At 43.1% G+C, this 516041-nt stretch overlaps 9 protein-coding genes, 1 long non-coding RNA gene and 1 pseudogene across 17 annotated transcripts; 4 read left to right on the forward strand and 7 right to left on the reverse strand.

The window, feature by feature from the left end:
* Positions 1-100549: 100549 nt before the first annotated feature.
* BUD13 (BUD13 homolog) lies at positions 100550-136398 on the reverse strand. Its single transcript, XM_060103952.1, has 10 exons — positions 136238-136398; positions 133925-134018; positions 129820-129916; positions 123016-123852; positions 117150-117454; positions 115151-115256; positions 114656-114794; positions 114181-114365; positions 113861-113942; positions 100550-102217 (listed from the first exon to the last, which is right to left on the reverse strand). Exons 1-10 carry the CDS (start codon positions 136378-136380, stop codon positions 102124-102126), a joined length of 2082 nt encoding a protein of 693 aa, XP_059959935.1. The 5' UTR covers positions 136381-136398; the 3' UTR covers positions 100550-102123.
* A 2226-nt stretch (positions 136399-138624) lies between these two features.
* ZPR1 (ZPR1 zinc finger) lies at positions 138625-148549 on the reverse strand. Its single transcript, XM_060103921.1, has 14 exons — positions 148346-148549; positions 148003-148164; positions 147471-147561; positions 147022-147092; positions 146331-146417; positions 146052-146174; positions 145639-145686; positions 145415-145481; positions 144927-144997; positions 143941-144030; positions 143362-143472; positions 142601-142687; positions 140060-140125; positions 138625-139239 (listed from the first exon to the last, which is right to left on the reverse strand). The coding sequence occupies exons 1-14, from the start codon at positions 148514-148516 to the stop codon at positions 139105-139107; spliced, it is 1380 nt and encodes a 459-aa protein (XP_059959904.1). The 5' UTR covers positions 148517-148549; the 3' UTR covers positions 138625-139104.
* Positions 148550-150875: 2326 nt separating this feature from the next.
* APOA5 (apolipoprotein A5) lies at positions 150876-153187 on the reverse strand. The gene is made up of 4 exons (XM_060105263.1): positions 153157-153187; positions 152577-152657; positions 152352-152463; positions 150876-151827 (listed from the first exon to the last, which is right to left on the reverse strand). Exons 1-4 carry the CDS (start codon positions 153185-153187, stop codon positions 150876-150878), a joined length of 1176 nt encoding a protein of 391 aa, XP_059961246.1.
* Positions 153188-178516: 25329 nt separating this feature from the next.
* APOA4 (apolipoprotein A4) lies at positions 178517-180902 on the reverse strand. Of its 2 annotated transcripts, none has more exons than XM_060105116.1 (4): positions 180854-180902; positions 180363-180489; positions 178652-179567; positions 178517-178567 (listed from the first exon to the last, which is right to left on the reverse strand). In XM_060105116.1, the coding sequence occupies exons 1-4, from the start codon at positions 180900-180902 to the stop codon at positions 178517-178519; spliced, it is 1143 nt and encodes a 380-aa protein (XP_059961099.1). The 2 variants fall into 2 exon arrangements, with proteins under 2 accessions (XP_059961099.1, XP_059961098.1); XM_060105115.1 differs by having other exon boundaries at positions 178517-178573.
* A 5207-nt stretch (positions 180903-186109) lies between these two features.
* APOC3 (apolipoprotein C3) lies at positions 186110-187676 on the forward strand. The gene is made up of 3 exons (XM_060105361.1): positions 186110-186203; positions 186369-186492; positions 187556-187676. The coding sequence occupies exons 1-3, from the start codon at positions 186149-186151 to the stop codon at positions 187674-187676; spliced, it is 300 nt and encodes a 99-aa protein (XP_059961344.1). The 5' UTR covers positions 186110-186148.
* Positions 187677-190168: 2492 nt separating this feature from the next.
* APOA1 (apolipoprotein A1) lies at positions 190169-192169 on the reverse strand. The gene is made up of 4 exons (XM_060104653.1): positions 192075-192169; positions 191807-191869; positions 191471-191624; positions 190169-190864 (listed from the first exon to the last, which is right to left on the reverse strand). Exons 2-4 carry the CDS (start codon positions 191847-191849, stop codon positions 190264-190266), a joined length of 798 nt encoding a protein of 265 aa, XP_059960636.1. The 5' UTR covers positions 191850-191869; positions 192075-192169; the 3' UTR covers positions 190169-190263.
* A 5979-nt stretch (positions 192170-198148) lies between these two features.
* Positions 198149-447922, reverse strand: SIK3 (SIK family kinase 3). Of its 7 annotated transcripts, none has more exons than XM_060103059.1 (25): positions 447650-447922; positions 308499-308615; positions 304996-305059; positions 277071-277232; positions 250310-250434; positions 249637-249760; positions 230227-230345; positions 229574-229684; positions 229186-229329; positions 228668-228745; positions 228448-228557; positions 226925-227078; positions 226500-226655; positions 223266-223336; positions 220897-221040; positions 216940-217090; positions 216084-216209; positions 215732-215817; positions 215182-215291; positions 213862-214201; positions 212441-213135; positions 203121-203284; positions 202064-202196; positions 201041-201211; positions 198149-200346 (listed from the first exon to the last, which is right to left on the reverse strand). In XM_060103059.1, the coding sequence occupies exons 1-24, from the start codon at positions 447920-447922 to the stop codon at positions 201054-201056; spliced, it is 3915 nt and encodes a 1304-aa protein (XP_059959042.1). In that variant the 3' UTR covers positions 198149-200346; positions 201041-201053. The 7 variants fall into 7 exon arrangements, with proteins under 7 accessions (XP_059959042.1, XP_059959040.1, XP_059959038.1 ...); XM_060103057.1 differs by having other exon boundaries at positions 201041-201256; XM_060103055.1 differs by having other exon boundaries at positions 212441-213315.
* On the forward strand, positions 253875-256929 carry LOC132493242 (src substrate cortactin-like). The gene is made up of 2 exons (XM_060103567.1): positions 253875-253968; positions 255412-256929. Exons 1-2 carry the CDS (start codon positions 253875-253877, stop codon positions 256881-256883), a joined length of 1566 nt encoding a protein of 521 aa, XP_059959550.1. The 3' UTR covers positions 256884-256929.
* Positions 325447-326457, forward strand: LOC132493758 (small ribosomal subunit protein eS1-like; annotated as a pseudogene).
* A 36206-nt stretch (positions 447923-484128) lies between the features above and the next one.
* On the reverse strand, positions 484129-488344 carry LOC132494486 (uncharacterized). The gene is made up of 3 exons (XR_009533074.1): positions 488264-488344; positions 487279-487308; positions 484129-484200 (listed from the first exon to the last, which is right to left on the reverse strand). It is a non-coding gene; the product is annotated as an uncharacterized LOC132494486 (long non-coding RNA).
* Positions 488345-488399: 55 nt separating this feature from the next.
* Positions 488400-512449, forward strand: PAFAH1B2 (platelet activating factor acetylhydrolase 1b catalytic subunit 2). The gene is made up of 6 exons (XM_060104450.1): positions 488400-488539; positions 495325-495412; positions 502951-503040; positions 503860-503976; positions 505598-505720; positions 509047-512449. Exons 2-6 carry the CDS (start codon positions 495332-495334, stop codon positions 509323-509325), a joined length of 690 nt encoding a protein of 229 aa, XP_059960433.1. The 5' UTR covers positions 488400-488539; positions 495325-495331; the 3' UTR covers positions 509326-512449.
* Positions 512450-516041: the final 3592 nt, after the last annotated feature.

Genomic DNA, 516041 nt, shown 5'->3' on the forward strand with positions numbered 1-516041 from the left:
TAATAATACAGTCTCAAAGCCTGTAAAGCAACAGCTGACAAGTGCCATGGGGGCAAAGAGACACATCAAAAACTGAAGTTAGGGGCTTCCCTGGTGGCACAGTGGTTGAGAGTCCGCCTGCTGATGCAGGGGACACGGGTTCGTGCCCCGGTCCGGAAAGTTCCCACATGCCGCAGAGCGGCTGGGCCTGTGAGCCATGGCCGCTGAGCCTGCGTGTCTGGAGCCTGTGCTCCGCAACGGGAGAGGCCACAACAGTGAGAGGCCCGCGTACCACCAAAAAAAAAAAAAAAACAAAAAAAAACTGCAGTTAAGGAATTTAACATACTCCTCTCAGAAGCCAACATATGAAGAAGACAAAAATGAGCAGATAGATTTGAATAATAGAATTGATAACCTTGAACTGAGATACAATGAAGAATTTTACACCCAAGACATGAGTGTATACTATTTTTTAGCTCACATAGAACATTCAAAAAAATACACCATGAACTAAGGCTACAAAGGATGATGATTCAACCATTTCCAAAGACCGTAATAAAAATAGGAATTGATACAAAAAGACAGTTTTTTATTAATCTCAAAGGTATAGAAACTGAAAACCCAAGCTACTTAATAATACTTGTATTAAATAGGAAATCACATGGGAACTTACAAAATACTTAGAACTGAATGACAATAAAAACCCTACATGTCAAAATTTGTAAGATTAAAGTGAGACCTAAGGAAAATTAATGGCTTTAACTACAACAAAGATGGAAAAAATGAGCTAAGTATTTAACTCAGGAATTTAGAAAAAAAGATTACAGAATAAACTCAAAGAAGAAAATAATAAAAGAAAAAAGGGGTAGAAATCAATTAAAATGCCTTCAGTTAAAATATCACCTTATTGCAACTCCTAATGAATTAACTGATCTAGCCATTGATCACCAATTGCTACAAAAAAAAGAGTCAACCAGACACTGTCACTATGTTCCTCTTGAAGGAAGAACATAACCTACTTATGAGGTAGTCATGTAAAAAATGCGTATATATGTAGATATCAGTATAGATAGACAGGTAAATATGATACAGATAGATTTAGATATAGATGTAGGTATAGATATATAGATCAAATTTGATCAACCCTCTAGATCCAACTGCAAATTCGCAGGAAATTTCATGAAAGTTCAGTCAACTCTAAATCCAATGAAAGTTCAATCAAAATTCTAGTAGAGGGGCTTCCCTGGTGGCACAGTGGTTGAGAGTCCGCCTGCCGATGTAGGGGACGCGGGTTCGTGCCCCGGTCCGAGAGGATCCCACGTGCCGTGGAGCGGCTGGGCCCGTGAGCCATGGCCCCTGAGCCTGCGCGTCCGGAGCCTGTGCTCCGCAGCGGGGGAGGCCACAGCAGTGAGAGGCCCGTGTAGCAAAAAAAAAAAAAAAAAAAAAATTCTAGTAGATTTTCTTAGACAGTTGACAAACTGATTCCAAAATTAATATATAGAAAAATGAAGGCTCAAAGTCCACAAATAGCTAAATCAGTTTTTTAAAAGAGCAAAGCATGGTGATTTGCTATATCAGATATTAGGACATAATACAGAGCTATATAATTTTATAAAAGTTTGGTTCTAACTCAAGAACAGACATATAAATCCAATGGAGCAGAAGAGAAAATACCTATATGTATAGGAACTTGATATATGATAAAGGTAACACCACAAATAAGTGGGAAAGGGATGATTTATTTAAATGATGGTTTGCCAGTAAAACCTCTACCTCATACCATACACAAAGGTGAATTCCAGGAAGATTAAAGACCTCGAATTGAAAGTAAAATAATAGATCTAATAGAATAAAAACAAATGAAACTCTTTTTGTGATCTTTGTCAGGGATGAACCTCATAATCAAAACCCAAATAGCAAAAACCATAAGGCAAAAATTGATGAACTTGACCATAACAAACTTAAAGATTCATATTAATTGAAAGGATGCTGTGTTTATTTCCTAGGGCTGCCATAACAAAGTACCACAAACTGAGCAGCTCAAAACAAAAATTTATTGTCTCATCATTCTAGACGCAATAAGTCTGAAGGCAAGGTGTCAGCCAGCCCTTGTTCCCTCTGAAACCCATAGGGGAGAATCCTTCCTTGGCTGTTCTAACTTCAGTTTTTGCCAGCAGTCCTTGGCATTCCTTGGTTTATAGGTGTATCACTCCAATCTCTGCCTTTATCACCATATGGCTATCTTCTCCCTGTGTGTCTCTGTCTTCACATGGTATTTTCCTCTTCTTATAAGGACAGCAGGCATACTGGATTAGTGTCCACCCTAGAGACTTCATTTTAACTTGATTACAATCACAAAGACCCTATTTCCAAATGAGGTCACATTCACAGATACTAGGGGTAATGAGTTCAACATGTCTTCTTGGGGAATACTATTCAACCCACTACAGTCTGCCCTATACCCCCAACCCAAATTTACATCCTACCCACATGCAAAATACATTCACCCCACCTGAACATTCACAAAAGTCTTAACTCATTCCAGCAACAATTCTCAGTCTAAAATCCTATCTAAACATTATCAACTCACAAAGTCCCAAATCTCATCATCTAAATAAGGTATAGACAAGATCCTGGGTATGATCCATTTGGGGACAAAATTCCTCTCCATCTGTGGACCTGTAAAACTAGAAAGCAAGTAATCTGCTTCCAAAATACAATGATGGGACAGACAGACATAGAATAGTCATTCCCATTCCAAAAGGGAGGAATTTAAAGGAATAAAAAGGTCGCCATTTTCAAGCAAGTCCGAATCCCAGAAGGACAAATTCCTATGGATTTCCAGGCCTGAGAACAATCCTCTGTAGCTCGATGCTTTGTCCTCTGGGCCTGTAGTGATAGCTGCTGCCTCTCTGGCCTCCGTCTCTGTATCTGTGGATCTGCCCTCGGAGTCATTCATCTTTTTCTTCAAGGGTAGTACATGTTTGTAGTTGAGTAGCTCTATCACCGACTTTCCTGCCTATAAAATCCCAGAAGTCTGACAGCTTTCCTTTTCTTAACCAGCCTCTGTCCCAGCTGGCAGTGTTTTAACTGGCATAACATTCTCACAAACCTTGGTGGGTTTCCTATGTATGTCAAAGACATCTGTGCCATTAGACAAATGTTCCCCACAGACACTTTCCACATAACTCTGCCTCTGTTTCTGGCTTCTGCTGAGATTTGATTTGACCCATTGGTCACATACCTAAATCTCTTCAGCAAAATCTTGTCCAGCCACACCTTTGGTGCTCTCTCCAGAGTGTGCTTTCTCAACAGTGAACTTTCTAATTTTGGCAATCAGCATAAGCCAAGAAACTCCCAAACCATCAAGCTCTGGTTCCTTTATTTTTAACCATTTCTTCTTCAGTTGATCTCTTTCCTCTTGGAATTTGCTATAAGCAGTAAAGGGAAGCCAGGCCACACCTTCTACACTTTGCTTGGACATCTCCTCAGCTAAATATCCAAGCTGAGTTCTGATTTTTACCCAACAGCAGAACATAAATCAGCCAATTTTTTTGGTTTAGTTTTTAAAAAGAATTGCCTTTTTTCCAGTTTCCAGTAACATGTTCCTCATTTCCTCCTGAGGCCTCACCAGAAGAACCTCTAATGTTCATATTTCTAGCAGCATTCTGTTCATGTTGAGTATTGTATTCTCCAAGATGATAGAAGCTTTCTCAACTGTGCTTCTCACTTCTATCTGAGCCCTCACTAGAGTAGCCTTCAATATTCATATTTCTGCCAACAATCTCTTCAGTTTAATATAGGATTTTTTTATAATGAGCCTCAAAATTCTTCCAGCCTCTGCCCATCACCTAATTCTAGAGCCACCTCCACATTTTTAGGCTTTTGTTATAGCAATACCTCACTACCCAGTACCAAAATCTGCACTAGTGCCCTAGGGTTGTCATAACATAGTTCCATAAACCAGGTGACTTAAAGCAACAGATGTTTATCCTCTCATAGTTCTTGAGACCAGAAGTCTGAGGCCAAAGTGTCAGCAGGACCATGCTCTCTCTGAAGGTTCTAGAAAAGAATCCCTCCTTGCCTCTCTCAGCTTCTGAGGGCCCCAGGCATGCCTTGGCTTATGGCAGCATAACTCCAATCTCTATCTCTGTCTTCACATGGCCTTCTTTACATGGCTTTCTGTGTCCTCTCCTCTTCTTATAAGGACACCAGTCATTAGATTTCATCTTGAGATCCTTAACTAGTTACATCTGCAAAGACCTTATTTCCAAAGAAGGTCATATTCTGAGGTTCCTGGTGGACATGACTTCTTGGAAGACACAACTCAACCTACTACAGATGCTATGGACAAAATTAATAAACAAGTGACAACTGATAGAAAATATTTTAAAAGTCTAAAATCATTAGATTACTATCGCAAGAGAACTGTGAATCAACAAAATGGAAAGTCCTATAGAGGAAGAGGCAAAGGATATGAATAGGCAATCCACTGAGTCAGAAACTCAAGTGAATAAAACTTTTATAAAGAGTTATTCAGTCTCATTAATAATAGGAGAAATCCAAATTAAAACAAGGAAACTCTACTTGATGTCCATAATTTGGGGTAGAAAAATTAAGTTTGCTAATACCAAGTATTGGCAAGAATGTGGAGGAATGGGACCCTACATAATTTATATTGACTTTCCATCTTGCTCAGAGTAAAGTCCACAAAGCCCTGCATTTCCTGGTCCAGCTACTTCTCCAGCCTCATCTCCAAACACCCTCTGCCCCCCTCTCTCTGCTGCAGCCCACCAGCCTCCGTTCTGTTTCAAATGTGCCAAGCACACTTTGACGCCAGGGTCTTGGCACTTGTTTCATGTGCCTGGAATACACTTACCCCATTCATGGCATGATTCCTGATTTCCTTGAGGTCTGCTCAAATGTCACTTTTGGGGGTAGGCTTCCTTAACCACTCTGGTAACACAGGACAGAGGCTCCCTCTTTGCTTGGTGTATTTCTCTCCATCACAGTTACAACTCTCTGACACACTTTATATTTTGCTTGTTTGTTTGTTTATTGTCTATCTCCCTCTACTAGAATGTTCACTCTGCTTTGCTCACGGCTGCATCCCCTGAGCCTAGAACAGTGCCTGGTATATTATAGGTGCTCAGTAAATATGTTGAAAGAACAAGGAACTACCAATATTTATTGAGCGATTACTGGATATTGAACGCCTTCATTTAATCCTTACAACAACCATATTAGTCATTATTACTTCCATTTTACTGACTTGGAGACTGAGGCTTAGAGGGTTTAAGCCATCTATGAGAGGTCACACAGACAACAGATGATTGAGCTGGGACTTGAGCCCAGCCTGGTTGATTCCAAAACCCAGGCTCTTAAACACTTCACTATACTTCTGTCAATCACCCACAGGGTTCATAATTCTCACATGGTGGACATGAATGTTCATGGCTCAGTTCTCCTGCCATAGGGAACACAGCTGTCATTCCTCTAGATCCAAAACCACATTAGTGCCGAGGGCCTGCCTCCCCCGGGCTGCTCTCAGGCAATGACCAAGCACAACTGGTACTAGTGAGCTGCCCTCTTCTAATGGCAGCTTTGGCTGGGGATGCCCTCTTCTAATGGCAGCTTTGGCTGGGGACTCTCCATCAGCCTGGCCAATGCCTTTTTCGAGCTGTGCTAGGTCTCAGATTCTTCCTATGCAATCTTCCTTCCTTCCCCCTCTCTTTTCACAGAGTCACACTGCCTACTCCCGCTCCCTCCCCTTTGTCCTTCACAGGGTTTTCACCAGTGAATCTCTTGCACCCCAGATCCCATCTTGGCTTCTGCTCTTTGGAGGTCCTGATCTAACATAAGCACAGTACCTACTATAGCTGGACATACACACCCCCCATGACCCAGCAATTCCTTTCCCATACATATACTCAAAAGAAATGCATACATACTGTCACCAAAAGACATGCACAATAATGTTCACAGCAGCTCTATTCATAATAGCTCAAAACTGGAAACTACCCGAATGCCTATCAACAGTCAAATGGGTAAATAAATCATGGTATATTCACACAATAGGACATTATACAGCAAGGCGAATGGATAATCGACAATTACTCACCACATGGATGGATCTCACAAACAGAATATTGAGTAAAGGAAGCCAATGTAAAAGAGTACAGACTGTGAGATTCCATTTATATAAAGTACAAAACCAAGCAAAACTAACGCATGGTGTTAGAAGTCAGGACAGTGCTTATCTCTGGGGGCTGGGGGGGAAGACTAGAAAGAGGAGTAACAGGGATTTCTGGGGTGCTGGGGATGTTTTGTTTCTTGATCTGCATAGTAGTTAAGTGGCTTGGTTTACTTTTTTGGAAATTCCACACTTACAATATGTGCATTTTTCCCTAGGTACATTATACTGCAATTTTAAAATATTAACGAAAAATAGAAGATCAGGCCAATGTTGAACAACACTCACCAGAACGACAAAATCACAAGCCAACTGATAAGCTCTAACCCTGTCCCCTGTTCCTGTCAGGGTTCCACCATCCTCATGGTCACTTCAAGACTCGAAAATGTCTCTTTCTTTAACCCTTGATGGCCAGTCTGCCACCAAATCCTGCTGGTCATTTCTTCACAATATCTGTCAGCTTTGACCTCGTTTTTCTGTATTCCTGCTGTCACTGCTCCATCAGATGGCTAGGCTCAGCAGAAGCTGGCTTCTAACTAGTCTCCCAGCCTGGTCAGGGACTAGTGAGGCCAGCAAGGCACCCAGGGGGCTAAAATTTAGGGAGGCATCATTCTCAGGGTGCTGAAAGCATGGAGTTGACAGCAGAAAGTGATGTTTCTTTAAATTCTGCACCCAGGCACCTAGCTTGCCTCACACTAGTTCCTGCTCTGTCATGCTGGATTAATCTTGTTTTCATCATGTCCCTCCCCTGCCGAAAGATTTACCATTGTCCCATCTGCCTGCTAAATTAAGGATGATCCTGGATAGGTCATACCATCTCCTTTAGCCTCAGTTTCTTTATACATACAGTGAGGAACCTGGACTTAGAGATGGCATATAGATTTCCTTTTTGAGTATAGCAAATCTAATTGGCTATAACAGCTATCTGGAGCATTGGGTTAAGAAAGATTCTGAGGACAAGTACAGATTCACTTGGAGAAAGGTAGTGTGATCAAATCCTGATATTTGGCATAAGCGAGAAAGAGTACAGCCTTGAAACACATATCAGGCGTTTGCCTTAAGTGACTAAGAACAAATTCTTTATCCTGGCATTCTAGACACTCCATAATCTAGTCTCATCATACAATGGTCCTATTTCCTAGAGAATCAAGTGGAAAATGTTCAGCCTAGTTTCAAAATACAGTAAGGTGAAGTGCCCTGGGACAGCTGCACCGTGCTGAGTTGCAGCGTGGTTACCTGTGGTTGTAACATCACTCTCAGGTCCACTTGGGCAGAGCTCCCATTGGTCAATCCTTGGGTTCCCACTGGGCTCATCTCCATTTCCAGAACCTAATTCCAAAATACTGTTCTGAACTCCCTCCAGAGAGCTGATTTATGTCCTGGTTAAGAGAAAAGGAACCCAAAATATTGTGCCCATTTGTTTGAGCCATGGATGGTTAAACAGGGTCATCTCTCACCTGCCGACCAGCCTGGTCCTCTCGGCTCCTCTGGTACCTGCTGGATTTGACAGCTCAGCCCAGAAGACAAAGCCCAGCCGATGAGCCCAGAGAACGCCAACACAGGGCCCCTTAGAGGTGCCCCCAGGGACTTGCTCATGGGGCTTTCTGAATCCAGGGTACACACACACACACACACACACACACACACACACACAGCCCAAAGTGCATGTTTCACTGAATGGAGAAATCTCTCCAGTCCTAATTTTTCTTTTTTCCCCTCTTTCCCAACATCTTTCCACCCAAAATGGAGATGGCTGGGCTCTGCCTGAGCTGGCACATCCAGGACTCTCTGGTCAGAGAGAACCCAGCCCCACTCCAACCCCTCATCTCTTCTGGGTAGATACCTACATGCAGCTACCCAGAAGGCAGGTACATGTACATACATGTAATACAGCAAGATTTATGCTCTGCTTAGGCCGAATACCAGGAAAATGCAAAACAGTAGTGGTTAATTCTCCACAGTGATGTATGTACGGTTTCTCAGAGGAGGTGACTGAGGTCTTACAGGATAAGTAATAGTTGGCCTAGAAGAGCAGAAAGCGAAAGTGAAGGCTTGTGTCAAGGATGTAAGTAGGAATGAACTCAACATATTATCCAGCAGCTGTGGGAGCTCAAAACCCCAGGACAGGACCTGTGTGTCTCCAGCCCAGGACCTCATTTCACCTGCTTGGGGGTCTCGGGGACATTCCTAACACCCCTATCCAGGATGGACCCATTAAGTACAGCACAATGGGTGAAACAGCAGGGAGATAACATTCTAGAGATCGGAGGTCCCAGAAGAGAATAAGCGGGGCACCTCTGCATCCCTTTCCCCTGGCAATGCCCAGCAAGTGGTCCTGTCCTGTTTCCTGCTGAGCTCATCACTGTCCATCCATTCATGGACCGGCTCCTGTCTGCTCACTGAGCCCAGGGGATGGATGTGTGATGGAGTAAGCAATGGGGAGGAAGGGTGATCCCCTCCTGAGGTCATGAGACTGGTGGGTGGGGGCCCATCGCCATCCCAATGAGTGAATCAAGTAACCTGATTCTCAGGAAGGGATTTCAGTGAAGTCAGCTGGAAGGAGAAGAACTCGGATACTGTGTGGCTGCAATATGTGAGCACAGAGGGCAAGAGGGGCAGCAGGGAGGGGTGAGGGAGGGGGAGAGGCAGAAAGCTCCTTTCCCGCCATCCAAGAGCTCTATCCACCGACTCCCCATCCCCAAGACACAACTACAGGCACCCTTCAAAGCCCTCCTCCTCCATGGAGCCTTCCCTGAGTGCCCCAGGCAGAAGGGCCAGAAGCACAACCAAGGTTGAGAACCACCCCCTCTAGACAGTTTCTTAGGAAGCAGGACCCTGCAGTGGAATTAACAAGGGCACAGGAGGCTCCATCTGGGTTTTATTTCCAATTCCGCTTCAACTAGATGGGTGACCTTGGGCAGCGTTCTCGTCCTTAACAAGGACAATTTTCTCATCTGCCAGTTGAGAAGTGACCATAATACGTACATCTCTCAATATTGAGAGGATTACATAAGATATTTGTAAAGCCCCAGAACTTAGTAGATGCTTGATAAATGTATTTCTCTTGTAACGTGCTTCGTTTTCAAGCACACACCTCATCTCCTCATCTAGACTGCAAGCTCCAGGAGGGAAGTTTTGTAACACACACACACACACACACACACACACACACACACACATACACACACAGTGCCAGCACAATGCTGGCACATGGACAGCTCAATATATGCCTTTCAGAAATAACAACTTATAGAGCAAGAGGAAGAGAAAGGAAGCAAGGAGGCAGAACCTTGAGAAGAGAGCTTTGCTCCCCGCAAGGCTGGGCATCCCATCCTTCTCATCTAGTTGTCAAGTGCCTGTGTTCATTATCTTAACAGTTATTTGTGATCAAATGATTTGATGTTAATGTGGGTCTAATGTATAAATCCATACGGGTCCCACAGTCATTTAGTATTAATTAAACAAGGCCATTTTAAGGCTGGGATTCCACTGGGCTTACTGCGCTTAGCGTTTAACGGCAGGGACCACTTGGCCACGCCGCTTTCTCTCTGCTCTTGCCTTGTCCCTTTTATCTCCAGAGGCCAGAGCTGGAGCAGAGTCACAGCTGCCCTGGGATGGACAGCGGTGCACAGGAGGACCCTGGCTGGGGTGCAGATAGATGATTGACAGGTGGGGAGTTCACTAGAGGCGCAGCCTTGCCCTTGAGAAGCTGACATTTCATTAAGAAGAAATAAGGGCTGCATTGGCAGAGCGCTAGCCTGGGAGTCTGGAGAACGGGGTTTTAGTCCTGCTCTACTGCTGCTGACTGGCTGTGCAACCTCGTATAAGACACTCCCTCTCTGTTCTTCATTGGTTCATTAAGGAGTCTGGACAAGCCAAGTTCATTCCCTCTATCTGGAAGGCATCTCCTTCAGTTTCCCCTGGCTGCTTCATTCCATCTTTCAGGTCTCAGCTCACATCAGCTCGTCCAGGAAGTCTCCTAACCACCTACTCCCCCCCACCCCATCTTTCTGGAGCATATTCTCTCTGCTTTATTTTCTTCATGGGACCTGTCACTATCTAAATCATCTCGGCATTTGGACTCATTTGTTTGCCTGTGTATTATCTCTGTCTCCTCCCACTACAAACTCCACAAACCAAGGACTTCATCTATCTTATTCAACACTTTAACACCAATTCCCAGATCAGTACCTATTCTGTACATGGCACATGTATCTGGCACATGGCAGGGGCTCAAAAAATAATCAACCACTGAAAGAATCATTAGGTGATCACTGAAACCCCTTCAAGATGGGCATTCAATGGCCCTTGACATCTGGGCCCAGAAAGCAAGGGCAGAATTGGGTGTAGACAGAGCTGGGTTAGCCAGGAAGACCAGTGGGGGAAGGAGGATGGGCACAAGTCCTCAGGGATGGAGCAAAGCCGGCCTGGAGGGGGGAAGAAGATGGGTGCTGCCTTGAGCAGAAGTCAGACATGAGCCACAATGGTAGAGAGCTCCGAGTCTCAGCAGCTGCTACCCCTTTGGGCTTCCAGCCAAGACCATTTGGTGAAACTACATTAATAATCACAATACAAGAATCCCTTGTGGACAGGGACAGTTTCCCTTCCAAGGCACCACCATGCATATCACTTCACGTTATTCTCTTGCCATCCCCTTGATACAGGGATGGGGAAATATCTTCTGTCATTATAACACTTATATAAAATTAATAACACTAAAATTATCCATTTGTATAGTACTTTCCAGTTTCCAAAACACACTTTCCTATACAAGAAGGCTAGTACATTCCCCATTTTGCAGAGGAGAAGACTCAGGGAGATGAAATGGCTTGTCCAAAGTCACTCATGGAATAGGTAGCCTGAAAAACTCAAACACGAAACTCAAAAATTGTCTACAACCCCGTAGCCTGCTTTCCAGATGAGGAAACTGAGGCAGAGGGTACCTGGTGAGATTATGACAGTCCCCTCCACATATACCCAGGGGGACTAAACTACTTTCAGGGCCAGGGTGAGGCCTGATGAGAACAGGGGGAAGGGAACAATCTCCCTCTCAGACTGCAGCATGGAGATAGAGATTAGCCCAAATGAAATATTTCATTATTCTAGTTCAGGGAGAGAGTATCAGAGAACCCTGGTGTTACAGACTCCTAGAAGTTTTAAGCTGAGAAGGATGATGGAGATATCTCCTATCTCTTTATACTAAGATTATATATAGGGCTCAGTTCCTGGTTCTAAGCTCTTTGACTTATCATCATAATTTCTGAAATGAAAAGCAAGATGCCATGCACAAAGTAGGCCCGATGAATATCTGATGCAGGGTCGAGCACTGAAAGCAGACAAGTAAGGCAAATCAAGGGTAACAAGTCAAACTGTGGCCGCCACTCGGCCTCAGTGTTGGGGTTCAATAGGGAGTGGTGAGGACTGTGGCAAGTTGGAGAATATAAACCTGTCTGAGGGGGTTATTACTGCAGCCAATCGTTGCCATGGAGGCGTGCAGGCTCAGTGTTATACCAATTCTTAAAATTTCTGAAGAAAAGCCAGAGATGAAGATCTCTATTAGAAAGACTAGAATTTTAAATGTTGGCATGTAAATGTAAAGCACTGTGTGAGCCAAGCAAAATATGTCTAACAGCAAGTTTCCATCCATTGACACTTGTAGTTAAGTGGATAACTCAACTCTGTTCAACCCCTTCATTGTGCAGAGGGGGCAACTCCAAGAGTTAAACTATGGTCCTGAGATCACAAGCAATTAGGGGCAAAGACTAATTGCTCCAGATTTCTAATCCAATTCTTAAACTGTTGACCCAGAGATCAGGCATCTGAGAATCCAGTAGGTTTGGAGACACATCACTACATGGTTTGATGTCCTGCATCCACACATTCCATCCAGCCCAGACCCTGGCCCAGAAGTCAGGGTCCATCCTCCCGCCTGACCTGGAAGGCCTTGCCCATAGAAGATGGGCAAGGGATGGAGGTAGCACCTCCTGATCTCCTTCCATCCAACGCCTTGGGAGGTCCCCCCACCCTCTTCACAATGCCCCATTCTCAGGCCACTTAGAATGCAGCACCGTGGCACAAGCCAGCTGTCACTTAGGCACTTACAGGCATAACCGTGGAAAAACCAAAGCACTGTTATTACACTTAATAACCACTTTCCACATCACCAACTCATTGGAGTCTGAGAGGCGCTGTTAGGGTGTCAGCTCCCTCAGCCTAACAAGTCAGCACTAGAGGGGGGCACAGGTGGAGCTGGGCACCAGCCTCCAGGAGTTACTCTGTCCCCTTCCTGCCTCACGCAGAGGGCACTCACCCAAGGCCAGCCTGAGGCTCATTCCTGCCCTCTCCCCGACCCGACAGTGCTCAGGAGCTTAGCAGCTATACCAATGGCATCCAGGGTTTGGAGGAGGGCCAGAACCCCAGAGAAGGGGGGTCTGGGCCCTGACTAGTATCTGAACAGGAGGAAGCAAACTGGCTTGGCAGACTGGGGCCCAGGGGTCTGGAGGAAGAGTGTCCAGGACTAGGACCCCTGCAGTGGTATCCTGGCTCTGTTGTGTGACCTCAAGGAAGTTACTTCATCTTTCTGAGTCCCCGTTTCCCCATTTGTATAAGGTGGTGCCTCAAAGTTTTCTTATAAGGGTTCATTGAAATGTATGCATAGTGCCCAGGATGGCTTGCACACCCAATACATGGCAGGTATCGCCGAGCTCTTATTGAGCAGAAAGATGCAGAGGTTGGGGGCCCTGAGCCGGGGAACAAGGACAAGCACAGGGATTAACAGGAAATAAGACCACTAGGAAATGTTTCTGAATTGGCCTAATACACTGAGGAAAGGTCTTTTAGAGCTGCGATGAAAATAGTGAGCAATAATAAAACCTAACATTATTCTTATTGTCCCCCTTTTAGAGTGAAAGTTCAGAGAGGTTGATTTACTTACCCAAGGTAATCCAGCAAGCAAGTGGTAGAACTGGGCTTGGAGGCCAGGCAGTGAGACTGCAGCTGAGATTTTAGCCATCCTTGCCGTCCTCCCTCTCCCCTCCCCTCCCCTCCCAGTCCAGATATCTACAAGGGAAGACCTGCTGTGATGTGGGGTTGGGGGAGGGAGCAGTTCCAGGATGGAGGCCAGGACAGAGGCCTCCAGAACGCAATGATTCTCCTGTCACTCTGGGTCAAGGCCACATAAGCCACACCTTCCATGAGGCCCGGTCAAAGCGCGGGTCCCCACCGAAAGCTGTCCCGCTCTGGCCTGAGGCAGTGCAGTGCTGCCATCTTTCGGCCCCACGCGGCACTGCAGCCCCACCCGCCCTCCGGGGTGAACCCAGCCGGAGCAGCTGCCCCCAGGGGCACCGGCCGCCAGCCTGTCCTGCAGAGCCTGTGCCTGGAGTCGGGGGTCCTCCTCCGTGAGCCCTGGAAGGACGGCTTCTCAGCATCAGCCATGGCCCAAGACTCCAAACCAGCCCAGGCAGCCACAACGGGGCCCTCTGCCCTTGCAGAAAGACAGTGTGTTCAGGCCCCAAGCGGTACAGGGCTCCCTGAGGTTGCCTCCTGCCCCGCCCCATGCCTGGGCTTGCGCTGGGACCTGGGACCGCAGAACAGGGAAAGGGAGGGGGTGAGTGTGAGAGAGAGCATCTCCGGAGACCTGGGGGGAGATTCACTGCCAGCTTCTGTGAGATTCCCAGAGAGCCAGGAGCCCTTATCTCTAGAGGAGGGATTGTGGGTAATTAGTGTGTATGTTTTTTGTTAGTTTGCCTTTTTATTTGTTTTGTTGTGTTTATTATTTTTTCTTTCTTTTTTTTCTTTATGCTTAATCGGAATTTTACATTTTTCTGCAATGACCAAGTAAGCCTCAAGAAATAACGTGATGTTTATAAACTTACCTGAAAGTAAATTTGCTTTTAAGTAAAGACACAATAATTTTAGAGCAAAAAGGGACCTTTTGCCAAACCGCTTTCTTTTACAGACGAGGAAAATGAGCTCCAAGATAGGTGACTTGCCCAAGGTCACACCACTAGTCAGTGGGGAGACGGACTGGAACTTCCCTCTCAGGACAGGATCTTTCCTCTTTGAGAGTGGGCTGGGCCTTCCCTGACCCTCCAGCCAGGGTATGATCCCTTATTAGTCCCACAGCACCCATTTTTCTGTTTACTGTCTGTCCCTCTCATGTAAGCTTTGTGGAGGCAAGAACCTCACCTGCATTGTTCACTAAGGTATTCCCAGTGTCCATGTTGAGTGAGTGAATGGAGTTAATCAGGGAAGGCTTCCAGGAGGAGGTGAGTATACATCCATTTTTGAAAAGGCAATGGTCGTAGATCAATAGAAGACAGGAAGCATCCCAGGAGGTGGAGGATGGCCTAGAGCTGGCACACAGTAACTATGTATTCCCAAATACTTGTGGGGGAGGGGAAAATGGCAGAATGGCATGGATTGTCCTCCCACACACATAGGTGAGCTAGGATGGTTTTGCTCATCCCGGGAATCTGGGACAGAAGCTAGAAAGAGCTCCTCTCTGGCACCAGGAAGGGCTCACTAAGAACCGAAGCCTCAGGGCAGCCTAGCTGTGTCTGTTGGGATCTGGCTGGGCCTGGTTGACTGTACTGGATGGGGTCTGACCAGGCCTGGGTGGGTGTGCTGGCTGAGCCTGGCTGAGCTGACAGCTTCCTCCTTGCTCCCATATTTAGGAACGCCTAGCACCGTCATCTCAGTCTAATCTCCCAGGGCTCTAGTTTAGAGACATATAGGGGGGAAAGTCCAGAAACGTTGAGGCTAAGGGGAAAATGTGAGGAGGTCCAAATTTATGCAATGTCTTGTTTTTAGGGCCCTTCACAATAGCACTATTAGTTTAGGAACATAGATGCATTAAGATATAATGATCAAGTTGAAATATAGAGGCCATTTACTGTGTACAGATATGAAAGTCAGAGAAAAATGGAAAATTTTCAGCAGAAGGAAATGGACACTTCCTAAAGGAAAAAAATTATTCTCTTAACATTTCTGGAAAAGTCCCTCAAGAGGTTCTTGGGGAAAAGCTTTATTGCCCCTAGAATGTTACATAACACCTATGTGACGAGGAGGCAGATGGCTCCACGCAAGTCCCTCCTCAGGAGACACACACGTACTGGGCACCTGCTGTGTGCCCGGCTCAGTGCCAGGCTCATCCTGTGCACAGCCTGGTGTGACAGAAAGGCGACACCTGTGGATCACAGGCACATGCAGCAAACCTCAGCCAAGGGACAGCATTACCCGAACACAGCGGAGGCAGGGCCTGTCAGCCTCAGCCTCTGCTTAGGCCAGGTGAGGGGCGTAGGTGCACTGGTCTGGCCTGGGGCCTGGCATGAATGCACATGCTGCTGTGCACTCCCCTCTGCACCTGGGCCTGCTTTGGGCTTCTGACTTTACCCTTCCTCCTGCAAAGCCTTTAACACCAAAACCTAAAGAGACGGGGTGCTGGTTAAGGGCCCTTCCAGGGATGGGAGCAGGGATAACTCTTTATTGTTTCTGATTCAAAACCGAACTCAGGGGAGAGAGCAAAAGCCAAATGATAGAGAGAGACTCCGAGAAAGATACCCAGAGAGGGATGGAAAGTGAGAGACAGGGAGAAAAAGAAAGATGGAGAAATAAAGAAGTAGGGAAAAAAGGAGAGAGACAAAGAGACAGAAACGAGGAGAGAGCTTACAAAGCAGGAGAGAAAGGGAAGCTTACAGGGCAGGGGAAAGGAAGGCAGGCTAAGGAGACAAAGGGATGAACCAACAGTGAAAGGACCGGGGAGGCGAGAGACACAATCTCTCCAGGCGGCCCCAACCCTCTTCCACCCTCCCCGCAGGCACAGCTAAGAAACGGGAGGCGGGAAGAGGAAGCAGAGCCCGGTGAAGTCGCTGGGTAACCTTGGAGACGAGAGCCAGGCAGCCGGGCTTAGGGAGGGGCGCAGCGAGAAGGAGGGAGGGCAGCTCCGCAGAAGACCCGCAACAGGTCCAGCCGCCAGAGGAGGGGTGGGGGCGGGGCATAGAGGCCGAGGCGTGAGACTTGGGTGAGCTGGGGGAGGGGGGAACAAAAGATTCCAGAAACAAACCTAAGGAGGACTGAGGAGTCGAATAAAGAGAGAGATTTTACCGAGAACCAATTTAGGGAAGAAAGAGCAAGGAGTTCGGGAGCTGTGATAACAGGAAGGGGGGTGGGGGGCTGGGGCGGGGAACCGGGTGGAGACGAGGCCAGCAGGAGCCAGCCCAGATGACTGGGCTGGAGCACGGAGGGGCCAGGACATCGGGGCTGCGCAGAGGAGTGCAGGCAGAAAACAGTCACAGCTGACTGGCCAGGAGGGGCTCCGATTTCTGACCCCTTCCCTGAGACTCACTGAGGGCATCCCTGCAGCATCCACCCCCAGCTGGGGATGCAGGGTTTCTGAATCCCAGATGGTTGGCTGGGGGACCATTCCACTCACTGTGTCCTAAATTCTTGCTGAGCTCCCACTGTGTACCAGGTGTGTGCGGGGCACTCTGGGGACACAGGGACCATTAGACAAACATATGCCCTCAAGCCACTCATACGCTAATAGGGCGGAGAGCTCTCTTGGATCAGTTAATGCCAGCTTGGGGCACATCAGAGAAAGCCTCCCCCTGGTTGTTACTGAGCCATACTTTGAAGGCTGGGAAGGGCCAAGATGGAGGGGAAGGGCTTGTCAGGTGGAGGAGAGGCAAGAGGCCCAGCAGGAGGCAGAGAAGGAAAGCCTGATTCGAATCCACAGCTGCTGACTAGCTGTGTGTTCTTGAGCAAGTTACCTAACTTCTCTGAACCTCTCTTTCCCCATCTTGCAGAACTGTTTAAGGATTACGGACAATATCTGTATAGTGCCTGACACATAGTAGGTGCTCTATAAATATCAGCCATTAGGGACTTCCCTGGTGGCACGGTGGTTAAGAATCCGCCTGCCGGGCCTCCCTGGTGGCGCAGTGGTTGAGAGTCCGCCTGCCGATGCAGGGGATACGGGTTCGTGCCCCGGTCTGGGAGGATCCCATATGCCGCGGAGCGGCTGGGCCCGTGAGCCATGGCCGCTGGGCCTGCGCATCCGGAGCCTGTGCTCCGCAACGGGAGAGGCCACAACAGTGAGAGGCCCACATACCGCAAAAAGAAAAAAAAAAAAAAAAAAAAAAAAAAAAAAAAAAAGAATCCGCCTGCCAATGCAGGGGACACGGGTTCGATCCCTGGTCCGGGAAGATCCCACATGCCACAGAGCAACAAAGCCTGTGCACCACAACTACTGAGCCCGCGTGCCACAGCTACTGAAGCCCGTGCGCCTAAAGCCCATGCTCTGCAACAAGAGAAGCCACCAAAATGAGAAGCCCGCACACTGCAACTAGAGAAAGCCCATGTGCAGCGATGAAGACCTAACACAGCCAAAAATAAATAAATAATTTTTAAATGTTTATAAAAAAAATGTCAGCCATTATTCTTATAAAGAATAAATAGAAAACACAGCACTAGAATAAAAGGAAATAGCTAGAGGTAGGCTGGAAAGGCAGATGTGAGCTGTAGCAGGGAGGCCTCGAATGCCAAGAATGAGGAGATCGGGTTGATGAGATGAGGCTGCAGACTCACCCGGCACTCAAAAGCAGCTGTGAGCAACAATGGGGGAGTTTTCCCCAAAAACCAGTTTGGTGGAGCCCTGGTCGGTATCTGGTAAAAACTGGGTGGTTTATCTTTACCAGCAAAAAAGAGCAGTTGAGGGTGTGGTGGTTTTAAAATATGTCCACGATCTTTTATGACACTCCTCCCTTCTAAAAATGAAGTCCCCTCCACTCGTGTGGGGCCAGACTTAGTGACTTGCTTCTAACAACAAAAACATGGCAGAAGTGACAGTGTGACTTCGGATACTAGGCCATAAAGAACACTGCAGCTTCCTCCTTGCTCTCTCCTGGATCACTCACTCTGGCAGCAGCCATACTGTGAAGACACTCAAGCAGTCCTACCGAGAGGCCCACACAACAAGGAACCAAGGCGTGTGAGTGTGCCATCTTGGAAGTGGCTCCTCCGGCCACAGTCAGGCCTTCAGGTGATGCAGCCCTGGCTTGAATGCCGATCTTGGCTGCAGCCTCATGAGAGACCTGGAACCAAAACCACCCTGCTAAGCCATTCCTGAGTTCCTGACCCACAGAAAGGGTGTGAGATAATAAACCTGTATTTTAAGATCCTGAAGTGTATGATAATGTGTTACAAGGCAACAGGGAGCTAATACAGGGGCTTGCAGTCGGGTCTAGAGCCACACCCCCAACAATGGTCCCTGGGGACCTGTGTTGTAAACTCCGCGCTCGCAGCAGGGAAGGTGAGGAGAAGACGCAGAGGCACCGAGGCAGGACGTCAAGAGGTACTGCAGCAGACAGAGTTCTGAATGACGCCCACAGCAGGCCTGGATATGGAGGGCATGGGCGGGGTCTGGGTTGTTCAGAATTCCCAGGAAAAGCAGGTCCCCATCATCCCCAGCTCTTCCCACATTGACACAGCTGTGTAGCTTGACTAGGCTAGCGGGCAGGCCAGGGTAGAAGTGAGAACCAAATGACATTTGCCTCACCTGGCCTTAAACCTCAGTCTACCACTCACTACCTGGGTTATACTGCACACGTGACCTTGATTCTGCCTCCGTTTCTCATCTGTAAAATGATGATGATAAGCCTGGCTTCCTTGGGTATTATTCTCATGGCACGGCAAAGAGTCTCATTACATGAGAATCAAATGAGAAATAAATATACAACATCAAGTTCAAAGTTGAAGTCTTGGAATACTCACCCCTTGAAGCCAGGAGAGCAGGTCTGGCTGGGGATTTCCCATTTTTTCTTGACCTTCTGGCTCCCAAGTTGCCCATTTCCTTTAGGGCCTGAAATAATTTGCAGGGGGAGATTAAAAGGAAAGGTTATTTAAAAAAAAAAAAAAAAAAAAAAAGAGGACACTGGTCATTCCTGTCCCATAACAATTCTAAGTAGTTGAGGGCTTGTTTACAGAGCACATCTTGTCCTTGACCTCATTCATTCTCATCACAACCCTGGGTTACTCACTCGCCACCTTTGCTCTGCTAAGCTCTCTAAGCCTCAGTCTCCTCCTCTGTGAAATGGGGGTAATAACAGCATCAGATCCACAGCGTTGCTAGAGTTAAATGAAATCACAGTGGAACAGGCCTGGTGAGTCCTCCTCAAGTGTGCGGGATGATTGAGACAATAGCACCTGCGATACCAAATAAGGCCATGTTCTTATAGCACAGAATTTAAACAGCTCAGGGAGCCCAGTTCCATTTACAGAGGAAGGTCCATTCTTCTGAGGCCTTTTCCTCAAGTAACAATTGTTGGGAACCCCAAGAAATTCTGACATGGGGTGATAGTCTGTCCTCCTGTACACCTACGGCCCCCCAACCATCCAGCATTCATGCATCTCTGGAACCATGAGTATACCTCCCACCACAGTGCCTGCACAGAGTAGGAGAAGGACATGTCGGATGTGTGGGCAGGTAGATGGAGGAATGGGTGGATGGATGGATGGATGAAAAATGGATGAATAGATGGGTGGATGAATGAGTAGGTGGATGGATGGATGGACAAACAGATAGATGTAAGGATGATTTGAGGGTGTCCTTCACTCTGGGCCTCATGCCAGACCTCACCCTAGTCCTTCCTTGGGGCTCAGTGTGGGCAGAGAGAATTCCTCTCCTTCAGGGAGAGGGAAGAGACAGAGGAACATCAACCATCCCACAATTTGTTCTCAATCTTAATTAAACACAGGTTTGATGAGTTCATCAACTTCACCTAATTAGGCTGGAGCCATCTACCTAGAGCCATCTACCTAGAGCCATCTACCTACCTACCTAGAGCCATCTCTGCCTTAAGGTGTGTTGAAGGCATCTGGGCTTCTCCCTCAGAAGGGAGGGAGGAAGGACTCTAGTCAGATCTAGAAGCCTGTGCTCTTCACGGTCCAGGGGGCCCAGCAGCCTGAGGGGAAAGCCCAGGCAGCAAGGCGGGAGACTTCCACCATGTCCTCAATCTCCATGAGGTCTTAGGATTCTCTGGGGTGAAGGCAGGGAGAGAGAAAGGGGAGCAAAGACTCCTCACTGGATGCCCCCCTCCCAGAGACACCCAGAAGTCTTCCAGAGAAGAGATGGGGTGGCTAGTGGCCTTTGGTGTCATGGAAAGAACCCGAACTTGAGTTGGAGGTCTTGGCCTGAAGACTCAACCATACATGTCCCGGCTGTGGGCAAGTCATAGGACCTCTCGGAGCCTCATTTTGGGGAGGAAGTTGGATTGGATGATCGCGTAAGATCCCTCCCATCTCTCAAGACTCATGAGTCCAGAAGACAGACTTCAAGGTCATTCAGGAGCTCATGATCTGGACACCAGGATGGAGTCAGGAAAGTTCCACCCCCTGGCTGGCCGCCTGGGGGCCTCGATGACTCAGCCTTCTGAGTCCCTTCTCCAGATCTGTGACTGGTGTTGGGAAGGACACCCTAGCAGAGCCTGAGCCTCAGACCAGTGGGGAGGGGGAGGGGGTGGGGGTAGGCAAGGAGGCTGTGACAGTGACTGGAGCCTCTGAGCATGCCACAGACCCTGTTTTCTCTGCAGAGGTGGCTGCCCTAGAGGGAGCAGGTACCCTCCCAGCCCCAAACCTTCTGGGAGATGGAGAGCCAGACTGCTGCCTAGTGCCAACAAGGAGCTCTGCGCACATCCTCCCCCACCGAGTCCTCAAGAGCCAGGCAGAAGCTCCAGCCACAGGGAGGGAGGGCCGAGCTGCCAATCTACCCCAGTCACCACCTTGAACTCTGAGCCCCATTCTCCCTGCTGTGAGTGCCACCTGGCCAGCCCAGACGGCCGTGGCAAGGACCTGGAGCCAGGCCAAGTCCCCAGCACGGAGAGCGACTCATGGTGCTCCAGCTCTACTAGGCCAGACTCCACCAATCAGGGGATGAGTCTCTCTGAACCTCGGCCTCAACAGCTCCAACACAGAGCCAGGGAGGTGGGAGGGGCAACACAAATGGCCGGCCCTCAGCTTCCACCAAGCCCAGGAAAGGACGAGAGGCGGCCAGCATCACCCAGGTACTTCCTGGGAAGCATGGAGATAGTATCTGTTAGGATACTTTGCCTCCTTCTGGGCTCCAACCCAGCCTTCCCACCCTGTGGCCACGAGCACCCCTTGCCGGCCCCACTCACAGCTCCCAAAGCCTGGTCATCGCACAGAGAAAGGGCTGAGCCCAGGGAGGAGCAATGGCTTTCCCAAGCAGCCACAGTGGGGAGCAGGGAGCTCTTCAGGGCCAACCTGGGGTGTGGCCCTCAGGTAGAGGGGCTGAGGTGCAGGCTGCAGGGCCTAGTATCAGGCTCGCCTTGGGTTTTGCTGATCCACATGGGAGGGTCCCTAGGCAGACAAGAGACGGTGGCTTGAGCTGTGTCTGGCTTGGAGACTGGCTCCACCTGTCCTCATGTCCCTGCCACAAACCTGCCACATGATCTTCCGCAAGTGAACTAGCCCCCTGTGTCTAAGTTTCCTCATCTGTAAAACGGGCATAAGTTCTGCCCCACATTCCCCTCAGCTCAGGGCTTCCTGGGAGATAAACACTCTGTGTCAGTCAGAGACTGCCAGAGCTGCAAACAAGCCAGGGGAACACCCGCCCCTCCTGGTTTTGCAGTTGTAGAAGAGGCTCAGATAATTTAGGTGACTTCTCCAAGGTCACACGGTTCATTGTGCTAGAATGTGGATCCAAACGCTCACCACTGTACAAATAACAGAAACAATGTTTCTATAACAGATATTTGCCTCAGTGGTCATCTGATGCAAGTTACAGACCCTTCCTCTGAAAAATACTCATATGCACTGACATGCGGACTGCTCATGTGACCTAAGGAGATTTGCTCCTGAAGCCCATTCATGGATTAGCTGGTGGTCGAGGATTCTAGCTCTGCCACTGTGTGACCTTGGGAAATTTACTGAACCTCTCTGTGCCTCATTTTTTCACTTTTCAATAATCAAAGGGAGCCAGTAATAGTACATGCCTCATAGGTTGTTTTGAGGATTTAATGAGTCCTATACGTGTCAAGTACTTGGACTAATGCCTGGCTCATAATAAATGCTAACTGAGTGTTTGCTGTTATTACTCCCTGAATAGTCTCGGCTTCCCAGGAGCAGCCATCCCCCTGGGGTCCTTCAAATGTCCAAGTGTAGCTGCTCAGGTCTGCCCCAACTCCCAGCCTCACGCAGGCAGGCTGGGTCAGTAAACTCTGTGGGATGAGGATCCCTCCACCACCAGGCAAATGCCCCACCCCCTGCCAAGCCTTGACCATCCCTGGTTTGCCCAATGCCCACCTGGGCAGCTGCTGCCAGCAGTTCCAGGAACCCAGCCTTGTCCCTTCCCTGCCCTGCCCTGCCCTCCCTGCTGCCCAGGAATCAATGCAATCCCCTAAAAGCTCATAACTCGGAGGTAATTATAAGAAGCATCAATTACCCAGCAATGTGGATTTCATGAATTCAATTAATTTGCATGGCAATCGATAAGGGAGGGTTCGCTGGGGTCCCCAGGGGAAGTTAGGACACTGTTCTGCACACTATTGATTTTACAACGTAAAACAAAACCTCTCTCCTCAAATTCATAGACGCCCATTCATCCATATTAACTTTCAGATCATTTATTTTTGTATGTCTTTCAACTCTGTTTGTTGCTATCACACAAATGCAGAGTACTACGTTGTAGGGAATAATGGAATCAATACAGTCATGCCACGCCAGGCTTCCCTGACTTGAGGAAGAGATGCTGGTCAGTGAGCTGCTCTTCCTCATATTCCTGCCCTCTGCTCTCCCCAGCCATCCCCTCACACCCGTCCCCCCACTAAACACTCCCTCTCCCAAGCAGGCCGCTCCCTGAACCCTAAGTCCCCCACTCCATCAGATTCCTGATAGACTTAGAGTACAGCTGGAGGGATGTGGTTAGACAACAGGCAGAACTTTTCAAACCCAAGAAGAGTTGGCAGGAATAGAACACTCCCCTTTTCCAAAGGATCTTCAGAACCAAAACATGCAAGCACAATGGTGGCCTCAGTCAGGGGTATGGACCCAATGACCTCTCAGTGACCTGTGTCTCTGCTACTCAGAGGAAAGGCATTTATACCCTGGGCTGGGGGAAGAGTGTTTCTTCTCCTTCCCCAGAGGTAATGAGGTTGAGGAGACAGCATTTCCCAAAAGTTATCTCACCCCCATCCTGCGGAAGAGGCCAAGTTTAATAGGAGAAGTGGTCATCAAAAAAGTAAGGGGCCCACCAACCTTAGCCTCCCATTCTCCCTGACTCAGGGGTCCCCAGCCCTGTTGTGTTGCTGACGTCCTGCCCATCCCTATCCAGTGGCCAGCTTCCCCCCAGGCCTCCCTGAGAGAGGCCAGGCTCTGCTCTCAGCAGCATCTAGAAACTGGCACGAACACGCAGGTGCACGCACGCACACACACACACACACACACACACACACACAGCAGTGCAGATACAAGGCTGGGACCCCCCGACACAGCCACACCCCCGGGAGAACATGAGCTGGGGCTACCCCACCTCCCTCCACAAAGCCCCACCTCAGCAAACGCCCTCAGCACCCCGTGTCTGGAGAAGGAGAGAAAACTTTTTTTAAAATTTGCCTCTACCCGCCCCCCCCCCCCGCCCCTGTCAGGATATGAGACAGCTAAACAGCCTGGCGCCTGTTTCCTTCAGATAACCAGTTCCTGACGAACCCCCTAATTGTCCCCAGAATCTCAGCACCAGTGTATAGAGTAGGTCATTTAACCAACAGTACACACAACTAAATAAAAATCCATTTTCCAAGAGAAAATTCTATTCTTATCAGAGTTTTGCAAGAGGGTTGCAAGCAGCCCATGTTAATTGAAGCTTTGATGTTTGTAGGAGGAGGCCTCTAATCAACGCCACAAAGGAGGCTGATTCACTGCAGTGGGCCCCTCAGCCAGCCGAGGACCGGACTCCAGGGAGCCGGTGACAGCGGGCAGGGGAGAGGACAGAGGACCACAGGGTCCCAGCTATTGCCCCAGGCCCAGAACCAGCACAAAGACACCAGGAGGCAAGTGGCTGGGTCAGGAAGGTCAGTGAAGCTGGAGGTGAGCTGGGGCCCGGGGTCAGGAGGCACCTCATTGCTCACTTGTGGCCTTGGGCAAGTCACTTGACCTTTCTGAGCCCCAATTTCTCCTCTGGATGACCAGAACCCTCTTTACCTGCCCTGAAAACCCATTTGACCCTGATCAAATAAAAATAAAATCCAGAAAGGGAAGTTTCATTTTTGAGGACGTCCTGTGAGCCAGCTGACCACCACTTTACAATCTATAGAGTACACAGTACACGCTATGCTCACTGCTGATTGCTCTGTATTTATTCCTTATCTCATTAAATCTTCAAGGTGGGGAATCTTACCCTATTTTGCAGATAAGGAAACTGAGGCTCGGAGCAGCTAGGTGTCTTGCCCAAAACCTCACAGTAGAAAGTGGCATAGTTGGGATTCAAACCTGCGTCTTTGCCTCTAGAATCCAAGCAGCTTTCTCTTATGTGAGCTGCTTCTCCTAAAATGAGGTGGGAGGGCCCATCCAGCCCTTCCTCCCTATCTCCCCCACCTGCCCTCCCCTAACCCCAGTAATGATTAACATCCACACATACACATGCATCATTTCCCCTGTTCCTCACAGCAACCTCCAAAGCAGGCAGGAGGCACCTGGAAACAAGAAGATGAGTCTTGCAGAAATGTGTGTGGGTTGATGAGGTAATATTCATAAACAGTCAGCTTCATCTGGACCATGACAAGCTCTCAAGGACTGGCAGCCCAGCACTGTGATGATGTAATGATGGTGGTGGTGATGCTGATGTTCATACCTGGTAACCAAGCACACACCGTACCTCCCACACAAGGCATAGTTAGCAGTAGTAGTTAAATCATCCTCATTTTCTACATGCAGAAACTGAGCTCACAGGATGTCAGTGAGTTTTCCAGGCCACACAGCCAGTGAGTGGCAGCAGTGGGATGTCTTGGACCTCAGACTTCAGTCACAAGCCCATGACCAGTCCACTGTGCCCCTGTTGTCCAGTGCTTTACAAGGCCACTGCTGATAAGGGCGGAGGTGGGAGGGAGGAGGGAGAAATCCAAACACGGAGCTGCCTGGGTGCTATGGACTGAATCGTGTCCCCCCCACCAAATTTATTTGTTGAAGCCCTAGCGCCCAGTGTGATGGTATTTGGAGGCGGGGCCTTCAGGAGGCCATTAGGTTCAGATGAGGTTGTGAGGGTGGGACTTTCTTGATGGAATTAGCGCCGTATAAGGAACACCGAATCTGTGGGCACCTTGATCTTGGACTTCCGGTCTCCAAAACTGTGAGAAACAAATGTCTGTTGTTTAAGCCACCCCATCTACGGTATTTTGTATGGCAGCCCAAGCTGAGACATGGGGCTGTCAACGTCACAACTCATGCACTTGGGGTGTGACAGCTGGTCCTGAGGACCAGCTGAGGAGTCAGGGGTATGGATGGGACAGAAGTGATGGCTGTCCTCATCCTCAGGGGCCTCAGGGGCTAGAGTAGGGCAGGAGGCACACCAGAGTCCTACAGCCATGCTCAGGCCCAAGACACAGAGGCAGTGGTCCCAGGGAGGAGAGAGGGTGAGAGAGACGGGAGTGGCAGTCTGCGGGGGCAACAAGGTGGAAGTGTCTTCAGAAGAGGAAGGAGGAGGGGACTGGATGAATTTTCCAGGCCAGATTAGGTGAACAAGAGTTAACATTTATTTCTTCAATACTGTTGACCTAGGACCTGCCAGGGGCTGGGGGCTCAGAGATGCAAAGACATTGATGAGTAGCATCCACTCTAGTGGGAGCCATGTTTAAAGCCATAAGAGTTTAGCAGAGGTCCCCCCGGGCCCTCAGGAAGAAGAGGTCATTCTCAGCTGCCGTTTCAGGGATGCGTATAGATGTGCCAGGCAGCGAATTGAGAGATGAGAGGTTTACCAGGAACCTCCACACCCATGACCTTATTTGATGACTTTACCTGCTGGGATAAACCAACGATGAGAGAACCAAGGTCCCGAGAGCTCCAGTGACTTGTTCAAGATCACAGGGCTTGCAAGGAGCTGAATTAAGTCCCAAATCCATGTCTTTGGACCCTGTACCAAGGCCACTAGGTGCAGGGTGCAAAATGTAATGCGGCTAGCTCAATATCAGGAGTTAAAACCAGGTGTCCTGAAACAGGCACTGGGCTCAAACTTCCCCACAGCACCCTGGGACCCAAAATCTCCAGCAGGCAGACAGCTGTGTCTACAGAGTGTGGTGGCCCCCAAAGGGAAGCAACGGGGTTGGGTAGGCCATCTCAGGGTGAGCTGAGTGATTCTTACAAGGGTAGAGGCCTCTAGCTTCTGGCTGTCCAATTGCTGGTGGGGCCTGCAGAAAGAAGATGAAGGTTCAGTGGACCAACTGCACTGAGTCAAGGCCAAGGTGGGTGGAATGCCTCAGGACACACAAACCTCCTTATGTTTAACCAACTCAGCCGATCCATTTGCCTTGGCAGCAGTGGGGCTCTTTGCTTATGTGCTGACATGCCGAGAGTTAAAGATCGGTAAGCATTTAGAAAAACCCTTATAAAAGCAGAGGAGGGCGCACGACCTGGGTCCCCTGATCATGAGATCAACTCCCAAGGAAGCTGAGTGACTCAAAGTCTGCTAACTGGTCTTCTGACCCTCTCCCTGTGTCCCCTTCATTCTGTTCTCTACTCTGAAGCCAGAGCAGAGAACTCTGGCCATGTCACTCCCCAGCTTAAAACCCATCAGTGCTTCCTCCTGCCCAGGAGATAACACCCCCAAGCTCTGCTGACAGATAAGACCCTTCCTCATCTCCTCCTTCAGGCCTTTCCAGGAGCCTCCAGTTTGCAAGCCCCTCCTCATATTCAATGCCCCTACCAGGCAGTTCCCCATGTGCCAAGCCCGAGCCTGGGCATGCTCTTCCCTTACCCTGTAATATCGCACCACCGCCATCACCCTGCATCCACCCATGTGTGACAGATTGATTAACTGCCACCATTCTAAAGAGGTGGAGTATGATATTACCCCACTAAAGAGGTAGAATATATTTCTTTTCCACTTGACCTTGGGTCCAGACATATGACTTGCTTTGGCCCATGAAATGTTAAGAGGAGTGACATGACTAAAGGTTTAAAAAGTGCTTGTGTGATTGGGCTGACTCTTTTGTGCTTTTTCCATCATGCCCAAGCTAGCCTGTTGGTCTCAGGAGGAAGATAAGAGACTCATGGAGCAGTGTCGCCTGATCAGGCCCAGCCCAGATTAACTGACCCTCAGCCAATTCACAGAAGCATAAACTAAATAAACGGTAATTGTTATATGCCATTGAGATATTATAGATGCTTGTTACACAGCAGATGGTAGTAATAGCTAATCGATACATCATTTGAACCTGAATCGTTTCTATCCATTCATCAGACCTCAGCTGAGGTAAATGCCATTTCTTCTCAGAAGTCTGACCTGAGCCCCTCACCACTTCCACAGTTTAGGGTCAGGTGATCCCCCTCTGGGCTCCCCTGGCACCCTGCATTTACCCTTCTTCCAGCACTTTAGCACACACTGGATTACCATTTCTACTTCACTTTCCTGTCTCTTTTCCTGAAGACAGGGATTGCATGTTATTCACAGTTTCTGACACAGAGGAATTCAATGACTATTTGTTAAAAAGAAAAAAATGGAGTTGGCCTTTTCCGAGTGGCGGAAGCAAAGAGCACTTCTCACTTTCCCACCCCAGCCCACCATCATCGTGGAAAGACGCATGTGATCTCTACACCTCCTGAGGGCCACTGGCATACATGCACATGCATACTCGAACCCCACACGTACTCAGGCTACATGTTTCTACCCCTCCGCTTGCTTGGTGACGAAGCGCTTTTTGAACCACTTTGCTCCATCTTTCTGCAATATCCTCCAGCAAATCAAGCATCCCCTTCTTGGGATGTTTTCAATCTGTTTTATGTTGATTTTAATTAAAGAATCCGAAACTGAACAAACAGTTCCTAGCAGGTGGCCATACAAGTGTGAAATAAGCAAACTGTTTTATCTGCCACAAACTCTGCTAGTAAATTTCTTCAAATTAATCCAAGCCTCTGTGAGTCTGCTGATTCCAAGGAGAAAGCTAAGCAATCCCTGCGTCCAAATATTTGCTTCTGTTACAGCTCCTGGAGCCCACGACTAGTGGTGTCCACCTTTGCTCCACCCTCATCCACCTTGTCTCCTAGGCCCATCTCTGGCACTCCACTGGCCCACCCTCAGAGCCATAAATATCTAGACTGAAGAGGCATTCGCTATGTACCAGGCACTGTTCTATTACACACTTAATAGTACTAGAGTGATAACCTCCATTTCTGCCCACTGTAATTGCAGGACCACCCCTAGACAACAGTAGTATTTCTGGCCATCCCCAAGAAATGTGTCACGTGTGCTCGAGTACAAAGTACAGGTCCAGTCGGCCACCCATGGGCCTCTGCCCAGCACCACCCTCTCTGCTAGGTGGTGCCAACCGTTCTCCTGGATACCTCCCCACTGGCCAGCCTTAGGGCCTGCACTGGTCCCCTCCACTCACTCCAGGCTCTCAAGCCTTGAGGTGCCACATCTGCATGCAGTTGGCCAGCAAGGGGAGAAAATCTCTGTATTTGTTAGGTTGACATTAGCTGCTATACGGATAAATAACTAAATCTCATGGACTGAACACAATAAAAGTTTATCTGTTGCTCACAGCACAGCCCGATGGGGTGTCGGCTCCACACAGTCATTCACAAACTCAGTCTCCTTCTATCTTGTGGCTCCACCCTCCTCTAGGAGCCCAGAGCCCTCTCTGTTTTACAGCAAATGGAAGAAGAGAGCAAGGATTACACAAGGGAGGTTCTAAGGGTCCATGGCTCAAAGTGCCCACATCATCCCTGATCATATACCATTGGCCAGGACTCAGTCACATGGCCACATCTAATCACAAGGGAGGCTGGGAAATGTAGTCCAGCCATGTGCAGCCCAGAAAGGAGTGGCCACGGACCCTGGTGAGCAATAGCAGCTTCTGCCCCTCCTCTGTCCCCACTTTCTAAGTGACCCTCTTGGGGGCATCCCAGCAGTGCAGTCTCACACTCCAGTGCCAGGTGGAGTTTCTCAGAAGCAGCTCTTTCCACCAGCCTCTTCAATTCCCTGGGGCCCAGACACATGTCCCGGTGGGAAGGAGAGACCAGGGATATGCAGCATAACACTGAGAACACAGTGGACTCTCCAAACCACCTGTTGAGAATTGAATAAAATGTCCCCCTCAGTCCCCCCCAACCCAAATACTTAGAAACTGTAGGTCTCCAAGGACCACAAAATTGCCAGAAACAATGACTTTGCATTAGACTTTCTCTGAGCCTTTCCTCCACTCTTGGCTACAAAACCTTGTGCTCCCCTGGTTTTCCTTCTGCTCCTCTGACTTCACCTCCTCTGTCTCCTGTCGGGGCTCCTTTGCTTACTCCTGAAATGACAGTGTTTCCCAGGCAGCAACTTCTACCCTCTCTCCCTTCTTTCTCCTCTTTCCACTCTCCTTCCCTGGTGGACTCACCTGCACCCCACCTCAGGCACTGCCTTTCACCAAGCCCTCATTTCTGGCCTGGATCTCTCTCCTAAAATCTGGACCTCCATTTCTAACCGCCTGCTGGTCACCTGCTCCTCTGTGTTCCAACAGTGACCTGCCCAAAGGTGGGCTCACTGTCATCTTCTTGAAGTCTCTTCTTCTCTTGCTTAAGGAGTCCACCATGGACCCTGGCATCCGGGGAGAATCCTGGGAGCCCCCCAGAGTCCAGCTCTGTCTGGCCGCAGAGCCAGGTGGCAATGAGCCTGCCACGTCTGGCTCCAGCTGCCTCTGGGCACTGTTTCCTTCGGTACCTCTACCTCCAATCTGACCCAGAGCACCCAAGAGGCTCTTGTCTGGTCTCCTCCCCACCAGTCTTCCCCCTCCAACCCACCTTCCTCAAAGAAGCCAAAGCACAGATTTCACCATGCCACTCCCTCCAAACACGCAAGACATGGGGACCTCCAGGAAAGGCCAAACTCTAGTTTGGTAGGAAACACGGTCACCATCTGGATGCCCTCCCCGCTTCGCACTCCACCCACCTCTGTCGGCTCCTCCCCCTCCTCTAACTGCATCCTCCACCACACCCTCTCCCAGGCTCACCATACCAAGACCTTTTTAGTCCTGAGCCTCACACCTCTGGGGCTTTGCATGTGAAATTGTCTCCTTTCCACCTGGAAAAATTCTATACAACTTCCCTGAGCAAACTCCCCCTCCAACACCCTAATAAACAAGGGCAAGTACTCCCAGCCCTGTGGTCCCCCAATACTGTTTTTTTCCTTGCAGTCACTGTCATCACATCTTGTTACACTTGACCATTTCTGGTCTAATTCTACTACTCGACAGCGAGTCCCTGGGGGCCTAGCACAGGGGCTGGCGCTTGAAAGGGCACATGAGGCTTTCAAAGGAAATTAGGTGCCGTCCTGAGGCCAGGGCACTGCTAAGAGCCATACACATAGTGGGAGGCTTTGGGCAGCCTGGATTTCTGCCTGGACCCTGTTCCCCAGCGGGGTGTGGTGAGGCCTAGCTAACACCCCTCTCTACTTCTCTGCCAAAGCCACCTTGGCCGAAACCTTGAAGGCACAAAGCCAGCAAGGACCCTCTCTGCAGCAGCAGGCCCTGCATGTTGATAAGGCAGCCAAGGGGCAGGAGAGGCAGGCGACCTACACACTCCCCTCCTCCTCCTGGGAGGAGATAGCACGAGGGGATGGCAACAAACAAAAGAAATCCTTCCCTTCATCTCCTGCCCTCTCTCGGAACTGCTCATCGACATCTTGCAAAGATCACTGAGCCACCAATTTCCGAGACTATCGCTCCCGTGTATAGTGTGGCAGCCTGCACTCGGAAGCCAGACCCACCACCCACTGTGGGGTTGCCAGGCTGCATTCCCAGCCCAGGGGGTCCAGGACCTGCACTCAGCTAGGGGATGGAGAAGTAGAGGTACCCCTTTCCCAACCTGGGGGCAGGGAGGCTTAGGGATCCACCAGGGTGAAGCCACAGAGCCGAACAGGTGTACAACATCACACACACACACACACACACACACACACACACACACACACTCCTCGTCCCAGATATGGGCACATACTGCCTCATGTATAGGCAACATGTCAGAGGCAGATACACACCCAGGAGGAACTGCCATCTGCCCACTCATCTAGAACAAAAGCCTTTCTGATCCTCAGTTTCTTTACCTAAAAAGTGGGGCTAATCATATCTCCCTTGACTCAGTAATAAAAGATATTTAGGAAATGAAAGTTAAGAAACTTCCTCTTCTCAGTTCCCCACCTAACTCTGGTCGCTGGCAGGGGTAAGTTAGGAGAGAGGGCAGGAACCCAGCGCAGGCACCTTGCCAAACATAATGGGTCCCTAGTGAAACAAGGGAGAAAGGTTAAAAAGGCCTAAGGTCATTGTGGAGACGAATAATGGCCCCACAGAGATGTCCACATCCTAATCTCCAAATATGTGAATATGTTACCTTACATGGCAAAAGGAACTTTGCACATTTAAGTTAAAGACCTTTAGACGGGGAGATCATTCTGGATTATTCAAGTGGGCCCAGATAATTATAATAATAAAAAGGATTTTTAAAAATAGAATAGGCAAATATGAAAATAATAATAATAAAAGATCTTTATAAATAGAATAGGCAAATAAAAACAGAATGGAGAGTCCTCAAAAAATTAAGAATAAAACTATCATATGGGGGCTTCCCTGGTGGCGCAGTGGTTGAGAGTCCACCTGCCGATGCAGGGGATACGGGTTCGTGCCCCAGTCCGGGAAGATCCCACATGCCGTGGAGCGGCTGGGCCTGTGAGCCATGGCCACTGAGCCTGTGCATCTGGAGCCTGTGCTCCACAACGGGAGAGGCCACAACAGTGAGAGGCCCGCGTACCACAAAAAAAAAAAAAAAAAAAAAAAAAAAACTATCATATGATCCAGCTATTCCACTTCTGGGTATTTATCTGCAGAATACAAAAACACTAATTTGAAAAGATATCTGAACTTCTATGTTCATCACAGCACTATTTACAATAGCCAAGATATGGAAACACCTAAGTGTCCATCGATGGATGAATGGACAATGGACATTGTCCATGTGGTACAATACAATGAAATACGACTAGGCCATAAAAGGATGAAATCCTCCCATTTGCAGCAACATGGACAGACCTTGAGGGCATTGTGCCAAGTGAAACAAATCAGACGGAGAAAGACAATCACCATACGAATTCACTAATATGTGGAATACAAAAACCAACAAAAAATAAACAAAAAAAATGAACAAACCAAACCATATGAAAACAAAACACAGAGATACAGAGAACAGGGTAGTGGTTACCTAAGGGGAAGTGGTGGGGAGGGCGAAATGGGTAAAGGGGATCAACTGTGTGGTGATGGATGGAAACTAAACTTTGGTATTGAGCACACTGTAGTGTACACAGAAGGTGAAATATAATGTACATATAAAACTAATACATTGTTCTAAACCAATGTTACCTCAATAAATTTTTTTAAATTTTAATTCAAGTGGTATAATAGTATATAAGATAGAAACTAAAAGTCCCACACAAGACAAAAAATGGAATAGGCAAACAGAAGAAAAGGTCAGAGTGATGCAGTGTGAGAAGAACTCAACTTTCCTTTGCTGGCTTTGAAGACAGAGGAAAGGGCCACAAGACAAGGAATATGGGTGGCCTCTAGAAGCTGGAAAATGCAAGGAAACAGATCCTATCCAGAGCCAACAGAAAGGAATGCAGCCCTGCCAACACCTTGATTTTAGTCCAAAGAGACTTGTCAGATTTCTGACGTACAGAACTGTAAGATAATAAATTGTTATGTGGGCTGCTGAGTTTGTAGTAATTTGTTATAGCAGCCACAGAAAACTAATACAGTCACTCAGTATATGGGGGAAGCAGGATCCAAACCCAAGTTGGAATGAGTTAACAAGAACTGCTGATGTATAGGATGAGTGGTGTGAGAAAAAGAAAGGATGACTTCAAGGGTTTTTCCTGGGAGCTACATTTAAGCAAAGAAGAAGACTGTGGGATGAGAAGGTTTGGGGGAGAAAATTAGAAGTTGAGTATTGGACATGTCACATTCACAATGCCTATTAAGTAACTAAGTGGAGATGTTGAGTAGGCAAGTAGATACAGGAACATGGAGATCAAAGGAGAGGTTCAGGTTGGAAATGTAACATGGGAGTCATTGGCATGAAGAAGGTATTTAAAACCAGGAAATTGAATGAAATCACCCAGGAAGAAAAAGAAGTCCAAGGACTGAGTCCTAGAATTTGGGGAGATGAGGAAGAATCAGCAAAGGAGATGAAGAGGGGCACCAGAAGTCCGGAAGAGGTTCACTGGGGCCTGAAATCCCTCTTGGCAGCTCAGACAACAATCTCAAAATTTTAGAAGCTGAAAGCTGAAGGACAAGATAAGTGATGACTAACTTAGTGGGCCCAAGAGTGCTGAATCCCCAGCTAGCAACTCGGAAGATGAGAATCAATGTAATTTACACTACAAAGCCTCAGGAACCAAAAGGACCAGATACCTCTGGAACCAGAAGGTGGGCTTTGGGGGGAATACCTAGTATAAGAAAGATTAGATGAACACTGTTTTGAGAAGCACCTAGCTGTGAAGCCATGAGCACATTCACTTAAACCTCTCTGACACTTTGCTTCCTCTACTCCAAATCTCTAAAATGGGGATGACTACCTATCTCACAGGGTTGTTTTGAGAAGGAATATAATCAAATGGAAACAATTGTCCACACTCAAGCTCACCATTTGCTCTCCTACCATTCTCTCTAGAACTCATTCCAACCAGGCTTTTGTCCCCATGAGTCCAGGAGACATCTCTCATCAGGGTCACCAATGACATCTGCACTGCCAGGTCCAGTGGTTAGTCCTCTGTGCTCATCTTACTCATCAGACTATTTGACAGAAGTGATCACTCCCTCTTCCCTAAAACCTCTTCTTCACTTGCTTCAGGGATAGCACTCTCTCCTGGCTGTCCTTCAACTTCACTGGTCACTCCTTCTCAGAAGTCTCCTTTTCTGATTCTTCCCTCCCCCACCCCATGCTGCTGTGCTGCTAACCCCTCCCTCACCTGTGGCCAAAGACTGAAGGTTTATTCTCTAGAAAGGGGGTAAAAATAGAAGATCACTGGACTAGGGGTCAACCAGCACAATTGAGGGGATAAGTACCAGACCATAAACAATGAAAGTCACTTATTGTGTAATACTAAATATAGGGTCCTGAGACTTCCAGTCCTGATCATCCATGTGGTTCCAGAATGCTGGCAACCAAACCTTCATCCTTCAGGTAGCAGTTTGGTAGAGACTGTCTGGGGACCAGCCAGAGGACAGACTAAGATGCTGAAATTGTTCTCCAATAAACAATCCAATGAAGTTGACAAGCGATCCCCTCAAGCTCAAAGCTTCCAATCAGCTCTTTGGTTTGCTACTGGAGCCTGAGCAGACAGTAAAGGATTATCAGATACTTGAGAGAGGAAGAAGCCTCTAATATGAAAGACAGAAGCCAAAGTAAAGAAACAGGAAAAGGTAACTTGGAGGAAACTACGCAAAGGAGGAAGAAAAAATGTTAAGCATTAATATCTTCAGAGAAGAGATGATACTGCATCCATGAAAGAAGAATAGAATGCTATAAGAAAGAATATTGAAAGGGAAAAAAAAGAGCTTTTGGAAATTTCTGATAGAAAAAATGAAAAATTCAACAGAAACATGGAAGATAAGTTTGAGGAAATATCCCAGAAAGTAGAGCAAAAAGGATGGAAAATAGGAAAAAAAATTTTTTTTAATTAGAACACCGATTCAGGAGATTCAACATCAAATAAGAGAACAAGGAAAAAGAGAGAGAGAGAGAGAAATTATCAATAAAGTACTTCATGAAAATTTCCCCCAAAGAGCATGAATTTTCAGGTTGAAAGGGTGCACCATATGCTGAGCACAACTGATGAAAATAAATTCACACTAAGACACATCACTGAAATTTCAGAATATTAAGGAGGTTGAAGAGAAAATCCAAAAAGGAAAAAAAGGGGGGAGGCCACAATAAATGTATCAGGAATTAGAATAGTTTTAGACTTCAACAGCAATACTAAACTCAAGAAGGCAATGGAGCAACGTGTTTAACATTCTAAAAGAAAACAATTTACAATTTAGAATTCTGCGTCAGTTGGGATGGCCTTGGTTATGCTGTTGTAATAGAAAACTCCAAAATCTCAGATGCTGCATGTCCATCTCAGTTCAGCAGAACCTAGGCTGTTGTAGTCTCCCTACTTCCATGGCAGAAAAGAAAACATGACAAATGGGTCACAGCTCTTTAAAAAATTCTGTCAGGAAGTGGTCCACATCACACTGCTCACATTTCCTTGGCCACAGTTAGTTGCATGGATTTGCCTAACTTCAAAAAGAGTCAGAGAAGTGCAACCCTACTATGTACCCAGAGAGAGAACTAGATATATATAATTACCAGTCTACTCTCTGGTCACTAAATTTGGCTCACTCTCCTCACCAAGGAACATACACTGACCTTCTCCCCAAAGGGCAACAACCCAAAAGTTCCAGGTAGTCATAGCAACAAACACAAAGCTCAAGATCCCTGGGTGCTGTGTCATGGAGCATATAAGATATATACAAGATCCTCTTCTCTTAATCTGTAGTCCCATGAGCTAAAAATAAGTTTTATGCTCCACATACCCAATATACAGTGGTGGAACAGGGATAAGATAGCCAGTCCCATTCAGAAAAGGGAAGAATGGAAATAGCCAGAAGACACTGGTCCATAAGCAATTCTGAAATCCTGCTGGGCAGATATTTTGAGGGCCTCATTCCTGGGAGCAGGGATGTTGCTGGATTAGGCTCCCACTATGCTCCCTGGGAGTAACTCCTTTGTCCATTATACTCCATTGTTCCTGGCTCCTTCCTCTAGGAAATTCTTTCTTTTCCATTATTTTCCTTGGCCATACCTGAAGTGAATGTAGGAGAATATGGTCTCTTTGAGAGCTAAGCCTCTTTCTCAGATCACTTCCTACTGATAGGGTTATTTTAGGTTCTTAAATAGTCTTTCTCAGAAAGAAAATACCATATATCACTTATATGTGGAATCTAAAATACAATACAAATCAACATATCTATGAAACAAAAACAGACTCACAGATGTAGAGAACAGACTTGTGGTTGCCAAGGGGGTGGGGGGATAGGGTAGGGAAGGAATGGTAGTTTGGGATTAGCAGAGGCAAACTATTATACATAGGATGGATGGACAACAAGGTCCTACTGTATAGCACAGGGAACTGTATTCAATATCCTGTGATGAACCATAATGGAAAAGAATATGAAAATAGAGATCGAAAGATACATATATATATGTAAAACTGAGTCACTTTGCTGTACAGAAGAAATTGACACAGCACTGTAAATCAACTATGTGTCAATAAAACTTTTTTAAAAATAGTCTTTCTCAGGCCACACTGGTGATTCTTTTGGCAATACAATTCTTTCAATATCTTGTCTTTTTATCTATTTGATTCTGTCAGCAATAGAATCCAGCAATGGTGCCCACATTTCTTTTAGAGACATAGTTCCCAGAGCTATATGTCTTTGATTTCTCATCTCCATATCTTCTCTCTTTTCCTAAAGATGAGTGTGCCTTGAGCCTATCAGGATTACATGGGAGATCCAAGGCTTCACTTTACTCTCTTTTCCTTGAGACATTTGTCCTGTTAAAGTAATAACTGGGTGCCACATCCTTGAAGGAGTTTTATCTTAAACATCTTAACCTACTCACTTGCTAACAGTGGGAGTGAGGACCATGCCCTTATTTTGGCCCTTTCCACAACAATCAATTTTAAGCGGACTTTCTTATTCAAAACTTTTATCAATTTTATCTCCTACTATTTGGAGTCCAAAGTTAAGTGGCTTTTCCAAATATTTCATGGCTCTGAATTTTTTGAAACTCTCTATTCACTTTTATTTCTGCTTGTATATCGGCCAGTTCTTTTCTGAGTACACACTTTCACACAACTTTGCCAAACACAGTCAATAATAACCAAACATATGCTAACATACGTTTTCCCATATCTTCATCTTGAGTTTAAATTTCCCTAAGAATGTGACCTGACTCCCAGACAATTTTATTAAATATTTCCCACTGCATAATGTAAAGTGTCATCTTTATACCCTCTAATAAAGTTTTCTTATAGCTCACTGCACAGCCCCTAGGCCAGGCTACCTACTACATAGAGGCTTTTGTTTTATAAGTACTCCATTTCTAAGAATCTATCTTGATCTCAGTCAAGATGAGCTAGATTATGATGTGGCAACAAACAACCTCTAAATCTCAATGGCTTAAAACAATGAAAGTTTTATTTCTTGCACCATGATATGGTGAGGAGATATATATATCCCAGGTATTTCTCACTCAGGGACCCAGGCTGACAGCGCCTCCAGCATCTCAAATGTATCAGTCACAGTAGCAGAGACAAAACATAGTGAAGTACATACCATCTCTTAAAGTCTTCTGTCCAAAGACTACCTTCTACTTCTATTCACATTTTGTTATCAAAAGCAAATCACATTGCAATGCCTAACTTCAAGAAGACGAGGGTATGCAATCCTGTCATGAGCCCAGAAAAGGAAGATCTAGAAGTATTGGCAAATGACATTAAAGGCTATTATAAATTCTATACCCAGCTAAGCTGTCATCTGATATGAAATAGAATAATTAGAATGTTCAATTTTGTAAAATCTCAAAAAGTTTATCTCTCTGCTATACTTTTTCATAAGGCTACATAGCAAAACAGTAGAGTAAGCCAAAAAAGGGGAAGGCATAGACAAAGCAAAGGGAATCTTCTGGGTGAAGACAAAAAAGAGATCCTAGAATAACAAGTATTCACTACACATAGAGGATAACCAGTCCAGATTGGATCAGTATGAATCAAGAGATAGGAATGTCCTCACCATACCTTTGCATTTGCACCATCAATGTGATGTAATTACTGGAGGATGTACTTTATCAAAACAAAGAAGAAAAGCAAGACCGAAAAGACATGAGATTTGGAAACAATGAATCCAACCCAGGAAAGAGGCAAGTAAAACCAAGAATGGCAGCAAAAGAAACACCCAGGATGACTGGAGTGCAGCAAGCCTTGAGAGTCGTCAAACCAAGAAGAAGGAAAATAAAGGTCTTCAGAAGGGATGTTTCTAATTTTTTTAAATGGAAGTAGTAGATTGCCTGATGAGACTGGCTTTGTGGTAAACATACTGAGAGGGTAGAAGAATTAGCAATGAGTAAACATAAAACTAAGCAAACTAAAAATCAAGGCAACTTCAGGAGAAGTGAAAAGAAAGGAAACAAAGTATACCACAATATATATTCAGTTGTGAATAGTTGCATAGGCATAACAATGTAAATATTAAACATTGGTATATTTTAAATTGCAATATAGTGATATTGGGGAGTTAAGTAAACCCTTATCTATCTTAAATAAAAGTCAATGGATATCTATATACACACACCATACACACACACGCACACACACACACACACTAGGAGAAAGAGGGGAAAGAGTTAAAATGGAGGTTGCCTCTGGGGAGGAAGACTGGAGAGAGTAGAGAGGGATTGGACAGGAAACCACTATATTTTATTATAAACCTTCTGGTATTATTTGACTTTGTAAACTATAGGCATATATTGCCTTCAAGAAAATTAAAATTAAAGCGAAAAAAGAATCCCACACCTCTAGGTAATTCTGATGCACAGGCAAATTTAGGAACCACTAGAGCAGTCTATGGTCCCATCGATTACTGAAAACTATGCAACATTCCCTGCTAAGTATTATAGTTGTCCAACTCTGATTTGAGCATCTCCACAATAAAAAACTCACTATATAAAATTGTACCTGTACTGCTTTACAGACCTAATTTTTATAATATATCAGTTATGGATATTGTATGGTAAAAATACAGAGATCCTACAAGACTGTACTGGCCCAGTCCACTTCCAGGGGTTAAAGTAGTTAGAAAAGTAACCAGTGTCTCTCAATTCTCCAGCAGTGAGTGATTATTCAACAGGATGGGGATTTTCATTGTGCTAGGGCCCATTGCCTTGGCAATCACTGTGTAAGAGATCTGTCTCTCAGAATGGAGAGAAGGGTCCAGGAGTTCTAGGAATTTTACATTTAGGTCTCTTTCTCTGACTTTGATTGACGGCACAGTTTATGCTATCCTGAAGAGTCCCAGAAGCTGAGGTGGTGAGATGCCTGAGAAAAGAGGAAGCCGCAGGAAAGACCCTTATAAATTGTACCAGGATTTTGGATCTAGAAAGTAGTTATTTATCTCAAGATGTGAGACTTATTTTTAAGGCATTGTTTCCCACATCGTATCCCCAGGCAACCTACTCCATCCCCTGGAGTTCTGTTTGAAGGGTTTCATGAGAGAGGAGATAGTATAGTTATTTAAAGCAGTGGTTTTCGATAGTGCAGATTAAATGAATTATACTTTTTAAAACTCAATCCAAAAGAAGATAGGAAGGTAGTAACAAACAACAGATATGAAAAACAAAACAAATAGCAAGGAGGTAGATTTAAACCCAGCTGTGTTGATAATAACATCAAACGTAAATCATCTAAACACCCAAATTAAAATACAGAGATCATCAAGCTGGATTAAAAAGTAAAACCCAACACTTGAAACACAAAGACACAGCTAGATTAAAGTTAAAAAATGGAAAAAGGTATAGCATGTATACACTATTCAAAAGAAAGCTGAAGTGGCTCTATTAATATTAGACAGAGTTGTCTGTAGAGCAAGGACTATTACCAGGACACAGGGACATTTCATAATGATAAAGAAGTCAATTACTCAAGAGAACATAGCAATCCTAAATGTGTGGGCCCCTAATAATAGGACATCAAAATATATGAAACAAAAACTAATAGAGATCTATCAGTATAATTCACCATATTAATAAACCAACAACAAAAATAATACAGACAGTCCCCAACATATGATAATTCAACTTAAGCTATTTCAAGTTCAGGATGGTATGTAAGTGATATGCATTCAGGAGAAACCATGCTTCAAATTTTGCAGTCTGATCTTTTCCTGGACTGGTGATATACAGTATGATACTCTCTTGTGATGCTGGGCAACAGCAGCAAGCCTCAGCTCCCAGTCAGCCATGCAATCATGAGGTAAACAACCAATACACTTACAACCATTCTGTACCCATACAACTAGTCTGTTTCTCACTTTCGGTACAGAATTCAATAAATTACAAGAGATATTCAACACTTTATCATAAAATAGGCTTTGTGTTAGACAGTGCCATGTTAGATTGATTGTGAGAGAGATTGTGAGAGAGAGTCTCAACACATATCTTATACCTTAAACAAAAGTTAACTTGAAATGAATCATGGACCTAAATGTAGACCTAAAAATATAAAGTTCTAGAAGAATATATTTATTACCTTGGGTTAGGCAAAGAGTTCTTAGGACACAAAATCTAACTCCTAGAGCTCGAGGACACCTTTAAAATTAGATCAAGGCATGTTTTAGGCAAATAAAAGAACTTCTTTATACAGGTGAATCCAACTACTTTCAGTCCCTCCATGCTGTCTCCTGTAATACCCTCTTCCATAATCCAAACTTTAGCATAACCAACTCTTACTTATTGTCCTGTCTCAGCTTCAGTGCCACTTCCTCCAGGAAGCCTTCCCTGACACCCTAAATTGGTTCGAGTACTCCTCCTTTGATTACCATCACTTCCTGGACTTAGCACTTACCCCTCTCTATTGTATTGACCTGTATCACCCTCTAGATTGGAAGCCCCAAAAGGAACTCAAATGGTGTTTGTCTTGCTTACTTTTATTCTCAGTAGCTGAAAGATAGTAGATGCTCACTATATTTTATTGGATGAACTGTGTGATCGTATCCTTTTTTTTCCAATGTTTTATTGTGATAAAATACACATAACCTAAAACTTACCATCTTAACCATTTTAAGTGTATAATTTAGTGATATTAAATACATTCATAATGTTGTGCAACCATCAGCACCATCCATCTCCAATATATACATGTGTGCATATATATATATATATATATATACACGCACACATATGTATATATCTCACATTTTTCTTATCCATTCACCCATTGATAAACACTTACATTGTTTCTATATCTTGGTATTCCGAATAATCCTGCAATGAACATGGGAGTGCAGCTATTTCTTCAAGACTCTGCTTTCAATTCTTCTGGGTATACGCCCAGAAGTGGAAATGCTAGATCATACGGTAATTCTATTTTTAATTTGTTGAGGAACTTCTGTACTGTTTTCTATAGTAGCTGTACCAATTTACATTTCCACCAACAGTGCACAAGGATTCCCTTTACTCCATATCTTCGCCAACACTTGTTATATCTGGTCTTTTTGATGATACCTATTCTAACAGGTGCAAGGTGTTATCTCATTGTGGTTTTGATTTGCATTCCCTGATGATTGTTGAGCATCTTTTCATGCACCTATTGGCCATTTGTATATCTTCTTTGGAAAAATGTTTGTCCAGTTCCTCCATCCATTTTTTTAATTGGATTGTTTGTGCTTTTGCTATTGAGTTGTATCAGTTCTTTATATATTTTGGATATTAATCCTCTTATCTGATATATGATTTGCAAATATTCTCTCTCATTCCATAGGTTGCCTTTTCATTTTGTTGACTGTTTATTTTGCTGTGCAGAAACTTTTTAGTTTGATGCAGTCCCACTTATTTATTTTTGCTATTATTGCTTGTGACTTTGGTGTCATATCCAAAAGAATCATTGTCAAGACTAATGTCAAGGAGCTTTTTACATTTTCTTATAGGAGTTTTATGATTTCAGGTCTTATGTTTAAGTCTTTAATCCATTTAGAGTTAATTTTTGTGAATGATGTAAGATAGGAGTCCAACTTTATTCTTCTGCATGTGGTTATCTAGTTTTGGACCATGTTTCTAGCCTCCAAAGTTTCTTATGAGAAATCTGCTGATAATATTATTAAAGATCCCTTGTATGAAACAATTTGCTTCTCTCTTGCTGCTTTCTAGATTCCCTGTCTTTGGCTTTTTAAAGCTTGGCTTTTGATTATAATATGTCTCAGTGTTGGTCTTATTTGGGGTTTGTTGAGCTTCTTGGATGTTTATATTTATGTATTTTATCAAATTGGGGGACTTTTCAGCCATCATTTCTTCATTCTCTCTGTCCCTTTCCTTCTCTTTTCTCCTTCTGGGACTCCCACAGTGCTTACATTGGTCCACCTAATGATGTCCCACAGTTCCCTTAGGCTCTGTTCACTTTTCTTTACTCTTTTTTCTTTCTGTTTCTCAAATTTGTTAATTTCTATTGATCTCTCTTCAAGTTCACTGATTCCTTCTTCTTCCTGCTGAAATCTGCCTTTGAATTCCTCTAGTGAATTTTTCATTTCAATTATTCTACTTTTCAAATCAAGAATTTACTTTTGGTTTCTTCTTAGGTTTTTTACCTCTTTATTGGTATTTCCATTTTGTTCATACATTGTTTTCTTGACTTTCTCCATGTCTTCCTTTAGTTCCTTGAACATCTTTCAGACAGTTGTTTTAAACTCTTTGTCTAGTATATCTGCCATCAGGTCTTTTTCAGGGAAGCTTATTCTGATTTATTTTTTTCCTTTGGATGGGCCATACTTTCTTGTTTCTTTGTATGTCTTGTGAATTTTTTTGTTGTTAAAACACTGGACATTTAGATCTAATAATGTTGTAACTCTGGAAATCAGATTCTCCCCTTACCCCAGGGTTTGCTGCTTTTGTTATTGTTTTGTTTGATTGTTGTAATTTGTCTCTATGTCAAGGATCACCTAAGATGTAAACTTAAAGACTTCTCAGGTCTTTTCTGAGCCTTTACATAGGCAGGCACTATCACTTTCTAATTTTCCCCACATATGGAGTTGTTTTTGAATGTTCTAGTTTTTAATATCCAGCTCCCAAAAGGGGAAAAAGAGTAAAATTAAAGGGAAAAAAAGGTGGCAGCCCCTTAAATACCCTGTAAGTCACTTCAGCCAGAAGGCTTGCAACAATAGGAGAGGTGCAACAAATACGGCCACCTGTCTTTTTGTCTGCACCTCTGTGATCACAAGCAGCAATCATAGCACAGATCCTCAGTATTTGGAGGACAGGGTCCTTCTTGCCCACCCTGGCTCCTGCAAGCTGTATGCAGGCTGCTCCAGGAATGTGTGCACAGCTGCCTGTCGAGCAGCTGAGAGAGGTGAGGTGACTCATCTAAGGCCACAAAGGCTATCCTGACTCCTCATCAGGTTCTTTCTCCTTGGTACATTGCACTACCACTTGACTGTGGCACCCCAAGCTGCCATCCCCCTCAAGGTATATAAGGGTGCTGGGATGGACACCCAGCCTCTGTCACTCACTCTCTCACTTCTCACTCTCCTTGTCTCACTCACTCTGGGCTCCCTCTTCTTAACCAGAATGCCTGGTAGTCTGATGGGTAAGAATAGACATACGGGGTTTGATTCATAGTCATTGGCTATGTGATCTTGGGCAAGATACTTAATTTCCCTGAGCTTCAGTTTCCTCAACTCTCAGATGGGGATCAAATAGTATTTACCTCAGAGGGTTATTGTAAGGACTTAGCACAGTGCCTAGCACATATCTGCTCTGGTTATCTGCTTTTTACTGTTTCCCTAACACGTGGTATCTTCATGTCTTTCTTCCTTGGTGCCTTTCTTTCTTTTCCTCCCTCTGTTGGTCTGTCTGCCTGTCTTCCTATCTCCCAAACAAGCTGCAGTTCCCTTAAACATGCTGACCCCAACCTGGGGGATACAGATGGGCATGGGGCTGAGACTTCCTGGATCAAGAAGGGAACTTGATCCAGGAAAGGAACCATGGTGAAACCACATACATGAACACCTTCCTCACCTGTGCCAGGCAAGGTCTTGGAAGAAAGGCCTGAGGAGGCTGTGTGGGGTGGAGAGGCTGAGGGGGTGGGGACAGCCCTGAGAAGACCTGAGGTGAGGTGAGCTAGGGGTCCCAGGCCTGGGTGAAAAGAAACCAGGTGGGATGAGAGTGGCCAGCACCCAGGCATCAAGGGCACCACCCTTAGGGAGCAGTAGAGGGTAAAGGTAAGCCCCCTGGCCATTGCCCAAGGGTCAGCTCACCCAACAGCAGGCACTAATCAAGGGACCTCTGTGCTAGGCTGATATCAGGGTGGACAGCACAGGGGCTCTAGGCCTCCTGTAGGCGGAGGGTCGTCAAACCGCTGGAGAGGCGTCACGGCCTCAGCACCTTAGGGAGTAGGAAGAACTAGGACTGGTCTCAGAAGACCTAGGTGTGGGTGAATGCATGGCCACTTAGTAGTCACGTGACCTAGAAATCATACAATCACTCTCAGCCTCAGTTTCCTCATCTGTAAAATGTAATAACAATATATGCCGCCCCTGGATTGCTGTGGAAATTAAATTTAAAGGTAACAGGTAAGAAAGCACTTGGTAAACTACAAAGGGCCCTGTGATGTTAGGTGTTATTACTGGGACAGGCTGGGAAGCAGAGCTCCCACTGCTACCCCTCTGGATGGCCAGTCCACTCCTCATCTCCCTGCCCCACTGTCACAGAGGACTCATTCTCAATGGTGACACCAGGAAGACAGACACACTCCAACACAATGTGGCAACATAGTCCAGCTGAGCCCCTGATCAACGTGCTAGGTGACCTTCGGCTATTCCACCTCTGGGCCTCAGTTCCCTCTTCATACCAAGGGGGTTGGGCCATAATGTTAAATTTTCAGATTTGTGAGCCGTTTTGACTTCATTTTGGTAGCATGGAATCAGCCACGGTGGGAGGCTTTACACCACAGAAATTGGCAAACACTTCAAATCAGGGTACCACTGTTCAGGCTGACATTCCAGAATCCCCTCCTTCCAGTGGCTGGCCACGAACGGAGCAGCTGGCCCAGACACCTTGCCCAGCAGCGTGCTCAGCATCTGGCTGCTTCCCAGGGACTCACCTCTGATAAATACGGATGCACACCTGGCGGCAGCAGGCTCACTCCCCACAGACCAGCGCCCCCTCCGCCGCCCCCCCCCTCTGCCTGGTGGACTCCTGGGTGCAGACAGGGAGGGGAGGGAGGAAGGGAGGCAGCCCTGTGTTTGTCAGTTGCAAGCTCTGGGCCCCGCCTGGCCTGAGTATCACACGAGGCCCTTTCTCCCCGCTACTCCTGATCTCCCCATCTCCCCAGCCAGTGTCAAGGTAGGAGGGGAGCTGGCTAAGCCTGCAGCATCCTGCCTGCTCTGTAACTGAAAGGTACCACAAAACAGACCCCTGTCCACCCCCGCCACCCCGCTCAGGACCTCCACACTGGGTAAGAGCCATGCTCAGGAAGCAGCTCCTGCATGGACTGCAGTGTGCCTGGCGGCCCCAGAGCTGGACCACATACACTTTGTCCCCCTCATATGTTGTCCCACACACCCATAACCTAGAAGGCAAACCAGCCCCACGTGAAGTGGCAAAGGGAGGGAGCTGTGCAGAGGGCTGCCTGGGGGTGGAGGCTGAGCCTGGTCTTTGCCCCCTCTCTGTCCCCTTCCAGGGTTTTGGGGGTGTTGTTCTTGCTACTATTTTCTGAATCAAGCCCTCGGGCACTTGCTCACTCCCTGTTATGTGTTGAACTGTGTCCCCTAAAAACGCTACGTCGAAGTTCCAGCCCCCAGTACCTCAGAAGGTGACAGTATTTGGAGATAAGAGGTAAGTTAAAATGAGGTCATTAGGATGGGCCGTAACCCAATAGCACAGGTATCCATAGAAAAAGGGGACATGGGACAGAGAGACAGACACACACTGATTGAAGACGATGTGAAGACAAGATGAGAGGGCATGGAAGCCAGTACGCTGGAACAGATCCCCCCCCCCACAGCCCTCAGAGGAGCCAACCCCGCTGACACCTTGATATTGGACTTCCAGCCTCCAGAACTGTGAGACAGGACATTTCTGTTGTTTAAGCCACCGGGTCTGTGTTCCCGCAGCCCTAGGAAACCAATACAGTCCCTTTCTCTGAAAGCGAAGTGAGAGAAACTGCATCTTGGTTTCACTCCTTCCAAGCGTGCTCACTCTCATGTCTGTATCTAATCCCCCCATCACATGACTCCTTAGGCCCAACGGGTGCTACTCAGCCCATTTGACAGATGAGGAATCTGAGGCCCGGAGGCAGGGGGCTTACCAAAAAGCCTGCACAGAGTTAACCACCAAGCCAGGACTAGGCCTCCTCACTAACATCCAAAGGACTTGCCTACATCAAGCCAAACGTCTCTTCCTAAATTTGTACAGAATTCTGTGAGGCCATAGGGCTGGGGGGCAGAGGCACCTTCTTCACCTGGTCCCCCCACCTGCATTCTCTGTGGCATCACCCAGGTAGCCTTTAATCACCCTGATGCCTGGGCCCCGCCCCAGACCAAGTGAATGAGAACCTCGGGGGTGGGGCTCAGGCAGTGGTACCTTTTATAGCAAACTAATGTGATTCCCGTGTGTGACTGCGGTGGAGAAGCACCAGCTAGAGGGTTCCAAGGTGGGTCCTTGACCAGGGACCACTGGCTCACAGAGCCAGCAACCAATTATGCGGCAAGGGGGATGGGGGCCCAACTGTCCACACTCCGTCCCAGAGGGGGCCTGGGGGTGCCCAGCAGGCAATCACACCTCAGGAAATGTGAGATATAAATTAAGGTGCGAATCAGCACTCACTCATTCCGCACAAAGCCTAGAAACTGTCAGGGCTGGGAGAGGTTCTTCCAACTCTTTTACTTTACTGGGTAGTGGGGAGTTCTTTAAATATCAACGGAAAGAAAAATAGTGTTTTTGCTTTAAATTTGGGGCCTTTACTCTTCCATCTAAATCAAATGTAATTGCTTGTTATGAAGATGAAAGAGCTGTGCTTGCTTGAACACTTACTATATAATGGGCATGCGCTAAGTGACCTTTGCAGTGTTTGTCTTTCCAATAATCCTACGAGGTAGGTACTATAATCCCCATTTTACAGAAGGCGTAACTGAGGCTTGGAGATGCTATTTAACCTGCCCAAGTTCACTCGGCAATTCGGTGGTGGGGCTGGGAGTCCCACCAGGAAGGCTGGCATCAAGGACCGTGCCATTGACCACCAGCTGCACGGTATTCTACAGTCTTTTAATGTTCATAACCCATTTTTGTAAAAGGTACTAAACTAAGTATCATATTAAAATATTTAAACAAAATACCTTTTTCCCATTTCTTCAAAATTTCCAGAGATTTTTTTGTTCCCTAACTCAGCACTGGGGAGCTCAGGCAGCAGTGGGCCCTAACCCAGAGAAGCAGCAGAACAGGCACCCTCATTCCCAGCACGAGGAACCCCCGCCTGGACACAAGCACTGGCACCCCGCCACCCCCAATTCCCATCCCTACCTGGGCCCTTAGCTTTCTGGAAAGAGGGAAACACGGGCTGGGACTTCCCTCTAGTGGCTCTGAGACTAACTGCAACCAACACATCCACACGTCCCCAGGCCAGGTGCAGAGCCCTGAGCCCCAGTCAGAAGGGGAACCTGCACACCCAGTGTGGAAGCACTAGACCCCTGAGACTCTACCAGGTACGGAAGCTTGGAGCCTAGACGATGCGGCCCCAAGAGGCCAAACCACTCAGACTCCCACTCACCCTCTTCAGCTCATCTGCCTCCCATCCCTCCCCAGCGGATGGGAGCATTAGAAGTCAGGAGGGGGCACCCCTGGAGGGAGGATTCTGGCCCCGGGGCAACGACAGGGAGCCACAGCACTCTCCCAAACAAGGCCTGTGCCCTCTCTCCAGTGCTCTCACCCACTCCTCTCCTTGCTCACCTGAATCCCGCCTGTCCCAGCACTCCCCGCTCCGGGAAGCCTGCTCTGAGCCCTCCCTCCCCCCACCCTCCCCTTAGCTGCCAGTTACCTCCAGAGGGGTACAAGGTACCTCTCAGCAGCAGGCCCAGAATTCCCTTCCCCCAGCCCTCCTCCACTAGATTGGGAGCCCCTGAGGGCAGACTTGAGCCATGTATGTCCCTGGTACAGAGACCCCTGGGCCACAGCCTGTGCACAGAAGCCTGCTCAGCTGGCTACACCAAGCCCATGGGAGGACACAGCCGTGGGCACCCGCACGGGAGGCTCCACTCCCACCCGCTCCATGACCCAGTGCGCACTGAGGGGCTGGGCAGTGGCCCCAAAGGAGGCGAGGGGAGGGTCCCAGGAGTGCACAGCATGAGCTGGAGAAGCAGACACCGAGGGCGCAGCAGACTCCTGCGGGGGAAGGGCTGGCCCTCAGGTCTCTGCTCCCTGCTGAGCCGGTGGAGGGCTGGGCCTTACAGCTCCCAGCAGCTGAGGGGAGGGTGCGCTGGGAGTCCTAGAGTCACCCCCAGCCCAGCAGCGACCCGCCCACCTCAGAAGCAGGGGGACTCCCCGGGTGCCAGCCCCAACCAGCCAGCCCGAGGGTACCTCCCACCCCACCCCAAGGCCTGAGTGCATCAGTGGCAATTCCAAAGGCCCCATTTAGATTCCCACGTAAAGGACTTGTTAAGATGGAGCCTGCCTCTAGGGAAATGGGAATGCTTGGGGTGAAAGATGACAAATCAGGGGCCCTGAGGCCAGGCTAAGAGCATACTATTCACTTACATCTCATTCATCAGGGCTGCCCCTCCAGGCCTCCAGCCACTGGGCCTCAGCCACCTGCAGGGTGAGTCGGCCCTGAGGGGCCCCTTTGGGCTCCAAGAAGCCTTGGGATGAGAGGAGGTGGCCCAGCAGTCAGTCCTGCCCACAGCCAGGGGCAGGCCCAGCAGCAGAGGGAAACAGGGGCTGGGGGACAGGGTGGAGACCCATCCCCCGCAGCCCGACCACGCAGACATGGATGAGGCCCAAACCAGAACATTCCTTGGGACAAAACCCCTGCTCCTGGCTCCTGTGAGAGAACCAAAGGATGCCACCAGGTCCGTCTTGGGCCCAGCCCCTGCCTGGGGAAGGATGTCCGGTCAAATGGGCCTAAAGGGGGCCAGGATGGCTCCTGCTCAGGTCCCGGCCTGGAGGACGGGTCGGAGCTCTCCACACACACTCGCAGACACACACTCACACACACAGGCACATACCACAACTCAGACGCGCCAGGGAGGGCGCACGGCCGGGCGCTGCCGAGTTAGCAAGCTTGGCGCCAGGGCCCAGGTGGGCGGGGTTGCGGTGTGAGTAATGGCGGGTGCAGGATGCACCGAATCCTGATAAGGGAGAATAATAACTTGTCAAAGATATATATGATATGTGCTTGCTTTCCCTACGGAATATCTATGGGGCTAATTCATCAAGCCGGCGGACTGGCTGGAGACCCACAGAGGGAAGAGAAGAGAAGCACGTGACCAGCAGGCCCCAAAGTGCCCGGCGGTGGGGAGGGGAAGTGGCCTGCCCCAGCTGGACTCCCGCCAGGGCCCTAAGAAGCACTGAAACTGGCCCGTCCATGGGTTCCCCGGGTCCCTAACGCTAACGCCCAGGTGCATTTTGGGTCTGGAATCCAGAGCAGATGTCCCCCTACTTGGGAAGCCCACTGTTTCTCATGTGCTCCTTCTCTCCTCCCCTCCTTTCTTTCTCCCTGCTGTGCAGTCTGCAGAAAGCCTCTGGTTCGAGAAGTTGGAAGATGATCAGAAAACGTCTCCGCTTTTGGAGAGGAAACGACAAACAGAAACAGCTCTTGGGGAGAGCAAAGCTGAGAGGGCAGGCCCTACCTGGCTCTCCTTGCTTTCCTCACTGCTCTCCTCCAGCCCCTCCCGGCCCGACACCCCCCCACCCCCCCCAACCTCCCTAAGCTCCCACAGAAGGAAGGAAAGGAAGGGGGGCCTGTTCCCCTTAGCCAGATCATTTCAAGGACGCCGGTGCCAGAGAACCCACCTGGAAACACGGTGCGCACCCCCGAGAGGCAGCTACCTCCTCACCAGAGAGAAGTCTTCATCCATCCATCTACACCTTCACGGTCCCCCGGGGTTGGGGGGGGCCAGTGAGAGCGTCCTCTCTAATCCCCTCTCTTCCTTCCTCCTCTGTCTTTGTCATAATAATTTTAAAAAATGAATTAGCTTGCATCATCCCGGGCCTCCCCCAGGGCCTCTGGAGGTCTGCCCAGCCCCTGCCCTCACCCCTCCTCCGTCCTGCAGGCCCTCGTGGGGCATCTTCCCCCGCTGCCCCTCAGACTGTCACGGGGCGCCTGACTCACCGTCACCCAGGTCTGCGTTCTGCCGCTTCCCACTGAGGTCAGCTCCCTCCCCTGTCAGCTCCAGGCTGGCATTCACCCTCCACTTGTACCTACTCACTAAACAAAGATTAGAGGAAACAGACCAAGAGCACCCTGTGGAGCTCATCATGTGAAAATACTGAAACACCTCACTACCGACACCCTGCTCTTTCCCCTCCCCCACCTCCCCAAGACCCAGCAACCAAAGGGTTAACTTCTGGCACAGCTCAGGGGCCTCCAGGACCCTGCCCAGCACCTGGCCCCGCATCCATCCTGGTTAGTAAGGGCTGGTGCCACACCGTTGTTGGTGCAACATTGTGATTCCCACCCTGGATGGTGCATCTGTAGCTCATCCTGTGGGAATTACATGAGAGTTTCTCTGTGCGAGAATCACCACTGGCCTCCTTCCTCCTCTCTCCACTCCTTCATTCCTTTCCTCCTTCCTTCCTTCTATTCCTTCCTTCCTCCCTGTTTGAGGTCTAAGGTCTCCCTCCCAGCACACTCTCCTGGCCCTCAGCTCTGACACAGATCTGAGAGGCCACCCACCAGTGCTTATAGCCCCCCCTCACTCTCCCTCCCAGGGCCACCCTGGCAGTGGCTGGCATCTCCCAGATCCCAAGGGCCAGGAAATATGGGGACCAGGCTCCAAGACTGCCCGCCCCGCCCCGTCTCCATTTCTCCCTAATGGACAGTGATAGCCCATCCCCTTCTCTGCTCCTCTGCCGCTCTCCCCAACCCGCCCCACTGCCCTGTCCACAGAGGGCAGGCCCAGGGCTGGAGACCACTGGGGCATGTGGAAGGGGAGAAGAGAGGGGAGCCATGCCCCTGCCAGTGCAGCCTGAAGCTACAGAGCAATTAACTTGGCATTTTCAAACAAGGGCAGAGGAAGCGGGAGCCACAGGACTGAGTCAGCACATAAGAGAGGCTGGCTCAGCTCGTTAGCAGGACAGGGCTGAGCCAACAAGAAACAAGGTCAGGGAGGAGGGAGTGGGAGCCCCCAAATGGAGATGGGGCGGGGGGCAAGTGAGGAAGAGGGCTGCTGGCCCCTCCCCATCCCCTGGATAGGTCCTGGCTGCCAAGGCCATGGGACCAGCGCTCAGCTCTTTTTCCTCCAGGCAGCTCCTGCCCACCCTCCACAAGTCAGCAAACATTCTCCATGTATTGTAAGTGCTCCATGACTGGGAGTAAAGGTGACAAGACACTCCCTCCTGCCCTAAAACATACAATAGAGTTGGCCTCCCAGATGACATCACCAAGGGCCTGGGGCCTAGGAGCAGCACAGGGCTAAAGACGATGTTTGGGGGGTGGCCTGGGAGACTTCATGGAGGAGGTGGACTTTTTAGTAGCTACATTTAAAATAAGGTCGGCACATCCAGTCTTTTTCCAAAAAGGAAACAAAGCTTCTGAATCCAACCATCTGCTGAGTGCTTTGCCAGGTGCCAGGGGCGCTACCCACATCACCTATGATCCTTACATCCTCCTGCAAGATTCCTCTCACCTAGGAAGAACCAGAGGCCAGGGCTTACGTGACTCATCCAAGCTCATACAGAAAAGGGCAGAGCTGAGATTTGTACGTGGATTCATCCACTGCAGAGACTGTGTTCTTTCTGACACAGTGCTTAAGCAGGTAGGACTCTGCTAAACTGAGAACAGGGGAAGGTATTGGAGCAAAGGCCCAGATGGAAGAGTGAATAAAGTGAGTTCTAGCAACTAGGCTGTCGGCCAGGTTGGAAGAGGGGCTGAGCATGCGTGATGGTTAATTTCATACATCAACTTGATGGGGCTAAGGGATGCCCAGATGGCAAAACATTGTTTCTGGTATGTCTATTAGGGTGTCTCCGGAAGAGATTAGTGTTTGAATCAGTAGACTAAGTAAAGAAGGTCGCCCCCACCAATGTGGGTGGGCTTCAACCAATCTGTTGAGGGCCTGAACAGAACAAAGAGGTAGAGGAAGGGTGAATTTGCTCTCCTCTTGAGCTGGGACATCCACCAGAGCTCTTGGTTCTAGGGCCTTCAGACTCAGACTGGGATTTACACCATCAGCTTCCTAGTTCTCTGACCTCCTGACTTGGACTGAATTACAGCACCGACCCTCCTGGTTCTCCAGCTTGCTTACAGCAGATCGTGGGACTTCTTGGCCTCTATAACTGCACAAGCCAGTAAATATAATAAATAAATGGACAAATCTCCATATCCTATTGGTCTGTTTCTCTGGAAAACCCTGACTAATACAGCATCTCCAGGACGGGGTGTTGCTCTCAGGGTTACTGACAATGCCCAGTGGATGTGCCACAACTGGGGGGGGATCTCCTAAGCCACTCAGCAAAGCCTCCTTGTAGACAGGAACCAAGAATTTACCAGAACACCACACTGGACCATATCGTCATAACTGCCAATTCTACTCGCCTTGATTAATCTTGATCCTTGAGAGAGGGGCTATTTCCAAGGGGCTGTGTGTGGTTCTTTCTGGTCCTGATGCTACTGCTCTTTTCGGGGCAAGGTAAGTTTAGGGGGAAGGCTCAGGAGCCATAGGCTGGGGGGAAGGCCAGTGATGGTCAAGAACTGGGTAAAATCTGGAGTCAGCCAGGCACAGCCATATCAGCCATGAGATGCAGGGTCCCAGACAGCTGGAGCAGGAACGGGGAGGAGAGGGATCTGCTGCGCAGCTGAATTCCTGGCCTGAATTTCCCATCAGCATCAAGCTAGGAAACCCCCTCCCTTCCAGTGGGGCTTCCAGTGGGGCTGGGCCACCTGCGATACCACTCCCCCCCTAGTCTCATGATGTGACCTGTCCCCACACCCCCATCTCTTCTGATCTAACCATGGACAGATGTTTCCCTTTTCTTCATAGTCTGCTCAGGTGAAGTTAGAACATTCTGAAAAAGACTTACTAGAAAGCACAAGGCAGATAAATACAAAATCATGCAATGGACAAATGCCCCAAACACGTTTGTTGAATGATAAAAGTATTCCACGGGATTTCACCAGAGTAAGTCCCTACGCTACTGCTGTATCCCTGGTGCCTAGAATCGTGCTCGGAACAACGTGGATGATTAGATGATTACCGCACCTTCGCTGAGTGAATGAGTGCATGAAGGGATGAGCGGGCCAAGTGAACATCCTGCCTGATGCTAAGCATGCCTCTCCCCTTCACCCAAGCTTGCTTTTCTCACTCTCAGCTCCACATAGCACTGACCTGATGACGCCCCCCCCCGCTGCCCTCCACCTGACCGACAAACAAGCGTCGCCGAGAACCCACCTGCCTTCCTGCCAGACTCCCCCCTCCGCCACTTCCACTCCGCACTGCACCCCTCTCACCCCAATGACCACACCACACATGCCACCATCTACTGTGGACAGAGCAGTAACTGGCATTTGCTGAGCCCTCTACATGACTCATCTCATCTGATCCTCATGTGCTGTGCACAGGTACTAAAGGCACTCAGTTTGGAGATGAAGAAACTGAGCATTACAGAAGCCCAAGGTCAAACAGCAAGTAAATATAAAAGCCAGGACTCAGACCCTTAACTGTTTCCAAAACCCATGCTCTCTGCCACTAAGAGTAGTGATTATGGACCCCTGACACCACCAGGCTACCTCCTCCTATCTTCACCAATCATCCAATTCAAGAATATCAGTGACACTGAATTTGCCCCAAAGATATTCGTTCAATAAATACTGAGCACCTACCACATGTTCAGTGGATACATAAATGACGGGCATCAGACTCCCTCCCTAGGAATTGTCATGGTCCGCGCGGTGGACACCACCTTGCCTGGGGTGAGTGGTCCCTGAATGGGGACCTCCCATCTCCAACGCTGGATTCTCAGCGGCAAACAGTCAGGAGAAAACCCTCTTATTTGGTTTTCCTGGCCCCCACCTCCGGCGGCCTGCAGTTCCCAGCTTGCTCACAAAGCTCATCTGCCTACCAGGTGCTGTGCACCCAGAACAATCAAACACAAGTCACCTTGCTTCTCCAGGGGGCACCCCAATAAGGCATCCCCCAGGGAGAATGTGTTCTGGAGCCCTGATGCTATACTCTTGCAACATCAAAAACACTTTACTCACGTCAACAATGAAAGATACCATCTTCAGCAAGACAAAGCAGCATGGTTTCCTGAAGATGATGCCCAGTTAGTGAGGGTTGGAGATGAGCAAGTCATTCCCCCCTGGAAGGGGCAAACTGTCCTACATGGAAAGTTCCTGTGTGATTACTGGTCCCCTCCTCACTTTGGAAACAAGGACACCTCAGACCCGTCAGAGAAGGCTGGAGACTTGTCCCTCCGCCGAAGAGATGGAGCCAGGATGTGGAGCCAGCTTCTCTGGTCCCTAATCCAGGCCTCCTTCCCTATTACCATGCACTCAAAATTACAGGGGGGCTTCCCTGGTGGCGCAGTGGCTGAGAGTCCGCCTGCCAATGCAGGGGACATGGGTTCGTGCCCCGGTCCGGGAAGGTCCCACATGCCGCAGAGCAGCTGGGCCCGTGGGCCATGGCCGCTGAGCCTGCGCATCTGGAGCCTGTGCTCCACAACGGGAAAGGCCACAACAGTGAGAGGCCCACGTACCGCAAAAAAAAAAAAAAAAATTACAGGGAACAGGCCAGTGTGGGTGCTGGGCAGGGCAGGGTGAGGCCAACCTGATGGCTGTCCAAGACATCCTGGCCAGCGCTGTCCTGTTGCTGGGAACTTTCCAAAGAGTGTTGCTGCCACACACACCCATCCAGGCAGCTGGCTTGCATGAGGCTTGTCTGGATGTGTATGGGGTGTGGAGGCCTCATGAGCCCAGGGGCCAAAGGCTTTCATCTGAAGGAGGGGTCTTTTCTCACAGCCTGGCCAATGCAGAGGCCCGGGGGTGAGGGTGCCCAGATTGTCTCCAGGGGCCCACAGTCTTGAGCATCAGGGTCCTGGGGACCAAGTGGTCACCTGCACCCAGGACAGGGGGACTGGCAACAGCACTTGACCTTCCCTCTCCCTCTCCCCTACCCCTTCCCCCAGGTGGGCCAGTTGCCTCCCTCTCCAGCCCAATCAGGGGAGTTCCTCATTGTAAATACCACGCCACAGCCATCCTCCAAGTTCTGGCACTCCAGCCGCACAGGTCTGCGCTTTTCTCCAAGTACCTCTCCCCCTTGATAGCACTGAGCCTCCCCTTCCTCATTTCCTCCTTCCCTGTCTCAGCCACTTGAAATCTGGCCCATAATTTAAGACCCAATTCAAAACTCACCTCCTCCACTGCCATCTCTCTCCCAGCTCTGTCCCCCCAGAGCCTCTCCCATCACCATCATCATCATCATCGCGCCCCTTCCAGTGCGCTCACCTCATTCCATCATGTGCTCCCGTGACATCTGTACGTGACTTTGTTTCCTAGCACAGTGCCCCACACAAAGAAAGCTCAAAACTAAGTTTTACTTGAATAAGTCCAATGCATTCATCATTATGTTACAGACAAGGAAACTGCAGCTGGGAGAAGTTGAGAGGCTTCCTCGAGGTCACTTACCGGCTGGTCAGTGCTAGAGGCAGCTCCACAGCCCATCCATAAAAGCGTGATTCCTACCCTGTCCTCCTCCCCTGACCCCATACTGCCTCTTACCACCTGCTCGAATCAAGCCAGGGCCACAAGCTCAGCATGGGTGATTTGTTATTGCAGGCATCGCACATACAGAAGAGTATAAGTATGTATGTGCTGTGAAAAGAGTAACAATCACCTGAGCCTCCACTACCCGGGTTAAGACATACAGTGTTATTAGTGCCTTAGAAGCCCCCATTTCCCCAGCCCCCTCTCCTGTGAGCCTCCCCATTAACCACTGGCATTAACCACTGTCTAACTCTCCTATTAATCATCCCCTAGCTTTGCGTTATGGCTGTGCCACTTTTACGCGTCTCCCTAACAATGCATTGCCCTTTGCTTACACAGCTAGGTTTGTGCTTGCTACTCAGTTTTTCAAAACTAAACAGGATCTGTGATCTCTTCAGTGCTGAACACTGTTATGCTCAAGTTCTCCCAATGCAGTGAACTCTGAGCAGATGCCTATTATAAAGTCAGGCCACAAAAGCATGTACAGAGTTCTCCTATCAGATAGCACCAGCTCTCTCCTAAAAGCCACTTTATTTTAGGCACTGAATTAATGGTATACAAACGACATGCATAGTAATGTGGAATTTTTTTTTTTCAGGAAAGGATTTTGTATGTGTGTGAAAAAGTCAACTGCTCGGGCCCTTGTCTTACAGGGCTGTTTTGATCCCAGTTGTCTGACAGCAGGGACCTGTCCTTGTGTTTGGAGGCAGAAAAGAGGCTCCAAGAGGAGGTGAAGAGAAGCTGGCTCAGAGGGTCCCCCAGACCCCTCCTCGCTTCCTCCCAGCCAGCCCTCACCACGGTGGCTTTGGCCCACAGCTGCCCTAGCCCAGGGACCTGGTGGCAGACAGAAACAGATCTACTTTGGTTTCCATGGCAACTGCACGCATTGGGAGACCAACCCGAGTGAGCCACAGCCAACGAGGCAGCTGGTTTGAAGGGTGTTGATCTCTCTGTGGACCAGCAAGGCAGAACCACAAGGGACCGGAGGCAGCAACCAAGCCAGGAGGAGCCACAGGAGCTGGGCATATGGAGTCTGTAGGAACCTGTCTGCAGAGCTACACATGAGCAGTGCACATGTGTCCACTCACCCACGACCCTCTCTCACCCACCCACTCAGGCAGAGGCACGTGCTGAGAAATGCACATCCACACTCCACTGTGAACACAGAGACCCATGCTCCCAAACTCAGACACCTGTTCACACCAAATACACCCAAGGTTTTACACCTTGCCCCATTTTCACACTCAAAAACACAGAGCCCTGCATACAAATGCACATTCATCCATAATATATGATCTGTACCCCTAAAAAGATTCACAGTCATCCCAATACACATTCTCTATATACACCCACATGCACAGATGGTGCACACACTCACCTTAGACACACAGACCCAAATTTACAGGGAGAAACGCACGTCCATACTCACCTGTGTGCTGGCAGGGACACTCCCAGCACGTACACTCGGACGGAGATCAGAGCCTCTGGATGCTAAGACTCAGAAGCTGAGGAGCCCCAACTGCAACAACTCAGAAATGGGATGTGGTTCACGGCTGCAGCAGCATCACAAAATCCCGGAAACAACTCTCCTGGCTTGCTGCCTCATAAACGGTGCCCCCCATAGAGGAAGGCCTTTAATCTTCTCTGTTTGTTTACTCAGAGTAATTCTTTTCTGTGTCCTCCAGAAACACCAAAAGGACAGAAATCCAACAATCCTCATGTCATGCAGACTTGAAATAAAATTTTTGATGACAGACTCAGAGATGCACGTTCCTCTTTAAGACACCTGTGTGTGTCTGACTCTATGAAGAGGCATGTCCCATCCTGGTTCACTGCCTTCTGGTCCCAAAAGACAAGGAAAAGAGGCCTGCTGGTTCTGCTCCTAGGAAAAAGAGACAAATTCACAGCGCATTGAGTATCTTGCTAGGCCAGGGGTTAGCTCCTGACCTAGCAGGGAAACCTGACAACCACAGGCTGCATCCACCGAGGCCCTTGAGAGCCAGGGGTCACAGAAGCACTTGGCGGGGGGACATTTTGTTGAGAATTGCTTGAAGCACATTTGAATATTTGTGACATTTATTTCAATATTGTCTTAATGATCATTTAATTAATGTGGAGAAACGGAAAGATTATGTACATGTGTATATATTCCTATTGCAATAATAATAATAGCTAATACTCACAGGCACAAAAAGGTCACTAAATGTTAAGCTATTGAAGGGCTTCCCTGGTGGCGCAGCAGTTAAGAATCCGCCTGCCAATGCAGGGTACACGGGTTCGAGCCCTGGTCTGGGAAGATCCCACATGCCACGGAGCAACTAAGCCCGTGCGCCACAACTACTGAGCCTGTGCTCTAGAGCCCGCACACCACAGCTACTGAAGCCCGCTCATCTAGAGCACGTGCTCTGCAACAAGAGAAGCCACTGCAATGAGAAGCCTGCGCGCCACATGGAAGAGTAGCCCCCACTCACCGCAACTAGAGAGAAAGCCCGCGCACAGCAACAAAGACCCAATGCAGATAAAAATAAATAAATAAATAAATAATTTTTAAAAATGTTAAGCTATTGTTATTACTGTGATTTTAAATTGATAATGAAAATCATCTATAACTTAAAAATTGGGGGTAGTTGAGATGAACCTCCTTATTTCATAGGCTTTTAAACACTTTTCAGTTTTAGCAGCAGCAGGATTAGCACTGTGTGGTACTTTACAAAACAGTTTCACATACACCATCTCCTTTGTGTCCCTGAGCATCTTCTGTTGGCCAGGCATCAAGCTGGGGTGGGGGGTGTCATAAATTAATAAGACCCAGGCCCAGGCCTTGAGGAGCCCACAATCCAGCAGGTAAGGGGTGGGGGAGCCACGCTGGAACTGTGTACCATGCAGCCTCGTGTCATCACAAAGGCCAGTGCAAAGGGCAGGAAGCATAGGGAAAGGAAGCATTTGTAGATGGGGAAGAATCAGGAAGGGGTGGAGAATGAAAGAGAGCTACAGGGAGGAGGTCACACTTGAGCTGGGCCTGAACTCACCAGTAGGTTTTGACAAGCCAAGTTCCTGGCTGGAAAGGAGCATTGAGGTCCCAAGCACAGCTGTAGAACAGTGGGTGGTCCACCTGGGCAGCTAGACCCAGGGGTCCAGGAGGGTACAGGGAAGAATGGAGCCACAAAGGTAGACTGAGGCCAGATTCAGAAAGGCCTTGCACGGCAAGCCAAGGAGTCTGGCCCAGCAAATCATCAGGTGTGAACCAGCCAGAACTGTGGTCCAGAAAAACACCTCAGGTACCTGGGTGTCTGACACTGGGTTGTGGGGTATGACTGGGAACCTCGGGGCCAAACCGGAGGGTTAAAATTGCACCCTCCATTAACAGAGCCAGAGGGCGGGTCAGCACCCCCGGCAGCCAGCTCACCCAGCTCGGCGCCTGACTCACACAAAGCTCTCCATAAATGTTTGCTGAACTGCACGGCGCAGTGGGTCACGCGAGGAAAATGGAATTAAGAGTCGAGTGACCTGGAGGGCTGGTTCAGGCCCACTACTGACTGGCTCCGGGACTCTGGACCGGCGATTTAACCTCTGGTTCTCGGTTTCCACGCTGGTACAGCGAATCCGATAATGCCCTGACCTCCCTGGCTTAGCTGCTCCGAGGCTCACACGCGGGAACCGGCTGAAAGCGCTGGAGGGCACAGAGCGCCGGCCCCGGCGGGGGACCAGGCGGACCGCTGCCGCCTCCCCGGGACCATATGCGGGGAGAGCTGGCTCAGCCGTCAACAATCACCTATCCCCCAAACTCACACCTGCGTTGCATTTCCGCTTAGGCAGATGGTGCGATTTGGCCGCGCGCCAGTGCGTAGGCCCCGCCCCGGACGCTCGCGCACGCGCCCTGCAACCCGCGGGACGCCGATGGGAGGTGGCTTTGCGGACCTGGAGGGCACCCGGAAAGGAGCTGGCTCAGCGAGAGGGCGGGGTGCGTACAGAGCCCCTTCCCTTGCTGGAACAGCGCCCCTTTCCCAAGGCCAAGGCAGCAGCAAGGCCAGCTTCTCCCCAGTTCTCACACGGCCTCTGAAAGGTGAACAGGGAAGGAAGCTTTCAGAGTTTCCCATGTGGAGAAACTGAGGCTCAGAGAGATTAGGAGACTTTCAGCTGGACACACAGACATTAAAAGATGGAGCCAGATGGAAACCCAAGTCTGCCGAACTCCAAGCACACCGTTCTTTCGTTGGTTGGCACTACCCCGGCTCCTCAGACCACTTTGGCCAATATCTAGTGGGGCAGGAATTCTTCCTTCACCCAAAGCTGGCTTTGCCTCCGTCCAGCGCAGCAGCCTTACGATTCCCGTACCACCCGGCCCACTCCTGAATCACCGTGCCACCTCGCATACCTGAAGATTAGTGGGGATCTGAGCCAAGCGTAAATCAGTAGAATTGAATGATGAAATACACACAAAGAACTGTATATATATATATATATATATATATATATATATATATATATATACTGCTTGGAAAGAACATTTAAAGAAATCTGGTCTAAATGCCAAAACGGGGGCAGGCATATCTATTGGTACAGCATCACCACCAAGGGCTCATCGCCTTAACCGGCACACCTCCCAGAATCCTGAGCTCATCGTTTCCTCTTTGCCCAACGCTGGTGTTAGAAAGTTCTTGCTTCTCTTTAGCTGAAATCCGTGAGTCTCCTTAAGGATCCAGTTGTCCCTCTTGGGGCCACATGGAACAAATCAAATCTCCCTTTCTTTTCACAATCCAGCCTACATTAGGAGGCCGCCTTCTCTCTTCCCGACTCAGTGGCCCCCAGTTCCTTCAACCATTCCTTAGAAGTCATGCTTTTGAGTTCCTTTCTCAGCCACCAGACACACTCCTGTCTGGTCCTATCCTTCAGAGCTCAGCACAAACATGTGTTCTCACCACGTGTCAGACACCGTGCTATAAGTGTCTTCCCTGAGTCATCTCATTTACTCCTGACGACAACCCCAGGAGGTGGATGCCATCATTATCCCCGTTTTGCAGATGAGGAAACTGGGAAGTGAAGGAACTTGCCAACAGTTACAGAGCAATTGACGGAGCAGTCTCTGCTGCCCTCTGCTGTCATTGCAGCTCCAGCAGAACAAGAGCACTGGGCTTGGGGTTGGGTGAGCTTTGCTTCCCACTTTCCCACTTATTATTTGTGACCCGGGTAAGCCACACATCTGGTTCTCCTGGTCTGTAAAAAGGGGGTCGTTATAATGTCCACCTGCTAGGCTTTTTGGAGATTAAAACACATTTTGAGATGTGACCATAGGCCTGATACTCCCCACTAGCTCCCCCTCCCCCTCCAGGAGTCCTGTGCGAGGACTCACAGGGACTACAGCAAGTGACCAGATTCATGTCACATCCTATAGTGCTGGGGCCCTCTCCAGGAGGGAGCCAGGTTCAAATCTCCAGGTCTCCCACCCGTCCTGAAGTCACTCTCTAAAATGATTTGTCAAGTGACAAGCAAAAATATATTACCAATTTAAGAGTGTGATTTGCCTGGAACTTTTTAATCCTTGGGCTGTTGTTGAATAGATTAAAGTGTCTGCTTTGATCCATGCATTTAGATGGAAACATAAATATAGCCATCACTTATTCTCTCAGCCGCCAGGATGGGTGTCACGTTGCATCACTCCGGCTTCCCACCCAGCCAGGGTAATGCATGAGAATGACCTTTTTGCCATTCAAATCCCTCTTGACTTTTCTGCTCTGTCCGGAGCCCGACCTGCCGCTGCTGCCTAATGTGACCACAGCTCACGCTGGGAAACAGTCACTCGGGGGAAAGGGTGGAGCAGGGGACGCCCGATGCCGACAACTTCCCCCATCTCGGCAGAGCCCAGCAAGAATAAATCTCCGGAGAAACAGATTTTGAAGAGGAATTTGGTACATAGATCTTCTGTCAGCGGAGCAGACTCCGGCTCAGCTGTTTTTCAGGCTCGCTGCTTATCCAGAAATACATCTATTTTTACATGGATATCTGGCGAGATTCCCTCTTCCCTCGTGGGGTGGGAAGCTGCGCTGGGATCCGGGCACGGGGTGGGGGGTGGATGGGGTGGGGGTGGATGGGGTGGGGGGTGGGGAGCGGGGCCTCGGGTCAGGGCAGGCCCAAGGTCTGGCTCCAGGACGCTGCGGCTTGGGAAGAGGGAAGCGGTGCCGAGCCCTGGGCCTTCCGAGCCTTCCTCCAGCCATCCGCCCGCATCCTGCCCCAGCCCTTCTCAGGACACGGCCTGGCCTCCCAGAGTCTCCATCACGGCCCCGGCCCCCCTGCACCCTCTCCGTCCAGCCAAAGCCCCGGCCACCTCCATGACCCCCTCAACCCTGAAGTCCGCTGAGGACTGAGTTGTGGACACCCCCAAGACCCACAAGTCTGCACAGACGCGTGCGGACAGGCACACAACGAGGACCCCCATCGGGCGCCCACTAAGATGGGCTGCGCCCGCCCTTCGCTGCCAGTTTATTCCGGGCCTGCCTATTGGCACCTGGCCACCGCGAACAGTGGGAGCCGGTTCTGGGCAGCCCCGCGGACCAGCGGGTGGAATGGCTGACGGGGGCTCTGAGCAGTGTGCTGTGGCAGGCAGTTAGGCCTCAAACAATGGCCCGTGAAACGTCAGAAGTAGCGGGGAGGCTGGGATTGGCAGGGGCCTTGGGCATGTGGAGGGCCCTGGGGTTGACCACGCGCTGATGGAGCCAAGAGCCAGGGGGACAGTGCTCTCCTGATCCCATAGGACACTTTGGCAGGAGATATACCATATGCCTCCTTTCCCCAAACCCCCTTGAATAAGTTAACTCATTTCACCCCAGGAGCTTTTGTGCTGTGGAGAACCAGGCCCCCCAGGATAAGAAGATAGTTCCAAAAATAGGAATGACCCCACTGTGGCTATATCTGCTGCCCTACTTGGCCCTGTCCTCTGCCGCCTCCCCACAGTCCAGGCCTCTGCTCCCACATTCTGTTCTAAGAAGCCCACAGTCCATGCCCAGCCTGTCCTACCCAAAGGTCCTGCCTCTCCCCTCTCCAGGTCCTGGCTCTGGACTTCAGCCCCTGCTGCTTTGGGGACCTTGTTCCTGAATCATACCCCTCCCTCTCCTTCCAGCAGTGCCAGTCTCTTCCTCTGCTCTGTTTTCAGTCGGCCCTGGCCTTGCCCCATCCCTGCCCACATGCTGACACACAGTGCCTGTGGACCCTACTGAGCCTGGTGTGTGTCCCCACTCTCTCCCTCCACACCACCTCGTCTCTCCTCCTAGTCTCGCTCAGGAATGCCTGTCCCCCACAGAGAACAGACTTGTGGTTGCAAAGGGGGAGGGGGGGGGAGGGATGAATTGGGAGTTTGGGATTAGCAGATGCAAACTAGTATATATAGAATGGATAAACAACAGGGTCCTACTGTACAGCACAGAGAACTATATTCAGTGTCCTGTGATAAACCAGAATGGCAAAGAATGTATTCAATATATATGTATAATTGAATTACTTTGCTGTACAGTAGAAATTAACACAACATTGGAAATAAACTATACTTCGATAAAATAAATTTTAAAAAAAGAAAAGAAAAATACCTGTCCCCATCACCCACAGCCATCCCATCACCGACTCCTGGCCTTTGTCCCACTCTCCTGCCAGACCTCTGCCTTCCTAACCCTGAGCACCAGCACTGCCTGGCCTCACAGATGGGACCTCTCCTAGCTTGCCTCCTTCCCTTCCAGCTGCCCAGCTGTGCCTGCTCTTTCACTCTCTCTAGCTCTTCTTCCTCCTCCTCCCACCTCTTCTTTGGTGGTCCCCAGTGTTCTAGCCCAATTTCCTTTCTACCTTGTCTCCCTCCCTTGGACACGACGACGATCTACCCCCGCACCCCCCAAGCCTTCAATCATTGCTTTCATGTGAATAGGTCACAAATGAGTATCGCCTGGTCTGACATTTCTGATGAGTGTTCCCACCTGCTCATAGGACAGTTCCAGGTTGGCAGATGCTGTCACCCCTAAGTCACCCTGCCTGAAACAAATGCATCATCTGCCCTCCATAACCAGGACCTCCACCTAGAGTGACTGATGAGTTACCATCTTCCTCCTGATTCCTAAACTGCATCCAAGGATAACTCCTCCTTTCCCCTTCACTCCTCCCACCCACCCACACGCATGCAGCCAGTCATGGAGCAGCTTCTAGTGTCGCCCGCCCAGCCTTTCCATTCTCATTACACCCAGGTTCTAGCCCTCATTTCCATTCACCAGGACTATGTCAGGAATCACCTTATCTGTCTTGCCCCATGGGGTAGGTAGAATAATGCCTCTCCCAAAAAATGTCCATGCCCTGGTCCCTGGAACCTGGGAATATGTTACATTACATGACAAAAGGGACTTTGCAGATGCTTAAAATTAGCGTTTTGGACCTTAAAATAGACATTATCCTGGATTATCTGGGTGAGCCTCATCTAGTCATATGATCCCTTAAAAGCAGTGAACTTTACCCAGCTGAGGTCAGAGAGATGCAACAAAAGAGAAAGTAGGAAAGTGTTGGAAGAGCTGCAGCAGAAGGGGAGGTCTGAGAGCTTCCAAGAACAGAAGGATTTGATACACTGTTGCTGACTCTGAATACAGGGGCCCATGTGCAAGAACTGGGAGGGCTTCTAGGAGATAATGGTGGCCCCAATTTACAGACAGCAAGGGAATGGGGGCCTTCAGTCCTACAACCACAAAGAACAGGATTCTGCCCACCACCTGAATGATGCTAGAAATGGATTCTTCCCAGAGCCTCCCCACAGGAGCCCAGCCAGCCAACATCTTGATTTCTTGTACAACCCAGAGCAGAGAAACCATTCAAGCCAACCTGGACTTCTGGCCCGAAGAACTGTGAGATAATAAGTTTGTGTTATTTTAAGCTGCTAATTTTGTGGTATTTACTTTGTTACAGCAGCAATGTAAAACTAGTACAACCCACCATTATCCATTTAGCAAACCATTGCTATAAGCTCACCCTCGCACTGCATTACCTTTCAGGACTCCCAACCAGATATCACATATGTCCCAAATCCTCAGCCTGATGTTCGACAGTCAGCCTCCAATTTTTATTTGTAGTTCATCTCCCCCACTAACTCCCACTAAAAATACACTAGCCACATTCACACCCTCCAAAATTGCCTCAAGCATCCCTACCTCTGGGTCTCTGCTCACGGTATGCCCTCATCAGGAGTTCCCTCTCCTGTCCCCTCCCCTCTGTCATCCAAATCTGAGCCTCCCTCCTCTATGAAGCCTCTCGAACCTCCAGCCTGAGAAGCCTCACTACCCTGCTCTCTCTGCCTCACCCGCTGGGCACTCAGTACACACTGCCTTGTGTTAGTGTCTGTCCCTCCTCGACACCCTTCCCAACCCGATGGCAAGACCCACACCTGTCTTTTCTCTAAGGGCCCCACTGTGCCTAGCACAGTTCTGGGTATAGAGTAGGGATCAACAGAAACCCACTGAGTTACAAATAAAATGGAAATATTTCCAGCTACTGCCCTATTGAGCACTAGATCCCAGACGTGAGGATCTGAGGGACTATCCAGCCTGGACCTAGCTGCCAGGGACCAGGAGAGAGGGACAGAAGCCCTCAGGCCAGGAGGCCACTCTGCTTGTGGTAAGGTGGTAAGGGGACAAAAACAATTGCAAACCACACAGAGCCAGGCCAGAAACGATCCTGTGTCAGGAGCAGGTGAGCCAAGAAGAGGTCCCCAGGTCAGACCGGGGAGGTCCAGAGGGAAGCAGGAGGAAATATCCAATCTGAGCTCAGGGATCAGGGAAGATCAGCCAGGACCTGCAAATTAGCCACTACCTACCTGCCTGGCAGTGCAAGGGGACAGCATGGGCTGTCACCAAATGCCAGTCAGACACCCATGAAGACCAGCAAAAGGCTGAGGGAGGGAAAAGAGAAAAAAAGAGATTAAGAAGTCAGGGAGAGGGAGGGCTGGAGAGGGGAGTGGGAGAGAAGACAGAGAAAGGATGCAAGGAGGAGAAAGAGGGGAAGTGGGAGGAGAGACAAGGACTTCTCCCTCCATGGCCACTGTGGAAATACCACGGTCCCTAGAATACTCCGAGCCCACGGGGTTAAGATGAGGTGAGGAAATGGCAATACCCCACCCTCCTTGGTCACCACAACTAAGAAATTACGTAGAGTAATTAATCAAAAGCTAATGAGAAATGTGTTTTCTCTCCCAGCCTAGCCCCACATCATATTCTTATTAGCTGAGGTTATTACAATAGTAATCATGCATGCTCCAGGCACAAATTGGGTTTTTTGCTCCACTGCCACCAATTTAGAAAACCATTAGTGGCAAGATAAAGCCCGCATGGCTCACACCAGGCCGAGCCCAAGGAACCGGCTGCTGGTTCCTGCTCCCACTGCCACATACCCACTGTCCAGAGAGGGCACCGCCCTGCCAAGAGCAGTCATAGGAATCAGGAAGTCTGACCACAAGAAGGAGTCAAATACTGGTGGGGTGGGGCGGTGCTGTGCCTGGAGTGGGGGGCCTTGGACTTTCCACACATACACACACACACACACACACCCTCCAGTGCAATTGCTAGGGCAGGGACAGCCCTCATGAAACGAAACATAAAGGCGAGTTTGCCTCTGGGGTCCAAGTCATCCCAGTTCTCTCTTGAGCCCTTCGCCATTCAGAGCCTGTTCTCTAGAAAGGGTTGGCTACGTCAGTGGTTCTGAAACACAGGTATGCTGTCAGGTGCTGACTCTTGATGAGGTTTCCACTAGTAAAAAGAAGGGTAATGTTTTCATAAAGCTGAATGGACTCAATTTGAAAGATGTTCTTAATTCTGAAACTGTCCTTCCTATTTTCTTTGTGGTTTTACATGCATACATGTATGTGTGCCTGTGCCTGTGCGCGTGTGTGTAAAAGTTACATATATAACCTTACTTGGTAAATACTTTCAGTAGCAAGAGATGGATTTAAACTGATAGTGCACAATTGGAGATGTACTGGCTGATGTAACTAGGAAGAACAGGGGTAAAACCAGACGTCAGATGGTATTGTTGGTCCCTCTCCCTTTCTCCATCTCTCTTGCATTGCTCTTGTGCTCTCTCACTAAATTTGAGCTTCTTCCCCAAGCTGAGATCATGGGAGGGACGACTCCTGGGTTGGCATGGCCAAAGGCTGCTCTGGGCTTATGTTATCCATGCTTAGGATCTCAGAGGAAAGAGATCTTGGTTCTCCCTCAGCACCCCCATGTGAAATCCAAGGGAGGACTCTTACTGTCCCACCTTGGGCCCTCTATATGTATTCTTAGACCAATCACTGTGGCCAGGGACACCAGGCCTGAGCTATGGGATTACTCCTGAGGCCCAGGTAACTGCAGCCTGCTGCCCCACTAGAAACAGGGGAAGAGTTGATGCCCTAAATGAATACGGATAAGGTAACAGAAAAAGAAGGAAGAAGGGGTCCACACAAAGACAATGGACACCACTATACCTGGCAAAATAAAGATAAGATGTCAGTCCTCCACCCCTATTGCAAAAGCTTCTTTATGAAAGTCTTGGGAACTACTATGTCAGAATGAGTCACCAAAAAATGCCAAAGACCGTTCTGCCATGTAAATCTCCCAGGATTTACACAGAAGAAAGTTACAGCAATGAGGTGTTAATGTAGACTCAGCAGCCTCACTGGTAAAGTAAACTGTTTCAGAATATCAGAGGGCCTGTATGTAACATCAGAACAGATGGTGGACTCCTCCAACCATTCCAGATATTCTGCACTGTAAGCCTAAAAGGTCCTCAGAGCCACATTGCTATGACGGTAAGGTCAGCAAGCAGAAATTTTTCTACAGAGGAAATTCCCCAGGGGCCCAAAGACCTCATGGAAACCCACTGAAGTCAGCTTGGACTCATTTCCAGAATGTCAGGCCCCTGAGCAAAATGGCTCTGCCTTAGCCCCCCAGTATCAGCACACCTATGGCTTGTCCAAGTAATGGATCAGAAGTATGGTCAAGACATTCTCCCATAACTGGTGCTGGTTTGGCTATTTTTTATCATTTATTATTTAAATGTTTGAACCTGTTGTCTGCAGAAGTCCCCCAAAATAATAAACAGCCCTAAAACAGACCTGACTTTGAAGTCTATCTCTACTTCTCACTGGCTGTTTGGCTTTGAACAAAACTCTTTGACCTCTCTGATCCCCAGTTTCTTCATCTGTAACAGGCGCCTTCAAAGATATTCTTGCATCTTTTGGTGAACTTTGTCAAGCACTTACTAAGTGTCAGGAACTGTTGTGATGTGCTGTGGATGAAGGGGGTTTTCCTAAGAATGCTGGGGATAGAAGACACACACCCAACATGTGTGATCCAAAGGAGAATGGGACATGTGTCATAAGAGAAGTATGAACCAAGTACAGTGGGCATTGAGAGGAAGAAGGCACTACTTCCAACTAGGGGGAAGGGCAGATGTGGTGGAGGAGAAGATATCTGCTCTGGTTTGGAAGGATAGTTGGAACGTAGTGATGAAAAGGTAGGGCATTTCCTGCAGGGAGGATGGCCCAAGCAGAGGTCTGGAGACAAGAATACTAAGAGTGAAAATAACACAATAGACCAGTTGGACTTAACTGACAACTACAGGACATTACATCCCCCAACAACAGAATACACATTCTTTTCAAGTGCACATGGAATGTTCTCCAGGATAGATCACATACTAGGTCACAAAACAAGCCTCAACAAATTTAAGAAGATAGAAAGAAATTATATCAAGCATTTTTTCCAACCACAACACTATGAAACTAGAATCAACTACAGAAAGAAAAATGGGAAAAGAACAAACACATGGAGACTAAACAATATGCTACTAAAAAAACCAATGGGTCCTTGATGAAGTCAAAGAGGAAATCAGAAAATACCTTGAGAGAAATGAAAATGGAAATACAACTTTCCAAAATCTATAGGATCCAACAAAAGCAGTTCTAAGAGGGAAGTTCATAGGATACAGGCCTTCCTCAAGAAATAAACAAACAAAAATCTCAAAAAACCTGACCTACCACCTAAAAGAATTAGAAAAAGAAGAAAAAATAAAACCCAAAGCCAGCAGAAGGAAGTAAATAAATAAGATCTGGGAGGAAATAAATAAAATAGAGATCAAAAAATAGGAAAGATCAGTGAAACAAAGAGGTGGTTTTTTGAAAAGATAAACAAAATTGATAAACCTTTAGCCAGGCTCACTGAGAAGAAAAGAGAGAGGACTCAAATAAACAAAATAAGAAATCAAAGAGCAATAACAAATGATACCACAGAGATACAAAAAATCATAAGAGAATACTAAGAACAGTTATATGCCAACAAACTGGACAACCTAGAAGAAATGGACAAACTTCTAGAAACATACAGGCTGTCAAGACTAAGTCAAGAAGAAACAGACAAATTGAACAGACTGATCACTAAAAATGAAATTGAATTTGTAACAAAAAATCTCCCAGCAAACAAAAGTCCCAGGATTGGATAGCTTCACAAGGGAATTCCACCAAACATATAAAGAAGAACTAATACCTATCCTTCTCAGACTATTCCAAAAAATTGAAGAGGAGGGAACACACCCAAATTCATTCTATAAGTCCACCATTATCCTGATACCAAAACCAGACAAAGACACTACAAAAAAACAAAATTGCAAGCCAATATCTTTGATGAATATAAATGCAGAAATCCTGAACAAAATATTAGCAAACTGAATCCAACAATACATAAAAAGAATCATACACCACGTTCAAGCTGGATTTATTCCAGGGTTACAAGCATGGTTCAACATTCACAAATCAATCAATGTGATACACCACATTAACAAAAGGAAAGACAAAAATCAATGATTATCTCAATGGGTGCAGAAAAAGCATTTAACAAAATTCAACATCCATTCATGTTAAAAAAAAAACTCTCATCAAAGTGAGTATAGAAGGAACATATCTCAACATAATAAGGGCCATTTATGACAAACCCACAGCCAACATAATACTCAATGGTGAAAAGCTGAAAGTCTTCCCGCTAAATTCAGGAACAAGAATGCCCACTCTCACCACTTCTATTTAACATAGTGTTGGAAGTCTTAGCCACAGAAATCAGACAAGAAAAAGAAATAAAATGTATCCAAGTTGGAAGGAAAGAGGTAAAACTGTCACTATTTGCAGATGACATGATAGTCTATATAGAGAACCTAAAAGTCTTCACACAAAAATTATTAGAACTAATCAATGAATTCACCAAGGTAGCAAGATACAAGATTTAATATACAGAAATCTGTTGTGTTTCTTTACACTATTAAAGAAATATTAAAGAAAGAGAAAGTAAAAAAAAAAATCACATTTTGAATCACATCAAAAAGAATAAAATACCTAAGAATAAACTTCATCAAGGAGGTGAAAGACCTATATGCTGAAAACTATAAAACATTGACAAAGGAAACTGAAGATGATTCAAAGAAATGGAAAGATATTCTGTGCTCTTAGATTGGAAGAGTTAATATTGTTTAAATGGCCATATTACTCAAAGCAATCTACAGATTTAATGCAATCCCTATCAAAATACTCATGACATTTTTCATAGAACTAGAACAAGTAATCCTAAAATTTATATGGAACCACAAAAGACCCAGAATTGCAAAAGCAATATGAGAAAATGAGAACAAAGCTGGAGGTATAACCCTCCCAGACTTCAGAATATGATACAAAGCTACAGTAATCAAAATAACATGGTATTGGCACAAAAACAGACACATAGATCAATGGAATAGAATAGACAGCCCAGAAATAAACCCATGCACCTATGGTCAATTAATCTATGACAAAGGAGGCAAGAATATGTAATGGAGAAAAGACAGTCTTGTCAACAAGTGGTGCTGGGAAAACTGGACAACCACATGTATAAAACAACGAAATTAGAACATTCCCTCACATCATATACAAAAATAAACTCAAATGGTTTAAGAACCTAAATGTAAGAACCTAAAACCACAAAACTCCTAGACAAGAACATAGGCAAAACATTCTTTGACATAAATCACAGTAATATTTTCTTGCCTCAGTCTCCTTAGGCAAAAGAAATGAAAGCAAAAATAAACAAATGGGACCTAATTACACTTAAAAGCTTTTGCACAGCAAAGGAAACCATCAACAAAACAAAAAGACAACCTACAGAATGGGAGAAAATATTTGCAAATGATGAGACCAGCAAGGGGTTAATATCCAAAGTATACAAACAGCTCATACAACTCAATTTCAAAAAAAAAAAAAAAAAAAAAACCCAATCAAAAACTGGGCAGAAGAACCGAATAGACATTTTTCCAAAGAAGACATACAGATGGCTAAAAGGCACATGAAAAGATGCTCAACATCCCTAATTATTAGAGAAATTCAAATCAAAACCACAATGACGTATCACCTCACACCTGTCAGAATGGCTATCATCAAAAAGTTTACCAATAACAAATGTTGGAGAGGATGTGGAAAAAGGGAACCCTCCTACACTGTTGGTGGGAATGTAAATTGGTGCAGCCAGTGTGGAAAACAGTATGGAGGTTCCTTTAAAAACTAAAAATAGAGCTACCATATGATCCAGCAATTCCACTCCTGGGTATATATCCAGAAAAAAATAAAAACCCTAATTCAAAAAGATACATGCACCCCAATGTTCACAGCAGCACTATTTCTATAGCCAAGACATGGAAGCAACCAAAGTACCCATCAACAGACAACTGGATTAAGAATATGTGGTATATGTATATATACACACAACAGAGTATTACTCAGCCATAAAAAAGAACAAAATGCCGCCATTTGCAGCAACATGGATAGACCTATAGAATATTATGCTTAGTGAAATAAGTCAGAGAAAGACAAATACTGTATGCTATCACTTCTATGTGGGATCTAAAAAAAATAATACAAATGAATATATATGCAAAACAGAAATAGACTCACAGATATGGAAAACAAACTTGTGGTTACCAAAGGGAAGGGGGAAAAGGAAAGGGACAAATTAGGGGTATGGGATTAACACATACAAACTACTATATATAAAATAGATAAGCAACAAGGATAAACTGTATAGCACAGGGAATTATACCCATTATTTTGTAATAACCTCTAATGGAGTATAATCTGCAAAATTACTGAATCACTATGCTGTACAAGTAAAACACAATATTGTAAATCAACTGTAATTCAATTCTTAAAAATCCTAAAAGTGAGTAGTAGGCTTCCTGCCCTGAATCTGGAGAAGGTCACTGTTGGAAGGGTCTTCCCTTCTGGACCATCCTCTTTCTCTTCTACCATAGCTCTACTCTCTCCACTGTGCATTCACAGGTGACATTGGCTGGACACAGCCAAGGGTGGCATGGGAGAGGAGTTACCTCAGGACCAGTCCCTAAAGAATCTATGACACCCTCAGCAGAACCACCCGAGAACAGTCCCCACACACACGCATACCTCCCTTTAGCTGTCTCTCCATCTTTGCCAAGGTTCAATGCTGCTAATTAGCATCAGTCAGCTCAGCTCTCCCCCAACTCCTGCCAGGGCTGGGGCACAGCTGATCACCAAGGCTTCCTTTCCCTCCTGCAGGGACAACACAGCTGAAGGCAGAGGCAGGGGGCAAAAGGGAGGGAGGAGTGGCTCCAGGGGTTGGGTGAGGTGGATAATAGGGAGGGATTGGAGGCATTTGGGACTAAACTTTGAATCATAGGCTCAGTGAGCTGAAGGCCTCTCTAGCTCCTGCTTGGACTGAGCCTCTGTGATAATAAGAACTTCTACCAAGAAAGTGCTTCATAATACAAAGCCCTTTCCCACAGAGCCTCATTAGTTTAGTCTCCAAACAACCCTAAGAGACAGATATTTTTTTAATATCTTCCTTCTTTGGTCCACTCTAAGATCCACGAGGGAAGGGACCATGTCAGCCTTGTCATTGCTATGTATCCTCACTGCTACATACAGCACCCATTTTAGAGCTGGCATTCAATAAATGTTGCTGCCTGGATGGATGGATGGATGGATGGATGGATGGATGGATGGATGGATGGATGGGATAATGGATGGGATAATGGATGGATAGGTGGGTGGATGGATGGAAGGATGGATGGATGGATGGACGAATTATCCCATTTACAGTTTAAGAAACTGAGGCCTTAGAGAGAAAAAGTAACTTACCCAAAACCAACCACACAGCTAGCAGCAAACCAGCACCAAGCCCCAGTTCACCAGCTCCCCATCTGGCACACTTCCCAACACCCAGAACTGTCTCTCTTCTTCGGTTTCTTGAACGTGCTCATCCAAGAAATGCCATCCTTCTGAAGTTCTGATTTTAATCCTTCCTCTGGCAGTTTTTCAGAAAACAAGCTACTGCCAACTGGTCTCCCATAAAAAGAGCAGGATCCCCAAAACCCAGTGACCATGGACTAGAGACAGGGAGGCCCTCTGACCATCGTTCTGAAAACACCTGACTGCTGACTGTGGAGGAAGGTAGCAGTGGCATCCAGAGCATGAGCCCCCATGGAAGAACTGAGTACAGACGGTATAGGGTGAACAGAGCGGGGCTCGGAGTCACATAGACTCAGCTTAAAATCCCAGCTCCTTCCCCTCCACAAGCGCCTCCTCTCCATCTCAATGAACCTGGCTCCTAACCTCTCCAAGTCTGCCTCCCTGTCCATACTTATCACACATGTTTTTCTGAAGCATAAATCAGTGATGAGATGAAGTCATGGCTTTGTCTCAGTTCCCTGGCTCTCTAGATTCCCAGCCTCCTCACTCCTCCAAATCCTAAAGCCCAGGCGTCAACACAGACACCTTTCCAGGCCTTCCATGCCCCTCTCTGCAGGCCTTCTCACCACAGCCTCACTGCTCTGCTTCAGGCCTCGTCCACTATCCCAAGGGCCGGGCATTCTTCCTTCATCTTGATTCCATCTCCGCCTCTGCCCCCAAGGGCCATGTCAGGGCCTTTTCTCCTTCAGCTCCTATGTTTCTGCTGCAGCAGCCTGCCCTCCGCTCCCACAGTCACTCCTTAGTCACCAGATAAAACTTCTCTCTCTCCACGGTGAGTTCTGTCTCTTCCCAGGAGGCCACCTCAGATTCCCCACAGAGACCCTAGGCACGCCATCTGACTCCCGCTGTCCCTGTTGTCCCCTCTGGTTTTCTAAAACCCCCAGATTTTTTTTGCCTAGACCAGACAGGGGTCCTTCACCAGGTCCAGGAGCCCCAAGAAGGCCCTCAATATATTTTTGGATTTATAGGAACACATGCACATTTTGTAGGAAAAGAGTCCATAGCTGCAGAGTTCCCTGATCCCAGAAAGCCTGAGATTCACTGCCTGGAGGCTCCAGACCCCCTTCCATCCCACCCATGACAGACAGCTCAGATTCAGTCCTTTGTAATTCAGTGTGAATTTTGCCCTTTCAAAGCCCAGTTGACAAGATTCCTCCTGCCTGGCCCAACATCTACATGAATTTCAGGGACACCACAGACTTTTGGTCCCTTCTCCCTAGGCTTGGCCTCAGCACCAGGCATGGCCTCATTGCTCCACCAGGGGTTTAGTGCACAAGCCACAAGCAGCCACCATCCTTCCCACCATATCTCCTCCAAAACAGAGCCTTCTGGTGTGTGGGTGCAAGGCCCTGGAGGGTCTCCTTGGTGAGGACAGGATTCTATACACAGTGGATGCTGCATCAGTGCTGTGACCATTAGAAGTTAAAGGGTCTTTAATTACAGCAGGTGGAACTGGGAAATCTGGCAAAAGTGGGGATTCCATAGATCCCTGGAGTAACATCTTAAAAGATACCAACAGACCATCTGATCCAGCCAATTATTCAAAAACCCACTTCAGTAGCACCTTCACTGTACTCAACACTGGAGATAGACAGACATGCGAGATATGGCCCACTGGGATGGTGTTAGTGTGATTCCCATTTCACAGCAAAGGCAACTAACACCCAAGGGGTTGATGGCTTGTCTAAGGCCAAACAGTTGGTAAGAAAAGGAGAGGAGCTAGGCAAGACCCAAGCACCCTGTCTTCTTAGGTTCAAGAGTTCACAGCACATAACCCCATCCAGCGGCCCCAAATGTGACCCCGCAGGCTAGCCCCTGCTTCCTGCTCTAGATGCGGGAATGATGGGAGGACTGCCTGAGACTACCAGGTCTCTCTTTTGCCTGAGACTCACAGAGGGCTCCTGGCAGAGGAGGGTGGGAGAGAAGCTGGGAAGCCACAGCCTGTGCACGCAAATAAGGCAGCTGCATAATTAATCAACATCAAACAGTTTCATTAAGAGATGGGGCTTTGCGGCTGTTTGTCTTGGAAAAAAAAAAAAAAACTGAAACAGCAGGAAGGGGACAGGAGAAGGGAGGCTCAGATTGTTAAGCCTCTATTCAGAGGCTAATGTTTCTGCCCGCTGGGGGCCAAGGGGTCTACAGATGGTGACAAGATCTGTTGGGAGAGGAGGCTAATGGCCCCCAGGACAGCTTTAGCCCCCAAATGCCCTCATACACCCTGGGACTTGGTGCTCAAATTCCCCAAAATGATTGCAAAGCACTGTAGGACAGAAAACAGCAAATTGCAGAAACCAAACCAGGGGACCTATTTATCCCTAAATCTCCAGTTGTCCACTCACCCCATGCCCAGCACCTCTTCTTTTACTCTAAAATGAAAAGAGGAAAACAGGGGAATGAGAGCTCCTTGCCAGGCCTTCTGGGAGCTAACGCCACAAGGCTGGAGTCTCCCTAGGCACTCAGCTGTGGGGTGTGGCCCCCAGCTGCCCTGGCTAAGTTCCCATGGGCCAGCCAGGGAGATCACCTCTCAGAAGAAATCCTTCCAACTCTTCATGATCTGGCTCTGATTCTCTTTCCAGCCACTTTCTCATCCCTCTGTTCGCTCTGTGTTCCATCCATATCAAAGCAAGCTCCATTCCCCCAGCAGCCGTGGCCTCTCACATTCCATGCTATTCCTTCTGCAGGAATGGCCTTCCTATTCTCTGTGTTCCCTACCTAGCAAACTCTTCCTTATCCGTCAAGTCACAGTTCAAATACCCCTTCCTCTGTAGAGCCTTCCCTGAGTTCCATACCCTACAAGGTACCTTTCTCACTGTGCTCAACGTAATTTGTGTTGTAATTATTTGTTTATGTGACAGACTCCGGCCATGAAACCACAAGCTCCTTGAGGACAGGGACCATATCTTTCTTCATCTTGTATCACTAAGACTTGGGTTGCACTCTGTAAGTTTATCAAATGAATAAATCTTTCGAACTGAAAAAGATCACAGATCCCTCATCCAGAGGCCTGACTCTTGACGAATGTTTAAACCATTCAGAATGAGAAGTTTATTCTCTTCCTGAATAGATCTCAAATCCCTGAGATTGGGAAGAGGCGGAGGTGGGAGAAGTGACCCTCACTTAGCAGGTTGGGTCTCCAGGACAGAGCCCCCTGAGCTCTCTTCCTGAGCTGAGTGCTGCTGGGTGACATGGAGTGTCATCTGGGAATGCGGTGGGGTGGAAGTTGTTCCAGTGCCTCTGGAATCCCATGGCCACAGGGCCTGTCAGAGAGGCCTCTCCCCATCAGGAGCCTCTCCTGCAGACCTGGAGCTCCAGAAAGAACCAGGTGGGACCAAACAGCCGCAGCTCTACATGCCCACCCAGGTCCTCTTACCCTCTCTTCTGCCCGCCCCCCGTCCCCTTTCCTCCAAAACTGCTGACTCCTTGTGACTTAAGTCTTCCAGAGATGGCCAGAAGGGAGAGGATCCATTTTAAATTAACAAGGTTATAAGCAGTTAATTACCTGAGGTATCACTGTAATTGAAAAGAAAAAGAGAGGAGAGAGGCTCATAAACATTCCCAGGTGCCCGTTCTCTTCACTGTCACTGAGGGGAGGATGAAGAGGGGAAGGGTGAACAGGGCCCTCTCCCCGACACGGGCCCTGCTCAGACCATTGGCTTTTCTTCCTCTCAGTGTTTCTGCACGTGCTCCCACCCATTTTCCAGAGATATGTGGGTGTAGGGGAACCAGACACAGGAAGCGTACGCTGCCTGCCCCACAGACACTTCAGAGAAATGCTCAGCAGAAGCTATAAAGATGAAGGGAGATTTATTTCATATTAGGGGTTTGGAAAGGAGGCACATATCTGAGACCTCCAGTGAATATTTTTAGTGATTTTTATCTCGGATTGTCCTTAGTTATTCTACAATTAAACATGGCTGGCGTACGTCGGAATTATTGAATTTTGGTGCTGAATTCACTGCCACCAGAGATACCACTTATGGTTAGGGATCATCCCCCTCCTCCCCAACTACTCCGGCCCCTGCCAGGGCTAAAGACCGCAGGGAGGGGTAGGGCCTGGAGAGGACACAGAAGGAGGCGCCCCTCCCTCAGGCTGGCCACCTAACCCCAGCTCCTGCTAATGAGATCCTGAGACGAGGATGCCACACCCCACAGCTTCTTAGCAGAGAGGCTTCTCCTGCAGAAGCTCACCAGAGGCCACCCCGTCCCTGACACCTCACAGAAGGAGCCGAGACCCGCAGTCTCCATCAATGCCTGCCTGTGGGAGATGCAACCATCACAACTGTCTCCCGTTCCCACCAAACTGTGCCCTGTTTAGGGTAAACCAGCAGGAAGAGCTAACCTGAGAGAACCAAAAACACCCCCTACCAGTCCAAAAACTCTCTCGCAGAGGCAAGTGGCAGGAGCAAATGCCCGCACTCCCGGGCCAGGGCCCTGACACAGGCACTGCTGGGTCTCCTTCCTGTGAGGAGAGCAGGGGGTGGGTGCCGGCAGGATGGACAGGGGAGCCCAAGTGGGCTGTCCAACCACTTCAAGCCTCTGCTGCCCTGAGACGCCTGCCACAGCCCCCGGCCACCCTCCCTGTCCTCCTTCCTTCCCCCACTACCCCCCACCCCAGCAATACCCTGGGTCCCCTGCCCTAGGCTAAGCCCCTTCGCCTCTGTACCTGACTCTCCTGAGCAGTATTCAGCCCCCTGAGGAGCCAGAGTGGTCAGGAGTAGACCCCTCACCACCCCCACCCAAACTTCTAGAGGCAACAACAAAGTGCAAAGCGGGGAAGGGCAGAGCACGTGGAAAGCCCACACAACCACATACATGTGCAAGTATGAGTGTAGGAAGTATAACAAACATGCAGAAAAATGCACAGAGCATTAGTTTTTTTTTTAATTGAGCATTTACTATGTGACAGGTAAGTGACATTACTAGCTGCATTTTATGAATGGAGAAGTTAGGGTTCAGAGATTCTAATATGTCCAAGGTGATGGAGGGAGATATGAACCCAGGCAGTCTGTCTCTAAACTGCCTAAACCCTAAATCCTCCATTACACGCTTGGTAGGGGTGGGGTAGGGAGGGGATGGTTAGGGAGGCAAGGTGTATTAAAATGTTCCTCTCCCCACTCCATATGGGGAGGTTACTGCTCAACCGAGGACCAGAGTCCTTCCTCCTCTCTTCCCCACCCCAGGCAGGAGCAGGGGGGTCAGAGTCCTTGGTCAGGGGGAAACCAACCCACCCGCACAGACTCCCCCAGTCATGCCCTCAACCTCTGGCTTCCTGCCCTCCCTGTCCTTCCATCCATGCTCCTAAGGGCAGAGGGACCCAGCTGGGTCAGGGAGGAAAAGGCCCAGTCTGGTTCCCATTTCCTCACCTGCAGGGCTGCTCCATACACCCCTACCTCCCCGCCCCGCACTGAGTTTGCACTGTTCAAAGTCACCTTGTGAGTGCCTCCTGTGCCAGGGAAGGCAGCCAGTGGGAGAGAAGCAGATGGGCCGCTGACAGGGGCAGCATGGAAAGAGCATCTACAGCTAGCACGGGCGAGGGCACGGGGAGGCTGCTGCACAACCTGGAGCCTGGACTTGGGGCTCCCAGGGCTCGGGGCAGGCCCAGGGGTGAGCCCAGAACCCTAGGCTGACCCTGCAACCCGGTTCACCTGGACTGGCCTCTGAGTCTGGTGGGCCACTGACTGTAACATCTGGAACCTGAATGGGCTTGTGAAACTGGAGGGGGTGGATCTGACACCTGAGAGCCACAAAGCTCCCAGGAACCAGAGCTTCACTCCAAAGAAACCTTAAGCCCTGTCCTTTCTTTCCTGGGAACAGAGGAAGCAAAGTAGGGAGGGAAGGAAGCGGCCCAGGGCCTACCACTCCACCCTGCCCCCCTGCCCCATGCACCTCTGCCCATTGGAATTCACCTTCTCCCTGGTCCTCTGAGGCTCCGGACAGGCAGGGGTGTAGTGGGAGCCCACAGAGCTGCCTTCAGATCTCTCCCTGCAACTTACTGACTCTGGGAAAAATCGCTTCACTTCTCTGGGTAACAGTTTCTATAACATGGGGAAACCACCCACCTTGTGGCTTACTGCACAGACAAAATGCCGAAGACACAGCTGGTACTCAGTTAATGTTATATTCCACCCCCTCCCTCCCCACCCCTTCCCACTGGAGAAGCTCTCTCCCCGCTGGTGGGCAGGCCTGGGGAGTGGAGGGACAGCAGAGACTCCTCGGGGCACCATCCCAAGCTAGCACTGGCACTTCGGGAATTGGAATCTACCAGAAATCCTGCAGGGACAGTGGGATGTTGGGGCCATGTGCTGGCACATTCTTCAGAACATGGTGGAACCTTTGGGGGGGAACACCATGCACTCCCGGGCACAGGCTGAGATATCACGGGAGGCCCACTGTGGGGTGTCTGGAGCAACCTGGGCACACTGGGACCTTCCTGACGGTTACTAGAGTGCTCCTGGGATTCCCCACCCTGAGGGCTGGGGGCCTTACAGGGTCTCCACTGGAGAGATACCAGAGCACAGTAAGAATACAATAGGAGCTGCTGGGGACATACTGGAAGGCTACTGGGAAACTCTCTGGGGTGCCACTGGGAGCACACACCTGGGCATTCCAAGGGTACTCTGGGACGCAATGCCCACTGGGGCCCTTTGGGGACCACCAGGGGCTCCCCGCAGGGCACTCACGGCTTCCGCTAAGTGCTCACTCTCAGCTGCTCTTCTCTCGATGAGGAGCATGGGTGGCTGGGAGGGTAGCCTGCCTGGGAGCCAGACACAGGGCCGCATTGCCCCAGAAGAGGGAGTCAGCATCTGGACCTGGGACTGGGCAGCAACCACCAGTCTGTACTTCCATGGTGTGGCGGCAGGCTCGGGGAATGTGCAGCCTGGTCTGGAAAACCGACCCTAAAGAGGGGGCAGCTCTACCTGACTGCTGGGAGCCCTGCCTGGCGTCAGTGCCCCCAAACTCGGGCCCTAGGCCCTACATCCACCCCCAGGTGAGAGAATACCCAGGGCTCCGAGAGGCAGGACCGCTGGCCGCAAGGACCCTCTCAGGGCTGAAGCAGGGAGACCCAGTGGGGCTGGCAGGGGCCTCATCAACAACAAAGCTTCCTCTGTGTTCCCGGAGCTCGAGCACAGGGATCTAGAATGTACTCAGCAGAGAACAGCCTTCCTCCCCACGGTCGTGGCACTGGAGGGAGGCAACAACCCCCCAAGCCACGCTCCAGGGTCATGTGTGGGTAGCTGCGATCTCACAGGAGCCTGCGGTGGAGGCGACGGGAATGCAGACACCACGGAGCGGCAGAGGGCTAACCTCACAGAGTCCTGCTACAGGCAGGCAGACAGTGCAGACACCCACCAACCAAAAAGCCGAAAGGGGAAGGTCGAGGTCAGTTTCCAGGAAAGGGCCCAGCTCCTTTTGAAGATCTAGATATGGTCAGAGGAAGAAAAAAAAAAAAGGCAAGACAGACAAAGCCGCAAACTTGAGCATGTTCACCATCAACTAGCAGGTATTCAACACCTCCTACGTCCCAAGTGACTCCATCAAACGCGGTCCTCGCCCCCAAGGTGTCCCCAGGCAACATCGCCATCTCTCCTTCTTCCTCATATGCCTCTTCCCCTCGGAGAACAGCACCCCTCCGCGCCAAAAACCTGGACCGCACTCTGCCCCTCACGGCCACTCAGGGGCCAGATCCTGCCTTTTCTGCCTCAAGACGTATCTCTCTCCTCCTCCTTGGGCCCCGCACAGCGGCAGCACCTCTCAGGAAGATAGCCAGTGGCTTGGGACCCTGCCTCTGGCCTTGCCCATCTCCACGCAGCTGTGAAATGTTCTTTGTAAAACACCATTCCAGTCATCCCTGCCTCCTGCACCAAGTCCTCTCTTGCCACCTCAGAGCCCATAAAGTAGTATCAGAATTCCAGGGAGTAAAATGCCCTTCAGTCCCCAACACAATCTATCCTCCAGTCACCCTAAGCTCCTTGTCAATCTCTAAACTTTTATTCCTCTCGCTCCTCTGGGCCTCTGCGTGTGCTCTTCCCTCGTCTGTCTCCCATGAATCCTTGAGACTGCCTGCAGTCTTGTATCCCCAGCACGTGGAACATGGAAGTGATTGAATGAATGGGTGGATGCCCATGGGAAAGGATATATTAAAAATCTCATGAAAGGATAAATTAATCTCTCATGAGGTTGTAGTATTTTCCACATCATAACAACGAGGAAACAGATTCAGAGAAGTGAAGCAACTTGCCCGAGGTCACAAAGGGTCAGTACCTCATCAGAAGAGCCCTGGAAGGCCCAACACAAAAGAAAGAACAGAGTAAGAACCGAGGGTGGGGTTAGGAGTGGCGCAGGAGGAGTCAGGAGAGGTCAGGGAGAGGAGACGGGGAGCGAGGTTTGTAGAAGGTCAGGGCCTGCTGGTCATACAGCTCACGGTGAAGGAAGGTTTCAGGCAGATATCACTGGGGTCCCAGTAGGAAAACAGTGTCCTCCTCCAGGAATCAGAATGGGGCTAGAGTGAAGACAGGACACCAGGGTGGGGGACATTAGATAGGGCTGGCCATGGTGACAAGGCTGTGTGCAGGTTACTAAGCCTGGACTAATGGTGGGAGTCTTGACATAGAAGTAACTCTTCCCCATTCCCAAAGCCCCATGGGGTGGGGTGGGGATATGTAGCCCAGTCTCAGGAAGAGAAATCTGGGGGCACACAGGCTGGACCTCTGGCCTGGGCAAAACAAACCTCAGCTTCTTGGCCCTGGGTGGTAATGGCTGCTAGGGAATCTGGGACCCTTGGGGAAAGATAAAGACTTGGATAACCCTATTGTCCCTATTCCCCAACTCCTATCCTCTTTTCTGCACCCTCCCCACCCTAGCCCTTCTTAGAAACCTTCCCTGTTTCCAGCATGCATTGCCCCTTCAAATAACAAGAGCTCCTCACCAGGCCCCTGACCTCCCGGCTTGTTCTGTGGTCTTCTCCGGACATGGAAGACCATCTCCCTAAGGGCCATGGTGACTGGGGGAGAGCAGTGGGACGGACCCGCCACCTGCCCTAGGCCCGGCCCCAGCCCCATCCACACCTGCTCAGGGCTCAGGGCTCCAGGGCCTGGTGGGAGGCGGCTGTGCTCCAGCCAGCAGGCATGTTTTGTTAAAGAGAATACAGCTGCCGCTCTACTTCAGTGGCTGGGACCCAAGATAGCTGCATGCCCTGGAAAGCACCAGTGGTGCTGCTGGGCCAGAGGAGCTTGGCCACCTCTGCCCCCAGCCTTGGACAACCAAGGCAACCCACACCAAAGCAGCTCCTATGCACGCCTGTCTGGGGAAGTATGGACTTGGAGAAGAGTGAGTCACTCGGCTCAGGGCACTGACTTAGTTCCTCTACGCCCTGCCGCCCCAGCATCAAGGAACCTTGGATCCAAGGTACCCACGAGGCCCCAAGCAACATCATGCACCTGTCCACCCCCACTTGAACTTCCAGGACTGCTCTGCACGTCCGTTCACTAGGCCTGAGGACCTGCGTGGCTGAACCAGGATATGCCCACAGGTCCACCACTCAGAGGCCTCCTCTCCATCATCCCTGGCCTGGTGTGAGCTAGCAGCTGGTGTAGGCCAGTGGAGAGCAGCAGAGAAGCTGTCAGCACCTACCCCTTCAGGGTGACGGGCCTGCCTCCCCACCCCCAGCCCCTGCTTGGCCCGTTCCAGCCTGGCCACCGGACAATGAGGAGGAACAGGAGAGGGGCTGAGATCAGCACAGCCAGCCCCGGGCCTGGCCACCCACTCCTCCACCCCTGGCAGCACTGAGCCCCATCATCAGGCACTAATTAAATCCCCCTAATGAGGAAATAAGGATGCAGGAGGTAGCTCCACCACGGCCTCCCCGGCCCACCGCCCTCGCCTCTCCATTGGACTTATCGCTCGTCACAGGATGTTTACAATAATTTTTAATTTGTGCAATTATTAATCACTTTTCTATCTGCCTAATTTGCATAATAATTAGTCATCTCACTGTTTGGCATGCCTGTGAATGACAGTGTTTTAAATTGAATTAAGATTTTAATATTCTATTTTCCTGCTTTCTTCCCCCTCCACACGCTAATCAAAGTCAGATTTGGCAGCCAGAGGGAGGGCGGGGAGGAGGCTGGCAGGCACTGGACTTGGCCCACTCTGTGCTCCTGAGAGCTGTCTCTCGGAGGAGGGCCTGTCTGGAGAAGGCAACAGCAACCACCCCTCACCCCAAACGCGGCACTTGAAAGGTTAACCCAGGCTTGCCTAACCAGTAGAGGTAATGAGTGAGGAGTGGGCAAAGGCACCGCAGAGGGAGGGGTCATACTGCCCCAGAGGCGCCAGAGATCAAAAAAGCACTTTCACTTTCTTTTTTTCCCCCCAAACAGGCTGCTTTTTGCAAGGGGACGTCAGAAAGCACATCACAGGCCAGTAATTGATCCCCGGTTACTAGTCTAGGTTAACTTTGATGGCTCAGGGTCCCCCAGGTAGAAAAGCAGGCTGCAGCAGTCTAAAACCCATTGCCATTCTTCAGATGGATGGAGAAAACACATCTCTGCAGCTGAGTTTGGTCCCCCCACTCCCCTCTAGGGCCACCGCTGCTCCACAAGCCGGCAGACCCTCTGCCCAGGCTCAGCAGGGCACTTTGCAGACTGTGCCAGGGAGTGTTGGGTTTTGACTGACCAGAGGCAACAAGCAGGGGCACACTGTCCTCTGTCAGGAGGCTTTGGGGGGTTTCTTTCTCTCCTTCTTACCCTCTAGCCCCTCTCTGACCACCCCAGGAATTCAGCTCCAACCCCGCCTCCCCACCACTATCCGCTTGTTGCCATGGTAATCCCGAGGCTGCCCTGGATACCCACTGCTGCTCCAGAACTCTCTGCTTAGGCAGGCAGCGCACCCCGCAGCCTGCTAAGAACACCTCCCCTTTGCCATCGCTGCAGACAAAGGGCGAGGAGCCAGGGCATCATCACCTACACATGGTCTGCAAAGTCAGACCCTGGCCCCTCCCTCCAGATGGGTAGGGAGAGAAGACGGGGTGGGGCGGGGGACAAACTTCACACAGCAACTGAGGCCTCCCCCAGGCCAGAATAGGAGGAAGGGCCCCGTCCTACCACGGAAATCCCTTCCTCCCACAAGGAGCAGGGCCTCCCAACTCTGCCCTTAGGGGCCAAGGGAGGGAAGTCCCCTGGATGGGAAAGAGGGAAGTGGGGTCTTGCTGCCAGATTTAGAGCTGGGTGAGAGGAGGGAGGGCTACCAGTTTCCAGGGGAGCCCTTCTCCTTCACAGGACTCCACGGCTGGTCTGCATTCCCCACCTGCAGGTCAGTCAGCACGGTCCGGCAGAGAAGTTCCAGGCATCCCTGGGGCCTCCTCTGGCACAGGGTATCTGTGGGCCCTCCAGTCAAGTGCTAATCCACCTAGGAAGGCACCAGCCTCTGGGGCTGGTAGTACCAGGAACCACTTGCCTAGTCTTTGCCTGAAGGGGCAGGATAAAAGTTGCCAGGATTCGGGGGGGTGCAGTCCAACCCAGGAATTACAGGGAGAAACCGGGCCTCAGGGCTTTGGGCTGTGTCCTCAACCCCAGCTAGAGGGTGCACACAGCCCCCTTAGCATGTTGTAAAGCAGGCTCTGACGAGCCAGACTTGACACTCTGCTCCACTGTCACTCAGGGGACCCCAGCCCTTACCACACCCAGCTTTACCCACCACAGCCAGTTCTCTGCTTCCCCGCAGCCCCTGAGCGGCCAAGGGAGCCCCGAAGACAGGGAGGCCCGCACATATAGCCAGTGCCACATCGCCTCCCACACCTGACCTCGGGATGAAAAGAAGGCAGCAGCCCCTGAGATCCAGGCCCACTGTGCGTTCCAGTCATGGACCTGGGAGAGACCTGGTTTACCCCTGCTGCCTTGGCATAATTATCAAGAGCACACACACCATTCACTCAAAAAGTGTCCTGCTTTGGAGGATAAACTAATCACAACCAACTTCGGGGTCCCAGAGAGCCCGGGGGAGAAGGTGGGAAAACTCCAAGCACGGAGACAAGCAATCTTCTCTCCACCCCCACCCAGAGTTACTCTCTTCTAGGCAACACAGGAGGAAGCTCAGAGCCCCTGCCCTGGGCCAGAGCAGACGTGTCTTGACAGTCCTGCCCGGGGAGAGAGGGAAAGTAGCTCCTTCCCACTGGAGGAAATACTTGACAGGAACCCAAAGGAACCCAAAGAAGACAGAAGAAAACTCAGCAAAATGGTAGGAAGCCCGAGGGAGTAAAGTGCTATCTCTACATGTGTCCAGCAGGTGGCAACACAGAGCAAGCAGTCTGCATCCACCCATCCCCGTGGCAGCAGAGCAGCCCTATCCAGCTGGTTGCCTTGTCTGGCTCTGGGGTGCGGCCTCTGCCCTTCTGCAAAGCCTCTCTCTCCCCTTCACTAGACTCTACACCCGCTTTTCCCCAGCTGACTCCATAGCCTGAACCGCAAAAATCAACAAATTAACACACTACGCGTGCGCACACACACACACACCCCACCCTTAACCTAAGAGAGGAAGAAGAGAATTCAGAGCCCAAACTAGGGGCTGCGGGACTCCTGGATCCCTTCGTCTCGTGCTGCTGCCTGGTTGATGCAAGGCTCTTAGGGGACCCCTTCTACCAAATGGGTAGAGATACCTGAGAACAGAGGTATAGAGACCACTGTGGTTCTTTGTGGGATGGGAATGGAGTCATAGAAATCGGGGAATTTCTATACGTTCTGTCATTTGGAGACGTTAATGCAAATTGGCTGCAAAGTAATACATAAATGCACAGGATCTACATCAGGAACCAACAGTGGTGGCATTATGGGGACTCAGACAGCAGTAACTACTCCACAGAGCCTTGTGAGACTAGTGGGAAGAGAAACCGACTGGTGCACAGGGGTTTTCCTGCACTGCCTTCCCACTCCTGGGCAACCCCCACCATCCCCCGCCATGAAGCACATGGCCAGACCCTGGTGGAGGCAGAGGAAGGTGTGTCCTGCACTGAAGTGGCTCATGGTCTGGTTGGTTGGCCCTTGGGCCTCAGTCCCACACCTCCACCATTTCCCCTCCAGCCTAAGACTCTCCCAGCATGTAGCTGAGGCCAAATTGGGATTTTTATCCCCCTTTTCCCCATGCAGGAGAGGATTATTATGAAAAGAAAAAATAAAAATCACAAAATCCTTACAAAGATTTCAAAAAATGCCCTACCTCCACTTGCACATCGCTTGCTGAATTCTGGAAGTTCACATTTGCCTGGGTCTTACCTGCAATGGAACCTCAACCTAGCATTTAGTTGAATTCAGCAAATATTTACTGTGTCTCCTACAGGCCAGGCTTCGTGTTGGATGCTGGAGACTATGGTCTCCGCCTTTATTACGTAAGCTCTAAGTCAGGCCAGGGGAGCAAAACCATATTCACTGTAACATAAAGAGATTTATACTACAGTCAGGTATGAACAAGTATTATGGGAGCAAGCCCAAAGAGGAGGCATTTCATTCTGCCAACCTGACCGCAGCGAGGAAGCCAGGGAAAACTCCACAAAGGAAATGACATCTGAGCTGGGCCCTGAAGGCTCTGCTCTGCTAGGGGAAGGAAGAAGAGGGCAGAAGCAGCAGCTTGGAAAAGCAGAGAGGCCTGAACCAGTGGCGTCTGACCAGGGGGAGTGAGAAGTCCAGAGAGTACAGGGAAGGGGCCCACAGGTCAGGTCGCAAGGGTCCTTGACAGAACGCTGAGGATACTGGACACATCCTGCAGGCAAGGGTTTCATCCTGTCGGCCTCCCACGCGGCCCTGGAGGACGTTCCTGTCCTCGGTCTCCCCTGCCGACACTGGGATAATCATGCTTCCCACACCCTGTTCCCACAAAAGCCGCGGACTCTCTGTCGCTGGGCCTGGGTTGGCTGGCAGAACCACTCCATGAATATCTGAGAGGATGTCCATGTGCTAATTAGGCATTTACCTCATGCTGCCCAGCCCAGAGCACCCACTGTGGCCCATTCTTACCCAGAGCAACCCCTCAAGACTCATTCATTCATTCATTCATTTGGACAGAGAGCACAGACTTTGGTAGCTCTGTGGTCTTTAGCCTTAGTTTCCTCATCTGCGAAATGGAAATATTAGCATCAAATTTGTTGGGTTTTTATGAGATTAATGTATGGAGAGGCCTGGCCCATAGTAGCCTCAATAAATGAAAGCTATTAGTTCTGAGGTGTAATGCCTCGGCCTACAAGCTGGAGATTTGAAAGTGAATAAGAGACCTGAATAAGAAAATAATAAATAATAATCAGAAAATGAGTAAGAGTCCTGGCCATAGGAGCTTACAACCCACAAAACAGCATGATGAATGTTGCGTACAAAGTGCCATGGAAACTCAGAGAAAGGCTGAATAGGCGAGCGGACTCTACCCTGGGAGAAGTAGAACGAGTCTGCATTCTGAGTTCCAAAGCAGAACTGGGAAGACAGGCCCTTCCAGCCCTTGCCCCATAAACTGGGGGTCCCCCAGCACCTCGGGTGGTTGCTTGAGTTGGCCTTTGTCAACACTTTCTCTTTAGTCCACATCAAAAGACTCCCCAAAGGACTCAGAAGTTAACTCCTCTCCAGCATGAGGCCATGTTGGCTGGGCTAGTCTGAGCGTCAGGAGAAGTAATGGGCCCCAATAACCCTCATTCCAGCCTCCTCTCCTGCACCAAGCAAAACCAGGACAAGGACCACCATCCTACCACTCTGCATGCTGAGAAAGCATAGCAGAACAAGAAAGTGGGATTTCTCTTGGAGGCTGAAGGTAATCACATTGAGTGCAAACACCAACGGCATATGTGGAGATGGGGGCAACAAGGCCCCATCCCCTCTCTCATAATATGCGTAAAGGAGCTGTGGGAACTTCTGACCGTAGTGAGCTCAGTGGTAATCAATGGTGGGATGTGGTCACCGTGAAAGCTAATTCGGTCTTAAACACACTGATTGCAATGTAACACTGATGACATTGATTATCAAATAACATTGATTACAGTATAACCCGATCTACATGGAGGGAAGTGACAGTCCTACTGTACTCTGATCAGAATATCCTGAGCCTCGGGACTCACACCAGCTGCTGTACTTTAAAACAGATGGCAACAAACTGGAGTGAGTTCAGAGAAGAAAATATGGGACTCAAAATCATCCATTAGAAGCATGGTTGAAGGAACTGGAAAAGAGTCAGACAGGCCCAGCAGCTTTCTTCTAATGTCAACATAACTGTGACATTACTTCCTAATCACACAGGAGGTGCCACATTAAGGGGGAAAGAGTCTTACTGTCAGCCACTCCAGCACGACGAATCCCAGAGATTGTTCCCTGGGTCCCTGCCTCACACTCATGTGGTACAGCCCAACCCACACAGTGCCTGCAGGACGACAGCGCTCAGGAATAGTTCCTCTAACCCATTCGGTTTCCCCTGATCTTTATTTATGACTCTGGGACCCACCTTGAGACCACCCTTCAAGGTTAACTTGAACAGGCCTCCAGACCCCTTCAGCTGACCCCCTTGATCCTCTCCTACAGTCCTTCTTCCTTTTCCTCCCACCTCTTCCTCTCCTGTCGGCCTCTAGCTGGGCTGTCATGCTTGGTTCTGCTGCTGGACTGGGTGTGGAGGGGAGGGAAGAGGCCCTATGTGAAGTATCTATAAACTCTCTATGTATGAAGATTAATTTCCTACTACCTGATTACGCACAGACCGCCTTGCTTCCCTTCTTATACAAGTTTCAATACATAGCTCTCCCCCTATTACCTTAACCTTATGGCTCCTGGGAGGGAAGCAGGTAGGGCGTGGGAAGAAAAATGTGTCCCAACACATCTGACGTGTTGTCAGGTAGAGAAGGGGTTATTAGTCTGTTTTTGTAAGCCCCAAGATGAAAAACTCAAATGGTGAAGCCACAGGAAACACAACTGAAAGGAGCTGGAGTTGCCCAAGAATGGAATACATTCTGTCCCAGGAGGTGGTGACAGGACAGAAAGTGTTTAAACATGGGTGTGAGTGGCTCTTCCCAGAGATACGATTTGCCTTTGAACTCCAGCACTGGAGTGGGTGTGAGGATTAGATTTCTTTATGACACGTTCTAACTCTGATTCTAGGATTAAGATAATTAGCACTGCATCTCCGTGGGACCAGAAGTTGGGACAGCAGTTGAGCTAATAAGTTGATGGAAAATACTTTTAAATTAATTGGTGTGGGGAAAGAGTAGTGTAGGGAAGTCCTTTAAGGTATCCTCCAACTCTGAGATTCCTATTTTGTGATTACAGGTTTTGAAAGAGTGTCAGCCACTGGCACATCTATACAGCTGACAAGATGCCAGTCAACCTTCTGTCTCAAGACGACAGCTGGTATGTGGGTGTGTGTGTGCACGTGCACACTGGGTGGAGATGGGGGCAGGAAAGGACAGGCATCTGAAGGGCCAGAGCTTTGGCTCACACAGCTCACACACACAGCGGAGATCCAGAGCTGGACTTGAGGCTGGCAGCAGACGCAAGGCCTGAGAAGGCCCATGCTTACCTCCTCCCAAGCTGCAGCCGCAGCGTCTGTTGTTAGGGACACAGCGGCCTCTGCCTCCTCTACGTCACAGCACTCTAAGCCATCAGAGCTCAGAACCAACGCCAATATGCCAAAGGACAGGCACTCAGGAGCGGGGGACAGAGGACAGGGCCGGGCAGAGAAGCTAGTGCCAACGTGGCCCGGAAAGCCAATGCGCCGAAGTGCCCACCTGCAGCCTCTCCATGGGCTCTGTGACTGCGGGTGAGTACCCAGTCACCCCTCTCCCACGACTGCCACCCACTCCCCTACCTGTCCTCAAAGCCCCTGCTCTCTGCTCTGTCCTCCAACGCAGGGTTGACAGGAAGAGGACACAGGACACTTCCTGTCTTGGGTACGACTCTGGCTCAGGGCTCAGCCAGACCTCAACGGGTCGCAGGCAGTCCTCCCACAGAGTTCTCATTACCTGCTCCCCACTGTAACGGCAGCCTCTCAGCATCAACCAGAGGTTAAGCGGCCCTTTGGCAGCCCCTTCCTCCATCCTAAGGACACCACATACCCTACCCTGCCTTGTCCATCTTACACTGGCCGGTCAAAAATATTCATTATTGGGCCTCCCTGGTGGCGCAGTGGTTAAGAGTCCGTCTGCCGATGCAGGGGATACGGGTTCGTGCCCCGGTCTGGGAGGATCCCATATGCCGCGGAGCGGCTGGGCCCGTGAGCCATGGCCGCTGGGCCTGCGCATCCGGAGCCTGTGCTCCGCAACGGGAGAGGCCACAACAGTGAGAGGCCCACATACAGCAAAAAAAAAAAAAAAAAAAAAAAAAAAAAAAAATATTCATTATTCACCAAAAAGGTGCTTCTAAAAGGGCAGCAGCACCCCGCCTCCCAATCTGCCACCCTTGAAACTCAAATGCTGCGTCTGTGTGGCCAATGCAGAGACCACCTTCCTCTCTCTCTCTGAGGAACTGGAGGGGCTTCCACAGGTCCCGAGGGGTGTATCCTTCCTCGCAGCTCCAGAAGTAGGGAGGGAACAAAATCCCTGACTAATCCTCCTGCACTCCTAGACTACTCTTTCCTCTGCCCCTGAGGAAACACAACACACCACAGCAACTGCGCCAAGCCCTGGAGCACAGTAGCCACCTATCTGGAGCTCCGCCCACCTTTCAGTGAGTCCACCACTACCCATCCTCCTTGTAAGCCACCCCTCGGCCAGCCAGCACTACTCTCAAAGCCGAAAAACACCCAAAAAACAAAAACAAAAGAGAGCTGAAATACTCATTGAGAAGAACTGCTTTTGAAATGCCATATGGCCTTACCTACAGAGAAAGCCCCCCACCAGTTCTGACTGATCCAACCACAAATAAACTCAATCTGGGTCCTGTCTGGACATACCATCAGCAGCAGTGGCCCACTTCTCCCCTTAGTCGGGTAATGGGTGAGGGAAGGCTGCCTGGAGGTAGATGGGGAAGAATCACTGGACTAGGCCAATCACGACTCCTCCCCCTGCTCTAGACACCCCCTCTCCTGGGGACAGAAGACCCCACCCACTTCAATACCCTTCTTCAAATGGCACAGCCCTCAATCCCACCCAGCAAGAGATGCTGGCTCACCAAACTCAGCCAAGGAAAAGCCATCCTGCTGTTCAGGTAAAGTCAAGAGTGGGGTAAGAGTGGAGTCAACGGGGGCACGTGCCACTGACACAGCAGGCACCTCTCGAAATATCTTAATAATACCATTTTAAGAGAAGATACTAATATTTTATTAAGCACCTAATACATGCCAGGCACTATGCTAGATACTTTTTTTCAAATCTTCTCAAATAAGGAAATTATGGCTCAGAGAATTTAAGTAACTTGCTAGATGGTAGCACCTGCTTAGTTTGTTGACCTCTCTAGGAGGCTGGTTCCCACCAACTTCCACTATTAATGAGGGGAAGGTAAGAAGGACCCCTCTGAACAAAGAGGTGGAAGTGAACTTCCCGTGATGGGCAAGCAGCAGCAGGGGACTGCTTTGCAGGAGTCAGAAGCCCAGGAGGAAATAGCCCCAGGAGATGGTAAATACCACTTGGAGCCCCTTCCCAAGGCTCCTCTCCAGATACAACATCTAGGCTACTTCGGCCAGCCCAGCAAGTCTCCATGGATTCACTTCAGTACAACCTATGAAGGATGTCACAAGCCCTGGACTTACCATGGAGAGAAACCCTCCCATTCAGGTGAGACTTAGCCTGGAGGGGTGCAGGGTAATAGGGATAGAGGAGTGGCACTCTGCATAAAGCAGAAACTGACCCCTCTGTTCCCAGCCTACCCAATTCCCCCTACCCAAGGGCACTCCTGTCCCCCAGGTGGATCCCAGGCCTGGGAACCACCAACCCAGGAGAATACAATAAGCAGCAAGTGCCCCAGCCCTCTCCCTTCAAGAGCCTTGCAGGCAACATTTGGCTCCATGGTTAGCCAGGACCCCTCTGGGAGGGCACCATACCCACTACCTCATCCCAGCCTATGTTCCTCCTTCCTGTTTGGGCTGGACAAGCAGGCAGCCCTGCAGTCCAGGCTTTCAAAGCTCAGGTGATCCAAAAGGGGCTGGGAGGCCACTCTGGGATTCCGCACTAATGACTCTCTTATTTCTGGTCTTGGGGAGACAACTCTGAAGGTCAGAGGTGTAGAGGAGGCAATGCGGATATATTTGGGATCTGCTATTCCCATTATAAAAGGCTCAGTCGAGTTGAGCCGGCTGCGCAGGAGGTCCAGCCTGCTGGGGTCCAGATACCCACCTTTAATCTCTTGCCTCTCCCACACAGAGGATGCACACTTTCTCACTCCCCTTAGGTGACTACTACATGACCACCACTCATCAGATTTCCTTCCAGAACCCTCCTCTTGGTCAGTCGATGTTCCCAGTTCACATTCAGGGCAGAAAAATTGCACTAATAATGCATCCAGACTACATGGAGTATATCAACCAGTATCAGAGTGACTTCCAAGCCCCAGGGTGGAATCAAGTCCTCAAACTTGACCCAGACAAGAGCAGCCAGGGGATCAAGAGAGTAACCAGAACTGTGGGCAACCTACTGTAAGTTTGCTGTGGGGGGAGGGGCCAGAGGAGGGCTCTATTTCCCAAGACAAAGGTAATAACTTCAGAACTGTCTTCTGTCCAACTGAGAGACAATGCTGGAGAAGGCAATAGAGCAAAGGACTGTTTGACAATCTTGGATCTCCATCTAGTTCAGACTAACTTAGTCCTCTCACCTCACGTAAGTTTTGAGCAAGGACAAACTGCATGCTGTTCATAACGGGGGGTCAGCTCTTGCCCTATGCAACCTGGGAGACGTGAACTCTAACTGCAAGCCAGGAGGTAGAGTAGCCAGGCTTACCAGTACCCATGAAACTATAGAGAATCAGACATCCCACTTGCCCAACCTTGTCTTAGCTTCTCCCCTATTAAAGCCTGCTTCCCTTGGGGCTCGGAATGGCCCTTTACATACCTCTGACTCATCCGTGAACGTTAGAAGGCCCAGCTCCAACCCAAAGTCGGTAATATGTGCACAATGTTACACAAGTGTTACAGAAACAGCCATCCTATTCCAAGGTGGTAGAAGAAAAGATAATCTTCACCGCGAAGTGACCAGGAACACTAACCTAGCAATAGAACAGTTCCCCTCCCTGCCCCCTCGGCAAACACACGTCCAAGCTCCTGTTTCCCAAGACCACATTTTCTAAGCTGTAGCCTCAAGCTGCCTAACAGGGTGATTTAGAAAGCGTCTCCATTGCCCTATCCTTCGGTGGCAGGTGTCACATCCTCTCTGCCGGGTCTTAGTGTGATAACCGGGGAGTGTGAAAAGAAACAGAGATAAAATAAATTAAATTTTTGTTTTCAGAGAAGAAATAAATTTTCATTTGAAATTACCTGAAAATACACTGTACGGTTTAGGCAGGCACACAAATGACAGGCAAAGAAAGCATGCAGAGGCCTGGTGCCCTTCTATTTGGCATCCCCGGACTGGTTCATAGATGTGGATTCTGACCTACAGAAATACTTTTACCCCACGCAGCAACTATATCCAGACCGTGTGGAAGGTCACCACTCCTGGCTGGCAGACCACTACGCATCAACATCAGAAGCCAAGCTGGCCGAAGCAGGAGATGCCATCCTGGGCGGGAAGAGTGCTGCCAAGTCTGATAGAGACACAGTGACCAGGGTGAAGTGCCTGAGCTCTCTGTCAAAGGGGGTCACATAAAGATCCTAGCTACCCCTTATCCCAAGAGGGGGCGCAGAGAACAAGAAAGAGTTTACCCGGCCAGGATACCCCAACGCCACTTTTCTTGGGAAAACCAGAAATTTGGCCCTCCCAAATCTGCAGCCACTTACAGACTCTGATCTCTCCCTGACCACAGAGGTGAGGTATGTATGCAGTTAACACATGCTTGACACGTGGTAAGTACTTAACAAAAGATAGCCATTAAAATCATCATTATTTTATTATTATTATTATTTCCCCAGACATGCATTCCTCTCTTCCCAGATATCTTATCTACTACCTCCCCAATCCCTGGAAGAAAGGGTCAAGGCTAAGTACACCTCTAGTACATTCAAGGTCTTCACAGCCAAGCTCCAAGCTGAAACTGCCAGCAAGCAATTCTTCCAGGACTGTGGAACTCAGCCCCGAGTATGCCGTGGAGACCCTCATCACATAGGCTATGAGAAGGCCCTGGTAAGAACTCCCTCCTGTGGGTAGGGGACCCCCTGGACTCTCCCTTCGCCTCTTACCTGGCTATTAGGGTGAGGATGGATGGGGGGAGAACTGCAGAGAGAGGAGTCTGATGTTTAAGTCCTGGCTCTTTTCTCTTGCACAGAGCGATTCTGAGCAAGTTACCCTCTCTTGCCAAAAGAAAAAGAAAACAGGCCCTGCTTACTAAGCACTAGACATTGTTTTACCTGTGACTCCTTGTAATTCCTTAGCTGACAGAGGGTGCTGAACGTAACATGCAGGAAGAGGAAGACTGATTCCTTTTTCAGCTGACTGCTCTCTGCCCCCTCCCAAGGGTAAGGGTTCACAGGCACCAACTGAGAATCAAACTACCACCAGGACCTCCTACATGCCCTTGTTTTCTGAAAGGGTGAACCTGTGTAAGCCCAAGGTCAACAGCATCAAATGTGAGGCAAACACACTTTTTCTACTGAGCAGAGGAAAATATTCAGGTACAAAGGAGAGACTGAGTCATTACCAGATACAGTAATGTTGTCTGCATATGGCAAAAAAGGCCAGCGTCCTGGGGGAGACATGACTCGGCTCCAGCCTGGCCCTATAATCTCTCTACCTACTTTCACAGGCCAGTCCAGCTGCCTGAAAGCCGGTTCCAGAAGTATTTATGCCAAAAACAGGACTCAAAACTAAAAAAAAAAAAAAAAAACGAAACCGGAAGAAAGAAACTGCCCAAATAACCTATGCAAAAATGCACAGTTCAGGACACACATTTCTTAACAAACTCAAAACTTAAAACTCAGGCCTCAAGATAGCTACCTCATAGCCTAGACTCCGCCTTCTCACTGGGATTCCCCAGGCACACCCTAACCCTAGTCCAGCTCTTTGACTAGGGTGAGTAACCTCTTTAGAAAGGAATGACGCTCTCTGTGTCCTAGGTCAGTGTGTTCCAAGAAACCTGAGGAAAAAAGAGATCAGAGTATTGCCCTCTTGCTAATGAACCAATGGCAAAGCATTAAGGTTTCTCAAATCAGTAAAATTAATTAATTACATTCTATTTGAGCTACAGCGTCTGCTCACTGCTGTTTTTTGCCCTTTATATTTTTTGAGATATAATTCACATACCATAAAATGTTCTCTTTTAAAGTGTACAATTCAGTAGTTTTTAGTATTGCTCACTGCTCCTTAAGTCTAAACTTCAGGCTGAAGAAGGCATAGGAAAGGAAGGAGAACAAGAGGGTCTGAATATGATTTAAAAATTAAAAAAAAAAAAAAAGTCTTCCATGTAGAGAAAGGTTTCCAAAGCCCAAGTAAGGGAGATTCTGGTCAAAACCTAAATACTAGGTTTCTCTCTTGAAAATCTTTACCATATTGAAAATAGGATTATGTTTCTGGATCTAAGGTAGGGATAAGAAGTGGAAGAATATGCAACTGAATTTAGCCACCTATATATTTGAAAGATTCTAGGTCTTATTATTTTGAAAAATGTGCATGGACCCAGAGCCCTGCTTCCCCAGTCCAGAAAAGATGTATCACACTGCCCTCTAGTAGCCAGCCTAGGAAATGACAGTCAGCTTCCAGCTGAACAGGCTTGGAGGTCTCTGCCCTAAAGGTGTGCTGTGCTCATACATGTAAAGGCAGAGAAATCAGACAGAGGAGGAATTTATAAATTTTCACCATTGCCCACTAAACACAAAGCTTGCCCGGAACAGAATCTATCTGCTTCCCCTCCACCTCAGTCTCTGCTTGAATACAGGTGATACATTCTTCTGTTAAGGAAAAAAAAACTGGTGGTTTAAGATTTTCAAAGTATCTGAGCCTCTTAGTCCATTCAGGCTGCTATAACAAAAATACCATAGACAGTATCGCTTAAATAACAAATATTTATTTATTATAGTTCTATAAGCTAGGAAGTCCAAGATCAAGGTACCAACAGACTTGGTGTCTGGTGAGGGCTAGCTTCCTGGTTCACAGAGAGCCAGCTTCTGGCTGTGCTCTCACATGACCAAAAAAGCAAGAGATCTCTCTGGGTCTCTTTTATAAGGGCACTAATCCCATTCATGAGGGCTCCACCTTCATGACCTAATCCTCTCCCAAAGGCCCCACCTCCTAATACCATCAACTTGGGAGCTAGTATTTCAACCAATAAATTTTGAGGGGATATAACATTCAGTCCATAACAGCCTCTTAAGGCGAGTTCTTCCTAAGAAACAGTGTAGGGCCCCACAAAAATGAAGTTAAAACCTGAACCCATGTGGAAATAAAAGCCAGCTGTGTACAAGAGATGTGACAATAGGCTAAAAGTTTCACGTACTCACCGCCACTCACAGGAAAGGGACTGGCTTTAACATAACTTACGAAAGTATAAACTCAAAAGTAGTAACTTAAGAGTAGGATCCAGTGTCCAGAGCCTATATTCCCTGGGGATTTTTTAAAAAATAAGCTTTTTGGAAAAATTTTAGACTTACATAAAGTTGTAAAGACAATACAGAGTCTCATTACTCTTCACCCAAATTTCTTGACTGTTAACTTACCTAACTACATTCATTTTTCAAAACTGAGAGATTAACAATGGCATAATTCTATGAACTAAATTCCAGACTTTATTTGGATTTTACCAGTTTCACCACAACGTTCTAACCTTGGGCCTTTTAAAAATATGTTTGGGACTTCCCTGATGACTCACTGGTTAAGACTCCACGCTCCCAATGCAGGGGGCCCGGGTGCGATCCCTCGTCAGGGAACTCGATCACACATGCCGCAACTAAGAGTTCGCATGCCACAACTAAGGAGCTGGCAAGCTGCAACTAAGACCCGGCACAACCAAATAAATAAATAAAATATTTTTTTAAAAAAATGTTTACAGCAAGGCACCAAAGGACCGTATAGGCACTGTAGAGCCCAGGAGAACACTGGGTTCTAGTCCCAACTCTGCCACATGTTAACTATAGAACCTTCAAGTTTATTCTGAGCTGTTTCCTCTCTAAAACTACCTTCCTCTCACAAATGCTGATTCTAGACACAATTTAAGTTTACCCTTCATCTCTCTGCCCAAGCTCTCTTCTGACAGCCACTGACCAATTAGGAAAGAGATATTCCTAACTTGGTAGTGACTTCAGCTGAGACTCTCCAGGTAGAGAATGGAGTCCCTCTGGGATTTTCAGATCTCAAAATTATTTTAAAATCCACAAAAGTCTCAAATGGCGGGGGGGGGGGGGGGGGCAGACAGCCTTTCTTCAGGATTGCAGCAGAGAGGATCGCTGTCCCAACAACATCCACTTTTCCCCTCTTCCTGGGTATGCATCACATTTCTCAAGCTGCTTTGCGTTAAGGGGCAGCCATGCAACTAAGTTCTAGCTAACAGGATGTGAATGGCTGTGTGCCACTTCTAGAGCTGGCCCACAATATCTATCAAGCAACCCTCCAAGCTCTGCTTGGCTCACCCAAGCTTTGGCATTTTGGCAATGCCCAAAGCAACCCTGGAAGCCATGTTAATGTTGGCATCAGCCTGGTCTGTAAATGACTGCATGGAGTAGAGAATCCCCCTCCCTCTCACCCAATGTGAAACTACCCTGGACATGAGTGAGGGAGGAAAAACACTTCTATTGTGGTAAGCCAGTCCATTTGGAGACTGTCATAGCAGTTTAGCCTACCCCAACTAATACAGGTACTAAATGTCAATTCCACTAGAGTAAGACCTTGCCTCTGGATGTGTGCTTAGAGCCCCAGGCGCGAAGAATTGAGTGGATCACATGCCTGAGGTCAGGACACACTATCTCACTCATCCATGCAAGGCCCCTCTTTTGTTTCCCTTTCCCTCCTTCATTCCGCATTCTAGTCCCATTCTGTTCCCTCCCTCAGACACTATTCTAGCAAGTTAAGGTGTAAATTCTCCTTAAAAAATGCTTTGTGTTTGTGTTGAATTTACTTAGCTAATTTTTGCTATAAATTTCATTATGCCTTATTTTCCTCACCTGGAGTCTATCATGTCCTAACAGCTTGCATCTGACTTTTTTATAATATTCCATCATATGCATATACCACATTTTACTTATCAATTCCTTTAGAAACAGGCTTCTAAGCTGTTTTCAGATTCTCGCTACCCAAGATACATACAGATAAACATCCATATACGTAGCTCCTTGTGGATCTGTGCAAGTTTCTCTGAAGGATAAAGCCAGGAGTGGAACTGCTTTGAGGTAGGGTATGTACAAACTTAATATATCAGTTATCTATTGCTGCATAACAAATTACTTAAAAACTTAGCAGCTTAGGGCTTCCCTGGTGGCGCAGTGGTTGAGAGTCTGCCTGCCGATGCAGGGGACACAGGTTCGTGCCCCGGTCCGGGAAGATCCCACGTGCTGCAGGGCGGCTGGGCCCATGAGCCATGGCCGCTGAGCCTGCGCGTCCGGAGCCTGTGCTCCGCAATGGGAGAGGCCACAGCAGTGAGAGGCCTGTGTACCGCAAAAAAAAAAAAAAAAAAAACTTAGCAGCTTAAAACAATAACACCCACAGAATGAAAGGAAATACTTGCAAATCATATATCTGATAAGAGACTTGTTATCAGAACATATAAAGAATTCTACATAACAGTGTGTATGTGTGTATATGTGTGTAGGTGTATGACAAATAACCCAACTGAAAAATCAAAGGATTTGAATAAACATTTCTCCAAAGAAGATAAATAAAGATATTCAACAACATTAGGCATTAGAGAAATGCAAATCAAAACCACAATGACATACCACTTCACACCACTAGGATAGCCATAATCAAGAAGACAGATAATAACAAGTATTAGCGGGAGTTCCCTGGTGGTCCAGTGGTTAGGACTCAGCGCTTTCACTGCCGTGGCCCGGGTTCAATCCCTGGTCGAGGAACCAAGATCCCACAAGCCACATGGCACGGCCAAAAACAACAACAAAAACAAGTATCGGCAAGGATGTGGAGAAACTGGAACTCTCATACACTGCTTTGGAAGTTTGGTAGTTCCTCAAAAAGCAAAACATGGAGTTAACCATATGAGTCAGCAATTCTACTCCAAGAAAAATGAAAACGTAAGTCCATACAAAAACTTGTACGTGAATGTTCATAGCAGCATTAGTCACAATAGCCAAAAAGTGGAAACAACTCAAATATCAACAGATGCATGGATAGATAAAATGTGGTATATCCATACAAGGGAATATTATTCAGCCATTAAAGGGAATGTGGTACTGATACATACTACAACACAGATGAACCCTGAAAACACTACACTAAGTGAAAAGAGCTAGATACAAAAAGCCATGTATTATATGATAGTCCCATTCACATATTATATGAAATGTCTAGAACAGACAAATCTATAGCAACAGAAGGATTAGCGGTTGCCTAGGGCTAGGGGAGCTGGGGACAAGTGAAGAGTGGCTGCTGATGGATACAAAGCTCCCCGTATCCAAAATGTTTTTAAATGAATCGTGGTGAAGGTTATACAACTCGGTGATACGCTAAAAACTACTGAACTGTACACGTTAAATGGGTAAACAGTAGAGTATGTGAAGTATATCTCAAGCTGTTAAAAAATAATAAACACCTCCTCTTATCTCAATTTCTTTGTGTCAAGAATTTGGAGCTGGGTGATTCTGGCTCAGGATCTCTCATGAGGTTGCAGCCATGTTGTTGATCAGGGCTGCACACATCTAAAGGCTTGAATGGAGCTAAAAGGATCCACTTCCAAGGTAGCTCACTCACAGGGCTGATAAATTGGTGTGTCTACCGGTGAGAGGCCTCAGTCCCTCTCCGCATGGGCCTCTCCAGAGGACCACTTGAGTGTCCTCATGACATAGTAGCCGGCTTCTTTCACAGCAAGTGATTCAAGAGAATACAAGGAAGATGCTTCAATGTCTTTTATGACTCAGCCTCAGAAGTCACACATTTCCAGTACATCCTACCCGTTACACAGGTCAGCTCTATTCACTGTAGGAGGGGACTACACGAGGGCTTAAATACCAGGAGTCAGGGATCATTGGGGCCACATTGGAAGCTGGCTATCAACACTTGATGATTAGGAAGACAATGATAACAACAGCTAATAATTTTGTGACATGTACTATGCGCCTGGCACTGTTCTAGGCTCACAATAAACCTATGAGGTGGGTAATATTATCTCCATTTCAAAAATGAAGAAACTAAAACACAGAGAAGTTAAGTGGCTTATCAAGGTCACACAGTAAAAGACATACCTGAGATTCAAGCTCAGACAATATTCTCTCAAAAATTCTGCAATACTGCATCCCAGATATTACTTATTTTCAATTAAGTTTTGCCCATTTGTCCTCCAGAATGGATGCAATAGTTGAAACTTCCCATGAGTTTTCATTCCCTATGAGAATTCAGTCTCTTCCTTATTTTTGCTAATAGATACAAAGTAGAAACTCATTAATGTTTTGATCTCTATTTCTCTAATTACTAGTAGTAATATACTTATTAGCCATTCTGGTTTTCCTTTAGATTTTACATATTCATATTCTTTGCCTGTTTTTATTTTGTGTTTTGTATTTCTTTCCAATTTGCAGTAGTTCCTTCTATATTCAATCTCTTATAAATGTAATCCTTTGTCAGTTTTAGACATTGGAAATATTTTCTCCTAGTCTATACCCATTTTTAACTTTGACTATGGGGTGCTTTGTTGACTAGAAATCTTTAATTATGATGTAGGCAAAGCTATCAAACCTTACGGATTGTGATTTGGAGATCTAATTTAACAAATTTATCCTCACCCCAAGGTCACAAAGACATTCCCCATTTTTTCTTATTGGCTGTAGCATTTTACCTTTCATTTAGGTAAAATCACTTTGGGATTTGTCTTTGCTTTATGTGGTTTAAGGCAGGGATCCAACTTTATTTTTGTCCATATAATAAGTCAATTTTCCGAGCACCATTATCTATCTCTTCCCCACTAATTTGTGACACTACCTTTACCAGACACCATGTCTCCAAACTGCCATGTCTATTCCTAAGTCTAGTTTAGCAATAATTCTTATTTTCTAAGAGGAAGGAGCTATCACTGTGAAAGTTTTTACTCATCCTGCTTCCTAGATGAATGAAAAATCCAACTATCGCCCTCCAAGATCCCTGGGGGTTCAATATTAGCTTGTATTCTTCCCCAAAACAGAATATCCATTTAAGAAAATTATTTAAAAAAAATAAATGTGTGTTTATTAAAAAGGGAAAACCCTAACCAAGAACAAACCCTGGGACACAGAGAAGTCAACGCTTCCTCTGAAAGCCAGCAACAGGCAGTGTCGGCACACCTGAGAAGTACAGGTCCTTCAGTCCAAACATTACGTCTCAAATATTCTTCTGTAGTCAAAACTGGCATCCGACAAGTCGCTGGTCTGTGTGGGCCCTGATTATGAGCACAGATGACTGTTGCAGCTGGACGTCTGTCTACCCTGTGTCCACCACCACAACACACAGCCACCCCCAATGCCTCAGAAAAGTTACATATCCTCAACACTCCACTTGTAGGCAAGTTCCTCCACCGCCTTCTTGCTGGCAAGCCTGGCAAAGCGCTTCTGTTCAAATCCATTGGATCTGTAATCAAGAAATACTAATCAGCCAGAATCCTGAACTGAACATTTATTTTTGAAAAAAGAGTTCACAATCTAATGAGCAAAAAGGAAAGTAAAGGCAATCACGTGAAAATATTTAAGACATAAGCAACAGAATCAGAAAGACAGAATACATAATCCACCCTCTTATTAGTCCTTGTTCAGTTCTTTCTCAAACTCTTTTCACAACTGTTTCAAACATTTACCACTCTCTAAAGGCCCAACTCACTCTCAACTGATGTCTACGTATTATACTTTATCCATTCATTACACAAACAATTAGTGAATTCTTATTATATACTAGGCACTGTGTCATGAAAATGAGTATAACATAGCACCTATCCTGATAAACTCACAGACTAGTAGAGGAGATTGACATTTAAACAAATAATTAAAACAAAAAGCATAGATTATGGCAGAAATATGCATTGGGTATCCTGGAAGCAGAGTGGGGATCTTACTCAGCTTGGGAGGGGGATAGACAAGAATGGTCAGCAAAGGCTTCGTGAAGGGGGCCCCTATGCTAAGTCTGAAAAGAAAGAGTTAACCAGAGGGCCAGAAGGGTCAGGAGGGCATTTCAGCACAGAGCATAGCACAAGCAACAACAGCAAAGGCACAAAAGTAAGAAATAGTATGGCACATGCAGGTAACCAAAGGCAAACTGGTATGGCTGGAGCCTCAAATATGAAAAGAGAGTAGCACGAGGCAAAGTTAGAAAGGTAGGTAGAGGGCAAATCATAATGAGCTCTGTAAGCCATAGTATAAAGCTTAGATTTCACCTAGTAAGGATAAATTTATTTTTTTTAATTTTTATTGGAGTACTGTTGATTTACAATGTTGTGTTAGTTTCAGGTGTACAGAAAAGTGAATCAGTTATACATATATATATATATATATATATATATATATATATATATATATATATATCCACTTTTTTTTTTTACATTCTTTTCCCATGTAGGCCATTACAGAGTATTGAGTAGAGTTCCTTGTGAAGGATAAATTTAAAGTGGGAGCATAAACTGCATTTCAAAGAGATCACTCTGGAGGAGGCTGAAGGCAGGAAAGTTACTGCAATGGTCCAGGCAACAGATGATGAAAGTGATGATAAAGAAGAGGGACAGAAAGAGAGAAAACATAGTAGAACTTAGTGATTGATTAGTTATATAAGAGCAAAAGAGGAAGAGGTAAGTTTGACTCATGGGTTAATAATTTTAGTGACCAGATGAATGAGGCTGCCATTAACCAGGACAGAACACAAGAGTAGGAGCACGCTTAGAGTAAGGAAAGCTGATGAGTTCAGTTTTGAATATGTTTGCATTTAAGATGCCTCAAGTACATATCAACAGAGAAACCCAATGCACAGCCAGATACTCCAGACTGAGGTGCAAATACAGATTTGGGAATCATGTACATACAGCTGGTAAGTGAAGGTGTACTAGACTAGATTCAGCCAAGAGAGCACATGGAGTGAGAACGGCTAAGGGTTACAGATGGAGCCCTGAGAAACATTAAAGCAGGGGGCACAGAGGAACAGAAGTTCATAAAGGTGGCCGAGATGAAATGATAAGAGAAAATAACCAGAAGTAGGGTGTCATGGAAGTCACTACAGGGGTGAATTTCAAGGAGTGGCCCCCAACTCCCTTCTAATACCATGTACTTCGTCTTCTTATATAAACTTCTTGAAAGAGCCTTTACTCACTGTCTACTTCCTTATTTTTCATTCACTCCTTGACACATTAGACCCTGGCTTTGGTTTCACTATGCTATGGAGTTAATACTCTCTCAAGTCATTAATGACCTTCCTTATTGCCAAACCCAGTGCTTTCTCCCTCTCACCTAATCAGTCACTAGGTCCTGCCATCTTGTCACTTAACCAATTTCCCACTTCCTCCTCTCTCCATTCGTACTACCACTGTCATGGTTCAGACCTCCATCATCTTTAGCCTAATCTACTGCAACAACCTTGTATCTTGTCTCTCTACTTCCAAATGTGTGCCTTGCAAATGCTTCGTACAACTGCTACAATGCATCACCTATATAGAATGGAGAGCTACAGTTAATCCACCAGTGGCTCCCCTCTGCCTCTAAGGTGAACACCAAGCTCCTCAGAAATGTTTCCAAGTCCTTCAGTGACCAGGCTCCTGCTTACCTTTCCAGCCCATCTCACACAACTCCATTTCACACTTACTGCTATCCAACATCAAACTGCTTATAACAGGCCCCCACCCCACCAAACACTAGGATGTTCCATATCCTTATGACCTTGCAATACAGGATGCTCTTCCTTAAATATCCTTCCTTTCCTTCTTATCTTGGTTAATGACATCCCTTAAGACTTAGCTCATGTATCACCTCCTCTAGGAAGCATGCATTCCCTGACCACAGTCTCCCAAGGCTGAATCTAGCTACTCCTCCTTTGTGCTCCCAAGGCACCTTGAAAATCCTCTATAGTAATACATAGCAAGTAGCACTGAAATTATTTACTTGTCTGTCTTCTCCTCTAGATAGTAAGTGAGTTGCTGTGCTCAAGGACCGTCTCTCACTAATTGTGAGACCCTAGCACCTAGTACACAGCTGCTTAAAATTATAATATATATATGCTAAGTGCTACTGAACTGATTGGGATGACAGACTTCCCTCTTTCCTAAGGCCTTCCCTAAGGGATCAGTTGGGTGAGTAGTGAAAGGGTGAGGAAGAAGGGAAGCTTATTATGAATGGCAACATCTCCAACCTTAGAAGCATGCATGGTGTTCTAGAGCACAAGGAAACCACTGCTTCTTGTCTTGGGGAATAAGTACTTAAGAGAATCAACACTAATATGATCAAACAGACAAAAAGTCCTATGAATAACAAACCAAACCCTAAACAGAATCAAAAAAACAAACTGCAAGAGAACACACAGTGGAAAGAGCTTCAGACCAAAGAATCAGATGCCCGAGGTCTAATTCCAGCTTTATCAGGTGAGCTGAAAGACTATAACCTGTTAAATTTATCAGGGCCTCCGTTTCTCTTTTAAATAATGTAAGTTAGTTTAACTGACCTTATGGGTTTTTCTAACTGTAACATACTATAGATCTGTTTTAGAAATATTTACTTGCCAAAAACAGACAGAAGCAGAAAAGGCAATGAAAGAATAAATAATCAGAAAGAAAGAAAGAATAAATAATCAGAAATAAATAAATAATGAGAAAGGGAACTAAAAGGAAAAATCTAGGAGAAAATAAGAATGAGAAGTGTAGGAAAACTACTGGGAGAGATGCAGACAAATTATACCAGTTAAAAACCAGGTCAGAAGAGTTCTGTTTTGGGTCCAGAAATTTGAAAAAAAATAGAAAAAAGAAAAAAAGAATGAACTCAGTGTAGCAGGAGTATCTTTAGGGTTGTGGCTATAAAAAGATCTACTTCTGGCTATACAGCAAATTAGTATTCTGAAAAATCCTCCTGTTACCAAAAAGCCGATATACAGTGCGCTGCAAACGAAAGCAGGAAAGGAGCCTGAAACCACATCCACCCTGAGGATACCTGCCAGTATCAGGAACTAGAGCTCTGGATTTAGATGGCAGCTTAAAGGACAGAAGATAGTGCCTTAGGCCCATATAAAGCAGAGTGGTAGATTCCAGTCATGGCAGAGAACTCGTGCAAACTAACCTACACAGAAAACAATTATAAAATCTGGACAGAATATAAAGATACAAGTATCTGAAAGTATTTGAAGGCATGAGAGAGTGACCAAAAGCAGACAAAACTTGGGTGGGAGTCTAGGTGTCAGAAGAGATTTGTGAGGCTTTTTGCCAGAGGGCACTTCCCAAACTGCACAGCTCATGGAGGCAGAAAGCCACAGGCTTACTGGCTTGAGGTGTCAGTGCAGAGTGAGCAGAGCAGCTGGAAAATCAGGGGAGAAATACTGAAAGGGAGGGAGCTTCAAAAGGGATGAACCCCAAAATCTACATACAAACTGCACCCAAATCTTTGGCTAACTGCTAAACTGTGCTTGTGCAGCGGAAACCCCCTTGGGCCCCATGAAAAAGCAGCAGCTAGAAACTGAAAAAACTGAGCAGAAATTTTAGCTGCTGCCCACTGCAAAGAAGTTAGAGCTTGGAGTTAAAATACAGCCAAGTTAACTGTCTGCTGGAATAAAAATCAACACACTTCAAGGACTTCCCTGATGGTGCAGTGGTTAAGAATCCACCTGCCGATGCAGGGGACACAGGTTTCAAACCCTGGTCCGGGAAGATCCCACATGGTGTGGAGCAACTGAGCCCATGTGCCACAACTACTAAGCCTGCGCTCTAGGGCCCGCAAGCCACAAGTACTGACCCTGTGTGCCACTATTGAAGCCCACGCACCTACAGCCTGTGCTCCGCAACGAGAGAAGCCACCACAATGAGAAGCCCGCACACCACAACAAAGAGTAGCCCCGCTCACCGCAACTAGAGAAAGCCCATGCGAGGCAACGAAGACCCAACACAGCCCCAAATAAATTAAATAAATAATTAAAATAAATTAATTAATAAATAACATTAAAAATAAGATGGTTACACCATCTTATTAAAAAAAATCAACACACTTCAAAGGAATATAAGAGAATTCAAAGTCTCTGCAATGTACCATTCATAATGTCCAGTATAACATTTTTAAGTGACCAGACATGTAAAGAAACAGTAAAATGTGATGACACTCAAGAAAAAACTATGAATAGAAACCAATCCTGAGATAACCCAAATGTTGCAATGAGCAGACAGGACTTCAAAGCACCAATTATAAATATTCTCAAGGAAAAAAAAATGACACATGATGAATGAATAGGTAGGAAATCTCAACAGAGAAATATGTCAAATGGAAATTCTAGAGTTGAAAAATATAATAAACTAACTCAGGGACTTCCTTGGTGGCACAGTGGTTATATTATAAAAATATAAAAACTAGCTGAGGGACTTCACTGATGGCACAGTGGCGCCTGCCAATGCAGGGGACACGGGTTCGAGCCCTGATCCAGGAGGATCCCATGTGCCGCAGAGCAACCAAGCCCACGTGCCACAACTACTGAGCTTGCACTCTAGAACCTGTGAGCCACAACTACTGAGCCCACGTGCCACAACTACTGAAGCCCACGTGCCTAGAGCCTGTGTTCCGCTACAAGAGAAGCCACTGCAATGAGAAGCCCATGCACTGCAATAAAGAGTAGCCCCTGCTCACAACTAGAGAAAGCCCACGTGCAGCAACAAAGACCCAATGCAGCTAAAAATAATAAATAAATTTAAACTAGCTGAAACAAAAAATTCAGTGTATGAGCCTAATAGGCTAGAGATGGCAGAAGAGTCAATGAACTTGAAATCAGATCAAAAGAAATTATCCCACCTTAAGAACAGAGAGAAAAATAATGATAGAAAAATGAACAGGACTTCAGAGGTCTGTGGGATAATATCAAGTAGTGGAAATAGTGTAATTGGAGAAGGAAAAGTGGTTTAAAAAAAAAAGAAGAGTAACTGAACAAAAAACAGCCAAATACCTCCCAAATGTGAAAAACATGAACTCATAAATCCAAAAAGCTCAACAAACTCAAAAAAGGATAAATACAAAGAAAACCACACCTAGGTACATCATAGTCAAATGGCTGAAAACCAAAGACCAGAAGGAAATCTTGAAAGCTGCCAGAGAATATATTATAATGTGTATATGTTGGGGTTAGGGGGTGAGACAACAAAACAAATGACATCTGAGGGTTGACTTCTAATTGGAAACAATGGAGGCCAGAAAGTGATGAAAAGTCTTTAAAGGGCTGACAGAGCTGTCATAGAAGTCTGGTACTGTCAATCCTGAGTTCTCTGTGTTGGTTTGAAACCTCAGGAGTTCCCTGGGTAAAATCTGAAATTGGCCCCCATACAGGGAGGACAACGAGAGACCAAAGAGGCAGATCACTCCAGATTGGCAGGTGGCAGGTTTAATAAGCAAGGGAACTTACATACAAGGTTTGTCTTGGGCGCAGCACAAGTGGTTCTCCACACCTGCCTGCCAGAACCTTAAAAGTTTATACAGAGGCCTTATATATAAGGGTTCAGTCACATATTCAGTCCAGATGGTCTCAACAACACCCTACTCTCTCAAGGCTATGTCGTTGAAATGGCTGCCAGTATGGGAAGAGTAGGCAGGATGTACATTCCAAGGACAGGGGAGAGGTAAGGGCCTCCAGTTGCCTGGGTCCAGCTCATAGGTCAACCAGTGGTCACATCCCCTTGATAACCTCCCCCAACACTATGCCAGTGAAACAATCCTTCAAAAATGAAGGTGAGAAAAAATTCTCTAATTTAATTAATAGAACTGTGCCAATGCCAATTCCTGACTCTGATAATGTACTATGGTTATATAAGATATTATCATTGGGGGAAGCTGGGTGAATGGTACACTAATACACTGTACTATTTTTTCAAGTTCTTGTGAGCCTAACATTACTTCAAAATTAAAGCTGTTAAGAAACAAAGGTGAAATAAAGACATTTTCATATCAACAAAAACTGAATTTTTTGCCAACAGACCTGCACTGAAGGAATATTAAAATTTCCTAATTTCTTTAGGAAAGAAGGAAGAATACCAGAAATTGTAACTATCTGAGTAAGTACTAACAACTATATATTTTTTTCTTTTGTTTTCTTAGTTTCTTAAAAAAATATATAACTGCAAAGTACAAATTTTAACACTGTATTGTGGGGTCTATACCATTTTTTATGTAATATGTATGAAAACAATAGCACTAAAAACAGAGGTTAAGTAGAACTGTAATGTTGCAAGGTTCTTATATTTTATGTGAAATTGTACAATTATAACTCTCAGTAGGCTGTGATAAATTAAAGATATGTACTGTGATCCTTATAACAAACACTGAAAAAAAAATTGCAGAGAGGTATAACTAAAAAGAAAACAGAGCAATTAAAATTCACTACTAAATTCACACATCTAAAATCCAAAACACTGACAATACCAAATGCTGGCAAGGATATGGAACAACAGAAATCCTCACTCTCTGTGGTAATGTAAAATGATACAGCCTCTTTGGAAGACAATTGGCAGTTTCTTATAAAATTAAACATAATCTCAACAATACAATATAGCAATCATTGGGTATTTACCCAAGTAAACTGAAAACTATATCCACATAAAACCCATACACAAATGTTTATTTCAGCTTTATTCACAACTGCTAAAAACTGGGAGCAACCAAGATGTCCTTCAACTGGGGAATAAACAGACTGTGGTATACCCATCCAATGCAATACTACTCAGTGATAAACAAGGAATACAGTACTGATTCATGCAAGAACATGGATGAATCTTAAAATGCATTTTGCTAAGTGCAAAAGGTCAGACTCAAAAGGTTACACATTGTATGATTCCATTCATGTAACACTCTGGAAAAGACAAAACTATAGGGACAGAAAACAGCAGCAGTAATTACAAGGGGTTGGTGGAGGAGGTAAAAATGACTAAAAGGAGACTTACACAGGAAATTTTAGAATGATGGAACTATTCCATACAGTACTAGGGTGGTGAATGAATGACTCTACTCATTTGTTAAATCCCATAGAACTATACACCATAATGAGTAAACACTAATATAAGTAAACTATAAAATAAAAAAATTACCCAGGATGTTTGGGTTGGGGGGCGGTACAGGGGCTGACTCTTTAAGTTATGTTGAAAAATGGTATTCTGATTAGAAATTATAAGGGTAAGAACAAAATGAACTGCACATAAATGCTACACTCTAGATGGTAAATTAGTTTCTCATTTCTGAATTTCTCAATTTTGAAACTGTTTTACATGTGTCCTGGGGATGAGCAAAATGGATGGTGGATGGTGGGTGCCAGGTTTCTTTATGTTGGGGAGGTAAGCAAAAAGGAAAGGTAATACTTGGTTAGAGTCAGTTACATCAACATGAACTCATATTTATATATATATGTAAATATATGTGTATATATAACATACTTGCAGGTGGATAGACACAGAAACAATTATAGATATGTGTGTATACACAGACTACTATACACGCATTAACTAGCTCTGTCTGCTGAGAGGGTCTAGAAACAATGACACCTCAGTAACAACAAGCACTCTAGCAGTCGGATCTTGGTTTCTAAATATCTTTCTCCATTAAAAGCAGCCAGGATTTCTTAGAGAAATGGCTATATTAGGGCTGGGGCAGAGAAAATACAATATGAGCCTGAAGCACCCTACAGTAACAGAAAGTCAAAGAATGCTCAAAAAATAAAAGGATGGGCATATAAAAGGGACACCTGAGAGAACTCCCAATGGCCAAAGAACAGAACAATTTAAGCAACAAAATAAATAACATATTATTAGATTACTATACAAAGTATAAAATATACATGAGTCCGTACTGATATAAACAAATGATTGAGCAAATAAATGGGGAGATGAAACAGATCTTCCTTACAGAAAAAGTCTAAATAATACATGTAGATATCCTTCTGTAGGTCTCCTTTTGAGTGTAAGCTGAACTCAGTCGACTGACTTCCAGAGAAGAGAGTATGAAAGAAGAAAAACAGTAATTTTAAAGCAGAGAAACCCGGCAAACACTCACTACCTCAACCCAGTGATCCAGGTTAACATTACTAGTGATGTCATGTGGATATCATGTAACCCCTAAAATGATGTGATGAGAAGAACACTCCACCACTGTGGAATTCTTTCCAAAAACCCATAACCTCAAGCTAATCATGAGAAAAACATCAAACAAACTCAATTTGAGGAACATTCAACAAAAATACCTGACCATACCCCCCCCCAAAAGTGTTAAGGTTACAAAGAACAAAGAAAGACTGAGAAACTGACACAGATCAGAAGAGACTGAGGAGACATGACAACTAAGTACAACGTGGTATCCTGAATTGCATCCCTAAACAGAAAAAGAACATTAATAGAAAACTGGTGAAAACCAAATAAAATCTGATACATTAATAACATACTAATGTTGGTTTCTTAGATTTGATTAATGTACCATGATAATATAACAAATGGTAACAAAACTGGATAAGGAGTTTACAAGAATTCTTTATACTATCTCTGCAAATTTTCTATAAATCTAAAATTATTCCAAAACAAAAAGTTTGCTTAAAAAAAGAATACAAAAAAATTTTTTCAAAACACTACCCCAAGCAACTGCAAAATAAACATTATCTTCAAGTGCAAAGGGTTACTCACCAAGGTAAACCATATACTGGGCCATAAAACATGCTTAATAAATTTCAAAAGATCAAAATATTACATAGTGTATTCTCTGACCTCAATGGAATTAAATTGGAAATCAATAACAATGAGATATCTAGAAAAGTCTAAATGTTTGGAATTCTAAAATATACTCATAAGTAAATCATGGATCAAAGAATGAACCAAAAGGAAAATTAGAAAATATTTTGAACAAAATCCAACATACATTCCTGAAAAAAGACATTCCTTAGCAAACTAGGAATAGAAATTTCTCAACTCAATAAAGGAAATCTAAAAAAAAAATTCTACAGTTTACAAGATATTTCATGGTGAAAAGGCTGAATGTTTTCCTCCTAAGGTTAGCAACAAGGTAAAATATGTCTGCTCTTACTGCTTCTACTCAACATTTGCACTGGATATTGTAGCTAGTGCAATAAGGCAAGAAAAAGAAACAAAAGGCATCTGGATTAGAAAGGAAGAAGTAACACTGTTTATATTCACAGAGGACATGATCCTCTAGGTTCAAAATCTGATGGATCCTACAAAAAAAGCCATTGTACGAAGTGACCTTTACTTCAAGGAAAGTGGCTGATAATATTTGTGGCCAATGATAAAATAGGAGCTTTCAAGCATAAATTAGAATTTTGAAAAACTTGTACCCACTACCATGAACTCCTTTAGCTTCTAGTTATTTAAAGATTTTTGTGATGAGATCAAAGTTAATATTAATATGTATATATCATTATCTGATATTATATATGAAAGATGTCAACATTTGGAAGGTCTGAAGAACTCAGCAAACCAATGAACAGTACATGATGTTATAAAATCATGCATGAGTAAAAGATCCATCCAAAATAGGAAAAAGACCAATGGATTTTAATCTAACAGTATGAAAAGCTTTTTGATATGGCTTCTGATTCCATATTACAAATAACCTTTAAGAAACTACCACTTATTGAGTTTTTGTGTAGTATTAAAAAAAAATCTAGGGCTTCCCTGGTGGCGCAGTGGTTGAGAGTCTGCCTGCCGATGCAGGGGACATGGGTTCGTGCCCCAGTCTGGGAAGATTCCACATGCCGCAGAGCAGCTGGGCCCGTGAGCCATGGCCACTGAGCCTGCGCGTCTGGAGCCTGTGCTCCACAATGGGAGAGGCCACAACAGTGAGAGGCCCGCGTACTGCAAAAAAAAAAGAAATCTAATACACCTTCCTTTTCTAACTACCTATGTATAAGGTTGAATTTTCTTCCTATATTTCAGCTAAACATACTGCAACAGACTAAATCCTGATGTGTTCTTGTACACACTGCTATATTTAAAATGGATAACCAACAAGGGCCTACTGTATAGCACAGGGAACCCTGATCAATATTCTTTAACAACCTAATTGGGAAAAGAATTGGAAAAAGAATAGATACATGTATATTTATAACTGAATCACTTTGTTGTACACCTGAAATTAATCCAACATTGTTAACAACTATATACCAATATAAAATAAAAAGTTAAAAAATAAAATACAAAAAAAAAAGAGTCCTGATGTTTTCTATCAGCCCAGACATTAATGAGATTTGCAAGAATGTAAATCAAAGCTATCCTGAATCTCACTTTTTTTTTGTTTGAAAAATATAGTTATTTCTCTTTAAAAACAGTGTAACCATGTTAACATAATGGCTTTTTTTAAAGAATTAATAAATACTTTTAAAACTTCTTAGTTTAATTTCTAATATGGTAAATATTAACAGCTATAACCCACATAAACAAAACTTTTTAGAGTCCTCAATAATTATTAAGAGTGTAAAGGGGTCTTGAGAGGACAAATTTTGAGAGTCACTGTGCTAGATGATAGAACAATGTCCTTTAGCAGGCAAGAGATGGGATCTAACATGAAGTAGAGGGACTGACTTTGGATAGGAGCATATATAGTTCATCCATGATAGCAGAAAGGAATTTAGTGCATGTGGGTACAGATATGGGTAGGTGAAAAGACAAGGTGGTAGGGGCAGTGCAACATTACAAGTAACACACTCCTAAGGCAGTGAAGAAAAGATTCAAGGGCTACATTTTAAAGATACAACGTACAAAAGGCTTCAGACTAGCACCTATCATGCATCCCCTCCAAACCTTAGAAAATATCATTAGAAGTGATCAGTGTCAAAAACAAAAGGTATCCTAGCTGGACCACCTGAGTTATTTGCCCAGAGCTATGAAAAGGAAAAAAGGAAGGAGTATTCTAAGCATGGGAAATGAGATTAGAGAAATAGAAGCAACCAAACTGCATCTTATTAACCTTGTGATTAGAGCAGAAAATGAGGTAGAGTGTAGCATGATTTGAGAACAGTCAGGGAAGGTTCGGGTTAGATGGAAGAGAAAACAAAACTGTAGGAAATATTCAGGTTTACCTGTCTACTCCATCCCAGCGATATCCAGGCCAGATATTGAACCTGTTGGGAGGAGGTGCTGGGCCACTGTAGCGAGGTCTCACTAATGACAGGAGAGGGAGAAAAGTTAGTTAACTACATAATTCAAATCAGAGCTGGATGGCAGTGGGAAAAAATTTTTTTGTACAGAAGTCTCTTGAGTTAAATCTAAATTCCCCAATACAAGAAATCTGAAATTGTATGGGAAAGCCTTCTTTGCACATAGCTATGTATCATCACCCTACTGATTTTCTCTCTTCACATAAGTCACCTCATTCTCTGAAGATTCCCAGAAGGCTCACCTTTCTTATTCTTGTCCTCCTTGGCCTTATTCTTCTTGATAAAGTTGGCCATGGGGTCCCCCTCTCTTTCTTTTTCTCTCAGCATCCGATCTAGATCTTCATCATCAATATAGCGGGCCAGAGGCTTTTGCATTTCCTTCATTGCATCCTCCACATTTTGTTGCTGCTGCCGGCTCTGTGCAAGCCTGGACAAAAAGAACCAGGAGTGTCTCCTATCCTGTTTAACATTTCCACTCTTACACTGAGATGTACTGCTACACTTGGAGAACCTCCTCTTTCCAGCAGCCTAGGCCAAATACTGAAAAAGGTAAAATTCTTGAATACCAACTGGAAGTGTGGAATATATCAGTATCTTAGGAAGGGGACTGAGCACACTGAATTTCCCATTCCTGAAAACAGCTTTGAAGGCAGAAGAATAGAGAAATGACTTCCTCCGGTCACTGCAGTCTTGTTTTCCTTTCAGTGGTTCTCTTACCCTTTTCCCCACTGAGCATACAGCTCATCTCTCTCCGAGTCCTTCTGTGCCTTTCTCCTCTGCTCTAAACGTTCCAGTTTCAAATTCCTCTTACGACCAGACTTATCTCGAAATACGGTTTCAGCATGCTGGGATTCAGCTGCAAAGGAAAATTATACTTTTAAAGATAAACACCAGGTATCAAAATCAGAAATAATATTCTAACAGCTGAAATCAACCACTTGGGGTTCTGATGCTAGATAAGAACTTTCACAGCCAGACTACTAGTAGTCCCTACCAATATCTAAGTGCATATTGGTAATGATCCTGAAAATTAACATTTTTCAAGAAGGAAAAGAACCACTTGGACCCAATGAGAAGTTAAAATAATGCACAAAACCAGAGCTGAAATTTGACAGCAATTAAAACTTTTAAATATCAGGTATAGTAAGCTACATTAAAAAAAAATAAAAGCTACAAGGGCCTCAACTGGTCTCTGCACTTTCACATTTTTACCTTCAAATGCCATGGTCTCTTGGTCCCGTCTCTTGAGCTCCTGCAGCTCTCGCTGTATGTCAGTTAACACCAACCCAGTTTTAGCCCCAGAATACATGTGTGCAGCCTATGCAATGGAAAAGGGAGCATCCAACATTAATAAGATAATGCAGCAATAGACTCCATGGGTATACACAGTTAGGTGTATTTTTGTCTGATAATCAGCAATAACCAAACCAAAAACTCTAGCTTTATATTCTTATTACCAACCACAGGATTCACAAAATAGAAAAGAAGAAATAAAACTGAATCATGGAAACTTAACAGTACTATCAAGTTTAAGAGTAAACAGAAACACAAACCAACGATATGCTAAAGGGAAGGCTAAGCATCTGTATTTCTGACTTTTCAGCATATAAACTGCACACATGAAGACTCTCAGGTCACCTGATCAGAAACCTCTATCAAGCTCTAAGTCCTCTGGTAGAGATCAACACTGATAAAATATTTCATTTAAATCACAAAGTCAAGCAAACCTAAGATCCTGACATCGTGCCTATATTTCAGGATAATGACAAGATATAACCAAATCGAAACTTCTTACTAAACTCCACTCTGTATCAGGATAACAAACCAACCCACAATCAATGTATATACTTATATCCCGATATCCTTAAACAATGTGCTAAATTAAATTTGATTAATAGTAAATTGCCCACGGACTAAGCAGATACATAAAAATGTCAAGGAGTCCAGCTGAAACACAGACCTCACTCTGTTCCCCAAAAGAGAAGAACCCTACTTCCTGGGCTAGGGACAGGCTGGTCTACCCTACCAGGACCACATGGGCTACAGAGAAACTTACCTGAAAAGTCTGTGTTAGAGGAAACGTGCACACCACAGGCTCTATCATTCTCTTTCTTAACCAACTCACTGGAATAACACTTTTTTTTTTTTAATTTATTTTTGGCTGCGTTGAGTCTTTGTTGCTGCGTGCAGGCTTTCTCTAATTGCAGCAAGTGGGGGCTACTCTTCGTTGCGGTGCCCAGGCTTCTCATTGCAGTGGCTTCTCTTGTTGCGGAGCATGGGCTCTAGGCACACGGCCTTCAGTAATTGTAGCACGTGGGCTCAGGAGTTGTGGCACACAGGCTTAGTTGCTCTGCAGCATGTGGGATCCTCCCAGACCAGGGCCTGAACCCGTGTCCCCTGCATTGGCAGGCGGATTCTTAACCACTGCGCCACCAGGGAAGCTCTGGAATAACACTTCTTTACTACTACTGGTGTTCTTTACAACACAATTACTCAGGGTTCATGCGGATTTGTTTTGCTAATTCAGGCTTCATCACAGATTTAAAATAATACAAAACACTTACTTCCCAGGCGATATGATTTCTAAAAGTTGTTTTATATTTTAAGTGACTCTCTTTAAGCTCTGGAGACCTACAGTCCAATTTATAATAGTAAACTGCTTACACTAAATGCTTACTTTGTCCCAGGCACTGTGCTAAGAGCTTTACTTACTGACTCATTTAATTCCCACAAGAACTTTATGAAGTACGTAATACTATTATCCATATTTTAAAGATGAAGAAGCTGAGGCTTAGAGATATTACGTATCTTGCTCAAATCTCACAGATAGTACATATAAGTACGATCCCAATATGTGATCTGTTTGACACAAGGTTCATGCTCAACTCCACACTGTAAACTACATTCTCAGTTTATTCGTGAGAAAATAGGAAGTTTCTGTGGACCTATTAAAATGAGATTCATGGAACTGAGAGGATATAAAGGCAGAAGCTATTTAGGGAATCTGCTATTTGCAAGTTCACCTGGGCTGGGTTAGGCAGTCCTGACTTCAGAGAGAAGAAAAGAGCCCTAGAGGTCCTGTGAGCTAGATTTACTATGCTACTAAGAGTTACCTCTTCCTGCTTTGGCTTGGATCTCTGGGACTTGTACAGAGCTAGAAGACAGGAGTTATCGCTCTCTAAGATAAGATATGGCTCCTGAAAATTCTTACCTTCTTTCCCAGAGGCTGACTCCTTCGAGGTGGAGACAGGTCAGAATCAGATGATTTGGCCCTCTGTTTCCTCCTTGGTGGAGAGAGGTCAGAATCAGAGTTCCAGTGCCTAGGTCTATTCCGTGGAGGTGACAGATCTGAGTCAGAATCCCGGGGCCCTGAACTTTGTTTATGCCGTGGAGGAGAAAGATCTGAGTCAGAGGCTTTCCTACTGTCACTTGGGTAGGAAGAAGCATCCAACATGTGACTCTGATGTCTCCTGGGTGAAGAGCTCATATGATATTTCCTATGGCTGGGGGGAGAGCCTGGAAATTAAACAGTAAAGTCTTTAATCCCCTTGGCAGAATCTAAAAAAAACAATCTGTCAGGCTAATGTTCAATATTCATTTAGTCCTCTTGTGAGGAACTATCACTAACCTAAACACAATTACGAAGGACATGGGAGAAGAGCAAAGTAAAAGACAACTTTTAAAACCAACAGGCAGGATGTGGGGTTCTATTCCCAAGTTACTAGTAACTGACTAGCATGTTGAGATCTCAACATACTCATCTGTGCCATATATATATATATTTTTTAGGTTATTAATCTGTTTTGAGTTTATTTTTGTTTATGGTGTGAGGGAGTATTCTAATTTCTTTCTTTTACATGTAGCTGTCCAGTTTTCCCAGCACCACTTATTGAAGACTGTCTTTTTCTCCATTGTGTATCCTTGCCTCCTTTGTCACAGATTAGCTGACCACAGGTGCGTGGGTTTATCTCTGGGCTTTTTATCCTGTTCCATTGATCTATATTTGTTTTTGTGCCAGTACCATATTGTCTTGATTACTGTAGCTTTGCAGTATAGTCTGAAGTCAGGGAGTCTGATTCTTCCAGCTCCGTTTTTTTCCCTCAAGATTGCTTTGGCTATTCAGGGTCTTTTGTGTCTCCATACAAATTTTAAGATTTTTTTGTTCTAGCTCTGTAAAAACTGCCATTGGTAATTTGATAGGGATTGCACTGAATCTGTAGATTGCTTTGGGTAGTAGAGTCATTTTCACAATATTGATTCTACCAATCCAAGAACATGGTATATCTCTCCATCTGTTTGTGTCACCTTTGATTTCTTTCATTAGTGTCTTACAGTTTTCTGAGTACAGGTCCTTGACCTACTTCGGTAGGTTTATTCCTAGGTATTTTATTCTTTTTGTTGCAATGGTGAATGGGACTGTATCCGTAATTTCTCTTCCTGATCTTTCGTTGCTAGTGTATAGGAATGCAAGAGATTTCTGTGCATTAATTTTGTATCCTGCAACTTTACCAAGTTCATTGATTAGCTCTAGTAGCTTTCTGGTGGCATGTTTAGGATTCTCTCTGTATAGTATCAAGTCATCTGCAAACAGTGACAGTTTTACCTCTTCTTTTCCAATTTGTATTCCTTTTATTTCTTTTTCTTCTCTGATTGCCATGGCTAGGACTTCCAAAACTATGTTGAATAATAGCAGCAAGAGTGGACATCCTTGTCTTCTTCCTATCTTAGAGGAAATGCTTTCAGTTTTTCACCATTGAGAATGATGTTTGCTGTAGGTCTGTCGTATATGGCCTTTATTATGTTGAGGTAGCTTCCCTCTATGCCCACTTTCTGGAGAGTTTTTAACATAAATGGGTGTGGAATTTTGTCAAAAGCTTTTCCTTCATCTACTGAGATGATCATACGGTTTTTCTCCTTCAATTTGTTAATATGGTGTATCACATTGATTGATTTGCGTAAACTGAAGAATCTTGCATCCCTGGGATAAATCTCACTTGATTGTGGTGTATGTTCCTTTTAATGTGCTGCTGGATTCTGTCTGCTAGTATTCTGTTGAGGATTTTTGCATCTATGTTCATCAGTGATATTGGCCTGTAGTTTTCTTTTTTTTGTGACATCTTTGTCTGGTTTTGCTATCAAGGTGATGGTGGCCTCGTAGAATGAGTTTGGGAGTGTTCCTTCCTCTGCAATTTTTTGGAAGAGTTTGAGAAGGATGGGTGTTAGCTCTCTCTAAATGTTTGATAGAATTCACCTGTGAAGCCATCTGGTGCTGGACTTCTGTTGGAAGATTTTTAATCACAGTTTCAATTTCATTACTTGTGATTGGTCTGTTCATATTTTCTAATTCTTCCTGGTTAGGTATTAGAACAAATTCTAAGAATTTGTCCACTTCTTCCAGGTTGCCCATTTTATTGGCATCCATTTTATTGGCATAGATTTGCTTGTAGTAGTCTCTTATGATGCTCTGAATTTCTGCGGTGTCCACTGTAACTTCTTTTTCATTTCTAATTATATTGATTTGAGTCCTCTCCCTCTTTTTCTTGATGAGTCTGGCTAAAGGTTTATCAATTTTATCTTCTCAAAGAACCAGCTTTTAGTTTAACTGATTTTTGCTATTGTTTTCTTTGTTTCTATTTCATTTATTTTTGCTCTGATCTTGATGATTTCTTTCCCTCTACTAACTTTGGGTTTTGTTTGTTCTTCTTTCTCCAGTTCCTTTAGGTGTAAGGTTAGATTGTTTATTTGAGATGTTTCTTGTTTCCTGCGGTAGGCTTGTATTGCTATAAACTTCCCTCTTAGAACTGCTTTTGCTGCATCCCATAGGTTTTGGATCGTCGTGTTTTTGTTGTCACTTGTCTCTAGGTATTTTTTGATTTCCTCTTTGACTTCTTCAGTGATCTATTGGTTATTTAGTAATGTATTGTTTAGCCTCCATGTGTTTGTGTTTTTTGCATTTTTTCCCTGGAAGTTATTTCTAATCTCATAGCATTGTGATCGGAAAAATGCTTGATATGATTTCAATTTTCTTAAATTTACTTGAGGTTTGATTTGTGACCCAAGATGTGATCTATCCTGGAGACTGTTCCGTGTGCACTTGAGAAGAGAGTGTAATCTGCTGTTTTCAGATGGAATGTCCTATAAATATCAATTAAAGGTCTCTGGTCTGTTGTGTTATTTAAAGCTTGTTATTTCCTTATTAATTTTCTCTCTGGATGATCTGTCCCTTGGTGTAAGTGAGGTGTTAAAGTCCCCCACTATTACTGTGTTACGATTGATTTCCTCTTTTATAACTGTTAGCATTTGCCTAATGTATTAAGGTGCTCCTATGCTGGCTGCATACATATTTATAATTGTTATATCTTTTTCTTGGATTGATCCCTTGATCATTATGTAGTGTCCTTCCTTGTCTCTTGTAACATTCTTTATTTTAAAGTCTATTTTATCTGATATGAGTAATGCTACTCCAGCTTTCTTTTGATTTCCATTTGCATGGAATATCTTTTTCCATCCCCTCACTTTCAGTCTGTATGTGTCCCTAGGTCTGAAGTGGGTCTCTTGTAGATGGCATATATATGGGTCTTGTTTTTGTATCTATTCAGTGAGCCTGTGTATTTTGGTGGAAGCATTTAGTCCATTCACATTTAAGGTAATTATCGATATGTATGTTCCTATTACCATTTTCTTAATTGTTTTGGGTTAGTTTTTGTAGGTCCTTTTCTTCTCTTGTGTTTCCCACTTACTGAATGAGATCCTTGCCAGGTAGAGTAATCTTCGTTGTAGGTTCTTCCCTTTCATCACTTCAGATATATTGTGCCACTTCCTTCTGGCTTGTAGGGTTTCTGCTGAGAAATCAGCTGTTAACCTTATGGGAGTTCCATTGTATGTTATTTGTCGTTTTTCCCTTGTTGCTTTCAATAATTTTTCTTTGTCTTCAATTTTTGTTAATTTGATTATTCTGTGTCTCGGCATGTTTCTCCTTGGGTTTACCTTGCCTGGGACTCTCTGCACGTCCTGGACTTGGGTGGCTATTTCCTTTCCCATGTTAGGGAAGTTTTTGACTATAATCTCTTCAAATATTTTCTAGGGTCCTTTCTCTCTTCTCCTTCTGTGACCCGTATAATGCGAATGTTGTTGCCTTTAATGTTGTTCCAGAGGTCTCACAGGCTGTCTTCATTTCTTTTCATTCTTTTTTCTTTATTCTGTTCTGCGGCAGTGAATTCCACCATTCTGTCTTCCAGGACACTTATCCATTCTTCTGCCTCAGTTATTCTGCTATTGATTCCTTCTAGTGTATTTTTCATTTCAGTTATTGTATTGTTCATCTCTGTTTGTGTGTTCTGTAATTTTTCTAGGTGTTTGCTCCTTAATTCTTCTAGGTCTTTGTTAAACATTTCTTCCATCTCCTCGATCTTTGCCTCCATTCTTTTTCCAAGGTCCTGGATCATCTTCACTATCATTATTCTAAATTCTTTTTCTGGAAGGTTGCCTATCTCCATTTCACTTAGTTGTTTTTCTGGTGTTTTATCTTGTTGCTTCATCTGGTACATAGTCCTCTGCCTTTTCATTTTGTCTGTCTTTCTGTGAACGTGCTTTTCATTCCACAGGCTGCAGAACCGTAGTTCTTCTTGCTTCTGCTGTCTGCCCTCTGGTGGATGAGGCTATCATCTGTGTCATATTTATCCATACATAAAGTGGGCAAAAAACAAACTGCACTCAGGTCTCAGTGGTGTGGTGAAACTTAAAACTACCTGGATTAGGGGCTTCCCTGGTGGCGCAGTGGTTGAGAGTCCACTTGCCGATGCAGGGGACACAGGTTTGTGCCCTGGTCCGGGAAGATCCCACATGCCGCGGAGCGGCTGGGCCAGTGAGCCATGGCCGCTAAGCCTGCGCGTCCGGAGCCTGTACTCCGCAACAGGAGAGGCCACAGCAGTGAGGCCAGCATACCGCCAAAAAAAAAAAAAAACTACCCGTATTATATTCTCATGTCCTCAGACTAAAGTATAAAAATGTATTTGAATTTAAAAATTAAAAATAGTACCTAGGGACAAAAGATGGTGTAAACAAATTTCACCACACAGCTGAATCGTAGACATAAGCATCACAAATCACTTTCCCCAAAAGCAATCTGCAATACATATCAACAGTCCTAAAAGCACAGAACCCTCTGACCCAATAAATCCATTTCTATTGTACTTAGTTTCCTAGAAAACATATCTAGAAGTACTTCAATGCCCCAGAAATCTATCTAGAAGTAGATAAGGAAATAATTCTGAACAGGGTAACAGTTTATGTATAAGGATGTTCATTATAGAATTATAGAAGAAAAAGTTTAGAAATAACCTAAAATATGCAATATTAGGGAAATGGTTAAACACCAACAAAAATTATATTAACAAAGAGATGTTTTACGACATGGGGAAGATAATGTTAAGTGTAAAACAACAGGCAAGATTACACATGCAATATGTATTTACTGCCTAGACAAGTCTCAACTACATCAGAAATGAATAGAAAAAAAAAAGACTAAAAGGACATTGGTTACAACACTAACAGGGGCTGCCTCTGAATGACAGAATTTTGTATGACCTTTTTCTACATTTCTATGCATTCTATACATGCAACAAACATGTATATAATATCTTTATATGAGGTGGGGAGAATAAACAAAAGGATATATAAAAATTTCCTCCCTGGGGCTTCCCTGGTGGCGCAGTGGTTGAGAGACCGCCTGCCAATGCAGGGGACATGGGTTCATGCCCCGGTCCGGGAGGATCCCATATGCCGCGGAGCGGCTGGGCCCGTGAGCCATGGCTGCTGAGCCTGTGCTCCGCAACGGGAGAGGCCACAACAGTGAGAGGCCCGCATACCGCAAAAAAAAAAAAAAAAAAAAATTTCCTCCCTGCTACTGTAAATTTTTAACTCTCCTCAGCCCAACCTGTCACCACTTCCCTCCAGTTTTTAAAACTTCTCCAAAGCTCCATTCTCATTTCTGAAGATCACAAATACCTAATAAAGCAACGAAAATGTCCAAAAGTGCCTCGGGAACAAGTCTCTCTCATGGACAATCAAATGCTCACCTTTAGAATCATGCTGCTTACTTCCAAAATGGGATTTTGCTTGCTTTTTCCGTGGAGGAGAGAGTTCCGAGTCATATTCATACTTGCTGTTCTTTGGGAGTGATAGATGAGAAGGTCCGGGTCCCTTCTTATGTGAAGAAGTTTTGTTAGAACTTTCTGGGGCTTTACTGCTTTTGGTTCTGGGCAGTGAATGAGGGACATTAGAAGCCAAGTCAGGGGAATTATGATGGGCCCTCCTGAGCTGTGGTGTGTCCACAGAGTCAAGAGTCCTTCTAGGCTGAGCTGTGTCAGGGGAGCTGTTATGGGCCCTTCTGCGAGGAGAGATATCTGAGGAATTGTGGTGGGCTCTCCTAGGTGGAGATGGATCTGGTGTGTCATGACGGGCCCTCCTAGGAGATACACCTGAAGAATGACGATAAGGCTTCCTGATGGGAAAAGGATCCGGTGAATCATGATGGGCCCTCCTTGGGGGAGATGGGTCTGAGTCATGATGGGCCCTCCTGGGGGGAGATGGATCCGGGGAATCATGACAGACCCTCCTAGGAGGAGATGAATCCGGGGTATCATGACGGACCCTCTTAGGAGATGAATCCGGGGTATCATGACGGACCCTCCTAGGACGCAATGAATCCAGGGTGTCATGACAGACCGTCCTAGAAGGAGATGAATCCAGGGTGTCATAACAGACCCTTCTAGGAGGAGATGAATCCAGGGTGTCATGACGGACCCTCCTAGGAGGAAATGAATCCAGGGTATCATGACGGACCTGCCTAGGAGGAGATGAATCCGGGGTATCATGACGGGAATGTCTGTGTGAGGGTAGATCTTCATTGTGGCCTAAACACAAATAGCAAAGAGTCAGATTCCTACAAATGCTCTGTTCACCCCTGTAACCAAAGTTTCAAAAGATGCCCCAGCAGGATATATCTCAAAACTACTCAGAAAGCCCAAAAGAAGGAAATGCACAACTCTTACTTAGGAGTAGTAAACCAGCACTCATGTATATCCTAAGAATAATCTCTCATGTTTGCCTAACAAGTCATAAATCTGCAAAGCATTTTAAATGTATTTTTCATGTTACATCTTGTTAGGTAAGCAGGGCAGGTATCCTTGCTTTACAGACATGAAAACACAGACTCCAAGGAACTAAGTGATTTCTTACCTAGGGGTCATAGTTACTAAGATGAAGAGATAGGCTAGAACTCTGGCCTTCTAACCCCCAATCCAGTGTTCTTCCCAAAACCTTATTTGTACAGAGTTCCCCATCAGAAGCTCCTACTGATATTTAGCCTAGATAATTCATAGTTTGTATCCACTCTTCTTTCAAAAGGCAAATTGACTAAATCTGTGCCACATCAAAATGAAATGCTGTTAACTATTTAATCCATGCCATCGTGCTCTTTATTAGAGTTGGGGAGAGCACGAGAAAGAAAGGATCAGCATTTACTGATCACCTACTGCATGCCCATTATTTATATAGATTATCTCATTTAATTCTCATAACAAGCCTAGGAGATAAACACTGTTATCCCTATTTTACAGATGAAGAAGTTGGTACTCAGCAAGATTAAGTAGTTTGCCAAAGTCATCCTGCTAGTAAGTGGTGGAATGAATATCCAAATCCAGATTTGTTTGACTCCAGAGTCCATGTGCAATCTTTGAAAAGGAAAGCATTTGAGACTTTCAGTATTCAAAGGTATAACAGAATGAAATGTTTATAGCAAATCAGGACAGTTCCAAAATCCAGTTTCTCTTCCCCCTCTATTTCTCATCACTGAGCTCCCTAAACAAATAAAATACAAACACAAATAAAAGTTGGGTTGGACCCAATGAATACTTGTTAAATGGATGAATGAAACGAAGTCAACTCCTTTACTTCGGAGAATAGGATCCTCTGACTGGAATCTACCCCTCAGAGAAAAGTATTGATATCTGTGGGGTACCTGACAGTAAATCTAATCCACGAGGTTGATAAATTCCATGATATTTATAAAAAGGAAGTAAGGGTCAGAGATCAGTCAGGATATTTCCAGTAACAAATGGGCCAGTGAGGGTGAGGCAAATGAAAAACAACTATGCATGTTTATGTTTGTGTGTGTGTGTGTCTCTGTGTGTCACTTCCTAGACCTACAGATATGGAAATCAGAAGATTCTCTCTGAAAAAAAGATTGTGAAGAAGACTGGAAACACAACCACAGGATAAGGCAGAAAATAATAGATATGAGTGAACAGGATTCTGATGAAATAATACTGATAATAAAGTTTTCATTCATAAAACATAATAATAATGTACTAAAAATTGAGGCAAAGGTGGTCATTAACCAATAGCCAACTGTCACTTTTGTTATGCATTTTTTTCTAATCAGAATTTTAGGATAATTAACCGAAAGCCACAAAGTATAACACAGAAAGAATAAATCCTGTTTAGGAGTTAATTCTTCTACCCTCCATATGTGAAAGGGAACAAGCATCAAGGGTAAACAGGAGTTAACTATCAAGAAGCAAGATCCTTCCTTATGTGAGAATGGAACAGAGAGGGTAAAAATCAGCACTCTTCCACTGGCCACCCAGAGCCCAAATGACTGCTGGGACCAGGGCTGTGACTCACTGGGACCAAGTATTTCTTAGTCTGTGTCCCTTAGTAAGCAGACCTATCACCAAGTTTTTGGAAAAGGGGGAAATGACTGCTAAGCCCCAAGTGATGATTTACCAAAGAGCAGTAGGCTGTAAGAATCAAATACCTATTAGAAATTCAAGAAATATGTCTTAATGGCACTCTTTGTGCTGGGCAGAGGGAATACTAGGGCAAATAAGACTAGGTCTCATTTCTGCTCAGACATAACAAATGTCCTTTATCAAACTCTCAAGAACTCAAAAAATGTTTTAAATAGAAAGTTAAATTACTAGCCTAGGGAGAGGGTGTAGAGTGGCAAATGGAGGATAATGTGCTGCAAAATACCAATAATTAAGGGAAGAACAAAGAAAGATTTATTAATACAAAAAAGAAGATAGAAAACATTGATCCTTGGCCCATACATGTGTCACTTCAACCTGGTAGAGGACAGAGGTTGCTTCAGTCTCCAAATTCTGTTCCTCAGATTCTCATAAACTCCTCCAAATATACACTAAGTGCTCTCCTATTCTGGGCCAGAAAGGGGTGGGTGCTGAAAGACACCCAAATGAGTCACTTCCTGACCTCAGTAACCCTACCACCAAAATATAAGAAAAAGTGGAATACTTGGTCTCTCAGTTCTCATATCTTACTACCTCTGAATAAGTTCCGAATTCTTTTTCACTATATTTTTCAGGATCAGTGACACACTAAAATAAACTATGCATTCCTCTAAAAAGAAAAGTGTAGGACAGGAGAAAAAGGCTTCCCTCAAATCCAACAATACATAAAAAGGATCATACACCATGATCAAGCATGATCAAGTTGGATGCAATACAAGGTCACAAAGCATGGTTCAACATACACAAATCAAATCAATCAGTGTGATACACCACATTAACAAAAGGAAAGACAAAAACACATGATCATTTCAGTAGACAAAGAAAACGCATTTGACAAAATCCAACACCCATTCATGACAAAAACTCTCACCAAAGTGGGTAGAGAGGGGACATATCTCAACATAATAAAAGCCATTTATGACAAACCCACAGCCAATTGTCACTTTTGTTATGCAATTTTTTCTAATCAGAATTTTAGGATAATTAACCTAAAGGCACAAAGTATAACACTTTTTTTTCCTACTATATATCACAGGGAACTATATTCAATATGCTGTAATAAACCATAATGGAAAAGAATATAAAAAAGAATGTATATATAATTGAATCACTCTGCTGTACAGCAGAAATTAACACAGCACTATAAATCAACTATACTTCAATTAAAAAAAAAAAGACACTTCTGAGTAAGAGATAAGTAACCATCAGGAAGAACAATTCAAAAGTTTTACACAGAGATAATACTTTAAGTAAGAATTATAAAAGTGTCTACAAAGGGCCCCCAGGCTATGTAGTTCAAATGTCAAAAGATCTAAAGCCATCTCCATTCAGTGGGCCTGATTTGTATGAAAAAGCAAATGTGCCGTTTTTATGTAAAGAAATAAACATATTATGTCTTGATGTGAACCAAGTAGCAATGCTATTTTGCAGTTCACATTTTCTAGCTCAGCAAATCATTTACACACAGGATTATATTCATATTGAAAAAAAATCTTTTGTCTAGGTGATGTGATTACCTTTGATAACTGGTGCTTACTTCATGGCCAATGGAGCTATAATACTCAACAGTGAAAAACTGAAAGCTTTCCCCCTAAATTCAGGAATAAGACAAGGATGCTCACTCTCACCACTTCTATTCAACATTAGTATTAGAAGTCCTAGCCACAGCAATCAGACAAGAAAAAGAAATAAAACCTATCCAAACTGGAAAGAGGTAAAACTGTCACTATTTGCAGATGACATGATACTCTACATAGACAACCCTAAAGCCACCACACAAAAATGATTAGAACTAATAAATGAATTCAGCAAGATAGCAGGATATAAGATTAATATACAGATATCTGTTGCATTTCTTTACACTAACAATGAAACATCAGAAAGAGAAGGTAAAAAAAAAAATCCTGTTTAAAATAGCGTTAAAAAAAAATTACCTGGGAATAAACTTAACCAAGGAGGTGAAAGACCTATATGCTGAAAACTATAAAACACTGACAAAGGAAACTGAAGATGATTCAAAGAAATGGAAAGATATTCTGTGCTCTTAGATTGGAAGAATTAATATTGTTAAAATGGCCATACTACCCAAAGCAATCTACAGATTTAATGCAATCCCTATCAAAGTACCCATGACATTTTTTGTAGAACTAGAACAAATAATCTTAAAATTTATATCAAACCACAAAAGACCCAGAATTGTGAAAGCAATACTGAGAAAAGAATAACCAAGCTGGAGGTATAACCCTCCCAGACTTCAGACTATGCTACAAAGCTACAGTAATCAAAACAGCATGGTACTGGCACAAAAACAGATACACAGATCAATGGAACAGAATAGAGAGCTAGAAATAAACCCACACACCTATGGTCCATTAATCTATGACAAAGGAGGCAAGAATATATAATGGAGAAAAGACAGTCTCTTCAACAAGTGGTGCTGGGAAAACAAGACAGCCAAATGTAAAACAATGAAATTAGAACATTCCCTCACACCATATACAAAGATAAACTCAAATGGTTTAAAGACCTAAATGCAAGACCTAAAACCACAAAAACTCCTAGAAGAGAACATAAGTGAAACATTCTTTGACTAAATTGTAGCAATATTTTCTCAGCTCAGTCTCCTTAGGCAAAAGAAATAAAAGCAAAAATAAACAAATGGGACCTAATTACACTTAAAAGGTTTTGCACAAGAAAGGAAACCATTAACAAAACGAAAAGACAACCTACAGAATGGGAGAAAATATTTGCAAATGATGCGACCAATACGGCATTAATATCCAAAATACACAAACAGCTCATACAACTCAATATCAAAAAAACAACCCAATCAAAAAATGGGAAGACCTGAATAGACATTTTTCCAAAGAAGACATACAGATGACTAAAAGGCACATGAAAAGATGCTCAATATCACTAATTATTAGAGAAATACAAACCAAAACCACAATGAGGTATCACCTCACACCTGTCAGAATGGCTATCATCAAAAAGTCTACCAATAACAAATGTTAGAGAGCACGTGGAAAAAAGGGAACCCTCCTCGACTGTTGCTGGGAATGTAAATTGGTACAGCCACTGTGGAAAACAGTATGGAGGCTCCTTAAAAAACTAAAAATCGGGTTTCCCTGGTGGCGCAGTGGTTGAGAGTCTGCCTGCCGAAGCAGGGGACACGGGTTCATGCCCCGGTCCGGGAAGATCCCAAATGCCGCGGAGCAGCTGGGTCCGTGAGCCATGGCCGCTGAGCCTGTGCATCCGGAGCCTGTGCTCCGCAACGGGAGAGGCCACAACAGTGAGAGGCCCGTGTACCGCAAAAAATAAAAAATAAAAAACTAAAAATAGGACTACCATATGATCCAGCAATTCCACTCCTGGGTATATATCTGGAAACAATAAAAACACTAATTCAAAAAGATACGTGCACCCCAATGTTCACAGCAGCACTATTTCTATAGCCAAGACATGGAAACAACCCAAGTGTCCATCAAGAGACTACTGGTTTAAGAAGCTGCAGAACACACACACACACACACACACACACACAACTAAATATTACTCAGGCATAAAAAAGAATGAAATACTGCCACTTGTAGCAACATGGATGGACCTAGAGAATATCATACTAAGTAAGTCAGAAAAAGACAAATATTATATGATATAATTTATATGTGGAATCTAAAAAATAATACAAATGAATCTATATGCAAAACAGAAACAGACTCACAGACATAGAAAACAAACTTATGGTTACCAAAGGGGAAGGGGGGAAGGGATAACTTAGGAGTATGGAATTAACAGATACAAACAACTGTACTAAAATAGATAAGCAACAAGGATTTAGTGTACAGCACAGGGAACTATATTCAATATCTTGGAATAACCTATAATGGAAAATAATCTGAAAAAAGGTATATATATATATATATATATATATATATATATATATATATATATATATATCTGAATCACCTTGCAGTACACCTAGAACTAACACAATCTTGTAAATGATACTTCAATTAAAAAAGAAAAAAAGAAAAAGCCTTCTCCTATAAATGGGAAATTCAGACTTACCTATTGTTGGAACTCCCAGAAGCTTCCATTTGGCACTGGAACGAAAGGCTTCCATCTGCTTTACCTCTTCTGGCCGCTCGTCCACAAACTCAGCCACCTGTGGGAGTGAGAACAATACGTTAAGGAAATCCACAGGATCCAGCCAAGTAACAATGTTGCTGTCTCAAGAACCTGAAGCTATGACTATTCCATTCCTAATAATACACGGCACACGAAGACCCAAAACGGCCATGAAGAAGCAGGTACTGGTCCTCAGTTACATTTGCTCCATAAACATGTGATTGTCACTGGATGGTTTAATTACAGATCTTTCTCTGACTAATCAATTTCTCTCCAGAGGTTAATTTCTTTCATTACAAACCTTCTTATTAAGGTGCCAGGTATACAACTGCCACTTGTAAGCTAAAAGCTAAACTCCTTTTACCCTTTTACTTTTACATTCAGAGTGAAAACACAGGCAGGTTTCCTGTCATCCCTATCATTCATTAAGGGCTTTGGACTCCTTATGAAAACTTTCCTATTGTAAGTAGTCACAATGACAGTTTTTCTAGTATCCAACCAAAAGAAGTCACTAAAATGTACACAGACTCATAGAATCTTTAAGGGATAAGACCATATTTCATATCATCCAAATTCCCAAACAAATCTGGAATCTTCTCTACAGTATACTTGATAAATGATCACTCACATAGTCCCTCCCTGACAGAGAACTAATTCACTGACATGGAACTCATGTTACAAGGCAGTCCACTGCATTTTGGGGCTAGAAAGTTCTTAGTTTCATCGGACCCATATCTACCTTCCTATAACTTCTTTCCATCCACCCTAGTCCTACCTCTGATGCAACTGATCCCCTTTCCACATGACAGACCTTCAAAGATAGCTGGCATAATAAATTCTAATTACACAGTAGCAACTATGAGCAAGGCACTGTGTTTTGTGCTTTACTTATATTATCTCACTTTATCCTCACAAAAGCCCTGGAAAGAAAGGCTCCACACTACTAAGAGCAAACTATGGCTCAGAGAAGTTAAATAACTTTCTCAACCTAGCAAGTGGCAGAACTGAAACTCAAACCCAGGTTTGAATTCCCCTCTACTTCTTCTCTTCTCCCAAGATCCTATGATCATTCTTCATATAACCTAGTTTTGAGATCTCTCACTGGGCATTCAAAACACAGGCTTTCAAACAAGATGGGGCCTCCCTGGTGGCGTAGTAGTTAAGAATCCGCTGGCCAATGCAGGAGACACGTGTTCGAGCCCTGGTCCGGGAACATCCCACATGCTGCGGAGCAACGAAGCCCGTGCGCCACAACTACTGAGCCTGTGCTCTAGAGACCATGAGCCACAACTACTGAGCCTGCATGCCACAACTACTGAAGCCCGTGCGCCTAGAGCCCCTGCTCCACAACAAGAGAAGCCACCGCAATGAGAAACCCGCACACCACAACAAAGAGTAGCCCCCGCTCGCCACAACTAGAGAAAAGCCCACGTGCAGCAACAAAGACCCAATGCAGCCCAAAATAAATAAATAAATTTATTTTAAAAAACAAGATGAATTGAGATCTAAATTCCCAGCTTTGCCCCTTAATATTTGTATAACCTTTGGCAAATTATTCTCTCTAAGCCTCAATTTCCTAATTTGTAAAAGCAGGATCAAAGGATTGCTATGAGGATTCAACAGATAATTCATGAAAGCTTAGCAGTGCTTGGTACATGGTAAATTACACCTATTAATCTTGTGCTGCCACTATTACTGTGGTTGTCCTAATTATTGGTTGTGATAATCTTGGAGTAACAAAAATGAATTCAATAATCAAGGTCTGTTGTAACAAGCACAGAGTCTAGCAGTGGGGCTAAAGCTTCCCTTACTTAGGTTTTGGGACAATCATAAGAGCAAAAGACAACATTATGAAGGAAAATTAACAGACCTGACTACAAAAAATCAAAATTTTTAAATGTCAAAAACTATTATAAATGAAGAGGCAAATGACAAAATATACTTATGGCGTGTAAAACAGATAATATATTCCTATTATACAAATATCAAATAAATCAATGAAAAAAATTAAAACTCCAATTTTCTAAAAAAATGGACAAATACAAGAAATTCATTAAATACAAAAGCCCAATAAACGTATGAAAAATCATTCATTTTACTATTTTTCAAAGAATCTGGATACCACTGTTCACCTGCCAAATTGACATAGGTTTGCAGTTGCTTTGTTGATGTGAATAATACTCCAATATTGATGAAGAAATGGGGAAACTGACATTCCCATACACCTCTAGTGGGAGTGTAAATTCATACTACCTTTTGGAAAGCAATATGGGAAACACCTCAAAATGACCATACTCTCTAACCTATTGATTTCATTTCATAGGAATAAAGAAATAAATGGATTCTTACAATGATTTATGTCCAAAATGTTTATTAAATCATTATGATATTTTAAAACAGGAAACAACCCATACAGCCAGTAGTAAGACAGATTAAATTAATATGTATATTGAACTACTATGCAACCATTAAAAGTCACATTCTCAAAGCATATTTTTAAAGTCTTACTAAAGTATTGACAACATACTATTAAGTGAAAGAGCAGGCTCCAAAACCATATGTATAGTATAATCCCAATTATATTTGAAAAAATAAATAAAATACAAGTATTACAATCTATGAATTAAAGCATGTAAACCTTAGCAGTTGTTATCTCTGGATGGTCACAGTAAAAGTGATTATATATTCTTTTTAAAACTTAAACGTTCTTACAATTCCAAAATATTCTATAATGAACATGTATTGCTTTCATAAAATAAAAAAATAGGGCTTCCTGGTGGCACAGTGGTTGAGAGTCCGCCTGCCAATGCAAGGGACACGGGTTTGAGCCCTGGTCCGGAGGATCCCACATGCCGCGGAGCAACTGAGCCTGTGCGCCACAACTACTGAGCCTGTGCTCTAGAGCCCGTGAGCCACAACTACTGAAGCCCGCGCGCCTCGAGCCCATGCTCCGCAACAAGAGAAGCCACCGCCATGAGAAGCCTGCGCAGCACCGCAATGAAGAGTGGCCCCCACTTGCCTCAACTAGAGAAAGCCTGTGCGCAGCAACGAAAACCCAACAAGGCCAAAAAAAAAATGAATAAATAAAATAAATTAATTAATTAAAAATAAATAAATAAACATTTACAATAACAACAAATGTTATAAACATTAACTAGGTTTCAGTAATTCATTCTGACTGAAACTAAATTGGCTCCTATGATCACTATTTCCCTTCTAATTATTAACAAACCTTCTTTTAAATAATCTATCAATATTATAGAATATGCTGGGGATTAACATTAAACACACTCATCTGGAATTCACCTTTACAACCTTTTAGTATAACACAGCCTATCAACAGCTCTCCTTTTCACCTTGTTTCTCAGCAATTCTGAGCAAGGTTCCATGACCATACCAATGCTAACTTATTTGCCTATGCTTTTACCCACCTGGCTCTTACTCATCCTTTAAAATTCAATTCAGATATTTCCATCCTTCGTGGAATTTCCCAGTGGGATAAAAAGTATGCTATCTCCCTCGTGTTCTAATGGCACTTGGTACATATGTGAACTCTGTCTCCAACATTCATCATATTGTCATTTGAAATTCAGTCTCCCATTGTAGAGTATGACCTGTAAAGTACAGACACTATGTTCTCTTAATCTACATATCACCTGTACTTAGGCAAGAGCATATAATTTAAAGCTTAGTTGAATCAGGGAATAAAATGAGCAATTAAAAAGTTTCCTATGATTGAACCTGAACGGTATTTTTAAGGTAGGTTCCAACAAATTGAACCACGGCGAATTCTAATCATGGCTCTATCACTGACACTGAGGAACCCTGCCTCTCTGTGATCAGTTCCCGTTTCCAGGCAGATGGAGCCCTCCATATACAAAGACTGTGTATAGGCATCAGCAAAGAAGACTACTTTAAAATAGCCCCTGGAAAGGGTCACCTCTTCTCTGCCCTCAACTTTCCCCCTTACTAATCTACCCTGCACTGGGAGTCGAGATTGAGAGGCTTGCATTTCCAAGTCCTCACAGCCTCAAAAGATACAAACCACAGGCAAATCTCCATCATCTTCCTCTTCCTCCTTTTCTGTTTTAGTGGTTGACATAGATGTCCAGCTCACGTCATCATCCACAATCCGCATGCTAAATGTGAAAAATAAAAAGATCAAAAGAGAAGAAACATTTTTGGATAACAGCCTACAAACACTTATCTTTGGTTTTAGGCTAAAACTCAAAATCCTACAAGATCTATGGTCCATTCTTTGCCAATACGGCGAACTTCATCTTGTACCACTGTCTCTTCAGTTCACTACTCACTAGTCACCTTCTGGTGCCTAGAAGGAGCCAAATTCCTTTCCGTATCAGTTTCACGTCTCAGTTCCTTCCCTCTGCCTGACCTACTCTTCTCATTCTTTACTGGGAAACTCTTACGCATTCTTAAAATCCTGGCATATATATAACTTCCTTCACAGACCTTCCAATACTATTTCACTTACCTCCCCCAACTAAGAACCCCCGTTACTCATTCTTGGAATACTTTATCACAAAGGAAGTAAATCAACCAGTTGTGTAATTAGTTGTTTAAAGGCTGTATCCCCATTAAACTATAAGCTCCATCAGAGTAGGGACTATGCCTCTCTCACTCACAGTGATATCCTCAACACCCTGCAGAAATTGGCATAGGAAGTACTCAATAAATGTTTGTTACATGGATAAACTATGGATGAGTCCAAATAATAACAATGCCATGCTATAAAGTTATTATTAACAGTTATTATTTGAAAAGGCAAGATCACTTATCACAACCATTTAATATAAGTGATATTCAGTATTACTCTCATTTTTAAAGATGAAAAAACTGAGATGAAATATGACAGATGAAATATCTTGCCCAAGGCCACACAGCCCATAAAGTGGCACAGCTAGGACTCAAAGCCTAATCAGTGTTACTCCAAAGCTCAAGTTAATTTCACTACATGGCACTGCCTCCGAGGAATCCACACAAGTCAAAGGGGACAGAAAGCAAGAATAACACAACAACCAAACCAGGAGAGGAAATGGATTAGTTCTTCGGAACTGCTTGACCTTATTGGGTATATTATTAGTTTCCTAGGACTGCCTAACAAAGTACCACAAACTGGGTGGCTTAAAACAACAGAAATGTATTCTCTCACAGTTCTGGAGGCTTCAAGTCTGGAATCAGGGGTCTGCAAGGCAATGCCCGCCAGTAAGGCTCTAGGGAAAGATCTTTCCTTGACACTTCGCACTTCTGGTAGCCCCTACTGTCAGCATAAATCCAGTCCAGTCTCAGCCTCCATCTTCACGTGGTAGTTTTCCCTCTAAGTCTGTTTCTGTATCCAAATTCCCCTTTTCTTTTTTTTTTTTTTTCTTTTTTTTTTTTTTTTTTTGCAGTACGCGGGCCTCTCACCGTTGTGGCCTCTCCTGCTGCGGAGCACAGGCTCCGGACGCTCAGGCTCAGCGGCCATGGCTCACGGGCCCAGCCGCTCTGCGGCATGTGGGATCTTCCCAGACCGGGGCATGAACCCGTGTCCCCTGCATCGGCAGGCGGATTCTCAACCACTGCGCCACCAGGGAAGCCCCCAAATTCCCCTTTTCTTAAAAGGACACCAGTCATATTGGATTTAGCGTCCATCCTAACCCACTATGACTTCATCTTAACTAATTACAACAGCAAAGACCCTATTTCTAAACAATGTCACATTCTGAGGTTCTGGGTGGACATGCCTTGGAGGGAAGGGGCACTACTCAACCCAGTACCCTGGGCCACATAAGTTTTCTCGTTTGAAAAGTGGGGGTAACAAAAATATCTACTTCATGGTACTGTTATGAAGCTTAAATAAATTCGTTTAGGTCTAAAGTACTTAGAACGGTGACTGGCACATGACAAGAACAGTATAAGCGTTAGTTGTTATTGTTAGTAGTAGTAGGAAGAGTAACAGGAAGTGAGCATAGGTCTCCGACTCAGGACCGGAGTCCTTGGCATTGGAGAATCCCCACCGACATGTTCTGGGCCCTTAATATCCACGCACAGAACCTCTGAATTTGCTTCACCACTTTAGTCTCAGGGCACAATATTCATTCTTTGCGGACGGAATGCTACAAAGGCGGGAAAAGAGTAATGAAAGTTACAGCCGGGCCTGAATACGTCGAAGATACTGCCCAGGGGCGCGAGGAGCGGTCTGAGCGGACTCTGGGCTCAGGCAGCGCCGGGCGAGCAGTCAAGGGCGCTGGGCCCCTCGGGGCCGCCGGCGAGGAGCCCAGGAAGAGCCGGGCCGAGGGCGGAGCTGGGAAGGTGAGAGGCGGCGAGCCGCACGGACCCCGCCGCGCCAGGGCCAACTCACCCCTTGCCGCCAGCCCCGCCAGTCTTCGGCCGCTTTTTGCGACGCTTGCGGCCGGACTCAGGGCCTCCGTCGACGCCGGCATCTGCCCCGGACAAGTAACGCTTCAGATATTCAGCCTTGGAGAGCGGCGGAGCTGCCGCCATGGCAGCGGCGAAGGCGGGGAGACGGAGCGACGCTGCGGACAAAATTCTTGAACGCGAAACGGACAGCGCGGATTCTGGGGGGCGGGGCCAGGACCGGAAGTGACGGAGGGTGTTTGGAATCGCCAGGGTGTTTCGTGTGAGCTTTTGCGGGCTTACGAGTGACACGCGCACCTTGGGAGCCCACTCAACATCCCTCTGACGGGACAATTGTGTTTCTTATCTTTGTCCATTCTGTCATTCAACAGACGGTGCAGCAAGCGCTGTTGTAGCCGCGAGGCTACAGCCACGACCCCAACAAGATCTCTGCCCCCAGCAGCTTCAGAAGCACCGGAGAGCAGAAGTTAGGAAGGTGGGCTCTGGAGCTGCAGTGCGTCTAAGTTTGAGTTCTGCTTCCATAACTTCCTAACTGTACGACCTTGGGCAACGTACTTAACAAAATGGGGATAATAATGACACCGAACCCAATGGTTGCAAGGACTAGGATAATACTACTGTGTAAAGTGCTTTGAACAGCATCTGGCATAGTGTGTCAGTTATTTTTATTAGTATGTTTAGGTGGAGAGAAATCTGCTTTAATAGGCTTTCAAGAACTATGCAACAGAGGAAGTCAGGAATTCCAAACCCAATATAATTACTATGAAAAATATGGAGGTTTCTAACCTATGTATCTTACCCACATTTTATATTGGCTGCCCCTAGCTATCTCTTGCGTATATTTCCAATGAAAATGACCTGGATCTATTTTCAGCATGGCAAGAGAGAAGCTAGAGAGATTGAATTTTTTTTTTTTTTGTCGTTCAGTCTTTTATTTTTTAAAACTCACGTAATTTATTTTTTGGCCAGATGGCATGCGGGATTTAGTTCACCGACCAGAGATGGAACCCGTGCCCCTGCAGTGGAAGCGGAGTCTTAACCACTGGACCGCCAGGGAAGTCCCTAGAGAGACTGAATTCTAATACTCAAGTTTAGGGAGAAGACTTTTCTTTTTGTGGGCATTAAGAGCTTTACTTGAATTATCTCATTTAACCCTCACATTTCTCAGATGCTTTTATTATCCTTACCTTAAAGATGAGAAAACTGAAGCTTGGAGAGGTTAAGTTGCCCAACTTCACACAGCCAGAACATATGACCCTTGGGAGCAGAGGCTAACAAAGTGGGGTGCAAGAAGTAATCCAAATTTCTTGAAAAAGAATTAGATTGCGTATTTTACTTATCTCACCATGTTAAATTTTTGTCACGTTTTAAGGTTTATTAGTCAATAAAGTGTTTATACTTTATAAATAAATACGCATATCTTGGAACACATGTTCAGAAAATATACATAACTAAACAGGTTTGGAGGTCACTGCCCTGAAGCATGAACTTTTAACCACTGGGCTACACTGAGTGGTCACAGCACAGGCCCAGGACGAAGAGCAGGCTGGGTCTCTCAGGGCCTATGAGAAGGGGGCACTGGACTGATAGGGCTTCACTAGCTGCAGGGCCCCACAGGTCTCCCATCCACAACCCTGCCTTGGCTTCTAGTCCACTTTAATGTATCTCAAGCTGAACTCCAAAGCCCTGCCTCCACCCTGGTGTCAGCAGACATCGGGAAAGTCTCATATTTCCACTCCAGTGAACATTACCAGTATAGTCCTCTCCACCCCATCGCCTCCTGCCCATTTCTGTCTTCAGTTCCACCTCTACCCATTCTGCTCAGTACCAAACCTTAGCCTGACAAGACTAAGCTCAGGTCTTAACGCTGCCTCACAGGGCAGTTAAGCAGGATCAGATGCATTCACGGCCAGCGGCATGGTCTACGTTTTGCCCTGTCTCTGCAGTTCCATCTAATAAAGCTAACGCCCCCACCTTCCCAGGCACTACCCAGACCCCTTCCCTGCTTGACATTCCTCCATAACATGGTGACTAATCTGACACTGTTCTACTTGTTGGTTTCTTGTCAACCCCTCACCCGCTCTGTTTGCCAATTTTCCCCGCTACACTTGAAGCTCCATGAAAGCAAAGCTTTATTTTGTTCAGTTCTATGATGTGCCGGGCACAAAGCAAGCACTCAAACATCTATTGAAGGAATGATTGAAATGCCAGCTCCAGTCCCCAAATTACAGTAGCCACACTGGAGAAAATGTTCTTCAGGAGGTTGAATTCTACCAGCATAACAAACAAGGACAGAGTGCAAAAAATAAAAATAAAAATAAAATAATAATAATAATAATAATAATTAAAAAAAAACAAGGACAGAGTGATTTCAGAGGCCAGTGCTGTTTGAAAGCCACCATTTTAATGAGAACTTCTTCACCTGTCCTAGACTCCCTCCCCTCAGAAGACTCTCTTCCTGTTGAGAGTCAGTATTTTATATACCCAAACCAACTTCTGTCTTCCACCTTCTCCAGCTCTTCAGAGTTCCAACTCGACATGAGAGAGCATTGTGTGGAGGGAGGGTAAAGACTTGATAGGAAAAAAGTGACAATGACATGCCCGATGGTTCATTTCTGGGTTTCTTCCCAGGCCAATTCAAATCCTCCAAAACAAGGTCAAGTAACCCACGAGGCTTGTTGCATTTCCGTCACAAACTGTTCAGAGAGTGTGCTCAGATCTCCGACTCAGACCAGCTGTCCTCCCCACATGGGCAAGGCCTGGTGGGGGGGCCACTCCAGCCTTTTCCAATAGCAATAAATAACCCCGCGGTCTGAGCAGCGCCGGAGGCTGGCCGGGAACCGCCCACTGCTACCGCTCGGAAGCCAGACCTGTCTCATAGCCCTCCGTCTTCATGTCGTTGAGCCCCAGTTCCTCGTTTTGGTCAAATGTGCGCTTATAGTGCTCCACCTTCAGCTCAGGATCGTCTTCAGGTGCATACACGTTCTGCAAGGTCAAGGACAGGCCCTCAGTGCCTGTGCCATCCTGCCACACCCCCTCCCCCAGACAGCTTCCAAGGCCCACTGTCCCAACACCTTAACGAGGTGTTTATTCCTTTTCGTTTTGTTTTGTTTTTGGCCACACGCCATGTGGGATCTTAATTCCCTGACCGGGGATTGAACGTGCGCCCCCTGCCGTGGAAGCACAGAGTCCTAACCACTGGACGGCCAGGGAAGTCCCTTTATTCTCTTTTTAAGGGCCTCCAACACCCCACGGCTAGGCTCAACTCGTGGGCAGCAACAGAACCCACGTGGGCTAGAAGTGCGACTGCAGGGAGAAAAACCTTCTATCTGCACCTTCTTACGAAGAGAGTAGCATAGTCTTAACAGTGGAGAGACCTTAGAACAGTTTTGCCTGACCCATAATAACTGCTCAATAAATGTTAAAGTTACTGTTAATCACCAGAGTATCTCCCTAGTCAGCTTAAAGCCTTTTCCCATCTTGGCCTCTGGACAAGGCACCGTTTCTCCTCAATTCACGGTCAGATTTGCAAAATGAAAACGCCACTGCTGGACTTAGAGCTGGGACTCGAGCTAGACTAGAGGAAGAAGGAACCTGGGAGTCTCCTTTTTCCCCCTCTTGACACACACTTACAGTCCCATACACCTTCCCCCTTCCTCTCTTATGTTCCAACTTCTGCTAAAAGGTTCCTTGATAAAAAGAAGTTCATTTAGAATTAAGTCTCTCAGTTTCTGGAGAAATGATACATATTTAAGGAAGGTCAGAAAAGATATCTCTGTGAAATACCAGGGAAGGTCTACAGTACCTGCAAGTAGCTGTTTCCTGCTGGATCATCCATAACAAAGTGGGCCTTCATGTTACCCTCAAGGATCTAAAGGAGACAGAATACAGCATGAGCATGTAAATCTTACATAGCTGCTGGCAGGAAGGGACTATGTCTGCCACACAGAAACCAACCCGATTTACACGGCAGAATCCCCCAAAGTTTTAAGAATTGGTGAAACGAAGGTACCTCTAGAGGTGGAGTGGAGAGAATCTAAAATAAAGACTGTTGGACAGCTATTTAAGAAGCAATCTGGCATCCCTAATCTCCTCTCCCATTCCAAACAGACCAACGATTGCCCTTCCCCCACCCCAATAAAAGAGAATTCTGTGGAGAAGTTACCACAGCACACTATGGACAGGGGGACACTCGCCCAGTTGAGGGTAGAGGGAAAGAAATCAAGAACAGAAGTGAATGTACCCTTATTGGAAACAGACATACACACACCCCAGCCCTCTTCCCACAGTCAGCTCTCAGAACACTGCCAGCCAAGCCTTCACCCTCCAGACAGGAAACGGAACACCCACTGATGGGAATCTGACCAGCCCAAGAGGAAACACCTAACAACTCTGGCACTGGAGTTACCTCAGCAAAATGGCTAAGCTAAATCCCCCTCCAACGAGCCCAACGTCAAGAAGACTCACCCCACTCAGGTGTTTTAGTCCTCTACTTTTAAATAGTAAACCAATGATTACCAGACATCTGAGCAAAGCCCCTAACATTGAAAGACAGAAATCAAATGGGAAAAAAAAACTTAAGAGGAAATGGAAACTATGCGAGGAAAATAAAACGTCAAAAAAAAGAAAACCCCAACATTAATATTCTCAAAGAGAAAAAAATACTACATCCTTAAAACAACAGGACGCTATTTTTTTTTTAAAGGAGGAGAAAGTATTGAAAGACCGAAAACCACTTGGAAAATAAAAATGTCAGTGGAAATGAAAAACTCAATTGAAGGGTTGGAAAATTAAGATCATCTCCAAGAGTAGAGCAAACACAAAGAAACTGAAAACAGGACAAAAAAATAAGTAAATTACAGAAGACCAGACAAGTCAGTCTAACATCCAAAACATAGGGACTTCAGAAATAGAGAACAGAGGGGAAGCAATAGAATACTTTTTAAAAGCCTCCTAGGGGGCTTCCCTGGTGGCGCAGTGGTTGAGAATCTGCCTGCCAATGCAGGCGACATGGGTTCGAGCCCTGGTCTGGGAAGATCCCACATGCCACGGAGCAACTAGGCCCGTGAGCCACAACTACTGTGCCTGCGCGTCTGGATCCTGTGCTCCGCAACAAGAGAGGCTGTGAGAGTGAGAGGCCCGCGCACCGCGATGAAGAGTGGCCCCCACTTGCCGCAACTAGAGAAAGCCCTCACACAGAAACGAAGACCCAACACAGCCATAAATAAATAAATAAATAAATAAATAAAATTTAAGAAGTGGGGATAGGAAGAACTTGCAAAAGAGATTAAGAAGAATGGCCAGTGGGGTATGAGGAGAAACAGGAAAAAATAATTTCTAGAGAATCTGTCAAGAAACAATAGTCAATAGAATCAAATACCCCAAGTTAAAATATGAAACCCATAAAAAAAAAAAAAAAAAAAGCTTCCTAGAACTGAGCCACATGAGTTTCCAGATTCAAAGAACCCACCAAGTGCTTAGCAACAATGGTTGAAAATTGACCCACATACACCAAGTCACATCCTGAAATTTTACATCACAGCGGACACAGAAGTATCACAAGAATAGGTCACAAACAAAAGATAGGGAATCAGAATGCCTTCAAACTTCTCAACAGCCAAACTGGGAAACTGAAAGACATTAGTGGGAAACTGGAAGACCTTAGAAATTCTGATAAAAAATTATTCCCATCCTAGAATTCTATTCCCAGCCATTAATCTAATATAAGAGTAGAATAAGGACCTCCCTGGTAGTGCACTGGATAAGAATCCGCCTGCCAATGCAAGGGACACAGGTTCGAGCCCTGGTCCGGGAAGATCCCACATGCCGCGGAGCAACTAAGCCCGTGCGCCACAACTACTGAGTCTGCACTCTAGAGCCCGTGAACCACAACTACTGAGCCCGCGTGCCACAACTAATGAAGCCCGTGCGCCTGGACCCCATGTTCCACAAGAGAAGCCACCACAATGAGAAGCCCGCACACCACAAGGTAGAGTAGCCCCCGCTCGCCGCAGCTAGAGAAAGCCCGTGTGCGGCAACGAAGCCTCAGTGCAGCCAAAATTAAAATATTAATTAATTAATTAATTTTTTTAAGTGGAATAAAAAAATTTTCAGACATGCAAAGTCCCAGAAATTTTACTTCCCATGCATTTTCTTAAGAAGCTACTGGAGAATATGCTCCAAAAAAAAGGGAGAAAACCAAGAAAGGAGGTGGCATGGGATATCAGAAACCAAGAGAATCCCCAACATGTCGGTTAGATGTTTACACGTGGCAAGAAAGGGTATGCAGCTTCTTGTTCACTGGAGCCCCAGGACCACAAGCACCGACCGGCCAGAGTCCTCTCACCTGGTCCAACTTCTGGCTAAACTCCTGCAGTTTCTCTGTCTGGCCAGGACTGGAACTGTCGCCCAGTGTGAAAGGGTTCTTGGTCACCTGCAATAAATGGCATCCCAATTGCTAGAATACTGGCTCCATGTTTGATAGGCTTAACCATAAACCTGGTGCGGGGTGACAGGGGTGCCTGTCAGGGAAGCTTGGTCTCCATTTATGCCACACCACCTTTCTGGCCTAGGCGGCCACCCCTAAAACCGTGCGAATTAATCTGCCAAGATGATAACGGGCAACGTGAAACAAAAACTATAGAAATGTTCTTAAATATGATCTCTAGTCCTCATTGGAAGAAGTGCAAAATAAAGTATAATTTACAAAGACAAAATGCCCGACGACTGATTATCAGTTAAGCGAAATGATTCATTAAGAGGATAAACATATGGGTTAAGTCAATACACACATATATATGTATGTATGTTCGGGACTTTTTTGGGTGCTGGAAGGACCCTCATGACCCCATTTTACAGTGAAATAAATGACTTATCCAAAACCACAAAATATCTACATCAGCCCAGAATTAGGCCTGAGAATTTCCATTCTGAATTTCCAACAAACTTATCATCACAATCCAAAATAATATTTAAGCCTCTCAAATCAGCTTTAAAGCAAAGAAACCTCAGTTATCAGCTCCAAAAACTAGGACCTTTGCAGCCTTCTAGCCCCTTCCCCACAGCTGCACTGCGGAAGATGCCATGCGCTATACTCAGGGGACTCACCAGTTCCCGGATGTCTTTCAGTATCCCCTCCAGTGTGGTGAACTTGCCCCCGAGGACAGCCATTCCCAGTTCAAATTCCAGCTCTGGGATTTCCATACTACATGTCTCGGACTGTGAGATGAGAGATCAAATTAGGCTTTAAATCAGGAGGTGCTAGAGAAAGCTAACCAGAGTCCTCCTGACAAATTAGTACCACCAGTGATAATCTGGGGACAAAGTCAGCTGTCCCAGTTTTCTCTGAATCTCCAATTAAAGCTAGACTCACTCCTGGAACCAACCTTAAAAGGGGGCACTCTGAGTCATGGCTCCAAGCTGGCAGGCATCCTGTCATTAGAGATCAGAAACAAGGGCCCTCACAGACACTAGAGGCAAAAGGCTGCCAAGTCATCAGAAAGAGCTTAGGGGTCACCTTCTGAATCTGCACTTCCTACCATGGATTAACTCTGCTCAGGGATCCTCAAACCCAAGGAAGTAAGGAGGTACCTCACAACACCAGGACATGATTGAGAAAAGACAAATTCCCCCTCGACAGAGACAGCCATGTGCAGAGGAGAGTCACTTCCCCAAGCAGGTTGTTACCTTGAGCAGGTCTCTAGTCATATCTGAGGGACCAGTGATGTAGAAGGTGATCCTGGTGCCCAAGGGCTCTACTGCTCCTCCAGATTTCACCTGCAACAGACAGCAGTGCCAGGAGCAGCAGCAGAGGAGACACCCCTCCTCACCTGGTGCGGGGAGACCCCGGCGGGCTGGGGGAGTAGGCTTGGACCTCCAATCAGGCCCACTAATGGCTACCAAGGACAGTGCCTTCTAAACCAACAGTGGCAGCAGTCACCCAAACCAAAATCACTGAAAGCTGGCCAGGAGCAGAGTGCCCAGCACCGGCAGCCTGCCAGAGATTTACCCCAGATTGCCAAGAAACTGAATTCACGGTTTAAAAAATGACTCTTGGGGCTGAAAGGGACTTCCAACTGCAACTAGTGTGTAGATTCCCTTTATAATTTTCTGGTTTAAGAATTGAAACAGCTTATGCTTGAATACACTCAGGGAAAGGGAATTTACAACCCTCCAAGGCAGCCCACTCTATATTCAGATAGACCTAGAACGTTTTTTATTATTGAGTCAAAATCTGCCTCCCTGCTCTTCCATCCGTCTGAGTTGTAGGTCAAAAAGTGGGTCTCGGGCTTCCCTGGTGGCGCAGTGGTTGAGAGTCCGCCTGCCGATGCAGGGGACACGGGTTCGTGCCCCGGTCCGGGAAGATCCCACGTGCCGCGGAGCGGCTGGGCCCGTGAGCCATGGCCGCTGAGCCTGTGCGTCCGGAGCCTGTGCTCCGCAACGGGAGAGGCCACAGCAGTGAGAGGCCCGCGTATCGCAAAAAAAAAAAAAAAAAAAAAAAAAAAAAAAAGTGGGTCTCTCTCTTCCATATAACCAACTTTGAATGTCTTCAACAAGTTATGCTATCTCTTAACTTTTCTTCTCTAAGCTCATTTCTAGTTCAAGAGCTCCTGATCCTAAGCAGCTTCAGAAAGGATGAAAGCTACTCTTCCCAAACCAGGAAGCCCACCCACCTCATTGGTCCGATGGCCGCAGTTCTCGCAGTTGGTAGCCATGATGATAACCTCCTTAAAGTGGGGAATTTCTGGAAGATGGAATTAAGGAAATCTGCTTCCAGGACAGTAAGACCACCCTCTGGGGAAGAACAAATCCGAACCCCACAAACACACAGTTGCTGGTCCCAGGACTGCAGGAAACAGATCACAAGAAGCAGCCTAACTCAGACAGCCCGCCAGAAGAGGGCAAGGTCACCACCCACGGCAATCGCTGTTCATCAGTGTTTGATGACATGGCTCAGGCCACACGCAGGAGCCTAGAGACCATGGCCTAATTCTCTCTTTGAACCCAAAAGCCAAGGTGCACGGTCTCATCAAAGGAAACATCCCTCTCATCACTCGGAATAAAGCCTTGTGCTTTCCCTGAAGGGAGTACTCTCCAGCTTGAATATAATCTTCATGCCTGAGTCAGACGAAGAGCAACCCAACTGCCCGACAAAAGATACGAACTAGCTTCATGTTGGTCTGGGCCGGAGCATTGCATTCTGGGCAGTTGGTGTTGAACTGGAGCACCTGGAACACAACAGGGGGACGTAGAGTGAGCCCTCCCAAGCGGGTGAAACCTGCTCAGGCTGAAGACATTCAGCTGGTACACTGGCGGCCGCCCGTGAACAGCGTCAGGCTCAGCCCACCACTCTGCTCCTTCCTCCACAGTTGCCAAGTGACTCACTTCGTTTCTGAGATCTTCCTCTTCTGGTTTCTCTTCTGGTTCCTCTGCCTAAAGTAGCAGAGATGCAAATCATATGTTGGCACACAGACCTCAGCCTCCCCAACACCCTGCCCCAGAGTGAGAGAGAATGTTCTGGCTTGCTTACGTCAGCTGCCACCTCGTGGGTTTAGCAGAGAAGTTGGAAAGAAAAGCCCCAGGTAAGGGAAGAACAGAGCTTAGGATAGGATCACAGCCACTGCTGTCCTGTGTTGTAAAGTTTACCCAAAGTCCTTAAGTGAGCTAGAGGGGAGGCACACACATGCTGAGATAGTGTACACAGGACGGCAGCAGCAAAATAAGGTCCCACTGACTCCAAGCAATCGGAGTGCGAGATAATTCCAGAGCATTACTTCTGGCTCCTTCAGTGCACTTACCTGGAGCCCCAGCATCTCTTCCTGCTGTAGAGTCCGATTATAGTGTGTGATCACCAGGGCATCATCTTTCCGGGGAGCATGTGGGTTTTCCACAAAGCTGTTCCCTGAGGGATCATCAATGATCTAACAGATGGGTAAAGAGAGAGCAGTTATAACAAGAAGTCATGTACGATCCTCCACCTACCATCAGACCACTGAGGCACCACAGAAAAATCTCAGACTGTCTTAATGGTCTCTCCTACCCTAAATCTAGGGCACCTGGAGTCCCTCAGTACTCACCAGGGTGAAAGGAGAGGCCACTTGCTTTAGCTCCTTCAGTTTGACAATGAACTCATCAATTCTTTCAGCCGTGCCTTCTTCATTCGCCTGACAGGAACAAAGAGTCAAAGATCAGCCCTGGTGACAGAACTTATGCCCCCATCACTTCCAACAGGAAGTCACCACCTGCCTTAGTGTGACTGGGAACAGAGACTCAGGCTTCACAATAAGAGGCAGCAAATAAGTTTGAAGTTTATGGGTGGTGCCAGATGAGCCTCATTTTCTCACTCATTCGGCCATTTAGTCCAGGCACTTGTGCCAGGTTATAGATAACAGTAAAGAAACCAGAGCCCTCTCATGGGGCTCCACGGCCAGTTAAGAAGACAGATGACTAAATTTGCAACTATATTATTTCATACATATATATATATATGTATATATGAAATGTCGTAATAAACATAAGATACAATGGAACACTCAGGAAGCACAGATAAGCCCAAGAGTATCAGGAAAGGCTCTTCGGAGGTAATGTTGCAGTGTCTGTCTGAGAAAAGGCCTCAGTGTAACATCCAGGCAGCTATAACATCACTGTGTGCTTCCCCGCAAAGTTCTCCAACATTCAATCGGAGACAGTTCAGCCACGTGGGAAGGTGAACAAGTGTACATAAATAATTTTTCCTTGAGCTTCTGCCATCAGAAAACCCCAGCTCACCCTTCGTGTGGGCTGATCCTGCTCCAGGCCAGAGACAGCACGGCTGATCAATCCTTCAACAGTAGTCAGAGCTGGTGAGTAAGAACAAAAGACTGGTCAGTCTTCACTTTGCTATCAAGTGCCTGTATGCCCCTGGGCAGTTCACTTGAACTCTCTGGGCCTTGATTTCACCTGTAAAATAAGGAGGCAGGGAACAAGGTTCCATTCACCTCTAATTCATTCTGGTTTTTCTGTAAGATGTTGTGGAAAAACCCGTACGAAGCTTTTGGCCAACCCAATACTATCTTAAGCTGCTTTACCTAAGCTTTCTGCTTATGTTAAACCAATGAAGATCACAATGATGTGGCCAAACCCACACACAAGCCACTAGACCTGGCACCAGGTGTTTTGCAAGAAAGTAAGATTTGAGCTAGGCATGAACCGTGCAAACACTCTGACCTTAAACTTACCTCCTTTCTGGCTGAAGGCAGGAATTTCAAATTCCAGCTCTGGGATCCTTGTGGTGGCAGAGTCAGTCTTCACTACTTCTCTGTTCATGTCCTGGGCAGAAAGAAAAACCTTCAGTCCACAGAGGTCTCAACAATACAGGTTCTTCGCAGGAAATTAACAGAGTGCCCCCCCACCACCACCACCACCATCAGAGGCCCCAGCCCAGCTGTCTCTTCCTCTCTCCACTAGGGGGAGTCCGGACTACTCCTGCGGAATAGTACTTTGATGTGAAAACCAGCTACCCAAACGATGAGTACTATTCATAACAACTACTGCTCATTTGATGCTTTCTGACAAAGTTTCCAAAGCGCTTTCACAAGTCTTGCCTCACCTGAGAAGATGACAGCACCAACGCCATTTTACAAAGGAGGAAACTGAGGCTTGAACACTTAAGTGGATTTATTTGAGGTCCGACCACCTGGACCAGAGCTCTGACTCCAGTCCCCAAGCTTTCTCTAGGACACTAGGGTAACTGCTCTGGGCTCCTCTCACCTCCTGGGCCCTGACGGTCAAAGTATAGCGCACTCCCTGGTCCTGTATCCTGCCTGCCGACTGGATCTCTGTGTTGTTCCAGCCACAGTGCTCACAGGAAAAGGAGCTCACGATTATTTCTCTAAAGAAGGGGATCTCGGTGAGCAGGAGGCGCGTCGTGCCCTAGGGAAGCAGAAGACGGTTAGGGAAAGAACCAATGAAACTGCCATTCCCCATCTGCTGACCCCCGGGCGTGCCTCGCCTCCGGGTCCCCAAGTGGACCAGCCTGGCCAGGTCGCCGACCCCCGCTCCTCCCCTCCTCAGCCCAACCCTCCAGCCGCCCGCGGCCGCGCCCCCGCCTCACATTGCGGTAGCAGTTCATGCACAGTGACTCGATCTCGGTAGGCTGCTGCTCCTCATCATCAGCGCTAATAGGCCGGAACAAGTGCCCCGTCCCGGGCTGTCGGGCCTGGACGGGCGAGGGGGCGGCAGCAGCCCCCAGGAGCCCGGGATCCACTGCCCCACTGGCCAACATCACCACGCGCTGCTCAGGCCGCAACTTCGGTCTTCTGCGCCTCTCTTGGCCCCACCCCTTCCTCCAGCACTTCCGCCAGCTACCGCCCCGCCCATCCTTAAAGAGGCCGAGGACTCCCCTCGGGGAACAGTACCTGACACGGTTTCCCAGTTGCCGGGATTATTCGGTCCAGACTTCCAAAGCCAGCCGGATCCAGGCTTTGCCTCCACCTCAATTCAGGCGTCACTGCCCCCAGGGCGTCCTCTCAGACCCAGGGCAGTTTTTTGCTCCTTTGCAATAGCTCCGCTGTACTGGGTTCTAACTATTAGTCCACAAGTCTAACTACGAGAGGCTTGACGGCAAGGGGCCTGGCCGTCCATCGGTATCCCCGAGGAGGTGCGCTCCTCCCTGGGTTTGCTTGGATCCGCCGTTGGGCCAGATGCTGCCTAGGCTCTAGATCACCCTCCCTTAGTCCCTCAATCTCTCTCCCTTTCTGTTCTTCTCACTCCCTATTTCTGTCCTCATAAACACCTGCCCAAATTCCAGCCTCAAATACACGGCCCTCACTTTTACCCCTATTGGCTCATCCCCACCACATCCAACCCCAGCTGACTCACCCCTCCTGATCTCCTAACCACCACCAACAAAAACACCTCTTTGGGGGGTAAACTTTCCTTTCCAGCATCTCCTCTCCCTGGGCACCTTTCTCCCACTTCTGGTGCTAAATCTAGGGTGTCATGGAAGAGATCCAATCTGCAGGCATGATGAGGCCAGATTCAGATGGGGTCTGTGCTATGAGGGAGTGTGGCAGTGAGAACTCTGTGCAGGGTGGGCTGAGCCGGGAGGAAAGGGTGCTACCCTGGATGTTCTAAGGGTACTGGACTGGGTGTGTTCACCCTTTCCTCTCTCCTCTTCCCTCCACTTCAGCCACCCCCAATTTCAGACTTCCCAGGGAGCTATGAGGAGCTTGGTTGCCCCCAAGTGAATCTGTACATAGGAAATGGGGGTGGGGGTATGAGTTTGAGGGTCCAAGAAGAGGGTCAGTCTTAAAAAGAGGGACAGTCAAAAAAGAGGCCATTCAAAATCTGGAACAGGGCTTCCCTGGTGGCGCAGTGGTTGAGAGTCCGCCTGCCGATGCAGGGGACACGGGTTCGTGTCCCAGTCCGGGAGGATCCCACATGCCGCGGAGCGGCTGGGCCCGTGAGCCATGGCCTCTGAGCCTGTGTGTCTGGAGCCTGTGCTCCTCAACGGGAGAGGCCACAACAGTGAGAGGCCCGCGTACCACAAAAAAAAAAAAAAAAAATCTGGAACAGCCAGGACTAAGAAGACAGGCCACCTCAGGGGCCTATACCTCATGCACACCGTCCTGTGGTAAGCAGGCTGGTGAACAATGCAGGTGCAGAGGAAGGGTCTCTAACCCAGGCACACCACAGGTGTGACAAACAGCTCAGCCCAGCCAGAGCAACACCCCTCCGATACAACTGGATTAGGAAGAGGTCAATGAGAAAGAGTAGCGAGGGATTGAAGGCGGGTGATGGATGTGCTTTGGGGATAGTGGAGAGGCCACTGCTTTCAGACATAGTCCAAATGAGAGTCACACCAGGCAAACAAGCTTCCATCATAAGCATCTATTTCATTTGTGTCAGAAATCTAGACTTCCGCCTGCGAGTCGGGAGGGAGGGGCCAGAGATGGGGAGGGCACACAGTAGGCTCCCCAGAGAGTTTAAGTAGCCCTCACAGATTGGAGGGCTCAGTCAGCTGTTTAGATGTAGTGTTATGTAAGGACATCCAGGTTCTGCTCCTGCCCATCACGACCCACACCATTTGTCCCCACCAGCATCAGCCAGCAGGGATATATACACACACACCATCACATGTTCTCTTCATCATATTTTCTGCTCTTTCTCCCTTCTCTTCCCCCAACAGAAGCTGTCATGGTAGCCCTGGGGAGAAAAGAGCTCCTCTCTGTGGACCAGCTCTAGCAGTGGCCACCAGGTGGCCAGAAGTGATCAGAGCCTGGCCCTGGGAAGAAGAGGCACAGGCTTCCAGCACCATGGCAACAGGCTTGCACATAATGACCCTGCACATACAGTGCATCCTTCCCGCCCTCTCCCGCCACCCCAGAATGGAGCAACTCAGGAGGATTCCCAAATGAGCACGGGAAGACGGGTTTGCAAAGCCTGGCGAATGTAATGCATCCGGACGGGGGAATTGCAGGCGGCTGGATGGCCTAGGACAACAGCCCTTTGGGTGACCTCAGCTATCCTGTGCAGGGCCCTCCACCCTCTGACCAACAGGCCACTGTCAAGGACATAGCTATGTTAGAGGCTCAGATCGTGGGCTCCCCAGACAAGAATCTGGGACGTGGACAAGTAGACCCTCAGGACTCCCCCAGGTGGCCAGGACTATGGTCGCGAAGGTTGTAGTTGATGTCTTCCCACAGGTCGTCGAGGCGGGCCTGCAGCTCGCTCCGGGCCTTGCCTCGGTCCCCTTGTAGGAATTCTGGAGAGAAGGCGCTGTGGCCTGGCGGTGGCGGCGCCAGCTGCTGCTGGACCTGCTTGGTCTCTTGGTCAATGGCGTGGGTGAAGGCGGCAATCTGCAGGAAGGTGTCGTGGCGGAAAGCCTGGAGTCGTTGGCGCACCTCCTGAGACAGCACCTGGGGGTCCGGCTGGGCCTCTTCCTCCGCACCGTCAGCACCGGCGCCAACAAAGGCGCTGAGCTCTTTGCGCAGCTGGTCGAGGTTCTGCTGGATGCGCGTGTGCAGGGCCTTGGCCTTGAGCGTGAGCTTGTGCGAGAGCACCTGCACGCAGCGGCTGAGGCGCGCCGGGCTGGCGGCCGCGTGCGGCGCCACGCTGCGGTGCAGCTCCTGCATGTGGTGCCCGATGCCGGTCACCAGGCGCTCCGCGTACGGGTGGAAGAGCGCCTTGACGCGGCCAGTGTGGTGTGCCACGCGGTCCTGCAGCTCCTGCAGCAGGCTCCGTGCCTCTTCCACGCCCCCCAGCAGCTGGGCCTTGGTGCCCTCTCCAACCACGCGCAGCTGCTCCTGCAGCTCCTGCACGCGCAGGGCCACCTGCTCCATCAGCTCCACCGTGTAGGGCTGCAGCTGCCGCCGCAACCCCTCCAGGTTCCAGCCCACGCGCTCGTGCACCTCCGCCATGTAGGGCTCCAGACGCTCCCTCACTTCCTCCAGCTCCTCCTGCAGCTGCTGCCGCATGCCCACCGGGTCGCCTGGGAGCCCGGGAGGCTCCCTCCCCTGCCCGTTCAGAGGACCCAGCTTTTCCAGGAAGTTGTCCATATTGCTGAGGTCTGGCTCAAGTCCGTCTTTCAGGCTCCTGGGGAAGGAGACAGACAATCAGGCCATCAGACTGCTAGAGCCCTCATCTCCTTTGCCCCAAAGACGTCATTCACTGATCCTATGGAGAAACCAAGGAGGCAGGGCGGTGGCCCCAGAGCCGGGTCCCCAGTACTAACCCACGCCAACCGTGACTCCTCCCACAGGAAGCACAAACACATGGCACACGCATATCCAGGTCAACACTTCCCAATTCCTTGTGCACGGAGGCACCCGGACTCTCACATAATCCTTTCGTTCTGGAGGCTACAATGGGGGGTCTTCTCCCCCGCTGCCTGGTCCCACGCCTCAGCGGGCATGGAGGGAGCAGCTAAAGACAGATCAAAGGCGGAGGCTGCCGGCAGGGGTTGCTGAACAGCCCAGGAAGACCAGGATAGACGGCAGAGCTAGCACCGGTCTGTTCTCCTCCCAGGGAGGACCACAGGTTGAGGAATCAGGCAGTGCATCATCCCACCCTCTGGGTGTCTTCTCCCTTTGCCTGCACCCCTTGCCCTGGCCACTCACGCGGGCTCCCGTGCCAGCTTCTGCTGCTGGATCTGCTCCACCCTGCCTTTGTCCCTGCTGCTCTGGCTGAAGTAGTCCCAGAAGTCTTTCCGTGCCTGGCTGATTGAAAGCACTGTGGAGAGGGAGCGGGTGAACAGGGGCTGGGTCTCCTCCCCCAGGGTGGACGGACCCCTCAGTCCAGCCTCCACCCACACCTCCACAGTGAAGTCAGGGTTGGAGACCCACCTGAGAGGAGGGCCAGAGCCCAGGTCAGAACTGCAGCCACACTTGCCATGATGTTCTCTGAGAAGAAAGGTGAATGGAGGCCTGGTGAGAGTGAAGAAGCAAAGAAGGGACACCTCCCATGGGACTTGCCCCAGGGGACGCTGCCCCAAATCTGTTAACCCTCCCCTGGGTGTAGGGAGCACAGAGCTATCAGGGCTTAAGAGGACTGACCTAGTTGAATGTGGCTGGGAGGGAGAGGGTGTCTTCCTGGGATGGGTTGGGGGGCTCCTTTTTCACCTCATCACATCATATGGAGTTTGTAGAGCTCAAACTGCTTTGTAAAGGTTCCCCCCCACCCTACCCCACCCAGGAGACCCCAGGAGCAGCTCCCTAGGCCACTTCTGCCACCACTCCCCTGCTCACCTATTCCTGCCCCCATTTCATGGCTGGGAAAACTGAGGTATCCCGGGGGTGGGGGAAGAAGCTACTCTGCCAAAGTGCTCCAAGAGCAGGTCCTTAATTCTTAGTTCCCACCCACAGCTCTCCGCTCATTCCCCTCCCTTAGGACTCCAACCCACATCCCTCTGCCCTGGCTGCTCACCTGCTCGGTTCTGGGCACAGAGAGCAGACATTCCGCTTTATAGTCCAGGGCCTGGGCCTCTGGCAACAATTGCTCTGAGTAAATACCACGTGGAGGTTCAAAGAAGGGTGACCTCAGCTGCCTTCCAGTGCTTACCTCCTGCCCTTTCCTGGTACCCAGGGGGTTAATGAGTACCCTAGTATCTGGATGCTGCCCCAGTAGAAAAGTGCTTCCTGGAAAGTTTTACAAGGAGTGGGCCTGAACTCCTCCCCCAGTTCCCCCAAACCCCTTGGCTGCCAACCTTCCTGTGGACCTACTGGCTGACCCACCAATAGAGACAAGCCTGTTTGTCTGCTGAGGGCCCCGCTCTTACTCAGCTGCCCAGAAGCACTGTGCCCCAGCCAGACAGGGACAGTGTCCAGCTGCCTGAACCTGAGCGGCCCTTGACACCTCCACCACGGGCTACTCAGGCAGCCTGGGAAGAGCCAGCATTTATAGGGTTGAAGACCCACCCACCTTCCACTTTATGAAATAATCCTGGAACAAGCTGGGGAAGTTTGATGGGGTGAAGATGACATCATGAGAGGCATCTGGGCCAGGGACATTGGACCCAAAGAATGGGAGCAAGAGGAGGATTCTCCCCATGGGGAAAGGCTGAACTCCACCCACAGGGCCTCTGAGGAGGAGAAGCCAAAAAGCCCAGACTTCCTCTGATGATATGCCCACTCCATATACTTAAACACACACATTCATAAACTCCTGGTTTTTGCTTCTAAATGTACCTTGAATCGATCTCCTCCCCTCCATTTCCACCACTGGTCATTTCACCACACCACTGTCTCTCACCTTGATCACATTTGTAGCCCCCAGCAGGTCTCCCTGCCATGGTCCTCCCTATTCAGTCCGTGCTCTGCTGTGGCTCTCCCAACCCACTTCTGGCCTCATTTCCTGCCACACAAACCCCTGGCATTCCCTGAGCATACCACCTCTTTCAGGACCCTAAGCCTTTGTATCTGCCATTCCCGCTGTTTGAAATATTCCTTGGTGAACTTATATTCATTTTTTTCAGACTTAGTTTGTATTAGTTAAGATTCGGCTTAGCTGCAAATGATGAAAAAAAAAAGGAGAAAGAGAATAGCTTAAACAAAATGGAATTCTGTATCTCTCTTATGTAAACATAGGCCAATCAAGGCTCCTTCTGTCTTGTTGCACTGTCATCCTCAGCAAAAGGCTCATGTCCAAGTTTCAGCTGCTTCAGCTCCAGCCGTCAAGTCTACCTCCCAGCCAACAGAAAGAAGGACATGTACACTTCCTTTAAAGACACATCCCAGAAATGGTTCTTACCACTTTTACTGACATCCCATTGGTCAGAACATAGTCACATGGCTACACTTAGTTGAAAAAGAGACTGGGAAATGTAGTCTTTATTCTGGATGGCTGTATTCCCAGCTGGGAAAGAGCTGTATTACTCAGGAAGAAGAGAAGAATGGATTTGGGAGGACATGCGTAGGCTCTGCTGCACAGCTCCAATATCACTCTAAATGCCCTCTTCTGCCCTCACACTTCTCTGGAGACAGACGATTCCATATTAACCATAGAACATTTTGTATACTCCTGGAGTATCGCACTTATTATCCTGCAGTGCAATGATTCATTGACATATGTGAGAGCTCTCTGAGTGCAGGGACTTTGTCTAATTCATCTCCATGTCCCCCTATTATGTTTGGCACAGCACATATTAAATGACTTGTCCATCATTACACAGTAAGAGGTGCAGCCAGAATTGGAACCCAGGTAGCTAAGGCCAGCATGGGATGGGGCAGAAAGGGTAAAGAGACCACAACCAGGTCATGAAGAGCCTTGTGCAAGCAGTCACTGAAGGGTATATGATGGAAAGGTCACTCTGGAGGGCAACAAGACAGAAGGTGAGGAGGCTGCTTAGAGGCTGTTTGAGTAACCTGAGAGAGGATGAAGACTCTGAACTAAGGCATAACAATGAGGATTGGTAGGAGAGAATATATTTGAAGGATACTGAAGTGGTGAACTGATAGTACCTGCTGACTGGTTGGATGAAGGAGGTGAAGGAGAGGAAGGAAACTAGATGTTTCCCAGGTTCCTGGGCAAGTATGTAGATGATTGCAAAACTTGTGTCCATCAACAGATGAATGGATAAACAAAATATGGTATACACATATATACAATAGAATATTTTTTAGTCTTAAAATGATTCGGGACTTCCCTGGTGGCACAGTGGATAAGACTCTGTGCTCTCATCGCAGGGGGCCCAGGTTCGATCCCTGGTCAGGGAACTAGATCCCATATGCATGCTGCAACTAAGAGTTCACATGCCACAACTAAGGAGCCCTCCTGCTGCAACTAAGACCCAGCGCAACCAAATAAATAAATAAATATTTTTTAAAAAGGAATGAATTCTGATACATACTACAAAAATGGATGAATCTTGATGACATTATGCTAAGTGAAATAAGCCAGACACAAAAGGACAAATCTTGTATGATTCCACTTACATGTGGTACCTAGAATAGCCAAATTCAGAGACAGAAAGTAGATTAGAGGTTACCAGGGGCTGGGGGAGGGAGGGATGAAGTGATAACTTGTTTAATGATACAGAATATCTGTCTGGGAAGAAGAAAAAGGTCTAGAGATGGATAGAGGTGATGGCTGTATAACAATGTGAAAGTATTTAATGCCACTGAACTGTGCACTTAAAAATGATAATTTTATGTTATGCATATTTTACCACAATATTTTTAAATAGCATTTCTGGTACCCTAATGGTTTTCTGCTGAGGCTATGCTATAAAATATAGCTGCACTGGATTTTCTGTTAATCATCATCATCACCACTCCTTCTAATGTCTTTTCTGGGATGCAGAGGAGACACCTGGAACCATATTTCCCAGAATCCCCTTCTCTCTATGGGCCTAGGTTAGAGTCACCAGGGTGAGATGGAAGAGGAGAGACCATTATTCTTCATTGGTTGCTGCAAGCAGATGCATAGCCAGACTTGGGGTTTAAAGCAGCTTCTGGGTGACTTGCTTAAGAATCACACTCATTGGTTTTGCAAACTAAGATAATTAGGTGAGCTTCCCATTTGTAGCCACTTACAAGTGAACTTTTGAGAATCACTCCAAGTGCAAGCTGAGATGGTCACTCCTCAAGCCCTTCCAACAGTTTACAAAACTGTCATTTTCTACATTACAGCCTTTCACACTTGAAAAATATAGAGTGGCTTCTGTTTTTCTGACTGAACTTAGGTTAATACAATAGGTAGATGCAACGTACACTCATTCTTCCCTATTTGATGATACAGTTTTAGTTTTTAAAATGTTTGGGTTGGTTGGAGGTATTTGTATATGTGTATGTGTTAAGTTCTTTGTGTGTGGAATCATTTTAAATCATTGTAGCCAGAGTGACACTTCACCCTAAATACTTCAACATACATCTCCTAAGAATAAGGACACTTTGACATAAACAGAATACCACTATCACACCTATGAATATTAACATAATTGTTTACTATCATCTAATATATACCATATATTCAAATTTTCCAAATTTTCCCAAAATGCCTTTAATAGCTGTTTTCTCTCTCTTTTTTCCTTTTTAAATTCAGGATCCAACACATTTCATGGGGTTGCTATGCCTCTGTTGTCTCTGTACATTTAGAACAGTATTTTCCAACCCTTGACATTGACTTTTTTTGAAGAGTCCAGATAAGATGTCTTGGAAAGTGATCTGAATTGGACTAGTCGTTTCCTCACCATTAGATTCAGGTTAAACATTTTTGTTCAAGTCTTTGGATTCAAAAACCAGTCCCCTGAAAGCCCTTACTTACAGAAGAAATCAGCTAATACATGTAAATGGAATGATGTAATTTTTTAAAATCACTATTTTGCAACCCTCAGGGAACATTTGATTCAGGCAAGGTTCATCAATGAATGCTAAAACCATTAAATGAAAAATTATTGAGGAAAGGTATGCTCGCATGCCTTCAAACTATCTCCCCACAAATTACTTATCAAATCACTAAACTTTACTTTTGCAATGGAGAAATCTGGTGGTTCATTTTAACCAAGTGATCAAACTTAACATCACCAAACAATGGAACAACCTGATATTTTGTACCTCCAGATATAATGCAATAAGAAGGGTCACCTCTGAAGTGTCTTGAACCAGATTATTTCCACAGAACTTGTTTAAGCTTCCCTGTCTTCACTGTCTCCCCCTGTTGTGTAGAATCATGGTATTCACAGACAGCTGAATTTTTAGAAGAGAGTTAACCATCTGTTTGTTTTTGTTGTTGTTTTTTCATCCAAGAATGGCCAACATAATCTGACTGAAGAGTAAACAGAATTTTAAAATGTATATTTATAAAGATTAAAAGGTACCTTGCTCTTTAATGCTCTGTAGCAGCAGTTTTACTGTAAACACATGAATTAAACAAGTATACGGATCGCAAATAAAAACTCAGTGTGAGCCAAATGGGAAGACCTCCTAGACAGTCTTTCTGTTGTGACCTGTTCTTCAGAGGAACAATAGTGTCTCCTCATTGTATGTAGTGTATAAAATGTGCTGCAGGTTGCACTCCCTCAGTGTACTCTGCCAAGATCTCAAGTGTAAGCTGTGATGCAGCCGTCTCTGCTCAGTGTGGCACCGGTTCCTGGATTCCCTTTCAGAACACACCAGGGACATAGAATATAATCGTAATATAATAACTGCTCTTTATGGATCCATTCTACATTGCTTATATTTCTATCACCAAGTCTTAATGGAAGTCCATTTCTTAAAAAAAAAAATTTACATCTCAAATACAATTCAAAAAGAAAGGTATTTATGCTTAACACAGCATTAAAATAGCCAGACAAGTTAAGTACTGACCTGTGCGATCGTTTTTTTTGTTTGTCTTGAATGACAATCTATTTGCATTATTTGTCAAAAAGAAAAAGAATTAAATAAGACATCTAGATGTGAAATATATTGTCATTAAATAATAATTTTTAAAAACTCAGCTACAATTGGAAAGAGAATTAGTGAACTGGAAGGTTGATCTGAGAAAATCACCCAGAAAGAATCATAGAAATAAAGAGAAAGAAAATATGAAAAGGAAGTTAACAGACACGAACAGAATAGGAAATTCCAATATATTCCTACCAGGATTTCTGCAAAGAGAATAGAGACATTTCAGGCAATTTTCAAAAGATGATGGCTGAGAAATTTTGAAAATTGAATAAAGATGTGACATGAATCATCAGTTACAGGAAGCATCCTGAGTCTTGAGTAGGATTAAAATTAAATTAAAACAAATGCAAATCAAGACACATTATAGTGAATCTGCAGAACATTGAAGACAGAGCATCTTAAAATCAACAAAGGAGAAAAGACTAATGATCTACAAATAAAAATTATTAAACTGACAGCTGGCTTATCAGCAATATATCTCCAAAAAACTGAAGGTAAATTAATGACCAACCAAGAATCATACTCAGGTAAACTATTATTCAAGAGTAACAAGTTAATTTCAGAGAAGGACTGAGAGAGTTTATCACTTACAGATCCTCATTGAAAGACTACTAAGGATCTGAAATGGAAACAAACCCAGAGAGGAGTGGGATACAAATAACATGGAAGCAACAAACAATGAAATTAGTAAATGTTTAGGTAAATTAAAACAGCAGAGACTTCCCTGGGGGCGCAGTGGTTGAGAATCCACCTGCCAGTGCAGGGGACACAGGTTCGATCCTTGGTCCGGGAAGATCCCACATATGGCGGAGCAACTGGGCCCGTGAACCACAACTACAGAGCCTGCGCTCTAGAGCCCGCGAGCCACAAGTACTGAGCCCACTCACTGCAACTACTGAAGCCCACGCGCCTAGAGCTCGTGCTCCACAACAAGAGAAGTCACCACAATGAGAAGCCTGCGCACCGCAAAGAAGAGTATCCCCTGCTCACTGCAGCTAGAGAAAGCCAGTGCACAGCAACGAAGGCCCAACACAGCCAAAAAAAAGCATTGGTGATTTTACATGTATTTATGTAAATGTGTGTATATATATATTTAAATATACATATATTTAACCCATATGAGATTAGTTTTTTATAACTAAAATTGGTCAAATATTGGCAATTTCATATAGTTCAACCTAACATGAAACATTTTTACATGTAGTTTAGTCTGTCTTAGTCACTGCTGTATTTCCAACACTCAGAACGCTGCTTGTCACATGGCAGGGGCCTCAATGAATATTACTGATGAAGGGATTGCTTTAGAGAAGGTGTTGTAAACAACGAGGAACGAAAATATTATTGACTAGACCAAAATCACGTGGAGAATGGGAAAGGAGAGGTCAAAGTGAAAGCATGCTGCAGTCTTTGCATTACTCAGGAAGAAGATAAGAATATTGATTATCTTTAGACTTTAAGTCAAGTGGGAGGATTAAAATTTCAGGGGTAACCCATTAAAGATACAAAGAATACATAACTTTCAAACCAGCAAATGGGAAAAAGAGACTAAAGAACATCAGATTGACTTCTAGTAAAGGCTGGTGGATTGACTGTGTGCATTAGCCTCTACTCTTTTCTGAAATCCCAATAAAATGACACTAAAGTGCACTTTTAAAAAAATGCATAAACCCACAAAGAGAATAGGAGACAAAAGAAACTTTGGAAGCTGGAAAGCTTCTAGATAGTCAAACAATAGTAACTAAACACACCTGAGAAGATGAATTTTGAAGCAGCAGTGGAGAAAGGCAAGAAACCCCCGATTGATATTACTGAACTCCCAAAAGCTCAGACATTAGTAGCAACAGATTCTTCTGGAAACATGGGTGGCAGTGGGGCTGGAAATGTGGCAAATGGTTGAGAGTCTGTTTGAGAAGCAGATTCCTCTCCAGTTCTGCTCAGCTGGGTTTCTGTCCTTCCCCCAAAGCAGCAGGAAGCCAGAGGTTTATTCTCTGGAGAGAGTAAAAGAACAGGTCTCTGGCCTGGGAAAGACAAGATATTGTTGGGGCCAGGCTTCCTGTACTCAGAAATACAGGATTTAAGTAAAATTTTATATATTAAGTTATGAGACTCCTCTTTCCACACACCATCCTTCCTTTTGGCCAAAATGTTGGCCTGTTTGACTTTACCCTCCAGAAAGGAGACTGGAATATTCTCCCTGTGAAATTAGACTAAGCCAAGAAAATAGACCTAAAGAAACACTTTGGGGAGTTTTTGTGGTCAAGATAGTCCATTGTAAAGTGACCCATGGACTCAAGGCTTCACATCAGCTTCGTTTTTTCTTCTAATTTGCTATGAAATTTTCAAACATACAGAAAAGTTGAAGGAACAGTACAATGGTCACCCTAATACTCACCATCTAGGTTCAGTAATTGTTAATATTTTGCCATGTTTGCTTTCTCTCTATATATATATGGATTTTATATGTGTGCCTAACCATTTGAAGTTGCAGAGAGAGTGCACTTTTCCTCTAACAACTTTAGCTTGTATGTTCTAAAACATAAGGATACTCTTCCACAAAACCACAGTACTCTTATCATACTTAGGAAAATTAATAAGAATTCCATAATATCATTGGATATACAGTCCATGCTCAAATTTCCCCATTCGTCATTTAACAAATTTTTTATTAGTGCTTTATTATTTTCTCAATCAAGAGCCAATCAAGGTGGGGGGAGGGATAAATTAGGTGTCTGAGATAAACATATATACACTACTATATATGCAATAGATAATCACCAAGGACCTACTGTATAGCACAGGGAACTGTACTCAATATTCTGTAATAACCTATAAGGGAAAAGAATCTGAAAAGCAATGGATATATGTATATGTATAACTGAATCAGTTTGCTATACACCTGAAACTAACACAACATTGTAATAAGTCAACTATACTCTAATATAAAATAAAAATTAAATTTAAGAAAAAGGTCCAGTCAACATTTATGCATTGTACCTTGTTGTTACTAAAGTACTCTTTAGTCTCTACTAAGTTGTTCCTACTTTTTTAAACATGACGCTATTTGAAAAGACCAAGCCAATTGTCTTGTAGAATGTGCCATATCCTTAGTTTGTCTGATTGTTTCTTTGTAATGTCATTAACCTTGTTTCTCTATCGTCTGTATTTCCCATAAACTGGAATCTAAGTCTAAAGGCTCAGTTATGTTCAGGCTATGTTCCTTTAAAGAGGAAGCAGGAACTTCACATTACATCACATCAGGAGAAATGCAGTGTCCAGTTGTCCCGCTGTTAATGATCCTAAGTTTCATCAGTCGGCAAGGCAGAGACAAGGAGATCTCTTAGTAGTAAAGACATGCTATTTCCCTTTGTAATTAGCAGGTGATCCCTTGGCTCTCTGTCCTTGGGAACCTGATGAATTTACCACACATTCAAGAACTTTGCCTGAAATTATTATTTCATTGGAGATTTTCTAATTCTATCATTCCTTCTACATGGTTTAGCTGACATTATTCTGCAAAGAAAAGCTCTCCCTTATCAATGGGGATGAACTACAGTTCTTCCTGAAGCAGCAGCAGGGTAAATGCTTAATTCTTTTCTTTGACCAATTTACAGAAGAAGGAGGTGGTAAAATATTCTCCTCAATGGTGGCAAATTAAATTTTATATTTTTCTTTTGGTTGTCACTATGGACTCGGGGAATTACTCTTTTTCAATTTTTATGATAATGCACAGTTATTACAATGCAATATAACCATGTTTGATGCTCAGACTCTTCCTAATTTGGCCAGTGGGAGCCCCTTCGAGGTGCTCCTGTGTGTTGTTTTGTTTTTTAAGATTTTAAATTTTATTTATATTTTTTGCCTGCGTTGGGTTTTCATTGCTGTGCGTGGGCTTTTCTCTAGTTGCGGCAAGCAGGGACAACTCTTCGTTGCGGTGCACGGGCTTCTCCTTGTGGTGGCTTCTTTTATTGCAGAGCACGGGATCTACGTGTGGGCTCCAGGAGTTATGGCACGAGGGCTCAGAAGTTGTGACATGCGGACTCTAGAGCACAGGCTCAGTAGTTATGGCACATGGGCTTAGTTGCTCCGTGGCATGTGGGGTCTTCCGGGACCAGGGCTCAAACCTGTGTCCCCTGCATTGGCAACTAAGAGATTTATTATGAAGGAGACTCACACAATTATGGAGACTGAGAAGTCCCACAACCTGCCACCTGCAAGCTGGAAGCCCAGGAAAGCTGGTTCTAGTTCAAATGCCTGAAAACCAGGGGAGTCAATGGTGTAAGTCTCAGTACAAACCCAAGAGCTCAAGTATTGGGGGCTGATAGTGTTAACTCCCAGTCAGAGTCCAAAGGCCTGAGAACAAGAGCTCCAACATACAAGAGCTGGAGAAGATGAATGTTGCAGCTCAAGTAGAGAGACCAAATTTGCCCTTCCTCTGCCTTTTTGTTTTATTCATGCCCTCAAATGATTGGATGATGCCCACCCACATTGGGGAGGGCAATCTTCTTTACTCAATCCACTGCTAATCTCTTCCAGAGACACTCTCACAGACACACCCAGAAATAATATTTACCAGCTATCTGGGCATTCCTTAGCCATCAAGTTGACACTTTGAGTGCTTCCTTGATTTCTGATACAGCTAGATTTCCCAAGCTCGCCTTGTACTTTGTTTGCCCCAGACCTGGATCTCCAAGGGGCCCTGGTTTGTTTTAGTGGAGAATGGTATTACCAAACCAGGTTCCAGGGCTTGGCATTGCTGTTGGGTTGTCTTTGCTTGTAGGCCCCTGCAGTTAACTAAAGGTATGAAATATATGGGGAAAAAAACATGATTTCATATAGATATTTCTAATTCAAATTTTAAACTGCAGGATTTTTCTTTAAAAATTTTTTTTATTCCTTTTCTCTTATGTATTAATTTGCTTTAACCTACAATACACATAAAATAGTTTCTTTTAGTCTATCGTTTGTCTTTTGACTTTGCTCAGAGTGATCTGATCTTTTGCCTGCAAAATATTTTTATTTTTGTATAGTCAAATTATAAAGTAATTCACCTCTTTTTTCTTAAGTACATGTATGGTTTCATCTTTTCATTTAGATCTCTCATGCATTTGGAGTTTATTCGTCTCTCATTTATCTCTCGTGCATTTGGAGTGTACGGCATGAGGAATGAATCCAACTTTATCTTTTCCCAAATAGCTATTCAGTTGTTTCAATACTATCTCCCCATTATTCAAGATCTGCTGCTTCTCACATACTAAATTTCCATTTGTTCTTTGGCCTATTTCTGGACTCATCATCCTGTTCTATCAGTTTGTCTCTTCATATGCCACTACCACACTGTTTTACTTTAGAGCTTTATAGTACGTGTATCAGCTCCCTAGGGGTTTCCCCCTTATAAACATAAGCAGACAATCAAGACTCATAGCATAACCAAGGGGGGAAAGTGGTGGGGTAGGGGTGGTGCTATGATGAATTGGGAGATTGGGATTGACATATATACACTAATATGAATAAAATGGATAACTAATAAGAACCTGCTGTATAAAAAAATAAATAAAATAAAATTAAAAATTTAAAAAAAAAGAATCATAGCATATCTAAGGAGAGTCTCTCATATGAAAAATGTGGGCCAAAATAAAAAATAGAAAACAGCAATGTAGGGAAAGAGTCTTTGCAGGGAGAAGAAAAGAAAAAAAGAAAAATGCAGAGAGATGTAAGAAAAGATATTTTAGGACTTCCCTGGTGGTCCAGTGGTTAAGACTCTGTGCTTCCAGTGCAGGGAGTACGGGTTCCATCCCTGGTTGGGGAAGTTCCACATGCCATACAGTGTGGTTAAAAAAAAAAAAGAAGAAGAAGAAGAAGAAGATATTTTAACCATAAAACAACAATAGGATTTTTCTTTAAATGTCAATATGGATGACCAGAAAAAAAGCTCTTGGAAATTAAAAAATATAACAGAAATGAAACTAATCAAAATAAACAAACCAAAACTCAATAGAAGGGTTACAAGATAAAGAAAGTTGGTAAAGAGAAGAGAAAATTTAGAAAGTGAGAGAAACAATCCAGGAGGTCTAACATTCAGACAATAAGAGTTCCACCAAAAGACAGAATAAGGGAAACCGTCAAAAAAATTATTCAGGAAATGAATTTCCAGATTGAAAGGGCCTATCAAGTACTCTCATGCCTAAGGAAGTGGTTGCAAATAGACCCACACAAAAGCACTTCATCGTGACTTTTCATGACCACAAATGAAACCGTGTACCTCAGATTGGGACTTGAACCCACATGCTGGGACTCAAACCCAGCCAAAACCCGCAGTCTTCCAACTGAGATCACACACCTGGTTTCAGGATTTAATGAAACTCAGATTCTTGATGTCTCATCACAGAAAGAATTCAGTGAGAGAAAAAGCAATAGGTAACAAGTGGATTTATTTAGAGAGAAACACACTCCACACACAGAGTGTGGGCCATCTCAGAAGGTGAGAAAGACACCAGGGTATGGGGTTGTCAGTTTTTATAGAAGAGGTTAATTTCCTAGGCTAATGAGTGGGAGGAGTATTCCAGCTATTTTAGGAAGGGGTTGGGATTTCCAGGAACTGGGTCACTGCCCACTTTTTGATCCTTATGGTCAGTCTTGGAACTGTCATGGCACCTGTGGACATGTCATTTAGCTTGCTGATGTGAGCCTATACTGAGGCTCAAGATCTAGTGGAAGTTGACTTGTCCACCATCTTGGACCCATTTGGTTTTAATCACTTTATGTCATGTCCTTGGGTTATGTCATTCTTTCAAAAGTTGTGCCCTGCCTCCTTCCCTCCTGTTTCACAAAGAGAAAGAGAAGACATTATGGAACGCAAGTTCGTGTGCCTGACATACAGGGAGTCCAAACAAACAGAAACATCGGAGTTTGGAGCAGAGAAAGGTTTATTGCAAGGGCCAAGCAAGGAGAATGTGTAGCTCATGCTCAGAAACCTTGAAATCCCCAATGGTTTGAGGGTACAAGTTTGTAAAGGCAAAATTTGGGGTGAGGGATGCAGGGTGTATAACTTTCTTCTGATTGGTTGGTTGTGGGGTAACAAGGCTGTGTTCCAGGAATCTTGTGCTCAGCCTGAAGTTACCATCTTCCACCTGGGTGGGAACCCCATTTCTGCAGAAGAACTGAAAGATATGTATGTATATGTATATTGCTTGAGGACAACCAGGACACTGCTTTATCACTGCACCATTGTTTCTTGTCTGATCCTCCTTTGTTTCAGCAATACCTCCCCTCCCTAATTAGTAACTGTTTAAGTCTAACCTTTGGAACTCAGGAAAGGTCTAGGAGGCTGAAGCCTTCTTCCTTCAAACAAGAAATGGGGGACACAGAAAGGATTTGAAGCCAGGAGAGCCCCACAGGGTCCTGCTTCATTTCAGAAAGGCAGGGGATAGAATGTGTGTGTGTGTGTGTGTGTGTGTGTGTGTGTGTGTGTTATGTGTACAAGTTGTGTATATGTGGAAGAGAACCCAATTTTCATTGACCATTAGTGGATAACCATAAGCCTGAAGATAAGATAAAGCTAAAATTGAAACATCAGAGTAATAAGATTTTCTAAGAGCCAAAAGTCGTTTTTGCAGAGTGGAAAATGGGGATGAGCTTGAGGGACTTCTGTTTTTTTATACTAACTTGTAGACTTGTTGGACTTTTAAAACTGTGTGCTTTGATGAAATAAAAGCAGAATTTAAAAGTACAAAAAACTATTTTTTAAAAGAATACAATAAAACAAATAGAAGTACAAGCAGGAGGATAAAAGAAGCAAAGAAATACCATGGTAAATAGAAAATATAAAATAATATGATAGAGATAAATCAATAATCACAATAAAAGGAAACAGATTAAACCAGCCCATGGAGCATCAAATCTGGAGCTAGACTGCCTGGGTTAAAATGCTAACATGGATTAGCTCTTTGACCTTGGGCAAGTTATTTAACTTCTCTGTGCATCAGTTTCCTTATTAGTAAAATGGAGATAATTATAGCATATAGTATGGTCTAATTCATAGGTTCTTTGGGAAATAAATGATTTAATATATTTAAAAATAAAATAAAAACACTCAGAGCAATGCTTGGCACATAGTAAGTGCTGTGTAAGAAGTTATTATTGTTATTATTATTATTTTCACATCAGACTTTACAAAAATTCCACATTTTCTGTTTAAAGAGGCACACCTGTAATATAATGTCAGAGAAAGTAACCTTTAACAAAGTGTCGGGGGAGAGTGGAAGGCTTTAAAAAGACATACCAGACAAAAATTAATCAAAAGAAAGCAGGTATGACAATATAATATCAGAACACATAAGCTTTGGGGCAAAAAGGATTAATAGAAAGAAAAATTCACCAGGAAAAGATAAAACCTAACAGTAGTGACTTCCCAGGTGGGGAAGGGACTTCCCAGGTGGCGCAATGGTTAAGAATCCGCCTGCCAATGCAGGGGACATGGGTTCGGGCCCTGGTCCAGGAAGATCCCACATACCGCAGAGCAACTAAACCCGTGCACCACAACTACTGAGCCTGCGCTCTAGAGCCCATGAGCCACAACTACTGAAGCCCGTGGACCTAGAGCCTGTGCTCTGCAACAAGAGAAGCCTGCGCACCACAACGAAGAGCAGCCCCCGCTCTCCTCAACTAGAGAAAGCCCACGTACAGCAACAAAGACCCAACGCAGCCAAAAATAAATAAATAGCTTTATTAAAAAAAAAACCTAACCATATAGCCTCAAAAGACATAAACAAAAAACTGCTGAGTCTCAAAGAGAACTTGACAAATTTGATAGGTGATTTTAGTGCCATCTTCTCAAAACTGATAGAATCACAGAAAAAAGATGCGAATAATAGTCAACAAACTTGATATATAAAGAACTCTGTACACCCCAGGAAGCAGAGAATCTTTACCATCACAAGTACATACCTCAAGGGAAATCCAAACTTTATTTGTAATAACAAAAAAAGAAAAAGAAAGAAAGCAAGGAAGGAAAGAAAAAGAAAGGGAAACAACATAAATGTCATAAATAGATGGACAAATAAATGACGGTAAATTCACAGAATGGAGTATTAACATTAGCTGGTAAAAATAAACATGTTTGATATGTATGTATTAACATGTATATGTCTCCCAAACATAATGTAAAGTGGAAGAAAGCAATGTGCAGGAGGATACAAACAATTTTATATTAATCACTTAAAATTTTATAGCATGTGAAACAATACTGCATATCATTTTGGCTACATAGATATATATAAAAGAATAAACCATGGATGGAAAGGAGACTCACCAACTTCAGGCTAGTGATAGACTTTGGGGAGAGAAAGGAAATGGGGAGGGACTTTCACTATATCTGTCAGATTCTATTCCTTTAAAAAAAGATTCTGGGGCTTCCCTGGTGGCGCAGTGGTTGAGAGTCCGCCTGCCGATGCAGGGGATACGGGTTCGTAACCCAGTCCGGGAAGATCCCACATGCTGCGGAGTGACTGGGCCCGTGAGCCATGGCCGCTGAGCCTGCGTGTCCGGAGTCTGTGCTCCGCAACGGGAGAGACCACAACAGTGAGAGGCCCGCGTGCCGCAAAAAAAAAAAAAAAAAGATTCTAAGATATGAACATTAATATTTGTTGAATCTTGGAAAGGAGTGCATGGATGTTAATAACTCTGTCACATGTACTTGTATGTATGTTTGAAATATTTCAGTGTAAAATTTTAAAAATAAAAGGGAAGAGATTAAATTGATGGAGAGATAAAGGAAATAAAGGCTGAAGAGTATCGCTGGTTTTGTACATAAGAGGCTCCTGGTTAGCCCAATAGAGGCAGATGCAGTGGCTCCATGGATGTAGAAGCCAGATAGAGGGAAGTGAGGAGAAATGAAGGAAGGAAGGGGCTTGAACGGACCTTTGGTGTAGCTGCTTTGGGGGAATAGGAGAGAGAATTGAGAAGGAACTCATAGAAGTCTTAATTAACAGACTAGCCCAGGGCCCACTAAAAGCTGGAGGTCTGAATTTACAGTGGCATAAATCATAGCACAGTCTTCTCTAACAGGGTTCCATAAGGTGAAGTTGAAAAAGCAGAAGCCAGCTTTTTTTTAATATATATAAATTTATTTATTTTATGTATTTTTATTTTTGGCCGCATTCGGTCTTCGTTGCTATGTGCGGGCTTTCTCTAGTTGCGGCGAGCAGGGGCTACTCTTCGTTGCTGTGCACGGGCTTCTCATTGCAGTGGCTTCTCTTATTGCGGAGCACAGGCTCTAGGTGTGTGGGCTTCAGTAGTTGCGGCACGCGGGCTCAGTAGTTGTGGCACACAGGCTTAGTTGCTCCGTAGCATGTGGGATCTTCCCAGACCAGGGCTCGAACCCATGTCCCCTGCATTAGCAGGCAGATTCTCAACCACTGCGCCAGGGAAGCCCAGAAGCCAGCTTTTTGTGAGGAAAATGAAAGAGAAAGACAAGGGGACAAAGGGTCCAGGGAATTGCAAAAGAGTTGTTGAAGTAATGCACTGGATGGGAATGATGGAAGCAGGAGCCGTGAATATGAGAGAGAGAATGAGAGATCAGAAGGATGGGCACTGTGGCTGAAATGAAACAGAGGAAAAGGATGTTGAAATTGAGGAGGTCAAGGAGTTGAGAGGGAAGGTGTTTGGATGGGTTTTCCATATACATGGTGCCACAGGCAGGAAGGCAAGCTCCGAGGAGAAGAGATAGATGGTCAACGAAGAGCCAGATGCTGAAGTCTGTAGTGAATGTGGAGGTCAAGAATGAGGACCAGTGAGGGAGCATGGCCAGGTGGAGCCAGCCTCCAGGAGTCAGTGGCCTGGAAACAGCAACCGGGCTGCAAATCGTCTGCCTCTGTGAAGGAGGGTTGCAGGAGAAACCAGGGAGCAGGCATCCTGCACGAAGGCCAAGTTCCCACAAAGGCCAGGAAGTGGAGAGAGTTCTAGGCAAGGCTGAAGATGCAGAGGCATCTGATCCATGGGGCAGTGGGAAAATTGGGAGGGAAGAGAACTTTGGGGTGTTGGGTAGAGAGAATAAACAAAGAAGGATGCAGGAGAGAGTAGGAGTACTCATCTTGCCAGAGAGCCTTACTTTGGGGGCTGTGACCAGGAATGAAAGGGATGCGAGGCACAGTGGGTTTAGAAGAGAGGCTAATGTTGCATCCAACATGTCCAAAGCCTTGATGAACGCAGCCGTTGACACTGAGACCGACATGGTTGGGACCTCAAGGGTGGGACCACTTACTGTGTTCCAGACACCCCGCCGGGTCTGGAGGTGAACTTGGTACCAAGTAACACCCAACTAGATTACACTGTGAGCCCAGGGATGTTCCAAGTGCTACACAGCAAAGGACGAGTTCTCCGTGTGATGAAGGGAAGAAGCAGGATGCCCAGCAAGAGAAAAGACGTGGAGGCCAGAAGCTATGCAATCCATAGTATGGATGAAGGGCTCAGTATGGCTAGAGTGTGGTGGTAGGAAGGTAGCCTGAGCACATCTGCACATCCCTCTGCCTCTCAGAGTCTGGCCCAGTAGGATTTGAAAATACTTGATAACTATAACCCCTCTACTGAGCAACTCCCATGTGCCTGGTATTTACCCTTTATCATCTGTAATGCTCAAATCAATACTCCGAGGTAGGTATTGTTATCCTCATTTCACTTACTGAGAAACTGAGGCTCAGAGGGATTCGGGAACTTGCTCAGGGTCTTGCCCTGGGCCAATCCCGGGTCTGTCTAACTCTGAAGTCCATGCTTAGTACGCCAACTCATGCTCAGGATGAGAGAGAACCCTGCTCGTGGGGCTGGTACCACACAAAACATCTACACACCTTACTGGGGGACCCAGGGACCCACGTGCTCAGTAGAAAGCCAGGTCCCAGGAATTAATGATTCAGTAGAAAGAGGGCTGTTGAAACACAGGGGAGCCAGGGTCCATGTGTAAGCTGATCTGGGGACAGGAACAATAGCTCAGGGCCAGCCAGGGAAAGGACAGCCAAGCTCGGGACAGCTGCCAAGTCATCACAGGGAGTGGAGTCCACCCCTCCTTCCTTGTCCCATCCCATACTTAAATATGCCCCCCTCAGTGCCCCTTCTCTCCTGTCCCCTATGGAGGTAGAAGCAGCTCTAGTTATAGCCAGAACACCAGGTCCTTAGGTCTTTAGCCTTGTCAACCGTGGCCTCCACAGGTCATGATCCACTGTGCCTCAGAACTGCCCCCAACGAGATGTTTGTGTCAGAAACACCTACTGGTGGTGCAATAGCTAGATGGGACCTAGCTATTGACATGGACTCTGATACCACAAAATGTACTGAGCACATTCTGAGTAAACACACTGATGGGGGCCAACAAAGATAAGGATTTTAGTTGTTTGGGTTTTGCTTATGTAAACCCTCCTTCATCACCAAAGGTTTGAGGCTCCTGACAGTGAAAACTGAAATGATGATTATGGTTATGATGATGATGATGGTGATGGTGATGTTGATGATGATGGTGATGGTGATGGTGATGGTGGTGATGATGATGATGATGAGAGAGAGAAAAAGAGAGAAGACCCTTGGGACCAGTGAAAATAAAAATTGTAGAAGAAAATCATGACCTGAGAAAGCACAAGACCTGAAGAACACAAGCACAAGCAATAACGGATGACAAAGTTGCAATAGTTGACTTTCGCATTGGCTTTGGGTTGCCTGGAAATCCATGAGGAGGGAAATTCAGTTAGTTACATAATTGTCGTAAGCAGAAGAAAGAAACAGACCAGAATCAAAAAGAAAATAAAGCTTTTCCAAACATGAGTTGCAAAATAAACATCTCGATGGGACTTTGTATACAAGGACTTTTGAATCGTATTAAAAGTCACTGAGAGGGCCTCCCTGGTGGCGCAAGTGGTTGAGAGTCCGCCTGCCGATGCAGGGGATACGGGTTCGTGCCCCGGTCTGGGAGGATCCCATATGCCGCGGAGCGGCTGGGCCCGTGAGCCATGGCCGCTGAGCCTGCGCATCCGGAGCCTGCGCGTCCGGAGCCTGTGCTCCGCAACGGGGGAGGCCACAACAGTGAGAGGCCCGCATACCGCAAAAAAAAAAAAAAAAAAAAAAGTCACTGAGAGATGGCAATAAGATCAAGGTGAGGAAGCCCAAATATCTACCTTTCTGGTGATAAGATCTGTGGATAGGATTAAGAGTGCCTGATATTTTTTTAGTAGGAAGTCCTGTCTATTAAAATATTAACTAACATTAATAAACAGCTTTTTATTTCATTAATACTTAAAAGAATACAATATAGAAAAAGCATACATTGCAGATAAGCAAAATATATATGTAATCACCTATATTCCCACCATCAGCACTTGTATATTCTCCAATTTTTTTTTAATCTAGGCATATGTTTAGAATTTTTTTTACAAATTTATTTTTATGCACTCAGACTGTTTAGTAGCCTGATTTATTGTTTAGAATATGCCATACTTACAATCCATGTCAATTAATGTTCATTCACAATATAATTTTTAATAGAAATTAATGCGGACATATCAAAATTTAACAATCCCCTCTTGTACATTGTGTTTTCTTAATTTTTAAAATTATAAACAGCAATGTAATGAACACTTTCATAGCTAAATGCATGCATTCTGTGGTTATTCCCTTACCATTAATTTTTAAATGGAAGAACATTTTCTAAACAGGTATATCCCTATTCACAAACCCTTTGCAGTAATACTGAGACTCCCCAGTGTTAGGACCAGTTAACCTCCCAGGTGGGAACCAGTGGCTTAGACTCTAAAGGAAAGGTGCACCACAAAGCCTTCAGGCATTTTCTGTCTCTGTTACTTTCATGGATTTTCAGATACAAATTGAGTGCATGTATCTAATTTCACTTTTCTCTGAAACCTCCCTCAAAATATAGTGAAGAGGGCTTCCCTGGTGGTGCAGTGGTTGAGAGTCCGCCTGCCAATGCAGGGGACACGGGTTTGTGCCCCGGTCTGGGAAGATCCCACATGCCGTGGAGCGGCTGGGCCCGTGAGCCATGGCCGCTGGGCCTGCCCGTCCGGAGCCTGTGCTCCGCAACAGGAGAGGCCACAACAGTGAGAGGCCCGTGTACTGCAAAAAAAAAAAAAAAAATATATATATATATATATATATATATATATATATATATATATGTATATGTATATGTATATAGTGAAGAAATTTTTTTTTTTAGAAAAGATGTAGACCCATAGAGACAAAAAGAATGGAAAAAAAGACCACAGCAAAATTTTGAAAGCTAGAAAGCAGACAGACAAGTTGCAACTAATTTAGCAGGCCTGAGCAAACAGATCTGAAGTTGGCAGTGGGGAAAGAAAGATGAGTGCCAACCTGATTTATTGCCCTGAATTCTCAAAATGTTAAGGAATTGTAGTAAATCTTCTGCTAGCCAATGTTACACCCGTGTATGAATTAGTAATACCCTCCCTTTTCTCAAGACACTCTACTACCATCTACCAGAAGTTTGTCATAATAAATATACAATTCCATGATGTCTACAGTGCGGGAAAGGTGCACTCGGAATTGTGCCCTGCACAGCTTGCACAGCCATACATACCAGCTCTGACCTGGAGCACCAGGAACCACTGAAAATAGACGTGAATGAAGAGGCTGTTGTTAAATATGAAAGACTGGTTAAAACTAAGAAGCTGGAAAAGCTTTAGCTTTTCTCTCTCACCTTAGCGGAAGATTGGAGGTTTATTCTCTGAAAAGGGGAAGACCGAATATCTGTGGAAAGAGAATGCCTGGCAGAGTTGAGGACAGGCAGAGAATGCCTGGCAGAGTTCTGAGTACCAGAAATAGAGGGATTAAATCAAAGTGTGCCCTCTGAATGCTGAGTCCCATCCTGCTTCTTCCACTTGGCCCCGGGAGCACTGGTATCCAGGCCTTTACCCTCCAGGCAGGAGAGTAGGAGAAACTTCCTAGGGAAACATGACCTGCTCAAAGGAAAATACCTAACTATTTTTACTTTGGGGGTTCCCGAACTAAACTTTCCAGTGGATCACCCAACAGTGAAGCTCATAGTCAACAATACTATGTACTCATGTACATGGAGCTTCTAATCAGCTTTAAAATCCCCACTCTGCAGTTTAAGCAGATAAGCAAAGTTTACCAGGCATTTGAGGAAAGATCCCAACATGAAAGATAGAGACCAAAGCAAACAGACATTTAAAAAGGAACTTGAAGAAAACTGAGACTATGCAGACAGAAGAACACTTAAAAATACCATTAATATCATCAGAGGGTTAAAAGAATATATTACAATGATGAAACAAGAACAGGATACTACAAAAGAACATTCACAGAATTTTTTTTTAAAAAGCCCTTGCAAATTAAAAACACAATTGTAGAAACAGAAAACTGAATAAAGTGTGAGGAAATCTCCCAGAAAGGAGAGCATGCAGAGATGGAAAAAATGAGTGAAAAGAAAATTAGAAGACTTGTCCAGGAGGGTCCTATTATTGGAAGCGACTGAGAAAAAGTGGTACAATCATCTTAGAAAACAATTTAGCATTACCTGGTAAAGATGAACATACATATACTGTACCACTGAGCAAGAGAATAAAGATTTATTAAATTCATTCATTTATCCAATAAATATTTATTGAGCACCTGCTAAGTCATTGTGCTGGGCATTGACTATACAAGAATAATAAACAAGATAGACAAGACCTCTGCCCTCACAGAAACCAACCAAAATTCTTCATCCCAAGGCAGCTGTGAAGTATGGCACATTTCAGGCTCAATTTTGTCCACAAGGTTTGGGTTTTTGTGCAAGGAGTCTCTGGATAGATTTCCTGTGGGCAGAACATGTGTATGAAGGAATTGTAATTATTCTGTGGCTCAAAAGAGGAGTAAAAATTAGAACAAAGCTGGATTGAGAAAGAACCAATTTAATTTTTAAAATTTTGATAATCTTGAACAGAGTTGTCCAAAGATAGAATCAATTGTTTGGGGTGGTGGTAAGTTGGCTGTCAGTGGAGGTGTTCAATACTAAGCAGGATTCATTCACTGAGTGATTGCATGATGGCCATGTGCTGGGCACTGGGCTAGGCACTGTGTATTAGTTAGCCATTGCTGCATTGCAAATCACCCCCAAATTTAATGTCTTATGATCTCTCACAGTTTCTGTGGGTCAGTGGCTTGGCTGTGTGGTTCTGGTTCGGGATCTGTCATGAGATTGCAAGTAGGACGCTGCCTGGGTCTACACTCATCTGAAGGCTTGACCAAGGCTGGAGGATCTGTTTCCAAGGTGGCTCACTCGTATGGCTGGCAAGTCGGTGTTGGCTGTTGAGGAGGGGCTGTAGTTCCTTCCTATGTGGACCCCTCCACGGGGCTGCCTGAGTGTCATCACAACAGCACAACATGGCGGCTGTCTTCCCTCAGAGTCAACAGTCTAAGAGAAAGCAGGATGGAAGCCACAGTGGCCATTATGCCCTAGCTTTGGGAGTCATATACCATGCCTTTCACAAAGCCTATTGATCACCTAGGTCAGCCCTCTTCAATGTGAGAGGGGCCACACAGGTCGTGAGTACCAGAGAGATGAGGCTCAATCTCAGAGGCTGACTACCACACTGTGAATGCAATGATGAACAAACGAGTGGGGTGCCTGACCTCAAGGGTCTGTGAGTGTAGAGTTAGGCTATTTATTAGAGATGATGTCAGAGGAACTGGACTGAGACACAAGACAGATCCCTCCAATCCTAACGTCCTGTGATTTTGTTCTTCTAGGTCTTAGTTCTTTACTCACCGTACCACTAAGCCACCATCTCAGAACCAGCAACTCACATCCTCGTTCTTCTGCCAACGGGCAATTCTGAGGTCTCCATTATTAGCTGCTTGTCATCACACAGCGACATAACATGGTCCCACTCTTGGTGCTTTCAGATACAGAAGTCCCTGGATAACCCCACGCTTGTTGCTTCTCGCCCCAGAGTGCACCACTGCCTGTGCTCCTCTTCCTGGGAGCGCAAGGTGTCCTATGATAATGCCAAGAGAACACTGTGTCCCCATGCGGGAGCTGCTTTTGATCCAGCTGGGCAATCCCTCAACAGCAGAAATGCCCTGTGGGTTCAAGAGGAGAGCAGGCCCCGCCTCCCTTTACCCTGTTGTTCTCTTCTCTCCCTAATCAGGGCCATGCCAACCACCAGACACTTCAGGGGCCGTGACCCCTCGGACGTTCTCAGATGACTTTTTACCTTCAAGCTTTGTGGAAGGGTGCAGGGGTATGGCTAATGTCTTAGCCTGGCCCACACTCATGCTGGTCGACCCTCGGTTTGGTGCACTAACCCATGCGCACGGAGGAGTCTGTTATCTCCAGTTCACCCGAAGAGCCAGAGGTAGCTGGGGGAGCCTCAGGCCTGAACTTGTGCTGGGCTCTGGGAGGACCATTGGGAGAAACTGATGTGGGCTGCACCGGAGTCCAGAAAACGCCCTCCCCTGCCACTCGCAAGGGACTCTTAGGGCTCAGTTCTCCCGTGTGTAAGTGCTTCAGTCTTGCCAGGTGGTAAAAACAGGATCCTGGCGAAACTCTGGTGAATATTTGTTTGTTTGTTTGTTTCTAGTTTTTAAAGTAATACTATTAGGATGCCTATTTTTAAATACAACAACAGAAAATAACAAGTGTTGGAGAAGACGAGAGAAAACAAACCCTTGTGCACTGTTGGTGGGGACGTAAAATTGTGTAGCTGCTGTAAAACACAATAAGGAGTTTCCTCAAAAAATTAAACAGAATTACCGTGTGATCCAGCAATTCCACTTCTGAGTATATTCACAGAAAAATTGAAAGTGGGGACTTGAAGAGGTATTTCTATACCCATATGCATAGCTGCATTCTTCACAACAGCCAAAAGGTGGAAGCAACACAAGTGTGCACAGACAGATGAATGGATAAACAGAATGTGATCTATACATGCAATGGAATAGTATCCAGCGGTCAAAAGGAATGAAATTCTGATATATGCTATGACACGAGTGAATCCTGAAAACATTATGCTAAGTGGAAGAAGCCAGACACAAAAGTAAAACTATTGTATGATTCCACTTACATGAACTATCTAGAATAGGCAAACTCTAAGAGACAGAAAGCAGACAAGCAATTACCAGGGGGTGGAATGGGGGAGTGGTAATGGGGAATTACTTAATGGATACAGAGTTTCTGTTTGGTGATGAAGAAATTTTGGAGATAGAGGTGATGGTTGTACAACATTGTGAATGTAATTAATGCCACTAAACTGTACACTTAAAATGGTTAAAATGGCAAATTTTATGTTATATATATTTTACCACAATAAAAACTTAATACTAAAACATTATCTTAAAGTCCCAACACTACATAAATCTATAAAGTAGAAAGAAAAATCCCATTCTCCAGAGAGGAGACCTGATGAATTTACCATCTAGGTTTAGAGAGTTCTTTCTTCTGTGTAGTGGGCATCCTTGTGTAGTGGGCATCCCCTCTTCTCTATGGGATTCTTGGTGGCGCTTACACTTCCCACTGTGCTGGGCCTACCCTGGAGGCGCCACAGCCTGGTAGTTAAAAGTGACGTTCTCTAGCTGGATGGCCTGGGTTCCAATCTCAATTCCACCACTTGCTAGATAACGTTACTTCAGCACCCTGTACTGCCTTTTTCTCACCGACTGCATCTTTGATGTCACTGTCTGTTGTAAGGAGTATATGAGTCGATGTGGTACGAATACCATGGTTTTTTAAAGCATCCAGCGCTAACGAGTAGAGTGTCAGCTTTAGTGTCATCTCTGTATTTAAAACTTCTAGGGCCTCCCTGGTGGCGCAGTGGTTGAGAGTCCGCCTGCCGATGCAGGGGATACGGGTTCGTGCCCCGGTCTGGGAGGATCCCATATGCCGCGGAGCGGCTGGGCCCGTGAGCCATGGCCGCTGGGCCTGCGCATCCGGAGCCTGTGCTCCGCAACGGGAGAGGCCACAACAGTGAGAGGCCCACATACCGCAAAAAGGAAAAAAAAAAAAAAAAAAAACTTCTAGAAGCTTCTGCCACTGGTCGTTCCTTATAGGCCATGATCTTGGGGTGTGGGGCAGGGGGTAGCTTCCTCTTTTACTCCCTGTTGTCCCTTGGTGTCTTTCCCTTGAAAGCCCTGTACTCCCATTCTGGGAAGGAAAGGGGTGCCGGGCTAGACTTGGAGACCTGGGGTCAGAGCTAACAGCTGGGAGGTCAAGTCATTTGGGACAAAGGCTTGAACTGGCCCTTCTCTGGGGCTCCCTCCTGGGGAGGGTCTGTGAGCCTCTGAGGGTGGGGGGATAGCCCACCTCCGAGGCTGCAGCAGCTGTCCACAGCTGGCTGTGCTGATGAGACTGCTCAGGGCCCGACTCCTCTCTTCCCCTGCCCCCTGCCCCAGCAGTTGGCAACCCGGGCCCCAGACCGACAGGCCCCTTTGCGGGAGGCTCCAGGGCACAGCTCACTAGGGCCCCATGGGCACCTGCTCCTCCCCACCTCCCAGGACTCCGCCAGCTCTCTAGGCCGCATTCCTCAACTCTGGAGACCATGGGTTTAGCAGTCAAGAAATTTCTGAAATAAGCATGAATCGATATAATGGAAGTGTGACGGGATGGGGTAGAATAAATCAAAATTCACATAAACAAGTCAGGTGAAAGGCACAAAAGAGCTTATGCCAGGAGGGACAGTCTCTCCCACTGTGCCGTGAGCTCTCCAAAGCCAAAGACCATGTCCTGACTACCTCGGTGGCCCTCTCAGAGTGAAGCACATTGTCAGACAGATGCTCCACAAAAGCTATTTCGCTCATTGCCTGGTGTCTATGATTCCACATACAAGAAATATCTAGAGGAGGCAAACTCACTGAGACGGAAAGTAGTGGTTGCCGAGGACCTGGGGAAAGTTACTGTTTAATGGGCATAGCGTTTCAGTTGGGAAGACGAAAAGGTTCTGGAGATGGATGGTAGTGATGGTTGCACAATGAGGTGAATGTACTTAATTGAAGACACTTGTTGGCTAAGTGAATAGAAATGGGTTGCATATTTCATCTTTGGATAACACGTGACATCTTTAGCCACCTCCCCCTTAGAGCTATCCCCACACCTCTCTCAGCACACCCTGCCCTCCCCCCTCCCCCCATCGCACCTCCCAGCCCTCCGTGTCCCTCTAAGCAGCCCCTGGCAGCCCCTGCTAAGCTTTGCCAAGCTCTCACCTCAGGCCCTGCAACACCAAGGATTCACATTGTAACCAGACTGGGCTAGCTTCTCAGCAGCTTTATTGAGTAGTGAGAGGTAGTGTCACCTTCCACTGGACAGGTATCCACGGGTTTGTACCAGAACTGCTTTGGGACAGACAGACAGACAGGGGGCAGGGCAGGGCAGGTGTCAGTGGTGGGGCAGCTCAGCCCTCCAAAGGGGCCGGCATCTGCTCCTGGGCGGTGAGGGCGGGGGCCTGGATCTCTTCCTCCTTGAGGGTGGAGGTGAGGGCGGGGGCCTGGATCTCTTCCTCCTTGAGGGTTGAGGGGAGGGCGGGGGCCTGGATCTCTTCCTCCTTGAGGGTGTTGAAGAAGGTGTTGACTTTGTCCCGCAGGTCCTTCTCCAGGAAGCTCAGGTGGTGTTCCACATCCCCCGCCAGGGGGCCCAGCTTCTGCCTGAGCCCCTCCACCTGCTGCACCATAGCTCTGTTGAAGGTCTCGCCGTAGGACCCCACGGTGTGGCGGAATTTCTCCACCTGCTGGTCCAGGTGGCTGCTCAGCTCGGCCAGCGACTTCTGCAGCTCCGGGGCGTTGCCCTTCAGATTGCCGCGCACGCTCTCGGCCACGGGCACCAGCTTCTGCCGCAGCTCCTCCGCGCTGCCCGAGATCTTGGCCTTCAGCTCCTCGGCGTGCTTCTTCATCTGGAAGGACAGGCCCTCGAGCTGGTGGCTGAGCTTCCCCTGGACGTCCTGCGCGTAGGGGGCCAGGCTGAGGCGCAGCTCCTCCACGTTCTGGTCGATCTTGGCCTTGAGCTCGTCGGCGTAGGGCGTGAGGCGCGCCTTGAGCTCCTCCACGTTCTTGTCGATCTTGGCCTTGAGCTCGTCAGCGTAGGGCGCCAGCGAGGCCTGCAGGTTGTCCATGTTCTGCCTCAGCACCGCCTCCATGCGCTGGGCGTACGGCGTCAACTGGCGCTGCAGCTGCTGGGTCTGGGCGTTGACCTGCGCGCGCAGCTCCTCCGCGTAGGGCTCCAGGCGCTGTCGCAGCTGGCGCATGTTGGCCCCGATCTGCTGGCTCACCTCGCTGGCGTGGGGCAGCAGCCGGGCCCGCAGCTCCTCCAGCTCTTTCCGGATCTCCTCCTTCAGCTTCTCTGAGTCTTCGGTCAGGCGTTCGTGCAGCTCCATGGCAAAGGGCACCAGCTTCTTCTGCAGGTCATCCGTGTAGGTGTTCACTTCCCCAAGTTTGTCTTGGAAGAGGGTGCTGGGGCGGAAGGACACAAGGGGGGCACCGTTATGCTTGGCACTCCATGCCAGGACCTTGACTCCTTACATAGCACTCACCTTACACACACCTGCCTAGGACAGGTGAGTGTGCAGGGTACTGAGTTCACCCATCTTCTCCCTGTGGCCTTCCCTATGGTGGATCATGATTTGAGCAAATGGATGTAATAGACTAAGGTATTAACATTGAACTTGTATCTCTGAATCTCCCCCTGAGCTTGAGTCGCAGTATCTACCTATCATGTGAGCTGGAGCAGTTTGCTTTCCTCTGCTTACCTGTAAAGTAAAAAGTGTGGACTCTGAGCCCAGCCCAGGTGTGCTGTGACAGAGATCACATTCTCTAGTAGAATGTTATGTTCTGGACCTCTTCCAGCATCTTTTAGCTACACCAGGTGCTGCTTCCCTGCCATGTGCCCACCCTCAGAAGCTTGCCAAGTATCCCCACCGCCCTTCCCATGATTTCACAGAGGCTTGTTCTTCTGGAATGTATTAGAAGCCAGCTCACATGACATTTCTTTCCCTTCCTTTCTTCTGCAAGCCTCAATACTAAGATGTGGCCATTCGTCATGCTCTAGAAAGTTAAAGCAGGGATTATTCAGCCCAACTTTTCTGTTTGTATATGTGGATCCCAGGTCTGGAGACCTTGGGTCAGCAGTGAGTTGGTGGCAGGGCAGTGGGTATCCTAAGCTCAGGTCTCCTGCCTCTGATTTCAGCCCTTGCCCACTCATTGCATGGCCTTTAAGAAGCTCCACCTTGCAAGCTCTGCCCCTCTTACTTGAGCTGCTGGGTGAGCTCAGACTTCTGGAGATGTTCCACAGCCTTCTTGGCATTGTTGCTCAGCTGGCTGAAGTAGTCCCAAATCACAGTGGCCACCTGGTCGGCATTGACCTCCGCCTGGGCACCTGGGTGGAAAACAGAGCAATTCATGAGGACCTGTCTCCTCCCCTGCCCCTCTGCACCAACCTTGAGCTGCAGACCGGATGATGGGGGGAGCCCAGCCCCTGATTTCCTTCTCTACGCTTGGCTAGTTGGAAGCCACGGGGGTATGTAAAACGGGTATAGCACCAATGCCAGGGGGCCCACCACTGTGAATGGACTAGCTCCTGTGAGCCGGGTGGCAATGGGGCAGCCGCCTGCATCCAGCTGTGGGCTGACAGGCACTCGGAACTGTCCTCTTACCTTGGCCCCAGACTCTCCACCCTTCCCTGGCTGATGCAACAGATGGGTCCTGCCTGAAAGTCCCATCCAAAGGCAGCTCCTACTCACCGGTGACAGCCACCAGGGCCAGGCTCAGGACCACAGCCTTCAGGAACATCCTGGGCTCCTTGCTGGGCTGGAAAAGTCTCTTACTGCACTGGATCCTTCCTGGATTCAGAGGGGCCAAAGGAGAGGTTCTCAGGCAGCTCACCTATGCTGCTGTTCGAACTGATTGAAGCTCAGAGCCAGCCAGACATTTAAATCCCCACCGGGCTGCACTCCCCGCCTTCCTCCCCATTGTGACTCCACGCTGGAAGGTGACACATTCCCAGGAGGCCTCTTGGACTTTTGTGACCCTGAGGCAACGTGGAAGCTGACGGCAGACTGGAGCCCGGGCAGCAGTCAGAAGCAGCTGCTCTGTGCACTTGCCCCACCCAGCATTGAAGGGAGGATGGGTGGGGGGCATGAGCTGGGGAAGAAACGAGGCCTAGGGAACACCTGAGCCTGGGACTGATAACCCAGAGGCCCTGTGGCAGCTCTAAGTCTGTGCCAGGCTTGGTGGGGGTGATGGGGAGGCAAAGTTCACAGCTCCTCTGTCTGCTCCAGTGAGGAGTGGCCCCCCCACACTCCTACATCCCCAGACCCGGACTCCATCTCAGAGCACCAGACTCTGGATTGGGACATCCAGGGCCACAGGTGCGGGCGGCGAGCTGAGATCCAGGGCTCTGGTCAAGGTGCACCCAGGAGCAGGGGACCCCTGCAAGCCTTTGGGAAGATGGGTGGAGTTGGGGGCTGTCCCGTGTTGAAGGTGTTAACTGTAAGTGTGCTTCATGTCCCATCACTACCAAGTGTGTCACCTTGGTCTAGTGATTCAACTTGGCCTAGCCCTGAGCCTCAGTTTCTCCTTTGAAAAATGGGGTTGTTGGGTATATTAAATGAGATATTGCTGGTGAAGTGAGTAGTATAGTGCCTGACAGAGTAAGCACTAAAAATTCGTTGTTATTGTTGTTAATAATAATATTACTATTTTCCTGATTTGGATCAAGGCAGGGAATACAGTAGAGTGCTTGCTGCTCCACTGAGAGTGGCAGAGTTAGACCCAGCCCTCCGGGGGTCATCAGGCAGGCATGATGCAGGGTGAGGGGTGGGCTGGCCCGAGGCCTGATGTCTGCCCACCTCTCCAGCCACACCCCCTGGGTGGGAGCAGTCAGCTTGTGAAGAATCACAGGACCTGAGGCTCTCACAGGGCCTCTCAGCAGGGGATGATGGGAATGGTGGTGGTGTCCAGGAGATCTTCTACTTGGGCTTCCAAGGTTCTCTCCAAATGAGATCACACACAGGAAGATATCCACCAAGAAGGCGACACAGCCTGGTCAGCTTGGGCCCCTCTGCTGGACCACACACGTCACCGTGAGAGACTATGAGATGAGATCCATCGTATCGCGCTGTTGGCTGTCCTCTGTGACCGCAGTGCCCGGCACGTAGATGGGCTTCCAGTCGTCTGCCATTGGAATAGACCACAGTTGTGCTAACCCTGACTTCCATGTCTCCATTTTTTCATATACCAGAAGTGGCTTGATGTATCGTGGGATGGAAGGCAGCTAGAAGGCTTTCTGATGCTTGCACCCCTTCTGCAGAGTCCCCACTACCCAGCAGTGGCCCACACCACCCAGGGTCACTTCCAGCATCAGGGAGCTCCTCCTTTCTGGAGAAGCCCGTGCCATCTCACAGTAGTTATTAAGGGTTCCGGTGCTGGAGTCGGACGCCCTGGGTTTGCGTGTGGGCTCCCCACGTACTGACTGTGTGATCTTGGGTGAGTCTCTTAACCTCTCTGAGCCCCGTCTGCCTCAGCAGGGCGTAGAATAGTACCCGCCTCCTGGGGAGCCAGGGAGATAATAATCTGAGTAATGCTGGGAATGGTGCCTGGAGCAGAGTGAGTGCTCATCAAGCATGAGCCATGTTTTACCCCTGAAAGCTTTACCTCCGTGCAACACTCCCGAATCAGGCACAGTCCAGCCTGGGCTGGATGCAAAGGTCAGTGCCCCATCCCTTCCCCCCTCCAGGCCAGAGGTGAGGAGGGCAATGAGTCACCAGGGACAGTTGAGTTTGGCCTCCTGGACTGACAGTCTGAGCAGTGGGCTTCTGGCTGGCAGGGCTGAATCAGCACTGCCCAGTCCAGCCTTGTGGAAGGGGCATGGGTCACAGAGGCTCATGTGCTAAGCCTCACTCGGACACAAGTGGAAGCAGAGTCAATCCAACCCCAGAGGACCATTTTTGGCCCCAGCAGGTCGGGCCTTCTCCCCACCACCCCTCCTTCTCCCACCACCAGTTATGGTCTGGGGGCCAAGCCTGGAGCAGTCTCCTCATTCCAGGGGAGCCATGGTCGTGGGGAGGGAGAGAAGAAGGCGGGGAGAGGTGGCCTAGTCTGGGCCACCGATAAGACCCTTACTGAGATAGCCCTACCGAGACCCAGCTGGAGCTGCTGGGAGGGATACAGGCACAAAAAGGCGCCAAGCCCTTTGAAGGAGTTAAGGTCCCAGGCCCCATGGCATGTCGCAACCCAGCTGCATGGGCCCGCACACCCAGGTTCTCTACCCAGCTCGGCACCTCACCGCTGGGTCTCTCTGCCAGCGTCTTCTGACCTCCCTGGGATCAGTGGCCCATTGCCGAGCAGGAGAGAGAACACAGCCTCCTCCAGACCCTCCACACGCATGGAAAGAGAGCTGGAGGAAACAGGTCCAAGGGCTCCAGCCAGCCCATTCTAGCCTGCCCCAGCCCAGCCTGGAACCTGGACTCCCAGGGTGGCCCTCACCTCTGGGGCCAAGGAACAGGCCAGAACAGAAGAGGGAAGTGGACACAGTTGCCCTCTACCTTCCCCAATGTTCAAAGCCTTCCGTGAACTCCTAATCACCTTCCTTTCCTCCCCACCCACCACCAAAATCTGTACTCAGGGTCTGAAACGGATTGACTGATGAGTGAGTGACACAAATCTCCAAGGGTCTCATCTCTCCAAAGGGTTTGGTACCAGTGTGGCTATTTGAAGACCTGGATTCTGGTTCCCAGCTCTGCCAATGATGGGCTATGGGTACTTGGGTATGCCTCTGGCCCTGCCTTAGGTTTCTTACCTGTAAAATGGGGTTAATAATGTCTACTTCACAGGAATCTATTTGTATTTTAGCAGATAACGAGGTCTAAGTCAAAGGAATGAATCTGTATGGAGAAACTTCAAGTCTCAGCCACAGATAAAGAATTCTGAGGGTAGAGCCAGGTCACTTTCTCAGGCCTGTGATTTCACACTGTGGGTTTAGTTACTTCCTCCTGAGAAAATGGCCGCCTGTCAAACGCTCTACTTCTACATTGGAGGTTCCTCCCACCTTCAGACTATGCTGTCTAGGGAAGGACAAGGTGTTTGGGAGAAAGGGAGAAAGATTTATGAAGCCCCCTCCATGAACCAGCTGCTTTGTACATATCTCATTTACATTTCACCACGATTCTGGCATATTGGTATTCTAGCCCCATTTTACAGAGGAGAACATCGAGGCACTGAGGTGTTAGATCTCTGGCCCTGGGTCATATGAGTAAGTGCCAAAGTCATCATTTAAGCCTAGAATTTCTTGGCTCTGACGTCTTCACATCCAGAAGACAAAGGCCCCTGATCCTGCCATCCAGGCTACAGCTCCCAGTGTGAACCCAAGGGACACCTCACCCTGAGAAGGGCCCAGGCCCTTCCTGGACAGCTGACTGCCCCTGTAGAGCTCATCTGGCCCCTCTCCCCACCAGACCAGCCTCACCACAACCTTGGTTCCTTCCAGTTGCCTAGCCAGCCAGGGGACTATGAGGGCCGTTATTTCCAAGCTGAGGAAGCTGAAGCCTGAGGTGAGAGTGCTCAGCGCTGGGACTCAATCCCAGCTGCCGCAGTTTGGGGAGGGCCCCAACCATGAGCCTGGATCCTGTCCCAGGGAATGTTATCAGTGGGTCCAGAGGGCAAGGTGAGGAGGAGGGGATGGTAGGATAAAGGCCTGGGACTCAGAGCGGCCTTTGACCTTCTCCCACCACCCCCTGCTCTGGGATCAGCTCAAGGAGGCTTCTGGGTAAGCAGCACAGGGACTGAAGCCCAGAGATGGAGATGCTGGGGAGGTGGCTGTGTGCCCTCAACTGTGTCCCCCCTCCCCGCACAAGCCTCTGCCCATAGGTCTTCTGTGACTTCACTCTAGGCACCCCATCCCGACCCGCTGAGTTGTTCCCGAGTCTGAAACAGCCCATCCCCCTCACCCACACCCCTTGCAGGCTGTTGTCAGGGCTTGGGGCTGGGGGGTGGAGGGGTGGGAAGGACCTGGAAACCAAGTGTGGAGGGCTGAGGTTTGTCCTCTAATCCCTTCTCCCATTTCGCCAGCCTCTCCCTGGGGAGCCAGGCTGCTAGGAGGAATGGGGTCTCCCCAGGCCCAAGCCACCCGCAGGTCCTGAGCCCACCTGGGCTACAGGGGGAGCAGAGAGCAGCATGGGCACCTGTAGCTTTCTAGAGATTTCCCAACTCCCAGCAGGTCTGACTGCCTCTGGCTACCCTCTCTCAGGCCCTGGTCTAGATTGATCAGCAGGTGACCTTTGCCCGGCTCCCTGGGCCCTCAGTGCCCGCTGCCCTGGGGACAATATAAAACAGGTCAGAACCCTCTTGCCTGCTTACTCAGTTCATCCCAAGAAGCAGCTGCTCCAGGTAATGCCCCCTGGGGGGAGGAGGAGGAGGAGGAGAAGGAGAGCAGGATGGGGAGGGCCAGACGGGGGTCCCTGCCCAGCCCAGCCTGCAAAGCCTGGAGAAGAGCCTGCTAGAACCGAGGAAGCCTTAGGGCTCGATGAGCGTCCCCTCCCCAAGGCATTCTGGGGAAACCGAGGTCCGTGGGGGAAGGTCACTGGCCCAAAGCTACATAGAGCGTAGTGGCAGAGCTGGGGCTGGCACTGGCTCCATTTTCCATGCATTCTGCACGCTTAGGACTGGAAGAAGCCTTAGACACCCCAGTCCTACCCCAGGCAGAAAATCGGAGGTCTGGAGGGTACAGAAAGCTACCCAGAGTCACACAGCATTTTAGTGGCAGAAACCTGGCCAGAACCCAGGTGTCTTGATTCCCGGTCTGGTGGGGTTTCTGCTCCATGCCACTCCTCCCTCTCTCTGGCCTGGGTCCCCCAAGTACCCTATCTGAAAGCCCTTAGCCTCCCCCATACTAGGACGGGAACAGGCCCTTCCTCCTCCTGGCCTGACCCAGCTCAGGTCCTACTTTAGGGGCCACTGCGTCTCCCCAGGGAGGGCTCAGCGGCAGTGGGGGGATGTGGGGTACCCCTCACAGGACACTTCCCTGCAGGAACAAAGGTGCCATGCAGCCCCGGGTCCTCCTCGTTGCTGCCCTCCTGGCGCTCCTGGCCTCTGCCCGTAAGCAGCTGGTGGGACTGGGCTGGGGGTGGGGAATGGGCCGCTATCTGCCTGGAGGACCCTTGGCAGGCGGCTTGGGGATGCCGGGCCCCGATGAGTGGCTGGGCAGGAGCCAAGGGCTCCCCAGAGGCTGATCGACCCCACTCAGCCCCACTCTCCTCACAGAAGCTTCCGAGGCAGACGATGCCTCCCTTCTGGGCAAAATGCAGGACTACATGAAGCAGGCCACCAAGACTGCCAAGGATGCACTGACCAGCGTGCAGGAGTCCCAAGTGGCCCAGCAGGCCAGGTACGCCCTCCCTTCCCTGCCCCCGGCCCCCCACCTGCCCCTGACTTGGTGAGAACCCAGGAGGAGGGCTGTGGCTTTCCCATGGCCACCAAGGACCTGCGCCTCTCTGAGCCTTTCTGTCTGTAAAACAGGCTCGCTCGCAGGGAGAGGGCACCAAACCCCGCCTCTTATCCCTTTGTCTTCCCTCCTTTCTCCCTCCGTGCCCCGCGTGGCTCTGAGGAAGGCCGTTCAGCCTTCACTTCCATTTTCCTTTTCTGATAGTCTGGCTCTAAGTTTGGCTCCACCTGACCCAATTTCAGCCCGGGGTGTTTGTGTGTGTCTCTCTGTGTGTGTGCGTGCGTGTGTGCGTGCGTGCGTGCATGTGTCTCTGCCTTGTTCCAAGCCCTGGGGCCCGTGTGAGCAGAAGCCGGTCCTTCCTCTCCCACCCTGCCCCGCCCACTAGCCCTCTGCTCTCCCCAGCCCCCTTCCCCGCCTCCTCTTCACCCGCATTGGCCGGCATTTCCATAGCAGAGGCGTTCACCAACATTTTTAGTCCTCAGAACCCGCTGTGGAGTGGGTATTATTTTCCCCATTCTGCAGATGAGAAAACCAAGGCTCACTTTACCAAGTGACCTGCCCCATTTCATGCAGCTAATCAACCCTCTGACGATTTTCTAAATGAGAGACTGCTTCTCCCGGCCCCGGCCCGCTCAGAGCCACGGGGATGTACAATTCTAGGGCGTCTCATTTGCCTAGACTAGAACGGCAGTCCTGACCTTACACATCTCCCCACTCAATCACTCCTCTCCAGCTTGCTTCAGACCCACGTGGCACAAAGGTCTGCCCCCACCTGGAGAAACTCGGATTTGGCTTGTGCTGGGGGTCCCATCATCACCTTCGGTGTCTTTTCCTGGGGTGGCAGCTGTAGGGGGTCCCTGCCTGAGGTCTTGGAGCATTGCTGGGTGGAGTTGAGAAGGTGCTGGGAGGAGCAGTGGGGATATGGTGGGAGCCCCATGGTTGCCACTGCCTAGAGACCTGCTCTCATCCCCACCCTGTTTGTTCCCCTCACTGATTTGACCCTCAGAGGCTGGGTGACCGACAGCTTCAGCTCCCTCAAAGACTACTGGAGCACGTTCAAGGGCAAGTTCTCTGAATTCTGGGATTCTGCCCCGAACCCCACACCGCCTTCACCTGAGGCCGTCTGAGATCTCGGTACCCCAAGTCCACCTGCCCATCCATCCTGCCAGTTCCTTGGGTCCTGCAGTCTCCCAGGGCTGCCCCCAAAGGTCGCTTGAAAGGGACGACATTCTCAGTGCCCTCCCACCCCACCCCAGACCTGGCCCACCCCCTGGGTGTGCTGTCCTTCCAATAAAGCTGGACAAGAAGCTGCCATGAGTGGGATGTCCCACACGTGCCATGTATGTTTGGGCGCGGGAATGGGCCGGGGCTCTTCCGTGCGTGGGTTCAGGACTGACTCCCACTCAGGCAAGCCTGGGGCTGCTGTCACACCCACCTCTTAGCAGCTGCGTGGGGTAAGGTAGGAATGACCCTACCTACCCTGCCTGCCTCCACAGGTTTGCGTGGAGGAGCAAAGGGGATGCTAGGTTTGGCAAGACTTTGATAAACTGTCAAGTGCTGTGTAACATGTCTTGAGTGTGTGCTCTGTGCCAGGCCCTGCGCCTGGCATTTTATGTCATCATCAGAATTGAGACTGGGTGTGATCATCAAAATTCTGGAGTTGACTTGCCCCGACCGGGCACCTGGCCCTCTCAACCACGTTTGAGGGAAGGAGGCCGAGGGGGCAGTAGTTAAAGTAGATACATCTGGGCTCTAGTCCTGACTCTATCACTTCATATCAGCCTCCGTCTCTTATCTGTAAAGTGGGTACAATGATACCCCATCCACTGTAGGTTTGTTGAGAATGAATGAAGGAAAGGAGACAGTGCACAGCACCTGGGACATCAAAGGCACCTGGTAAATGGCTGCCATTGTCACGACAGGCTGAGCTGATTGTCCCCTTGGGACCAGGATTGGAGTGGGGGAGGGGCCAGTGTCCTGGGAACTAAGGAGGAACCCAAGGTCACCCAACACAGGCTGCGCCCCTTGTGTCCCCACTACCCAACAGATGTTCACGTCAGAGAATTCCAGAACTACAGACTACTTGAGCAGCCCCCCACTCTTCCAATGACAAGACTGAGGCTCAGAAAGGTGAAGGCACATGCCCAATGTCACTGAGTCAGCAAACAGCAGAGCTGGACCTCAAGCCCAGGACAGCTGTCCACATTCTGCTCAGCTGACACAGAAAAAGCCTTCGTTACTCCCATGCCAGGTGTCAAAGGCTCCTTGACAGATCTTGGTGGTGTCAGGACATCCAGCCTCACTGGGAGACGTCTGCTCTCTCTTTGGAAGTCCACCTGGGCTTCTCTTTGGGCCCACTTGGCCAGGGATCCCAGCACCCACACCTGGAAAATGTTCTCACCCAAATCTGGGCTTGACGCCTATTGTAGCTCAGGATGGTTAGGAACTAAAAAAGCCCACTCCTTTATCCAAGAGCCGTTAAGATACACTGGAGGTAGAGGAGGGGTAGATTTTCCAGCACCAGGGCAAAAGGCCCTGAGGGGAGAGGGAAGGGGAGGCTCCGCGAATGCACTGCCCAGATCTTTGCAGGTCTGTGAAGCCACAAGCATGCACATGGGGGTGTGCATACCCGAGTGTGAAGAGGGGCCGGCTGTAAACACTCAAGTCCATATGAACTTGAATGCCTGGCCACAAACTTATTTTTTTCTTTTTAATAATCATGGATGCTCAGGAGCACGTAGGTCTAAAAGGGGCAATCTAGACCGCCCCGCCCTTCAACCCCGGAAGTGACTTCACATCTCCAAGCTCCAGCTTCCGTAGCCATACCATCGATTTCATGGCAGTCTACCCAGGATCTGGGGAAGGATGCAGTAAGATGATGGATATGAAAACACTTTGGAGATTAAAATGTGCTAGTTACCTGCGAGAGGTGGTGATTATTTTTCTGACTCAGGCCAGAAAAAGAGGGGCTGGCAGGGCTGGAGCCCCAAGGATGGGGCTGGCACAGCTGAGCCCGAGGAAACAGCGGCTGTTTCCGGGCAGGGTGGGAGTGTGAGGAATGGCACGAGGCCCTTGTGAAAAAGGAAAAGGGATGTGTTTGTTAAAGTATTTTTTGCATTAATAAAGGATGGAGGAGCAAGTGCCAAGCCCTTCATTTGAACCTGCCCAAAGCCTTCAAGTTCCAGTGGCTCGTTGCGGTCCGTCGGCCTCACCTGCCCTAGAGTAGGAGGGCTGGGGGAGGCTCCTGTCCTCTGCCCACGGGAAACGCTGGGGACAGGGAACCCACTTCTCCCAGCAAAGCCACTACTTCTTGCTTGAGGCCCTTTCAGGGCACTTGTGTTGGATTACCTGTCGCTTTGCCTGGTCCTCTATTATTTCCTTTCTGTCCCCACTCTTGAGCCCCCCAACCAAGCAGGTCCTCCAGCATTAAGACCCTGAGAGGCCCCAGTTCAGAGCTGATGACTCCGGTGGGAAATCAACAGGTGTCCCTGCCCTCTGGCCACGCCCCCCTGGAGTCCCCTCCAGTGTCACTCCCCCCACCCCACCCCCAACCTCATTCTCCCCAAAGAGAATTTCTTGGCTTTTGGAGAACTCTTTATTGTTTAAAAGTCATCACCGAAGCTTCAAAAACACATACAACCCATCACACCCTTCCCGCTCCGAAAATGTTTATTCTAAGAAACTGAACTGCTGGCGAGGGGAGCCCAAAGCATCTCATTGGGCATTCAGCTTCTTGGAGGCCTCGTCGATGGCGGCCAGGATGCTGACCTTGAGGCTCTCCAGCACGGGCATCAGGCCCTGGCGGAGGTCCTCCAGCGCAGGCTTGGCCTTCTCGCCCAGCGCTCTCAGCTGCTCGCTGGCCTTGGCGTGGTACTCGGCCAGGCTGCCGCCGCTCTCCTTGAGCGCCTCGAAGCGGGCGGCCATGCGCTGGCGCAGGTCTTCGCTGTAGGGCGCCAGCTGCTGCCGCAGGGTCTCCACGTGGGCGCGCGCCCGGTCGCGCATCTCCTCGGCCAGCGGGGTCAGCTTGTCCTGCAGCTCCTGCACCTTCTGGCGCGCGCCCTCGCGCAACTCCTCGCCCAGCGGCGCCACCTTCTGGCGGTAGATCTGCAGCTCCTCCTGCCACTTCTTCTGGAATTCGTCCAGGTAGGGCTGCACCTTCTGCTTCACCTCCTCCAGGTCCTTTTTCATCTCCTGCCTCAGCGACTCTGTCTCCTTTTCCAGGTTGTCCCAGAACTCCTGGGTCACCGGGCCCAGCTGTTCGCGCATTTTGGCAAACGTGCTGGTCAGGGTGTCCCAGTTGTCCAGGAGTTTCAGGCTGAGGGGGGAGAGAGAGGAAGGCTCAGGGCAGGCCTCCCAGGCACCCCGGTGCCCCCCGGAGCTGCAGCCCAGCGCCCCCGCTTACCTGGGGTGACACCTGGACATACCTGTCCCTGAAGGTGCGGTAGCTGGGGGCAGACCCTCAGCCTGGCTTCTCCCATCCATTATCTCACCCCCCCCCCCACTCCCACTGCATCCCACTGACCAGATGGACAGAGAAGCTAGAAAGAGACACAGCTGGTTTGGGTACCCAGTCCTGTCTGTCCCCAAAGCCGGGCCTTTTAAGGACCTCCACCCTTCCAGCCCATTGTCCTCTCTGAAGACAGCCATCCGGTTGCTGGCCGGAGCCAAGGAGGGAGTTAAGAACAGGAAGGGGCTTGTTGCACCTGCGGGCGGAGCGCGGTGCCGTGACTGCTGACCCGGCAGCACTGGTCTGCCCCCTGCTGGGGGCTGTGGCCCTGCGTGGGGATCCCACTTCTGTCTTCCATCCACGTCTTCTATGGAGCCCATCAAATAGCAGGTGGCTGCTCCTTCCCACAGGCCTCTCCAACCCCAGCACCAGCACCCCCTACCCCTGCCCCAGGCCCCCAGGCAGGGTCCTTACTTGAGCTGTTTTCCCACAGCGGAGGCTTCAAATTGGGCCACATAGTCTCTGCCACTGTCTTTGACTGCATCCACGTACACGGTGGCAAAATCCTTCACCCGATCCCAGGATGACTGGGGGTCATCTTGCTGCCAGAAATGCCGAGCCTGGCTCCCTGGAGGTGGGAGGGGAGACCCAGATCAGGCCAGCTCTGGGCCGGGATCTGAGCTGAAATGCTAGGTAGGGGACAAGGGGGTGAGGGAGAAGTTCTGCTCCCCGTGCCCAGGAGGGTGGACCACAGCGGTTCAGAGAGAAGTCGCCCCCCGACGGTCAGCTCCCTAGGTTGGGGGCACCTACCGGTGAGGAAGAGCACAGCGCAGGTCAGCACCACCGCTTTCATCCTGAAGGGACGTGGATGACCTGGAGGAGAAGACGGGCCCGGCTGAGTGGGGCTTGAAGGAGCCCACGCACCCCATCTCACTGTAGCCCGGGAGGAGGAGGCGGGGCACAGGGTAGGAGAGGGCCAGGTGTCCAGAGCCCCAGCATGGGGCAGAGGCTGGAACCAGGATCCCAAAGCCTGAGCCTCCAGTGCCTAGAGCTGGGGGAAGCAGGTTGCAGCACTTACCTCAATGGCCAGCAGTCTCTGAATAGCCGGCTCTCCCCCAGCCTATTTATGTGACCAGGCAGGGGATGGGCTGGGAGGCTGATAAGGCCAGCCCAGGCCTTGCCGCCGCTCACTGGTCCTGGCGATGTGGAACTCAGAGTTCAAGGATCAGCTCTGTCCCTGGGGCCGGGCAAATAGAGCAGGCAAACAGGAAACTGTGAGGGCTGCCGGGCCAGGGATCAAGGGTTCAGGCAGGGGTGGGAGGGAGTGGGTGCAGCCTTGCGGGTCCCCAGAGTCTGGGTCGGCTGCACCCGGCCCTTCTCCTCGGTCGGGGCTGCGTGCCGGCCATTGTGCATTGTGCCAGTGCAGCAGGCAGTGGGAGGAAGGAAGAAAAACACACGAGCTGCCAGCGATGGCTGGGACTCCTCCACTCAGGCGGTGTCCTCCCGCGCTGTCCCCTCGCATTCCAGGGAGACGCTCTCACCTCCACCCTGCCCCCGCCTCACAAAGGCAGCAGACGGCGGTGCCTCCACCAGTACTGTTGCATCTCCTCGTCGTCGCCCCTCTCCAGGCCCTTGCAGACCTCCCAGATCCAAAAGCAAAGGGAGCCCTGTGCTAGGATGCTGCCTGGGGAGAGAGACAGGACAGTGCTTAGTGGCTTCCAGACTCTGAGATGTCAGAAACCTCTAACATTTCCAAACAAATTCTAAAGACCAACACAGAGCTGTCAACTTTCCATTTTGTCATGTTAAAAATCTTACCCACCGCTGAGCCCCACCTGGCCCTAACCTTACCATCCGGTGGGATGAACTGGGAGATTGGGATTGACATATATATACGAATATGTATTAAATGGGTAACTAATAAGAACCTGCTGTATAAAAAAATAAATAAAATAAAATTCAGAAATTCAAAAAAAAAAAAAAAAAAAACCCCAAAAGAGCATAACCTCAGAATAAAGGACAGTTGCTGAAATGGGGTACATAGATCTTTGCATTGTTACTATTTTAAATTAATTAATTAATTACTTTTTGGCTGCATTGGGTCTTCGTTGCTGCGCACGGGGCTTTCTCTAGTTGCGGCGAGCGGGGCTACTCTTCGTTGTGGGGTGTGGGCTTCTCATTGCGGTGGCTTCTTTTGTTGTGGAGCACGGGCTCTAGGTGCGCAGGCTTCAGTAGTTGTGGTGCGCGGGCTCCAGTAGTTGTGGTGCGCGGGCTCTAGAGCGCAGGCTCAGTAGTTGTGGCACATGGACTTAGTTGCTCCGCAGCATGTGGGATCTTCCCAGACCAGTGTTCAAACCCATGTCCCCTGCATTGGCAGGTGGATTCTTTTTTTTTTTCTTTTAATTTAATTTAATTTCTTTTCTTTTCTTTTCTTTTTCACATCTTTATTGGAGTATAATTGCTTTACAATGGTGTGTTAGTTTCTGCTGTATAACAAAGTGAGTCAGCTATACGTATACATATATCCCCATATCCCTTCCCTCTAGCGTCTCCCTCCCACCTTCCCTATCCCACCCCTCTAGGTGGACACAAAGCACAGAGGTGATCTCCCTGTGCTATGTGGCTGCTTCCCACTAGCTGTCTGTTTTACATTTGGTAGTGTATATATGTCCATGCCACTCTCTCACTTTGTCCCAGCTTACCCTTCCCCCTCCCCGTGTCCTCAAGTCCATTCTCTATGTCTGTGTCTTTATTCCTGTCCTAACCCTAGGTTCTTCAGAACCATTTTCTTTTCTTTAGATTTCATATATATGTGTTAGCATATGGTATTTGTTTTTCTCTTTCTGACATACTTTACTCTGTAGGACGGATTCTAGATCCATCCACATCACTACAAATAACTCAATTTCGTTTCCTTTTATGGCTGAGTAATATTCCATTGTATATATGTGCCACATCTTCCTTATCCATTCATCTGTCCGTGGACACTTAGGTTGGCAGGTGGATTCTTAACCACTGCACCACCAGGGAAGTCCCAGCATTGTTCATATTGATCTTGGATCCCACACAGGTGAGAATGGACACCAGCCCTTAGGGATGGCTGGTGTCAGGGAAAGACCTCTGGACTGCTAGTGGCAGGAGCCTAGGTTCTTATTTCATCTTTGCCTTCAGTGTGCAAAGTCCTGGAGGAGGATCGTGAGCCAGTTATGTAATCTCCCTGAGCCTTGGTTTCCTATCAGTAAAATGAAGATGAGAATGGGGGTGGTTGGAGGACGAACCCAGGGAAATCGTGTAAATCAGTACTGTGTGCTTGTTGGTGTTTGCAGAGCCATTTTGTAAGGCTTCTCCTGGAAGGTGTGCGAACCCCCAACACCAAGTCACCTACAGGGCCCCGGTCATAGAACCTGTGAACGTGCAGGCCGAGAGGAATTTTGAGAGCAGCCTCTCCCCACCCACCATCTTCAGATGAGGAAACTGAAGAGTGGAGGAATTTGCCCAGTGTCCCTGGTGTCCCAGGGAGTTAGAGGCAGGGCTGGACTTAGAACCCAGGTCTCTGGACTGAGGACCCAGGGCAGAAATGTGCTCTGTACCACCTCCCCAGGAAACTCCCTGATGTTCTAAAACCCAGCCGGGGACTGCCGTCTGCCAGATCCCGGAGTGGCGGGGCTCCAGGCCTCTCCCACTCTAGCCAGCCTCATGCCTTTCTCCTCAGAGGGGAAAGCTTTGGAGCTGGAGCACCTTAGGTTTCAATCCCAGCTCTGTCACTTGTTAGCTGTATGACCTGGGCTAGTCCAGACCTTCCTTCCACCTCACCTCAGTCTCTTATCTGTTAAGTGAAGATAATGACAGAACATGCATCGCCTAGAGTTATCGTAGGGGTAGCACGCAGGGCAGGCAGGATAAGCTCCTCCCCCAAACATGTCCATGTCCTACTCTCTGGAACCTGTGACTGTTCCCTTACATGGCAAAAGGGACTTTGCAGATGTGATTATAAGGACTTTGAGGTGGGGCAGCTATCCTGGGTTATCCGGGTGGGCCCATGCCATCACAAGGGTCCTTAAATACACAAGAGGGAGGCAGGAGAGGGAGAGTTGGAGAAGAAGGTGGGAGGGCAGAAGCAGAGGTTGGAGTGATGTGGTTGCTGGAAGGGGGCCATGAGCCAAAGAATGCGGGCAGCCTCTAGAAGCTGGAAGAGCCAAAGAAGCAGAGTTTCCCTAGAGCCTCCAGGAAGAATACAGCTCTGCTGACTTCATGCTTTAAGACTAGTGTGACCTATTTTGGACTTTTGACCTCCAGACCTGTAGATAATAAATTTATGTCGTGTTAAGCACTAAATGTGAACATGCACGGCAAAACTGAAAGGGACCTGGCACTTAGTAAACAGTAACTATTCTGTGGCCCAGAGTCCCAATTTCTGCCATTCTGCCCCCCTGCTCCCACTGGGCACACTTGCACTGTCAGACCAGAGCTATGACCTCTGTTTCTGGTGGCAGAAGTGGGGGACGGCGAGGAATCACATTTTCTCTGCGTGGCCTTGACGTGCAGATGCTGAGATGAAAGACTGACCCACCGCCAAGGCTCTGTGGGCTCAGCGGAGAGGGAGGCCGCCACTTGGCCAGCTCCCTGCCTGTTGTCTAGAGTCGGAGGGAGGCTGGTCCCCAGCTGGGGCAGCTCAGGGGTGTCTCAGGATGAGGCTCCTTCCTCTTGGGGAGGGGGGCGGTAGAGATCCTCCTAGCCAGCATACAGGGGGCCTCAGAAGCTTACCAGTTGGACACTGTTTTGCCCTGCTCTTTGGTTCACTACTGAAATGATGAGAGCAAACCTAGTGTTTGACATCTGCACAGTTCTTTAGTGGCCAAAGCAGTTTCACGATGAACTCAGTTTGTCCCTTTAAGGCCAGCAGGCCAGATATTCTCCTTGTGGTGTCTGTGAGAAGGCTGCAGCTGAGAGCTGCTAAGAGCCGCCCTGCGTCCTTCAGCCGTTAAGTGTTCGGTGCTGGCAGGAAGGGAATCAGGGGGCTTGGCTTCTGGCTCTTTGATGGCTGCTTGTCAGCCAACAGCAGCCGGACCCCCGACTCCCAGAGCCCTTGTTTGATAGCATCTTATCGAGCCAGAAGCTTCCTTTTTAAATATACTTATTCATTAGTGTGTCTACTCCATCTCATTGTAAGATATTTGGCTTAAGCCAGCCCAAACTCTCGTTACTAATATTTTGGAGAAGCGAGTCTTTCTGGACAGAGACCTATGGGAAAACCACCACCAATAGCAAACAGAGCGCATCTCAGAACCAGACTTGGGGTCCAGCCAGTCATTGTCAGAGGCGCCAAGTGCCCGGATTGGACTAGCTGTTTGGTGGGTGCAGGGCCTACCGATGCAGGCCCGCAGTCCTACCACCCTCTTCCCCGATCTGGGGAGTCTCCAGAGTGACCGTGTCTGAAGTGGGTCCCCTGACAGGTGTGGGAGTGTGGCTGGCTGGCTGGCTACAGGAGTGGATTTTGCTCAGAATGACTGGCCACTCATTTCACAATTGATGTCTCAACGTTGTACTGGTCAGTCTGCATTGGGAGGACTCTGTCCCCTGCTAGGCCTGGCACATAACAGACACTCGGCAAATATTTGCTCAAGGAACCAAAGGAAGGGTCACCAGGGAGGCAGAGGGTCACCTGAAGGAGTGGGCCTGGAGAGGGGACACAGGAATCTGGAGCGTTTGGCCCTGTATCACGGGCCCTGCTCAGAACATTGACTGGGAAAACACATGGTGCAGGTCGGGAGGGGAGGCTTGAAGTTAGGAAGGTTTGGATTGATCAGGGGAGGAGACCCCATCACCCCATTCGCTATCTGGCAATTTCGTTGCAGCTCCTGGTGATAGATCCCAATTTAGACCCAGGGCAGGGCACTGTAACCAACCAAGATTCTCTCCTGTCCTCCCGCCTGGGCGATGAGGCCACAGGAGCAGACGTCTGGCTCCTTGGAGGCACGCCAGTCTTCCGAATTCTTGATCTGTGCCGGTGGAACGGCTGGGGGCTCCCACAAAGTCAGAGAGGTAAGTAAGGATCTGTCAGCAGGGCTTCCATCTTCTAGAGCTCAGACCTCAGGGCCTGTATCCAGGAGGCAGGGCCCTGAGGGCCCTGAGCTCATCTCAAAGGCATCCAGGCTGCATTCAGGAGGGTGTGGCACCTCCCGTAAAAGGTTCTTACAAATCTTTGGAAGGCATCTGGGTTTATCGCTGTTTGGTTTCAGAGACACTCCCAGCCTTCCGAGGGCGTGTGTATACACTCAGATGATTTCTAGAAGACCCTTCTTTTTTTGGGGGGGGCGGATACGTGGGCCTCTCACTGTTGTGGCCTCTCCCGTTGCGGAGCACAGGCTCCGGACACGCAGGCTCAGTGGCCATGGCTCACGGGCCCAGCCACTCCGTGGCATGTGGGATCTTCCCGGACCGGGCACGAACCCGTGTCCCCTGCATCGGCAGGCAGACTCTCAACCACTGCGCCACCAGGGAAGCCCTAGAAGGCCCTTCTTGAGAAGGCTTTTTTTCTGTTCTAAACAGTCCCACAGCAACTTTCTAGTCCACCATGGACTCCCTCCTCTCCCTCTTCTTCCTATAAACTCAGTATTTCCAGCTTTTGTAATCTTTCTTCATAGAAGGGCCTTCCATCAGCTATCTGTCAGCCGTGGCTGGGACCCTGCTAGAAATTCTACCCTGCCCTCTGGAGTCCAGCCATGGAAAAAGGGGGGAAACTACAGCAAAAGTCCCCTTCCATCCTAACACTTATAGTTGATCGTATCACTGGGCTGACTGAGGTCACCCCATAACGGCCCCAGCCTGTGCCAACTCTTTTGAGGTCCTCCTTTTACTCCTTCGAAAGTACGCTCTCAAGGAATGTTTTCCACTTGACCCAGCAAACTCTTAACATTCCCTTTGGAGGGGCCAGAGTCCAAGCCAGGTGCCTGACGACCCAGCGTGGAGCCGAGTTCAGGCTTCTAGAGAATGCTCGTCTCGCAAGGCGGGGTGAGATAAAGCACTGCTCAAAGCCCCACACTACACGCCCTCAGCCTCCAGCATTCCAGCTTCCAGCCTGAGCGTTTCTCCCAACTAGACTCCAAACCACAAGGCAAGAAACATATCAGCGTAAGATCATAATCAGGTGTTTATTTGCACAATCCCCTACTGTCCAACCAAGTTACTAAGTTGTAAGTGCCCACCAAGAAACGACTAAAGGTCTTACTGCAACTTGGGTCTGGAGATTTTTAATCCTTTTTTAGTTCAACATAAATGAGAAAGAAAAAAATACTCTGACATTTTCAAAGAACAGAAATAGGAGAGTATGTTCATATACATTCAACATATACTGCGCATATTGGTCACTACAATACAAAGCAATGATTTTTTAAAAGTGTAGTTCGCAAGATGGCACGGTTAATAGGCTCACTGGCTTTCGTCTGGGTGGTCGCAGGGGGGCGGCAATCTGCTCGGTCCATCAGCACTGTGAACGGAACAGGCTGAGCACGTGGTGGGAGGCCAGCATGGGAACTGCAACAAGCCCGGAGAAGTCAACAGTGGCTGTCTGGGCTATCTCGGTTGCTTCCAGAAGGTGAGCAGCTGGTGGCCCCACCAAGTGGAGGGGATCTGGGGACCAAGGAGACACGGAGAGGTCCCAAGAAAGGCTCTTGCACTGCAGAAACCCACTCGAGGGATACTGGGTCCAGGAGCTGAGCTGCCAACATCAGTGAGAAGGACAAGCTGCGTGCGGATCCTGTCAGCAACACCAGGGTGGCCATGCTGGGAACCCGCTTTCTTCTGTGCAAATTCAGGGTGAAAGAGGAGGAGGGGCCGGGGGACCTTTTACTCTGCTTTCCCAGCAAAATGGATCAAGAGTCAGAATATTTAACACCTCTTCCTTGTTTTGAAGATCAGAAGGCGATAACCCAGATCCTCTGTCAGCCCCCAGCCAGCAGAGAAGACTTTGGTTTCTAACAGTGAAGAAAAAGAAAGATAATGACACAAATAATAGCTATTGCATATGCACTGCTTCAGCTGGGGGAAAGGAGACCACTACATCTGTCACTGGCACGAGTGAGAACTGTTCACAATTACAAGGTCTAAATAAAATACTTTGAACAAAAGGTGCAAGTCACAATTCAAATAGAACAGAATCTGGTTAAACATTTCTCTTTTAAACAAAAATTCCTTTTGTTTTTATTTATTAATAATAATAATAACAATAATAATAACAATAATATCAACATTTACCAAAAACAATTCCTACATGATAAAGAATTAAAATAGGGGCTGAGGATGCCCAGGGAGAAGGAGAAGTTAGGAGAGAGGCAGGACCCAAGACAACCTCCTGTTATTCTTGCCTGTGACAAAGAGGCTGAAAAGGAAAAGCATTATATATATGTATATATGGATGTATACGTATACACCCATATATATATATATATATATATATATATATATATATGGAGCAACAATCCTTGTTATAGCACAATATAAAATGAGAATAAAAGGTGACACAAAAGCATAGTGTACCACTGTCGGGTGTTCAGTCCATGGGTAGAACCAGCAGGATGATAAAGGCAACCAACTTTCCAGGTTGTGAGAGGGGAGCCGAGTTACACACCAAACAGATGTTCTAACTGGCAACCCATCAACGCCAGGCCACTCGCAGCCTCCGTGCTAACATTCTCATATGACCTTGGCTGGGCCAGACATGTTTTTCAGTGGATCCCAGCAGCAAAGACCTCTCCAGGTTCCAGGCTTGGGGTTTCTCTTTTTGCTCTCCAAGAGCCAAAGGCTGTCATCCCTTCCTCTGTCTCTTTCTCCAGCTGCTAGCATTCCAGAGGACGTTACCCTCTAGCCTCTGCTCCCGCGGAAGAGCAGTGCAGGGACTGGAGGGCGCTCTGTGGACGGAGGCCAGGGAGGGGAGTGGCTCTGTGCCCCTGGCCACCGTACACTAACTGCTTTGCTCTTCTGTCTCAAAAAAAGGAAAGGAAGAAAGAAAAAAAGAAAGAAAATCACCTCCAAAAGAAAACATACTTACAAAAAAAACAATCAAAAATAATCCAAACCAAAACCAAACCAAACCACCAACTCAAATACACCAAATACACTTTCACGAAAGGTGGCGAACATGGATTTCCTGTTTATTTCCTTGGTGACTTGGTCATACAGGCGAACGTGACAAAACCCCCCTCAGAACCCAAAAGAACAGCACGCTGATGAACCAAATGTAAGGAAAGGAGCCGACATTCTGGGTGGAGGGAAACACAATGGCAACTTGGCGCAATGCTGCTAGATACTGTTGGTTTAAAGTCAACCTTTTCATTCCCGCGCGGTACATAAACCTGCAACAGAGCAGCAGACACAGAGAATTAGTTTCAAAAGAGAGAGACTCATATATTCCACTGAAAACTTAAAAAAGAAGAAAAACATAGGTGCACTTTACCTCAGATATTTAAAGAGTTCTGCCTAGTATGGATTTGCCAGATGGCTTAACTTTCATCAAGTCTTTTCTGTCAATGAATTTTCAAAGACAGAACCGATACTACCTGCTGTGTGCGTTTACGCGTTACTCCAGCCAGACTGGACTGTTTACCCATTTTCTACCACTGGCCTCTGACCACACATTTCTGGAATATTTTGCCACTTGCAGCACAGCCTTAACAAAATCTGGCTGGCCATGTGTTCTTGCTGAATTTCATCCTTCAGGACTGAGTTCAAGGGCCACCTCCTTTGCCATTACCCTGGCCAGAGGTCCCGTCTGTCCTCTGAAGCCCTAAGTTCACTTACTCTGTGGAGGCTATGGCTCCTGTATCACATCTTATCCCCCATAATTCAACCAAGGGGCTATGGCCAGCACCCACCCTCCGAACAACTAGCACAGTGCTTAAGGAAGGAACAGGGAGGTAAGACCTTGATGGGAAGAGTGGCGTTGTCAAGTTCACTGGCTCCAGTCCACATGGAAGGAATCTCCTGATGGGATCAGGAGCTGGTACTGGGCCAAAGGGCTGGTTTGGCCCCGGCCAGGGTGATACTCACTCTCCATCTTTTGCTACACGCCTGCCTGTTCCATGCTGAAGGAGACCTCGGGGTGCTTGTAGCTGAGCAGTATGTCTGTAATACACGTGGACGGGTAGCAAGAGGCGTTTAAATGCTGGCTGCCATCAGTCAGGTCTGGGTGCTCAGGACCTCCAAGACTCTCCCCACATTCTGCAAGACCAGAAGCAACACGGGAGATGTGCAGGCAGCGGGGTGCTAGGTGGGCAAGAGGTGGACAGAGGTGGAAGAGAAGTCTGAACCTTCCGTAGCCTGACTCCCAGCCCTGAACTCTAGCTCAGAGCAGGCCCTCGGTCTGGCTAGTGACCGTGGCTGGGGCCAGGCTCCTTCCTGTTGTCCCCAGTGTCCGTTTTTCCCTCTTCCTTTACAGTCAGTCTCCCACCGTCGAGCACCGTCAGCTCCTGTGGTGTGGAGGACACCCTCGCGGCTGGCAGACACGGACTCCTGGGCACGCTCTGTACTCAGGACACTGGCCTAAGCGCTTTAAACTCCCTAAGCTAGTTAATGCTCACAGCACAATCTAGGACAGGGGCTCTGGTGCGTCTGTCCCCTTACAGAGGAGGACCCTGGGGCTCAGAAAGGTTAAGCGCCTTAACCTGTGGAGCCGGTAAAGGGCAGTCAGAATTTACCGCAGACCTGTCCACTCCCGAGCCTGGGCTTTATATCAACTACGATACCCTCCCTCTACTGGTTCTAAAGGGAGACAGACATGAGGACACGGTGCCCTCTAATCGGAACCAGGAAAAGAGTTACTGAAGGAGCATCTTAACAAAGCGCTGCAGACAGAAGTGTGATGCCCCTGCCCTCAGCCAGGAGGCGTGCTCCTTCACGCACTCACACTCGGTGCAAGAGGACTGGGCAAAGGTTGTATCCAGACAGAACCCCTTGGGGATGCTGTGGCTCCCCATGGGCTGTTTATACAAGAGGGGAGTAGTCACTGGTGGAGATGAAAGGGGGGCCCCTCCAGGAGCTCCTCCGGGGTGCCCCACGCATAACACCCCTCACCCTCATTCTCCCCATCCTGGAACTGCTGGCTCCCCATGAGCGAGGACTGACTGAGAACCGCATCTGACATCCGGGCAGAACTAAGTGCTTTCCCAGCCACGAGACTCATGCCAGGCAAGTTATCCAGCTGCACCTGCAGGAAACAATTAGGAAAAGAGGTAAGGATATCAGAAAACGCGCCACTCTCAGGGACCCTCCAAAAGAGCCCAGGCAACGGCCTGCCTCAAGCACCAGTCCCCAAGCACTACCACCCAGACCCACTTCCTCTGCAGGGCCATCTAAAGGGGGATGCCGCCATGGTGACCGTGCGGGAAGCTGAGGCTGGGGGTGGGGGTGGGGGTGGGGTGGGAAGGGAAGGGCACGGTGAATCTCAGCTGGTGGTCAGATGCCCTTGACATCTCCATAGCCTTCCAGTGCCAGGATTCTGACCTATCTCATCACCATGAGGAGTCTGTCCTAGGACAGCACGGCCAACAGCAGTCTCTGCGAGGACGGGAATGCTCTGTACCTGCCCCGTAGGAAGCCAGCAGCCGCAAGGGCTACTGAGCCCTGAAGTGTGACTCGTGTGACTAAAGAGCTCAGTTTTAAATTTTATTTTGTTTTAATTACATTTAAAATTGAAAAGCCACGTGGTTGGTTGCTGCTGTATTAGACAGGGCTGCCTACCAGTCTGCCCTAAGGAAACGAAGCTTTGCCGAGTGGATTAGCTTCCTTCTCTGAATAAATTCAATGTAGCTGCCAGAAAACTAACCAAGAGCCTGAAGGCTCATTTGCTGGGGCCTGAGTTTAGACTGTCTGGGGAGAAGTTCAAAAACTAAGACTAGAGGAAACAGATGGCAACCGTGCTTGATTCCTCAGTCTCAAATGTGGAGTTCGGATTCTACGGAGATTCTCCTGGAGTTTAGGATTGCTTGTTATGGTGATGCAAAGAAATGCTCCCTTAGTGCCCGGAGGCGCTGGACTCTGGCTGAGGAGAACGAGAGTAGATGCTACCCCACGTTCCTAAGTTCTGTTTTCAAGGATCCCACTTCCGAAAAGCAGGAGGGGGCCAACATACATAAGCGTCGTCACTGTTCTGGATCGTGTGGTGTCTCTGGAGGGTCCGGGGCCTGTGGTGCTCACTGACGGAGGGGTGTGCTGGGTACCCGAGTCCATTGTGATCTGGCAGCTCCATTGCTTGTCCTGGAGAACTTCTATCCATGCAGTTCCCTAGGACAGACTCTGAGGGGACGGAGCAAAATAGGGTCAGCAGACCTAGAGTTCCTCCCAACACCGGCAACTCTCACCAAAGAAATGTCTCGCAAGGGACAGTGGGCAACGGTGAGGACCACATGTGCACTCTCCACTAATCCTCAGCTGGCTGGTGATGCTCAGAGGAGCCTGGACCAGCCTGCCAACCCTAAGTCTTAACAGCAAAGCCGAGGTCTCTCTTGCAGGGATCATATACCCTTAGGAGAAAAAAATCCCACTTATCAGTGGTGGGCTGGGTCACACTGAACCTTTTCTTTTTTTCTTCATTTCTCTGTTGATTTGACAGTGCTATGTCCCCACACCTAGATGCACAGAAGAATCATTCTTGGAGCTTTCAGGACCTCTAGCCTAGGAGGATGGCCTCCATCCTGTGGACGCCTCTCTCTCCTTCCTTGGCGTCCCCTCCGTACACCACCCAGTCCCGTCCTCTCCTCCTCTGACTGCTGCCCCCAGCTCCTTCGCTCTGTACATGTCTATCCTTGACCGTCTCTCTCTCCCCACACTGACTTTGGCAGTATCATCTATTTTCACGACTTCAACTACACTGCTTCTATAGAAAGAATTACAGAAATGCCCTTTTAAGCTCCAGATCCAAAATTCTAACTATTTACTAGGTATCTTTCCCTGGATGGCTAACACTCAACATGTCCAATTCTGAACTCATCAGCTTCCCCCACAATCTCTTTCAGACATCCTGGTTTTGGTGCCTACTTGCCTAATCTTCTGGGTATGATGAGCTTGTGGAGTTCATATTGATTCCTTACTGCTGGTTCCACATCATCTTAAGTCAGAAGAATGTGCCCCTCCAATGTTGGTCACTCCAGTCTCTTTCTTACTCATCTCACTGCTTCCACTGAAGTCCTGTTACCTCTTGCCTGGATCACTATAATAGCCTCCTAACCATCCCTCTAGCACCGCCCTACAAAGACTAACCTTTCTATAGGGGAGCCCAAACCCCTCACTTTCACAGCATCGTGCCAGCCTCTCTTCCAGTGAGTACACCACACGACTCTCCTCTACATTCTAAGCTCTGGTCAAATGGGACCATGGACGGTTCGATGCATTTGCTCTGTTTGCTCTCTCTGGAAATGCTTGAGTCTTTTACTTCCATTCCTGCCAATCCGAATCAACTCATCCTTCTAGGTCCAGCTCAAATGTGATAATTTTTGGGCTTCCCTGGTGGCGCAGTGGTTAAGAATCTGCCTGCCAATGCAGGGCACGCGGGTTCGGGCCCTGGTCCGGGAAGATCCCACATGCCACGGAGAAACTAAGCCCGTGCACCACAACTACTGAGCCTGTGCTCTAGAGCCCGTGAGACACATCTACTGAGCCCGTGCACCACAACTACTGAGCCCACGTGCCTAGAGCCCGTGCTCCGCAACAAGAGAAGCCACCGCAATGAGAAGCCCGTGCACCGCAACGAAGAGTAGCCCCTGCTCGCTGAAACTAGAGAAAGCCCACGCGCAGCAACAAAGACCCAGTGCAGCCAAAAATAAAAAAAGTAATAATAATAAATGTGATAATTTTTATGAAAATTTCCCTTTCAAACAGAAATAGATCTTTCCTTCCTTTAAATGTCAGAAGACTTTATTGGACTCTGATTACTCTGTTATTCCTGGCACCATCTTCAATTGCATCCTTGTCTTAATTATCCATATGAAACTGTAAATTCTTTGAGGACAAGAATTGTATTTTATGCGTGTTTGTGAGCCTTCACTATTCCAGAGCATTGTCCTATTCCCAGAGTTTAATAATAATCTCTTTAACTGACATGAATAAACACTCTCTTAATGTGGGTTAGCCACCTGTCAGAGTCACACAACCCTGTGGACTGGATTTTGGAGAGAAAGAGGAATTCATGAAGACTGAGTATTTCTTCTTCTCGACCAAGGATGGTCAAGAAGAATACCAGGGCCACACCTAAGTCGACAGGATCCTCCTGGTGGCACTTCTGGCTCCAGTCCTTAAGAGCCTAGAACTTCAACATACGTTTTCTTTGCTTGGTTGGTATTTCTGGGTTAAAGCTCCCTGGCAACTATTGGGCTTATCTCCTGATGAGCTGTACCTTAGCGAGACCAGGTTTCTAAACAAATTTTCATAGGAAATACAGTCCTAATGCTAACTGTACCATCCCAGTATCTATTTGAATAACGAAAGTAAAATCCGCTGCTTGAGTGATGGTTAAAGGGTTTCAGGTCTCTATATTCAAATGGTCTCCGTAACCATCAGGGTGAGGCCTGGGTTCAGGGGCTGAGGCAGGACGGGAAGGGAGGGGAACAAAGTGACATGCACGTTGCTGGTAACGCAAAACACTCTGGAGAAAAGTGAAAGGATGGGAGCTTCCAAACTACCAAAAATGAAGTCAAGTGAGGAATCTTTTGAAAGTTCTTTGAGCAAAGAGGGTCAAAGGAAGAGCCAGGAGCCACCTCTTTTGCTACTGAAAGCTAAAAGCCAGCAGCGACAGGAAGATAAAAGAAAGCCTACGCCAGGACGTGCTCTGTGGGATGAGGTCACCCATCCTACCCACCCAGCCCGATTCCGCTCAGTGGACATAGCTCACGTGCTGGCCGCAGGGCCAAACAAAAGCCACCGGCAGGAAGTGGTGCAAGGCTGACTCTGTGGAGTGAGGGACTGGCTCTTGAGTCTGCTTTGCCAGGAAGGAACACGAATAGCTGCTGCTTACTTTTCCGAAGTGTTTTCTAATGCCTATACTTTCTTCTTTGATAGCTAACACCATCCACTCAGTTCCTTGGGGCTCCTTTTTTCTGGACTATAGAGCTGGATGCAAATCTCATGAGCTGCACCTCCTTGCTCTCCCAAAGACAAACACGAGAGCTCTCCTGTTTAAAGATTTTTAAAGGATGATTATCAAAGGTGAGGAAATGGCAAGGCTAACAGCATGTATAAGCCCTGGTTCTTGACATTTAGCTCCTTCCCACCTCTTCCAGAGGCCTCACTGTGTTTATCTGATATGTATGCTGAATCTCCCTCCCCCAACCCACCTCTCTTTTTAAAATCTATTTTTATTCCTGAGAATGGGGTTTCTCCAAACCCAAACACCTACCCTCCTTTTGGCCCTGCCTTTGGGAAGGTCCCATGGATTCTGTCCTCCTAGTCTGCTCTCTTCACAGCCTTTGGGTCTGGTGCCAACACACCTGAAAGTGCCACCAACACAGAGCAAGCTATTGCTTGACAAATCACATGACAAGCCCTTCTGACTCCCCGGCCTAGAGCTCAGAAGCACTAGCTCTGGTGTCAGGAAGACCTGGGCTTGGATCCTGGCTTCACCAGGATTCCTGAGGTGGGGGATCCTGGGCAAGTTACCTGACTTCATTGGGTCTCAGTCTCTTCACCTGTAAAACAGGACTTATTCCACAGGTGGGTAAAGGGCTTACTTGAGCCTGGTACTCTGTTATGAGCTCAGTAAAGACTCATACTCATTTCAGAGATGTTACTTCTGAGTGGATGGGGCACAATGAATCGGCTGACAAAAATAAACAAGAAAATGATTTTATCACAGAATCCTACTTCCAGAATTATGGGGGCAATTTACCCATAGGTAAGTGAACAAGTGAGTCACTGAAACTTTAATTTCCAGGAAAGAAGCCTCTGGTTTAGGAGCAACAAATGGAAGTTAAAAGCTAGACGAAAGGGAGTTCCCTGGCGGTCCAGTGGTTAAGACTCGGCGCTCTCACTGCTAGGGCCCAGGTTCAATCCCTGGTAGGGGAACAAAGATCCTACAAGCCTCGAGGCACAGCCGAAAAAACCAAACCAAACCAAAATCAATCAAACAAACAAAAAAACTAGACGAAAAAGAAGCCTATTAAGGACTTCCCTGGTGGCACAGTGGTTAAGAATCTGCCTGCCAATGCAAGGGACACGGGTTCGAGCCCTGGTCCGGGAAGATCCCACATGCCGCGGAGCAACTGAGCCTGTGTGCCACAGCTACTGAGCCTGTGCTCTACAGCCCGCGAGCCACAACTACTGAGCCCACGTGCCACAACTACTGAAGCCCGCGTGCCTAGAGCCCGTGCTCCACAACAAGAGAAGCCACCGCAATGAGAAGCCCACGCACCACAACGAAGAGTAGCCCCCGCTCGCCGCAACTAGAGAAAGCCCGCGCGCAGCAAGAGAAAGCCCGCACACAGCCAACAACAACAACAAAAGCCTATTAATAGGAGTTGGGTAACAAACCAGGGCTCTGTCTGTTCAAATTTCAATATAACTCACAGGTCGAAGATCTGGAAGGGCTGGCATCTTTTCCTTGGCAGATATACTTGGAAGGGGTAGAATGGGAGGCAAGGAGGCATAAAGAAAAGAATAGGACTAGGAATTCGGGAAACTTGAAGTCAGGTTCCAACTCCATCACAAACAGTGTATGAACTTGAGTAAGTCATTTAATCTCTCCTAACCTCAGTTTCCCTATCTGAAAAATGAGGGTTGTTTGGGGGCTCAAGAGCTAACACATGTGTAAGGGTCTTTAATAAACTGTGAAGGACTATACACAAAAAAAGTATTATTTTTAGTAAGAATGCTGAGTCCTGCGTTTAGAAGTCCCCTGTGACACTCTATAGGTGAGACCCTCTGACCAGCCTGGCAGCTGGGGGGGGGCGGGGGGGGGCAACGGGGGCATGTGTGTAAACAGACCAACCCACTGGCCAAGGAACGGGAAATTCAGGCTCAAATCTTTGGCATTCCTTATGCCGATTCAGCAGCTGGAGGAACTCACCACAGGATATATAAATAATGCGGAGAGAGGACTGCTGGGGGCAGAATTCTCGGGTATTTACCCAAGTAAAGCTGAGACAGTACAGGAGGAAGGATGATCATCTGATCACGCAAGGGGAAAAAATACACAAACGGACACAAGGCACAGCACCCACCTACCCAGGGAACCTCGGGGCAGCTTGCACAACTCTCTGTTGAATCTGTCAATGTTGACTCGTCCTTACTCATTTACTGGGTTTTAAGAGAAAATGAGAGAAATGACATGTTGTGTGCACATCCCTCCTAAAGGTTCTGAGGGGTAAACCCTCCCAGTCTGCCATCATTTGACTCCTCTGTGAGGCCTCAAGTCCACCAATGCTGCTGAAGCTGAGTAGGCTCCGAGAAGAGATGTAGTTTTCTTTGTGAGTTCAAGCTGGTAATCTCACTGTGTAAACCGGTTATGCTATCATATTTATTTGCAAAGAAAAAAAAAATCAAGTGTATGTAATACGACAGAGGGAAGATAAACCCGTCTTCTACTTCTGGAGTGGCAGACGGGAGATTACAGGCAGCGTGGGGCATGTCTATCCCTGAAACTTCTACACATTACAAACAGACCTTTGGCACGTTGCCTGCTCAGCGCTCTGGCAGTGCCTGGCCCCGCACTGATTGGTGGCATACGGCCGTAAAAGAAATAGGTAAGCATGGCCGCTGATACGATGGCATGTAATTTTCCTTGACTAACACCAGCAATCCCTGATAATCTACCCTTAAGAAAGTTTAGAAAGATGCCAGGAGCTCTGCTCACTATAATTATACCTCTTGCAGCACTCATGACGTAGCGCTTCATTTAAGGCTGTTTATGAGCTTGTCTCTCCCAACCCCCAGCCCCCAGTACAAGCTCCCTGAGGGCAGGTTCTCCACCTTTTCATCCCTGCATTCCCCACTGGACCTAAAATAGTCTTGTGTGATCTAGTCATTCAATAAATTTCGCTGAATTTGCTCTATCACAGAAGTAACACATGAAGTGTTTGGGGGCCCGTGTGTAACTACACAGAGATGGAGGTCTCATCAGAGCAAGCAGCAGGCATCCCCCCAACAAAGACATAAACAAGGACGAGCTGCACCCACGTGCCTGCAGGGTGGTGGGCGGAGCACATCACAACCCTTTCTTGGCAGAAGGAACGGCGGGATGATTCTTTGGCGATTGTAAAACTGTGAGCTCTCATGTTTCTAAAAGAGTAGAATCATGTCAGGTTAAAGCAGGAAGAGATTGTGGAGCCTAGTTTCTCCTGTAAAAGGGATCATAAGACATACGCCCAAGGTGGTTGTGAACAATAAATGAGTAACTGGCTGGAGGGCACCAAGCCTGGAGCAGACCAACTGCAAACACTTTCTCGGAGGGGGCATCTAGCTAACATCCCTCACGACGGGAGGAGCGGTTAGGTGCCGGGGTGGTCATGGGTTTAAGGTAAGGACAATGGGGATGCTTCAGGATAAGAAGAAGTTTTAAACACACACAGGTACATCCCCAGAGGGATTCTAACTCTAACTCTGGACTGGCTTTGGGCTTCCCTGGGCTATTTTTTCTCTATTGCATTATTTTACTATACTGGATTCTAAACTCACAGGGTAATAAACTTGGGGCTTTATTTGTTAAAGATAATTGTATATATGGTTCCAAAAGTCTCAACATAGACGTCGAAAGAGGTTAGAAAGAGGCAAGGTGAATAGTATTCAAGAAAAGGCATACGCCGTAGCTAAGTTAAAGAGTCAGTTGAGAGTAAACCGGGCAGAGACAGGAAGGATCCTCTCTACCGTACACTGGCAAGCAGGGCAGGAGCTAAGATTAGGGTTTCTAGAAAAGCTCGTATCAAAGGCCAGGAAAAGAAGATTTAAGAAAAAAGAGGGCTTTGGGGGGAAGCAAAACTGATCCTGAGGCAACAAGGACAGGATATTTCTGAGCTGAAACCTTTAGGGGTGCACTTATGGCTTGACTCTTCCAGAAACCAGAAGAGATGCTTGCAGGGGATAATGGCGGATGGAAGAGGGCAGGGGGGAGGGAAGAGGGAGAGGTAACCGTAGTCACTCAGCTTGGGGAAGAGGTGGGAGGGACTCGTCAAAAGAATCCCGACTGCAGGTTCGGTCTGAGGCCAAGTGAACTGATTTAAAGCTGCGGGGAGCTGCTGGAGCCAGATCAGCCTCTGGATTTCAGGAAACCTTGGCCCTTAGCTTCTACTAAACTCCTTCACGTAGACTAGACTTCAAACCGACCAAGGCAGCTTGCTTCCCCCCAGAAACGTCCCTGAGACACTCCCACCCGCTGGTCTTTCCTCATGCTTCTCCCCTAAATCCAAACGGCAAAACCCTTTTCATCCACCAAGACCCAACTCAAATGCCACTTGCTGCGGGAAACCTGGCCCTGCTCTGACTGAGAACTGGTCTGTCCCTCCCCTGGTCTCCCACAGCACTTGGACCAGCCACGTCCTGCCTTCCTTCAGGCACCAGATAGACCTGCAAGCCCGCCGAAAGGCGGTTCCTCTGACAATCAGGGGACACAGGTGAATTCAAGCCCCCTGGTCTTCCTGTACATAGGAGTCACGCAGGAGGGAAAAGTGAAGGGAATTCAGAGAGAGTATTTTTGAAGAAAACTATTTCAAAAGGTTACTTTCACACATGGCAATCCAGGGTGCGGGCGGGGAGTGTGCACTGTGCGCTCGCTCGCTCGTTCCCCGAGCCTTGCACACCCAGCGTGTGCTCAGCAAGTGTCTGCTGGCGTGAAGTGGGTTCAGTGCTACTCCCGAGCCGTGGGCCCTGGGGGCAGACCACGTGATCTGTGCCTCAGGTGTCTTACTGGTAAAATGGGGACAGCAAGAGCTGTGAGGATTAGACAGATTCATGTGTGAACAGCATCTGGTGTCTGGCACGTGGAAGGCACTACGGAAGTGTCAGCTTTTCTCCTTTTCTGGTGAAAGCTGTCATTCGCACAGGAAGCTTTCCCACAGCATCCCTGATGCCGTCAAGCTGCCTCTGCTAGAACACTCCCAGCCACAGGAAGCTCCCAGGCCGCTGAGCAGCCTGTTCTGGAAAGTTCTCAGGAAGGTCTTCCCCAGGGAACTGAAATCTGCCGCAACTTCTATCCTGATCTTGGTTCTGCCCCACAATGTGACCCCATACCCTTTCCATCTGACAGGTGTGATAGGTCTCCTGAGATTTTCCCCCCAAGCCTAAACATCCCCGAGTCTGTCAGCCAATCCACATATGGCCTGGCTCCGAAAGCTCCCACCATCCTACATCTGCCTAAAAACACAGCAGCCGCGGGTGGACACGATACGTCTGACTGGTGCAGACCTCAACCTGGATGGCACCCATCTGCTCAAAAGCCCAGGATTTAACTGGAGTTTTATGGAACCACATCCCTATCCGTGCTTAATGGGCACAACCTGAAGGCACCAGGTCCTCTGCAGGTAAACTGATTAGAGCCAGGTCTCCCATCCTGCTCTGTGCCAGTGGACCCAATTCCCCCAGGAATTGAGTTTTGTGTGCTGACTTGAGAAGGACAGGGCAGGAGAGGCAGGCAGCTTCAAGAAGGGGAACATGGGAGAAGTGCCCAGCTTCGGGGTTGTATATTTCATGGAGAAACTCGTTTTCAAGATCTGTGACGATGGGAGGGGTGTCAGTCCAGATTTAGAGTACGGTGAATGCCATGACACGAGGGGAACAATGTGTTCTGAGTATAAGTTACGGACAGTAATCCCAATCTCCTCCCAAACGAAAATGCATGTACTAGCTAATTATACAGTGATACTAAATGAAATGGCACAGGGTCCCTCATGATGCTGTAATATTCTGTTTAGCTTATTAACAAAGGGATCAGAGTAATAATAATGCCTCAAATTATTTACATCGTACATTCAGATGATCAAGTGTGCCTCTCTCTCCCTCTCCCTCTCTGTGTCACACACACAAACATTATGTATAAACATAAATACATACGTGTATGTTTTAATCTTCACAAATACTCTGCAAAGGACCGTTATGCCTCCTGCCCTTTTTCACAGATGAAGAAATAAGAACCTGAGGTTAAGTGACAAGGTCACTGCATTCGTAACACAGTCATGTCCAGGACTGAGGGGCCCTGACTCTTAGTTCAACACTATTTACACTAAATCCTATTTCCTTAGCACCGGCTGGCTTTTATTCTACCGCAGAGGTTAAAGCTAGCTATTTTGATGACAGCCGAGAAATTCTGGATTCTAAGGAACCGCGGTATGAGTATAGGAAACAGGTAATATACCTCACTGACTGCACTGTCTATATGTTAATTGTCTATCACTCTCTTTTAAGTTTGAAAACCGATCCCCTTCCCCACCAAATACCCACTTCCTACGTGCTTACTGGACTTTGCAGGGCTCTTACCTCGGCTGGACACCTTATTTCTACTGAATGCAGCAGCCGGCTGTCGGTACGGATGTATCCCCAACTCCTGTACATGACTCACGGTTCCCAGTAAAGATTCAGGGTCCCCGGGCCCGCCAGTACTCAAGAGCAGGGAGCCATCGTGGCAACCTTTGGTCAACGTGTTCACGTTCTTCCTGTCCGGAAAGCCGTCCTTGGCCCCCTCACACGAGCACTCCTCCTCCATGCTCTCCGAGTGCACGAGCGCCGGCTGGTGAGCGTAACTGTGGGTTGGGGTGGGTGAGGAAACCTGCGAGATACATTCTTGCGCCCTGATTTGCAGAAGATGCTGGGGGCTGCTGTGGTGGTGGTGATAAGAGTCAGCGTTTTGATACGGTAAAGCCTGGCGCTCTGTCATACTCTGTCCCCCGAGGCCGGGAGCCAGACTCCCTGCATCCCCCTGGTTCATGTGCCTGAACAGTTCTTGGTACTCTTGCTGCTGCTGCTGCTGCCGCTGCTGCTGCCTTTTAATGAGCTGTGCAAACTCTGCTGGGGGCAGCCGAATGTCCGAGTGGCCGGTGAGCGAATGCCGGGGGGAGAGCAGTCCTTGGAGGATGTGGGGGACCTGCTGGTGTCGGGCGTAGTCCGGCGGCGTCGGGGACAGCAGGGCCTGCTGCAGCGCCGACGTGGTATAGTGCGGTGGCTGCTGATGTGCGCTGGGAGGGAAGGTGGGGAACTGGTCAAGCGGAGGGACTTTCAGGGCTTGGGTGGGAGGTAACCCCACTCCTGCTGAAGGGCTGTAGCTGCTGGGGGAACCCCGGGACTGGTCCGAAAACAGATGGGGGTGTAAATGCGCCTGGTCGTAGTTAGCAGGGGAGAACCGATTCACGTTCAAGCTGCAGACACAAAAGGGAGTGAGTACCAGGCATCCATGTGACAAGTGTGCTAGACTCCCCAGGGGAACAGCTACCACGCTTCCTCAGTGGGGAGCCCCCGCTGGTACAGAGGACCGCGGTGGATGGGGCGGGGAAGATGGGGATGTATGCGTCATCCCCACCTGTCCCCTCTGGTTGAAGGTAGCAACATCACTTGAACTATTAAGATGTACCCATCTCTTAGAATATGGGTGACAGAGAAAGACACAATCCTAAAAGAACAGACATGGGGAAATGGCATTTTTACCAACTCCTCTAATTGGCCACTTTCTTCTTTGCAGACATATAGTAAGGTAGCTTTGTCCTTGTCTTCCTCTGTCTCATTAGCATTTTGATCCTGGGTCAATATATAGATTTCAAGTCCGTCCCAAACCCACCACCCCAATTTTAATAAGGCTGAAATGAGCACAGCCCAGTCAGAACCCTTCTCCTTCTCGCCCTGCTAAGGGGGCTTCCTCCCACCTAGGTCACCTGGAGAGATGGCTAGGTGACTCTGGGCCGGCTTACCTGTGGGCCTCTGCACTGTCGGCACTCAGCTGCTTAGACAAGGGCCGGTGCCCATAGCTGAAGGCGGCCATCAGGCTGGTCCGGTGCTGCATCTGAACCTGACTGGCGCTGGGGCTGATGGAGACGCCCCGGCCAGCAGAGGCTGCAGCTGTCCCGGGCATGCTGCTGAGCATGTCAACAGGCTCCTGGACTTGGATGGTCACCTGCTGGGACTGGGGAGGCTGCTGTATGCCCAAGCAGGTTAGTGCCACATTGGGAGGAGGGGAACAGTTCTCAGGCTGCTGCTGGAAGACTGCACTGCGGGAGGGGAAGCCTTGAAACTGGGAGGGAGATGCAGCACCTGGAGAGAAAGGAACCTCAGAGTGACCAAATGCCCGGGTTACCAGCTGGCCCCAGTGAGGACACTTAACCTGCATACCACCCAGAGCAGTGCTTCTCCAACTCCAGGATGCCGAAGGCTCCTCTAGAGGACTCGAGAAAACAGAGGCTTTCCTGGGCCCGACCCACGGAATGCTGATTCAGCAATTCGTAATTCCAGGAATTTGTCATTCCAATAAGTTGCTCGAAAGCTGGTCTATAGATTATTCTTTGAGGAGCTCTGATCCAGGGCAGTGCTTCTCAAACTCTAATGCACATACAAATGGCCCGGGGATCCTGCTAAGATATAGATTCTGATTCATCGGGTCTGCGATGAGATCTGAGATTCGACTCTTCCCGCCGATGTTGCTCGTCAGGGACCCCACTTCGGGTAGGAAGGGCCTGGAGAGCAATTCAAACTCTCCAGGGGATCTACGTTGGGTGGCGTTACTTAAGAGATGCTCAGTTTTTGGAATACTAAATGCTCAGAGTGCTGGTCTCTGAAGGCCCACACAGACTAGGGCACACTCAGCTTCACCTTCATCTAAACACCCACAGGCGAGGAGCCACCAAACCCAGGCGTGACAGGAGGGAAGGTTCCGGTAGTTGCCTTTCATTGGGTAGAGTTGGAGGGGGTTTTATGAAAAATATTATTAACGGTCAACCTTTACTGAGACCTATTTTGTTCCGGAGACTATTTCAAGAATTTAACATATATATTTATTCAGTAAATAGTATTAGTATCCCTATTTCACCTTTGGGCAAGCGGAGGTGCCCAGAAGTTACCTAACTTGCCTGAGGTCTCACAGCTAAGGAGTCGGTAGAAGAAGTCAGACCAAGGCAGACTCCCGTGAACGCTACGTCACTCTGCCACCCGAACCGCTCGATGGCTTGAGGCACTCGAGGCTACGCCTCACTCCTCCCCGCGGCACACCGCGGTTCGGCATATACCTCTGCACTCACCGTGAGGCTGGACCATGGCGCTGCTCATGGGGGGAGGGCTGCTACTGGGCGGTCTGAAGAGGTGGTTGCTGGCGTGGCTGGGGGGAGGGCTTGCAGGCTGGATCCTTAACCTTGAAAACAACAGAGCCAGATGAGCAAACGCGCTTCCGGAGGTGGCAGGGTGGCCTTGCCGTTAGCTTCCGCCATTCGACACACAGGCGGAAACTACTTCTTTGGTTTTGATAAGACTCCAGGCTAGACAGACATGCACAGACCGCCCACCACAGTCTACTTAGAGCCGTCCACATCTTATTTCCCCAGACTTCCCAAGGGGGCAGAGGTCACTGTGGGCCTCCGTCTGGCCTCCTCTATTACTGGCATCAGGTTACTTTGTTCACGGGGCTAAGAAAATGAAGCGGCACAGGAAGTCAGGGTTTTAGGGGGCCGCGAAAATTGACACTGGCCTCCCTGCTTTTCAAGTGGGTCCTTCCAAGATGAACGTTAGAGTCAGTCAGTATCGCCCATGAGAGTCAGGCCAACAGCTTAGGCATGAAACACCACGCTTCATTACCTCTGGAGCTGGTGGGTGAGGAGGGCGGGCTGATTCTCACACGCAGCCTGAAGGGGTGGAGAAGGCTGAGGAGGACAGATAGAATCCTAGAACAAATGCGGGAAAAGAGAAAAAATACTCGTGAGCTTGAAGATTAACAAGAGCCGTTCTCAGGAAGGGAAGAAACTCTCTGTGACCAAGATTTATGCTATTGTTGTTCATCAAAAGGTTTGATTACCTTCACTCAAACATAGCAACCATGCATATAACTCAGCTCCTCTTTGCCCTGCGGGATCTCCTCCAAAGTTCACAGGCAAATCAGCCTGAAAGCAAACTCCAAAGAAGTTGGAGAAAGCAAAGAGGGAAGGCCTACTTGAATCTGCTGCTGGAGAATTTGGTGGTGCTGCTCCTGCTGGTATAACATGTGCTGCTGCTGGGTCTTCTCCAGGGCTCTTTCATCAATCTGCCCCCCGTACATCTTCTGCAGCTGCTCGCACTCCTGAAGGGAAAGCAGTTAATACAGATGGGATGCAGCCAGGCCCACGCCACGCAGTGATGTCAGCAGATGCAGATCTGCCCCCAGGTCTCACGGGCAGAAGGAGCCACACAGAAGAACAGTGTCCTTGAGGAGCAACTAACCCATTTACGTAGGCATTTGTGTACGAAATACATTCACGCTCTGTTCTGGCTGAACAAAAGGGAAAACACCAAGATGGCCTGCGTACAAGCAAAGGTTCCAGTGTGAAATCTGTGTACAAAGCACATGCCACTCGAAGCTTGGTCGTCAGGAAGGCAGAAGGGAAGCCGGCCCTTTATAAAGCCTGGAGGTGCACTTCCTTCCTCAGGGAGCGCCATTCCATACCAACTGGAGAGTGCGCCAGGTGGTAAGAATGCAGAGCAGGCTCCAACAAGACCCAGTGCCCATAAATCATGAGAGGAATGCCAGGGTTGCTTCGAAGGACATTCCCTGGGGCCTCCCACTGAAACACAAGCCCAGAAATTCCTCTCTAATGAACTACAGAGACAAGAGGAAAATTCAGTCCCTTCCTGGGGAAAGCTGGACATAACAAGAAGTAAGCAGAGTGTCAGGAAGCTATCTGCTTTGGAACCTCTAAAACTTCAGTGCTGCTGACGTGAAGGGGGTAGAAAGTTTAACACCCGGGTCCTCCTGCAATAGTGGTCTCTGTTACCCATGCTTCTCCAGAGATGCCTGCCACCTCTTCCATTACCTGCTGCAACTGTTTGATGCTGCTGTTGTTGCCCATTTTTTCCAGGTGAGCTTTGAAGGCCTGGATGCTTGCAGCCCCATCAGAGAACCGGCGCACAGGGGAGAAACGCTCCGTAGGGAGGTGCAGGGTGTTGGAGTCCTTGTAGGTAGAGCTGAATACATGGGAAGAGAAGGTTAGGGACTAGGACTCAGGGCTTTTGACCAAATCACCTAGGGACACTGTTCCAGATGAACACAAAGCTGGCTGGCTGCACGTGCAGCCCTGCACATTACGCCACTTCCATGTCATCTCCAGAGGCCAGTCGTTTCCCTAGCCTGCTTCCCTTCAGAGGCCTCCAAGTGACCATCTTCCATTTCCACTTACCTTGAGTTGGCTTAATATCCAAGCCCGGTAAGGTCCTGGGATCAAATACATCCAGTTCTTACAAATACACTGGGTCAGAGAGAAGAGCTTCACAGTATCCCTCAGGCCCAGCTGTACAGGAACTCTTGCTTTTATAATCATGCCTCTATCTAGTGCCTTTAGAAACCTAGAGCAAACCTACCGGTTTGACCCGAAGTTTTCCCTGAGCAGCATTCCCTGAGCAGCATTCTCCGTATGATGGACCAGAGGGAAGCTACAGTCAACTGTGGGGTCAAAGGTCTGGCCTGGAATTCACAGGTTTTGTGCTAGAAAACGGAGGGTGGAGGTTAAAGTGGGGAAAATGGGGACTTGTGATCCCCAGATGGAGACAGCCCATTCTTAAGGAATGTGGGCCTCAAGATCCTGCACGTACCTGGTCAACGCAAATAAGGTTCCCTGCTGTGAAAGTTAGCTTCTCAGAGCAGTGGCACCCTCCCAACCTGCTAATGAAAGAGGCATCACGTGGATTACCTTCAAAATGACCCACTGCTCAGTCAGAACACAGCCAGTGTCTTACAGAAAGAAAGAACAAGCTATCGATAAGGAATGCCTAAGACAGCATCAGAGTTAGAAGATAACACCTATACTTGTTACCTAATCAGAAAGAGATGTTGATGGGTTGAGGTAAGCAGATAAAAGACTGCCAAGGCAGCATTCCAGCAGCTGATGGAAAGGATCAGGATTTCATGTCGAGGGCAGAGATGACATCACACTGAGCCATGGGTGAAATGATGTATACTACCTTGCCAGTCACTCATTCTGGACTGAAGCAGAACCAAGGCTAAGGAAGAGGGTTAACAAGCGAGTTCAAACGTGGCAGACAGGGAGGGACCGGGAGGGTCTGGTGACTGTGCAGAGGGGTCAAGAGAGTTCTGGCAGCAGGGGAAAGCCCTTTACCCTCTCTTCTCTAACGATGGCTCCTGTTTCAGACTCTACCTGAAGCTGAACAGTAGGGAGCTGATGAAACGGACATGAACATGTATCTGGTTCAGTAACACAAAAGACAAATGAGTTTGGCAGACGCACTCCAGAAACAGTGATCGTGAGAGACGCTCTCAGGAGTATTTCCTCAATACTTCCTATTTCTGTTTCTACTTCAGGTGTTTGGAGTTAAAGCAAGCAAATGCTATTTTCTCCTAAAATTTGATGCTTACACTTGCAATATATTCTGATAATGGAGACCTTTCTGATTCATTCAGAAAGTCACGTTCTTCAAGGAGTTAATATGGTCTGTCTGCACAAAACACATTCTCTCCCCTCAGAGCAATGCATCCAGCTCCAGGTATTTCATGGCTTTTCCAGAAGATCGGGTTGTGAACAGACCAACACCCCCGGCAGCCCAGCACAGTAGATTCAGTGGAACACTTCTGATGCAGCTGCTCATTTTGGAAGCACTGATAGTATCAACCATGTTTTATTTTTATTAGCAATCATGTTCAAACTCAGGACAGCCTCCTATTAGGCCGATATTCCCACTACACTCTTCAAACAGGGACTTGGCACCCCACCTAGATAAAATCCATCTCGTGTCAGTTTTTTGGTGTTGTTGTTGTTGTTGTTGTTGTTAATTACGCTTAAATTTTTTTTAAATTTTAAATTACACACTTCCCGCATTGAGAAGGTTGGTCAGACCCATCTTCTGTCTCCATGTTGGACTTCACCTATGATACCCCAGAAGAATAGATAATATGTGCTGTTCTTGAGTCATTTCCTCCAGCAAATGAAAGGAATTCAGTAATCTATTCAGGCCTCCCAGTTTCAGTGTTTTATAGCCTGGGAAAGTTTCTCTTTTCCCCTGAAGACTGACTTCAGCCTCTTGCGTTGCCATGTTTTTATAACCCCATCGAGACACGCTGAGGTTGCATAAATGCCCCACCGTACATAATCTGTCACTCATAAAGCATTCATTCCAATTCAAACTGGCTTGACCATAGGAAACCCTCTGCCAGGAGTGTTCACACAAAAACAGACAGCAGACAGATTTCCAGCACGCAAGGCCTTGACAATGACTAGGCAGGGTGGAAACCACACAGATGGAGCTGTGGGCCAATGTGGTCTTTCTTTAGTAACAGGTGTAAACAGGATATCAGGTCTGATAAAGGCAGACTAAGGAGATGTGCTGATCTTCATGCTTCCCCCGTAAGAACACATCCTGAGGAGCACCTGAATTAAACAACGAATAAACCCAAAGGCCTGAAACTAAACAACAGACCCTGACATGGGATGAAAAATTAAGTGTGGGGCTATAAAGGAGGGGAAGATAGAAACAGGGAGAAACAAAGTAATAAAGGGTCTATTAGGTAACAGTGTAGAGCTCAGTTATTGAGAAATCACAGAAAATGTTTGGAGTGGAAAATGCAGCTTATAATCACTCAAAGTACTCTCGACGTAGTATCCTAACAGTGTAGGCCCTGAGAGATTTTCCTTAGAAAAACACTGTCTTTCTGTGCCATCAGAGTTTTATTTGAGAAATGTCATTTCTACTAATAAACCATTTTCACTACATTATTCATGGTCGTTTATAAAAGCTTATCTTCCTCCTTTCTAAGTTCCAACGTGGCACTAATGAAGCCTCCGTCTGCTCAGAGGTCACCTGTCTCTGCCGATTACCTCTGATGCCCAGTGGGTAACCAGACACAATAAAAGCACTGTGTCAAGACTGCCAGTGTGAGCCTGTTGCAAGACTGAGTAACAACACATTTATAAACTTAATCTCCTTGGAATCTGCTTCCCAACCTTCCCAAGGAAGACTGCTTTTCGCTGTCCTCCCAAAAAGACTGAAAGAGAATAAGCTCTAGCAACTGGTGGTGGCTTTGAAAGTGTGGCCTTTGAGCTTGGGGACAGCTTCAGAATGGACTAAAGGTTAAGATGTTCAGTCATCGAGGTGTTCCCAGAAGATAATCATCTTCTTAAGCCAGCAAAGTGTCATTCCCCTCTGTTCCGAGGCTTACTTGAACTCGATTTTGTGAAGTTTTCTTGGCAAGAAAGGTTATGCTTGTTTTTATTTCTTTAAGACAATGAATTTTAAATGTATCAGAGACCTACTAAAAGATTTTGCCATCAGAATATTGCAAGGATGACTTTTCAAGCACAAGAGTCAAGAGGATGCAGTATCTTGGCTCTACCACTCACAGAGGAATGTATCTTCCCCGATATCTAAGCTCCTTGTTCAGCGGTCACGGGATAAGAAGTGCTCATTCTCTTGATGGCGATGGGTTATTAAAGGTCAAGCCTACTGATGTGGCTACAAATCCTTCCATTTCCAGTTGGCCTTCTAAGAGCTTCACCCACTTTCAGGTTTCAAGTTCAGTTTCATCTATAAGTCAACATCTAGAATCACAAGAATCACCTGCAGGCACTAAACATGCCTACGAGGTAATGGGAAAGAAGCATCTCATATTGCCCTGAGCACTGCTTTAGTTAAGGAGTTGAGAAGATGTAAGTTCAGGATGCTATTTAAAGCCGCGATGCTTGTCACCATGTCTGTAAGACTAGCCAGAAGGGTGCCTGTCCAATGAGCCTCAAGGAGCTCCCACAGCTCACGTGGCTACTCACCGATGCTGATCAGGTACCAGGTGAGGGGCCCAGACCCGGGAACGGAAAGGCTGCTGTCCTAGCTGCCGCTGTAGGTCCGGTGGGATCTCAGCTGTAGGGTTGGTCATGGCCAGTGTATGTCTTTTGGACCTATTTGCCAAGTACCTGCAACAAGCAGGAGCACATTTCATAGTAAAAAAGACAGACAGGAATATTCCTCAGCAAGAAGCATTAGAAGTTAATCCAAAGCACTCAGAATGAAACAGTGCCAGAGCTCAAAAAGGGCTCGATGGCCAACAGATCCCTGACTGGATGAAAGTGAAACATGTTCCAAAAGGCCAACAAAAGTTGGCGTACCAATGAAGTGGCTGAATTGTGGACCTAAGAGTAGCCATTAAGAGAAGAGAGAAAACAGATGTAGCTCACGAAGTGGATCAATTTCCCTTACTTCATTCCATTCAGGAAAAGAATTTATTTTCTACTTGTTAGTTTCATTCCTCTTTTCTCTCCAAATTTCCAAACTACAAGTCGGAGGAAATGAGCCCTAAGGATTTTTCCTAGAGATGAGCCAAGAGAGATATTCAGAAGGGCTTCGCATGTGTCTCTGGACGCCACTGGCCCCGAGGGTTGGAGCCTGACCTCGCTGCGAGTCACAGAAAACAGATCTTTCCATGTGGGGCTAAGCGAGTTCCAACACCACCCCTTCCCTCATGCCCCATGACTGTAACTCCATCATCAGAGAAGAAAAACTGATGTTGTCCCCAGGGAACCAACATTCTCTAAAGGATGAAGAAACGAAACCACATGAAATGTTTAGAATTGTTTTTTAGGGGAAAAAAAGGCAAGGCAAGAAAACAGAAGTTTCAGAAGCTGAAGAGTGGACAAGCTGATGACTTTTCTTCTGAAGATCTTTCAGATCCACCACTAATACCATTAATAAGGTATCAGTCCCCCTTGGTCTGACTGATGACTCCCTCCACCACTGCCGCTCTTACTGGGCATGAATAAAAGAAGCATTATTCCTTCCATTACATCAAAACTGATGGGCATTTTACCCTTTAAATGTTGGTCTAAGGAAGAAAGAAGGAGCTGAAGGAAGTAAAGTGCAAGACAAAGAAGATGAAATGAAATACTGCTGTCTAATTAAAGTAGGAAGGCAGTAAGTTTCTCCATTTCTCTTCATGACACCAGCAACACCCACGTACAACTTTACACACCCTGTGATTGGCAAACTATAGAAACCACAGCATCAAGAGAAAAACAAGGTCAACACGATTCCTCTATCGGCTACGCCGTGGAAGGAGCTGGCCCACCAGCCAACACCCCTGTTCTTCACTGTTCTTCCCACACAGGACCAGACTCTTTTTGAACAGCAGCTCTCACACAAAGCTACTGGGGGTAGGGAAAGGATACTGGCCAGCAACCGTCCGGGTCTTATAAAGTGGTCTCGTTTCATTCTTAACTACTTTGCCCACTCCAGCTAAAAACAGTTAACAGACTAGAGAGTAATTAGCGGTATGCAAACTTACCAGAGGGTAAGCCATGAGTGATTTAATATCCATTTGATAAAAACACCCGAAGTTTCCCCAAGAGCCCATGAAAACCATTTTATTTCAACTTCCCTCAAGGGAAAAAAACATATAATCTTGAAGAACACCTGTATTTCTGGGAAAATACATGCTGGATTCTTGTCAAACCCCCCTCCCCGGAAAATAAGAGAGTCAGCTCTCACAAGGGGGCATGCATGGAGCTGAGGACCATGGCTACTGGAACTGAGGTCAAATGAGCAGTACAGCATGCCTGATGGTCACTGCCGTTTTCTGTGAATTAGGCATCTCTGCAAACAATGGATATCTGCATCTGTCCCTGGCCCGAATCCCATATTCTTTTTTTCAATATCTCTTTGTTGATACAGGGGGATGGAAGGAACACACAGCAAACAGTACAAGAGGTATTCATTCTCCTGGAAAGGAAGAGTCCATGCCAGCGGTCCATGGCCAGACTAGCTAGGATCACTGTCATCCCAAATCTCCAATTCCTTTTCAGTAACAGTTCTTGGCAGGTAGGAGCAGGCTTTGGGCCTTGTGAATACTATCAGAGTTGCAATATGAAGGCAGGGGGCAAGGAAGGAAGGAGGGAGGAGAGAAAAAGTTCTTATGGTTATTGCTGTCGCTTAGGGGACTTCCAATGGTGCTTACAGAAATGAAATTTTCTGGGTAGTCTTCTGTTACTTCCATGTGGGGAGGAACATGCCATCTGGCTTGAGCAAAGAGACCACACAAATGTTGAAGCTGCACTGTACCACCTCCTTGGGCAGAGGTGACCTTTCGCTGGTTGCAGGGGGAGCCTGCCCAAGGACGTTCTGCAAGCACTGCCAGATGCCACATTACCTCTGCACAGCTTCCTGATCTGGCTCCCCATCCGAGCTCTCCTCGTCCACAGGGGTAACTGCTGGCACTGCCTGAAGAGAGACAGGAAGGAAAAGCTCAAGGTGGCGCTTCTTCTGCAGTAGCTCTTATTCTAGACACTGGGCTTGGGGCAGGCCTCTCTGTCACTTTTTTTTTAATCTGCAAAGCTTTTCTAGGATCCCTGGGTTATACAGAACTTTCATATACCTTTCCACTGTTCCATTTTTACCTCGCTCGGTTGATTTTAATTTGAATTTCTTCCTCTGATTCATCTTCCTTCGTTCATTTATTCATCCAAAAAATAGCTGAATGCCCACTATGTTCCAGGATTAAATGTGAATTAATAAAGTTCTTGCCCTTGTTTTACAGTCTAGTGGAGGATAGAGATAGGCAAACAGACAAGTACAAAACAGCAGGACCCAGTCATGGGGCGCTTGGGAATTGAGGAAGGCATTCTGGAGGGGAAGGGGTCGCAAGCGTCTGACGTTTCTAGGCCAAGAGAAAAGAGAAGGCCTGCGGGTGTCTGAGGACCTGAAAATGTAGGAGAAGCTTGTTTACCTGGAATGTCTAGGAACTGACCTGTTGTTTCACGTTAATGTTATTTCCAGACTTTAGATATCCTTTACTCCAGAAAAGCATACTGGTTTTTTAAAAGCACACTTTAGTACAGAACATAAAATTGTGTAATTACCATTCAATGCTTTAAAATCGCCGTTACGCACCAAAACATGTAAGTGAAATGAGGACCACCACGATGCATGCATTACTGTGACTCTTCCCATCTGCCTGTGGACTGGAATGCTGTATATCCTGGGTAGCTACTCACAGCCTGTGGCTCACATAATCACCATGCCTCAAGCACCAGAGCAAAAATCAAACCTCAGTTATTACAAAAGAGCATTTTTTAATGGACAATAATTATAAAACAAAACAAACTTTTGGAATAATTCCATTGTCTGTGTGCTCCAGCAGATCCCTTACTACAGTTCTACAAGGCTGGAGTGAACAGGGTTAGGCAGGAAGTGGCTACAGATGAGGCAGGAGAGGAACACTGTGGCCAGTTATAAATGGCCTTGAATACCACATTAAGAAATTTATTTTGAGAAAAGGCAGTGGTGAATCACTAAAGATTTTAAGCAGGGACATGATGTTACAAGATTTATATTTTAGAAAGCTGGCTTGCTTTAGTTGCAGCATGAAAATGGCTGGTGATGAGGATTAGAAGACAAGCCGGAACAAGGAAGCCGGTTAGGAGGCCACTGTGCTAATCCAGGCAAAGGATGACAGTGGCTTGAGTTAGAGAAAGGGCAGTGGAGATGGAAAGCAGTAAGATACTTACTTCACAGGCACTGGGTAACTGGTGTGACATGGGGAATAAGGGAGAGGGAGGAAGTAAAGATAATACCCACACTCCCAGCTTGTCTAACCAGGAGAGTGACGGTGCCGTTCACTGTTACCCGGCGGGAGAAACAGGTTTCACACAGTCAGGATAAGTTCATTGGAGGACACGTTGAATTAAAATGGTAAGTACTTGTTGAACCACCAACTAAATTCGTGCAGTCGGTAGTCATGTATACAGAAGTATAGAACTCAGAAGAGCATTCTGGGCTGGAGAATCGCTCAGTGACTGAAATTAGAGAAGCGGACAAGATCACTCAGAGAGAGCATTAAAATGAGATGGAAACAGGGCCTCAGATAGAACTCTGGGTTTCACCTACTTCAAGGAAAAAGAAGAAAGGGAACCTGAAAAGGAGAGGCAGGTGGAAAACAAAAAACAAGGAGAATGGGGTAAAAGAAGACAATATTTCAAGGAGAAAAAGGGTCAGCAGTGACTAATACAGTTGGGAGGTCCAAAAAGATAAAGATTAAAAATGGCCAGTGGACTTACCAACAAAAGCTTGTTAGTGACCTTGGCAAAAACAGTTACAGCGGACGGAGTAAGTCACCGCACCTCCCATAAGGCTGTCCCTGATCCTTCATAGCCTACACTGAACTTGCCCTTCTCCGAGTGCCTCTGCCACCTACAAGTCCCCGGTCTTCACTCTGGTACTTAATCACATATGGTCCTTTACTGTTATTCCAATACTTCACATATGTGGATCTTATTGTCCCATATTATAAGCTCAGTGAGGCCAGGAACCGTGAATATAAATTCTTTCCTTTTCCCGACAGCAGTGTTACTGGAAGTGTGGCCCGTGGACCCGTGCCAGTCCACACTGTTTCGTTACCAATCCAAAATAAGGTAGGTAAAGAAATAGAGAGTAAGACTTACAAACCTTTACAGCAACTTAACGGAGTAATTTTTTTCTGTTGAATCAAATAAAATTTAGCCTTGCAGTTCACATATTTAAAAAGTTTTACTTCTCTAATAATTCACTTTCATTTTATTTTACAAAGGTATTTATCCCTGATGGATGGATTGAAGGGGAAAAAAGGTCCTCAACTAGAGATACATTAAGAAGCACTGCCCTAAAGCAGCCAGTAAGGGCTATGGATATAATTAGCACCCAATCTTAAGGTAGTATGAGACTAAATGAATGAATAAATGAATGAAGGAATGAATGAATGAATTTACCTATGACAGAAAAATAATCAGAAATAAACAGAACCCAGCGGAAGAAAAGAACCTCTGAATGTGACCATCATATAAAAAAAAAAATTGGGATTGAGAGATACCAACTGTCAGGTTTGAGCTTGTGAAAGCCAACTAATCAAGTGATTCAGGTTGTACCAAAAGTGTGAGGTAGTGTTAATCAAAGGAGGAAGGTTTGGTGAGAATGTAATTTTGGAAACCAGTCTAAAAAGCAATTAAGTCCAGAGAAAACTGTTAGCTTCCGCTGCCCTCTGGCAGGGAAACGTTACCTGCAGGAAGGCCAGGCCTGAGGCTAATGCTCCCCCACTCCCCGCCCACCTGCCCACCTGCCCTCTGAAGCGCAGGGCTGCAGCCGCCCTTTATGCAAGTATCTATAAGTAGCCCCCTGAGAATGAGGCCTCCAGAAGCAGGCTGCAGTGTGGAAATTATTTGGTTAAGTGAAGAAGTTAACCAAATATTAACTCTGGAAAATTCTACCAGCCTGAAGAAAATGGGAATGACACTGAGCATCATACATTGAGGGAAAGAAGAAATTCAGACATTTAGGTTGGAGACTCTGGGTTCTACAACCTCTTTATCAAAGGCCTCTGAGAAAGCAAGTTGGGCTTCGTGCTGCAACTCACTGGTGTCATGGTGACAAGAGGGGAGGGTCCCCGTGGGCGCTTCAGCAGCTGCTGGGCATGCAGTTGGATGTTGGCGCCTCCATCGGATGCCCTCCGGCCAAGGGGGCCCATTCCGTTCAGCAGCTGCAGGGTGGGCGGCTGTAACAGGGACTGCTCCTGTCAGGAGTGGAGTGGGAAGGAACAGATTGGTGAGGTGGGGGGAAAGGAGGGGAGAAGACAGCGGCGCTCTAACCTCCTGAAGCTAAGGGATCCTGCGGTGGTGACGGAGACTAGAGAAATCTTCCCTCTCACCCGAGCTGCTTTGCAAGAGAAATCATCCTGCCCTATAAGGACACCCTTAAATCCTGGGGACAGTCCCTTAAAGTCTCTCAAAGGAAGCTCAGATGTGCATCTTTGGGGGCCAGCCCTCTCCCATTTCCAGGTACCTTGTACTCCAGCTGCCCAGCTGGCTGCAGATTTTGCATGGGCAACAGGTTGTGCATGAAGTTCATGTTAGGAGCCACCTGCAGGAATGGAGCCTGCGGGTTGACTCCAGGAAAGCCAGGCAGCAGCTTCTGCAGATCTTCCATAACCTCCGTGCTGATGGGAAACAGGATGACAGAGAAGTTCTGTTACAATTCTCACTCACAACCTATATCCCCAAAGTGATGAAACTGCTAAGTTCAGCACAATTTATTTTGTTTTATTTTTCTACTTTCCTCCTAAATTTGTATTTCCCTCTACGATCCCAGAGCGAGTAGAGGTGTGTAGAGCCTAGCGTGAGGAAGCTGGCACTCTGCCATTTTACTATCTGGGGCTGGGGATCACCATTCTTCACGGACCACTCGTGTAAAACCAACAGCTCTGAGCCAAGAGGAAACGCTGGCCCCAGTCCAGTTCAGGTTTCCAAGGCCTGGAGGGGAATGGCAAGTTTCTGGAGGACACAGGCCATCCACTAAAACAATGGCTGCCCGAAGTAGCAACTGATTCACCAGGGAAAGAATGCAATCAGTGCCGTCAGTGCTGATGGGCAGATAAGCGTGGATCTGTCGAGCTCCAATGGTGGGGTTTACCGCACACTTTAAAATAAGAGCTCTTTCCACTAACAGCGTGACACAGGACTCCACCCCTTTGCAGCTGACGCAGTCTCTGGAGCCAGAATGTTCCCCTATTGCCTGTTTGATCGTAGGCTGAGAATGAGAAACGTGAAGCAAGCAAACCAGCAGGCGGGGGAGGTTTTTTAGGAAACTGAGAACTCAGAGAAAAAAGAACCCTAGCTTTGCCCCTAGCTGAGCTCTCAAGAGAGCCCTGGCCACACCCTTTTCTTCACTCCTCAGTACAAGAAATAGCCAGAGAAGAGGGGTGGCTATTTCAGTGGTGAGAATCTCCAAGTGCAGAACAAAACCGGGAGAGCTGGTCTTCAGTCCACTTCCCCAGTGTGAGGGCAGCAGGGGACACACTAAGGGACTGTTATGGGGAAACACTTGGGGAAACTGGTACTTATCTGGCGTGTTTTTGGATTTTGGTTTACTTAAATTTTAACATATACAAATTATATCATACTATTTGTCCTCACTTCTTAGATGAGTCTTGCATTAGAATATATAGCAAACAACATCTCTAAAGGCTGTCAAACTTGGATGGATTTTCAGGGGTACCTTTACGTGGCTTAGATCAGAAGACCTTAATCTTTGTGGGAAAAGACATGCTATGTATGCTCTTCACCAAAGTACTGCGATTACCTGCCACGATGGTGGCTTTCAGCCCACCATCCACGAGGGACAGCTCTGTGATTTTTAGTCAAATCCAGTCTCATCTACGAGGGACCCTGAACTGGGTTAAAACCATGTCCTGGCCACTGGATTAGATCTCATCTGGGAGATACAGTGAAGTGGGGAAAATGTGCCATGGTAGGAACTCAAAGTCAGTGGGAATTCTCTGCCCGGGTGTTAATCGGGCAGATACTCACCGAGGGTCGGCTACGCCCACTGTGTGCCTCCTCATCGACAAATAGCGGACCAGTGCTTCAGGGGAAGGTTCTTCACCCTCATCACTGTCCAAGTTCACCGTCCCATCCGGCTGAGGAGGAGAGAAACACAATCAAATTAGAAATAAGAAGGAAGGAAAGGCAGCAAGACTATGGGCAAGAAAGCCGTTTTAGCCGACAGCTATCAGAGGGTGCTACTTGCCTCCACGATTTGATTCTCTGGGTTGATGAGCTGCACCTGGGGAACGCTGATGTTCATAGTGGTACCAGCCTGCTCCGCCTGGAAAGCAGTACGCACGTATACACACATTCCTCAGTACCAGAGGGAAATAATGATAGGCTTGCAAAGCATTCTTGATTGCTAAACTCTGTATGTTTCTACCTCTGAGTCTTTGGTTCCTCTGCCCTTAGAAGCTACCAGGAAGCATTCTTTAGAGAGGACAGTCTCTCTCAATGATTTGCTGTTTCTTTAAAAAAAAAAAAATTCAACTATTGTTGTCCCTCCCAAGTACTGGGATACTCTTCCATCCTCTCTGTCAAAGAAAGGTTCAGTTCTTTGCTTGACCTCTGACAAAGCAAGAGATGACAGCCGGGGGGGGGCGGCGGGGACAGAGGTACGGAAGAATAGGAACTCTCGTGACCTAGAGTTAGTGAGCAATGGCTAACCAACCCCCCTCCATGTTACTTGTCCTGAATCTGGTCACCGGAGTTATTGCCCACCTGGATGTTGACTGGTGCTTGAAAGGCCATGGCTCGGGGCATGCTAGGAGGTAGTCCGACACGCAGAGTTTTGTGTCTCTTATGCCGATCACACAGCAGGCTGTAGATTGCACTATAGTGATCATAGGCATCTGATCTTAATGACTACCAAGAGAAAAGGGGAGAGAGCAAAAAACCTGGGTGATACGGCATGTCAATGACCAAAACGCTTTTAATAGTAACATTAGAAGACCAAAGCGCCTTCTTTCCGAGGCCCAGACAGGGGCAGAGGAAGAAGAACAGGAAGAAACAAAAAGATCCAAGTTCCCAGGAAGGAGGAAGAATGGAAAAGGCAGGACAGAGGGAGTAGAACGACCCCCCACCTTGTCCTCCACTCATTTACAGATACCTGTAGTGTCCGCTCTTTGTCCAGTCCCATGTCCTCCATGGCTAAGAGGACATCCTCGTTTAGGGGGTCCATCTGTCTTTCTTCCTTCAGCTGCTGGCATTCGGCTATTAACTGTAACAAAGAAAGGCAAGCTATCTAACTCCCAATTAACCATGGCAAGATGGCATATCATATATAATGAACAAGCTGTTCCATGCTGCCTAGCTTGGGATATTTTTGGCCTCAGACAAAGCCTAAGCAAGAAAGCCCTGGGTACTCAACTAGGAGCAGATAAGATCGTAAGGCCACTATTTTCCTGAGCTCCTTGGGGTACCCGGGATGGCTACAGTGGTTCAAAGAAAGGAATGCTACAGGAGCCACTGGACCGAGCACACTAAGAGGAGGGAAACAACCCCATGGGAGGAGGCTGTACTGCCCCAAGAGCCAGGAAGGGACCCTGATTTGAGGACAAGCAGTAGGGAACTGGTATCACTGTTCTCCAACAACTCAGCTGGTTTAAGATTCCTTCTTGCTGGCTTCACTTGCTTTAGGATTACACAACAAGTCTGTACCCAGGCCCGCCTTTTCAGGTCCTGGCCTGATTACAATCTCATGCAGAAGAGACTGCAGTAGCCCTAAGAGGAGTTCCCTGGGGCGAGTGGTGCCCAGCTCACCCTGTCAAAGCTGGGATCAGCGTCCCCTAGCTTCATCCACTTGTGCTTGCAGATCTGCTCCATGGAGAGGCGCTTGTTGGGGTCTAACACCAGCATGTGGCGGATCAAGTGCTCACATTCTGCAACAGACACAGAGCCTGCGTCAAGGTCGGTGAGGGAAGCACCGCTGGGGCTGAGGAACTAGAGGCAAGGTGAGCAGGCAGATTTTCAGGCTCCTGACTTCGAATCTGTTTCTCTTGCTTTGTGATCCTTACCTATGTCCTTGCTTACTCCAGGAGAGACTGGGCGAAGGCAGAAAGAGGTGGAGGAAAGGGAAGTTCAAGTCTGGTAGTCTGGTTAATTAATACTGTCACTAAAAGTCAGATCAGAAAAAATCTGGGGATAACCCCTGGATTTCATTTATTTATATTATGTACGACCTCATTTAAGGCAGTTAATGAAGAGTGTTGAATGTCCTTCTGAAGAGATTCAGTTATCTTACAAGGTCCTCAAAATAGTTCCTCCCTCCTCTATTCATTCCTATGTGCATAGTAAGGCTTTCCGCTTAGGGTCCAAAGCGCCCATCAAAACTCAAGGAATTAGATGTTCTGATGGTTCCAGGTGTGGGGAGAGAGGCACAGGCACAGGATGCCTCCCTGGGTCTCTGCTGGCCTTACTGATCATCTTCTCTGTGTTGTTTAAACATTCACGGGTGCATACAAGTGGGCTCTGAGCTAAAGAGATTCAGATCAAGAGATGTCTCTCTCGGGGAGCTCATGCTACAGAATATATTGCAAAAAGAATGACGGTTTCGAAATCAAGACGCCTATATTCTGATTTCTAAACCACCCTCTTATTTCTAAGTTTTCTCATCTGTAAATTGGGGGTTTTGAGGATGAAGGTGGTGATAATGATGATAGAAACAGCAGTATTAAGATACTCTTCTGAGCCCTTTACACAATTATTTTTATCTCATTCAATCTTCACAGCAATCCTAGGAGGAAGGAACTACCATTCTCATTTCGGAGATGGTAAAAATCAGGTGCAGGGAAGTCAAGAAGCTTGTCGAAGGCCACATAATAGGTCAGATTTCAAGCCAGACAGTCTGACTCTTTGGTTGGTGCTCTGATCCACACCCTACCTCACCCAGAACCCGCAGAACAAAGTCCAAAGTCCTTTGACCTCCCTGAGCTCCAGCACACGGGCCTTCTTTCTAGTCTGTGTGCATGCTTCACTCACCCCCTCCAACAGCATTTACACGTGCTGTTTTCCTCAGTCGGGGCGGCGGCTCCCGAACCCTCACTTGGCTGGTTCCTTGTCATTTGGGAAAGGGCTTAAATGTCACTTTCTGAGAAAGATCTTCCCTGGCCGCCTCATCCTCCTCAAGTAGGCTTCCAGTCGCTCTCTATTACATCACACTGATTTTCTTCACACTAATGACTTCTTTGCGAAATTACCTTGTTTACTGCTTATCGTCTAACTCCTCCCCTGCCCAGGTAAGGTCCATGTATTTCTTTCTTTCTTTCTTTCTTTTTTTTTTTTTTTTTGTGGTACACGGGCCTCTCACTGCTGTGGCCTCTCCCGCTGCGGAGCACAGGCTCCGGACGCACAGGCTCCGTGGCCATGGCTCACGGGCCCAGCCGCTCCGCAGCATGTGGGATCCTCCCGGACCGGGGCACGAACCCGTGTCTCCTGCATCGGCAGGCGGACTCTCAACCACTGCGCCACCAGGGAAGCCCCCATGTCTTTCTTATTGCTGTTTCCAGCATCAAACCCGCAATGCCAAAGATGATTATTACACCTAATGGGAGCCGAATAAACAGCTGCTGAATACGTGAATAAATAAATATTTATTGAAACTCTAGTCAAACAAGATTGTATTTGTGGAAATGCTTTTTAAAACTATAAAATTCTCTATAAGATACAAAATTGTCTGTTTCTGTTTTACTCCAGATGTCCTGAAAATAAAACTGGCCAGTGATAATAACAATAACAATAAATTAAAGAGACTTGAATAAGTTAAAAGACTTTTCATATACAAGGCACTGTGCTTACCAACTCTATTTCATTTAATCTTCACAACAACCCTATGTTAGATACTGTTTTCAGCCCCATTTATAAAAGAAGAAACAATTAACGTAATCAACCATTGCAACCTAAAGGGCAGAGCTAGGACTTGAGAGCTATGCTCCTGCACATTTTCACGTGGATACAAATCACTTGGTATGTTTTTCCAGAGTAAATTCAACTCTGAAACCCCACAATTTCTGCACCATTTGGCAAACACCATTCTATACCACCATCGTGAAAGGAATACAAAGAGTAATTAAGACAAATTACTCTTAATTTTTAATTTATTCTAACTTTAAATGAAAATACAACAAAGCAATATATCCTTATATCAAACTGATATTACAGGAATCATCAATTTGTTCTTGCTTTATGATCAAAAGTATATTCAAATGCAGTGTGGATCTCAAAGGCTGTAGTTCCTATATCCCTATAAAATAAACGCCATCTACAACATTAAGCTTTTATTAAAATTATTTCTCCAGAGTAGCAAGGCTAGATGCCACAATTGTAGCCTCTATGTAGATGATAAATATCACTGCCACACATCTTTATGGTCTGCAATTACTTGAGAGGAAAAAAGTGTTCTCGATTTAGAAAGTTACTAAAACTAAAGACCCCCGTGTAGGGGGAACGCCTGGGCCTGATTCCAAAGCTGGGAAATTATTGTTAGGCCCTCTAGATGGCACTTTACTGTTTTCTTTTGGTTTCCATATAGCATCTAGTGCATGAACGGTAGCCACATTAGTTCTGAATCAGATGACCAAGGCAGAAGGATGTTTAGTTACAGGCTCACTTTAAAACAGAATTTTCAAGGCATTTTATTAAAAACAACAACAACAAAAATTAACACCACTGTAATAAGTCCTGATTAGAAGATGTATCTGGTTCAGTATCAGGATCTTGAAACCTCTATTAAGTCACCCTTAACCATTATTTGGTTTCAGATGCCTTGAAAAATCTCCAGAAAAATATGAACAAGAATTTATACACAAAAATTTGCATGTATTTTTAGTCTATTCAAGGAGCCCCCAGAGCCTGCCACAGATTCCGCAGGCGTCTATAGGTCCCAGGCTGAGAATGCCTTGTTGCGGTGGCAACACCCAACGGATACAAGCTCTTATCTGTGTGCCCTATATAACATCCAGCGCCCAAAGGAGCAGAAATCTAACACTCTTCATATGTTGCACAGATGGTAAAATATGACAAAATGTGGAAAGCCAGGGTATTATTATCAACTCATGTTTCCTAAGTGTCACATATAGCTCAGGAAATGATATTCAAACTAGACTGGAAAGTACCATTCTACATAAAACATGGAAAGAGGGTGAAAACAAAGGAAATAAACACTTTCAAACCTAATAACACAATTAACCACTGGACAGTCAACTGAAATGAGTGGAAAGAAAATGCGGCCTCAGATCAAAGAGTACAAAACATCAACTTTCCCAGATGCCAAAGAGAACTCTATTTTAATGTCAAAAAAGTCCCCATCGCTTGTTCCCTCTCAAAGGGCAGACCTTTGCTACTGAATAGAACTGAAGCACCTGGGGCAGTGCAGGAACCCTCGGCTCCGCGTGTTCGCAAGCGCCAAGTGGCCTCTGCAGTGAAAATCGCTGTGGCCTCGCGAAACCTGATGCCACCAGAACGGTGACCAGAGGATGCCCAGCTCAGGCCCTGCCCCGCGGCGCTGACAGGCATTTGGATGACTTTGTGGAGAGAGGGCTGCCGTATGGGCAGGGTCCTGAAACGGGAATTAAGTTCAGACTGCCATCTCACGTTGTTATCCCATCTGAGGCTGGGTCTTTAACACCTTTTTTTCTTTTTTGACCTTGATAATAAACAGCTTTCTCTAAGAGGCTGAAAGCATTCAGCCCGAAGGAGAAAATAATAAAGGATGAAGAAGGGGAGTTAAAAACCAACTTCAAGTTCACCCAAGATAGTTAACAGAAGCTCTGTCTCTAGTTTCCAAGATAGAAGAAATAAACAGAATAGCTTAAGAAAGAAGTTCCTGACTAAAACTTTGAAAACATGTCCCCCGAAGACAGGGTAAAGGTCATGACGCTGATTTATCTTGGAGAAGAGAAGGTGTAGGCAGGAAGGGGCACACTGGGTGTCCTTCAAGTATCTGAAAGATATTTACACAGAAGACAATGTGCATTTATATTTTGCTGCTCCAGGGCCCTGAATTTGGAATAATTAGAAGTAACAAGTTCAATTTAGGAGAAATCTTTCTAATTATTAGAGTTGATCCAAAGTACTTGATCAAGGTCCTAGGGATCTAAGGAGGGGCCCTTTAGGGAAGTGAGGGGGGCAGTCAAGTAGGCAGGGCCATACCTGGAGCACAGCTAATTTTATACATTAGTATTCTGAGTAAGGTTTTATTTAAAAAATTAAGTCCAGGGACTTCCCTGGTGGCGCAGTGGTTAAGAATCTGCCTGCCAGGGGTGGTGGTGTGATTAATTGGGTGATTGGGATTGACATGTATACACTGATGTGTATAAAACTGATGACTAATAAGAACCTGCTGTATAAAAAAATAAATTAAATTAAAAAAAAAAAAAGAATCTGCCTGCCAATGCAGGGGACACGGGTTCGAGCCCTGGTCCAGAAAGATCCACATGCCATGGAGCAACTAAGCCCATGCACCACAACTACTGAGCCTGCGCTCTAGAGCCCGCACACCACAACTACTGAGCCCACATGCCACAACTACTGAAGCCCGCACACCTAGAGCCCGTGCTCTGCGACAAGAGAAGCCACCGCAATGAGAAGCCCACGCACCACAACGAAGAGTAGCCCCTGCTCGCCACAACTAGAGAAAGCCTGCACGCAGCAACGAAGACCCAATGCAGCCATAAATAAATAAATAAATAAATAAATAAATAAATAAATAAATAAATAAATAAATTTATTTATTTTAAAAATAAAATAAAGAACCGCCCCCCCTTTAAAAAAAAAAAAAAAGAAAAAAGGAAGAAAATTAAGTCCAGCAGCAACTGAATAGGATGAACTCTTTGGTCTCCTCCAACTCCAAAAACCATGTAACTATGAAAAGGGAACAATTTGACCTGAAATAGTATCCTTATTGTCACGAGAAATGTCTAATCAGAGGCTGGCATTTGAGATGTCGTTAGAAGGGCCCCCAGTATTAAGTGTGAAGAAGACTTGGGATCCTTGAACGTCTCATGGAGCTCTGTGTCCCCAGGTACACGGTATGTAACAGGTTCTCAGTAATGCCAGTTGAAAGAAACATGGGACTAGGTGACTGCTACAATTCCTTCTAACAACTTTAATAATCTGATTCCAAGAAGCCACAATAGAATAGGCATTCTCCATGCTTCAAGCTAGAAAAAGCAGCCAACTATCATCTTACAGAAGATTAAGATGTGGCACTGTTTGGGGGCAAAAGCCTGGATCAGATGATTTCCAAGGCCTCCCCTTGCAGCTTTAGAGTTCTTTGTCTCATTCACACAGAGGATACTTACTCACTGATCTTTTCTGAGGCTGCACAGAATAATATGTAAATCAGATTACCACGTGAGGAGACGTCTGCATGTGGCCTAGCCATAGCATCTAGGTTATGGTACAACAAACCAAAACAGCTCCTGGCAGATAAATCTTCTCCATAAACCCTGTGGATGTGTCTGAAAGTATTAATAATGTATCCTTAGCCTCTTAAGAGAGTGAGGGTGAGAGAAAGAAAAGAGTGGAAAACAACACACAGAAGGAGGGAATGAAAGGTTAATAGAGCAATTCATTCAAAAATATTATTTAATAATAATTACTAACATTTACCGAGCACTGTATAAGAGCTAGGCAGAGTGCTAATTAAAATAAATTAACCCTTTAATTTAAGCATTTAATTCACACACTAATGCTTATTAGTATTATAAATATTTCACAAGTAAAGAAATTAACAATCAAGTAAGTTAAGAAACTTGACCAGATAACAAGAGGCAAAACCAGGATACAAATTCTGGTCAGTGTTATGCCAACGCCAGAGTTTTTAACCCATATAATACCTAAATTAATTGTTGAGGTATTAGGTAGTAGCTAGAGTATCTTTATGAAAACATATCAAATCAATTTCACTCCTCTTCCAACAGATCAAATGCCATGTAGTCACCACAGTTCTATCACGATAGAGTCACCTATAAGCCAAGTTCATAGAAAGTGGGCTAGGTGATAACTTCATTGTCAGAAGGCTATGAACAGCTGGAAAACAGTGTTACGGGGAATGGCAAGTTGCATTAAGGTGAACTGAGAGGGCGGGGACATGACGGGGAGGCTGAAGTGCACTACAGAAGAGTGAGCTTGGTTTATATACTCTGGTTGTTGCGTGGTGACGGGGACTGGGATGGAAGGCTGGCAACGACAGGCTTCCCCAGTCAAGGGATCACAGGCAGAAGGGGCAGGCAAAAATTCAGGAACTGGCCCTCAGAGTCTGCAGGCTGATCCCACGACGGAGGAAATGCCAACTGTCCCTTAAGCCTTTCAAGTGTGGCCAGAGTACGGGACATGCATAGCAACCATTTTCAGCTCTGTGGGCAGAGGAGTGGTCTGAAAGGAACTGAGTCACGGATTCTTTCTGACCACATAAAACTGCTTGGAGCTGGGGGGGGAACAGAAGACATCTGTGTGCCAGGAGGCATGGGAAGAATGCGAGGAAGAAGCAGTCACCCAGGAAATTCATGCCTCTTACAGGTCGCTGGAAGAGGGTACGGTGTGGTTGCTCACGTCCTCTTTCCAGTCAACACTAGGTGTGTTCAAAGGTAATGCCAAAACATGTAGCCCAGGAGCTCTTTGTTTTCAATAACTGTAACAAACTTCTTAATAAGGTTTAATTCTCCTGAGCAATTCAAATTTCAAAGAGAGCACTATTTTTCTCAAATCTCAAAAATCCAAAAAAGAAACAAAAATAAATTGGCTAAAATATGTCTGTTTCCCTGAAAAATGGATTAACTTCATATATATTTTTTTAAGTTACATGGCACTGGAGTCTTAACACTTTTCAGAGTAAGAATACAATGTGAAATACTGTCTGATTTTGCTCTCCACTTGGCCAGCTCAGGTACCCGTCTGGGGGAGAACTGACACTATTACAGCAGACAAACAGAACAAGGTGGATGACTGGTCTGCAATGACAGTCTCTGGATGGAGCACCACGGCTTTGATAAGAGTCTGTGTTCTGGACTTACGAATGTTTGTGACTCAGAGCTCCTCTTTAATGCTATCTGCCTTTTCCAAAAGAAAAAAAGAAAAGAAAAAGTCTGTCATAATGTCCTGATCCTGTCATAATCATGGCTGAAAGAGTGTGCTATCTTGCAATGTCATGATCCCTACAGAAAAAATTAAAAAGAAAATCAGTAAGAAATCATAGGTGTTTTTGCCAAGATACCTTCTTTTGGTAGGAAGATGGCCGGAGTTAGGAATCCTCACTCTGCTTGTGGACTAAGTCCTAGAAATGATATTTTTTAACATGCCCAAGGAAACCCTGTCATTGTCAGCTGTCAGCTGACAAGGTCAAATCTATCTTACATAGCAACTATTTTAAAATCTGAACAAAGTAGACAAATGGTCTTAAAATAAGACATTTCTATGTATAAAGAACATACACTGAATGCACTGTCATATACCTGCATTGAGAGATCACATAAATGTTAAGTACAATCATACAAAATACAGGGTTTTTGTTGTTATTACAGTGAAATTTTGTTATACTGGATATTGCTAGAACAATGGTGCTGTAGGTATTAGAAGATTTTTACTCTATAGAAATTAAATTTTGGTACTTTACTGTTACAATAGAAATGCATAAACATTTCTAACTTGTATTTCTAACTTTAAAGGGATAGTCAATACCACAGTTTTACACAATGAAAGAAAATACACAATCTTGGAATTAACTCTAATAGAACTTAATCTGTAATAACGTTGGTTGTGATAAGATTTGACTCATAATAAACAAGCACTGAGATCAGCTCCTCTAAAAGAAGTGACACTGAGGAAAAAAATGTCTTGTTTTGAAGCCATTTGCTTTTAGTTCTTTCGGGGAAAGAAAAATGGGAGTCCCAGTACCAAAGCATTCCGTAAAATTCCTACAAGGATAGCCCAACAGCAAGAGATCAGACAAGGAAGTGGAGAGTGATTTAAATACAAACTCTACCACACTGTTTTCTGCAAATTATTATCAGAATGTTCTGGAATAGAAATAAAGTTCCTTATAACCAAATCCTGTGAGACACTTTCTATGGTTGAACAGAGGCCAAAGGGAGATGGCTTGGCACAATCTAGCAAATAATGATGGCGCAGATAAGAAAAGCTTCTATTAGGAATCCATAAAGTTAGGCTGAGAGGCTAAAACTTCCATTTTAACAGTTTATCAAGCTGAGATAGACTGAGGAGAAAACAACTGTTTGACCCATAGGTATCCATTTATTAGAAAACTAACATCTATTTCTTGAACTTTGCTTATCTTCAAGGTGGCTGTGATCTTGCCAGAATTAAGGTTTAGAAATTAGGAGACGCTGGCTTAAAGGCTGGGGATGACCACATTTACCCCTGCAGCCTTGACCTTGAAAAGCCCCTGACATGCCACACTGTTAAACTAGAGGCTGTCCAATTTGCAGTTCACATTTTTAAAATAAAAATTTGTCACTTACACTACCTTATTATTCAAATATATTTTAAGTCCTAATAGCAATCATTACAGTGGAAGAAACCTCTGGTTCAGCTTTATATCAGAGTCCAATACATAGTCCTTGATACTAACACTTTTTTCCAAAAATAATCCAGATGCAGATGGGCAAAGATATCTATTCCAGGACTCTCTGGATACTTGGAATAACCTGTGAGACACGTACTCACTGAGAATTAAAGTACAATCGAAGACAGTTAGGTGGCTTCTGAAGCCAGAGTGCACGGGCTCAAATCTCAGCTCCACCACTTCCCAGCTGTGTGATTCTGGGTGTGTTACTTATCCTTACCATGCCTCAACTGTCTTGTCCATCAAATGACAATAGAAGCCTACCTCATAGGGTTGGGTTTTTGTGTGTGTGTGTGTGGTACGCGGGCCTCTCACTGCTGTGGCCTCTCCAGTTGCGGAGCACAGGCTCCAGACGCGCAGGCCCAGCGGCCATGGCTCATGGGCACAGCCGCTCCGTGGCATGTGGGATCTTCCCGGACCGGGGCACGAACCCGTGTCCCCTGCATCGGCAGGCGGACTCTCAACCACTGTGCCACCAGGAAAGCCCCATAGGGTTGTTTTAAATATTGAAGAAGTTAATGCAACAGTGTCTGGTACCAAGAAAGTGTTCAATGGATGTTAGCTATTATTCAAATCTCTGGAGTCCTTCCATCTAGAACTTCTTTCCTTACTCTATTTTCCTCTCTAGGGTTCCTGAAGCTAGGAGACAGTGTGCTTGAAAAGGGTAGTAAGAGATAGGGCAGTACCCATATTTATCCCCTGGTTTTCTATCACATTAGGTAAAATCACTGCAGAGCTGGTTGGGGAGGCTTGCTTAACTCTGAGGTAGCCCTAACCTCGTTCCTGACCTCGTGTGGATTTCTGCACTCACTAACATGAAAGGACTACACAGGGTGCCTCCCTAGCGGCTGAGTATACCTTAAACAAGTACGAGAGAACTGTTTTGAGGACTCTGAGCTCCTTAGTATACGGAGACTGATGGGCGAGTTACTTTAATCTCCTGTCCCAATCCGCATGCTGTGTGGTTCTTGATGAGTAAGCCAATCAGGGCAGAATTGTTTGTATCTAAGTAGAAGCTTCTTGGCAGCAGCTGCATGGTAGTCTACATCAGAAGCATAATGTAAGCCTGGGTCTTGCATTCCCAGGGATAAAATGCTTATGCAGTATTACAATTAATTAAGTCACAATGAAGTCTAATCAATAAAGACTCAAAAATATTGTCCACAAGAGATCTCTATATACTTGCCTCAATGCATTTTTTTCACTGTAAATGAATTTTCCTTCAGCTAAATATTGGGCTGGCCAAAAAGTTCGTTCGGGTTTTTCCATAAGATGTTACCAAAAAACCCAAACGAACTTTTTGGCCAACCCAATAAATGACTGATCTTACTATATCTGCTAGCAGGTGATATAAGTGGTGAATAAGACAAACTAGGCTTTAAGAAGTAGGCCTCTGACGGTGTTTAAAAATATACTGGTAGTGACTGAGCTTGGTGCTCAAAAACTTTACATTGTTGGCTTCCGTCAGTGGGACCGGAACTCAGAGAAAGCAACTGCTAACATATGTGGCCAGGTCAGGTCTCACCTTCTGCAGAAACTCAAAAAAACAGCAAGGTTCAACTTTGAATCCTTTTATAATTTAGGCTCAGGGTTTTACCTAACTGCTCTCTGGGATGCTCTGAGAAGTTTAATCCAAAAACACTTGCCGGAGACCAAATGTATTTTACTTGAGACATTGAAAGCCAACTCTATCGTAGATCAAACCCTTTTAAAAACTAGAAATCACTTCACCTGGTCATTTACATATTAATGTATATAACCAAAGTACGTAAAACCAATTAATAATTCAGATCATCAGTGAGTTACCTATCACTTTAATAATAAAATGCAAGAGTCTGATGGAAGAGTCTATAGGTAAGTGATGATTCAATTTTTCATTAAAAAAATTTACTGAATATTTACGTCATACCAGTTGCTCTTAAGGCTTATGGGATGATGATGATGTGTGTGTGAAACACAGTTCTGATATAAAGGAGCTTGTATTCTAGGGAAGAAGAGAGGAAAACACATATATAGCTATTGAACTAGGTAGTATAATATCGATCCCCCTTGAATAAATCCTCTTAAATTTATACCACTGTCATTGCAACTTGCAAGTATGTCTTTAGTGTATCTTGGGATGTCCACGAAGGGAAGGTTGTATCAAACAAACAAGACTAGGCCTAGAAATATCCACTAATTGGGAGGACACTTCATTCCACACATTACTGACAATAAAGAGATGCTTAGAATTCTTAAACTAACTGTATCCATTTGTATAGCATGGCCTCCCACACAGCTGTAGATACTCTGGAATTCAACTTGGCTAGAAGAAGCTGGACTATGAGGCCTTCCCCAGTCGGCCACCCAAATGCTCATTTGAAAAATGACACCAGCTCTGCTGGAGTTTCTAGATCCTTCTGGTAGAAAAATGGATAAACTCAGTTCAAGTCTATGACAAGAGCCTGAGAAAAAGAAGGATCTTGTTTTTTAGGACTCCCCTCAACTACATTATTATCTGTAGCACAGTAATGGCTGACCTGACAGGCTGGAAAGCGGCTGGCTCCAGCCTCCATATAAAGAATTAACTCTAGGTCTAACGAGGTGCAATTATGCCTAGAAACTAGAGGTGTAATCAGCAAAAAGACTCAGGGACAGACTCTAGGTTTCCTTTACATGAACTCGAAACATTTTGGTACTTGAAGGACATCTAAGCTGAGAGAAGACTAAACCATCGTATGCATTCATTTTCTCCCATGCCTTTATCCTTCTGACAGCAGTCTCGAAGGGCCTTGGGACTCAGGCCTACGCTGGTAGGCAAGGCTGAGCACATGTATGTCCCTGAGGGCAGAGAGATCACACTAGTAACACAGCAACCGTCTACTCATTTCCTAGATTGGGTTGTTTGTCACTTCCTGTACTTAATCTTACAAAAAATGTTATTCCTACTTAGGGAATTACTTGTCAGGATTAAAAAGTGACCACATTTAGGATAATTATGTTGGTGCTCTATGAGTCTTTAAACTTCCGTGTTAACGTATATCATGTTATAAATATTAGCTCTTTCTAAGTAGTTAAAATGTTACATGGTTTATTTCTAAGCACTAAGACACAACGTGGCTGACAGCATGGCTAGCTATTTCACCAGCATCCACTATCGGAAGACAGCTCTGTAAGGCCTGAGTAAAAATCTTTTGCCATGATGTGGAGGTGGAGGGGAGAACGGATCCAAGTTGCTCACAGGAAACACTGTGGACACTGGAAAAGCAGAGGAAGTGGTTTGTTTACACTGCCCTTTGTTTGCAGCGGTGTGGTGTAGTAGAACAGACACTGAATTTGAGTACTAACTTGGTCACTTATTACCTGTGTGGCTTTAGGCATGTCAACTAATTTCTTTAAACTTCAGATTCTTAAACTTCATTGGCAAAATGATAAATGCTAGTGTCAATACCAATTCCAGAGTACAATTACATAGCACAAATTAGATCAAGTATAGGAAATACTTTGTAAACTTGAAAGCCCTAAAGAAATGTAAATTACTGTTACTGATATTATTATTTGAATTATTCGGTAGTGAACACTGTAACAAATCTATGCATGCATGCATCCATTCATTCAACAAATATTTACTGAGTGCCTACCAGGACCCATGCAGTGAACAAAAACAAAATCGTATTATAGTCAAGAGGAAGTGGGGATGAGGGGTGGGGACACAGTAAACAAATAAGGTCAGGTAGTGGTAAGTGCCACAAAAAACCGTGAAGCAGAGTAACGGAAAGAGAATGACAGGGGTATCAGGAGAGGTCTCTCTGGGGGGACAGTTAAGCAGAAACCTCAAGTTAGGTGAGGAAGCCATGTAAATATCTGAGGAAACAGGAATGCGTGCACTTGGAAAGTCTGAGAAAAAGCAAGGATGCCTCTGTAACTGGAGCTCAGGGCCTAAAGGGAAGAGAAGCAGGAAATGAGATTAAAGAGAGGGGCCAACCACAGTGTGCCTTGTAGGCCATAATAATAATGACTTTTGGAATTGTTTTCTAAGTGTAAATGAAAGCGACTGGAGGGTTTTAAGCAGGATCCTATTTACTATCTACATACTGTTTACTAAATCCTACTACATGCCAGATACTCTGCTAGGCTAGAGGCAACTGTGAAAAAACCCCACATTTTGTCTTTACTTTCTCTAAGCTCACAGTCTGATACGGAAGATATATAATGAAAGAAACAATTACAATGAAATGTTTGGGAGGTCCCATGATAAAAGAAAGACGTAGAAATTATCTAGATTCTTATTTTTATCACATCTAATTTCTTGCTCTAGAATACAGGAGTGGGGGGCATGGGGTAGGGTGGGGGGAGGAAGAAGTACCCCAGGCGGAGGGAGTTGCTCCAGAGAGTATCACTTGTTCCGGAAACCAGAAGGAAATTAGGGCGACTAGATGTAGAATGGGATCTGGGGCTGCAGAGACAGGCACGAGCCAGGTCACAGAAGTATTACTATGTCATTGTTTTTCAAAAAGCAGTCATGAGATCAATTCAGTAAGTTATAATTAGCATTTTTAATGTAATAGAATAAAATGTATTAGAGTGCACTGCACCTAGTAAAGACAAGTTTTACTTTTTTTTTTCGGTACTCGGGCCACTCACTGTTGTGGTCTCTCCCGTTGTGGAGCACAGGCTCCGGACGCGCAGGCTCAGCGGCCATGGCTCACGGGCCCAGCCGCTCCGCGGCATGTGGGATCTTCCCGGACCGGGGCACGAACCCGTGTCCCCTGCATCGGCAGGCAGACTCTCAACCACTGCGCCACCAGGGAAGCCCAAGTTTTGCTTTTTAAAAAAACTTCTGTTCAGCTGTATGTATATATGTATTTTCTAGGTCACTGTATGAAATGTATCTTTTACTACGGTCATGGTCAAAAATGAAGTCAGTGCTCTAGCCGCATTAAGGAGCGAACTTCAGCCTAGAGGCAATGATAAACCATTGAAAAGTTTAAGCTGGAAAATGATATAACCAAATTGTGTGTGTGTGTGTGTGTGTGTGTGTGTGTTTTGTCATATATACTTTAGAAACATTACTCATGCAGCCGTGTGGAGAATGCATTAGAGAGGGATAAGGCTGGAGCCAGGTGTCCATTTAATTGGCTATTATTTAATCCAGGCAAGAGCCACTACAGAAGTGTCTACAGGAATAGAGGGTGGAATCTACAGGACTTGGTAAGTGAGTGGCTGTGGTGATGGTAAGAGAGGAGAAATCAAGGCCAGCTTCTTGGTCAGACGGTGACACCATTCACTAAGTTAGGGAACACAGAATGGAGCACTTCTAGGGAGGGATTAAATTCAGTTTTGAAAATGTTTCCACTGATGTGAATTCAAGACACACAAGTAAAGCCGACTGGTAGCAACTGGTTGGATATATAGCCTCTCATCCCAGAGGAGAGGTCTGGGCCAGAGAGTTACCCAAGTGTTAACTGGGGACTGAACATCACTGTGTTCCCTGAAGCCACGGCAGTGAATAAGATGCTCAGAAAGACAGTGTAAAGAAGAAAAGATTTAAAGGATGAACAGAGAAAGAGAAATCTGGCCAACAAGGTGTACTCAGAGAAACAGGAGGAAAGCTGGATAACGTGGCATTGGAGAAGCAATGGGAAAAAAAGTGTTTTCAAAAGTAAGGAGTGACTCAACAATAAGGAAACAAACAACCAAATTTAAAAATGGGCAAGGGACTTCCCCGGTGGTCCAGTGGCTAAGACTCCACACTCCCAATGCAGGAGCGGCCTGGGTTTGATCCCCTAGTTGGGGAACTAGATCCCACGTGCCGCAACTAAGAGTTCCCATGCCGCCACTAAGACCCGGCACAGCCAAACAAACAAATAAATTAATTAATTAATTAAAAAAAAAATTTTTTAAATGGGCAAAACATTTAGACATGTCACCAAAGAAGATATACAGATGGTAAACATGCCTATGAAATGTTAACCATCATACTTCATCAGGGATTACAAATTAAAATAACAAGATACCACTTCACATCTATTAGAATGGCAAAAATCCAAAGCCCTGACAATACCAAATGCTGGTGGAGATGCAAAATGGCACAACCGCTTTGAAAGACACTTTGGTGGTTTCTTACAAAACTAAACATACTCTTATGGTATAATCCAGCAATCACACTCCCTGGTATTTAGTCAGATGAGTTAAAAACTTACATCCAGGGGCTTCCCTGGTGGCGCAGTGGTTGAGAGTCTGTCTGCCGATGCAGGGGACATGGGTTCGTGCCCCGGTCCGGGAAGATCCCACATGCCGTGGAGCGGCTGGACCTGTGAGCCATGGCCGCTGAGCCTGCGCGTCCGGAGCCTGTGCTCCGCAACGGCAGAAGGCCACAACAGTGACAGGCCCACGTACCGCAAAAAAAAAAAAAAAAAACAATGGAAGAAATTCCTTAAAAAAAAAAACAAACTTACATCCACACAAAAACCTGTGCACGGATATTTATAACAGCTTTGTTCATTATTGCCAAAACCTGGAAGCAACCAAGAGGTCCATCTGCAGGTGAATGGATAAGTAAACTGTGGTACATCCAGACAATGGAGTATCACTGAGCATTAAAAAGAAGTGAGCTATTAATCCATGAAAAGACATAGAGAAAACTTATATGCATATTACTAAGTGAAAGAAGCCAATCTGAAAAGGCTACATAATGTATGATTCCAACTATATGACGTTCTGGAAAAGGCGAAACTGTGGAGACAGTAAAATGATCATTGATTGCCAGAGGTTAAGGGAGCGGGAGGGATGAACAGGCACTGAGGATTCTTAGGGCAGTGAAACTGCTCTGGATGATACTACAATGGTAGATACATGTCATTATGTATTTGTCCAAACCCACGGAATGTACAACACCAAGAGTGAGCCCTAGTAAACGATGGACTTTAGATGGTAATCCAATGTAGTGTCGCAGCAGGTTGATGGACCGTAACAAATGTTCTACTTTGGTGCCGGATACTGACAGTGGGGGAGGCTATGGGTGAGAGGGGACAGGAAGTATATAGGAGCTCTCTGTACTTTCTGCTTAATTTTGCTATGAACCCAAAACTGCTCTAAAAAATAAAGTTTATATTTAACAAAAGAAAGAAAGGAGTGGTGAACTTTTAGCATTTAGCGCTAAATACTGCTGGGCAGTCATTAAGATAAAGACCGAGGATATACAATAGATTATGACAAGATCACTGGCGACTCCGGCCAGAACGATCCACTACACCCCTTCTCTGCCTCCTTCCAGAATAGAACTGCAAAGAGCTGTGTCTGTTTCCTTTCTCCGCTTCCCATCCACCCCTTTCCGGCCGCATCTACATGGGTCAGGGTTTTGCTCCTGTTCCTCCACCAAAATGGTACTTCAGGATCATCAGCAATCTCTTTAAATCTGGTATTCCGTTCTGTATGGCTATTAGCATAACTGATGACATTCTGGGCTCCTACCATGCCTCCCGTCCTTCCACTGACCCTACCTAGGACTCTGCTAAGTCACTTCTCTGTCATCAAGGACTCTGTAGTTAATAGCCATTGTTTCATGATTAGGTCCAGGTGGCCTCTGTGCTCTGGTGGTCTCCAAACAATGATGAAGACCTTTGCTGACATATTCCTGGTGCCCATTAATAGACTAGCTACCCATTAATAAAGATTGACTTAGGAATGCACTTACTGTTTCCAAGCACATACCCACGCCCCTTAGGTTAACGATAAAATTGTCCCCTTGGCAGTGCACGGTACCGTTGTGAGTGTTCCTAGATGGTGTCCGCCTGATCCTACTTACTCTGTGAGTAAGTTACCCTATAATAAACTGAACCATTGATCACCTGGAGCTGCCTACCTTGTTTTTCGGTCTCAAGATGCCTTCTCAGTTCAATGGGTGCTTTCCGTTCCCTCTGTCCTCCAGCAAGTTCTCAGTCATCTGACCGATCAGCAGCACCCCCCACAGTCCCTCATTCCCTCCTCCTTGAAACATTCTCTTCACTTGTTTTCTAGGACAGAAGACTCTCTGGCTTACCTTACTAGCAATTCCTATGCAGATCCCTCTTCACGTTCCTGATCTCTGAATATGAGTGTGTCCCAGAGATTAATCCTTAGACCTCTTCTCTTCTCTGCAATCATGGCCTAAAAAGTGACCTTATCTCAGAGCTTAAAATACTGTATTATCTATATACTGATCATTCCCAAATGTGTATCGCTAGCCCACCACTCCCAACTAAGCTACAGTCCTATATTCAACTGTCTATACAATATCTCAACTTAGATGTCTAATGGGCATCTCAAACTAACACATATAAAATATCTCTCCATTCCCATCTCTGTTAGCAGTAAATCCATCCTTCCAGTTGCTCAAGCCAAAACCCCTGGATTATTAATAATTACTTTTTCTCTCACATCAAATCCCACATATATGTTGTTGGAGCCAGACTGCCTAGGCTCAAATTGTAGTTTAGTCACTTAGTAGCTGTGTTATCTTGGGAAAACTGCTAAACATCTCCTGGCTTCAGTTTTATCACCTATAAAATGGGGGTAATAGTCCCATGTATCTTACAGGGTTGTTAAAGTAATTAAATGAGTTAATGTTTGCAAAATGCTTGAAACAGAGTCTGCCACACAGTACATACTATCTCTCTGTCTCTCTTTTTAAATATTTATGTATTCACTTATTTGTTTAGGCTGCACCAGGTCTTAGTTGTGGCATGAGGGATCTTCGCTGCAGCATGCGAACTCTTAGTTGCGGCATGCGGGATCTAGTTCCCCGACCAGGGATCGAACCTGGGTCCCCTGCATTGGGAGCATGGAGTCTTACTCACTGGACCGCCAGGGAAGCCCCTGTATTATCTCTTGAATCTGACGACTTCTTACCATCCCCACCTCTACACCCCAGTCTGGGAACTAGCCACCAATATCTCTCATCTGGATTATTGCAAAAGTCTCCTACTAACTGGTCTCCCTCCTTCAGCCCTTGAACCTTTCAACCAACAGAGCTGCCAAAGTGATTTTTTTAAAAAAACAAAAGTCACTGTAAAGTTCTTTAGATATTTTTGCATGTTTGAAAATATTCATAATAAAAGTTAGAAAAAAACGAAAAGTCAGGGCCTCCCTGGTGGCGCAGTGGTTGAGAGTCCGCCTGCCGATGCAGGGGATACGGGTTCGTGCCCCGGTCTGGGAGGATCCCATATGCCGCGGAGCGGCTGGGCCCGTGAGCCATGGCCGCTGGGCCTGCGCGTCCGGAGCCTGTGCTCCGCAGCGGGAGAGGCCACAACAGTGAGAGGCCCACATACCGCAAAAAGAAAAAAAAAAAAAAAACGAAAAGTCAGATAATATCATTCCTCTGTTAAAATCCTCTGATCCTTTGCATTTTACTCAGAGTGAAAAAGGCCTTAACACTGACTGACTAAGCCCTCAGAGTGAGCTCTCTGTTGCCTCTCTGATGGCATCTCTCCTGTCCCCTCACTCATTCCTTTCCAGCACAGAGGTTTCCATCCTGTTCCTTAGACACCCAGTCATGCTCCCTCACTGGGGCCTTTCTACCTGCCGTCCCCTCAGCCTGGAAAGCTCTTCCTCAGACTGCACGGCTCACGCCCTTGCGTTCTTCAAGCCTTCGCTGAAATGTTGACTTCTCAGTGAAGGGGTTCCCTGACACACCTTTCCAAATAACCACCCACCCACCACCCCTAACACCCTTTCTCTATTTTATTTTTCTCACAGCTTTTTTCTAATATGCATTTCAGAAATAAATTCTGAAATGTATTCTAGATGCAATTCTCATTTATTCTAAAACGTAATTCCCACGTGCTTATACTGTGTTGCCAACCCAGTGGACATACACTCTGTATGTTGTTCCTTAAAGTGAAATCATGGTTAAGCAAAACTAAATAGATTGCTTACAGCATTGTCTCCAAAATGTTCTTTTCTTAAGTGCACATAGATGGTGATGAAACACTGTAGATTCTGGGTGTCTGGTGTCTGTCTACAGTGTTAAATTCTTCTAAGAGCTACTTACCCTATTGCCCACTCATTTAAAAAGTACTTTTTGAGTCTGGGGGATAAATGTCATAGAAGCAGGAAATGTAGTAGCAGCAAGATTAAGATGCAAAGCCTGCTTTATCCTTGGAATTTATTACCACATCTCAATGGGGCCCCAGTAAATAGAAATATCATCCTGAAAAAGGGTGAGAGATGAGGTGAAGGCAAGGGTGAAACTACTACAACTGCTGCTACTATGCGATGGACCTATTAACTTTACACACATCATTTAATTTAGTTCTCATAGTGGTAGCCCTCACAGAACTGTCAGCCATTTATTGATGAGGAAACTGAAGCTCAGAAAGACTTAGTAATCTGCCACACCACACTGGTAGTCCTATGTAGAGCCCAGAGCCAAACTCAGGAGGGTTATCTGATGCCAAAGCCTAGATGCTCTGTTCCTATAGAACCTTGCCTCTGGAGGTGTCAACTCAGCAAACAGGAGCCAAAAAAGGTGGTTAAATGGGCAATTTATACTCTGTCACTCAATTCCTGGGATAACTTTGCATGTCTAATGTTCCACGAACCCAGTCATAGCTGTGTGATGGCAACTCCCTTACCTGTGGACATAAAAAATGGGATGCGGAACTTTCCACTCAACACCCGGGCCCGCAGATTCTGCAGTGTGCTCCCATCAAATGGCAGGGCACCACACACAAGCACATAGAGGACGACTCCGAGGCTCTGCATCCCAAACAGCGAGTACGTACAATTAATCACATCAGAGGAGACAAAAAAAGGCCATTATAGTATGTGTATGAAGATAATGGTGAGTCATGCACGAGATAATGGAACAAACTTTTTCTTCTTTTTTTATGAGAAATAATATGGGGCACTGTCAAGGCAAATCATCTTTAGAATAGTCAGCATTCTTCTTTGCTTCCAGACATTACTTTTTGGGAACATAACTAGAATTTCTCTCAGTACTTATCCTAGGGAGAAGGCAAGTGGCAACAACAGAAAGAATTTCTGTTCTTGACAAGGGTACCCATCCAAGCTTGCCCTAGGGACTTTTTTTTTTTTTTTTTTTTTTTGCAGATGCAAAGGGGGAGGTTGAACTCTGTGGCTCAGTCCATAAGACAAAGGTTGAAGAACAGACTGCACAAAGAATTGGGGATTCAAAGAACAGGTGATCAATTCTAGTGCAGTACTACGTGTTGTCCAGGATGAGGACAGCTGTCATCAATCAAGGGTAACTAATGCTATGGGGTATAAGAGGAGGCAGTCACATACCCAGATGTCCACTTTGGGCCCATCATATTCCTTTCCTTCAAAGAGTTCAGGTGCAGCATAGGGAGGGCTGCCACACCAGGTCTTTAGCAGCTGCCCGGGAGTGAAGAGGTTACTGAAGCCAAAATCTAGAAAGACAAATGGATATAACTCACGTTATCTTTACCCAGTGAATACTAGTTTCTAGTCAATAGAATAAAGATTCTGGATCCTTAAGTCTGAATATCAAACACAAAAAGAGAACCTTTAGAAATTATATAACCAGCCGCTTAACTTTAAAGTAATAGTGAAATAGAGATACAGATGGGCTGGAATGCAAAAGACACATGGTTAACTAAAAGTAAATATGATTGGTTTATGTCAGCAAAACCAGCACCGTTTCCTTCATAAATATGGACTGAGTGAGGTGAGTGGTATTTATTTCTTTAAGAACAAAAATAAAATTGGATAATGATTGATATTAAGACCACATCAGAATCGGTAAATACATGTTAAGTCTACTCACCTGGACCCAGGGTTTTCAGATTACTTTTACTTCTTATGACAGACACATTTATGACCACTAGAGATATAGTGAACTTAAAAATTAGACAAAGTAACTTTAGTATCATGAAGGTGGCTTATTCAAAATAAAGAATATGCAACTTATTTATAAACAAACCACGAACACTTAACATTTTAACTTCAACTCCTTTCGTGCTTCAACTTCCCCCCTTCATTTCTCCCACTCCCACTGTGTGAAGAGAGAGTTGACGGGAGATAGGACGGGTGCGGTTTGGGGAGGAATACTAAGAAAATGAACAAGGATGGCAGGCCAAGGATAGAGTCTCGCTGACCTATAAACACTTTTATGCACATAGATATTTAGATGAACAACGTGCAGGTATGACAGGCTAGAGCTCCCTCCTGCCCCCAGGCCTACCACGTTCCCATAGTCCCAGCAGCTGAAGACTCTGGGCACCTCCCTACTCTCGGAAACTCTCCTCCCTTTCCTAGTTTTACTCTCGTTGGCAACTCTGCCTCCTTTTGCTATTTGCTTTTCTTCTTCCTACCTTCTCCAGAAGGTGTTTTCTAGTAAAGCATGTGCTGATTTTGACTATCACTCCTTGCCCTGTATCTTCTCAGGGCCAGCTCTTCTGGTCCCACAGCTTCCCCTCTCATTTGTTTGGTAATGATTCTCCAAATTTATATCTTTGGCCCTGGTACCATGCTTAAGTTCCTGACATGAACTTCCAGCACTTGCCTGGGAAGAAACATCTCAAACTCCCCATTTTCCAAAATCAAATCTGCTCTTCCAGCCATGTTCCCATGTTCATTCACGGCACTACCTTTGCGTCACCAGGAGCACTGGCGTCTTCATTCCTTGCTCCTTCTCATCTCCATTTCAGACCGGAGGTACAGCTTTCACTGCTGCTACCCTGTAAGTGTGTCTTGAACCTACCTCCTTCTCTCCATTTCCATTCCTCCCATCTCAGTTCATACTCTTATTATCTCTGACCTCGACTGATGCTCTTGCTTACTACCCTCTGTTTCATTTCCCTCTAAGCCACCCATTCATAGCACGGTGAACGGGACACCAATCACATCGTGCTGCCTCCTTGCTCAAAAACATTCGGTGGCTCCCTTCTGCTTACAGAACAGGCTAGCTCTCTTAGCGTTGTCCCTTAAGGTCCTCATGACCCAGCTCCACCCAACCTTTCCAACTCACTCCTAGCCATTCTAGCATCACTAGACTATGCACAGCTTGTGCTTATGTGCCTCTCTTATGCTACTTACTCTCTGTGCCATGCTTTTTCCCTTCCTTGCCACATTTGAAAGAGCTCTCATTTTCAAGGCCCAGTCAAATATTACTTCCTGTATGAAGCCTTAACTGACTCCCGCCACAAAATACCATGCCAGTGGCTTCCTCCTCTGTGCTTCCATGGCCCTTGGCTTATCCCTCTACAGCCCAATTACAACTCTGCCTCATGCTATACTTAGTTGTATTATGTGTTTATATCCTCCACTAGTTAGTAAATGGGAGGGATATCGTTTTATTTATCTTAGTCTCCACACAGTGTTTTCATACATAGCAGGGACTCAAGAAAGGGTCACTAAATTAAACTTCAATAAAACTGCAATAAAATCACCGGGCCAATCCTCTTGTCACCTCCTGGCTACTGGAGCCTTTTCATACTGACTGGCAGCTGGCCAGCTACTAGAGCCTCTACCTCCCAGCCAGCCCTCCTAAGGTTGTAAAAAACTTAATGACCACAAGGGGCTTAGAGGTCAGAGCCATCATCAGAATCACTATAGCTACTTCAAGGAGAGAAATCCAATACTCTTGCTCATCAATGCAAAATAAATGTCTCTTCTGCCAAGTCTTCCTGAATCTCCTATAAGAAATGTCCTCCACCTACCATCTCTGCACTCCCTTCTTACTTTGTATTCCTCCTTTATTTTGGGTATTTACATATATAAATATCCTATTCTTCTAGCTCCTTAAAAATATCCTGTCTCTCTAGTAGAGGTCTACCCCCTCTCTCCCTAGTTCCTTAAAAATACCTGTTTCATCTCTGACTCTCTCACATTACCTAGCATACTGTTTAATTTAAACACAGTAGGTACTTAACAAATGTTGACTATGAATGCAACTGCAATTAAAGCCCTACCAACTAACCTACAACTTTTTTTTTTTTTTTTTTTTTTCTTTTTGCGGTATGTGGGCCTCTCACTGTTGTGGCCTCTCCCGTTGTGGAGCACAGGCTCCGGATGCGCAGGCCCAGCGGCCATGGCTCACGGGCCCAGCCGCTCCGCAGCATATGGGATCCTCCCAGATCGGGGCACGAACCCGTATCCCCTGCATCGGCAGGCGGACTCTCAACCACTGCGCCACCAGGGAGGCCCTAACCTACAACTTTTGAAACCCAGTACTTTTAATTTATAAGTTAAAGTCTGCATGCACTGAAACCTGTTTTTCTTAAGAGACTGGGGATAGGTTGCTAAAAATCCCAGCAAATGAGATTCAGCAGAGCAGGTATCTTTGGGAATTATCTAGAAACAGGGCTCTTGATATATCTTCTAATTGGTTGGCAAAGACCTTCACCAGGTCCTTTCCCACGACTAGGCTTCTCTGAACAGCCAGGAAGACATGCTGATGGAGTCTGTAATAACTAATGGACTCTGACACTGGTGTGACCGGATAGCAAAGTCCAGAAGAGTCATGGAGTATTCTGCTTGTGTTTTGAATGAAGAATGCAACAGGGCAGGCAATGAATTAAAACCACTTGATTTTAAAACTTCCTAATAAGCAGCTTAAAGTATATAGGAAATCTGTCATTTTGAACAATGAATGCTCTATCTACAGTTAGTAACCTTTCTATGCTTTTACTCGGTCGGGCAGGAGAAGGCACAGACTTAATGGCACAAACTTGTTTTTTAGTCTACCAAACAGGAAGTCTTTACAAAGGAAACAATATTAAAGGAAACCATCTTCAGCAATGGTTATAGGCTTAGATTGCTATTAGGTGCTTATATGAGAAATGAGTGTGCAGGAATGAATGACATGATCAGGGCCTGACATCTAGAGATGCCACATCGGGGGAAACACCTGCTTCCAGAGCATGTTACAGCCACACAGCTGCCTTCAACAGCTAGACCCAATGACCGACAGCAAGATTTCAGTAAGGTTCAGCAAGAAACTCCCCACCAGCAGCTCGCTCCTATTTACTATTACAGAAAGCAAAAACCCTTTAGTCTTGTAAACCTGTCACGGGGTCTCCTCTAATCATTCCAAGCATTGCTCTTACTCCTAACCCTAAAGTGTTGCACATTTAAGCAAAATTTATTTCGCCATGCTTGCTATGACACTTGTTGGAATGGACTTGTTCATCTTCTTTTGGCTCAGTAGCTGAGCCAAACGTCTTTCAGTCTTTACTAAAGCTTCTTATTCCTAATGTCTCTTTCACGGTCTCCACGTTCCTCCATTATCTTCACTCATGTATTTAACATGTATTTCTGGAACCCTTCCAATCAGTAGAGCAATGTGTTGGTTCCTATGAAAGAACCAAAGGCAGAAAAGATATGTTCCTATGGAAGGACTCAAAAAGAAAGCAGAACTTAAGTTGAGTGGATTGGAGCTGGAGAAGCAGAGGGGGATATGGAAAGGGTTTTCTAAGTGGTGGCTGGGCAAAAGCAGAGTAAAGGCAGATCACTTGGAACTAGTGTGCTAAGTTGAAGCAACAATAAAGAAACTGCCCTGGGTATGATGTAGGGTTCACCAGAGGTATATGGCAAAAAATAACATTACACAGTAGCAACAGGCCAGACAAAATATAGCTTTAAATGATAGAACAAGGACCCTGGATTTCACCATGTGGACTTTTCTTTCTCTCCTTTTCTTCTATTTTCCCCAAATTTATGAATTTTATTAGATTTCAGATACAAAGAATTTGATTATGAATTAATTATAATCTTTGGTTCCTGGCACACTCTCACCATTGCTCCACATGTAGTCTGCTTTTATTTAGACTTTTTTTCTATAGCCTTATTATATAAAATTCACCCATTTAAAGTGTACTTGCAGTGGTTTTTAGTGTATTCATAGAGTTGTACACCATTACCTCAATCAATTTTAGAACATTTTCATCAACCTAAAAAGAAACCCTGTATCAATTAGCAGTCACTCTCCATTTCTCCCCCCTCAACTCTCCTACCAATGCCTCCACCCTAGACAATCACTAATCAACTTTCTGTCTCTATGGATTTGACTATTCTGGACATTTCATATAAAAGGAATCATACAATATGTGGTCTTTTGTGACTGGCTTCTTTCAATCCGCATAGTGTTTTCAAGGTTCATACACATTGTAGCATCTATCACTAGTTCATTCTTTTTTAATTGCTGAATAATATTCCATGGTAAGGACACACCACATTTTATATATCCATTCATCAGTTGATGGATATTTAGGTTGATTCTTTTTTTTTTTGGTACTATGAATAATGTTGCTATGAACATTCACATAAGTTTTTTTGTAGATGTATGTTTTCATTTCTCTTGGGTATATACCTAGTAGTGGAACTGCTGGGTCAGTAAGAGACCCAGCAGAGGGTCTTACCAGCAGAGAATGTGTTTCAAGAACACCAGACCCTCAAGGAGAAGGAGCTCGAAACGGGACCCAAAGCCTCGCACGGCTACGGAGGTAAGTTTGGTGTGGAGCAGGACAGAATGGACAAATCAGCTGTCGGCCATGAGTATCAGTCGAAGCTTTCCAAGCACTGCTCGCAGGTCGACTCTGTCCAGGGGTTTGGAGGCAAGTTTGATGTCCAGGTGGACAGAGTTGATCAGTCTGCTGTGGGCTTTGAGTACCAGGGGAAAACTGAGAAACACGCCTCGCAGAAAGACTACTCGAGAGGCTTCGGCGGCAAGTTCGGCGTGCAGTCTGACCGCGTGGACAAGAGCACCGTGGGCTTCGACTACCAGGGCAAGACGGAGAAGCACGAGTCGCAGAGAGCTTACTCCAAAGGTTTTGGTGGCAAATACGGCATCGACAAGGACAAGGTGGACAAGAGCGCGGTTGGCTTTGAGTATCAGGGCAGAACCGAGAAGCACGAGTCCCAGAAAGACTACGTGAAAGGCTTTGGAGGGAAGTTCGGTGTGCAGACAGACAGACAGGACAAGTGTGCCCTTGGCTGGGATCACCAGGAGAAGCTGCATCTGCACGAATCCCAAAAAGACTACTCCAGAGGCTTCGGTGGGAAGTACGGGGTGCAGAAGGACCGGATGGATAAGAACGCTTCCACCTTTGAGGACGTTGCCACGGTGGCCTCCACTTACCAGAAGACTATCCCTGTCGAAGCAGTGAGCAGCAAAACCAGTAACATCAGAGCTAACTTTGAAAACCTGGCGAGGGAGAAGGAGCACGAGGACAGGCGGAAGGCGGAGGCAGAGGCGGAGCGGGCGCAGAGGATGGCGAAGCAGCAGCGGGAACAGGAGGCGGCGCGCAGGCAGCCGGATGAGCAAGCCCGGGCCCAGAAGCCCACACCCCCCGCGTCGCCCACGCCCCAGCTGGCCCAGGAGAGGCCGCCTTCGAGCCCCGTCTACGAGGCCGCGTCTCCGATTCAGGCGGAGCCGAGCTACACCGGTGAGCCTGAGCCGGTGTACAGCACGGAGGCCACCGAGTACCAGGAGGCCTATGCCCCAGAGGCCGTCTACGAAAGCACAGAGGCCCCGGGCCACTACCAAGCAGAGGAGGGCGCCTACGGGGACTATGAAAACGACCTGGGGATCACAGCCGTCGCCCTCTACGACTACCAGGCTGCGGGCCATGATGAGATCTCCTTCGACCCCGACGACATCATCACCAACATCGAGATGACTGACGATGGCTGGTGGCGCGCGCTGTGCAAGGGCAGGTACGGGCTCTTCCCTGCCAACTACGTGGAGCTGCGGCAGTACGTAGCTGGCCACGCCCTCGCTGTAGCTGGCCACGCCCTCGCTGTAGCTGGCCACGCCCTCGCCGTCTGTGGCCACGCCTGCCTTCTGGTGTTTTCTTCAGGGTGCCGAGGGGAGTATGCATACTGCTTTTCTATTTAATACTTTTGCTGATGCTTTTGAAAATGTTTACGCCACAGAACTTGCTAATATATTGTAATCATGCTCCAAAAAAAAAAAATGGTAAGTCCATGTTTGGTCTTCTCAGGAACTGCACAAACCGTTATCTGAAGTGGCTGCAACACTTTACATTCCCATCAACAATGTACAAGAGTTCCAATTTATCCACATCCTTCCCAACACTTTTTTTAAATTTTTGGCTGCATTGGGTCTTCGTTGCTGCAGGCGAGCTTTCTCTAGTTGTGGTGAGCGGGGGTTACTCTTCGTTGAGGTGTGCGGGCTTCTCACTGTGGTGGCTTCTCTTGTTGTGGAGCACAGGCTCTAGGCCTGCGGGCTTCAGTAGTTGTGGCGCGCGGACTTTAGAGCGTAGGCTCAGTAGCTGTGGCGCACGGGCTTAGCTGCTCCGAGGCATGTGGGATCTTCCTGGACCAGGGCTCAAACCTGTGTCCCCTGTGTTGGCAGGCAGATTCTCAATCACTGTGCCATGAGGGAAGCCCCTTCCCAACACCTATTACTATCTTTTTATATTTTTTAAATTACAGCTATCCTGGGTGGGGGACTGGTTTTAATTTACATTTCCCTGATGGCTAATGATGTCGAGCATCATTTCATGTGCTAATTGGCCATTTGTATATCTTCTTTGGACAAATGTCTATTCAAATCTTTTGCCCAACGCGGGCCTCTCACTGCTGTGGCCTCTCCAGTTGTGGAGCACAGGCTCAGCGGCCATGGCTCATGGGCCCAGCTGCTCCGCAGCATGTGGGATCTTTCCGGACCGGGGCACGAACCCGTGTCCTCTGCATCGGCAGGCGGACTCTCAACCACTGCGCCACCAGGGAAGCCCCCTTTTGCCCATTTTTAAATTGGGTTAACTTTTTATTATTGAGTTGTAAGAGTTATTTATATTCCCTGAATACAAGTCTGTTGATATGATTTGCAAATATTTTCTCCCATTCCGTGGATGACACTTTCTTGATAGTGTCCTTCGATGCACAAAAGTTTTCAATTTTTTTTTTTTTTTTCCTTTTTGCGGTATGTGGGCCTCTCACTGTTGTGGCCTCTCCCGTTGCGGAGCACAGGCTCCGGATGCGCAGGCCCAGCGGCCATGGCTCACGGGCCCAGCCGCTCCGCGGCATATGGGATCCTCCCAGACCGGGGCACGAACCCGTATCCCCTGCATCGGCAGGCGGACTCTTAACCACTTGCGCCACCAGGGAGGCCCAAGTTTTCAATTTTGATGAAGTCCAATTTATCTAGATTTTCTTTTGTAACTTATATGCTCTCGGTGTCATATCTGAGAAATCATTGCCTAACCCAAAGTCACAAAGATTTACCCCTATGCTTTCTTCTAGAAGTAGTTACTTATTTTTCGTTATGCAGTGAGCACCCCTGAACCCACCACCCAAATAGAAAACTGCTATCTTAATAATTACACCTAATCATAAGCACTACCCATTCCATCCCGTCCTCTTCCAACCATTGATTTTCAACCCTGTGTGTACATCAGAATCACCAATGTATTTAAGTTAATGCACAAACCTTACTTCAGACCTACTGGATCTCCTGGAAATAATTTAGACATCTAAATGTAAACAGATAAAACAACTCTTTCCGAAGAGGTTTGAGAACCACTCTTACAGAGATGAGTCGTTAGAACTTCTGGTACGGGCAGATGCAGTAAAATTAACCTGAAAGTAAGACTAGATTAAGTGTGACGTGAAGTGGAAGGCCTGTGAGAAAGTAGAAATAGTGAAAATGAGAAAGACAACTCAAAAATTATTTTGAAAAAAGACTGGACAGTACTTGAGGACAGATAATAATACATGGGATGAAAAGGAGTGAAAAGTAGAGAGTAGTTGATTTGGGAAGAAAAAAAAATTTTTTTTGGTCATGGATTGAGTTTAAGAAGGTGAGAAGAAATTCAAGTGAACATGTTCTGATGAAATGAGTTGTAGTAATGAACGGATAAAAGTTTTTTGAAAGAATAAGTGGAGAAAAAAGGATGGCTGGGAATCAAGGCTTAGGAAACACCCATAGGTACTTCCTATGCTATAGGTGCAGGAATAGAAAGAAAAAGGAGCAAAAGGGAGAGAGAAATATATCATTATAATAAGAAAGCTGAGAGAGGAGAAAAACATTTCAGAGAAGGAAGAGGTGGTCTGCAGCATCCATATACTGTCATCCAAGTACTATGCAACTTTTATCTGAGGGAAAACTATATCACATGTAATTACTCAAGACTAGAAGTGGTATAATTTCCCCTCAGAATTTTTGTTAGTTAATCTGTCTTAATGCTAAGTCATAGGAATGAACTAAGAACATAACCTAGATTCATTCTGAATCATCCAGAATGTCACACTACGAATAAAATAAGGCCTTTCTTACTAAGTTGGATGACAACCAATAAATAATAATTCTGAACTATGAGTAAATTTGTTCAGGGTACTTAGAAACGAGCAATGTGGCCACGCAGCTGAGTGGCAGGGACCCTGGAGAGCCAAGGATACGGGGCTGCCCTGAGTCGTCTCTCTCAGTGCCACAGTTTTCCCATTTGTGCAGCACTTTGAATTCTGTGGGATAAACAGCCATTTTTCAAGGGACACTCTGTCAAGTGCTGTGTTATAGTACCATGTATTTATTATCTCATTGAGATGAGCGTTATTTTTGTTTTACGTCTGGGAAAGTGAGGGTCATTAAGTAACATGTTCAAATTTAAAGTTAAAAAAAAAAAAACCCCAAAACTTACTAAGAACAAGGCCCAGCCTATAATGCCAGCCTGGATGCCCTCAAAGCCCACATTCACACTGTGCTTTCAGCATCAGGTATATGTTTATATTGAGGTAAATGTACATCCCATAACTATTTTTATACAACTTCCAAATTCCTTAGTTATTATATTCTACTGTTTTTCATCTTCTTCTTGACTGCCAACCCTTTGTTCTGCTTATGTAATTCCCAAAGGCATACAGGGCTTGAGACATACTGCTTCTTTACAAGTTGCTTTAAAAACGGTGCACTGAAAAGAAGAGTAGGCACTGTATATCACTGAGAAAAGGATGAATTTCTCAGTAAATGGCATAAGTACATCTGATTTTCCATATGGGAAAAAATTAAATAGGACACCTTCCTCACATCATATCCGAAAATTAATTCCAGGTGGATCACAGACTTAATGTAAAAGGTAAAACTACAAAGTTTTTTTTTTTTTTTTTTTTTTTGCGGTATGCGGGCCTCTCACTGTTGTGGCCTCCCCCGTTGCGGAGCACAGGCTCCGGACGCGCAGGCTCAGCGGCCATGGCTCACGGGCCCAGCCGCTCCGCGGCATATGGGATCCTCCCAGACCGGGGCATGAACCCGTATCCCCTGCATCGGCAGGCGGACTCTCAACCACTTGCGCCACCAGGGAGGCCCTAAAGTTTTTTATAAAACAATAAAGGAGACTATCTTTATAGCCTCAGGGGATGGAAGAATTTCTTAAACAAGAAACAAAAGGCACAAATCATAAAGGAAAAGATGGTATAGTTGGTCACATTAAAATTATACTAAAATGTCTAGGCCAGGAAGCACATGAGAAGCTGCTCAACATCACTAATTATTAGAGGAATGCAAATCAAAACTACAATGAGGTATCACCTCACACCAGTTAGAACAGGCATCATCAGAAAATCTACAAACAACAAATGCTGGAGAGGGTGTGGAGAAAAGGGAACTCTCTTGCACTGTTGGTGGGAATGTAAATTGATAAAGCCACTATGGAGAACAGTATGGAGGTTCCTTAAAAAACTAAAAACAGAATTACCATATGACCCAGCAATCCCACTACTGGGCATATACCCAGAGAAAACCATAATTCAAAAAGACACATGCACCCCAATGTTCATAGCAGCAATATTTACAACAGCCAGGTCACAGAAGCAACCTAAATGTCCATCGACAGACGAATGGATAAAGAAGATGTGGCACATATATACAATGGAATATTACTCAGCCATAAAAAGGAACGAAATTGGGTCATTTTTAGAGACGTGGATGGACCTAGAGACTGTCATACAGAGTGAAGTAAGTCAGAAGGAGAAAAACAAGTATTGTATATTAACGCATATATGTAGAATCTAGAAAAATGGTACAGATGAACCCGTTTGCAAGGCAGAAATAGAGATACAGACATAGAGAACAAACGTACAGACACCAAGGCGGGAAAGTGGGGCGGGGGGTGGGAAGAATTGGGATATTGGGACTGACATATATACACTAATATGTATAAAACAGATAACTAATAAGAACTTGCTGTATAAAAATAAATAATAGAAATAAAAAAATAAAGTCTGTCTTGCTCATAACAAAATCATACTAAAATGTCTATTCATTGAAAGATATTTTAAAGAGAGTAAAATGAGAAATCACAAAATGAGAGAAGCTATTTGTAACCCATAAAAAAAAGGACTCGGGCTTCCCTGGTGGCGCAGTGGTTGAGAGTCCGCCTGCCGATTCAGGGGACACAGGTTCGTGCCCCGGTCCGGGAAGATCCCACATGCCGCGGAGTGACTGGGCCCGTGAGCCATGGCCACTGAGCCTGCGCATCCGGAGCCTGTACTCCCCAACGGGAGAGGCCACAACAGTGAGAGGCCTGCATACCGCAAAATAAATAAATAAATAAATAAAACAAAAGACTCATATCCTTATTATTGAAACAAAAACTCTTATAAACTGGTAAGACAGACAACCCAGCAGAAAAATGGGCAAAAGACTTACTTAAGCAGACACTTCACAAAAAAGGCCAAAGACATGAAAAGGAGTTCAATCTCATTATTAAAGACAAAATTAAAAACTAAAACCACAATGAGATAACCATTACACACTCACCAAACTGACAAAAATTATAATGTGTAATAATACCCAGCACTACACACTACTATACAGAAAGTGGATAGCTAATAGGGACCTACAGTATAGCACAGGGAACTCTTCTCAATGCTCTGTAATGGCCAATATGGGAAAAGAATCTGAAGGGGAGTGGATATGTGTATATGTATAGTTGAATCACTTTGCTGTACAGCAGAAACTAACACAGCATTGTAAATCAACTACACTCCAATAACAAAATTTAAAGAGAATACACAGCACTGGTGAAGACATGCAGGAATGGGAACCCTCACAAAAACTGACACACCAGTTTAGCATCACCCAGTAAAATCTGAAAACAGACATACAGTACAACCTAGCAACTTTACTCCTGGGTTTATACTCTTACATGTTTAAGAGTATACTCTTACATGTTTAAGAATGCACATTAATGTTTAAGAATGCAATGTTCATTGCAATTGTTAGTAAGAGCTCCAAACTAAAAGCAATCCAAATATCCATCAATGGATAAAATGGAAAAAAAACTTGTGGTATACTTCTGTCATAGAATACTAGACAGAAATAACTGCGTCACAACTACTGAAGCCCGCACGCCTAGAGCCCCTGCTCTGCAACTAGAGAAGCCACCGCAATAAGAAGCCTGCACACTGCAACAAAGAGTAGCCCTGCTCACTGCAACTAGAGAGAGCCCACGCACAGCAACGAAGACCCAATGCAGACAAAAATAAATAAATTTTTAAAAATGGTCCATATCAAAAAATTAATAATAAAAAATAAAAAGGGATAAAGGTATGAGAGCTCAGAGCTGCCCTTAGAGAACAGCTAAGAGGGTAGGAACTGGGAGTTATTTGCTGAAACAGGAATCCCAGTGAAGTTTTTGTTGAAAACAGCAATAATCCTATTTGAAGAAGAGCAAACTATGAAGATGTGATATATAATGATAGAGTTTAGAGTTGTAGTTAAACACAATTTAAAAGTAGTAAATATTTTAATGATATATAATTGCTGTCAAAATATAACAGCAATTAGGTATAAATGATAAGCAGTTCACTTCATTAAAAATATTAGTATCAGTGTTATACTAATAAAATAACTACTTCTCAGTAACTCATATTAAGAGACAAAGATGGCATACATTATGTTATGGTCTGAATGTGCCCCCAAAATTCACATGTTGAAATCCTAACCCCCAAGGTGATGGTATTAGAAGGTGGGAGCTTTGGGAATCGATTAGGTCATGAGGGTGGAACCCTCACGAGTGGGATTAGTGCCTTATAAAGGAGGCTCCAGAGAGACCTCTAGCCCCTGCCATCATGTGAGGACACACTGAGTAGGCACTAGCTATGAACCAGGAAGAGGGCCCTCACCAGAAGGCAGTCATGCTGGTGCCTTGAGCTTAGACCTCCCAGCCTGGAACTGTGAGCAATAAACTTCTGTTGTTTATAAGCCACCTAGTCTGTGGTATTTTACTATTGCAGCCTGAATGGACTAAGACGCCTTACTCATAGTTTAAAAATCAATTTTTGTCTATACTGTCACTGTCTCCCCTAACTGAACAAGAGCTGCTATCAAAGGACAACACTAAAGAGACTGAGATTTTCCTTCTTTTCCTTCCATATGTCTAACTTAAGATAAACAGGCTTGAGCTTCCCTGGTGGCGCAGTGGTTGAGAGTCCGCCTGCCGATGCCGGGGACACGGGTTCGTGCCCCGGTCCAGGAAGATCCCACATGCCGCGGACAGGCTGGGCCCGTGAGCCATGGCCGCTGAGCCTGCGTGTCCGGAGCCTGTGCTCCGCAACGGGAGAGGCCACAACAGTGAGAGGCCTGCATACCGCAAAAATTAAAAATAAAAAAAAAATAAAAAATAAACAGGCTTGATATACTAGCAAATCAAAAAACATGGACGGCCAGAAGCGAGGGGAGAGAAAAAACTCAAAAAAATTGGATAGTAAAAAACAGAACAAAACAAAAGAAAAAAACAAAAAAAAAACCATGTAGGTAACTGAGAGTTAACCTAATCTTGGCAAATCTTTCTGATAAATAATCTTAACTCTCCCCTAACCAGAAGATATTTTTTTTTCTGCTTATAACATTTTAATTATTCAAATCCCAGAGGTAAGAAGCCAGTGGATGGACAGAGCCTAAACATGTCTTTATCACCTCAGGCACTCTGTATTCAGCCACTATTTTCTTTTAGCTTTCCCGAACTACCGTCCTAAGGAATATTAAAGTGCTGCATGGCCCCAGCTCATGTCAGCCCAGGATGGTTCTAACCAGGGGGCACAAGTAAAATAAACTATGGCATCACCAGCTCACACAGCGGCATCACAAGGCAAAGGATGGAGAACGCTGGTGCAGTACAAAGGGAAACGCAGAAGCAGGGCAACGTCCACAAGAATAAAAAACGAGAACAAGAACAACAAAAATAACACAGAAACTTAAGGCAAAGAAGAGAACAGATTCAGTGCATGTTCAAAATGATAAGTGTATAAACTCTGTAGTTTTGAAGTGTACTGATAATGTCAAAGAAAGGAAAGGGGGGAGTAAACACCACAGCCTTATCAAGAATTTCTGTGCTCTTACAACAATATGGGAGAGATTAAGTAAATTATGTATATCTATTTGATATGCAATCATTAAAAATGATTACATGGAGCAGCATAGGGAAAATATTTGACATACCATAAAGGATAAAAACTACATGTAAAATTGTACACACAGTGACTCTAATTATAAAAAACATGCATAGAAAAAAAAGAAATGCGTTCAAAATGATAATGATAAGTTTTGGAGGTGAGATTCCAGTTTGAGTACTTAAAAATCTTTTGTTGTTGTTTAAATTTCCTGTAGTATGCTTATATTATTGCTTTTTAGTCTGTATTAAAAATTTTTGTTTTAAAAATAAAGACTTGAATAATAAGAACTAAAAAACTGAGCAGTTAGTTTCAGAAAATTCTCAGGTACAAAGATGCCATAAAGATCCTTTATATCCCTTCCTCTTTATTTATTAGCAACAGGAAAAAAATTATGACCTACAGAATCTACATTAAAATGATGAATATTCTAGGCTTCCCTGGTGGCGCAGTGGTTGAGAGTCTGCCTGCCGATGCAGGGGACACGGGTTCGTGCCCCGGTCCGGGAAGATCCCACATACTGCGGAGCGGCTGGGCCCGTGAGCCATGGCTGCTGAGCCTGCGCATCCAGAGCCTGTGCTCCACAACGGGAGAGGCCACAACAGTGAGAGGCCCACATACCGCAAAAAAAAAAAAAAAAAAAAAAAAAAATAGAAACCAGAAGCAAAATGATGAATATTCTAAAGAGTTACAGAAGGAAAGGGAGAAACAAGAGAAGAAACTGGTTGAAGTGAATACTCACACCCACACAACAGAAGCCATATGGGTGGAGTTGTTCTCTTCATGTGGCCTATGGTCATTTATTTCTCCACTCTTAAGTGGCTCCTAACATAATTTAAGTCTCTTTTCCAACCCCCAACACCCTGGTTGGTTAGCATTTGTCTGCAGGCTAGAATGGTATCTTACATCCCCTTAATACAGAGCAGCAGACTTTAATTGGAACCATATGTTTGTCTTCTAGGGATGGTTTAAATACCAGAGCTTTACTATCCATTTTGAGACTTGAAATCCTTTGTTCTAGGCAAGATCAGGAGCCTGGGGTTATACGCGGCAGTGATACTGCAGCCCTAAAAGTTAAGTGTATCAACAACTGGGTATGTCTATGCGGTAAGGGGAAAGAGGGAACGGGTGGCACGAATTTAAAAATTAGGACAACTGCGGGGGGCTTCCCTGGTGGCACAGTGGTTGAGAGTCCGCCTGCCGATGCAGGGGATGCGGGTTCGTGCCCCGGTCTGGGAAGATCCCACATGCTGCGGAGCGGCTGGGCCCGTGAGCCATGGCCGCTGAGCCTGCACGTCCGGAGCCTGTGCTCCGTAACGGGAGAGGCCACAGCAGTGAGAGGCCCACATACCGCAAAAAAAAATAATAATAATAAATAATAATAATAATAATAATTAGGACAACTGCAACAGGAAATTTTCTTACTTGGTCCACCACCTCAGAGTAATACCCTTGACTTCTTTTTTGGCTGACCAAGGAGCAACCCGAAGCAGATATAACAGATTAGGCGCAGCCTGCAGCCAGTTCCAAATGTTCACAGTGTCTGTGAAGGTAATACAGTAGTACAGCTACAAGTGGCAGCCAACCCCTCCAGGAGTAACTTGTGCTTCATTTCACTTCCTCGCTGTGATAAGTAAGCAGCTTGGAAGTACGGGGCAGAGGAAAAACGTGAAGTGGGAAAATAATTATTTATCCTAAATAAACCACCTCGCCAGAAAATACTGAGACAAGATCCTTCCTATTTTAAAATCTGAAAGCTTCTGAGGACTCATAACCCCAATGCTGCACTTGCAATTAAAGACAAAGATCAAGAATAGAAATAATTTAGGGCCCTGATTAACTTCTCAGTGGACTAATAAGTACGGGGTGTGGGCCACAAGCTGTCAGGTATTCTAGCTAGAAATGACTTGACGAATCAAAGATCAAGACCTGTAAAAGAACACTTTATAAACAGGATTTAGACCGTTATATGGACTGTTAAGATAGAACATGACATGGAAGAGGAACTAACCTTCCTTTTCCTACACAATATTACTAGCCTAGAAATCATGTGACCCAAGAGCTTTATTTGGATTTGAACACAAGAGTCAACTGTGTGAATCTCAAAATATTGGTAGTGACAAAGGATGAGTTTCAAAGTTCCCAGGAGTCTCAATATTAGTTTGCTCTTAAAAATGGGTCCGGGAAGTCCTGAAGTGTTTAGCAATCCCTTCAACCTCTGGCTGAACTTCCTAACTAGGAGCTAATAGAGAAGTAATGCCAAAAACTACTGACTCACAGCCTGAGCATTTATACTCAAGAGAAATTCCTTCATGGGAGAAAAAAAAAAAAAATCAAGTAATCAGCGTATTTGGGAAGGGGGGCATTTGGTTTAGTTTAAGAAACCAGGGGAGGTCAGAACTGGAAGAGGGGAGAGATAATATTCAGGAGGTTCAAAGAATATATGTACCTTCTTGGTCACGTGTTAGGTATTAGAGGACCATTCTGTTGCAGCTCCTACTATTGCACTATATATGGGGCTCTTCCACAGCTATCACTTAATCTTAGCAATCTCCTGACCCTCCACAACTTCTGAGCATCGTGTATCATACGGCATGATGACTACCTCCGTGGAAAATGAAAGTTTAAAAACAAAAATGCTGGAGCAGCATTACATTGCTATTTTCAATGAATGACATGTATTTGCCCCCAAAGTTTTAAAAATATCTTAACAGTTAGGATCACTTAACTCAGCTATTTTTAAATGAGGTAATAAATGAATCCCCTCCACTCTATCATAGATAGCACTACCCCAACCCTTCTCATGAAAGGCAAAAACCCCTCGCCAACATGGGATCTTTTCATCAAACTCAGTACTGAGTAGATGTATAAAGGAAAAGGTTATAATAAGACCTACAAACAATATTCACTGGAATTCTTGAAAACATTAATGCATACTATTGCAATTATGATTCTAAAGTGATTCATATCACTTACAAAAATAATAGTCCAATCATTCAATCAGGTAAGTTCCTAATCCTGATAGGTGAGCACACTATACAAATTTTTAGTGTGCCTTTTATAGACCATAATGAATCAAGGTCCCCTTAACTTCTCAACAGAAACTAAAGATACCCAATGGAAATACAGTATATAGGTATAACAATAATATTTTCCAAATTAAAAATTAAGGCATATGGTCTGATAAGCAGAAGGCTACTTTTGGAGAAAAGACGGTATGATCACATATAAGATTCTCAGCTGTCAACTAGAAACTAAGCAGGCAAGAAAATACCATCTTAGGTTAAAGCTAACAGAATAGAATAAACATAACTCAAATGAGAGGAAACATCTGAACAGTAACCCACCTAAAAGGTAAGGTGTAAATAGGCTAACAGGAGTAGGATACGCCCCAAGTTTTTGAGGGACCATTAATGCATCAAGGGGCAAACAACATAATCACACATCTAATTATAGAATTATATGCATAAATTGAGTTTTAAGCAAAAGTTTAGGGGCAATTGGTATATAATAGAGGAGAAGGGCTTTCCTGAAAAAGAGTCTATCAAGAGCTCAGAGAATCTCTCAATCTGATTAAAAAGATAAAGGTCATATTTGGACTAGAATGTAAAGAAAACTAACCTATTTAATTGTACAAGTACCCGGTATTTTCCAACTTTTTTGACCCTCAAACTTCTTTCAAAGGAATATATTATCCTAAAAACCTTGCAAGAAAGAAATTTTAAAAATAACTTTGTCATTTTTGTGTGATTTATGATAAAGAAGTAATTTAAGTAAAATATTTTATATTAGTACATTATTAAAATTGACTTAAAAGTTCACTATAAATAATATTTATATTTATCAACAAAATGAAAAGGCAACCTACTGAACAGGAGAAAATATTTGCAAATCATATACCTGATGAGGGGTTAATATCCAAAATACATAAAAAACTCATACAACTCAGTAGCAAAAAAACAATTCAATTTTTTAAATGGACAGAAGATCTGAATAGACATTTTTCCAAAGAAGACATACAGATGGCCAACAGGTACATGAAAAGATGTTCAATATCACTAAACAGCAGGGAAATGCAAATCAAAACACCTGTTAGAATGGCTATTACCAAAAAGACAAGAAATAACAAGTATTGGTGAGGGTGTGGAGAAAAGGGAACCCTTGTGCACTGTTGGTGGGAATGTTCACTGGTGCAGCCACTATGAAAAACAGTATAGAAGTTCCTCAAAAAATTAAAAATAGAACTACCATATGATCCAGCAATTCCACTTCTAGGTATTGATCCAAAGAAAATGAAAGCACTGGGAATTCCCTGGCAGTTCAGTGGTTAGGACTCCTTGCTCTCAGTGCTGAGATCCCAAGTTTGATCCCTGGTTGGGGAAATAAAATCCCATAAGCCGCGTGACGTGGCCAAAAAAAAAAAAAGAAGAAAAGAAAAGAAAATGAAAGCACTAATTCAAAAAGACATCTGCATGCTCATGTTCATCGCAGCATTATTTACAATAGCCAAGATACGGAAACAACCTCAGCATCCATCGACAGATGAATGGATTTTAAGATGTAGTATATGTATACAGTGGAATATTATTCAGTCATAAAAAATGAAATAAAATCTTATTATTTAAAAAATATTAAATAGTTATATTCACTTTATTTCTTGTTTTTTCTTTATCCATTATGGTTTATTACAGGATATCAAATATACTTCTCTGTCTATACAGTAGAAGCTTGTTGTTTATATCCATTTTATATATAATAGTTTGCATCTACTAATCCCAAACTCCCAATCCATCCCTCCCCCCCGCCCCTTGGCAACCACAAGTCTGTTCTCTATGTCTGTGAGTCTGTTTCTGTTTCATAGATAAGTTCATTTGCATCATATTTTAGATTTCACGTATAAGTGACATCATATGGTATTTGTCTTCCTCTTCCTGACTTACTTCACTTAGCATGAAAATCTCTAGGTCCATCCATGTTGCTGCAAATGGCATTATTTTACTTTTTTTAATGGCTGAGCAGTATTCCAGTACACATATATATATACCACATCTTCCCTATCCATTCAGCTGTCGATGGACATTTAGGTTGCTTCCACGTCTAGGCTGTTGTAAACAGTGCTGCTATGAACACTGGGGTGCATGTATCTTTTCTTTTCTTTTTTTTTTTAAACATCTTTATTGGAGTATAAATGCTTTACAATGGTGTGTTAGTTTCTGCTATATAACAAAGTGAATCAGCTATACGTATACATATACCCCTATATCTCCTCCCTCTTGCGTCTCCCTCCCACCCTCCCTATCCCACTCCTCTAGGTGGACACAAAGCACCCAGCTGATCTCCCTGTGCTATGCGGCTGCTTCCCACTAGCCATCTATTTTACATTTGGTAGCGTATATATGTCCATGCCACTCTCTCACTTTGTCCCAGCTTACCCTTCCCCCTCCCCATGTCCTCAAGTCCATCCTCTATGTCTGCACCTTTATTCCTGTCCTGTGGGGTGCATGTATCTTTTCGAATTACAGTTTTGTCCAGATGTAAGCTCAGGAGTGAGATTGCTGGATCATATGGTAACTCTATTTGTAGTTTTTTGAGGAACCTCCATACTGTTTTCCACAGTGGCTGCACCAATTTACATTCCCACCAACAGTGCAGGAGGGTTCTTCCCCTTCCTCCACACGCTCTCCAGCACTGGTTATCTGCAGACTTTCTACTGATGGCCATTCTGACTGGGGTGAGGTGGTACCTCACTGCAGTTTTGATTTGCGTTTCTCTAATAATTAGCGACGTGGAGCATTTTTTCATGTGTCATGTGTGTCAACTATGTGTACCTGAAATGCCTTTTTAATGAAGGTACATTAAGTTTTCACTTGTAAAAGCTCCAGTCTTAGGAATAGGATTCAGAAGAGAGAATTTTCCAAACTCCATTTTCCCAAGGGTCAATATATGTTAAAGTTCCTTAGCCCCTGCTAGTTGAGGGTCCTATACCATTTCAGGGTGAGAGCACAAGGGTGAGGTGTTATGATTCCTAGGCTCTACTAGGACCCGAATTTGGGAAAGTCACATGGCCTCTGTGGGTCTCAATTTACTACCCATCAATCAGGGAGGTGTACTGAAAGATTACCTAAACAAAGGGTGTTAGGATCATGACATAAAATTTGGGATTGACACGATGAATATTCGTAACTACTTTTTGTGACCTGTCAGGGACATTCTCAATCACCAGACTATGGAAGGGGTCTCAGAAATCCAAGGTTTCCAACCTTCGTTTTGAGATACAGATATGACTGTATCTTAGCATATTCATACTGGCGGCGAAAGGTCAATAGACTTACCAAATGTTTTAGTTTCTCACTTTTAAAAAATGAAGTAGTCTAGATCTCACTGCATTAAAGGTCAAAAATTTCCACAGTACCTCAAATCCATGCACTGTGGAAATTCTTTCCAAAATATTGGCTTTGCTGTAGCTGAACTTCATATCTTTGCTATCTACTGATTGCCAACTAAAACAATAACACCGGAGTGGAAACCATCTCATGGAGACCATTCTGGGAGTGACATTTAAAGAAAAAAGTTTCCAACTTCCTTAGGTTAAAAAAAAAAAGTTTCCACAATTTTCAAAACATTCTCATAACGTCTGAGTATTTCAAATAACTTTGCTTCAGGGAGTAAGCCAGCTACATTTACGCAATCTTTTATAAACACAGGAATTTCTCGAGTTAATTTTTTTTTTTTTTTTTCTGTATGCGGGCCTCTCACTGTTGTGGCCTCTCCCGTTGCAGAGCACAGGCTCCGGATGCGCAGGCCCAGCAGCCATGGCTCACGGGCCCAGCTGCTCCGCGGCATGTGGGATCTTCCCGGACCGGGGAACGAACCCGTGTCCCCTGCATCGGCAGGCAGACTCTCAACCACTGCGCCACCAGGGAAGCCCTCTCTAGTTAATTTTTAAGGACAAGAATTAAAATTCCTTTTAAATAGCAGTGCATCAACCATTAAAAATAAGGCAACACCAGTTTGATAGCTTAATATAATCCATCAATAAGAAAATCTGATTTCTCTATTTCTGAACCTGTCTCTGACTGGAAGTTCCCTCTTCCTGGCCCAGAGATGTGACCGGGTACCCAGTCCCGGAAGTTCCTCCTCGGCTCACGTCTCCTGTATTTGGTGCCCTTTTCTTCCTTCCCACATCCACTGCCCCCACCTGTATGCAGGATTCTACCATTTCACAGCCTTTTAACTGATCTTCCTATTGCTTTCCTGTCCCCGCTCCCTACTCCCACCCTTTCTTCCTTATCCGCCCTGAATCTGATTTATTAAGCCTGGTATTCAAACAATTTCACAATTTAATATAAATACCTCCCCTTCCTGCCTTCTCAGGCATGACTCCCCTCCTCGATCCTTCCCTCTCACCAAGCTTTTCTGCAGATAGGCTGTGTGCATTCTACTGCTGCTCGTGCTTCTCCAACTCAGCTTCCCACTGGAACCAAAATAAAGCCCCAAATCCTCACCATGTGCACAGGGCCCCACGTGAACTGGCCCTTGCCAGCTCTCTCATCCCATCTTTCCACTCCCGGCCTTATTTATTATCCTCAGCCATGCTAAACTTTCTCTTACCCCCTAAATATGTTGAATTCACCTGTCACAGGCCTTTGCCTTGCTCTTCCTTCTGTGTGGAAGGCTCTGACTATCCTGGTTATCCTCTCACAAGTCATTCTATCAGACTACTCGATATTACCATTTTCACAGCCCTTATGAGAGCTTGTTTATGTGTTTTCTATCTTTCCCCATCAGAATGTTAGTTCCAAGGGACTATTTTATCTGCTGCTGTATTCCCAGTGTCTGCACACAGCAGGTGCTTTACTAACATTTGCTTACTGACTAATCCTACTGGCATTCTCTCCTTGACACCCATCCTTAAAGAATTCTATTCATCCTTTAAGACTCACCTCAAGTGCTATATTCTCAAAAGGGTGCTTCTGGGCTTCCCTGGTGGCACAGTGGTTGAGAGTCCGCCTGCCGATGCAGGGGACACGGGTTCGTGCCCCGGTCCGGGAAGATCCCACGTGCCGCGGAGCGGCTGGGCCCGTGAGCCATGGCCGCTGAGCCTGCACGTCCTGAGCCTGTGCTCCGCAACGGGAGAGGCCACAACAGTGAGAGGCCCGCGTACCGCAAAAAAAAAAATAAATAAATAAAGGGTGCTTCTGTCCTCATCACCACTGTCTAAAGTTCAGATCAACAAAGTTATTGAGCACCTACTATAGAACAGGTACAATAAATGGGATATGCTTACAGTCCCTGTGGCATTTGTCATCTAATGAAATTCTGCAAACTAAAGTGGTTTCTCCATCCTCTGAACTCCTGCAGTAACTGGACTATATAATTAATGTGATAATGAATCACGATGTGCTCTGTAACATCTCGCCTACTGTATCAAACTGCAATTTGGTAGCTGTTGGCCATGCTGTCACCCAGGGATAAAATCGATGTGCTGAGAGAGCCATGTTGTGCCTCCTCCATCCCGAATCTCCTCCTTTGTGGATCCTCACACATCTGAGACACCAAGTGAAAGGTTAGAGACCAAGAATCCTATTCTTTTCCCAGCGTTGAACTCTCTATATGAAAGTGATTTGCATGAGTGCTCTTTATAAGAAATTCAACCTTTTAGCAAGTTAAAGGTGCTTTGGAAACTCTAGTGTTTTCTAAACAAGACATATTTGCATGCCAAATATGCTGAAATTAAATGATACACGTGAAAATGCTTTGCAAAGTACTTTTTATATATGTAAAGCATAATTTTGGTGTTATTTAACTTTTCAAAGCTCTAAGCATTTGCTGCCCAAATAGACTGTAAATTCTTGAGGGTGGGAGTCATGTTCTTAGCCTTCTTTTTTCTGTTCCATGATACCGGAGCAAAAAGCCTTTGTTAAGAACAGTGAAGATCATAGATAGCCACTCCAAATTCTTCATTCCAGACTTGGCAACTCTGCCTTTCAGAAATAAAATTCTTTATTCTGAAAACAATCAATGCTTATGCTGGATTACTAATGATAGAAACATTTTTCAAATAATTCTACAGATGATAGTTTTGTGACCAGCATTAAGAAGAAAGCATTAAAACCAGAAAAAAAAAAAAAGTATTCACCTGGGCTTCATTCTCTCTAGAACTAGCACTAGAACAAAAATTCATAGGTAAGAATTTAATCACAAAAACTCTTAAACAATGGAATGATGTTGAATCTTTTAATATCTGTAACTAAAACTTATCTCTCGTGTCCTGGGAACACGTATTCACTTGAGGAGGGCTAACATGGGCTTTTATAATAGCTAGATTTTTACAGTAATACCAAGTATTACATGTAAATTGTCACATTACTTCATACAAAAAGTAAACATAAATTCCTGTAAACACAAACATCCCCAGAACAACTTATTCATCTACTTTTGAACAGGATGCATAATCTTTTCATCAAAACCACTAGGTAAATATTGGATAAGGAAAACATGAATTCCTTTAATTTCCTGATCTGAATTTTTATTAATTCCAAGTTAATTTGCTACTATAACATATTTGATGATTTTTAAAATGAGGTGCTTAAGACTAACAATATTTTAAATAAAATAAAAAAACCCTCTTTTCTCTCTCATGTGTTTCTTTCATATACAGTAGTTCTTCCTTACTGAGATTTATAATAATTCATCAAAAAGACTACTGAAAAGATCAGGGATCTGAAAGTTACTTTTAGCTTTCAGAATAAAAAGTTGATTTCATTACTTATCTGAACTTATCCCATCAGAACCATCCAACCTACCTCTCTAAAATTAGTCATGCTGTAGTCAGCTTCAACTAGAAGTGTTCCTCCCACTGGTCCATTAAGTTCAAAGAAGGCCTGGCTGATGAGAACGGGTATTCTATCCAATTTATGTGTAGGAAGGGAAGTTCAGGCAATGACTGAGAAACTGAGTAATGATAGCATGTAGGAAAGAATGCAAACAAAGACAATGTCAGATACTGTAGCAGAGCACAAAACTAGGGGTGCTCATTTATTCTTTGCTTTGCTCTGAAAACAAATAATAAAAATGCAGACTTTAGGTTAATGAAATAAAAATCTTGACAAAGTATATGTATTAATACACAGAGAGCCCAAGGCTGGCTGTCAGCACCCCTAGGAGTCTGTAATTACACACCAACAGGTAGAGACTCATATTGTGACTGCATGGGTTTGTTTTCAACTATTAACAAAGAAAAGTATTTAAAAATCTCCTTACCCAAATATTTGTCAGTAGAGTGTCTAAATTCAATTATCCCCAACGCCTGCTTTTTAAACTTGGCTTCTCAACGCAAAAACTAAAAAGCCATACAAATTTCCCTTAACTAAATCAAAATGATTCTAAATTCAAAATCAAGAACCAAGGAAGCATAAAAATTTTTTCTTAGTCTTTGGTCAGTGAAGGTAGAATAAGACTGTAGCAGAAAAAGAGGGCCTTCTTTTTTTTTTTTTTTTTTGGTACGTGGGCCTCTCACTGTTGTGGCCTTTCCCGTTGCGGAGCACAGGCTCCGGACGCACAGGCTCAGTGGCCATGGCTCACGGGCCCAGCTGCTCCGCGGCATGTGGGATCCTCCCAGACCGGGGCACGAACCCGTGTTCCCTGCATCGGCAGGCGGACTCTCAACCACTGCGCCACCAGGGAAGCCCTGAGGGCCGTCTTTTAACTCACTACCCTAATCAAAAATCCAAAGAACCCTATAGTAACATTTGTGGTAGGTTGAATAACAGCCCTTCAAAGATATCCTTGTCCTAATCCATGGAACTTGTGGATGTGTTATCTTCTTTTGCAGATGTGGTTAGATTAAGGACCTTGAGCTGGAGAGACCATCATGGCTCATCCAGGAGGGCCCAATGTAATCACAAGGGTCCTTACAAGAGGGAAGTAAGAGGATCAGATTAGGAGTGGGAGATGTGACAATGGAAACAGGAGGTGGAAGTGTGATGTAAGGCCTGGAGCCAAGGAATGCAGGAGGCCTCCATGGGCTGAAAAAGGCAAGGAGATGAATCCTCCAAAGCCTCCAGATGGGACCAGTTCCACCAATACCTTGGTTTCAGCCCCACAGGATTCACTTCAGATTTCTGACCTCCAGAACTATAAGATAAACTTGTACTGTTTCAAGCCACTAAGTGTGTGGTAATTTGTTACAGCAACAATAGATAATTAACACATTTTATTATACTTTTAAGGACTGTGAAGCTTAGTAGGTGTTATTACCATTAATTTAATTGAAACTACAATGAATAATTACCAAAGAGGGTTTGAAATTGTCAGGCCTTTCCACCCTACCCACCCTTGTGAGAACTGTCAGCATCTAGAGAGCTTTAGAGAATATAAACCAGACGTAAGGGCAAAGGAAAAACATGATTTCATGTAAGATAAAGAAAGGATCTAATCCCTGTCTACTATGTATTGAGCAAATACAGAACTCAAAGAGCTTACAACTAACTATAAAAGTTCTAATCAGCCCAACTTAGATAAACAAAAGGCTAGGTGACATTCCAAGGATGTAAAAGTAGAGCCTGGAAAGTGAGCAGAGTTATGTACACAAAAGAAACTGTCAGAAGAATCAACAACCTACAAGGGTACACATAGGTACTTTGACCTATAATATAATATAAATTTGAACTCTCAATTCCCACCCAGTTAAGGAGGGAAATCTTCAGAATTGCTTCTTACCTAGGCGTTTCAAGACAGTTATATTCTAGCTAAAGTTCTGTTTCCTATATGAGATTCCAGTCCTTTTTTATCTGGAAGACGAGGGACATACAATGCAATACCAAAAATTGTCAGAAAAACAAAAATGGTTTATTTTCATATTTATTGTTTCTATATAAACTGCAGTCACTTTCTTCTATCAATAGGTGGTGAGCTTGCATTGGTTAGGCAAATGCTGACAGTTTACTAAAATTGAAGTATGAGTAGAGTGAGGCAGTGAAAAGTGCTTTTTTAGGCACTGTCAGATGAGCAGATGAATGAAATTTGAGGATAAAAAGAGACGGACTGCCTTTAAACCACTGTAAGATCTATTCTTCTTAAATGATCATAAAACCACAGTCTTAAGAATGAGCATGCTCTGTATCAGCAGTGACACAAATCAACCTTCTCAAGTGAAGGTGAGAAGGCACACTCTTTTATCAGTTTTTTTTTTTTTTTTTTTTTTTTGTGGTACGCGGGCCTCTCACTGCTGTGGCCTCTCCCGTTGCGGAGCACAGGCTCCGGACGCGCAGGCTCAGCGGCCATGGCTCACGGGCCCAGCCGCTCCGTGGCATGTGGGATCTTCCCGGACCAGGGCTCGAACCCGTGTCCCCTGCATCGGCAGGCAGACTCTCAACCACTGCGCCACCAGGGAAGCCCTTTATCAGTTTTTTTTTACTACTTTATTCTATATTTTATTCCTTATTTAAAAATTACTTTTTCTTCTTTCTTCCCAACCTAGTTGCATCCCAAACTACATGAAAAAATAGCATCAATGTATTTTGGAAGCTTATTAATTTTCAAGCCACACACACACAAAAATCCTTTTCATACTACTTCTTTCTGAATAGATGAAACAGATAATTCCTTGCTTTAAGAACCTTGAAGGAAAAGCTGCCTCACTCCTATTTCACATCCTCAGCATACTTCTCACCTGCTATTTTGATATTCAGATTGGCATCCAGTAGCAAATTTTCAGCTTTTAGATCACGATGAACAATATTCCGACAGTGACAAAAATAGACAGCTGCGACAATCTGTTTGAACTTCCGACGGGCCTCCTTTTCTGCCATTCTGCCGTGGGCCACCAGGTGGTCTGCAGTGAAGAAGAATACCGTCAGTTCTTGTTTGGGGACAGTGGTATAATTTCAAAAGGTAGACAGAAGGAGTGACACAAGCGGGCCCAGCAAATGAATGAGTCAAAGAAGTAAAACAAACAAATGGAAAACAATACACTTACAGTCCTGATTTGTATCTATAAAAATTCATGAGTAATGAGCACCCAAACTTCATTAAGTATAAATCCCATTACACATACATATGCATAAGAATACACTCACCCTACCATAAGGAAGGAAGAGCTGTGAGGGATGCACGTAATGGTTTTCTTCAAGGATCCTAACACTCAACACCTTCCTGTGCATATCTCCGTTGCAAAAGATTACATATACACAGCAAACATGCACATGAAGATAAGTATCAGCAATATTTCCTGTGCTAAAGGGTGAGTCAAAAAGCAGAGTCACAATAATCAATCATTTTAGGAAAGAATAGACAGAAATTAGTCATTGCTGAGAGGGGAAAACCTGCTTTATATAGGATTCTGTTTAGGCTAATATCTCTTCTGCTTTCTCAAAGGTTTACAATTTGACATAAAAGTGTACTTATTTGGTGACTATTCTCTGGAATGCACAGTAATATGCCTGCATCTTTACATTTGCATTACATTGTGCTTACCAAATATTTTTAAAACTATGTTATTAATTTTTACAGATAACATCAATAGAAAACCAAGTGAAGTTTCTACCACTTTCAATGAAATAATTTCATTGGCTATGTCACTAACTAAGGTATAACAAAAGAATTTACATGTGATAAACTTTGTAATTCTATAAATCAGGCTATCCTCTGTATTTAAAAAGGAATTGATTGACATATAATCAATGTCATAAGTTCTATAACATTTTTCTAATAGTGGAAGTAGGTTTATATTGAACCAATGATATACATATCCTTAACCCAGTTCTTCATCTGACAACATATACGGATCACCTGATGGGATTAGAAATGTCAGTGACACAGTTTGCTCTGTTTGAAATCTGTAATAGCTCATCAGCATTATCCTTAAATCAACTGATCCAGCTGGAAAAAAGACACATTTGCCATGATAAGCATCCTGAGATAGTGGGAAAGTGGAAAATTAGACAATATAAGTGTATTATTTGTTGTTTTTTAATAGTAGTTTCAGTAATACTACCCAATTGTTTTAGCACCATCTCCATCCCCCATGGGACCAGTCAGGTATATCTTTTCTTCATCACAAAGAAGAACTTTGAGATAAAACATATGCACCAGTAATGACTGACAAGATTAAGAGCTTAGGACAAGAAATGGAGGGGGGGTGGTTTGAAGAAGGGGGCAAAATGACAATCCATCCACATATCAGATTTTCAAATAATTCAAACTACATTCTGACCACAACGGACATTAAACTTTGGAGACCAAATACTATAGTAATTTTAAGAACAATGTTATAAGTAGTTTATTTAAATTATTAAGAAAGACCCCTCAAAGGAGTTGTTATAATTGTTAGCGTTATCAATGACCCACACATAAGATCTTTGAAGTATTTCCCTCAGAAACAATCATTATTATGGCCAAGATCACCAATTTGGTAGAAAGAAAGAGAAAACAAGAAGTCTTTAGCTTAGATGTTAAAAGGACTAGGATACAGCTTTCTACAGGAGTTTAGAGGTGGTGATAAGTGAGCCCACACCCTGCTATGTTTAGGCTTCTGGTGAGATCTGTCAAGTGAATTTCAAACAACACAAGGTCCCCAACTAGGGACAGGGAGTGAATACAAGCTGTTGAAGAACTGGACGTCCATCAGATGTGGACACCATACTCCACTTGAAGAGGCCATTCTCTCTAACAGTACCTGCGCTCCTTTGACCCATTATTTCTCTTCACCCAAGGCCTAATTATTCTAAAAATGTGCTTTAGCTGCTAAACCTTGTCTAATTAAAGAGCTTTGAAGAGACAGCTATTCTTGAGAAACACAAAAATAAACCCTTATGAAGGTTTACCATCAGAAGCTCATTTGGCCAAGCCACCCATTAATTAAAATGCCCAGGAGACATTCATCTGGCAGTAAACCAGAACACATCAAAGAGCTTCTTAAATACAACAGAATGATTAATTTAGCAATTACCAAAATAAGTGATTTTCTTTTATTAAAAAAACCTCTTTGGGGCTTCCCTGGTGGCGCAGTGGTTTAGAGTCCGCCTGCCGATGCAGGGGACACAGGTTCGTGCCCCGGTCTGGGAAGATCCCACATGCCGCGGAGCGGCTGGGCCCGTGAGCCATGGCCGCTGAGCCTGCGCGTCTGGAGCCTGTGCTCCACAACGGGAGAGGCCACAACAGTGAGAGTCCCGCGTAATGCAAAAAAAAAAAAAAAAACAAACAAAAAACAACAACAACAACAAAAAAAAAACCTCTTTGTATTTTCTAAGTACTTTGTTTGCCTAAAATGATTGGAAAGTTCTCAAAAAGGTTACATAGGCCAGGAGCTGGCAGAATGCAGCCTAGTTCTGTTTTATCTCGACATTGACACATTGGTTGTCCTTGGGTGAATCATTTATACTGCCAATACCGCCACCTCCTGACCTGCCAAACAGAAATAAATTCTGTTACATGCTATGGCCAAAGAAAGAATAGCATATTTGGGAATAAACTGGTACTTTGACTAAGAGTTATCATATATGACATAATTTTAACTTTCAAAGACATTTAAAAAGCTATTTTTTAAAAAGGTCCGCTCATTACTACACAAACACTATTTCAGCATTTGGTTAAAAGATCGTAAGGATCTTTGTTCAGGATTCTGCAGTGCTTGAAAGTGATTATTATTATACACCAATTGTACTGTCACACGGTTCTGGTTACAAGGTTATTTGTGATAGCACACTGGGTAAAATGGTTTAAACGATATAGTACTTTCCCTAAAGATACCTACAGTATCCCTGCAGCTAAGAATATAAAGAAGATACAGAATTTACTTTTTTAAAAAATGTGTTGTCTGCAAACGTCAGATGTTTCTTACTAGCCATTGTGTTTGATGTTTAAGTTCTCTCTTCTTTGGGAACGTTGTGCTCTTCCCCACATGCAGGACCTTCATACTGGCTCAATGTCATTCAGACTTTAGCCTCTGCTTTTATTTTTGCCCATCTTATTACCACCACCACCACCGCCCCCCCCCCCACCTCCAGCCCCTGTTAGTTTGCTTTCAGTGTAAACCTACAGGGTCTAGTGGGTGTGCCAGGAAGCCAGCAGCCTGCAGTGGTTTTTGGTCCCTGCTGAAATTGCCTTTCAGCTGCCTGCTGACAAATGGCTGCTTTATGTTCATGTGTGCTCCATAGGCAGGCAGCAAAAATTCTTCAAGTTCAAATATGACATTTAACTTTCAGCGAAGAAACCCAGAGCAGTAGTAGCCCAGCCTGGACTTAACACAAAGTCACTGCATTTCAATACATACTGGGGTAATTTCAGAAGGCAAATGAAACAAATAGCTCCCCAGCCACTCAACATTCAAAGTAAAATACATTCTGCAACTTGTCAGGATAAACCCACTTGCAAGGAACTCTAAAGAGTTGTTCTGGACAGTTTAGTGAGCTAGTTCTCCGAAATACTGGGCGAGATGCCACCCATACCTCCAGTCCCAAACACCCCACCCTGTAACCATGACCCCAGCCCCCCATCCACACCCCTGAGTCTAGACAATCTTCACTCCATCACAGTAAGTCCCTTTTCACCATCAATTAACTACTGCTCTATTTAGTTGCCATTATACCTCTGGGCAAATTTAAAGTTTTTCTCTATCACGGCTTCAACCATTTCAACCCAGACAAGGATGAGGTGACTCTCAATTAAAAGGAGAAAACGGTTCTCCTGTTTTCAAGCTCTTATCAAAAGTAAGGAGCCTGTGAAATAAAAACAAAACAAAACGACAACAAAAAAAGAAAAATGTAAGGAGTCTAAGTTCTCTTTCTCACTTTCCAATCACCATAAATAACTTGGCACTGGATTTCTGTAACCTTTTTTATCTGTTCTTCCTTACAAAATCAAAAGCAGTTAGTGACACTAAGGGATTTATATACGTCATGAGGAGTATATTATTAGAAGCGGAGGGAATGAATTCTGAAATTTCAAAAGTATTAGAGGGCCTCCCTGGTGGCGCAGTGGTTGAGAGTCCGCCTGCCGATGCAGGGGATACGGGTTCGTGCCCCGGTCCGGGAGGATCCCACATGCCGTGGAGCGGCTGGGCCCGTGAGCCATGGCCGCTGAGCCTGCGCGTCCGGAGCCTGTGCTCCGCAACGGGAGAGGCCACAACAGTGAGAGGCCCGCGTACCGCAAAAAAAAAAAAAAAAAAAAAAAAAAAAAAAAAAAAAAGGGAAAAGTATTAGAGCACCAACGTTTATAAAGTTTGCTTCATAATTCACTGCTTTTTTCACAGTGAATTGCTTCAAATTCACTGTTTGTAATTTTGTCCCAATCTGACTCAGGAAGAAATATCTTGTGGTACAGTTAGATTCTAACCTTTCAAAGAGCAAAAATACACATAAGGCAGTCTTAACGTCCCTAGACCAGCCTTGCTGGAGTGTCAGAGGCATGCCACTAATGGGGTAGCGGTGGGAAGCCAACATTTCTTAAAATAAGTCACTTTCCCACTATAAACAGACAGTGTCTCCATTTGTCTGCTAAGTCTACAACATCTAAGATCCAAAACACTAGCTGAAAATGAACATACCCTGATAGCAGGTCAAGCAACAGGGCAGAAACTTTTCATTTTTCATGATGAAGAAATAACCCAGTCTAGAATGGGAAAAGGCGGCTCATGTGTTAAGCTTAGGTGGCTACCTGGAAAGATTTCTGCCAATTCCAAGCTAACCACAGCTAGCAGAGTTCTTTGCTTTGCCACTCAGTTCTATCATTTCTTCTTTCTACACTCATGGAAACGACTTCCTGTTTATCAAACAAATGCTTCTTTCCAAAAGAGTCAGGGCGAGGCCAAGATAACTCAGGTTCCTGGGAGAAGGTTAACAAGAGTGCACTCAAATGTCACACTGTCCCTAACCCTCGGAGGCCCCAAGCTGCTAAGGACTAGAGAAAGAGGCCTTGTTATTTGGTTTTCCTTGCCAAGATTCCAGCTACCTCATACCAGGCTTCTTTACTTGTTGCTGCTGCTGGTTACCATCTCTTTTCTTCATCCTTCCAGGGGTCCAGGCCAAAAACCTTGCTGTCGTCTTTCATTCTCTTTCTTCCACACCCCACATCCAATCCATCAGCAGAGTTTAGAAACTCTGCTGTCAAAATACATCCAGAATTCAACTATTCCTCACCCTTATCCCCACCCCACTCTAGTGCCACCAACCTAGTCCAATAGCCATTATCTCCGTCCGGGTTTACTGCAGTAACCTTAGAATAAACTCCTAACCAGTATCCCTCATTCTGCCCTTGGCTCGCTGCGAGCTACTCTCAGAATGACAGCCAAAGTAAGAAGTCTTTTTTTGTTTTTTTTAACTTTTTTCTTTTGAAATAATTACAGATTCACAGGAAGCTGCAGAGATAGTACAGAGAGATCCCATGTACCCTTCACCCAGTTTCCCCCAACAGTTAAATCTTACATAATTATAGAACAATATCAAAACCCAGAACTTGACATGGGTACAATATGTGTATGTCATTTTATCACATGTATAGATTTGTGGAACTACCACTGCAATCAAGATACAGAATTATTTGGAGTTACTCAGTACTGAGTATTCTTGCAGGCATAAAAACAAAATGCCCACTATTACTTTTTTCTGTCCATCAAGTATTAAACTTTTTCCTTCAGGGTTCTGAGAAAACACAATTTCTTTCTGATTCACTTACAGTCACAAGATATGCTTTAGTTCTAAAAGTTTTAAGCTAGAACTATTTCTATTTTTTTCCTATGCCTTCTTACTCATACAAAAGAGCTTTGCATGTGACCGATGCTTAATAATTACAGATTAACTCAGGGAATATCCATCAGAGGAAAGACTATATATATATATTTTTTACTCTTCATCTTGCCACTAACAAAGTTTGTAAACTAAGCATGGTTTATGTTAAGGCTTTATAAAAAACAACATGCTATTCTTTTGATACAAAGTCTGTTTACATTAATGTATAAAGGAGGATTTGTTTTCTTATAGTTTCTTTAAAAAATACTTCTAGACTAAGTATAAGCCCAGGTAGCCTATGAAATAGGATCCCGTATATTCTTAAAGGCCTTTCAAGAATGTTATTCACACTTCTCAGATATAGTGCAAATGTTTCTCGTGCTACACCAATATACTAGCAAAGGTGGGTTAGCTAATTTTGTAATACAGAGATTCTTCCCTGATTCCTAGTATAATCTGCAGGTTCCAAATCCAGCTCATTCTTTCTCTGAAGCTTTCCCTAACCTACTCATCTACTCTAGAAGAACTGGTCCATAATTTGTATCTAGTGGCATTTAGCATATACACCTCTGTAACATCACTGAACAAGTGAACAACTGTATTACAGTTGTTTCTTAACATGTGTATATCCCTCTCTAGACCAGGGATTCTTAGTCCATGGATGGATTCCCATCCAGGAATCCTGTAAAGTAAAGGAAAATATGGAGAGTGTGCTTCCATTTGTGTAGTAAGGAAGAGGAAATACAAATATGTATGTGGGTATATGTATGTATATTTAATTTATATTTTCTAAAGGAAGTAATATTAAGTGAGAAACTTCTTAAAATGGTTACTTATAAGGGAATGGAAAAGGGGTGGAAGCTAGAATTTCCTGAAAGTACCTTTTTTTTATAGTTTTAGTCCTAAAAACATGTAATGTCTTAAATAACTTAAATAATTCAGAATTGAGTCAAAGAGAAGAAAAATTTCTAAAAATTGAAAGCAAATTGGAAAAAAAAAAGAACGTAACTCTGAGTTAAGTTGTGACATAACCAGAAAATAATTTTTTTAAGTGACAATTGAACGCAGTATTTTGCCTATGCATCTTTTTCTTTTCTTTCTTTCTTTTTTTTTTTTTGCGGTACACGGGCCTCTCACTGTTGTGGCCTCTCCCGTTGCGGAGCACAGGCGCCGGACGCACAGGCTCAGCGGCCATGGCTCACGGGCCCAGCTGCTCCGCGACATGTGCGATCTTCCCAGACCGGGGCATGAAACCGTGTCCCCTGCATCGCCAGGTGGACTCTCAACCACTGCACCACCAGGGAAGCCCGCCTATGCATCTTTAATGGGCTATATCTTGAGGACAAAAAGAACCAGTAGTCTCTTTAATATTTGTAATAATATTGGTATTACTTTGAGTCAGTCTTGCCCTCACTCTCATATTTAATATGTAATTACGTTAAAGTCATTTGAAACCACAAATTTTCAGCATAAGAGAAATGAGACATAAATACATAATATTCAGGAAGTAGAAACACTGAAATCTTAAATTTCAATTGGAATGTTAGTACAAACTTGTATTTTACTTTTCTCTCTATAAAACCCACACATTTGCTACCTCTGTGCCCTAAACAGGCCTCTAAGCAATGACAACCCAGTAGTAATATGAGCATCCCTAGGGGACAGGCTGAAGGAACCAGAGCTCCCAGGAGAAATGTTTGATTCCAGGTCTGAGACAGGAAGTGTTCAAGATAAGCCTGGAACATCTTACCTAAAAGCAAGGAAGCTATTAAAGACTAATGGGATCAGGGACTTCCCTGGTAGCACAGTGGTTAAGAATCCGCCTGCCAATGCAGGGGACACAGGTTTGAGCCCTGGTCCGGGAAGATCCCACGTGCCTCAGCACAACTAAGCCCATGTGCCACAACTACTGAGCCTGCAGTCTAGAGCCTGCGAGCCACAACTACTGAGCCTGAGTGCCACAACTACTGAGCCCGCATGCCTAAAGCCCGTGCTCCACAACAAGAGAAGCCACCGCAGTGAGAAGGCTGCGCACCGCAACGAAGAGTAGCCCCCAATCGCCGCAACTAGAGAAAGCCCACGTGCAGCAACAAAGACCCAAGGCAGCCAAAAATAAATTAATTTTTAAAAAAGAAAGAAAGAGGGCTCCCTGGTGGCGCAGTGGTTGAGAGTCCTCCTGCCAATGCAGGGGACACGGGTTCGTGCCCCGGGAAGATCCCACATGCCGCGGAGTGGCTGGGTCCGTGAGCCATGGCCGCTGAGCCTGCACATCCGGAGATTTTGCTCCGCAACGGGAGAGGCCACACCAGTGAGAGGCCAGCGTACCGCAAAAAAAAAAAAAAAAAGAAAAAAGAAAAGAAAGATATAAAGAAAGAAAGCTATGTGCAAACACACAGCTTTAAAAAAAAGACTATTGGGATCATGTCAAAAGAACACAGGAGTCAACTTAAAGAGGCTTCCGCTAGCTAAGTGGAGTAATTTGAGCATCAAAAGAGTAATAACTCAATGGACTGAAACACTTCAAACATGTTAAAATCTGTAAGTTCATAATGATATTACAAAATAAACAAATAAAATCAACTTCATTGGTCACCACTGGTGATTGCTAGGGTACCAGTTCATTATTCTGAAATTTAATACATAATGAAAAAGAATCAAGTATTTATTTTGCCTTTATTGTAGTTTCTAAATAGTTTATAGGCAAAGTTCTTTACAGAAGAATTAGAGCTAATAAATGCAGAAAGAATGAGAGAATTAAAAAATCACCATTTTGCAACTTCTAATGAAGTAATGTATTTATTAAGCAACTAAATAAAGAGTGACTAAAACATTTGATCAAAAGTGGATGAGAAACTTTATAAAAACTTTATGAAACTTTATACATCACTAAAAGTGGTGAAATCAGACATTATACAAATCCTGAAATGATGCATCAGTTAGACTATGATGTATTCCTCTCCCCGACCCCACCAAGGTGACCCTTATTTAACCAAACCACATTACAATAGAAATAGTGAGCCAGAGACAACATGCTGAATGATGCAATAAGGATCCAAATCCAGAATGTGGGAAATTTTACAAGATGATCCAGTTTCTTCAACAAATAAATGGCATAGAAAAAAAAAAAAGTGTGTGATGGCAGGAGAGAGAAGGGGTTGTTATAAAGCATAAAAAATCTAAGATACTTATCAACTCTGGATGTTTGGACTTCGTTGCATCATGATATGAATAAACTATAAATATATGTTTTGAGACAATTGGAGAAAGCTACGAAACATGGCCTGCCTATTAGTTAATTTTGTTGGCTTTAAGAATGGTATTATAGACTTTAGTTGATTATGAAGGATTAGCTGATACTGGATTTACTCTCCCACTTTAACCAACTGTAAAATTTGGACTGTTTGCAGACATTGGGCAATAACCAACAAAAGGTTATGATTCTTCAGAGGAAGAAAGCACAAGAGTTGAGCCCCGTATTCACCCCAAACCACAACCTATGAAAACAGATCAGAGTTAGGGGCTGGTAAGGCAGTTAGAATTTGGGTGGCAGGAGAGCAGAGAAGGAGAGAGAAGCAGAGGAGGAACATCAAAAGTTACAAAAGAACTTCTGATGAGGTCTTGGACAACTCTCAAACTAGATACGAGCAAAAGTAAGACTATAAAAGGCCTAGCGTTAAAAAGTTGCTGGGAGGATGAAAGCTAAAGAGAAAATTTTAGAGATTATACAGTGCACAGGGGAGATACAGCTTACAAGGCAAGACCTTGGTGAATATTCTACATACTCAGTGGAGAGCCCAGAGGACAACACTCTGGGAGTAAGGGCTGTGCCATGGGAGTAAGGGCAAAACTAAAACAGAACCAACATAACAATGCCTAAAACTAATAAGCCTCAGCATGATCAAGTTGATCCATCATAATTCAACCTCCTGCCAGAACAAACTCAACACTGTAGAAGAGAACATAATCCAGAGTCTTTATAACGTGTCACTCTTAATACCCAGTATTCAACAAAAAAATTACTAGACATGGGAAGAAGTAGGAAAAATGACCAATAATCAAGAGTTTAACGTCAACAGAAGCAGAACCAAAGATGACTTGGATATTGGAGTTAGCAGGCAAGGACTTCAAAAATGACTGTGATTAATACATTAAAGAAAACACAGGGAAAGATGTACAAAAAGGATAAGATGGAACATGTCAAAGGAGAATCAGTCTCTAAAATATATATAATTTATAGGGACTCCCCTGGTGGCGCAGTGGTTAAGAATCCGCCTGCCAATGCAGGGGACACAGGTTCGAGCCCTGGTCCGGGAAGATCCCACATGCCGCGGAGCAACTAAACCCATGTACCACAACTACTAAGCCTGCGCTCTAAAGCCCGAGAGCCACAACTACTGAGCCCGCGTACCACAACTACTGAAGCCCGTGCGGCTAGACCCTGTGCTCCACAACAAGAGAAGCCACTGCAATGAGAAGCCTCTGCACCGCAACTAAGAGTAGCCCCCACTTGCCGCAACTAGAGAAAACCCGTGCGCAGCAACGAAGACCCAACACAGCCAAAAATAAATAAATAAAAATTTAAAAAATATATAATTTATAAACATATTCTAAAATGGCAAAACACCGGAAATTGAGAACTTATTGGATAGGTTCAACAGCTGGCACAGCAAAAGACAGGATTAGTGACCTTGAAATAAATATTATTGTTAAGTTTTTTAAAATCCTTATATGCAAGAGAAAATATTAAGTATTTATATGTGAAATGATATGATTTCTTGATTTGCTTTAAAATACTTATAACCAAAAAAAAGTTGGGGGAAAGGATGAAACAAAACCAGCAAAATATTGATAACTATCAAAACTAGGAGATGAGTACATCAGAGTTTATTACACTATTCTCTTTCCTCTTACATATATTTAAAAATGCCTATAAAAAGAAGTTTTTAAAAATGAAATCTATCATTTGCACACCTATTTTCGTAACAGCATTATGTGCAATAGCCGAAAGGTAGAAACAACCCATGTATCTATCCATCCACAGATGAATTTTAAAAATGTAGTATGTACATACAATGGAATATTACTCAGCTTTAAAAAAGAAGGAAATTCTGACACGTGCAACAACATGGATGAAGCTTGAGGACTTTATGCTAAGTAAAATAAGCCAGTCGCAACAGGACAAATACTGTATGATTTCACTTATATGAGGTACCTGGAGTAGTCAAACTGAGAGAAAGAACACAGAATGGTAGTTGCCAAGGGATGCGAGAAAGGTAAATGGGGAGTTGTTATTTAGTGGGTACAGAGTTTCAGTTTTGCAAGATGAAAAGAGTTTTGTAGATGGATGGTGGTGATAATGCGAAATAATTAACACCACTGAACTATATACTTAAAAACAGTTACAACAGTAAATTTTATGTTATGTGTATTTTACCACAGTTTTTTAAAAAAAAACAAAATCTCTCTCTCTCTCTCCCTCTCTCCCTCTCCCCCTCCCTACCCCTCATGCACACACACACAGACACCAGCCCAGAAAATATCTTCAGGATATCAAAGTTTGAAGGCACACTGAAATAAAATGCACTAATTCCAAAAAATGAGCTAAAAATCTCTTTATATGTCAAGTATTTTAAAATATTATGACTAAAATATATTTTTCTAAAGTTTCACTTTGTCAGAAAAGACTTCATTTCCATTCAAAAAAAAAAACAGTTCAGAAAACCCTCAGAAAAAATATTAATACAGGAGCCAGGTAAAAATATTCCTTTTGCTCATTCTCTGGGGCATTTATTTTTACGTCATGATAGAACCAACAGGATGGTCAGACGACAACCATGAATTGATATCTGGCAGTAAAGTGAGGTCATCAAACTGTAAGTTTCTAAGCACTAAACACAGGTGGCTTCATCATATACCTTGGGCAGGTTACAAACATAAATGCTAAAGTCATGTCTGATATTGAGAAAATAAAACCAAAAAATGAAGAATAATGAATGGGAAATTAATTAGGGAAGGAGACGGAAGTAAATTGTTTTAATTTAGGATGACTGAATGAAATTCAGTGATACAGTTATTTGCTTCTGTCAGTAAAGTCTTAGAAAACAGCTAGTTCTTGTAGCCAAAGGGAGTAAATAATTTAGTGAGGAAACAGTATTTTAGTTATAAAAATATATAGAATGTCATGAGGATTAAATAAGAAAAGCATGTTACAACAACAACAAAAGCACCACCCAAAACACAGTAGTGTGTTCAAATAAACAAATGTGATAGTGTTCTCAAACATTTAGGAGGTTGAAAGATAACATACGTAACACTTAACACAATATCTGGTACAGGATGGTTATACAATTTAGTCTTTTCCATTCTCTGCTCTGTGAGTCTGAGGGTCCCATAGCATAAATAGACGGCTTTGCGAGAAGTTCCGGGTTCCATACATGTTGACACCTTTAGGAAATATCATTTTTAAGGCACTGAGAATGTCCATAATAAATCATACACACTTCAACACAGTACTGTTAAGTTAATAAATTATTTTAAATGCTCATGAGTTCTGCGTGGTATTCAGGAAACTTTTCTTGATAAAGTGCTGGATTTATAACTTCATAGTCTCAAACAGGAAGTTTGGGGATATATATCTAAAGAAATCATACTGTGGAAGTTTTAAATTATGAGTTTAGTGGTTTACAGAACTAACCAGTTTCTCAATTCTGTTTATAAAATTAAACAAACCCACACAGTCATGGCTGCTCCTTTATAATGCAGTGTCAAATAATCATTTCAATAAATCAATTGAATGAATAATAAATTCTCATTCAATAATCATTTATTGAAGCCTATTACATTGCTTAGAATTCATAATCTTTAATGGCTTCCTCTGCAGTTACCCAGAAAACAAAAAGGTGTTTTCCTCCCATGTCAAAAACTCATTTAACTAAAATATGTTATGGAATAACATGAAAATTCCATGCTTGACTTCGTTATACTTCACTGTGATACAATGAAATAAATATACTGAGTGCCTACTATATGTTAGACACTGCATTAAATAGTGAAGATACAGATGAATAAGATTCAAATGTCACAATCTGCAGTCTAGTGACATTCTTTCGTTCAGTTAGTCTTTCATTCAACTGATGAATAAATATTTAATGAGCATGTATTCTCCACAGGCACTTTTCTAAGTACTAGAGATTTATTAGCAAGGCCCAAAAGTTACAAAGTCCTTACTCTTAAGAGGCTTATATTTTAGTGAGATGAGACAATAAGCAAGCAAACAAACAAACAAACAAATAAACGTCAGTTGGTGATAAGGACCAAGAAGAAAAATAAAGCAAGGAAGGAAATGCAGAGTAGTGGGCCAATAGGAAGAGTGAGATTTCAGACAGCATGGCAGGCAAAGACCTCTCTAATAAGGTAACATTTGATAAGAGACCTGAAGGAAATGGAAGAGAGAGCCATGTGGATATCTGGGGAAAGAGTATTTCAGGAAGAAGAAATGGAATATGTCAAGGCCTTAAAGTGAGAACATATCCAGAGTTTAATGAACAAGAAAGAGATGCCAATATGCCAATATGAAACGGGGGAGAGTACTAGGTGCTAAGGTCAGAGAGATAGCTGGAAACCAGGTAACATAGACGTTTATAGACTATGCATTTATTCCAAACAGATGAGAAAGCCAATAGAAGAGAAAGCAGAGTGGGAAGATTCCACTTTCATTTTAAAAGAATCACTCACTGCAATAGAGGAATCAGGGCAAACTCAGGGAGCCTGGTTAAAGGCTATTGCCGTAACCCTAGCAAGAGATACCTATGACTTCGGTCAGATTGGTATTGGTGGAGGTGGTGGTAAATGACAAGGTTCAGCATATATTCTGATGGTAGAGTCACCCAGATTTACTGACGGATCGGGCCCGAGGTATGAAAGCAAAAGAGAAATTAAGTATGACTCTATAGAAGTTTTTGGTGTGAGCAACTGGATACACAGAGTTGCCACTATTGAGACAGGAGAGACTGGTGAAAAGAAAAAGTTGGTGAATGGAAATCAAGAGTTCAGTTTACATATGTTAAGACTGCGACATCCATTAGACATCCAAGGGGAGATGTCAAGTAAACAGCTGGGTATATAAACCTAGAGTTCAGAGGACAGGTCAGACTGGAGAGTTAAAATCTGGAAGCCATGGGACTTCCCTGGTGGTCCAGTGGGTAAGAATCCGTACTCGCAATGCAGGGGGCCTGGGTTTGATCCCTGGTTGGGGAACTAGATCCCGCATGCATGCCGCAATTAAGAGTTAGCATGTTGCGGGCTTCCCTGGTGGCGCAGTGGTTGAGTCCGCCTGCTGATGCAGTGGACACGGGTTCCTGCCCCGGTCTGGGAAGATCCCACATGCCACGGAGCGGCTGGACCCATGAGCCATGGCCGCTGAGCCTGCGCGTCCGGAGCCTGTGCTCCGCAACGGGAGAGGCCACAACAGTGAGAGGCCTGCGTACCACAAAAAATAAATAAATAAATAAAATAAAAATAAAGAGTTAGCATGTTACAACTAAGAAGTCCGCATGATGCAACTAAAAAAAAGATCCCACATGCCACAACTGAAGAACCCATGTACCACAACTAAGACCTGGCACAGACTAAACAAACAAACAAATAAATAAAATATTTTTTAAAATAAATAAATACAATTTGGAGGCCAGCAGTTTCATGGGCCATAAAAATCAATTAGGGGGTAGATGTGCATAGAAGAAAAGAGGTCCAAGGACTGCACCAAGCAGCACTCCAAAATTTAGATGTCAGGAAGATGAGGAGGATCTGGCAAAAGAACCACTAGAAGAAAAAGTGATCAGTCAAGGGACTACTGTCTAAATTACTCAGTCTAGTGCCAGTAAATGACACAGAAATACAAAAGAAAAAAACTTAACTGCAAATAGTGCTAGAGTAGAGGTATGCTCAAAGGAAGAAGGAAAAAGGCAATAACTCTCGAGCACAATCAGGGCAGAGTTCACAGAAAGCATAACATTTGAGAAGGGTCATGAACGTTGAGTAGCAATTAATAAAGCAAAGAAGGATAGCTGGGCTTTTGTATCTTGTGTTCTGACACATCATATGGATAATCAGCCTTCCAACCAATTCCTCTGAGGACAATCCCTTTATAGACCTTGTGAAGAAAAAAAGGACAGTATTCTACAAGAGATCAGGAAGTAATGTAAACTTGTCTGAGTCCCCACTAGCTTCAGACTACCATGGGACATGCTAGCGTACCTGGTAAACCCCTTTCTGCCTCTCTTGCCTTCACAACCTCTAGCTAGCAAGGCTTTGAGCCTTCTACATTCATTTCCTACCAAAATTACTATTTTTATTGGTGACAACACAACTGGGCATGGGTTTTTTTGTCTTTCATTCCAAATCAAGTCAGCTGCCTCTGGCAACAAAGATGCTTGTTTTAAGGCCAGCCCAGCCTTGGATTACATTATGTTTCCCCCTGGGGAAGAGGTGCAGGCTGTAGGGGCTCAGGCAAGAAAGCCACAGACTCCCACTGTTCCTACCACAAGTTCAAAAGATTTTCATGAATTAAGCTTCTCCATTTGATGTTTGCTACTGGTTCATTTTCAGAGCCCTAAATGGGTGTTTCTAACAATTTTGTCTAGTTTTATATTTGTTCTTTGGAGAGAAGATATTCTTAACTCTGTTACCATCACTTTTTATTTTAATATTTATTTTATTATTTATTTGGTTGTGCTGGGCCTTACTTGCAGCAGGCAGGCTCCATGGTTGCAGCTTGCTGGCTCCTTAGTTGTGGCACGTGTGCTCCTTAGTTGCAGCCGACAGGCTCCCTAGTTGTAGCTCACCAGCTCCTTAGTTGTGACAGGCAGGCTCCTTAGTTGTGGCATGCAAACTCTTAGTCGCGGCATGTATGTGGGATCTAGTTCCCTGACCAGGGATGGAACCCAGGCCCCCTGCATTGGGAGCGTGGAGTCTTAACCACTGTGCCACCAGGGAAGTCCCACCATCACTTTTATTTATCTTATTTTCAATTGCTACGTCTGTACATATTTTAGAATTCATTTATTATATAACATTTATGCACTCATACCTCACCCCGTTACATTCTGATTTCTATTCTTATTACACTAGTGAAACAGCTCTCTTTAAGAATACTGAGAACATCTTTGTCTCAAAGCCAGAAATTACCTTGCATTTCTTATGTTTGACTTTTCTACAGCATTTAATACTGCTCCTTTTTGAAATTCCTATTTTCCTTGGTTTTTATAACACCACAGTCTTATTTCATCGACAGTGGCTTTTCATATGGCTCCATTTTCAACTTAAATACTGATGGTAAGAAGGGTTTCATCCTTAAACCTATTCTTTCATCTTTAAACATACTGATGACCAACTACCATCTATCTGCTGATGGAAACAATATCCCTAGGCTCTATCTTATCCCTGATTTCCAGATTTCTATATCCAATTACTTGATGGACAACTTTCACCTAACTGGTGCCTCAAACTAAATATGTCTAAAACAACACACTTCATCTGATCTGTTTTTTTTTAATTTATTTAATTTATTTATTTTTGGCTGTGTTGGGTCTTCGTTATGGTGTATGGGCTTCTCATTGCAGTGGCTTCCCTTGTTATGGAGCACAGGCTCTAGGTACGTGGGCTTCAGTAGTTATGGCACGCAAGCGCAGTAGTTGTGGCTTGCGGGCTCTAGAGCACAGGCTCAGTAGTTGTGGCACATGGGCTTAGTTGCTCCGTGGCATGTGGGATCCTCCCAGACTAGGGCTCAAACCCATGTCCCCTGCATTGGTAGGTGGATTCCTAACCCCTGGGCCACCAGGGAAGTCCCATCTGATCTGTTTTTAACCCTGGTATTCTTTATCTCAATAAGTGACACTACTACTGTCAAAAACAGGATCAGAAATCTAAAAATCATCTTACTACCCTCTTATGCATTTTCTCCTTTACCTAGCACTGTACTTCCCAATAGTTTAGTAACCTTTGATATGCTTAATTAATCTAAAATTTCAGGAATACTGCCTACTTCTTTTACATAAACAATGATAAAATAAAAAGCCTTGAGGAGAAAAGGTGAAGTTGTTATTATATAAGTAGAGGAAATGCTATTAATTTATACATACTAGCTCTGCAAACAAGCTATTGCCTATGCCTAAATCTCACGGTAATAATACCCATCTAAGAAAATCTGTCTCACCCTCTTTTTAAATGGGGACTTATAACAAGAGGGTAAAAAAGACTTCATGTTAAGATTGTTTTGCTGCTATGTCTATGACCTATTTTCAAAACAGAAATTTGGTTTATAGTTATAATCAAAGATCCTCCCAGAAACACTTTATTGAAGTCATTCTATATGGAAGAACAGATTCTTCAATCTGGTGAATGGGAAAGAACATATACTCTGGAGTCAGGTAATCCTCAGCTCTGTTACTGATTAGTTATAGGACTTTGGCAAATTATTTAGTGTTCCTGAACTCCAGTTTCTTTGTCTGTAAGATGATGGCAAAAATATCTATGTTACAAGATTACTGTGAAGTTAAAATGAAAAAGATGAAGTCACTACCTTACTTCAATATGTCATCATTCTTAAGTATTACTGTACAGTCTCCTAACTGGTCTTGGAATGTTCCATCCCAATTCTTCCTTATATGGCAATGATTCAAGATAAAATTCAATTCTTTTACATGGTTGGTTCATTCATTCATTCACTTACTCTTTCAGTAGTTACTGATCATTTCCCTCAGTAATATGAGTCCAGCAGTATGAACTGGAGAGCAAGGGGAGCCATGGAGTTAAATGGTGAGCAAAAACAGACATGGCCCCTAATCTTGTGGAGTTTGGTGCCTGGTGGGAGAGAGAATCCACTACATAATTACAGAAAGAAATGTAAAACCGACTGATATCAGTACTGCCAAGAAAGGATACAGTACAATGAGAGGGTGTGATAGGGGATTTGGCCAAGTCAGAGAAGTCTTACAAAGCTCTTTACCATGGAGCCTTTCCTATCAAACCAGCCTTATTTGCGGCCATTTTCTCATACATAACCTATATTAAAACCATACTAAACAACTTAATGAATATGAAATACACCACGTTCTCTCTCCTCTTGAAATCTTTTGAACATGCTACAGCATTTCTGAAATACCTTGCTCCCCCAGTTAACTCCAGAAAGTATCCAAAGATACAGTTTCTTACACTGCTTCTTTAAAGCCTTCACCACCCAAGACATTAATATTAATCACCTAATCATGTTGGGGTATGCCAATTCCTCTACCTGATAACTGATAACCTTTGTAAATCATTAATATTTTATGGGGAGATATTCTGAGATTATGCCAAAATCCTGTCCCCATCTGTATTAGTCCCCTTAGGGTGCTGAAACAAATTACCACAAAATAGGTAGCTTAAAACAACTGTAGTTTACTCACACACAGTTTTGGAAGCAAGAAATCCAAAATCAAGTTATCAGCAGGGACTCACTCTACCTGGAGGTTCTAAGGAAGAATCTTTTCTACACCTCTTCTAGCTTCTGGTCACTGTCAGTTTTCCTTGACTTGTGGCTGCATCATTCCAATCTGCTTTCTTCTTTTTCAAGATTGTTTTGGCTATTCTGGGTCCTTTGTAATTCTACATAAATTTGGAATCAGGATATCAATTTCTATAAAAATGTCAGCTTAGATTCTGATGGGGACTGCATTGAATCTGTACATCAATTTGAACAGCACTGTCATCTTAACAATGTTAACTTTTACAATCAATGAACATGGGCTGTTTTTCTAATCATTTAGATGGTCTTAAATATCTTTCAACATTGTTTTATACTTTTTTGTACTTTTCAGAGTATAAGATTTGCACTTCTTTTGCTAAATGTATTTGTAAGAATGTTATTCTTATTAATGCTATTGTAAACTGAACCATCTTATTTCTTTCATTCTCAGATTGTTCACTGTAAGGATATGGGAATACAACTGAACATATTACTCTTGCATCTTGCAACCCTGCTAAACTCTTATATAGTTCTTACAGTTTTTTAGTGGATTTGTTAGGATTTTCCATATACAAGATCACGTTACCTGTGAATAAACTGTTTTACTTTTTCCCTTTCCAACCTAGTGCCTTTTATATTTCTTTTTTGCCTAATTGCTGTGGCTAGAACCTCTAGTACGATGTTTAAATAGAAGTGGAGAGAGATGAAATCTTTGTCTTCTTCCTGATCTGTGGGAGAAAACATCTAGTCATTCACCATTAAGTGTGATGTTAGTTGTGAGTTTCCAGACGTCCTTTATCAGATTAGAAGTTCCCTTCTATTTCTAGTTTGTTGAATATTTTTATCACGAAAGAGTGTTGGATTCTGTCAAGCACTGTTTCTTCATATATTGAGATGATCATGTTATCTTTTTTAATTTTAAATGTATTGGACTATATATAGTTGATTTACCATGCTGTGTTAGTTTCACATGTACAGCAAAGTGATTCAGTTATCCATACACATATAATTCATTCTTTTTTAGATCCTTTCTCATATAGATTATCACAGGATATTGAGTAGAGGTCCCTGTGCTATACGGTTGGTCCTTATTAGTTATCTATCTTATATGTAGCATTGTGTGCATGTTCATCCCAAGCTCCTAATTTATCCCTCCCCCACGTTTCCCTTTTGGTAACCATAAGTTTGTTTTTGATATCTCTAAGTCTGTTTTTGTTTTGTAAATAAGTTCATTTGTATCATTTTTTTAAAATTAGATGCCACATATGAGTGAATCATATGATATTTGTCTTTCTCTGTCTGAGTTACTTCATTTAGTATGATAATTTCTATGTCACCCTTGTTGCTGCAAGTAGCATTATTTCATTCTTTTTTATGGCTGAGTAATATTCCGTAGGAAATATGTACCACATCTTCTTTATCCATTCCTCTGTCGATGGACATTTAGGTTGCTCCAATATCTTGGCTATTGTAAACAGTGCTGCAATAAACACTGGGGTGCATGTATCCTTTCGGATTACAGTTTTCTCTGGATATATGCCCAGGAGTGGGACTGCTGAGTCATATAGTAGTTCTATTTTTAGATTTTTAAGGAACCTCCATACTGTTCTCCATGGTGGTTGTACCAATTTGTACCAATTTACATTCCCACCAGCAGTGTAGGAGGGTTCCTCTTTCTCCACACCCCCTCCAGCATTTATTGTTTGTAGACTTTTTGATGATGGCCATTCTGACCAGTGCAAGGTGATACCTCATTGTAGTTTTAATTTGCATTTCTCTGGTAATTAGTGATGTTGAGCATCTTTTCATGTGCTTTTTGGCCATCTGTAAGTCTTCTTTGGAGAAACGTCTTTTCAGGTCTTCTGCCCACTTTTTGATTGGGTTGTTTGTTTTTTTGACATAGAGCTGCATGAGCTGTTTGTATATTTTGGAGATTAATCCACTGTCAGTTGCTTCATTTGCAAACATTTTCTCACATTCTGTAGGTTGTCTTTTTGTTTGTTAATGGTTTCCTTTGCTGTGCAGAAGCTAAGTTTAACTAGGTCCCATTTGTTTATTTTTGTTTTTATTTTCATTACTCTAGAAGGTGGATCAAAAAGGATACTGCTGTGATTCATGTCAAAGAATGTTCTGCCTATGTTTTCCCCTAGGAGTTTTATAGTGTCCAACCTTATATTTAGGTCTTTGTTCCATTTTGAGTTTATTTTTGTGTATGGTGTTAGAGAATGTTCCAATTTCATCCTTTTACATGTAGTTGTCCAGTTTTCCCAGACCCACTTCTTTTCTCCATTGTACATGCTTGCCTGCTTTGTCGTAGATTAATTGACCATAGGTGCGTGGGAGATGATATGTTATCTTGTATTTTCTTTTATTGATATGATGTATTACATTCATGAATTTTGATATGATGAACCAACCCTGCATTTCTTGCACATGGATAAATTCCACTTGATTACAGTGTATAATTCTTTTTATATGTTGCTGGATTTCATTTGTAAGTATTTTGTTGAATATTTTTGCATCCATAGTCATAAGAGATACTGGTCTGTAGTGTTTTCTTTTTTTCCTTGTGAAGTCTTTGTCTGGTATTGGTATCAAGTATATATCAAGTATATATATATATATGTATGTGTATGTATCAAGTACTCCCTCTTCTACTTTTAGAAGAGTGTGTGAACATGTGCTGTTAACTCTTTTCTAAATATTTGGTAGAGTTCAGCAATGATGCCCTCCAGACGTGGACTTTCTTTACGGGTGGTCTTTTGATTCCTGCTTCTATCTTTTCACTTGATGTAGGTCTATTCAGATTGTCTGTTTCTTCTTGAGTCAGTTCCAGTAGTTTGTGTCTTTCTAGGAATTTTTCCATTTTATTTAGGTTAAACAATTTGTTGGTGTACAATTGTTCAAGTATTCCTTTATAATAATTGTTATTAATTTAGGGTCAGTAGTAGTATCTCTTGTTTCACTTCTGATTCTAGTGTTTGAGTTTTTTTTTTTTCTTGGCCAATCTAAAGATTTGTCAATTTTGTTGATCATTTCAAAGAACTAGCTTTTGGTTTCATTGGTTTCCTCTATTTTTTTCTATTTTCTATTTCATTAAATTCTGCTATAATTATTATTCCCTTCCTTCAACTTGATCTTAGGTTTGGTTTGCTCTTACTCTTCCACTGTCGTAAGGTAGAAGACTAGGTAACTGATCTTTCTTATTATAGGCATTCTACAGTTATAAACTTCCCTCTAAGCACTCCTTTAGTTGCATCCCATAGGTTTTGATATGGTGTCTTTATTTTCATCCATCTCAAAGTACTTTCTGAATTTGCCTTTGACTTCTTCTTTGACCCATTGCTTACTTTAAAATACATTGTTTAATTTTTACATATCTGTGAGTTCCCCAAAGTTTTCCTGCTATTCATTTCTAATTTCACTCCACTGTGGTTGTAAAACATATTGTATTACTGCTAAAATTGAATAAGTTTAAATTTTATGCAGGTTTGTTTTATGGCCTAGTATATGGTCTATCTTTGAGAATGTCCTGTGTATACCTGATAAGCATATATATAGTATTATTGTTAGGTGGAGTGTTCTATAGATGTCTGTTAGGTATAGTTGGTTTACAGTATTGCTCAAGTCTTATTTTTCCTGTTGATCTTCTGTCTACTTTTTCTATCCATTATTGCAAGTAGAGTATTGAAGCTTCCAACTATTGTCATTGTCTATTTCTCCCTTCATTTCTGTCAGTTTTTGTTTTATGCATTTTAATGCTTTTTTATTAGATACACATTTATAACTGTTATAGTTTCCTAATGTATTACCTTCTTATCATTATAGAATGTCCCTCTTTATCTCTAATAGTAGAAATAAAGCTTTTGTGTTTCAAAATCTATTTTGTCTGATATCAACATAGCCATTTGAGCTTTCTTGTCATTGCTGTTTTCATGATATATAATTTTCCATCCTTTTACTTTCAGTCTATTTGTATCTTTGAATTTAAAGTATGTTTCTTGTAGGCAGCACACACTGGACCATGTGTTTTTATTCAGTCTAACAATCATTGCCTTTGCATTAAATTATCCCACCCATTTACCCTTAATATAAGTACTGATAATAGTTGGATTTATACCTGCTGTTTTACTTACTGTTTTCCATATATTTTATGTCTTTTTTTGTTTTCTATACCGCCATTACTGCTTTCTTCTTCATTAAGTGAATATTTTTTAATGAAGCATTTCAACTTCTTTAATGATTTTTTACATTATAATTTTCTGAGGGTTTTTTTTAAAGTGACTGCTCTAGTGTTTAGCATGTATATTTTATCTTATCCAAATGAGCTTCTGAGTGATTATATAGAAGGGTTTCTGCTTTATAGCATCATTTCTTTTACCCTCTTTTTTAGTGTTTTTGCAATAAAATTACATCAATAATGTTACAAATCCAACAATACATTGCTATAATTATTTCTGTGCCACGTGTAATGACTTCCTTAGCCTAATGCAGTTTTTCTCACACACATATCCTTTGTACTGTTATTGATAAATATATTACACATATATTACATGTAATGTAACCATGTATTTTATATTCAATTTATTTTTAAACAGGTTAAAAGAAAAAAGAAGTATGCATCTCTTATGCCTTTTATAATTACGTAATGACATTTACTGGTGCCCTTTGTTTATTGTGTGAACTCAAATTACCATCTGAGGTCACCTGCTTTTACCTTGAAGAACTTCTTTTAGTATTTCTTGTAAGGTGTACCTGTCAGAAACAAATTCGCTCAGTATATATATTTTTTCTTTATTTTTCGGCTGCGTTGGGTTTTCATTGCTGGTAGCGGGCTTTTTTCTTTAGTTGCAGCAAGCAGGGTCTACTCTTCATTGCACTGCTTGGTCTTCTCATTGTGGTGGCTTCTCTTGTTGCAGAGCACAGGCTCTAGGCACGCAGGCTTCAGTAGTTGCAGCATGTGGGCTCAGTAGTTGTGGCTCGCAGGCTCTAGAGCGCAGGCTCAGTAGTTGTGGCGCATGGGCTTAGCTGCTCTGCGGCATGTGGGATCTTCCCAGACCAGGGCTCAAACCCGTGTCCCCTGAATTGGCAGGCAGATTCTTAACCACTGTGCCACCAGTGAAGTCCCTCCCTCAGTTTCTGATTATTTGAGAAAGTCTGTTTCACCTCCGTTTTTTGAAATATACGTTCACTGGTATAGAATTTTGATTAATAGTTTTTTTTTTTTCCTTTCAGGGCTTTAAAAATGTTATCCTATTGTCTTCTGGCCTCCGCCGTTTCTGCTGAAAAGTCTGCTATCTAAACCTACAGAACTCCCTTTAAGTGACGCATCATTTTTCTCTTGATGCTTCCAATATTTTGTCTTTGACTTTTACTATTCTTACTATGATGTATCTGTTTGTGGATCTCTTTGTGTTTAATCCTGATTGGATTTTATTGAGCTTCCTGGATATGTAAGTTATTGTTTTTCAATAAATTTGTGAAGTTTACAGTCATTATTTCCTTGCATATTTTTTCTGCTGCTTTCTCTCTTCTGGTATGCCCATTATAAATATGTTGGAGCATCTGATTGTATCCCACATTCCTCTGAAGCTCTATTCATTGTTCTTAATTTGTTTTTCTCTCTGTTCTTCAACTTGCATAAAATGCCTATCTACAAATTCACTTCTTGTTCTGCAGTTCAAATCAGTTAAGCCTCTCTGATGAATTTTTTAATTTTAGTTATTTTACTTTTCAATTCCATAATTTCTTTTGATTCCTTTTTTAAAAATTTCCATCTCTTGGGCTTCCCTGATGGCGCAGTGGTTGAGAGTCCACCTGCCGATGCAGGGGACGTGGGTTCGTGCCCCAGTCTGGGAAGATCCCACGTGCCGCGGAGCGGCTGGGCCCGTGAGCCATGGCCGCTGAGCCTGCGCGTCCAGAGCCTGTGCTCCGCAGCGGGAGAGGCCACAACAGTGAGAGGCCCACATACCGCCAAAAAAAAAAAAAAAAAATTTCCATCTCTTTATTGATAGTCGCTATTTGATGTGACCCTATAATCATATTTTCTTTTACGACTTCAATTGTGAGTTCCTTTATGTCTGTGAACATGTCCATAATGGCTACTTTAAAGTCTTTTTTTGATAAATGTGGCCTCTCTGACAGGCAGTTTCTGTGGCCCGCTTTTTTTTCAGTATATGGGTCATACTTTCCTGTTTCTTTATATGTTTCATAGTTTGCTGTTGTTGGAAACCAGATATTTTAGATAACATGTTGTACCACGTCTAGGTACTGGTACACCTCTACCCTTCTGGAGCATGTTCTTGTTATTTGCTTGTTTATTTGTTCAGTGACTGGCTGGATTGTTTTAGTGAAGTTTATTCCCCCATACACAGTGATCAGCTTCTAATGCTGTTCCTCAGGGGAGGCAGAGCCTTGGTATATCCACCATTACCCTCAGATCACTGGATCACCATGGTTTGGGCAGGGCTCTCTCTTCCTGTCTTTTCTTAACCAAGCCCAGCGGTTAAAATCCAAAAACTGTGGCTGGTTACTCTATCTTTTTTTTTTTTTTTTAAATTTATTTGGCTGCATTGGGTCTTAGTTGAGGAACGGGGCTTCTCTCTAGTTGTGGCCGTGGGCTCTAGAGTACACAGGCTTAGCTGCCCCACGGTATGTGGGAGCTTAGTTCCCCAACCAGGGATCAAACCTGCATCCCCTGCATTGGAAGGTGGCTTCTTAACCACGGGACCACCAGGGAAGTCCCTGGTTATTCTATTATTTTCAACAATGCCCTGGAGCATAAACTGGTCTATAAACAATCCAATCAAATTCTGGTTCCTTTGAAGGAACAGTTTCTGAGATCAGTGTTTGATTTTTCTTCTGACCTTAGGAAGGCTCTTGTGATGTTTTACTCCCTGGTTCTTACCTGCAAACTAGCTGGCCTATACTTTAGCCTGCTCGAATCTCCTCTGAAATGCCTGTAACCACAACCTCCACAGTTCTTGTGTGTGCCTTCAGGCTTGAAATTCTTCATTCTCCATTGCAAACAAAGTCAGTTCCCTTGGAAAGAAATTAGGAGCTATATGTGTTATGGTCTGTTTCTCCTTCTGGGCAAATCTCTGAGCCAGGACTCTGAAGCTAGGTGTGGGGACAGTGGAAAAGTTTTCCTTGAGTAACACTCCCTCTCTAGGAGCTGAGCTCAGTGCAGAGAAAGGGGACACAATCTCAATTCTCCCAGCTTGACTCTCTTGGGATGACCCACCAACTTATAACTCAAGGCAAGAGTGATCTGGGTCCCAGTATTCTCAGCATGCCACACCCAAACTCCACAAGTCAGGGCTGGGTGGAAGAAGGAGTCCCCACTATTCAACTGCTCTCACCCAGGACTTAGCAACAGCAGTAGGTAGCTGGGGCAGGATAAGAAATGCTGATGTCCAGTTCCTCCGGGAAGAAAGCCATTAGTCTAGGTGAAAGGAGGGGACCAGAGGGCAGGCCTGTGTTCTTGGCTACAGTAATCTTGAGTGTAATCTCCACCTTGCTGAGCTGGCTAGGGGGAAGAAGGAAGCAGTACTGGCTTAAAAACCACAGACACTCTTATTTCTTACTAAATTTTCATAGATATTCTTGAATAAATGTTTCTTCAGTTGCTGTTCACCCTTAGAACCATTTCCAGAGACTTTAAATGGCTGGATTTTAGGGGTCTTTAAAATCACTTTCACCAGTTTCACTGGGGAGCAGGGCAGCAGAGCTCCTCATGCTATCCTGCCAGAAGTTGATCACCCATTTGTCATTTAACATGGAGGTGAAGGAAGCAAAGTGCTGGGGCTGTATATGTGCTATCTCATTTTATCTTCACAACTGTAAGGCATATATTACAGATCTGACTTTTATAGACCATGAAACCGAGTCCCAAAATTCCAGTAAAAAAGCAAATAGCGGCAACGATCTGATTCAAAACTGTCTCCAAAGCTCATGTTCTTGATTCAGCCTGTCCCTTCATCTCCGATACAGATACTTTAAAAAACGAGACCTCATGAGACAGTTATATCCCTGTGCAGGCACAAGGATTTCTTTAGGCGATATATCAATTTCTTCCTCCTCCAGATCTTTTATAATACTACCATGAGAAGTACTACTCTGTTTCCTCATGCCTTGAGCTACATTCCCACAAAGGATCTATCTTTTATCTTTTCTGTACTTTTGAAATCTGTTTTCCTAAAGAGCAAAGTAGGTATGATGTGCACTGTGTTTGGTTCTTTGATTATTATGAACATTAAGATGACAAGGTCTCTTTGCTCCCAAGATTACCATTATGCATAAGCACAGATACAAAGCCAAGCAAAAGTGTTATTAAGAAGTGATACCTCCTTTAAAAGAGACTCGCATTTATTTTGAAGATTCTTAGATACAAAATTGTCAGATTTATGGGGAAAGTTTAACATACCAAAATATTCATAGTCACATCTCACAGTCACTAATAAGAAGATTCCACTTTAAAAGTGATAGCATGCTTTTTAATATATTTTAAATAACTAAGTGCCAATATTTTGAAAATTAAAAAAATTCTTACCATCCAGATTTAAACTAAAACAAAATATAAAAAACTAAAGAAACTAAACAAACCTGAAATATATAAGAAGAAACCTTTCTCTATATTCACATGCCAAAAAAGAAATAAAATTTAAAAATAAAAAGACATGTCAATCTAGATTTGAAAGTTTAGTCATTATCTCTATTTGGCTCCATTTATCATTGTTACCAAAAAAAAACAAAAAACTGGGGGGGGCCAGTTTTTACCACCTCAAAAAGTCATATTTCCTGGTAACAAATCCTCCTGCTTAATTCTGATGTTGTGTTAACCTAAGTGTTAGAGGAAAAAAAGAATAGCTACTGAAGACAAAACGTCCTAAATTACAAGAATCATTAAGGGAACTGTGAACACCTGGTAAGGAATAGAGTTACATGTTATATTTAAATAAATGTTAAAGAATGCATTAGGGTGAGACTGTTTGCTCCGAGTGGCTATTTCACACACAACAGAGGCCCACCACACTTGTAAGCATTCTGTCACACTTGGTCAACCCAATTAGAATCTGGCAATAGGAAAGACCCTCAAAAGTTCAGAGAAATGTTTGTTTGTGAAGATCTTTAATCTCAACCATCAACAGCTTACTGAAATAAACAAAACACCTTTGCTAAGGAAACAAAGATGGTGAAGACTTAAAGAGATGAATCAAAAATAGTTAAAATTACTTTGTTGATAGAAAATGACAGCACTGAAGGAAAGCATCAAGTGACAGCTGCTCAAGTGACAAAGGCATCGAACAGCTATTTTAAGTTTGCCATGGTGTGCTCAATAGCTGTTTAAAGAATGCAATAAATGTACTTACCAAATATTTCCCCTCCACTAGCATATTCTGTCACCAGATAAATCATCCGTTCTGTCTCCATAACCTGGTGCAAAGGCAGGAAAGTGACAGTGATACAAATGACAGGCTGATATCACAGGAAGAGAAACTAATGAATCTTCTTTTGTCATTTGAAGTATTAATAACCATTACTGCCTAAAGGAGACTTAAAACATTAGGGGATTGGGAGGGTGACAGACATAAATGTTATTAAGAAGAAAGGGGGAAAACAGGTATTCCTCCAAGTTCTTAAAAGTAGGAAATAGTTACTACTTGAGAGCATCCTTTTGTCATCCCAGGAGGCCTCTGCAATCTTTTAAGCTCCACAAAACTGAGAAGCAAAGAAGCTGCCAAGAACCAAAAAGTTCACATTCGACAGTGATCACTTGAAGCTCAAAAATGTCCCCCGCAAAACCCAACCAAAACAAAACTTAGGGAGAATAACAGGAATCACTTAAGAACTGCACAAATATCACATATGGCTGTGCTTTTTTAAAATGGAAATGACAACTTTCCTGTCCACCATCCTTTTATTCAAAACTGGGAACAATAATATAAATATTCAACACTTCAATAATATAAATGACTTGCTTGTATTTTTATCTTAGTCTCTATTTTGCCACTGTTTAAAAAATTAGTTGTAGTGTGTTGTCAGTTCTTTCTTCCTTTTTACCTTTTTCATTTAATATTTATTAAAGTAATATATGAGTATATATGTTCATTATAAACATTTAAAATACCCAGTATATAAACAAAAGACCAAAGGTTTTCCTCTTTCCGACCCCCTCCATTTTATTCCTCAGTGGAAACACTGTTAATAGCTTATTCTATAACATTTTAGAGCAGTGCTGTCCAATAGAAACATTGTGAGTCTCATATATAATTTTAACTTTTCTAGTAGCCACATTAAAAAAGTAAAAAGAAAACGGTGAAGTTAATTCTAATAATATATTTTATTATCATTAATATTATTTCAAATTTTTTAAATTGTAAACAGCTCCAATTTTTATATTTACATTAATATTAAATGAAAGTAAAAATCCAGTTCCTCATTCACTCTAGCCACATGTTAATACACAATAACCACATGCGGCTAGTGGTTATCATAGTAGGCAATACAGTTTTACACTTTCCCTATGCTTCAAGGTTAATTATTTTATCAAATCATTCCCTAGTCACTTTATTTTTGACATCTCTATACGTTAATACCATAACCGTATCATACATTACCTTATAATAATAGATCTATTTCTTCTTTTCAATAGTTTCATAGTACTCCATTGTATGTATGCACATTCTTTTAATTTTTCAATCTAATAACTGTCATTTTTTTCACTTTAATTTAAAAACTCTCTATAGACTGCTGATACTAGCCCACTGTTACATGTATTGCTTCCAAGTTCTTTATATGTTGACTTATATAACAAAAAGTAAGTACCCTAAATATATGCAGTTGTTTAGGAAAAAAAAGAAAAGAAAAGAAATGCCATAATGTACCAGGCCTTTTATTGACCGTAAATTTTTAAAATTTTATTGAAGTATAGTTGATTTACAGTGTTGTTTTTAATTTCAGATTTTTTTAAAAAGAACTTTTCAGGAGTTCAAAAACTTTCCTATATAGTTATCTATATTTGGCTCACTCTATAAACCCGAAGAGACTAAAGCTTAACAAATGACCTGAAAACTGCCTTGACAATTCAACAGCCATTCTTCACCTTGGCAGTTCAGAATCTCCCATTAACAATATTAGCTGCCAGAGACCAAAATTAAAGCTTAAAAAAGGGCAATGTTCAAATCCAGGGCTGAAAGTATATAAACCTTATAGGCTAATGAAATCTTGGGTAAGAAAGGTAAATTTGCAGATTTCAGTTATAAGGTTAGTACCTATAAGTTAACCTCTTGAGAAAGATCAGCCTAATAAGCTCTACAACTATTTAAAGATGATTTACTTTAAAAAGTGAGGTCAAGGGCTTCCCTGGTGGCGGCGCAGTGGTTGAGAGTCCGCCTGCCGATGCAGGGGACGTGGGTCGTGCCCTGGTCCGGGAGGATCCCACGTGCCGCGGAGCGGCTGGGCCCGTGAGCCACGGCCGCTGAGCCTGCGCGTCCAGAGCCTGTGCTCCGCGACGGGAGAGGCCACAGCGGTGAGAGCCCCGCGTACCACAAGAAAAAAAAAAAAAAAAAAGTGAGGTCAAGAAGTTTACTCAATCTGTCAGGATAGGATAGGAAGGAAGCAGAGGTTACACACCTCTGAGTTTGCAGATACAGGTCTTCAGGCAACCCCAGGAACCTTTCATGGGTTTCCTTCTGGGGTACAGTGGAGGTGTGGTTCAACATAATTTAGTGTGATGGATTTCAACAAGCCTGCTCCTGCTGATCTAATTCATTTCATTATGTGAGCAGCTGATGCCAGAGACGAGCCCTAACACTGTAGCCTTAACCGTATACACTAATATCAAGACATGCTTTCTTTCCCATGAAAGTAACAGACTATGAAAGCTTCCCCTTTGGGCCCTGGGCAATGTACTCTTCATACTCTTACACATGATCCCGGATCTGGGCCAGTAACCATTTACTGCAGACTAACAGCAGCAAATGAATTGAGGGGGTGGCCACATCCTGCAGAACCAGGTGATGGCTGATCTGGTAGAAAGCAGTGAGCAGGGCTGGCCCTATGTACAGGCAGAGCTCATGGCTGCCAACACGCTGCAATTTGAGAAGCACCTCAAAGCTCCACCTTTCCCAAAATACCTCCTCTACCAGCCTGCTAAGGCAAGGTCCTCCTCTCCTATCTGGCTTAAAATTCCACCCATTAGATTTACTGCTTTTGCAGTAAGGCTAGGGAATCACTTTTGATGACGGCATGAAATATGCATGCTTCTTGGGAAGATAAGAAAACTAGAACAGAAATCTCTTCCATTACACAGAATCAATCTCTTGGTTATCAAAGTAATCAAATGCTATCTTAGAAAACTAAGTCTAGTACCCTGTTAGAATAGAAAGGAGGTAGGCTGTGACTCATACAAGAAGCCATACTTAAAATATCCTTTGCCATCATAATTCATAACATGATCACAGAAATTAGTATTTAAATAATATTATAAAAATTAATATTATTTTCACCCCTCAAAATTCTGTTCCTTTTGGGTTTCCCATTCTGTTTAAGATTCTGACCTAAATAAGTAAGTTCTCATCATCTTGTAAATAATCTTTTCGTGTAACTCTAAGAATGGCATCCAAGTTTTAAAGAACAAATTATAAAGGCCTATTTAGGTAAGTTACACCTTACTAGTAAATACCCAAGGGAAACAGAAGTACTGAGTTGGGGGATAATAGGGTAGGATAAATAGTAGGATGAATATACGAACATAGAAACAAAAAAAAGTTGCAGATGTTCATCCACCCACCTTCCCTTCAAAAGTAACCACAGACACAAGTGACCATTCTGGGTTCTTTGTTGCCATATGCTACACCACTAGTGATCCTACCTGGTAAAGCCTGATAATATGGGGGTGGCAAAGCATCTTCATAATTTGAACTTCTCGGAAAATCTTCTTCAAGTTTTCTTCATCCAGCTGGGTCTTATCTATGATCTTGATAGCAACCTGACAACAGAGAAAGAAAATTTACTCTGATGCATTGTTTATTTTTTAAAATAAATTTATTTATTTATTTTTGGCTGTGTTGCATCTTCCTTGCTGCACATGGGCTTTATCTAGCTGTGGCGAGCGGGGCCTACTCTTCGCTGCGGTGGCTTCTCTTGTTGCAGAGCATGGACTCTAGGCACGCGGGCTCAGTAGTTGTGGCACACAGGCTTAGCTGCTCTGCGGCATATGGGATCTTCCTGGACCAGGGCTCGAACCCATGTCCCCTGCATTGGCAGGCAGATTCTTAACCACTGAGCCACCAGGGAAGCCCTCTGATGCATTATTAAAAGGAGTTTACTAAGGAAAATTAAATCCACCTTAAAACGTATTCCACAAAATACAAACTGCCAGTATTTTGTTTACAGAATGCCAATGAAGAAAATAAATTTACTCTTTTTAAAAAGACAGAGGGCTTCCCTGGTGGCACAGTGGTTGAGAGTCCACCTGCCGATGCAGGGGGCACGGGTTCGTGCCCCGGTCCGGGAAGATCCCACGTGCCACAGAGCGGCTGGGCCCGTGAGCCATGGCTGCTGAGCCTGCGTGTCTGGAGCCTGTGCTCTGCAACGGGAGAGGTCACAACGGTGAGAAGCCCGCGTACCGCAAAAAAAAAAAAAAAAGGACAGAAAATGGACTTCCCTGGTGGCACAGTGGTTAAGAATCTGCCTGCCAATGCAGGGGACACAGGTTCGAGCCCTGGTCCAGGAAGATCCCACATGCCACATAGCAACTAAGCCCGTGCGCCACAACTACTGAGCCTGCGCTCTAGAGCCTGCAAGCCACAACTACTGAGCCCACATGCCACAACTACTAAAGCCCGCACGCCGAGAGCCCGTGCTCTGAAACAAGAGAAGTCACCGCAATGAGAAGCCAACGCACCACAACGAAGAGTAGCCCCCGCTCGCCGCAACTAGAGAAAGCCTGCACACAGCAACAAAGACCCAATGAAGAAAGAAAGAAAGGAAGGAAGGAAGGGAGGAAGGGAGGGAGGGAGGGAGGGAGGGAGGGAGGAAGACAGGAAATGGATTCCTAGCAAGTTGGTCGCAAAGGAACAGACTCCTAAAGCTAATGGGTCTTCTGCCATTTCTTAAATTGCTGCTACAGTAAAACCCCAGGACAAAATACTTCATTACTCTGCAGATGTGGTTACATTTTAGGCAAATCATGCTGGGTGCAGAGAATTGTATGTAGGGCCTCTTATTAAGACAAGAAGCTTATATCATAAGTAAGTGATGACTTAGTAAGGGCTGACCAGAAATTCCACAGGTGCATCCCACACCTCACCAGGTGCTTCTGTAACTCAATAACAGTAGTAGTAGTAGTGGTAAAGGTGGTGGTGGCATCAGCAGCAGTTACTATATACTGAACACTAACTGTATGCCAGGCATAATCCTTAGTGCTTTGCAAGTACTAACTCATTTAAACCTTACAACACTCCATATTATTATCAACCTTATTTTACAAATATGGAAACTGAGACACAAAGAGATTAACTACCCAAGATTAAGTAATTTATAGCTAGTATGTGGTAGAGCCAAGATTGAAGCCCAGGTATCTCGGCTTTGGAGTCAAATTCTTAATGATAACCCTACAAAAATCTGGAGATCTTTCTGTGCTGTATATACACTGCTTCAGCATAAAACAGTTTTCTACTTTGCTCATAATTCTTGAGATACTCAGCAGCACACATATTTAAAAACAGAATGAACGACGAAAGACTTTTTAAAATTACTAAATCTTAACTTCTTCATTATTCTCAGTGAAATTCTCAAAATATTGGGTTGCCCCCGAATATCTCTATATCTCAGTTTCAATTACTCAATCAGTATGTAATCAATGAATACTAGTTGGATGAAGGACCAGGACTAGGCAAATTCTAGCCCCTTTCAATTCCTAAAATTCTATGATTCTATACACTGGGGGAAGAAAATAAAATTTATACTAATTGAGAAAAAAAGGAAAAAGAAAAAACAGGGAAGCAAAAATGTCAATACTAAAAAGTTTAGCCCAAGGATATAAAGACAGTATGCAACTATACGTGGTAGACGGTTCGAATGTATGAATGACCAACATAACAATAACTTTGTTTGGAACTGTTTCAGATGTAGAATGAGGACTAATGGGAGAAAGGCACAGGTAGACAAATTTCCGCTCAGTTCAGAGTTAAGCCCTGCCTAATGACGGAATGTGATAAAATGAGGTGGGTGTAGCTTGAGCTTCAGAGATTAACCAGACACAGCCTTCACTTCAATGAGCTCACAATCTAGTAGAGGAAAACATATGTGAAACAGCCAACTATACAACATTGGAAATACAATCAATAAAGCTACGTACACAGTATAAGTAGAAAAGAGGATGAAGTATGACCTTCACTTGGGGGGAGAATAAGTAGACATAGGGAAAGACTTCACAAAGGAGAGAGAACTTGAGAAGAGACAGAATTGACATGGGCAGAAAAGAAGGAAGAGAATTTTATAAGAAACAACAGCAGAATCATTAACAAGTCCTATCAACTGCTTGACCTCCTAGTAAGTCTTGAACCATATGACCCGTGACCACTAGCATTTCTACTCCTCATCACTGTGTCAGATCACACACAGTGTGCTGTCTAATATAGTAGGCACCAGCCACACGTGATTACTGAGCACTTGAAATGTGCACTTAAAATATACACCAGATTTCAAAGACTTAATATTACAAAGGGAATATAAACTATCTCACTGATAATTTGTACATTGATTACATGTAGAAATAACATTCTGGATATACTAGGTAAATAAAATATATTATTAAAACTAATTTCAATGAAAAGGCAACCCTATGGAATGGGAAAAATATTTACAAATCACTTATCTGATAAGGGGTTAGTATCCAAAATATAGAAGGAATTCATACAACTCAGTTTAAAAAAAAAACCAATTCAAAAATGGGCAAAGGACCTAAACAGACATTTTTCCAAGGAGGACATACAAATGGCCAACAGGTACATGAAATGGTACTCAACATCACTAGTCACCAGGGAAATGCAAATCAAAACCACAATGAGATACCACCTCCTGCCTGTTAGGATGTCTACTATCAAAAACACAAAAGAGGGCTTCCCTGGTGGCGCAGTGGTTGAGAGTCTGCCTGTCGATGCAGGCGACATGGGTTCGTACCCCGGTCTGGGAAGATCCCACATGAGGTGGAGCGGCTAGGCCTGTGGGCCATGGCCACTGAGCCTGCGCATCCGGAGCCTTTGCTCCGCAACAGGAGAGGCCACAACAGTGAGAGGCCCGCATACCGCAAAAACAAAAACACAAAAGATAAATGCTGGCAAGGAAATGGAGAAAGGGGAACCCTTTTACACTGGTGGTGGGAATGTAAACTGGTACAGCCACTATGAAAACAGTATGGAGTTTCCTCAAGAAATTAAACAATAAAACTACCATATGATCCAGCAATCTCACTTCTGGGTGGGAAATGAAAGGAAATGAAATCATTATCTCAAAAAGATTATCTGTACTCTGATGTTCATTCAATAGCCAAGGTATGGAAATGACCTAAGTGTCCATCACAGATGAATGGATAAAAAAATGTAGTATACGTATACTACTGAATATTATTGAGCCTTAAAAAAGAAGGAAATCCTGTCATTTGCAACCAGTGGATGAACTTGGAGGACATTATGCTAAGCGAGATAAGTCAAAGACAAATATCACATTACCGCATAGTATCACCTACATGTAAAATCTAAAAAACAAAGAACAAACAAAAGAACGAACGAACAAATGAACGAATGAACAAAAGAAAGAAAGAGCCAAACTCATAGAAACAGAAAGTAGAAAAGTGGTTGCCAGGGGCTGAGAGGTGGGGAGAATAGGGAGAGATTGGAAAATGGGTACAAACTTTCAGTTATAAAATGAATAAGGTCTGAGGATCTAACGTAAAAAATGGTGACTACAGTTGATAACACTGTGCTGTATCATTGAAATTTGTTGAGAGTAGATCTTAAATATTCTCACCATATAGAAAAAAAAGATAAATATGTCAGGTGATAGATATATTAATTAACTCAAGGGGTAAATCCTTTCACAGTGCATACATATCAAAACATCACATTGAACACTTTAAGTATCTTACAATTCTATTTGTTAATTACACTTCAATAAAGCGGGGTGGGGGGGAACCTAACTAATTTCACCTGTTTTTACTTTTTGAAATATGACTACTCAAAAAGCAAAAATTGGGCTTCCCTGGTGGCGCAGTGGTTGAGAGTCCGCCTGCCGATGCAGGGGACACAGGTTCGTGCCCCCGTCTGGGAAGATCCCACATGCCGGAAGATCCCACATGCCGCGGAGCGGCTAGGCCCGTGAGCCATGGCCGCTGAGCCTGTGCATCCAGAGCCTGTGCTCTGCAACGGGAGAGGCCACAACAGTGAGAGGCCCGCGTACCACAAAAAAAAAAAAAAAAGTAAAAATTGTATACGTGGCCCTCGTTTTATTGGACAGCACTGGTCTAGATGATACCAATAAGCTACCAATTAAAGCAGGTATTCCATGAAAATGACTTCTGAAATACTTGACCCAATACTGAGAATTGCCAGCCACCCATCTCAAAGAAACTTGGCAGACTACAAGGCACTCAATGCTCAACACTGCCTCGGGGAGAATTTTAAATAAGGTCGCAAAAGTTGCATTCCAAGAACTCAATTTAATTCCATTAAAAACTGTTTACTGAGCAACTGACTGGCTTAAGGCAGTGCCCTTGAGCAGCTCACTAGCAGCTACTCTCAACAGGGATTCTGTGAGAGAATTAAGTTTTTTTGTTTTTTTTGTTTTTTTTTTTGCGGTATGCGGGCCTCTCACTGTTGTGGCCTCTCCCGTTGCGGAGCACAGGCTCCGGACACGCAGGCTCAGTGGCCATGGCTCACAGGCCCAGCCGCTCCGCGGCATGTGGGATCTTCACGGACTGGGGCATGAACCCGTGTCCCCTGCATCGGCAGGCGGACTCTCAACCACTGCGCCACCAGGGAAGCCCGAGAATTAAGTTTTACAGTCAGTTTTTCAGCAGTTCTCAAACTTTTTGGTCTTGGGATTCCTTCTCTTAAAAATTACTGAGAACCGGGCTTCCCTGGTGGTGCAGTGGTTGAGAATCTGCCTGCCAATGCAGGGGACACGGGTTCGAGCCCTGGTCTGGGAGGATCCCACATGCCGCGGAGCAACTAGGCCCGTGAGCCACAACTACTGAGCCTGCGCGTCTGGAGCTTGTGCTCCGCAACAAGAGAGGCCACGACAGTGAGAGGCCCGCGCACCGCGATGAAGAGTGGTCCCCACTTGCCACAGCTAGAGAAAGCCCTCGCGCAGAAGCGAAGACCCAACACAGCAAGAATAAATAAATTAATTTTAAAAAGAAAAAAAAAATTACTGAGAACCTTCAAAGAAGTTTTGTTTATATGGGTAATATCTATCAATATTTACTTAGAAATTAGATTAAAATTACAATCAGAAATTAAAACAGAAAATTTTAAAGCAGAAGAAAACACATGCACACATTTCATCAGCCATCAGAGTAATCATATCATCAAATATCAGGTGGTCTTTTGAAATCTCCACTGTATAATTATGAGAGAATGAGTGAAAAATGAAAATAATGTTTGAATATTTATAAAAACAGTTTTGACCTAGGGACTCACTGAAAGAGTTTTGGAGACTCTGGGGTCCCTGGATCAAACATTGAGAACAACAAGGCATCACTGTATGTAATGAATTAACTTCTTGCCTAGGTATCTAGAATGGTACTGAAACAGGAGGGAAGGAGGCAGAACACAACCTTTAAAAGAATGACATAGCCATAGGACATGACAAAAATTGGTTAGAACCAACTAAGTCCAAGATGGCGGAAGATGTGACTTCCACTGGACCTTGAGCCTCATTATATGCTCATTGTAATACATTAGCATATGCTAAATGACACACCCACCAAAGCCATGACAGCTCTGAGGCTAACCATAAAAGGTCAAAAAGTGATTGGTGGCCCAATTCCTGGAAATCCCCACCTCTTCTTCAAAATAATTGGAATAATTCTCCCACTCATTAGGCTATGAAATTACCCAGCCCATAAAAACTAATCATGTCATATTTCGGGGCCTCTCACCTTCTGAGATGGCCCACATTCTGTCTGTGGAGTGTTTCGCTCTAAATAAATCCACTTCTTACCAATCACTTTGTCTCTCACTGAACTCTTTCTGTGACGAGACATCAAGAACCTGAGCTTCATTAAGTCCTGAGACCAGGTGTGTGATCTCAATTAAAAGACCGTGGGTTCAAGTCCCAATCTGAGTTGCACGGTTTCAGTACCACCTTTGGGAAAACTGAGAAAATCTTCACTCAAATTTTTTTTCCTGCGGGACTTAATTCCTTCTATAAGAATTAATTCATTCTCAGTTGAGATGGCTTCTAGAAAAGGAATTTAAATGTCTTTGCAATCAGCCTTGATGAAAAGCTTTTTCCTTTTAAACTTACTAGAAAATAGAATTGTCATCAGGAAACAGGTTTAAAGCAACCCTAAACCACCACAAACTACACAAGCTAGACTATAAGGTTAAACCTGCCAAGCACTAAATGGCCATGATTAAAGATGTACCATATGTACCACGGTCAGGATGTAGGCTGGTCATACTCTTGGGAAGATCCTGACCTTTGCGCTGGAACCAATCAAGGAGTTGGTATTTTAGTTTGCAACAAATATTCAGATCAAGTACTAAGGGGCAAAGACATACATTTGGAGAGAACCCATTACTCCATCCATTTTACCTACCATCATAACTGTTTTTGGGAAAATATGCAGCTGTCAAGCCTAAGGAATGACTGAGATGTTAGGATTCTAACCAACTTCAGACAGGAGGGTTCAACATGACCACCAGCAATAATGGTCAATCAGCTCTCAATGAACCCCAAAGGAAATACAGTTGACCCTGAACAATGTGGGTTTGAACTGCTAGGGCCCACTTATACACGGATTTTTCTTGATAGTAAACACTACAGTACTACACAGTCCATGGCTGGTTGACTCCACAGATGTGGAGGAATCAGGGATGTGGAGGGCCAACTGTAAGTTTTATGTGGATTAATCCCCGTGTTGTTCAAGAGTCAACTATAGTTTTAAATAAAAGAAAAAGAAAAAACAAGATTCAACTATTGTTTAAAATATCTAGCAGGTCTTTAGGTGATTTTTATTTTCCTATTCTTCTGTTTGGGCTGTACTGAACAGGGAAAATAAAATAGTTCATGCATGCACAATGTCTGGGGCATAGAGAATTGAGAGCTTACCTGCAGTGACAAAATATACCATGAAACATGCATTATTCTTGGAAGTATTTCTAAGGTGGAACACGGTATATCGCGCCTAATTAATAAATGAAAATTTTCTGGTGACGACTTGGAATTCAAGGCATAGAAGGGACATTTTTAAGGCAAAAAAGAAAATAACTTCTCAGTTCCAGTAATTCCCATCTGGTTAACATTTACCGTCTCAGAAAACAGAAGTCCTAGGAGTGTCTCTAACACAATGGTCAACTCCCTCAGTCTAACTGACATTATTGTTGTTGTTATCTTAACATTTACATGGTGCCACCAATACTTTGTATGCTTTACAGAACATTAAATCAACTCCTGGCCTGTAGGTTTACCACTTAAATGAACTGAACAAAAAGATATTTAAAAAGGGATGGGGGGGGGGATAGGAGAAGAGGATGGAGTTGATAAAAAACACGAAGGTAAGGTTAGAATTACTTACAAAATATCAATCCCCATTCCATTTTCAGGTGTTTATTTTGGACTGACCAAATCTCAGAAGTCTAAGAGGGGGATTTAGATGGAGACTGACGGCTTAATTCTAAGGGAGCTATTTAAAAGGATGCCCTGAAGCCTTTTTTAAAGGAAGAATTTAAAGGAAGGGCAGGAAAGAGGGAGAGGCCCAAAGAAGATTGGAGGACAAACAGGAGCTTTGAGAAGAGAGGAGGGATTGGGCAGAAAAGCATAGAGAAATGGGGAGGAAAAGGGTAAGAGCTAAATGGTTTAACAAGGAAGTCCTAATAGTTGAAAGTGGCTACCAAAGCAAATGGTATAATGAAACAATACTAATTGTTACAGAAATGTTTTGAAATAAAAGAAAAACAGAGAACAGCAGTTAGTCCAAGAAGAAATTTAAAGTTATGGTAGGAAATTAAGCTATGAAAGGATGAAATTTTCGTGCCAGAGAAGAAAGACTGGACATGTGAGTAAAGAACTTGGCAATGGCCTGGATTGTGAGGTCAGAAGGAAGCAGAAAGCTGAATGGATTTCAAGATGAATTTTCTTAATGAAGTACATGCTACTCCTTCCTGGAGTGCCAGCTCGTAGGTAAAAATAACACAGACTCACAGAAAGATTGTGCTCTTCCCAAGAACAGCATTTGTCAAGGAGTCTGTGTACCGATAGGCACATTTAGATGTGGCACCTAGAACACTCAAAGCTTTTTAAATCACCAGCTGGAAAGAGAGCTAAACTCAACTGGCACGGCATAACTCTCTTAAACTTCCCCAATGGAGATTTATTACACTGAGTATCTTGCTAACCTTACAATGAATGGTAGTGTTGTTCCCAGTGAACAAAGTCAGCAACAGTTCATATTTTAAATTGTTTTAAATTATATTAATATGCCCCCAAAGCCTAATAACATAGCCTGCAGTAGCAGGAGGTTGATTGAACCAAGGGAACACACTAACAGTTGAAAAACCATTCTAAATTCCTCATCTCTTTGCATCTCCCAATTATTTCGTAATGAAGACTAGGGGAAAATAGGGAGTAATCTCCATTATCAGATAAGCATCTTACCCTCCCTACTTCTGAAACTCTTACCTGTCATGCATCCTTAGATGTCAGTACTGTGAGCTAATTGTCAAGATGTACATCTTTGTCAAGCCAGGCATTTCTAGTCTGAATGGTTATAACACTGGGCTGTCTGTCTTCCCTGCAGCAGCCCAGGGTTAGGGCCAGCTTCCCTGTACCAATCAGGAACACTGCACCAAGTACCTTCTGAGGGGCTTTCCTAATCCCAGCTGCAAACCATAAGTGCTGGCAGGAAATGCCCCCTTGGGATTCCACCAAAATGGGAATATTTTTGTGTGGTGGCTTTTTGCATTTATTCCGACTTCAATGAGTTCCTTTTATTAAGTAGTCATCACATTTTCAAACCAAACAGATTTTATTTCCATAATGAATGTCTGTGTCTCATGTGCTGAACAGTGAAGTTTAAGTGACTTAAATCACTCGCCTGGATAGTCTAACTGCAACATTAATTAATTCTCAAATTTCTGATATTTATTTTAAAGGCAGGAGGAGGAATGTTGATAAACAACACTGCCATAGAAAAAAATTTGAAAAACTGTTTCAGCAAAATATAGCTCATTATTATATGGATTATTGCTATTAGATTGGCCAAAAAGTTTGTTTGGTTAGTGAATACATTGTTCAATACAGTTCTTGGTGAAAATGACTTTTATTTTTACTTAAAACTGAATGAACATTTTGGCCAACCCGATACATATCACATGTATGTTAACATTATTGTACCCACATTAAATGTAAAAACACAACTACATGAAGTATGTACTTCATATCACAGTTAACATTTAATAAGATCGTTAGTCCTTTCCTGTAAAAGGATTACATGCATCCTAAATTCCGACTTTCTATAATAGTCCTAAATTGACATTACAGTACAAGTCTAGAATTCTAAAAAGCTACTAGAAGTACCAGCAAGGATTTTACTTTTAAATAAGCTACCATAATTATGTATTAATCCACTAAACTATTAAGTATAGTTAATAACAGTGAGGGTTTTTTAAAAAATCATTAAAAGCATCCAGAATTTAAGCAAAAACTAACCTATTTATTACACTGTCTACTGGGCCCTCTTTGATCTTATGACAATATTGTTTTTAAGCAAATGGATATGACTCCTAATTCACTGCCAAAGAGACCCAAAAGAATCTCCAGACATCAGAAATAGTTTCATTTAAGACAGACATATTTGCATAAATATCTTTTTAGAAAAGTAACAGACCATGAGAAACATCATCCAAAAAAATCACAAGGAACGAGATTTATGAGATGAGAAATGAAGGGAGAATAGAGAGCGGGGGAAAAGAAAATAAAATGTTAATTGATAATAACTTCACTCTAAAAGTAATTATCCCTCCCTATTTTTTTAACTATTTTATTTTATTTTTATTTATTTTATTTTTGGCTGCATTGGGTCTTTGCTGCGCAGGCTTTCTCTAGTTGCAGTGAGCGGGGGCTACTCCTCATTGTGTTGCACGGGCTTCTCACTGCAGTGGCTTCTCTTGTTGTGGAGCACAGGCTCTATGCACGCAGGCTTCAGTAGCTGTGGCACATGGGCTCAGTAACTGTGGCTCACGGGCTCTAGAGCGCAGGCTCAGTAGTTGTGGCCCATGGGCTTAGTTGCTCCACGGCATGTGGGATCTTCCTGGGCCAGGGATCGAACCCATGTCTCCTTCATTGGCAGGCAGATTCTTAACCACTATGCCACCAGGGAAGCCCTATCCCTCCCTATTTAAAGGTCCTTTTGAATTTTCCTGAGATCTCTGGGTCACAGATTTCTTTAGAGATCATACTGGCATTCTTTGAAACAAAGTCAAAGAAAATTCCAATAAATCAAATGTACTTTTCTGAGTAGAAGATGGCACAGAATAAAGAGTTCTGGTAGGAAAGACATAAAAACTAACACATACAGTAGCAGAATCTTTTTCCCTCTGAACAAAATCTCATAGAAGCTCTAATACGTAAGATGAGTAGTGGGAGAAGCACCTACTCTGGTTAACTCTGGGTAAGAGGTTCAGAGACAGACAAAACTTTTCAGAACCCTAGGGCTCTGGAGAACAATTCAGAAATCACTGGGACAGCAAAAAGAGAACTGGAGTAAGAGTTGAGATCTAGAAACATTTGTGACCTTGGGCATATCACCTTACCTCTATAGTCCTCAAGGTCCTTATCTACTAAATAAAAGGTGTGACTGTAAGTGACTTGCAAGCAGAGTTATCAAGACAAGGTCTCACCATGCCAATTCCTAAGCAGAACTGAGAGACTTCAGTGTTGCTTCTTTTACATTTTTATTTTATTTTTTTAAGTTCCAAGGTTCATTCACATAAAATGAATCAGAATCACTAAACAGTTCTCAATCTTGAACAACTAAAATATTTAAGCCATCTAGTTTTATAGTGCTATATAATATAGGATGATATTTAAGCAGAAAGATGTATTTAACACATTTGAGATAACCTCAGTGAGTAAGCTATTAAGTATTACCTTTCTTACTTAAACAGTAATTAAATATGTTGAAGCATAACACCACTGTCTACCTCGAAAGCCTTGGCATTTTTGCTGCTAATATTTTCTCTATTGGTAAAATCAATATCTCCTACCACTAAGACTAAGAACACTGATAATCAATAATATTATTAATTTCCATTCCACTTACAGAACAAACAGTGGTAGTCTAAATTAAATGGAATGTGATGCAGGCCACAATTAAATCAAACTAATTAAGCCATAAATTATAACCAAATTAGGAAGATGTCAATATAGAAACCAAATATCCAAGTCTAAGAATCTTATCGAAATTTGATAGTTTCCATCTATAAAAAGAATCTTACAAATGAGAAAATTGAAGTGTCAAGTTTGTTTTATATTTTTTCTTTGTGTTTTAGACAAGTTAATCCCAACATATTAAACATAATAAAAATAGCTTTAAATTTATTAAGCACTTAATATGTGCCAAGGCAGTTACTTTTTACTTTTTATTATAAAAAAATTCAAATATATATAAAAGTAGACAGTAATACAATTAAATCATCAATCAGCTTCAACAATTATTAACTCATGGTCAATCTTGTTTCATCTATACCTCTACCAATTTCCTCCAAAATCCCAACTGCCATATCATTTCATTTGTAAATATTTCAGTATGTACCTCTAAAAGGATTCACTCTCTTAAAACATAACTATGGAACAGTTATCACACTTGAAAAAAATAACAATAATTATAGGCATTAACTCAGTCTTCACAACAACCCTGTGAAGTAGGTACTACTCTCATTCCCATTTAAAACTGACGCACAAACCAACCAAGTAATTTGCCCAGGCTATACGGTACTAAATAGCAGAGGCAGAATTTGAACCCAAGCAGCTGAGCTCTAGAACCTGAACCCTTAACTACACACTATGTTTTGCTGCCTCTCAAAACTAGATTTTATGATAAGGAGTTCTTAAATATAAACATAGTAAACTGACTAACAAAGGAATGAATAACAGAATCAGAAGTCAGCAAAATTTTGAAACCGGGAAAATACATCACAGTACTTCACCTCTCCTCCAACTTCTTTCTTCATCTTCTGCTGGTATGCTCACGAACACCTCTACCTTCCTTCATTTAACATAATGCCAATTATTACAAGGTTTGTTCTTTTCACTACAACCAGCTCCACCAGGTTAAGCTGATATTTGGGATGTACTCTGTGACTAGCTTTCATCAAAACAGACTCACTGGGGCTTCCCTGGTGGTGCAGTGGTTGAGAGTCCACCTGCCGACGCAGGGGACACGGGTTTGTGACCCAGTCTGGGAAGATCCCAGATGCCGCGGAGCGGCTAGGCCCGTGAGCCATGGCCGCTGAGCCTGCACATCTGGAGCCTGCACGTCCAGAGCCTGTGCTCCGCAACGGGAGAGGCCACAACAGTGAGAGGCCCGCATACCGGGAAAACAAACAAACAAAAAAGACTCACTGGGTGCAGACCTACTCAAAATTAAATATTCTCTACAGAAGTCATAAGATGTAGCAGACAGACCCTAAGGTGACTAACCTCCAGTGATTGCACACACCATACATTCATTCACGATTTTGTGTAATCTCTTCTCTCCCCTCCATCAAGCTGGAAGTCCTGATGAAGCAAGTGGCCATGTTTGAGAAGCTCCCAAGAAAAGGAACTGTAAATGGTCTCAAAGAACTGTAGGCCACCTCTCTAGAACCTGCGGGCAGCCTCCAGCCAACAGCCAGCAAAAAGTCAGTCATAAAGCCACAAAAAAATAAACTCTACCAGTAGCCTGAATGGTCTTTGGAGTGGGTTCTTCCCCACTGGGGCCTCCAGATAAGAATGCAACCCACCCAACACCTTGATTACAGCTTTATGAGACCCTGAGCAGAGGGTCTCCTGACCCACAGAAACCATGAAATAAAAATGTGTGCTGCTCCTACCTGGACTGGGGAGTCGGCAGTGACTCCCATGAGGAAGGGATACTTAACTGAGCTCTGATAGATGAACAGGCGTTAACTGGGGGGAGGAATGTTCAAAGGTCCCAAAATAGAGGTAGCATGGCAAACAAAGACTGAAAGAAAACGAGTGTGCTTAGAACAGAGTAGAGAAGGAAGACCAGACTCAGGAGGGCCTCATAGGCCCTAGGAAAGAAAGTGATTTGGAGGACTTTATCCTGAAAGCTATGATTAAAAAGTTTTAAGCAGTGGGTACCATAACACCTGAATGTCCCAGAGACATCTTTAATTCAACTGTACAAAATCCAATATCATTATCCCTATTTCTCATTTCCCAATTTCTATAAATGGCACTATCCTTCTTCTAGTTAGGAAATGACAAAGAGGCTACATTATTTTACATTCCTATCAGTAATGCAGGAGAAGGTTCTAATTTCTCACCAATACTTGTTATTGTCCATCTTTTTTTAATTATAGCCATCCTGATGGGTATGAAGTGATATTTCATTGTGGTTTTAATTCTCATTTTCCTAATGACTAATAATGTTGAGCATCTTTTTATGTGTTTATCGGCCAGCTGTATACCCTCTCTGTTCATTTTTTAATTAGGTTGTCTTTTTATTATTGAGTTGTAAGAGTTCTTTATATATTCTCAATACAAATCCCTTATCAGATATATGATTTGCAAATACTTTCTCTTCATTCTGTGATTTGTCTTTCACTTTTTTGATGGTATTGTGTACAGCACAAAAGTTTCTAATTTTGATGTGGTTCAAATTAATCTGTTTTTTCTTTTGTCCCTTGTGCTTTTGGTGTCATACCTAAGAAACCACTGCCTAACTCCAGATCACAAAGATTTACTCCCATGTTTTCTTCTAAGGGTTTTACAGTTTTAGCTCTTACATTTATATCTATGATCCATTTTCAGCTAATTTTTGTGTATGGTGTAAAGCAGGTGTCCAACTTCACTCTTTTGCATGTGGATATCCAGTTGTCCCACCATCATTTGTTGAAAAAACTATTCTTTCTCCATTTAATTGTCTTGGCACTCTGTCAAAAGTCGAATGGCCACATTTGGCTTTTACTTCTGGACTCCTGAACCTATTCCACTGATCTGTCCTTACATATACTGCCTTGTCTCCTAGTTCTTGATATTCTAGATGTTGATATTCACCTTACTCTCTTAAGGTTGATGTTAATTACACAAAACAATGGGTTTTGTAAAGTCTCAAGCACCCAACACAGGACCTAGGACCCAGAACCCAGAGCAACTGTTTATAATTATTTAGCAACTATTAATTATTAATAGCAACTATTAATGAACCAAACCAAAAAGATTTCTGCTTGTGATTTAGGGGGAACTTTTAAAATTATTTTTTAAAAGGTCAATTGATAAAGCAAATATTAAAAATTGAGATGAAAATAACCTACCAACTTAGCAAAATAACAACAGAGAAATAGAACTAAGAAAGAACTGGAGTAACAGTTACTAGGCAACCACAACAATTACTAAAGGGGATGACTACTCCAAATTTTTATTCCAATTAATTCATTCATTAACGTAAGTGTGTATGTTAGATCCTAACTACTTCTTTTAAAAAAGAAAGGACTGAGGTGCTTACAAAATCAAATACATAAAATAAGACAATTTAAAAAAAATCAATAAATTCTTTCCTCCTATTTTCTTGGGAAAGGGCCAAACACTTCTAGATCAGCAGATATGCAAAGGATTCATTAGCATTAAGTCCATTAGTCTACAGACAACACACACGGGAAAACTTCTAATATATGAAACAGGGACAAACTGTGTTAGACTCTTCAAAGAAGGATAGATATAGGAAGTTCTGGCCCTCACCTCCCCAAATCTCTGCTTTTTAACCAAAAAAGGATAAAGAAAAGTGAGGGTTTCTTTGTCCTCTGGTTCCTCCAAAGTAGGTCAGGTCTGTGTGTAATTATTGGCTTTAGCATTCCTTCAGAAAAGGAAGAGATGTCAATGCATGGAGATTTTTAAAAACAGCAGACTCAGGCTAGGGGTAGAGGCAAAAGAGTGCCTCTGCTGCTTACCAAAAACATAAACTAAGAACAGTCTTTTGTTTTTAAAAATAGTAAGTCAACTTTAAGACAGGTAGGATAAGAGGTCTAATTTCTCATTCTAAGGCTACAACCCCTGAACTTGAACTTGTGGATAAATCCTCCTTGTTTCATCTTTTCCCTAGTCATGCTCCCTACTTAGCAAGGTTGACATGAAGAAACCGTGAAAAATAAATTCAAAATATATTTACCGGAGGATTTTATATGTAAGAACACGTACCAAAAGATTAATTAAGAACTAGTATTTTGCATTACCAAATCTTTCCTTAGAAAAAGAATCACTCTGGGGTTCTTTTTAACAATATGCTCATAGAAATTTTTATTGTGAAATACGTCACATACAAACCACAGTTCCTTATGTGCTTTTCTATTCTAGTCCCTATCCCAAGACAATCACTATCCTAAAATTTATATTATCATTCCTTTGCTTTTCTTTACAATTTTACCCTATATGTATCACCAAACAACATATTATTTAGATTTGCCGGTTTTTAAATTTTATATCAAGAGAATCAGACTGATCATTGTTAACTGCCTTTTTTTAAAAATTAACTGCCTTTTTTGATCCTTATAATGTATTTGTAATATTCCTCCATGAAGATGCATGCAGTGGTACCTAATTCACAATATTTATGCTAAATAGTCATCCTTTTACAAATATACCATCTTTATTATTGCTTTACAGTTGCTGGACATTTAGGTTGTTTGCATTTTTAGCTATTATGAACAGTATTTTAAATATTCTTATACTTGTCTCCAGGGCCATGAATACAAAAGTTTCACTAGGGTATATATTTAGGAACCAATAAGTAAAGCCAAATTGTTTTCCAAAATGGTCATATCCAACAGTGGGACTGTTCCCACTGTTCCATATCATCACCAACAACTGTTATTTCTCATTTTTCCCAGTCTGGTGAGTGGTGGGGAGCAAAGAGTTCCTCACTGTTTTAATTTGCATTTCCTTGATTACTGAAAAGGTTGAGGATCTTTTCATATGTTCACAGACCATTTATTTCTGCCTCTGTGAAATAAACTTGTTCACGACTTTCCTAATTTCTTTTTTTTTAATTTGAACAGTTCTTTTATATTCTAGATGAACTTTGTCAGTACATCTTCACTCAAGTTGTGGCTTATTTTTTCACTCTCTTTATGGTGTCTTTTTTTTAAGTAAATTTTTTATTGAACTATAACAGATATGCAGAAACGTCTCCAAATTATAAGTGTAACCCACATACGAAAAAGCAACTTGGCCCTTTTGGCTCTATGAGCAGCACCATGGCGGTCGCCAAGAACAAGCGCCCTTCTAGGAGGCCTCACTTTTAGTCTAGCGCAAATTAACTAGACTATTTGAAGGTGATAAAAGCATATTATAAGTGATTTTTTCCTACTGTAAAAAAAAAAAAGAACAAGCGTCTTACAAAAGGCAGCAAAATGGGAGTCAAGAAGAAAGTGGTTGATGCATTTCCTAAGAAAAATTGGTATGACATAAAAGCACCAGTATGCTCACTATAAGAAATATTGGAAAACCACTAGTTACAAGAACTCAAGGAATGAAAATCACATTTGATGGCTTCAAGGGTAGTATTTTATTTATTTATTTATTTATTTTTGCGGTACACGGGCCTCTCACTGTTGTGGTCTCTCCCGTTGCGGAGCACAGGCTCCGGACGTGCAGGCCCAGCAGCCATGGCTCACGGGCCCAGCCGCTCCGTGGCATGTGGGATCCTCCCGGACCGGGGCACGAACCCGCATCCCCTGCATCAGAAGGTGGACTCTCAACCACTGCGCCACCAGGGAAGCCCAAGGGTAGTATTTTTGAAGTGAGCTTTGCTGATCTGCAGAAGGCTGAAGTCGCGTTTTGAAAAGTCAAGCTAATTACTGAGGATGTTCAAGGCAAAAACTGCCTGACTAACTTCCATGGAATGGATCTTAGCCATGACAAAATGTGCTCCGTGGTCAAAATGGCAGACCATGATTGAAGCTCATGTTGATGTCAACACTACCAATGGTTACTTGCTTCGTCTATTCTGTGTTGGTTTTATTTAAAAACACAACGCTCTGATGCAGAAGACCTCTTACACTGAGCATCAACAGGTCCACCAAACTTGGAAGACGATGGTAGTAATCATGACCTGAGAGGTGCAGACAAATGACTTGGAAAAAGTGGTCAATAAATTGATTCCAGACAGCATTGGAAAAGACAGAAAAGGCTTGCCAATCTATTTATCCACTCCATGATGTCTTTGTGAGAAAAGTAAAAAGGCTGAAGAAGTCTAAGTATGAACTGGGACTAAGTTTGAGCTTCATGGTGAAGGTGGTAGTTCTGGAAAAGCCACTGGGGATGAGACAAATGCTAAAGTTGAACGGGCTGGTGGAAATGAGCCACCAATCCAAGAATATGTTTAAGATTCAGAGAAAAAATCCGATTTGTGGGGAAAGAAAGCAATTTTGGGTTCTCAATAATTTTTAAGAGCGTAAGAAGTCCTAATATCAAAAAGTTTGATAACTGCTAAATCAGACATATGTGGTATCTTATTCTCCGTGCCACTAAACCTCATATGTCCCATCTCTTCTTTCTCTGTACTAAATTTCAGAAATTTTCTTCAGATCTATCTTCCACTTCACTCTTGAATTCTATCCAATCTATATCATCTTTCCATTGTGTTTTGTCTTTTTTTTTCTTTAAATTTATTTATTTATTTTTGGCTGCGTTGGGTCTTTGTTGCTGCACGTGGGCTTTCTCTAGTTGCAGAGAGCGGAGGCTGCTCTTTGCTGCAGTGCACAGGCTTCTCATTGCGATGGCTTCTCTTGTTGCGGAGCACGGGCAATAGGCATGCGGGCTTCAGTAGTTGTGGCACGTAGGCTCAATAGTTGTGGCTCGCAGGCTCTAGAGCGCAGGCTCAGTAGTTGTGGCACATGGGCTTCGCTGTTCCACAGCATGTGGGATCTTCCCGGACCAGGGACTGAACCCATGTCCCCTGCATTGGCAGGCAGATTCTTAATCACTGCGCCACCAGGGAAGCCCCTGTCATCTGTTTTTTATTTCTAGAAGTTCTGCTGAGACTGAGTTCTTCTTTCACACCTTCCTCAACAATTTTGAGTCTCTTCACCATACCGTAATTTTAATCCCCTCTTTTATTTCTTTAAACATCTATAGTTTTTACAAGACTAAGGATTACCACTGATGTTTTAGTTATCTAACACTGTATAACAAACCTCTCCAGAACTTTGTGCATTCAAACAACAACAATCACTTATTTTGCTCATAAATTTGCAATCTGCCCAGGGCTCAGAAAGGACAGCTTGTTTCTGTTCCATGTGGCACTACCTAGGTCTGCTTGACAGGAAGTTGGAGGATCCAGTTTCCAGAGGCTTCTCACAAGGCTGGTAAATTAGCATTGGCTGGCAGCTGGCAGCTTAGGCCTCAGTTCATCTCTACATGGGTCTCTCCATGGACTGCATGGGCTTTTTCACAGCATGGTGATGGGTTCCAAGAATGAGCATCCCAAGAGAGAAAGGAAGGTGTGTGGCATTTCTATGACTTAGCCTCAGAATTCACATAATATCACTTCCGTTGTATATTTTGTTGACTGACTTTTGGTCAAAGCAGTCAGAAAGGCCTGGCTAGGTTCAGTGGAATGAGACATTTCAATCAGTGTGATACTTTTTTTTTTTTTTTCCCTGCGGTACGCAGGCCTCTCACTGTTGTGGCCTCTCCCGTTGCGGAGCACAGGCTCCGGACGCGCAGGCTCAGTGGCCTTGGCTCACGGGCCTAGCTGCTCTGCGGCATGTGGGATCTTCCTGGAGCGGGTCATGAACCCATGTCCCCTGCATCGGCAGGCAGACTCTCAACCACTGAGCCACCAGGGAAGCCCCAGACTCTACTTCTTGATAGCAGAATAGCAAGGTTCTAGAAGGGCACATGGGTCGGGAAATACTGCGGCAGCCATCTTTGGAAAATACAATCTGCTACACCTGACCCATTCATAGTTGCTTGTCTTCTTGTGCAAGCTCACATTTCTTGCAACTTTATCCATAAAAATTTTTGAGGTCTGTCCACAGAGATTTAAATTTGATTCTCCCAGACTCTGGGAATCACAACCAACTAGGACTACTAACGACAAAGTTAGCAGCTGAGAGATTTTCAGGCCTCACAGGTAGTGCAAAATCCTGGCTGCAAACACATGTGAGGGCAAGCTTCTGTTTAGGCAGTTTCTTGGGAGACTTTTTCCCCTTCTCCATTCAGATCCAAGGCATTAATATGCAAGTCTCTGTATGCAGGGAATTTTTTCTAATACTCATGCACTGAGAAGTCACCTTTCTGGGATCCCAGTTTTATATAGGGCAGTTTCTAATATGACTTCCCACTCTGCTTGGACACTATTTTTTTCTCTTGTCCCTCCTCCCTTTTGCTCTAAACCCATAGAAAACCCTCAGCACAAACACCACCATCAGTGCTTACTCTACATTGTGGAATCATGCTTTCTAGTCCTTTCAAGGCCTTCAGTTGTTTTTCTCACATGGGCTCCAGTATTTTACATATATTTTTCCTTTCCCCAGCTTCATTTTAAAATGTTCTGAACAGAGGGAATTCTCTGCACATCTCATCTACCATATTACTGTCAAAGAAATTACTCACCATTCATTTTAAGCTATTTCACTTACTAAAAAAAGATAAATAATGTCAGGAATACATCTATGTTTTTAAAAGGCAGCTACGAAAAATATCATATTTACTTGGATGGAAATGCATTGGAAAATGTCCTTAATTAATACACTTCCCACAAAGCAAATCAGAGGGAACTTAAACTTATTAGAAACGGTAACTTCTGCCCCAGATTCTTCACATCTTTTAAACTCTATTAGGCTCTATGCCCTTGTACGTATTTTTTTTAATTTATTTATTTTATTTGTTTATTTTTGGCTGTGTTAGGTCTTCCTTGCTACGTGGGTTTTCTCTAGTTGCAGTGAGCAGGGGCTACTCTTCCTTGAGGCACGTGGGCTTCTCACTGCAGTGACTTCTCTTGTTGCGGAGCACAGGCTCCAGGAGTGCAGGCTTCAGTAGTTGTGGCACTTGGGCTCAGTAGTAGTGGCTCGTGGGCTCTAGAGCACAGGTTCAATAGTTGTGGCACATGGGCTTAGTTGCTCCGCGGCATGTGGGATCTTCCCAGACCAGGGCTCGAACCCGTGTCCCCTGCATTGGCAGGCAGATTCTTAACCACTGAGCCACCAGGGAAGTCCCCTTGTATGTATTTTAAACATGGTTTAGAACTGCACCACAACCCAAGGTAAAGGAAACTGTACTGATTTAAAGGAAAAAACAACAAACTATTTCTGGAGCCAATGTCTTAAGGTAAAAATTTAAAAAATAAAAAAAAAAAAGATGAGGTCAATGTCATTTAGGAAGAGGAAGATTCAAGTTCTCTCTGGCAAAATGAAAATGAATTAACTGGATTTAATATTCATATGCATTTTTTGAAACATATTCTTAAGACTAAAGAAACAGCAGTTCATGAAAAAAAGGAGCTATAAGCTACTGGAATAAAGCCTTTGCGCGTCCGATCTCCCCACCATGCTGAAAGCAATGGCTACAAATTACCATATTCCCCAAAAGATGACAGCCAAACCCTTCCATCCCAGAGGAAAAATGGCTATTACAGCCTTTAGTCGGCACTGCAGGAGGCTTAAGACTAAGTCACTGAACAGACCATTTATTGTTCTTCATCTTGTACAATATGACCTTTCCAGCTCAGCCTGCTAAACATCACAGTGGTCCATGAGGAGAAAATCCACATGGAAGCAAATTCCAAAATGCAATTTACCCTACAGGCAGCTTGCTTTTCCAGATTCTTCATCCCACTTTGAGCTACTCCCCTCTGGGTCATAACAGAACTTGGCAGATGTTAGAATTTGCTATGTATAAACTCTGGAGCCCAGATTAGAAAACTCAGCAAAGTATGCATTTGGTACTGGCAAAAATGGTCGCTTTGTGCACTGATTCAGATTTGCTAACTTAGGATATCTACAGTTTCAAAAATGTGTCTACAACTGTTGAAATTTAAAAAAATCGGAGAAAAGGCACATGTCACACACATCCCAACATAGGCTTACAAGTCTTCTGAGATCATCCTCTCCGTACCAACAAAATACCAAGGCCATTACACAATCTGTGGTTTCTTCTCATAATTGAAGAAATTAATAGCTTTGGATGCAAAACTTAGATAGCTTTACTCTGAGATATTCTCCCAGCCTTGGAGCTCTGTGTATAGAATCCCAAAGTACCAGTTACCAGACTCCCAAGTAGAGGTCTACAAAAGGTTCTTTTCATTCACTAGCAATCTTTCTTCATAGAAAACTTCAAAAATGTCTTTTGGAAGAGTTTTCCACTTATAAAAAGAGTCTGCAACAAAGCACTATTGTATAGTAGTTTGTGTTTACCAAGTTGATAAAATCCATCTATACTGTATTTCATGTCGTACTTTATTGATAGTTCTTTTCCTTATATTAAAATCAAAGAGTTAGCGTCTTAACAAGGTAGAGAGTACACAGGATACATTTAGCACATGACATATGACCAAGATTAAAAGGGTTGAACCTGGAAAAGGTAAGTGCTCAGTTTGAATTATAAGTAATCTGACATACTGATTTGGGGAGCAAAGCTACATTCTATAGTTTTAGGCAATGTAAATCTAAAGCATAACACAGCAAGGAGTTTTTCCATCTGAGTAATAAGGGTATTCATATAAACTAATTACAGCCTAGAAATTAATTAGCTGATCAAACTAGATGAGAGTTTACCCTTGGTAAATTAATAAGAGCTTGCTTGTCCATCTGGACGTTAAAATGCTAGTCAGCAGAGGTTTCGTTATAACTTAATCTGTTTTGATTTGCTTTACATCAGAATTCTTTTGGCCTCCATTTGTTCACCTACATCTCTGGAAGTTCCTTCATACACATCCAATAAAAGCAAAACAAGTACTTAAGCTTGTATATATGATTCTAAGGGGCTATCTTTTAAATAAATTTTGCATTTATTTAGAGCAATAATGTACCTGCATAAAGATGTTATTGTTTTAAAAAATTATACTTTGTAATGCTGTCCGTTAACACACCCAAAAAAATCAGTGCAACTAATGCCTATTCAATGAATAGTATAACGACAAATAAAAAGGTCCTCATTTACTCCTGCATAGAAACTGAAGGACTTACTAGCATTAACCTCAATTCAGTATTTTAGACACACAGGCTTTAAGGAGGAAATGAGTTTATAATTTCAGATACCTCTAACTGTTAAGTCACATAACCAGGTCTGGGTTTCTACAGGGCTGTGGTAGCTCACTTCAGTTAGTGAAGCAACCCATCAAGGGCATCAGTCAGTCTGGTTGGGGGGAAAAGGCATCAATATATTTGTTATATTTTGGATATATACATTTTTTTCAGTCCACTCTTCCACCTTTTTCTGAAGAACAATTTTTTTGTTACACTCTAAACTTCTGGCTTTTGATATCAAGTAGAGAATCCCAATGTCATTAACGGTGCAGAAAGAAGAAAAGAGCCTGGGCTTGAGGCAAGAGAATGAAATTGGAATCCCAACTCTACCACTTAGTTTCTTATCTGTAGAACAACTACTTTAATAAAGTCGCTATAAAGGTTAAAAGATAAATCACCTAGAACAGTAGCTGGCATAGAACAGATAACTCATAAATACTGGCTGTTCTTATTGTTGTTATTAGTACCAACACTATTATTATTATTCTACTTATTCCTGACTGGGTCCCTACCCTGTTTCCTAGCAATTCCAAACTTCTGTCACTTTCTTCGAGCCCTCTAGCCAAGCTCAAATCCCTAACTTTCAACAAATGACCCACTCTTGTGCTTGACAGAGAAAACAGACATGAAGAATTTCCTCAATTTCATGTCTCTAGATATCTTCATGCACCCAAATTTGCCTTTTCTTTTTCATTCTAGAAGAAGCAGGTCTTTCCTCCAACCTCAGGCAAGTAATAAGTGCCCAGTAACTGTTAGTCACTAACTATCATCCTCTTCCTCTTCCTCAACAAAAGGAATAGGAATTTCCAAACTCCACGTTACTGAAGACTGGCTGTTGCTCCAATTTCAGGCTTGGCAACTGCCAACACTCATGTGATTATGGAGAATGGCTACTGGTTTTACAGTAATCGATTACTCTCTTCTTCATCCTCAAAATCCATTTAGCTGACAAAAAGGAGGTCAAGTTCTCATAAAACAACTACTGGTTCAAACTCATAGAAACAGAAAGTAGAATGGTGGTTGCCAGGGGCTGGGGGGAAGGGGAAATGGGGAATTCTTTCATGGGCACAGAGTTTCGGTTTTGCAAGATGAAAAAAGTTTTGGAGTTTGGTTGCACAACAGTGTGAATGTACTTAACACTACTTAACTGTATACTGAAAAACAGGTAAAATGACAAGTTTTAGGTTAGTGTTAATTTTACCACAATGTAAATACATACATACACACATACATACATACATACATACATATTGGTACTAGCTCAAGGCCACCCCAATATGACCTCTGCCAACCTTTGCCCTGAATTCATTTTCTGGACCCCTATTCAAATTAGGGTGAAAGTTCATTTAGCCATTTCAGTTTGTTCAAGCAAATTCCTGACCAACATCTAGATAACTTATATAACCTATGTTTTTATAAAAGATAAAAAAGATGGCATGTTGTTGAGGGATACTTGGGGGTTAGGATTGAATTGTCAGAGATAACAAGTACAGCATCTGCTTCCCTCCACCCAGCAGGAATAAATATTAAAATAATTCTCCAAGAATACTACCCACACTCCCAGTGGAATCTTCTGACATTGGCACACAGGATACTTGGGACAGAGGTATGGAAGCGAATAAACATGTGGTAGAAAACTCCCTTAACATAACCTGCTCCAGTGAAACTCACCAAATGAAACCCATGTTGTAGGAAAAAATTTGACTTGAGATGCAAATATTTATAAAAACTGTGACTTAAAGACCATCTATTTTTAGGAGGGAAAATACGCAGTAAATCTAACACAGCAACAAACTAAAATGCAGGGTGAAAAGATAATAGTAAACCATTTCAACCAGAATAAGAAACTGTACTTTTGTGAGTTATTTTTTAAATGTTAAGTATTCACTCTTTACCTCAAGATGTTCAAGAATCATTATACAGAGAACTGAGTGTGTTAAACACACACAAACACATATGAACAAAAGCTAGGTTTGGCTGTATTCACAGAACTCACCTGTAGTTGGGTGGTACAACTCCCACTCACCTCTTGAAGTATGTAAAGGACATTACCTCAACACAGAACCATGTAATGTTAACACTAGAAATATCTTATTCTAACCCAAGCCCTTTGTTTCACAGATGATGAAACTGAAGCACTGAAGGGATAAGTAAAACCTATGTACAAAATAAATTATGAGATCCCAGCATATAAAAATTCAGTAACTTTCTAATATACCAACATTAATTTATAAGAAGATGCGATGATGATAATATGTTTTAAAAGAACACATTCACAATAGCCACAAACTATCACAAGCCTTGGAAAAAGCGTTACAAAAATGCGTGAGAATTTTATGGAGAAAGCTAGAAAACGTTATTAAAGGACCTAAATGAGGACACGTGCCGTGTCCCTAGACAGAAATGCCTAATGTTGAAAAGACCTCAATTCTCCCTCTTGCCCCTATACAAGCCACACTCTAGTCTCTCTTCCAAATAAAACTACAATAAACAAAAGAATATTCTTCTATGTTGTGGGCGATAATGGCAAAGGGACGCAGGGGTAAAAAATATAAGGATAAACCAGGAAAATAAGTCATCTTACCCAAGCCGTTTAAACTTTAAATGCAGGTTTCTAGCCTATAACGCCTAGCCAGCAGCACTCTTCCTTCTACATTCATTATTTCTGCGAGTTCAAATGTCCCTCAGATGATCTGTGTTTTCATGCAATTCTCTATATTTGCTTTAAAAATCAGTAAGGGCTTTTAAAATGTAAAGTGAACTTTGGAAACAACATGGGCAGACCGGAAACTAATTTAACATTGTAACTTCATAGCCCACTTTACACTTCTTTAAAGTCTGTACAAACTTGCACTTCAGTATTCTGCCACTGTGCTTCCTGAAAACAACACCGATACAAACTATCTTTCTAAGTCCCTACAGATCAAGAAGACAAGGTCAGCCCCCCACCCCACACACGCTGCCACACACACCTCCAGGACCAAAAAGATACAGCACCATAAAATCCTAATAAAAGTTCTCTATTAAAACTAAAGGCAACCCAAGTTATTTTCGGTTAGTAGTCTAAAGATAAAGAAAGGGGGCTTCCCTGGTGGCGCAGTGGTTAAGAATCCTCCTGCCAATGCAGGGGACACGGGTTTGAGCCCTGGCCCGGGAAGATACCACATGCCGTGGAGCAACTAAGCCGGTGCACCACAACTACTGAGCCTGCGCTCTAGAGCCTGTGAGCCACAACTACTGAGCCCGCGTGCCACAACTACTGAAGCCCGCACACCTAGAGCCCGCGCTCCGCAACAAGAGAAGCCACCACAATGAGAAGCCCGCTCACAGCAACGAAGAGTAGCTCCTGCTCACCGCAACCAGAGAAAGCCCGCGCGCAGCAACGAAGACCCAACGCAGCCAAAAATATAAAGAAAGAAAGGAAGAAGGATAGATAAAGAAGGGATTGAGTAAATTAAAATGAAAAATTAGACGTGACCCTGTGGAATTAACTTCCTATTACTCTGGATTTCCAAATTAAAATCCCATGTGTAGATTTTGACACATGAAGTAGGACGAGGCGGGACAATTAACAACTAAATCTTTAACCTAAGCAAGATAGTTTCTGAGAGTTTAACTCAAAAAGGTAACTAAAAATACACATAGGGCCTAAGTTAAACCTTACTGCAAACTGGGAAATAAGCAATTGAAACTTCTGTTCGAATACAGTAATTTCCGAGTCTCTTTAATATTTTATTACACCAGATCCAAAGCTGCTAAAATTGAAATATCAGTCCGGAGACAGGGGCAAAAGATTCTTTTTCCCCTCTCCCTCAGAAAAAAATAAATTGGAAACCGTAGACATTCTGTGAGAAGGCAATAAGACAGTCTGTGTTTTAACGGTGCAATCATGTAAAGTCTATGGCCAGACACACCGACTATGCGAGCTGCTTGGCAAGCAATACAACATGGTGTTTACTAATACCAATCACTGTAGGGCTCTTGACTAGCCAAGTACCAGCAAATCTGCACTAAGTCTACAATTCAGAGGTGAGAACTTTCCTGAATACAAAGCTACTATAGAGGCCAAGTGTCTAGACTTGAGGAGGAGGAAACCTGCCAACATCAGAGAGCTTCCCCAGATAAAAGAATGAACATTTTCCCCCTTTCAGAGAGAATGGGAGAAAATGTTATGAATGAGCCCCAACAGTCAGAAAGCTAACCAAAGTTGGGTATATCCTGTATACATTAATGAATAAAGCAACAAGTCTAAACTTACAGGCCTGCAGAATACAGATTTGAATATCTTAGTATAACAGTACGGATTATTTTATTAAAATAAATATTTAAAAGTACATTTAAAAAACATTATTTCTCTAGTTTCTTCAAGAATATAGGACAGGGGCTTCCCTGGTGGCACAGTGGGTGGGAATCCACCTGCCAATGCAGGGGACACGGGTTCGAGCCCTGGTCCGGGAGGATCCCACATGCCGCGGAGCAACTGGGCCCGTGCACCACAACTGCTGAGCCTGCGCTTGAGAGCCCGCGTGCCACAACTGCTGAAGCCCTCGTCCCATGGCTGCTGAGGCCCGCGTGCCTAGAGCCTGTGCTCTGCAACGGGAGAGGCCACGGTGGTGAGAAGCCCGTGCACCACAATGAAGAGTAGCCCCCGCTCACCACAACTAGAGAAAGTCTGCACGCAGCAACGAAGACCCAATGCAGCCATAAATAAATAAATAAATAAACAAACAAGTAAGTAAGTAAATAAATAAATAAATAAATTTAAAAAGAGAATACAGGACAAAAGACCAGTGAACTAGAGTCAAACAGGAATAACCTCTGACAGGCTCTCAATTCTTAAACCTTAGTTTTCCTTAAGGCTCTCTCTCTCTGCTTAGGCTGCTACTCCGTCACTCCTCCCAGACTCAGATATCTCCAATCAGACCATAATAGCTTCCATGTCTGTATCTCCAGGCTTCATATTTCCAACCATCACCCCCTGGATATCACCCTCATCTTCTCCATTATACTGGAAAGTCAGCCCATCCATAATTAAACTGATCACATTTTCTGTTCCACTGCCAAATCTTCTCTTCTACTCTGAATTCTCTTGTCACCTAAAAGCATTGTTTGGATAAAGCAATAATTAATCTACTTCCTAATTAATCTACTTACCAAAGGTCTCCTGCTTCACTTCCCCAAACCATTAATCCCTCACATTCCAAAAATGTTCTTCTATCACGAAAGCAGTACCACAAAATAATAATCGCTACATAGATAAGTTTTCTGTGTGAAGTACTGGGCTTTATGTATATTACCTCATTCAATCTAATCCTCAAAACAGTGCTCTGAGGTAGGCATTACTGTGCTTGTTTTACCAATGAATTAAACTGAGATTGAGGCTTATCCAAAGTCAGAGGAACAGCTAATAAATGGGAGACTAGGAGTTCAATATCAGATACTAACTCAATCACTATATAAAACTACCTCAGTACAGATTTTTTTTTAATTGAAGGAAGGGGGAAACCAGGCATAATTTGATCATCCTAATAATTAAGTTACTAATTCATCATTTATCATACAGTTTCTGTCATGAAGTACACATTATTTTATATTATTAGAGATACTCTCAAAACACGAATCTGATCTAAAAGACTGAACCAAAAATATATTTTGGTGATTGCCTATTGCTTAAACAATGAAGTCAAATTGTATTTCACAATCTGCCTCTAACCTACCTTTCAATTATATCTTCCAATATTCCAGCTACTGCCCCCTTCCCCACTCCCCACACTTTTTGGCACTAACCAACGTACACAACTAGTAATTCGCATGCACTCTCCTAAGGCCAGGTCTGTGGGCAATGTTTTTAATGTAGCCTACCCTGACTTCTTCAAGCAAAATTAATTCCTCCCTCTTCTTGCTTCTACAGCAGATTTTTCATTCTTTTTTTTTAACACAGCTTTATTATTTTTTTAATAGATTCACTTTTATTTGAATACATTGTTTTGTGTGCTTTTTTTTTTTTTTTTTTTTTTTTGGCTGCGCTGGGTCTTCATTGCTGTGCACGGGCTTTCTCTAGTTGCGGCGAGTGGGGTCTACTCTTTGCTCTGGTGCACGGGCTTCTCACTGCAGGGCTTCTCTTGTTGCAGAGCATGTGCTCTAGGAGCACAGGCTTCAGTAGTTGCAGCATGCCGGCTCAGGAGTTGCGCCACGTGGGCCCTAGAGCGTGCGGGCTCTAGGGCGCACAGGCTTCAGCAGTTGTGGCACACGGGTTCAGCAGTTGTGGCTTGCGGGCTCTAGAGCGCAGGCTCAGTAGCTGTGGCGCACGGGCTTAGTTGTTCCGCAGCATGTGGGATCTTCCGGACCAGGGATTGAACCCGTGTCCTCTGCACTGGCAGGCAGATTCTTAACCACTGCGCCACCAGGGAAGTCCCCAGGTTTTTCATTCTTAACTTATATCACACACATCTATGTACATACACATATACACTCATACACATATATCATCAAGTTATTACACACACCAAGAGAGGCTGAGTCATCTTATCTTTTCATATATTTAGACACACATACAGAAACCTCATATATTTTGCACCTATAGGGAAAGGCATTTGTGTAGTAATTCTTACTATTTCTGTTCCTATCTCTTCCTTTCTTATCTACTTCTTACCTACATACACTCCATATGCTCTCCAGCATATTTTTAAATTACATTACCTTGAGGCCAAAGTAAAATATTTCCAGAGTTTTGTGACATGGCAACTAGCACTCCAGTCAGGATCAACCATGCAGCACCTAATATATATTAACTGTACAAATTGTTTTGTTTGTATTTAAATGAGTAGGGCTTTTCACTGGGCTTTAGGTAGCAGAAATGGCCACCACTGCTCAGGATAGTGAGGAGCATGAGGAGTTGGGATTCAAAACGTTATCACTAAAGGACCAAATACGAACAACAGACTTTTAGATCTTTACTTCCTTTCCCCTCCCCACAGTAATAGAAATGCTTTTTCATAGACACGATTAAAAAAAAAAAAATCACAGAGTAACCCTATAGTAACCAAACTATGCACACTATTTCCAGATTATTTTTCCCTCTACAATACCTTGCATTACTAACATATTTTAATTATAAAATGTCTGGATTAACTGGAAAACATTTTTTTATTACTGTTTAACAACAACAAAAAGACACTACAGGCAACAGAATAAACGTAACCTTTTATGGCAGAAACGCTGACACCCAAAAAGACAAGGTTACTTAGCTTCTGTAAGTGATTTCTTTTCTCTCTCTATCCTTCTAATATATTCTGAGAAACATACAGGAATGGAAATTTAAGAAAACATGCATATTCTTCCAGTGCAGACCTAAAGCAACAAGGGAAAAAAACCCTCAAGTAATGGAAGGGAATGGGGAGAGGAATAGGGGCTGTAAGATGTCAGCAGGGTGCTAGGGGAGGCCAGGTTGCCAAAGAAACCAAACAGTAAAAAATAAGAGGAAAAATCGTTAGTTGGAAAACCTCTGTATGCTTTTACAGGAGCTCAATCCCTTGTCCTAAAAAGATGTGCTGCAAAGAGACCAATTGTCACGAATGACAAAGGGGACCTGGAGCAAGAACACCAACTGCCAAGCAACAACCTCTTCCAAATTACACAGTGCATGTCCATCAATTAGAATGACCGCGAATGAATTCGGAATCCATGATGAATCTTTTGACGGCAGAAACCCAAACTGTATGTGTGTCTGTGTTATTTTTTTCAAAAGAGCTTCAATCAGCTTACATTTAAATAAGTATAATGGTATATTTAAACAGACATAAATACAAAAACTATTACTGTTTATATAAGCTGACCCAGGTAAAGAAACTCAGCGAGCCAGAAACACTTGTGAAATTTGCTAGCCTCCCTTCTTCCTTAAAGTCCAGTCTAAAGTTGTTTTGATTTACCACAGTTTAGAAAGAAAAAAGTGAAATTACGAAGTATTATTTATAAGCAGCCAGTAATTACTGGTTTTGAAAAGAGTTTGAAATGAGCGAACCTACTTGAAATCCCCAAGGCAAACCTTTGTTCTAAGGCCACCAAATCATTTTGGAGTTAAGGAGATAGGGAATTAATAAGGGGGAAAACTTACACAGAAGAAAAGAATGTTAACTTTATTTTCTCTGGAAAACAGAATATTTTAGAGCGTGGTGGTTAAGACCATGTTTTCTGAAGCTCTAATCCTTATTAGTTTGGGGACTAATAAGGGACAAGAAAGTTTCTTGCCCTTGCTGTGCTTCAGTTTCCTCACTGGTTAAGGTAAAGAGAGTAATAATATCTAACTCACGGGGTAGCTGTCAGGTTTAAATGAAATAATGATTAAAGCACTTAGGGCAAACAGTGCTCGGTAAGGAATCGATAAATGATCACAAAATCCCTTTGAGATTATCTAATTAATTTCCTCATCTTGACCATGGTTATATATACTGCAAACTATCCCCTATAGTATCACTGTCAGACCAAACTTCCTAAAATCTTCCTTTCACAGTGCCTGAGGAGCCATGTTTACTCAGAAACTCAAACTATGGGTCTGGCTTTCAATATCCTCTGAAACCTGTCCCCACACAATCTCTCCATTACTGCCCCCAAACAATCAGTGTTCGTCCTGCTACTCCGTCACTCAACTTCACACAAAACATACTTTTTCATTTCTGCCTTTGCAGCAACTACAGTCTTCTTAAAAGGTCCACTTGCCAGGCACCTCTTACCCCTACTTTCTACCTATGCAAATATTAACTACCCTTCCAGAACACAGTTCAGGTTCTTTGAGAAGACTCCAGTACTTTGATCTCCTAGTGATCATTCCTAATCCTCTCAACAACCTAGCTCCTGAGGATAAACTGTGACTGTTCTCTGCTTGTACCTGGTTCATTCTAACTATACAAGACAACAGTCTCCTTGAGGGCAGGGACTACATTTTCCCTTAAACATCATCCAGAGGTCCAGCAAAATGCTGTGCACCTTGATAATAAGCCTTTCACTCACTTGTTTTCACAGTTGAAAGCAAGGGAAAAAATTTTATTCAATAAACAGTAAACCTCCTAAATCCATATTATAGCTTAACTCTAAGAAATTAGAAAATATTCTCTTAAATATAGCTGTAATTTTACGACCAGAAAAATATCAGTTACATATAAACTTGCCCAAACTCAGTGGCATGAGAAGAGGCAGGTTCAACAGGATGAAAATATGGTATTTGTTTATTCTTTTTTTTTTTTTTTTAGTATTTATTTATCTATTTGGCTGCCCCAGCTCTTAGCTGCAGTATGTGGGATCTAGTTCCCTGCCCAGAGATCAAAGCTGGGCCCCCTGCTTTGGGAGCGTGGAGTCTTAACCACTGGACCACCAGGGAAGTCCCAGTACTTCTCTATTTTTGATGTAAAAAGAATAAGCAGCAGCGTTTCACTATTCTTAAGCTGCTAATGGAAGCATGCAGACTTAAAAAAATCGGCAGGTCCATGTTCCCTGATCAGTATCACATTCATCCACAGCAATTTCATGGATGACCTTTTCACTTTAATCCATTATCAAAACAAAATCACAGATCTACCCTAATGCTAGCAATTTTACATCTCTCTGAAGTTCAGCAACTTGAGGGAACAAGATTCAGAGGAACCACTGGCCATTATTACTGGATTACCTCTCTTGAAATTTCCTCAGTGCCAGTCTTCATTTTGCCATGCACTTGACTCCCTGGCATCTAGTCTGGAAGTAAGCTTAAATACATACACACAAGGAGGTGTGCTGAGCAAAACACTGGTTACATACTCACCCAGTTCATCTGGATCAAACGGGGCAGGCAGTCTGATAGATAGGCAAACCAGATGCAGGCAGAGGAGACCCGAAACAGCAGACTTTCTCATACGTACATCAATCATTCATTCAACAAACACGCACGACACTAAGTGCATATCTACTTCTATGCACTATATACTATATGCAAGGCACTTTGCTCACTATTGTGGGGTTAAAAGTACTTAAATCACTGACTCATTCTATACTGGCTCACATTTTATTTATTTATTTATTTTTAATAAATTTATTTTATTTATTTTTGGCTGCACTGGGTCTTCATTGATGAGCACGGGCTTTCTCTGGCTGTGGCGAGCAGGGGCTACTCTTGGTTGTGGAGCACAGGCTTCTCGTTGCGGTGGCTTCTCTTATTGCGGAGCATGGGCTCTGGGCATCCAGGCTTCAGTAGTTGTGGCTCGTGGGCTCTAGAACGCAGGTTCAGTAGTTGTGGCGCACGGGCTTAGTTGCTCCGTGGCATGTGGAATCTTCCCGACCCGGGGCTTGAACCCACGTCCCCTGCATTGGCAGGCAGATTCTTAACCACTGTGCCACCAGCGAAGCCCGTGGCTCACATTTTTAATAAAAGTCATGACATATACTACCAAAAAGGCAAACATATCATTTATTTATATTTCACTTTGATTCAGAAAATGTTTAAGATAGTTTATAAAAAGTCACACTGGATAAAATATAAAATGATGAAGGGAAAAAAGAGAGAAAATGAGATTAGAAAGACAAGATAAAGAAAAAGTAAGAGGTGTATATACTAAAATGAGAACATTAAGATCTATAACATTTTTCCAGAATCGGACAAATGTACAATGTAAAGAAAACAGACAGAATACTATGAATCTGAAGGAGTAACAATCTCATCCAACCAGGGCAGTTAGGGAAGACTGGGACCCAAAAGAGCACACAGTGCCACTGTTGACTAAGCATGTTAATTCCTTTTTTTAAATAGCAAAGCAAAACTGTATTCTGTTGCTCTAAAAACATGTGTATATGAGATGCTTTTCTAGACAACTCCCAAACAGAATTGATCATCTCCTTATCAGTGCCCTTTAGTACTTTATGTAACTTTATTCCTTCCTCCCAGGTTTTCCACTATCTTTGTAACATCACTGCCTAGACCAATGTATTATACGAAGCACATAGTAGGTGCTTAATGAATGTCTGTCGAATCAATTTAACAAGCCAATTATTTTCATGGTTCCACTAACCTCTGGGGTCAATCCAAAGGTTTTTTCCCCTTCTACAGTTTTAGACATGCCCAGGAGACACAGAAGAGATTGGGACAGTGGTACCTCATTAATGTTCAGTAGTAGTATCCTAGGAGGGTACTATATATAATAATCCAAAGATGAGCCCAGGGGCTCAAGGGAAGGAAAGTAAGGAAAAGACTGACAACTGTTGTTTGAAACATAACTGGAATTCTTCTTCCTCTTACCTAGGATGAATTTTGGATGTAAAGAGAAACGAATGTTTAAAATCTCAGTTTCACCGTAATGAGAGTCAGGGACTTTCACAATGATCTCATAGATAAAGAAACAAAATGGCAAGACAAAGGTATGACTTTCATCATTTCCTCAACAAACTGGAGCCTCAGAAAAGCCCCAGCCTGGCACACAGAGGTCTCATCTAGTCTAGGGTTTCACTCTTGCACAACTCCAAGATCACTGAAATTTTTCAGAAATAGTCATAGAATCATTAAATCTGTATGTGTGCAGTTACATGAACTTTTTACTTCATAAATACAGTAAAAAGATAAATTATTATCATGGTCATGACTAAAGGTACAAAAATGAGGTGATTTAACAATCATTTTCATCATCAACACATCACATGCCATTAGCCTATTTGCTAATAAATTCACAACATAAATGCTTCTGACAATTCATTGAATGCTGAGCACCAAACCACCTTTCCATATCTGTTTTTTAAAGTACCGTTTTTTATATTACAAAGCAATACATGTTTATTATAGAAATTTTAGAAAATACATATCAAAAAAGAAGAAAAAATCACTAATGTTACCACTTATGGAATGCAACCACTGACATTTTAGTGAACAGTAGTCTGTCACCTGGCTCAACGTTTTCCACCTCAAGCTCAGCTCCATCATCTCCCCAACTTCTTCCAGGTCCACCTGGATTACCTAACTCAACACCTCACCCTAAATTCCTTGAGTATGTCTGTAGTTTTTTCCTATATGTATACCTACCAACATAGAAGTGAAACTATACTATACATACTTACCATATGAAATATGCTTTTTCCACTTAAGAACACATATTGTTTATCGTTCAATGTCTTTAGTTTTCTACAACAGTATGAAAATGTGTCATAATTTAAAATTGCTCTTCCAGGATTAGACTTTTTGGGTTTCCTTTTGTTCCATTTTGTTGCTATTCCAAACAACGTTTCAGTAAATATACTTATGGGTACATTTTTGTTTTGACCTGCAATTATTTCTGTAAGACAAACTTCTAAAAATGAAATTGCTAAGTCAAAGAGTATACACTTTTAAAGCTGTTGACACATTGTGGATATGTACCACTAAAGTTGTGCCTATCTAGTCCCCTGCCCCCAGAGCAACACTGAGAATGATCTCTTTTTAAATAAAGCTTTGTCATTTTGGCAAGTAAAAACGACTGTCATTGTAACTGGCATTTATTTCTTTGATTGTGGGTGATACATATATAAGGTATATCTAATATGAGATTTGTATATTAGATAATTATATGTTTTTTCATTGTTGCTAAAAATTTCTACCAGCTCACTTTTACCTCAAAAACCTCTTTGCCTGACCTCTGAACTTCAGCAGGCTTATATAAAAGGGGAAAGTACAGCATAAGATAACACTGTTCTGCTACTCCTGTCTTGGAAACTATTTTCTCAAACCTAATGTTGGGCAAAATAACATTTCTATGACTTATGCTCCAATATAGAAGGTATACACAAGAGAGGCGACACAATACCTTGAAAAATAAAATCTATCTGCAATTAGCTGCACATTGTTAGAGTTTATAAATCAGATCAAGCCACTTGGGATTTGTTTGTTTTTTAACTACTTTCCTAGACATCCCTTTTAAAATATTAAGTGCATTTTAATGCACAGTCCTGTCATGGAGCCAAGAAATAATAAAACGGGAATATCAACTCTCTTTAAGACTATCATATTACTAAAACATTAATGACAAAGCATCATATTAAAGTGATATATCTTATAAAAGTAATGACAGATCCCATTAAATTACAACTGATTCATCTCTTGTTACTGTGCCCAAACCAACCTGAAAGACAAAGTAGCTTTCAGGCTCAAGATTTTCTCTAACTTGTCCGGCTCATTCACACACTGCCAAGGCCAGCTCCAAAGTGATTACCTGGATTTTAATGAATGTATTTCTTAAACTTTATTAATGTACTTACTTGATGCCAGCATAGCTGGAGGGAAGATAACTCGTCCAATGAGATCATTAGTCATTGACACCAGATTATAGAAACATTAGGAAATGACAAAAGGTTGCTTAGCAGCAGTTTTCCAAACACATTCATATGAAAAAAAACTGACAGTAATCTTCTCCACAGAGAAATCACAGACTAAATCTATTCATAAAAGAGCATTCACTGATCTCTCAGCAAAGGAGCTCAACTAGAAAAGTCTACCTTCTTGGCAAATTTTCCACATAAATAGGAACTAGAGTATGGGATATCATAATTCCCTCTCCCCAAAGTTCTCCCACCTTCAGATAGGTGGGGGGACAGCAGGGAAACCTTCCTCTCCACGGAGGTTGAGCTGTCACTCAACTACACTACTATCTAAGTCAATGTCATAACTCATTTCCAGGTCATCTTTCTATATAGGGAGAATGTGAAAACTAATAAAGGGAAACCTCACTAAAAGGGAGTCAGGAGGCCAGAAGGGGGAGCTCTCACACACATACCACTTGTCATCAGTACAGATCCCAGCAGGAAGAGATGTACTTTGCATCTCTGACAGCAGGAGGAAGATTTTCCCCTCGCCAGGCAACAGCTCAGCCAATGAGAGACTCACAACTCAGCAAATGAAAAGCCACTATCCTACGAATTCCCAGGTTCCTCCAAAGGACTTTTTGTGTATAACAGCCCCTCCAACTTCCCCTTCTCCTCTATAAAAGAGTTCCCTCTCCTTTGCTTTACCAGACTATCATTTGTGGTTTGACATAGTTGCATGTTCCGAAGTGCAATTCTATGCTGCTCCCAAATAAGCCAGTTTTGCTCGTAAAATAACTGACTCTTTTATTCTTTTACGTGAACAAGAAGAATCTGGCATCTGTCTCTGCCTTTTCCATCCTAGTTACAACCATCCTAGGCAACTTCCCATAACTATGACCTTACTGCCAAGGACCTTTATCTCCACTCTACTTTGTTGTCCCAATCCCACTCCTGGATTAGCCATAATCCATAACTACTTCAAGTCTTGAAATCCTAAAGTTCAATATCTGCATCAAGCTAGATGGACTTTTCTAACAATCATAATACCTGTCCTGTAAAATTATGAGAAGCAACAAGCCTTCAAACAAGCATTCAAATAAATGTTAACTCTCCTCCCCCACCTCACTGTTCCCCTTGGAGCAACCACATCAACAGATACTCTTCAATCTCATTAGAACCTTCAGTCACTTACTTGGTTCTTCCTCTTCCCTTTTCTCCCAGCTGCAGTTTATCTCCTCATGGCCAACCTGCTAGGACAAGTGCTGACACCTCCTCACCTAACACTCCTCAACTCCGTGGAATCTGCCTCCCACCCCAACTACTCCACGGAAACTCTCCTCACAAAGGCCACCAACTGACCCACTAATACCAAATTCAGTAGATACTTCCCAGTCTCTATCTTTTTTTTTTTTTTTTTTTGCTGTACACGGGCCTCTCACTGTTGTGGCCTCTCCCATTGCGGAGCACATGGCTCACGGGCCCAGCCGCTCCGCGGCATGTGGGATCTTCCCGGACCGGGGCACGAACCCGTGGTCCCCTGCATCGGCAGGCGGACTCTCAACCACTGCGCCACCAGGGAAGCCCCCCAGTCTCTATCTAAATGACTTCCCAGCAGTCTATGACAAAACCGACCACTCCCTTCTTTAGTCTTCCTTCTGCTTCAAAAACTAAAACAAATAAAAATCCCTCCCCTACCTCTCTGACACCTCCTTGTTATCTACTCTATTCCTCCTCCTCTCCCAGTCCTCCATGCAGCAGCCAGAGGGGTTTTTCTAAAGGTCTAATTTGATCATGACCCTCTCCAGCTTAAAACAGTTCACTTGCTCTTAAGCAAACTCCTCCTCGTAGTTTTTAAGGTGACTGGTTAATTCCCCTGGCCTCATTTCTCACAACCCACTTCCCTGCCCTCCACAATCCAGCCACGCTAAACGATCCATAGTTCCCTAAACAAGCTAGGGTTTTTCTCTCACCTCCTCTAGCCACAATTTCCTCAACTGAAACATCTGTGTCTTTCCAACACCCCAAATCCCCAACCCCTACATCTTGCACAACTTTACTTAGCTGACTTCTACTCATGCTTTCCTAAAAAGGATTCCCTGCTCCCTGAGGCTGGGTTAAGGTCTACATGCTATCATAAGCTCCTTGTTACAGTATCTGACAACTGTAATTGCCTGTTATTTGTCAAATATAGACAAATAACACTAGACTGGAAGCTCCCTGAAGGCATTAACTGTATAATGTTCACCTTGTTAACCCAATGTACAACTAACTCTGTGTCTGACACATAACAGGGACTTAAACATTTCTCAAATAATGAATGAATAAAGTGCACCCTTCTCTGTACCCCCTAGAACAACTCTCTAACTCAGGTCATTATTCCTTGTTTGAATGATCACAACAGTCTCCTAATGAATAAAGGAGTCTCTCTACCTTCAATCCACCTTCCACATTGCCACATGAATTAATAAAAGCAAATTTGATTCTATCTGCCCCCTTCTTAAATGATATCAGAAGTTTCCCCATTATCTATGGGAACAAATCCAAATTTCTTAGCATAAAATGCAAAGCTCCTTCATTACCTGGTCTCTACTAACCTATCCTTTCTCATCTCTTGCCACTTCCTCACACTGTCATTGTGCTTTTGGCCCTTATGAAACCATTTACAGTTTCCAGAACTTACCATGCTTTTCCAAACCTATCTTTGTATCTATCCTAAATTCCCCTTGCCACTTAGTAAAGCCTACAGTCTGAACATGATAGTAACATCTAAAAAACTTCCTGACTCTGGAGTAGACACTGACCTGAAGTTGCGATTATTGGGATAAAGTATTAGTCTCCCAAGGGAAAGAAAAACCACAGCATCCATCTTAGATCATTTTCCCAAACAGAAGAAGAATCTATTTACATACTTAAGTTACTTTCACAGGGGTCCATCTGGGCAACAACTTCTCCTTCACAATGCACTTGCATCTTAGTTCATTACTGAGAAAAAAAAATGCCGCATTCCAGAAGAAGAAAAGAAAGAACATTTCACAATACTGGCTTCACGATAAATACACTTTATCCTAAAACAGTATGAAGCAGAATTCTCAATATAATAAAATACTTGTCACTAGCAGTTCTTTTATGGAGAACATGTAGGAGGAAGGCTTGTCATCTGACAGTATCTACCAGGTTAGCATTATGCAAGTATCAGAAATAACAAGCAGAAAGTACCAGCTACTGTCACCAAAAAGTCTGTATCCCTAAGTGAACTCTACTGTGAAAGGAGGTGGAAGTTGTGTTTTTCCTGTTCTAAAACCCAACATGCTCACATTCCTTACAGGTAGCCAATACTGGTAAAGTACGGATTTGCCAGCATGAAAAGCAGTCAGTGTTCTGCCTTAAGTATACATGACTTGTGGAGTAAATGCAGCCTTTGTAGTAGTTGCTAGAGCAATAACCAACAACAACAACCAAAAAAAAAAAAAGTTAGTCTGCCTACTACATTAACATCTCTTTTCCCATGATACTGATTTTTGCCACACTGAGTGTCCTGTAATGATGAGAAATTAACAATGACTTTATCAGGTCTACACTATTCAAAATCTGACAGGATTTATACAGAATCACCAAGCTGCATGTGCCCAACACTCACTCCTTCCTGTCAATGAGTCTTTCGTGAGTAAGAAAATAAAAGAAAGCCCTGACTCAGGCAGATCTAGTTTGGGATTCAAGCTCCACGACTTACTAGCTTTACATTTTGTCAAATTTGCTTAACATCTCTAAGCACAATTTCCTCTAATGTAAAACAGGTATAACAAAAGTACCCAGCTCATAGGGTTGTTCTCGGGATTAATAAAATAATATATTCAATACAATGCCACGTATAATATACAGTAAGCACTCTGTAAATAGAAGGTATTATTACTATTATTTAGATTTTGCCGTTATAGCTATTCTGTTGCTTTAGGCAGGGTCAATACCACAGAGGGTTATAAATTTCCTCTTTTGGAGAATTTATATTTTGGGAAATTGAATTGAAATAATCCAAGCTGAGAATTTAATGCTCAAAATGATAAACTCTGATTAGACGTGATATTGCCTTCATCTGGGCATCTAGAAAAACTGGTGAAGAAAAAGCAAAAGAAGTAAGACATCAGACTGAAGTATTTATTAAATAACAAAATGCTACCATAGGAGTTGTATATATTAAAAATCCTCTCCAAATAACCCCATCATCCATTGATTAGAAACAAAATTCATAGAATACAACCCTGAATTTAGCTAGTTTGAACTAAGACTGGAGCTTGTCTTCAATTAAGCTTTGACACGTAAGTTCACTGAATCTACCTTTAGGGGCATATGTTGATAAAAGTAACAAACAATATTATTTGGACTCTATAAACAGGAACCCTGAAAACACTTGGGTAAATGCACTTTGCTAATCAGCTCTGGCCTCTGATAATAATAAAGGAGGAGGGAAGTAATGACACTATTAACTAAGACCTGATTCAATTCTTTCCTTCTAACCTTTTTAAAATTTTATTTATTTATTTATTTATTTATTTATTTATTTAGGCTGCGCTGGGCCTTAGTTGTGGCACGCGGGATCTTCGTTGCTGCATGCGGGATCTTTAGTTGTGGCATGCGAAATCTTAGTTGTGGCATGTGGGATCTAGTTCCCTGACCACGGATTGAACCTGGGCCCCCTGCATTTGGAGCACCAAGTCTTAGCCACTGGACCACCCAGTGGTCCCATTAGAGGAAGTCCCATTCCTTCTAATCTTAATGAACAAACATGAGTCACGAGAGCACTTCTTCCCACCTGCCAATAACTTTCTTCCACCCAAATGCACTGAGACTCCTACCTCCTCTCCCTATCCCACCTTCCACTAACTCCAGTCCAATTCCTACTGGGCAATGAGAAGGGAAACAAGGTTAAAAGCTATGGGATAATAAAGAGGTCCCCAAACCAAAGATTTCTAATTAAAGCTTAATGTCACAAGACTTGAGCACTAGAAGGCATGTCAGAGACATCTAGTGCAGCTACCTCAATTTAATTGGTAAGGAAACTCTAAGAGTTGCCCAGTCTCATGCAAATAGTTAATGTCAAAGCCAGGATTAGAACCCAAAACTCTTATCTCCCACTCCAATGTTTTTCCTACTAAATCTGAGATCAGTTTTTAGAAGCCTGTATCAATGACCCCTTCTCCATTTTTACTATATAATACCCAGAATATAAAAACAAATTTTTCACTTTTAAAGGAGAGTTTGCTGAGTGGAACAGGCATCTCTCTGAGTTGAATAGAAAAGTCTGTATGACGAAGACTCAAGGACTGGACACAGGGACTTCCCTGGTGGCGCAGTGGTTAAGAATCCGCCTGCCAATGCAGGGGACATGGGTTCGATCTCTAATCCAGGAGGAACCCACATGCCGCAGAGCCCGTGGAGCAACTAAGCCCGTGTGCCACAACTACTGAGCCTGTGTGCTGCAACTACCGAGCCCATGTGCCACAACTACTGAAGCCCGTGTGCCTAGAGCCCATGCTCTGCAACAAGAGAAGCTTGTTGGAGGCTTCCCTGGTGGCACAGCGGTTGAGAGTCTGCCTACTGATGCAGGGGACGCGGGTTCGTGCCCCAGTCCGGGAAGATCCCACATGCCGCGGAGCGGCTGGGCCCGTGAGCCATGGCCGCTGAGCCTGCACGTCCGGAGCCTGTGCCCCGCAACGGGAGAAGCCACAACAGTGAGAGGCCCGCATACCGCAAAAAACCCAAAAAAACCAAAGTGTGAACAAAGGATGAGGCACTCGAAACAAAAACTACCAATAGCTAACATTTATTGAGAGTTTATTATACACCAAGCACTCTGTTAAGCACTTAGGTGCATTATCTCCTTTAATTTTCATAACAACCCTACAGGTAGGTGCAATTATTAGCATCCTTTTTCAAATAAGGAAACTGAGGCACATAGAGGTTAAATAACTTCCCCAAGGTCATACAGTTAGTAAATGGTGGATCTAGAATTTGAGCTCAGTCTGACCCCAGAGCCTGTGCGTAAGTAGCAAAGCAAAAAAGAAAAAGATATCACCAGAAAAGCAGTTCATCTAGTCAATATCCACAAAATTTCCTTCTTCCAAAGATACTATATTAGGGCCTCTATTTTGACCTCAAGAGATCAAATCTCTTAAGAGAGATTTCTGTACGGGATTCAAGGTTTGCTATAATCCTGCCGAATCTAGTAAAATCCAGATCTATATCTGGCTTTGAGAGAGCTGCAATGATCAAAAAGTTAGCAAGGACAGAACACTGTTCTGCTCTCAGGCTATTGGCCCAATTATAATTTCAAGAATGAAGCCCAAAAGAGGATTTTCCTTATTAAAACAAAACTATAATTCAAAAAGATACATTCATACCTATGTTCACAGCAGCACTATTAACGATAGCCAGAACATGGAAACAACCTAAATGTCCTTCGACAGATGAATGGATGAAGAAGATGTGGTACATATATACAATGGAACACTACTCAGCCATAAAAAAAGAACAAAATAATGCCATTTGCAGTAACATGGATGCAACTAGAGATTATCACACTGAGTGAAGTAAGTCAGAAAGAGACAAATACCATATAATATTACTTATTTGTAGACTCTAAAATATGACACAAATGAACCTATCTATGAAACAGAAACAGAATCACAGACATAGAGAACAGACTAGAGGTTGCCAACAGGGAGAGGGTTGGGGGAGGGGTGGAGTGGTATGTTGGGGTTAGCAGATGTAAGCTTTTATATATAGAATGATAAACAACAAGGTCCTACTGTATAGCACAGAGAACTATATTTAATATCCTATGATAAACCATAATGGAAAAGAATATAAAAAAAAAGAATGTGGGACTTCCCTGGTGGTCCAGTGGCTAAGACTGCGCTCCCAATGCACAGGGCCCAGGTTCAATCCATGGCCAGGGAGCTAGATCCCACATGCCACAACTAAAAAGATCCCGTGTGCTGCAACTAAGACCCGATGCAGCCAAATAAATAAATAAACACTAAAAAAGAAAAAAGAGGGCTTCCCTGGTGGCGCAGTTGTTGAGAGTCCGCCTGCCGATGCAGAGGACACGGGTTCGTGCCCCGGTCTGGGAAGATCCCACATGCTGCGGAGCGGCTGGGCCCGTGAGCCATGGCCGCTGAGCCTGTGCGTCCGGAGCCTGTGCTCTGCAATGGGAGAGGCCACAACAGTGAGAGGCCTGCATACCGCAAAAAAAAAAAAAAAAAAAAAAAAAAGAAAAAAGAATGTGTATATATATGCATAACTGAATCATTTTGCTATACAGCAGTAATTAACACAACAATGTAAAACAGCTATACTTCAATTAAAAAATAAAACAAAACAACAACAACAAAAGAGACATGCAAGCAACCTAAATGTCCATCAACAGAGGAATGGATAAAGATGTGGTACATATATATAATGGAATATTACTCAGCCATAAAAAAGAACAAAATAATGCCATTTGCAGCAACATGGATGGACCTAGAGATTGCCATATTGAGTGAAGTAAGTCAGACACAGAGAGACAATATCATATGATATCGCTTATATGTGGAATCTAAAAAAAAGGGTACAGATGAACTTATTTACAAAACAGAAGTAGAGTCACTAATGTAGAAAACAAACTTATGGTTACCAGGGGATAAGGCAGGGGAGGGATAAACTGAGAGACTGGGATTGACATATACACACTACTACATATAAAATAGATAATCAATAAGAACCTGCTGTATAGCACAGGGAACTCTACTCAGTACTCTATAATGGCCTATATGGGAAAAGAATCTTAAAAAAAAAAAAATAGAGTGGATATATGTATAACTGATTCACTTTGCTGTATACCTGAAACTAACACAACATTGTAAATCAACTATACGCCAATAAAAATTTTTTTGTTTTAAAAAGACACTATCATATACGTACACATTTTCTCTGCCTTCCTCTGCTGTATCTGTCTTTGTTTCATTGAGGCAGTCCTTGGCCAACAAACACAAAGACTGGTAGAAAGCTACAATAAACAAGATAATTTAGAAATCTCAAGACCCTCCAAAAAATGTGTCCATTTTTCTTTTTAAACTATTAATGCTATGATTGGGTCTGTTTTGAAAGCTGCTAGATTTTTAAAAAATTTATTCATCTTATTTTATTTATTTTGGGCTGCTCTGGGTCTTCATTGCTGCGTGTGGGCTTTCTCTAGTTGCAGCCAGCGGGGGCTACTTTTCATTGCAGTGCATGGGCTTCTCACTGTGGTGGCTTCTCTTGTTGCAGAGCACGGGCTCTAGGCACACGGGCTTCAGTAGTTGTGGCACATGGGCTCGGTAGTTGCAGCACACGGGCTCAGTAGTTGTGGCACACGGGCTTAGTTGCTCCGCGGGCTCCGCGGCATGTGGGTTCCTCCTGGATTAGAGATCGAACCCATGTCCCCTGCATTGGCAGGCGGATTCTTAACCACTGCGCCACCAGGGAAGTCCCTGTGTCCAGTCCTTGAGTCTTCGTCATACAGACTTTTCTATTCCACTCAGAGAGATGCCTGTTCCACTCAGCAAACTCTCCTTTAAAAGTGGAAAATTTCAGAATGGCAGCCATGGCCACAGCCCAGTGGTAAGGAATGCAGCTCTCCACACACTAACCTTCACAAGCCAATACTGGAGAGTCCCAGAGAACTGCAACTTTGGCCAAGCTATATAGTGAAGTGGGTTTCAAGTTTAAAATGCCCTTTAAAATAAGGTGCAAGTGGGACATCCCTGGTGGTGCAGTGGTTACAAATCCACCTGCCAGTGCAGGGGACACGAGTTCGATCCCTGGTCCGGGAAGATCCCACATGCCGTGGAGCAACTAAGCCCGTGCACCACAACTACTGAGCTCGCGAGCCACAACTACTGAAGGCCGCGCACCCTACAGCCCGCGCACCGCAACAAAGAGTAGCCCCCCCCACTCGCTGCAACTAGAGAAAGCCCGCGTGCAGCAACAAAGACCCAATGCAGCCAAAAATAAATTTTAAAAAATAAAATAATAATTAAAAAAAAGAAAGAGACAGTGGCTGGTTCACTGGGTCAGTATCCTTCAGACTCGACAGAGGTGCAGAGGTCAGTGCATTGATTTTGAAGTCCAAACCACTTGGGTTTGAATCCAGCTATGTCACTCACTAAACTTGGGACTTCAGGTTCAACTACTCTCTTAATTTACTTATCTCTAAAATGGGTATAGTAACATCTACTTCACAAACTGACCAAGTAATAAACAAGAGAGTACATTTTATGTCGTACATACTAAAAATCTTATTTGTTACTATTTTTTGCTGCTTTTTGATAATATAAAGTATCACAACCCAAGAACATGATACTTATATAAACAGCAAGTCTAAATGGCCCCAGGAAAGTTGTATAATCAGAAAGAGGCAGGATATCTGGCATGTTATATGTGTCATTCATTCCCATTGTGGGGTTAAGGTGAAGCACTGGGGGGAATGCAAATGCATCCAGCAAGGAAGAATCATGACAAAGGAGAGAAGGAAGGAAGGGAGGGAGGGAGGGAGGGAGGGAAGGAGGGAGGGAGGGAGGGAGGGGAGCAGAAAGCAGAGGCTGATTAATGAATAAATGTAGTATTCCTTGAACTTTGCTCAAGCTGAAGTAATTAGCTCTATACTTTCATTTAGAGTCAACTACTAACACAGACACACATGCACACACACATACAGAGGACAAAGGAGTTCAAATATAGAGCCCTTTCTTGGTCTTTGGCACAACTGGGTTAGCATCTGTAAAAATACAGTATAAAATGTAAAATCACCAGCATATGAAACTCATCGAATTTTATTAAGTGAAGGTAAAGAAGAAGGCTCAATGGATGCTTCCTTATGGACTGTAGCTTTGATCTTAGGTGGGCAGACTCCATACCTAGCCAGAAGCAGAATCTAGGTAAGCTCCATGATCAAGTGTTGTGGTCAACCTTGGGCCAGGATTTATTTGAAGTCTCTCCTAAGTACTCCACTCTAAGTGTACTCAGGACAAAGCCTCTTTATATTAAACAATGAAGGAGGGAAGGGAGTGAAAGTGGGAAGTAGTAAGAGAGAAGTGAGAAGTACTAAGAGAGAAGAACCTAAGATCTTCACAGTGTGAAACGGTTAAATGTAAAACACTTTGGGGGGTAGGTGCTGCTGTTTTTTGCAAATACAGGTATTTCTGTTCAGGCTATCTTAACCCCTCACTTACCTGGGGAGTGAATAAGAAAAATGCATAGTTGGCAATCTGTTCTATTTTTCCCCCAGAATGAAAACAGCAACTTTCACAGAAAAGCCCTTGTCTCAGATTAATCTTGTTATGGAACATTACACAATTACCACAAAGGAAAATGAACTGATTTGAAAGCAGTCCTAGCAAAGCCATCAACAACAGAGCAGACCAGTGAATTCACTAAAAGAAAGAACCTGGAATTGGGGAATTAACCCTCAAAATTAGATTATCATCCATAATTCACCACTCTCCTAATCAAACCCACAGTGTTCCCTCTGGCACCAGCTTCCTACTGAAAGCAAAAGGATGAAAAATAATAATCTGTTTAAATATCTGTAACATACCTAACATTTAATGTAAGCTTGTTTGCCTTCTCTTCACCCAATCTACTCTCCCATTCCTCATCAATTAGAATCAGCAAATCTGTACTGAATGCTGAGGGTGTGGGCGGGGATATACGTACACAGGTGCACATGCCAGTGCACATTCAATCACAAGTGACTGTGTGGTGGAGGCCCCAGGCAACATTCTATCTGTATAGCCCACGCAGCCCCGTGGCTCACAGTTCTGTTACGGTGTACCACAATAATTTTCAGATTAAGAGCATTTCTTTCTTCCTAGAAATCTGACATTAGGCAAACTCTAAGAGTTTAGAATGTGAGTTCAGTGTACTGTCAAGTTGTTCAATCTTCCTCACTAAAAAAATGCATACTGTCTTCCTTCCAGTAACTAATCCATCACTTATGGAAAACATATGTTAGAAAGAAACACGTTTGGCAGACAGAAAACCCAGTTTTAAAAGCTGGGAGGGAGGAAGACATACAAAAAAGCCTGACTCTGAAAAAAAAAAAATCCTGAAATATAACCATAAAATTTGAATTTATTCCAAAACAAGTAGAAAATTCGACTCTTAAGCCTAAATGATTGCCAAAGGAAAATAAACTAACATTCATTGCTAAGCACTTTTTTTCTGGTTTTATCCCTACAAAACCCCCAAGAGATGAGTAAATCATCCCATTTTACAGCTAAGGAATCTGAGTCTCAGAAAGGTTAAGTAACTTGCCTAACATCACGCTAGAATTCTGAACCCAGAACTTTCTGACTCCAAACTCTGTATTTTTTCTACTGTAACCTTGCAAACTCACAAATCTGTTAATACAGAAACAAAGGAGGAAAAGGCAAAACTATAAAAAATCAATTCAAATTCTCTATGAAGAGAAGTCAAAACCTTGAATTCAGTTAAGCACACTAAATATGTATACTATATGTATATATGATTAAAAGCCTTTCCTGCAGAAAATAACACTATGGTTTCTTTAAAAAATATATTAATCTCAAATTCCAGAATTACTTCAAAATCTTGTTGGCAAGGGGCTTAATTCTATACAATTAAAACAGAAAGTAAGTAAATCAAAATGTTTGACTAATAAACAAAAAACCAAATCCATAAAGTCGTTATGGCTTCTAAACCAGAAAACTTAATTACAAATAGCCTTACATTTGGTAAAATTACTTTCCTGAAGCATAAGTGTGCAATTATACTAAGTCCACAGAAAGGAACCCAGAAATAAACCGTTCCAAAATTAGACCAACTAAAGGTAGGAAGACAAAGATATGATTTGGTATTTTTAAGAAACTATAATGCATAAAGTCAAAATTTATTGTTGAAAACGAACCTTTACGTAAATACCATAGGAGTCACAATTGCTTTATAGGCCGTCAATCTCAGTATACTTATTAGCATGCTCTAACATCTATAACAAGCCAACATACCTTACAAATCCTTTAGAGATCCTCACTTAATAATTCACACCTTATTGTCTTCCTAAAAATTTTCTTTGGATCTAAATTTTCATACAGCTGGATGTTCAACTACTCCTCAAGAATGTTTTCTTCATCTATTTTGTTGTAATGCTAAAATGGTACCACTTTTGTTTATTTCTCAACTTCTAGATCAGCATTAATCAACCTTATGAAACTTTATCTACCTCCAAAGTCCGGATACTGAAGATGCATTTGGGAAAAGATATGTATTAAAAAGATGAAAATTTTAGAATAACACTAACGACAACTCCTGTTATCAGTTTATCCCTAAGGAGGTTGATTCTGGCTGCCCAGAGAAAAGGCCACACCAACATCAAGGGGACAGGGGAGAGAGGCTTCTACCATGGAAGCTCAGTCTCCAAAAAGCCTCTCCCAGACAGGCTTCCCCCCTTCCTTGCTCGCAATGGGCCCCCCTTTCTGACGATCAGAGAGGGAAGGAAAGGAAGGGAAGAAAATAAGACTTCGCTGCACTTGGAATTTACTCTTTCCCCTTCCCCTTTCCAAATACCTATAGTACTCTCAGCATCCAGGTGGAAGGTTTTAGAGACTCTTCTCTGCAAAAGGATGGGTGGAATGGGAAGCCTAACTTCTCCAGTCCTGGGGTAAAAGCTGTGACAGGTATCCCCTACATGGAGAGAGCCGATAAACGAGAGACAAGAGGATTACCCTGCTACGTTCTCATAGGTATTGGAAGTGAGGCGTGCAAGACCTACTAGAATACCAAAGTCTGACTTTTCTCTTTTTTCCACCTCAACTGCCCTCTTCAGTTCCCAAGGACTGTGCCTATTACATCACCAGGGTTGTCTCAGCTTAGTGTGGGACTCTTCTTTCTTCTCTGTTGGTTTATTGGGTCATATGCCAACTGTGCTCCCAATCCCTGTCCCCAAGGCCACTGTCCTATTGAACTTTTCCTTTAAGTGTTTAAATGCTCTTCCTACAGAGGAAGGCCAAGGTTATCTACCCCACTTCATTAAATTACATTATATGAGTCAACAAAAAAAACAGTTACTATGGGTTTTTTTTTTTTTTTTTTAATTTATTTATTTATTTATTTATTTTTGGCTGTGTTGGGTCTTCGTTTCTGTGAGAGGGCTTTCTCTAGTTGCGGCGAGCGGGGGCCACTCTTCATCACGGTGCGCGGGCCTCTCACTATCTCGGCCTCTCTTGTTGCAGAGCACAGGCTCCAGACGCGCAGGCTCAGTAGTTGTGGCTCACGGGCCCAGTTGCTCCATGGCATTTGGAATCTTCCCAGACCAGGGCTCGAACCCGTGTCCCCTGCGTTGGCAGGCGGATTCTCAACCACTGAGCCACCAGGGAAGCCCTTACTATGTTTTTTAAAGAAATATATCTATATAGTGTAGAGATGAAATCTGAAATCCCCAAACCCCCCCTCCTTTTACAAATTGAAGCTGTAAAAGTTTTGTAGTGTTGCAAATAGATTAGTCAGGCTAAACCACAATGGGGTGAGAAGGAGTAGTAAAAAGGAAGGCTGAATGGGAGTGTTTAAACATGTTTATATGAGTATTTAGGGATATATTATGATTACATTCTTAATTCCAAGAGATAGTTTTGGATGAGTCATTGTGTTGTACCATCCAGAGAAGAATTTCTTTCCATTGTTACACATAATAGAGAGTGGACTATTCCTAAGGGGTTATCTTCTACAGAAATTAAACAGAAAAAATTCTTTTTTTCCCAGAACCAGAAATTCTGTTGAGATTGGTGAGATTCTCAAAGAATTCAACATCACTTAGCCATTTTGTAGCACTAAGAGAATCTTCTTGGGATTTACTGAGGCTTCATTCATACATAAAATTCTGAAAAGTATAGCCGAACAACTACCATAAAATAAGGTTTCCTGCTTTGTAGTTTGACTGTCAATACAATTCCAATCTGGTTATCTCTCAAACACTTAAAAAAAATTATTATGTTGTCAAGGGCCAAACAACACCATTTATTAAATCAGAGCAGATTCAATGGCCTCTACACAGGCCTGTAGAAGAACTAGAATCCTCACTATGCAATCAAACTTGAAACAGTTTACTTTTCCTTTTTTAATAAATTTATTTATTTTATTTATTTATTTTTGGCTGAGTTGGGTCTTCGTTGCTGCTTGCAGGCTTTCTCTAGTTGTGGCGAGCAGGGACTACTCTTCGTCATGGTGCGTGGACTTCTCATTGCAGTGGCTTCTCTTGTTGCAGAGCATGGTCTCTAGGTGCGCAGGCTTCAGTAGTTGTGACACGCAGGCTCAGTAGTTGTGGCTCGCGGGCTCTAGAGCACAGGCTCAGTAGTTGTGGCACACGGGCTTAGTTGCTCTGCAGTATGTGGGATCTTCCCGTGTCAGGTCTCGAACCCGTGTCCCCTGCATTGGCAGGTGGATTCTTAACCATGCACCACCAGGGAAGCCCGAAACAGTTTATTTTTGAAACTTAGGCCTCAAGAAGGAAAAGAGCTGCCTAAAGTCACAAAGGTAATGTCATAGCCAGGCCTCTAGAATGAAATAAAAGTCTCTCGATTCTCAGTCCAGTGTTCTGTTTATTACATGATGCTGACTGCTAAGGGCCTCATCTACACAAATAGAATGCAGATTATTTTAGGGCAGGATCCATGCCCTACATATCTTTGTGTCTTCCACTGACTCTTCTATATAGCTGAAGTTACAATGAATACTTATTCACTAATTACACCTAATCAACTAACACTTAATGATCTAATAATTTCAGCTCTTAAGAAATTTAAATGTTAAAGGTAAAGCAATAAAACTTTTAGAAGCTAATATGAGAGGTTGTCCTCATGACTTTATGTCACAAACAAGACACAGAAAGCACTAATCTTACAGGAAAATACTACTAAATTTCATTACATTAAAATTAAGAACTTGTTTATGAAAAGACACCATTAAGAGTGAAAAGGCAAGTCAAAAAGGTATCTGTTACAGGTACAAACAAAAACAAAAGGGCTCCTATCCAAAATATATAAAGAACTATCACAAGCCAATAAGAGAAAAAGACAAATAGCTGAACAGAAAAATCTGCAAGAGACTCAGACATCACAAATGGCAAATAAACTCATGAAGAGGTGCTCCTACTATTAATCAAGGAAATGCAAACTAAAATCACAATGAGATACCACAACACTCCCATTATATAGCCAAAGTTTTTAAAGTTTGACCATAACAAGTGTTGAAGAAGATGCAGAGCAATAGGAACTCTCCTGTACCACTGGTGAGAAAATGAACTACTACAACTACCTTAGAAAAAAGTTGGGCAATATTGAGTAAAACTGAAAATAAGGAAATCTCACGACCTAGTAATAACTTCATTTCTGGGTATATGTCCCAGTGAGGCTGATATGTACCAGAATACATATATAAGAATGTTCCTGACAGCAAATTCATAATAGCTACAAATTGGAAACCACCTCAAATGTCCACTAACAGTAGAACGAATAAATTGTGGTATACTCCTGCAGTAGAATACTATACAGCAAAGAAAAAGAACAAATTATTGTTATAAACATAACATATAGACAAAACCTAAAATTGGGCAAAAGAAGCATACATATTTTGTAATTCCAATTACATAAAGCCAGAAACTAGGCAAACTGTATTGTTTAAAGAGGCACATTTAGGAGGCAAAACCATGAAGAAAAGCAAAGAAGTGAATATCAAAAAATTAACATGTCTGTACACGAGAAGCTGGCTTCTGACATGCTAGGAATGTTCTATTTCTTGATCTGTGTGTGGTACACATGAGTATTTATATTATAACAATTCACAAAGCTGTACATTAATTTTATTTTGCACTTTTCAGTATGTCTATTTTCTTTCCCCAAAAATAGGTTTTAAAAGAGCTAAGCACAGTCTAAGTACATAGTAAGCACCAATAAAACATAAGCTTTTTTTTTTTTTTTTTAAGGCAAGAAACTATTGAATTGATGTGACACACTTTGGGAGAATCAAAGTACCTGTGAGCATGAGGCAGTCACATATAAAAGCAAAAGCAGGGCCTCCCTGGTGGCGCAGTGGTTGAGAGTCCGCCTGCCGATGCAGGGGATACGGGTTCGTGCCCCGGTCTAGGAGGATCCCATATGCCGCGGAGCGGCTGGGCCCGTGAGCCATGGCCGCTGGGCCTGCGCGTCCGGAGCCTGTGCTCCGCAACGGGAGAGGCCACAGCAGTGAGAGGCCCGCATACCACACACACACACACACACACACACAAAAAAAAGAAAAAGCAAAAGCAGTTTGACTCCTGACTGAATACGTCATTACCCCACGGAAAATAAACTGGTTGTATAGCTCCTTTACAGCCAAAGGAGGTAGAAGCAATTAAATCCCATATATGAGAAAGCACACAGTTCCTGGAGGCAGACAATGTGGATTTCAATGTTAGCTACTTGGCCTTGAGCAAATTACTTAATGTCTCCAAATCTCAGTTCCTTCATCTGTCAAACTAAGAAAATACCTGCCTAGCTACACAGCATATCATGAAGTTCAAATAAAACACTGTTTGTAAAAGCACTTGCTGAGTGGTAACATACCAAATATACGGTATTATTAAGCTATTGAACAATATTGTTTTAGATATGGGTAAATCAAGCATAGAGAAGAAAATACCATGGAACACGAAAATATGAATACTTCATACCCTACCTTTCATTTAGGATGTAGGAAGAGATGATGCCCCTAAATTGGCATAAAATATGAGTCCCTAAATTGGCATAAAATATGAGAGGGTAGGAGAAGAAAGGATGAAATCCCAGATAATGTGAAAACTAAATAGCACCTTAGGGGAAAACCTGCAGCTGATACCTAAATACAATAGTACTCACTAATTCTGACCAAATGACAACTCCAAATGAGAGCATCACTCATCAAATACCATTGACCTAGTCCAAAAACGTATTATTTTTGATGGCAGGAACTCATCTTAATCATCTTTATAGAAGCTTTAGGTGTAATACAAATAGAACAACAGGAAAGAAAGAGCCCCCGGTCAGTCCAATCAACTCCAATCCTCAGCAAGTAGGCAAATGTTGCTGCGAAGAAAGCAAGAAGAAAAAGAAATGCTATGACCATATGCCTCAGAGAATAGCAATTCTGAAAATGTGAAAGGCTGGATTATTATAACATTTTCAAGGAAATGAGTAGATTGCAGAATCTCAGAAATGTAATGGACACTAGCCATCATAATAGAAGTCCTAATTTTACAAATGGAAAAATGTGATGCCTCAAGAGAATGAGAAGACAAACCGCAGACTGGGAGAAAATATTTGCAAAGACAAGTCTGACAAAGGACAATTATCCAAAACATACAAAGAACTCTAATTTAAACTCAACAATTAAAAAAAATCTGATCTGGGGTCTTCCCTGGTGGCGCAGTGGTTAAGAATCCACCTTCCAATGCAGGGGACGCGGGTTTGATCCCTGGTCAGGGAACTAGATCCCACATGCATGCTGCAACTAAGGAGCCTGCAAGCTGCAACTAAGGAGCCCCCCTGCCGCAACTAAGACAGGCACAACCGAAATAAATAAATAAAATTTAAAAAATAAAAAAATCTGATCTAAAACTGGGCTGAAGACCTTAACCGATACCTCACCAAAGAAGATACAAAGATGGCAATAAGCACGTGAAAAGATGCTCTACATAATGTCATCAGGAAAATGCAAATTAAAACAGCAACGGAATATCACTACACACCTTTTAAAGTGGCAAAAATCTAGAACACTGTCATCATCAAATGCTGGCAAGGATGTAGAGTAATAGGATCTTTCATTCATTGCTGGTGGGAATGCAAAATGGTACAGCCAACTTTGGAAGGCAGTTTGGCGGTTTCTTACAAAACTAAACATACTCTTACTATACAATCAATAATTGTGCTCCTTGGTATTTACCCAAATGAGTTGAAAATTTAGGTCCACATGGAAAACTGCACATGGATATTTATAGCAGCCTTATTCGTAACTGCCAAAACTTGGAAGCAACTGAGCTGTCCGTCAGTGGGTAAATGGATAATTAAACTGTGGTACAACCATACAGTGGCATGTTATTCAGTAATACAAAGAAATGAGCTAGGGCCTCCCTGGTGGCGCAGTGGTTAAGAGTCCGCCTGCCGATGCAGGGGATACGGGTTCGTGCCCCGGTCTGGGAGGATCCCATATGCCGCGGAGCGGCTGGGCCCGTGGGCCATGGCCGCTGGGCCTGCGCGTCCGGAGCCTGTGCTCCGCAACGGGAGAGGCCACAGCGGTGAGAGGCCCACATACCGCAAAAAAAAAAAAAAAAAAAAAAAAAAGAAATGAGCTAGCAAGCCATTAAAAGACATGGAAGAAACTTAAATGCATACTGCTAAGTGAAAGAAACCAATCTAAACAGGCTACATACTCCATGATTCCAATTATAATATGACATTCTGAAAAAAGCAAATTTATGGAGATAGTAAAATAATTTGTAGTTGTTAGGGTTAGGGAGAGGGAGCAATAAATAGGTGGATCCACAGGATTTTTAGGGCAGTGAAACTATTCTGCATGATACAACCCATAATGCTGAATACATGTCATTATATGTTTGTCCAAACCCATAGAATGTACAACACCAAGAGGGATGTCTAAAGTAAACTGTGGGACTTTGGGTAATAATGATGCGTCAATGTAGGATCATCAATTATAACAAACATACCACTCTGGTGGGGGATATTGATAATGGGAGAGGCGATGCATGAGTTGGGGTAAAAGGTATACAAGAAATATCTATAGTACGTTCCACTCAATTTTGCTTTGAACCCAAAACTGCTCTAAAAAATAAAGTCTATTAAAAGAGAGAGAGAAAAAAAGAAAAAACAAAATAAAACAAACAAAAAACCACCACCAACAACAACAAAAAACAGTCCAAAGACTAGAACTGACCTACTGAAGGTCACAGCAAGGGGCAGTTTTATTAGTAAATAATTACAAAGAGAGTTCAAAACAAAATTCCCAGTTAAGACAGTTAAGACATTCACAATTAACAAAGCTCATGAGAAATCAAAATCTCCTCCTCTCCTCTTCTCTCACTATTTAAGCTTAGAAATCAACCTTTTCATAACAGACTGCAAAATGTAGATTTTAGCCCCTTTAGGGCCAAATTCTCATTCGTTCTGATTTTGTTCACTACTAAGCAATAACGTTTGACTTTAGGGAAGTCAACAGCAAAATCCTGCAGTTACAAAGGTTTCTAAGTGATAAAGCAGATACTGGAAATGACATTTTCCAAGTAAAGAATCTGAAACTTTAATCACTGAGGTTCAAAGTGGACAGTATATCAGGAAACTAATATTCCCTTTTTTTTTTAAAAAAAAGATCCTTAACATTCTTGAAGTTGGCCAACAGGTGATCAAATGGGGCAAGAATGAAGCTAATTTAATTGAGAAATTATATTAATTATCTATCAATATCCTTTTAAGAATTAGAAACTACTAAAAAGACTGAGATAAACTTTAATTTATATTGTACTTTAGGTTTGGACAAATCCAAAAACTGTAAATAATAATTACAGTTTATTTACTGTATAATAATAATACAGTAAATAATAATAACTGTGAATAATAATTATTAAGGGTCACAACTTAATGCTTAGGTGCCACATAACCACAGACTAAACTAATAGAACAGGTTAAAAAAAAAAAACCTCAAATCACTGGAAGAGTATTTTATTTAATTAATTTATTTGTTTTTAAATAAATTTCATGTTCTTTCATTTCATTTCATTTCATTTTTGGCTGTGTTGGGTCTTCGTTGCTGCGCACAGGCTTTTCTCTAGTTGCAGTGAGCCGGGGCTACTCATTGTAGCGGGCTTCTCATTGCAGTGGCTTCTCTTGTTGTAAAGCACGGGCTCTAGGCGCGTGGGCTCAGTAGTTGTAGCTCGCGGGCTCTGGAGCGCAGGCTCAGTAGTTGGGGCACATAGGTTTAGATGCTCCACGGCATGTGGGATTTTCCCAGACCAAGGCTTGAACCCATGTCCCCTGCACTGGATTCTTAACCACTGTGCCACCAGGAAAGCCCTGGAACAGTATTTTAAACAACTTTTTTGTTCCCTTAATAATCCTGTCAAAGAATAAAGGGATATTTGCTATTTTGAATTTAAGTGGTATAGAGGTTTCCAATAGGCACACATCAAACCAATTAAACAGAAGCCTCATATGCCCCACACAATTTCAGGAGCAGTGAAACTGTAGATCAGTGGCCTTATGTAAGGCACAGTGACGTCAATTCCATCTCCCTTGACACAAGATAGGGGTTGGATTAAGAAGCCTGCAGGAATTTCATATCACATTTCCATTCTTCAGTACTCATTCATTTGTATCATTTTGCTGTGACCTTCCTCTCCAGAGACATATATTACCAGGACCAGACACATAATCTCTATTAACCTGAAACTATCCTACTAATAGGACTTCAGGCTTAGCAGAACAGAGGGCTGATGTTGCTTCTTCTTTCCTCAGTATGAAATAAAAATACTTTTTCCAAAATGTACTTGGATAATACTAATACACACTGTGTTCAATATTAGAGAAAGAGATATCTCAAGAAATCGTTGTTAACTAATAGCAGGACTACAAAACAAAACCATTTTCTGCCCCTTTATTTTCCTTAATCAAAGAAGAGGCTACAAAACAAGTATTTACTGATACTACTAACCCATAAGGGGCTACACTATTTCTACCTGAAAGGGAAGTTCAAAGTGGCACCTTCCCCAAAGAAAAGCCCCACCTCAACCACCTGAATTACTACCAGCTAAAACAGAAACAACGACACAAAAAAGAAAAACAACCTCCCAAACCAGAGGCTTGACTACAGGAGCCAGATGAAACCATATATTCGCTTGTTCAGAAAAAGTAAGTGCCACAGCCAACTTGGCCAGTTCTCACAAAGCACACACCCTTGAGAAGAGCCTGGGTCATCCACGGTCATTTGGGCAGTTTCTCCACAAGAAGAGCAAGCACACTGCATGTGTAGTGAAAAACAAACATTAAACCTCCAGAACTATTTGCACAAAAGAAAAATGGGATCAATTTGGGCTGAGAAGGAGTGGTGCTTATCAAAGGTCAACCACGTAGTACACATTTGCTCAATCTCCTTGGTAAAGAGCAAATGGACAGAAACCACTCCTTCCCCAGAATTTTCCAAACATTAACCAATGCCCATAACAGCCTAGTGAGGTAAATGAGGTTTTACAAATAGGGGGAGACGCCCTGAGGATACAAAAAAAAAAGTGAGGACCTGGCCCCTGGGCCAATGTCCTCTCTGCCTTTGACTTGGTATATAGACTACTCAAAAAAGACTGCCTGAAGCCTCTGTTTTCCACCTTAGTATAGAAAGCACCCCTCAATTCTCAATTTCACACATAAGAGACTATGTTTTAAGATATAAAGTCTATACCAAAAGTAGCAGGGCTACTTTGCTTACCACTTTGTCAATTATTATCAAAAATTCTATTAATTGGTTAAGGAAGATCTTCTACCTATATATACAGGCTTTACTACCAAAAAAAAGTTTTAAGTAAATTTTACTTTGTATTATTTATACTACCAGTTGCTTTGTATTATTTATACTACCAGTTGCTTTGTATTATTTATACTACCAGTCCTGATCATTTTGTACTTGGGCATGTCAAAATCTTTTTATTATACAAGTAAATATGTCTGGGAACTGACTAGAGGAAAGCACAAGAGAACCACGTGGATGACAGAAATGTTCTATCTTGATTAAGGTGGTGGTTATAACATTTATCAAATCTCACTGAATTGTATACTGAAGATCTGTGCATTGCCCACTATGCAAATTTTACCTAAAAAATACAAGCATCAAAGATGATTATTTAATAATCAAACACTTGAGTTAGGAAGCACCAAGGGGAAGCCCCATATCACACCACAAAAAGACAAAAATCCCAGTTGAAAAACTTGCTCTTTTTTTCCTCAGCCTGTTATCTCCAACTTCGGTGCACTAAGTAACTCCTAGGGAATCAAGTGGCCACGGGGCCTTCACAGCCTCCACTAAGCAGAAAGGAGAGGGTCTCAGGGCAGGGCGGAGAATTGCATCTGCCTGTGAGCATGTAAACCACGTTCATCGACTAGAGTTGCCTCAGATACCAGGCAAAGTAACACAAACCATCCCTGTGTCAAAGGCATCATGGAAAAAAGCACAGATGTCTCCTCTGAGTCAGATTAAGAAGAAATGAATTGAAATTTCATTGGTAACTACATGGCCCAAATTAGTCTCTCATAATTGTCAGTGAGATGCTTATCAGATTGTGCAGAGCAAGTGAGGAATGTAAAATAGTACAAAAGTAAATGATTTATATTACAAAGGGAAATTGCCACTTTCATCAGCAAGTAGCTAAAAGAACATTTTAGCTGAAAAGCCAGGTCTGTTTTGTTCAGAAGTAAACCCAGAAATGAGTACATAACAGGATCTCTATTTCAAGGGTTAATAAAAACACCTTTTACTCTGAAATTTTAAAAAGGGGTTGGCGGCGGGGGGGAGTTCCTTCTTGATAGAAATGCCAGGTTTAACCATTGGCATGTCGGAGAAAACACAAGTGACACCCAAGATAACTAGTGTAAGCTAAATTACAACATGTTCATTTTTTAAAATAGCTCTTTAAAATAACTCCAGTGCAACTCCAAAGCCAGTCATTCTTACTAGCAGTCTTAAAAAAAAAAAAAAGTATTACCAACACTGGCTACATAAATGTAATTACCCATGTTCATTTCTGACATTCACCTCTTCCCTAAAGACTATTAAATATAGCCACTTCAGCATGTAAGAATAGACTATCTTGGAAGATAAACAGGGCTTCAATAGTGCTTTATAACACTAAACCGATGTAAGGTTGCAATGTTCCCATGGGCTCATCTGGTGACACTACCAAAGTTAAAGCTGTAATGTTTTTCAGTCTCCTAGGCTGAAACATGACCTTAGAAACCATCTAATGTGGTTGTTTTCAAACTTTCAGATGACTTTCCTCCTTCTTTTTGCCCCATCACACTAAAAAGATTCAGAATCATCCATCAATAATAACAGATGCAGAAGAAGACCCACAGGTCATTTGGAAATGTGCAGCCACCACCACACCCCACATTTCCACTCTGTGCCTAGTCTAAACAGCTTTCCCCATATTTCTATCCTTATTCACAAGCAAACCAGGAGGCTACTCTACAGAATCCTGGGACTCTGGGTAAATAGAGCTTGAAAAAAATCACTGGTCTGGTCCAACCCTTCACTTTACAATTAAAAGTAAGATGAGAGGCAGTATGGTGTAACTAAAAAGGAGACCATGGAATAAAAGTCAATTCTGGTCCTAGCCATTGCCAGGTGTATGACCTTGAGCAAATCTCTTAAACTCTTTACACTTCCTCATTATAAAATTGGTATAATCATATCTCCGCCCAGTATTTTCTATAAAATTGCTTTGTAAACAGCAGAGCATTACATACAATATGGTGTTTTTTTGTCTTGTTTTGGCCACCACGTGGCTTGTGGGATCTTAGTTCCCCAACCAGGGACTGAACCCACGTGCACAGCAGTGAAAGCTCAGAGTCCTAACCACTGGACCACCAGGGAATTCCCAATAAGGTGTTATTTTTATTGTTAGGTTATTATAGGCCAAGACAACATGGTGAGTTAAGAGCACCACCAGACCTGGAACTAGAGGCTTCTGACAGCCTCTCCAAGGCTTTTCTCACTACTTCACACAATACTTGTGTTCATTGCTAGACCATTCTTATTAAGTTCTCAAACTTGGGTTTTATAATAACCGTTTTTATCAGGAAAACAAAATGGTACCATGCATAAATCAAAATCTTTAAGATTATGTGAAATAAATTTAAATGCAAGAAATTTACAGTCTCTGCAAGCCAAAAAGGGGAAACACAGATAAAGGGGGTACTTGCATTTTGCACGATGATATATTGTGAGTGCTCACTAAGGTACTAATGAAACAATTTTGACCACTCTGAGCTGCTGTGTGCTACTGATGTGCTGAACAAAAAAATAAAAGCCTACGATGGGGCTGAATAATAACTTGAGGGTATACGCATTGATCAGAACACAACCGTTATTTTTAACGGTTAAAAATGTTGCAAAGCAATACATGGTTGAACTCCAGGTCAAATATAAATACAATTGGACAAAGTAATCTAACCGACAAATTATACATTAATAAAAGACTGAATGGGCATATCTCTGCCACAAGCCTTACCACCTGGGTGCTGACCATTTAGTGCTCTCACATCTACTGGCCCTCCAGCCACTGAGCGTCCCCACTCATAAGCTTAAAATGAGTCATTGCTGTTTCACCTGCCTAAAGTGTGAGGAGGAAACAGTGAATTTAAGAAACCAGATGGAAAAAAGGATAGAGAAAATAAAGCCAGAGACGTCATTAAAATGTAGCATGAATGGGGAAAAAAAATGTGTGTATACATATATTATTCAAAGAATTTCTAAGACTAATGGAAAGCTTCTTCTCACCCCCAACCCCTCCAAAACAACAGCCCTTGGAAAATACTACCAACGTAATTTTTTTTTCAGAACACAAAAATTTCTTTTTAAAGTCGTGTTTATAAGCTCATGTATATTCATAAAGTGATTCATTTGGTAGGAACATATAGTCATCCAGAAGCAGTGAACAAGCTATAGCTTTAAATGCTCAATCTACCCATCTAGACTTAAAGGTTACAGTAGCATTTCTGGAAAACATATTACTCATCACTGTTCTAACTATACATCTCTGTATAGAAAACATGGAAAACAGGGTGGACTAGTAGTACACAAGTCTGTCACTGACAATGGTTAGAAAAGTCAAACCACATTAGAAAATAGCGTGGAACTCTTGTTAACATCTGCATAGTTCATCATCCTGGAAATTTCACATCACAGACAATATGGACTACTTTCAGGGAAGGCTGTTTTCTGAAAATGACTCACCCTAACCCATCTGCAGTGTCTAAACATGTGATGAGACAATGCAAAAATAAACCAATGGGTCAATAATGCAACCAAATTATAGCGAAGTAAGGTAAACTAAACTATCTTGTAATTGATGGGTATGTCTTCCCTAAGTTCTGAGTCATTCTCCTCTTATTTCAATGAAGATACTGCATTACACGCATGCAGCCTGAACATACAGGATGCTTTTTATTACTGATAATAATACTAACTAAAATTTACAGAGTATTTATTGTTTAAAAAGCACTTGTATTATTATTACTACTACTATTATTACCTCCATTTTGCAAAAGAACTGAAGCTCAGAGAAAGGAAATGAATTGCCTAAAATTATGAAGACGGTAAGAAATAATGATAGGACTCAAATTCAAGTGCTATGACTCTAAATTCTGTGATTTTTCTTAAAGTTAAACCTTTTTTCATTTATCAGCATGAAACCTTTCATTCATTCATTCCTTTATCTAGTCAAGAAATATTTATTCAACATCTATGTGTTGCACGCCATTCTCTTAAGGAAACAAAAAGGGTGTGCCTGCTTTAGGTGGTAAAGAAGTATATATTACAATCCTGCGTAATGGTCAAGGAAAGATTAATCGCTAAAAAAAAGATACCAGCGTAGGAAGTGGCAAAAAGAAATGGTTATGTGGCACGATGGGAACACAGATGAGGAAGCCCTTAACTCTTCCTACAGAGGGCAAGAAAGCTTCCCATAGGAGGCTATAATGTTACCTGAATCTTGAACCATTAAAGAAATCTGGTCAGTAGACAGAGGAGGTAGGGGGCGTGTAGGAAATAAAAACAAGATGGGCAAAGGCCAGAAAGTTCATATATAATATATTGAGGAAACTAGCTCAGCATGACTAGGAGCCAAATCAGGCACCACCAGTGAAGAAGACGGAAAACAGGGAGGGGCCATGGCAATCAAGACCAGGCTCATTGATGCAATGCTAAGGAAAATGGGCTTTGATGCAATGCTAAGGAAAATGGGCTTTGTTTTACTGGAGATAGAAGACAGTGAAGGTAACATGCCAAAATTTATGCTTTAAAAAGACCAAACTGGTTTTAGTGTGGAGGTTGGAACTGAGGGATAAAAGGCCAGAAACAGGAAAATCAGTTAAAACTCTACTGCAGTAGTACAAAAAATATGAGTGCCTCAATTAAGGCAGTGAAAAGGAGAATGCAGGGCAGGTAACAAATCAGAAGTCTATCTTGAAAACAGGATCTTAAAACTTAGTGATTGACAAGAAGTCGCCAGGCAAGGTTCAAGGAGTAATCTAGGCTAACTCTCAGATTTCTGGCTTATACTACTGGGTGAAGGAGGAGAAGCTGTTTTGGTTAGATAAATAATGAGTTCTGTTTTAGGTAACTGAATTAAGTCTGTGATATCTATGTGGCATAAGGTCAAGATGTCCAAGATACAGTTAGAAACTGCACCCTAAAACTCAGAAGAGACATGGGATTTAGGAGTCATTTGGGTGTAAGTTGTAGCTGAAGACATGGACCCGTCGCTGGTTAGCCCAGAAAGAATATAAATAGAGGAGACTGAGAAGGGAACATTAATGAACCCAAATATTTACGGGATAAAGAGAAACAATGTTGGAAGACTGAGAAAAAGACAGAGTTGTAGGAGGAGAGCCAAGATAAGATGTTTGGAAACCTAGAGAAAAGAGAATTCAAGAAAGAGCAGGGGGGCACTTCCCTGGTGGTCCAGTGGTTGAGACTCCATGCCCCCAATGCGGGGCCCTGGGTTCCATCCCTGGTCAGGGAACTAGATCCCGCATGCTGCCAGAAAGACTCAGCGCAGCCAAATGAATGAATAAATACATACATAAATAAATAAATAAGAAAGAGCAGGAGTTACTGCAATTAAAAAAGAAAGAAACTAAAGAATAAAGTTTTTACAAAGAAAGGGGAGTATGAGGGGATGTACACTGAAACAGTATTTCTGTAAAGTATTCGTATTTGGCAATGTGTGAAAGTTTTCAAAAGCCTGTAAGATACCCACACCCGATGACACAGTAATTTCACATCGAAGAGTCTGTGCTAAGGAAGGAATCAGAAATCCTACAGTGGTTTATAAACAAAAACGTTCATCACAGAATTATTTATAATAGCAACAGAATGAAAATTTTTTTGGGCTTCATAAAAAGATAGTTTTATTATAAAATAAAACATGGATACAGAAAGAAAAAGTAAAAGCTTGATAAGCTAAGGTGAATATTCTTTGTAACTGACATCTGGGTCAAGAAATAGAATGCTGGGACTTCCCTGGTGGTGCAGTGGTTAAGAATCCACCTGCCAATGCAGGGGACACGGGTTTGATCCTGGTCCGGGAAGATCCCACATGCCACGGAGCAACTAAGACCGTGTGCCACAACTACTGAGCCTACGCTCTAGAGCCTGTGAGCCACAACTACTGAGCCCGCGTGCCACAACTACTGAAGCCTGCGCGCCTAGAGCCCGTGCTCCGCAACAAGAGAAGCCACCGCAGTGAGAAGCCTGTGCACCACAACAAAGAGTAGCCCCCACTCACCGCTAGAGAAAGCCTGTGCACAGCAACGAAGACCCAATGCAGCCTTAAATAAACAAACAAACAAACACACAAATAAATAAAAAGAGCAAGAAGAACAAAAGAGTAACATTAAAAAAAAAAAAGAAATAGAATGCTGCCAGCCACCCCAGGAGCTTCTCTTTGTGCCTCATCCCAATAATAACCCTTCTCTGTCCTCCAAAGTATCCACTATCCTGGTGTTTACAGTAATCACCTCCTTGTATTTTAATAGTTTAATTACTCAAATGTGCATCTCTAGACAATATTGTTTAATTTGGAAAAAAATATTTAAAATGTATGAGAGGAATGGCTAAATAAATTATAGTACATCCATACAATGAATATTAAAGTTATTAAAATTACATTCATGGATAATTTCCAGAGATACAAAAAAATTCATGATAATGTTTGTTGAAAAGAGCAGTATACAACCCCCATATTCAGTTAATTATGTAAAATTAAAATGCATAGAGTCAAAAAAGAAAAAGGTGTAAAACAACAAAATGTTAGTGGAAGTTATATACAGGTAGCGAGATCATTTGTGTTTTTTGTTTTCTTCTTTAGTCTTCCTTTTTGCATGTACCAAACTTAATAATGTTCATGTATTATTTTTTTCTTCTTTTTAAATTAACCTTTTTTTTTTAGGATATCTCATTGAGGCTCTACTTTGAATCCCGAATAACTAATGCTGAACATCTCTTCCTGTGCTTATGTACCATCTGCATATCCTTGTCAGTCAAATGTCTCTGCATGTCTTCTGTCATTTACTAATTGGTTTCTTTTCACTATTGAGTTTTAGAGTTCTTCATATATTACAGACACTAGTCTTTTGCTGGACATGTGGTTCACAAACATTTTCTCCCAGTCTGTAGTTTATCTTTTCATTCTTTTAACACAGTCTTTAGCAGAGCAAAAGTTTTTAGTTTTCATGAAGTCCAATTTATCAAATTTTCTTTCTATGAATCCTGCCATTGATATCAAGTCTGAGAAGTCTTTGCCTAGCTCTAGATTCCAAAAATTTCTCCTGCTCTTTTCCTAAAAGTTTTATAGTTTTATGTTTGCATTATTTAAGCCTATGATCCAGTTCGAGTTAATTTTTATATAATATATGAAGTTTAAGACAAAGTTCATTTTTTTGCTTATGGTGTCCAACTGCTCCAGCACCATTACTGAAAATGCTATCTTTCCTCTATTGAATTGCTTCTGTATATATCTCAAAAATCAATTGGGCAATGGCTAACAGGTACAGCGTTTCTTTTTTAGGTGATGAAAATGTTCAGGAATTAGATAGTGGTAAATGTTGTACAACTTGGTGAATATACTAAAATTCACTGAATTGTACACTTTAAAAGGAAAAATGTTATGGTTTGTGAGTTACAGCTCAATTAAAAAAAAAAATCCACTGGAGATATAGGTATAGGTCCCTATTCTGTTACTCTGAGTTCTCTATTCTTTCCATTGATCTATGTGTCTGTCCCTCACACAAACTCAATTATTGTAGCTGTGTAAGAAGTCTTGAAATCAGGTGGCATGATTCTTCCCACTTTTTCTTATATTTTGCTATCCTAGTTCCTTTGTATTTCCATAGATATTTTATATTGAGAATAATCTTGTCTATATCTACAAAAAAAATCTTGCTGAAAGTTTTATAGGAATTGTACTAAACTCATATGTCAATTTGGGAAGACCTGATATCTTTATTATATTGAGCCTTCCAATCCAATATACACTGTTAGTATATTGAAATGCAACTGATTTTTGCGTGTTTATCTTATATCCTGTGACTTTGCTAATACACATATTATTTCTAGGAGTTTATCAGTAGATTGTTTTCTACATAGCCAATCATGACATCAGTAAATAGGGAGATTTTATTTCTTCCTTTCTGACCTATATTTCCTTTGTTTCTTTTTCTTGCCTTATTGCACTAGGTAGAACTTCCAGCACTATGTTGAATAAGAGTAATGAGAACAGACATCCTTGTCTTATTCCCAATCTTAGGAGAAAAGCATTCCATTTTCACCATTAAGTATAATGTTAGCTGTAGGGTTTTTTGTAAATGCTTTATATCAAGTTGAGAAAGTTGTGCTCAAAATGGTTGGGCCCTTCTGAGATTATGTATAAAAAGAGTCTGCAACTCATCACGGGGAAAGTAACTACTTGTATCTCTCTCTCCCGCTCTCATGTATATATATCCAAAGATCACCCTATTAACCTCAGAAGGCAATATATGTACTATCTAAGCAATCCACTCTGTGGTAAATTATCTACACTTGACTCTTAACAATGCTAATTAAATTCAACCATGATCTTTCCTATCAGGCATTTCCTACCAGAATAGCTCTGTCTTAAAGGTAAGATAATAACTTTCTGTTTTAAACTAGTAACCTAGATAACTTGGACAATTAGATTATTAAATACAGTAATGGCAGAGACTATGCCACACATTGCTTATACTCCTACTGTGCCTTGAACAGAGCCAGAAATAAATAAAGCTATTGATTTAAGTCACTATTTTATGACATCATTGTACAGTTTTTTAAAAAGGAAAGGCCAAATGTTTCAACCCCTTCAATGTGAATTATAATCGACTACATCACTATTTAAGTATGATATATATTTACAACCTATAGAGAGAAACAGTTTGCTTCCCACTTCTCATATATCTCAACCAAATAATAAAAATGGGCTTCTTTTTCACATTTACTAAGAGGAGTCTAGATGAAAGGGGGAAAACACCCCTTTCGAGTTATAACAACTAAAGACTGAATATGCAGCAAAAATAATAATCAAAATTACTTGTCTACTTTTTGTAGATTCCTTAGGAATCTTTCCATTGACCAAGATTCTATTAATAGTCTGAAGCATTTAAAATATTTTCCCTTTGATGGCTATCATAACATAAGGTGGGGAAGGCTCAAAATGAGCAGACTGGTCTCTATTCAGAGAGAGAGAGAGAGAGAGAGAGAGAGAGAGAGAGAGAGAGAGAGAGAGAGAGAGAGTGTGTGTGTGTGTAATGTATACAAAGTCAGGTCCTCCTTGCAAAACTTTTTTTTAAATTTTTTTTAAATTGTATTTTATTTATTTTTATACATCAGGTTCTTATTAGTTATCCATTTTATACATATTAGTGTATATATGTCAATCCCAATCTCCCAGTTCATCCCACCACCACCCCTGCCCCCCCCCACCACTTTCCCCGCTTGGTGTCCATACGTTTGTTCTCTACATCTGTGTATCAATTTCTGCCCTGCTTATAGTCATTACTTATTCTGGAAGTCAGGCTAATCCACAAATTAAAGCATTTTTCAAAGATTTTATTTTCAAGTCACTAACTTAGGAATGTTGCTTTATATAAAAGCACTCACCCTGTATATGTCAGTATAACCGAAAGCAATAAATATATTATCTGCCATTTCAAGCAGAATAGAAGTTTTAAGTTCCTACCCCAGCTCCAGTATTTGGTGAGTGAGTGTTTGCTCTTAGTTTGATTTCTTCTAGGCCTAGAACCGATTGACCCACACTAATTTGCTAAATAAACAATGGGCCTAAAGCCTAACTACTAGTTGTTAGTCATCAAAAAAAAAAAAAAAAAAAAAAAAAGCTGTTTCTACTCCCACAGTTTCTTTTTACTTCTAACTAGAACACAACCAAAACCCAGAAGGTAAATTCAAAAGAGAGAAGGGGGCAGGGAAACATGGCTTTGAGCAACCAAAAAGAAAATCAAAAGGTTCATGAAACCAAAGCTCATGCATTATGTTGAAGAGAAGGGTCTCTCAAGTCCTTACTAAAATCTTATTTTATATAAAAATCATTATTACATTTCTCTCCTGGTTTCCAGCCCACAGCATATTAAAAGGGGAAAAAAGTAGAAAGAGGAACCAGGAGAGAAAAAAATCCGTTACAGTAGCAGTGACGGAAGAGAGAGAAGTATTACAAAACAGAATTCAACAAAACATTTAGTTCATTCAGTTCATGGGAAAGAACCCTATATACTTCGGCACAAAAAATAATGTTCATAGTGATGACCCTAAGTTATCAAATAAATTTAAATTATACTCATATGTTCTGTTTTAAAAAAAAGAAAATATTAAATACATTAAACATACACATTCAGGAAAGTGTCACTATTAAGCTCATAAGTCAAACAGATCTTTAGACTGAAGCATGTACTGGCTCTGTAACCTTGGACAAGTTACTTATATTCACTAAGACCCAGTTTCCTTATATGTAAAATGGAGCTAATAAAACACACCTCATTGGGTTGTTGTCTGGTACTAAGAGCTCAACAATTATTAGTCATTTCTATTATTACTGCTCCACTACCACTATTATTCATGTTAGAAGGATTTCTATTCCAAATGGTTTTTATTGAGGTATAATTACACACAATGAAACACACATATTAGTGTACCATTTGATGACTTTTGACAAATGTATGCACCCATGTAACTATCACTCCAATCAAGATCTAGGATACTTCTTCCAGAAAGTTCCCTCCTCTTTTCTACTCAATTCCATCCATCCACCTAGAGACAATCACTATTCTGATTTCCATAACCATCACTTAGTTTTACCTGTTCTACTATTTAGATAAATGGAATCATATAACATATAGCCTATTATGCCTGAATTCTTTTATTCAACATAATGTTTTTGAGATTCATTTCAAGTTTATCTTTTTTTTTTTTTTTTTTTTTTCTTTTTTGCGGTATGCGGGCCTCTCACTGCTGTGGCCTCTCCCGTCGCAGAGCACAGGCTCCGGAAGCGCAGGCCCAGCGGCCACGGCTCACGGGCCCAGCCGCTCCGCGGCATATGGGATCCTCCCAGACCGGGGCACGAACCCGTATCCCCTGCATCGGCAGGCGGACTCTCAACCACTGCGCCACCAGGGAGGCCCTCAAGTTTATCTTTTTAAATTTCTTTCACTAAAATCATAAAAAATTATTTGTATGAATATGCCACTACTTAGTTATCTGTTGGTTGTTTCAAGCTTGGGGCTATAATCCACATATTTTTTTAAATCATAGGGTATATAATGAAGATTCATTTACCAGTAGTATTCACCATATAGAATATCTTACCATTGATATTAATAAAAGAAGCATTAATATAGAGAATGTAGATACTTCAAGGCCTATAGAGCGCCTTTTAATGATTAAATATTCCATACTTCTCACGTACCAATAAATATATAATTGAGATTTCAGTTACTCATAAAGCAATCTTTTATCATATCTGATGAATATTTTTTAATTCTGCAGATGATAAAGAATATCCTCAACACTATTAATAAATTAAAAGCCTATACCTAAACAGGAGGAAGCTCCTGTGCCAACACTACTCTGGTTGACCCACTTAATGGAGAACTTCAGCATAACAGTCTTATATGAATTCAAACTCCTGATACAGATGCTAAACAATTTCCTCCCTATAGGAGGACAGTTCCCATCCATGCCCAGTATTGCTGAGTGCAGCAATACATTTTTACTAACATCCCTTAACACTGGTTTACAAGAAAGAACCTTATTTCCTGCGATGAGAAATAAGGCACAAGTTTAAAAAATTCATCTCTTTAGTCATTTTTAAATAATTAACTATCTGTACAGCCAAAACCCATGCTCTGGCTGATAATATCAATAATAATGCAATTTCTCCCAACACAAATACATTCTAAGTCAAGTTAACTCAGGGAGGAAATTCTGCCTCATTAGTGAAGACCCTATCCTCTGTGAATTTAGACAATGACTAGGCTTAGAACTAGTTGTCTAAGGAGAGTGGTTTTCAAAATAATATCCAAAAAATACGAGGACTTTAGCAAACATTTACATTACTTTCATTTATTAAATAAACTGTAACTATTTTTAAGACTTCAATAACAGAGATGCACACAGATGTGTTATATGCCAATTTTAATAAAACGGAGACAAGCTCCAGGCAATTTCACCTACCAGGTTAACTTGCTTTTGTGCAGGACTCAAAATAAGGCTTCTCCAGCCATTTCTGTCCATTTGCTGAATGTGAAATTAACTTTAAGATATGCCCTTGACTAGAAAGACTGTAGTTGTGCACTGGTGTTTGTTCTTATTCTTCTTCTTACTCAGGACTGTGTATATCCACTTATGTAAAATGGTACAAGCACACACATATGCTGCACTCCATTAGTTGTCAGGCAACACTGCCTCAGCACATGCTCTAGAAGACATAGCATGACTGTCACAAAATAAGTGAACCTGTAACGTGAAAGTTTGGGTCCTTCTTGCCCTACTTTTATATTTATAATAGTATTATCATAAGCTTTCAATACTTCTTCAATAACTTAATGTTTGTGGTAAGGTAAAATGATTAATGAACAATATCAATGAACCATATCAAAATATGATTAAAATTCTGAGATTTAAGAAAAATATCTAATAATGAATATAACAAGATTGGTCAGGCTCAAGGCAAATTGACAATTAGTATTAGAAACCAATACCAACCAATTCTTCAACCATTATCAAACACACTGATAATAGTATGTGAAATGAAAGACTCTCATATCAATAAATAAGGTAATAGCTCTTTGTCAATGGAGGTCACCTTCTACAGTGAGAAAAAATATATATCTTAACTCCTTGATACGTTTAGTGAAGTTAAACCTTACAAAATACATTTATGATCCCTGTCAAGTTATGACATAGTTTGTTGGGGGGAGGGGGGAAGAATGAGCATAAAAAGAAAGCTTAAGGTTATTGGGGGGGTGGGGAGAATTCAAACAAAATTTAAATCTAACAATGAAAATACCACAGCATTGTTCAAGGTAAGTTATCACACAGAACATGAATAATCAGTACACACTCTGGAGGAAAAGCTTATTAAATCCTATACTACTAACACTGTAAAGAAGTTTATTGGATGAATACACTACTGTTTAAATATAATTATAACCATTATTTGAAACAAGAAACTAGAGAAAAGCATCTACAATACTTGAATAATTGAAAGTCTAAAATTATGTGAAATCTCTACACTTTAGCTAGCAAGGTCATGAATGTTGAAAATCTCATCATGCAAGTGATGATGCAAAGGGTTTATTTGTAAAACATGCACAATAGGAGGGAAAAGATTAATATTTAGATAACTTTTTAGTATGCCCTCAAATAAGTTGGTTAAAACATAATGAGATATGTACTAGTGGTAATAAAACAATGACAGGAAAAACTGCAGAAGTAGTGGCTCTTATAAAAACTATTAAGACCTGTATGCAGAAAATTATAAGACACTGATGAAAGAAATTAAAGATGATACAAATAGATGGAGAGATGTACCATGTTCTTGGATTGGAAGAATCAACATTGTGAAAATGACTCTACTACCCAAAGCAGTCTACAGATTCAATGCAATCCCTATCAAACTACCACTGGCATTTTTCACAGAACTAGAACAAAAAATTTCACAATTTGTATGGAAACACAAAAGACCCCGAATAGCCAAAGCAATCTTGAGAACGAAAAATGGAGCTGGAGGAATCAGGCTCCCTGACTTCAGACTATACTACAAAGCTACAGTAATCAAGACAGTATGGTACTGGCACAAAAACAGAAAGATAGATCAATGGAACAGGATAGAAAGCCCAGAGATAAACCCACGGACATATGGTCACCTTATCTTTGATAAAGGAGGCAGGAATGTACAGTGGAGAAAGGACAGTCTCTTCAATAAGTGGTGCTGGGAAAACTGGACAGGGACATGTAAAAGTATGAGATTAGATCACTCCCTAACACCATACACAAAAATAAGCTCAAAATGGATTAAAGACCTAAATGTAAGGCCAGACACTATCAAACTCCTAGAGGAAAACACAGGCCGAACACTCTATGACATAAATCACAGCAAGATCCTTTTTGACCCACCTCCTAGAGAAATGGAAATAAAGACAAAAATAAACACATGGGACCTAATGAAACTTCAAAGCTTTTGCACAGCAAAGGAAACCATAAACAAGACCAAAAGACAACCCTCAGAATGGGAGAAAATATTTGCAAATGAAGCAACTGACAAAGGATTAATCTCCAAAATTTATAAGCAGCTCATGCAGCTCAATAGCAAAAAAACAAACAACCCAATCCAAAAATGGGCAGAAGACCTAAATAGACATTTCTCCACAGAAGATATACAGACAGCCAACAAACACATGAAAGGATGCTCACCATCTTTACTCATTAGAGAAATGCAAATCAAAACTACAATGAGATATCATCTCACACCAGTCAGAATGGCCATCATCAAAAAATCTAGAAACAATAAATGCTGGAGAGGGTGTGGAAAAAAGGGAACACTCTTGCACTGCTGGTGGGAATGTGAATTGGTACAGCCACTATGGAGAACAGTATGGAGGTTCCTTAAAAAACTACAAATAGAACTACCATATGACCCAGCAATCCCACTACTGGGCATATACCCTGAGAAAACCATAATTCAAAAAGAGACATGTACCAAAATGTTCATAGCAGCCCTATTTACAATAGCCCGGAGATGGAAACAACCTAAGTGTCCATCATCGGATGAATGGGTAAAGAAGATGTGGCACATATATACAATGGAATATTACTCAGCCATAAAAAGAAATGAAATTGAGCTATTTGTAATGAGGTGGATGGACCTAGAGTCTGTCATACAGAGTGAAGTAAGTCAGAAAGAGAAAGACAAATACTGTATGCTGACACATATATATGGAATTTAAGAAAAAAAATGTCATCAAGAACCTAGGAGTAAGACAGGAATAAAGACACAGACCTACTAGAGCATGGACTTGAGGATATGGGGAGGGGGAAGGGTAAGCTGTGACAAACTGAAAGAGCGGCATGGACATATATACACTACCAAACGTAAGGTAGATAGCTAGTGGGAAGCAGCCGCATAGCACAGGGAGATCAGCTCGGTTCTTTGTGACTGCCTGGAGGGGTGGGATAAGGAGGGTGGGAGGGAGATGCAAAAGGGAGGGGATATGGGAACATATGTATATGTATAACTGATTAAATTTGTAAAATAAAAAAAAATTGTATCTAGAAAAAAAAAAAAAAACTATTACCTAAATATAGTTTAAGTAAGAATGGCATGTTCCATAGATAAGCACGATCTGTTAAGAAGATGCCAGTATGATTCAAACTATCAATTTATTAAGGCATGGTCTGTAAATTTCAGACTTCACAGTTATTTGTAACTATATAATGAGTTCCAGAAACTCTTCTTTCATTTGTGAAATTTGTTAGTTATCTAACCCCCCAAGTTCTATTATAAACAGTTCAAATAAAGCCCCCGCCCCTCCCAAAAAAAACTTGCCTTTTTTACTTTTCGTTACCAAGAAACTCCTTTAGTATCTCTCAGTTACAACACAGCTGCACCAGCTGGTGCATCCTGCTAATACTTTAAATAATTCTGCCAAGCAAGATTGTAATGCTACCAAGCTTTACAACTGCAAATAATGTCAACGATAAAATTAAGACAAAATCTCAACTGAACATACAAAACAAAATATATTTATGTTTTAAAATTTTGAGTGAATAAAAGACAAAGACAGGCAAAGAGGATTCTTTTTTTTTAATGACTCTGATAATATTTTCAAACACGCAATGAAGATTTAAATTAGCCAAGAAACTTACTCAACAATCACTCCAAATTGAACAAGTATGAATTAAGGAATATCAGTGATTCTACTACGAAATTAGAATTTCCCGCTAATCCATTTTAAAACTTCTAGAGCAGATTAACTGAAACGTTTTCAGAGCAATACAAACACAGCACAATGGTTAAGGGCACCAGATTTGAGCCTAGCCCTGCCAGGTATTCACTATCTGTAAACTTTGTATTAGTTACCTAACTCACTGTGCCTCAATTTTTTCATTTGTAGAGATAAAAGTAACTACCTACATTACTGGGTTGTTGTGTAAATCAATACACATAAAGCTCTTACCAGGAGTCTAGTGCTTGGGTGCTCAGAAATGTTAGATGCCATTGTTGTTTGTTGTTGTTAGGCAGGGTGGTCTTAAAAATTGTTACCATTTACAAGGACCCTTCTCTTCTGTGTAAACCAGGATTGTTTTTGATACTGTGCAACAGAAACAAAACACAAAAATAACCTAGAGCTCCCTAGAGCTGACTTTCTTTAAAATTCAGCAAACTTAAAAATATATTTATACTAATTTATCAGTTTTGCACTCATTAGGGCTCCAGATAAAAATTCATTTACAAAACCTCAGACTAGGTCAAAGAACTTAGGACAGAAAGTTTGGCTATAAAAATGTTCTTTGAGAAACCAACCCAATCAGAAGTGGTCTTACACTCAACTTTTAAAATATCTGATAGGAGTAACAGTGCTAATTCATCCAAGCTCAAAATTGGATGCTCCCAGGTGAACCTGTTTTCAAAAGAATAAAAATATTTCAAAAAATGTTTTGGGAAAAAAAAAGGCAATGAATTATTTTCCTCTCTGTGAGTAACAAGATAATCCTAGTAAGGAATGTGTGTGAGGCTCAGATGAGAGGATTGTTTTCAGTGAGAGAAGAGAAACAATAAAGAAAAAAATATAAAATTACAAGGGAAAAATAAAAATTAAAACATGTTATGTGTGTTTTACCACAATTTAAATTTTTAATTAAGTCAAAATAAATTATTTTCCATGACCCCATGCATAGCATATAACTGTACTTCTCTAAAATCCAAGATCCATTCTTTTTGGACAGGATAGAAATAGGAAATAAAATTTTCAAAAATAATAATGTAAGTAATAAATTGTTTCTCATAAAAACACAAAGAATATGTAAGTTGTGTTTTGCTGAAAGTTGAGATATTGTGATATGGAGATACTTTACAAACAGTCCTCAGAAAAAAACAATCGTAACAAAAGGAAATGTGGAAATATGGATGCTATGGGGACAATTCATGGGTTCATGGGCTCATTCAAAGCTTTGGAAGGCCCACTCTGACTCTACTTAAAGAAGAGTCAGCATTCTGACTATACTTAGAGAAGAGTCAGAGCTCCTGAAGACAAAAAGCCTTGAAACCTAAGGTAGCAATCATCATGGGAAATATTTTAGGAAATAACTCGAGGTTTGTGTTTTCCCCACAATTTGTTAGAGGGAAGAAAAAAAAAAAGAAGATCTAACTATATCATCTCAAGAGATCAGAATAGTTCCTTTAAAGTAAAATTTTAGACTTTTCTCCCCAAACAAAAATTGACGTATCTATTGTCACAATGCCATCACAGGCAACTTACATTAATGTACAGTTAGTTCCTTCAGAATTGTTACATGCCAGCAAGCCAAAGTCAGCACAGAAAATATATTAAATGACTCTGGCAAAACAGTTAGAGCTTCCAACAGGGCAATGATAAACATAAAATAACTCTTATGAAAGTTGGGGTATTATATAAAAATATGCAGATTCCTTTTAAATTTGAAATCCCCAGTTCATTAAGAAATAAATCCCCCCTTAAAAGAAACTCAGAGCACCATATCAACCAGGTCATTCAATTCTAATGTTACAGAGTGAATGCAGCAAAATTAGAACATGTTTTATACAATATTAACTAGTCATGTGAGATCTTAATTTTAAATGTTTGCTTGTTTACCTGCCCCCGTAGCTAGGTACTGTACATCATTCATTTCTGTCTTTAAAATATTTGGTGGTGGGGCTTCCCTGGTGGCACAGTGGTTGAAAGTCCGCCTGCCGATGCAGGGGACACAGGTTCGTGCCCCGGTCCGGAAAGATCCCACATGCCGCAGAGCGGCTGGGCCCGTGAGCCATGGCCGCTGAGCCTGCGCGTCTGGAGCCTGTGCTCCGCAACGGGAGAGGCCAGAACAGTGAGAGGCCCGCGTACCGCAAAATATATACATATATATATATATATATATATATATATATATATATATGTATATATTTGGTGGTGAAAATTAAAGCTAAGTAAAGGATACTATCATTTTCTCTCCAAACCAAAAAACTACTTAAGGCAAGTATTAATCTAGGAAGACTCTGGTGCCTGGTCTTTACCCAGAATCTTGGTTGTATCTGTAGGAAGGGGGAAAAACTGCTTTTATCAAGGCCAAAGGCAAACACTGCGCAGCCTGAAAAGTCTAAAAGATTCTGAGAGTTCTTATGAAATGTTCTAAAGGATCGTCTTGCCATCTGAGAGACAAGAAAACTTCCCAGGGTAAATCCAGGGAAAACTCAGTCACTGTAAAATGTATAGGGAATAATAAATCAACAACAGCCCTTGTCCTCAAGCAACTTAACATTAACAATAAAAGTCAACTACAAGAGATAACACAAAGCAAAACAAGATTAACTGCCACATGACTCAGAGACAATTAGGCTGAGCTCAAAGGAGAGAATGGATCACCTGGGCCAGAATAAACAGAAAGCTTCCCTAGGGCTAAGAAGCATTTAAGGAAGGTAATGGGCATAAGTTCTTAGAACGAGGAAGGGCACTCATGCACTGTGCCTGTCCTCTCATACTGATGAAGGAGGGTACCTTGGAAGGAAGTGGGTCTGACACCTTTTATCAGCGTTAAGCAACTAACATGAATGAGGATGGAAAAGAAATATAACTGATTTCCAGGTTTCTGCCACTCCCAAATAATAAAGCAAGCATCAAGACCTAAACTGGGTAAAACAAATTTCAGTGACTCAGGACCAGCTGTAAATGAAGTTCTGGTTAAACAAAACAACTGCTTTCTTTGAACTTGCCTCCTGTGTCAGTAGGGTAATTGCCCTAGATAAAGAGACATCTTCGAAGGCAGAAATTATAAAAGACATGACACTTTGTCACAGCTTACCCTTCCCCCTCCCCATATCCTCAAGTCCATTCTCGGACATATATACACTACCAAATGTAAAATAGATAGCTAGTGGGAAGCAGCCGCATAGCACAGGGAGATCAACTGGGTGCTTTGTGACCACCTAGAGGGGTGGGATAGGGAGGGTGGGAGGGAGGGAGATGCAAGAGGGAAGAGATATGGGAACATATGTATATGTATAACCGATTCACTTTGTTATAAAGCAGAAACTAACACACCATTGTAAAGCAATTATACTCCAATAAAGATGTAAAAAAATTAAAAAATTTAAAAATAAAAATAAAATTAGATAAATATCACTTGTAAAAAAAAAAAGACGACAATCAAGCAAAAACAAACAAAAAAAACATGCACAACAAAAGAACCACCACAGAGCCAGTGGTTCAAACGCTGCCTCGTTTCCTTGCCAAGAAACAAGTTAATTCCTATGCTAAATACCTTTCCTCTGTTTTCACGTGGTTTTTCAAGTGCTGAATGCATCAAGAAATCATACCACTTAAGAAGTTCTAATGTTTTATGATTTCTTTTTTTTGTTGTGTGTTCTGTGGTCGAGATCTGTTTTGTCTTATTTCTGAATCAAAAGAAAGGAGAAACCTTAGCCAGAATAATTTACATCAGATATGTGAATTTACATATCAGACAATATTTTTAAAAACAGAAACATCCTCCTGGGGACTCTTCTTATAAAATGATTGAACTAACGTGGCCTAAAGACAACCTTTTCCCCCTTCCAAGCACAATCTTCCTGTTCTCTCAGCCTCACCTGAACCTGCTCAACTAAACAAAGAACCATGCAAAGAAAATTTCACAGAATACTAACTTCAATAATTTACAGACAAACCAACACACCCCCGGCTCCAGCCTAGAATAAATTCCAAGATTCTTTATTTGCAATGACTCTGCGCTCCTCTTCTCTTTATCCTCTTATCTCCACTCCTAATAATCTCATATTTCTTCCCTATACATGAATCAAAGCTAAGATTCTTTGAAATATCCCACACATTCATGCAGAATCTCTCAGATCAGAATCACCTCAGCTCTACATCGAGACTACAGCAATTCTCAGCACAGGAAGGTGACTCTTGAGGGTGCAGTTTAAAAGAAAAAGCATAATTAATAAAATAAACCTTATTTGATCAATAAAAAGATACCCATTGTCTTCATATTACAAACACCAAAAATAAAGCTCAAAAATGAGAAAATATTCGGAACAAACTCAGTTTAAGACAGGCTTGCCATTAATGTATGTTTGTAGGTGCAATGTACACTAGAAGTCCTACTGCATATCATAAATAGAAATGTTTCCTCTTCTCAGATAATAGTTTAATTTTGATAATTTTTATTTTAAGAGAGTATTTTTATTTTAAGAATAAGACAATTTTGTAACTATTTCAAAATACTACAAAAGGCGATAAGGCATAAGATTTTTATGTTTATCAAAAGAGGCGATGAAAGCAGCAAAAATCTCTGATCAATGGCTAGAGCCACAGACTGAGTAACACAGCCAACATCTCCTACAAAAAGTGAACTTACTGAATAAGAAAAATGTTGGAACCTAGTGCTTTGAGCTCCTAATCTAGTGCTCACTTATTTGCCATGAAATAGAGAACAAACAACCTAAATGTTGGACTACTATCTTCCCCAAATTAGAAAATAAAATAATGTGAAGTAGAGGAAAAGAAAAAAAAGAATATCATAAAAAACAGATCTATTTAATACTTTCACTGAAATCTGAAGGTCTAAGTTCAAAGGGCATATTTTTTTTCAAACAGAGAAGCAGCTAGTTTTACATTAAATAAAACTTCCTGTTCTATAAGTAACATCAGTTGAGCACTTAATATGTACTGGGCACCATGCTAAGTGCTTTCCAATGATTATCTGGTTTAATTCTCCCAAAGACACTAATGAAGTACCCACTGTTATTTTACAGAGGAGAAAACTGAGGTTTAGAACAGTTAAGAAACTTGCTAAACTAATAAATTAGGAAGCTGAAACTCCCATACAGGTCTTCAGACTCCAAAGCCTGGATTCACCACTATTCTCCCTCCACGAGGAAAGCAGCGGTTTCTAGCCTAGCACTGACTCTTCTTGGCTATACATAAAATCCTGCATCTCCCCATACACTCATCTCCACCACTCCCTCAACCCACCTGAACTCTTGCTAACTGTTCTTTGTCATTTAGAACTTCTTACATGGCTAGATAAATGTCAACTTCAAAAACGTGATAAGGAAAGTACCTTACAATCTTGAAACACAGCTGATGGGCCCCTTTTCCAAAGCCTGGCTTACTCATTCATTCATTCATTCAAATACTCACTGAGCACCTACTATGGGAAGCAGTGCTGTGTGGTGATTAAGAGCACAAGATTGCTTAGGTTCAAATCCTGGTTCCATCACTAACTTAATATGTGACTTTGATATGGCATGGTATGCCCTCTCTTCTCAAGCTTGCAAAACATCTGCATAAATAACCACAGACCAATCTGGAAATACTACTACAGGTGTTAGTAAATAAATGCTACATGTCCGAGGAAGGAGAGATTACTTCTAGCTAAAGAGATCAGGGGAGGTCTCATGGAAGAGCTAGAACTTCAGTTAGACCTTAATATAAAGGTAGAGAACATTCCAAGTACACAATAAAATCACGGAATAGTAAAGAAATTGAGATCCAGTAAGGAATTATCATGGGAGAATAGTGGTGAAAAACCTGAAAATGTAGGTAAGACTGGGGTCCGATTATCAAGAAACCTGAAGGTTCAAATAAGGAGTTCACAAAAATACTATCATATTTTAAAATGTGAACTAGTATTAATATTCCCCCCAAGTGAAATACACACATGGAAATGAGAGAGTGGAGGCAGGGGCGGGTAATGCGGGAGGAGTGGGAAAGAGAAAAAAAATAGCAAAGCAAGTCAGCGGAGCTGCAGAAATCCAGGCTTACGAGTAACACAATCATATACACCAGCTTTTCTCAAACTGTACTGTGGCCAACTAAATTTGGGAAAAGCTACACACTCCACCCCGTTTCTCTCTTCAGGGATTCACAAGGCACACTAGTATTTTAAGAACTCTCAGATGTCCTATAGCAAAGAAACAGACTAATTTTGTTCACTATTTTGTTATTTTGTTGTGGAACCCTATCAGTCCTCAAACTTACCTAATGATTCTTTTCCTCCTGGAACATACATTGAGGGACACTAGTGTTCTACAGAACTTATTTTGGAAAACTTGGATACTAAATATCTGGGAAAATGGGGTGTGATCACATAAGAGAAAAGAGATATCTTGCAGCCCTATAATCATTTTTTGAAAGGCCCTTCTAAGATCACAGACTACTCTGGAAGTCTCCCTTATTTTGTTTTATCTTAAGTGGCAAATAAACGAACTAAAGGAGTACCATGAGTATCATACCTTTTTTCCTACCGTGAGAACAACAAAAATTTTAAGACTATACTCCAACAACAATCCAAATTGAATTAACTTCTAATTTCCTTGCCCAAAGTGGGCCGAGAATTTCACAGATGTATTTTCCTTTCCTAAGCCAAAAAAAAAGGGCTGGTAGAGCCTGTTTATGCCTACTCTCGTGTCTTTTTAATATTTTTCTTTCCAATTTACCATTCTCTATTCTTCCATCCATAAGTGATTTTCCCTTTATTGGCCCACTTTTGTCCTAAATACCAATGTCTTCGTTATTTCTCCCAGGTCCCTGTTGAAATTATTATCTTGAGCCTTTGGCCTCTCAGTATGATGAGAGAACACATTCAACATAGGTGACAACACCATGGATGACAGACAGAAGGAGCACATGCTGCAGTTTCACCAGTCCAAACCCTAGGAGACACTGCCCATCCACCACAGCACTCCTTCCCACTAAACCCATAGTGCTCTCAACAGCTACTTCCAATCTCCTGAAAGTGAAACCGATTTACACATAGGTTCTATAGTTCCCACTGCATTCTTTAGATTCCACCAGCTGAAATGTGAAATTCACTAGCAAACACATCTTACAGTTTACAAAAGAAACACAGATGGTCTTGAAGGCTGGAGTGGTGTCGCATTGCACATCTACATGAGTCTGGGCTGTAAAAGTCAGTACCTGCATCACAAGTGCCTAAGACACACACAGGGCCTTACCAAAATAGTACCACATCCAGGAACCTTCGCCCAGTTAACATACGTATGGATGAATAAAAATAATGAGGATAGGGCTTCCCTGGTGGCGCAGTGGTTTAGAGTCCGCCTGCCGATGCAGGGGATGTGGGTTCGTGCCCCGGTCTGGGAAGATCCCACATGCCGCGGAGCAGCTGGGCCCATGAGCCATGGCCGCTGAGCCTGCGCGTCCGGAGCCTGTGCTCCGCAACGGGAGAGGCCACAACACTGAGAGGCCCGCGTACTGCAAAAAAATAAATAAATAAAAATAATAATGAGGATAAACTTTAAAACAACCTTGAAATATTTTACCTTCTAGGAGGCTTTCCTCTACCCTAACTGAATGTTTTCAGTAAGTATGCATTTCATTATGCTTTCTTCCTGAGTTGGACTTCATCTAAATGTGTACAACCACTGTAATTACAGAAAACCAATTGGCAAAAATGCTTTAAGAGCAAGACCTCTTTTAAAATAATTAATATCTGTCTCTGTTCAACTAAAAATGTGGAGTGCAGCAGCATGAAGGAAAATATAAGATACATTCAATGACGGCACATAACTAAGCTAATTAACATAAGTAAAAAAACTGTTAACTGGGCTCCCCTGGTGGCACAGTGGTTGAGAGTCCGCCTGCTGATGCAGGGGAAACGGGTTTGTGCCCCAGTCCGGGAAGATCCCACATGCCACGGAGCGGCTGGGCCCGTGAGCCATGGCCGCTGAGCCTGCACGTCCTGAGCCTGTGCTCCGCAACGGGAGAGGCCACAACAGTGAGAGACCCGCGTAACGCAAAGGAAAAAAAAAAAAACTGTTTACTTAATAGCCATCAAATTCTATAAGGAAAATAACTGTTGCTGTAATTATTCAGTTTTGTATCTCATTAGCTACCATACTGGAAGATTATGTATTACACAACAATGATATTTGTTGAACCAATGAAATCTGAAGCTACTGTCAAAAAGTTGTGTTTATATATCCCTTTAGAACACTAAATCTTTTTTTCCCTTTTAAAACTAAGACATGCCCACAAGAGTCCCCAAAACAGACTCTATATTCAAATTACAACTTATTTACTTCATCAGAGTTTCTCTAACCTGTGAAACTGGAGAAACGGTAGTAGTTTTTGATTCAGCAAAAAGCATCACATCCTGCCCCACAAAGATGCCATTAAATAACACTACAAACTAAGGAAAGGGAAAGTTTAATAACTAAAGGAAAAACAGAAGGGAAATACAGCAATTTCTAAACTGCAATTCACTTCTTTTTCTATCTCAATATTAAATCCGTACTTATCGTATAAACAAAAACCTATTACCATATAAAAATAAAGTGAAACTTCACTCCTCAGCTCCTCAGGCTAGGTTCCTAGACGGTCCCCTCAACACAGTGAAGTTTGTTTGTTTGTTTGTTTATCTACTTATTTATTTATTTAAAAAATCTTTACTGGAGTATAATTGCTTGACAACAGTGTGTTACTTTCTGCTGTATAACAAAGTGAATCAGCTATACATAAACATATATCTCCATATCTCTTCCCTCTTGTGTCTCCCTCCCACCCTCCCTATCCCACCCCTCTAGGTGGACACAAAGCACAGAACCAACCTCCCTGTGCTATGTGGCTGCTTCCCACTAGCTATCTATTTTACATTTGGTAGTGTATTTATGTCCATGCCACTCTCTCACTTCGTCTCAGCTTACCCTTCCCCCTCCCCCTGTCCTCAAGTCTATTCTCTACATCTGTGTCTTTATTCCTGTCCTGCCCCTAGGTTCATCAGAACTTTTTTTTTTTTTTTAGATTCCACATATATGCGTTAGCATACGGTATTTGTTTTTCTCTTTCTGACTTACTTTACTCTGTCTGACAGATTCTAGGTCCAACCACCTCACTACAAATAACTCAATTTCATTTCTTTCTATACCTGAGTAATATTCCATTCTACATATGCGCCACATCTTCCATATCCATTCATCTGCTGATGGACACTTAAGTTGCTCCCATGTCCTGGCTATTGTAAATAGAGCTGCAATGAACAATGTGGTACATGACTCTTTTTTTTTTTTGCAGTACGCGGGCCTCTCACTGTTTTGGCCTCTCCCGTTGCAGAGCACAGGCTCCGGACGCGCAGGCTCCGAGGCCATGGCTCACGGGCCCAGTCGCTCCGCGGCATGTGGCATCTTCCCGGACCGGGGCACGAACCTGTGTCCCCTGCATCGGCAGGTGGACTCTCAACCACTGCACTACCAGGGAAGCCCTTTTCTTTTTTTTATGACTCTTTTTAAATTATGGTTTTCTAAGGGTATATGCCCAGTAATGGGATTGCTAGGTCGTATGGTAGCTCTATTTTTAGTTTTTTAAGGAACCTCCATACTGTTCTCCATAGTGGCTGTATCAATTTACATTCCCATCAATAGTGCAAGAGGGTCCCCTTTTCTCCACACCCTCTCCAGCATTTATTGTTTGTAGATTTTTTGATGATGGCCATTCTGACTGGTGTGAGATGATATCTCATTGCAGTTTTGATTTGCACTTCTCTAATGATTAACGATGTTGAGCATTCTTTCATGCGTTTGTTGGCAATCTGTATATCTTCTTTGGAGAAATGTCTACTTAGGTCTTCTGCCCATTTTTGGATTGGGTTGTTGTTTTTTTGATATTGAGCTGCATGAGCTGCTTGTAAATTTTGGAGATTAATCCTTTGTCAGTTGCTTCATTTGGAAATATTTTCTCCCATTCTGAGGGTTGTCTTTTCGTCTTGTTTATGGTTTCCTTTGCTGTGCAAAAGCTTTTAACTTTCATTACGTCCCATTTGTTTATTTTTGTTTTTCTTTCCATTTCTCTAGGAAGTGGGTAAAAAAGGATCCTGCTGTGATGTATGTTATAGAGTGTTCTGCCTATGTTTTCCTCAAGAGTTTTATGGTGTCTGGACTTACATTTAGGTCTTTAATCCATTTTGAGTTTTGGGTTTTTTTGTTTTGTTTTGTTTTTTGCGGTACACGGGCCTCTCACTGTTGTGGCCTCTCCCGTTGTGGAGCACAGGCTCCGGACGCGCAGGCTCAGCGGCCATGGCTCACGGGCCTACCCGCTCCGCAGCATGTGGGATCTTCCTGGACCAGGGCACGAACCTGTGTCCCCTGCATTGGCAGGCGGACTCTCAACCACTGCGCCACCAGGGAAGCCCCATTCTTTTTTCTTTATTCTGTTCCACAGCAGTGAATTCCACCATTCTATTTTCCAGGTCACTTATCTGTTCTTCTGCCTCAGTTATTCTGCTATTGATTCCTTCTAGTGTAGTTGTCATTTCAGTTATTGTATTGTTCATCTCTGTTTGTTTGTTGTTTAATTCTTCTAGATCTTTGTTAAACATTTCTTGCATCTTCTCAATCTTTGCCTCCATTCTTTTTCCGAGGTCCTGGATCATCTTCACTATCATTATTCTGAATTCTCTTTCTGGAAGATTGCCCATCTCTGTTTCATTTAGTTGTTTTTCTGGGGTTTTATCTTGTTCCTTCATCTGGTACATAGCCCTCTGCCTTTTCATCTTGTCTATCTTTCTGTGAATGTGGTTTTCGTTCCACAGGCTGGACTGTAGTTCTTCTTGCTTCTACTGTCTGTAGTTTTTGGATGGAATGTCCTATAAATATCAATTAAATCCATCTTGTTTAATGTATCATTTAAAGCTTGTGTTTCCTTATTTATTTTCATTTTGGATGATCTGTCCATTGGTGAAAGTGGGGTGTGTTAAAGTCCCCTACTATGATTGTGTTACTCTCAATTTCCCCTTTTATGGATGTTAGCATTTGCCTTAAGTACTGAGGTGCTCCTATGTTGGGTGCATAAATATTTACAATTGTTATATATTCTTCTTGGATCGATCCCTTGATCATTATGTAGTGTCCTTCCTTGTCTCTTGTAATAGTCTTCATTTTAAAGTCTATTTTGTCTGATATGAGAATTGCTACTCTAGCTTTTTTTGATTTCCATTTGCATGGAATATCTTTTTCCATCCCCTCACTTTCAGTCTGTATGTGTCCTTAGATCTGAGGTGGGTCTCTTGTAGACCGCATATATACGGGTTTTGTTTTTGTATCCATTCAGCCGGTCTATGTCTTTTGGTTGGAGCATTTAATCCATTTACATTTAAAGTAGTTATCGATATGTGTGTTCCTATTACCATTTTCTTAATTGTTTTGGGTTTGTTATTGTAGGTCTTTTCCTTCTCTTGTGTTTCCTGCCTAGAGAAGTTCCTTTAGCCTTTGTTGTAAAGCTGGTTTGGTGGTGCTGAATTCTCTTACCTTTTGCTTGTCTGTAAAGGTTTTAATTTCTCTGTCTAATCTGAATGAGATCCTTGCTGGGTAGAGTAATCTTGGTTGTAGGTTTTTCCCTTTCATCACTTTAAATGTGTCCTGCCACTCCCTTCTGGCTTGCAGAGTTTCTGCTGAAAGATCAGCTGTTAACTTTATGGGGATTCCCTTGTATGTTATTTGTCGTTTTTCCCTTGCTGCTTTCAATATTTTTTCTTTGTGTTTAATTTTTTATAATTTGATTAATATGTGTCTCTGCGTGTTTCTGCTTGGATTTATCCTCTGTGGGACTCTCTGCGCTTCCTGGACTTGAGTGACTATTTCCTTTCCCATACAGGGAAGTTTTCAACTATAATCTCTTCAAACATTTTCTCAGTTCCTTTCTTTGTCTCTTCTTCTTTTGGGATCCCTATAATTCGAATGTTGGTGCGTTTAATGTTGTCCCAGAGGTCTGTGAGACTGTCCTCAATTCTTTTCATTCCTTTTTCTTTATTCTGCTCTGCAGTAGTTATTTCCACTATTTTACATTCCAGGTCACTTATCCATTCTCCTGCCTCAGTTATTCTGCTATTGATCCCTTCTAGAGAATTTTTAATTTCATTTATTGTGTTGTTCATCATTGCTTGCTTGCTCTTTAGTTCTTCTAGGTCCTTGTTAAACGTTCCTTGTATTTTCTCCATTTTATTTCCAAGATTTTGGATCATCTTTACCATCATTACTCTGAATTCTTTTTCAGGTAGACTGCCTATTTCCTCTTCATTTGTTTGGTCTGGTGGGTTTTTACCTTGCTCCTTCATCTGCTGTGTATTTCTCTGTCTTCTCATTTTGCTTAACTTACTGTGTTTGGGGTCTCCTTTCTGCAGGCTGCAAGTTCGTAGTTCCTGTTGTTTTTGGTGTCTGCCCCCAGTGGCTAAGGTTGGTTCAGTGGGTTGTGTAGGCTTCCTGGTGGAGGGGACTGCTGCCTGTGTTCTGGTGGATGAGGCTGGATCTTGTCTTTCTGGTGGGCAGGACCGCATCCAGTAGTGTGTTTTGCGGTGTCTGTGACGTTATTATGATTTTAGGCAGCCTCTCTGCTAATGGGTGGGGTTGCTTTCCTGTCTTGCTAGTTGTTTGGCATAGGTGTCCAGCACTGGAGCTTGCTGGTCGTTGACTGGAGCTGGGTCTTAGCATTGAGATGGAGATCTCCGAGAGAGCTTTCGCCGTTTGATATTACATGGGGCTGGGAGGTCTCTGGTGGACCAATGTCCTGAACTCAGCTCTCCCACCACAGAGGCTCAGGCCTGACACCCGGCTGGAGCAAAAAGACTCTGTCAGCCACCCGGCGTAGATCTCAGCAACCTCAGCATATGATTTTCTTTCTTTCTTTGGCAGAGAACTTTCATCTTTTCACTTCAAGGAAGCAATTTACGGCTTCTCTTTGGCATATCTGAATTGCCAGCGTCACTACTCTGGTGCTTTGTGGCCATTATTAAGTAAAATCAGGGTCACTTGAACATAAGCACTGCAATACCACGAGGTGTAAAGTGACAAATGGCGGGATGTGCTGGACAAAGGGAACACAGTGAAGTTTAAATAGAATTTAAAAATAATACTGAAATCCATCTTATATTCAACTCTCATAACTGAAGAGTAACAACACTACCACTTACAAAACCAACTCCAGGTGACATTTTCATGGGAGTTCCCCCAAAATGCCTGAACTCTTCATAATCCTGCTAAATATACTAATCATGCCTTAACATAGCTTGAACATAACAAAGCTTAGCTTCTGTATCATGTCGCTACTAGGATGAACATTAAACTGAGCTTCTCAGCCATAGGGCCCATGTCTTATTATTCAACCATATTTTGGCCTCCAAATCTAATTTCTATTTTCCCTGGTTCTGAACTTAAGTTATATTTTATAATATTATTGTATTTACTTCCTGTCAGTATTTCAAATCCTTTGTAGAACAAAACCCAGTATAAGTAATGTTTTATTCACCTTTGTGTCCTCAGTATTTAGTGCAGTACCTGGCACATAAATTATTCTTTTATTTTTAATTAATTAATTTATTTGTTTGTTTTTATCTCTGGCTGTGTTGGGTCGTCATTGCTGTGCGCGGGCTTTCTCTAGTTGAGGTGAGCGGGGGCTACTCTTTGTTGTGGTGCACGGGCTTCTCATTGTGGTGGCTTCTCTTGTTGTGGAGCACGGGCTCTAGGTGTGCAGACTTCAGTAGCTGTGGCACTCAGGCTCAGTAGGCACTCAGGCCTCCAGGCTCTTGAGCGTAGGCTCAGTAGTTGTGGCGCATGGGCTTAGTTGCTCCACGGCATGTGGGATCTTCCCAGGCCAGGGCTGAAACCCATGTCCCTTGCTTTGGCAGGCAGATTCTTAACCACTGCGCCACCAGGGAAGCCCAGCACATAAGTTCTTAATTCATGTTTCCTGACTTGAAGGCTACTGCCCCAGTGCAGTTCTAGCTCAATAAAATACCTACAGCAAATGACCATAACAAACCTTAGCAATATTATTTATTGGCCTGGATCAGAAGCTACATGCCCTGAGCTGGTGTTCTAGACAATGTTTTTGTCAATGAACAAAGGAATGTCAAAACTCTTTTTTAAATTGTTTTATTCCTTGAATCTTTTCAAAGAAAACAATCATTTCATTTTTACATAATAAATATAAAAACTCAAATAGATGAAAGAGATTTTCAGATTTCAATTTGAATAACCATTATTTTTACTTACTTTTTTGTTTATTTTCACTTTCCAGGCTCTTTTCTTTTGAGAAGATGACAAAGAAACCTATTAAAATGCTTCTAAAATAATTTATCATTTATCATTTATCATTTATTTATTTATTTATAAAAACCTATCTCATCTCAGTGATCACAGCAGGCCTGTATCAGTCTATTGGACAGGAGAAGATGGCGGAAGAGTAGGACGCGGAGATCACCTTCCTCCCCACAGATACATCAGAAATACATCTACACGTGTAACTGCTCCTATAGAACACCCACTGAATGCTGGCAGAAGACCTCAGACCTCCCAAAAGGCAAGAAACTCACCACGTACCTGGGTAGGGCAAAAGAAAAAAGAAAAAACAGAGACCAAAGAATAGGGACGGGACCTGTATCAGTCTATTTCCGTACATGGCAAGACATAGTATATCTATAATATAATTCCTGTTTGGACAAGATTATGAGTCCTGGTGACTATATTTTAATTACGACTCATTCAGACAAGCCAAGACATACTACTAAACAAAAAGTAAACTGCTGACTTAAAGATATGATGATACAAAACACAGTAGATTCCGCCAGGTAACAGTGTTTCCCTCTTCAGCAGCAAAAGGCACCAAGCCCAGTCACTTTAAAGATAGACCTCTTCACCCCATATTTTGTGCTGCCCCCCCCAAAAAAGAAAAGTTAAAAACCTTAGGGTCCAATCTAAGTACCTACCTAACTGAGGCAAATCACTCAAACTATCCAATATTGAGGATAATAAATAAAGGAATAAAACTATCCAATATTGAGGATAATAAATAAAGGACAATAACATATGCAAATCAGCCACTATAATTTATCCAGTTATCTTTCTTGGACACAAACAACAGAGATGATGTTCCAGAACAAATATAGGAGATAAAGACTAGTGACAGGAGTTAAACAGATAATATTTGTATACATTAAACTACCACAAGTCAGTTCTACCTACTTCATTATTCTCCTTAAGCTCCAAAAACACAAAACAGAAGAAAAGTCTTCTATTCCAAAAGTTGTTTAGAAAGGATCAGTCAATATATAACCAAATATCTGCTTACTGACGGGAAAAATCTCTGTTCACCAGCCAAGGGACTTTGGAGAGTAAGAACTGCATGTGGCATCTCCCCTTCACAGCCTCCTAATTCCACACCAGTTTGTAGTTATTCTTGTACTACAAGAGTATCGGTTTCAGAATGTAAGCCTCATAAGCCCCCAGGAAAGCCATTCTAGTGGAGCTGTTCCAGAAAGTTTCACTTTAGTTCCACAAAGAATCTAAGAGGCCCAGTCCATGACAAGAGTGAACAGTAATTGCTCTCTTGGTTTCCGTCTCTGACCTATAAAGAGCAAAGCTTGGAGCTGTCTGTAATCCATAATCCATTTTAATATTCTGCTAGAACATTACAAAAATGTGGCTTTCACTAAAGGCCCTGGCAAGAAGCTAAAATTGGGATTCTCAGTTACTAATCCTGTGTAGAATTTGTTCTAATTCTCAAAAAATTAGAGGAAATTATCCTTTCCCCCCCACCCCCCAAATAAAAAGGGCAGTGGTGAGGCCCACAACACTTCTGACAGGCTGTATAACACATTGTCTTAATCACACTTCAGATAAATAACAAGTAGTAGGCTATTCTTCTCCATGACATTACGTTAAGCAAGTAATCTGCTCCATTATTCTGGCATCTATTTCTTAAAGTTTGCTACAGCTATCACTTCCAAAACTTAGGCACTGTGTAAAAATGTATGGAGTAAATTGATGATTCTTAATTTCTGGCTAGATCATCATCCAGTTTAAACATTTTTTTATAAAAGGAAACTAGAGTTCAAATGTGTTAAGGGATTTGGCCAAGGTCACATGGCCTAGGGTAGAGTCAGGACACAAACTGGGGTCTCCTGACTCCAGTCTCGTGTTCATTATGACCAGAGGAACCAGACAATGAGACAGCTCTACTATTCATCAGTGCTAAGTGCAGTGGGCACTTTTCCCATCCGTCTTTCAAAAGATACAGTCCCTCTCTGTCCTACACAATAGCCTATGTGGACACAGAGCACATATGAGCTAAATCACTATTCAAGGGTCATTTAAACAAGCATGATGCAACACTGAGGCACAATGTCCATGTTAAATAAGCAGCAAAATACAACCAAATAAAGGCTTTATTTACGCCAAATCATGTGTATATGTCCCCACTCCATCATTCAACTACAAACTTTCTTTAGGGCACAAACTGTTTCTTCTTGATCTCTATATACTTTGGAGCATTATCTTCAAAAAGTTTTGCTTATATACCCCCTAAAATAAAACTGGGAGGAAAAACTCCTTCCTTGAATAGTTTTAAGTTGATACTGAAAATTTTTTATCAAAAGTTTAAATCATTGCAAAGACTGTACTTTCCTTTATAGATCAATATAGGCCAATTTAAAACTGACAACTAAAAAAAAAAAATTATGTCATTAAATACATCCAATGAAATCTAAACACTTGAGTAATCTGATATCCACCATCCTCCATTTTAAAACTATAGCAGAATCTTCATTTCCTATATGATATGTTATACTATTTTCTTTCTCCTTGAAATTATATTTCTATTCTTCTTCTTCCATAGTATTTTGTTTTAATATAAATAAAAATAAATAAATAAAAATTTTAATATAAATTTTTATCATCCTTTCCTGTATTGTTTTTTTAATGACTGTTCTATGGTTTTATTTATTTGTTTGTTTGTTTGTTTATGGCTGTGTTGGGTCTTCGTTTCTGTGTGAGGGCTTTCTCTAGTTGTGGCAAGCAGGGGCCACTCTTCATCGCGGTGCGCGGGCCTCTCACTACCACGGCCTCTCTTGTTGCGGAGCACAGGCTCCAGACACAGGCTCAGTAGTTGTGGCTCACGGGCCTAGTTGCTCCGTGGCATGTGGGATCTTCCCAGACCAGGGCTCGAACCCGTGTCCCCTGCATTAGAAGGCAGATTCTCAACCACTGCGCCACCAGGGAAACCCTGTTTTTTAATTTATTAAAGTATTTCCTTTGGATTGAGTTCCTGTTACTATTATTGGTAGTTGCAATTGGTGAAAACAATGCAAATGTACTGTAAATTTTGATAACTAACCATAAAAAGTTATTTCCTGTTTTGGAGATGCAGCTATAAATAAGATATATGGAGAAGGGTATACACCTTGATAAAGAGAAGTTTCACACTTGATGCCAGTGTCACAGCTATCCTTTTGTTGGAACCCTGGAGTATTTTACACCTCAGGTAAACATACATCAGTGAGATTCAAGATGAGTGAAAGGTATGGCTTTTTCTTTTGTCAACCAGAAGAACTGGAACTAAAGGGAGAGTAGGAAAAGAGAGCAAGGATTTTGCCAGTCTTGTCTTCAGACAACAATTTCAGGAAAGCGTATAAATGAATATTGAGGACTCTCAAAACTAGCCAGCCTAGATACCTTTAGACATGTACTCCAATTTGAAGGTCACTGCTCTAAAGCACCCAGCTGTGTTTATTTATTGGAACTTAATAAAATGACAACGATGCCTGGCAGACAGGAAGAATCAGTGTATATTTCCTGCCATTAGGCAAATCTTATTTTTCCCCATCTCTCGTACACTTATTTACACTTATTTAAATAAGACTAAAGTCTTATTCAGATATGGCAGTGTGATTTATTTTTAAAACATATATAGGACTTCCCTGGTGGCAGGCGCAGTGGTTAAGAATCCACCTGCCAATGCAGGGGACACGGGTTTGAGCCCTGGTCAATCCAATAACCTAATTCCCCTACCTAAAAATCCCTATTGGTTACATTCAATAATTACCAATAGTGGGACTTCCCTGGTGGCACAGTGGTTAAGAATCCGCCTGCCAATGCAGGGGACACGGGTTCGAGCCCTGGTCCGGGAAGATCCCACATGCCACAGAGCAACTAAGCCCCTGCACCACAACTACTGAGCCTGCGCTCTAGAGCCTGCGAGCCACAACTACTGAGCCCACGTGCCACAACTACTGAAGCCCACGTGCCTAGAGCCCATGCTCCGCAACAAAGAGAAGCCACCACCATGAGAAGCCCACACACGCAACGAACAGTAGCTCCCGCTCGCTGCAACTAGAGGAAGCCTGCACACAGCAACAAAGAACGAATACAGCCAAAAATAACGAAATTAATTTAAAAAAAAATATATATATATATATACACACACACACACACACATACACACACACATACAGCTCAGTCTGCCAAAGAATAATTGATGAAGTTGGCTACCGTCTTGGTACCACTTCTACACATATAATGATTTTTACACCACAAACATTCAAATTACTTTGCGAAAAACCAGAAGGCTTTTTAAGCATATATGAAAAGAAAAGTGTGTCACTGATGAAAATCATATTTTTGACACTTTTATGAAAACCCAAGGTGATTTACATTTCAAAAATTAATTAAAATACTTTTAATTCTATAAGGCCTATTAAAACTTTCCTTATAATTCACTATGAGACAGTTTTCTCAAGATCTGTGAGGTATACATCCAAGACGGAATGGCAAGAACTTTAGCCTATCGAATTTAACAGGTCAGAACCTGCTTTGCTTGAAATACTTCTTGATCTCTGTGTTAATATATTTGTCTGGATTCTAAGAGATGGTAATTCCATCCTTATCTGATCTGCTCCTACTTCTACTATGCCTACTAGGGTTATAGGGCAGTTACCAGGCTTAGGTCTGACAAAGTCACCCCCTTCTCCCACTAATCTTTGGCCTCACTTGGACCTCAAATGTAAGTAACCTTATACTCATATTCCATCACACCAGGCAAACAGGTAACACCCCAAACCACATCACAGTTTAATACAGGAAGTTGGGAATACATTTTTTTGAGATATAATTCGCATACTATAAAATTCACCCTTTGAAAGTGCATAATTCAATGGTTTTTTGTATATTTAGAAGATTGTGCAACTATCTCCACTGTCTAATTCCAGAATATTTTCATCACCCCCAAAAGAAGTTCTATGCCCATTAGCAGTCACTCTCCACTCCCTCGGCTCTCATCCCCCTGTAGCTCCTGGCAACAACCAATCTACTTTCTGTCTCTATAGATTTGCCTATTCTGGACATTTCATATAAATGGTATCATACAGTACTTGGTCTTTTGTGTCTGGCTTCTCTCACTTAGCAAAATGTTTTCAAGATTCATCCATGTTGCTGTGTTATCAGTACTTCATTATTTTTTATGGCTGAAATATATTCCGTTATGTGGAAATACTCATTTTGTTTATCCAATCATCAGTTGATGGGTATTTGGGTTGTTTTCACTTTTTGGCTATTATGAATAATGCTGCTATGAACATTTGTGTACATGTTTTTGTATGAACATATGTTTCAGATTTCTTGGGTATATACCTAAGAGTAGAATTGCTGAGTCATATGGTAACTCTATGTTTAACTTTTTGAGGAACTGCCAAATTGTTTTGCAAAGTGGCTATACTATTTCATATTCCCACCAGCAATGTACGAGGGTTCCAATTTGGAAAATAAATTTTATTTTCCTTTACAAGCCTTCTGCCTTCTTTAAAAAATGAGCATGAGGATAACACAAGATTGTAAATCAACTATACTTCAATTTTTAAAAAATGAGCATGAGGAAAATAAACTCTTTTCTCCACAATCCATTGTGTGTTTTAACAACTAGCTTTTTTTTAAAAAACATATTCTCTGTGAAGAATATAAGCATTAAAAGGGAATATAAATTGTATGGCTATAAAATATTGAGACTATCTTAACCAACACATTAGAATATTCACATCTAAATGAGTACTGTGCCTCATTTAATTACTTAAGGAGGTTATACACCCATCCCATCTTTGGAAACTCCTCTTTTGAAATTGCTTTCAAGGCCAGTTCATAAAAGTAGATAAAATTAGTCTTATGGTATCATATAGCCGTACCTTTTTCCTGTTAAGGACCAGACACCATACTACCCAGCTTGATCACCCACCTAGTTTGTTTTGCAGACATGAGTTCAAATGATTCCTGGCCACTTCCACAAGTCCAATACGGCCTTTTGTAAAAAAATAAATTAAAAAAATTAAAAAAGGGAGAAAGAAGGATGGAAGGAAGGGAGGGAAGGAGGGAGGGAGAGAGGGAGGGAGGAAAGTTTTTTTCCTACCACTGAGGATATTCTTCAAAATGGAGTTTTTAAATGGGTCTTGTATTATACTACAATTATATAAGATGTCATCATTGGGGGAGGCTAGCGGAAAGGTACACAGTACTCTATGTGCTATTCTGCAATTTCTTGTGAGTCTATAACTATTTCAAAATAAAAAGGCTTTAAAATACAGACCTTAAAAGAGGGGTAGAGGGACTTCCCTGGTGGCACAGTGGTTAAGAATCCACCTGCCAATGCAGGGGACATGGGTTAGAGCCCTGGTCTGGGAAGATCCCACATGCCGCGGAGCAACTAAGCCCATGTGACACAACTACTGAGCCTGTGCTCTAGAGCCTGCGAGCCACAACTACTGAGCCTGTGTGCCAGAACTACTGAAGCCCGGGTGCCTAGAGCCCATGCTCCGCAACAAGAGAAGCCACCGCAATGAGAAGCCCGCACACCGCAATGAAGAGTAGCCCCAGCTCGCCGCAACTAGAGAAAGCCCGCGTGCAGCAACAAAGACCCAACGTAGCCAAAAATAAATAAGTACATAAATTTATAGAAAAGAAATCTCTTCTCTGAATCATTAAAAGGGAAAAGTTTTAACATTTCAATCTTTAGCAGACTTAATAAGAATAGAGTTGAAAAGGCAGAAACAGCTCTACTCATACGCAACAAAACACAACAGGTCTGATAGAAAATAGACCTTCTAGCTTTGGACTGTGTTCCTTTAATCAAAAAACATTAGAGGTTCTCTTACACTCTGGGAGAAACTTCCTGCAAAGACCACACGCCATCCGCTGCATTCTGCCAGCTATAGGTAGGAAGCTTCATTGTAATATCAAATTTCTGGTTGAAGAGCTCACTGAGGTGTGAAACAAACAGTTCCGTGTCTCTAATGTCATACTTTCAGAAAGCAATCATTTCCAGAAGATGTAAGACACTGATTGCTGAAACGCGGGAGGATCCAGCACTTTACTATGGGCCAAGCAAACAGCACGACTGATTCAGTGTTTATTGGGGGCCGCTGTGTACTAGATACCTGTGACACAGAGATGACTAAAAGACAAGTTCTGCCTTCAAAGAAGCCACTGTCCATTGGGAAAAATACACCAAAAGAGTAACTGTAATAAAGGTGTAAATGCTATTGTAGACGTACGTAAGAGGTGCTTTGAGAATAATAATAATAACAGCTAGTATTTATGAACTACTTCATATGTGCAGGTTCTAGTCAAAGCATTTTTCCTATATTAATTCACTTAATCCTCACAATAAGAGTAACATTATCCACTCTTTATAGATTAGAGGCACAGATAGGTTAAATCGTTTTATCCCACTTCTACAGCTACATTAGTAACCAAGGCAGACTGACTCAGGGATTTTAACTACCCACTATATGGCCTCTTTAAAAAGGACCAATTAATGTTGCCTGGAAGGGCAGTCAAGACTAAAGAGCGCAAAAAGAGTAGATTAACATATTTATCAATGTATCCACTCATCACTGAAGGATGACCAGAAATTCACCAGACAGATGAGGAGTTTGGGGTGGAGCTCTGGGTGGTTATTCACAGGGAGTGGTTGAGGGGGCAGCACCCTAAGCAAAAAGAATGAAGAAGTAGCAATAACAGGGGAGGGGCAAAGGCATGAGTGTGTGGTGCAGCTGCTGAAGCGTCAGCAGTCTAACCTATAGACAAGGTAGGACCCAACAGTTCCAAGAACAAGAGATGAGGCTATAGGGGCTTCCCTGGTGGTGCAGCGGTTAAGAATCCGCCTGCCAATGCAGGGGACACGGGTTCGAGCTCTGGTCCGGGAAGATCCCACGTGCTGCAGAGCAACTAAGCCCGGGCGCTACAACTACTGAGCCTGCGCTCTAGGGCCCGCAAGCCACAGCTACTGAGCCCACGCACCACAACTACTGAAGCCTGCTCACCTAGAGCCCGTGCTCCACAACAAGAGAAGCCACCACAATGAGAAGCCCGTCGACACAACTAGAGAAAGCCTGCGTGCAGCAACGAAGACCCAACGCAGCCAAAAATAAATAAATAAAATAAATAAAATTAAAAAAAAAAAAAAAGAGATGAGGCTATAAAAGAAGACTGTGAGTCGTGGGCCTTACAGGTTCACATGGCAGGTAAGAGGGATGCATCTGAGGCCTTTACCGCTGAGTGACATGAGGAGATCTGCCGTCAATAAACATAAATCCATGAAAGGTGGGAGGTAGCCTGGAGGCCGGGAGACCAGTTAGGAGGTAATAATAATTACCAATAATTATTATATTGTTGGTAACAATAATTCTGTGAAGAAATGACAAGGAGTGGACGAATGCAAGCACATGCTTCTGAAGTAGAATCAACAGTACTTGGTGACTAACTGCAGGTGGAGGTAAGGAAGAGAAGGCAGACCGAAGAAGGTGTTTCTCAGGCTCTTGTTCCAGGCAGAAAAGGGCAAAGGGAAGATCGAATTTTGGGAAGAATAATAATAAATAATAATAAAGTAAGTCCTATTATTATCACCCTTTCGAAAATGGAGAATTTGAGGCTTAAAGAAAATAAGTCATTTAGCCATAGTCACTAAGCACTGAAGCCAGAGAAACAACTCAGATAGACAGAGTTTAAGGTACCTAAGGAGGTATCCAAATGTGAGTCTTTAGTAGGCAGCTGAATATCTTTGTATGCACCTCAGGAAAGCTGGGAGTCCTAGAGATACAGAGTTACAGTAACAACACAACCATACTATTATTACTATTCCTACTACGAGTATTTATTAAGCACTTGCTGTAAATGAGGTACAGTTTAAATGTTTTACATACCTTATTTCATCTAATCCACATGACCCTGAGGTAGGTATCACTATTCTCCTTCATACAGAGAAAGAAACAGAGAAATGAAGTAAATTGTTCAGACCTCTCAGACAGAAAATAATGGAATCAGATTCAAACGTGGGTCTTTCTGATCTGGAGGAGGGACGAGAAGGGAAAGAGGACCTGAACATGAGTTGGGAGGAAGAGCTAAAGGACTGAATCCGGAAGAATATAAACACTTAAAAAGCAGGGAGAGAAAAAGAGTCACAAAGGGGCTTAAGAAGTAGTAGTACATCAGTGAAGGGAAGAGAGAAATAGGAAGGCACTTCTGTTTTGAAAACTAAAGGAAAGGAAGTTTTCAAAAAGAACAGGGTAATTAATAGTGTCAAATGATATAAAGAGCTCAGAGAGAACAAGAGTTTAAATTAGGTAACTAGGTTTATCAATGAGGCACTGAAAACCCTCCTCAGGTCAGTTTAACTGAAACTGCTGGGACAGACAAAAGATTACCACAGGTGTCGGAGAGAACGAGAGGAGAAGAAACAGAAGTGAGGTGGTAAAAAGAAATAACATAAAAAAGAAAGAGGTACTAGCGGGGTCAGTGAACTACACACTGTGTCCCATCTCTTCCTTTGTTTTTTTTTAAACAACCCTTTAAAGATGTAAAAAGCATTTTTAGCTCGGATATACAAAAAACAGACTGCAGGACAAATCTGAGCAGTAGTTTCCCAGCCCCTTTTTAGAGCATGATGGTTAAAAGCACATACTTTACAGCCAGACTGACTGGATTAATATCCAGCTCCTCACTATCTGGGTGACCTTGAGCAAGTCACTTAACCTCTCTGCGTCCTGCTCTCCTTACCTGTAAGATGGAGAGAATAGCAGGAGCTACCTCATAAGGTCTTATGTAAGGATAAGTAAATACAAAAAAAGTATGTGGCTGCTGAAGAAAAGCCCTATTGATGTGGAGGATCTGTTACAGGATCGGCAGACAGAAGAGAGCCAACAGAGGAGGTATGGAATGGAAAAGGTCTAGTTTTTAAACGTCCCAAAGAAGAAACGGAGCAATAGAATGAAGACAGTGAAGGTGAATGCACAGAGCACAGGTTCTGTCCCAAACACTGGTCAAAGTATAAACTGGTTTGGCAGAGAGCCTGCCAACTTGTATCAAAATTTCAAATGTGCACACCTTTTGATCCTTTCTCCTCTTCTAACACTTGTCCGTGCATTTATATCCAAGCAAGTATAAAGCTATGAATGCAAAGATGTTCCCCCTTCAGTAGTGTTGGGAAAATGAAAAAAAATGGAATTAACTTAAAAGTGCATCAATTAGGGGAAAGGTGAAATGAAATAATGCATACAATGGAATCTTATCTAGCCATTTAGAAGAGATAAATATGCTGACATGGAAAGATTCTTAGAATTTTTTAGTTAAACTTTTATTCTAATTGTAGAGTCACAAGTATTGTAAGAAATAATACAGGGAATTCCCTGGCTGTCCAGTGGCTAGGACTTGGCGCTTTCACTGCCGTGGGCCCGCGTTCAATCCTTGGTCGGGGAACTAAGATCCCACAAGCCACGCAGTGCAGCCAAAAAAAAAAAAAAAGAGAAAGAATACAGAGGGACTTCCCTGGTGGCACAGTGGTTAAGAATCCTCCTGCCAATACAGGGGAGAGAGGTTGAAGCCTTGGTCCAGGAAGATCCCACATGCCACTGAGCACCTAACCCCATACGCCGCAACTACTAAGCCTGCGCTCTAGAGCCTGGGAGCCACAACTACTGAACCCGCATGCTACAACTACTGAAGCCCATGCACCTAGAGCCCGTGCTCTGCAACAAAGAGAAGCCACTGCAAAATGAGAAGCCCACGCACCGCAACGAAGAGTAGCCCCCGCTCGCAGCAACTAGAGAGAAAGCCCGTGCACAGCAACGAAGACCCAGTGCAGCCAAAAATAGATAAATAATATTAAAAAAAAATACAGGGATATCCCATATACTCTTTACGTAGTTTCCCTAAATAGTGACCTCTCGCAAAGCTATAGTTCAATATAAAACATTAACTTTTAATATAAAAAACAAACTTAGAATAGTATGTGTATTACGTACACTCCCTTTTATGTATTTTAAGAGTGCATACAGTTTGTACATGTACAGAAGAAGGCATACTTTGACTGCTAGTAGTCGATAACTCTGGAAAATGGTAAAGGTTAAGGGAGAAAGAAAATGAAGGACACTTCCTTTGTGTACATTTACACTAATTGTTCTTACAAAGTGCGTATCTTGCTTTTAGGACATCACAGGTAAACAGGTAGAGGGATTGATTAACTTTTGAAATAAATAGGGCACCTATTCTTTCGATCAAAGGGATTTAACGTTTGGAAGCAAAGGGGAAGGAAACTGAGGACGGTCACACTGAAAGCCTCTATTTACTCAATGAAGCAGAATGGCAGCTACGACTCATTCTGTCACAGCCTGCTCACTGCCGGGCTCTGCTCTAGGCACTGGAGAACCAAAACTTAACCAGACGGGTGCGATCTCTGAACTCAAGGAGCTCAGCACCTACCAAGGAAGGTGGACATTAACCAGAAATGACACAGTTACAACTACCGGTACAGTGCAGCACAGCAGTTTAGAACAGGGGCTCTGGGGCCTGACCGCCAGGGTTCAAATCCCAACTCTCCAACCAAATGGCTGTGTGACTTTGGACAAGGGACTTCACCCTCTTCACTTCAGTGTCCCCATCTACAAAATGGGGACAATTCTAGGCCCCGTTTATTTACCCATCTGTCTATCCCATCGGGTTGCTGCGAAAACTAAAAAAGTCCACATGTCTAAGTGCTTACAGTGGTGCCTGACACACACACACACTCAAATGTTGACCGTTATTGTTGTTACTCTCATGACCATTAACTATTTCAGGGAGAATCTGGTCTATCTTCAGGTCAATGGAAGGTCAGCAAAAGCTTTCCCAAGCAAGTGACATATAAGTCCCAAAGAGGAGTCTGAATTAAACACCAGAAGAGAAAAGCCGTCTGGCAGAAGAAAGAGAACCCTATGCTAAGAATGAGCTTGACGTGTTAAGGATCTGAAAAAAGCCCGTGAAGTGGGGGCTCTGAGAGAAGAGAGATGGCTGGAAAACTGAAAAAGGCTGTTCAACTTGCCAGTTTATCTTTATCTGAATAACAAAAGGTGTTCTACGGAAATAATACATGTGCTGGGTTTTCTTAAAGGGAGCATGTGGAATCTTCTGTGATAGAGGGAGGTGAACCTGAGCTCAACAAAAGTGGGTAAAGATTTAGAAAGAACAGTCATTCTGGTGAAGGAGAAATGAAATCAACTACAGACAAGTAAGAAGACTACTAAAGAGAATAACAAGCATAGATGAGGGGGGAACTCATGAATTAGTAACAGAACAAATTAATACGATTCAATCATTTCTTGAAGCCCTACAGCAGGAACACGGAAAATGGGCAGCATTGTTCATCCACAGCTGGAGATCTGCATGACATGTGGGAGAGAAGAACAAAGGTGCAAGAGAACTGAGGATACTTATGAGTCATCGCAAGTGACCAACTATGGTGTCCATATGGGATAAACCGATGACAGGAAGAATGTCACAAATTTGGAGACAGAGAAGATTTAACGGGCTGGAGGCCTCAGTGAAATCAGAGAATACGTTCAGCAAATGGCAAACTGAGAAGGCAGGAAACTGTGTGCAGAGAGCCGAATTTCCAAACTTATGATGTCAGAGGTGGAAGTTCTGACTGGCCACAGGAACAGACTGCTACAGACAAGTGGAGGGACAGATAGCTGCAACAAAGAAGATCAAGCCAGAATGAGATGAGGATACTGGACAAGTAAGCAAAATGGACATTAAAGGCACATGAGATCATGGAAGGAGTAAGAGTGAACTATCACAAGGATTAGAATTAAATTTTCAGTTACATTCTTAAATATAATACCATGAGGAATGTATTTTAAAGTATCTGGAATACAACAGGGATGCCTTGCTAAAAAACAAAGCTTCACCTATTCATTTAGCCAAATAGTTTTCAAAGACTTCCCTGCTATAGTAGGCATTCCTGATTAGAGCTCTTAGACAAACGGAGAAAGAAACTTTCTTGATTATTTGTCACAACTGGAGAGCAAGCCTCATGGTAATGGTAAAAACTAAAGGCATAGACAAGCCAAAAACTGGGAGGAAATCTTTGCAAAACATATATCTGACGAAGGACTGGTATCCAAAATAATAATACTAAGAACTCTTAAAAACTCAATAGTAAGGAAAAACAAATTTTTAAGGGCAAAAGACCTGAACCTCACCAAAGAAGATACACAGAGAGCAAATATGCATATGAAAAGCAGCACAGCTTCATATGTCATTAGTGAATTGAAAATTAAAAAATGAGATGTCACTACACACCTATTAGAACGGCCAAAATCCAAAACACTGACAATACCAAACACTGGCAAAAAGGTGAAACAGGAACTCTCTTTCATTGCTGGTGGGAATGCAAGATGGTACAGCCACTTTGGAAGACAATTTGGCAGTTTCTTACGAATCTAAACATACTCTTAGCATATAATCCAGCAGTCATGCTCCATGGTATTTACCCAAATGAGCTGAAAACTTAAGTCCACACAAAAATCTGTATGTGGATGTTTACAGCAGTTCTATTCATAATTGCCCAAACTTGGAAGCAGACGAGATGTCCTCAGTGAATAGATAAATAAACTGTGGTACGTCCAGACAACAAAATATTATTCAGGGATAAGATGAAATCAGCTACCGAGCCTCAAAAACACATGGAAGAACCTTAAATGCATATTGCTAAGTGAAAGAAGCCAACTTGAACAGGCTATATACTCTATGATTCCAACTATATATGATTCCAGAAATCTGGAAAAGGCAAAATTATGGAGACAGTAAAAAGGCCAGTGTTTGCCAGGGAGTGGGGGTGGGGGAGGGAGGAATGAATAAGTAGAGCATGGGGTAGCTTGAGGGCAGTGAAAGTATTCTGTGTGATACCATAATCGTAAATACACGACATTAGACATTGGTCCAAATCCATAGAATGTACAAGATAAAATGTGGACCCGAATGTAAACTATGGACTTTAGTTTAAAATAATGTATCAATATTCGCTCATTAGTTATAACAAATGTACCACACTAATGCAAGATGCTAATATTAGGGGAGAGGGAAGGTAAGGAGGTATATGGAAATTCTCTACATTCTGCTCAATTTTTCTGTAAACCTAAAACTGTTCCAAAAAGTAAAGTCTATCAATTAAAAACTAAAACTAAACTATGGACATTACCATGTGAGTCACACAAGAGAAAATAATGCCTGCTACTGGTGAAGAAATATATCCAAGAGGTTAAGGGTGCAAACTGCTTGAGCTTGATCTGGCTCTTCCACTTACTGGCTGTGTCACTTTGGGCAAGTCTAAGTCTCAGTTTCTTCACTGGTAAATTGGGGATGCTAATCATCACGGAGTTAAGAAGAGTCCATACATGTACAGCACTTAGAATAGTGACCAGAATAAATTAAGTGTTCACTAAATATTAGCTCCCTGTTACTCAAAATAAGGTCTATATGCTTGTAAATCAACATTACCTGAGGGCTTGTCAGAAATGCAGACTCTCAGGCATGTCCAGATTTACTGAATCTGCTTCTTAATAAGATCCCCCAGGTAATTTCTGTGCATATAAGGTTGAGAAGTGCTGTGTCAGGTGGTATTACTAGCATCACAACTATTCTTCAACAGTGTCACTAAAAAAGGAGCATAAATACTGGAAGAATCCAAATTATCGTTTGCTGATGATTATGACAGTCTAAAAAACAGAGAGAGTGAATCATTTGTCATAATTAATGAATTTTGAAATATATGCTAATGTGACGGTAATTAAAACAGGTAGTACAGGTACACAGTTAGTACCCTTTATTAAGAGTATATGTTAACAAGACCATTTCAAACATGCAGGTAGTAAATGATAAACTACTAGGACAACTGGCTATCAATGTTTTTTTAAGTTAGATCCTTATCTCACACTATATTGAAAAACCTAAATATTAAAAATAAATCTACAAAACACTAGAAGAAAATACAGGATATTTTAAATGTTCATGTAGGTATCTACATTCCTAAGCATACCATAAAACCCAGAAGTCATACTAGAACTACAGTTTTTTTAAAAACTTTTATATGACAAAAAATACCACAAAAGTTAAAACTTAAGATAAATGATATGCGGAGAGAAAATACACCATATGTAACAAAGGATTAATAACCATAATATGATTTTTTAAAGGCCCTATATATGAATAAGAAAACAAACAACAGTCTTTCAAAAGCTAACAGAAAAAAATGGGGGTGGGGGAATAAAGTAGGTTTCATATGCAAAGAGAGTTATGAAAGCTACAGTACAATAAAATAAAATAAACGCCCCAAAATTTACCTACAAATGTTTGTATGTACACAGGAAAAGGTATGGAAGAACATATACCAAACTGTTAATAGCAGTTACCTCTAGAGAGCAAAATGTGGGAATGTGGGACTGTCTTTTTCTTTATAAATTTCTACATAGGGGCTTCCCTGGTGGTTCAGTGGTTAAGAATCTGCCTGACAATGCAGGGGACACAGGTTCGAGCCCTGGTCCGGCAAGATCCCACATGCCGCGGAGCAACTAAGCCCATGCACCACAACTACTGAGCCTGTGCTCTAGAGCCCGCGAGCCACAACCACTGAGCCCACATGCTGCAACTACTAAAGCCCGTGTGCCTAGAGCCCGTGCTCCACAACAAGAGAAGCCACAGCAATGAGAAGCCCGTGCACCACAACAAAGAGTAGCTCCCACTCGCCACAACTAGAGAAAGCCCGTGCGCAGCAACGAAGACCCAACGCACCCCCAAATAAAAATAAATACATTTATTAAAAAAAAAATTTCTACATAGATTGAACTTTTTACAATGAACGTGCTTTTTTTTTTAAACTTACCTTTGTTTAATTATAAAAGAAAAAATACTGATAGCTTTAGTGTAAAAGGCTAATATTTTCAGTAGGAATCACAAGCTTCCTGGTCTTCCCAACAACTACTTAACCTCAAAATCGTATGACATTTGGAAAATATACCTTCACATTATCAAAATTTTCCTAAGAATTCTTAACTAAAAATATGCCAACTTTTTGTCCTCACCAAATGGGCCACTGTATTCAATTTCCAGTGGCCCTCTGTTCAAAGCCGGTTCCAACCTAACTTCAAAAGTGAAGTGTCTAAACCAGACAAAAAATTTAGCAACATAACACAAAGTATTGATATGGAACCCACATGTCCAAAATATGCCTAACAGTAACAGACAGCAACTGTTTAAGGGTAACTGCAAGTAACTCCATATCCACTTCAGTTTCAATTCTGAATCATTTCTCATTAAACTGGAAAAAAAATTTTTTTGAGCCATTTGTCACCTCTGACTAAACACAGGCTTCAGCCCCCAAATCTCTAAGTGTAGAAAAAGTACCTGCCCTCGAGAAGACTGCCAATGGAAGGGTTCTTCTAGAAAAAGTGGTTCGCACACACAGCAGGAAAATCTTGTATAGAGGGAACTCGGCTACCACGTCCATTCCCTCAACCAATTTGAAAACTACTGGAAGTAAATGACTAAGAAGTAAAACATGAGACAAGATGAAAAAAATCTTACATATTGAAAAACACATAAAGTGGTTCAAGTCTGTTTGTTTTAAAAAGTTGTCTTTTTCTGAAATTAGAATATTACATTCTTTTGCTCTGGATGAAACAGAAATTAGCTTTACTAGTTTCCTATAATGCACTTAGAAATTTTTAGCTGCTATCATGGATTATATGACTACTTATACTTAACAAAATATATTACATGTAGATTTGCCTAACTATTCTTCACATCATTAGACCTGAATTTAATAAATAAATAAAACTACCAGTTGTTGGAATTCAGCACCCTCCCCTTTCCCTAACACTGTCGCTGAAACAAGTTTAAGCTAAAATAATCAGCATCCATGTCTCAGAAGATGTGACCATAACCACAATGAAACCTTAAATTAGTGAGGTTGAAAATCTTCCACAAAGCAAAGCAAAGATTCATTACCTTTCACCATTTATGTAACAGGCACAGTATCTTGGTTTCTAGAGCGGCCAGACTCGGAACCACTGAGCATGGCAGTACCCCCTGCTCAATCTAAATTCAGCTGCCAGGATATCTGCAACCAAAACAGACTGTAGGGCCTAGCTTCCCTTGTTCAAAAGGTAAACAAACCCTCTGGCCTGACTTACCAATAAAGATGTGAGTAAAAAGATTATCAGGAGGAGAGCATACCCAAGTTTTAAGCTCTTAAGTTCTCAGTGAAGTTTCTTAAGATTCCTCACTTAAAAGAGAAAGACAAACCTTGTCAGTAATGTTAGAAATGGCACACTCTACTCCAGGAAAAACAAAACAAAAAAAACCTCTTCAGGTACACTGATAACTTTATCATACACCAATGAGCATAGTATCAGAAAGATCTAGGAAAAAATGTGCCTGGAATAATACAGCATTAAAATTCATAGACTGGTCGAGAGAAAAAAGACCCAAGACTAAGGTCAAAATCCCTCAGTATTTTTAATGTTGGACTTGCTCCTGTCCTGAACAAGCTCCTAAGCTTGCTCTCAAGTGTAATTTGTCAGTAACTGCCAAGAAAAAAATTTTAAACATCGCAGAGTGCTTGTTTTATCCAATTTATAACATACTTCATTATCATCAGACAAACACTAAAAGTTACATAACCCTACGGCGGCTTTGTAATTATCTCCTAAAGACATTTTAAATGAAAACAGCCCTACTATTTATTGCCTCCCTTTCTTAACTCCTTTTCCTTTATTTTTTGAGATTACTGACTCTTAAAACTGGATAATAGAGACTGGTTCACCCTTCCTCCAATTCATCTACCAGGCATTTGACCTTCAGTGGTAGTTTAGTGTTTAACCATCATTCACATTTCTTTTCTACAGATAAACACTGCCATAAATTAGGATGAACAATACAATTTGGCATGTTATCTTATCAGACTGTGTACTTACAATTAATGGCTGCTACCCAGATCTTGACTGGTCTACTCTTACACCTACAACAGCTCCTTTTGGAAAAGGCACCTTAAAACAGAACTTCAACTTAAGCTCTTTCTGCAGAAAAGGCAGGGTAATTAGTAACTAAATGGCCTACAAACTGAGTTCTCTTGAAACACTCAAACTAGTAAAGTTAAGTAGTAGATCTTAACTGCATTTGACTTTTAATTGCTAAAAATCTTGTGCTAGAGAGAAATCAGGAATAGATCCCATAGAAAATAATCTGTCTCTAACGATTCTTTTTTTTTCCACATCTTTATTGGAGTATAATTGCTTTACAATGTTGTGTTAGTTTCTGCTGTACAACAAAGTGAATCAGCTATACGTATACATATATCCCCATATACCCTCCTTCTTGAGCCTCCCTCCCACCCTCCCTATCCCACCCCTCTAGGTGGTCACAAAGCATCAAGCTGATCTCCCTGTTCTATGCAGCAGCACTAACCATTCATTTTACATTCGGTAGTGTATATATGTCGATGCCACTCTCTCACTTCGTCCCACCTTCCCCTTCCCCCCCATGTCCTCAAGTCCGTTCTCTACGTCTGCGTCTTTATTCCTGCCCTGCCACTAGGTTCATCAGTACCGGTTTTTTTTAGATTCCATATATATGCGCCTCTAACGCATATAAAATGGAATGTGGCTTGACTTCTTGCCCTGCTATGATAAACCCCAAACTACTTTATTACTTTAAAAACTGAAAGGAGAAAATGAAGACTAAATTTTTAACTTTAACAGCTACTTAAAACAGTAAAATAAAAATAATCACACTAAATAATACATCTCATTAATGAAGGAAATGAATTTTCCATTTTTCGTGCAGCAAATCAGACAACCCATAAACTTTTGAAAATAATTAATGAAAACAAATTTTAAACCTTACACTATATTTCATTTGAGAGCATGGAAACTTAAGTATGCTGTAAGATAAGCTATTCTATGTAAAGGAGTTTAACAAAATTGATGTATCTGTTATAACTATAAATGGCTATTTTCACACAAATCTAGCACCTTTCTTCAGTATTTTCAAATTTTTTTAAAATCTTCATAAACTGATTTTAATAAAGTTTATCCCGAGCTAAGATTGATTGATTGATTTTTTAAAACTTCTATCAATCTAAGATCCCTGACATCTTTACACCAAGGAGGGAGTCTGGTCTTCACTAGAAAACATGATTTTTCTATAAACCATGTTAGATATGGATAGGTATTATCCACACAAATTATTTATCTTTCCAATATTATTAAAATCTGATGATTAGTAAACAACACATTGCCATTGCCCCAAGTACCTGAGAGGAGGCTGGAAGACAGTTTGCATGTGCTTGAGTTATGGGTTAACAGGAGGATTTCTTAGCTATGATACCAAAAGCACAATTCATAAGAGAAAAATGGATAAACCGGAATTCAAAATAAAAACTCTTGCTCCTAAAAGACACTGTTGATATATGTATAACTGATTCACGTTGCTGTACACCTGAAACTAACACAACATTGTAAATCAACTATACTCCAATAAAATTTTTTTTAAATAAAAAAATAAAATAATAAATAAAAGACACTGTTAAGAGGATGAAAAGATAAATCAAAGAAACGAAGAAAATCTTTGCAAAGCATTTATCTGGTAAAGGACTTGTTTCCAGAATAATAAAGAATTCTTGAAACTCTACATTAAGAAAACAAACAACCCAATTTTTTAAAATAGGCAAAAGATCTGAACGAGTACTTCACCAAAGATAAACAGCTAGCAAATAAGTACATGAAAAGATGTCAGTATCACTAGTTATCAGGAAAATGTAAATTAAAACCACAAGATAGCACTACACACTGATTAGAACGGTAATGGCTAAAATTTTATCATACTAGTGTTGGTGAGGATAAAGAGCAACAGGAACTCTCACACACTGCTAGACAGAATGTAAGATAGTACAGCCACTTTGGAAGACAATCTGGCAGTTTCTTAAAAAGTTCAACACACACCTACTAACCAAAGGATCCAGCCATTCCACTCCAAGGTATTTACCCAAAAGAAATTAAAACATAAGTCTACCAAAAGTTTCACAAGTTCATAGCAGCTTTATTCACTATAGGCAAAAACTAGAAACAATTCAAGTGTTCAACAGATGACTGGATAAACAAATCCTGTTATATCCTTACAATGTAACAGTACTCCCATATACCGCTCAGCAAAAAAAAACTAACAAACTACTGATACAGGCAACAACAATGAATGATCCTAAACACAGGATGCTGATGAAAGAAGAGTACATCCTGGATAAGGCTGTTTACACGAGATTCCAGAAAAGGCAAAGCTAACCTATGGACAGCAAGTCAGTAAATTTCTGGGGGTAAAGAGGGGTGGGAATGAATGCAAAGGGCAGTAAAGGAACTTCTGGGGATAACAGAAAAGTTCTTATATCTTGATTATGTGACCATTATTTGAGTGAGTATATCTGTCAAAATGCAAAATGTATATCTAAAATGGTTCAATTTCACTGAATGTAAATTATACATCAATCAAGTTGATTAAGAATATTAAAAGCAAGATACATAGTGGTAGCAATCAGAAGCATAAGGTAGGGGCATAACATTACACTGGGCAGATTTATCAATGGCAATGAAACAACTACCACCAAACAGACAGACAGGACAGGGGATAAACAAAGTGATGGGTCCTGATCTGCTAAAAAATCCTGGCTAGAACCACTTTTAAAAATTAAGGGCTGGGAGGGACTTCCCTGGCAGTTCAGTGGTTGGGACTTCACCTTCCAATGCAGGGGATACGGGTTCGATTCCTGGTCAGGGAGCCAAGATCCCACATGCCTTGCAGCCAAAAAGCCAAAAAACATAAAACAGAAGCAATGTTGTAACAAACTCAATAAAGACTTTAAAAATGGTCCACATCAAAAAAAAATAAACTTAAAAAAAAAATTAAGGGTTGGGAATTCCCTGGCGGTCCAGTTGTTGGGACTCCACACTTCCACTGCAGGGGGCATGGGTTTGATACCTGACTGGGGAACTAGGATCCTGCATTCCACAGGGCACGGCCAAAAAGATAAAGAAAGAAAAAAAAAACTTACAGGACTTCCGTGGTGGCATGGTGGTTGAGAATCCACCTGCCAATGCAAGGGACACAGGTTCGATCCCTGATCTGGGAAGATCCCACATGCCGTGGAGCAACTAAGCCCGTGCGCCACAACTACTGAAGCCCGCGTGCCTAGAGCCCGTGCTCCACAACAAGAGAAGCCACTGCAATGAGAAGCCTGCGCACCGCAACGAAGAGTAGCCCCTACTCGCCGCAACTAGAGAAAGCCTGCGCACAGCTACGAAGACCCAACGCAGCCAAAAATAAAAATAAAATAAATAAATTTAAAAAAAAATTAAGGGCAAAGAAAAATACATATTCCCAAGAAGAAGGTGGGGTGAGAAAAGGCAGAAAATGCTTAAAGTCAACATTACCTATAGGTACTACAAATCTCAAATAGAAAAGAATACCAGTTACACGGAAAACAATTACCTTTAATTAAGTAAAGGGAGTAGAAGGAGCTCAGTACCCAAGATATCTGATCTGAACCCAGATCTGCCACTGACTCACACTTTATTAAGGGTATTAACTCTGAGCACCTCAGTGTTCCTCCCCTTTCTGAAAAAGAAATATTAATTATGGTCCCTGAATAGCCCTTTTGAGACATTGCAGAAATAATTTATGTGAAAAAAGTTTAAGTTACACAGGAAAGTTATATTCTCCATGCAAAAGCATGCAACTAAGAATATACTACATTAACATCAAATCAAATTAATAATTGGGTATCTTGAGAGTCAAAACTGGCTCTCCAACCCAGAATGTCTCCCTATAGCCTATAAAGGCAAGCCCAAATGCCTCAGCTAAAAATTCATGTCCTCTATGAACTGACCCAGTCCCATCTATCTAAAACATCTTGTATCAATCCAAATTCATCTACTCCTCCCAAACGTAGCATTTTCCCTCCCTGGATATGCTGTCCCCATACTTCTGACAGCAATCCAACTCCTTCCTATACTTTGTTTAAAGGTGACCCCAAAGTCCACTGGCCTAATAAAACCTGCTTATCCCTGGGGGGAAGGATAAATTAGGAGGTTGGAATTAACATATACACACTAGTATATATAAAATAGATAACCAACAAGGACCTACTATAGCACAGGGAACTATACTCAATATTCTGTAATAACCTATAAGGGAAGAGAATCTGAAAAAGAATATATATACATACATATATATGTATAACTGAATCACTGTGCTGTACACCAGAAACTAACACGATATTGTAAATTGACTATAATGCAATTTTTTAACGGTAAAAAAAGCAAAACAAAAACTGCTTATCCCTAACCAAAAATGTTCTTTCCTTTTTCTTAATTTCTAGTGCTTACTCAGCACTATAAAACATGGCATTTAATTTTAAACCATAGTTTCCTATTCTCTAATTATGTATTGCTTTTAAAATCTTATTTCTTCACCTACAGAAAGGAAGAGCCTTAGAGATGCATAGGATGGCTTCTACCCTGTTGTAATGTACCACACTGTTGGGAAGACAGAAAGTAGAGCTTGTTGCTTTCTCGATGATGCTGTATTACAGACAGTTTACCAACTTGAGGGGATGGAAATCTAAACCACATTCTATTTTGGCAACATCAGCAAGAATCTATGGTTTTACTTGCCCCATCTGGAGTTAAGTTGGAAGAAGGCAGAAGTGTAGGTTTGACAATTCTATACCTAAGTTGTTGGGCTTTTTGTTTTTCTGTGGGTTTCGGTGTTTTGCTTTTTTTTTTTTTAGTTTTTATTATTATGGGAATTTTCAAATATACACAAAAGTAGAAAGAAACTGCATAGTGCACCTCCTGTACCCATCAGCCATCTACGACAATTATAAACACATAGCCATTTGTACTTGTACTCCTGACCACTTCTTCCTCTCCCCAGCAGATCCCAGATACCATATTATGTCATCTACATTATGTCAGTATGTATTTCTAAAAGCTAAGTACTTTTTCTTTTGAATATGACCACAATATTATTACTCTATCTAAAAAGATAATAATAATTCCTTAACATCGAATATCCAGTCAATGTTCAAATCTCCTTATTCTCATATAATAATTTTTTATCAATTGGTTTGTTCAAGTCAGGATCTCAGATTACTTCAGGAGGAAAAATGGTTTCTTTTCTCCTTCTCCATGGCCTTCCACTCCTTCAATTTCATATCCTACCTCCCTTAAATTTTAGGTGTATGCAGAAGAGCATTTCCTTTTCCCAGTACCCACTACTCTCCTTCTTAATCAAGAAAACGTCTCTTCTCAGTCCTGATACTGAAGCCTACCATTACCTCAGAGCTCTTACCACATTCAGAAAAACATTTAATCCAATGACACAGCCTCCTTCCTTCACAGTTAAGCTGCCCATTTCATTTACTACTCCAAAGAGTTTGAACTCTAACATCATATAAATATAAATAATGTAGCCCCATTAAACGATTATTTTTCCATTTCTATGACTCTCTCTGAGGAGCTCAATTTTAAGTTCTTACATTGTCAGCTTCCCATTTTAAGTGAGTTACTCTTAACAATTCATGAACTAAGGCACAGTACGTAGGGCATTTAAGCCCAAAAGATTACAGGTGCAACGCTGAGAGATCAACACTGGGTTGGCTCTCTTCCTTAGCCATGAAATTCATCCCCCACTAGTCACAAAGGGAACCAGGTAAGAAGCTATGTAATAATCAGCTCAAAAACAAACCCTAATAATCAGCTCAAAAAAAAAAAACCCTTCAATAGAAAATAATATAAATGCAGACAGTGAATCAGTGGGGTTATTTTCATTCATTGTGAACATAGCTTAATAGAAGCAGATAGCAAATGTTAGGAAAACTAGGAGAGAAGAGAAAAAGAAAGCATAATCTTCACAACTACTTCTAAACCCTAAGAGATAGTAACTTGGACATTCAGCAGGGCAGGATGAATCAAAACCCCTTTATTACCCACTTGCTTGGACTCAGCATTGTGGAGGACAAAAAACAACATGCAGTCTCTGTCTTTAAGGAACTTACACTCTGGTAAAATGACACTAAGGTATATCAATAAGCACTAAGTTGTGTAAAGCACATTTAAAGCAGTGGAGCTCATGGAAGGGATGGGTCAGCAAAGGCTAAAGAAGTCAAAGAGAATTATGTGACGGTCAGAAGAGCTGAACCTTGAAGGCAGGACATAATAGGAATCAGTAACGCTAGGACACACTGTAAGCACATGAGGGTGGAGACCATGATTCTTTCACCACTCCATCCTGATGCCTGGCACAGAGCCTAGAACACAGCTGACTCTCAAATATTTGTGGATAAATAGAAGGAAGGACGAAAGGTAGAGGGAAAAAAAGAAAAGAAAGAAGGGAAAAAAAAAAAAAAGAATAGGCAATCCAGATAAGAGGGTTTTTTTAAATTATTTTTTACTGGAGTATAGTTGAGTTTTTTTTTTTTAAATGAAAGATTAAACATGGCAATTTCATGAGGCAGTAAGGAAACACAGAATGGTGAGAGATTAGGTAAAATAGGTAAAATGAACCCAGCCTATCCATAGTGTTAAATGTCAGCCAAAGAGATATAAAACTGCTCCCATATTAAGTACTAAAATGAATATGTCCAGAAAGCACATTGTTATGTTTCCACTTTTCAAGACGACTAACAAAAAGTATAAATGGCCATTTTTCCTAAAATGGTCATTCATCTTTGTAATATTATTGGGCATAACCTAGAAACTGTGCTAACATTTCCCCAGAGGTGAACTAATACCATTTGCTGGTAAAGATGAGTAATTCTTTTCGTGAATATTTTTACTATCTGGAAATGTGACTGGGTTATCACTAAGGTCACTCTCTTTGGTGGCTGTTTAATCAAATGCCTGAGACTCACCACAATTAAAGCAAGAGACGGCTGAGTGCAACCTAGCATAAAAGTCAGTGACTAATGCTGAATCACAGCTTCCAAGCGGTTATTTCACCATAATGTCAACCTCCCATATTAACACCCCTTACAGTGGTCCTTGGAAGTACATCAAAAGTATTATCCAATAGTATTCTCCAATATTTTGCAGGATAATGCTAAAGAATTGAGGGCAGTAAAATCTAGTAGGGTCTTCAGCCTATAAGCCAAAATTTGTTAAGTCAAGGAAATTCTTACCTCCTCAGACTACACAATAGGAGAAGTATTCATGATTATGGCATATACTCAGTGAATATGAATTCCCCAGACATTTCCCCCCCCCAGAAATGTTCCAGGTCCTGGCTACCACCAGCTACGGTCTTCAGTGGCAGCTATATAATCTCTATATAGAAGGACTTTAGGAACCGCAATCTAATGAGGGAAGGGGACCGTGGAGAATTCACCATAAAGCTACATAAGCATGGTAAGTGTATTACCTTCATTTAAATTATATGCATATTCAGAGTGAGTCCGGCTGGCTGTTAGCGTCTCCAGTCATTTTCCTTAGCATTCCTTCTACTCTTCCAGCCCAAATCATGAGAAAAAGGCAAGTTGTCTGCTTATAGATTAACACTTATAATGACAGTGATAGAATTCTGGTTATTTATAATTTCACTTTTCAATTTGGGTGCCTAACACCTGGTGAGATGGAAGTAACAAGAGCCCTGGAGTCATACTGACCTACTTATAAAATCTCAGCTCTACCACTTAAAAGATTTGTGACCTTGAACAAGTTACCAAAATGAACCTCAGTTTCCTCTATGGAAACTAGGTATAACAACCGTTTCTTTGCAAAGCTGTTGAGAGGTTAAGCATGAAATTATATGAAGTAACCAGAACACAGTAGGCACTTAGCATATGGTAATTATGATGGAAGGCTGGTGACCGGGCCTATATTCAGGTTTCCAAATACTATTAACTATATAATGAAAGCCTTTATCAGCCTCATTCTCTCTAGTCCAGTTGTGAGGTGACTTACCTACCCTTGTATAATCTCATCTGCTGTCTAGAGGAAAAAGGCTCCCTCCCACTAATCAGTCTTGAGGCCAAAAGTGACTCTGACATTACAGCCATCTCCTTGCCATGCTATCATCTCCTCCCTGACTCTGGAGCCTCTAGAAAATCCTATGTTTTCTCTATTGCCTATTTGTTTCATGGCCTTAGGCTACATGCACTCCCTTAAGAGATTCTGAATGCCCAGTTTTGCCCCCAGTCTATTCTAGGAAACTCTGAAAGTATCCAGTTTCTCAAGAACGACCATGTTTTGGTTTGCCCTACTACTATACTCCAAGAGGGCAGTCAACCCATCATGTTCTGCCAATGCCTAAAAACCTTTTTGTCTCTGTCACGCTAATTGCCAGCTCTTCTCTCCCCTGGTAAGCGGGATCCTGATTTCTAGAATGACAGGTACATCTCTCTCTCTCACAAGCTTGCCTCACTCAGGTTTATTTCAACTTATTCTCCCACCAGCACTTCCCTACACCCCCACAACAGTATTTCTAGTTTGGGAAAAGTGGAAAGATACTCAAATCAGAGTTAAAAGACCTTGGTTCTTCTACCTCGACCTCTGTTACTCAAATTTATTCTTCTTTGTAAAATGCTGTGCTTACCTCACAAGATTGCAGTAAGGCTCAAATAAGACATTTGTGAATATGTTATAGAGGTCCAAGATATTATTATAACTATAACAAGTTTCTGTTATGACTTAACATTTACTATTTTTATTTTTTGACTGCATCGGGTCTTAGCTGTGGCACACAGGATCTTCGTTGAGGCATGAGGGATTTTTCACTGCAGCGCGCGGGCTTCTCTCTAGTTGTGGCGTATGGGTCTTCTCTATTTGTGGCACGCGGGCTCTCTCATTGAGGCGCGCAAGCTCAGTAGTTATGGTGCATGGGCTTAGCTGCCCCACGGCATGTGGGATCCTAGTTCCCCAACCAGGGATCTAACCCGTGTCCCCTGCATTGGAAAGCGGATTCTTTACCACTGGACCACCAAGCAAGTCCCAACATTTAGTTTTTTTTTTTTTTAAACATCTTTATTGGAGTATAATTGCTTTACTATGTTGTGTTAGTTTCTGCTGTACAACAAAGTGAATCAGCTATATGCATACATATATCCCCATACCCCCTCCCTCTTGCATCTCCCTCCTACCCTCCCTATCCCACCCCTCTAGGTGGTCACAAAGCACCAAGCCGATCTCCCTGTGCTACTCCCTGTGCTATGCGGCTGCTTCCCACTAGTTATCTATTTTACATTTGGTAGTGTATACATGTCAACGTTACTCTCTCACTTCGTCCCAGCTTACCCTTCCCCCTCCCAGTGTCCTTAAGTCCATTCTCTACGTCTGCGTCTTTATTCCTGTCCTGTTCCTAGGGTCATCAGAACCATTTTTTTTTAGATTCCATATATATGTGTTAGCACACGGTATTTGTTTATCTCTTTCTGACTTATTTCACTCTGTATGACAGACTCTAGGTCCATCCACCTCACTACAAATAACTCAATTTCGTTTCTTTTTCTGGCGGAGTAATACTCCATTGTATATATGTGCCACATCTTCTTCATCCATTCATCTGTCAATGGACACTTAGGTTGCTTCCATGCCCTGGCTATTGTAAATAGTGCTGCAGTAAACATTGTGGTACATGACTCTTTTTGAATTATGATTTTCTCAGGGTATATGCCCAGTAGTGGGATTGCTGGGTCCTATGGTAGTTCTAATTTTTAGTTTTTTAAGGAACCTCCATACTGTTCTCCATAGTGGCTGTATCAATTTACATTCCCACCAACAGTGCAAGAGAGTTCCCTTTTCTCCACACCCTCTCCAGCATTTATTGTTTGTAGGTTTTTTTGATGATGGCCATTCTGACCAGTGTGAGGTGATACCTCCGTATAGTTTTGACTTGAATTTCTCTAGTGATTAGTGACGTTGAGCATCTTTTCATGTGTTTGTTGGCAATCTGTATACCTTCTTTGGAGAAATGTCTATTTAGGTCTTCTGCCCATTTTTGTATTGCGTTGTTCATTTTTTTGATATTGAGCTGCTTGTATATTTTGGAGATTAATCCTTTGTCAGTTGCTTTGTTTGCAAGTATTTTCTCCCATTCTGAGGGTTGCCTTTCATCTATTTTTATGGTTTCCTTTGCTGTGCAAAAGCTTTTAAGTCTCATTAGGTCCCATTTATTTTTGTTTTTATTTCCATTTCTCTAGGAGGTGGGTCAAAAAGGATCTTGCTGTGATTTATGTCACAGAGAGTTCTGCCTATGTTTTCCTCTAAGAGTTTGATAGTGTCTGGCCTTACATTTAGGTCTCTAATCCATTTTGAGTTTATTTTTGTGTATGGTGTTAGGAAGTGTTCTAATTTCATTCTTTTACATGTAGCTGTCCAGTTTTCCCAGCACCACTTATAGAAGAGGCTGTCTTTTCTCCACTGTATACTCTTGCCTCCTTTATCAAAGATAAGGTGACCATATGTGCGTGGGTTTATCTCTGGGCTTTCTATCCTGTTGCATCGATCTATATTTCTGTTTTTGTGCCACTGTCTTGATTACTGTAGCTGTCCAACATTTACTTTTGAATATAAAACCCTAACATTTTTTAACTCTTCTAGCATTATTTATATTAGCAAAGGATCAGAAATAACTCAAATAGTCATCTACTAGGGGACTAACTAAAAAAATATATGATACATCTTTTCATGGGAATACTGTATAGCATTTTTTTAATTAGAAAGCTCCTTATATAGCTACATGTAATAATCCTTAAGATATAATAGTGAAAAAAGATGCAGATCAGTGAGTATAATTTACTACAATTTGTTTTAAAATAGGGGGTACGGTAAATAGATACACACATTTACTTATAAACACATAAAATATCACAGGATATATGACACTGATAATACTGACTATATAGGAGGGGGATCTGATCGCCATGGGGTAGGTGCAGACAGAAAACTTTTCTCTGTATTTCACTCTTTCGTAGCTTTTAAATTTTTGAAACCCTAGCCCCTAGATGGGGTAGGAAAATCATCTCTTCATACAACTATAAACCTGAGAAATAAAATGAACCATTAATGAGGACGACAGCATATCTGACAATTCATTTCCTGGGCCAGCCTCAACATCAAAATTACCACCACCTAAAACAAACTACGTTCCCTTCCATGATCTCATTCCATCAAGTGACCAGAGTTAATTTATTCCTTCTAGTCAAACTTCCTGACTTGCTAATTATGTATCCATGTGCTATGCATTTCCACACTCAACCCTATTTATAAACTCTTAAAACTTATTGTCTTAAGGGATCTACTGCAAGTCTTAGAAAGGCCCTCTGAACCATAACATTTTCCACCTTCCAGCCTGGTCAAGGATCATTTCAATCCTAACTTTTCTGAACCAAAAACTGAGTTCTTCCTCTTAATTACTCAAGGTTCACCACAGGTCCAAGCAAATCAGTAATATGAGTCTCTTTGGTTAGATGACTCTACTGCAGACTATCCCCCTACTCAGAGAAGAGTAGATTATGTTAATTTCCTCTAATCTGGCAGAAAAACACTCCTTCCAAACCTTGCAAAATAACTCTTCCAGGGCGATAAATAAAATGTATGGAGGCAACATCCTCCCAAACCTAAATTGTAAACAACATTGCCTTAAACATGACTTTAGTCATGCTGGAATGATATCACAGGAGCTAAAACACTGCTCAAAACAGCAGCAAGTTCTACCTCCATTCTTGCTGTCCTATGACAAGCAGGGTATTTTTGGACCGAGCCTATGAAGCAGCACTCTGTTGATTATGAGCTCCATCCTCTGAATTCCTTTCATATTCAACCTTGGTTTTCACTTTTCTGGCACAGCGCTCCAAAACCTCAATGCAAGACATAATGAAATGCTGGGTTACTTTAGCGCAAAAAGGTCAAGCCTCCAAAAGCGTTCTAATTAGGAAATCTCTTCAGTGAAAGCATATAGAAATGTGCTGACTCCTTTTCCCTTCTCTCTTTTTCCAACAGCTATTTGCTTTCTCCGGAGCAAATCTTCAGTCAAACACAAAAGCCAACCACCTAGCAAAGCTCAAATACAGACAGGTGTTTTGCAAGCACAGTTAAATCTCAGGAGTAACTGATCAACATGAGATAACATCTATTAACAAGGTGCTTATTGGTGTGCTGGGACAGTTAACTGCCTAAAAATCTCTCAGTTAAGACTAGCATTGAGAAAAATGAGGAATACAACTAAAAGAAAAAGTAAGCCCACTTTCCACCAACAGAAAACTCGTAAAAGAAAGAATCACGTTAAGTCAACTAGTCCTGCCACACAAAAACACTTCATTCCAGGGTTATTTTCAGCGATACTTAATTCCATGGTGCAGACTAAGGACCGTAAACAAACCTTTTTGAGTATTTTTCTATTTTAATTCTACTATGGGGAGGGTGGGAGAGAGGGAGATGCATGAGGGAAGGGATGTGGGAACAGATGTATATGTATGACTGATTCACTTTGTTATAAAGCAGAAACTAATAAAAAATTAAAAAATTTTAAAAAAATGCTACTAAAGTCGATGGTTAGGCTTATGAAGAAAACGTCTGAGAGGGTATGACAAAACCATTTTTTTTAACAAAACAGGTACTCATCTGAAAATATACTTGTAAGTTACAGTTATTTAGAATTAAGAGTTTCACTGATGCACTCTAGAATAATGTTCCAACTGAAAGGAAAGCAAGGATCTTATCACAATAGATATGCCCTGTTCCATTAGCTCTGTTCCCCAAACATCAAGTTTAAACTTCTTTAATACTCACAAGACCCTAAAGTTGGTTCCTGCATGAGACAGACACGACAGAAAATCCCAGGAGAATGCTAATTTCAGACTGTAAGAATGTCTAATATTTAACAGAGAAAAGAAGGCGAAAGAAAAGGAAGTGATTATTTAGCAATGTTACCTGGGCTTTGCCCAAGTCATATCTGAGTCGATTTACTGCATGCCACAGGAGGTAAACAAGTCAAGCACAGGTGAAAAATCAAGGTCACCAAACTGAATTCTGTCTAGCACTTTTAAGTAGTATCTGTTTCACTATGGGCTTTGACTTCAGCTGGGTGCCAGTGCAATTTCTTGATGCCTTTTCTGCCACCTACCTTCTCTGTCTCTGTATTCTGCATTAAAAGATTGTGAGGAAAAGGTTATGTTTTCTAGAGGTACCCAAGATTATAAAATGAGAGGTGTTTTTTTTTTTTAAAGACACTTAGGATGTCAAGCCAGAATGACATATGTCATATCCTAGAAAAGCTCTTCAACAAGTAACACTCCCAGATCATTTCTACTTTGCAGGCTCTCAGAATGCATTAAATGTTTCATAAGTTAAATGAATGTTTTCTAAGGGAGAGCAAGGAGTTTTACTAAAGGAGATTACAGTGCTTCCCAAACTGGTATTATATTTAAGAACATTTGAGGCTGGCCTTCCAAATATACTTTAAGTACTATAAAGCTATAATAATTAAAGCTGTACAGTATCGAAGCAAGTAAAAACAGCACAATCAATGTATTAAAAGAGTTTAGAAATGTACCCAAGTATCTGGAGATTCTGTAGACAAAGTAGCTTTTTAAATCAAGAGGGAAAAGATGGATTACTTAATAATATTGTGTTGGGACACAGACAACAAACTAGACATCTGAGGAAAAAGATAGATTCATTCACTCAATAAATGGAGGGCCTATTACCGGCAAGCACTGTGCTAGATACTGAAAATAACAACAAGGGAAAAACTGCACAATCCATTGCCCTCAAGGAGCTTCCAGTCAAGGGGAAGAAAAAAGCCATTAATAACCACAAAAATGAATGTAAACCAACAGCTCCAATAAATTCCACAACTGATTCCCTTCTCACCTGGTTTAAACCAAAATGCATTCCACATGAAACAAAGATCTAATTTTAAAAACAAAACCATAAAAATACTTGAAGAAAACATGGGTACATAGTTTTATAAGATGAGGATGAGGAAGAAAACTGAGAAACCTTAAAGTAAAAAACAAAAAAAGCTGACTACATGAAAATGTTTACATTTTATAGTAAAAAAAAAAAAAATACACACACACATACGCTGTCGAGACAAACACAGAAACATATCTATAATATTTGAATAGGTAACTAATTCCCCTAATATTCAAAGAACTATGCACATTAATGAGAAAAAGCCAAAAAGCACAAAAGAAAAATAGACAGGACACAGATAATTCCAAGAAAAAATACGAATAGCCAATAGACCAATTAAATGATAGTCAAATTCACTAATAAATAACTACAAACCGAGATGACGTTTTCTCACCTGTTAGACTGACTCCCTAAAGAGGTGGCTGGTTGCCCACGTCTAAAGAGAGCAGAGGAGCACTGTCATACACCCCCAGCCGAGTGAATTAGCTCGGCCTTTCTTGGAGGGCAACTGAGCAACATTTATAAAATTCTAAGCACTCATACTTTGACTCAGGCATTCCAGCTCTAGAGAATTATTCTAGTAAATTACTGAGAAAATGAAGAATTTAGTTTATAACATTGTATATATCATAATGGAAAAGAACACATAACTTTTGGGAGGTTTGCTCTAGGTTGGACCTAATAAAAACACTTGTATTTTTTTTTTTTTAGAGCTCTAGAGCACAGGCTCAATAGTTGTGGCGCATGGGCTTAGTTGTTCTGTGGCATGTGGGATCTTCCTGGACCAGGGGTCGAACCCATGTCCCCTGTATTGGCAGGCGGATGCTTAACCACCGCACCACCAAAGAAGCCTTTTTTTTAAATCTCTTTATTTATTTGGCTGCAGAAGATCTTCGTTGCGGCACGCAGGATCTTTAGTTGCGGCATGTGGGATCTAGTTCCTTGACCAGGGGTTGAACCCAGGCCCCCTGCATTGGGAGCACAGAGTCTTAACCACTGGACCACCAGGGAAGTCCCCCAAACACTTGTATTTTTAAAAATTAAATTAAATCTGAGATTTATAAGTCTTTTGAATAATAAACAGTGCAAAAGCTAATAGAAAACTAGTACAAGCATACAAATATAAATGTGCAGAAACTGTTAAGTGACATATAATTTGAAATAAAAAAATAAAAGCCAGAAACAACCCTAAACCTATCAATAGGGCACTACTTAAATAAATTATAGTATATCCATAAAATGGAATACTCTGCAGCATTACAAAGATTGAGACTAGAGCAAAATGTATTGATGTGATAGAATGTGGAAATATATTATTAAAATAAAAAATGAGTAGCAAAACCACTATATATAAATAAACAACAAAGACATGTATAGCACAGGGAACTATATTCAATACCTTATAATAACCTATAATGGAAAAGAAGACATACATATATACTACTGAATCACTTTGTTATACACCTGAAACTAACACAACATTAAATCAATTATACTCCAATTTAAAAAACAAAAAACCAAATAGCGAAGAAAACATTGGCAGTACATTCTTTGACATTGATCTTAGTAATATTTTTGAATATGTCTCTTCAGGCAAGGAAGCAAAAATAAATAAATAAAGGAGACTACATCAAACTAAAAAGCTTTTGCATAGTGAAGGAAACCATCAACAAAATGAAAAAGTCACCTACTGAATTGGGAGAAGATATTTGCAAATGATATACCCAATTAATATTTGGTTAATATGCAAAATATACAAAGAATTCAAAAAACTCAACATAAAGAAAACAAACAACCCAATTAAAAAATGGGCAGAGGGGCTTCCCTGGTGGCGCAGTGGTTGAGAGTCCGCCTGCCGATGCAGGGGATGCGGGTTTGTGCCCCGGTCCGGGAAGATCCCACATGCCGCGGAGCAGCTAGGCCCGTGAGCCATGGCCGCTAAGCCTGCGTGTCCAGAGCCTGTGCTCCGCAACGGGAGAGGCCACAACAGTGAGAGGGCCGCGTACCGCAAAAAAAAAAAAAAATGGGCAGAGGATCTGAATAGACATTTTTCCAAAGAAGACATACAGATGGCCAACAGTCAGATGAAAAGATGCTCAACATCACTTACCATCAGGGAAATGAAAATCAAAACCACAGTGAGATATCACTTCACACCTGTCAGAATGGCAGGTCAAAAAGACACAAATAACAAGTGTTGGCGAGGATGTGGGGAAAAGGGAACCTTCGTGCACTGTTGATGGGAATGTAAACTTGTGCAGCCACTATGGAAAACAGTATGGAGATGCCTCAAAAAATTAAAAAGAGAGCTACCATATGATCCAGCAATTCCATTCCTGGATATTTATCCAAAGAAAACAAAGCCACTAATTAGAAAAGGTATAGGCACCCCTGTGTTCACTGCAGCATTATTTACAATAGCCAAGATACGGAAGCAATCTAAGTGCCCATCAACAGATGAATGGATAAAGACGTGGCATATATATATATACACACACACATACACACAATGGAATATTATTACTCAGCCATAGAAAAGAGTGAAATCCCGCCATTTATGACAACATGGATGGACCTAGAGGGCATTATGCCAAGTGAAATAAGTCAGACAAAGACAAATACTGTATGATTTCACTTACATGTGGAATCTTAAAAAATAAAACAAATGAATAAACATAACAAAATAGAAACAGAGTCATAGATACAGAGAAAAAACAGGTGGTTGCCAGAGAGGAGGGTGGGTAGGGCAAGAAGAGAAATAGGTGAGAGAGATTAAGAGGTACAAACTTCCTGTTGCAAAATAAATGAGTCGCGAGTATGAAATGCACAGTGAGGGGAATACTGTCAATAATTATGTAATATCTTTGTATGGTGACAGATCGTAACTAGACTTATCATGGTGATCATTTTGAAATGTACAGAAATAATGAGCCCCTATGCTGTGTAAGGAGAACTAACACAGTATTGTAGGTCAATTGTACTTCAAAAACAAACAAATAAACTCACAGAAAAAGAGATCAGATTTGTGGTTACCAGAGACAGGGGGAGGGGGAGGAGGAACTGGATGAAGGGAGTCAAAGCTACAAATTTCCAGTTATAAGACAATTAAGTACTACGGATGTAATGGTACAGCATGATAAATATAATTAACACTGCTATTATGTTATATGTGAAAGTTAACAGAGTATATCCTAAGAGAAAGAATTTCACAAGGAAAAGGAACTTTCACTTTTGATGTTATTTATTTTGTAGAGTTTGATTATTTTATAAGACACATGTATCAGATAGATACATAGATAGATGTTTTTAAAGAGACTTTGCGGCTATAAAATGTCCAGGAAAAGGGAGATCTATCCCAAAGTGAGAGAAAGGTACAAAATGAGTACAGAGGAAAATATTTCAATAGAACATATAATTTCAGAGTTAGAATAACTTTACAAATAAGGAAACTAGAGCATCAAAATTTAAAACCTTTGTGCTGCAAATAAAACCATCACAAAAGTGAAAAGACAACCTACAAAATAGGAGAAAATATTTGTATGTCATATATCTGATAAAGGACTTATATCCAGAATATATAAAGAATTCTTACAACTCAACAATAAAAAGACAACCTAACTAAAAAAAATGGGCAAAGAATCTAAATAGACACTTCTCCAAAGATCTACAAATGGTCCCTTAGCATAGAAAAGATACTCAACACCATGAGTCATAAGAGAAATGCAAATCAAAACCACAATGAACTACCACTTCACATTCACTTGGATGGCTAAATCAAAAAGAAAGAAAATAAGTTTTGGTAAGCATGTGGAAAAACTGGAACCCTCATACATTACTGGTGGGAATGGAAAATGGTGCAGCCATTTTGGAAAACAGTTTGGCAGTTCCTCAAAAAGTTAAATATGGAATGTTTATGATGCAGAAATTCCACTCCTGGGTATATGCCCAAGAAAAACTGAAACATACGTCCACACAAAACTGTGTACACGAGGGGAATTCCCTGGCAGTCCAGTGGTTAAGACTCCACGCTTCCAACGCACAGGGCACGGGTTCCGTCCCTGGGTCAGGGAACTGAGATCCTACGTGCCGCTCAGTGCGGCCAAATAAATAAATAAAATAACGTAATTAAAAAAAAAAAAATTGTACACAAATGTTCACAACAGCATTGTTCATAGTAGCCAAAAGTGGGACTAATGCAAATGTCCACTATTTCATGAATGAATATACAAAATGCAATATATCCATACAATGGAATATTATTCAGCCATAAAAAGGAAGGAAATTCTGACATATGCTACAACATAGATGAACCTTGAAGACATTATGCTAAGTGAAAGAAGCCAGACACGAAAGGCAATATGTTGTATGATTCCATTTATATGAAATGTCCAGAATGGGCAAATCTATAGAGACTGATTAGTGATTGATTAGGGCTGCAGGAGGGAGGTTGAGGAAATGGACAGTGACTGCTAATGGGTCACTTCTTTTAAGAGGAATAAAAACATTCTAAAGTGGATTGTGGGGGACTTCCTTGGTGGCGCAGTGGTTAAGAATCCGCCTGCCAATGCAGGGGACACGGGTTCGAGCCCTGGTCCGGGAAGATCCCACATGCCGCAGAGCAACTAAGCCCATGCGCCACAACTACCGAGCCTGCGCTCTAGAGCCTGCGAGCCACAACTACTGAGCCCGTGGGCTACTGAAGCCCACGTGCCTAGAGCCTGTGCTCCGTGACAGTGGAAGCCACCGCAATGAGAATTCTGCACACCACAACGAAGAGTAGGCCCTGCTCGCCGCAACTAGAGAAAGCCCGCGCACAGCAGTGAAGACCCAACGCAGCCAAAAATAAATAAATAAATTTTAAAAATAAAAAAATAAAAATAAAATAAAATAAAATGGATTGTGGGGACTCCCCTGGTGGTCCAGTGGTTGCGAATCACCTTCCAATGTAGGGGACATGGGTTGGATCCCTGGTCAGGGAACTAAGATCCCACATACTTCAGGGCAACTAAGCCCGAGCACTGCAGCTACTGAGCCCACATGCTCTAGAGCCCGTGCACTACAACTAGAGAGCCCACGTGCCACAACTACTGAGCCCACGTGCTCTGGAGCCCGAGCGCCACAACAAGAGAGATGCCCGCATACTGCAACTGAGACCCATCAAGCCAAATAAATAAATAAATAAATATTTTTAAAAATAAAAAATAAAATGGATTGTGGTGGGGAACTCCCTGGCGGTCCAGTGGTTAGGACTCTGCGCTTTCACTGCTGGGGCCCAGGTTCGATCCCTGGTCAGGGAACTAAGATCCCGCAAAACGCGCAGCACAACCAAAAAAGGAAAAAAAAAAAAAAAGGATTGTGGTGATGGTTGCACAACTCTGTGAATATACTAAAAACACTGAATTGGGTGAATTGTACAGTATGGGAATTATATCTCAATACAGCTGTTGAAAAAATATATACATTAAAAAGAAACTGGAAGGTACTTCCCTGGTGGCGCAGTGGTTAAGAATCCACCTGCCAATGCAGGGGACACCAGTTCAAGCCCTTGTCTGGGAAGATCCCACATGCCGCGGACCACCTAAGCCCCTGCGCCGCAACTACTGAGCCTGCACTCTAGAGCCCGTGCTCCACAAGAGAAGCCCCCGCACTGAGAAGCCCACACACCGCAACGAAGAGTAGCCCCCGCTCGCCACAACTAGAGACAGCCCGCGTGCAGCAACAAAGACCCAGTGCAGCCAAAAAATAAATAAATAAATAAATAAATTTTTTTTTAAAAAGAAAGAAACTGGAAGCCCTATGGGGTTAAGTGACCTGCCCAAAGAAAGCTGCCAGGCTAGTAAAAACTGAGACGTGAAACACGTGCCCTGACTCCCACAGCAATGCTCAGTGCATCACTTAGACTGCCTCGAGCTGCTCTGATGGGCCAAAAAGGTTCCCCCAAAGACTGGAAAAGCAGAAAACACTGCTACTAGCATAAGGAAAGGAAGAGAAATTTAGGTAACACAACTGAAATGTTGTTTTCAAATTTTAATGTGACTCCAAAATTGATTCTTGGCCTAAAAATCTAAAAACCATTGATAGAAGAGGCTGTGACTTAGTAAAACAGTACCCCTTTTACTAAGAGCTCAATCAGAGCAGGGCACGGGATGCAGCTGCTGGCTGAAAAGGAAGAAGGAAAATGAGATGAGGCTGAAATCACCGGCCACTCTTCTGCATGTGTCAGAGGCCAATGGCTAACAATGCTTCAAACAAGTTTTATTCTCGAGGACTGTGAAATCCTGTACCGAGATCCGAAAGTATCATCTCAAAACTGAATTACCTCCCAGAATTACTATACACATATAAGATATTTAGGAATAAAAAATGAACATGGTATCTCTGCAGCTGACTTGGACACAAAGATCACTGCTGGAAGACAACTGCCCCATTTGACTAGAATAACAATATCACTGTTGATGTAGAAATGGAAAGTAAGCCAAGAACATACAATCACTAAAAACATTATTTTGAGGGTTTAAAAAAATGAGCTACCAAAAAACCTCATCTATTGTCAGAACACTGCTTATGCAACACTAGAACATTTTGACAGAAGGAAAGGACAACAGCAGGCAGGAAGCAGGAAGAAAGAAGTAAGAAATCCTGCAGGTGCCCAGCTAATCCTAATAAGAAACACACAGCTCTTCTCCTGCCTTCCACAGTAACAACAGTCCTGTTCCTTGTGGTACACGGACCAAGATTTCTTTTGCCAGGAACAGAAAACAACTTACTACGTGAAAATGTCAACTTGTTCCAGGGAACACTACACTGGCAGTGAACAGACATAAACCTTTCAAACTACAAAGTTTTGGCTGTTTCCTCAACCAAATTTTTAACATCACTGGCCTATTGTCAAATTCAGTCCAGTTCATGCAAACTCTAACACAAGTGGACAAAAATACTACGCTGAAGTATACACTATACATAAAAAACTCTATAAAGTATCTTGTCCTCAAATTGCTAACAATTTGACTTATAATTAGAAAATTAACGTAGAAGTTCTCTTAACCCACCACCTCTCAAGCAACCTGCCGAAATAACTGATGCTTCCCCTTTCCTCTGTAAAACAACTGGGGCCCCAGCATGCAAGCTGGCCCCAATGAATAGCCACTCCCTCTACTCCTGGATATTTCTGCTCCCATCCATTAAGTTGCATGCTTACCAAGAATTAACTGGTTATCCCCAAACCTATTTATACCAGTTGTTCTTGTTATTATAGTAATGCAGTTTAATTATCTATGTAAACGGATGAGAAATCTGGGAGAAAAGAAAGACATGTTTCTTTGAAAACTAAGTTGAATGCTTAAAATGACTTGGTAAAGTCAAATTAGATGTGGATGAGACAAGTGTAAAAGACTAGGGGGAGAGAATCAAGAACTCAAGAGAGATTCTGTACTCATATTGCTTCACAAATACTTTTAAATTCCTACTCTGCTTTAAAAAAGCAAAACTGGACTCATAGATGATGAACTATGGGTATGTTTAACACAAACATGATGAAGAACTTCAATCAGGACATCAATATACAGAGCAAGGTCTACATCTAAGATTAGCGAATGTGTTTCTTAGACAAACTGCAAAGAAAAAGAATAGGAGGGGAAATCTATAGAGTAAAACAAACAATTTTTTAATACAAAACTTAAGGGACATCAATCAATTATAATGTATGGACTTTATTTAGACCCTGATTCAAACAAACAAGTGGTTAAAAAAAGAAAAAAAAAATATATGTATATAACACTAATTTGATACTTAATGACATTAAAGAATTATTGTTGTTTTAGGTAGGATAATGGTACTGTGGTTATGTTTTTTGAGAAATAATCCTGGCCTATACAGAGATACATGCCAAAATATTCATAGATGAAATAAGATTCTGGGAATTGCTTCAAAATAAACTAGGGAGAAAAGAGAAGCTGGAAGTGATATGGGTGAAAGATTGGCCATGAGGTAATAACTGCTTACGCTGAGTGATAGGTCGATGGGGGTTCATTATGTCATTCTTTTTAATTTTGCTTACGTTTGAAATTTTCCATAATAAACACTTTTTGAAAAAGATTAGTGGATTAATGCATATTCACATTTTAAATTAAAATAAAATATTAAAAGTATATATGCATCATTATTTCTGATTTCCCTGCTTCATTCATTTCTTTCCCCTAATTAACTAAGCAAATCATAACCCAAACTGACTGTATAAAAGGCCTTCTATTGGAGACAAAAGAAAAGAGCATATTGTCAGACGCCTAAAATACAGCAGTGGTAGCCCCAAACATTCTAAGAACAATATTCCACATGACCCAATTACCCTTAAAACCTCTTAAATAACACATAAAGTACAGTGTGTAAAGTAAATACAAACATAATAGGACTGGTGTATCACCACATTTATTCACATAATTATTTCCTTTACAATTTCCGCACCATCTTTTTGCCATTAAAAAAAGAGAGGAGTCGGGCTTCCATGGTGGCGCAGTGGTTGAGAGTCCGCCTGCCGATGCAGGGGACACGGGTTCGTGCCCCGATCCCGGAAGATCCCACATGCCGCGGAGCGGCTGGGCCCGCGAGCCATGGCCGCGGAGCCTGTGTGTCCGGAGCCTGTGCTCCGCAACGGGAGAGGCCACAGCAGTGAGAGGCCCGCGTACAGCAAAAAAAAAAAAAAAAAAAAAAAAAGAGAGGAGTAATTTACAAACTTCATCAATCTCTGAAATTCTCACTCAGGTTTACCGAAGGATAGTTATTTAAAAATCAAAGATTCAAGTAATCAGAGTCTTTCTCATTAACCTTTCTTCTCTCCTTCAGCAATTTCTCCAATTTAAGTTTATGTCTCTTTGTGAAAGACCAGGAGAGAATGATGATTCATAAAAAACAACTGAAAAGGTTAGAGTCACACTTAACTCTTTTCATTCCTCGTCCAGGTTTGGTTCAGGGAAGGAAGGATTAGGCAGCTGCTCCAGCCCTCTTTAATGGGTCCCATACCTACTGCCCTAGGTTTAGAGGTGCAGCAGGGACTTAAACGCCCTCCACTCCCAAACCAAGGAGGGCAGAAGCGGAGACAAAATAAAAAAAGAAGACTTCATTCACTTCTGGGAGGCTAAACCCTGGCACAACCTTTCTGGAAAGCAATGTGCCAATATATGAATCAGATATCTTAAAAACATGTATACCCTCTGACCCAATAATTTCACATCCAACAGTCTATCCTGAGAAAAAATCAGAAATGCTTCAAAGATTCATGCACAAAAATGGTCATCACAGCAAATTTCTAACAGTGAAAAACTGGGAAGAACCTTAAATTATGAAAAAGGTTAAAAAAATAATGGCAGTCATACAACAGCAAAGTACACATCCATTAAAATTGATGTTTACAAATAGTTTCAAATGATGAGAAAATGCTTATAATGATAAGAGGGGAAGAAATAAAATAGTATATCAATATGATCTCAATTATGTATTTTACAATATTAATAACTGTTGCCTCTCAGGGGCAGGATTATGGGTGATTTTTTTCCTTCTGCTTCTTTATAATTTTCTGAGTTTTCCCAATTATAATCAGAAAAAAATAGGGCAAGGTGGTAGAAGTGAGCCAGTAATAATAAGCAACTGGGTTGAAGAGAGTTTATGCTCAAGACTTCTTGTATTCCTCCTCTATCAGGTCCCGGCTGCGAGCATTCAATTGCTCCTTTAACTTAACCCTTTGCCCACCCTGACAAGAATAACACTTATCCTCTTGTCTTCTAGTATCTGTAGCCATTACTTTTTGCCTACAGATGACAGAAAAAATACTATTTGAATGAATCCATTTAAGGTAAGGACCAATAAAAGTAACCCACTGAAATTAAGGACCAGTGACAGAAAAACAGTAGTTGTTTTAATCAGATCACTTAGTATAAAGAAAAGAACAAGTGGTAACTCCAACAAAGAGTGTGAAGTTATTTCAGGAAGTGCCAGCAGCTCAAGACAGCTTAGTGGGTCTGCAAAGAAGAGGCTCCTAGACAGAAGAGGGAAAACAAGGCACTGGCTGACTGTACTGACTGTACCCATGGGACCTTCTCAAGTAAGTAACCCACTGGGAGCCTGTATGTGTAAGAACCTTCTCCTTAAAATAAGGGACTTGAATTTAAATTGCAGGATTTACTTTAAATTATACTGAACTTCTTAATAATGGAAGTTTGAGATATGCCAAAAGTAACTTGCCCAGAAAGGCTGTGAAATCTCCTTACCTAGAGATTTGTGAAAAAAAGGTAGAACATTATTTTTCTTTAACATCTTAACTGGAGATAGAAAATTTCAATAATAAAATTCTAAGATGCATTGAGTATAAAAAGCAAACTCAGCTCCCATTTTTTTAAAATAAATTTATTTATTTTATTTATTTATTTTTGGCTGTGTTGGGTCTTCGTTGCTGGGCGCGGGCTTTCTCTAGTTGCGGCGAACGGGGGCTACTCGCTACTCTCCATTGCACTGCACGGGCTTCTCATTGCGGTGGCTTCTCTTGTTGCGGAGCACGGGCTCTAGGCACTCGGGCTTCAGTAGTTGTGGCACGTGGGCTCAGTAGTTGTGGCACACAGGCTTAGTTGCGCCGCGGCATGTGGGATCTTCCCGGACCAGGGCTCGAACCCGTGTCCCCTGCATTGACAGGCGGATTCTTAACCACTGCGCCACCAAGGAAGCACCCTTTTTTTTTTTAATCCTTACATTCATTCACTAAATGAGTATTTACAGGCATTGTAGTAGGCACTGGGAATACAGCAGCAAACAATAGCTTAAAATCCCTTCCCAAGTGGAGCTGACATTAAATTATCACCCTGTGCCTCCTAACAAGCTTTAAAAGTTAGGTATTTTCTTCTTTTTTTTTTTTTTTTTTTTTTTGCGGTACGCGGGCCTCTCACTGTTGTGGCCCCTCCCGTTGCGGAGCACAGGCTCCGGACACGCAGGCTCAGCAGCCATGGCTCACAGGCCCAGCCGCTCCGCGGCATGTGGGATCTTCCCGGACCGGGGCATGAACCCGCGTCCCCTGCATCAGCAGGCGGACTCTCAACCACTGCGCCACCAGGGAAGCCCCTTCTTTTTCTTTTTAAGTAAAATGATTTTTAGAAATTTCAAGCATGTCAAAACACTGCCAGAAAACAAAAAGCACCTAGCATTTGGACTGATCCAGAGACGCCCTTAATAAATACTGGGGAAACAAGACTAAAAAACTGTGTGTCTGAGGCACTGGGGTGGCAGGCAGACAATTTCTCTATATACGAGTTTGCACTTTTTGAATTTTGTTCCATATATCATTCATTCCTAGTTTTTGATAAACAATTTTTCAAAAGCTTATTGGCTGGCTGGCTGGAATGAATGAATGAAAAATTTCTTCTCCAAAAAATTCAGTCTCAAGAAATGTGGTTACTTAACCTAAAATTTCACATTCAATTCTTCTGGAGGGAGCAAAGAGAAGTAAAGCCTACTGCTGGTAAGCATGGGCTGGAGCTGAAACTAGGCAGAAATTTGAGGATTTCTCAGAAATTCCTAATCAATACCTAAATATAGTTTAAGATAACTGGCCAAAAGTACCCAGTTTTGGTACTGGGTGAGGGAGCCCAGCCTACACAGAGGAGCTTAAACAGGCAATGGGTTTGCATCTCCTTCCTTTTCAGTTTCTGGGAAATGAGACTGAGTATTTACAATCTGATTCCTAACTCTCTGACAAGCTAAATTCTGAGAAGAAATACTTACCAGTGTGTCCAGAGACACCTGGTCTACAGTGGATCACACACCTCCTGAACAGAAATATGTTCTAACATAACTTCACCACGGCTCATCCAACAGTTTTGTCCTTAGCTGATGGAATTTTACTCTGAACAGATCCAGAAGAAACCTTCTCAAGCTAATTCATTCAAGACTGTTGAGGGCTTCTCAAAGACATCACCAAGGCCATTATACACATTCCCATGGACAAAAGTCCATGGGAATGTATATAATTTTCATCCTCTGGATGTTATCAGTCATCCACAAGACAGCATGACTATACTATTATGCCAGAAGGGACCAAGCTACTATTATAAAGGAGGTAGGGATTCACCTGATGGGTGAGGTCATTCACCTGGGGAACAGGCCAAGCTCTTAGATCAGAAACTAGAACCACATAAGAGGAGCCCTAGATAAATGGTTCTCTTGGCCCTCACCTGCATCATCAAGGTACGTATCTTGGTGACCAGTTCTCTTAATGAGTTATAAGATGGCACCATCCCCTGGAAACTGGTATTGTTCTGGTAAATAAGGAGTCCGTCTAAGAAATGTACCTTCAAAGACAGACCAGACCAACCCAACAGAGCAAAAGTATAATTACTCATGTTCCCTGAGTGTGAGCTAGATATAGTGGCAAAAGCGAACTATATAAGGCAGACTGTGTTTATGATCATTGCTTTTTCTGTGTTTCTTTCTCTTTTTACTTCCTTTGCATTTTGAAAGGCTTTTTTTGACACCTCAGTCATGTCAAGGGAGCACCAAGGGGCATTTGAGTAGGAGACCGAAAGGCAAAGCAGTGTACCCATGGAGGACTGCAGGTAAGTGACAGGGGTGATAGAGTGACACAATGCCAAAGGACAGGTTAAATACAGTGTTGGTATATCCCCTACTTGGAAAATTTTCCTCTCATCATGACTTCTCATCTTTGGAGTTTGTTTTAATAGAGAGGATAAATAATCTTAGACTTTAATTAGTAGGTGTATCTTGTTTCTCTAATGAAAGAGTAAGTATTTAGAGGGCAAGGGCAATGCTTTGTATGATAGGAGGAGTCAGGGTGGAGTTAACTAGGAGTAGGATACCTGGATTCTATTTCTACCTCTCCCACTAATTAGCTATAGGATTCTGGGCAAATGAGGGGTGGGAGAGATACAGCAGAGAGCTGTGAGTCTAACAGATAATTGGTCTAAACTACTTTTATGGCTCCTAAAAGCCTGAGATTCTAAATTCCGTTAAGTCCATCTTTCTAGACTCTAGAAGAGAAAGAGTTGGAATAGAACATCTCTGAGATCTTTTTTTTAATAAATTTATTTATTTATCCATTCATTCAATCATTCTGTGTTGGGGCTTTGTTGCTGTCCACTGGCTTTCTCTAGTTGCGGCAAGCGGGGGCTTCTCTTTGTTGTGGAGCACAGGCTCTAGGCACACGGGCTTCAGTAGTTGTGGCATGTGGTCTCAGTAATTGTGGCACGTGGGCTCTAGAGTGCAGGCTCAGTCAGTAGTCGTGGCGCACGGGCTTAGTTGCTCCGCGGCACGTGGGATCTTCCTGAACCAGGGATTGAACCTGTGTCCCCTGCACTGGCAGGCAGATTCTTAACCACTGCGCCACCAGGGAAGTCCCCCAACGTGAGTTTTTAAAAACATAAATCAGATAATGTCAGTGCTCTGCTTTGATATCTTCTGAGGTCAGTCCCCTGTTTCATACCCAATTCCATAAAATGGCCTATAAGACCCATATGATCTGGCCCCTGTCTAACTTTCTGATCTCATTCCTTACCATCCCTTCTCTTGTTCACTAAGCTCTAGGCACCCTGACCTTGGGTTTACTCTTTGGACAAACTAACTTCATTTCTACCCCAAGGCTGCTGCACGTGTCATTCCTTCTGCACTGAATATTCCATCTTCTGAATCTTCCCAAGCTGGCTCTTTCTCATCATTCAGTTGTCAGCTCAAATATCACCACCCTGGAAAGGCCTTCCAGCACCCTGCCCCAGACACTCTCTAGCCCTTTTATTTTCTTCATAGTATTTGTCACTATATAAAATTATTTGTTTACATGTTTCCTGCCTGTCTCCTCCCATCGGAAAATAAGTTCCAAGAAGGCAAGAGCTTTTTTTCTCTTTTGTTTTTGGGGTACTCTAGAGCCAGAGTAGAACCTGACACAAAATCTGCATTCAGTAAATATACACTGAATGAATGAATGGACAAGGGAAAGCTTCCATCTCTGTGCAGAGAAGTTTTAGGTGTTTTTTAGACTGACAAAGGCTCTGGTAAGAAGAGCACATTTCTTTTTCCTTCCAAAGCATCCATTTTGTTCTCTTTTATGCCAGGAACTAGAAAACATTAGCCAGATTGATGCTTGGAAAATGAAAACAGCACTTCTGGCACAGAAATAACTAGTCTGGGCACCTCTGGCTTGAGCCAGATCTATGACTTTCTAGGGAGCTGGCACCAAAGTCAGAATGTTAAAATAAACAGTTTTGATGCCGAAAGTGGAATACTGGTATTTTGACTCTGGAAAAACGAGTCCAAATCAGTCTTAGCTCTTCACAAAGTTTCAACAAACCTATCTCAAAATGAAGTTAGTTGGCTTTCAACAGTCATTTCTAGATTATCTAGGGATGGAACTATCCTCCTCAAATGTAACTAATATAAATCTTGCTTTCAATTTCTTTTTGACATAATTCTCTTTTCTATTTACTAATGAATCTTGTTTTCAGCCTTCTAACGAGCACAAGCATTATCCTTAGAGGTGAAAATAATACTATTGGCCCACTTTTGAGTTGTTCTCCTCGTGGAAATGAGTTTGCACTAAACCACACAGCACACAGATGTGTCGTGGCTCGTCAGTATTTGGAAAGGGGTCAGGGAGCACAATGTTGTTTCTGTGTAATATCTAAAGTGAAGAATCCTGACCTTGGCCCTCTAAGGAGCACACCCTGCACCCAAGTGCAAGCGTCTCCTTAAGCTTGTAAGAATATTTCTTCATGTTCTCCATGAAATTTAAGGGAATCTCTGGAGGAAAGACTGCACTCAAACAAACTCTGTTCTGTCACCAGTCTGACAAAGCATAGCTACACAAACACCCTGAATATTCAAGGCAGCCCAAATAAAAGCCAGTGTTAGTCACAGTCTTCATTAGACAAGTCTCCTAACTATTTAAAAAGTTTAATGGAAAACTATATTTTTAAATGTCAACTGCATGAAATGAGCCCATAGTCCACAGGAATTAAATCCACTCTCTCAAAGAGGCACGTGAAATAATAGCAAACTACTTTTTTAACCTGAAAGCAGCACGTCATCAGGATGACATCGACCTACACTAAACAAATGGCACTCATGAACTGTTCCAAAGTGGTGAAAAGCAAACAAAGGGGACTATGTCTTACTCATTTTTGTTACTATTGCATCTGATGATGACGATGAAGAAGATGGTTATAGGGAATTCCCTGGTGGTCTAGTGGCTAAGCCTCCGTGCTCACAATGCAGGGGGCCCGGGTTCGATCCCTGGTCCGGGGACTAGATCCCACATGCTGCAACTAAGCGTTTGCATGCCACAACTAAAAATCCCACGTGCCGCAACAAAGATCTTGCACACAGCAACAAAGATTCCGAGTGCTGCAACTAAGACCCAGCACAGCCAGATAAATAAATAAATATTTTTTAAAAAAAGATGGTGATAACATTTACTATATACCTACTATGTGCCAGGTACACTTGTTCTAACAGTTTCACATATATTATCTTATATAATCTTCAAAACACCCGAACTTGTGAAGTAAGTACTATTGTTATCTTATTTCATAGATGAGGAAATCCAAGCACAGGCAGGTTAAGTTACCCAGCTATGAAGTAGCAGAAGATCCAAACCCAGGCAGTCTCATCCAAAGCTCAAGCTCTTACCACAAACCAATAAACAGGCAGGTGATATATCGATATATTTGTTAAAATACATTTTTAAAGTACTTGACCAATGGCTTTTATAGTCACGTATGCTCTTTTTTTAAATGCATACAAAATATATCTACTCTTCGTTCCCATTCATCCAACCAGTGAAAGTATAATTAGGTACAGGCAACCAAATAAGCAATTGAGAAGAGAAAATCTTTTCTTTTTTTTAAGCTCTTTAATATGTTATAGTGTCCTACCAAAAGAATAGGGCCAGAGAATCTCAGACCAAGGCTTCTCCAGAAAAGGGAACTCAAAGAAGGGAGGACAAAGACAGCCAGGGTGAGCTGCTGACCAAAGTATGTCACAGATGAACATTCTCTCCCGTTAACTGTTCTGCAGTGACGCTCTAAGCACTGCAGTGCTGCCAATATCAAGTCTGAGCTCATGAATGCCGTGCTGCAAAAGTCACCAACAACCAAATAGGAAAATATTTCCCTTTCTCTACTGATTTTATTCATCCCAGAGTCCTGATCTAGGAGGTTTGAGAGTTAACAGAATTTGGGAAAGGGCCAGCTTTACCACTTATTGTTGGACCGAGCACAGTAGCTTAGTCAATAAATAAAGTTTACTTTAGCCTCTCAGTCCATGGAATAGGTAATGTGTGTAAGAAAAGCTGACCATAAGTATTTCTCTGATGTTCAGAAAACACCTATTACATAACCTCTTTCAGACAACACAAATATCATCTGAATTACCTAAGTCTGATGGTTATATATGGTTATAGGAAAAACCTAGACCATTCAGTGGCCTACAGGGAGAAAAAGGAGAAAGAAAAAAAATCACATACCTCCAAAAAACAAAACAAAAAAATGATACATTCTGGAAAGAGATGGGGAAAAAAAATAGCTAGCTCTCTTTGGTTCCAAGTGACCTGACTGAAGAAGTAAGATAAACACTGCAGAGCATGGGAGAAAAATCTATCTACCTGAGTAACGGAACAGCAGCTTCTGCCACTGCCAATACCCAGGCACCTTCCTTGCCATTATATAACCAAACCATGGCCTCAATAGGCCATCATACTGTATGTCAACAGTTCTTAGACACATCTGAGCTGTCAGCATTTGAGAAACCTTTCCAAAGTGGATTCAGATAAGCATGAAGCAGGCCAAAATATGTTCATCATTTACTCAGAGCACATGACAGCTCCTTGTGAATTACGCTTCACTCATGTCGTCAGAGTAATTTAAGCAGAGAAACACAGGGTGCCTATAACTGTAACTAGGAAATTGCACACCGCTACAGAAACACAAATGAGTGCTGGTGTGGTCCCATCACACATGCAACTCATTGTCCAAGCCATTTCAGCCTCATTCAAGATTTTGAATATTTCCATACATAGGAATTGCATAACTGCACACCACAAATGATCAAAGAAAAACCAACATAAACAGTGACACCCATTTATAAACAAGCTGATGTTTAAAATGCTGCAGTCCTAAAGGATACCAAGGACTTTGAGAAAAACTTAGACACACACACACACACACACACACACACACACACACACAGGAAAATTAGAAAGCGGGGAGACCAGCCATAATTAGCCACTGGCTTTGCTGACTACTGAAGATAGAAATGTCTCTATTATATATAAAGCCAAGAATCAACTGTTTGCAATTACATTTACAAAAACATTCAACCCTCTCTGTCACAGATTTTTTTAATCAATATTTTGGTGTATCCAAGGGCTGTAAGATACAAAATTCTTTAAATCAGAGATACCATAAACCAGGCAACCAGTTAAGTTCATGGAGTCTGTCCCCCAGAGGTCAGAGCAAAATAATCACAGGAGCTCAACGTGATTACTTAGGTGGGAGGGGGAGGCCGCGGAGAAAGGAAATACCAAAACAAGGAACAAGGCTCCAACAACTAGAGCTGTTTGTAAACATAAATTTGGTTTGGCTAACAGTAAACACAACTGGAAACACTCAGGGGGGCAGAGATGCACCAGAGTCTTGGTTCAGTCCACTCCCCGCCAGGGGCCTGAGGGGAGCACCAGGAAACCTGGGACTTTGGGATCTCATTCAGCTCAGACCTGCAGACTTGAGGCCCTCTGAAAGACACTGACAGAAAGGCTGAAGGGGGCCCCCCAGAGGAAGTGAAACTGACCCATCAATTTTCCACAGCCACCCCCCAAAGCCACCCTGCTAAGAAGGGCCCCTTACAGTCTGACAGAAAGGAGGGAAAAAGGGACTTCAGGTCATAAGTGAGCAGGAGACAAGGCAGAGGTAAGTCACTGCCTTCTGAAAGCAAGGGACTGCCATAAGAGCAGAAACAAGGTAGGCGACAAGAACCAGAGGCTAGGCTGAGGAGGTGACGGGAATTGACGCAGCTTTGGTAGGAAGCAGCAGCAGCTGTAACAGTTCTTCATTAGTCAGGGTGAGGGAAACACAAATTGCAGCTTTAAATATAATGAATGACTACATCTAAAGTATTCATTCAAGTGAGAGACGGAGCAAAGAAAGAAAACCGGAGTACAAATGGGCTTGTGAGTCCTGTCAAAATCAAACAATTCCTCCTCGTGGCTTCGATTCCAATACTCCCAATGAAGAAGACCACAGGAAAGAGCTAACCATATTTCCTCCAAAAATAAATTTTCTATATAAAATGTTAAATGGATATGGCTTCCTAATTGACCTTGCCCAATTTCACCACCACAGCTCCACAAATCCCTTGGGAACCAAAGGGCCCCATGAGTGTCTGGGTTCCTCACACACCTCCTCAGTCACCAGGCTTTCCCCTCACCACTGACAGCCCACCCTGGGCTCTATTAGGCCCACAGTTCTGGACCCTCCAACAACTAAATATAACCAGCAATCCAGCTCTCCCAAACTGTTTAACCCCTGAGTACCTAGGGCCACCACAAACCTGGGCCCCCCTTGGGCCTCTGTTCCCTGACCCCCTTCCTGCAGAAAAATAAAGTGCTTTTTTTCCTCCATATTTCCCCATTTTTTTCATCGCCTCCTCCAATAATCCTGTCTGTCCTCAGACTCTCATTCCCACCATCTATCAGTCTTGGACGATCAAATGCTGATTGGTGCCTCTGTCAAAAGGTACCAGGTCCCTCATACCTCCCAGTACGCTGTACCCACCACATACCCCTGGTACGTGCCCCAGCTATCCTCGTTCCCCTCAGAACCCCACATCTGCGGGCTGCCGGTTTCACCCTCGTTTTCCCCCATCCTCCTGGTCCACATTTCCTATTCCCCTGCCCTCATTCCCTTAGGATTTCCTAACTGCTGGTTCCAGAGGCTTCTTAGCTTACTGCCTCCTGGCTCCGGGAGAGTTCCAAACCTCTTCTTTCCAATCATCTCTTCTACGACCCTCCGCACAGCCCAGGGAGCCCCCTCCCCATCCCCGGCTCCCTAGTTCCCCAGGTCCCCGCGCTGAGTGGACCCCTGCGTCCCCTCTGCCGTGCAGTTACCCTCTCCCGGGTCCCCCGGTGTCCCCCACCTTCTGCTTGCCCTCTCCGCACTCTCGCCCGACAGCCCCCGTACCCGTTTCCCCGGTCCCCAACGCTCTCCCGAGCCCCGCTCCCCGCGCCGACCCCTCAGCCTCGGTGTCGCGGGGCTCTCCTGCGCCCTCCGCACTCGGACGGTCCCGGGCCGCGCAGCCCCGCCGCCGCCCGGTCCCACCGCGCCACTACCTTGGCCTTGGTGACGAGGTGCGTGGCCCGCTTGACCACAGCGAAGTTGCCCTTGCCGATGGTGCGGTCGATCTCGTAGTAGCCGATGCGGGCAGGCACCGGCCCGCGGGAGGCCGGGGCTGAGGGACGCGGCGGGCCAGCCGCCGGGGGCACAGCAGCGGGGGCGGCCGGGGGCCCCGAGGCGGGCGGAGGCAGCAGGCGGCCCGCCGGCCCGGCTCCCCCCGCTCCGGCCCCGGCAGCCCCGCCAGCTCCGCTCGCCGCCGCCGCCGCCATCTTGTTGTGCAGTGAAACCTCCGGGGCCGCGGGGAGCCGGCGGGGGGGAGGGGGGAGGGGGCAGAGGGGCGGGAAAAGAGGTGGGGGGGAGCCGGGGGACGTCACTCCGGGAGGCGGAGCGCCCGCGCCGCCGGGGCCTGGCGCCATGGCAACCGCTCGTCACGTGCCGACGCGCGTCACTGCCCAGAGCCATGGCAACCGTGACCTCACTGGCGAGCTCGACCTTCCCGCGTGGGCCTGGTTCCTCGGGTGTCGGCTCCCGGGTGCCCCCCTTCGGGGAGGAGACAGTGGGCACCGCCAGTGTGCCAGCAGGTACCAAGCCGCCGCAGCGTTGCCCGAGTCTGGGGGTGCTTATGCCTGACCCAAACCCGCCCTCGATCCCCCCGGAACCGCTAATGTGACCCCTAGTGTGACCTCTGTCCCAGTTCGGCAATCACCCAGCCTCCTTTAAAACAAAGTATTTCCTCATCACCAGAAATATTAGCACTGTCCCACTTTAGCCCTTGAGGCCCCAAAGGCAGGAATAGCTACAGTATCGAAGCAACTGTAACCAAGTCGAAAGCGAGGCAGGGGAATTCTTCAGTAAAATTCCTTCCTCTTACAAAACTCAACTCACCCGGTACAACCACTCTAATTGTCACCGAATGTAGAGGAATGGGGAAATTAGGATTTGCGTGTTCAAGGGCGGAGAAACCAGCCCAAACACGCATTCCAGTCATTGGGTGGGTGAGGGCCAGAGCAGGGACGTCATTTTCCTTCCTCTCACCCCGTCTCTGAATAAGTCTATAGCTAGATGATTGTCAAAGAAGTGCCTGCGTCCTATTTCTGTTACTTGTTTAACCCTGATGAAGCAGTGGTGCGCATTGTCCAGTGAGTCACGTCATGGTTAAATACGTTACGTCTGTTGGGCAAAATAAATAAGTAAATAATAAAATAAAAATTCACGCTTACCAGCGACTCTCCAAGGACATTAAAGGTGATCAAATCAAATTCCAGCAGTAAATCTCATATCCCTTTTTCTTCTCTCCTGTGTTATCTGCCATTCCACACCCTCCAGAGCCCTCACTAGCTCCCAGGTTTCCCCCTTCTTCCCCCCCACCTTTATTAAGTAGATGGGCTTTAACAGCTTCAGGTAGGGCCGGGGATGGGTAGGCTACTGGGCTATCAATAACGAGATGGTCTGGTCAGGCAAGCGGGGAGGAGGGAAGGCTGTGAGCCCTCCAATGCTGAAATGTATTCCTCCTTCCAGTCCTGACCCCTCCACATCTATGTCTCTCTCGATGGCAGAACTGTGTTGTCAGGTCACTGCATGTACAATATTAAAAACTGACACCCAGGTCACTGTGAATGTATGAGAAGCAGAGCCCCTATTTACTCTCTCTGACCGAAAGATACTTACTAGCTCTCTGATTCCCCATCTGACTATGAGTAATGGCTGGGACTAGGACAGGACAGGGAGGTCATTCCACAATTGCCTTGAATCAATTCCCTGGTTGCTGTTCCAAATTACCAGCACAATTAACACTAATTGGCTTCTTTACTAGCAAATAAGGATAAGGATGAAGTGGTCCTCAGCTTCTTGCAGTGGTTAAGCCCTTTCATTGGTTGAGCTCTTTCACTGGTTGAGCTCATTCAACTGCAGATAAATGATGGCATGTGGCCAGCCTCTCATCACTTTGACCCTACTCACCTGCCTCGAACAAGGACTGTACATTAACTTTGGTGCTGGGCCCCAGGGTCCCAGTTATCCTATCTCCCTAAGGAAAGGAGGAGGATGGGGGTCTTAACAGAAAACTTATGAGCAATAAGGCAAGGGGAAAAACTCTTTTGCTCCGAAGGCTGCAGGAGCAGCACTGAAACCATTCTCATAACAACTTTACAGCCTCTCCTCCACCCATGGAGATCATTTGAACATCAGATACGGCAACTTCTGCTGCTCTCTGGAGGGTGTCAAAAACAAAGAAGCCTCTGGGGAGAAACTAGAAAATGGAGCGTTGGTCTAACTTCCCAGAAGAAGAGGCGGGCAGATCACTCTTGTCCCTAGTAATGGCCAGAATGTGTATGCTGTGTATTATGTGATTTACGCTCTGTGCCTGTATGGATAGAGGCCAGTAGATGCTGTGTCCTATTGAGACTTGGACAAAGACTTGCTGGAGATTTCCCTGAAGAGTACTCTTTGGTGAGAATAATATAGAAAATTAGGGAGGGGATTGATGAACGAAGATCATCAGGGAAAAAGGAAAACAGTTTAGATGTATGTATTTAATAATTATTTGTCAAATACCAAGAACTGAGTTAAGTTTGGGAGGAACTCACAATAACAACAATTTGCCAGGCACTATGCTAAGCAGTTTATATAAATGAACTTACTTAATCTTGAACAACCCTGTGAGACAGAATATATTATTATCCCCATTTTGCAGATAAGGAGAATGAGGCACAGAGGGATTAAGGGAGTTGACCATGGTCATAGGGCTAGAAAGTGAATCCTAGAATTAGGATTCAAACCCAGGAAGCCTACCTCTGGAAGCTGAGATCCTCTCCCACTGGATTATAAACCCTGTCAGAGTAGTAGCTAATAGGAAAAGTAGTTTCCCCCAAAACTCAGTTTAGACCCAGGGAAGAAGAAGACTTGGAGAGTTCTGGGGAACAGGGCAGAGCAGGCACTGAAGTATATCAATAAAGAACAACAGATAGCAAAACTGACTGAAGTGATGACTTTACTTGCAAGTAGCTCCATGAAGAGACTCACTACTTATTGTGCAGGAGTTTTGCTGTCCTTAGAAAACAGACGGGAAGGTGTGTTCCTGCCCTGCTGCAGACTCAGAGGGGTAGCTTGAGGGCTGGATTCTCAGAGTCCTGCAGTCCAGGGTGGAGACAGAGAGCTAGCCACCACCCAGCTTCCAATCCACCACCATAACCAATTCGCTCTTTTCTGGAAAAGCAAAAGATAGATTCAAAGATGAAAATGAGACATTTTCCTCCATAATGTCATTGCGTTTTGTTTCTAAAATTTGAAAAGGGCACACCAAGGCATTCTTGATGGATATGATAGGCCCTTAGGAACTTCTGGAAGTGATGCAAAACCTCTGAGGACCTAAGGTCTGAGTGGGGAGTGATATAAGCAGTGGGAGGGAATACATTAACTCTTTTATGATTTTAAAGGCCCACTTAGCCTGTCTGCAGAGCAGTTTACCAACAACCCAAAAGGAAACTACAGCCTCACCACATAACTCCATAAATTCTCAGAGGCGTCGGGACCTTGAAGAAAGTCTAACCCCTCACTTTACATTGTCCCAGCTCATTACTGCTCTGAAAGAAGCTAGCATTTATATGAGCATTCAGTGACACAGAAGCATTATTCAGAAATTCCGTATGACAAAAGGCAACATCATATAATGTTTACATGCCACATATTCCCAAACAAGGCCATTATTAACCAGTTATAAATTCTGCCGTCACACAGAAATCAGGTCACTGTTGGATACACATTGTCAGGACACTCAGTGTGCCCTGGTTCTCTGGGTGAGCTGAAGGTGCATCTTCTCTCTGTTGGGGCAGTGCTCTGAGTTACCACCTCAGCTGTGTGGCTCTTGCCTTTCCTTTCCTATCCCAGACCAACCTAGTCATGACAAAGTGCATCCTATGGGTACCCAGAAACAGGTCTGAGCAAAGTAAGTACATAGTCTCCTGCTGTAAAATATCTTGGGGAGGGGGCTTGAGAGCAGCTTTCAGTCAAGGATTTTCTGTCCTGCTTGCCTAAATTTTTCTTTTTAATGGAACCATTCAAGCTACTAAATGAAACATAAAAATTACCCTTGCTACTTTGCATATGTCCTAGGATACGGTTTAAGCATTTTTAGATTATTATTAAATAATTACCCTTTAGATCATCCAAAAGATTTTTAAGTGTGATGTTTTTTAAGGTTTTCTGCATTCTTAGATGTGACTATATTATCACTTGGGGTCAATGTTTTCCTCAGGTAAATACACCTGTGGTTTTATAAGGAAAATCAGTGGGAAAATATATTTAGTAAAGAAAAAGAGCTCATTCAGAACAACTTTTTTCACAAAAGGATATGATCCTTAAGGTAAGTTACACTTAGTTACTCTGTGATCAACTCCCAAATATTTACACTAATTTAAAAAATATGTTTGGGGCTTCCCTGGAGGTCCAGTGGTTAAGAGACTGCACTCCCAATGAAGGGGACACAGGTTTGATCCCTGGTCGGGGAACTAAGGTCCTGCATGCTGCACAGCTCAACCAAAAAAAAAAAAAAAATATATATATATATATATATATATATATATATTTAACAATTTGTTTCTTTCTCTTAAATGAAAAGTATGATACTCAACAAATATTAAGATTTTGGCATATTTGGATCCTTTTCTTTCCCTCGAATATAGAAGTGTATCTCAATTCTAGGAATTCACCACATTTCACAGAAAATAAAGGCACGCTTCAAAGGTCTACGTTAGACAGTTCTTTATTTCCCTGGTTCTAAACCGACAGAACTTCAGCTTTCCTCTTTTCACTTTATCGTCACATCTCTCCTGACTACAAAGCCATCATCTCTGCTACACCTGCCTTGGGAATTGCCTCTCAGTTTTTAGTGCTCACCTTCAAACAGCCTTGCATTGTTTTGGTAGACACTACAGAAACACTGTTTTTACGGCAGCTTCCTTGCATTATATTTGGGGTTTGCTTAATTTTTCTACCAGCCTTTCCAGCTATTGGTTAAGAAAAATTTATACTGTTGGGATTGATTTCTGTAGATAGCTAATATACCTTTGTTTGCTTCATTCCCACCACAATTTTCCTCAGTTAAACTAGAAAATCCATCATCTGCCTCTAAGACCGAAAGTAGCCCTCTCCCTTGTCTGCAGCGACACCTGCTGGTCAAAGTTCTAAACTTCATGATTCCTAGCTGGACTCCCTTTTCCATTCCACTTAGGCTTTCTAGTCCTCTCTGTTTAAACTACAGGCAGTTGAAAACCACAATCCCACAGCAGGAGCCAGGAAGCTGGAATCCAAATGGAAGCCGGCTCCAGGAAGCTGGATGTCTTTATGGCCAAATAGAGAGTACAGTGGGCTAAAGTTACAGTGGTGCTTTGGGCTGGGATAACAGTCCACAACTGTGGCTTTGTGCCACCCAGGGATGTCTCCGGTTATCCCTAGAGTCCTCGTGGCATTTTAAAAGACTTCTTAAGGGTGAAATGATTTCTGTTTGTTCTTATTTTTTAAATAATTTTATTCTTTTGGCATGTTTAAAGGGCAGCCTGGAATAATGAGTAAAAAGAGTGAGGGTTAGACCTCGCTTAGACAGTTAGACCTAAGCTTTCCAGTGGGCTTTTCCACTTCCAGGTTCATCTCTGAGCCTCAGTTTCCTTTTCTGGAAAATCACTCCTACTTCGTGCGGTTTTTAGAAGAATCAACTATCATATATACTTAGAGGAACCGGGATTAGAGTCTGGTACATAGCATGCACTCAAGTATTAATTTTCTCCCTCTCAGTGCTAAAAGCATATAAACAATAACATGCTGCTTTCCAAACCACTTTCAAAAGATTAGGAAGATTGAGAATAGAATTAGGGCTGCAAAAATGGATTAACTTCAGAGTTAAAAAGAGAAAATTATAGTTTTAAATGTTTTGGTTGGTTGACTAAGCACGTACAGTTCAGTCCTTAGAGGTTGGACATATTTGTGTTTATGGTGCAATTCTATATGTCCAATGAAAGCACTCTCACAGCTTCATAAAGTAGTTATTATTCCACTTTATAGATGGTCAGTTTACTTGACCAATCTGATGATTGGCTCACACAGCCAGGACGTGGTGAATCTGGAAGCAAATCCAGGCCTTTGAATCTCCAAAGTGAGTTGTCTTCCCAAACTTTAGAGTATTCCAGTGTCTATGGTCTGTTTAAAAAAAAAGATGCCAATGATTTTTTTTCTCCTAAAATTTATTCAAAATATATATGTAAGAAAAATACTACAATATATATATATATATATTTTTTTTTTTTTTTTCTGTACGCGGGCCTCTCACTGCTGTGGCCTCTCCTGTTGCGGAGCACAGGCTCCGGACACACAGGCCCCGCGGCCATGGCTCGCGGGCCCAGCCGCTCCGCGGCATGTGGGATCCTCCGGGACCGGGGCACGAACCCGTGTCCCCTGCATCGGCAGGCGGACTCTCAACCACTGCGCCACCAGGGAAGCCCACTACAATATTTTTATCATTGCTATGCAACAGTCTGAGAAATTGTGTGCATTTCCAAACTTTCTGCAGAATGCAAGTGCTCTGTGAAAACACTATAGGAGCTCTATGAGAAAGAAAAATTCAATTCTGGTGGCATTTTTTCCTTCTAAAATTCATTTAAAACCATATATGTAAAAATTACTGATTATACTTATAATAATGTCTTTATTTTATGCAATAATCTGCCTTTAGGAAACTAAACACTTGTATGTGGTTTTTAAGTCTATTTTTCAAAATAAAATTAAAATGCCCTAATTTCTTTTTATTCTTAATTAAGATGATAACATTGAGTTAAATTCTAAGTTAAAAATAGGGGCAAGATATGATGAAGTAGGATAATAGGGTTTAACCTCCGACCCTACCACAACTCTAAGCTCTGAGTTGAGCCACATTCCACTAAAAGCTGGATGTGGAAACCAAAGTAGGAATTAAATCCTCCATCCTTACATTTCATACCAATTTTAATAACAACTTTGATTTCTCTAGAGATTTTCTTCCTGTGACTTCCAAGCATCAAGTATTTAGGATTCATTGTTTAGTTAAGTCCAATTCAAACTCTTGCAACCTGGCTGCAACTTCTTTTTCAGCTTCTCAAGTTTCGTGTATCTTCCCACCCAACACTTCTCCACCCAGGAGTGCCCTGGGCTCCTTTCCTGTCAAAGTACATTCTGCACTTTCTCCTTAACTTTTGCTCCTGCTTCTCCTTGTGTTTGGAATACCCTTGAAGCTCACCCATCTGTTATTTGAAATTCTACTACTTCTTTAAAGCACAGCTCAGCGCAGGAGTTTTACAATCTCCGTAAAAATTAGTCACAGCTTTTTGTCCCCCCTGGGGCTCCCAAGCATGAGTTCACATCCTGACTCCACAACATATTAGTTGTGTGATCTTAAGAAAACTACTTAACCTCTCTGGGTCTCAGTTCTTCAACTGTAAAATAGGTATAATAACAACACCTATTTCACAGGAGTATTGGGAGGGTTGAATAAATTGCGACATTTAAAATACAGTAGTGATAATTGGTGCTCTACGAATGATTGCTAAAATTATTATTAATCTATTGTAGCATTTTTAACAGCCTAACTTATTTTTAACAGTCTAACCACTTTACCTGAATGGCTCTCTAATTAAATAGCAATCTCCAGATAGGCAGGAACGTATCTGTTTTGTTAGCTACTATCCAGGTCTTCACACTGTGCCTGGGACACAATAAATACTCAGTAGATATTTCTTAAATAAATTAATGCCTCCCCGTTAAATGGATTTCCTTGAGGCCAAGGACTTCTGTATGTTGAGAGCATTTCTTCATCACTTTATTTCAACATGTACAGAACCTAATGCAGTGCTGGTACCTTGTAGCACTCAGCATATACTGGCAAAAGTAAAGCAAGAGAAAAATAGGAAAGTTTTATCCGAAAGTGTATACTCTCTCTCTTCTGAGAGTTCAGGCAGACATGACTGGTGCTCTAGGGCTGTCATCCAAAACCTAACTTTGTTCTGAGCAGTTTATCTTGCAGAAATGTGGGGATCCCAAGGCACTTCTTAAAAAGCCGAAAGAAAAGTGAAGGGTTTGCTGGGCAATCAAGCACCCTCCAGAAAACTGAGCACATAGGACTCTGCCCCTGCAAGGAAACAGAAGGCTGGAAGAAGGGTACAAGAAGGGGTAGTTGGCAAAGATCCCATTTGGACTTCGATTTGAGACAAAGGGAAGATGAAAGAGTCCTAACTACCATGAAATCATGACCCCAAGACTGCATAAGAGCTAAAAATAGTTTCTCCAAAGAGGTAGTTTAATCTCATTCTGTTCCCTGGACAAGTGGGAAGCCATTGATTCTATTTCTTCACTGTCATTATTTGTTAGACTCTTTCTAACCAGGTCTCCAGGGAAAATAAAGCCTTTTAAAAACTGTCCACTCTTTCCACCTCTTTTAACATTGTACCAGAGGTTCCAGAAAGGGCAATTAGGCAAGAAAAAAGAAATAAAAGGCATCCAAATTGGAAAGGAAGAAGTAAAACTATCTCAGTTTGCAAATGACATGATCTTGTATACAGAAAATCCTAAGGAATCCACTAAAAAACCATTGAACTAATAAGTGAGTTCAGCAAGGTTGCAAGCTGCAAGAGAAATATACAAAAATCAATTCTATTTCCATACACCAGCAATGAAAATTCTGAAAATGAAATTAAGAAAACAATTCCATTTATAATAACATCCAAAGGAATAAAATACTTAGGCCTACATTTAACAAAAGAAATGCAAGACTTGTACACTGAAAACAACAAAACATTGTTGAAAGAAGACTTAAATGAGTGGAAAGATGTCCATAGATTGAAAGACATAATATTGTCAAGATGACAATGCTCCTGCAATTGATCTGCAGATTCAATGCAATTCCTGTCAAAATCCTACTTGACTTCTTTTGCAGAAATTGACAAGTTGATCCTAAAATTCACATGAAAATGTAAGGGTCCTAGGATAGTCAAAACAATCCTAAAAAAAGCAAAGTTATAGGACTTACACTTCCCTGTTTCGAAACTTACTACAAAGCTACAGAAATCAAGACAGTGTGGTACTGGCATAAAATCATATATATCAATGCAAAAGAATACAGTTGGGCTTCTACCTCACACCATACACAAAAAGTTAACTCAAAATAGATCATAGGCTTAAAAGTAAGAGTTATAAAACTCTTAGAAGAAAATGTAGGAGTAAATTTTCATGACTTTGGGTTGCCAATGGTTTCTTAGCTATGACACCAAAAGCACAGCAGACAAAATAAATGATAAATTGGACTGCTTCAAAATAAAAATGTAAATAATAATAAATAAATTTGTGCTGTAAACAATACCATCAAGAAAGTGAAAAGATTACTTATCAAATGAGAGAAGATATTTGCAAATCATATATCTGATAAAGACTTATATCCAGAATATATAAAGAATCCTTACAACTTAATAGGAAAAAGATAAATAATCCAGTTTAAAAGTAGGCAAAAGATGTAAATAGGTATTTTTTCAAAGATGATCTACAAACAATCAATTAGCACATAAAAATATACTCAACACCATTAGTCCTTAGGGAAATGCAAATCAAAACCACAGTAAGATACTACTTAATGGCCACTAGGATGGCTAAAATAAAAAAGACAGACAATAAAAAGAGTTGGTGAGGATGTGGAGAAATCAGAACTTTCATACATTGCTGATGGGAATACAAAATGGTACAGTCATTTTGGAAAAATAGTTTGGCAGTTCCTCAAAAAGTCAAACACAGAGTTACCAAATGACCAACTCCTACGTATAGCCAAGAGGAATGAAAACATGTTCATACAAAAATTTGTACTCGAATGTTCGTAGCAGCGTTATTCATAATAGCACAAAAGCAAAAACAACCCAATGTGTATTAACTGATGAATGGATAAGCAAAATATGGTATATCCATATAATGGATTATTATGCAGCAATAAAAATAAATGAAGTCCTGATACATGCTACAACAGATGAACCTTAAAAACATTTTGCTAAGTGAAAGAAGATACAAAAGTCACATATTGTATGATTCCATATATATTAAATGTCCTGAATAGGCAAATCCATAGAAACAGAAATTAGATTAGTGGTTGGCTAGGGCTGGCAGCATTGGGCTATAGGGAGGAATGGGTGTGATTACTAATGGATACAGCATTTCCCTTTCGGGTAATAAAAATATTCAAAACTTAGATTGTGCTGATGATTGCACAAGTCTGGGAATATCCTAAAACCCTTACCTTGTACACTTTAAATAGGTTAATTTTATGATATGTGAATTATATCTCAAAAAAGGTGATAAATTTTTTTTATTAAAGAAAAACTCATCAGGAAGAAATTCTCTACCAATAGAGACCTGGCTAAAAGGAGTTCAGTAAAGGCGGGGTGGGGGGTGGGCAGGAATCAAGCTTTTCATCCAAGCACCAAGGTCTTTGTGAGAAGAGGTGCTTTCAGGGAAGCCAGTGGGGAGGGTTAACATCTGAACTACTCTTCGACCTGTAGAATCCAGAATCAGAGTCAGTTTTATTTCTATAAAGAACACATACTTCAGGAAAGAAGAGTGTATGAGTAATATCTCAGGGAGGGAGAATTTCACAGGAGGAGGAAATAAAATGTCTCCCCATTTCCATTCATCAATTTTATTGAACAAGTGCTCTCAAAGATACAAACCCAGCTTCATATGCAATGACTTAAATAGGCCACACAGCTGATCCCACTGATCAGCTGGCAACCTTGTCCTGCAGTCCCTGAAGAATCCCTCACAGTTATAAAAAGCTCATCTGGTTTGGTGGCAGTAGCAATGTCTGCTTATTTCTTGTCTATCCCTGTTGATAGACCCCAAGGGTTGTTGATTGCAGTCTCATTTGGAGGTAGTCTCGTGGGCTGAATTATTTTCAGCTACCACGTGTTTATGTAGTACCCTGTATGTTGGAGGAGGTCATCAAAAGGATGTGACTGCTGGCTGACCCTTCAGGTGGACCCGGGCAATTGGAGGTTCCTCTCTCCCTTCCCTGTCCTTGGAATGTACACTCTGCCTACCTTTCCCTCAGTAGGAGCTGTTCCAAGGATGCAGCCTTGAGAGAGTAGGGTGTTGTGGAATCCATCTGGACTGAATATGTGACTGAACCCAGTTAAGACCTCTATATAAACTTTTAAGATTCTAGTGCGGGGGTATGGAGACCTATTCATCTTGCCTCCGCCCAAGACAAGTGTTGTAAATAAGTTCCCTTGCTTATTAAACCTGCCACCTACCTATTTGGAGAGGTTGGCCGCTTTCTTCATTCTCTCCCTACCCTCTGTGTAAGGGGGCCCGTTTGCAAACCAACCCTGTCGACTTGGGGGGAAAAAAATTGAACACGCATACTGCTAAAGCTGGGGTTTCACAGCAGCAAAGATGCAACCACGGGACCAGCTGTTCCAAGTATTTGACAGACCCAAGAGGAGATCATGAATTACATCTTCTCCGGGATGGGGTTTGAGGTATGAATTGGGGAAAGAACTAGAATGATATTCGCTTACCACATCAAAATAATGGAAAGAGGTTAGCAAAGTTTCCATAGAAGACAGTACAGCAAAGCTGCGCAAAGTACATCAAAAGTAGTGGGATAAAGAAAAGATCTAGGACTTCCGGGTAAGATGGCGGAAGAGTAAGACGCGGAGATCACCTTCCTCCCCACAGATACACCAGAAATACAGCTACACGTGGAACAACTCCTACAGAACACCTACTGAACGCTGGCAGAAGACCCCAGACCTCCCAAAAGGCAAGAAACTCCCCACATACCTGGGTAGGGCAAAGCAGAGAGATTCCCGCACAGAGGAGCGGTGCCGAGCGGCACTCACCAGCCCGAGAGGCTTGTCTGCTCCCCCGCCGGGGCGGGCGGTGCTGGAGCTGAGGCTCGGGCTTCGGTCAGAGCGCAGGGAGAGGACTGGGGCTGGCGGCGAGAACTCAGCCTAAAGGGGGCTAATGTGCCACAGCTAGCCGGGAGGGAGTCCGGGAAAACTCTGGAGCTGCCGAAGAGGCAGGAGACTTTTTCTTCCCTCTTGGTTTCCTGGTGCGCGAGGAGAGGGGATTAAGAGCGCTGCGTAAAGGAGCTCCAGAGAAGGGCGTGAGTCGCGGCTGAAAGCGCGGAGCCCAGAGACGGGCGTGGGACGCTGGGGCTGCTGCTGCCGCCGCCAAGAAGCCTGTGTGCGAGCGCAGGTCACTGTCCACACCGCCCTTCCGGGAGCCTGTGCAGCCTGCCACTGCCGGGGTCCCGGGATCCAGGGGCGGCTTCCCTGGGAGAACGCACGGCACGCCTCGGGCTGGTGCAACGTCACGCCGACCTCTGCCGCTGCAGGCTCGCCCCGCACTCCGTGCCCCTCCCTCCCGCCCGGCCTGAGTGAGCCAGAGTCCCCAAAGAGGCTGCTCCTTTAACCCTGTCCTGTCTGAGCGAAGAACAGACGCCCTCCGGCGACCTACACGCAGAGGCGGGGCCAAATCCAAAGCTGAGACCCAGGAGCTGTGAGAACAAAGAAGAGAAAGGGAAACCTCTCCCAGCAGCCTCAGAAGCAGCGGATTAAAGCTCCACAATCAACTTCATGTACCCTGAATCTGTGGAATACATGAATAGACAACAAATCATCCCAAATTGAGGAGCCAGGAGTCAGTGCTGTGCCTCTGAGGTGGGAGAGCCAACTTCAGGACACTGGTCCACAAGAGACCTCCCAGCTCCACATAATATCAAACGGCGAAAATCTTCCAGAGATCTCCATCTCAACACCAGCACCCAGCTTCACTCAACGACCAGCAAGCTACAGTGCTGGACACCCTATGCCAAACAACTAGCAAGACAGGAACACAACGCCACCCATTAGCAGAGAGGCTGCCTCAAATCATAAAAAGTCCGCAAACACCCCAAAACACACCGCCAGACGTGGACCTGCCCACCAGAAAGACAAGATCCAGCCTCATCCACCAGAACACAGGCAGTAGTCCCCTCCACCAAGAAGCCTACACAACCCACTAAACCAACCTTAGCCACTGGGGACAGACACCAAAAACAACGGGAACTACGAACCTGCAGCCTGCAAAAAGGAGACCCCAAACACAGTAACATAAGCAAAATGAGAAGACAGAAAAACACACAGCAGGAGAAGGAGCAAGATAAAAACCCACCAGACCTAACAAATGAAGAGGTAATAGGCAGTCTATCTGAAAAAGAATTCAGAATAATGATGGTAAAGATGATCCAAAATCTTGGAAATAGAATAGACAAAATGCAAGAAACAGTTAACAAGGACCTAGAAGAACTAAAGACGAATCAAGCATCGATTAAAAACACAATAAATGAAATAAAAAATACTCTAGATGGGATCAATAGCAGAATAACTGAGGCAGAAGAACGGATAAGTGAGGTGGAAGATAAAATAGTGGAAATAACTGCTGCACAGCAAAATAAAGAAAAAAGAATGAAAAGAACAGAGGACAGTCTCAGAGACCTCTGGGACAACATTAAACGCACCAACATTCGAATTATAGGGGTTCCAGAAGAAGAAGAGAAAAAGAAAGGGACTGAGAAAATATTTGAAGAGATTATAGTTGAAAACTTCCCTAATATGGGAAAGGAAATAGTTAATCAAGTCCAGGAGGCACAGAGAGTCCCATACAGAATAAATCCAAGGAGAAATACACCAAGACACATATTAATCAAACTGTCAAAAATTAAACACAAAGAAATCATATTAAAAGCAGCAAGGTAAAAACAACAAATAACACACAAGGGAATCCCCATCAGGATAACAGCTGATCTCTCAGCAGAAACTCTACAAGCCAGAAGGGAGTGGCAGGACATACTTAAAGTGATGAAGGAGAAAAACCTGCAACCAAGATTACTCTACCCGGCAAGGATCTCATTCAGATTTGATGGAGAAATTAAAACCTTTACAGACAAGCAAAAGCTGAGAGAGTTCAGCACCACCAAACCAGCTTTACAACAAATGCTAAAGGAACTTCTCTAGGCAAGAAACACAACAGAAGGAAAAGAACTACAATAACGAACCCAAAACAATTAAGAAAATGGGAATAGGAACATACATATCAATAATTACCTTAAATGTAAATGGACTAAATGCTCCCACCAAAAGACACAGACTGGCTGAATGGATACAAAAACAAGACCCATATATATGCTGTCTACAAGAGACCCACTTCAGACCTAGAGACACATACAGACTGAAAGTAAGGGGATGGAAAAAGATATTCCATGCAAATGGAAACCAAAAGAAAGCTGGTGTAGCAATTCTCATATCAGACAAAATAGACTTTAAAATAAAGACTACTAGAAGAGACAAAGAAGGACACTACATAATGATCAAGGGATCAATCCAAGAAGAAGATATAACAATTGTAAATATTTATGCACCAAACATAGGAGCACCTCAATACATAAGGGAAATATTAACAGCCATAAAAGGAGAAATCGACAGTAACACAATCATAGTAGGGGACTTTAACACCCCACTTTCACCAATGGACAGGTCATCCAAAATGAAAATAAATAAGGAAACACAAGCTTTAAATGATACATTAAACAAGATGGACTTAATTGATATTTATAGGACATTCCATCCAAAAACAACAGAATACACATTTTTCTCAAGTGCTCATGGAACATTCTCCAGGATAGATCATATCTTGGGTCACAAATCAAGCCTTGGTAAATTTAAGAAAATTGAAATTGTATCAAGTATCTTTTCCGACCACAATGCTATGAGACTAGATATCAATTACAGGAAAAAAGCTGTAAAACATACAAACACATGGAGGCTAAACAATACACTACTTAATAACGAAGTGATCACTGAAGAAATCAAAGAGGAAATTAAAAAATACCTAGAAATAAATGACAATGGAGACACGACGACCCAAAACCTATGGGATGCAGCAAAAGCAGTTCTAAGAGGGAAGTTTATGGCAATACAATCCCACCTTAAGAAACAGGAAATATCTCGAATAAACAACCTAACCTTGCACCTAAAGCAATTAGAGAAAGAAGAACAAAAACATCCCAAAGTTAGCAGAAGGAAAGAAATCATAAAAATCAGATCAGAAATAAATGAAAAAGAAATGAAGGAAACGATAGCAAAGATCAATAAAACTAAAAGCTGGTTCTTTGAGAAGATAAACAAAATTGATAAACCATTAGCCAGACTCATCAAGAAAAAAAGGGAGAAGACTCAAATCAATAGAATTAGAAATGAAAAAGGAGAAGTAACAACTAACACTGCAGAAATACAAAAGATCATGAGAGATTACTATAAGCAACTCTATGCCAATAAAATGGACAACCTGGAAGAAATGGACAAATTCTTAGAAATGCACAACCTGCCAAGACTGAATCAGGAAGAAATAGAAAATATGAACAGACCAATCACAAGCACTGAAATTGAAACTGTGATTAAAAATCTTCCAACAGGGCTTCCCTGGTGGCGCAGTGGTTGAGAGTCCGCCTGCCGATGCAGGGGACACGGGTTCGTGCCCCGATCCCGGAAGATCCCACATGCCGCGGAGCGGCTGGGCCCGCGAGCCATGGCCGCGGAGCCTGTGTGTCCGGAGCCTGTGCTCCGCAACGGGAGAGGCCACGGCAGTGAGAGGCCCGCTTACAGCAAAAAAAAAAAAAAAAAAAAAAAAAATCTTCCAACAAACAAAAGCCCAGGACCAGATGGCTTCACAGGCGAATTCTATCAAGCATTTAGAGAAGAGCTAACACCTATCCTTCTCAAACTCTTCCAAAATATAGCAGAGGGAGGAACACTCCCAAACTCATTCTATGAGGCCACCATCACCTTGATACCAAAACCAGACAAGGATGTCACAAAGAAAGAAAACTACAGGCCAATATCACTGATGAACATAGATGCAAAAATCCTCAACAAAATACTAGCAAACAGAATCCAACAGCACATTAAAAGGATCATACACCATGATCAAGTGGGGTTTATTCCAGGAATGCAAGGATTCTTCAATATACGCAAATCAATCAATGTGATACACCATATTAACAAACTGAAGGAGAAAAACCATATGATCATCTCAATAGATGCAGAGAAAGCTTTTGACAAAATTCAACACCTATTTATGATAAAAACCCTGCAGAAAGTAGGCATAGAGGGAACTTTCCTCAACATAATAAAGGCCATATATGACAAACCCACAGCCAGCATCGTCCTCAATGGTGAAAAACTGAAACCATTTCCACTAAGATCAGGAACAAGACAAGGTTGCCCACTCTCACCACTCTTATTCAACATAGTTTTGGAAGTTTTAGCCACAGCAATCAGAGAAGAAAAGGAAATAAAAGGAATCCAAATGGGAAAAGAAGAAGTAAAGCTGTCACTGTTTGCAGATGACATGATACTATACATAGAGAATCCTAAAGATGCTACCAGAAAACTACTAGAGCTAATCAATGAATTTGGTAAAGTTGCAGGATACAAAATTAATGCACAGAAATCTCTGGCATTCCTATATACTAATGATGAAAAATCTGAAAGTGAAATCAAGGAAACACTCCCATTTACCATTGCAACAAAAAGAATAAAAAGCTAGGAATAAACCTACCTAAGGAGACAAAAGACCTGTATGCAGAAAATTATAAGCCACTGATGAAAGAAATTAAAGATGATACAAATAGATGGAGAGATGTACCATGTTCTTGGATTGGAAGAATCAACATTGTGAAAATGACTCTACTACCCAAAGCAATCTACAGATTCAATGCAATACCTATCAAACTACCAATGGCATTTTTCACAGAACTAGAACAAAAAATTTCACAATTTGTATGGAAACACAAAAGACCCCGAATAGCCAAAGCAATCTTGAGAACGAAAAACGGAGCTGGAGGAATCAGGCTCCCTGACTTCAGACTATACTACAAAGCTACAGTAATCAAGGCAGTATGGTACTGGCACAAAAACAGAAAGATAGATCAATGGAACAGGATAGAAAGCCCAGAGATAAACCCACGGACATACGGTCACCTTATCTTTGATAAAGGAGGCAGGAATGTACAGTGGAGAAAGGACAGTCTCTTCAATAAGTGGTGCTGGGAAAACTGGACAGGGACATGTAAAAGTATGAGATTAGATCACTCCCTAACACCATACACAAAAATTAGCTCAAAATGGATTAAAGACCTAAATGTAAGGCCAGACACTATCAAACTCCTAGAGGAAAACATAGGCCGAACACTCTATGACATAAATCACAGCAAGATCCTTTTTGACCCACCTCCTAGAGAAATGGAAATAAAGACAAAAATAAACACATGGGACCTAATGAAACTTCAAAGCTTTTGCACAGCAAAGGAAACCATAAACAAGACGAAAAGACAACCCTCAGAATGGGAGAAAATATTTGCAAATGAAGCAACTGACAAAGGATTAATCTCCAAAATTTATAAGCAGCTCATGCAGCTCAATAGCAAAAAAACAAACAACCCAATCCAAAAATGGGCAGAAGACTTAAATAGACATTTCTCCACAGAAGATATACAGACAGCCAACAAACACATGAAAGGATGCTCAACATCTTTACTCATTAGAGAAATGCAAATCAAAACTACAATGAGATATCATCTCACACCAGTCAGAATGGCCATCATCAAAAAATCTAGAAACAATAAATGCTGGAGAGGGTGTGGAAAAAAGGGAACTCTCTTGCACTGCTGGTGGGAATGTGAATTGGTACAGCCACTATGGAGAACGGTATGGAGGTTCCTTAAAAAACTACAAATAGAACTACCATATGACCCAGCAATCCCACTACTGGGCATATACCCTGAGAAAACCATAATTCGAAAAGAGACATGTACCAAAATGTTCATAGCAGCCCTATTTACAATAGCCCGGAGATGGAAACAACCTAAGTGTCCATCATCGGATGAATGGATAAAGAAGATGTGGCACATATATACAATGGAATTTTACTCAGCCATAAAAAGAAATGAAATTGAGCTATTTGTAATGAGGTGGATGGACCTAGAGTCTGTCATACAGAGTGAAGTAAGTCAGAAAGAGAAAGACAAATACTGTATGCTGACACATATATATGGAATTTAAGAAAAAAATGTCATCAAGAACATAGGGGTAAGACAGGAATAAAGACACAGACCTACTAGAGCATGGACTTGAGGATATGGGGAGGGGGAAGGGTAAGCTGTGACAAAGTGAAAGAGCGGCATGGACATATATACACTACCAAACGTAAGGTAGATGGCTAGTGGGAAGCAGCCGCATAGCACAGGGAGATCAGCTCGGTTCTTTGTGACCGCCTGGAGGGGTGGGATAGGGAGGGTGGGAGGGAGACGCAAAAGGGAGGGGATATGGGAACATATGTATATGTATAACTGATTAAATTTGTAAAATAAAAAAAAAAAAGAAAAGATCTAAAACAAAACAGAGCAGACCACTTAACTTCAAGTTACATAAACCAACAAGCCATAAACACCTCTTACATTGTGTACATGAACTAGCTTCAGTGAAATGAAGTCCCTGTTTTTGAGAAGCTGGTCTAAATTTTTTTTCTTTAATTTACAAAGACAATACTATGCTGTAGTTGATTCTGTAGCAAAAATTTCCTTTCCCAGGGAAATAGCCGAGGTGTACATTAGCATTGCATCTGATAATATGAAATATATGATCAGCACTTAGGAAGAGGGACAGATAGAATGTCGGAATTTGTGGCTGATAAAAAGGAATGCTGGGTAGTCAAGAGACAGAAAGCAACAGAGAAGGAACCTAGGATGCCAGTTCAACTCGATGAAATCAGAACATTTCATACCAGAAAGGATCCTGTATCTTGTTTTTCAATCCCCTATGTTGCAGCTGAAAAAACTGAGCCTTAAAGGGATGAAGCTGTGAAAGGACTTGTCTGAGCTCACACAGATAGTAGCAGGGTTGGGATCTGAAACGACATCTTCTGACTCTCTCCTTATGAAGCCAGCACTTTGGCCTTCACACTGTTTCCTACCAGGAGCAAGTCAAGAAAAGCCTAGGAACCAAAGGACCAAAGCAGCAACGAGGGATCCTCTCCTTACCATTACTATGGCAGGCGAGAGATCTTGGAGTCAAAGGCAAAGAAAGAGTGGGCTATGAGGTCTGTATTAGTTAGTTCAGGTTGCCAGAACAAAATAGATTGGGTGACTTACATAACAGGAATTTATTTCTCACAATTCTGGGAGCTGAGAAGTCCAAGGTTAAGATGCTAGCAGATTCAGTTCCAGGAGGGAGAGTTTCTTCCTGGCTTGGAGATGACTGCCATCTTGCTGTGTCCTCACCTCTCAGAAAGAGAGAGCTCTGGTCTCTCTTCCTATAAGGACACAAATCCCATCATGGGGACCCCATTCTCAGGAACTCATCTAAACCTAATTACCTATCAAAGGTATCACGTTGGAGGTTGGGGCCTCAATATATGAATTTGGGGGGCGGACACAAACGTGCAGTCCACAACAAGGTCTCAGAGGTCCAAGCAAGAGAAGACCCCAAACACAAGAGAGGAAGTTGAAAAAGAAAGGAAAAATGATGAAATAAAAATGGGTTGCCCTGGACTTCACTGGTGGTGCAGTGGTGAAGAATCCGCCTGCCAATGCAGAGGTCACAGGTTCGATCCCTGGTCTGGAAAGATCCCACATGCCACGGAGCAACTAAGCCCGCGAGCCACAACTACTGAAGCCCGCGTGCCTGGAGCCCGTGCTCCGCAACAAGAGAAGCCACCACAATGAGAAGCCCACTGCGGTGAGAAGCCCGCGCACTGCAATGACAAGCAGCCCCGGCTCACTACAACTAAAGAAAGCCTGCGCGCAGCAACGAAGACCCAACACAGCCATAAATAAATAAGTAAATAAATAAATAACTAATTTAAAAGAATCTTAAACCAAAGCTAAAAAAAAAAAAAGTGTTGTCCTTAGTTCTCTTTCACACTTCCTGCTGAGATGGGGAGGATAAAGAGAGGTCAAACAGAGGGAAGACTGAAGCTAGATTGAGAGTATAAGCACTGCAGGTGGTCCCTGATACGCCAGCAGTGCTGTAATGGTAAGAGACCTTCACCGGAGTCAGTTAATGGAGGGTCAAGGCTCAGCTCCACCACTGAGGATCTTGGGACATCTTGACAGCTTGGAACATCTCAACTGCAAAATGAGGATACTGATAACCTAACTACAGGGTGGTCGTAAAAACTGAATGAGGTAATGTTTATAAAACTACTTTGCAAATTATGAAGAGTTGTGTAGGTCTGTTTTGCTGAATGTTAGGATAGTTATGGGACTATGCTAGTGTTACAGATACAAAAGGAGTAGAAAGCATGGTTTCTGATCTCCAGTATCTTGTGATCCTATAAGTATAAATAAGGCTTACAAACATGAAAAGCCTTTAGGATAGCACATGGCTGCACAGGGTTGATCAGGGATCTCATCTTGTCCACTGTAGATGACTCCGTTACGGCTGCTGTGTCTGGCTAGCTGGTAGGGTGGCTTTAAGGAAGTTTATTTGCCAGAAGCCCGCGGTGCCTTATATGAGAGACCTCCTCCTAGGGGAATATGGAATCAGGCATGACAGGCACACCAAGAATTAGTGCCTTGGTCACCTGGGTAGAGTGTGGTTGTTACTACTCAAATGCAACACTGCCCTAAACACTTAGCTGAAGATCCACGCCTCAGAGAAAAGACAAGTCTGTGGACATTGAAAGAGCTGTTTGCCTATCTCTATAACACACTGGAGCTCAAACAACATGCTTTGGGACCACTCTCTGAGTGTATAACACAAAAGAGTGATAGAAATTATTCCCTACCCTGCTGCAGACCATGTGCTCCTTTGATACCCGGTAGACGCCCAGTGGGGCAATGGGAAAGACCCAGAGAACCCAGAAGAAAGAGCAGAGTCGTGGCAGTGCCAGCCTGCAGAGGTGTCAGTTTCCAGCAAGGACTGCAGCACAATAACTGAATGCGACAGTGTGTGTATTGTTGCCATCAGAGCGGTGACAGTCCCTAGCAGAAACTGCCATGCCAGGCAGCGTGGTCGGAGGCAGTGTTCATAGATCAGCTTAGAGCAGCAGCAGCTCTTGATCAAGCATTGTGGATATTTTGGGAATGAAGGATGTTAGGTAGCCTATGGAGCTTCCAGGAACATTGGGGTGGGGGTGGGATTTGCAGAGGGATGGGGCCCCTATAGTATCAGGTGAGCGGTAAAAGGCCAGCAAAAAGAGTTCATGTAATACAGTCATTTCAGACAACAAAAAAGGTCAGTAGACTGGAATCACTGACATCACAGAGGAGGTGGCCACTGGAACTTGAAGTTGTTCACTATGCATGTTTAAATATTGAAAGATGCCTCTTAGCCCACAAGTCATAGAGCAAACATTCAACTATTATTTCTCCAACACCCAAAGTGCCAAGTGAGTTTTAAAAGAGCCCTTTTTAACACCACTGTGCCAGACTAAGAGGTAGCAAGTCTACCTCGCAAGTAATTCTTGCCATTTGCCTATACCCAGAGAAGCTGCTGCTTCTGCTTTTTCCAAAGAAAGCCTTTTCTGTGTTCTCCCTTGTCCCAGGGACCCAAAGGAGACAGAGGCTCCTTAGCTCTACCCCTGGTGAATAGGTTGGTTGAGTCTCTCACGTCTCCCAAAAAAAGTCAGAAACAAGTGGTAGCTGGTGATACAATAGATCTAGATTACGCATAGCCCTTGCCCACTGAAGAGTCCCTGCAAAGATGGTTGCCAGTGTTGCTCAGGGAACCTGCAGCAGTAAATCTCAAGTGGTGTGGTGGTTGCCATAGGCAACACTCTATCTTCCCTGAAAACACGAGACAGGTGTCCCCTCTGCATCTTTAATACATTGGGGATGAAGCTATGGGGGTTGGGAGAAAAATTGACTGTCCTTAATCCTGAATTGATTTTAAAGGTGACTACTCAATGAATTGGAAGCTGAATCTCCTTTAGGATTTCCTATGGTGGAAAGGATTTTTCAGTCTCCTGTTTTGGAGGAGAGACAATAACCAGCAATCTACCTAAGTTCCAAGTAAATCAAGTGAAACTTAATGATGATAATAAAAGTTTCAAAGTTTATAAGCTTGTTTCCTGAACGTAACCAAAGAAAAGGGTGTAAAATCAGTGGTTCTTAACCTTTAGTGCCCCTAATAATCAGCTAGGAAATTTGCCTCAGGAATTCTAAATCAATAAGTCTTAGTTGAGGCATAGGCGGTGGCACCCTTATTTACCCTTCTTTCCACCACTATCAAGAGTTTGCAAGCAACTTATTCAACTGAAACTTTGGAGCCTTCAGCAGACTGGTTGAAATGATTGGGAAAAAGCTAAGAAATTCATAAAACATAGGAGCCTGAAGACACGATTTTCTCCTTGAATGCTGATCCTTTCACTGATAAACTCCTTCCCTGTCCCAAGATACCACCATTTCTGAGATTGGGAGAAGTTTGGAATATACCTAGAGCAAAAGAGATGAAACAGCTATAGGCAGGATTTTACCAGTGCATTCTTCCTATTGCTATAGAATAGCTACTCTCTGGGCTACAGATCCTAGAAATGGCGAAAAGGAGAAAATTAGAGTCCCAGTTGGGCTTCAGGTACCAATTCTCCTCTAAGCATGTAAAGGTAAATTTCAGGCTTCTGGTGGTTGTATATACTGCCCTGATGGCCTTCAAATTACAAAGCCCTTGATCAAATTATTATAAGATCAACTCTGACCACATCCTCTACTTAGTTCTGGTTGCTGGTTAACTTAGCTCAGACTGCCATAACAAAACACCAGAGACTGGATGACTTATACAACAGAAATTTTTAAAGCTGATTTATAGTTGATTTACAGTGTTCGAGGTGTACAGCAAGGTGATTCAGTTATATATGTATACATATATGTGTGTGTATATGTATATTCTTTTTCAGATTCTTTTCCATTATAGGTTATTACAAGATACTGAATACAGTTCCCTGTGCTATACAGTAGGTCCTTGTTGTTTATCTATTTTATATAGAGTAGTGTGTATCTGTTAATCCCAAATTACCAATTTATCCCTCTCCCTCCCTTTCCCCTTTGGTAAGCATAATTTGTTTTCTATGCCTGTGAGTCTATTTCTGTTTTGTAAATAAACTCATTTGTATCCTTTTTTTAGATTCCACATATAAGTGATATCACATGATATTATACAACAGAAATTTATTTCTTACTAATTCTTGAGGCTGGAAGTCCAAGATCAAGGTGCCTGTAGGGTCAGGTTCTGGTGAGAGCTCCCTTCCTGGTTTGGAGAAGGCAGCCTCCTGGCTGTGTCCTCACATGGCAAAAAGCAAGGGAGCTCTGGTCTCTTCTTTTTCTTATAAGGACACTAATCCGATCATGGGGTCCTACCCGAATGACCTCATCTACACCTAATCACTTCCCAAAGGTCTATCTCCAAATAGCACATGGGGGGTTAAGGCTCCAATGTGTGAATCTGTGGGGAACACAAATATTTAGTCCATAACGTTGGTTGATTGCTTTATTTATTTATTTCTCAGAGTCCCATTCTGCCCAGGACACTTCCCCCATTCTCTACTTTTTAAAACTTTTTATTATGAAAAATTTTAAACACAGAAATGTAAAGAGAATAGTACAATGATCCCTTATTTGCCTATATTCCAACTCAGTTATCACCTCTCTGCCACTCTTTTTTCATTGCTCCCAACCTCCAACACAACAAGACAAGTAGTTTCTATGAAGGCAGAAGCTGTGTTTATTTGGCATCCCTAGCATCAGGTAAAATGGCTGGCTCATGGGCACTTAATAAGTTGTTGCTGAATCAATCCACTATGAAAATGACACTGTGCAAATGTGCTAGATGTTACGGGAGGTGCCAAGATAAATTAGACCCAGTTCCCGCCCTCAAGGAGTTTATAATCTAGAGGGGAAGTAATGGAGTCCACCTCACACTGGGTGAAAAATACCTGCCAGAGTCAAAGGGATTCTGACTGTTCTTATACAGGAACTGTATCTGTGTAAGATATCTAGGTATCTATTCCCTGGGGCACAGTCACACGCTAATCAAGGAGTTACTCTTCCTACCAAAGGAAAAGAGTCTTATTTTCCTCATCTCTACAAGAGAGGTGGCAAGAACACCAAGGGCTCAGATAAGCGCTCAGAACAGAAACCTGCAGGGTCAGACAAATGAAAAGAGAACTCATTCTTGGGAAATAGGCATTTCACAAGAAGTGATAATATGAGCAAACCTCTTCTGAAAGAAGGTGGCCAGGAGTTGGGTACCAAAAAGGAATGGTAAGCAATTGCAGATGAGGAGCTGGAGAATTGTCCACTAACAATAAGGGCCATGATGAAAAACAAACAAACCAATTAAAAATGAGCAAAGGACTTGAATGGACTTTTTCTCCAAAAAACATATACAGATGGTCAATAAGCACATGAAAAGATGCTCAACATCACTAATCATTAAGGAAGTGCAAATCAAAACCACAATGAGGGGGCTTGCCTGGTGGCGCAGTGGTTGAGAGTCCTCCTGCTGATGCAGGGGACATGGGTTCGTGCCCCGGTCCGGGAAGATCCCACATGCCGCGGAGTGGCTGGGCCCGCGAGCCATGGCCGCTGAGCCTGCGCGTCCGGAGCCTGTGCTCCGCAACGGGAGAGGCCACAACAGTGAGAGGCCCGTGTACCACACACACACAAAAAAACCCACAATGAGATACCACTTCACATTCATTAGGATGATGAAAGAAAGAAAGAAAAAGAAAGAAGAAAGGGAAAAGAAAAGTAAAAGAGGAAAAGAAGAAAGAAGGAAGAGGAAGGAAGGGAAGGAGGGAGGGGGAGGGAGAGATGGAGGGAGAGAGGGAGAAAGGAAGAGAGAGAGATGAAAGAAAGAAAGAAAGAGAAAGAGGAAGGAAGGAAGGGAGAAAGAAAAGGAACGAAAAGAACAAGTGTTGACAAAGATATGCAGAAAATGGAACCCTTGTGCATTGCTGATAGGAATGGAAAATGGTGAAGCCACTGTGAAAAACAGTTTGGCAGTTCCTCAAAAAATTAAAGAATTAGGGAATTCCCTGGTGGTCCAGTGTTTAGGACTCCGCACTTTCACTGCTGAGGGCCTGGGTTCAATCCCTGGTCAGGGAACTAAGATCCTGAAGTCCGTGCAGCACGTCCAAACAAACAAACAAAAGAATTACCATACAATCCAGCAATTCTACTTGTGGTTATGTATTCAAAAGAATTGAAAGCAAAGACTTGAACAGATATTTGTACATTCATAGGAGCATTATTCACAATAGCCAAAGATGGAAACAACACAAATGTCCACTGATGTATGAATGGATAAACAAAACATGAGGGGTTTTTTTTGTATATACGTTCAATGGAATATGCTTCAGCCTTAAAAATGAAGGAACTTATGACACATGCTACAACATGATGAACCTTAAAGATATCACGCTGAGTGAAATAAGCCAGACACAAAAGGACAAATACTGTATGATTCCATTCATATGAGGTACCTAGAAGAGTCAAATTCATAGAGACAGAAAGTAGAATGATGGTTGCCAGGGGTAGGGGGAGAGGAGAATGGGGAGTTATTTTTTAATAGATACCAAATCTCACTTTAGGAAGATGAAAAAGTTCTGGAGATGGATGGTGGTGATAGTTTCACAACAATGTGAGTGTACTCAATGCCACTGAACTATACACCTAAAAATAATTAAAGTGGTAAATGTTATGTATATTTTACAAAAACAAACAAACAAACCAAAAATCCCTCCAAAGCAGAAACCTGATCTTCTCAATCCTCTCCTTAGGATCTTTTTTTTTTTTTTTTTTTTTTTTTTGTGGTACACGGGCCTCTCACTGTTGTGGCCTCTCCCGCTGCGGAGCACAGGCTCCGGACACGCAGGCTCAGCGGCCATGTCTCACGGGCCCAGCCACTCCACGGCATGTGGGATCTTCCCGGACCGGGGCACGAACCCGTGTCCCCTGCATCGGCAGGCGGACTCTCAACCACTGTGCCACCAGGGAAGCCCCTACTTAGGATCTTTTAATGATTTCTGTTTACAGTTAGCATGGACTGCAAGGCCCTGCATTACCTGGCTGATGTTTACTTTGCCAACCTCATTTTGGGAAGGAAGAAAGGGAGGTAGGGAGGGATAAAGGGAGGAATCAGAGCTGAGAATCAAATCCAGGTCTCCTGACTCTCAATGATATAGTCTGTCTATTGTAATTACCTGCCTCCTGTATTTGTAAGTTAAAATTTATCAGCTAATTAACACCTTAGATCAAATAATTTAGCAAACTGTTTTCCAATGTGATACCTTGCTGAGAATACAGTCCTTACCTACATAATGTGATAACTTTTTCATGAAGAAAGATATCCTGAGCAGGTAGCACTGGAAAATACAAGCAGAGTGGGGAACTGCAGTCAGTTCTGATTCGTTCTAACTGGGGAAGCAGGGGAAGCCTTACAGAGGAAGGGCTACTAGAACTCAGAAAAGCTTTAAGAAGAAGTAGAATTTCCATGGGCAAAGGATGGTAAAAAGGACACTGAAGGCAGAGGACAGCCAGAGCAAAGACAAAGAAAAATGCATGAGTGGAGAATGCCTGGGAACAGTCAGGTAGATGGAAGGCTGGAGCAGATGCAGTGTAGACTGGAGGGGTGGGAGATGAAGGTGGGGAGGCAGTTCAGGACCTACAAGGGAGAAGGGAACTCAAAGCCATGATAAGGAAACTGGACTTTAAGAGAAAAGGAGAGTGAGTCACTGCAGTGTGGAATCAGAGCCAAGGAACCCCAGGAGTTTTTGGTGGAGAGAAAGGGAAAGGGCAACGTCATGGGCCAAGTACCTGCATCTGAGCATGTGCGGACTTAGGAAGGGGAAGGCAGAAAGATGGGGAAGAAAGAGGAAGGTGTCTTCTGGACCTATGCTCAGACAGGGAAATTAAGAGGAGGGGACCAGAGACAGACGCTAGACAACTGCGGTACTCTTTGATGAACTCTAAAGAGTGTAGTTTGAACAGGAAACTATATTAAATATCTTGTGATAAACCATAAAAGAAAAGAATATGAAAAAGAATGTATATATATGTATAACTGAATCACTTTGCTGTACAGCAGAAATTAACACAACATTGTAAATCAACTATACTTCAAAAGAATAATTTTTTTTAAAAAAAGTGTAGTTCGAACCTGGAATCAAGAGACCTTAATGAAAAAAGTAACAGAGGTGGGTGGATCCTAGAGGGTTTTGATAAAGGTCTTAATTTTCTTATTTTAGATATTTTAGCCTAAGTCCTTGAAAATTGCACTAATACCTCTGGCTGACTGGCTATCTACAACAGCAGAGTGAATGGAATAAATAAATAAGATTTTTTAAAGTTCAATGTTTACAGACATATTTATTTTAAAAGTGACTGGGGACTTCCCTGGTGGCAGAGTAGTTAAGAATCTGCCTGCCGACGCAGGGGACACAGGTTCGAGCCCTGGTCCGGGAAGATCCCACATGCTGCAGAGCAACTAAGCCCTTGCGCCACAATTACTGAGCCTGCATGTCACATCTATTGAGCCTGCATGCTGCAACTACTGAAGCCTGCGTGCCTAGAGCCCGTGCTCTGCAACAAGAGAAGCCATTGCAATAAGTCCGCACACTGTAAGCAAGAGTAGCCCCCGCTCGCCGCAACTAGAGAAAGCCCACGTGTAGCAACGAAAACCCAACGCAGCCAAAAAAAAGTTTTTTTTAATAAATAAAAAATGACTGAATTAGAAGACATTAAATAATGTTGATACACACCAGGAAGGGATTAGGCAAGGAAAGGCGCATTATTTCACCACAAGAAATAAAGACCATAGTTAGAAGTTAATGACCAGCCAAAGCTTTAGGTCTTGTGGTAGTTTTCCTAGCTCCAGAGGATCATTATGGTGGAAACTTCTTTATGGTACTTAGCTGAAATAAACAGATGGCAGTTGGAGAATTTTACTCTGTGACCCCAATGTAGTGTTAAAAAGAAAGCACTCTTTTAATAAGTCTGGTGTGTGAGGAAGGAAGGCACAAAAATCCAAAATGGTTTGGTGATACTGAAAATCCTATTAAGTAAGAGGGCATAGTGAAGCTCCAAGAGGGCAGAGATCTCTGTAGCCCAATCCGCTAGAAAGTGACCAGCACATGGAAACATTCAGTAAGTATTGTGAAAGAATGGATGGATGCAAAGGTATGGATTCTTGGCTTTGTTTTAACTTAGAAGATCTCCAGCAGTGAGCCACAAAGCTCTGAGCTTGGTCCTGAGCCGTTATGTTCTTTTGATTGAAGAAATACAAAGTATGCTTACCAAAGAGCTATCAATAATTAGGGCTGGTGAGTAATACATTGGCCTTAGAAGAAAATTCCCTGTCAAGTGACTACTTAAATCAGAATTTGAGTAAATATCTGTAAGTTGTGCTGTAAATAGATTTCTACATGACTTCTCACCTGAGATGCCTTCTAACTTTCAAATTCCCTGATAATGATTATGTTACTCCTTATACTTAAGCGCCTGCAAATGTCCCCTATTGCCTAAGTAACCATTTCCTCTTTGCAACACCCTGCTTACTTTGATCCTACTCTCCTTTTTTTTCAGCGCTTTTGAAAAGCTTTTTCTCATCCCACACAGAGGCCATGCCTGTTCTACTTCAGTGGTTAAAAGTTTAAATAACATAAGTGTTGGATTTAGAAGAAACTGGCTTTGAATTCCAGATCCACCACTTGCCGTGGGGCTTTTGGTAAATTACCTGACTTCTTTCAGCTTTAGTTTTATCATAAAATGGTGATGATGATGATGTGTTTTCTGAGGATTAATAAAGATCATATAAGTTCCCAGGACTGTGTCTGATACTTAGTTCTGTCATCTTTCTTCTTCACGGATTTTTTCCCCTTCTGTCAGGACCATACTGTTCACTGCCTAATTGCTTTTGAATTGTTTCACGTGTTTTCATTTTAGCGTTACTACTAGATTGTTATGGAATCCTGGAGTCTGTAAGCAGGGTCCAAAAAGTTTGACCTCCCGTACCTGTAGTACTTGTCTATAAAATGAGACAGCTGGACCAAATAATCCTTTTATCTATGAATTCTGTTATTTCAATATGCCTTTTGTATCCCTGAGGTGGCTTGCACAGTCTGACACATAACTATTTGTTAACTGAATGACTAAAATCTCTTCGTTGTTACTTCTCTCTTTTCTATTTACAGTAGTCATAATATAGTACTATTAGGATCAATACAGTAGGACCAACTAGGATAATGTATATGAAAGTAATTTTAAAATTTGAAGTCGTAATTATATGTGTGTATATAAATTATATAGTTATATATATGTATACATAAGCAGTACATAATATATATAAACTACCATCTCTATATATCTGTATATAAATATATGTAAATATATAGATATAGATAGATAGATAGATGATGTGGTAGTTGTAATAGTAGAAAGAATAGTGGTAATAGGACCATCCATGATTTGAGGCAATTCTAATTTATTTACCAGTGTAAGACTGAGGCTGGACTTATGTGACCCCAGGCCCAGCTTATTCTTGTCCAGGGTAATTCTCTGACAGCAGAGAGGTCCCATGTCATTGGGAAATTATTATTTATTTGTTTTACAGCGCACTGTACACAGAATCCATGCTCTGTGTTAGTCAATGTGAAGAAAATAAAGCTGATTCAGGCATGATCCCAATCTGGTGAAGGAGACAGCTAATATGAAGTTATCACCATAATATTTTACTCCTGAGAGATATTAAGCAAGGGAGATTTTTCTCCTGCTTCCTCTTACCTTCAAGCCTTTAATCTTGCTGGTCCCTTACTTCTCTCCTTTACCCTCTCTGCTTTATACCTGGCAATTCCCATTTATTCTTTTTGTTTTAATTAATTTATTTATCTATTTATTTTTGGCTGTGTTGGGTCTTCATGGCTGCACGTGGGCTTTCTCTAGTTGCAGCGAACGGGGACTACTCTTCCTTGTGGTGCGCAGACTTCACATTGTGGTGGCTTTTCTTGTTGCGGAGCACGGGCTCTAGGTGCGCGGGCTTCAGTAGTTGCGGCACGCAGGCTCAGTAGTTGTGGCTCACGGGCTCTATAGCTCAGGCTCAAGTGTTGTGGCACACAGGCTTTGTTGCTCCGTGGCATGTGGAATCTTCCCAGACCAGGGATCAAACCTGTGTCCCCTGCATTGGCAGGTGGATTCTTAACCACTGCACCACCAGGGAAGCCCTTCCTATTTATTCTTTAAGACTCAGTTCAGGTACACAATGCTTCCACTCCCCCTACACCTCACCATCACATTACTAAAGGCCTATTTACAGCAGTTCCTTTTAGCTAGTACATCATGTTCAGCAGTCAAGAAAAATTAAAAGGCATATTAGGGCTTCCCTGGTGGCGCAGTGGTTGAGAGTCTGCCTGCTGGTGCAGGGGACACGGGTTTGTACCCCGGTCCGGGAAGATCCCACATGCCGCGGAGCGGCTGGGCCCGTGAGCCATGGCCGCTGAGCCTGCGCGTCCGGAGTCTGTGCTCCGCAACGGGAGAGGCCACAGCAGTGAGAGGCCCGCATACCGCAAAAAAAAAAAAAAAAAAAAAAAAAAAGGCATATTAAAAAGCAAAAAAAAAAAAACCCGTAATTTGAAGAGATAGCGCAAGCATCAAAACCAGACATCTAACCAGAGTTGTTAGAATGATCAGACCTGGAATTTAGAACAACTATGATTAATGTACTAAGGACTCTAAGGGATAAAGTAGACAGCATGCAAGAACAGATGGGTAATGTATGAAAAGAGATGGAAATTCTAAGAAAGAATCAAAAATAAATGCTAGAGATCAAAAACACTGTAACAGAAATGAAGAATGTCTTTCATGTCTTATTAGTAGACTGGTCATGGCTGAGAAAAGAATCTCTGAGCTTGGGGACATATCAATAGAAGTCTCCAAAACTGAAGAGCAAAGAGAATAAAGACTGAAAAAAACAGAATAGAATATCCAAGGACTGTAGGACAACTACAAAAAGTATAAGATATGCATAATGGAAATAACAAAAAGAGAAGAAATAGAGAAAGGAACAAGAGAAATATTTGAAACAATAATGACTCAGAATTTCTCCAAATTAATGTCAGACACAGAATCACAGATCCAGGGAGATTAGAGAACAACGAGAAGGATAAATGTAAAAAACCTACATCTAGGCATAGCATTTTCAAACTACAGAAAACCAAAGATACAGAAAAATGCAAACATATAAAATTCCTAGAAAATAACATAGAAGAAAAACCTAGATGATCTTTTGGATATTAATACAATGCCAAGAGACTTCCCTGGTGGTGCAGTGGTTAAGAATCCACCTGCCGGGACTGATTCACTTTGTTATAAAGCAGAAACTAATAAAAAATAAATTTAAAAAAATAATAATAAAAATAAATTAAAAAAAAAAAAAAAAAAAAAAGAATCCACCTGCCGGGCTTCCCTGGTGGCGCAGTAGTTGAGACTCCGCCTGCCGATGCAAGGGACATGGGTTCGTGTCCTGGTCCAGGAAGATCCCACATGCTGCGGAGCGGCTAGGCCCGTGAGCCATGGCCGCTGAGCCTGCGCGTCCGGAGCCTGTGCTCCGCAACGGGAGAGGCCACAACAGTGAGAGGCTCACGTACCACAAAAAAAAAAAAAAAAAAGAATCTGCCTGCCAATGCAGGGGACATGGGTTTGAGCCCTGGTCCGGGAAGATCCTACATGCCGCAGAGCAACTAAGCCCGTGCACCACAACTACTGAGCCTGCGCTCTAGAGCCCGCGAGCCACAACTACTGAGCCCGCGTGCTGCAACTACTGAAGCCCGCGCACCTAGAGCCCATGCTCCGCAGCAAAAGAAGCCACCGCATTGAGAAGCCCATGCACCACAACGAAGAGTAGCCCCCACTCACCGCAGCTAGAGAAAGCCCGCGTGCAGCAATGAAGACCCAACGCAGCCAAAAATAAATGACTAAATAATTTTTTTTAAAAATACGCAGCCAAAAATAAATGACTAAATAAATTTTTTAAAAAATACACCACCAAAGGCACAGTCCATGAGGGAAATAATTGATAAACTGGACTCCATTAAAATAAAAACTTCTGTACCATAAAAGACAATGTCAAAAGACTAAAAAGACAAGCCACAGAATGGGAGAGATTATTTGCAAAAGACATCTGATAAAGGATTGTTATCCTAAATATACAAAGAACTTTTAAAATTCAACAATAAAGAAACAAACAACCTGATTTTAAAAATGGGCCAAAGTCCTTAACAGATTCCTTACCAAAGAAAATATACAGATGGCAAATATGCATATGAAAAAATGTTCCACATCATACACCATTAGAGAATTGCAAATAAAACAATGAGAATATCACTATACACCTATTAAAATAGTCAAAATCCAGGACTACCTAGTGGTCCAGTGGTTAAGACTCTGAGCTTCTAATGCGGGTTGCATCCCTGGTGGGGGTAGTTCTGCATGCTGAACTGTGCGATCAAAAAAAAAAAAAAGTCAAAATCCAGAACACCGACAACATCAAGTGCTGACAAGAATATACCATTGGCTGGTGGGAATGCTAAATGGTATAGCCACTTTGGAAGACAATTTGGTGGTATCTTACAAAACTAAACATACTCTTACCATATAACCCAGCAATCATGCTTCTTGGTATTTACCCAAATGAGTTGAAAACCTAGGTCCACATGAAAACCTGCACATGGATGTTTAAGGCAGCTTCATTCATAATAGCCAGAACTTGGAAGCAACCAAGATATTCTTCAAAAGGCAAGGTATATCCATTCAATAGAATATTGTTTATCACTGAAAAGCAATGAGCTATCAAGCCATGAAAAGACATGGAGGAATCTTAAATGTATGTTACTAAGTAAAAGAAGCTAATCTGAAAAGGCCATATACTGTATGATTCCAACTACATGATGTTTGGAGAAGGCAAAACTATGACGGCATTAAAAAAAAAAACCAGTGGTTGCCGGGGTTTGGAGAGGGAGGGGGTAGGGAGGAATAGGTGGAACACAGAGAAATTTTAGGGCAGTGAAAACACTGTGTGATATTGTAATGATGGATACATATCATTATACATTTGTCCAAACCCACAGAAAGTACAATACCAAGAGTAAACCCTAATGCAATTTATGGACTTTGGGTAATTATGATGTGTCAGTGTAGGCTCATCACCTAGGAGCAGGACAGGAATAAAGATGCAGACGTAGGGCCTCCCTGGTGGCGCAGTGGTTGAGAGTCCGCCTGCCGATGCAGGGGATACGGGTTCGTGCCCCGGTCTGGGAGGATCCCATATGCCGCGGAGCGGCTGGGCCCGTGAGCCATGGCCGCTGGGCCTGCGCATCCGGAGCCTGTGCTCCGCAACGGGAGAGGCCACAACAGTGAGAGGCCCACATAACGCAAAAAGGAAAAAAAAAAAAAAAAAAAAAAAAGATGCAGACGTAGAGAATGGACTTGAGGACATGGGGAGGGGGAAGGGTAAGCTAGGATGAAGTGAGAGAGTGGCATGGACTTATATATACTAACAAATGTAAAATAGCTAGCTAGTGGGAAGCAGCCGCATAGCACAGGGAGATCAGCTCCGTGCTTTGTGACCACCTAGAGGGGTGGGATAGGGAGGGTTGGAGTGAGACACAAGAGGGAGGGGATATGGGGATATATGTATATGTATAGCTGATTCACTTTGTTATAAAGCAGAAACTAACACACCATTGTGAAATAATTACACTCCAATAAAGATGTTAAAAATAATAATAATAAATTAATTTAAAAGTTTTTAATGTAGGTTCATCAACTGTAACAAATGTACCATCCTGTTATAATAGTAGGGGAGGCTGTCCATGTGGGTGGGCAAGAGGTATATGGGAAATCTCTATACCTTCTTCTCATTTTGCTGTGAACCTAAAACTGCTCTTTCAAAATTGTCTTAAAAAAAATTCAGGTCAGGCATCATTTTCTCCTAGAAGCCTTTTCTAACCGGCCCACCTCCTCCTTTCATTTCTTAGAACATTCAGTTCTCTCCTCTATCATTGTGCATTGTATTAGAATCATTTGTCCTCACTATCACTAGATAGTGAGTTCCTCGAGGAGAGAAATGCTACCTTACTCATCTTTTCTCCCCATTGTTTAGCAGAGTGCCTGACACATGAGTAAGAATTCAATAAATATCTACTGAAATGAAAAGAAATTCAGTGGGCCTAAGATGACTTTGTCAATTACTTGGACATTGCCTTTAAGAATATCCAGCTTTTTAAAACATACAAGAAGATGCAAGAAACTGTCTGCCAGAACTAATTTGGAGGATGCCCGGTTACCTCCTGTGTTCCAACTTCCCACTGCATTGCAGCCTTTTAGGATTCCAGATGCTGATTCCTATTCTTTTTTTTTTTTTTTTTTTTTAGCTGTACGCAGGCCTCTCACTGCTGTGGCCTCTCCTGTTGCGGAGCACAGGCTCCGGACGCGCAGGCTCAGTGGCCATGGCTCACAGGCCCAGCCGACGCGCGGCATGTGGGATCTTCCCGGACCAGGGCACGAACCCATGTCCCCTGCATCGGCAGGCGGACTCTCAACCACTGAGCCACCAGGGAAGCCCTGATTCCTATTCTTGACCTCGCTTCCAGCATCTGCTCCCCTCAGCTTTAACGGTCTTCTTTCTTGAGACCTGAAAATTAACCTTGACTATTCATCCATCATTTACCAAAAATATGTATTACGCCAGGTACTTCCTGGTACTGGGGTTACAAGCAAACAAGGCTCCTACCCCAGAAGAACTCATTTAGTCAGGGAGAGAGAGTTGTAAACACATGGGTAAGAGAAAGGTAGACGCTGTGATAGAAACAGCCATGGACTATTGGCACTCAGAACTCAGGGTTTTATCTTGAGAGAACCTAAAAATCCATGATATAAGGATTTGTCATTTTTAATGAGGTGGAAATTTGAATGAAACTATCTTGAAGGTTGGTGGGCAATGAAAGCAAAGCACTTAGCCAGATGTCTAGGCTGGGTGTGTATTTTGGCCTGGCATTGAGGTTCTTAACTCCTTCTCAAGCACATTGTTACATTCATTACAGATATCAAGCTGATTGTTTAAATTTTTCAGGTACATTTAAACAGAGAGTAAATGCCATTGTAGGGTTCCCCAAAATGGGGTGTTCTCTAAGACCTCAGGAAAATGTTCTTATGAATGTGAAGGATATATTATATGTACTTAAGGATAAATTTATTAAATATATAGACCTGTACAATGAAAGTTACAAAATTTGCTGAGAAAAATCAAGGATGATCTAAAATGATGGCACAGTAAACAGTATTCATGAATCAGAAGAGTCAGTGTTGTTTTCAATTCTCCCCCAACTATGTTTTCAATGTATCCCAGTCAAAATTTCAAAAGGCTTTTTGTAGAAATCAAGAACATGATTCTAAAATTTATATGGAGGGAATATCCTGGCAGTCCAGTGGCTAGGCTTCGGCACTTTCACTGCTGGGGGGCCTGGGGTTCAATCCCTGGTGGGGGAACTAATCCCACAAGCCACACAGCATAGCAAAATTAATTAATTAAATAAAATTTATATGGAAATGCAAAGGACCTAGGATAGTCAAAACAATTCTAAGAAGACAGCTAGAAGACTTACACTATCTGATTTCAAGAGTAACTATATAGTTACAGAAATTGTGATAGTCTGGTATTGGTATAAAGACAGACATAAATATAAATGGAACAGAATATAAGTCCAAAATTGACCCACACATATATAGTCAATTGTCTTACAATAAAGCAGCCAAGATGTCAATAATCCAATGGAGGACTTCCCTGGTGGCGCAGTGGTTAAGAATCCACCTGCCAATGCAGGGGACACGAGTTCAAGCCCCGGTCTGGGAAGATCCCACATGCCGCAGAGCAACTAAGCCCGCAAGCCACAACTACTGAGCCTGTGCAGCACAACTACTGAAGCCCGTGCACCTAGAGCCCATGCTCCGCAACAAGGGAAGCCACCGCAATGAGAAGCCCCTGCACCACAACGAAGAATAGCCCCCGCTCGCTGAGAAAGCCCGTGCGCAGCAACGAAGACCCAACGTAGCCAAAAATAAGTAAACAAATAAATAAATTGCGCTGGAACAATTGGACATCCATATGTAAAAAAATTAACTTTGTTCTTTACTTCACACTATACACAAAAATTACCTTAAAAAGGATTACTAACTGAAATGTAAAACTTAAAGATATAAAACTTCTAGGAGAAAACGTGGGAGAAACTCTGTTGTATTGATAACTAATAGTAAAGATTTCTTAAATAGAACACAAAAATCACACACCATAAATGAAAGAAAATGATAAATTGTATTTTACCAAAGTTAAAAACTTCTGTTCTTCAGAAGATACTGTAGAGAATTCCCTGGTGGTCCAGTTAAGATCCCGCATGCCGAGTGGCATGGCTAAAAAACAAAACAAAAATAAAAAAAACAAAAAAATAAAAAGACACTGTTAAGAAAATGAAAACACAAGCCACAGATTGGGAGAAAAGAATGTTTGAAATAAATATATTGACAAAGAACTTTTGTTCTGAATATAGAAGAACTTTTACGACTCAGTAATAAGACAAATAACCTAATTTTTTTTAATGGGCAAAAGAGTTGAACAGGCACTTTGCAAAAGAAGATATATAAATGGCCAAAAAGAATATGAAAAGATGCTTAATATCATCAGGGAAATGCAAATTAAAACCACCATATCATTACATAACAACTAGAATGGCTAAAGTTTTTTTAATTGATAGTATTGTGTATTGCCAAGGATACAGAGCAACTGGAACTCTCACAGTCTGCTGATGGGGGTGTAAAATGATAAGCCACTTTGGAAAACAGATGGGAAGTTTATTATAATGCTAAACATACACTTGCCATATGACTCAGCACTTTCAGTCCTAGGTCTAAGAGAGCCAAGAGAAAGGAAAACACATGTCCACACAAAGATTTCTACATGAACTTTCACCTTCATTTTATTTATAATAAGCAAAACCAGAAACAACCCAAATGTCCATTAACTATTGACTGGATAAACAAATTGTAGAATATCCATCAACAGAACACTACTTGGCAATAAAAAGGAGTGAACTATATGTACTGGTACACACAACAACAGGGATGAATCTTAATATATCATGTTAACAGGAAGAAACCAGAAACAAAAGTTAATTCTACTCTATGATTCTATTTATTGAAATTGTAGAAAAAGCAAAGCTAAAGTGACAGAAAGCATATCAATGTTTGGTCATGTCAAAATGACTCAGGAGCCAACTAGAATGAGATCATTTTGGGACAATCTGGTTATCAATAAGCAAAATAATTGCAATGAATGAAACATATCAAATGTGTTTCAATCCATGAGTTTATAACGATATTAAACCACACACACACAGTTAAAAAAATATAAGAATATGACAAACTAACAATTTTCAGTTGGGAAGTCAAAAATGTTGTTATATGTTCTTTATTTCTTTTTTTTTTAATAGATCTTTATTGGAGTATAATTGCTTCACAATACTGTGTTAGTTTCTGCTGTACAACAAAGTGAATCAGCCATATGCATACGCATGTCCCCATATCTCCTCCCTGTTGCATCTCCCTCCCATCCTCCCTATCCCACCCCTCTAGGTGGTCACAAAGCACGGAGCTGACCTCCCTGTGCTATGTTGCTGCTTCCCACTAGCCAACTATTTTACATTCAGTAGTGTATATATGTTGATGCTACTCTCACTTCACCCCAGCTTCCCCCTCCCACCCCATGTCCTCAAGTCTATGCTCTATGTCTACATCTTTATTCCTGCCCTGCAACTAGGTTCATCAGTACCATTTTTTTTTTAGATATGATATATATGCGTTAGCATACGGTATTTGTTTTCCTCTTTTTGACTTACTTTACTCTGTATGACAGACTCTAGGTCCTTCCACCTCACTACAAATAACTCAATTTTGTTTCTTTTTATGGCTGAGTAATATTCCATTGTCTTTACATTATTTCTAACAGTATCTTGACCTGATCACAAAGATCTTAAAATTGAGAAATAAAATACTTACTGACCATATGGTTACTGGTTGAAAGAAATCGAGGCAAATGAAAATCTGTTAATTTGTAAGAATGGGAGTGAAAAAAATTTTTCCTATTGAAACATTTCTTAATGTTGTTTTAACAATAAATAAAACTCTGAAACTCTTATTCTATAAACCATCGGATCTTGCATTCTACCCACAGAAATTCCCTGAATTCACACCGTGTGTCCATTCTCAGTCCACATAGCTTTTCTTCCTTCTTTTCATATCTGAAATGCCAGGTCCCCTGAAGTCTCCCAGTTTAATTACTGTAAGTGATGAAATGCCAAAGAGTCTCCTAAATTCCAGGCCACTTGGGTGGTGTTTTGACACTCATTCTCAAAGTCCTAGGTTTACATTTGATCATGTTTACGTTACTCCAATCAGTCCATAGACCTTTTGTCAGGGTTTCTATATTTTCTCCCTTTGGGTTGGCATGCAGTCATGAGGGAAACCAGAAAGAATCCGGATGGAATCATTAAATCCATCATCATTAATGGAAAGACAACTTGAAGGGCAAGCTCTGATAGCTTTCAATCAATTTGTCTCATAGTCAGAAAACAGCTATTTTTACCTATCACCTGTATGGAAAACACAGACCCTGAATGGAGCCCAGGGGAAGGGGAGGTTGTGGGTGGGAAGTGAGGAATGAGGTAGTGTTGTATGTCCCAGAATTATGTTCCTGCAAGGAACTGAGGGGATAGTGGAGGCTTAGAGCTAAAAAGAACCTCAGCAATGACCTAGTCCATCCCTTTCACCTTACACATTAAGAAACAAAGGCTCAAGAAGTAAAATGAGCAATAACCTTCAGAGAAGAACCCAGGGCACCCTGAAGCTGAGTTTAGGGTCCTTTCCACTCTACTGCCTGCATTTTTAAAATGAATTATTTAGAAAGCTAAAACAGACACATTAGGAGACAACCTCAATAAATTTCAGGGTTCAGTGACATTCAGGTTTTGCCAAAACACTAAAAACTGCCTGAGCCATAGAGGTATTCAAATACTGGCAGAGGCTAGTCTAACCAGCTCTAGTATTCCCTGGGGCACACTTCCCTTGTTTATGTTTCTTAATTAAAAAGTTGAAAACAAGAAAGTATAAAGATAGGTCATAGGTTCCACATAGGCACAAATTCAACCCTTGATCATTCATCCCTGGTTGAGCAATACTTAATGAGTGTCTGCTATGCATCAGGCAGCATGCCAGGTGCTGGGAATCCACATAAGGTCTCTGCTCACTCAGAGCTTAGAGTATAGCAGGGAAGACAGTGTATTAAAGTAGTAATTACATTAAAGTGTGTTGAGTGTTAAAACTGAGGAAATTCAGGATTCTATGGATTTATCCCTGGAGACTAATTCAAGCTGCATCATTTGAGTTCCCCAAACACAAATTCTTTTCGATAAAACATTTAAAGCAACAAACATTTACCTGCTGGTGTGCCATAAATTGTGTGAACATCTGCAAGAGAATTCCGAAGTAAATTAGCGTTTTATAGGTGGACAAATTATTTTGGATTATATACGTCTGATAAATTTAGTACCATTTGACAGTACAGGTCACCTGAAAAATAATTTGACATATCTTGAAACTTTATGCTTCCAGGTTTTCACAGTAATTCTTAACGGGTTTTGTCTGCAAAACCGACCCCCCTGATCATTTTCAGAACTCTGGAAGGCTCTACCAATTCAGACAAGGGTCTTAACGAGTCCTATCCATTTTTTTTTTTTTTTTTTGCGGTATGCGGGCCTCTCACTGTTGTGGCCTCCCCCGTTGCGGAGCACAGGCTCCGGACGCGCAGGCTCCGGACGCGCAGGCTCAGCGGCCATGGCTCACGGGCCCAGCCGCTCCGCGGCATGTGGGATCCTCCCAGACCGGGGCACGAACCCGTATCCCCTGCATCGGCAGGCGGACTCTCAACCACTTGCGCCACCAGGGAGGCCCTAGTCCTATCCATTTTTAAAGGGCCAGCTCAGGGCGCTGCTCCACCAAACGTTTTCAGAGCCTGCGTACATCTTTTGCCCCTCCTCTCTGGATGGATCTCAAAGGAAAAGACTGTCTCTCCATCCCCCTATAGTATCACCTTAAGAGGCGGTCATCCAAAATCCGTACATTCATCATTGAAACAGAAATTCCACCCATAAATGTAAGGGACTGCCTCATTAACCTTGGGGCCCTATTTCCCTCCCACTGGCAGCAATCTGGTTTATTCCATGGGGTGGAGAAGGAAGCCAGGTTGGCGGGGTGGGAAGGGAATGGCGTCAGTGCGAGGTCACAGCACATTGTCCCGAATGCCATCTCCACACTACGGTGACATGAACGCAGGACTGAGGGATGCAGCCGGAGGAAAGATAGAGGCCCAAGTCGCGCAGACTACATGCAAAACGAGGGCAGGATAGAGAACAAAGCGTGGAACCTTGCGGGGCGTGGCAGGACACCTGGGCGCCGGCAGCGAGCTCCCGCAGAAGGAAAGTGAGGAGAGGCGAGCCGAGCCAAGGCCTGGCAGGATGGGGCGGGACTTCCGGAAGCCATTTGCCTGAGTGGCAGGGGAACCGGAAGTGGGGGCGCTGCAGCGGGTGCTGAGGCCGGAGGAGGGACGCGCCGGAGCGGGGCCGTCGGGACTGAGCGAGCGACAGACGCGCCACCCGCCGACGCCGCAGCCGCTTGGGGCCCGCACGGACCCTGTGCCTGAGTGAGTGCATTCCGGGACTTGGGGAACCGGTGGCTTAGAGGTGGGGGTTGGAAGAGGCTGCGACTTGTTATTGTGAGAGGCCCGCGACCTCCCCTCCCCCACCCTGCCGGCCCCTCCCCCGCGCCACCCCTCCCCCCCGACCCTTGGGGTGCCTCCCGCGCTCGCCCCTTCTCGGCTGGCCCGGCGTGGGTTCCTTGGCCGCCCGCTCTGCACCCCGCACCTCCAGGCCGCTCGCCGCTTCCCTCGGAGCCTTTTCCCAGTACCCCACCCCCAAACCTGCCGCCTCCTCGGCCGCCCAGCCGCCCCGCCCCATCCCGCGGCCGAGCACCGTGGCGGGGCGCGCCGCCCGGCCCGATCAGGCACAGCCCGACCCCCGGAGCAGGCCGCCCTGAATCCCCCGCTACCGCGGCCCGGGGCTCGCCGCCGCCAGCCCCATTTCCAGCCACGCTTCTGCCTCGGCTGTTGCCTTTCCCTCCTCCCCGAGATTGAACCTCTGACCCTTTTCTCCCCTTTCCTCTGTCTGAGAGGCCGTTGGCGCGGGCTCAGACCAGTTACTGTTTTTTTGACGGAGCACTTTTTCCCACCCGTCAGAAACTTCTCCGTTATCTCCTGTAATATATTCAAAAATCCATAGGCTGTCACGACTCAGAAGTACTTATTTCTTAGAGGGCTGTCCAGTCCAGCACCTCATTTTAGAGATGAGGCCCAGCGAGGCTGGTGATTTGCCCAAGGTCAACCAACTAGTTAAACCTACCAATGGACAGGTTTTCTTAGGTGGTTTTTACCTGGTCCATGTCCATGTACCAGATCAGGATCTTCTGGCCTTCAGGTTTGTGATGTGCCCGTTGCACGGTGACTCACTATTCTTTCCATACCTCCCAGGCCAGCGTTGCTTTTCATAATGTGTATACAAACCTTAAGAAAACCAAATACATGAAGCTTTGGCCTCTTTTTAGAGCTTACCCATGGAGAAAGGGAAGACCACCTGGATCCACCCTAAGGCCTCATTTCGTACAGCTTTAAATGAGGGGGGGGTCGTTTTGGGGGAGTGGTAAAGGTATGGAGAAAACACGGGCTATTGTCCCCTTGAGCATCTGAATACGCCTTTGCCTTGGATATGCCTTGTGTCTTTGGATTCTTCTCCTGGGCACATTGTTCTGATATGAAGGTTGCCTCCTTGTGCGGGAGCAGGGGAGGAGTATGAAATCATTGTGCTTTAATGTGTTGGCTTGGGCATTTGATAATAAATTCTGAATGTGCTGGAATCCCGGGACCCATCCACCAGCCCACTGAGGCAGGGTACTAGGGATGAGGCCTGCCTTCGCCTTTAGAATAACCCTGCCCGCTCCATCTGAAACAAAATTAAGAGTCTGAGGTCAGAGTGGAAACATTCTGAATCTTTTAATTCTTAGTGCAACTTTCCCCCTCCATCTGTTTCCTGGTTAAACTAAAGAAACATACAGCTCAGCTTGAGTATTTATAATTCTTTGTTGTTGGAACTGGTTTTTGATTAGACACACACTACACCACGCTGGTATAAGCATTTGGAAATTCTGGTGTTAAGACTGTCATAGTCGGAGTTAAGTAGAGAAGACAGAAAATGCAGGAAAATTGGGAAATGCTGTGCAAGTCACTTCCTCCTCATCTTCCCAGAGAACTCATTTTAATGGGCAGTTAAAGCTTCCCTGGAAGAGTATGTCTCCTGATAAATTAATTTCTTTGGACCTTTATCGCCATTCTGTTGGGTTTTTCTAACTGAACATGCTGTTTGTGACCTCAGAAGTTGATGACTTGCTGCACAGAGGCGATTACTATGAATCAGTGAGGTGAGATGGGAATCAAATCCTTCTCTGTTGCGTCTTCTGTTGTTACTAATTACAGCATTCTGAATACTTCTGTGCCACAATATTGCTGTGTACGTGAGGCAGGAAACCCCAAATCACTCAGATTTTTGTGACCCACCACAGGCTGTTCTCTGGATGACTCCTGATTGATCCTTCATTTTTATTATAAACAGTACACAGTTTTTTTTATCTAACTCCCAAATTATTTGAATCCCCTAAATGCATAGTTCCCAGTTTGGTTCTTTTTTTTTTTCTTTCTTTCTTTCTTTCTTTTTTTTTAATCCTTTGGCCGCACCGCATGGCACGTGGGATCTTAGTTCCCTGACCAGGGATCGAACCCACGCCCCCTGCACAGAGTCTTAACCACTGGATTGTCAGAGAAGTCCCCCTAGTTTGGTTCTTAAAGAGGAGATTACATGGGTTTGCCCCTCGGTTTTTTTTTGTTTTGTTTTTTTTTACCGCTGTTTAAAAATGTTACCAAGCCATAGGCACAGGTAAAACTGAAAGCTACTTTGTATTGTAAGATTTTGATTTGGCAAAATAGTCCAAAATCCAAGTGTCTGAAGGCACAAAGAAACAAATTTTGCTCAGGGGAGGAAGGAGGATGACCTTGTATTCATAGTTAAAGAAGAGGGCTTCCCTGGTGGCGCAGTGGTTGAGAGTCTGCCTGCCTATGCAGGGGACACGGGTTCGTGCCCTGGTCTGGGAAGATCCCACATGCCGCGGAGCGGCTGGGCCCGTGAGACATGGCCGCTGAGCCTGCGCGTCCGGAGCCTGTGCTCCACAACGGGAGGGGCCACAACAGTGAGAGGCCCGCGTACCGCAAAAAAAAACAAAAAACAAAAAAACAAACATAGTTAAAGAAGAAAAGACTAGCTAATTGGGAATATTGTGCTAAATTCTCTCAGTTTTACCTGCCTAGTAACTTTAGGTAATTGACATTTTGTTCCTCAGTTTCTCTGTCCCTATAGCTTTTTCATTTTGCTCATGACAAAATTCAGGACTGAGATGAAAGTGTCTTGCTCAGGGTATCAGAATGCCATTAAATTTGGGTAGTAGTAATAGGATATATAAGTGAATTGACTTAGTAAATTAGAATTTATCATTGTTTCATACAGTCTTTTCTATATAGAGCCTAATGCACTTTGCTCAAGAGTAATAGGTTTTGGAGGGTAGTATATCACCCTGAGTTCAAATCCCAGCTCTCCCTATCATGGAGCAGTTTCCTTAAATCTCCCTGAGCTTCAGTTTTTATTTAAATAACAAAGCTCCTAGCACAGTGTCTTGTGAATAGTAAGTTCTTAATAAATTTTTATTGCAGTTATTATTTTTTGATCAGTTGTTTACCTGTTGGAGAAACTCTAAAAATCCATGTCTGTAAATTGAATCATAGATCTAAAGAGATCTTATAGTTTATATAGACCACTGGTCTTGAAAGTACAGTATGTGTGCTGCCCTGGGATGCATAAGGAGATCCATTGGAATATAGGAAAATATTTAGAACCTCTTTTTACATTCATTTTTTTTACGTAAAAAAGGAAAGAAATTACAAATATTTAATATACAGGTTAACAGCAATTCACATCTAATTTATAAATATACATATATTGAGGAACATTTCAAAAAGATTCTAAAACATTAAAAAATGTTTGAATTCCGCTAATCTGGGCCAGTCTTTACTCATATGCTTTAGTTCACTTTATGCTTTTCTAGTAGGTGTTCACCTAGTCTCTGTGGCCCCCTGGGAGGAATCTGCCTTGAGAGACAGGTCATGTCATTTGCAGTTCTGTTTGTTAGAAATTTGTCTCACTGTACATTGTATCTACTGGCCTTGTCTTCCTATTTGGGGACATGCAGAATAAGCCTGAAGTCCCTTCCTAGTAATCTTTGAATACTTTGACAGTTATTTGTCCCGTGATTTCCTCTTCCCCAACCAGTTTTTCTACAGATTATAAACATACCTGTTTCTTTCAACTATTTCTGATATGACAGGTTTTCTAATTTCTCACCATCTTGGCTCCTTTCCTTGAAACACCCTCTGGTTTGTCAAAATTCTTAAGTTTTTCAACAAAATCTGAACATGGTGTTCCAAGAACTGAAATGTAGTTGGAGTGCCTGCATTGTGTGTTTAAGTGGTGAGGGATGAATTTGGATACATTTTATTATGGAGGCACCTCAGATGTACAGTTTTGTCATCCTTGTTCTTTTAACAATCCCCAGGAAAAATGGTTTCAATTACATAATCACACAGTGAGAGGGGGACAGATTATTTTTCTCGTTTTTAGTAGTGATTGCTCGGTTAACCCTGTGTCAGTTAACTTTTGCCTCAAAAATACCTAACATGTTAAGAGTTTCTCCAGGTGGGAAAATAAATGAGAAATGGTTGGGTTTTTTAAATCTATTTTAAAAGTTAGGAAATAGACTTTTTCAATTAGTGAGTGGAAAAAGGAGCTGTTTTGTTGCTGTATTTCTTTACATTATATATCTAATTTTGAAATCCAGAAAATGGGAGAAGTTGCTCCTTGTTGGTCTTAAGGACAATAGAGCTTTTTGATCAGCGGGGAAGAAAGTTACTTACTAAAATTAAAGTGAGTATTAAGTGCCATATCAGATTTAACCTGAATAGCCAGACTTGAATCAAGAATTGAACATAGACCCCCAAGAAACTTTTATATAGAAGATTTAGAATGTTTTATTGGCTAAAAACAAAAAGTTTCTGTGTGGCTATTTGTTTTAACCCTGTAATCCTTTTTTTGTTTTCTTTTATGTATCTTCTGATTTTTCCTCACTTTTTTTAGACAGTGAAACTCCAAACAGGTATCATAGTCTGATTGGAACTCTATAGGTTCATCTTGCAGTTCTTCCCGATTCTTGCATTTTACATTGATGTGTTTAGCTCCGTGTGCTATAACTCATAAGTCTTTTGGGTGAAATGGTTAGATATAGGTCCCCTTTAGGGAGTCAGCATGAACTGGTTTGTGATCAGTGGGCCAGATGTGACGTAATTGGGGTCAGACAAACCTCATTTCAGTCACTGAACAAAGTACCTATATTATCTGATCCTCGTTTTCTTCCTTTTGCAGTACTTTTGTGAGGATCAGAGGTGGTATGTATAAAGCATAGAGTAGATAGTCCTTCATAGGTAGCTATTATTTTCTGATAGTTGCAAATTTTAGTAATCTAAAGAAATATACACAGGTTGTGAATGATATTTTACATCTTTAGTCAGATATAGGCTTAACCCTGAGCCCAATTTTTTTTAGACCTAGTGTCATTTGGAACTGATGGAATTTATTTACATAATTAGTGTTAAAATTGTTTGCTTCTGTAATTTATTTTTCATGAAGGTTTGCTTTCATGTTTAGGGCTTGTTACTTTTTTTTTTTTTTGCGGTACGCGGGCCTCTCACTGTTGTGACCTCTCCTGTTGCGGAGCACAGGCTCCGGAAGCGCAGGCTCAGCGGCCATGGCTCACGGGCCCAGCCACTCCGCGGCATGTGGTATCTTCCCGGACCGGGGCACGAACCCACGTCCCCTGCATCAGCAGGCTGACTCTCAACCACTGCGCCACCAGGGAAGCCCAGGGCTTGTTACTTTTTTTTTTTTTTTTTTTTTTTTTTTTTGCGGTATGCGGGCCTCTCACTGTTGTGGCCTCCCCCGTTGCGGAGCACAGGCTCCGGACGCACAGGCTCCGGACGCGCAGGCTCAGCGGCCATGGCTCACGGGCCCAGCCGCTCCGCGGCATATGGGATCCTCCCAGACCGGGGCACGAACCCGTATCCCCTGCATCGGCAGGCGGACTCTCAACCACTTGCGCCACCAGGGAGGCCCCGGGCTTGTTACTTTTTGATCCTCAAAAGCTACTACCTTGGTAATCCAGGGTGTTTTGTTTACTCAGTGAATACTTATTAAAAGGCTATAACTCAGTCCTCTTTCTGAGAAAGTTTAGTTGTATTTGAGGATGGCAAAGGAAGGAGATAGAGAGTACGGCCTTTTTTTCTGTAAGCCACAAAACCCCAGCTTTTTCTCTTTCATCATCCTTTGCATTTTCCAAGTAACCTCTTGAGCCTGATGTCTCTAGTATGTATTCTCCAGAATTGGTTGAAAACAGTCTGGTTTCTTACTTGTCTTTCTAGAAGATTAGCATTTCTAATTTTCCTGAATGTCACTTATTCCTTCTTCTCTACTATCAGATACCATATTTAGGTCGTCGTTAATCAAATTTTTTTTAGTGGATACCTGTCAAAAATAAAAATACCTAGTAAAATTTGTAAAAAACCAATTCCAGGGACTTCCCTAGTGGGCTAGCGGTTATTAACACTCTGCTGCGCTCCCACTGCAGGGGACACGGGTTTGATCCCTGGTCATGGAACTTGATCCAGCAGGATGCGGGGCACTGCCAAAAAAAATAAAAAATTTTAAAAAGTAATAAAAATGAAAAAACCACTGCTAAAGCCCACGACTAGTTTTGTCATCATCTGTAGTACAGGTATTTGTGTGATGTTTAGTGATCACTGGATTCTAATCGGTGCTGTACTAATTCTTAAGTGTGTAACTCTAGCAGCCTAAAAGGCTCTAATGTAGATGTCGTTGAACTTGAAGGGTTTAATTCCTTGTCATTTGGTTCTTACAATAACATGTATTTATGAAAAATTAATATAGGTGTAAGGTATATACTGATGTAATGCATTGTTCCTGAATGATAGTCAAACCTGTCTGGAAGTTTAGTAGTGTTAGATATTTATGGGACTTAAGCAGTCATGTCCTGGACCTCGTCCCTGCTGAAAATAAACTCCAGTTGCATCGTTTCTAGGCAAAACCCAATGAAATTTATTTAATTCTTATTCTTATTTAAAACCTGACATGTAATATTTAAGTAAGTGGTAACAAAGAAACATTCCTGTCAGTGAACAAAACATAACATAGACATTTTTTTCCTCAGGTGTAGAATGAGCCAAGGAGACTCAAACCCAGCAGCCATTCCACATGCAGCGGAAGATATTCAAGGAGATGACAGATGGATGTCTCAGGTAAAAGGGGGTGCACATGCGTTATTCACATAGATGAGTCTCTTAAATTTTTAGAGTCTTTTGACCAGAGCTACAGTGGGGTGTTTTTAATGGTCAACAAGAATTGATTACTGTAAATAAAAATCTAATGTTAGAGATGTCATTCCTAATCACCATGTGATGTTGGAACTGAGGAATACTTTGAGAGCATGGGCATTGCGTACTGTTCATTTTAATAGATGACAGTGTCTCTACAGTATTCTTTCTTTAAGCTTTTTAAAATTTTGAAGTAATTTCAAAATTATACAAATATTACAAACACTTTAGAAGGAACTTCCTATATCCTTCATCTAGACTTGCCACTGGTTAACATTTTGCCACATCTGCCTAATCATTCTGTCTGTATCTGTTTGTACTATTTACCAACTTACAGTTTTTTCTGAATCATTTGAAAGTATGTTGCAGTCATCACAATGCCCCTTTACCCCTAAATATTTGAGTTTGTTTTCTGAGAAAAAGAACATTTTCTTACATAACTACAATACAGTTATTAAAATCAGGAAGTTTAACACTGGCATTATACTGTTACCTAATCCAAAAACCATATTCAGATTTCTGTAGTTGTCCCAGTAGTGTTCTTTTTTTTTTTTTTTTTGCCATACACGGGCCTCTCACTGTTGTGGTCTCTCCTGTTGAGGAACACAGGCTCCAGATGGCGCAGGCCCAGTAGCCATGGCTCATGGGCCCAGCCACTCCGTGGCATATGTGGGATCTTCCCGGACCGGGGCACAAACCCGTGTCCCCTGCATCGGTAGGCGGGCTCTCAACCACTGCGCCACCAGGGAAGCCCGGCCTAATCCAATTCTATTTCGTTCTAATATGGTCTCACAGGTTCTTACTTTAGTCAAGTGGGTTATAATCCACTGTAATTTTGAAACTCATTCTCCAAAGTTTAGCAAGTGGGAATCCCTTCAAGCTCTGGCCCCTTTGCCCTCTCAGTATGTCCCATTGTTTTTTTTAGCACTTTTTTTTTTTTTTTCAGTATTTGTAACTTGCTTTTAATAACTGCTATCATTTAACAATAACTATATTTAACCTTCATCTGTTTCCAACTGTATTACCTTTTGAACTAACAAGTGCAATATGATTTTAAGTCCCCAGAGTTTGCTGTTTTAGTATTTAGTGATTCTCTTTATACTCTTCATAGTTGTATTCCCTTTCTGTTTTGGTCATCTCAGACTTAAAAATCAGTCTTTCAACTAGCTTATTTTGAGTGGTAGTTTTTTATTTTGACTGTTCTCCTATGGATCAATTATGTGATTATTCTTTCTTAATCTTCCTCATTTGTTTATATCTTTAAAAAAGTATTATGAAATATTTTGCGCATCTGTGTATTTGCTACTCACCCTAAAAAAATAAAACATTGCTGAAAGAATTGCTGTTGCCTGTATACCACTCACTAATCACATTTCTTTCTCTTTCCTACCTCCCCACCCCCAAGCCAGTAATTTCATGTATTTACATACTACACATAAAATCTCTAAACAATATAGTTAGTATTTTTGCACTTTTTTAAATTAATTAATTTATATTTGGCTGTGTTGGGTCTTCATTGCTGCATGCGGGCTTTCTCGTTGCGGTGAGCAGGGGCTACTCTTCGTTGCAGTGTGCGGCCTTCTTCTCATTGTGGTGGCTTTTCGTTGCGGAGCGCGGACTCTAGGCACGCAGGCTTCAGTAGTTGTGGCACACAGGCTCAGTAGGTGTGGCTTGCGGGCTCTAGAGCGCAGGCTCAGTAGTTGTGGCGCATGGGCTTAGTTGCTCTGTGGCATGTGGGGTCTTCCCAGACCAGGGCTCAAACCCGTGTCCCCTGCATTGGCAGGTGGATCCTTAACCACTGCGCCACCAAGGAAGTCCCTTTTTGCATGTTTTTAAATGGTAAATAGTATCTTTCTGAATGTATTTTTTTCTGCAGTAATCATACATATTAAAAATATAGCTGTAGTTTATTCATTTTTTTTCTTTAAGTAGTATTCAATTATTTTATATGAAAGTACCACAGTGGGTTGTCTGTTATCTCATTGATGGGCATTTAGGTCATTTATAAATTCACTAAAAGTAGTAAGTAAAACTAGATGCCTTTGTTGTTTCTGGCATAAATTAGAAGACTTTAAATGATTAGCACTGACTGGGAAAAAATTAGTCAAATGGAAGAAAAACATATATGAATATTTAAATTTTTTAAAAAACTTGTGGGCTTCCCTCGTGGCGCAGTGGTTGAGAGTCCGCCTGCCGTTGCAGGGCCCGCGGGTTCGTGCCCCAGTCCGGGAAGATCCCACATGCTGGGCCGGTGAGCCATGGCCACTGGGCCTGCGCGTCCGGATCCTGTGCTCCGCAATGGGAGAGGCCACAACAGTGAGAGGCCCACGTACCGCCAAAAAAAAAAAAAAAACTTGTATAATATGGAAGGACTAATATATTATATACCCAGATCTTGGTTTTTAAATACAGTTCTCCAATGAAAGGAACCAGGGCTCCTTGGAGAAGTGATTGATTCTATAGCTGGAGCAAAGAAAATAAAAATATGGGCCTAGAGCATCTTCTAGTGCAAGAAAGCAAGAAACTACTCAAAAAAGAAAAGGAAAAAAAAGATGGAAGGCAGGAATATCACTGAAGTGATGGGTCCCCAGTGCATCACATAGAATACATGTGGTATTGGTTTGTCTCATTGATGATACTAACTTTGACCACCTAAAAGACCTGGAAGAGCTCCCAAAGTGCAAAGTTGAACATTCTGAGCAGTGTAACAAATGATGGTATTATTGGTTTATAACTGAAAGAATAAAATAAGTGTTCATTAATCCATTCTGCTATAAATAAATAAGTGGATGAATAAATAAATAGGGGAGAAGAGCTAAATCTTCCTTACAGAATAATTTTAATTAATAAATGTAGAAGTAAGGAAGGAAAAGAAAATCATGGATAGAACACTGCAGTAATAACTGTAGGCAAGATCCATTGATGAATACTAACATTAATGGACACAACTTTAAGGAGAAACGATATATTTGCCTAGCCTTAGAGTATCTTCCTGTAAATTACTTTGGTAATTACTTTGGTTTTAAGATATGCCCACTATTTTTTGAGACCCCTCCCTCTAGTAGGTGGAGCTGAATTTAGTGTCTTGCTTCTAACATACAGAGTATGGAAGGGAAAATAATAACTTGATAGTGGAGAAAACTGGCAAACACTACCTTACCCAAATGATCAATATTAACATCACCAGTAATAAGTCATGTTCCCTGACATGATACAACAAGGGCACATCACCTCTGTGGTAGTCTTACCCAAAAATCCATAACCTCAGCCTATTCATGGGAAAACATCAGACAGACCCAAATTGAGGGACTGTCTACAGAACACCTTACTGCAACTAAATGTGTCAGGTCATGAAAGACAAGGAAAGACCAAGAGACTGTCCCATATTGGAAGAGTTAAAGGAGATATATAGATTAAATGCCATGTGATATGCTGATTGATTCAGGAAATGGGCATTAGTGGAAAAATTAGTGAGATCTGAGTGGACTTTATTTTAGTTGATAGTATTCCCTAATGTTAATTTCTTAGGTTTGACAAATGTACCATGCTTATATAAGATGCTAACATTGAGGGCTTCCCTGGTGGCACAGTGGTTAAGAATCTGCCTGCCAGTACGGGGGACACAGGTTCGAGCCCTGGTCCGGGAAGATCCCACATGCTGCAGAGCATCTAAGCCCGTGCACCACAACTACTGAGCCTGTTCTCTAGAGCCTGCGAGGTACAACTACTGAGCCTGCATGCTACAACTAATGAAGCCCGTGCGCCTAGAGCCCGTGCTCCCCAACAAGAGAAGCCACTGCAATGGGAAGCCCAAGCACCACAGCGAAGAGTAGTCCCCACTCACTGCAACAAGAGAAAGCCCGCACACAGCAACAAAGACCCGACACAGCCAAAAATAAATAAATAAAAAGTAAATAAAATTTTTAAAAAATGCTTACACCTGAAAATTCTGTTTTTAATAAAAAAATAAAAGATGCTAACATTGAAAGAAGCTGAGTTAGGGGTATATGCAAATACTCTACAATCTTTTCAGGTCTTCTGTAGATAAATTATTTAGAAACAAAACATTAAAAGAAAAGCAGTCATGATTAAAACAAGTATTGAAGTGATACTCAGTACTACTCATGGAGTATTGCTAAAATATCCATCCCTGTTCTAGACTTAAGTACCACATATCAAGAAGTACCTGGAACAGATGAACATGTCCACCACCACCACAGGAATGCAGTCAACAAAATCCAGACTATGGGAGAGTCTATAGGTCAGACAGTCATATTCCTTAAAAAAAAAGTTTGGGAGGTGGTGGCAGAGGGAGGGGGAACCTATAGATTAAAAGGGATTTAAGAGACAAATTGCCTGGATCCTGATTTTAAAAAACAAATCATAAAATAAAATTTTGTGACATTGAATTTGAACACTCACTAGTTATTTGTTGATATTAAAGGATTCCTATTAATTTTAGAGGATAGAACTGGTATTGTGGCTATATATATTTTTAATCTTTTAAGAGCTACATGTTGAAATATTTATACATGAAATATTATATCCTCAGTTTGCTTCAAAATAATATAAGAATGGGGTGGGGCAGTAGTTTCTGGAATGTTGAAATAATAGTGGCCGTAAGTTAGATGATTGCTGTATCTGGTGACGGATACACAGAGATCCATTGTGTTATTCTCTCTGCTTTCCTGTACGCTTGATATTTTCCATAATCGTAAGTTTTTTTAAGGGTGGTATTAAAAGACTTGACTGTAGACAAATTTAATAACAATTCATATCAAAACATTAACCACCTAAAGAAGGCTTAGCAGCAGACTGACAGAAATATTTTCAGTAAATATTACAGATGAAGCATTGATACTGTTTGTTGTATGATCAATAAAAATATCCTCAAATATACTAGATAAGTGTCTCAATGAGCATGACAGGAGCTTTAACTTTTTGTTTCCAAAAAGTACAGATTAAAACAATGGGAAAAGAAAGGAGGGAGAGAAAAATATTAATAACCCGGGCAGGTGCAAGTATAGTAAAATGAGTTCTGATACATTGCTGGCGTCAGAATAGATATAGCCAGTAGCCATTTCGTTAGTAATTTGGAAGTATATCCAAGATCCATGAAAGTGTTAATCCCCTTTGCCCTAAAAATTCCCAACCTGTAAAAGAAAATGTGTGTGTGTATGTAAGTTTCTTCATCTCAGTCAATAGGAGGCTTCTGGCAAATCTGTCATTAGGATAAAGAGCTAAAAAAAATCAATGTGCCACTGGATGCATCCAGTAGGATATTAAGTGGTGTTAAAAATTACGGTTATAGGGCTTCCCTGGTGGCGCAGTGGTTGAGAGTCCGCCTGCCGATGCGGGGGACACGGGTTGGTGCCCTGGTCCGGGAAGATCCCACATGCCGTGGAGCGGCTGGGCCCGTGAGCCATGGCCGCTGAGGCTGCGCGTCTGGAGTCTGTGTTCCGCAACGGGAGAGGCCACAACAGTGAGAGGCCCGTGTACCAAAAAAAAAAAAAATTACGGTTATAGGGAATTCCCTGGCGGTCCGGTGGTTAGGACTCCGTGCTCTCACTGCCGAGGGCCCGAGTTCAGTCCCGGTTGGGGAACTCAGATCTCGCAAGCTGTGTGGCGCTGCCATATAAATAAATAAATGAAGATTTTTTTTTTAATTACACAATAAAATTTTTTTAAAAAATTATAGTTATGAAAAATATTTCTAATATAATGTTAATGCAGTTATAATGGCTGCTCTTTATTGAGTACCTACTGGGTGGCAGCCAGAAGCTGGGCCCCTTTTATAGAACTCTCATCTTCACAACTCTAAAAAGAGTTGCCAGCAGATGTGTAAAACAAAACTCGGGGTTATGTACTTGCTTAAGGTCACTGCACTAGAAAGTAGATAAGCTAGACTTCGAACATAGGTTTTTCTGTCCCAAAGCTGTTGTGCCTTAAGGAGATATACATACGTTTCAACTGTGTTGCGGGGGGATGTGAAAAAATAATGAGAAAAAAATACCTTAAAACATTAATAGGTACTGGGTTAAAATGGTAGGATTATAGATGTTTTGCTTTGATCTTTTCTGTTTTTCCAAGCTCATTGCAACTACTTTTATACTTAAAAAGAAAATTTAGAGTACTTAAACCTTTAGAACAGCAGAGCTTAAATTCCATGACATTCTTTAAACGTAAGCTGTTCTGTTGGTATTGAGAGGAGTTGGCACTTCAGCATACACAGTAGAGAGACGACGTGATGTGCAAGAGCACCTACTCAATAAAACTAGCTAAAGTTTTATTCTTGCTCATCTTATCCCTTCAGTTTAAAAATACTTATTGAAACAATAGTAATTTTAAAAAATTGTTTACACAAGACGTGGACCCAAGAGAAAAAAAGTTATCCCAAATCCTGTCACTGTGAAAGAGGAGATGTCTTAATCAATTGTCAAATTATTTCCAGAAATATTTTTGTATTTTCACCAATGGCAGTGAAATATCTCAGTTTCACCACAGTGTCATCTGCACTTGTAGTATCAGCAGAAATACTTAAATAGTAACTCCATCTTAATTAATTCGTAGGGGAAGCATAATTGAATGTAGAGTTTGAGAAAAAGAAACAGTATTCAGACCTTTCCGTAGAACTGGGTTAGAGACCTGCTAAAGCATCATGTTAATTTGTTTCAGGGATGAATATAAAAATTGAAACTATGTCCTTCAGTTTAGCATCAATGGGTAAAATCTTTTTAAAGGTGTCTTATGCCTTAAGAGCAAAGAGAAGCATGCCAGGGCTAGGTCACCCTTCCTTATAAACTTGAATTAGACTGGAAAAGCCTGAGTCCCAGTTTGCCAACATCTCTCACATTTAGAGGTTAGCAGACATTTTCAAAGGCCATATTAAAACCATTCAAATGAAATGCATGCCTTTTGATTGGATCCTAGTTCAAAAAATAGATACATATAATACTTTTGGAACAATTGTGAAGATTAAATGTTAGATTTTATGGGATTATTTATTTTCTTAGGTGTGATAATGTGGTTTTATAGGAGACTGTCCTTATGCTTAGGAGATGCATACGGAATATTTAAAGGTGAAGAATCACAATGTTTGCAGCTTACCCTCAAATGATTCAGCAAACACACAGATAAAGCAAATGTGGGAAAATGTTATTGTTGAATGTAGGTGAGTGTGTACAGGTGTTCATTGTATTACGTCAGCTTTAAGTATATCTGAAATTTTCTTTAAAAGAGTTGGAGGAAAAGGTAAGCTTTTAAAAAAACATGAACGCATTTTTCTGTTCTCGTTTTCAGAAGGGCCCAGGAGTTAATAGCAGATTGAGAGGAATCAGCTTTAGGGACAGACCAAATAGAATGTTTAACAACAGAGTGACTGGTTGGACAACTGTTCTGTCTAGGCCAAGAAATCTCACAGGGGAAAATGCCAGCTTCTGATTGTTCTTTCTTCTTCACACCAGCACAACAGATTTGTCCTGGACTGCAAAGACAAAGAGCCGGATGTCCTGTTTGTGGGGGACTCCATGGTGCAGTTGATGCAGCAGTATGAGGTAAGGTGCAGGGGTGAGGGTGGTCCTTGGCTGCTCATGTCAACACATTCATTGATAACAGACTTGCATTCATTCCACTCTAGTTCAGAGTAGAAGGGAAATCAGACCTACCTGATGGGATTCTTTGTGCCATCAAGCATGATGAGACAAAGGAAAAAATACAACATTATTTATAAATAAGCTCCCTTTTTTGCCTTGGCTTCCAAGAAGCTTCACATTATATTTGTTTGTGTATATATGTCCTAGTCATGATTTTCAATTCTTATTTGTATTTTACTATTTTCTTATTTGTATTTGCTCATTTCTGTTTGTCTTAGTCATGATTCTCAGTTCTTATTATTTGTGTTTTACCATTTTTATGTTTTATATATTTTTGTAGTGAACTGTTCTGAATCTTTTTGAGGTTAGGCATTCTCCCAAGGGAAATTTAAAAGAAAAGATAGCTTTATATCTTTTTGGCTCAAGCACTCTAAATTTTTTCATCTCATGTTTCTACTTCACCCTATTCCTTTAAATGGTTGAATAAAGGGAAAGGAGAGTTTATTGAGTTGGCAGCTTAATTATAAATGTTGGTGCCTAAGTGGCATCAGGTTGAGCTGTGACTCAGGTCTTGAGCTGAGATCTAAAGCTGCACCGAAAACTGAGTTACACAATGGCATCTTCAAAGCCCTTTCAGCAGTTGGTAGCATACCACTTGCAGTGATACATTTGAATACAGAAAAGGGAAACTTACTTCAGATGCCTCACAACACATTGCAGTTGAGGGATTTTATTTCCCACTAATTTCAGCTTAAATAAATCAAGTTTTTCTCTTTTCAGATATGGCGAGAGCTTTTTTCCCCACTTCATGCACTGAATTTTGGAATTGGGGGAGATACAACAAGACATGTTTTATGGAGACTAAAGAATGGAGAACTGGAGAATATTAAACCTAAGGTGAAATGAAACTTACTATTATTTTTTTAAAGAATATCCTTAATCTTGAGTGTTCTGCAGATAGTTAAACTGTCAGAAACTGGTAGTAAAAAAAAAAAAAAAAAATGCTTCTTTAAAGCATTATTTCACTGTTGTTCTTTGCTTCGTGCCCCTTTAAGTTAAATGATATTGTTTAAGAACATTCCAAATACATGCTTAATTAAGAATCAGTGTATTGCTTGCTTGGTTTGTACTTGTAATTATCTTCTGCTGTAGGAAGAGATTTGATGCTAATAAGGTATGCTATTCTGTTGACCTGAGGCAGTATGAGGGGGAAAGAGCTCAGAGGTAGGCCGCGGGAGCAGGGCTGTGATTCACTTGAGGAAGTAATTTTGGATCCATTTAAACATATAAACAGATTGGTAATCAAGGCCTCCCAAGTTCTTCTGAAGAAAATTTGAAGCAGATGTGAACAAATGTTCAGCCCAAACATGTATCCAGTGCCTTATAGCATTATCAACATCCTGAGTTGGCACACTGCATATAAATTTTTTCAACCCCAAACAACAAAAAGAAACAAAGCTGAGCCATTGATAACAGTTGCTGTAGTTGAAAGTATTTTATTTTTGCCTTTCTAACAGAAAAACTCATGCATATTCCTTTCTTTTGTGACAGGTGGAAATTACTTTGGGTTACATAGTAAGATGTATGTCTCTAGGTGATAGCCACCTTGTAAAATTATTTTTTTGAAGAGAAAAACTTTTAAAAACTACATCCAGCCTCCACCCCACTGACTCTTTTCCTTGAGTAGAACTGTGTATTTGTACCCACTGCACTCCCTTGGGTACTTTTATTTTTTCTAGAAGGTACTTTAACTAAGGGAGTCTTATGATGTCGCAAGTATTTTCCCCCATGTTTCTTAGATTTCACTCTTTTTTTTTTTTTTTGTCTTTTCTGACTTGCAGTGGTTTTATTTTTATACAGTTGAATTTATTATCTTTTTTGTAGAGTTTCTGGATCTTAAGAGATTAGCTTCCAACTCCACATAAAAGAATTTTCTCATCTCTTCCTAGTACAGTTTTCCCACTTAAGTGTTTTTCTGTTTGGAATTTATCCTGATGTATATGAGGCATACATTAATGTTTTAAGATGGCTGCCCTGTTGAAGTTACCAATACCATTTGAGAAGTTCATCTTTCCTTCTTTGATTTTTTAAAAAATTTATTTATTTCATTTATTTATTTTTGGCTGTGTTGGGTCTTCATTGCCATGCGTGGGCTTTCTCTAGTTGCGGCGAGCGGGGGCTACTCTTTGTTGAGGTGCATGGGCTTCTCATTGCGGTGGCTTCTCTTGTTGCAGAGTGCAGGCTCTTAGGCACGCGGGCTCCAGTAGTTGTGGCTCATGGGCTCTAGAGCACAGGCTCAGTAGTCGTGGTGCACAGCCTTAGTTGCTCCGCGGCATGTGGGATCTTCCCAGACCAGGGCTCAAACCTGTGTCCCCTGCATTGGCAGGCGGATTCTCAACCAATGCGCCACCAGGGAAGCCCCTCCTTCTTCGATTTTTGAAATAAGATTTTCAGCTAACTAGTGGACATTCCTGAGTATTTATCTTTTTTCTCTTTTTCTTCCTTCCCTCAATTATAGGTCATTGTTGTCTGGGTGGGAACAAACAACCATGAAAATACAGCAGAGGAAGTAGCAGGTGGAATCGAGGCCATCGTACAACTTATCAACACAAGGCAGCCACAGGCCAAAATCATTGTATTGGTATGTGGTCTTTGGGTGGGTGGAGACCTTGATATTATTAGGTAAGGTGGGGAGTCTTTTTAGAAATGTGATCAGTCATGAACATAGAGAATCTTTAGGTTGGAAGCAGTTTATCATGCTCCCGAGAAGCTCTTCTCTGATACGTCCCATCGTCTTATTGGTCTCATTTCCTAGAACAGCTGTGGGGTCATCTTTTTTCTGCTCATCCTTGTTTAGAAGTGGAAATCCTCTTTGTTGCCTCAGGTTGCCTTAGTTTTTTTTTTTTCCCTTGACTATCTTCTGATAATTTTTTAAGTTGCATATGAGACTTTTCTTAGTTCCTGAGTCTCTTTTTATTAGACCCGAGTTTGGATTAGCCTAGATGTGTTGTTTTGTTCCATTGTTAATATGGTAAAGGTGGTGTATTTATCAGAATCTCTGAATTCTTTAAAATATCAGAGATTCCATCAGGAAGAAAATGGGTACTTCATAGTCTTACCACTAACAGGAAATGCTACCCTTTGTAGAATTAAAGCATTGTCTTCATGGTCTCAGGAATAAACAGCTGTCTATTTCAGTGTTAAAGTTTACCTGTAGATATTCTTAACCTAGCTAAAAATGTATGTTTTTGAGAAATCTGACATATATTCAGTTCTTTAATGAGATATAGTGTTAATAAGGTAGCCGTTTATTCAACAAACATGCGAGAATCACGATGTACAAGGCACTATCCTAGGTCCCGAGCATACAAAAATGACTAAGACAGTTCCTCTCAAGGAGCTGGTGGATGGACACAGCAATATAAACAGAAATAATTATTATACTGTATGCTAAGGAGAGAACTGGGTATATTTTAGACATAAAAATTGACATCTGAGTTTAGTTTTAAAGAACTCACTGGTTTCCAGACAAATAGAGAAATGAAAGAAGAGAAGGTATTACAGAGAAGAATGAAAGAGAGAGAAAGGGAGGGAGGAAGAAAGGAAGGAAATGATCAAAGGCTTATACATGAATGTGTTTGTTGGGTGAGTGAAGGAGGGTGCTAGAAGAATTTTAGGGTTATCATTGGAATAAAGTTCAAGACTGGGATAGTTAGAGGCCACAGCCAGGTCCCATGTTAGGAGTTTGGATATTATGACAGGGTTCTGGGGAGACAGGTCTTATTTTTTTATTACATGGTATTTAATTAATTTGTTTATGTATTTATATCCTGCATTATTCCAGAAAAAGACTACATTGTGGTTAAGAGTCCATCTCTTAAGTACAGTGGGTGGTACATTGTAGTTGCTTAGGACATATTTGTTGCATGAATGTTGCTGAATAAATCCTCCATAAATATTATTTGTTTCAACCAGACTTTTGAATTTGATATATGGTGTTGTTATCTACAATACTAAAACATTGGAAATAACCTAAATAATCAACCCCATGGGGGAATGATTGCACAAGTCATTGACTATAATAGCACTAATCATATGACAATTAGGAGGACTGTGTGAAAACAGAATTTATGATGTATTTAAGTGAACAGTCTGAATACTAAACGGTATGTATATTATATTTAGAATTGCTTGAAAGTAAATATGCAAATTGGAAAAGGAAGTAAAATTAAAATAGTTGTTACATGGTAAAGGAATTAGGAGTGTAATTTTTTTGTCTCCTTTAAAGTAATATTTTAACAATTATCAGTTATTATAGAGAAAAAATCACATGGCATACCCTTGATACTCATTTATTAAGGAAAATGTTATGCAAGTACATAAGCTATTTTTCTTATCCTTGCTTGACAATCCCAATAGGTATGGTGCCCTGCTCTTGAGGCTTAATCCTTTTTTATGGCTTTAATTGCTATGGTATTCTTTGAAAGTCAGAATAACATATGTATTTATTGGTCACTGGCCATCCTTCCTGGTTGCTCATTATATCTCAACGAAGCTTTGATGTACCAGCGCTGAGGGCTGCTTTTCTTTGTTAACTATTAGATGCAGAGCCTTATACTTTTAACAGTTATATAAACTAGGGTTTAGGATTGACCTTGTCTGCACTTGACAAGGATGAAAGGAGATGGATTGGGGTAGCATATTCATAATTCTCTGTAGTTCTCTTTGGAACTTTACAGTCACAGAGTAAGTTAATAATCGAGGTCCAACGTTTTGCTGAAAAAATCTAAAGCAGACATGAATAAGCGCTTTGGGCATAAAATTTTTTTTTATTTTTTTAGTAGAACGCCTACAGAAAACCCGTTTTTATGAAATAAGACCTCTTATCATACCCTGTAGGAGAAACAGGTGACAACATTTTTGCCTAAATAACAATAACTTGCTGTGTGGCATCATTAGCTATAAACCAACGAAAAGGTTGGGGATTTCTGACAGTTTTATAATTGGATCAGTTATCTGTATAAAGGCCATTTCTAGTTTGAGATGATAAAACCTTGCACTTGCCATATAAGAGCTGGCTTTTATTTACTATAGTAGAAGGACAGACATCTGATTTATCTGAAAATTATATTAGATCATTAACAAATAAGTTAAAAATGAATTTAGAACACATCTCTGTTTTTTACTACCAGATATTATGTGGCTCTGATTCATCAAGACAGCATTTGTTCCAACTCCATTTCTCGTGTGTTCTAGTGTAGGTTCCATGTGGCATTAATGCATAGATGTGTATTTGAGCTAGATTATTCTAGCTATGTGGTGGACTATATGGAGGATAAATTGAAGGGGAGGTAGGAAGACTAGTCAGGAGATTTTACATTAATTGAGGTTAATATTGGTAAGTTCCCTAGCCATAGCAGTGTCTATAGTCAGAAAAAAGAATGGATTGGAAAAATACTTAGGATGTAAAAGCTGAGTGATTTAATGATAAATAGATAAGGAACATGGGATGAGAGACTCAGGGATGTTGAAATGGTCGGTTGACACAGAGAATGTAGAAGGAACATAATCTATGGGAGAGATGATGAATGGGTTTTTGGACGTGTTAAGTTGGGTGTGCCTCAGGAGCGTTCAAGTTTGGTTCTATACCTGGACGTTCAGTACACAGTTCTGAAGCTCCAGGAAGAGATCTGGGCTAAAGTGTGTCGGGTGGAGAGAGTACTGGGCCAAGGACAAAACCCTGAAGAATACCAGCAGTTAAGGGACAGGAGGAGGAGGAGGAACTCAGGAAGAAACCTAGGAGGGATAGTCAGAGAACTTTCATTAAGACCGGTCTAGTCCAGTGTTTCAGAAATCAAAGGTATAAACAAGTGCCAGATGGAGAGTTCCAGGGATATTTGAAATCACAAGTAAGTAGGAAAAAACAGTGAGTCTTCTCATCTTATATTCTTCTCTGCTCTTCCCCAGGGTTTGTTACCTCGAGGTGAGAAGCCCAACCCTTTGAGGCAAAAGAATGCCAAGGTGAACCAGCTCCTCAAGGTTTCCCTGCCGAAGCTTGCCAATGTTCAGCTCCTGGATACAGATGGGGGCTTCGTGCACTCGGACGGTGCCATCTCCTGCCACGACATGTTTGATTTTCTGCATCTCACAGGAGGGGGCTACGCAAAGATCTGCAAACCCCTCCATGAACTGATCATGCAATTGTTGGAGGAAACACCTGAGGAAAAACAAACCACCATTGCCTGACTGGCTCCCATCAGTGTTAATAGCGTCCCAGCTTCCTCAGATCAGTTATATCACTGGCACTACAGAATCCTTCTCTTTCTTAAGGCACTTTGCATTGTAGAATGTTCCTGGATGTTCATATCTAGTGTTTGAAGGGGAGGAGGGATTTAAACTGGTCCTGTACATAGGAGGTTTGTTTGACACAGGAGAAAAATTAGCCAAGGAAGATGGTTGTTTAAATGCATTGGAAACCAGAAGGGGACTTTTTAGTTATATGTGTGACACGTTCATTGACTTATCACTGTTTTTCCTAGGACAACATCAAGCCTAAGTACTGAACAAAATGAAGATTCTTTCCTTGGCCTTTCTTTCTATGGATTATGTCATATATAATAATAATTAGAATAACACCTTCTTGGCTTTAAAACAGATGTTTTAAAGTTCATAATTTAGCCTTTTGTTCTTTATTTTGCTTTACTCATACATATTCTCAATGTTATAGCAACATATAACATCAGATTGAATGTGCTTGTCATTCAAGTATGGGAGATGCTATGGTTACAGGTGAATTTGTCCCACTCTGTTAATCTTTCCCATGCTTAGCAGTGAAAAATAGGTTTTGCCCCATTTGGGGGACTCAATGGAGGGTATTATTTTTATGCTGCTGAATATCATGTCTGTAATAGACCCATGCATGCAGCCTTTCCTCTATTCCCCCTCATCCCCTCTTTTTTTTGGTGGGAGGGGTCCTTGTTAACATTACAAGCTTTTAACACGTTTTTGACCTAGGAGCTCTGTTGCTGGAAGTATAAATCCCCAGCCAGTTACTCTCATGATGATATTACTGATGTGTAATTCATTCTTGTGTGGTGGTCTGTGCTATAGAGTCTGTGTAGTGCTATCCATATTCAGAGTTCTGGTTTGTTTTGTTTTGTTTTTCCCTTAGAACCTGTTACAGTTTTCCTTCTTTGGGGGGGAAAAAAACCCCAGAACTCTGTTTCCCACTCCATAAGCCCTGACTTTATTTCATGTTTTGTAGTATTTTAAGGTGTATATTTTATTTTATTTTTATTGGCTTCGTTTTTAAATTATTATTAGTCCAGAAAAATTTGGCCTCTTCTCATGGGGAAATGGTGAAACTGCTCTTCCGAATAGACATTCTGCTTGATCCCACTGTTTTAGTAAAAAAAGAACTAGTAAAAAAGAACTTCATTTAACCTTCAGGATTTCTCCTTAATACATCTTCATCTGAGAATTTCTTTCAAGAGAGCTCTTTATAATCTTGATGGTTTGTTGAGCTACAAGAACTGCCATTTAAAAAATAATAGGACAACAGGTGGTTTATTGTTTAATATACCTATGGAATATATACAAACTGGATTTACAGACAAATACTTAAAACTGGACCAGGTGGATATTGAAGTAACCCATCAAAATGTGCTCTGCAATGATTCTGCTTAACGTTCAAGTTCAGTAACTAAGGCATATGTTTCTTACTCTGCTTGCAAGGCACATGGCATTGCTTTTGTGTGTTGGAGGGGGATTTGTGGTTTGTGCTAAGAGCCGCTTCTGACTGAAAGGGATAGAACTTGGGCTGATTTTTTTTTTTCCTCGTCGAGGCTTTTTCTGGGAATTCTGTTTTTTGGTTTTTTTTGTCTTTAAAAAAAACAAAAACAAAAACTTTCCTGAATGTATCATGTCTTCATTAACAACTGAAAATATATGTGGTGTTTACTAAACTTGTTTACTATATTAAATTTTCCTTTTTATTTTTAGTAGCCCAGGTTCTTGAGGTTTTCAAGACAGATTGTTTTTTTCTTAGCTGAGGTATAGTTCTAGGGAGGAGATTTAATTAAGCCACAATTTTGTGTGTGAAAAGACAGTTTCCTATCCAGGTCTTTTCTGTTGTCAGAGGGAAGGAGTATGGTCCAAACAAACCCCATTAGGTTACTCCTGCAGCATGTGCTTTTAGCTTCTCTCTCTTGACTAAGGATCAAATATCCCTTTGTGAATTGGCCTTCAGCTCCTTTGCTTCTGTGTAATAAACCTTGGATGTTAACTACATTTTATATCTACCAGAGCTATTTGAGCAATAGTATTTGAACCACTAGCCTTTTAAATAAAAGTCTGCCCCATTGCTAATGTGCAGATACTGAGTCCACTTTCATTTCTTGCCAGCTTTCTTTGCACTGCTTTAGGCAAAAAGTGTTCATCTGTTTTTCTTTGATTGACACCCCAGTTTGTTGCGGTGACAGAACTTAATGCGTAATCTTTGGATTTCATATATATATATATATATATATATATGAGAAATATATACACACATATATATGAAGTTTAATGCACTGTCCAAGTGAAATGTCCTAGTTGTCCTTGTGATTAAGGGGCCAACTTTCCAGGCAGCCAGCAGAGGTGTTAATTCTGTTTGTCTCCCAGCAAACTTTCATTCCTTTGCCCACCCATTCCCACTACACTAGATGGCAGCTGGTGATGGCACAATAGAGATTTCTGCAGTCCCATCTTGAATATGGTAGGTTGAAGATGTACTGCCAAGGGTGATCTAGGGCTTGTTGTTTTGCTGCCCACATATTCTAGACTGCCATGGGCAGTGCTCTGGCTACCACCTTGAGTCTATTTGGACATCTGTCTAAACCTGAATTTTTTGTCAAAAACCTTAACCCAACAAAACAAATCTTGAGTGGCTCATGCCCTGCTCTTAGGAATTCTGTCATTGTTTAAAAATAATGTTCAACTTTCTTTTTTATTTTTTTAACCTAGTCACTGTTTACAGTTGTATGCTAAAGCCTGAAATATTGTCTGTGCTGTGGTATATGAGCATTGCCAATTTTATATTTATTGCAGCGAAGAAGAAACTAAAGATATAAGAAAATGAGGAGCGTGGCTGTGCTCCTAAATCTCTGTGGGTGCATGTGGGAGAAGTGAGTTGGGATCTCTTGAAAGGAGGCTTTTTGGAGTGGGGTCTCCCAGGCTTCTCCTTGGTGTTCCTGCTTGGGGATCACTGCTGCTAGTTGACTGGACCTCCCGAACAGAAGTCTGTGATTCCGCTTTGGCAAAATTTCATTGACTAGTAGAACTCATCTGTTTTAGTGCATATTTCAATATAAATGTAAACATTTCACTCAAACTTGCTGTCTTTCTGTCTCCTTTATCATAGTTTGAATTCCAATGAAGAGAGAAGGGATTTTTTTTTCCCTACCTTATCACAAGCAAATTGGATACTTAGATCATCCTGCTGCTCTTCTGTGGAACTGAATGTACCAAGCTGACCCTCATCACTTATCTCCTTGGGGGTGCAGAATGGCAGGGTAGGATGAGCAGATAGAAGGAATCCTAAGTAGATAAATGGAAATATTGTCAAGCGAAATGTTTCAGATTTGTTAATAGTATCTGGTAGTGAAAAACAGAATTAAGTCATTAAATTGACCTCGACCCTTTTTCCTAATTTCAAATCTTTAGAATTTTATTCACGTTAATTGTCCCAATTTCTATAGTTTCTCCATTCCTCATGCTAATAATCACCAGTTCTTCTTTTTCACACTTTGGAATATTTCTTTCTACTGTTACCCCCAGCTTGAACTTAAGTGCCTCAAATTAATTGGAGTATTCTGAGTTCCTGTGTCGTCTAGGGAGAAAAGCTTCAGGATGACATTTCCCATGTATTAACCTAAGCAATTTAGGTAGGTGCATTTCCACTTTACTGTTGCCTGGGAGGCCAGGAGAAGTCTGTCTTGTCAAAGATGAGTCATGTAATATAAATGGTTGAGCTGGGATTTGAACCCAGCTTTACCTGAATTCAAAGTCCTTGCTCTTAACCACTACTCATTCAACCTGGGGTGTCTTTTTAGCTCTAGATTCTGATTCACTGAGTTCATTGCAGATACATCCCTAGTTTCCTATCAGTTGAAAGTCCTGGGAATGAAGTGACAATCTCACCTGGACCAAAGGCAACATCTTCCTTCAGTCTTTCTGCAATCAATATACTCCCTTTCGATTCCATCCTCCACGTGGCCACAGAATTATTAGAATTTATTTAAAGTGCATTATCTGGCCATCTTGTTTCCCACCTTAAAACCAGCAGTAGAATTTAAATTGTGTTTATAGAGCCAAGAATTTTTGGTGGTATGCATGAGGGGGTTCAAAGACTGGCAACTATATTAACATGTCAGGAAGTTCAGATTGACAGGAGGATACTACTTGGGTAAGTGAAATAGATTTAAAGTCTAAAACAGTAAAGTGTAAGTACAGTCAGTAGTAAATGGCAGAATGATTAAAGTAGGAGTTGTCAGCTTCCATATGCTGAGGGGTGGTGGGGGGGGCCACAAGTGCAGATGGAAATACTGAATGAGGGTTCATGTCAGACCTTCAGAAAACACAGCTGCGTCCCTTGAAGTCCACTCCATACATGAGTCCAGACAGTTCTGCAGGTGGGTTTCTGTGGATGTGTGCTGTGGACCACCTCATCTGACCTGGGTGAATGGCCTCAGTCTCAGTATAACAATGTGGCTGCTAGTGACAATGTGGACATAGTTCTCCTTTATCACCCTCGCCTCCCCAAGCTAACACATCTGCCCCAAGGACAACCTCTTTTAAGAGCTGTGTGACCAGAACAAGGGTCACTTACCTGGCCCATTAGGGCCTATCCAGATGACTAACACCACCAACCACGCCAGCGATGATTACGGCAGATTGATATGTCAATAAAATGTTCCTAAGCAGCTAACAGTGTCTGTGGTTTTTGCGACATTCCCTTTATCACTTCTCACCATGGTGAGGCTATTGGATTAAAATGATTCACTCCTATAAAAGGATAAAATTTGGAGATAACTGAGGTATTTTTGTTTTTCTACTTGCCTCCCCCTGCCCGCCCTCCCCATCTAATCACACCAAGTTCCTCTCCACCCACCCCCCAGAGGCATTGCCTTGTGAGCTGGTCACAGTTTCCCCTTAAACCACAGGGCAGCAGTGAAAGCAGCCTGGGGCCTGAGGCTTTGCTGATTGTTTCAACTATGCCGTGTGAACCTCTTCAGTGGCCCAGAAGTGGAAGAGAGGGTAGTGTGGTGGAAGGGGAAGCTCCCTCACCAGCATCTACTTGGGGAAGGAACCAGCAGGAGAATCCATCCCTGCTTTTCTCCAGCCAAGGCAGGAGTGAAACCTTAACTCAGCTACATATTTTTACATAGCCACAAAGCAAAGAACTTAATTGTTTTGCTACACACATAGTCTTTCTTGGGCCTGATTTTATGCTATGCCTCTTGCTTCTTGCTTATTTGCTGGCTTATTTTATCTTAACAAATCACATCAAAAATATGTATCAAAAAAAAACAATTTTACACACTGATAAAGCTTTGACAACCCCCCTGTAAAAATAAATGACACATCAGTGTACTGCAGCATGCTCTTTGATAACCACTGATAGTCGAAGCTATTAAATACAACATCCAATGTGCTCCATGACCTGGCCCTCTTCAATTCATTTATATCCTCCCACCTCTTACTTTGAACTTTCATGCCAATAGCATTGAACTCTGAGTCTATGCCTTTGCCCCAAGTTGAGACCCTCTGGAATATGTTCCTGCCCCTTTGCCAAGCTAGCTCCTAATCATCTGTTAAGTCCTTCAGAGACTCCTGGAATGTTTTCTGATTTCTCCTATTTTCAGCTCACATCTGTACTAGGTCTCTCATCTCTGAATTCCCATAATACCCTGTGTAAATCTTTTATCATTGCACTTTATATCACTTTTCTACACTGCTAGGTATGAATTCCTTAAGAACAGAGAATGTGTTTTAAGTATCTCTGTGTTCCCAGCACCTAGCTTAGTGACTAATACACACTAGGCACTGAATGAATGAATGAATGAATGAATGGATAGGAGATCCAGTAATTTCTTCATGGTCATCTAGCCAGTAACGGTCAGAATTGAAACAGGAATACAAATCGTTTGACTTCAATTTCTGTCCTTTCAATGGTATTATGCTGCTGCTTGTAAGAAACAGTAGACATTATTCCAGCTAGTGATAAATTTACTTAAGAACAGTGAAAAACAGAAAGATGCAGTATATACCTATTACAAAAATTATTGAGACATTTTCTGGAATTGTTTGATTAGAACTAGATGGAATTATGAAAGATACATGCACTCCAATATTCATAGCAACATTATCTTCAGTTGCCAAGACATGGAAGCAACCTAAGTGTCCATCAACAGATGAATGGATAAAGAAGATGTGGTATTATATACACAATGAGATAGTACTCAGCCATTAAAAAGAATGAAATTTCACAATTTTCAGCAACACGGATGGACATGGAGAGTATTATGCTAAGTGAAATAAATCAGACAGAGAAAGACAAATACTGTATGATATCACTTGTATGTAGAATCTAAAAAATACAGCAAACTGGTGAATGTAATAAAAAATAAGCAGACTCACAGATATAGAGAACAAACTAGAGGTTACCAGTGGGGAGAAGGAAGGGAGGAGGGGCAAGATAGCAGTAGGGGATAAAGAGGTACAAACTATTATATGTTAAATAAGCTACAAGGATATATTGTACAACATGGGGAATATAGCCAATATTTTATAATAACTATAAGGAGTATAACCTTTAAAAATTGTGAATCCCTGGGCTTCCCTGGTGGCGCCGTGGTTGAGAGTCCGCCTGCCGATGCAGGGGACACGGGTTCGTGCCCCGGTCCGGGAAGATCCCACATGCC

The sequence above is a fragment of the Mesoplodon densirostris genome, chromosome 7, assembly GCF_025265405.1.
Source record: "Mesoplodon densirostris isolate mMesDen1 chromosome 7, mMesDen1 primary haplotype, whole genome shotgun sequence".
NCBI classification, from domain to species: domain Eukaryota; kingdom Metazoa; phylum Chordata; class Mammalia; order Artiodactyla; family Ziphiidae; genus Mesoplodon; species Mesoplodon densirostris.

Coding starts and splice junctions, on each gene's coding strand:
- BUD13 (XM_060103952.1), bottom strand. CDS start 136,380: ATGGCGGCAGCTCCGCCGCTCTCCAAGGCTGAATATCTGAAGCGTTAC. Junction 129,917..133,924: donor ATGATGGAGATTTGCCTGTG/GTTTGTATCTTT, acceptor TCACTCCCACAG/GTGGCTGAGTTTGTGGACGA. Junction 102,218..113,860: donor CGCTGGGATGGAGTAGACAG/GTAAACCTGAAT, acceptor TCTTGATTACAG/ATCCAATGGATTTGAACAGA.
- ZPR1 (XM_060103921.1), bottom strand. CDS start 148,516: ATGTTGGCCAGTGGGGCAGTGGATCCCGGGCTCCTGGGGGCTGCTGCC. Junction 143,473..143,940: donor TGACTAGAGACCTGCTCAAG/GTAACAACCTGC, acceptor CTCATCTCACAG/TCCGAGACATGTAGTATGGA. Junction 140,126..142,600: donor TTAGCCAGAAGTTGGACCAG/GTGAGAGGACTC, acceptor TGTCTCCTTTAG/ATCCTTGAGGGTAACATGAA.
- APOA5 (XM_060105263.1), bottom strand. CDS start 153,187: ATGTCTGCTCTCTGTGCCCAGAACCGAGCAG. Junction 152,464..152,576: donor GGCTCTGGCCCTCCTCTCAG/GTGGGTCTCCAA, acceptor CCCTCTCCACAG/TGCTTTCAATCAGCCAGGCA. Junction 151,828..152,351: donor AAGCTGGCACGGGAGCCCGC/GTGAGTGGCCAG, acceptor CTCCTTCCCCAG/GAGCCTGAAAGACGGACTTG.
- APOA4 (XM_060105115.1), bottom strand. CDS start 180,902: ATGTTCCTGAAGGCTGTGGTCCTGAGCCTGGCCCTGGTGGCTGTCACC. Junction 180,490..180,853: donor GGCCCTGGTGGCTGTCACCG/GTGAGTAGGAGC, acceptor TTTTCCACCCAG/GTGCCCAGGCGGAGGTCAAT. Junction 178,574..178,651: donor TCAAGGAGGAAGAGATCCAG/GCCCCCGCCCTC, acceptor AAGGAGGAAGAG/ATCCAGGCCCCCGCCCTCAC.
- APOC3 (XM_060105361.1), top strand. CDS start 186,149: ATGCAGCCCCGGGTCCTCCTCGTTGCTGCCCTCCTGGCGCTCCTGGCC. Junction 186,204..186,368: donor GGCGCTCCTGGCCTCTGCCC/GTAAGCAGCTGG, acceptor CTCTCCTCACAG/AAGCTTCCGAGGCAGACGAT. Junction 186,493..187,555: donor CAAGTGGCCCAGCAGGCCAG/GTACGCCCTCCC, acceptor TTTGACCCTCAG/AGGCTGGGTGACCGACAGCT.
- APOA1 (XM_060104653.1), bottom strand. CDS start 191,849: ATGAAAGCGGTGGTGCTGACCTGCGCTGTGCTCTTCCTCACCG. Junction 191,625..191,806: donor CGCTGTGCTCTTCCTCACCG/GTAGGTGCCCCC, acceptor TCCCACCTCCAG/GGAGCCAGGCTCGGCATTTC. Junction 190,865..191,470: donor GCTGTGGGAAAACAGCTCAA/GTAAGGACCCTG, acceptor CTCCCCCCTCAG/CCTGAAACTCCTGGACAACT.
- LOC132493242 (XM_060103567.1), top strand. CDS start 253,875: ATGCCACATCGGGGGAAACACCTGCTTCCAGAGCATGTTACAGCCACA. Junction 253,969..255,411: donor TGACCGACAGCAAGATTTCA/GTAAGGTTCAGC, acceptor TCTTACCAGCAG/AGAATGTGTTTCAAGAACAC.
- SIK3 (XM_060103054.1), bottom strand. CDS start 447,922: ATGGCGGCGGCGGCGGCGAGCGGAGCTGGCGGGGCTGCCGGGGCCGGA. Junction 308,616..447,649: donor ACCTCGTCACCAAGGCCAAG/GTAGTGGCGCGG, acceptor CTCTGTTGTCAG/GTTGCTATCAAGATCATAGA. Junction 305,060..308,498: donor ATATTATCAGGCTTTACCAG/GTAGGATCACTA, acceptor CCTTTGCACCAG/GTTATGGAGACAGAACGGAT.
- PAFAH1B2 (XM_060104450.1), top strand. CDS start 495,332: ATGAGCCAAGGAGACTCAAACCCAGCAGCCATTCCACATGCAGCGGAA. Junction 503,041..503,859: donor AGTTGATGCAGCAGTATGAG/GTAAGGTGCAGG, acceptor TTCTCTTTTCAG/ATATGGCGAGAGCTTTTTTC. Junction 503,977..505,597: donor TGGAGAATATTAAACCTAAG/GTGAAATGAAAC, acceptor CCTCAATTATAG/GTCATTGTTGTCTGGGTGGG.